This window comes from Bubalus bubalis, chromosome 10 (genome assembly GCF_019923935.1).
Source record: "Bubalus bubalis isolate 160015118507 breed Murrah chromosome 10, NDDB_SH_1, whole genome shotgun sequence".
NCBI classification, from domain to species: Eukaryota; Metazoa; Chordata; class Mammalia; order Artiodactyla; family Bovidae; genus Bubalus; species Bubalus bubalis.
The window spans coordinates 29,851,585-30,428,300 of record NC_059166.1 but is presented as its reverse complement, the minus strand read 5'-3'; the positions used below and the strand labels follow the sequence as shown (position 1 = coordinate 30,428,300).

At 39.1% G+C, this 576,716-nt stretch overlaps 1 protein-coding gene, 3 long non-coding RNA genes and 1 other non-coding gene across 7 annotated transcripts; 3 read left to right on the top strand and 2 right to left on the bottom strand.

Moving 5' to 3' along the window:
• Window positions 1–19,200: 19,200 nt before the first annotated feature.
• On the top strand, window positions 19,201–19,272 carry TRNAC-GCA. Its single transcript has one exon. It is a non-coding gene; the product is annotated as a tRNA-Cys (tRNA).
• A 151,155-nt stretch (window positions 19,273–170,427) lies between these two features.
• LOC123327855 lies at window positions 170,428–173,530 on the bottom strand. The gene is made up of 3 exons (XR_006542533.2): window positions 172,211–173,530; window positions 171,614–171,786; window positions 170,428–171,522 (listed from the first exon to the last, which is right to left on the bottom strand). It is a non-coding gene; the product is annotated as an uncharacterized LOC123327855 (long non-coding RNA).
• Window positions 173,531–189,216: 15,686 nt separating this feature from the next.
• Window positions 189,217–558,506, top strand: PDE7B (phosphodiesterase 7B). Of its 3 annotated transcripts, XM_044924196.2 has the most exons (13): window positions 189,217–189,642; window positions 298,281–298,341; window positions 460,568–460,651; window positions 502,599–502,750; window positions 505,081–505,144; window positions 507,812–507,907; window positions 510,685–510,785; window positions 512,438–512,569; window positions 538,945–539,036; window positions 541,957–542,101; window positions 544,067–544,163; window positions 550,141–550,221; window positions 554,813–558,506. In XM_044924196.2, the coding sequence occupies exons 1-13, from the start codon at window positions 189,622–189,624 to the stop codon at window positions 555,034–555,036; spliced, it is 1,350 nt and encodes a 449-aa protein (XP_044780131.1). In that variant the 5' UTR covers window positions 189,217–189,621; the 3' UTR covers window positions 555,037–558,506. The 3 variants fall into 3 exon arrangements, with proteins under 3 accessions (XP_044780131.1, XP_025150274.1, XP_044780130.1); XM_025294489.3 differs by lacking the exon at window positions 189,217–189,642 and having other exon boundaries at window positions 298,245–298,341; XM_044924195.2 differs by lacking the exons at window positions 189,217–189,642; window positions 298,281–298,341 and adding an exon at window positions 388,714–388,951.
• LOC123327676 lies at window positions 466,514–475,507 on the top strand. The gene is made up of 2 exons (XR_006542321.2): window positions 466,514–471,523; window positions 471,563–475,507. It is a non-coding gene; the product is annotated as an uncharacterized LOC123327676 (long non-coding RNA).
• Window positions 546,323–550,246, bottom strand: LOC123327675. Its single transcript, XR_006542320.1, has 2 exons — window positions 550,113–550,246; window positions 546,323–546,467 (listed from the first exon to the last, which is right to left on the bottom strand). It is a non-coding gene; the product is annotated as an uncharacterized LOC123327675 (long non-coding RNA).
• Window positions 558,507–576,716: the final 18,210 nt, after the last annotated feature.

Genomic DNA, 576,716 nt, shown 5'->3' with positions numbered 1-576,716 from the left:
GTCACTCAGTCATGTCCGACTCTGCGACCCCATGAACCCCAGCACACCAGGCCTCCCTCCATCACCAACTCCAGGAGTCTACCCAAACCCATGTCCATCGAGTCGGTGATGCCATCCAGCCATCTCATCCTCTGTCGTCCCCTTCTCCTCCTGCCCTCAATCTTTCCCAGCATCAGGGTCTTTTCAAATGAGTCAGCTCTTCACATCAGGTGGCCAAAGTATTGGAGTTTCAGCTTCAACATCAGTCCTTCCAATGAACACCCAGGACTGATCTCCTTTAGGATGGACTGGTTGGATCTCCTTGCAGTCAAAGGGACTCTCAAGAGTCTTCTCCAACACCACAGTTCAAAAACATCAATTCTTTGGCCCTCAGCTTTCTTTATACCAACTTAAAATTTTGTGGCCATGGAAATATAAAATTCTGTAGGTCAAAAATATTTCTGTGTAATGAAACTGTTTCCCTGATACCTAGTCTCATTTAGAAGAACTTGTTTCCTACATTAAGTATCCCAGAGTAACATATGATTTCTTAATCCTTGTACTGTATCATAAAGAATTACTTATTTGTCTACTTTGTTGTGATTTTAAAAAACTAATTTATAATTAAAATTAAAATGAGGAGAAAAATAGCAGACCAGGTTTTTTTCCTGCTTGGTAGAAACAATTAGTCTTTAACTTTCCATATCCCTACCTACCCCCTTTTCAAAGCACAAATAATTTCACTTACCAGATACTTCCAGTGCAAAAGCTTTCATAATATACACAGACATGGGGCATGAAATTAGAATGGTACTAGAATGGGGACTGACATGTGTACTTGAATTCAGAGCTTTTTTCCCCCCTCTTTTTGATTTAATCCTGATAAAGCAACCACATATGGATTTTGTTCTTGTTCAGGTCTGATTGTGGTTATGAATCCTGGCAAATGTGTCCACCACTACAGAAGTCCACAAAGGGCTTTGATTATTGACTCTATTTAACAGCCTTAAAAGAGTTCATTGTTCTTGGTCCCTTGGGGACAACGGGAGCTCAGAAGGGTAGTGGGAGGGATAAGGAGGGCAAACAAGGAGAGGGTTATGAACACTGTAAAATGAAGTTATTTTAAACCTGAAAGTTTCATTTTTAGTTTATACTTAGGCATTGTTATGTAATAGAACACACAATTAAAAGTTAAGAAGATGGGTTTCCAGTCTGCTAAATCCAACAATCCTTCACCATGAAAGTTTATCTTCCTTTTTACCCATTGTCCCCTGCTTCTCCCACTTCTGTGGAGGAGGGGACCCTCCTTGCCTCCAAGGGCCAACCGCCCTACCATGCTTAAATTCTATCCCTCTTCTTTCTATTATCCTTTTTCTCATCTCTTTTTCTAATTGATCCTTCCTATCAGTATTTACACATGTACATGTATTTTAATTTTAAACATCTCTTCATTCCCTCCAGTTACAACCCTTACTCTTTATTTACCTGCACACAACAAATAACATAGAAAGAAAACAGTTGTCTTATCTCAATGGTTCCATTTCCTTAGCTTGCATTTACTAATTAACCTTCCTTTGAAAGAGTAAACCAAAGTCATTAATCACTTCTCTGATCAGTGCTAAGTCCAGCACACATTATTAACATTTCATATCACTTGACCTCCTAAAAAAGTATAATAAACCCAATCATTCCATTCCAGTGGAAAACTTCACTGCCTTAGTTCTCGTGACACCAGAGCCTCAAATTTCCACGAACTCTCTACTTGCTCATTCTCCTTTACCAGTGAATCCTCAGCCATCTGATCTGTGAGCTTTAAACTTAAATCTTCAGTCCTAGACCTCTTCTGTTTTCCCTGCTGCTGCTGCTGCTGCTAAGTCGCTTCAGTCGTGTCAACTCTGTGTGACCCCATAGACGGCAGCCCACCAGGCTCCCCCTTCCCTGGCATTCTCCAGGCAAGAACACTGGAGTGGGTTGCCATTTCCTTCTCCAATGCATGAAAGTGAAAAGTGAAAGTGAAGTCGCTCAGTCATGTCCGACTCTTTGCGACCCCATGGACGGCAGCCCACCAGACTCCTCCGTCCATGGGATTTTCCAGGCAAGAGGATTGGAGTGGGGTGCCATACCAACCTTATTCAGTAGTTTCCCAGTCTGAGGAATCTCTACGTAAAAATGATTATTCCTACATCTCTTGATAAATTAGCATGATCAGTAAATTGTAGGTATAATAAACCAATAATAACATTAATGCTCTTCGAGGAGAGAATGATAGTTTTCTATTGATATGTTTATTTTGGCCAACTTATTATCAGCCTATTCATCTTGTACATTCCTGTTCTCACTAAAGATATCAATTTGAATGGCAATAGAGGAAACATTAATTTTTTTCTTTATCTTAAAGTTTTCTTCTTGATTTTTTTAAACCTCATCCAAGACCTAAATGATTTTTAATAAGTTTCTACTACACAAAATTTGAATTAGATGTGATATATGATATATAGTGTATGGCAAGAGTGTATTTTCCATATTTATGACCAAAAATGAATTTTTAGTTTACCTTTATTGGAAAAACAAAGGGTAATTAAACTTAGCTCACCTTTACAAAATTAATTGCTTTATTTTCATTAATTTTTAAAATTCATAAGGCAAACAGGATGTTTCTATGAAATAACAAATTTAGCCAAAACAAGACTTACTTTTTAAAAAGTAAACTTGATCCATTTAATTCAAATAAAATTTAAATTGATTTTAATTGTTTTTTACAATACAAAGTTTTATTGTCAATGATGAATAATAAACCTCCTTAAATCATAAGCCAAAACAATGTAAATAAAATATAGCTTCTGCTTCATTGACTATGCTAAAGCCTTTGACGGTGTGGATCACAACAAACTGGAAAATTCTTTAAACGATGGGAATACAGACCGCCTGACCTGTCTCCTGACAAACCTGTATGCAGATCAGGAAGCAACAATTACAAACTTACATAGGTCAGGAAGCAACAATTAGAAACTTACATGGAACAACTTACTGGTTCAAAAGTGGGAAAGGAATAGTGTATATTGTCACCCCATTTATTTAACTTTCATGCAGTGTACATCACACGAAATGTTGGGCTGGATGAAGCACAAGCTGGAATCAAGATTGCAGAGAGAAATATCAACAATCTCAGATATGCAGATGATACCACTCTAATGGCAAAAAACGAAGAGTAACTCAAGACCCTCTTGATGCGGGTGAAAGAGAAGAGTGAAAAAATTGTCTTAAAACTCAACATTAAAAAAACTAAGATCATGGCATCTGGTACCATTACTTCATGGCAAATAGAAGGGGAAAAATGGAAGTAGTGTCATTTTATTTTCTTGGACTCCAGAATCATTGCAGATGTTGACTGCAGCCATGAAATTAAAAGACACTTGCTCCTTGGAAGGAAAGCTATGACAAACCTAGACAGCCTATTAAAAAGGAGAGATATCATTTTGCCGACAAAGATTCATATAGTCAAAGCTATGGTTTTTTCCAGTAGTCATTTACAGATGTGAGAGTTGGGCCATAAAGAAGGCTGAGCACTGAAGAATTGATGCTTTTGAACCGTGGTGCTGGAGAAGACTCCTGAAAGTCCCTTGGACTGCAAGGAGATCAAATTAGTCAATCCTAAAGAACATCAACCTTGAATATCATTGGAAGGACTGATGCTGAAGCTGAAGCTCCGGTCCTTTGGCCACCTGATGCAAAGAGCAGACTCATTAGAAATGACCTTGATGCTGGGAAAGTTTGAACGCAAAAGAAGAAGAGGGCGACAGAGGATGAGATGATTAGAGAGCATTACCAACTCAATGGACATAAATTTGAGCAAACTGCAGGATATAGTGAAGGACAGGGAAGTGGGGCATGCTGTAGTCCATGGGGTCACAAAGAGTCAGACATGACTTAGTGACTGAACAAAAACTCCTAAATTATTTTCAGAAAATTTTCACTGAAAGCAACTTTCTTTTTTTAACTAAAATCATTATCTTATTTGAGATTCAAAATTCAAATCCTTGTCAAATGATTGTGATTTATATGTCTTTTCAATTTTACTAGAGTTATTGCTGCCTTCTTAGTTGTTCGCCACAGACTATACACAATGGACAGGACAGCTGGGATGTAAAACTCAGTAGGTAGCTTTTGTCATAAAGGTGAACTTCCTCTGGGTCCCTTGCTGAACTCCTTCAGTGAATTGACTCAGAAGATAACTCCTCATCAACCTTATCAAAACTGTCCATAGACCTAAGCCTAGAAGCCTCTTTTTCCATCTCATACCTTGTCTTTAGAAATCACCCTTTCTAACCATCAGGCATATTTGTGAAACACAAATGCAAATATAATATGAAACAGAAAGACACAATAACTACTAAGTGAGAAAATATTAAGAAATGGGAAAACCTCACAATACAGTTTACTTTTAACCAATGGAGTCCCCATTTGGCAGCCTTTACTTTTGATATGAAGCACCAGGAGGTATATTACTGTTTGTGTGAATGTGTCTTCTTTAGAATGACAATTTCCCTTTGATTTTCTATTATATGAGTAAAACCTATTTGCTTTCTTAAGTCGGTTGGCTGTACCTAAATAGAGTTGCAGAATGTAATTTGAGGAGATATTGACATCATTTTACCTTCCTCTAGTCTGTGTAACAACCGCACTCATCAGACTTCAAAACACTCCCCAACTTGGCATCAAATTCTGAGGATGAGTTCATCTTGATGGACGCTATCTATCCCCCTGGCTACTTGCTGTTGGGGCCAAATATTCTCTAAAAAAAAATTGTTAATCAGAATATTCAGCCACAACCCATTACATCGTGCAGCATATGAAGTTCAAAAACTGATGCTTAGTGTTTTTTCAATCATTCTTTCACATAGGAGCTGTGACGATATCTCACAGACCCTCAGACACTGCAGGTCTACTGAGAAACTTTGCAGAGACAATCTCACCTGTTCACAGGCTTCACTTCTTTCAAACTCATGTCTCCTCATAGTTCTGGGTGTATAAAATTGCTTACTCACTGTCTCCACTTGAATGTTTCAACGTGCCAAAACCCAAATTCCTGACTAGGTCTTTTGTCTATCTCCCATTGCTCAAAAAAGCAAATTGTGAGCCACTCCTCCTGTTGCTACCCAGGAAATAACACCAATATCCACTAATTGCAAACATTCACACCTGGGCATCATTCTCTTCTCAGTCTCTTTAACCTCCATATTTAACTAGTCTCCAATTATTGTTGATTCTACTTCCTAAGTATCTCTAAATTGAACATTGCTCTTATCTGTATCCCTGTCACCCCTCATCAGACTGCTCTCTTCTTTTGGGCTGCACTTCCAGAACACACTTAAGTGGTCTCCCTCATCTACTATTAACCAGGCCACTATGTTCTCCACTATTTTGCCAATGGATTATTTTTACAATGCTTAATCTTATCGTGCCTCTCCCTACCGAGATTCCTTAATAACCGTCAGTGTATTGCTCTGATGATCAAGACTGAAACTCCTATTAAGACATGTAGTGATTTATTCGGAGTGGGATTTGGCCCCTGCTAACCTCACAGGCATCACCTCTGACATACCCCCTTTTATCATTGCGTTCCACTCATATCAGATCAGATCAGACCAGTCGCTCAGTCGTGTCTGACTCTTTGCGACCCCATGAATCGCAGCACACCAGGCCTCCTTGTCCATCACCAACTCCCAGAGTTGCAGACCCACGTCCATCGAGTCAGTGATGCCATCCAGCCATCTCATTCTCTGTCGTCCCCTTTTCCTCCTGCCCCTAATCCCTCCCAGCATCAGAGTCTTTTCCAATGAGTCAACCCTTCGCATGAGGTGGCCAAAGTAATGGAGTTTCAGCTTCAGCATCATTCCTTCCAAAGAAATCCCAGGGCTGATCTCCTTCAGAATGGACTGGTTGGATCTCCTTGCAGTCCAAGGGACTGTCAAGAGTCTTCTCCAACACCACAGTTCAAAAGCATCAATCCACTCATATAGACCTAAAAATACCCTATTCTTCAAGGCTCCTTCTAGTTGCTGCACTGTTGCCCATATCACCTGTGCATGTGCGTGAGAAGTTGCTTCAGTCATGTCTGACTCTTTGTGACACTTTGGTCTGTAGCCCACCAGGCTTCTCTGTCCTTAGGATTCTCCAGGCAAGAATACTGGAGTGGGTTGCCATGCCCTCCTCCGGGCGATCTTCCCAACCCAGGGAGCAAACCCATGTCTCATGTCTTTCTGCCCTGGCAGGTGGGTTCTTTACCACTAGCGCCACCTGGGAAAGCCTGCTCGTGTCATCTACCCTCTGCCTAAATACGTCACACTCATCTCACTCTTACTTATCTTTCAGATCTGATTTGAAATGTCATTTTCCAAGAGAAACTGGAAATTCCTTGGGACTGTGCACTTCTGCCTAATTTCACTTACAACAATTCTAATTACACAGTTAATTGCACAATGTGTTAGTTATCATCTATCCCCGAGGCAACTCTGGTTGCTCCTGGAAGGCAGAGAATGTATTTGTTATGTTTACCACCTTATCTTCAGCATTAAAACATGCTAAACACAATTGGTGGGATAAATGAGTAAATGAATGAATCCTTAAACTCATTCCTTTGCTACAGCTCTGTTCTTGAGGAATAGAATTTTCCATAACCATTACATAAAGAAACCTGAATTTTTATTTTGACTTTGTAAATTAAGTGTAAATTACACTTTTTATAGTAAGCAAACTGCTTAACATTTGAGACTTTTTTTTTAAAGTAATGTCGACCTTACCATCTCATGTATTATAAGTTTTATGTGATAAAATATATTTTGATACACAGCAAATTAAAGAACAACATGAAATGTTAAGTTATAACAATAATTATCTGTGGTTTGAATTTATTGGCATGAAAAATCATCCCATTTATTTGTAAGAGCAAATACAAATATTGATTTGAGATTAGCAGTGCAGCTGTTCAGTATTTCAGGGCCCATTAATTATTGCAAGACATAATTTTTGAAAGTTCAAGGAAAATAGAACAATTATTCTATAGTATGTTTTCCTACTACTATCTAGAAAGTGATATTTTCAAATCAGTATTTCTTATAGAGAAAAATACAAAATATATAATTTTAATACATTTATATGCCAAAATTAATATTTATTTTCTTTTCTGTTTAAATACAAACCAGCATAGACATGAACTTAGCTCTTTTCTCCTGGGATACAAGAAAGCACTATTCAAATTCAATCAGAACATCCAGATGTAAATGAACTGTTCATTTAGAGTTCACAGGATGTTCACTTTGGCTTTAGTTCTTCCAGACTGGATTTATATCAAGACTTAAAAAAATTAATTAGCAGTTCTGGCAAAATTAAAGAATATTGTTATTTCACCTTGAAATCACTTAGGCTGAGTAGTTATTGCAAAACAAAAGTCCAAATGTGATCAATTATTGCTTAAGTATAAAGATTAAAAATTAAACTCCTGATGTGGACTACGTGTTTTTTTCCTCAATCATATTTTTGAAAAACAAGGTAGGTATTTATTAAAGGATCTTCCATGGTGGCTCAGGGGTAAAGAATCTGCCTGCCAATGCAGGAGATGTGAGTTAATCCCTCATCTGGGAAGATCCCCTGGAGAAGGAAATGGCAACCCACTCCAGTATTCTTGCCTGAAAAATCCCATGGACAGAGGAGTCTGGCAGGCTTCTGGGGGTTACAAAAAGTCAGACATGACTTAGTGACTGAACAACAACAGTAATTTATCAAAGAGAAATACAAAATCAGAGGTAGAAAAGAACATGCCTTTTAAGGTCTATTTTATACCTCTTTAGTCTTTTCTTTCTTTCCACACACCACAGATCCAGGCTGAGGCACTACTGTGGCTGTCCACTGCTGAGGGCTAACTCCTTGCTGGTTGCCTGGACATGACTGCATCAGCTGAAGGGTATTTTGACTAGAACTACCTACTATACTTATAGAAAGTGTTGTTCAGTCACTCAATGTGTCTGACTGCAACCCCATGGACTGTGGCTTGCCAGGCTTCTCTGTCCTTCACCATCTCCTGGAGTTTGCTCAAACTCATATCCATTGAGTTGGTGATGCCATCCAACCATAGAAAGTGTAATGTTTTGTTTTTACCAGCTCCAAGAATGAATATGTGACAACCAAAACAAAATCTCCTAAAGGATATAAGATATGCAAATTAGTTCTTTGAATTGCTAGTCTGACCTCACATTTTCCTAATGTTAATATAAGAGATCAACATATTTTAAAAGTTTGTCTTGTCTTTTCCAAAACGGCAATTTGTTTTCCAGAAATTTCCAGCCACTATGATTTAAGAGTGTCATAACCTGGTGCTCTCAGAGACCTGTTGTGTCTACGAGTCTTTTACTCTCTAATAAAATAAACCTGGATTTGCAGAACATCTGGGACAGAAAATATTCCTCACTACGTTCCATTTAATATGTTTGAATTTGTACAATGTATTTCCTAGAAAAATTCTACCTAATACGCATATAAATCCTAGGTAGAACAAATATAAAGGAAACCACTTATTGGTACAACACACTTAAATGGCAGAAAACCAAGAATAAAGGATAAATTTTTAAAGTAAGCAGAGGAAAAAGACATATTACATATGGAAACAATGAATGACTGTAAAATACTATCTTTAAAGTACAGAAAGAAAAAAAATCAGTTTAGAGTTCTATTTCAAAAAAAAATCTTAATAATAGAAAGCAAAAAAAGAAGCCAAAAGCATTTCCAACAGGCAAAAGGTGAGAGTTTTAGTTTTCAGTTAACTTGCACTATACAAAATTCTGAGAGGTTTTCAGAATTAAAAGTAATACCAGATTGAACAACTCTAGACCTACAGTAAGTAGTGAAGAGTACCAGAATGAGTAAATATTTGGTTAATGTATATATGCACATATTAAAAAAAAGAATGCTAAAACAATATTTTAATGAAAATTAAAATACTAAAACTATATTTTAGTTTCTTCAAAAATATATTTACTATATAAAATAATAACAATCTATTGGGTCTATCACAAGTGTAGAATAAAATAGGGTACAAAAGTCAGAAAGTGGGAACATTTTACAATTATAAGCTTATAATGTTCTCACATTGTGAAGTGCCATAATATTATTTAGATTAAACTGTGAAAATTTAAAGATATATTATTATTTCTAGACTGAGCAATCTATAAAAAGCAAAGAAGCATATCAAAAGAGTCAACTGATAGGAATAGAGTAAATACTAAAAACTACTTTATTCAAAAATAAGGGAAGAAAAGAGAAATGGAATAAAGGTTAAACGGTATAGACAACAAGATGGGAAAATAAAATGCAACCATACTAGTAATTACATTAAATATAAATAGACTCCAACTAAATACTCCAAGTAAAAGACAGAGATGTTCAGAATGTATAAAAATTCTATCTATATATTCTTTTAGAAAAGCCACTTTTAAATAAAAATGTACAAATGTGTTAGCCATTGATGAAGGTATGTTGTTTCATAATGAATGATTTCTGTCTATATTTTAGAGAACATGTTAGCCAAAGGCTAGGTAACTATTTTCAATCTGGGCCTATGTACAATATAGGCCAGGGCTTCCCTGGTAACTCAGCTGGTAAAGAATCCACCTGTAATGCAGGAGACCAGGGTTTGATTCCTGGGCAGGAAGATCTCCTGGAGGAGGGCATGGCAACCCACTCCAGTATTCTTGCTTGGAGAATCCCCATGACAGAGAATCCTGGTGGGCTACAGTCCATGGGGTAGCAAAGAGTCAGACATGACTGAGTGACTAAGCACAGTACATATACAATATATATTTCTATTTCCAAAGAATCACTCAATCATCAAAATTTGGGATGTACTTGGTTGAATATAGGATGTCTATATACTTTCTGAGAGAGTTAACAAAATAAAAGAAGACCTCTCATGTAATAAATGATCTAATGGTGAAAGAGAAATACAACTGAAAACATACAAGAAAAGATGCAGAATGAGAGCTTAGGGTCAACTACAGATAATAGACTATTAAATGGTCTGTTCTGATCAGACCTGAAATCTGTTTTGACCCTGCTTACAAAGTGGACCAGATGCAAATTATTAAAGGATGCTGAGGCTGGTGAAATAAAGAGAGACATTACCAAAGAAGTTCATTAATTCACTGAAAAAACTGGAGTTAAACTATTGTCATGAGTGACTGGGGTAATAAGCAGAAGAGGGAGAATGTGCTTTAAGGATAAAAACTTGATTGTGCTGAGGGGGAAAAGTCAGGCCTGAAGCCAAAGAGGAAAAAACTAAAGGAAGGGACAGATAATGAAAGAGTTAGGTGACTTAGGAAGCTAAGTCTGTGAACAGAGGGAATGTATAAATCCCTTCCTTCATGCAGGGCTCTAGGAAAGCTTTCCAGGGTTCAAGTGGCCTGCAAAAGCACCACTCTGTAAGGCTAGACTCTAAGCTAAATATAATTGTGCTGCTCTCTGTCATTTGAGTTGGGTGCCTTTGGTTATTGCCCATAAGTGACCACTTCTCAATAGATCAATTTTCTTGGTCCCATTCTTGACATTTTAGTATTCTTCTCAACAAGAACATGGCTTTCCCTCATAGCATCTTAGCATAGTGTCTCAAACATTATTTGCTGATTTTTAATACTTGGTTAACAAACACAATATCCTTCCTAAGTCCTGCTTTCAGCGCCCACCAAATCAAAACGCCAAGATACAGCACAGAGTCCAAGGAATATTACAGTTGTTACCCAAAAATTTAGAAAAGCAATCACACAAATTACAACTCTCTTATTCAGAACACAAGTCAGATAGTCTTGAGCTCATTCAACAAATATTTATCAAGTATCTTCATATGGTTTCTGTTTTATGTACATGTGCCTTATATAATATCTGTAAGCCTTTCAGCATATGTGTCCTTATTCAGTGACACTGGTTGGGTAAAAAGCACCTAGCTTTTGATGACCACCTCATGCCAAGTCCCTAAGGATGTGCTGCAGGCATAGGGTGTGGTTTTACTGATTACTCACTACTTGTGACCCTGCCAGTTTTCATTAATGGGAATATTTCCATCAAAACTTTGCATTCCTAAAATGATTTTTTTGTGGCTCTACTATGGAGTCCTCTTTGCCAGTTCCTGATATCATAAGTTTTTTTAACTGACCTCTGGGCTCTTGCTCTGTATTCCCTTTTGTCTCTTGGATATAAACGTGGATTCATTGGATGTTAAACTAGTCTTTGGAGGTGAAGCAATGCTCCCTTAACCGAGTTTTGCTGCTGTTGCTGCTAAGTCGCTTCAGTCGTGTCCGACTCTGTGCGACCCCAGAGACGGCAGCCCACCAGGCTCCCCCGTACCCGGGACTCTCCAGGCAAGAACGCTGGAGTGGGTTGCCATTTCCCTGTCCAATGTATGAAAGTGAAAAGTGAAAGTGAAGTCGCTCAGTCGTGTCAGACTCTAGCGACCCCATGGACTGCAGCCTACCAGGCTCCTCTGTCCATGGGATTTTCTAGGCAAAAGTACTGGAGTGGGGTGCCATTGCCTTCTCCGAACAGAATTTTAGAAGGGAAGAATTTTCTTCTTTTCTGTTCTCCTTACTTATTTGAAGATACTCAGACTATATTTCTCTATTGGTTGAGATTATTTTGTACAGTTGGACTGACTTGCCGATGCACAGAGAATGTGTTCGTGGAAACTGGCTCTAGAGCAGTGCTTCTCTGATTTGAATGTGATATAAATTGCCTGGTGATCTTGTGAACATGCAAATTCTTCTATTCAGTAGGTCACTGAATTTTACTGAATTTGTGCAATGCAAGCAGTCCCTTCCTGAAATCTGACCCCAAGGATCACTAGCATAACCTGGAGTTTGTTAGAAATGTGACACTTGGGTACCACCCACATTTACCAAATCAGAATCTGCATTTTAACAAGATCCCAGGTAATTTGTTTGTACATCAAAGTTTGGGAAACATCATCCTAAAAATCACACAGAATCTGGCAAAAGCACAATTATTAATATTATAACCTCTTTCATTGTATCTTTACTGAGTCCTTCTCTGAATATTCCATGAGGACATGGCTACATATAGTATCATTAATTCAGTTCAGTTGTGTCTGACTCTGCAGCATGCCAGGCTTCCCTGTCCACCACCAACTTCTGGAGCTTACTCAAACTCATGTCCATTGAGTCAGTGATGCCATCCAATCATCTCATCCTCTGTTGTCCCCTTCTCCTCCTGCCTTCAGTCTTTCCCAACATCAGGGTCTTTTCTAGTGAGTCAGTTCTTCGCATCAGGTGGCCAAAGTATTGGAGTTTCAGCTTTAGCATCAGTCCTTCCAATGAATATTCAGGACTGATTTCCTTTAGGATGGACTGGTTGGATCTCCTTGCAGTCCAGGGGACTCTCAAGAGTCTTCTCCAACACCACAGTCCAAAAGCATCAATTTTTTGGCACTCAGTTTTCTTTATAGCCCAACTTTCACATCAGTTTTTTCACATCCATACATGACCACTGGAAAAACCATAGCCTTGACTAGATGGAACTTTGTTGGCAAAGTATGTCTCTGCTTTTTAATATGCTAAGTTGATCATAGCTTACCTTCCAAGGAGCAAGCGTATTTTAATTTCATGGCTATAGTCACCATCTGCAGTGATTTTGGAGCCCCCCCAAAATAAATTCTCTCACTGTTTCCATTGTTTCCCCATTTATTTGCCATGAAGTGATGGAACCAGATGCTATGATCTTAGTTTCCTGAATGTTGACTTTTAAGCCAACTTTTCCACTCTCTTTCACTTTCATCAAGAGGTTCTTTAGTTCTTCTTCACTTTCTACCATAAGGATGGTGTCATCTGCATATCTGAAGTTTTGATATTTCTCCCTGCAGTCTTGATTCCAACTTGTGGTTCATCCAGCCCAGCATTTTGCATGATGTACTCTGCATATAAGTTAAATAAGCAGGGTGACAATCTGCACCCTTGACATACTCCTTTCCCAATTTGGAACCAGTCTGTTTTTCCCTGTCCAGTTCTAACTGTTGCTCCTTGACTTGCATACAGATTTGTCAGGAGGAAGGTCAGGTGGTCTGGTATTCCCATCTCTTTCAGAATTTTCCAGTTTTTTGTGATCCACAGAGTCTTTGGCATAGTCATTAAAGCCGAAGTAGATGTTTTTCTGGAACTCTTGCTTTTTCGATGGTCCAGCGGATGTTGGCAATTTGATCTCTGGTTCCTCTGCCTTTTCTAAATCCAGCTTGAACATATGGAAGTTCATGGTTTGCGTTCTGTTGAAGCTTGGCTCGTTCACTTTTGTAGTTTGTCTGAACTACCTTTCTTTGTGTACTGAATAGTGAAATATTGAAGTCATTTCCACTACCAAAATATCAATGGTTGGAAACTGGTGTCTCAGGGCTGGGAATAGAATGAAGATATGTTTTGCTGGTAATTTTGTTTGTCTTGCACGATTAAAAAGCAGTGTTAATGAGCAAGTGTGAAGACTTATTCCTATTTTCTTACACAGTTTCTATATCATGCATAGGTATCATACAACATACTTAGAGGCATTTGAGTGTGGAATCCTTCAGTTCAGTTCAGTTCAGTCACTCAGTCATATCCGATTCTTTGCAACCCCATGAACCACAGCATGCCAGGCCTCCCCGTCTATCACCAACTCTCAGAGCCTGCTCAAACTCCTGTCCATTGTCTGTGATGCCATCCAACCATCTCATCCTCTGTCGTCCCTTTCTCCTCCTGCCTTCAATCTTTCCCAACATCAGGGCCTTTTCCAATAAGTCAGCTCTTTGCATCAGGTGGCCAACATATTGGAGTTTCAGCTTCAACATCAGTCTTTCCAATGAACACCCAGGACTGATTGCCTTTAGGATGGACTGGTTGGATCTCCTTGCAGTCCAAGGGACTCTCATGAGTCTTCTCCAACACCACAATTCAAAAGCATCAATTCTTCGGCACTCAGCTTTCTTTATAGTCCAACTCTCACATCCATACATGACTACTGGAAAAACCATCATATCAGATCAGTTGCTCAGTTGTGTCCGACTCTTTGCGACCCCATGAATCGCAGCACGCAAGGCCTCCCTGTCCATCACCAACTCCCGGAGTTCACTCAGACTCACGTCCATCAAGTCAGTGATGCCATCCAGCCAAGTCATCCTCTGTCGTCCCCTTCTCCTCTTGCCCTCAATCCCTCCCAGCATCAGAGTCTTTTCCAATGAGTCAACTCTTCGCATGAGGTGGCCAAAGTACTGGAGTTTCAGCTTTAGCATCATTCCTTCCAAAGAAATCCCAAGGCTGATCTCCTTCAGAATGGACTGGTTGGATCTCCTGGCAGTCCAAGGGACTCTCAAGAGTCTTCTCTAACACCACAGTTCAAAAGCATCAATTCTTCGATGCTCAGCCTTCTTCACAGTCCAACTCTCACATCCATACATGACCACAGGAAAAACCATAGCCTTGACTAGACGAACCTTTGTTGGCAAAGTAATGTCTCTGCTTTTGAATATGCTATCTAGGTTGGTCATAACTTTCCTTCCAAGGAGTAAGCGCCTTTTAATTTCATGGCTGCAGTCACCATCTGTAGTGATTTTGGAGCCCAGAAAAATAAAGTCTGACACTGTTTCCACTGTTTCTCCATCTATTTCCCATGAAGTGATAGCCTTGACTAGATGGATCTTTGTTAACCAGTGATGTTTCTGCTTTTTAATATGCTGTCTAGGTTGGTCATAACTTTCCTTCCAAGGAGCAAGCGTCTTTTAATTTCATGGCTGCAGTCACCATCTGCAGTGATTTTGGAGCGCAGAAAAATAAAGTCAGCCACTGTTTCCACAGTTTCCCCATGTATTTGCCATGAAATGATTAGACCGGATGCCATGATCTTAGTTTTCTGAGTGTTGAGCTTTAAGCCAACTTTTTCACTCTCTTATTTCACTTTCATCAAGAGGCTCTTTAGTTCTTCTTCACCTTCTGCCATAAGGGTGGTGTCCTCTGCATATCTGAGGTTATTGATATTTCTCCTGGCAATCTTGATTCCAGTTTGTGCTTCTTCCAGCCCAGCATTTCTCATGATGTACTCTGCATATAAGTTAATAAGCAGTGTGACAATATACAGCCTTGATGTACTCCTTTTCCTATTTGGAACCTGTTGTTCCATGTCCAGTCCTAACTGTTGCTTCCTGACCTGCATACAGGTTTCTCAAGAGGTGGAATCCTTAAGAGCAGTAATTCCCAATGTAAATTCTATGGAGAATACTTTGAGAGAAATAACAAGTGTTAACTGAAAAAATGTTTCTATGATCCACTAGGTTTGAATGAAACAAAAACAAATTTTGAAGGATATTTCAGAGACTTTAAATTACAGCATACAGTTTAAATATCCACAGTGACATTTCGCAAACTAATTTAGACATTGAACCCTTTGTCACAGAAGATCTCAAAGGATTAAAGTCCTGTAGAACATACTTTAGATCAGCAGTTGGCGAACTACATGCTGCAGAATGAATTCAACCCACCTCTTGTTTTCATACTGCCCATGAGCCAAGAAAAGTTTTTAGGTATTTAAGTGATTACAAATCAAAGAATAATACTTCATGACATGGATAAAGCCAAAGGAGAATAACATTTCATGAAAATTATGCAAAATTCTAATTTCAGTGTTCATAAGTAAAGGTTTGCTGGAATACAGCCGTGTTCATTTGGATGTGTTACCTATGGCTTCTTTCATGCTACCGTGACGTATTTGAGCATTTGAAGAAAAAAGTCACATGTCCTGGAAAGATGACCATATTTATAACCTGGCCTTTTTAAACAAAAAATTGCCAACACTTGCTATCGATGATATTGCTAGGCCTGGCCTCTGACTCTGCAAAAGGGTAATAGTAGCAATAATAACTTCTTTTGAGGAGTACAGGTGTGTTAAAGATAACAGTAAGCTCTAGCAAATCAGTGTTTTCTCATAGAGACACTTTAAAGTCAATTTAGACATGTAAAATAACCATTTAAATAAATTATAATAAGAATCTCTTTCTGAAGTTCATGACAAGTAACTTTTAGACTTCTAAAAATGTAGAGAATTTATATTTTGTAGCTAAATTCTATAATATGTAGTTAATAAATATTTACCTGAATCTTTTTTCAGTGGTTGTTCAACATTTTGATCTTTGGAGCCTTTCTCAACCTTAAAAATTATTGATAACCTCAAGACTCTTATATTAATGTGAGCTATATCCATCAGATTAGAAATTAAAACTGATAAATTTTTAAAAATCTGTATTTATTACTCATTTAAAAAGACAATAAAATCACTTCATGTTAGTACAAATAAGAGATATTTTATGAAGAATAACTATAATTTTCAAAGAGTGTCATTGTTTGATATTTTATTTTGCAAATCTCTTCAGTTTAGTTCAGTATGATACACTAGATTTTTATCTATTTCTTCATTTACTCTATTATGACATCACACATCATTAGGCCTCTGGAAAACTCCACTGTATACTTGTAAAAGAATGATAGTGAAAAAGGTAAATAATGTTTTGAAATTACTATGAAAGTATGTTCAACCTTATGTACTCTCTGAAAGGGCCTCAGAAGTACTTTAAAAATTGTTACTCTGTTGTAACAGAATGAATACCATATACATCACACAGACATATACAAACATACACATTTTTACAGTGGTAACAATTCTTGATGGTCCCCAATTTAGAATGTAGTGTGTTTCAAACATTTGCTTGTAAGCTGCCTGATTACTTAGTGCAAGTCAGTGGGTCCAGCAGGTAATCAGATAGCTTACAAACAAACGTTTACATGTATGTGTCTGAGTGCCTCTGAGACCCTTCAGAGAATACAAAAAGTTGAACATACTTTCATAACAATTTCAAAACATTATTTACCTTTTTCACTTTCATTCTCTTACAAGTCTCAGGGCTGCAAGCAGTAAGTGGTAAATGGAATCCTTCTCACCACAGACTAGTTTTCTTCCCAACATAGATACTACCTCTTCATTAAATATGTTGCTAACTGAACAACACCTACATTTATTTATATGTCCACCAAGTACTTATTGACAGGCACTGTTTTGGATGCAGAGTATATACTATAAGATAGATAAGTCTCTGATCTCATGGAGTTAATGTCTTAGAGGCAGAAACAGAAAATAAATATATATGATGTCCTATAACAACAAGTTCCATAGAGAAAGTGATGGGAAAAGTATGCTTTTTAATTAGGGTGATTAGGGACAACATCTCTGAAGTTACACTCAAGCAGAGACCTGAATGAAGCCAGGAAGCATGCCAGAGGGATATTGGAAGGAGCACAGTTCCAGACAGGAGAACAGGGAGAACAAAGGCTCTGGAGTGTCAGTGTTCTTGGCATGTTTGCAGGGAATAGCAAAGAGGCGAGGGGCCTGGAATTAATTTTGAGTAGGGGCGGGAGCAGTAGGGAATTAGGTCAGAGAGGTAGCCAAAGGACACTTTATCCAGAAAGATCAGAGAGATGGAAACTATTCAATCATGTATTCTCATTTTCTGAAAGGACAAAAAGAAAGCTTTTTATCATATTAAGGTGTTTGCCTTGAAAATATGAAAAAAAAAACTTTTATCATTTTTGCCATCCATAAATGAGTATTCAAGTTATATGTATTCCATCAGTTTCTATTCTTTCAGTCAACTTGTATTAGGCACCCACTATGCTCTAGATCCTGAGCCAGGTGTTAGGGCTGTGGCAGAGGAAAAAGGTAGTTCTCTGTCCTCCAGGAGCATTTGTGTCATATACAAGAGGAGGTCAGGTTGACAAGAGTGTCTTCCATTACTGTCCACACAGTTCTTTTCAGACGGTGGTTTCCACAAAGCCCTAGCTGGAAGCCTGCCACTTACTGACATGTTGCTACAAATTTTTAAATTAAATGTTCTACAAGAAATGGAATCAGTGTGGTAATGGATCTATCCTACTACTGTTTCAGAAGGGTTTAAAAGCATTTAATTTCCATGTCACATCCATTAAAAATTCAATGATGTCATATACTCTGGGGAGCAATCCATTTCCTAATTTGAAGTAGAATCAACAAAGCATGATTCCAAGAGGAAATGAAGGTGACAGGGTACAGAATAACATGAAGCAGGACATAGACACCTATCATGAACCTCCCTGGGATTAAGTGACCTGACAGAGAACAGAGAGTTTCATGGACACAAATCAGAGAACCAGACCATATGCCATTTTCCTCAGAAAGAGAGAGAGAGAGAAAAGTGTAAATCAGGATAAAATAAAGTCAATGTGATATGCATAAAACACGTTAACATTGATTTCCTCTGTACTGAAATGAGGAAAACAGAGCATAAGGACAGCCAAGTGAGGGGACTGGATAATAAGCTGTGGGATTAGAGAGGATGCAGTTCTGTGGAGTGGCCTCTGCCTCCACAGTCAGAGGTGCTGCTGGCCAGCTGGCACTCACCCTGCACAAGGCTCTTTCACGTGCCAGGACTTCAGAATGAGAGACAAGAGCTGTGGACATGCTCTCTCTCTCCAGTTCTGCTCCTTTGTCCTTCCATCTTTTTCCAGTGTGTTTACATTTGCACTCAGATATTTCATATGGATCATGAAAGCTGGTAATATATTATGTCTACAGAGTACTACATTATATTTTCAAGGGCATAAAAAGCCTTTACATTAAGCTGCCAAATCAAATCCCTGCCAAAATGGTCCAAGCTAATGAGAAGGTTTGTAAATTACAGTTAAATGGATGAGACATGGAGAATGAGGCATATCCTGGAGAGCGGGCAGAGGGAATCACTGGGGATCATTGGCATTTCTTTTGCATGATTGTAGTTGAGTGTTGGAGAATATAAGTCTTTACATGTTAAAATATTAAAAATGCCTATAAATTTCAGCCTAGAACTAGGTCAGGTGTTATTCAGGCTGAAGGGATCTATTCCAATGTTTTATCCAATACAGTTGGTCAATAGTCACTTAATGAAAGAAAGGACGTGGATGTATAAACACAAATAGATAGGCGAATATCAGAATTCAGAAGTAAAGAGTAAGGACAATTTGACCATTTGAGTCTGTTGCTGTCCCTGCCTCATCCCCACAGAGGGGAAATTCTATTAGATATAGAATAGATATCACTTTCTGTTATGATTTAATTTTAACTAGTCCTACCACTATGTCTTGGGCTTCCCTGGTGGCTCAGAGGATAAAGCTTCTGCCTGCAATGCAGGAGACCCAGGTTCGATCCCTGGTTTGGGAAGATCTCCTGGAGAAGGAAATGGCAATCCACTCCAGTATTCTTGCCTGGAGAATCCCATGGAGAGAGGAGCCTGGCAGGCTACAGTCCATGGGGTCGCAAAGAGTTGGACACAACTGAGCGACTTCACACACCCATGTCAGGTGATTCCATGACCAATTAGTAGACATCAACTGATTTTAATTTCTAAATTGGTCTTTTCCCTCAACTGATTTTAATTTCTAAATTGGTCTTTTCCCTCTTTCTGCATTTTTTCAAAGTTTTGTTTTATATGCATTTGTTTTAGAGTCAAAAAACATAAAGGATTTTTAAACGCATAGACCTTTGACTCTTTAGACTATTATCAAGCCATAAAGACTTTAGTTTCAGAGGCTTTCCCATTTTGCTGCTGAAAAGCAAGTGATTTTAAGGATCCCTAGAAAAGAAATACTTAGAAGTGTCTTGTCAGAAAATTAAAGCAGAAGGAGAATCAATTTCATGGTTATAGTTCCACTAATTGGTTGGTCAGAAATAAAGCAAAAATTAATCAACTTCTTATTTTTCCAAGACATATTTTCTACACATATTCATGACAAAGCATTACATATTTTTGTGATGGATCAAAAATTGACAAAATTATTGTATTTTAAAAAATAAGTTATTTTTAAATTTCATAATGACTGAGAGAATAGAAAATATTCAAGTTTTTTAAAAGCACATCTCCTCATTACCAAGCCAAAAGCATTGTTGTGAGAGTTAAATTTTAGATGTGTGAAAGTGTTAGTTCCTCAGTTGTGTCCAACTCTTTGCAACTCGTGGACTGTAGCCCACCAGGCTCCTCTGTCCATGGAATTCTCCAGGCAAGAACACTAGAGTGGGTAATGATTCCCTTCTTCAGGGGAACTTCCTGATCCTAGGATTGAACCCAGGTCTCCTGCATTGCAGGCAGATTGTTTACCATCTGAGCCACCAGGGAAGCTCCCAGATATAGATAATGATAATAGCTTGAGCTTTGCTTTGCACATCAGTAGCAAATTGTAGTCAGATAAATAAAAAAACATACCTCCACTTAATTCCTCTTTCTTCAGATTCCCTTCTATATAATTCTGCTCATCATTAAAAAGAAATTAACCAAATATCTAGATGTATATGAAATTATCCTGTGTTATCTATGTTCCCTATTTTTAATAAATTGAATTGAAAATAAAGGAAAGCAACCACGTTACATGCAGACAGCAACACACTTCAAGGTCCAGAAGTGAGTGAACTAGCCCACTTGAGGTGTGCAGGTAGCTAGACCCAGTGCGTGTGTCCATGGCCATGGGAAGTGAAGCCGTTAAGGCAAGCTGTGGCAGACCATGGCCCTTCACAGACCAGGCCAGAGATTTTGGAATATATGGTATAGGTGGTGTGAGTTCCTGAAAAGTTTTGTGCAGGACACGCTGGTGAAGTGCTTGTAACATGTTAATAAATTCATTTTAGAAAGATCACTTCTGAGGTTGTGTAGAATACTGAAGTAGGACTGTTCCGAAGATGAGGAGACCAATCTTGTGTGGTAACAAACGATGCTTAAATCTCAGTGACTCAGTGCAACCAAAGGGTATTACCCACTTGTTCTGTGAGCTCTACACAGATCTTTGGGTCTCTGTCCCACAACGTCACTCAGGGACTCAGGCTCCACCATGTTTTGGCTGCACCATCTGGAACACACGGCTTTTCCATCACCAGAATTTGGTAAGAGTTAACTAAAAAAAAAGGTTGTGCAATGGCTCTTTGGGATGCTTTGGGATGAAGGTCATAAGTGTCATTTTCATATAATCACAACAAGTTACATGGCTCTGCCAGATCACAGAAGGCTGAGAAATGGAGGAGAGCAGATGGAATGCTTGCTGAATACCACAGTCTTTGCCACAGTAAGTTCAGATGACAAGATGAAGGCTGCTATGGGATGGTAAAGAATCTGCTTGCCAATGCAGGAGATGCAAGGGATGCAGTTTTGATTGCTGGGTTGGGAAGATCCCCTGGAGAAGGAAATGGCAACCCACTCCAGTATTCTTGCTGGAAAGTTCCAAGGACAGTGGAGCCTGGCGGGCTACAGCCCATGGGGCCACAAAGAGTTGGACATGACTGAGCAACTAAGCACATGGGACTGGAGAAAGCACAGTCAGCGTGAGTGGGCTTCAGGTGGTAGAAGCAACAACCAAGGTAATATTGTGGGGAGGAGAGAGGAACGACAGAGGATGGTTACTGTGTAAATTCTAAGTGCTGCCAGTGTACTCAACCTAGTTAGTAAAACTTGGAGAGGCCCAGCTGTGGAGTTAAGAGTGATAAAGTTTATTTTGGCCAGTACTGGTATCTGTGCAGCTTGATGAAATATGTCCAGTGGTAACTGCAAGTCTGGAGCTCAAAACTGCGTCAGGGCTAGCTCTTGATATTTGTTCACAATCAACAATAATGCTGGAGATTTAAAAGGCACAGGCAGATGATTCTTCTAAAGGAGAGGTGAGAATAAGTGAGATCTAAACTGCTACATTGTTCATGCACTCCAGATCCAGAGTCATCACTCTCAGATTGATGCAGGAAGTCGAGGATCAGAATGCCTACTTACTCAAGACTATAATTAACTGGGTCTTGATGTATGGTTACAGGGGTCAGAGACACACTGAGAGATTTATTGAGTGAGTGTTTATTTGATACCTAAAGAAATAAAGCAAGGATTCTTATGAACTCTTGTAGAGATTTATGTTAGATAACGAAGAACAACTTGACACTACAGATTACTAGACACCAGAAGAGTTTATCAAATAAAATGGGTCGAAACACTGATGCTCCTTCTCTGTGCATGTACATTTTCACACTGTGTTTCTTGGAGGGACCCCAGTGGCTGCTGTGGGATGCAGGGGAGGGTGGAGCCGAGCGACTCATGGCTTCCACTTCCACCTCCATGAGCTCGGCAGTTACTTGTTTCACACCATTTAAGATTTCATTTGCTGGCGAGTTCCACACTATCAATAATACAAACGAAAGCAAAAACATTTGCTTCTCCAGTTACAATGTTCAGAAGACTTAGCTGAGGCTTTCAACATTTCTTGCTTGGATGATTTTATTGTTCTTCCAATTGGTCTCCCTACCTCATGTTCCCTTTGTAATCCACCCGCCATATTGCTCCCAAAGTGATCATGCTCAAATACGAATCCAGTCCTAGCATTTCTTTCTTTCTCCATGGCATTTATTGTCTTCCTATCACCTTCAGTATAAAATGAAACTTGATAGAATGGCACTTAGAAAGCATTTCATGACCAGCCTCTACCTCCCTCTCTCCTGCTCCAATTTTGAGCCGCCTTCATTTGCGGCCTATGCATCAGCCATAACAAACGACTTGCACTTGCAATGCCTTGAAGGTACAGAATGCTGTCGGCTTGGCTAATTCAACGTTTCAGAGGCAGCTTCAGCATAACCTACTCTTAGAATGTTCCTCTACTTCTGCTTCTTGACTCAGGAGTCCTCCAACCTGGCTCTCATAGCAATGAAATGCATCCTTCTCTGACAGTGAATTTCCCACACTGTTGTATTAATGGATGTTTTGGTTGTCTTCCCACTGCAGAGAGCACCTTGGGTTAGGGGCTGGCTCATCAACTCAGTTTCCTGAGACCTTGGCCCTGTACTCAGTCGTCACCTTGTTTTTTTAACAACTACATGAATGAATGTTTTCCTTTGCAGAGATTATTGAAAGCAATAGATTTTTATCTGCTTGATTCATTTGAAAAGATTTGGTCATTAAATATAGGCAAAATGGCTTCAAGGTTTTGTTTGTATTGCTTTGATTCTTCGTTTTTTGTATTTTTAGAATTTAATAACCCTTGTAAACATAATGTTTGGAAATAGCATTTCAGAATATTAGGTAAGACTTTTTGACTCTTTAAAATATAAATAAAAATATAAAATAGAAATTATAAAATTTGGATAAAAAGATCTTCTTTAATGAAAAATATCACTGCAGTCTTCCTATTTCAAATATCCTAAAGCATTATTTTCTTTTCTTGTAGTGGCCCAGCCACAGATATAATATCACCCACAAGATAAAGTTGAAATTTCTTAGCCTGGTTTCCAAATCCTCTATAATTTGACCCCAAGTGACTTCCTCAGTCACATTACTCACTAATCTTTGACACAATTAGTTTTGCCTCACTTAGATCTTTCCCCATAGTATTTCTAGTTATTCTACTTGATTATTAGTGGATGTTTTTCAACCTGAGGACTTATATGTTCTTATTTCTGGAAATTCTCCATCATTACATCTTAGATATTATATATCCAATCTTTGTTCATAAATGTGGAATTTTTGTGAGGCAGATATGGGAATTTCCTTGATCCCTGACTTCTTTTTTATGTCCTTCATTGTTTTATCTTTCTCCAACATGCTAGTGAGATGTTCTGTTATACCTTTGAGTTTGTCTTTGAATATGACTTGTCTGCTTTATAATCATTTTCTTGAAATTTAAATTTAATGGTTATACTGTATCTGGATGTTTCAGAGATCTTTCATAACTTTCTGGCTTTAATTTACAGATGAAAATTCTTTCTTTATAGTTTAAATACTGTAAACATAATTATTGTAAACTCCCTTTAATATTGTTCTGTTGTTGCTAGTTCCTCATGTCTTTTGAACTGTCTTTCATGTTGAGTGATCTATTTTGTCCTAGGGTTATCATTCATGAGCTTTCTTTAAGAGGGAATTATCTTTTCTGGAGATCTTGATAACCATGCTGGAGTGATTTCCACTGATATATCTATCTGTACTTTCAAGACATTTATTCCAAATTATTTTGTGTGTTAGTTCTTCAGAGCACAACCTGTAATAAGAATCCAGTTCCCACTCCCATAATCACTCAGTCTTGGGGTTCTAATATTCCTAGAAGACTCCTTTTTTACCCACAGGGTGGGGCTGTTGGCTTATTTCCAGTGGCTACTTTGGGTCTGCAGGCAGAGATGTTCTGGGTCCTTCATGGTTCCTGCATTGCTTTCTGGGGTTCTGCCAGTTTTGCACAAGGATCCCAGTTCTGATGCCAGCCACACACATGTTTTCCTGGGCCAGATTCTGACCTTTAATGTCCATGTAAATACCAGGTTTTGCAACCTGTAATCTCTCCTGTTCCTGATTCATTTTTCTATTTTCTATTTCTAGCATGTGGAGATTTCTTTTTTTGTTTTTGTGTTCTGCTGTATAGTTATGACCAACCTAGATAGCATATTGAAAAGCAGAGACATTACTTTGCCAACAAATGTTCGTCTAGTCAAGGCTATGGTTTTTCCAGTGGTCATATATGGATGTGAGAGTTGGACTGTGAAGAAAGCTGAGCGCAGAAGAATTGATGCTTTTGAACTGGGGTGTTGGAGAAGACTCTTGAGAGTCCCTTGGACTGCAAGGAGATCCAACAAGTCCACCCTAAAGGAGATCAGTCCTGGGTGTTCATTGGAAGGACTGATGCTAAAGCTGAAACTCCAGTACTTTGGCCACCTCATGCAAAGAGTGGACTCATTGGAAAAGACTCTGATGCTGGGAGGGATTGGGGGCGGGAGGAGAAGGGGATGACAGAGGATGAGATGGCTGGATGGCATCACTGACTCGATGGACGTGAATTTGAGTGAACTCCGGGAGTTGGTGATGGACAGGGAGGCCTGGCGTGCTGCAATTCATGGGGTCGCAAAGAGTCAGAGACAACTGAGCGACTGAACTGACTGATATATCTAATATCTAAAAATGCCCATTGTGCCTATTTCTATATAGTTGGGATTAATGTTACACATTTATCTTAGCTGGAAAACTGCCTACTATTAATAGTTATTAACTGTCTAAATATGTAGTCCTGTGTTTCTATTGTTATCTCCATTTTGAATAATCTTTCCAATTATCATTGCCTATTGGAAATTTATTCTAACATTCCATGATTTGAGGGCTTGATAAAGGTAAACTCTTCAATGCTTTTTTCCCCCTCCAAGGACCAGTTACCTTCTAATCACTTCCTTGTTTGTACTCCTTTGATATCTTTTGATACTTAATGATATTTTGTTATAATTACTTTCTGACTATTTGTCTTCTAGTGAGATTATAAAATTTTTGAGATTTGGGGCTATTTCTTAAGCTTCTTAAATTTCTCCACAGTAATATATATATCAGATCAGATCAGATCAGTCGCTCAATCGTGTCCGACTCTTTGCGACCCCATGAGTCGCAGCACGCCAGGCCTCCCTGTCCATCACCAACTCCCAGAGTTAACTGAGACTCACTTCCATCGAGTCAGTGATGCCATCCAGCCATCTCATCCTCTGTCATCCCCTTCTCCTCTTGCCCTCAATCCCTCCCAGCATCAGAGTCTTTTCCAATGAGTCAACTCTTCGCATGAGGTGGCCAAAGTACTGGAGTTTCAGCTTTAGCATCATTCCTTCCAAAGAAATCCCAGGGCTGATCTCCTTCAGAATGGACTAGTTGGATCTCCTTGCAGTCCAAGGGACTCTCAAGAGTCTTCTCCAACACCACAGTTCAAAAGCATCAATTCTTCGGCGCTCAGCTTTCTTCACAGTCCAACTCTCACATCCATATATGACCACAGGAAAAACCATAGCCTTGACTAGACGAACCTTTGTTGGCAAAGTAATGTCTCTGTTTTTGAATATGCTATCTAGGTTGGTCATAACTTTCCTTCCAAGGAGTAAGCATCTTTTAATTTCATGGCTGCAGTCACCATCTGTAGTGATTTAGGAGCCCAGAAAAATAAAGTCTGACACTGTTTCCACTGTTTCCCCATCTATTTCCCATGAAGTGATGGGACCGGATGCCATGATATATATAGAATTGGGTATTCAAATAAATACTTTCTAGTGTGAGAATGACTGAAATAAAAAATACACTAGAAATAATAATTTTATACTATTATACTTTTATTTAAAAATTTTTTTAAAGTTTCATGCATGCAACATTGTATTTTGACTTCTGTTTACACTGTCTACACAAGATTCATCACCAGAAGTTTAGTTTCCATCTGTCACCATGCAGCTAAACTCCTCTAACCATTTTGCCCTCCAGCCATCCCTTTCCGCTCTGGTAAACATTAATCTGTTCTTTGTATCTATGTGTTTATTTTTGTTTGGTTTGGTCATATATATATATATATATATATTCCACATATAAGTAAAATTATATAGTACTTGTCATTATCCATTGGACATTTCACTCAGCATAATAGCTTCAAGGTCTGCCCATGTTGTCACAAATAGCAAAATTTTAATCTTTTTTATTGGTAAGTAGTATTTCATTGCACAGCCTCTTTATTAAATCATCCACTGATGTGCACTTGGATTGTTTCTATACCTTGGCTATTGTAAATCATTCTGTGATAAACATAAGGGTGCATGTATCTTTTCTAATTAGTGTTTTCATATTCATAGGATAAATGATCAGAAGTGGAATAGCTGGATCATATGGTAGTTCTATTCTTCATTTTTTGAGAAACCTCCATACTATTTTCCATAGTGGCTGCCCCAATTTACATTCCCACCAACAGTATATGAAGGTTCCTTTTCTCCAACATTTGTTATTTCTCCCCCTTTAATATTAATAATAGCAATTCTAATGGGTGTGAAGTAATATCTCATTGTGGGAATATAGAAGATAGTTGCAAATCATGTATACAATAAAATTCAAAATATGAAAGAGTTCATATAACTCAACAGCAAAAAACAAAGAACCTGATTAAAAAATATGCAGAGGATCTGAATGGAGGTTTTTCTTAAGATGCATAGATGGCCGACATGCACGTGAAAAGATGTTTAACATCACCCATTTCCAGGAAAGTTTACAGTATTTTAGGTTTAATTTAAATAGATCCGCGTGTCCAGAAAAATAGGATTTCTTTTTCAAATTTTGTTTTCCTTTGTTTCATGTTTAATCATTTTACTCTCTATTAATAAATTTATAAGGCCAGAGAGATTTCCAAGTCCTAGGTTACTGAAGGAGAACAGACATAATTTATTTCAAGCAGTATAGAATTAATATAACAGATAAAATCTGAAGGGAGTGTGTTTGTGCCCACAAAAGAAGCTTTCTTAAACCAGTGGGGAAATTTAGCTACTTTTGCACATATCTGCTTAGATTTGGTCCTGAGTAAATGAACTAACACCAGCTGATCTTCTGAGTCACTTTCACAGGGAACTATTTCTGAGTTCCAGTCCAAAGGAACTCAGGAAGGTATGGGATGCAGGTTACATTCCAACAAGAACCAACCAATAAAAACTTGAACACTTTGAGGTCTTTGGCTTTGCCTGTGAACACAGGAACACCCAAGGGCACCTTCAAATTAAAAATAAACACACTGTTCTAAAGAGCCCTGGATATGTAATTTGGTAGAAATTTAAGGGATGTCTTTTTATAGTAACAGAGTCTAGGAAGAAAATAGAATTCAGGTAAGGTTAGGACCTTTCCAGTCATAAGTGTAAGTAAATGACCTTTAACTCCAGATTCAAATATGCCGGGCCAAACCCTGCTCTCCCATACTTCGTGAATAAAACTCACAGTGCACCTATCAGATGATACTACATTAGTAAAAATACTAGCTAACATCTAGTATATAATTTCTTATGAGAAGTTATGTTCTTGTTCTTCACAAATGTCTTACTTAATACCTAAATACCCTATGGTATCATTACAATAGTTATTTCCCATTTGCAAATGGAGAAAACTGAGATTCAGAAGGGTTAGTTAACTTACTCCAGTCACAAAGTAGTCTTAAGCTACTAAGAAATTCTTACCGTCCTCCTATGACCCTACATTAGAAACATTTGTCCAGGGTTCTCTGGGAGAATTTAGATTTTATTGGGATTAGAGGGAAAACTGCAGTGTTGGTTAACCTGCTGGCAGTCTAAACTCAAGCCCTTTCTATTTTGTCATAGTTTGATTATAAAGTTCCTCTAAGCCTCTCTTTCTGGAAACTCCATTATTACCACTAATCTTAGATTTAAAAGGATGGCTTCCAACCACTCTCTGAACGTGGACACATCTGATATGGATTAAATGTAAATTAAAAAACAGTGACCCAAATCCATTTTAGCTGGTCCATCATACCTGTATACTGTATGCTCTCTTCATCCCACACTGCAATCCAGGTTGTCTTACAAGCTGAGAGCCTGTTGCTGGCTGTGTGGGGATAGGTCACAAATCATCCTGTGTGCCTTGAATCCCTGTTTGTCATTTTTTTCCTTAGAGAGTTGTATCCTTAAATATTGACTGGCAAAGGAGTAAAGTTCGGAAACTATGACTTCTGAAAAGCTTATAATGTTTAGAGCAGATTTATTTAAGGGAAGGATATGGTCAATGCTTTCCCCCTTTCTTCAATGAAGGCCTAGATATTGAATTTCATATTTGTTGAAAACAATATTTTTAAACTCAGAGAACTTTGGGTAAGAAAAGAAAAAAGAAATTGGGTTACTATAAATAAACTGTTGCAAATTAAATTATCTCAACTACAGAATTTATTACTGGGAAAGCTTTTGAAATGTCTCTCAGTTCAATTCAGTTCAGTTGCTCAGTCGTGTCTGACTCTTTGCGACCCCATGAACTGCAGCACGCCAGGCCTCCCTGTCCATCACCAACTCCCGGAGTTCACACAAACTCATGTCCATCAAGTCAGTGATACCATCCAGCCATCTCATCCTCTGTCGTCCCCTTCTCCTCCTGCCCCCAATCCCTCCCAGCATCAGAGTCTTTTCCAATGAGTCAACTCTTCACATGAGGTGGCCAAAGTACTGGAGTTTCTGCTTTAGCATCATTCCTTCAAAGGACACCCAGGGCTGATCTCCTTTAGAATGGACTGGTTGGATCTCCTTGCAGTCCAAGGGACTCTAAAGAGTCTTCTCCAACACCACAGTTCAAAAACATCAATTCTTCAGTGCTCAGCTTTCTTCACAGTCCAAATTTCACATCCATACATGACCACTGGAAAAACCATAGCCTTGACTAGACGAACCTTTGTTGGCAAAGTAATGTCTCTGCTTTTGAATATGCTATCTAGGTTGGTCACAACTTTCCTTCCAAGGAGTAAGCGTCTTTTAATTTCATGGCTGCAATCACCATCTGCAGTGATTTTGGAGCCCCCCAAAAGAAAGTCTGCCACAGTTTCTACTGTTTCCCCATCTATTTCCCATGAAGTGATGGGACCAGATGCCATTTTCTGAAGGTTGAGCTTTAAGCCAACTTTTTCACTCTCCTCTTTCACTTTCATCAAGAGACCCTTTAGTTCTTCTTCACTTTCTTCCATAAGGGTGGTGTCATCCGCATATCTGAGGTTATTGATATTTCTCCTGGCAATCTTGATTCCAGCTTGTGTTTCTTCCAGTCCAGCGTTTCTCATGATGTACTCTGCATAGAAGTAATAAGCAGGGTGACAATATACAGCCTTGACGTACTCCTTTTCCTATTTGAAACCAGTCTCTTGTTCCATGTCCAGTTCTAACTGTTGCTTCCTGACCTGCATACACATTTCTCAAGCGGCAGGTCAGGTGTTCTGGTATTCCCATCTCTTTCAGAACTGTCCACAATTTATTGTGATCCACACAGTCCAAGGCTTTGGCATAGTCAATAAAGCAGAAATAGATGTTTTTCTGGAACTCTCTTGCTTTTTCCATGATCCAGCAGATGTTGGCAATTTGATCTCTGGTTCCTCTGCCTTTTCTAAAACCAGCTTGAACATCAGGAAGTTCACGGTTCACATATTGCTGAAGCCTGGCTTGGAGAATTTTGAGCATTACTTTACTAGCGTGTGAGATGAGTGCAGTTGTGCAGTAGTTTGAGCATTCTTTGGCATTGCCTTTCTTTGGGATTGGAATGAAAACTGACCATTTCCAGTCCTGTGGCCACTGCTGAGTTTTCCAAATTTGCTGGCATATTGAGTGCAGCACTTTCACAGCATCATCTTACAGGATTTGGAATAGCTCAACTGGAATTCCATCACCTCCACTAGCTTTGTTCATAGTGATGCTTTCTAAGGCCCACTTGACTTCACATTCCAGGATGTCTGGCTCTAGGTCAGTGATTACACCATCGTGATTATCTGGGTCATGAAGATCTTTTTCGTACAGTTCTTCTGTGTATTCTTGCCATCTCTTCTTAATATCTTCTGCTTCTGTTAGGTCCATACCATTTCTGTCCTTTATCGAGCTCCTCTTTGCATGAAATGTTCCTTTGGTATCTCTAATTTTCTTGAAGAGATTCCTAGTCTTTCCCATTCTGTTGTTTTCCTCTATTTCTTTGCATTGATCACTGAAAAAGGCTTTCTTATCTCTCCTTGCTATTCTTTGGAACTCTGCATTCAGATGTTTATATCTTTCCTTTTCTCCTTTGCTTTTCACTTCTCTTCTTTTCACAGCTATTTGTAAGGCCTCCCCAGACAGCCATTTTGCTTTTTTTGCATTTCTTTTCCATGGGGATGGTCTTGATCCCTGTCTCCTGTACAATGTCACGAACCTCAGTCCATAGTTCATCAGGCACTCTATCTATCAGAGCTAGGCCCTTAAATCTATTTCTCACTTCCACTGTATAATCATAAGGGATTTGATTTAGGTCATACCTGAATGGTCTAGTGGTTTTCCCTACTTTCTTCAATTTCAGTCTGAATTTGGCAATAAGGAGTTCATGGTCTGAGCCACAGTCAGCTCCTGGTCTTGTTTTTGCTGACTGTATAGAGCTTCTCCTTCTTTGGCTGCAAAGAATATAATCAATCTGATTTCGGTGTTGACCATCTGGTGATGTCCATGTATAGAGTCTTCTCTTGTGTTGTTGGAAGAGGGTGTTTGTTATGACCAGTGCATTTTCTTGGCAAAACTAGGCCTTTATAATTCGTTTTAAGAAAAGAAGCTATTTTCTGGTTCCCTATAAATACAAACATGCCATGCTACATGAAAAAGTAAGGACGTTGCTGTCACTAGTACTCTATTCGAACTTTTAGGCAATAAAAATAAGCAGGGCATGAAATTACAGCAAAGTTTCTCAACTTTTGATAAAGTATACTCCCCTTGAGGAGCTTATAAGAGTAAAGATTTCTGCATCTTCCCCTTTTACCCTCCTTTTCTGAAAGATTCTGAATTTAATTGCTTTAGGTGAGTCTGATGTATTATGCTTTATGAATATATATATATATGTGTGTGTTAGTCACTTAGTCATGTTCAACTCTTTGTGACCCTGTGGACTATAGCCCCCCAAGGTCCTCTGTCCATGGAATTCTCCAGACAAGAATGCTGGAGTGGGTAGGCATTCCCTTTGCCAGGGATCTTCCAGACCGAGGAAGTGAACCCAGGTCTCCCACATTGCAGGCAGATTCTTTCTCATCTGAGCCACCAGAGAAGTCCAATGAATATATATATATATGTTTTTTATAGCCTATTTGGCAGGCCATTTAATGGTGTCTTACAAAAATGAATACAATCTTACAGTAACATCCAGGAATCACTCTCTTTGATATTTATCCAAAGGAATTACCCAAAGGAATTTGGGTAATTTCAGCTCATTCTGAATTTACCCAAAGGGAAACGTAACATCTGCACAAAAACCTGCACATATGTATGTTTTAATCATAATTGCTGAAACTTGGAAGCAACCATGATGTTGTTCAGTAGATGAATGGATATACTGATACAACCATACAATGGAATATTATTCAGCTAAAAAGAAATGATCTATTAAGCCCTAAAAAACATAGAAGAAACTTAAATACATATTACTGTCAATACAGGTTCATAAGTTGTAATGAACATATCTGTCTGGTGGAGAGTATTGATAATGGGAAAGACTTTGCATGAGTGGGGGCAGGGGGCACATGGGAAATCTCAGTTCCATCCTATTAACTTTACTGTAGACCTAAAACTGCTCTAAAAAAGTCTTTAAAAAGCCAAGAGCACTCCCAACCAGCACCTCTATGGCTGGGCAATTGCATTGTGTCGTTTCTCCATTCTTACAAATGAAATAGTAGGAAACAGCCCAGTGCTGATTTATTCCTGTCCTGAGCCAGGTTCCCAAGTGGAACTAGAGGAAGGAGTCCCATTCAGGACCCTCCACACATGGAGATCAGGCTTACCTGGTAACTGCTTCATCTGCTCAAACTTGAGTTTCAGCTCATTCTGCCATTTCACCTTCACCAGAGCCTCCCTGTCTCACACAGAGCAGCCACTGTTCACCTCCTCCCTGCTCACGTTGCTCACAGTCTATGGAGAGAGGGGAGAGAAAGCTTAGTAACCACTTGGGAATTGCCCTGACCTTAGCCCTGGCCTCTACTCTCACCTTCCAGGCCAAGAGAAGGCCACCTGCAGACCAGAGCCTCATTGGCTGACAATAATTAGTACCAACGTAAAAGCCATTTAAAGTGGATCCACTTTTTAAAAACATGGGACAAAATTTCAGAGTAAGCTGTAGATTGAAAAATTTGATTGAGGCTCTACTTTAAAAAATGAAATAGAAATTTACAGTTTTTCATATTTAAATACTTAGATTCTAACTGCAACTACACACCAATGATTTGAACAAAGCAGCAATCATAATTTTTCCAAAATGGTTTGACAGCACAATCAATATCCTTCACCTGATATTAAACTACACAGCACACAAAATTCTTTTCGTTACCTGTGAGGGCTTTAATTCATTTTTAACAAAATGTTTGTATCTTAACCCTTGTTGGTTTTCCTTTCTTTACAGTTAACTGGCCTAAGCCTGTTGGATCCTAAGTTGCCTGTGCCTTTGAGCATGTGACATCCTGGATCTTCTGCAAAACACGAAACTTCTGTCTGCAGTCCATTATACTGGACAGAATTTGTCTTGCATGTCTGCATGTATATGTTCAGTCATGTCTGACTCTTTGCGACCCCATGGACTGTGGCCCACCAGACTCCTCTGTCCGTGGGATTTTCCAGGCAAGAATACTGGAGTGGGTTGCCCTTTCCTCCTCCAGGGGATCTTCCTGACCCAGGGATCAAACACCTGTGTCTCCTGTGTCTCCTGCATTACAGGTGGATTCTTTACCACTTGAGCCATTGGGGAAGCCTGAATTTGCCTTAACTTACCTACAAAACTCAGCAAAAGGCATATCTTTTGTGTATAATGACTCAGTGGCTCAGATCAGATACTGATGTTAATGAGGAGAAATGTTTGAAGGGGAAAAGCTTTTATTTTTTTTTTTTAATGGCCAGTTCATAGCCACTACTTGCACATAATGATGACTTTTGCTCTTTGCCTAAATATGCGATATGCAGTTGGGGTTTCAAAGACACTATGTGGACCCATGGACTGACTGTGTAACATGAGTCTTACAGATCTTTACCAAAAGTTCTAAGACCTTGGGTGTCTATGGACCCCTGCTGCTTCACCTGTCTACTCCAACCTGTCACTTTATAGCTGAGGAAACCGAAGAGAGGGTGGAACTTGACTAAGATACACATAAAGGTATCTTTCAAAGGAGCTGTTTATTTAATAACAATGATTTAGAGTCAGAAAGACTTGGTTCTAATCTCAGCAATCTCTCTTACAACCTTGTGGAACATCTTATCTAAAAGGTAGAACTAATCACAGTAGAGCCTACAAGGTGGAACTAGAGGTGAGAATGCATGTCAAATCCTTACCACAGTGCCCAGCCCCTGGTAAGGGCTCGGTGAAGAGCAGATGCTGTCAAGACGGATCTGGGATCCAGCTCTCCAGCCAAATCCACCATGAGTTGAGATCTTGTGTGACCAATGATACCAAGGGAGGAGGCAACCATGGAAAGAACTCTACAGTGGGAGACCACACAGTTCAGTTCAGTTCAGTCACTCAGTTGTGTCCGACTCCTTGCGACCCCATGAACCACAGCACACTAGGCCTCCCTGTCCATCACCAACTCCCAGAGTTCACCCTAACTCATGTCCATTGAGTCAGTGATGCCATCAAGCCATCTCATCCTCTGTCGTCCCCTTCTCCTCCTGCCCCCAATCCCTCCCAGCATCAGGGTCTTTCCCAATGAGTCAGCTCTTTGCATCAGGTGGCCAAAGTACTGGAGTTTCAGCTTAAGCATCAGTCCTTCCAAAGAACTCCCAGGATTGATCTCCTTTAGAATGGACTGGTTGGATTTCCTTGCAGTCCAAGGGACTCTCAAGAGTCTTCTCCACACCACAGTTCAAAAGCATCAATTCTTCGGCACTCAGCTTTCTTTATAGTCCAACTCTCACATCCATACATGACCACTGGAAAAACCATAGCCTTGACTAGATGGACCTTTGTTGACAAAGTAATGTCTCTGCTTTTGAATACGCTATCTAGGTTGGTCATAACTTTCCTTCCAAGGAGTAAGTGTCTTTTAACTTCACAGCTGCAATCACTATCTGCAGTGATTTTGGAGCCCCCCAAAATAAAATCTGACACTGTTTCCACTCTTTCCCCATCTATTTGGCACAAAGTGATGGGACTTGATGCCATGATCTTAGTTTTCTGAATGTTGAGCTTTAAGCCAACTTTTCCACTCTCTTCTTTCACTTTCATCAAGAGGCTCTTTACTTCTTCTTCACTTTCTGCCATAAGGGTGGTGTCATCTGCATATCTGAGGTTACTGATATTTCTCCCAGCAATCTTGATTCCAGCTTGCACTTCTTCCAGCCCAGTGTTTCTCATGAAGTACTCTGCATATAAGTTAAATAAGCAAGGTGACAATATACAGCCTTGACGTACTCCTTTTCCTATTTGGAACCAGTCTGTTGTTCCATGTCCAGGTCTAACTGTTGCTTCCTGACCTGCATACAGATTTCTCTAGAGGCAGGTCAGGTGGTCTGGTATTCCCATCTCTTTCAGAATTTTCCACAGTTTATTGTGATCCACACTGTTAAAGGCTTTGGCATAGTCATTAAAGCAGAAATAGATGTTTTTCTGGAACTCTCTTGCTTTTTTGATGATCCAGCGGATGTTGGCAATTTGATCTCTGGTTCCTCTGCCTTTTCTAAAACCAGCTTGAACATCTGGATGTTCACGCTTCACATATTGCTGAAGCCTGGCTTGGAGAATTTTGAGCATTACTTAACTAGCACACATGACATCATTATTCAACTTTTGCAACTGACTAGTGACCTAGGATTGCTCACTTGTCCAGCAAATATGTACTTGATACCTACTGGCAGGTGGAGTAGTAAAGATTTAATGGTGGAAGGAGACACAGCTCCTCCCCTCAGTTCTGTACACAGAGATCTGCACTGATGATGCAAAGAGACTGAGAAGGGGCACCTTATGAACAGCATGTGAAGCAGAAAGAGATGGCTTCCTGGAGGAAGGAGAGAATAAGCCGAGACCCAAAGGATAGGCACTTAAATAGCCTAAAACTACACTACCCACATAGTAGTCACTAGCAACATGCAGCAGAGAAGGCAATGGCACCCCACTCCAGTACTCTTGCCTGGAAAATCCCATGGACGGGGGAGCCTGGTAGGCTGTAGTCCATGGGGTCGCAAAGAGTCGTACATGACTGAGAGACTTCACTTTCACTTTTCACTTTCATGCATTGGAGAAGGAAATGGCAACCCACTCCGATGTTCTTGCCTGGAGAATCCCAGGGATGGCGGAGCCTGGTGGGCTGCCGTCTATGGGGTCGCACAAAGTCGGACACGACTGAAGCGACTTAGCAGCAGCAGCAGCAGCAACATGCAACCACTGAGTAGATGAAAAATGACCGGTCTGAATTGGCATGTGTGGTAAATACCAGATTTCAAACAATTAGTAACCAAAAGAAGTAAAATATCTCAGTTTTTATATTGAAAAGACATTAAAGTGATAATATTTTGGATATGTTTAGTTGAATTAAATATTTTAAAATTTAAATATAGTTTTACATAAAATAGATAAATAGAATAGACTATAATAAGTATATAAGTAAGATATATTTATTATATAATTATTTATTTGAGGTTGAGTTTCAGTGCTCATAAAGGCCATTTATTTTGTTGTTTGATAATGTCAGACAAATTCATGAGAAACAAATGACTGAATAAGAAGGATGGGAAAATGAGAACTGATCGTCCTTTTCATATCTTCCATCATTGTATGTATGCATTTTCACAAAAATGATAAATAGCTAAAGGTAGTCATTTTGCCTCAAATTCCCAATCAGGTTTAAGAAATCTCTTGACTGAAGTTTAAAATTGTAATTATAAATTATAATTATATTATCCAGTTATAATTCTAACTGGATAATGACCAGACCATTATGACACTGGAACTCCAATCACAGTGACCTTCAGCATTTGCCTAGAATTTCTTGAACCAAAGAGTGTTTAGTGGGAGGACTAAAGGCAAGAATGGTAGGATCCAGGTAGGAGAGGTGGTGACCTTTGGAAGGCTATATTTCATCAGAGGATACTTTCTGAGAATCTCATTAACGATCTTGAAGTTGAGCAGAGAAAATGCTCTTCTGAGGATGCTACAGAGTGCTCTAACACTTGATTCCAAATGCTCATTCTTGACTTCACTCAAATAATGTGTGCTTGTAACATAGACTATATACTCAAGAGGCAAAGCCCAAGTCTTCACAATGATAGACCTGCTTTATTGATTTTATTTTAGTCTTAAAGGGATTTAAGGCAATTTAATTCTCAAAACATCACTGAGTATCTATTATTTGCAATTCATTGCACCTGGTAATGAACATGAGAGGCAGAAGCTCTTTTTTCTACCAGTTCTTCAAAGGAAAGGGAGTTTCTGTTATAATCAGGTGACGAGATGCACTGTGTGCTGTTGTTGCCAGTTCACGGTCATTTGTAGTGACAATGCAGTGTAACTCATAAAAGGAGTCACAAAACCTTGTGACCTACTTTACTTTTCCTCTCTAGTTTTATAAGATACATACTGTAAATGCAAATTAAACTTCAAATGAGTAAGTCCTGCCTTCTAAAAAGTCAGGCATGAACAGATACTCCCCATAATTCTATCCAGAATACTTGCACATTTAATGGATTATGTGAATTCAATAATTAATTATAGTCCCATTATCTAGAAGAATCTATGTCAGAAAAGAAGCTTATGGACATTTAGGAGATAGCGGATTAGAGCATATTAAGACATTTCCTGTATCATTCACCCCTCAAGCTGATCAGTCTCAGATAAACATATCTTCATCAAGATTCCAGGCTTACAAAGCTAAGAGACTAGCCCTAGAAACAAAAACAGATAACAGTCACATCAAGGCGATTACAGTTTTCCAGTGTACTTCCTCCAAAATACTACACGCTTGTCTCTTACATCTGCTTAATCATGCCCTTGGACCAGTGTTCTCTTAGTCCTGGCTGCACATTAAAATCACCTGGGATATTTTAGGACTCTCGACGCCTGGGCCACACCACAGGCCACAAGCGACTAGCAGGCATGCATGTTAGAACCATTAGATGCAACAAGGCAGGCACAGTAATATTCTTGCACTTTCATTTTACAGGCAAGGAACTGAGATGCAGAGGCACTTTCCTGGGATCACACAGCTAGTCAGTGACAGAGCTGGAATTTGAACTCAAACAGTTTGGCTCTAAGTTTATTCTTTGCCAATAATTACGATTTTTAAAAATACATATTTATTTTTTTACTTGACTTCACCGGATCCTAGTTGCAACACATGGCACCATCAGTCTTCACTGGGGCATGTGGGTTCTCTAGTTGCAGCACGTGGGATCTAGTTCCCTGACTGGGGATTGAACCCAGACCCCTTGCATTGGGAGAGTAGAGTCTTAGCCACTCGGGACCACCAGGGAAGTCCTGAGACTTTTTCCACAAATACTTGTCTGATGCAGCTTTTCAGAAACTTCTGCTATGGCATATAGGAATTGGATATTGCAAGTTTCATGGGTGCTTCTAGATTTATTCTTCATATTTTACCCAGGACTTTTCTCTATTTCTGCTGCACTGGAGAAGCCATTAATAAAGTGATGCTATTGTTGCTTTCCTAATATTAGCCCATGGTTTCAAAATTTCTTTGATTTGTGTTACGTACTGTAAAATTCATCAGAGTTGCATGTAAAAGCAAGGAAAGAGTCTCTATGTCCCTTCCCAAATCTCTGTTACATTTCATGTCTGAGACTCTTTTTAGTTCCCTTTATTAGTTTAGCGTGCCCTTAATTCAGTACTAAAAATCCAGATTTCTTCCAGCTTTTGAACATCGTTCCATTTCAAACTTTTAAAAACAAATTATCATAGTTTTACAACAACAACTATGTAAATAGGACAAATACATCTCACCCTTTGGCAAGCACCCTTGAGAACTGAAACAGTTTCTCACTGTAGATTTCAATCAGTGTAACAAACTTATGGGGCACCATCTATACATAGTGAATCAGTTCTAGATTTTAAAGGGTGATTTTAGAAGTTCCTTTTTTCATGTTTTGATGCAAACAAATCCCTCAAGGCCCTTGTTAAAAAAACGTAAAAATGTGATTCAGGAGGTGAGAGGTGAGATCCTGGACTTCATATTTCTAACAGGCTCCCAAGTGATGGAGGCTGCTGTCCTGAAGGACACTGCTGGTAAACTGGCTCTCCCCAAAGGAGGAAAACAAAGCCTTGATTTGTAGCATTTGCTAATTTCCCTGGTATAAATACTCCTACAATGGCCAAGTTCAAGCTACCAGCATGATGTCACTGAAAATTGAGTTGAGAAGAGACTGAGCATATTGCACACAATGGACTCTCCCAAGCAGACACAGCCCAGCCCCAGCACACCACTGGTTCTACGTGACTTCAAGCACACCCTGTTTCAAGATTCAAAATAGCAAATGATGCGGTTCCACTCTGCAAAGAATTTTAATAAGGTTAGAGAGACAAAGAATGTTGTAGGGAAAATGACCAGAGATTAGTTACAAAGTGTTGAGAATCAGTTCAAAGTAATATAGTTCCCAGATTATATAGACTGAATTAGAGAGTATGTTTAAAAAGTTAAAAATTGCATGGGGCCAATAATAGAAACTTTGAGGGAGATTTGAACCAGGTTCTGAGGGTGGCAGCTTCAGATGAATGGGAAAGAAGATTCACAGAAAAGGAAGTGGGGAAAGAACCAGCAAAATGTCTGAATCAGATGAGATGGGGATAGACCTTAGCATTACTAAGGAGTTGGGAGTAGGGTGGTGGTTGTTCCAGAAGCAGAACAAAGGCATCCTGCTTTCACAGATGTTTTATTCTCTGGCATGATTAGAGAACAAAATGTTCAGATTAATCAAACTTCCAAGTTAACAGGGTAGACACAGATGCCAAAAAGAGATACCAATATATAAAGTAATCAGTTCAGTTCAGTTGCTCAGTGGTGTCCAACTCTTTGAGACCCCATGGACTGCAGCACACCAGGCTTCCCTGTCCATCACAAACTCCTGGAGCTTGCTTAAACTCATGTCCAATGAGTCAGTGATGCCATCCAACCAACTCATCCTCTGTCATCCCGTTCTCCTCCTGTCTTCAATCTTTCCCAGCGTCAGGGTCTTTTCCAATGAGTCAGTTCTTTGCATCAGGTGGCCAGAGTATTGGAGTTTCAGCTTTAGCATCAGTCCTTCCAATGAATAGTCAGGACTGATTTCCTTTAGGATTGACTGGTTGGATCTCCTTGCAGTCCAAAGGACTCTCAAGAGTCTTCTCCAACACCACAGTTCAAAATCATCAATTCTTTGGCGCTCAGCTTTCTTTAAGATCCAACTCCCACATCCATACATGACTACTGGAAAAACCATTCCTTTAAATTATAAAGTATACAGAACATAATTTCTTTGTTCTTTAATGGAGAAAAGACTTCTAGAGCTGCCATTTCTCATAGCCATCACTTTGAGCACCTTTGGTGAGATTCTGGTAGAGTTGGGCATGGAGCTTGGAAGTTCCGTTCCCAGAATGCTGTAAGACAAGAATGCTCACAAGCCTTTTCCCAGGGCTATGGTGTAAGGGCATCCTAAGAAACTCTATCTCATGGAGAGAATTGCTAGTTGGGGGAAATACTCTCTCTTAATATGTATTGAGTCTTTAGGAGTTCAACCTCAGTTTCTTCCTGTTAAATGGGTCTAATAATACCTAGCTTATATGGCTTTTGTAAGGATTAAATGGAACCTGGTCAAGACATGTTGAAAAGTGAAAGTGAAGTCACTCAGTCATGTCCAACTCTTTGCGACCCCGTGGACTGTAGCCCACCAAGCTCCTCTGTCCATGGGATTCTCCAGGCAAGAATACTGGAGTGGGTTGCCATTTCCTTCTCCAGGGGATCTTCCCAACCCAGGGATCAAACCCAGGTGTCCCTCATTGCAGGCAGATGCTTTAACCTCTGAGCCACCAGGGAAGCCCACAACTCTTTGTGGCCCCATGGACCATACAGTCCATGGAATTCTCCAGGCCAGAATACTGGAGTGGGTAGCCTTTCCCTTCTCCAGGGAATCTTCCCAACTCAGGGATCAAACCCTGGTCTCCTGCATTGTGGGCAGATTCTTTACCAGCTGAGCCACAAGGGAAGCCTGGTCAAGACATATTAGTGCTCAGTAAACACAGGTTTCTACATTCTCAGTATGTCTTGGAGAGAACCTATGTCCAACTGTGAACTATGTTTGAATGTCCAGGGGCTTTCACTGCTTCCTTGGGAGAGGGCTACTGCTAGACTTTCAGACTCCTGCTTTAGTCAGCCAACCAAATGTGAGAAGCCTCTTTCCTTTTCTGAGAGCTGAACACAGATTTATTTTGAAAAAAAAAAAAAAAGCCTTTTTTTTTTTTTTTTTTCCGTGTCTTGGAATAAATGTGCTATTTCATTTTGTTAATTTGAGCTGTGTTAAGAACCAGAAGAGGGAACTTAAGGTCAGTCGGCCTCTCAGGTTGAGAAACTCTTAAGCTATAAGCTCCAGAATCTTCTCTTTGTCTCTGATTCCAAATGGACTTGTGGGGGAAAGTGATATAACCATGAGATCATTGTGTTCTTTTAGATGATTTCCTGTTTCCTGTGTATTTAAATACACAGGGAATAATCCCACTATTAAAATGAGACCCTGTATGTGTGTACGGGCAGAAGTTCAATGAAAAAGGAAGAAAAATATGCTTGCTGAATACCAGATGTAGAATGCATAAATCCTGTCAGAACAAGTGGGGAATAGCTTTATGGCTGACTTGCAAGAAACCTAAGGGAACTGGGAAGTCAGATAGGCATGTGTCAAACAGACTTATTTAAATCATCCGCTTCCTCAGCAAAATAAAAGTTTGAGAGGGTTGTGTTTTCTTTTGTGGTTTGAAATTACAGTTGTATGCCTCAGAGGTCCCGCTTGATTGAGGGCTTTCAAGCAAAGAAGTTACACTACCAAGTTCAGGCTCTTGGCAACACTGGGATCACCCAGGGCCTCTGACCGAGGTCTCCAACCTTGCCTTGTTTGTATTTTCTGCTCTTTGTCATCTTAGAAACAAACTGCTGTGCAGCTGACCACTGCTTCAGGCCCTCCAGCTTGTCAGAGCTAAGAGACTTTTGCATCTGGAAGAGAATGGTGCCCAGTAGCTTACTTTTCAGACCAGGCTTCAGGTGGTATACTGTCGATCAGGTCCTTAACCCTGCACACTTGGAACGGAGGCAGCTCTGTTTCCTAGCCTCTTTCTGCCCACAGTTCATGCACTGCTGATGACGCTACAGACCATCAGTTTGTATTAAGACAAATAAACCTGATTTAAAAACTAGCAACCTGTATGTGCTTGGTGACAAGATTCCTAGGACTTTGTAGTGAGAGTTAACACTGGACACCAGTAATTTTCAGGTATGACCTCCTGATAGGAAAGTCTTTCAGGAGGCTGGCTACCTTACAGTTTGGTAAGTTATTGGTGTGAAAAGATGCAAAGCAAAACCAGCTAGGTATTAACTATTTCCTTCAAGCTATAGTAGCCACCCCCCCCCCATATTCTTTTTCTCAGGACATTTGTGTTTTAAAATACTTTGTTGTATATATTATTTCTGTCACAGCTATACTCAGTAGGATAAAAAATCATCGTGCTGTGAAAAGACTATTGGCTTTGGAGACAACTCAACCTACTCTACTACTTACTATTATTGTTACTATTACCTTTCCAACGCCACTATTTACTAATTATGAACTTAACATGTGATTATACCTCTCTGAGCCTCAGATTCCTTATTTTTTCGCTGAGATTATACAGGTAAAAAGCATTTATGTAAAACCTAGCACAGTATCTCAGTGTCTGCTAGTTTGGAAAACCTTGACAAATCCTTACTCTTCACCATTCTTATACTAAATCCACCCATCCTTTTACTAAATGCTTACTGAACACTTTTAAGTGCCAGCTAGCCACTAAAAGGGTTACTGGACCAGGTTTATTTTGCCCAGTAAACCAAAACGCTAAGATGCTCAGGTTTGCGGCAAAGAGAGGGTTTATTCACAAGGCGGCCAACCCAGGAGACAGGAGAACAACTCTAAAATCTGCCTCCCTGGAGGTTTGTGTGTGTGTCTGTGTGTGTGTGTGTGTGTTAGTTGCATAGTCGTGTCCGACTCTTTGCAACCCCATGGACTGCAAGCCCACCAGGCCCCTCTGGGATTCTCCAGCCTGGAGGTTTACATGAGATAAAAATAAAGAAGGCAGTCTGAATGTGGGGGTGTGGTAGTGGGGGGCGGGGGGTAGTATGGTCGGCGTGGGCACGTAGGGGGCGTGGGCGGCGTGCAGAGCGTGGGGAGCGGCGACTGGAGAAAGTGATGTTGGTGTTGTGCCTGTGTGTAACAGTTATAGGTCTCTGCAAAATACACAGGCGCTTAATACCACCTGAGGGTGGAATTTTCAGTCCGCTGAGTCAAAAGGTCACTTATCAGAAGCTCATGTGTGCCCAGGTGGAGGGTTGGTGGTCCTGGACGGTTCAGACAGCCGAACTCCAACTAGATGCTGCAGCGGACTCCAAGTTCTTAGAAAATAACTCAGGCAAAGGTCTTACTGTTTAGGCTTTGTGCCACTTGGAAGACACGCAAATCTTGTAGACGACCTTGATTCCTGAAGATAGGGACAATGGATGTTACTAAGGATTACCCATGGTTTCAGAGCTACGAGCAAGAGGAGCAAGAAGACTGGTGTGAGTTGTCATTTCCTTCTCCAGGAGATTTTACTGACCCAGGAATGGAATCTGCACTCCTGCACTGGCAAGCAGATTCTTTACCACTGAGCCACCTGGGAAGCTCTCTACACGGAGGCAGGTAGGTATGTACTGAAGGTAGGCACCAGGCATAAAGCTGACGTGAAGGCATTGTTGGGCTCTTTCAGGTCAGAGCGTGAAGTGTCAGGAAAGCCTTAACCCAGGACCTGACTCAGAAGCTGAGCCCTGAAGAACAAGTGACAGTTCCCCAGCTAAACGAGGTGGGGTTGGGAGGGTTGGCAATGATGGGAAGGGTGAGCCTTTTACAAAGTACAGAGCGTGCAAAGGCCAAGAGACAGAAGAGCATGGCCCTCTTTGAGGATTACAAATCGTTCTGTGTGTAAGAGCAGAGAGTCTGGTGGGAATGGGAGGGTGTGAATGTCAGGAAAGATGAGTCAGAAGCTGTCAGAGGCCTGAGGAGACATGCAGAGGCTTAGATGTTTTGTGTTGTGAGCAATGGTGAGCTCTGGAAACTTTGTGAACAGAAGCATTCTGGTCACTATCTTGCTGATGGGACATTACTACTGCAGAAGTGCTTATTAACTCTGTGTGTGTGTGTGTGTGTGCGCGCACGTGTTTTCTCGCTCAGTTGTGTCTGACTCTTTGGGACCCTATGAGCCTGTAGCCTGCCATGGACAGGTTCCTTTGTCCATGGGATTTTCCAAGCAAGAATACAGGAGTGGGTTGCCATTTCCTACTCCAGGGGATCTTCCCCACCCAGGGATTGAACACAAGTCTCTTGCATCTCCTACATTGGCAGGCAGATTCTTTATCATTGCACCGCTTAGGAAGCCCGTGCTTATAAACTTGATATTCCTAATTATTTTTTATTCGTCTTGATATTTAGAAACATGTCTAATGCGAAAAAAGTTAAAATAATCAGGCCACATGTAGACACACTTTGTCTTTTCCCTGACACTTTTCTGGGAGGTGGTTGTAGTAGCAGAGGGCTTACATTATTCTGTGCTCTTGTTTTGCTTGTTTACTCTATTTTTATATTCAGTTTTATTTTCCTTCTCTTCTTCTTCCTCTCCTTCAAATATCCCTTTTTTTAAAAACAAAACTTCTGAAGCACTAGTGAATTTTTTCCTGTTGTAACAGCGGGGAAAATGACTAAGCTTTCGTGACCAGCCTGTACCTGGAAGGATGGCTAGAGTCAGTTTCAGTCTGGGGGCAGGGGTGATGAAATGGGAGTGAGGCTGAGTACAAAACATGCTGGGCACTCAGCTGTAGACAGGGAAGAGGATGGAGGAGATTTGGAGTCCAAGAGCTGGGATCCCAGATTACCTTCAGAGTCTGTGCCTCTGCTGCTTTGCAGCTCAAAGCAGGATGTCCCAATAAGCACAGACATTAGAACCAGCCTGATAGGAGGAGGAAATGTTCCAGGGGAACGATGCCAGATATATAGAAGTAGGCATGATCTTTTTGGTTTATTGAATCAGTTCCCAACCATGCAGGTAAGGGTTCTAAGCAAGATCGGTGGTCTTCATAGAGAAGTAGTATATTGGACCTAGATACTAGGTAAAAACCCAAGGAGTATGGTGGCAGTTTGTTGACTGCTTGGGGACAGCCTCATTTCTGGCACTCTGGCTATGGGCTCTATTGGCAGGATGGTGAGATTTCAGTTCACTAGATGGTAGGAATGAGTTTGCTGATTTCCTTCCTCTGTCAGGTAAAACAGCAGCTGGGCCAAAGGACAAACTATGATGTGTGAGTCTCAGCAAAAATAATGCCTAGACAGTGTTGTTTTTCTAGTAGTAAGCAAACTGAAAAAATAGAAGTGTGCATGCCAAAGGGAGTGATTTTACAGTTCCATGCTTTCCTCTATGTTTAGGAATGGTCCTCTGTAGCAAGAAATACATGTCTTTCAGTTTTGAACTTCCAAAAGGCTTCTATAGTTTTTTAAAAGTACAGTTTCATTGAGAGAGAGAGAGAAATTTTCAGAATTAATATTGCCAAATCATGGGGAGAGGGAGAAGGGGGATGGCCAGGGAAAGGGTAGAATATGAAGGCCAGAAGGCAAAGTGTTGATTGCTACTTACTCTATGGACTATGACTCTCAGAATGCATAGAGTGAAAATTTATTGGAACAAAATTTACATATTTATAACAAAATGCAGTTTAGAAAAAGTAGCTAAATGTGCTAGCATCTGTTTTCTTTGTTGATGTTGCAATATTATATAAGCTCTGAATCTTACCACATTTGTGGCTCTTATCTAAGAGTGCGTACCACCTGGGTTGGGAGGAGGAAGATGAAATTGGGGAAGTAAATGATTGGAAGTGTCCTGAAAGAAACCAACTAGATGTTTTGTTCAAGTCAGCAGAATCTGAGAAAACTTATTATGTAGTAAATTGAGGATTGGGACAGAAATGTTCTGACATGTATTTTCCCCTCTTCTGCCAGAACCTATAGTGATTATATCACTTCTCTCGACCTCTTCTTCTTCTCCCACTTGTTTTGTTGAGGTTACCTGAGTTCACTGTCCCTGGAAATGGACCAAACAGATGCGCAAGCAATGTGGTGAGTTTAAAGACACATCTATTCTCTGGGAAGGGGACAGAAGAGAGGAAATAGGTATATTAGCTATCCACTGCAGCATAACAAATTATACCAACATTTAGCAGCTGAAAACAGTCATTTATTATCTCACACCGTCCCTGAGACTTGGGAATCGAGAAGGGTGTAGCTGAGTGGTTCTGGCTCAGAGTCTCTGATAGAGTTGCAGTCAAGGCAGTCAACTGAGGCCACCCATCATTTGAAGCTGGGACTGACACCACTTCTAAAATGGCTTACTTATACAGCAATTGACTGGAGGCCTCAGGTCCTCACCCTTGAAACTCTTCTCGAACCATGAAACTGGCTTCTCCCAGAGTGACTCTTGAGAGAGAGACGAAGACAGAAGCTGCAGGGTTTTGTTATGACCTAGCCTTGGAAGTGAAGGAGTATCACCTCCACTGGAAGTCACCAGAAAGTCACTACGTCCATCCCACACTCAAAGTAAGGAAAATTAAACTCCACCTCTTGAAAGAAGCAATATCAAAAATGTATGGGCATGTTTTAAAATATATACTGCTGCTGCTGCTGCTAAGTTGCTTCAGTTGTGTCCGACTCTGTGCGACCCCATAGATGGCAGCCCAACAGGCTCCCCTGTCCCTGAGATTCTCCAGGCAAGAACACTGGAGTGGGTTGCCATTTCCTTCTCCAATGCATGAAAGTGAAAAGTGAAAGTGAAGTCGCTCAGTCGTGTCCGACTCCCAGCGACCCCATGGACTGCAGCCTACCAGATTCCTCCATCCATGGGATTCTCCAGGCAAGAGTACTGGAGTGGGGTGCCATTGCCTTCTCCAAAATATATACTAGTTAGTATAAAATAGATAAACAACAAGGTACTACCGTGTAGCACAGGGAATTATATTCAGTATCCTGTGGTAAGTGTGTGTGAGTTGCTCAGTCGTGTCTGACTCTTTGTGACCCCATGGACTGTAGCCTGCCACGTCTGCGGAATTCTCCAGGCAAGTATACTGGAGTGAGTTGCCATTTCCGACTCCAAGGGATCTTCCTGAACCAGTTATCAAAGCCAGGTGTCCTGCATATCCTATGATAAACCATATTGGAAAAGAATATGAAAAAGAATGTATATAACTGAATCACTTTGCTGTATAGCAGAAATTAATGCAGCACTGTAAATCAACTGTACTTCAGTAAAATAAATTAAAAAAATTAAACTAGGGCAATATGTGTAGACCTACTTCACAAGATGTAAACCTGGGGCTGGGACAAAGCTATAGGTAATGACTCATTCTGCAGACAGCAGCGTCATCTGCAGTGAAAGACCAGAGTTCATAGGTCACCACAGACAAATAGGGAAAGGGCTTGTTGGAGAAAATTTATTGAGGATGTTATTTCACTTGTCTAATTATTCTGGCTCCAGGATTATAGTTGAAATTGCATGTCTTACATAATTCAGGTATCTCTATTCAATAACATGTAAACAGATTTTATCCAGTTTTTGGAATAATTAATATATACAATATTAATATATACAAATGATGAAAAATGTAAAAGGTGCAAAAGTTTATGGTTGCAAAGTAAGTCTCTCTTTTTTCCTGGAAATCAATTTGTTGCCCTCGTGAAAATCTGAGTGCCCGTTTCTCCAAACCCTTGACAGTACAATAGGTTATCCACCTGATGTTTGCCAAGTTTGTGTGAACAAAATGGTCTGCAGATGTACTTTAGTTTCTATTTCTCTTATTATAAATGAGGTTGGACCTCATTTTAATGCTTAAAATTCCCTCATTTATTTCGCTACCAACTGTGTATACTTAATTTTGCCCACTTTTTATTTGGACTTGTCTTTTTTTTCTCATTAGTAACTCGAAGTTCTTTAGCAATTAAAGAAATTAGCTCTTTACAAGAATGTGAGTGGCACATATTTACTTCCAATGTGTCATTTGTTTTTTGACTTTTTAATGTTTTTTCTCTCTCTCTTTTTTTTTTTTGCTGTTTAGTAGTTTAAAAACTATCCATTTTTATATGGTCACATTCATCAGTTTCTGTTTTACTTACAGCTTTGTGTTTGTATCATTCTTAGTCTTCCCATAGTAAGGTTATTAAGAATTCTCCTATGCTTTCTTTGATTGTTATGATTTAATTTTTTGCATTTTAATTTTGGTTGAATTGATTCTTTTAATGCTTTACAGTGTACTAAAGTATAATTGTTGTATAAAATACTAAATTTGTGTCCATTTCATTTCTGATTCAGATATTTCTGTTTTATTGTCAGTTTTCTCATTTGCAAAATAGGGATAATAAATATTTACTGAGTACCATCTATGGCTTTTGGAGGAAAGATTGAAAGCTAAATCTGAATTTTCTTTCTCATTACTTAGAAGCCTTCATCTATGATTATAGTTTTGTCTCAATGGGAGAATTAAGACTAACATGGATTACAAGGGAGTTTGCTTTAATGAGACAAACCCAGATTCAAATCAACCATTTCATGTATGCCTGCATTGGGGCTTCTGCTTTCTCTTATAATGTTCAATTGAACTATTTTCAACAATATAAATCCACAGCTATCACTGTGGAAATAATTTTGGCAACCTATAAAACCAAACAAGAAAATGTCTTATATCATGAATGTTACAGACAAAATGTTAGTCTTTAGTTGGTTATTTGGAAATCAAAATGATATTCCACTGAAACAATATTTTAAATGTTGGTTAGTTTCTTGGGCCTTATCACAAATCCCACTTTTATATATTATATGATTCAGGATAGGAAGAACGGTGCTATCAAATACACATAACAGTATTTTATAATACTATTTTTCTGGCAAAGTATAATACATCTGATGGTAACTTAGGAAACTCAAAATACATCTTCTCCAGCCCCCACAGCAGTAATGAGGCTCCCTCATGGAGGTATATGCCATTGGGGAATAATTGTAGACTCCAGAAAGACATTCCGGTCAGAATATTACATCTTTGTATTAAGGAAAGTAATTTTATAAAATTTGATATTTGTGCTAAATGGGATACCTAGAGAAATTATCTTTAGTGTAGAATTTCAGAGGTATACCATTTTTTCCTCTCAGTACATGGCCGTATACCCAAGGAGGCTTCTGGAGTATAGCCAGAAAAGCTGGGATCTAGAACTTGGTCAGCTATATAAGGCAAGGAGGTAGAGTGAGAGTGATGGGGAGGGTGAACCTAGCTTTGGGATATGGGAAGCTGCTGAGTGCCGAAGAATTGATGCTTTTTAACTGTGGTGTTGGACAAGACTCTTGAGAGTTCCTTGGACTGCAAGGAGATCCAACAAGTCCATCCTAAGGGAGATCAGTCCTGGGTGTTCATTGGAAGGACTGATGTTGAAGCTGAAGCTCCAGTACTTTGGCCACCTGATGCGAAAAGCTGACTGATTTGAAAAGACCTAACGCTGGGAAAGATTGAGGGCAGGAGGACAAGGGGACGACAGAGGATGAGATGGTTGGATGGCATCACTGACTCAATGGACATGGGTTTGGGTGGACTCCAGGAGTTGGTGATGGACAGGGAGGCTTGGCGTGCTGTGCGGTTCATGGGATCACAAAGAGTCGGACACGACTGAGCGACTGAACTGAACTGAAGCTGTGGAAGTTACTTAGTAGAATACAGTGTCTATATGTATAGAAAAAGTATGTATTGAGAGTGACATATGAAATGACAGGGTCAACTTTCTAAAAAATTGGATTATTTACAAAGGGGGCTAAGAAATTTACATAGGCAAGCTACTACTTTAGGGACGTTTGCTAGTGTGAAACAGGGTCTTAGCCACCTAGTAGGTTTCAAAGAAAGGAAGGTCCTGGGAAAGATAAGGAGGTAGATCTCCAAGACAGAGCCTGTCACACACAGAAAGAAGATAGTAATCTAGCTGTCAGGCCTGGTGGCAAGATGAGAATTGAGGCTGAGGAACCAGGAAAAAATCTGTTAAAGCCTGACATCAGCCAAAGGGGCGAAATGATGTTGAGCCCCATGCTGATGGTTTAGAGCTAGTTAATCCTCCATATCTATGGTTGAGACCTATCTTTGGAACTAGAGCAAACAGAGGTAGAGGTAAGAATGAAAGTGGTCTAACTGTTGGGCAAGGAGGGAACAGAAGCCAGGGGGAGAAAAAGACAGTTTTCTACCACTGAAAAGGTGGCTGTTTTTCACGGAACTACCTATATTGATGCATTGTTTAGTATCAAACATATATTTGTTTTATAGTATCAAATATATACTTGTGTCATGATCATTTAATGTTTTTGCCCATGAGGAAAAAGTTATACATGTATAGTATTTCTCAATGAAATTTGTGAATGTTGCAAATGTAACGGCAATTACGAAAGGTTGGCTAATAAATTTGTAAATAGTATTTACAGGAGAGCAAATCTATTAGAAAATGAGCCATCAAAAAGAGAATGAAGTTTGTTTTCACTCATTTGGAATCAAGTTCCAAATTATGATAGTTTGGAATGAAAGTCAAATTGTATTTTACCCTTGGATACATTAGTGCATGCTATCAATAATCTCTGCTTCATTTCCCCTGGGTCTTCTGGCTGGAAAGTAGGCGGGATGATGACAAGAAACAAAAATGCAAGGTAAACTGCAACTAAGAATGTGATATATTTCAAATGTCAATATAAGAATGATATAAATATCTCAATTGCAAAAATAAATGGTAGCCCTGGTTAGTATACAGTATTTTAAATATGTGAAAAGTGATGAGGAATTGGAATACATTCCATGCCAAAGAATAAGTTCTCAGAATGTTATCAGTGGAAAGGGCCACATCAGCAGACTGCAGGGGCATCTGTCCTTGCAGGTGAGAACTGCAGAAAAATTCACTTTTAGAAAACAAATTAGCAAGTTCACATGGTTAAGACCTAACCACATTTCTAGAAGCAAATTAACAAAGCATGGCCTTAACATGGAAAAGTTGAGGTCACTCTTTGGAATCTGGGAAGACATTTGCAATGGAAAGACTGGGGTTTTTTTTTAGAAAGTTATTTTAATACTTTAAAAAAAAGAAGATTGGGTATGAAAATACATGATACTAGATGAGTATACATAAAAATGTTGATATTATAGCATGTGATTGGCTAGAATACAAACCCTGAGGTTTTTAAGACTGGCTATGTAAAATCAACCTGTGATTTCTAGTTATGCTGCCTAGTTTATGCAAACTTGATAATCCCTCTAAATCTGCTAAACCTTATGCTGAGATCTGCCATGAGTAATTCAGTATTAAGTGTGTTCTGTGTATGCTCCAGAATTCACCACAATAGTCTAATTTGTTCAATATAAAATTTTCATTAAAATAGATAATAGTGATCAGTGACTTGTAATAAAGCCATAGATCTAGATTTGTTTTTTAAATAGATTTATAACACTCCTGGGGGCTTCCCTAGTGGCTCAGACGGTAAAGAGTCTGCCTGCAATATGGGAGACCTTGGTTCAATCCTTGGGTTGGGAAGATCCCCTGGAGAAGGAAATGGCAAACCACTCCAGTATTCTTGCCTGGAGAATTTCATGGACAGAGGAGCCTGGTGGACTGCAGTCCATAGGATCACAAAGAATCAGACATGACTGAGTGACCAAGACACACACATATATATGATACTCCTGATAATACATCTGTGTTATTTTTAATTAGGTTATGATACACACACTGATTTCTGATAACTGAAGTTCATAGAAGTGAAGTGCTTTTTTCAAAATTACAGAATGACTAGAACTAGAACTCAAATGTGCAAATTCATACATAATCATTCTACTAAATCTTGTTTCTCTTCCCCGTCTTTAAAGAGCTAGAAGGATCTTTATAGGAAGTTGATAGGAACTGAAAGGCCTGGAATATATAATCATGAGACAGAAAGAGATTTCCAGAACTAACTTTTACTCCAAAAAATTTATTGCTGAAAGGTTAAAAGATAAAACTAAGTTTATATGCAATTTTTTTGATTTATTATTTGTCATTTTGCAGGTTACATCATTTCTACTTTTGCTTTTCATTTGTAAAATGGAGATAACCATAGTGCTTATCTCACAGGGTTGTGGTGATGGCTTAATAATATAAAAGGCTTGGGATGGTATTTGGCACATGATAAGTGTTCAATAAATAGCAGACATTACCACTATGGGCTTCCTTGATGGCTCAGACAGTAAAGAATCTGCCTGCAATGCAGGAGACTGGGCTTTATCTCTGGCTTGGAAAGATCCCCTGAAGAAGGAGATGGCTACCCACTCCAGTACTCTTACCTGGAGAATTCCATGGACAGAGGAGCCTGGGCAGAGAGCAGTGGGGAGGGGTGGGGTGGGTAACCACTACATGCCAAGCCCTATTGTACCCTTAGTGTACATGATTTTATTTGATCCTTACAATATCCCTGGAGGATAAGTATTATTATACTTTTCCCATATGGTAGATGAAAAAAGTTTGGTAAATGGCAACATTTGTGTGGCTAACAAGATTAAGAGTCAAGATTCAAATCTAGGGCTGTATAATTGTATAATAGGGGTGGGCAAAATAAGAATGGTTTTTTTTAATACTTTTAAAGGGTTGTTTTAAAAATGGGAAGAAGACTATTTAAAGTCTATAATACTTATATCTGGATATTTACAGAACATATTTGCTGACTCCTGTTCTAGAGCTATTTTTCCTTCTATCCTGGTAAGTTAGCCTGCCTCTTGGAAACCAGATGCCAATTATAACTGAAAAAAATGTTCACGTTTTCATTTACTCAACAGACACTTATGTAGCTCTTGATAGGTGTGAGTCATTTGTATAGGTGCCTGGTCTAGAAAAATAAATGAGACAAGGACATTGCATGAAGAAGTTTATAGTCCTGTAGAATCAGAGAGACCACTGATAACCATAGGACATGTGACGGGTGTTCTAGCCCAGTATCACAATGTTCTGTGGAAACACGTGGAAGGGACCGTGAGTGTGGACTTCAGAGGTCAGCTATATCTTCCTGGAAGAACTAGTAGTTAACATTAGCTCCACAGTTTTAGTTGAAGGGTGGATATTGGATATTCTAGATAAATGGAGCAGCAAACAAACAGAAATGCCCAAAGATGAAAAAAGATTAGAATATGAAGAGCTAAAAATGTGGCCAAAATTTAAGGTATGGGAAGAGAAGTGGGAAGGGGTGCCTGGCAAGAGATCAGGCTAGAAGAGAAGGCAGGGTTTGAAGTATAACTATCTTTCATGGCATACGAAGGTGTTTGGCATTCATCCAAGATTATGAACCCTGTAAGATTATGGAATTATTGGCAACTTTAAGCAGGAAAGTGAGATATTAATATTTTCATTTTAGAATGATCCTTCTGAAAGCAGCATTGGGGGGATTGTACTTGGGGGATCAAGAGTGAAGGCAAAGCTAACAGTCATGGAATAAAAGAGATTGAATTTACCCTTGTGTCTTAATCAACAATAAAACTGAATAAAATATATAAAAGCCACTCTTTCAGACACCAGATGACAGGCAGCACAGGACGGTGAATCCTGAGGAAAGGGAAACGCAGGAGGTAAGCCCCACGACTGTGCAGGATTTCTTTCTGGGGGCACATTCAACACTGCAGAGCAGAGAGGAACAGTTGTCTTATGTAAATGAAGAGATGGATTTCGATAGTTTAGGAAGTCTGAGGTGTTTGTAAATGTTGGGGCAGAGTAAGGAGCTACGTAGGGAAAGAATTCTGGAAATACATATATGGGGGCCTGTGAGTCTTTGAAAAATATTAGGACATGCATGAATAGGGTGAAACTCTGCAAGATTGGACAAATAACAACTAGAAAGTTGTGAGTTAAACAGGTTTCCACAACTCACACAGGCCTGGGAATTACTTATATTACTACCAGATAGAATGAAGAGCCCTCACTGGTCTCTTGAGGAATGCTGTAGTGACTGTAGAAGGGCTGCATTTTACTAGTAGGGTAAATTCTTACTGAAGTAAATGTTCCGTGTGTGTGTGTGTTTTCTCAAGCCCTCAGTAGTATCTGACTCTTTGTGATCCCATGGACTGTAGCCCACCAGGCTCCTCTGTGCATCCAGTTTTCTAGGCAAAAATATTGGAGCAAGTTGCCATTTCCTATTCCAGGGGATCTTCCCGACCTAGGGATCAAACCCACATCTCCTGCAGTTTCCTGCATTGGCAGGCAGATTCTTTACTACTGAGCCACCTGGGAAGCCCAAATATTCCTTCAGACCCACCCAAACAAAACTTAAAAACAAGCCTCAAAGTGATCTAAGTAAGTAAATATTCTTAGAATAGAATAAATATCAACAAAAATGTTTTAAATTTATTAAGGTCTATTAGTCTCCACCATAAGAAACTAGGAAAAGAAGAAAAACCAAATGTAAATTAATTGTAAGGGAACGAATTAAAAATGTAAGAGCAGAAATCAAAATACAAATAAATATTGAAGAAACTCATGACTCAAAGCCAAGTGTTTGACAACATGTCTAACTAAGTTGATGAAGGAAAAAGAGGGAAGACAGAAATTGTCAATATCAGGGATCAAAGAAGGACAATAACTATAGACCCTACAGACTTCAACTGGATAATAAGGGAATTTAGAAAATTATGACTGTAAAGTTGTTGTCGAAAATAACCTGTGATGGCAGTAGCCATCCAAAAAACAGCAAAATAGCAACGATAAAGCATTTATTGAATGATTTTCTGTGGCAGGTCCTGAATAGGCAAGGTAGAAATAAAGACCAGTCAGAAGTGTGAAAAGCAAAAGCATTAATTTCTCAGTCTTGTCTGACTCTCTGTGACCCCATGGACTGTATAGCCCACCAGGTTTCTCTGTCCATGGAATTCTCCAGGCAAGAATGTTGAAGCGGGTAGCCATTCCATTCTCCAGGCGATCTTCCTGACCCAGGGATGGAACCAGATATCCTGCACTACAGGCAGATTTTTTTTTACCATGTGAGCCACCAAGCAAGGTAGAAATAAAGACCAACCAAAAGAGGAAAGCAAAGGCTATTTTATTTAGAGATTCCTATACCAAGAGAGCCAATCACTATTAGTTGCATTTTGGCAGACACTCAAAGACAGGCAGAGAGTTGGAGAACTTAATACTGGATAAAAGGGCAATCTTCAGATATGTCCCAACTGGAGGCTATTGGCATGGGGAAGCTATAGGCTGAATAGCTAGAAGCAAAACATTCTACATGATTAATTCAGGGTGAAAATTTTACTTACTCTGGTTTATCCTAAGTTGGAAGCAGGGACAGAAAATAAGGAAACTGTCAGTTATTAATCAAGTCCAGGACATTCGAAGCTTGTTGTTAGAGAAGTAATTGTTCAGCTTCCTGGATAGTTACTAGAGATAACTGTCTGATGGATGGTAAGCTGGCTTCCTCGCCTACTTATTGTGAATAAGGGGGTTGATTTTTTGGCCAGGTTTTGAGTCAAAGTTCTGTTTTCACATATGGTCTGGCCATCATCTGTTTGTGTATTCAGTGCCTTAGTAATAAATGATATAGTGATACACTCTTCTGAGTGTATAATGAAAAGAGTGATTCAGTCCTCTTGGGGATATTTGAGAAGACTTCACACTAAAGGCAATATTTGAGATAAATCTTGAAATCTAAAGCAGAGGGAATATGAAAAGAAATTGCTACCAGAGATTACAACATTTGCAAAGAAACAAACAGGCAAGTAGTGTTCGGGAAGCAGTGACCTTTGAGAGAAGCTTGAGCCTAGGAGGGTGGGGGAGCAAACGATGAGCCAGGAAAGAAAGCTTGGAATCAAAATGTCATGGACTTTAAATGCTATTCCAAGACATAACCTTATGGACTCCAGAGAAGAGAGGAATGGTTGCCAGCCAAAACTTATTAGACTTGTGTTTTAGGAAGATAATTTTTGTGACAGGAGAAAATGTACATGAGGTGTGTCAGGAAACTGGAAGCTTGTTTGCAAACTAGGGCAATATTTTATAGATTGAAAGAAGTGGTGGTGAAAACCTTGATCAGGGCAGAGACAGTAAGGATGCAGCAGAGGGCAGATAAAGATGACCAGGGCAGCATTTTGGACACAGAAGGAGTGCTCTATAAATATTATGTTTCTGAATAGATAAATGGAATATCTAGGCAATGGAATGAATGGGGCTTGATGACTGATTGATATTATAACATAAAGATGGAAAAGACCCAAAAACTATTAAAGTTTTTAGCTTCATGACTGTACAGCAATGCATAGACCTAAGTATGAAAAATAGGGAGTATGGTAGTTTATGGGTGAGGACGTCAAGTTCAACTCCGGATGTGTCTCTGGGGCTTATAAAGTTGGAGTTGTTGTTTAGTCGCTAAGTTATGTTCAACTCTTTGTGACCCCATGATGCCAGGCTTCCCTATCCTTCACTATTTCCTGGAGTTTGCTTAAACTCATGTCCATTGAGTCAAGTGATGCCATCCAACCATTTAATCCTCCTTCTCATCCTGCCCTCAATCTTTCCCAGCAGCAGAGTCTTTTCCAATGAATCGGCTCTTTGCATCAGGTGGCCAAAAGATTGGAGCTTCAGCTTCAACATCAGTCCTTCCAATGACTATTCAGGACTGATTTCCTTTAGGATTGACTGGTTTGATCTTGCTGTCCAAGGGACTCTTACAAACCTTCTCCAGCACCACAGTTCTAAAGCATCAGTTCTTTGACACTCAGCCTTCTTTATGGTCCAGCTCTCACATCCATACATGACTACTGGAAAACCTATACCTTTGACTATGTGCACTTTTGTCAGAAAAGTGGTATCTTTGCTTTTTAATACATTGCCTAGGTTTGTCATAGCTTTTCTTCCAAGGAGCAAGCATCTTTTAATTTCATGGCTGCAGTCACCATCCACAGTGATTTTGGAGCCCAAGAAAATAAAGTCTGTCCCTGTTTTCCCCATTTATTTGCCATGAAGTGATGGGAGCAGATGCCATGATCTTAGTTTTTTGAATATTGAGTCGTAAGCCAGCTTTTTCTCTTTCCTCTTTCACCCTCATCAAGACACTTTCTAGTTCCTCTTTGCTTTTTGCCATTAAAGTTCTATTATCTGCATATCTGATGTTGTTGATATTTCTCCCGGCAATCTTGATTCCAACATGAGCTTCATCCAGCCTGGCATTTCACATGGTGGACTCTGCGTATAAGTTAAATAAGCAGGGTGACAGTATACAGCCTCGATGGACTTCTTTCCCAGTTTTTAACAGTCTGTTTTTCCCTGTCCAGTTCTAACTGTTGCTTGTTGTCCTACATACAGGTTTCTCTGGGGGCAGGTAGGGTGGTCTGGTATTCCTATCTCTTTAAGACTTTTCCACAGTTTGTTGTAATCTACGCAGTCAAAGGCTTTAGTGTAGTCAGTGAAGCCGAAGTAAATAGTTTTTTTGGAATTCCCTTGCTCCTTCTATGATCCAACAGATGTTGGCCATTTGATCTCTGATTCCTCTGCTTTTTTTAAATCTAGCTTGTACATCTGGAAGTTTTAGGTTCATGTACTACTAAAGTCTAGCTTGAAGGATTTTGAGCATGATCTTGCTAAGCATGTGAAATGAGTGCAATTGTATGGTAGTTTGAACATTCTTTGGCATTGCCTTTCTTTGAGATTGGAGTGGTTTTGGCAATGAGGTGTGGATGTAGGCATTGGGGTCACTGGTAGCACATATGGAGTTGTTGGAATCATATGAAGGAGTAAGATAATACAAGAGGAAACAGCAGTTAGTCAATTAAAAACTCTCCTCATTTTAAACTGTTAAAAACTGACTCTTCTTTGGAATATCCCCTTTAGATTGCTGAATACCCAGTTAAGCCATTCTGGAGGTAGGGAGATGAATTTTGAGTAAAACTGCAGAAATCAGGTTGTGTGGAGTGTACAGAATTCTGTGGCTCTGATTTTGAAGCATGGACTACGAGTAGGTGAATGACTTTGTGGCATGCAGGGACCTGTGTTGGAACCCAAACTCACCAAATTTCTGTGACTTTCACCATGTTACTTCTTTGAGCCCCATACTGAGGTTAATTGTATCCACTTTAGAGAACTTTTATGGTTAAATGAGACAATTCTATTATATATATATAATATATATAGTAGTCCCTAGCATATAGTTTTTGTTCAATAAATAGAAGTTATTATTATGAAAGGAGATAGAAGAGTAACATAATTTTGCAACATATAAATTGTTTATATTATGAAGATAATCATGTAGACTTAATTTTTTCTCTTATCTCTTCCCCACTCAGGAAAAAAGTATTTTGCTCCAATAAAATTGATTATAGTTTTCAAGGAGAATAATTTTTTAAAACCTCCAAAATGATATTTCTTTGCTTCCACATATAAACTTGTCATTATTAAAAATTATTCTTGGAATTATCTCATAGCACCCAAGCATTTATTGGGTGCCCACCACATGTCAGTTACTGTGCTTGGCATCTGAATCCAAAGGTAAGTAAGGCTGCTTCTGTAGAGAAATTCATTCACTCGATAAAATATTCACTTAGTATCTACTAAAGGTGTGGAAATGCAGCAGAGAATAAAGGCTTTGCCAGGCTTCATCTAGGTGTAAGGAGAGGCAAGAGAACAGTAAACAGATAAATAAAGAAGGTAAATGTAGATGGTATTTAATGAAGAAAAGAATAAAGAAATTATAGGTAGAGGGTAATTAGATGAGACCAGGTGACCCCTCTAGGGGTGGGGTGAGGTAGAGGAGCATGACAAAATGAAAGTGAAATTCGCTCAGTCACATCCAATCCAGGCCAGAACACTGGAGTGGGTAGCCTTTCCCTTCTCCAGGGGATCTTCCCAACTCAGGGATCAAACCCAGGTCTCCCACATCTGCCGGGGTCCAGCCCCGGTGGATCCAGGGAATTCGAAGTGGGGACGGCGTCGGCGAGGATCAGGAAACAACTGCTTAATAAAAACGTTAATTAAGGATATAAAGAGTGGTGAAATAAGGGTAGCTCAGTGAAGAAATTCAGTGAAGAAAAGAGGCTGAATAAAATTCCAAAGCAGGGAATTTATGTCACCTATGAAGGCCGCAGACATCCTCCCGTTCTCCCAAAAGAGAGGAGACACTAAGGCCTCCCCGGTCAGATCTTAGAAGCCCAGGCAAAATTAGTAGGCTTGACGAGCTTCCCCACCTCAGAGGAAAAATTCAGCCAGAAGGAGAAAGAAAGAACGACATGGGGAGACCAAGTTTCGGTGAACAAGGCCCGCACTTTATTTTCCAAAGTAGTTTTTATACCTTAAGTTAATGCATAGAGGATAATGGGGGAAGGGGTAGAGTCATGCAGTAAGCCAGGCTTTCTTCCTGCAAACTTATCATATGCAAAAGTTTAGGTGATTTGCATCATCTTCTGGCCGGGAGGCCTGTTAACATTTTAAGAAACTTATTTTTCTCTAAAGGTGATTATTCTAAAGTCAGGCGCCACTCTCCAAAAGCATTAGATAAAGTTGCATTCCTATAGGGCAAAGGTATGGTGGGCTATAACAAGAAAAAGAATTAACTCAAGGGTCCAAGGTTACAAACATTAAAGCTACTACTTACACCAATCATATTAATCAATACACTGCCAGGGACACAGCAGGTAAGGGATATGGAGACTTAGCAGCAAACATTGGCCCAACAAGTGAAAAACCCTTCACCAATGCAATTTCTAATCAATCTTTTAACTGCTCAAAGGAATCTGTATTTATACAGTTTAGAACATCTCATGCCTCTCACAGTTGGGAGGCTCTGAGCAATCACATGTGGCCGGGAAAACCTATTCAGGCAGGCTAGAGGACTTCCAAAGGAGTTTGTAGGTTGAAACACTATCACACCCAGGAACTTTATTAACTGGAGCTGTAAGTTAACTCTTTTTTTCAGAGAGAGGTAGTGGGGGACAGCCCCCTGTAAAGTCAGAGGTGAGAGCACAAAGCAGAAAGTAGGCAGACTCTGGTTTTGGGGGTAGATGCTTGAGAATTTCCAGGGGGACTCCTGAGGCTCGATCCCGCCTTTGCGTATGCCGAGCCTCCTTCCTCATGACCTTTGTCATGGGTGGAGCTTCTGCCCCCGGCACACATCTCAGATGGATTCTTTACCAGCTGAGCCACAAGGGAAGCCCAAGAATACTGGGGTGGGTAGCCTATCCCTTCTCCAGTGAATCTTCCCAATCCAGGAATAGAACTGGGATCTCATGCATTGTAGGCGGATTCTTTACCAACTCAGCTACCAGGAAAGCCCAAGAAGCATGACAGTAATGAGTCAAATAATTATTATGAACCCATCTATTGCACAGTTGGGGGCAAAGGAAATTATAGACATCACAAAAGCAACCCAAGTAGGGAGGAAAAGCTAACAATACTTTGGAAATAAATTACTTTTGAATAAGATTTTAGACATTTTAGAGGTTTTATACATTCATATCTTTTAGTTTGCCCTCATTCTTGAACTAGGGGTAAACTTTAATACAGGGGGGAAAATCAGCTTTCTTAGGTTCTTTCAAATATACACTTTGGATAAACATTCTGATTGCAGATTAACCTCAGGAATGTTGGATATAATTTTTGTTGTAAGTGAGATTTTTGTTGTAAGTGAGATTTTTGTGTCAGTAAATCCCCAACCAAATAAATCTTCATCCTCTAGATCTTTAAAATCTAGGCTGAGTGTTTTTAAGACTCTTAATTATCCAACCAACATTTAGAATCTAAATGGAACTGGAAAGTACCATCTTGTCTAAGTCACTCTTATTTTGCAGAAGGTGGAATGGAAATAACAGAAAACAAAATAACAGAAAGTAAAAATAATAATAATTAACAGAACACAAACAGAAACTTTGGCTCCGTTATCACCAAATCCAGTGATTGAGATCTTTCCAGTTTTCTCATCCATTCAGTGAACTAGGACTTCTGATGTTCCAGGCACTGTATTAGATTCTCAGTGCCCAGATGAGTTAGAAGTTATTTGCAGGAAATCACTCTCTCATGTCCTGGAACTTTATAGACTGGCAAAAGATGTCTTAGTTAGGCAAGTTATAGTTAAAAGCTCTCAAATACAATAGGCATTCTAGAAAATATCAAGTTGACACATTGGAAGAAGCCTCTGTACATACTCGTTCTTTATCCTTCTGCATAAAGATTTTTACGCATAGTATTTTAAGGGAGAAAGCTTTGGTATTATAGATTTTGAGCTACAATGCAAACTTGAAGACTTTCTAATTTCTGAACTATGAAGAGTTTCTGAGCTTCAGTTTCTAGAGACAAATTGTGACGAGTCACCAGCCCAGTGCTAGGAATATATAGTAGACACTCAATGAATGTTTGCCTTTTATTTTCTTTTGTAACTTTATGATTCTGACAAGACAAAAATATGCTTGTGGAAGTATTTGTCAGATGGTACTGGCAAATGGAACTGTAAGATCTAATCTATTAATTCATAAAATAATTTTTACTGAATATAAAGCTTAATCTGAAATTTGTTTTTTTTTTTTTACAAATATTATTACTCAGTTATTTGGGTTAATATAGTGATAATTATCCTTCTGTGATTGAAAACTGATTGGATTTGATTGATTTGTCTGAATCACTAACCTTCTTTTAACTTTGCTATACCAAACACAGACCAGTTTTATTTGTATTTCATCACTATTATGCTTGTTTAATTCATTGCTAAGTCCTTGGCACACAGTAAATGTTCCATAACTACTTATGTGAGGAGTGAATGATAGTATTCACAGTAGTTGTAAAATATATATGTATGTATTTTAATTAAGATGTTCTGTTTCATTCTAGACTTTTAAAACCTATTTTAATTCTTTAGATAATAAGTGACTTTTAGGTCAGGAAGGGAATGGAAGATATATTAAAACCACTTGCCGTCCTCTGAAACAAAAAATCAGGAGAATTATTTTTACAAATGTTCAATACAAGCCATTCTGCTCTGAAGAAGAGAGGAAAATTGTCAGGGGCTAGGAAAGAGCTAACCAATTGGTCAGATTGATTAGATTGGTCACAGAAAACTAACCAGTCTAATCACATGGACGACAGCCTTGTCTAACTCAATGAAACTATGAGCCATGCCGTGTAGGGCCACCCAAGACTGATGGGTCATGGTGGAGAGTTCTGACAAAATGTGGTCCATTGGAGAAGGTAATGGCAAACCACTTCAGTATTCCTGCCTTGAGAACACCATGAACAGTATGAAAGGCAAAAAAATAGGACACTGAAAGATGAAATCCCCAGGTCGGTAGGTGCCCAATATACTACTGGAGATCACTGGAGAAATAACTCCAGAAAGAATGAAGGGATGGAGCCAAAGCAAAAACAATACCCAGTTGTGGATGTGACTGGTGATGGAAGCAAGATCCGATGCTATAAAGAGCAATATTGCAGAGGATCCTGGATTGTTAGGTCCATGAATCAAGGCAAATTGGAAATGATCAAACAGGAGATGGCAAGAGTGAACACTGACATTTTAGGAATCAGTACACTAAAATGGACTGGAATGGGTGAATTTAACTCAGATGACCATTATATCTACTCCTGAGGGCAAGAATCCCTTAGAAGAAATGGAGTAGCCATCATAGTCTACAAAAGAGTCCAAAATGCAATACTTGGATGCAGTTTTAGAAATGACAGAATGATCTCTTTGTCTCCAAGGCAAACCATTCAATATCACAGTAATCCAAGTCTATGCCCTAACCAGTAACACTGAAGAAGCTGAAGTTGAATGGTTCTATGAAGACCTACAAGACCTTCTAGAACTAACACCCAAAAAAGATGTCCTTTTCATTATAGGGGACTGGAATGCAAAAGTACGAAGTCAAGAAATACCTGGAGTAACAGGCAAATTTGGCCTTGGAGTACAGAATGAAGCAGAGCAAAGGCTAATAAGAGTTTTGCCAAGAGAACACATTGGTCATAGCAAACACCCTCTTCCAACAACACAAGAGAAGACTCTACACATGGACATCACCAGATGGTCAACACCAAAAACAGACTGATTATATTCTTTGCAGCCAAAGATAGAGAAGCTCTATACAGTCAAAAAAACAAGACCAGGAGCTGACTGTGGCTCAGATCATGAACTAGTTATTGCCAAATTCAGACTTAAATTGAAGAAAGTAGGGAAAACCACTAGACCATTCAAGTATGACCTAAATCAAATCCCTAAACAATTATACAGTGGAAGTGAGAAATAGACTTAAGGGATTAGATCTGATAGACAGAGTGCCTGAAGAACTATGGATGGAGGTTTGTGACATTGTACAGGAGACAGGGAGCAAGACCATCTCAAAGAAAAAGTAATGCCAAAAAGCAAAATGGCTGTCTAAGGAGGCCTTACAAATAGCTGTGAAAAGAGGAGAAGCAAAAAGCAAAGGAGAAAAGGAATGATATACCAATTTGAATACAGAGTTCCAAAGAGCAAGAAGAGATAACAAAGCCTTCGTCAGTGATCAGTGCAAAGGAATAGAGGAAAATAATAGAATGGGAAAGACTAGAGATCTCTGCACGAAAATTAGAGATCCAAGGGAACATTTCATGCAAAGATGGGCTCGATAAAGGTCAGAAATGGTACGGACCCAACAGAAGCAGAAGATATTAAGAAGAAGTGGCAAGAATACACAGAAGAACTGTACAAAAAAGATCTTCATGACCCAGATAATCACGATGGTGTGATCACTCAACTAGAGCCAGAATGCTGGAATGTGAAGTCAAGTGGGCCTTAGGAAGCATCACTACGAACAAAGCTGGTGGAGGTGGTGGAATTCCTGTTGAGCTATTTCAAATCCTAAAAGATGATGCTGTGAAAGTGCTGCACTCAATATGCCAGCAAATTTGGAAAACTCAGCAGTGGCCACAGGACTGGAAAAGGTCAGTTTTCATTCCAATCCCAAAAATGCTTCAACTACCGCACAATTGCACTCATCTCACATACTAGCAAAGTAATGCTCAAAATTCTCCAAGCCAGGGATCAACAATAGATGAATTGTGAACTTCCAGATGTTCAACCTAGTTTTAGAAAAGGCAGAGGAACCAGAGATCAAATTGCCAACATCTGCTGGATCATCGAAAAAGCAAGAGTTCCAGAAAAACATCTATTGGTGCTTTATTGACTATGCTAAAGACTTTGACTATATGGATCACAATAAACTGTGGAAAATTCTGAAACAGATTGGAATAACAGACCACCTGACCGCCTCTAGAGAAATATGTATGCAGGTCAGGAAGCAACAGTTAGACCTGGACATGAAACAACAGACTGGTTCCAAATAGGAAAAGGAGTACATCAAGGCTGTATATTGTCACCCTGCTTATTTAACTTCTATGCAGAATACATCATGAGAAACGCTGGGCTGAAAGAAGCATTAGCTGGAATCAAGATTCCTGGGAGAAATATCAATAACCTCAGATATGCAGATGACACCACCCTTATGGCAGAAAGTGAAGAAGAACTAAAGAGCCTCTTGATGAAAGTGAAAGAGGAGAGTGAAAAAGTTGGCTTAAAGCTCAACATTCAGAAAACAAAGATCATGGCATCCAGTCCCATCACTTCATGACAAATAGATGGAGAAACAGCAGAAACAGTGGCAGACTTTATTTTTTTTGGGCTCCAAAATCATTGCAGTTGGTGACTGCAGCCATGAAATTAAAAGATGCTTTCTCCTTGGGAGAAAAGTTATGACCAACCTAGACAACATATTAAAAAGCAGAGACGTTACTTTACCAACAAAGGTCCATCTAGTCAAGGCTATGATTTTTCTAGTAGTCATGTATGGATGTGAGAGTTGGACTATAAAGAAAGCTGAGTGCCGAAGAATTGATTCTTTTGAACTGTGGTGTTGGAGAAGACTCTTGAGAGTTCCTTGGACTGCAAGGAGATCCAACCAGTCCATTCTAAAGGAGTTCAGTCCTGGGTATTCATTGGAAGGACTGATGTTGAAGCTGAAACTCCAATACTTTGGCCACCTAAGCAAAGATGTGACTCATTTGAAAAGACACTGATGCTGGGAAAGATTGAGGGCAGGAGGAAAAGGGGACGATATAGGATGAGATGTTTGCATGGCATCACCTACTCAATGGACTTGAGTTTGAGTACATGCCAGGATTGGTGATGGACAGGGAGGCCTGGTGTGCTGCAGTCCATGGGGTCACAAAGAGTCGGCCCAACTGAGCGACTGAAGTGAAGGAAAGAGCTGACTTATTGGAAAAGACCCTGATGCTTGTAAGGATTGAGGTCAAGAGGAGAACGAGCCCACAGAAGATGAGATGGTTGGATGGCATCACCGACTCAATGGACTGAATTTGAGTAAACTTCAGGAGATAGTGAAGGTCAGGGAAGCCTGGTGTGCTGCAGTCCATGGGGTCACAAGGAGTCGGACACAACTTAGCAACTGAAAAACAACAGGAAAGAGAAAGTCCATCAGAGTGGGGCTAAAACCTCATGGCTGACATCGTGCCAAGACCAGTTTAGGATAGAAGAAGCTGGGGCTTCAGGGTCCACTCAGGAGGCGGAGCTGTCTGTCTGCTGGCCAAGGTGGAGGAGTGGAGGGGGACCACCGGGGAAAGCTGTGTGTGGGTGTTGGGGCGTGGAATCTTATAGGGAACTGGGGACTGAATTAATTCCACTCAGTGAGGAGGAAGAATCACCATCAAGGATTGGCTCCTGGCCCACTTCCTTTACATGGGGTTCAAAATACACAATTTGTGTGGAACAGGATCCCCAAGGCTCTAATTTAAGCCCAAGTTTGGAGCCATGAAACCCAGAAGGCCAGACTGTGGCCCATCAAACTCATGCTAGTGGTTCCTCTGGGGAGAGGGATAGGGAAAGAATGGTGGTCAAAGAAGACTTCAACTTCATGTACAGTATTTGTTGGGGGATAAAGCAAATATGAGAAAATGTTACCAGTTTTCAATTATTGGTGAAAACATGAATGTTTTTCTATTATTCTATGTATTTTTCAGTTATTTTAATATGGTAATTATTTTGACAAGGAAACATATTTTAAAGAAATAGGGTAGCTTCCCAACTTTCTATAGTAATTCTAGTGGCTAAAGTCTGTTTCATATAGACTTCATTTGGTAGCATCAGAAGTGATTAAAAAAGAAAAAATGTTAGTTAATAAATATAAATATATATCTCCTATGTCTTAGAAGTTACAATGTTAAAATCTATTAAAAAGTACTCTTGGGAAAAAAGCTTTAAAAATATCAAATCTAATCATTTCCTTTGACTCCCTTGATCAATTGTGATAGCACTAACTTGGAAGGAATACAAATCCACAGGACTTCCCATTCAATTCACATTATGTGGCGTGAGAATACTGAATGAGAATTGAAGCCAAAAAAAGCACTCAAATATTCTTGGACATTTACATATGATTGTCAAGTAGACCTTATACTGGCTGTGTGGTTTTGTGTCTGTGTGAGTGTGTTGCTTTAAATAAAAACTTTGAACTCTTTGTTCTAAAAGTAATCCACGTTCTTTCTTACTTTACTGAAGTGTAAATTTGGAACATTTATGTGCGGTAGATGGTCCTGAAATTTTTCTATTGGATGCAATAATCAACATGCTGTTCATCTGTATTAACGTTTATGCAAAGAGGAATATGTTTTTAATAGCAAATGATCGCTTATGCTAAGAAAAGGAGTTAAAAAGTCTTCTATTTTCTTGGATGTTCCTTTGGAATAAGAACAGCTTTGTTATTCTGCCTCATGTATTGTGCTTTCAGATGTGAGTTTTTGCTCTTAAAAATATTACCTTGAAAGAAAATTCTCTGTGAAAAAATATTCCTAAAAGAGTATTCCCCTGTGAGAAATGATCTCTACTCAAAATGTCAATTTAAAAAATATGCTTTGAATTATCCTGTTGCATCCCTGTTTGCTTTTTGTTTTGGCTCACTATATATTTGAAAACAACTAAACAGACCTTACTCAAATTTTCCAGAACAATTCTTTATTGGAAAAAGACCAGGAATCAGAAATATAAATGTTTGGACCCAAAAATGTTCTTCTAAAATTTAAGAATTCGATAAAACTGGATGTTTAAACTTTTTAAAAATACATTGAAATGATCTTTTCCATTGTAATTGCTTCACATTTCATGTAAATATACACAGTCATATTTTATAATTTTTATAAATGTATCTTGCTTGGATGTTGCAGCAATCTTGAAACATGTGATCTGGAATGATAGCCCAGAGTTGCTCCTAAGAGAGTGATTATCTGTTCCTCCATCACTGCTACATTTAGGATATGAGGATATGTTAATGTTTGCACAGCATTTTGAGATGTTTAGAATAAAAGTTTTTATTAATTTCAGACTTGTGACCAGAGATGGAGATCTTATAAATGGAAATGGCCATTGGGAAAGCCAGAAGATAGAATTAGAAGAAGTATTTTAACCAAGGAGTATTGAGGAAGGTTGTGAGAAGTAGAAACATAGAAAAGATAGACCTGGATTAGACATAATCGCAGCAACAGCATGTCCAAAAGTTCTAATATTGCTGACAATTTTCAAATTCATATTATTAGTCATAATTGTGCTTGAAAAATCATACAAGGCACTCACACTAAGAGTATTAGTGATGGGCTTGGAGTACATATGCTATTCTAGAAATTTTAAAGGGTGAGTATAACTTTCCTAAAATAAGTGTGAAACATGGACACTTGTCTTCAGATCATCACAATGGATAAAGATGATTATATTAATAAATAGGAACTTAATGAGAAATGAGCCCTTGGAGATGAATTAAGTCACTTTGATAAATACAATTGTCTTTCTTATTGGTTGCATCAAGGTTGCAGTCTAATGTGTATCCCCAGATCACTTCCTAGAATTCTTGTCTATCTGCAAACCATATTTTAGAACTTAGTTCTCATATGGATTCATTATCCTGGTATCCCCAAACCTAGCTAATCAGCAGGAACAGCTGTGGAACTTCATGAAGGGTTCAGACTGGAGAATCTCAGAATCTCTAAGATGGACCTTGGGAATCTGGCTTTCTTTTATACATTCTCCAGGTGTTTGAGAAGCCTTGCATAACAGAGATGTGCACCAAATATTCAACACCGAGTAATCTATTAACATTTGGGGTATGAATAATGGCAGGAAGTGAGGAGGAACTGAAGAGCCTCTTGATGAGGGTGAAAGAGAAGAGTGAAATAGCTGGCTTGAAATCAACATTAAAAAAAAAGAAAAAGAAAAAACTAAGATCATGGTGTATGGTCCCATCACTTCATGGCAAAGAGAAGGGGAAAAAAGTGGAAACAGTGACAGATTTTATTTTCTTCGGCTCAAGAATCACTGAGGAGTGACTACAGCCATGAAATTTAAAGATGCTTGCTTCTTGAAGGAAAGCTATGACAAACCTAGACAGAGTATTCAAAAGCAAAGACATACTTTTTCCACAAAGGTCCGTCTAGTCAAAACTATGGTGTTTCTATTAGTCATGTATGGATATAAGAGCTGGTCCATAAAGAAGGCTGAGCCCCAAAGAATTGATGCTTTCGAATTGTGGTGCTGGAGAAGACTCTTGAGAGTCCCTTGGACTGCAAGGAGATCAAAAGAGTCATTTCTAAACGCAGTCACCTCTGAATATTCATTGGAAGGACTGATGCTGATGCTCCAATACTTTGGGCACTTGATGCAAAAAGCCAAGTCATTGGAATAGACCCTGATGGTGGGAAAGATTGAAGGCAGGAGGAGAAAGGGATGACAGAGGATGAGATGATTGGATGGCATCACCAACTCAGTGGACATTTGAGCAAACTCCAGGAGATAGTGGAGGACAGAGGATCCTGGTACACTGCCGTCCATGGGATTGCAGAGTCAGACACAATTTAGCATTTGAACAACAACACATGAATAAAATCTATCACTTATTCTGTGTGTACTGTATACCAGAAATTGACATGTGTTTTCTTTATCTGCACAGCAATGGTTCTTGAAATAATTATTCCTGTTTTAAAAACTATAACTCATTTAGCAGAGCAGGTCTGTAGAGTTAGTAAAAGGCAGAGTGAGGATTCCAATATAGTTTTGCTTAACTCTGGGGCTTGTAAGCCTCTCAGAATAGCACAGATATAATGTTCTGATTTCTCACAAATGTCCTGACCATATGTGTATTGGGTTTGGTTCTGGCACATTTAGTAAGAAGAGTTCTGTATTCTAAAAAGTCCCAATAATGTCTAGCATGCCATTTAAGTATCAATATCATTACTGTTCTCTTGTGCTATTAAGGTGGAGAAGGCAATGGCACCCCACTCCAGTACTCTTGCCTGGAAAATCCCATGGACGGAGGAGCCTGGTAGGCTGCAGTCCATGGGGTCGCTAAGAGTCGGACACGACTGAGCGACTTCACTTTGACTTTTCACTTTCATGCATTGGAGGAGGAAATGGCAACCCACTCCAGTGTTCTTGCCTGGAGAATCCCAGGGACAGAGGAGCCTGGTGGGCTGCTGTCTACGGGGTCGCACAGAGTCGGACACGACTGAAGCGACTTAGCAGCAGCACTGCTATTAAGGACTTTGAATTGTGAGATGATACTAGAATTTTGTGTCTGTTTCTCATGATCTTTTAGCTGGTGGATCCTTTGAGATTTGTACTTTAATACTAACAAGGAGAAAAAAATGGAAAAGATGCAGTAAACTTTCTCTCTGCATGTAGAAGAGAGAAGAAATATTGTATGTTTTCAAGAACCTAGCGTTAGACAAAATGTTCCAGTGGTAAGCTCCTCTCTCTTTGCCATTTACTACTCCTCTTCCCATGGTGACTAGACATGGGTCCATTCCTAACAGGTGACTATAGAAGGTAGTCTTTGGCTATGGGAAAGAAACCTCAAGAGTAATCTCCCATCCTTCTATAGTAACAACCACTCAATCTTTTCTGGAACTACGCAGAGCTTTGAAAATTGGCAGGAGGGTTGAGCCCTCCCTCATTTCTGGGTAACACCTTTAGGTTTCCAGCAGTTCATTTCAATTTCTGTTCCATGATCCATTCTTATGTAAGATTATTCATACATTTGATGTAATCTGCGTTGTATTACAGCAAATGACAAACCAAGAATTTCCTAATGTGCATTCCTTATAGAAAGGCAATGCTGTGAATAAAAATCCTGTGAGAAACAAGTCATCGTGATCAGGCTGCATAGAAGCAATAAAATGTACTCATCCTTTAACATAAATGTCCTAAAATGTTAAGGCAGAAAGTGTGATAAGAAGATGTAGAAATATTGAAATGAAGAAATTATGCTTGCTTGTAAATGAAGGACATTCTTTTCAGCTTGGACCAGGCTTTTGGTCAGGTCTTACATCTGTGTCCAGGGTTGTGTCGTTTAGATTTTTATCTCTCTGCTACATACTGTGCAGCAGTAGAAATGGACAGTTTTGTGAGTTAGTGGAATGAAGACGCTTTCTGGCAACCTGGCAGTCATGCTGGGAAAGTGCATTTCACATTCTCTTGTTCACTCTCCCAAAATTGTTGTCAGGCCAATTTCATACAAGCTGAGTGTTTACAGTTTGGGGCTGTGGAGGAGGGGAAAGTATTTTGGCTAATGTGTACTGACGTCAGTGGCTTAAATCCCAGGCAGTTGAGGTACTCTTGTTGCTTAGCAAATGCATGCTTATTTTCTGGTCCAGCTTTAAAAGTGCTGAAATAGTTGTCTTGTAGGTGGTATTGGAACAAAAGGCTCCATCTTTGAAGCAAAAAATACTTCTGAGCACTAGAGCAGCATTATGTGTGGTTAAATTACATGTATCTTTCATACCAGTGTATAAGGTTTAATGGAATCATGATCAAATTTCTGTATGAGAGAGGAACAGAAATGGCATTTAGATTGCAGCCTGGTTGCATGCCATGTATAATAAAATTTCATCTCACCCACCTCTAGGCTTCTGGTAAAAACTTTTCTTGGTCACATTTGTATATCACATAAAAGCTCAATATTTTGAAAGAATAAAGGACTCCCCCTTCTCTGGCCTCCTTCCATGTCCCAATCTAGCCTTTGGTAATATTTCTTTTTTAAGGATCTTTTTACTCTGGCATGGTTTGAATTACAGAGCAGAACAGTTCAGTTTAAAATGCCCCAGAATAGAAAGAATAAAGTAATAAAGTATGAAAATGTCAAATTTTCAGAAATAGATGCAAACATTCACTTCTCCATGGTCACAGTTGAAATGAGCAAAGTAAATGGAAAGCATTGCTCTTTTATTTTGTTCCTTTTCATGAAACTTAACCACCACATAGGGATATAAAGATGTATAAAAATACAGGTATAGTACAAGCCAGAATATGATGGAGAAAAGCTATAAAATCTTCAAGAATAAATTATAGCCGATTACAGAAGATAAATATCCCATCTGATGGGGCCTTCTTTCCAGAATCAGTGTGGATAAGATGCTCTAAAACCTTTCCACACAATATACTAGAAAACAGGATAAAGTATGACAGATACTAAATACATATTTGAGCATGCAAAAAAGTAAGGTGAAATTGCAAATAGCAGGGGATTAAAGGGAAGTTTGAAACCAGAATGGTGAACTTTCACTCGATATAAAGCTATCTTGGGAGAATAAATTGTTCTCAGTAACTGAGAGCCTTGGATTTTTATGGGTGCACTTGTTAAAGCTTTGGGTCAGCGCAAGGTGAAGAAATGTAACCCCATATAAAGCCAGAATCTTCTAAAGCTACGTATTTAGTCAGTGAAATGGTGGATTACAAAAACCTTTTAACTACTAATAAAGGCAGAAGACTCTTAATTCATTGAATCTAAGGGATGAAAATTCCCTTCTAAAAATTGGTAACTGCAAGCTTGTCCTAATAGCACAATTTGAAAAGCCCCAAGTGGAGATACTGACTTCAGGTGGTGCTGACTTGGTAGTGCCCCAGAGTTCCCTTTGAAAAAAATCTAACTAGGTCCAGGAGGGATGCACCTACTGTGAATACCTTGCAGGATTAACACAGATAAAGCTCAGAAAAACATGAACTCATAGCACAAAGCAAGCTTACAACGTTGAACTTGTTTGCTTGAGAACAATTTAATTCCAAGGATTTCAGATACTGAACTCACTATAGCCAAGATAAAAATGTTGAAAGTACTTAAGGGAATTATACAGTCATTTAATAACATTAGCATGGAAAAGGATATTTCAAAAAAGACTGACAAATGTAAGAAGCAAATACAATTTCTAGAAATTAACATAAATTATTGAAATGAATTTTCATTGAGTGGGTTACACAATAAATAGAGCTGAATAGAATTAATTAAATATGTATACATATATACACAGTTACTCAGTCGTGTATGACTCTTTGCGACCCCGTGGACTGTAGCCCTCCAGGCTCCTCTGTCTATAAGGATTTTTCAGGCAGGAATACTGGAGTGTGTTGCCATTTCCTCCACCAGGGGATCTTCCTGCCCCAGGGGAAGAACCTGCGACTTCTGCATTACATGGGTGGATTCTATCAGGGAAGCTGCAATTAAATATAAGATACCTTCTAAACGTATTTTCCAACGTGCACCAGAGAGAAATGGAAATAGTGGAAACTAAGAAGGAGAGGTTAAGGAATGTGAAGAGTCAAATTATTTGGTGCAATAAACATCTCAGTATTTTAGAAAGTGAGAATTTAGGAAATGCAGCGGGACATTAATCCTTAATTCAGAAAGCAGAACAAATCCCAAAGAGAACAAATGAAAAGAAATGCACACAAAGAGTAATTATGATAAAAATATGTAGAATATCAGAGGCGAGAATAAAATCTCAAACAGACAAGATAGATTATCTACAAAGGAATGACAACTAGACCAAGAGCTGACTTCTCAATAACAAAAATGGAAGCAGAAGACGGTGTATGTAATAGTGGCTTTCAAATTTTGACAGGAAAAATTTGTCATCTTATATTAACATACTCAGAAAACTAACTTTCAAGATGCAAGGAAAAACTATGACATTTTCCAGGTAAACCAAAACTGAGAGTTGATCACTAATCATCTTTTATAATTAATATTTTTCTAAAAGAGGAAAAATAAACTCAGAGGAAAAGAATGAAGTACAAGAATAGAGAACAAAGAAATTTGTAAACTTGTAGAAAAGCTAAACAAGCATATTATAGAATATTATTTTTGGAAGTTAAAAAAGACAAGTTACCATGGTAGGTATAATAATGAATTCCCAAGGATGTCCATGTCTCATTCCTCAGAATCTATGAACATTATATTATATGGCAAAGGGAAATTTAGGTTGCAGATGGAACTAAGGTTTCTGACCAGCTGGCCTTAAAATAAGATTATCCTGTATAAAGGCTTCCCAGATGGCACAATGATAAAGAATCTGCTTGCCAATTCAGGAGATACAAGAGATGAGGGTTCAGTCCCTGGATCATGAAGATCCCCTGGAGAAGGCAATGGCAACCCTCTCCAGTATTCTTGCCTGGAAAATTCCATGGAGAGCAGAGTTTGGCAGACTGCAGCCCATGGGGTCACAAAGAGACAGACACGACTAAGCACACATGTGCGCGCACACACACACACACACACACACACATTCTGTATTATCACCAGGATCCGATATAATCAAAAAGGTTCTTGAACATGGAAGAGGAAACCAGAAAAGAGTCCGTGAGAGGCAGATGTGATTATAGATAAAGTAGGAGTGAATGTACTATGAGAAAGGCTTTCGCAGCCTTTGCTAACTTTGAAGATAGAGGAAAAGGCCTTGGGCCAAGGAGTACAAGTGGCCTCCAGAAACATAAAAAAGCGCAGAACAAGATGCTACTCAGATGCTACAGCTACAAGAAGCTGTAGGAGAGGATTAAGGTCTGCTATCACCTTGATTTTAGTCTGCTGGGATCTGTGCCAGATTTAAGGTTCACAGATGCTAAGATAATAAAATTTTTATTAAGCTGCTAAGTTTGTGGAATCTTGATACAGCAGCAATAGAAAACTACTACCAATACCAACAGTGTAAGGCAAAGGAGGGAGGCATTTGAAATGAAAGCATTTTAAAATGTGCTTTTTTGCAGGAAGGTAAAAATGCTGATTAATATTTTAAAAGAAGTATGCATATTAAACTTTATGAGCTACCATTTTTGAAAGAACAGATAGAATATGTAACTTCCTAAATACAGAAGGAAAAATGTATAAAAAATCTAAAAGTGATCATAGATGGAGAAAACAAGAAATAATAATAAAACCAAAATTAAGTGGAAGTTACAAAATAAGATGATAGAAATAATTCCAAAAATATTAGTAGTGATAATAAAACTATAAATTTATTTAACTCTCAAGTTAGATTGTCAAGTTGAGTGAAAAGTCAGAGTCCAGTTATTGCTGTTTAAAAGTGGCATATCTAAAGTGTAAAACATAGATTGAGAATAAAATTAGAGAAAAATTATACTTAGAAAACACAAATGAATCATGTTCCTAGTGTAGCTGTTTTACAGTCAAATGAAAATTTGAACTAAAAATATTATTAGGTTCAAAGATCATGGCATAATGATAAAATATGATTTTTAAAGCTGATAAAATGGATAGAGCTGTAATGAATTTGGGCAAAGGAAAAATAGGAAATAGACACAAATAATATTTTTTTTAAAGTGCAGCATAGCTACAGAAACAACAAAGATTTATCCTTTTGTAATGTAATTCTAAAAACAAATTTACGGCAGTATATTTTAAAACTCTGGAGGAAAAAAATCCCTAGAAAGATATAGCTTACAAAATTGACTCAGAAAGAAATAGAAGCCTAAGTAGAATTGTAACATGGAAACTGGTATCAGTCATATGATAGAGATTGGCTGGTTACTCAGCAAGGCTATTTCCTTTTCCAGGAAATATTGATACATCTGCCTTCCAATTAGGTTGAATCCACAAGTAGAGTGCCAGCTAGTTCAGTTCAGTTCAGTCTCTCAGTCGTGTGGACTCTTTGTGACCCCATGGACTGCAATACGCCAGGCCTCCCTGTCCATCACCAACTCCGGGAGTCCACCCAAACCCATGTCCATTGAGTTAGTGATGCCATCCAATTATCTCATCCTCAGTCATTCCCTTTTCCTCCTGCATTCAATCTTTCCCAGCATCAGGGTCTTTTCAAATGAGTCACATCTTTGCTTAGGTGGCCAAAGTATTGGAGTTTCAGCTTCAACATCAATCCTTCTAATGAATATTCAGGACTGATTTCCTTTAGGATGGACTGGTTGGATCTCCTTGCAGTCCAAGGGACTCTCAAGAGTCTTCTCCAACACCATAGTTCAAAAGCATCAGTTCTTCAGTGCTCAGCTTTCTTTATAATCCAACTCTCACATCCATACATGACTACTGGAAAAACCATAGCCTTTACTAGACAGACCTTTGTTGGCAAAATAATGTCTCTGCTTTTTAATATGCTGTCTAGGTTGGTCATAACTTTTCTCCCAAGGAGTAAGCGTCTTTAATTTCATGTCTGCAGTCACCATCTGCAGTGATTTTGGACCCCCCCCACCACCACCAAAATAAATCTGCCACTGTTTCTGCTGTTTCCCCATCTGTCTGCCATGAAGTGATGGGACCGGATGCCATGATCTTTGTTTTCTGAATGTTGAGCTTTAAGCCAACTTTTCCACTTTTTCACTCTTTCACTTTCATCAAGAGGCTCTTTAGTTCTTCTTTACTTTCTGCCATAAGGGTGGTGTCATCTGCATATCAGAGGTTATTGATATTTCTCCCGGCAATCTTGATTCCAGCTTGTGCTCCATCCAGGCAGCGTTTCTCATGATGTACTCTGCATATAAGTTAAATAAACAGGGTGACAATATACAGCCTTGACGTACTCCTTTTCCTATTTGGAACCAGTCTGTTGTTCCGTGTTCAGTTCTAACTGTTGCTTCCTGACCTGCATACAGTTTTCTCAAGCAGCAGGTCAGGTGGTCTGCTATTCCCATCTCTTTCAGAATTTTCCACAGTTTATTGTGATCCACACAGTCAAAGGCTTTGGCATAGTCAATAAAGCAGAAATAGATGTTTTTCTGGAACTCTCTTGCTTTTTCATGATCCAGCAGTTGTTGGCAATTTGATCTCTGGTTCCTTTGCCTTTTCTAAAACTGGATGCTTGGGGCTGGTGCACTGGGACGACCCAGAGGCATGGTATGGGGAGGGAGGAGGGAGGAGGGTTCAGGATGGGGAACACATGTATACCTGTGGCGGATTCATTTTGATATTTGGCAAAAGTAATACAATTATGTAAAGTTTAAAAATAAAATAAAATTTAAAAATAAATAAATAAAATAAAACCAGCTTGAACATCTGCAAGTTCATGGTTCACGTATTGTTGAAGCCTGGTTTGGAGGATTTTGAGCATTACTTTGCTAGCATGTGAGATGTGTGCAATCGGGCAGAAGTTTGAACATTCTTTGGCATTGCCTTTCTTAGGGATTGGAATGAAAACTGACCTTTTCTAGTTCTGTGGCCACTGTTGAGTTTTCCAAATTTGCTGGCATATTGAGTGCAGCACTTTCAAAGCATCATCTTTTAGGAGTTGAAATAGCTCAACCAGAATTCCATCACTTCCACTAGCTTTGTTCATAGTGATGCTTCCTAAGGCCCACTTGACTTCGCATTCCAGGATGTCTGGCTCTAGGTGAGTGATCACACCATCATGATTATCTGGGTCGTGAAGATCTTTTTTGTACAGTTCTTCTGTGTACTCTTGCCACCTCTTCTTAGTATCTTCTGTTTCTATTAGGTCCATACCATTTCTGACCTTTATTGAGCCCATCTTTGCATGAAATGTTTCCTTGGTATCTCTAATTTTCTTGAAGAGATCTCTAGTCTTTCCCATTCTATTGTTTTCCTCTATTCCTTTGCACTGATCACTGATGAAGGCTTTGTTATCTCTCCTTGGTATTCTTTGGAACTCTGCATTCAAATGAGTATATCTTCCTTTTCTCCTTTGCTTTTTGCTTCTCTTCTTTTCACAACTATTTGTAAGGCCTCCTCAGACAGCCATTTTGCTTCTTTTGCATTTCTTTTTCTTGGGAATGATCTTGCTCCCTGTCTCCTGTACAATGTCACAAACCTCCATCCATAGTTCTTCAGGCACTCTATCAGATCTAGTCGCTTAAATTTGTTTCTCACTTCCACTGTATAATAATAAGGGATTTGATTTAGGTCATACTCGAATGGTCTAGTGGTTTTCCCTACTTTCTTCAATTTAAGTTTGAATTTGGCAATAACTAGTTCATGATCTGAGCCACAGTCAGCTCCCAGTCTTGGTTTTGCTTTCTGTATAGAGCTTCTCCATCTTTGGCTGCAAAGAATATAATCAGTCTGTTTTTGGTGTTGACCATCTGGTGATGTCCATGTGTAGAGTCTTCTCTTGTGTTGTTGGAAGAGGGTGTTTGCTATGACCAATGTGTTCTCTTGGCAAAACTCTATTAGCCTTTGCCCTGCTTCATTCTGTACTGCAAGGCCAAATTTGCCTGTTAATCCAGGTATTTCTTGACTTTGTACTTTTGCATTCCAGTCCCCTATAATGAAAAGGATATCTTTTTTGGGTGTTAGTTCTAGAAGGTCTTGTAGGTGTTTATAGAACCATTCAACTTCAGCTTCTTCAGCGTTACTGGTCAGTGCATAGACTTGGATTACCATGATATAAAATGGTTTTCTTGGAAACAAACAGAGATCATTCTGTCATTTTTGAGATTGCATCCAAGTACTGCATTTGGACTCTTTTGTTGACTGTGATGGCTACTCCTTTTCTTCTAAGGGATTCTTGCCCACAGTAGTAGATATAATGGTCATCTGAGCTACATTCACCCATTCCAGTCCATTTTAATTCACTGATTCCTAAAATGTCAGTGTTCACCCTTGCCGTGTAGTAGGTGAGTTCAAAAATGAGTATAACACTCACAAGGACTGCCAAAATCTTTCTTAGAGTCCTTGGCTTACTTTCACTTGCAGCTGAAGGTAAAAAAAAAGTTTAGATGGTACAGCCATCCAACAGAAAAAACTGGAAGAGAGCTATGGAATAGAGATGCTGAGACCAGCATCCAATTGCTACACACGTGAAGACAGACAAAGAAACTTTCTGTGTGGGAAGCAAGTGATATTTAGGGACTGTTGAGAATAGTTGCTGTTATAATCCTCCCCACTAAAACACACACACACATCCCAGACTATTACACAGACAACTCTGACCAGTATTCAAGGATCACCTCATTCTAATCTTATATAAATTATTCCAGAGTAAGAGAGGGATAAGGCTAAAACAGGGCTTCCCAGGTGGCACTAGTGGTAAAGAGCCCACCTGCCAATGCAAGAGATATAAGAGACAAAAGATACGGGTTTGATTCCTGAGCTGGGAAGATCCCTTGGAGGACGACATGGCAACGCTCTTCAGTGTTCTTGCCTGGAGAATCCCATGGACAGAGGAGCCTTGTGGGTCATAGTCCAAAGGGTCGCAAAGAATTGGACATGACTAAAGTGACTTAGCACACACACACAAGGCTAAAATAACATTAATACCAACACCCGAAGAAAACTGTATGAGAAAGAAATAATATGATTTATGAAATAGATGGAGAAATTCTAAGCAGCATAATAGCAAATTCAATCCAAACAAAAACATATTTGTATTTATACACATGGATAAACTCGTTCACCATTTAACAAACATTTTTGAGCCAGTATGTGCCTAGCAGCCACATAACAACTTCAGACACATCACACATCAGAGAACACATACACAAAGATCTCTTAGAGTCTAGCAGAAGGAAATAAATGAGAATCTGTAAATAACAGAGTCCCTAGTATCAGCCTTGACTGAGTGGTTTTCTTAGTGCTGCCCAAGACTGCCGTAGTTTTGAAAAACCACATCTTACTGATGACTCATACTGAGCTTATGGTTAAAAGGAATTCCCCAACTTTTGTTTTGTTTCACATGAGCTGTGACCAGGTCTCTTTCCAATCAAGTTATTATGACATATATCAGATATACCAAATATCAAAAAAACAAAGGATAAAATAATGAATACCCAGATATCTGCCTCTAGCTTGAAAAATGAAACTTAAAACATTCTGTTGGACATGCTGTGTACTGCTCTCTGCTTGTGTTTCTTTTCTCTACACAGAGCTATCTCTAATGTAAATTTGTTTCCAGTTTTGCTACATATTTCTGTGTATTTTCAAGCCATAGGAAGTATTATTTGCATATTTTAAAGCCTTATATAAATGTATTTGAGGAATATAACAAAAGCTGTTTGCCTAGAGGGTTTGGCCTGTAATAGCCCCTGTGATAAGGCTGTCATAAGCCTGGAAAGATAATTTGCAAATTTAGTAAAACCAAAATGCAAAATGGTAACAATTATTTGCTGCTTACCAGAAACGCACCTAAAACAAAAAGACTTTAAATATTTAATAAAAAATCACAACTATAAAAATATAACAAAATATAATTAAAAAAATATAACAAGCTATAATTTACAGAGTGCACATAAGGTCCTTCATCTTCTCTAAACTATGTGGATTATTTAATTTTCACAAAAACATCATTTTTTTAGGTCTTCTTAAAGACTTACAAAAATGTTTCATAATTATATCTATAAAGACATGCTCATTTTTTAGATTCCAAAGTACTTTATGAATCATTATGGTAAGTAATTATTATAGTATATTATAATTTCATTTTCTATTGTTGTAGATTTCTATTGATGTAATGGATTTCTATACTAGTATATATCTAGTCACCTTGTTGAACTCTCTAATTCATTGTATTAATTCTAATGATTCTTTGGTAGATCCTCTTGGGCTTTCTATAAATATATTTTCTGCAGTAACTGACAGTAATGTTTCTTTATAATCTTTATAGTTTTTAATTTCTTATTCTATTTATACTGAGATGACTAGTATCTCCACGTAAATGTTTTATTGCAGTTGTGAGTGTGTAGACGGTACTGTGTGTGAAAGCGTGGTAGTGCTCAGTCATGTCCAACTCTTTGCAGCCAATGGACTGTGGCCTGCCAGGTTCCTCTGTCCATGGAATTCTCCAGGCAAGATTACCGGCGTGGGTTGCCATTTCCTTCTCCAGGGGATCTTCCTGACCCAGGGATCGAACCCGGGTCTCCCGCATTTTAGGCAGATTCTTTACTGTCTGAGCCACCCGGGAAGCACATCGACAGTAGGGCTGCCATTTACAAAGCACCACAAACTGAATGGCTTAAATAACAGGAATTTATTCTCTTACCATTTTGGATGTTGGAAATCAAGGTGTTGAGACTTCCTTGATGGTCCATTGGTTAAGACTCCCTTTCCAATGCAGAGGGTGCAGGGTTCCATCCCTGATGGGGGAATAAGGTCACATGTGCTGTGGAGTAAGGCCAAAAACTGAAAAGAAATGAAGGTGTTGACAGGGTTGAACATGAGGAAAGTTTCTCTTCCAGGCTTGTTTCCTTGACTGTCTTTATAGTAACACTCTTCTTGTAAACATCTGTCTCTAAATTTCCCCTTTTTAAAAAGGATACCAGTCATGTTTGATTAGGGTCCACCCTACTGATTTCATTTTAACTTGATTGCTTCTGTAGAAACCTTATCTCCAAATAAGGTCACATTCTAAAGTCCTGGGAGTTAAGACTTCAGTTAATTTGGGGGCAGGGAGACACAATACAGCCCACAACAGAGGGCATCCTTGTCTTATTCCTGACTTTAGAAGGAATACTGCTAACATTCACTTTCAATTGCATTTTTTGTAGATTTTTATCAGATTAGTCTTTTGTTGGTCAAGACTTTTCTTCATACACATTCTTTTCCACTGCAGAACCAGCACGTCAAGTAAGCCATGCAGCTCCAGCATTCTTGCTGTGACTGCTGCCCTTGCAAGGGGCACCCCTTGTAATTATTAAAAGAGTTCATCTATGTGAAGTACTTAGAGCAGCCTGCCAGGTAATGTGGGAAAAGTATTATTGCCAGTGATTACTCTCAAGGTTTATTTCAACTCTGAAACATGTAACTAATCCCATACCCTAGGAAAGTATGGGGAATGCCCAGCATTCTCAGAAGTTGCAAAGATTTTTGTTCTATGTAGTTTTTTTTTTATCTCTAAAGGAAGAGAGAATTGATGACATTATGTCACAAAAATGTGCACTTCCTGTTAAGTAAGTTTGCACCAGCCCTGGAACTGGATCTTCATTCTTGGGCTGCATCGTTTCTCTCTTAATATTGCTGCTCCACTCTGTGAATTTCTCTACCAGTCATATCCTCTCCTTCCTCTGAGTTTCTGCTTTCTCGGAACTTGGCTTATGGATACAGCTTCATTGACCACCGCTCCCCCGACTACCACTACTCTTATTTCCACAGTGTCCATCGTCTCTTTGAGCCTTGTTTGAATTCAGATTTCCAAGAAGGAAGTCTAATTGGCTCAGATCATCACATTTTGCCCTTCTTTGGCTGCTGTGGAGAGAAGAGTCCCAGCCATCAAGATGATCCCCTAAATACCAGGAGCTGTGGCTGGGACAGTTCCATAAGAGTATGCTATGATGAGCAGGTAGTAATCTGTCTGTGTGAAAATATGTATGTAAAAAAGGAGTTGGAAGTAGAACATAGAACAAAACATTAGATTCATTTTATGTAAGGATATAAGTGCCAAAGTCCCAACTGAGTCATGATCTTTGTGAATCTGGTCCCTGCGATTGTGTACTGCACAGCAGCATTAGACAGTAGTCTTACCCACAAGCCAGGACCCAACATCATATTTAGAAAGAAAAATACTACAGGAGTTGCTGCTTAATCAGGATAGCACAATAATGCCTGTGGTGTTTGATTATTTGATATTTTGGAGGAGACTCTTGAGAGTCCCTTGGACTGCAAGGAGATCCAACCAGTCCATCCTAAAGGAAATCAGTCCTGAATGTTCATTGGAAGGACTGATGTTGAAGCTGAAACTCCAATACTTTGGCCACCTGATGTGAAGAACTGACTCATTTGAAAAGACCCTGATGCTGGGAAAGATTGAAGGCAAGAGAAGGGGACGACCGAGGATGAGAGATGGTTGGATGGCATCACTGACACAATGGACATGAGTTTGAAAAAACTCCGGGAGTTGGTGATGGACAGGGAGGCCTGGCGTGCTGCAGTCCATGGGGTCGCAAAGAGTAGGACATGACTGAGCAACTGAACTGAACTGAACTGATATTTTTGTGCATGTTTTCTTCAGTGTGACAAGACTTTAAATACAGTAAGTCTATTCATCTTAAAGGGTAATTGTCTCCACGGATCTGTTTTGGTTGCCACTAATGCTCAGTGAATATTTACAGAATGAATTTATGTAGAGATCAAATTAATATTTTTGATAGTCAATAAACTTAATAGAGTCAACTAAAATTCCTTAGAATTTGATAGTTTACATTGGTAGCATGGCCATGTATAGAAAAATTGTGCAAAATTCAAAAAGTTTTTATATTTATCAACAATAATTATAAAATATAGATTGCCTTCACAATGGCAAAAACAGCAAAGAAAAATTTACAGTAAAACTAAACTAGAATATTTTGAAGAAAGCTACAAAATTTTACTTAGGTATATATAGAAAGTTTAGAATAACCTTTCTGGATTAAAAAAAAAAACTGAATATAAAAACAAAACAAAACTTAATATTAAAAAGAACAAAAGAGCAACATTTCCCAAGTCCACTTATTGATATAACTCAATTATAATCAACATGATATTAAATGGATTGTTGAGAAGAATGAATATATGAAAATAACATGAAAAATTTGGAAAGCAAGATACAGTGCATAAAGAAAAAAGTGTATGACTAGTACATCAATCTGTAGGTCAGGTGAATACAGTACTTCATCCTAAAAATTCTTCCTGAACACGTCATCCTAGTTTATATACCACAGCACATATACATTCATACAGTGGCTGCAAAGGCCACAGCATTAACCAATGACAAGAGGTAAGATTATTCTATAAATGATGCTGGGGAATTGCTTTTCAGAAAAAACTCAAATCGGACTTTCAACTCATATTACAAACCAAAATTATTTCCAGAATTTTTTTACTTAAATGGAATAAACAAAAATGGGAAGCTCAGGCGGCTCAGTGGTAAAGAATCTGCCTGCTAATTCAGGAGATGTGGAAGATGTGGGTTTGATCCCTGGGTTGGGAAGATCCCCTGGAGGAGGAAATGGCAACCCACTCCAGTATTTTTGCCTGGAAAATCCCATGGACAGAGAAGCTTGGTGGTCTATGTTCATGGGGTCACAAAGAGTTAGACACAATTGAGTGACTGAACATGAGTACAACAAACAAAAATATGCAAAAAGGCACCAAATATGACTGGCAAAAGAGTTAATATAATTAATATATCAAGAGTTTCAAAAACAGATAGAAAAAAAACACCCTTATAAAAAGAAAGCAATTTAAATAAATACAAAGAGCCAATTAAAACATGTACTATTAAGTAAAATACATACGTAAAAATGCTATTTTCCTCTATCAATATAAGAATTGCTTATAATAATACTTAATTCAGGCAATAGTATAATAACATGATCATTTATTATACTGCTGCTAGAAGGAGAAATTAGTATATCATTTTTGGAAAGTGAGCTTTAAGAAAATCATACATTTGAACTGTTATAAATCTATTCTTAAAAAAATGAAGTATACCAATACTTATATTTAAGATCCTATTTTTGTTTATAAATCAGGAATAAATCATTATGTTCAATGATGGAATAATCAAGAAGTAAATTATAATACCTTGTGATAGAATTTTTAAAATACTACTTAATGAAAGAGAAGAATGCTTACAAAATAGTATTTAGTGAAAGAGAAAACAGAATATATTACTTTATATGCTGTGTACAGTAAATTCTTTTGGCATTTAAACATATAATAATTGATTTTTAAAATCTGACTATTTATGAAGGACTTATATGGTTCATGACATAGAATATGTTTTCATTTGGGAAAACTGCATGTGAAAGATTTCAGGTTCTTTTCTAATCTGTGCTTGTATACATGTTTCTTTAATTGTCCATCGGCTCATTTATTTTTATGTCTCTACATAGACAGCCCTAAATTCTTTGATATCGAATACTCAACAGATGTGAATATTGAAAAAAATTTTGCTTTCTTTCTAATCCATCATCCTCAAGCACCATCCCCATTGCAGGTTAGGGTTAGATGCACTGCCTTCGATTGAGACCATTGGGTTGGTAGACTTTGTTATGAATTCAAGAGACCACTGATGATATGGTGCCCCAGATAGTCATTGAGGAGGTGACCACTTGGGATTTGGGCAGACAGCTGTCCCTGCAGATGACTCTATTTTAAAGCACAGCAATAACAGAAATAAAAAGGTCTCCAAAACTAAGACCTCTTGACTTATTATTCCAAATCTATTATACTTAATAAATCTCAGAGCTGTATTATAAAGCAAATCAGTTCAGTTCAGTTCAATCGCTCAGTCATGCCCAACTCTTTGTGACCCCATGATCCGCAGCACGCCAGGCCTCCCTGTCCATCACCAACTCCTGGAGTCCACTCAAACCATGTCCATTGAGTCGGTGATGCCATCCAACCAACTCATCCTCTGTTGTTCCCTTCTCCTCCTGCCCTTGATCTTTCCCAGCATCAGGGTCTTTTCCAATGAGTCAGCTCTTCACATCAGGTGGCCAAAGTATTGGAGTTGCAGCTTCAAAATCAGTCCTACCAATGAACACCCAGGACTGATCTCCTTTAGGATGGACTGGTTGGATCTCCTTGCAGTCCAAGGGACTCTCAAGAGTCTTCTCCAACACCACAGTTCAAAAACATCAATTCTTCAGCACTCAGCTTTCTTTATAGTCCAACTCTCAACATCCATGCATGACCACTGGAAAAACCATAGCCTTGTCTTAGATGGACCTTTGTAGACAAAGTAATGTCTCTGCTTTTTAATATTCTGTCTAGGTTGGTCATAACTTTCCTTCCAAGGAGTAAGCATCTTTCAATTTCATGGCTGCAGTCACCATCTGCAGTGATTTTTGGAGCCCAGAAAAATAAAGTCATCTACTGTTTTCACTGTTTCCCCATCTATTTGCCATGAAGTGAGGGAACCGGATGCCATGATCTTAGTTTTCTGAATGTTGAGCTTTAAGCCAACTATTTCACTCTCCTCTTTCACTTTCATCAAGAGGCTCTTTAGTTCTTCTTCACTTTCTGCCATAAGGGTGGTGTCATCTGCATATCTGAGGTTATTGATATTTCTCCCAGCAATCTTGATTCCAGCTTGTACTTCATCCAGGCAGCATTTCTCATGATGTACTCTGCATATAAGTTAAATAAGCAGGGTGACAATATACAGCCTTGACGTACTCCTTTTCCTATTTGGAACCAGTGTGTTGTTCCATGTCCAGTTCCGACTGTTGCCTCCTAACCTGCATACAGGTTTCTCAAGAGGCAGGTCAGGTGATCTGGTATTCCCATCTCTTTCAGAGTTTTCCACAGTTATTGTGATCCACATAATCAAAGGCTTTGGCATAGTCAATAAAGCAGAAATAGATGTTTTTCTGGAACTCTCTTGCTTTTTCCATGATCCAGCAGATGTTGGCAATTTTAGCTCTTGTAAAGCAAATCAGTTATTTACAAATAATTAATTTGGGTGAAATTAAGGTCAGGACACTTTGAAATCTACAGGAATGCTAAATATTCCCTACCAGATAGTGTACTTCCCAGGTATGGTACCTAGAAGTGCTGAGCAATATAAGCCATTTATATCTATAGTGAGAATTTATATGCTCATATACACATTTACTTGTTTAATATTTTATCGACATGAAGGCAGGGGCCATGTCAGTTTTGTTCGCCACTTTATATTCTGCACCTTGCATACCACCTGCCACTTAGAAAACTCAAACAAATATTTGGTGAATGAAAGAATGAATGAACCAATATTGGAATGAACCCACCTTAAATTTTAGGACCAGCTGATTGATTGTGTAAGATGATATCTTTCTTCTTGTTCAAGAGCTTTCAGTTTCATCATGTACATTTTTTTTATCTTCATTCGGACCCAACATGTATATAGAATTAAGAAAAGACTGGACATAATGCTGTCTCTTAATGGTTCCCTGTTTCTGTCATGATGTCTTGGATAGACCTATTCTGAGAATTTGAAACTAGGGTAGATATATTGGTTCATAGATTTTGCTCATTTATTAGAGTGCAAAACATTTTTTTATGGAAAATTACCCTATTATTTGGGGTATCAAATGGCTAGGAGACATTAGTACTGAAACAATTAAACATGAAGTTAGCATTGTTCAAGTAGGATCATTGAATGCAATATTTGACTTGTGTGTGTGTAGTTTTTGTTGATGATCAACCTTATACAAGCTCATTTAGAAAAGTTAGAATATAACATATTAAAAAGAAAATATTGCACATACTCCCCTATTCAGAACCAACCACTGTTCTTTTGATGTATTGATTTCCTTTCAGTCCAGAATAAAAATTTTTAGCACTAACAGAGCCCTTGGAATGCATTTAAATATATTCTGAAAAGAATGAAGGAAAGAACAAGCTGGGGAAGATAAACCAGGCTGGAAATATGAAAAGCATAGAAAGTGATAAGAAAGAAAACACAAACTTTTGTTATTTATTTTTTAGTGTCAAAGGAACTTGAATTTGTATAGATTCAATTTGAACTCCCCTCAATTAGAACCCACTGGTAAATAATTACAGAATTAAAAATCCAGACTATGTCACAGCAATCAAATAAAACCAACCAAACATCCCGCCTATTTCCCCCATTGCCACCAAAGTGATCTCTGAGAATTTTCTACTCAGTTTATACCAGATCTTGATTCTTAGATGAAACCCACTTGGGACAAATTTTATTATTTCCTTTCTTATATTTACATGATATTTCATGAACATGTAACAAAGACTGATTCAAACTTTGTGTTCAATAGGTTGGTCATTTTTTATGAGGTGATTTTAGAAGACCAGGTTCCCTGGTGGGTCAGATGGTAAAACGTCTGCTTGTAATGTGGGAGACCAGAGTTCGATCCCTGGGTTGGTAAGATCCCCTGGAGAAGGAAATGGCAACCCACTCCAGTACTCTTGCCTGGAAAATCCCATGGACAGAGGAGCCTGGTAGGTTACATTCCATGGGGTCGCAAAGAGTCGGACATGACTGAGCGACTTCACTTTCACTTTAGAAAATATAAGATAAAATGATTGTGGTAAATAAGCATGGATCATACAAAAGTTATTTTCATAGCAGTAGTGATTGTTGAAGTAAAAAAATTAGAAATAATATAAATGTTTTATAATAAAAACTGAGTTAAATTATTGCATATTGATAAAATATAGTGGTATCACTGAATGTTAATTGCATGAGAATATTATCATAATATTTGAATTAAAAAGCTATAGTAAATTACTGTATGTGGTATGAATCTATTTGTGGAGAAATGTATTTTTACTTAGAAAATAGACTGGAAGAATATATGTCCAATTGTTCAGTAGAATGCTGGAATCATGATTTTATTACTTACGTGGGATCATATGTGCTTTTTAGTATTTCCCACATTTTCTACAATGAGTATATATTTCAGTAGATTGTCCTATTTAGACAGGCTGACAATGTGAACCTAGTTAAGCCATCAGGCATTCTTTACCCAGAGTACTTGAGCTCCAAGAAGGTCCATGGATAGGTGTCAAAGAATTTGTGAACCCCATGAGATGCTGTGCAGGATGTTGTGTTTGTATATATATTGTTCTTAGAAAAATGAAAGTGAAAGTGTTAGTCACTCAGTCATGTCCGACTCTTTGTGACCCCATGGACTGTAGCCTGCCAGGCTCCTCTGTCCATGAGATTCTCCAGACAAGAATACTGGAATGGGTTGCCATTCCTTTTTGCAGGGGATCTTCCTGACCCAGGGATTGAAGCTGGAGCTCCCCCCATTGCAGGCCACCAGGGAAGTCAATGTTCTTAGAAGAGGATCCATATTTCACTGAATTCTCAAAGTGGTCTGTGACCCTCTAAGGCCTAAGGAAAACTGCTTTCTGGCAACCTGTTCTAAATCCTGCTCAAGATGACATTTCAAAGTAGGTGTCTCCACACTTCTTATTTCAAAGACTCTATGTATATAAGCTCTTTGGCTAAGTGAGCCTTTCACATTAAATTTTAGCTTTCTATGTATATTTGCAACAAAGCCAGAATACTTAAGAGCACAAATAAAATTAACATTTACTGGAAACTATAGCAGAAAAGGTAAATTATTTATTGTATGATAAGAACTATATCTTATCATCAAAACTCCAATATATCTTGATTCCTGTAAGAGTAGGAATCAAAATTTCATATTACAACTAAATAGCCTAATCATTTATTACTGTTATTTATCTTTCTTATTAAATGTATTTTGAAGCATTATCTACTGAAGAAGCATTCATCTTTGCTCCCTCTTTATTTATTTTATTTAAATAACCATATGACATTGACTTTACAAGAGTTCAAATGGTCTTTGGCTGAAAGTGATAAAATCCTAAACTGATCTTTATGAACTTATTTGTATTTTCCTCCTGTAAATGGAGATAGCAAGGGACTCAAAGCTGTCCTGTGCTTGTTGCTTGTGGAGCCTAAAATCATATGGGTCCCGTGCCAACACCACCCACATACTTGAAACCCTGAAGGACATTAGTTTGTTTTTCTTTCAAAAATTAAGTTGCTTGAAATATTTTTTACTTTGTTCTTAACTTTTATTTTGGATAATTGTACACACAACTCATAAAACACTTCTTTCATTCATTAACTGATGAACTGCACTCTGGCTACAAAGACCACATCATAAGTACTTGCTAAAGTTATAAGGAGAAAGAAGTGGATTCATTTTTAATTTATTATTCAATAAAATTATTATTTCCCATGTGGGACAGATACAGAATTTGTGGCTTTTTTGAAATACCAACCTGCAGCCTCATTTCTGTCCAGAGAACAGTACAGCCTTTTTGAGTCTGACCCTATAAAGTGTTTTGTTTATTTGCTTTTTAATTCCAGGGTTGATCTTGCAGTCTTTACACACACTGTTTCATGGTGAACATTGGAAACCTGCCTCCATAGTCTTTGGGGGGAAGAAAGTTGTGGTAGTTCTCCTTTTAAAACAAGTTCTTCCCAATGCACAGCAGCCAGTTTGGATTTTGAAGAATTTTGTCTAAAACTGTGACATTTTTGTGGATTTTTGCACGTTGCAATGTCCTTTTCACTACCCCATTGATGAGAGAGGATGGTGCTGCCTTGCTGAGACACACTCACTTCCTGGTTGCATTTGGTAACTGCCCAGGACCTAGAGTGTATTCCACTGAAGTTTTCGGTATAAATCTCTAACTCTTAAAGATTAAAAATATTGTTCTAAGAAACATCACTCTAAGAATTAGTCACCCAGGTCTATAATTAGGATTATGATCAGAAGATTCTGATTAGGCCACCAGGAACAGCAAGGCAGAAGGGCAGAAACCAAAGATCTGAGAACACAAGGAAGAAGTTTCCTGGAAGAGACTGCTGGTAATTTTGCCGTGTTTGGCAGAATAAGGTTTAAGAGTAGAAATACTTCAACTTTTCAACTTAAAAAAAAAAACCTTTTCAACTTTTTCCTAAGCCTTAAACTTTTCAAAATCTGAAACACAGAGAATTGGCAACAATGTATGGAGAAGGCCTACATTTGGTTAACATATTCCATTGTGTGTTAAATGTTTCCAACTACTGATGTTCAATAGATGCAAACTTACTATGGTGTTCCTGGTAGCTCAGATGGTAAAGAGTCTGCCTGCAGTGCGGGAAACCCAGGTTCAATCCCTGGGTCAGGATAAGGGCAACCCACTCCAGTATTCTTGCCTGGAAAATCCCATGGAGGGAGGACCCTGACAGGCTACAGACCATAGGGTTGCAAAGAGTTGGACACGATTGAGCGACTTAGCTTTCAAAATAAAATGGAATCAATATTATGTTATAATCTTTAAGCTTAACAAATGTTAATAACTAGCTATTATATAAGCTAGTCAATATTAATAATTAAATTATTATAATTTTCACTGTCATTCAGTTCAGTTCAGTCGCTCAGTCGTGTCCAACTCTTTGCAACCCCATGAATCGCAGCACGCCAGGCCTCCCTGTCCATCACCAACTCCCGGAGTTCACCCAGACTCATGTCCATCAAGTCAGTGATGCCATCCAGCCATCTCATCCTCTGTCGTCCCCTTCTCCTCCTGCCCCCAATCTCTCCCAGCATCAGAGTCTTTTCCAATGAGTCAACTCTTTGCATGAGGTGGCCAAAGTACTGGAGTTTCAGCTTTAGCATCATTCCTTCCAAAGAAATCCCAGGGCTGATCTCCTTCAGAATGGGCTGGTTGGATCTCCTTGCAGTCCAAGGGACTCTCAAGAGTCTTCTCCAACACCACAGTTCAAAAGCATCAATTCTTCGGCGCTCAGCCTTCTTCACAGTCCAACTCTCACATCCATACATGACCACAGGAAAAACCATAGCCTTGACTAGACGGACCTTCATTGGGAAAGTAATGTCTCTGCTTTTGAATATGCTCTCTAGGTTGTTCATAACTTTCCTTCCAAGGAGTAAGCGTCTTTTAATTTCATGGCTGCAGTCACCATCTGCAGTGGTTTTGGAGCCCAGAAAAATAAAGTCTGACACTGTTTCCACTGTTTCCCCATCTATTTCCCATGAAGTGATGGTACCAGATGCCATGATCTTCATTTTCTGAATGTTGAGCTTTAAGCCAACTTTTTCACTCTCCACTTTCACTTTCATCAAGAGGCTTTTTAGTTCCTCTTCACTTTCTGCCATAAGGGTGGTGTCATCTGCATATCTGAGGTTACTGATATTTCTCCCGGCAATCTTGATTCCAGCTTGTGTTTCTTCCAGTCCAGCGTTTCTCATGATGTACTCTGCATGTAAGTTAAATAAGCAGGGTGACAATATGCAGCCTTGACGTACTCCTTTTCCTATTTGGAACCAGTCTGTTGTTCCATGTTCAGTTCTAACTCTTGCTTCCTGACCTGCATACAAATTTCTCAAGAGGCAGGTCAGGTGGTCTGGTATTCCCATCTCTTGAAGAATTTTCCACAGTTTATTGTGATCCACACAGTCAAAGGCTTTGGCATAGTCAATAAAGCAGAAATAGATGTTTTTCTGGAACTCTCTTGCTTTTTCCATGATCCAGCGGATGGCAATTTGATCTCTGATTCCTCTGCCTTTTCTAAAACCAGCTTGAACATCAGTAAGTTCACGGTTCACATATGGCTGAAGCCTGGCTTGGAGAATTTTGAGCATTACTTTGCTAGCCTGTGAGATGAGTGCAATGAGTGCGGTAGTTTGAGCATTTTTTGGCATTGCCTTTCTTTAGGATTGGAATGAAAACTGACCTTTTCCAGTCCTGTGGCCACTGAATACTGCAAAAAAATCTTTCCAGTGGAAATCTTTCCCTTTTTATAGACTCATGAACCATGGGGATGAAGTTCTCATGCTCAACCACATCACTAAACATCCCAGACTTTTCTAAGTGAATTTCATCTAACAAGAGATTTGTTGTTTAGTTGCCAAGTTGTGTCCAACTCCTTTGCGACCCCATGGACTGTAGCCTGCCGGGTTCTTTCTTTCCATGGGATTTCCCAGGCAAGAATACTGGAGTGGGTTGTCCTTTCCTTCTCAGGGATCTTCCTGACCTCGGGGTAGAATCTGCATCTCCTATATTGGCAGGTGGGTTTTTTACCCCTGAGTCACCAGGGAAGCCCAATAGGAGAACATTTGTCTTTTATTGGCACAATCAGCTGATATCCAGGGAACACTCCACCATTTCTCTATAGTTTCAATATGGAAGCACACACCTATTTTTCATCCTTCTTGGCAATGCAATGACTTCAAAACTACTCAGTTTTTCTTCCAACTGTCTGATCTTTACAAAATGCACACTTTCTATCTCCATTCAATTTAGTCACTCTATGATAATAATTTAAATTTCATCATCATTTAGTACTACTTTATTGCTAGTATCCCAAACTCTTAACATTTTTTAAATTTTTTCCCCCACAAAAGCTTTTTTTTTGGCTCCATTTGTTTTCTTACTTCTACTAGTCAGTTGGATATCCCTCTTTTCTACTTCAGGTCCTAATGATCCTCCAATCTTCTTGTTCAGTGGCCCTCTAACTCTAGTGTATATCCTAATTACTCATTGAACTATATTCTGTGGGCCTTACCTCCAGATTTTGGATTCCATAAGTCTGAGACGAGGCCTGAGAATTTACAGTTCTAACAGGTTTCAAGTGATGTTGCTGCTGCTCTGGAAACTGCCCTCTGAGTCACTATTCTTGTTCAGTAACAAAAGTTATATTCACTTAGAGAAAAAAGTGGTTAAAATCAGGATTTTTGGAATCAAAGACACCTAAGCTCAAATTCTGCCTCATCAATTTTTGATATTTTAAAATTTTAAATAATCTATTTGTTAAAAAATTGCATATCACTTTTTCAATTGGTGTATTACTTTATTCCATCATCACCAGTATGGCTGAACATATTTTTCAGTATTATCAGTTGTTTCCCTTTCATTTTTGTGAGCTATCAATCTCACATCTGTTGTCTCTTTTTCAGTGATTGATACAAATTTTTATACATTTTAGGTGCTAATCTTTCATTTCTTACTGTACAATTTTTATTTTATTACAGTCTATTAAAATGTTGGAGAAGACTCTTGAAAGTCCCTTGGACAGCAAGGAGATCAAACCAGTCAATCCTAAAGGAAATCAGTCCTGAATATTCATTGGAAGGACTGATGTTGAAGCTGAATCTCCAATACTTTGGCCACCTGATGTAAAGAACTGACTTCTTGGAAAAGACCCTTATGCTGGGAAAGAGTGAAGGCAAGACAAGGGGATGACAGAGGATGAGATGGTTGGATAACATCACCGACTTGATGGACATGAGTTTTAGCAAGCTCTGGAATGGACAGGGAAGCCTGGAGTGCTGCAATCCATGGGGTCGCAAAGAGTCAGATACGACTGAGCAACTCAACTGAACTGACAGTCTATTTCTTGTGTTTCAACTATATATATGGTATCTTTTTAACATCTTAATGTAATCAAGGTTATCAATCTTTTACACTGTAGTTTTTTGGCTTTTGCATCCTATTTAATACAAAAGGCCTTTCCTACTTGAGGTCATGAACTGATACTACAGCTCCCCTTTGGATGGTTTCCTAGGTTTAAAAACTTTTTATTCTATTTTTATGCTTTCTGAAATTAATTTTTTCAGGTATTATAATGTAGGTATCTAGTTTTTATTTTATCCATATTAACTATTTCTAATTGCTAAGTCATATCTGACTTTTTTGTGACTGCATGGACTATAGTCCGCCAGGCTCTTATATCCATGGGATTGTCCAGGCAAGATTACTGGAGTGGGTTGCCATTTCTTTCTCCAGGGGATCTTCCCGACCCAGAGATCGAAACCATGTCTCCTGCATTGCAGGCAGATTCTTCACCACTGAGCCACCTGGGAAGCTCATGCTTATTAACAGTTCATCTTTTACCATTTTCTTGAAATGCTACCCATTTCGTATATCAATACCATTATATGTATGAGTCTGTTCTGTTTGGTTGTTTTATCTAATATTGCACCAATGCCACACTGTTGCTTGTGTGTTTTGCTATCTAGTAGAATAAGTCTGCCTTATCCCTACCCACCCAAGTTTGCTTCTTCTAAGAAAAATTTTGTTGGCATTTTTGTTTAGTTTTGTGTTGCTTTGTATATTAGTTTGGAGAAAACTGACATCTTTAATGTGATGGATCTTCTCATCTGTGCACAGAGTATCCTCTCCACTTATTCAAGTCTTCTTTTACGCCTGTCAGGTAGGTCATATGATTGATTTCCTTGTTGTTGGTATTATTACATTTATCCCTAGGTACTTTGTATTTAATTGAAAACCCTTTCTTCTGCATAGTTCCTTCTCCTGCTCTCATTCTGCTACTCTTAATTCCATAAACTGTCCATTTTTTGAATGACCACTTTGGAGATTCTGTTAGTATTCCCCCTTTTCCACACAATTTACTTTGTTCCCATACAACATGGCCTCCTTTTCCATCACTGTAAAAAGTTACTCTTTAAATTGCTACAGATGATCCCTAAATTGCCAAGTCCTATCATTTTTCCTCAATTTTTCTCTTCCTCAGTTCTCCACATCAATTCCTATGTCCTTCTCAAATTTTCCTCCTTCTGTGTCCATGGCATTTCAGTCTCTCGGCTGTCATTTTTATTACACTCTCTTTGCCTCTTATCTGGCTTGTTATTCTCCCATTTTGCAAACATAATGCTCTTCTTGAATGACCTTCTCTTTCTACATGCTTTCTTCCTATGCACTCCAGACTGGTAAGGATTTCTATGTGCCTCCATCAATAATACAAGCACTCGGCATATTGTAGGTGATGAATAAAGGCTTCTTAGACAAATGAATGACGCTCATGATAGCTTCTTCTCTGTCCATGGGATTTTCCAGGCAAGAATGCTGGAGTGGGTTGCCTTTGCCTCTTCCAGGGGATCTTCCCAACCGAGGGATTGAACCCATGTCTCCTGTGTCTCCTGCACTGCAGACAGATTCTTTACCAACTGAGCATCAGAGAAGCTCATTATCAACACCAGTGTCAGGCGCTTACTGATTATTATTCAAATTTGAACTTACTTGATATTTTTGTGCTTCATTATAGTCTCATTCTACTTTTGGTCTTATTCCCCTCTTTCATTCTAATCAAAGAAGGTATTCACTATTCCCTAATGTCTTTGTTCCTGATGTTTTCTCTTAGATTCTTTACATTTTTATTTGTTGAAATTCTGTCTATTATTTAAAGTCCTTTTTTTCTTGGCAGTCTTTTCTCATTTTCCTTGATTTCATGTAATCTCTTCCACTTTTGAATCTTCATACTCTTTGATTTCTGCTACTCTCATTGCATCTATATTCATTAATAATGAAAATCTATTTTTAAAGCAGGCAAAGATTTAAAAGAATGATAATTCCCAATCTTGGCAAGGGCAAGGAAAAAGAAAGTCTCACACCTTGTTGGTAAGAATTTATAGAGAATAATTTAACAACATGTATCAAAGCCTTAAAAATGTAAATAGTCTTTGACATAACAATGTTCATTTCTGTGAATTTTTCCTAAGGAGGTTTTGGTTTGGCAAATTTTGGAGATAGTATAATAGAAAACAGTAAAAACCAAAACAATCCTATAAAATCTTTACATCAGAAAATAGTCACAGTATAAAAAAGGACATAAAATAATTTTTTTTCCCAGTATAGTGCCATTATTTCAGAGAAGGTAACTGCCTAAAATACCAGAAAGACATACAGCAAAAGGCTAGCAATAATGTTATAGGATTGCGGTTGATATAAATTTTTTAAATGTTGCACTTTTCTACATTGCCCAGATTTTCCTGAGCATGTGTTAATGTTGTTGTTCAGTCATTAAGTTGTGTCCGACTCTTTGTGACCCCATGGACTGCAGCATGCCTGGCTTCCCTGTCCTTCGCTATCCCCCAGGGTTTGCTCAAACTCATATCCATGAGTTGATGATGCCATCCAACCAGTTATGTTTATAACTTTTTTAAAGTGGCAGAAAAGTTGAAGTATGGTTGGTATACCACTCAGATTCCTCCTCTTCTCTCCCACTGCTTCATCTCTTAGGACCAAAGCTCTCATTCCGCTGCTGCTGGAGCTCCTAAAGACTAACCCCTTCCCTCAACACCAGCAACTGCCCTTTACCAGGACTAAGCAGCAGCTGAAGAGTTGCCTTTTCCAAGGTCAGGCTCCTGGCCTGTGGGTAATTTTATCTCCCATGGCTGTAGTTGTAGGGCTCTAAAGGCCCAACTCCCTCGGCCCAATTTGAGAGCACACTGCAGGGCCATCTAGCTCCAGAGCTCGCTGTGCCGGTCTGTGTTGAAACTGCTTCATATCCCATCTTCTCCCTCTGTCTAGTCCTGCTTCCTTCCCTCCCAGCAACGTCCATTCTGAGAGCACACCATAATAAACTTCCTAAATGGAAGTTTCCATTTCAAAGGCTCTTTCCAGGGAAACTAACCTGGAACATCTACCGTCTGCTGGACACTTTACGTCTATTGCTTCCAAAAAGTTTTGCCAGAAGATTGTAAGGTAATCACTGACATGTCTGTTTTTCAAAAGATGAAAATTGTATTCAAAATATGTATGTATTTTGTGCAAAGACACTCTATTAGTAAATGTCACAGCCAAATTTGAAAGCAGTGTGTTTGGGTATAAAGACTGTGCTTTTTGCATTGAGCCAAACAGCTCTCTGTAGGCAGCCTTGTGTTTTATTATTTTTGTACTTTTCTTGTTCTCTCTGGTAAATGGTGAATTCTTTGACTGCAGGAATTTTGTCTTATTTATCTTTGAATCCCCTGCAGAGTATTTCATGGTGCCTTGCACATAATAAGTGCTCCATGTTTGTGGAATTGAACTAGTCAAGGTTTAAAATGCAGTTAGTTCTACTTCTGTGCCACACGAAATGGATTTCCTAGCAGGAAAGGAACTCATAATGGTAAGATGTAGCAACTGTGATTCAATGTATGTTTCATAAAATAATTTCCTATAAAAAAGTGATACTAAATTTCTTCTCCTCCTTCCTCAATATTAAGCAATATTAGTTTCCTGAACTTTGCCTTTAACTACTAACATAAGCAAATCAGTGACATGTAATAAACTTATATTGAACTTTGATGGCAAATATCATAGCTAATACCTTATATGTTTAACTCAGGCTTCTGTGAAATCTAAGTTACTTGAGAAAAGAATCTACTGAGTAGAAAATGTAAAAAGACGATGAGCTTGTTTCTAACACAAAAATTGAAAGTAAATATGGCTGAATAATAAAGAATCCACCTATCAATGGAGAAGACGTGGGTTCAATCCCTGGGTCAGGAAGATGCTCTAGAGGAGGGGATGACAACCCACTCCAGTATTGTTGCCTGGGAAATCCCATAGACAGAGCAGCCTGGTGGCTACCATCCATGGGGTCACAAAAGAGTCGGAAAGACTTAGTGACTAAACAACAACAACAACATATTAACAGAATTGAACATTTTGTGGCAGCAGACAGAAATGCCTGAATGAGGTTTCCAGCATCCTCTAGAGTTTGCAATTGCAAGTTGAACTTTTCTTAAAAAGAAAACCTGCCAGATTTATCATTTTAAAAATACAAAAAATTAAGATATCAGTGATGGGTTGTGTTTTCAGGATAAATAGCACTAGATCCAGCTTTTTGTTTAGAGAAGGGAAGTTTAAAAGTAAACCACAAAAGACATGCAGTGGAGAAAATTTTCCTATGTGAACAAGTTTTATTATTCTTACACTCCCAGAGAATCAGTGTGAAAAGTTATTTCTAACACTGATTAAGGGTCAATAAAGTTAAAAACTGTTTATGCTCTAAAGCTTTAGCAAAGGACACAATGGGCCCATATAGTGCATTACTGGTAACTCATCCAAAATACGTTATAAAAACGATCAGTACAATAGCCTGGATGTCCTTCAGGTAGGTGAGGGTACAGCCACGAAAAAGGGGTGATTTCAGGTGCCACCACCCCAGAAGTGGGTCCAAACACTGTGAATTCTGAAATACCACAGTTAAGAATTCATTCACTTTGATTGATTAATATTTTCTATTAAAATACACATATGCCTAAGAAAACACTCATGAATTCTTTAAAATAAATATGTCTTTAATTGGAGTAAAGTGTAGGAATAGAGACCTGAAAGCATAAAATACAGCTTTGAAAATTGAATAAAATAGACCATAGTTGTAATTGTATATAGTGTTTGTTGCTGTCGTTGGCTGCACCATGTGGCATGCAGGATCTTAGTTCCCTGACCAGGGATCAAACCTGTGCCTCCTGCATTGGGAACATGGAGTCCTAACCACTGGACTGCCAGGAAAGTCCCTTATATATAGTTTTGATCAGTGTTGACCTTAAGCCTGAAGCCTAAAATCAATCTGGTGGTGGTGGTTTAGTCGCTATGTCGGGTCCGACTCTTGCAACCCGGTGGACCGTAGCCCATCAGGCTCCTCTGTCCGTGGGATTTTCCAGACAAGAAGACTGGAGTGGGTTGCCATTCACTTCTCCAGGGGATCTTCCCAACCCAGGGATGGAACCCAGGTCATGTGCACTGCACATGGTCTCCTGTGTTGCAGGCAGATTCTTTGCTGAAAGAGCCACAGTTCAGTTCAGTTTAGTCAATCAGTCGTGTCCTACTCTTTGCAACCCCATGGACCGCAGCACGCCAGGCTTCCCTGTCCATCACCAACTCCTGGAGTTTACCCAAACTCATGGCCATTGAGTCGGTGATGCCATCCAACCATCTCATCCTCTGTTGTTGCCTTCTCCTCCCATTTTCAATCTTTCCCAGCATCAGGATCTTTTCAAATGAGTTGGTTCTTCCCATCAGGTGGCCAAAGTATTGGAGTTTCAGTTTCAACATCAGTCCTTCCAGTGAACAGCCAGGACTGATCTCCTTTAGGATGGACTGGTTGGATCTCCTTGCAGTCCAAGGGACTCTCAAGAGTCTTCTCCAACACCACAGTTCAAAAGGATCAATTTTTCGGTGCTCAGCTTTCTTTACAGTCCAACTCTCATATCCATACATGACTACTGTAAAAACCATAGCCTTGACTAGATGGGCCTGTGTTGGTAAAGTAATGTCTCTGCCTTTTAATAATGCTGTCTAGATTGGCCATAACTTTCCTTCCAAGGAGTAAGCGTCTTTTAATTTCATGGCTGCTGTCACCATCTTCAGTGATTTTGGAGCCCAGAAAAATAAAGGCTGCCGCTGTTTCCACTGTTTCCCCATCTATTTGCCGTGAAGTGATGGGACCAAGTGCCATGATCTTTGTTTTCTGAATGTTGAGCTTTATGCCAACTTTTTCACTTTCATCAAGAGGCTCTTTAGTTCTTCACTTTCTGCCATAAGGGTGGTGTCATCTGCATGTCTGAGGTTATTGATACTTCTCCCAGCAATCTTGATCCCAGCTTCTGCTTCATCCACCCAGCATTTCTCATGATGCACTCTGCATATAAGTTAAATAAGCAGGTTGACAATATACAGCCTTGACGTACTCCTTTTCCTATTTGAAACCAGTCTGTTGTTCCATGTCCAGTTCTAACTGTTGCTCTGTGACCTGCATACAGATTTCTCAAGAGGCAGGTCAGGTGGTCTGGTATTCCTATCTCTTTCAAATTTTCCACAGTTTATTGTGATCCACACAGTCAAAGGCTTTGGCATAGTCAATAAAGCAGAAATAGATGTTTTTCTGGAACTCTCTTGCTTTTTCCATGATTCAGTGAATATTGGCAATTTGATCTCTGGTTCCTCTGCCTTTTCTAAAATCAGCTTGAACATCTGGAAGTTCATGTTTCATGTATTGCTGCAGCCTGGCTTGGAGAATTTTGAGCATTACTTTGCTAGCCTGTGAGATGAGTGCAATTGTGTGGTAGTTTGAGCATTCTTTGGCATTGCCTTTCTTAGGGATCGGAATGAAAACTGACCTTTTTCAGTCCAGTGGCCATGGCTGAGTTTTCCAAATTTGCTGGCATATTGAGTGCAGCACTTTCACAGCATCATCTTTCAGGATTTGAAATAGTGCAACTGGAATTCCAGGGTAGCCTTCAAATAACTTGTACTCATCTATCTCATTATATACATCCTTTTTATATTTAGCCTTATTCTAGATGTTCTCTAAAAGTTTTCCTGCAAAATATAAGCAACCATCTCTAAGTCTGGAAGATCAGTTGTGTGATAATATTTTCCCCTGGACACTAATTCTTCCTTTTGAAGAAGTATTATGATCTTTGAGAAACAAAACAAAACAAAACACCATACCCTCTTCTCTTGTCCTTTATTATAAAAAACCAATAACAGAGACCTCACCTACTTTCAAAGGACCACTATTGGATTGCCTCCATTCTGTTCATAGCCTTACCCTATCTTGTTTCCTTTCAGTTCTAAAATGAGATTGATGTCTTCTAGAAAAAGCTTAGAAATTTTAAATTTCTATTTTATTGCATCAGTTGAAACATCTCAAATTCATGAACCATTTAGACTAACAATTTTCTTCTTTTAAAATTGGAAATATCATTCAAATACAATTTTATAATCATTTTAAGTTTGTATAAATTATTTTAAGCAATCAATTGCTCTGAATTCCTACCTGAGATCACCCATTGAAAGAATAAGAATAAGATTAAAAAATTTTTAATTTGAGAGAAAGAACAGGGAAGATAAGGTGGTAAAAAGATGTTAGGATGTGAAGTTCTTGTTGTTTTAGTCACTAAGTCATGTTCTACTCTTTTGTGACCCCATGGACTGTAGTCCCCCAGGCTCCTCTGTCCATGGGATTTCCCAGGCAAGAAAGTGGAGTGGATTGCCCTTTCCTTCTCCAGGGGATCTTCCCGGCCCAGGGATCAAAACTATGTCTCCTGCATTGGCAGGTGGATTTTTTTTTTTAACCACTAAGCCACCTGGGGAGCCCGTGAAGTTATTTGGGTAGCACGATACTGGGACTGGAGTATAGAAAAAGGCATGAGGTCTGTGCCAGACTAACTTATTGTTTCAAAATTTTGTCTTAAATGGGTTTTGATTAAGATGAGAGAGAGCTCAACTTTTATCTCTTCTTGCTCATTGCTTTCTACTATATCTCTACTCCCTTTTATTTTCACCTGGATCAAGCATGGACTTCCCTGGTGGCTTAGATGGTAAAGAATCTGTCTGCAATGCAAGAGACCCAGGTTCAGTCTCTGGGTGGGGAAGATCCTCTGGAGAAGGGAATGGCTACCCACTCCAGTGTTCTTGCCTGGAGAATTCCATGGACAGAGAAGCCTGGTGGGCTACCAGTTCATGGGGTCGCAAAGAGTTGGACACTACTGAACGACTAATACTGAGTCAGTTGGAGATGCATTAAGCCTACTTTTGCTAGAAATAAATTTAAATTACTTTATGGGCTCCCTGGTTTTTGCAGGCTTTGTGGCACTTATGATGCCCATTTTTTAAAAAAGATGTCTTTACACATCTGAATGAAAAATGCATAGGAAGCATTTTATAGCCAATTGATCTCTCAATCAGGCAGACAGTCACAGACACCATTTTAAGGAGGAGAAAACCGGTACAAATAAAGATGATTTAAGCAACTGTACTGAGCAAGTAGAAAAAAGGGGTGAGCTCATTGACTTGACAGCGCATCCCCATGTGGCAGGGTGGGCCAACTGAAGAGGGAAATGTGGGCTGGTAAATATTTAGTAATTATTTAGTGTGTGAAAACTTTAGCCATGGAAATATTTTCTCAGTTTAAAATTATAAATGTATTTTATTGGCATTCCAATGATGTGTATGCATTTGGGGATAAAAAGTACAAAATGTACATTCAGCAAATAAAGTGAAACAATAAAGACATTACTCAACACACTCAGGAAAGCTACTTGGCCACGTTCTGTGAACTTTCAAATATGTTATTTTCACTGAGGCTTTGGCTCCTTCCTATACCTTTTTCCCTTGTCGATTATACACACCCCCTCCTGGATCCCAGAGAACTCCCTTCTCTTCCCTTTTATTAGAGTGCTGTTTTGCCTAAGATAATTGTGTACTGTATTTATTCATCCCTGCACCTTTCTAGGGAGTATGATGTGTGAGAATGGTTTATTTTTCCTGCTCAAGCCACTGGCTTCTTTAGAAGGACCCCAGGTAAAAGCAGTGGGAGTCTGCCCTTCCCAGCATGACTGCTGTCAAAGTTATGTTTTTAGGCAAAGTTTATGGTTGGTACAGAGAGGTTCATAATCTTAAGCATGACATTATGGAGCATATGGAAGCTGAAACTTCCGAAGGAAACATTCCATTCCAATTTTTGGCAAAGAAAATAAGACCGAAAGAAGAGAGAGAATTAGATCATGACACATGTTACTTGGCAAAAGAGAAGGTTGAAGAAAATGGGATGAAAAAAGGCCTGGGAGACAAAATACCGGCATCTGTTTTGTACCTACGACTCTTTCTTTTAGCTGGCTTTTAAACTAATTTTTTTTAATTATTATTCTTAGTGTCTTTATGTTCTTTAATACTTCATACTTAATGAAACACATGTTGAAAGCCATTTAGTTATTTATTTTTCTAGGAAGCTCCTCCTCCAGTTCAGAGCTCCCTATGATATTCTTGTGGTTATTCAATCTGCTTTGATTTTTCAGAATTTGACTAGATTCCTGAAGGCAATATATTGTCTTATTTCCATTTTTCAGCTGTGTTCAATTTTTGGATTATTTAGAAGGGGCGATATTCTGTTTCCTTTTTGGTGCTTTCAAAGTGTATATAACAAATACATTTAAAACACAAAAGCTAATATTGTAACACATTGACTAAGTAAGTCTGGCAGCAAGAAGGAAAACATAAAGAACCTGGCCCTCCAAGCAGTAATTATTTTTGAATGAAATTACATTTTCAAAAGGGTGACATTATAGCCCATCTATAGGACCAAGAGCAAAAAGAGAGTGGTGTTCCAATATTTCAGGGTATATGAGGAACAGGAATTTAAGTGAGCATTTTTGTTTTCTCTTTATTATAGAAGAAAATAATTTGTGCATGCATTGAAAACTTTCCTTTGGAACACATATTTTACATATTAGTGTGTGAAGTATATATGATGTTGATAAAGATTAGTCTATTAACATTTAATGAATAGAGCTTTCATAGAATTACAGAATGAAATACTATTGCCAATAAAAATATAGAATTCACTAAAGTCAGAAAAAGTATATAAATAGTCTCAATATTCAGGAAATTCTATGTAAAATAAATGAAAAATAGAACTGCATGCTATGAAGAAATTCTGTAATTAAAACCTTAAATAAGGAAGATTATCTTGATAATCTTGGGTTAAAAATTGTATTTTGATAAAATATTTGGCTTTTTTGTGTGATGAAAGTGTCTGGTGTCATCTAATCAGAGCATGTGTGCTAGCCTGAAAAATACATTCTTCTCTTGTTAGACTCTCCCGGTACTGTTGTTACTTTGATCTTCATTTATCTTTTTATCATGATTTTTTAAACATTTATGTAGATAGAGTGTTAATTTGTTATTATAGTGTGATATTTTAAGGACAAGTATATTTTTATAGGAATAAAATCAGTGTATATGGCAAATGCATAAAACTATGAAAGAGAATATCAGTAGTTCATCAAAATATATCTCCTCTTCTGCATGAGTGCGGAGTTATACTACATTTCCCAGCTTCCTTTGCAGTTGGGTACAGCCATGTGACTGACAAAGATGCCATCTCTATGCCAGTTCAGTTCAATTGCTCAGTTGTGTCCGACTCTTTGCGACCCCATGAACTGCAGCACACCAGGCCTCCCTCTCCATCACCAACTCCGGGAGTCCACCCAAACCCATGTCTGTTGAGTCGGTGATGCCATCCAACCATTTCATCCTCTGTCGTCCCCTTCTCCTCCTGCCCTCAATCTTTCCCAGCATCAGGGTCTTTTCAAATGAGTCAGCTCTTCGCATCAGGTGGCCAAAGTACTGGAGTTTCAGCTTCAGCATCAATCCTTCCAATGAACGCCCAGGACTGATCTCCTTTAGGATGGACTTGTTGGAACTCCTTGCAGTCCAAGGGACTCTCAAGAGTCTTCTCTAACACCACAGTTGGGGCTGGTGCACTGGGACGACCCAGAGGGATGGTACGGAGAGGGAGGAGGGAGGAGGGTTCAGGATGGGGAACACATGTATACCTGTGGCGGATTCATTTCAATATTTGGCAAAACCAATACAATATTGTAAAGTTTTAAAAATAAAATAAAAGTTAAAAAAAAGCATCAATTCTTCGGCGCTCAGCTTTCTTTATAGTCCAACTCTCACATCCATACATGACTACTGGAAAAACTATAGCCTTGACTAGACGGACCTTAATGGACAAAGTAATGTCTCTGCTTAATATCTATGCCAGTATTGAATGTAAAAAGCATCTCTTTTGGAAAGATAGAGACAGCTAATTGTTATACACTGAGTTATGAATATAATTGTCTTTAAAGGATTCTCAGAACTCCTTCTTGATCTATTACATTTTTTTCCATCTATTCCTTCATAGTATCAACTGAGAACAATAACACTTCCCTTGACTATATGATAATATTAGTTATATGAACCATTTACCTTATAGATGTTCCAATTCTGTGTAACCAGTAATGATTTTCTATACATCAGTAAGCATGTGTTGGTTGGCTTCCCTGCCCCAGAAGGGGAGGCTGGATTAAGTTGACCTATGTAACAAGGGTCTTCTTTGCCAAAAACAGAGGCAGAATTGCCTCTCTCCTGGGGCTGTGGATATTTGGATCAAGGGGAGAAGAGGATTCAAATTGAATCCCGGAAAGGGGGCTGAAGGAAGCCAACGAAGAATGCCCAAATGTTCGTTACATTTGCAAAGGCTTGGAGTTGGTGAGCCACGTGAAAGGAGCACCCGCAGGAGAGGACTGAAAGAAAGGAGAAGGCAGATGTCTACAGAAGTGCCACTTGGCTAGAAGAGATCCAAGCAAAGGCCAGTTATTTGAGGAGGATAGTTTCAAACTCAGTAAGCTTTCTGTGATTCCAAGTTTACATGCACCTCAGATATACGCAGTATTCACAATTCATTGCTCACCCATATTAAAATATTACAGGGAATGTGAGTGGAGAATACCAGAAAAGGTAATTAAAGAAATGTTTCAGCTACTCTGATGGACAATTTGAAAGCAGGAGGAGAAAGTATGCATGACTCATCAGCATTTTCAGAAGTGTTTCACTTAGTCTGACAATGGAAAGATCAGGACTTCAGAGGAAATACAGGATGCTGTTTGATAGGTCAAAGTAGAAATAGTTTCTTAAATGTTACTTTTAAGCAGACAAATATTTAACCTTATATTGTCATACACATAAATTTGGCCTCGAGAAGCCAGCAACCTTGAAGATTGGAAGAAATCTTGACTAGTGCTATAGATTCTGTCATCACCTGCATGCAGATCTTAGCACGAAATCTTAAGGCAGAGTGCCCAGCAGGGAATTTCTGGGATGTGTGTCCATTGGTGCTGCAGTGACATGTTCTATTATGTAACATCACTGGCAGGCACAAGCACAGAGAATGGAGCATTGCAGAGCCACAGTTCTGTGTTGCGAACATTCTCTTTATTCAGCCGATCAATCCACAGATAGATCCAAACATACAGATAGCGACTAGAATCACACTGGTTTGCCCAGCAAAGTGGTTTAAAGAGAAAAAAAAAAACTTTAGGTTTTGAGATTGGATCGCAGATGACAAGAAAAAGAAAACTGTGGGAAGAGACAAATAGAAATAATTACCTCAGTCTTTTAACAAAAGAATCATCTTTAGGTGCAACTAATGTATAAAGTAATTTGGAGTGTAGGTAGAAATTCAGCATTGTAGATAGAAATTATCGTATGAGTTCAAGTAAAAAGAGAAATACTATACTTCATTTTATTATACAACCAAGGGTCATTGTACATTTACAAGACAAAGCAATTTTATACTCTACATGATATTTTTTAAGACCTTGAATTTGGCCTGACTCTGTGTAACATATTCTACAGTTCTATCTTTGAATGGAACTAACTTCCTACATGGGATGTTTAACTTAACTGTGAGCAGATTTGTTATGTCTCAGGATCTTTTCCACTCAATTTTTCTTTGATTCATGTGTCAAGGGTTCTGTGGACTCAGAAGCCTAAACTCAGTTCAACTGCATCAAGGGAAATCTTGCCACTAATAACACAGTAAACGCAGGATACTTAGAGGGATTCTGACTGAGAATGTTCCTCCCTCAAGGAAGGACAGAGTCTGTGTCACTTGATGGCGACTGTTTGTGAAAAGGAAACACTATTATAACATTAACCTTTTTTAAAAAACATCAAAGTGCGTAACTTCCCACACATTATAGATTTATAGGACCTGGGAATATATAGTAATAAGCCAGCTAATCCCAAAATAGCCCTAATTTTGTGTCAAACAATGCTACCCATTTCCTACCTGCCTTCTGCAGGTTTTTAAGATTTGTCTTTGAATTTTCTGGAAACTCAAAATGAAAATAAACATGTCTTTATTTTTCAGACATATCCTTATTTTTGTTGCCCTGGAATATTAAAACTCGATAAGGAAAAGGTACCTGCCTATCATCTTAACTATGCATTTGAATATCACACCAATGAATATATTGCACTCAAAGATTATGTATATAACATACATTATGTATTATACATATTTAATCTGTTTTGTTGTTATTTAATCACTAAGTCTTGTCCAACTCTTGTTGTGACCCCATGGACTGTAGCCCCGCAGGCTCCTCTGCTCATGGGTTTCTCCAGGCAAGAATACTGGAGTGGGTTGCCATGCCTTCCTCCAGGGGATCTTCCCAACCCAGAGATTGAACCCGTATCTCCTGTGTCTCCTGCATTGCAGGCAGATTCTTTACCCACTGAGCAAGCCCTTGCACAAAATAGTTTCACACATATTATTGTGTCAAATCAGTATACTGGAATGGGATTTTTTTACACTTATCTTGGATACCAAAGCTTAAGTTAAATTGTTCATGGTCAATGAATAGTAAAGGTTGGAGCCAAACCACAGACAGCTTTTCTGACTCCAAAAGGTAGGAATTCCAATTTGCAGTACAAACATACAAACAAAAACTTAATGGTAACCATAAGCATGCTATTTAAGATTCTTCTATGGAGTGGTGGACATTTTGGCCAAGTTGGGAAAAAATGACTATGCAGGGGATGAATGGAGAGAGTAGCATGGAAGCATATATACTACCATATGTAAAATAGATAGCAGGTGGAAATTTGCTGTATGACTGAGGAAACCCAAATGGGCTCTGTAACAACCTCGAGGGGTGGGAAAAGGTAGGAGGTAGGAAGGAGGTTCAAGAGGGAGGGGACATATGTATACCTGTGGCCAATTAATACTGATGTATGGCAGAAACTAATGCAATAGTATAAAAAAATTATCTTTCATTAAAAATAAATCTTTTATAAGCATTAGTGTTTAAAGTACATTAGTGTACAAAAAGGATTTTCATCACCCAGATAATCACGATGGTGTGGTCACTCACCTAGAGCAAGACATCTTGGAATGTGAAGTCAAATGAGCCTTAGGAAGCATCACTATGAACAAAGCTAGTGGAGGTGATGGAATTCCAGTTGAGCTATTTCAAATCCTGAAAGTTGATCCTGTGAAAGTGCTGCACTCAATATGCCAGCAAATTTGGAAGACTCAGCAGTGGCCACAGGACTGGAAAAGGTCAGTTTTCGTTTGAATCCCAAAGAAAGGCAATGCCAAAGAATGCTCAAACTACCGCACAATTGCACTCATCTCACACGCTAGTAAAGTAATGCTCAAAATTCTCCAAGCCAGGCTTAAGCAATACATGAACTATGAACTTCCAGACGTTCAAGCTGGTTTTAGAAAAGGCAGAGGAACCAAAGATCAAATTGCAGACATCCACTGGATCATCGAAAAAGCAAGAGAGTTCCAAAAAAAAACCCCACATCTATTTCTGCTTTATTGACTATGCCAAAGTCTTTGATTGTGTGCATCACAATAAACTGTGGAAAATTCAGAAAGAAACAAGAATACCAGACCACCTGATCTGCCTCTCGAGAAACCTTTATGCAGGTCAGGAAGCAACAGTTGGAACTGGACACGGAACAACAGACTGGTTCCAAATAGGCAAAGCACTACGTCAAGGCTGTATATCGTCACCCTGCTTATTTAACTTATGTGCAGAGTACATTGTGAGTAATGCTGGGCTGGAAGAAGCACAAGCTGGGATCAAGATTGCAGGAGAAACATCAATAACCTCAGATATGCAGATGACACCACCCTTATGGCTGAAAGTGAAGAAAAATCAAAGAGCCTCTTGATAAAAGTGAAAAAGTTGGCTTAAAGCTCAACATTCAGAAAACAAAGATCATGGCATCCGGTCCCATCACCTCAAGGCAAATAGATGGGGAAACAGTGGAAACAGTGGCTGACTTTCTTTTTCTGGGCTCCAAAACCACTGCAGATGGTGACTGCAGCCATGAAATTAAAAGACGCTTACTCCTTGGAAGGAAAGTTATGACCAACCTAGACAGTATATTGAAAAACACAAACATTACTTTGCCAACAAAGGTCTGTCTAATCAAGGCTATGGTTTTTCCAGTGGTCATGTATGGATGAAAGAGTTGGACTCTAAAGAAAGCTGAGCACCAAAGAATTGATGCTTTTGAACTGTGGTGTTGGAGAAGACTCTTGAGAGTCCCTTGGACTGCAAGGAGATCCAACCAATCCATTCTGAAGGAGATCAGCCCTGGGATTTCTTTGGAAGGAATGATGCTAAAGCTGAAACTCCAATACTTTGGCCACTTCATGCGAAGAGTTGACTCATTGGAAAAGACTCTGATGCTGGGAGGGATTAGGGGCAGGAGGAAAAGGGGACGACAGAGGATGAGATGGCTGGATGGCATCACCGACTTGATGGATATGAGTTTGAGTGAACTCCGGGTGATGGTGATGGACAGGAAGGCCTGGCGTGCTGCAATTCATGGGGTCGCAAAGAGTCCAACACGACTGAGAGACTGAACTGAACTGAACTGAAGCTATTATTCTATATTAGTATTACCCACTTATTATTTGAATCAGAAACTGCCAAACATGAAGAATCCCATGTCTATCTGAGGTAGTCCCTTCAATTTCCTCTTGCCCCAGTACTCCTTCATCAAAATACCAATTAATAAATATCTTTCAAACCTTCATATTTGTTATAAATAAGTCACAAATTTCCTCAAATGTCTCATATAATGAGAATTACATATATGTGTGGAATGAAGAAATTGTAGTTACAAGTGCTCAACTTTCAGTGAACTAAGTGTTTTTTTGACTGCTTCAATGCATAGAAGGATGAAAAGGAGATTAACTGAAATTTTACTACTCAAGAAAGTCTGATTACCATGATAGTATATAATAAGTATTACAATTCTTCGGCAGCTGAGTTTGAAATAAGGCAGATGTCAGGAATCATTCAGATACAAAGAGGCTTCCTGCAGTTGGTATGAAAGTACATTTTTTAAAAACACACAAAGATCATTTGACTTGCACGTGACCTAAAGTTAAAGTTGGTCATTATTGGCCATGAAGAAACACCAAGAAACCTGTTTGTCTGCAAGTACTGCTTACTTCTGCCCCCTGGTTTTGATTACTTTTTATGAGCCATTTATTCCACTTCATTCCTATCGTCTGTATCAACAGGAAACATAGAAAGTAAAGAAGTAATTGAAATCATGCTTGACAACTGTAAAGTTAATGGATCATTGAAATTTCTCCCTTCACTGCCAGACAAACAAGCTATTTGACTTGTGATCAAAGAAGAAAACTAATAATTAGAATTTTATTTTGTACCCTTTCACAGGTACCAAAAGAACCAGAGGTCAGTTAACTAAAATGCGATTATTTGTTTCTCAATTAACTATTCAGCTGTCTGTCTGATCGCTAAAATAAGTAGCTGAATTTAATCTTGAAGGACATTTTTACTTTAAAATCCTCTCACTACCTGAAATTGTGATGTAGAGTAGAAGAAAATGAATATCAAAAGTAACTGCTCCTTACTGAGCATTTCAAAATATTTTCTAACATGCACATTTGATGAAAATGTACTTAGAGAATTTATTAAGTTACTTAAATTATATTCATATACTTTATACAGATATACAACATTTTTTAACATTTGACATGTGATCTGTGTATTGAAATCATTTTTATATTGAAGTAGATGTTAAATAAATTGATACTGATTATATTTTAGGAAAAAGCATATAGTTTAGTTATAGTAATTTCCATTAATACCATTGAATTATGTAAGACTGTAAAAAGTATAGGCGTGTCACTTTTGTTTTCATTTCAGAACATATTTCTATACCAATGAGTAAATAATAATCTTATATTTCTTTGTGGTAATCAGGAAAAATGTATACTAGTCTTTTATTTATGCTGATTTAATTGTCATATTTACATATTTTCTGCCTTTTGATTGGCCCATACATCTGTTCTTAATGTTTCTGTGAAAATTATATGAAAACCACCAAGTCAAGGTTTTGATCAGTAGTTCAGAAGCAACCCAGATACAATATAAACACTAGAACATAATGCTTCCCATGGCTAGTGATGGGACAGGGCCATTTTTCATGGATCCTGAAGAGCCAGAGAAGCCAAAAATTAGAAATATGTCAGCCTCCAAGTTTAAGATTATCTTAAATAGCTAAATGTTTCCAAATGTGCAAGTTTCCCCAAAGCTACTTTGATTTTATTCTGTTCCTGTACTAGGAATTGAAGAAGGGAATGGCAGCCCACTCCAGTATTCTTGTTTGAAGAACCCCATGGACAGAGGAGCCTGGGAGGATACAGTCCATGGGGCTGCAAAGAGTCAGACATAACTGAGCATCTATCACTTTCACTTTCATATTAGGAATGAAAGTTTCCAAGTGTAGATGAACAATTTCTTATAAAAATTCTCAATCATTATCAGAAATATTAGGTCAAAAAATCCTCTTTAAAGATAACTCAGGGGTAGTGATGTTTTTGCATGTGAGAAATGTGAGAATATAAAGATAGATCTCATGAATCATTCACTGAACACATAATGAACAGTGTTGGAAACTGAGAAAAGATACTTCCCCATATTTTGAATCTACACTGATTCAGATGGGGGGTGTGTGTGTATGTGTGTGTGTTAGTCACTCAGTCATGTTCAACTCTTTGCAACCCCATGAATATTAAGACTCAACAAGGAAAAGTACGTGCCTATCATCTTAACCATGCATTTAAACATCACACCAATGAATATATCACACTCAAAGATTATGTATATAATATACATTATGTATTATACATAATGTATTTTATATATTTTGTTGCTTTTTAGTCGCTAAGTCTTGTCCGAATCTTTTTGTGACCCCATGGACTATAGCCCACCAGGCTCCTCTGTCCACGGGATTCTCCAGACAAGAATACTGGAGTGGGTTGCCATTCCCTTCTCCAGGGCATTTCCCAATCCAGGGATCAAACCCTGCTCTTTGGCATTGCAGGCAGATTCTTTACCATCTGAGCCACCAAGGAAACCTGATTCAGACGGTAACAAATAAGTTTAAAAACCACTGAATAAGAGAATTAAGTGAGATATACATCATAAATTATAGATAGTACTGTTTAACGTAGAATTAGGAATAAGCATTTATCATTTGTCTTTCTCAGTGGCTCAAGTGCTTGTCCCAAACAGACATCAAAGTGCTGACTTGTAGCCTCTTTGTTCCTTTGTCTTCACATCACTAATATGTGGCAACTCAACTAGTCAGGTACAGTGAATTCAAATATCATTATTCTATGATCCTAAAATATGTAGCCTAAATATATAATAATAAACCAGAAGTCATGTCCATGTCACTTTCAGTTATGAGATTCCTGGTCATTATCATTGTTTGATTTTGTTTTGTTTCAATATTGAGAACAAAACATAAAGAATGTAAGCACCAATTTGACAGAAAATTTAGTATCCAATAGAAATGATATCACTTTCTAATTATCTTTCTTCCATTCCTCAACCCCAATAAATTAGATTAAGTAAGGAAAGACAAGATTTACTGAGACAAGATTTAACCTATAAAAGGGAAAATGGATTCATTATTTTTCAGTTCTGATTCTCTATCCTTTCCTATTTAATATATATAGTACTAAATACCTGGACTTTTTTTTTTTTTAATACACAAAGAAGGATGTAGGTATATGGTTCCACCAATTTGGAGACCAGTTTGTTTCAATAACAATATCTCCAAAACATTACATTGAAAAAACCAGAGTTGCACGGAGATACACTTGATGCATGTGTGCTAAGTCCCTTCGGTCATGTTCAAATCTTTGCGACCCTATGAACCATAGCCCACCAGGCATCTCTGTCCATGGGATTCTCCAGGCAAGAATACTGGAGTGGTTGCCATGCCCTCCTCTAGGGGATCTTCCAAACCCAGGGATCCAACCCAAGTCTCTTATGTCTCCTGCATTGGCGGGCAGGTTCTTTACCACTAGCACCATCCAGGAAACCCAATACACTTGGTATAATACTGTTTTAATGGCTGGGGGAGAGAAAAGAGAATTGTATTGAGAGAAAGACAGAAATATTCAATTATATTGATAATGTTTAACATTTTTATACCAGGTGGTAGATTTGGGGATGTTTATTACAGTAAGCATTTTATACTTTTTGGCATTTCTGAAATATTTCACAGTAAGAAACTTTAAAGAGAGCAAGGTTATTTAGCTTGAAGCTAGAAAAGTGATTTAGCTTTTATGTGATACATGAGAACTAGCTGTTTTATGCCTTCACAAATAGAATTAGAAATTTAGTTAGGCTCACTTCCCCAATTTTATGAGTTCTTAAATATTACCACAGGTTGCAAAGAAAAGTTTCTGTGACTCTTTCTGAACATCTTGAGAATGAAGCTGGCTTCTTATCTTTCTCAAAAAGTTTGGATGGCCCAACCTAACATGACTACATCACCTCCCTATGTCCTGTAGCTTTTCAGTTCTTAACTGTAAGATGATAATAGTTCAAGGTGAGAAAAGAGAAGAGGGAAGAAGGAACATTTGTGAATACAAATACCAGAGATCAAAGCCCATAAAGAAGGTCAAACAATAAACATCATTGGAAATAGTCTCTTTTTTCACTTTTGTCCTTTATCATTAGAAGTGCTTTCTAAGCAAACCGGATATATCTTTAGTGTGTTTTCATTTAGTGTTTTAAATTGAAGTTTTTATTTGTATAGGAAGTCTCCTAGGAAAGGACCTTAAAGATATCCCCAAATAATCAGCCAAATGATAGAGTCAATTGGAAAGATCTTGATCTCTTGTTTTTCCATTTCTGTGTCTAGTTGAGATCATTGCAAACTGCCCATATTCATTATCTCTTTTACTGAGACAAGATTTAACCTGATCCTCCACCTGGAAATGGGATTTAGATTAGATCTCTACCACTCTAGTATTTCTGAATAAAGGATGGTATTTGCAGGCTCCGTTCTCTAAGTATAGAAAGAACAAACATTTCTTCAGTATTATTTATCAGTTGTTAGTGTGTAAATTTATGTTTTGGTGTAACACTCCTGAAATAGTGCTACTTCTGTTACAAATTTAGGGATCAGTCTGCATGTTTATATAGATGGGGCAAAATTTGGTTTCTTTCTTCCTAAATATTTGCTTCCTAGGGCTGCTCAGTCGTGTCCAACTCTTTGCGACCCTATGGACACCAGGCTCCTCCGTCCATGGGACTTTCTAGGCAAGAGTACTAGAGTAGGTTGCCATTTCCTTCTCCAGGGAATCTTCCCAACGCATGGATCAAACCCAGGTCTCCCACATTATAGACAGACACTTTACCATCTAAGCCACAAGGGAAGGGCTGCTAGAGGACCTGTCAGTTAGAGAAAGTAGGAATGTGATCCTAAGACTTTACATTGATTCTTCCTATGGACACACTTCCCAGAAAATCACCTTTGCCAGTTTTGACCAGGAAACAATTCAAGCTCCATGATTACCAGGAGTTTTGTCTGTTTTTGTTCACCACTCTGGGCCTGGTACCTAGAATATTGACAGCGTGCAGTTTGTGTTCAAACATATTTGTTGGCTAAGTGAATGGATTACAATCATGTTTTCATACATGAATTCTTCCTAAAGATTCCAGAATATTTCCTTACTTCTGTAAATGTTAAAATTTTGGTAGATCTTTTTTAAAATATGTATTTCCACTAGATATAAGCAAAAATGCCTTTGACCTTTCAATAATAAATGTTTATAGAATGAATTTTTAACCTAAGTGTTAGGTGATAAAATCACTTTTCTAATGTTAATGGAATTTGGAGCTTTTCATATAATTTTGGTAATTTCTACTGTTGCTGCTGCTAGGTCGCTTCAGTCCTGTCCAACTCTGTGCAACCTCATACACGGCAGCCCACCAGGCTCCTCTGTCCACAGGATTCTCCAGGCAAGAATACTGGAGTGGGTTGCCATTTCCTTCTCCAATGCATGCATGCATGCTAAGTCACCCCTGTCGTGTCCGACTCTGTGCAACCCCATGGACAGCAGCCCACCAGGCTCCTCTCTCCACAGGATTCTCCAGGCAAGAATACTGGAGTGGGTTGCCATTTCTTTCTCCATTGGTAATTTCTACAGTAGAACAAACATTGTCATTTACATATATATTGTTCATGCACACACAGATACATCTAGGGAAGAAAATAACATATACATCTAGAATAATATACTATCTATAAAACCTGGCTAACAGAATCTATGCTAGTTTACTCTAAAGTATGTGGTAAGAATCAAATGTGAAAAGAAAAAAAAAAAGAATCAAATGTGATTATATATTTTAAAACCCTTTGAAAAATGTAAAATATCAATCAAATGCTAGGCATGACAATATGTGTTCTTTATACAATATCATGGGAAAAGAGTTGAAAATAATGACTATATTTCATAAAGCTCTTCACTTTAAAAATTAAGCAGATAAATTTAACCCTATTTTGGGGGAATCATCATATGTTTAAAAAAGTTGACCTATCTCAACTATAATTATTGAAATAAGCTTCATTTTATTACCACACCCATTTTGAAGCTAATAAAAAGCAGAGCTTTTTCACATTATTAAGCCAATTCCACAGATTGAGATAAATGTTCTCCACTAATGAGAAATGCCAATTTTGAGAGAGTCTGTGTGTTTTGAAGCCAACATAATTCAAGGAGTATTATCTATTTTACTAAAAAATAATGATTTTCCCACAGTGTAGTGCCATCACAGAGAAATTAAATTTATGGTTAGCATATTTCTCAATTGTGAATATTTTGCCTTGCTCATTAGGTTATATGTCATAATATTGGTTTCTATTTCTGGTTAAAAACCACATACCAAATACTCCATCTAGTGAAGGCTATGGTTTTTCCAGTGGTCATGTATGGATGTGAGAGTTGGACTGTGAAGAAAGCTGAGTGCGGAAGAATTGATGCTTTTGAACTGTGGTGTTGGAGAAGACTCTTGAGAGTCCCTTGGACTCCAACCAGTCCATTCTAAAGGAGATCAGTCCTGGGTGTTCTTTGGAAGGAATGATGCTAAAGATGAAACTCCAGTACTTTGGCCACCTCATGCGAAGAGTTCACTCATTGGAAAAGACTCTGATGCTGGGAGGGACTGGGGGCAAGAGGAGAAGGGGATGACAGAGGATGAGATGGCTGGATGGCATCACCGACTCGATGGACGTGAATTTGAGTGAACTCTGGGAGTTGGTGATGGACAGGGAGGCCTGGTGTGCTGCAATTCATAGGGTCACAAAGAGTTGGACACGACTGAGCAACTGAACTGAACTGAACTGAAAAAGACTAGAATTATCTAACTTATGATAATTTTTTTCAAAACACACACAAAAAATATATATGGAGAGTTATTTAAATAACATATTTTTAAATCAGTATTTTATTCTTTCAATATCAGATTTATAGCCCCAAAGTTGGATTTTGGTTTGCTATGCTTATCTCTATCGGATTATAGAAAATAGAATCATAATAAATATTAGCAAATTTCTATCTACTCCTTTATTTCTTCAAAATAATGTATTTTGAAGAATACCTATCACCCTGCTAGCTAATGCTCAATTATTCATTAATGGAAGACTCTGTATAACCTGAATTTTTGAATTTTCATTTTAAGGCAATAAAATTTTATTGCATAATAACTCAGACTGTGAAACTCCACTAAATATTCTCATTAATATATCTTCACATTTTGGATGTAATAAGAATAGTGAATCCTAAAATTGTCCCAGGAACTCTAAACATTTGTTGAGGATGTAGAACAGAATTAGGAGTTATAAATTTCTGCAAGCACAAAGACAAGAGAAATTGGCATTAGAAAATTTGATTTCTAGTCTTGATTCAAGCAGAAACAAGAGTACATTAGGAAGACAAAGAGAATTTTTCTGTATCTGGTGATTTAACTGCATTTTTAAGATTTCAGAACCATATGGAATATTTCTCTTTAAATTAATATAAATGAGCAAGTATATGAAAATCTCTCTACATGCTTTGTTTTTTTCTCCTCTATAGCACAGAATTTCACAGCAGTTGAGTTCTTGGAATTGTAAAAAGTATATAGTTCTTTTAAAAACATTTTTTAAAAAGATAGTATATGCAAAAATGGTTCTACTAAACCCATTAAAAATAACATTACCTTTTTCTCAGAAAACACAAATAAAACTGGCTGAGACTACAATTACTGGATGTAAAAGTTCTGATCTTGGAGAATTTGAGGACAAATATTTTCCCAGACCATTGGGAATAACCATATCCAAATATTTTCTTTCCAGGGAAAAAGAATGAAATAAAACTACATTCTTCAAACCTAAGTATATAATGTATTGACTAAAGAACTAATGTGTATTGCAGACAATAATATTGAAATAGTTTAAAAAATTATTTAGAAAACTTAACTTCCATAAGTTAAATGTATTTATATTTTTTAATTCGTTTATTAAACACTGAAAGACTTCATATTAACATTACCACAAATATTTAGCCAAGAATACCAGCTGCTGATTATAGGCTTATGACAGAAAATTTGGCATATTTCCAATCAGATGCCTCTACTGTATCCAAAACAAAGCATTAAAAAATAGAGTGTTTCTCTGGTGAAGAATGTTAAATCCGCAAATGAGCATATTTGAGAAAATCAATCTACACATGGATGCTAAACCAATAGACCAGGATGTTTACATAAAGCTGAAAAGCGAGGACATCACTGCATGTGTCTCCCTTAAAGACCAGTGACACTGACTAGCTGCATACACACAAACTCACATATGCACACACAGAAAAATAATAGCTAGCATGTTTGAATGCTTACTGTCAAGGCTGAGCAGTTTACACAGACTAGCTCATTTAATCTTCGCAACCCAGAAACATCCTTCCAACGATTTTAGAAATTAAAAAAAAAAAGGCACACTGGATGTCACATGTGTCCAAGGTCTCAAAGGCATTTTGACTTCTGAGCCCATACTGTGTTATGCGGTTCTGTGTCACATACACTCACTTTCTGATGCAGAGAATACAGATACTAACCAGGCAATCTTACCATAGATTAGGCATACATTACTCAGGAAGTGGGCCCTCCAGCATGAGGTCACTCTGGATTGAGTAGGCTTGATCACACCAAGTCTTTTGTCTTTTGTTTAATCATCACTGTTCTAGAGTTGGCATTTATCATATGGCTACCTTTAAGTGCAATAAACAAAAACCCCTCACTTCAAAGTTGACTCGTGCAAGAGAATGCCTGAGCAGGAACAGAAAGACTGCACATGGGACTGTTCTGCCTCCCTGAGGTTGCTTTTGCTTTAAGCTTTCTACCTGTTAGATGCCACTTCCTCCACTGTGGCTTCAGGTTTTTATGCTACTTTTCACATTATGGTCCAAGTGTGCACGGTAGACTCATAACAAGTGTATTAGTAGCCATTGCTTATGGAGCACTATTCAAATTATCTGCATTTATACTGACCATTTGTCATACACTGACTCATTTAATCCCAAATAAGAGTCATTATTTTCACTTTTCCAGATAAGAAAAAAAGAGATCCATGAAGATTGATGAACTTGTCCAAGGTTACTGAACTAAGAAGTGGTAGAAGTAGGTACAAATTCAGTTTTAATTCAATGCCTGCATCCTTAACTTTTACACCTGAACTTCCTCTTCCCAAACATCCCAAAGAATTACACCCTAAAAGAAATTTACTCAAAATTATATTTTTAAATGTTCTATGTGCCAAATACAGTACTAGGATTTTAGGTGCTAAGAATATATCAATATCACTCTTTTTAAATTTAGTGTCTACCAGGGATGAAAAACATAAAACAAGTGGTTAAAATTGTCAAAGAATTTGCTCGGGTTAGAGCTGGTAGGGGAACAGACAGGAAAACTATTCCAGGGAATAAAGAGTTGACAGATGATGCAATCAGCCAGGTACAGAGGGAGCTGGGAGGGGTAAGGGAGAAGTAGCTCAGGTAGGCCATAAGTACAAAGGATGTCAGAGAACACGATATTTGGGGATTTTTTAAACTTATTTACTTTTGGCGACACTGGATCTTCGCTGCTTTGCATGTGTTTTCTCTAGTTGTGGGGAGGGGGCCTACTCTGCTGCAGTGCGCGGGACCTTCATCGTGGTGGCTTTCCGTGCTGCAGAGCACCGGCTCTACCAGCAGTTGCGGCTCCCAAGCTCTAGAGCTCAGGCTCAGCAGTCGTGGTTCAGGGGCTCAGTTGCTCCATGGCATGTAGGATCTTCCTGGATCAGGGATCGAACCCAGGTGTCCTGCATTGGCAGGCAGATTCTTACCCACTATACCACCAGGGAAGTGGGTGAACATGATATTTTCAAGGAGCTTTTTTTTTTTTTTTTTTAGCATTTTCTACCACTTATTCATGTTTTCAAAAACAGTTCAACTTTCCTTACAAAACAAAGATAAAATAGTACATACTACATACACATACCACATTTTTCCTCCTATGGCTTTAGCCCACTCCCACCCCATCAAAAGAGAACAAAAAAAAATAAATAGCAATAATGCCAGAATATATTACAAACCAAAAGGAGATATCATCTGCTTTGCATCCAAAGGTTTCTTCTCCATTTCTCATGCTAGGCGAGTATCCATCACTGAACATGCTGTGTGCCAAATTAAAACATAACTTTAACATATGTTAGATCTCACTAGAGACAGTAACCATTGTAGAAGCTGGCATTTTTCCAGCAACATTTTTCTTTAAGTAACAGGTATGTCCAGTGCCGGATCATAGAGTGAGAGGAGATAGCACAGTGAGTGAAATCTAACACTGAGCAGAGGCCAGATCACGTGGGACCTTGTAAATCATGATAAAAATGTTCTTTCTAATAATTAAGTGGAGCTGGTCACCATATGGCAACGTCCTGATGTGATGCACCTAGGTTATTTTTGTGATATTCCTGCCAAAAATGTACAGCCTGAATCTAGTGAGGAAATGTCAGACAAAGCCAAGTTGGTGGATATCCTTGAAAATAAATGACCTACATTCTACAAAACGACCAAGATCATAAGAGTCAGAAAGATTAAGGAACTGTAATAGATTTAAAAAGATTAAATACATAGATTAAAGATTAAAGACAAAAGAAAATTGTGACTCTGGATTGGATCCTAGATCAGGTACAGTGGTTATATACAAGAGTATGCTTATTTTTAAGAAAACAGCATGAGAGCATCTGGGTTTCTCCGGTAGTGCTAGTGGTAAAAAATCCACCTATGATGCAGGAGACATGAGTTGGATCCATGGGATGGGAAGATCTCTTGGAGTAGGAAATGACACCCATTCCAGGATTCTTGCCTGGAGAATTCCATGGACAGGGGAGCCTAGTGAGCTGCAGTCCACGGGGTCATGAAGAGTTGGACATGACTGGGTGACTGGGCATGAAAGCATTTAAGGATAGCGTTACTATGTTTGTAATTTATTCTCAAAAACTCAGAAAAATTACACATATACATATATACACAGAAAGCAAATAAGATAAAATATAATTGGGGGAATCTGAGTCAAAGTTAGAATTCTTTGCACTGTCAGATTTTTTTCTGTAAGTCTATAATTATTTCAAGCTAAACTTCGAAAGCTGCTTGGAAGCGCAAATAATCAAAAAGATTATTGAGAAACAGCAACAGGAAAACAAATACTAAGGATACAAATACATTCACAGTGGCATATAGTGATAAGATCAGACATTTTCGTTCATTTTCCTCCATGTGTAGGTGAATATTTTTAACTCTGCTTTTCTAGAGCATCTTCATATACGTATGTAATCTTCAATCTAGATTGGAAGAGAAATTAAGGCCTAGATTATATTTTTCTTTCTAAGATCTACTATCTCAGTTCTAGCTTTCCCTCTGTGGATTTTTTTCCCTCTAAGTACTCCACACACAAAATTTCCTATCCACAGAAATGAGTTGTCCTTGATAGTTTTCTCAGGAAAAACAAATCAGAATATAGTCTACCCCAGCATCTACAAAAGACATACAACAAACTCACATTTTACATTGGGGATAAAATTGAATACATTATGTTAAAACTATCCTAGAACAACCTTTAACTATTCCATTAAGTAGGGGATCATTGATTCGTATAGTCATTTTTATGCACGGTAAAATTTGACAACCACTGAGCAGAACAAAAGGAACAAAATAAAAATTTACATGCAAATATCTGAGCATTCAAATGATTCTGCTTTTAAGATTACCAAATCCTCAGCAGTTTGGGGTGAGGAGGAAGGTGTGAGATGAATCTTAAGTGATTCTGCTTGCTGCAAAGTTTATGCCATTTGGTTTAATGTTAAGTCTCTAAAAACATACATATGTAAATAGATTTATTTGTTGTCAGGATTAAAAAAGAGTAGAGCAAATAAATTTTACTTGTAGCCATGATGAAGGAACTGGTATCACAGTAGGACTCCTGTCATCAGCAACTATAAAACTGGAAAAAATATATGAAATCACTTCTTTTAGATGTTGAACAAAAGGCAGCACAAGACTGATTCCTGAAAAAACAGCAAAATTTTTTTTCAAAAATGAAATGAACCCTGCAATTGTACGGGTTTTCTGCCTGGCATCACTTTCTGGACTGTGGCCAGGGCACCTGAAAACACCCAGTCTCCTTAAGCTAAGGAGACAGAGGTCAAAATTCACAGTCAGTGAGGTGAGAGTCCCTTGGACTGCAAGGAGATCCAACCAGTCCATCCTAAAGGAGATCAGTCCTGGGTGTTTGTTGGAGGGACCGATGTTGAAGCTGAAACTCCAATACTTGATGCGGAGAGCTGACTCATTTGAAAAGACCCTAATGCTGGGAAAGATTGAGGGCAGGAGGACAAGGGGACGACAGAGGATGAGATGGCTGGATGGCATCACTGACTTAATGGACATGAGTTTGAGTGAACTCCGGGAGATGGTGATGGACAGGGAGGCCTGGCGTGCTGGGAAAGGTTGAGGGCAGGAAGAGAAGGGGACGAGAGAGGATAAGATGGTTGGATGGCATCACCGACACAATGGACATGGGTTTGGGTGGACTCCAGGAGTTGGTGATGGACAGGGAGGCATGGCCTGCTGTGGTTCATGGGGTTGCAAAGAGTTGGACACAACTGAACAACTGAACTGAACTGAGGTGGCTGGAATGTGTACAGCAGTTATTGAGAGATGTGAGCTATGCAAAGAAGGAGTTCCGGAAATATGCATAGGGGCCCCTGCAATCTTTGACTGCATAGTAAACAGTGTACATGCAGGTTGAAACTCCCTGAGGTGGGACAAAGTATACTAGAACAAATACCAAAGGGCAGAGGATTGATCTAGAACTAGACAGAGCAGGTAGATATTTGTGTTCTTACCTGCCAAGATGAAAGCACTTTGTGAACAATGCAGGTTATGTAGAAACTCCAAAAAGGCTAATCTAGTCCTAGAAAAATGTTATGCTTGAAAGAATCAAATTCTACTGCAAGTAAATTAACTGTATATAGGAACAAAACTCAACATTTAATTAAGGAAAATAATAAAATCCAGTCAACAGTAAAGCATCTATAATGTCCAATGTATAATAAAAAATAACTAGACATTCAAAGAAGTTGGAAAATATAGCCCATAAACATTATGAAAAACTATTCAATAAAACAGACCCAGAAATTACACAGATGACGAAATTAGTGGACCATGCCTTTACAAGCTCTATTATAAAGATACTTAAGAATTTAAAGGGGAAACAAAGGGTTAAAAAGGAAAATATGAAATAATAAGGAAATGAAAACTATAAAAAAAAAAGGAATACTAGGGATAAAAATACAATATCAACAACTAAAAACTCACTGAATGGGCCTAACCTCAGACTAAATACTGCAGAAGAGGCTAGCAGTAAAGATGAAGATGGAGCAGTGGAAATTATCAAAACTGAAACATGGAAAAAAGGCTGCTGAAAAATAATAATGGAGTTTCCATAACTTATGGTATAATTTCAAGAAAATCCAAGAAACTCAACAAATTCCAAGCAAAATAAACACAAAGAAGACCAAACCAGGGAATAGCAAGATGCAGTCAGGTCAAAGAACTACTGTAAGAGATGCGTGTGTCCTCACTCAGGTCAGTACAGTTCATCACCCAGTCATGTTCGACTCTTCACAACCCCATGGACTGCAGCATGCTAGGCTTCCCTGTCCAGCATCAACTCCCGGAGCTTACTCAAACTCATGTCCATCGAGTGAGTGATGCCATCCAGCCATCTCATCCTCTGTCGTCCCCTTCTCCTCCTGTCTTCAATCTTTCCCAGCATCAGGGTATTTTCCGGTGAGTCAGTTCTTTGCATCAGGTGGCCAAAGTATTGGAGCTTCAGAATCCATCCTTCTAATGAATATACAGGGTTGATTTCCCTTTAGGATTGACTGCTTTGATCTTCTCACAGTGCAAGGGACTCTCAAGAGTCCTCTCTAATACCACAGTTCCGAAGCATCAGTTCTTCCACACTCAGTCACTCAGTCTGTCCTATTGTTTGCGGCCCCATGGACTATAGCCTGCCAGACTCCTCTGCCCAATAAATTTTCCAGGCAAGAATACTAGAGTAGGGTGCTGTTTCCTAGGGGTAACAGGTAACACTTACATGCCAGGGGTAAGTGATATACATATGGAATTTATTTTGAGGATTATATTTTATTCAATTATGGGATCTGGTTAGCAGTCCATAAGACCGTTGCATCTGTGCTGATATTGTGCCTGAAGTCTGCAAGGAAATATAGATGTGAAGTGGAAGAAAGCAAAGATGAACCTTGAAGAAACCTGTAGCAGAAAATTGGAATCTATGAGGAAAAACTAGAACCCACTAGAACAAATATGAATGTATGTTTGTCTCATCCTCTTCAATTTTGATGATGTGAGTGATCTGCACATTAAGTTGCCAACTTTCTTAATGAAAATGTGCATGATGAGGGCTGCAGTTCACAGGATCTGAAAGAGGAGCTTGGGTTAGAATTGTAAGCCCTGCTGTTGCCCCTCAACACCAGTAAGGAGGGCCAGCAGATCAGTAACTGCACACACAAGCTTGCTCTATGCCAACCTTCCGTGTGTGGAAACTGGCTATTCTCTTTTCTGCCTTCCTAATCTCATGCCTATTTCTGTTGTGGCCAATGATACAGGCAGTGTAACTCTGAGAAAAGGTTCAAGTCTAGATAAACTGACACAAACCAAAGCTACCACACTCCGTCCCTTCACAACTTGGCTGCCATATATATCTCTTTTAACCATACTTAATTTCCAAATAAAGATAATAGTAAAAACATCTTTCTCTATAACATGATAAAAGGATTTGATCTACAAATAAAATAATGCTAACTCTCTCCTGAAAAGAAGATACAAATCCCTTTCCTCAATTTTGGTTAATGTTCATTTCTCTTCTAGCTGAATCGCACTCCCTCTTTGATATTGCTGTCATTGTTCAGTTGCCCCGCTGTGTCTGACTCTTTGCAACCCCATGAACTGCAGCACACCAGGCCTCCCTGCCCCTCATAATCTCCCGGAGTTTGCCCAAGTTCATGTCCATTGCATCCATGATGCTCTTTGATATTCTCTGACTTAAATCCTGAGATACAAGCTTAGCTGGTATTAATACATCTTATATGTTAGGGGGTGAGGGGAGAAAAAAGTATAGCTGGTGAATGAAAATACAAATTTTGCCATCCATACCCTCTTTGTCTTCATCAAGCACCTTTCCCGTCATAATTCTTTGCCTGGGGGGATAAACCAGTCCTTCACTCCTGAAGGATATAAACCGTTAGCAGTTTTGCTATAGTTTTTTAATGACTTTTACCACAGGGCATGGAAGTCCTAAGATGTGTCCTGAGAGATTTCATGAACTGTGGACATACTCCTCCTTACCGTCCTAAATGCAGTGGAAACTTCATTACCCTCTTGATAGAATCAATCAATTCAGCCAGATTAAAATCCCTCTTCTCTACTCACTGATTCACTACTATGAGTATTTCTAGGTGGCCAAATGACAGTGTCAGATTCCCATTTAATGGAACCATTTCTGTGTCCCCCAGTAGAATCATTCCTTTCTTGAAAACTAAGGCCTTTAAACCAGAAGAACCAAAGTTTATGGAGATGAAAAGATATACTTTTGTTGGTGACTCAGCTCAGCTGGTAAAGAATCTGCCTGCAACATAGGAGACCCCAGTTCAATTCCTGGGTCAGGAAGATCCCCTCGAGAAGGGAACGGCTACTCACTCTAGTATTCTGGTCTGGAGAATTCCATGGACTATCTCTATGGGGTCACAAAGAGTTGGACAGGACAGAGTGACTTTGACTTTCACTTTTCACTTCATTAGCAATCAGTAGTGACATGAGCCATTCCATTTCTCTTCTGATTCCCAGGCCGCCTATGAGTCCTTGTTATGAGAGAAAAAGCACCAAACTGGTCCAGACTGTATAACCTTTCCTGGATAACATTACTCCAGCCCTTCAAGGTGTTGTCTTCCATCTGGCATCATAACCCAGTCTTCAAAAGATCATTCTATCAAGTTAACGGCTTCTGGGTGATGGAGAAGATAATACCAGTAAATTTCATGCACACAGACCTCAGACTGACCTTTCTTAGCTGTAGAGTGATTTCCTTGGTCAGAAGCTATGTTATGTAGAATATCATGGTAAGGAATAAAGCATCCCATAAGTCTACAGAGAGAGATTTTGGCAGAAGCACTGTAGACAGGAAAGGCAAATGCATATTCATACTAAGCTTCTATTCCAGTGAGAATAAAGTATCCACCTTCTAGGATGGAAATAATATAATCTTCTTACCACCCTGTAGCTGGACTGATCTTCCCAGAAATGGTGTCATATTGAGACTCAGTGTTAATCTTTGACCACTGATTGGGCACTCAGCAGTAACTGTTATCATATCTGATTTGATGCAGATAGTGTACATTGCTTAGCCTATGCAAAACCTCTTTCCCTGCTCCCCACAGCCACTTTGTTTATAAGCCCACTGGACAAAGACAAGGATAGCTGAAAAATAGGTTCATTTATACCCACAGACGGAGAAGGCGATGGCACCCCACTCCAGTACTCTTGCCTGGAAAATCCCATGGATGGAGGAGCCTGGTGGACTGCAGTCCATGGGGTCGCTAAGAGTCAGACACGACTGAGCGACTTCACTTTCACTTTTCACTTTCAGGCATTGGAGAAGGAAATGGCAACCCACTCCAGTGTTCTTGCCTGGAGAATCCCAGGGACGGCGGAGCCTGGTGGGCTGCCGTCTATGGGGTCGCACAGAGTCGGACACGACTGAAGCGACTTAGCAGCAGCAGCAGCATACCCACAGAGTGGATTATTGTGTCCTCTGCTGCTCAAGCGGCTCTTGTGGGAGGAGCTCATGAGAAGATGTAACTACCAGTTGACAGGCTATGAGCTGGACCCAAACAGTCTGCATCTTCCCACCCCTTCTGAGTCCTTGGAATGTGCATTCTACTTGCCTTCCCTGCTGTAGAAGGTGTCCCAGTGACATAGCCTTTAGAAAGTAATGTGTCATTGAGCCCATCTGAGCTGTTTATGTTTCTGAACCTGGTTAAGGCCTCTATGTAAACTTTTAAGGTTATGGCAGGTGGATGTGGAGAGAAATGTTCTAAGTAAGTTCCCTCACTTATTAAAATGACCACCTCCCAACCTGAAGTGGTCTGCTTCCTTCTTTGGTCTCTCTTCACTCTCTGTGTCAGGGGCCAGTTTACACATCAACAACTCTTTGGAGAGCATTGATGTAGGACTGAATTATCCTCATGATGATCTGTGCCTAGATCTATTCACCTACTTCTTCCCAGATCTTACTATCATCAATTTTCTAATCACCTTCCCTTTCAGTGATGATCATCCAACAAAGCCATTAGCCACAGTCCATGTATCAATATATATCAATATATATCTCTTTCACACAAAACTTTCCCCAAATACTGGGAAATAGACAAGAATGTGTTTTTTGTTCAGTATATTCAACATCCTACTAAAAGTTTCAGTCAGTTCTAAAAGATGAACAAAAGGAAAAAGTAGAAAAGAAGTATTTTGATTTCTAATAAATATTAGAAAAGAAGTTTCTTTATTCACAGGTAACATGATCATGTGCGTAGAAAACTCTAAATAATCTAAAAAAATTACTACAGATGCTCACAAGTGATTAAAGCAGTGTTTCAGATACAAGGTCAGTATAAAAATACCACTTTTATTTCTATATGCCAGCAAAAAACAAATGAAAATAAAATAAAAATATACTATTTATAATAGCAAATAATGTAAAATAGTTAAGAATAATACATTCAAGATCTGTTACACTGAAACTAAAGCACATTGCTGGGAAAAATTAAAGAAGACCTAAATAAATAGAAATATATAACATGTTCATGAATCGAAAGGCTTGATTTTTTTAAGATGTGAATTCTGTCTAAATTTATCTATAAATTCAAAGCATTCCCAAACTAAATCTCAGCAGGGTTTTTTTTTTTTTTAATAGAAGTTGATGATATGATTCTAAAATTTATGTGGAAATAAAATTTCCACATAATCTCAAAATAAAATAATGCTTTGAAGTATTTATACTATTTGGTTTCAAAACTCACTGTAATCAAGATGGTTTGATATTGCATAGAGACTTATAGTAGATTCAAGTAAATATTAAATCCAGAAACATGTCCATATTTACATAGTCACTTGATTATTATTTTCAACCAAAGTACCAACATTATTTAATAGGGTAAAGAAAGTTTTTTTTAACAAACGGTCCTACAAAAGATAACAACTTCTATGAAATAAAAAATGCACCTCTAATTATACCCCACATCATCCATTAAAATTAATTCAAGATATATTGTAGTCCTAAATGTAAAGGATAAAATTCTAAAACTTCTTGAAGAAAGCAGAGGATTATTTTTGCAATCCTTGAAGAGACTAAAATTTCTTAAAGCACAAAATGTTTTAATCATAAGAGGAAATTTTGATAAAGTGGACTTGGTGGTGGAGGTGATTTAGTCACAAAGTCGTGTCCGACTCTTGCAACCCCGTGGACTGTAGCCCACCAGGCTCCTCTGTTCACGGGATTCTCCAAGCAAGAGTACTGGAGTGGGTTGCCATTGCCTTCTCCAGGGGATCTTCCCAACCCAGGAATCAAACCCTGGTCTGCTGCATTGCCGGCAGATTCTTTACCGACTGAGCTACAAGGGAAGCCGTAAAGTAGACTTAATCAAAATTTAAAATTTCTTCTTATCCACGCTAACATTAAGAAAATAAGTATGATATACGCAGGTTGGGAAACATATTTGCACCACAATGGACTTTGATTTAAAACCTAAAAACATACCTCCAACTCAAAAATAATAGGACAAACAATCCAATAAAAATAAGTAAATGACTTGAATGGATACTCTGTAAAGAAAGATATGCACAAAATTTATAGGCACATTAAAAGTGATCAGTCCTATTAATCATCAGTGAAGTGTAAATTAAAATGAAAATGAGATAGGACAAAATCCACTAAAATGGCAAAATTAAAAAGAATGACAACACCAAATGTTGGAGAAGATATGAAGCAACTAAAATTGTCATACATGGCCAAAAAGGACTTGTATATTGGTATATAACCACTTTGCAAATCTGTCTAGCAGTTTCTTATATACTCTTCCCTATGACCAGCAATCCTACACTTAGGCATTTATCCAAGAGAAATATTTTTCTCATGCACATAAAATGACTATGAAAATGTTCCAAACAAATTTATTCATAAATAGATAAAAATTAGAAACAACTCAAATATTCAAGTACAGGAGAATGGATAAAGGAACTATGGTATAATCAATCATATGATATATTGATGCAACTCATCAGTAATAAGAACTAACTCCTGATATTAGCAACAATGTGGATAAACTTCAAAAAATTATGCTGAGTGAAAGAAGCCAGAAGCAAAAGACTATATAAGGTGTGATTCTGCTAATTTATGATTGAAGATATGAAAATGGCGGTACCTGTGGGTGAAGGGCATAAACGCTTGAGAGAATATTTGGGGATTATAGATAGGATTATGTGTGTTGTGAGTGTTAGCTGCTCAGTCATGTTCTACTCTTTTTGAACCCATGGACTGTAGCTGTCCAGGTCCCTGTGTCCATGGAATTCTCCAGGTAAGAATACTACAGTGGGTTGCCATTCCCTTCTCCAGGGGATCCTCCCAACCCAGGGATTGAATCCAGGTCTCCCTCATTGCAGGCAGGTTCTTTACCATCTGAGCCATGAGGGAAGCCCTGATAGGATTATAGATAGGCTCAATAGGAATTTGAGTTTCATGGGTATATATAATTGTAAAAACTTACCACACTGAATAGGCATTTCATTTCATGTTTGTTATTTTACTGTATGTGATTATATTTCTGTGAGGTTCATCATATAGTAAGTGCTCAAACATTTGCTTGAGACTAAATTATTTTTTATTCATCTCCCATACACAGTTTTTGTTTTTTTTTTTTAAGTCATGAACTATCTTCAGCAGCTGTTTCCTGCCTTTCTAAGTCAAAATTTCCTGTCCAGGCCCTGCTAAACAGTTACTATTCTCATGCCCTTGAGTGTTTGTTTGTTTCAGGACTTCTTATAGCTATTGCTGAGTTTTTGTGATTGACTAAGTATTCCAGAAGAAGGGAAGTTACTGAGGTCAGAAAAGTCAAAATGGTCCAGAGAATGCATCTGCACAGTAACTGTCCACATTCGCCTGTGCAGCAAATTAAACTGTCTCCTACCAGGCTGAAATTCCAACAGTGAAAATATACATTATTTGCAAAAACCTAAGCAAACCTCGGGTGGATTATCTAGCATGAATTCTTATGAGTAAGGCAGCTTTATGCATACTAGGGCTTCAGAGTGGCTCAGTGGTAAAGAATCTGCCTGGAATTCAGGAGACGCAGGAGATGTGGGTTCGATCCCTGGGTTGGGAAGATCCCTTGGAGAAGGGCTTGGCAACCCACTCCGGTATTCTTGTCTGGGAAAATCCCATGGATAAGGAGCCCTGGCAGGCCACAGTCCATGGGATCACAAAGGGTGGGAAATGACTGGAGCTACTGAGCACACGAGCACCTAGGCATACTAAGATTTCTCTTGCTGTGGTTGTATGTTTGACCCCAAGAGGCAGACTCAGAACCCGTCTTCACGTGCTGCTTCCCTAGGCTATGGTTTCAGCCAGTTTATGAGAGGCTGTTAATGCTGTCAAACCTTATTATCATTAATACTGCCCACAGTTGCCCGTCGCATCTGCTGGATGATTTTCCTTTTCTTACCCAATTAATGAATGAAATCAATTGCTAGGACAGTAAACAAAAACTGCAATGTTTCCATGAAAGACAGAGAGAGAAATAAAATAAAAGCCAACAGAAAACCCTGATTTTTTTTTTTTAGTTGCAAGAATTCTATTTTTAAATTGGGACATAGTTTCTTTACAATGTTGTGTTAGTTTCTGCTGTACAGCAGCATAGTGTTGTACTACCACACCACAGCACAGTGTACATATAGTACGTGTAGTCCTACAGCACCACACATGGTGAAGCAGCTGTATGGATACCTACAGGCTTCCCTGGCGGCTCAGACGGTGAAGAGTCTGTCTGCAGTGCAGGAGACCTGGGTTGGGAAAATCCCCTGGAGAAGGGAATGGCAACCCACTCCAGTATTCTTGCCTGGAGAATCCCATGGATGGAGAAGCCTGGTGAGCCCCAGTCTATGGGCTCCCAAAGAGTCTGACACGACTGAGCAACTAACACACACACAGCCCCTCCCTCTTGGATTTCCCTCCCATCCCACCCATTTAGGTCACGACAGAGCATCAGGCTGAGCTCCCCACCGGCTATCTATTTTATGCTCGATAGTGTACATATGTTAATCTCAATCTACCAATTCATCCCATCCCTCTTACCCTACCCTGTGTCCACTCATCTGTCCTCTATGTCTGTGTCTCTATTCCTGCCCTGCAAATAGGTTTATCTCTACCATTTTCCTATATTCCATGTGAACAAAACAAAAATCAACTTTAAGAAACCAAAAGAGAAGTAGGATGAGAAGGAAAACATAACGTATGCGTTGCATTATGAAGCATATAATGTCCCTTCAATCTCTTTTCTTACAAGATGTCTTTGAATAGCTGCATTGAATTTTTCTTTAAAACTAACTCTGTTATCCACACTGAGAAATAATTTAAACTTTTAGGATACACTTTCATGATTTGACTGCTTTCATTCAGAAAATTCTCTCAATAATACATCTTTCAAAAAGAATCAGGTTCGTTAATAATCTAGTGAGTAAGAAAATATTTAAATATGACTTTATGTTCTCTCATAAGCTTTACAGTATGCCATGATTTTGTGTGCTACAGTTTTGAGTTTTCAAAAACTCCTGATTCATTCATTTAAATTATTTTGAAATATTTGTAAACCCTGAAGCTACGTCATACAGTAATATGAAAAACAGTCTTATAGATTGCTTTCTGACCAAACAGTATGAACTAGGTATTTGCTATTTTTAAAAATAGATTGAATTTACTAGGTGGTAGATTTCCATTAGGAAATAGAATGAATCATTTTCCGAAGGGCCTCAGGTTTTTTGTTTTTTAAGTTTTTTTCACTTTTTGACAGACAAATGACCTTGAAGTATGGTCTTCTTTCTGTTGTGTCTGTCATTTTGACAACCTCATCTGTTTGTATTGCATTCATCCATAGGTCTACTAAGTTATACATGCTCCTGTGACAAATAGTTATTAAGAGTGTACTGTTGCAAGTACAGGCGAAACAACTGTGAACAAGACAGATGTAGCCCCCCCTGGCTTCCCAGATGGCTCAGTGGTAAAGAATCTATCTGTCAATGCAGAAGTTGTAGGTTCAGTCCCTGGAAGACCCCTGGAGAAGGAAATAGCAGCCCACTCTAGTATTCTTGCCTACAGAATTCCATAGACAGAGGAGTCTAGCAGGATATAGTCTTTGGGGTTGCAAAAAGTCGGACAGGACTGAGCACACAGACAGACAGACAGCCCTACCCCAATGGAGCTTATAGTCTCTTGCCTTTAGGTATTATGCAAATGACTGCTTAATTTAAAAGATCACAAATGTCATGAAGAAAAAGTAAAGATATGCCTGAGAGTGTATTATTATGAGAATACAGATTAACTTTGTTGGCGGTGGAAATGGCACTTGATGAAGGATTCTTTTAGTCCAGAAATTAGCTTAAATTTGGCAGGTGTACTGTTGCCAAGTGTAGTTACTTCGTGACATTGTCACTTTTTGGTCACGCTGGTTCCAGTCCATCTGCTGTTTGTCTCTCCACTAATTAAGTACAAAATTAATTCCTTATTTTCTAACTCAAAAAAGTCCGAAGATAAAGCACAGAACTAAAAAGTGCAAGTGTTAGTCGCCCAGTGGTGTCTGACTCTGTGACCCCAGGGACTGTAGCCCACCAGGCTCCTCTGTCCATGGGCTTTCCCAGGCAAAAATACTGGAATGTGTAGTCATGCCCTTTTCCAGGGGATCGTCCTGACCCAGGGCTCAAACCCAGGTCTCGTGCATTGCAGGCAGATTCTTTACTGTCTGAGCCACCAGGGAAGCCCAAAGTACACAATTATTAAATGTTAATTAATTCTTGAAAGATAGTATCTCGTGACTTTATGAAAATCATATTTCTTCATTCTTTAGGGGGAAACAGTGGGGGGAAATAGATGCTAAAATTTGACATAGTTCTGAGTTTTGTAACAATCAAATAATTTATGTATTTCCTTATCGAAAAAACATTACTCTTGCAAGTTTTGTTTAATGCCTTTTAGGGGCAAATCATGGAGAAGGCAATGGAAACCCACTCCTGTACTCTTGCTTGGAGAACCCCATGGACAGAGGAGCCTGGTAGGCTACAGTCCATGGGGTCGCTAAGAGTCGGACATGACTGAGAGACTTCACTTTCACTTTTCACTTTCATGCATTGGAGAAGGAAATGGCAACCCACTCCAGTGTTCTTGCCTGGAGAGTCCTAGGGACGGGGGAGCCTGGTGGGCTGCCGTCTATGGGGTCGCACAGAGTCAGACACAACTGAAACGACTTAGCAGCAGCAGCAGCAGCTACAAATGATTTAATGAATAAATATCTGAAAGTAAGCTTCTATTTTATAGACAGTGTAGAACTCATGAACGTTTTTTTCTTTACTTTCATTACTTAGCAATTTCTATAGATTTGTATCTGATAATGCACAGACTTGCTATACCTTCTCTGGAAGTTAAAAACTATGACAAAACTTGAGTGTCATTGCTGAGATGCTCCTAGATGAGTTTTAAGTTGGTTTTAATGAGATTTCAACCATCATGCTCATTTTATAGTGGCATTTCACAGATAAAAACATGAAACAAAAAGTAATCACAGTTTTGAAAACCCCAATTTAGAAATTTATTTTGGAAGTCTTAAAGTTGCATTATCTTTATTTTGTGCATTGCCCAATTTAAGAATAACTAGCTAAACATTTTTTAAGAAAACAGGTTAGTCATTTATTGGTTTTCTTGGACTGCAATAATCAAATATTATAGACTAAATGTTTTAAGCAAAATTTATTTTTTACTAGTTCCAGAAAGTGGAAGTCCAAGATCAAGATTCCCACAGAATTGGTGTCTTTTAAGAACTCTCCCCTTGGGTTGCCAGACAGCTGCCTTCTTACGGGTGACCTGCCTTTGCTATATGTGTATGGGGAGAGAGAGAGTGAACTTTCTTCTTTTATTTTTCTTTTAATTTTTTAAATTATATTTTATTTTAAAATTTTATTATTATTATTATTATTTTACTTTACAATATCGTATCAGCTCTGCCATACATCAACATGATTCTCCCACGGGTGTACACGTGTTCCCCATCCTGAACCCTCCTCCCACATCCCTCCCCATACCATCCCTCTGGGTCATCCCAGTGCACCAGCCCCAAGCTTCCTGTATCCTGCATTGAACCTGGACTGGTAATTCATTTCTTATATGATATTATACATGTTTTAATGCCATTCTTCCAAATCATCCCCCCCTCGCCCTCTCCCACAGAGTCCAAAAGACTGTTCTATACATCTGTGTCTCTTTTGCTATCTCACATACAGGTTTGTCGTTACCATCTTTCTAAATTCCATATTATATATGTGTTAGTATACTGTATTGGTGTTTTTCTTTCTGGCTTACTTCACTCTGTATAATAGGCTCCATTTTCATCCACCTCATTAGAACTGATTCAAATGTATTCTTTTTAATGGCTGTGTAATACTCCATTGTGTATATGTACCACAGCTTTCTTATCCATTCATCTGCTGTTGGACATCTAGGTTGCTTCCATGTCCTGGCTATTTTAAAGAGACTAGTCCTATTGGATCAAGGCCTCAGTCTTATAACCTCATTTAACCTTATTTATTCCTTATGAGTCTCCATTTCCAAATATATCCAAACTGAAGGGTTAAGCCTTCAATATATTAATTGAGGTGGGGAAACGCTAGCATTCAGTCAATAATGGTCATGAAAATGTCCATTTGGTTTAACTCCAAAATCAATAATGTACTGCTTTACTTAACAAGAATGAACCAACCTCTGATTCACAAAGCTCAGGCTTTCATCAGGCCATAGGAATAAACAGAAATAATTTCATGTTCAAGGGATTATATAAAAATGATACAAATTCAGTTTCAAAGTCAAATATTGATAAGCTCACCTTGTTAATAGGACTCATAAAAAGATATTTTGGTATCTTTGGTACAATGTTCAGTGCATTAGGGATTGTTTTTAATGCAGGTATAATGAATGATGTGCTACCAATGAGTCCTATTATTTTATTTACATCACTCATTCTATTGCTGTTGTTCAGTCTCTCAGTCCTGTTTGACTCTTTGTGACCCCATGGACTGCAGCACGCCAGGGTTCCCTGTTCTTCACCATCTCCCAGAGCTTGCTCAAACTCATGTCCATTGAGTCGGTAATGCCGTCCAACCATCTCGCCCTCTGTTGTTCCCTTCTCCTCCTGCCTTTAATCTTTCCCAGCACCTGGGTCTTTTCTAATGAGTTGGTTCTTTGTATCAGGTAGCCAAAATATTGGAGCTTCGGCATCAGTCAGTCCTTCCAATGAATAGTCAGGGTTGATTTCCTCTAGGATTGACTGTTTGATCTCCTTGCAGTCCAAGAGACTCTCAAAAGTTTTCTCCAACACCACCATTCAAAAGCATCAATTCTTTGGTGCTCAGCCTTCTTTATGGTCTAACTCTCACATCCATACATGACTATTGGAAAAAAACATAGCTTTGACTAGACAGATCTTTATTGGCAAAGTAATGTCTCTGCTTTATAATATGCTGTCTAGGTTGGCCATATCTCTTCTTCCAAAGAGAAAGCATTTTAATTTCATGGCTGCAGTCACCATCTGCAGTGATTTTGGAGACGAAGAAAATAAAGTCTGTCACTGTTTCCATTATTTCCCCATTTATTTGCCAAAATGATGGGACCACATGACATGATCTTACTTTTCTGAATGTTGAGTTTTAAGCCAACTTTCTCACTGTCCTCTTTCACTTTCATCAAAAGGCTCTTTATTTCCTCTTCACTTTCTGCCATAAGTGTGGTGTCATCTGCATATCTGAGGTTATTGATATTTCTCCTGGCAATCTTGATTCCAGCTTGTGCTTCATCCAGTCCAGCATTTTGCATGATGTATTCTGAATATAAGTTAAATGAGCAGGGTGAAAAAATACAGCCTTCACATACTCCTTTCCCAATTTGGAACCAGTCCATTGTTCCATGTCCAGTTCTAACTCTTCTTGACCTGCATACAGGTTTCTCAGGCAGGTCAGGTGGTCTGGTATTCCCATCTCTTGAATAATTTTCCACAGTTTATTGTGATCCACACAGTCAAAGGCTTTAGTGTGCTCAATGAAGCAGAACTAGATGTTTTTCTGGAACTTTCTTGCTTTTTCTATGATCCAACGAATGTTGGCAATTTTATATCTGGTTCCTCTGCCTTTTCTAAATCCAGCTTGAACATCTGGAAGTTCTTGGTTCACGTACTGTTGAAGCCTAGCTTGGACAATTTTGAGCATTACTTTGCTAGCATGTGAAATGAGTGCAATTGGGCAGTAGTTTGAACATTCTTTGGCACTGCCTTTCTTTGAGATTGGAATGAAAACTGACCTTTTCCAATCTTTGGCTACTGCTGATTTTTTCCAAATTTGTTGGCATATTGAATGCAGAACTTTCACAGCATCGTCTTTCAGGATTTGAAATAGCTCAGCTGGAATTCCATCACCTCCACTAGCTTTGTTGTAGTGATGTTTCCTAAGGCCCACTTGACTTTGCACTCCAGGATGTCTGGATCTAGGTGAGTGATCACACCATTGTGGTTATCTGGGTCATTAAGATCTGTTTTCTATAGTTCTTGTGTGTATTCTTGCCACCTCTTCTTAATATCTTCTGCTTCTGTTAGGTCCCTACCATTTCTGTCCTTTATTGAGCCCATCTTTGCTTGAAATGTTCCCTTGGTATCTCTAATTATCTTGAAAAGATCTCTAGTCTTTCCCATTCTATTGTTTTCCTCTATTTCTTTGCATTGATCACTGAGGAAGGCTTTCTTATCTCTCCTTGCTATTCTTTGAAACTCTGCATTCAAATGGGTATATCTTTTCTTTTCTCCTTTGTCTCTCACTTCTCTTCTTTTCTCAGCTATTTATAAGGCCTCCTCAGACAACCATTTTGCCTTTCTGCTTTTCTTTTTCTTGGGGATGGTTTTGATCACGGCCTCCTGTGCAGTGTTATGAACCTCCATCCATAGTTCTTCAGGCACTCTTATCAGATCTAATCCCTTGAATCTATTTGTCATTTTCACTGTATAACTGTAAGGGATTTAATTTTGGTCGTATCTGAATGACCTAGTAGTTTTCCCTACTTTCTTCAATTAAGTCTCAATTTTGCAATAAGGAGTTCATGATCTGAGCCACAGTCAGCTCCCAGTCTTGTTTTTGCTGACTGTATAGGACTTCTCCATCTTAAGCTGCAAAGAAAAAAATGTCTGATTTTGGTATTGACCATACTGTGATGTCCATGTGTAGAATTGGTCTCATGTTGTTGGAAGAGGGTGTTTATGACTAGTGCATTCTCTTGACAAAACTCTGTTAGCCTTTGTACTGCTTCATTTTGTACTCCAGGGCCAAACTTGCCTTTTACTCCAGGTATCTCTTGACTTCCCACTTTTGCATTCTAGTCCCCTATGATGAAAAGGACATCTTTTTTTTTTTTTTTTTTTTTTGGTGTTAGTTCTAGTAGTTCTTATAGGTCCTCATAGAAATGTTCAATTTCAGCTTATTCTGCATTAGTGGTTGGGGCATAGACTTAGATTACTGTGATACTGAATGGTTTGCCTTGGAAATGGACAGAGATCATGCTGTCATTTTTGAGATTGCACCCAAATACGGCAGTACTCTGTAGGAAGCGCAAAAAGAGCAGCACTGGATAAAAAAATTAGCATTTCCTAAATGAAGTAACGACTGAAGCAATTTATAGATACAGCAAAAGAAGACTTGTTATGTGAGGAATATAAGATTTGGGTATGAATTAACTTCCTAATCATTTCAGCTTTTACTTTCATTAGAGTACTATCATAGCCCTCATATGATACAGTACTAAGGATACCTCAAAAAGTGAGAACTTGGATGTCCAAACATGAAAGACAAATACAAGTCTGAAAAATAGTGCCCTTGGAGAAATTAGAACTACAAAGAGATGTTTTCCAAAGTTAAAATTTCTGTGGTGAAATAAGCACCTCATTCTCATGAAAATGATAACTTCTTAGAATGGATACCAAAAAAATAGCAACTGGATACAGCTGGATTGCTGCCTGGTTTTTAGTGCAAGAGTTCTAATGTTTTTCAACTGAGAGACCAGTTGTCCTTAAGTTTTACAGAGAAAGACCCTTCAGCTCCGGTGGATCCCTCACCTATTTATCTATTTTTGCATTCTTTGTAGGCTTCTCAGGTGGCACGTGTGGTAAAGAACCTGCCTTCCAATTCAGGAGATGTAAAAGATGTGAGCTTGATCCCTGAGTTGGGAAGATTCCCTGGAGAATGGCATGGCAACCCACTCCGGTATTCTGACCTGAGCATCCCATGGACAGAGGAGCCTGGCAGATTACAGTCCATAGTGTCACAAAGAGTCGAATACGACTGAAGCAACTTGGCACACACACACATGTGCTTCCCAGGTGGTTCTAGTGGTAAAGAACCCGTCTGCCAATGCAGGAGATGTAAAAGATGTGGGTTCAATCTCTGAGTTGGGAAGGTCCCTTTGAGGAGGGCATGGCAACCCACTCCAATATTCTTGCCTGGAGAATCCCATGGACAGAGGAGCCTGGTGGGCTACGGTCCATGGGGTCACAAAGAGTTGGACACCACTGAAGTGTCTTAGCACACATGCATGCACATTCTCTGTGTAGCTCTGTTCTGTAACTGAATATACAGAAGGGAGAGTGTGAATATACAATAGGGAGAGTCATATAACTCCCCTAGGAAAGGGGGCGTGAGAAAAGATAAAAGGGAAGACAAGGAGAAAGCCACCTGACAAGTAGATCATCAGTCAGGGCCCTGCTCCCTGGGATTTCACAGCGCATGTTAGCACAGGACCAGATTAGCTAAGTGGATAATTTAGGTATCAAAGGGACATAATTCAAGAGGATGAAGTGGTTAAAGTCAAATTTTAAAAATGAGACATTTGTTTGCTATTATTTTCTAATATATTAGAAAATATTCAAAGGTAAAGAATTTTATTTATTTATTTTGCTGATACCCATTATGAGGTTCTTTCATGACCTGGATTGCTAGTCTGATAAAACTTTAGTGACAGAGACAGTGTCAGCATTTTTAGTTTGTTTATTAAACAGTGTCAGTTAAGTAGATCTGGAAAAAGAGAGCTGCAGAGCAGTTACTAGCGATTTGATCCAACATTCAAATATCAGTTCTTACAGTAAGAAATAAAATTCTAAACTGTAATTATTAACCAAAGTATACATTATAAGAATGTCATTACATAATGAAAAAGTGCCTCATCTTTCCTGCAAAAAAAGTCATAAAAACAAACTGAATAAAGCACAGTCTTAAAAAATATTCACTAGTATGCTAGCATGTCATTTAACATAATTTATTTTAAATTTTAGAGTGGTTAGCCTGAATATAGGAATGTTAAAACGTTTGTAAGAAACTCAATAGGAAAGATGAAACTCATGAAGCTATACAAACATATTGCAGCCTCCTTCACCATGCCTGTCACATAATGGTTTCCTTGTAAAGATTTGTTGACACATTGCTTGGCTTGAAGATGTAATAGTACAGCATAAAATTTTTATAAGGTGCTTTCTAAATACCTTTCATTTATCTTCCAAATGTAACTTTCACTATATCCTGGGACTGATTTTGCCCTTTATTGTGTTATGACTAATAGACACAAACTTGAGTTATTAGCTTTGCTTTGCTTTCTATATTTCCTTTTAAATCTTTATGAGGAATAGCACAGGAACTGTAATGTTTACATTTCCCATCCTCTCAGTTCATCTTATGTTAAAAGAGGATTGAAGAAGTTTCATGAAGTGTGCCTTAGCTCAGAGCCAGAACTGGTATTCAGAATTTTGCTGGGGATGAGAGACAGGTCAAAGCTAGGGGAAACAAATGAGAAAGGAGGAAATCAGGAGATCCATATGAAGAAAGCTCTGGCTCTGGAGACAGAAAGTGTGGGTTGGGGTCCTCGTTCTACCGCTTAAGCTAAATGAGTCTCAGGTTCTTCATTCCTGAAGAGGGGCTGCTAGTGAGTTCGTGATGGTTAGCGACAATATGTTTCGGTTCTGGACTATAGTAGGAGCACAAAAATGTTATTCTTCCTAAAGATCTTTGATGTAAAAATATAATAATAGATATCATCCAGGAAATACTTTCTTTGGGCTTCCCTGGTAGCTCATTTGGTAAAGCATCCACCTGCAATACAGGAGACCTGGGTTTGATCCCTGGGTTGGGATGATCCCCTGGAGAAGGGAAAGGCTACCCACTCCAATATTCTGGCCTGGAGAATTCAATAGACAGAGGAGCCTGGTGGGCTATACAGTCTATGGGGTTGTAAAGAATCGGACACAACTGAACGACTTTCACTTTTCACTTTCAGAAAATATTGAAATGCTGAGTAGGTCGAAGTCTAAACACCTCTTCCGAAGCCCCTGCATGGGTGCTAAGTTGCTTCGGTTGTATCCCACTCTGTGTGACCCTATGGACTGCAGTCTGCCAGGCTCCTTTGTCCATAGGATTCTCCAGGCAAGAATACTGGAGTGGGTTGCCATTTCCTCCTCCAGGAGATCTTCCCGACCCAGGGATCAAACCCTCGTCTCCTATGTCTCCTGTATTGGTTCTTTACCACTAGTGCCACCTGGGAAGCCCCTCCGCAAGTCCATCCATGAGCAAATCGCAGTGGTTCTGAGGAAAGCTGAGAACTGTTGAAGTCTTGGGCTCCAAGGCTATCATGGAGAGCTATTCTCCCACAGGTTCTAGGAAACTGGCCAGGGAACTGTTGCCCTCTGCGTCCCCTGACTGAGGCCCAGATTCAAACGGAATGGTTCTCTGTGACCTGTAACACTAACACCTACCTGATGATTCTTATCAAGTTTAGCAAGTCACTGTCTCCTTCTGGCTCCTGAGTTGGGCGCAGTTCAACCCCCCTGGACACTGTAATCTTCATTTCTGTGTGGGGGTGGGGAGCTCTGAGTACAAAAGGGAAAGGCAGACTCCTATCCCTCTAGCACGCTTACTCTTCCCGCCCCGCCATTGCTAGCTTCCTCCAGCTCGGCACACCCCTCCTCTGCTGATTCGTCAGACTTTCTGAGTCTGACAAAGGGGCTCATGAAAGATTCTCGTTGCTGATACCCTAAATCCCACCTCTGACTATCCTCTTCCTCTCTACAACTGGAACTTTTATTTGAAACATGGAAAATAGGTTAGGACCCTTACTAATGGGGGAAAAGCCCACATTCCACTTTCAGCAGGTATATGTGATGCTTGTTTCGCATCAGTTCAGTTCAGAATATCTGTCAAAATTGTTTGGTGGTGAAGCTGGAGCTCACTCATAGGGAGCGTGCTCTGGAGTCTCTGTTCTCATTTTCATACTACACCACTTTCCTCTAACTAGGGTGGGTTAGAGGGGATGAGGGGTGAGGAGGGGGGGATAAAAAGTGGGCTAAAGTTGAATAGAGTCTTAACAGCCTAACCAAGGAATTCTAATCTTACCATGTAGCAGTCTGAAGTCAGAGAGATGAAACAAAGTAATATTTGAGGAAAATTAATCTGATGGCAGAACCCAGGATTTAATAGAAAAAGGAAGATATTAAAAGCCTGAGAGAAGGTCTAGGAGGGTATTACATTAATCTCAGTGTGACAAGATGAAAATGCAACCTGGGAGGTAATATTGGAAATTAAAAGGAACCAATGGATATGAGCTGGGAAGCTTTGACTGATTAGAGTGGAAAGTAAAAATAATAATTCTAAGACTAGATAATAAAGAGAACTACTTAAAGAAAAAGAAATAAACAACAGCAAAAAAAAAAATTGGTAACTAAGAAGTTCTGGTTAAGAAATTATTTAATCTGAACCTAAATTTTATATTCCTCAATTTAAACTTCTTGTGTTATCTTCAGCATAAACGTTGCTGTTTAAATCCCCATTAATGGTTTCCACTTTAAGCTAAATGATCCTGATATTACTGTTTTTCTCATTCCCTCATTTCCCCATTAAGTATCCATGTAGGCTTATTATTAGACAGAATTAACATGCTGTACTCTCTGCCACCTCTCTGTCAGGAGAAGCACAAGAAAGGATTCTGGAGATAAAAATGATTGTTCTCCTTAACTGAACTCTTATTATGTACCTACTTCTATGCTGAACCTCTTATATATATAATCCATTTAATGCCCACAACAATATTATGAGATAGCCACTATATTTTACAAGAGAGAAGGCTTAGGCTTAGAGGAGTATAGCAATGTCCTCAAGGTCAAAAGAGCCAAAAATGACAAATCAGTAGTATATCCCCTCGCTCCTCCAGAGCCCATACTGTCCTATTAGCCACTATTGATACTGAAATATGATAACTGATTCTAAATTCATTTGGAAAGGATTCTTCTCACTGAAAGGAAAAAAATCAGGAAAAGTCTGACAGTCTTTTTTATATAATGATCTATTTATTGCATTCAAAAGATTAAGATCATGGCATCTAGTCCCATCACTTCATGGCAAATAGATGGGGAAAAAATGGAAACAGTGACAGACTTTATTTTCTTGGGCTCAAAAATCACTGTAGATGTGACTACAGCCACAAAATTAAAAGACACTTGATCCTTGAAAGGAAAGCTATGACAAACCTAGACAGCAAATTAAGCAGAGACATCACTTTGCTGACAAAGGTCCACCTAGTCAAACCTACGGTTTTTCCAGTAGTTGTGTACAGATGTGAGCGTTGGACCATAAAAAGGCTGAGTGCTGAAGAATTGACGCTTTTGAACTGTGGTGTTGGCGAAGACTCTTGGAGAGTCCCTTGGACAGCAAGGAGATCCGACCAGTCAATCCTAAGGGAAATCAGTCCTGAATGTTCGTTGGAAGGACTGATGCTGAAGCTGAAACACCAATACTTTGGCCACCTAATGCAAAGACCTGACTCACTAGAAGAGACCCTGATGCTGGGAAAAATTGAGACCAGGAGGAGAAGGGGGCGACAGGATGAGATGGTTGGATGGTATCACCGACTCAATGGATGTGGGTTTGAGCAAACTCAAGAGATAGTTAAGGACAGGGGAACCTGGCATGCAGCAGTCCATGAGGTTGCAAAGAGTTGGGCATGACTTAGCAACTGAACAACAACAATTTATTGCTAGTTTACCTGTCAAATAAGGATGTTGGTGTGATTTTGTTTCAGATGTGAGGAAGACTATTAACACACATTAATGCTCTAGAATGCAGATATATTTCCTATGAAAGAAAATTTGATATGATTTAGAAAATCTTGAATCTCTCCAATAATTCACTTTTTTAGTCCAGATGTAAACATAGTTTCAAGGTATAAGCTCACGAACAGAATGTCAGGGTATGACCTACCCCATGAAGAGGTCTGACTTCTATAGTCAGATTCCTATATGCTCAAAAGGAAGTTTAAAAAGGGCCATGAAAATCAGAAATCAGAGTGTATAGAGGTCCGTAATTTAAGGACATTATCTCCAAAGTATGGGGATTGCTTACGTTGATGATTTTCCTATTATCATTAATCAACTCTTCATTTGAAAAACCTACACAAGAGAATTGTTGGAAGAGTAGGTATTCACATTTAATTTCTTCTAAAACATCTTCTCTAGTTTCAAACACATTTTTCAAATCTGGCATTCAAATTTCCTACTACTTTGCAATAACCGTAACAACAGGCTTATGAAGATCCTAAGTGGCACTTATTCAGTGGAGTAATTGGAAGCTGCAATGGTTATGCAAATAAATGTCCCTCTGAGGGAAGAATGAGAGATTTGCCTTGAAATTGCAGCTGTGAAAAGCTGCTGCTAAATGGAGAAGAAGAGACCAGAAGACAGAGAATGGGAATTAAGGTAGAAATAACTAACAAAGATATCTGTAATAAGTAAGCTGTAATGCAATGGTGCTCATGGTGGATAGTCAAGTCTTTATGTATGTAGTAAGTACCAATCTCAAGCTGTAAAATAAAGTGAAGATGAAGTGTATTTTTGTTTTTCCATATAGTGCCTTTTAGTTTCCTTTATTATGAACTCTTTAATTTCATTTGTTCTGACCAAGAAAGACCATGGTCCTGCTGCTGCTGCTGCTGCTAAGTCGCTCCTATGCCTTGGCAAAAAAAGCATTTCAGATGCCATGTCTTGAAATCCTCACATTCACTGAGCCATCAGTTTTTCACTTCCTACCTCATTAATGATTATGAACATTTTTTATGTTTATGTTTTGATATTTGTTAACACTCTCTTACAAGTGATTTTCAAATAAGCAAAAACACCTTCAAGGAAAAGTTTGATTCATTTGCAAGGCAGAGTCTGTGGATTTCCTTTTGCTGGTCCTCTTTGCACTTTCAGTGGAACAAACAGTGCAATTTTTATCCTTTCCATTTTTAGAGCTGCAGATGTAAAAGTAATTAATGGCTAAAGAAACTCTAGCACATCCTGCAGAAGGCCATTCTGCATTCAGCACAAACTGTGGAACCAGGGCCTCTGCATGCTAGTAGCCCTCGAGAGCGTATCCTGGTGAATGCCGAAGGACTCCTATCTTAACCTTGGAATCTGCAAAGCACCCCAATTTATTTTGGCCACTGATACCCAAGGAAAAACTCATATCAACAGGTGTTTTCATTGCAGTTTCAGTTGATGATTTTGCTGCATGTAAAAATATTTTTTAATCTCTGAAAGTAGATAGTGATGACCTCAGACTTTCTTTGCATTATTAGCTAAGAAATGAGGATAGTCACACATTTTATAAAAGGATATGCATTTCCTTCCCCGTGATTATTTTTCTTCTCCTTTTTTGTCTCCACTTTTTTCTTTTTGTCTCTCTACCTTCCTTCCAAATGCACTTGTGCCAAACATGCCTGCGGTTAAGTCATTTCAGACATAATGAGGAAACGGATCATGTGTGCCACCTGCATAGTCAATGGACCTGAGGTGGGATTGCAATCAGATGAGCTGGCTTCCTGGCCTGGCAAGGCTCTTACTACCTGTGACTTTGAGTAAATTGCTTCACCCTCTAGATTCTCAATTTTCTGATTCCTAAAAAAAGATTAACAATACCTGCCTGGTTTTCTTCTCAGTGTCCTTGATAAATAATGAATGTGAAAGTGCTTTATAAACTGCGTCTTTACAAACACAGGGAATAATGGTGTTGTTTTGGGGGGCTGTGTCATGAGGCATGTGCATGTGGGATCTTAGTTCCCTGAAATGAAAGTAAAAGTTGCTCATTTGTGTCCGACTCTTTGCCACCCCATGGACTATATGGTCCATGGAATTCTCTAGGCCAGAATACTAGAGTGGGTAGCCTTTCCCTTCTCCAGAGGACTTACCCAACCCAGGGATCAAACCCAGGTCTCCCGCATTGCAGGCAGATTCTTTACCAGCTGACCCACCAGGGAAGCCCTTAGTTCCCTGACTAGGAATCAAAACACGTGTCCCTTGCAGTAGAAACGGGGAGTCTTAACAACTGTATTTTGACAGAACAAGACTCTCCACAAACTGGTGAGAGAGGGGTGTCAGTCTGGGATTCCTTTCTTCCATCTCATTGACTCATCTAATAACACTGAGGCAAGAATCGCCTGCTAAGCAGGAGACACAGGTTTGATCCCTGTGTCGAGAAGAACCCCTGGAGAAGGAAATGGCAACCCACTCCAGTATTCTTGCCAGGAAATTCCCATGGATAGAAGAGCCTGATCAGCTGTAGTCCATGAGGTCGCAAAAAGTCAGTCAGGACTTAGCGACTAACAAAAGACTTTATGCCCCATTTTCCCTGGTGATAGGAGAGCTCACATTTACCAAGTACAGAGGAGGAAGATGAGCTTCTGAACTCCTTATTTCTGCCCCTGAGCTAAGACAAGCTGCATCTCCAGAAGAGGGGGTTACCGATCTAAGAACCTTCTGCCTCAGCTTTGCTGCTACTCCTCTGAAATGCTCAGCGAAGCGATGTGAAGTTGTTAGGACTGTCGCTCCACCCTTGGGAGAATGCCCAGGGGATGTGGACTGCCCCCAGGCAGCCCACAGGAAGCTGGACCAGAAAGTGCAGAGTCACTGGGCACCCGAACGCCAGCACGCAGACCTCTTCTCCACTAGGCACATCTGCAGTGGGCTCTCTTGCAAATGTCCAACTGCTCGACATTTGAGAAAGATGGGGATATGTTTTGTTCATCTTTAATTCACCATTGTAAGAAGATAAGCTGACATTTACCCAATGAGAATTGGATAAAATTGGAAGAATTATGACTAAACTATAGACCCAGGGCCTAAAATTATTCTGACCGTGGCCAAATAAAAACATTAAAAACTGAAAATAGCATTGAAGCTATTTGCAAAGATCCATTTGAAAGGCTTATTTTTCCCCTCTCTTACTCAGATTTGACTGTGAAGTATTGAAGAGCCCTTTTAAAATGCATCTGCTAAACTGTAAGTAACAATATTCTCTTCACAAAAGTGTCTTTATCGATATCTACTATATTGATAGTAGCTCAGCTGGTAAAGAATACACCTACAATGCAGGAGACCCTGATTCAATTCCTGGGTCAGGAAGGTCCCCTGGAGAAGGGATAGGTTACCCATTCCAGTATTCATGGGCTTCCCTAGTGGCTCAGTCGGTAAAGGATCTGCCTACAATGCAGGAGACCTGGATTCAGTCCCTGGATTGGGAAGATTCCCTGGAGGAGGGCAAGGCAACTCACTCTATTATTCTTGCCTGGAGAATCCCCAAGGACAGAAGAGCCTGGCAGGCTACAGTCCATGAGGTCACAAAGAGTCAGACACGACTGAGCAACGAAGCACATATTAAAAGTTAAACTTGAGAAGTTTTAAAAATATTTATTTACTCAAAATTAACAAAAATAAGCACACTACTTGTTACCATCAGAGCACTGATACCATCATATGTCTTATAGCTACTGAAAATCTCAACTGTACATTCATGAGGAAATGAAAGTGAGAAAGGCAAATGATTTATTTGTATTTGCTTTCTGATAACTGCTTTGAGTACTTACATGTTGGTTTTCCTAAAAAAAAAAAAAAATCAAAAACGAATAAGGAACTACAATGTATTATTTTGTTTTTAAAGAAACAAAATAATTTTTACAAATTCTATTGAAGTATAGTTGATTTGTAATATTATATTAGTTTTAAGTGTACAACATAGTGATACAATGTTTTTATAGATTATACTCCACTTAAAGTTACTACAAAATAATGGCTATATTTCCCTGTGGTGTACAATATAGCCTTGTTATTCATATATTTTATAAATTGTTACTGTTGTTCAGTCATTCAGTCCCATCGGACTCTTTGAGACTCTATGAACTGCAACATGCCAAACTTCCCTATGCTTCATCATCTCCCAGAGTTTGCTCAGACTCATGTCCACTGTGTGATGATGCCATCCAAACATCTCATCCTCTGTCACCAGTACTGTGTATTTCTTAATCTCATACCCCTTTCTTGTCCCTTCTTCCCTCTCTCCACTGGTAACCACTAGTTTGTTCTCAATATCTGTCTGTTTCTGTTTTGACACATACATTCATTTTACTTTTAGATTCCACACATAGGTGATAACCTAGAGTATTTTTTTTCTAACTTATTTTACCAAGCGTAGTATACTCTAGGTTCATCCACATTGTTGCAAATGGCAGAAGTTCACTCTTTTTTATGACTGAGTAATAATTATATATATATATTGTATATCACATCTTCTTTATCCATTTATCTGTCAATGAACATCTAGGTTGCTTCCATCTCTCGGTTATTGTAAATATTACTGCAGTGAACACTAGGGTGCGTGTATCTCTTTGAACTGTTTTCATTTTCTTTGGAAATATACTCAGTGGTGGAATTGCTGGTATGGTAGTTTTATTCTTAGTGTTTTGAGGGACCTCCACCCTGTTTTCCACAGTGGCTGCACGAATTTACATTTGTGCCAGTAGAGTACTGAGGTTCCCTTCTATCCATCCTCACCAACATTTCTTATTTGTAGACTTTTTTATGATAGACAGCCATTTTAACAGGTATGAGGTGATATCTCATTGTGGTTTTGATTTGCATTACTCTGATGATGAGCAACATTGAACATCTTTTCATGTGTTTGTTGGCCTTCTGTTTGTCTTCTCTAGAATAATGTCTACCCAGATATTCTGCCCATTTCTAAACTGGATTGTTTGGAGTGTTTTTATATTGACTATGTGAGATGTTTAAGGGCTTCCCAGGTGGCACTAGTGGTAAAGAACCCACTTGCCAATATAGGTAGATGTAAGATACGTGGGTTCAATCCCTAGGTTGGGAATATCCCCTGGAGTAGGAAATGGCAACCCACTCCAGTATTCTTGCCTGGAGAATCCCATGGATGGAGGAGCCTGGTGGGCTGCTGTCCCTAGGGTTGCAAAGAGTCAGACATGACCGAAGTGCCTTAGCGTGCATGAGATGTTTATGTATTTTGTTCTTTCTTTTTTATTTTTAAAATTATGTAAATATGATAACACATTTACAGGAGACTTGGACAATACAAAACAAAGTTGCCTATAGTTCCACTATATATCGCAATCTTTTTTTAAGTAGATAAATTAAGATTTTTATTTGAAGTTTCAAAAATTAATGGAATGAATGAATAGAAAAGTAGAAGGATGTGATAAACCTGAAAAGCACCATGAACCAATTCAGCATAACTAAGATTTATAAAATTTCATACAACAGCAGGACACAACTTCTTCTATTCAAGTTCCCATAGACTGTAAACTAGGAGACACTGGAGCATATCCAGTGATATAAATAAGGTGTAAAATTTTCATGGTCTACATGTATTGAAATCATACAGAGTCTATTCTCTTATCACTGTGGAATTATGTTAGAAATCAATATCAAAAGATATTTGAAAATAACCCACATATTTTCAAGTACAATGTGACATTTACTAAGAAAATCTTTGCCTTAGTCATTGAAAGCCTCAATAAACTGAAAAGACTGAAAAAAACACAGAGGGTGATTGCAGAGAAGAAAGCATGTAAGTGAGAAATTAATATCAAAATGAGAAATTAATATGAAAGATACTTTCAAAATCCCATGTATTTGGAAATTAAATGTTCACTTTTAAATGATGGGTGTATCTAAGGAGCCATAGCAAGGAAATTTAGAAAATATTTGTAACAGAATAAAAATGAAGAGAATTTTTCAGAATTTGTTGCATGCAGCTGAAGCTGCTGAGTGCAACTAAATACAGTATGGAATCTTGAATAAGGTATGAAAAGAGATGTTTATGTATTTTGAATATTGACCCCTTATTAGTCAACATCATTTGCAAATATTTTCTCCCATTCAGTATGTTGTCTTCTCATTTTGTTAATGATTCATTTTGCTGTGCAAAAGCTTTTAACTTTACTAGATCCTATTTGTTTATTTTTGCCTTTTTTTTTTTGCCTTGGTAGACATATCCCCCAAAATATTGCTATGATGTATGTCAAAGAGTGTTCCACTTTTGAAACACCTTTGGTTTCTTCTGGGAGATTTATGGTATCTGGTCTTACATTTAGGTTTTTAGTCCATTTTGAGCTTATTTTTGTATATGCTGTGAGAAAATGTTCTAATTTCATTCATTCACATGTTGCTGTCCAGTTTCCCCAGCAGAACTTACTGAAGAAAGTGTCTTTTCTCCATTGTATATATTTTTTTCTTTTTTTGTCATAGGTTAATTGACTGTAGGTTCATGGGTTTGTTTCTGGGCTTTCTCCTGTTCCATTGATCTATAGTTTGTTTTTGTGCCAATGTAATACTGTTTTGATTACTGTAGCTTTGTAGTATAGTCTGAAGTCAGGGAGCATGATACCTCTACCTTTGTTCTTTTTTCTCAAGAAAGAAATAGAATAATTTTTAAACTTAGTTTCATTGATCTTAAAAAGTATTTTGCATTGTTAAGAGTGTTGGCAATGAGTTTGAAGCTCTATTCTGCCACAAACTGACTGAGTGATGTTGGACACACTATTTAAGCTTCCCAGACACAGTGTTCTTATTTGTCAAATGAAAATGGTAAAAATATATCTACCTGTTGGGGTTTGTGGTAATGAAAAAATGACTTTCTCTCTCTCTCTCTCTCTCTCTCTATATATATATATGTATGTATGTATGTATATTCATTACCATTCTCCAGACAGACAGAAAGAGAGAGAGGGAGAATATATATTTTACTTTAAAGAACTGGCTCATGTGATTATAGAGGCTGTCAAGTCCCTGCAGGGTGGACCATATGGCTAGATATTCAGGGAAAAATCAATGTCACAAAACTGTCCAAAAATGATCAGACTGCAGACCCAAGAAAGAATCAGTGTTACAGGTCCAAAGGCCATCTGCTGACTGATTTCCCTTTTGCTCAGGGGAGGTCAGTCTTTTGTTATAATTAGGACTTCAACTGGTTGGATGAGACCCACTCACGCTGATGGAGGGAAATCTGCTCAAAGTCCACAAATTTAAGCATTAATCTCATTCTAACAACCCCTCGCAGAAATATCCAGAATGTCTGACGACATATGTAGGCACTGTGGCCCAGCCAAGTTGACACATAAAATTAACTATTAAAATATACAAGGAACTCGAACCATTTCTAGTATATGCAAGCTTTCAATAAATGTTAATTATTATATATTGTTAGTATTAGATTGAATACTATATTGATTGAACAAGGGTTGGGAGGAGTCCCTGAGTTGGGAAGAGTCCCTGGAGGAGGGCATGGCAATCCACTCCAGTATTCTTGCCTAGAGAATCCCATGGACAGAGGAGCCTGATGGGCTACAGTCCATAGGGTCACAAAGAGCCAGACACAACTGAAGTGACTTAGCACGCATGCAGTATAGGTCAACTTAGTTTTTCATACATAAATTAGTTCTTATTTTTGTGTCAGCTTACAAGAGCATTCAGACAAATCAATGTAAAAAATAAACGTAGCTCAAAAGTAGATCTTAATATATATAGTGATATGATGTGATTAAAAATCACAAATGATTATGGAAGTTGAGTCAATTATTTAGTAGATGGCATTAATAAAAGTTGTTTAATTATTTGTCTAAAAATCACTTTACATCATCACTTTACCCCAAATTCAAAATTAATTCCAATAGGATTTAAGAATGAAATGCTAAAAAAGTTACACAAAAATTCAAGAGATAATCTATAGATTTATTTATGAAGTGAAGTGAAAGTTGCTCAGTTGTGTCCGACTCTTTGTGACTCCATGGACTGTATAGTCCATGGAATTCTCCAGGCCAGAATACTGGAGTGGGTAGCCTTTCCCTTCTCCAGGGGATCTTCCTGACCCAGGGATAAAACCCAGGTCTCCTGCATTGCAGGTGGATTCTTTAGCAGCTGAGCCATAAGAGAAGCCCATATTTATTTATAAAAGTCTTGGGCTGCCATCTGTGGGGTCGCACAGAGTCAGACACAACTGAAGCGACTTAGCAGCAGCAACAGCAGCATGGTTTTTCCTGTGGTCATGTATGGATGTGAGAGTTGGACTGTGAAGAAGGCTGAGCACCGAAGAATTGATGCTTTTGAACTGTGGTGTTGGAGAAGACTCTTGAGAGTCCCTTGGACTGCAAGGAGATCCAACCAGTCCATTCTGAAGGAGATCAGCCCTGGGATTTCTTTGGAAGGAATGATGCTAAAGCTGAAACTCCAATACTTTGGCCACCTCATGCGAAGAGGTGACTCATTGGAAAAGACTCTGATGCTGGGAGGGATTGGGGGCAGGAGGAGAAGGGGACGACAGAGGATGAGATGGCTGGATGGCATCACTGACTTGATGGACGTGAGTCTGAGTGAACTCCCGGAGTTGGTGATGGACAGGGAGGCCTGGCGTGCTGCGATTCATGGGGTTGCAAAGAGTCGGACACGACTGAGTGACTGATCTGATCTGATAGATAAATGGGCTTCCCTAGTGGCTCAGTTGGTAAAGAATCCGTCTGCAACATAGGAGAACCAGATTCGATTCCTGGGTCAGGAAGATCCTCTGGAGAAGGAAATAGCAACCCACTCCAGTACTCTTGACTGGAGAATTCCACGGACAGAGGAGTCATGGAATCCCAAAAAGTAGGACATAAATAAAAACTAAATAAATACATATTTAGTTTATCTCTGGGTAGGAAGGAATTTCTTAGCTTAGAAATTATTGGAAAAGTTACAAAACATCAATATATTGATTACATTAAAATTACTATTGTTAAAATAGCGAATTCCCCACAAATATGAATATAACAAACAACATATGTACAACACAGTGAGCTTTTACAAATTGCTAAGAGCACTCTAAGACCCCAGTAGAAAACATGCCAAAAGTATCATATGGATCTCTCAGCTTCCTTTCATTCCAGAAGGATGAAAGCACTACATGTTATTTATTATACTGAAAATGTATGTAGCATTCACACGAATGTGAAGTTAAAGAAAAAAATTACAGTCAGCTTGGATCTCCCAATCACCTGAACTTCAATAGAGGGTTGATTTCACAGACAGTTACGAAAATTGTTCAGTTGGAGAAGAAAACCTCTTTGTTTACCCTGCATTTGTATCTTATAAAAATCAAACTTGATTAGATGGTTCAGTAACACTGGCTGGATGAAAGAAATTGATTTATAGGTGTGCATTTTGGAGAACATTTGTAACATTGATAAATAAAAAGGGGATGTTTTCCTAGACTTTGTATTGTTCTAACTCACATGAAATAAGTGGTTTAATTTAATTCTCTTTCCCCCTGCTTTCTGTGAGATTTTATAGTCCCATCAGCTGTGGTTCTTTTGAGGACAGTGATCCCATGACTGATGATGACTTACTGTCTATGCCGTGCCTCTCACAAGTTCAACACACACCCCTATGTCTCAACACCACATATAAGAACAATTGTCTTGGAGGGATTCATTGGTAGTTTTTCAAAGGAATTTGAAGAGAAAGCCAAATTCTTGTTGCTCCCTTCCCCTACCATTTCCAGAAGTGTCATCACACAGGTTGACTCTTACCTCTGGTTGCACCAGACCAGGATAAAAGGTCTGGCTTGACTCATGGAGACTGGCTTTGGCTACTCGGCGAAAGAGCCAAGCTCTAATCCTGATGATTTCATAAGAGCCTTCTGTGTGGTCTCGTGGAAGGAATACTCAGCCAGGAGTCGGGAAATCGGAGATCTGCTCCGGGTTCAGTTTTGAGGGCAAGTAGCTGGGCCAGCTTTGCTGGACTCTAGTGGGGCTTGTGGGCCTCCTGCCTTCCCATTTCAGTGCTCCTTAAAAAAGCAAAGCCTTTGAATTCACACATCACTTGGCTTCAATCTCTATCACTCATGAAATGCAATTATTAGATTTAACTCTCTGTATCTCACTCTTCTCATTTATAAAGTGGAGAAACTAACTACATCATGTGACTTAAGTCAAAACCAAATGAATTAATATACATAGGATTGTACCATATAGATAGAGCATTATGCTTGGCATACAACAATCTCAGTAAGTGAACTCCACTGCTTTTCCTCTTAGAGCTGATCTCACCATCTTGTTTCCTAACAAACCCACTTTTGATTAATTTTCAGAGAAGAAAAGATCATATGAGCTTCTATATTATCGACTAATATGGAAGGAACTGTTCCTTCTCAAATATATTGGCATTTTAATAAGAAAACATTAGAAATTATAGCTACAGGATCATATTGAAGCATCAAGGAGAAGCCAATAGGGACTGTGTCTGAAGATATAGGAGAAATTACCTAGAAATTCTTTGCATTAGAGCATTTTTGATTCAGTCTTTTGAGCTAAACCTTCTAAACATTAAGTGGTCAATATTTTGAAATAGGTAGGACATCAAGATCATTATCAGATACACCTCAGTGTGGCATAGCTTTTCAGATCCCTTTTCAGAAGGGAAATTTTAATCTATGTGTGTTGAGTAAGTAGGATGCAGTTCATACAACCTTAGATATTTGATAGGTTAGGGACAACAGGAAGATGGGAAATATGAAAAATAACTTGCACGTAACTACACTTGAACCCAGAATTGTAAGAACATGATAAAATTACTGGCATAAATGATTTTGCATGAAATGATTTAAAATACTAATGCATAGTATTTTTATTTATCTTTATAAATTATTAAAAATAATTATGAAATTTTCTTCTCAAAAACACATTTCAAAGAATCATAATAATCGTTACACTTCTCCACTTAACCACAGATGCCCACAGAAAGTCACACATTTCCTTCCTGTTGAACTATGGCTCTACAAATCATTGTATTTTCCTAGGATTTTACTGTTTAAAGTTTCATTGCAGTATTTGTGGTAAACTCTATTGTGTATGGTATTACAGGACAACAACGATGCATAGTGCCTAAAAGCTATAATGACCAGCTATTCTGTGGTCAGTAAAAGGAAATTATATAACATTAGTTGCCAATGTGCTCTTAGGGGAAAAGTCTTCACATTGCTCCAGCCCACCCCCTGCCCCTGTCACTTGCCACTAATAGCAGGTTTTACAAATAGGTTGAGGGTAAGTGGACCCTGGAGTACTATCCTCTGTGCCCCAGAACCATGCCCAACCCTTCCGCTTGGTTATTTCAAATCAGTGGTGGGAAAGTTTTGGTGTATTTAACTCCCACACAACGTTACTCTGTCTTTTCTATCACTGTGCGAGTCTAGTTTCGATCTAGGCACTATCATTATTATTGTATTCACATAAGACATTTTTAAAAAGAATAATTTGACCCAAGATACAGGTCATCTTGAACTTTCCCATCATGTTCGTTCTGCTGGTGATGATTTTTGTTTGTTTTTCACTTTTTGAAGCATTTACTATTTAAATTTATAGCTTCCCAGGTGGCTCCAGTGGTAAAAAAAAAAAAAAAAAAAAAAAAATCTGCTTGCCAGTGCAGGAAACGCAAGAGACATGGGTTTGATCTCTGGTTCGGAAAGATCCCCTGGAGTAGGAAATGGTAACCTGCTCTGGCATTCTTGCCTGGAAAATTCCATGGGCAGAGCCTGAAGGGCTACAGTCCATGGGGGTCACAAACAGTCAGACTGAGTTTGAGCATGCACATACACACTAATTTAAATTAAGAGGAGTGAGAGCAATGGTTACTATTTCCATGTCCCTTTGAGATTTACCCTTCACATACTCTTCTCTTTCATAAGGAATTGGCTTTTCAATAAAATCTTTGCCACTCTCCATTGTAGAAGGAACCACTTCTCCAGGAAGACAAGGCCCAGCCCTCATCAGCCAGCGCTGGCCACGTGCTCACCCTGACCCCATGTCTGGCTTGTGATGCCCATGATTATGGTTCTTGCTGGCAATTCAGTGCTCAAGTCTCAGAAAGCAGAAAAGGAATTTTGAATTACAGGGGAAAATGATGCTTAAAAAGGCAACAGTTTACTGATGTCTATTTTTTTTCTCTCTCTAAGGTATTTTCATACAGTTTATCCTTCAATTCAATCAAGTATAATTGGTCACATTTCTTAAGGAAATTTATTTCATTCCATAGTAAGTCTTGGTGAAATAATCCAAGAAGACTATAGGAAAAAAATATTATATATCCACAACTCTCTTTAAAGAACATGTGACAGAATAGATACTGAGGATGTTAATTTTAAAAACTCTTTTTAAACATAGGGAAGAATATTTTTTGCTCAGTTAAAATGTACTGAGTATATTATGCTATACCTTTAGTTCATATTAATCAGTCATTTATGTCCATTTTTATGTCCTCCTCCATGCAGTGAATCTCTTTACACATTTGACTCAGTGCTTGAAAGGATATAGATATCTTTAAAAGAAAGTTAATATGATTAAATAATTACCTCCATTATTTTTATCATGACTTGATTTTTTGAAAACTGCTAATAATTTCTTTGATTATAAAATGCTAAGTGTAATTATTGGACCAATATTTCCAGTGATAAAAACTTTAACACAGAAATTCATTTACATTCCTCAAAATTAATGCTTTATTATCTTCCTTCTCCTCAGATGTTGTTTTATCAGTAGTGATGCATTTCCTTGTATGTTTCTTACCCTACCAGGTTTGAACCAATCAGATTCACGTGCCTGAGATGAACCCCTGCTCCCTGGCAGCACAGAAATCATTCAGGAATGCAGACTTATAAGTAAGCAATTAAAGCGGGCTCTGAGCTCTGTAAGGCATGTAGCATTCATACCAGGCAACAGGTGATTTATTTTCCATCACTTCTTCCCTTTGTCCCAACTATCCTCTCTCAAAATAGATAATGTTTTATTCTATTATATATATATATATATATATATGTATATATTACCTTATCCTTCCTAGACAGTTTATGGAAATAGGCAGGGAATAAACACTAACTAAAAAAGAAGTCATGATTACTTATTATATTAATAATTCATCACTAATTGTGTGATTTTGTCATATAATTCCTATTGGGGCTCCTGATGACTTTGGATCTTGTGTTTTTCATGTTCTTTTTCCTTTTAGATTTCAAGTGGACTATTTTCTCTATTGTCTTTTTTCTGAGATTGTTGAAGTATTTCTCAAAGGCACATCAAAGCTACTTGTGTGCTTGCCCAAAATGTTTCTAGTCCCTGCTTCTCACCCACTGCCAGCAGAATCAGATTCTCTGGAAGAGGAACCTGAAAATATGCATTTCCAACAAGTACCTATCTCCTCCCCAGGTGGTTCTTATGTACGTGCAAGATACAAAACCACTGAGGAAAATAGACCTGCTAATATCACCTGCACCACAGTTATCCTTCCAGTTATATCCTTTTTCTGCATTTTCTCCTTATTTGTGTATCAATTTCTCCATTTTCAAGGGGATTTGTGAGCCACTGCAAAACAGTGTTGCTTGGTCCTGCCCACCAAGTCTACATCCAAGCTTACAATGATCAATACCAGCAATCATCTAACAGAAAGATCCAGACCCAATCTTAGTCATTGAACACAATCCTAGAGACAGCCTCTGCTTTCAATACAGAAGATCTGGGTTTGATCCGTGGGTCAGGAAATCCCCTGGAGAAGGGAATGGAAACCCACTCCAGTATTCTTACCTGGAGAATTCCATGGACAGAGGAGCCTGGTGGGCTACATTCCATAGGGTCGTAAAGGTCGGACATGACTAAGCGACTAACACTTTCACTTTAGAGACAGCCTCAGGATTCCATGGCTAGCATCACACAATTGAGTAGATCACCACTTAGTATCACAAAAGTGAAATTGTGCTGTGAGACTGACTTGAACACACCTGAACTAAGAAAAACAAATGAACAACGAAATTTCATACTTGCTGAGTCTTTTCATACCTATTTCCAAAACTCCAGATCCTGCAGGTTCTGTCCTATGCCACCTTCCCACTGAAGCTCTCTCACACCAGCTTTCTTCTCATATTATTTATATGTGGGAATCACTTAGAACTGGATTTCTCACATGTGACTGTCATCTATAAATTTTAGTTTTTACAATTATTAATATTTTTCAAAACTACACTGAAGTAACATGTTGGTTTGATTGATTTCTCAACAGGCTGGTCCCACTTCCTGAAGCATTCTGGATTAACAACAGCTATTCGCAGTCATCACAGTTTTAGGAGAATTCATTCCCCTGACCTTGTTCCAACCTCTTTACCCAAACCCTAAGAGCCCCTTAAGAGTGGACCAAACATCATCTGTCCTTGTGAGTGTTTTCAGTCTAGTGTTCTAACCTTCTTGAGATCATGAAAACACATTTTTCCCTTTGATTTATTTTATCTAAGTGTCTTGGGCAATTCCATAAATGGGTTTGTTGATAATAACCATGAACATGTTTTCATTCAAACTATCTCTCTGATGACTTTTTGGTGGCTGTAGAAAGAGAAGCTTTTGCCTATTAGCATAGGGTATTAAAACCTGAAGGTTAAATGTGTGAGAATGACTTTGAATGACCTCGCTGAAGCAACACTGTGTAGAAAAAGAGTCCTAAAGTTTAAAAGTCTTATATTTGATAGGGCTACAGAAAGGCTTTTCCACCCAAGGCTAGCTTTTAGAATGACGCAAGAGTATGTTTTCATATTGTCAATCCGAAGTCAGTAAAGTCTCCAGATTTCCAAAGGGATAGATCTGTAGTTTAGGCTTGTTGGGTAGGGGAAGTAGAAGGGTCAGGTTTATCATTTGATGGGGTGATAAATCTGTTTTGCATCTGGCTGGACTAAAAATATTTTTTGAAGGGGCCCTCTCTTTGCCTTGTTGTTTCTCAAATTGTCTGTAAAGACTGTACTTTGTTGGCATCAAGGTGGGCTCCCACTGAGGAGACCCTAGGCTTTAAGCATACTTTTTGAGAGAAGACCCCACCAGAAGATCACAATGAGCCCCTGATCTGAAAGAATTGATGGAAGAATCTACGGTGACAAGAAGAGCTACTTCCATCCAGGAGGGCTGGCCAGAGTGCACTGAGTAGGCCCTCCCAGAACTCATCTGTGCGCACAGGGTGAAGAACTTGGTATACATTCAGTGCTTTTAAAAGACTAACTCAAAGACTGAATGAGCAATTTCATTTGTATTCTTTGATCAGGATATAGGGCTCCATTCCTGGCCAGACCTGGATATGAAATTCTGAATCTAACAGTCAGCAATCTCACACTGTTCAGAGTCTTCAAATATCTCCTTGCTATGTGTGCTAAGAAATTTCAGTCTTGTCTGACTTTGTGCAACCCTATGGACTGTAGCCCACCAGGTTCCTCTGTCCGTGGGATTCTCCAGGCAAGAACACTGGAGTGGGTTGCCATTTCCTTCTCCAGGGAATTTACCGACTCAGGGATTGAACCCATGTCTCTTATGTCTCCTGCATTGGCAGGTGGGTTCTTTAGCACTAGTGCCACCTGGGAAGCTCAAATGCCTCCTTGAGTTAGCCCAATAATTCCAGGAAGTGACAACAAAGTTCCCTTTACCTGGCACATTAACCACACCAAGGCCAGTTTTGTGAGTTCAGAAAGTTCAAAGTGAACTGTCTCAGTCATGTCTGACTATTTGTGACTCCATGGATTGTAGCCCTCCAAGATCCTCTGTACATGGGATTTTCTAGGCAAGAATACTGGAGTGGGTATAACCCTTAATTGCAGGTAGGTGAAGATGTCTTTCCTGCATAGTTGCTATAGATTTGCAAGATTTGTGTGTGCTAATGAGGAAAGACCTGCCTCGGCTGTGTGTAAACAGAGGCCTTGCATGATCTCAAAGCTTCTAAGACTCAATTTTACTGAAGATAAGGCAAAGGAAATTAGGGAGCAAGACCTATAGGTCCCAACTCCATCCTTAAAGTGGATTTACTCCTCTTAGGCCAGGGACTAAAACATTTACATTGAGTAGTCCAGCAGCTCAGAGTCAACCTTCTAAATAGTTTGGGACATTCAGCAGACTTTCGTTTTAATGTTCCTCTCCTTCTAGTCTATTCTTTCAGGCTTACATATCAATGAATGGATTTACTGTTTAAGATTTTAGTTGGAGGCAGGAAGGTAGGAATGTAAACTTGTGAGGGTGAGGGAAGAGCAGTTGGCATCTCTAAGATGTCCTGGGGGTTGGTGGGAGCTGGACCACAGAGTGGAATAAGAAACTGAATGAAGCTCTGTCCATATCAGTTACTCTGAGGAGGGAGCCAAGAAGTAGGCAGCCTACATGTGGGTGTCAAGAGTATCTAGGCTGCTGGGAGACATGTTTAAGGAAGAGCTATTGCTTTACCAGAAGCATTGACCAGAAACGGCTCCTGAAATAGAACGAACCCAGGGAAGCATTTGTTTGTATGTGAAATCACTAGGGAACCTGTGGAGAGGTCAGAATGAAAGAGTTGATGTTGGGAAGTTCCTTTGAGAGCTGGGAGTGGGAAAGGTCGATTGCTATGAGGAGTCCACACGAGTGACAATTTTTAAAACAGCTACAATCCTTTTTAAGAGTGACCAACAACTATTGTAGAGAGGCGATGTTTGTGAACCAGGCTATTTGGTGTTGTTTAGTCACTAAGTTGTGTCCGACTCTTTGCAACCCCATGGACTATAGCCCGCCAAGCTCCTTTGTCCATGAGACTTCCCAGGCAAGAATAATGGATTGGGTTACCATTTCCCCTTCCAGGGGATTTTCCTGACCCAGGGATAAAACCCTTGTCTCCTTCTCAGTAGCAGATTCTTCACCAGTGAGCCACCTGGGAACCAGGCCATAGCAAGAGCTGAAGAAAGTGCCTGCCCCAAAGTCAAATGTTTGAAATAAATATAATTTTATAAAGAAAGTGCATAGTATATGTGTATTTTATAAAGAAAGTATAAAAAATGTGGTATGTGTTTCTTTGAAAACTTTCATTTTGCAACTAGCATTCATAGACTTTTCGCCTCCAACTGACTCATTGTATTTGACTAGTTAAAAATAAAAAATAAATAGGTATATTGGTATAATAGGCCAATACTTTGGCCACCTGATACAAAGAACTGACTCACTGGAAAAGACCCTGATGCTGGGAAAGATTGAAGGCAGGAAGAGAAGGGGATGACAGAGGGGGTTGGATGGCATCACCAACTCGATGGATGTGAGTTTGAGTAGGCTCTGGGAGTTGGTGATGGACAGGGAAGCCTGGCGTACTCTAGTCCATGGGATCGCAAAGAGTTAGACATGACTGAGTGATTGAACTGAACTGACTGATATTGGTGTGTGTACAAGTCCCTAATGTTGTGTATCTAAGTATTTCTGTATACCCTGACCCCAGTCCATACACACACACTCAACTGATAGTGGAATTGTTGTCTTGTATGAGTCTGATGGTTTTTACTTCTTGGAAGTTGCTCTTCTGGGAAATGCAGTCTACCTGTCATAAATGAAAAACTGTCAAAGTGTTTCCTACCTTGCTAAAAAGTCAAAGAGGAGGAAGTGTGTTTTATAATTGACAAAAGATTAGAACCAGTTCTTACATCCTTGCTTGGGGGTTCAAATCCAGACTTACGACATGTCCACTGACCATGCTATTCTAATTAGAACATATTAACATTAGTGCCAACTGTGACTATGGTTATCCATACAAATGAGGTTCATCAAAAGAAAGTGTGGATTCCACATAATTTTTTTCTGTCTACCCGGCATATGGGACCTTAGTTCCCTGACTAGGGATCGAACTCTTGCCCTTTGCATTGGAAATGTGGAAGCTTAACCACTGGACCACCAGGGAAAGCCACACATAAACGTTTGTCACTATTCATTTTCTGTCACTATTTTGATTTTAAATGAGATATGCAGAATATGCATGAAAATAAAATCTATCCTACTTTCAATATTAATACTTATCAATATCAGTACTTTTCTAAGGACTCTTTAAAGGGCTCTTGCGTTTATCTCTCCATCACTCTCCCCACTAGTCCCAGCCCACTCCTCCAGGGCACCCTTTTTTTTCAAGCTGACCATTTCTCTGTGGCCACCTAGTAGTAACGGCAGGAGCTGCCATGTTACAGAATCCTGCCCCTCCTTTGGTTCCACCTTGGTTCTTCTTTGGTGTAAAGAAATTGGAATCAAATAGGGTATGGGGAAGACCCTCTCCCATGGCAGAAGCTATGGAATGTAAAATTTAAAAGGTGTAGATAGCCATTGTTCCTGCCATGTGTGGAAAACTGCTCTAAAGTGAGAAAGATTGACACCCCAAGAAGAATAAAGGCAGGACATAGAGGAGTAATCCTGTTGATATTCAAGCTCCTGGTTCCACTTATTTCCCTGGATCACTGCCTATCCTGGTATTTGGTTAGTTCAACACTTCCTTGGGTTGCCTGAGCCAATAAATGCCCACTTGTCCTAAGTGGGCATTGCTTGGGTTATTAGTCATTTAAATAAAGAGTTCCATTCAGAGGATTTGGCAAAGTCCTAGGTGTGAAAATGGAAAGAAATCCTGGGACAGATTATTTCAAGGAACCGTAATCAGAAATATTAATCCATAGCCAGACCTATCCATGGCATGAAGTATAAATAGGATATGCGTCATTGGCCCCAACCCACATAGGATAATTTTTAAATATGTTGCAAATTCTTTGGCATTCCATACCCCTTCAGATGGGATATAATTTCCCCTTCACTTGACTAGGGACCTAATTTAGTGACTAGCTTTTAACAATAACGAAAAATATGGCAGAAATGACTATGTGACTTCTGACATTAGGTCTTAAAATGGATACCTTCTACCTAGTTTTCTCTCTCACAAGCCACTTTATCTAGGAGAATCTAGCCTCTGTGTCTTGCAAGCACTCAAGCAGTCCTGGGAGAGGCCCCATGGAGAGCAACTGAGTTCTGACAACAGCCAGCACCAATTTAGCAGCCCTGTTAAGTGAGCCATCTTGAAAGCAGACTCTCCGGTTCCATAACTGAGCTCTGGTCAATATCTTGACTGCAACCTCATGAGACACCCAGAGCCAGAACCACTTAGCCAAACCATTCCTGAATTCCTGACCAACAGAAAAAAATAAAATGTTTGTATTATTTTAACTCACTACATTTACATTTATTATACAGAAGAGCTGATTCATTGGAAAAGACCCTGATGCTGACAAAGATTGAAGGCAAAAGGAGAAGAGGATGAGATGGTTAGATGGCATCACTGACTCAATGGACACAAATCTAAGCAAACGTGGGAGATAGTGAAGGACAGAGGAGACTGGTGTGCTGCCATCCATGGGGTCACAAAGAGTCAGACAGAACTTAGCAACTAAATAACAACAATAACAACAAAGAAATAATACTATATCCAAGACTGAATGGGGGTTATTTTGAAGAGGTTAGTAAGTCAATTTCAGTAGTAAGTGATGGCAGGAATTCCTCCAAATAGGCCACCCAGTCATAGAAAGGACTGAAGCTCATGATTTAGAAGTTTGATCGTCCCTAGCTAAGGTTGAGGAGAAGGCAATGGCACCCTACTCCAGTATTCTTGCCTGGAAAATCCCATGGACGGAGGAGCCTGGTGGGCTGCAGTCCATGAGGTCGCTAAGGGTTGGATACGACTGAACGACTTCACTTTCACTTTTCACTTTCAGGCATTGGAGAAGGAAATGGCAACCCACTCCAGTGTTTTTGCCTGGAGAATCCCAGGGACAAGGGAGCCTTGTGGGAGGCCGTCTATGGGGTCGCATAGAGTCAGACACGACTGAAGTGACTTAGCAGCAGCAGCAGCAGCTCAGGTTAAAGGTCCTAAACACAGTTACTGCAGAACATGTAAGAATAGAATCATCTAGTATAACAAAAGGAAAATAGAATACCAAGTGGTCAATATGCAGTGTTTTGTAGTCAAATATATTTAGATTCAAAGCTTTGCTGTGCTAATTTCTGTTTGAACTTGTTACTTGTTCATATTTTTTAAAGTTTCATTTTAGGGTAATCATACATTAGGACTTCCCTGGTGGCTCAGATGGTAAAGCATCTGCCTACAATGTGGGAGACCCGGGTTTGATCCCTGGGTCAGGAAGATCCTCTGGAGAAGGAAATGGCAACCCACTCCAGTACTCTTGCTTGGAAAATCTCATGGACAGAGGAGCGTGGTAGGCTACAGTCCATGGGGTCGCAAAGAGTCGGACACAAATGAGCAACTTCACTTCACTCACTAATCATACATTTATAAAAATGTTGTAAAAATTCAAATTGAAAGATTTTTGGAGCATCTTTAATACAGCTTCCTCAAATGTTAACATTTTAACAGTAGAAAATATAGCATAATAAAACAAGGAAAAACAAACAAAAAGTGAGTTCTAATAGCATTTCTTTGAATAATTTTTCTCATGAATGACTGTAATCTCAATTTATATTCATAAAAAGTATATTATGTTAACTAACCCTGTCCCCTCTTTCTCTTTTCCTTGATCCTGTTTTTCCCAAGGCACTTGGGTTGTTATTTTCTCCCTGCTGTTTCAAATTGTTCTTTTCCAGTGAAAATTTATGGGTCCAAGCTTATTTCTCTCTTCAAAAGATGCAGCCATGAGCTAAGAAGCCATCCTAAAGTTTCTCAATCTTAGTTTCTCAATATGTTAGCAAACACAATTCCATAATGAATGATCCTTCCCCACCATGCCCCACACAAAGAAAATTTGAGAAATTGATCATAAACTTCTCAGCAAAATAGTTCTAGAAATGTGAAAAATATAATAAATTTTCAATATGTGTGTCTTTCAAAGAGAACATTCTTTTTTATCTCATGACATGAAGGAATTTGTTTTCAAAACTTGAACTTAAGAACTATGCAAGCAGAGAAATGAACAAATCAGAGTTAAATCATAGATGACACCAGGTACATATATGTGTCATCTGTTCACCTGTCACCCCACCCTGAAAATCAGCTCCTTGAAGGCAAGAACCACACATTATTTTGGGTCCTTTGTATCTAACACAATACCTGGCACATAAAGTATGTTCTGACTGACCTCAATATGATAGAGAAGTTTTCTCTTAAATATTCCATTTTTCAACAATTGATTCAAAACTTGAATATGCATCCTCTAAAACATATAGATCAAAAAGAGAAAAATTCCTTATAAAGGGTCATTTCAGATATTTATAAATAAAGCTCAGCTGTCAGATACAGGAATGGACCTTTCCACCAATGTGCCTGCAGGACCAATTCATGGTCCACACGAGCCCTGCAGAAGCTCCACTCATGGGTGTTCCAGGCCTCTTCTCCGAGTCCCCTCTACAGAGTCTATCCCTTGCTAGCTTGTCATCACATCTGGCTATAGAGTAGAACTTAGTCCAGAGGGCATGTCAATGGCTCTCTTTTTACTTTTTTTTTTTTAAACTTTATTATTGAGGACAAATAAAAAACAACTGAAATACAAACATAGTGAAATGATAGTTTCAGTCCACATGCAGTTTTCGTAATTTGTGGCCAAGAAGGAGCTCCCTGTACTTGACCAGGCCTCTCTTCCTACGTGCACCATGCTCTGCCCATTTCTTAAGTCTATGAGACATCAAAGTGCCTTCCTGCAGGGCAGGGCCTTATTTTTAGTGGACATAGCATGAGGCAGTAGCCACAAGCAGTAATGGCCCAATAAATAGCTGTTACATGAGCAAAGGAATGAACCATGTGGCTAATTTTTCATCTATCTGACTGCGTTAAAGGGATGGAGGTGCTGGGAGAAGAAATGTTGGGAGAAGGAGAGACACAAGGCCAATCACTGACATTATAAATGTAAAATATTCACTGTGGGAGCTTGACTTCCCCACATAGCAATTATGTGTCATATTGTGTACATACTCTATAGCTTACTTCTAAAAACATATTTGTGGGTACATTTTTGCCAATGCTACTTTCGTAAGACATGTTCCACGCAAATAACACAGAGCAGCCAGAAGCAAAACCCACCGTGTCCTGTTTTGTTTTTTCTCTCTCTGTTAATGTAGATAAGACTCAAGATAATTGAGCTAATACTTTTCCCACCTCAAATAGAATTCTTGTATAAATTAAACTGTAAGTTACCTTCATGTCTACGGAGTAAAAGGCCAGTAGAACAGTTCTATTTTGTACGTGTGTGGTTACCACTTTCTTGGCACCCAGTAAGGATATTTTTGACTCTCTGCTGACATGAGCTATCGAGCCCAGTTGAGAAAATCCTCTGAGTGAAAACAAAAACTCACCAGAACAAATTAGGGATAGGGTACTTGGACGCAGTGTAATCGTTGTGAAACCATCAGAACATGAGGATTTAGGATGTTCCTTTAAAGCCCCTTAGAATTTCTGAGAACACTCCTTGGGAAGTGTTTTGTTTTCATGGAAAAAGTTGTTCCATGCCTGACAGCATAAAGAAGCACATGAAGACCGGAGGCTGTGAGAACATTTTTGGCAAAAGCCAAGCTGGTAGCAAAAGTCTAAAAATTGTGCTTTCACGGGTCTGTCATAGTGTGCAAACATTTCTAGTCTTTATTTTATGAAATTAAGAATGATATAAAGCAATTGACACCTCTGTTGCCTCCAAGGGAAAGCTAGATTTTGCAGAGTTCTGGCATGTATCAGTGTGTGATTTCTTCAGATCAGCTACTCAGCTGTAATACACTGGCATTGCAGAGTTCACCTGATATGCTTTGGTTCATCCATTCAGCATTCTTCATTAAACTCTCATGAGAGAGGATAGCCATGGCCAATTTAATAAAGAGGTAGATTTTAATTTTTTTAATTGCTTGATTTTAAATTGATTGACATTTATATATCAGTAAAACCAGCATTCCGAATCCTGAAAGATGATGCTGTAAAAGTGCTGCACTCGATATGCCAGCAAATTTGGAAAACTCAGCAGTGGCCACAGGACTGGAAAAGGTCAGTTTTCATTCCAATTCCAAAGAAAGGCAATGCCAAAGAATGCTCAAACTACCACACAATTGCACTCATCTCACACGCTAGTAAAGTAATGCTCAAAATTCTCCAAGCCAGGCTTCAGCAATACGTGAACCGTGAACTTCCTGATGTCCAAGCTAGTTTTAGAAAAGGCAGAGGAACCAGAGATCAAATTGCCAAAATCCACTGGATCATGGAAAAAGCAAGAGAGTTCCAGAAAAACATCTATTTCTGCTTTATTGACTATGCCAAAGCCTTTGACTGTGTGGATCACAATAAACTGTGGACAATTCTGAAAGAGATGGGAATACCAGACCACCTGATCTGCCTCTTGAGAAATTTGTATGCAGGTCAGGAGGCAACAGTTAGAACTGGACATGGAACAACAGACTGGTTCCAAATAGGAAAAGGAGTACGTCAAGGCTGTATATTGTCACCCTGTTTATTTAACTTATATGCAGAGTACATCATGAGAAACGCTGGGCTGGAAGAAGCACAGGCTGGAATCAAGATTGCCGGGAGAAATATCAATAACCTCAGATATGCAGATGACACCACCCTTATGGCAGAAAGTGAAGAGGAACTAAAAAGCCTCTTGATGAAAGTGAAAGTGGAGAGTGAAAAAGTTGGCTTAAAGCTCCACATTCAGAAAACAAAGATCATGGCATCTGGTCCCATCACTTCATGGGAAATAGATGGGGAAACAGTGGAAACAGTGTCAGACTTTATTTTTCTGGGCTCCAAAATCACTGCAGATGGTGACTACAGCCATGAAATTAAAAGACGCTTACTCCTTGGAAGGAAAGTTATGACCAATCTAGATAGTATATTCAAAAGCAGAGACATTACTTTGCCAACAAAGGTCCATCTAGTCAAGGCTATGGTTTCTCCAGTGGTCATGTATGGATGTGAGAGTTGGACTATGAAGAAGGCTGAGCGCTGAGGAATTGATGCTTTTGAACTGTGGTGTTGGAGAAGACTCTTGAGAGTCCCTTGGACTGCAAGGAGATCCAACCAGTCCATTCTGAAGGAGATCAGCCCTAGGATTTCTTTGGAGGGAATGGTGCTAAAGCTGAAACTCCAGTACTTTGGCCACCTCATGCGAAGAGTTGACTCATTGGAAAAGACTGATGCTGGGAGGGATTGGGGGCAAGAGGAGAAGGGGACGACAGAGGATGAGATGGCTGGATGGCATCACTAACTCGATGGACGTGAGTCTCAGTGAACTCCAGGAGTTGGTGGTGATGGACAGGGAGGCCTGGCGTGCTGCAATTCATGGAGTCGCAAAGAGTCAGACACGACTGAGCAACTGATCTGATCTGAAAGCCAGCACGTTGGCTTTATTGATACAACATAATAGGTTTCAGGTGTACAACATAATAATTGGATGTGTGTGTCTCCTGGGAAGTGGTTATAAGTGTAGTGAACATCCATCACCACACAGTTACAGTTTTTTGTGTATGATGAAAACTTTTTAAGATCTACTTTCTTAGCAACTTTCAAATACACAATACATACCATTAATTGTAGTCACCATATGAACATTACATGCCCCGATTTAAATTGTTAGCAAGACACCATAGTGTAGAAGCATAATGAAACCTGTGTGTGTTAGTTGCTCAGTCATGTCTGACTCTTTGCCACCCCACGGACTGTAGCTCGCCAAGCTGCTCTGTCTATGGAATAGACACGTAGTGCAAGAATATTGGAGTGGGTAGCCATTCCCTTCTCCAGGGGATTTTCCCAACCCAGGGACTGAACCAGGGTCTCCTGCATTGCAGGCAGATCTTTGTTGTCTGAGCCACCAGAAAAGCCCACAATGAAGCCTATTCAATTCTAATTCTATCTTTAATTTGTATCTGAAAGAACAGGCAGGGCAGGATACATTTTAGTATGTCAACTAGATAAGCTGGATATTAGCATTCAGGATATGAAACAGAACAGAGAAGATTACAAAGATTTTGAAATTTTGTTGTCATTTAGTCACTAAGTTGTGTCCAACTCTTTTGCAACCCCATGGACTTGTAGCCCTCCAGGCTTCTCTGCTCATGGAATTTTCCAAGCAAGAATACTAGAGTGGGTTGCCATTTCCTTATCCAAGGGATCTTTCTGACCCAAGGATTGAACGTGCATCTCCTATATTGGCAGGCAGATTCTTTACCACTGAGCCACCAAGGAAGCCTTGAAATTACAGATGGAAACAATCAGATATGGGATTAGCAGCATTTTGATGCAGGTGAAGTGAAACTCACTTAGAGAAGAGGAAAAAATGAGAATTTCAGCAATCAGGTTACTTAAAGAGCAGGTTACAGCAGAACTGAGCAGAGCCAGGCTGGGCCAACATGTCCTTAGATAATCAAGTGCGGCCTTACCGGCACAGTTATTATCCCAGAGGGGACCTGCTCGAAAAAGCCCTTTTCTGCTGTTGTACAGTGTGACCTTTGGTCCTTTCATTTTCCCTTCCCTCCTTGAAGAGGAAAGAGCCACAGCATAATGGGAAAGGGCACCTGCTTTGCAGCCAGCCCTCCCTGGATTTGAGTCCTGCTCTGACAACTTAACCAGCTAGCTGTGTGATTTGTGTGAGTTTCCCAGCCTTTATGCCTCCAGCTTTGCTTCATAAAAGGAGCCTGGTGATGCTCACTTCACAGACTGGAATATACTTGACTCCTACTAGGTAATATCTCTTACAGAGACATCAAGGCCATTTCTTATTAGCCAAAGTGAACCAACTGGCATCATAAGTCAGAAATCCCTCAGGAACTGTTTAGTACTAATTATAAGCAATCTTAAAATTAAGAATACCAACATTGTAAATCAACTATACCTCCATAAAAAATAAATTTAAAAAAGATAGTACTATCAGCATATAGTTAGGCAGTTACTAGCCACTAATTCTTCCACATTTAAACATTTTATAATGGTGGTTTGCTTAGAGTTTGAAAAGCAAAAAGAACTTTAGATTTTGAAAAGAAATGATAGGTTGTTTTATTTCAGAAAAGACAGCTATCTGAGTAGTGTTCTAAGAAAAACAGACAGTTTTTGAAAGTACTTTACATGGACTGAATAGTGAAAGGGCTAAAGCACAGGGGGAAAGTGGATTACTATTTTAAAGTATGTTCAAATAATACTAAAAACCTTACTTTAAGTATTGCATTGGTTTTGCCACTGAGTGCCAGGGCTTGTCTTCCTTTTTAACCCACAAAGATCCCAGCACCTGCAGTTTGGATAGTAACAGATCAAATATTTTGTAATCTGAAGCAACTCAATGGAAGTTTGGGATGAACATAAAACTCGAGGTCCCCATCTTCCCTGTTTCCCTCAGGCTATAAACAGACCAAATTGAGCCGAACCTAAAGTAACTTGATTACGACCTGGCAGCCCCCCTCAAGCTGTGGCTTGCCCTCACTCTCTTTGGCAGCGAAGAGAATTTAGTCTTCCCTGACTGTATCCGTCTCCTCTGCTCCCATTCACAGCTCAGCCTTCTGTGTTTTCTGCCAGCCTCTTGAAATTGCTCTCGGCATGGAGCTCACTGTAGACTTAAGAGGAAGAAGCTCCCCCATGGTTCCTGTAGGGCTCCGCATCGTCCTGGACTGATATTCCAGCAACAGCCCTCTGTGAGCCCTGCCGGTGGTCAGAGCCTCATCCTGTCACCGACCCCTGCCCTCTGAGGTTGAAAGCAGTGTGCACTGGGCTGAGGGATGGGGCAGGAGCAGGCATCCTTGGAAAGACAAAGGACACACGCTTGGGAGTCACACACTTAGGCTTGGAAGGAAACGGGGATCTTTTGTCATCAAAGCCTGTGTTCATTCTCTAAGAATTCATTTGTATTTTGAATAATCAGAATTTCAAATTATCTGAGTGCCTTAAAGTCACCACGATCCTATTCGTTTAATTTCAGTGAATAGATTAATGTGTTTGTTTTACAATGGTGCCTGGGTTTTCATTTGAAAAAATTTACAGGAAGAGTCTCTCTGTCTTTAGTCGACTTCCTAATTACACTAATTTTATGTGATTGATATATTAGGCTCTGGGGAAAGGGAAAACAGGGGCAGGGAGGCCACAATACAATCCCTTATTCTCAGCTCCAGACAGCACAGGAAATCCTCAATTAAACTGTACCACTTCCCTCAGCACTCAATAAAACTCACGCATTATATTTAATATCTTTAAACTCATTTGTAATAATGATTTTATGCGAAGTGAGTGAAGTAAATTCATTCCTTCTAGACCTTCTGTTTTTTTGGTTCTTGTTACAAAGGAATGTGTGTTTCCGGTGAAACATCAAAATTCGAGAAGAATAAATCATGAAAAATTCAAGTTTCCTTCTGTTTCCCTTAGGTTTTCATTTAGAAAACTTTCTGAAATGTTTTCTCTCAGTTCAGGGAGGTAGATAAGAGGGCATCTCCCCACTCACAGCCAAAAAACTGTGCACTTAATATTGTGCTGGGACTTTTTTCTCGACAGGACCGAGAGGGATATGAGGGTCCCCAGACCCAGAGAGGATGCAAATGCCGCAGGGCAGCATCTCAGAGAGCGAGAGACTCTGGGCCTGGTTATGCTGTCGCCTTTTTTCCTGTGGTGCGAGGTCTGACTGAGAACAATGTTTGCCTTGTGCCTGCTCTGTCAGGAAGGGTGGCTGGACCCTGACAATGAGCAACTTGGCATGCAGCCTTCTGAGTCAGTGGCCCACTTAGGGTCTGGAATGATTTTCCTCACACCTCTGCTCCCCAACCTGGCCTGTGCCACCACCCAGGTGAATGGTAGCTGAAGAAGAGCTGTTCGTTCCGGGAAGTGTTCCTTTCACCTGTCATCCATGGCTGAGCAGCACAGGACCTAGGGGTCTGGGTGGATCACAGTTGTGAGAGCACATTCGCTTTATGCTGAGCATCTGAGAAGGGCCAGCCCCACCCGTGGGATCAGCTCATCCTACTGAGGAGGATGGACTAATCCCGTCCACTTCCACTGTTCTCTACCCTGACCTGTCCCTGGGCGTTCTTCCTCCAGAACTGTGTGTGTGTGACCCTCTGTGTGCTCCTTACCTCACTGAGGTGAGTATTCAGGACTCTGTCCTGACATCAACTGGCTTGCAGGCTTAGCATTAAGTGCTGTTCCCATCCTGGTAAAGAAAGGAGAACTTTAGGTTAGACTAAAGACAAAATAAATAAATAAATAAAAGATTCAGAGCAAAGTTCTTTCCAAAAATACTATTTATTTAGATGAGTATTTTTTATAATTTTTTAAATTAGAGGATAAATACTTTACAATAGTGTGATGGGTTTTGCTATACATCAACATGATGAGTATTTTCTCTCTCAGAGGGGCACTGAGTTTAGGAAGGCTAGAACCCCTGACAAACATATCCCTTTCCTACGTCGTCAAAATGTTATCAGAGACTCTAAGAAATCATCCTGATTCTGTAAGTCTCCAAATGTCCAGAGCTTCTCTGTGGTAGAAGAGGAACAAATGGCTAAGAGGATATCATTTCTCAAAATCCTGTAATCCTGACTGTCTCCTATGTGATTCTGAGGAAGGAGGAAGGAAAGGGGTTAACCATTCGGATCCCAGTACCTCTAGTGGTCCAGTAAGACTTTTGGACATCCAGAATACTCATTAAAAATCTTCTCCAAAAAGCTCATCAATTTTAACAACATTTTTAGCCTCTAAAGATCATTTGGTTACAAAATTAGCCTAATGATTATTGCACATATGAAGATAATATTTTAGCACTAAATTTAATTTATACTAATGAGAGAAAATTGCTGTTAGTCTCAAGATAGATTATTTTTGACTACTTCAAAATATGTTTGAAGCTCCTTAATCATCTTGATAGCATCTCGTATACTCAGAATGTTGTATTACTCAAACCATTGACATCAGGCCTTAGCTGCCCATAGGACAAAAGGAGTAGACTTTTATCTTCTGGCACCCCTTTGCATTGAAAACGTACTCTGCACAAAATGAGTGCTTAATAAATAATGAATTAATTGGCAGGGACCATTTAAGGTGCCAAGAGTTTTAACCTAATATATTAGTGATTTAATATTTAAGTTTTGCTTTTGTGTTTAGAAGGGAAATAGAGGGAAATGTGGGCTATTTGAAAGGAGCACTCAAGTTTTAAATCCTATCTCTCAGCCATAGATTTGGACAGGTTAGCAATCTCTCTAGGATCCTATCTGAAACTTAGCTATAAAAGGCAGATAATGATACTTTCTCACAGGGTCACTATAGGGATTGGCTATGATCAACTGTGAAATCACCAGCACAGGACATGTTCTGAGTATAGCAAATGACATTCCTTTTCTTCCATCTCTACATGGTCCAGTTGATCCATCCTCTATAAGGTTAACAGAAGAGTTGTAATAAACATTCAGGCAACATGCTTTTTCCTTTAAGTTATAGTAGAAGGATAAAATAAATATATTTACCCACTCATGCATTGCTCAGCCCATTCATTCAACCTTTAACCAACACTCTCTGAGTACCTAAATCTGTCAGGCATGGTACGAAGCAATGGAGTTTACAAAGAAATTTAAGACACAGTCCCTCCTTTGAAGAACTTATCCATTCTTCTCTTCACTGTAGTTCATCTACCTTCCAACTGTGGAGATAAAAGAGAAATAGACCAAAGAGTTGAGGGAGGGGAAATGTAAAAACAAAAAGAAAAATTTTAACAGAAGTTCTTAAAATTTTTTTGATATAAAAATGAAGAAATTATTAAAAATAATAATAGAGCTAGTTATACTGTATATAATACACCAGAGAAAACTGTGGCATATCCTCATTTAGTTACAGCAAAATTAGCTTTCGGTTTGTGGCATGTACTCTGAAGTTTCCAATGAAGTAAATATTATTTTGTTGTATACCCCACTCTATTTTCCTAGTGTTTCTTTGAATTGATCTTGTCTGAGTTAACAGACATTTTCTGAAATATAATTAGTTGATATCATCCAATTCATCACTCTTCCTTTTCAAAAACTGTTCCCATCATTGTGATGAATAGTATTATGTTCCTTTAAACTCACCAGGTGTGTTGATGTTGAAGTTAGGATGTGCCCAGAGTGACAGCTTCTAAGTTCCCTTCACAGATTTTTGCTCTCTTTTGAGACTATCTTTTCCCAGCTTTAAGTTTTAGATCAGGAACGAAGCCTGAATCTCTCCCAGGCATATCTGTTAGTGATCTGCTGCTGCTGCTGCTGAATAAGAAATACCTGGACTTCAGTATTTGCCTGATTTGGGAAAAGAAGAGCAGAGATACTCATTAGATTTGCTTCAAAATGTTGAAAGAATGGCATAGGCGAAAGTGTTTTCGCAAACTCCTTTTTGCTGTCTTTGCCATCCCCACAGTGTGGGAGGGACCTTGACTCTGACAGCTGTATGCAGTGAGGAATTTTTACCATTCTCACCTGTAGTTATCTGTCAGTGTTGGTAGCATGATTTTTTAATATGGAGATGGATTCTTTTTAATGAGGAAAAAACTCTTTATACCTCAAACTTAGCATATATTTTTTGTGGGGGAAAAATAAAACAATCTGATAATTAAAGCTATTTTGGTATGGACCCTGTTCTTGATCTCTGCATAATCCAAACTGATCCCTAATGAACATTTATTCCCTAGCAGGTTGCCTTTCCTTCCTCCCATTAGCGTCTTGCCAGGAAGTCCCAACTGGCTGTACCTTGAGAGCCATGAAGACTGAGGAATAGATGGCACCATGCTCCAAGTCACAGCTGCCAGCAGTTCCAGTGGCCTCTGTGGGGCATTCATCTCCTTCTCTCTTCCGCTTTAGTCTGTTAGGTGCCCATGCTCAAGCCCTGCAGTGTCTTGCCACGGGGCCTTTGAGTGAAGCCCATCATATCTGATTCCTCACCTAACAGTCTGAGATTTTTGTCCTCTTCTTCCATTCAAAATAAACAAATAGCCCAGATAATAATATGTCAGAAATTACCTTTAGTGTCTCTGCTGCTCTTAAGCAAGTTAGGCATTAAAATAGAACATACAGACCAACAAACAATAAGCAAGTCATTAGGTAAAAACAGTTACTTTAAAAAAATATTCTGATCACCACAGGCCATTTTCTTTTTTGTTAACGGGCACTGCAATTTTGAAAGATTGCATCTATAAAGAAAACTGCACACTATCTTAACTAAAATTGACATCCTCCTTAGTTTTCTCTTTATATCACACAAATATATCCATTTTCACTACAGTAATAGACATGTTTTCTATTTTTATTATTTAAGGACAGAAATAATCATCTATCACAACTTTAAGAAACACAAGATTGTAAACGGGGATTTGCTAACTAAGTTAATACTGTTCCTACCAAATATGAAGAACTTTTGACAATTTGGTGGGGCTGTGAGGACTTATCATTTCAATTTAGCTTTTTAAAGATATAAGAACTGCAAGATTCCTCTCCCTCTCTGCAATTACTGTTTTTACTAAACTCCAGGTTTTCAAGCTCCTCAGATTGGGGATCCCTGGTTAGAGTTTGTCAAAAATAAACTTAGATTTTTTTACTGCCTCATTTCTTGCAGCAGCTTGTTTCCATGGGTTGATGCTCACAGAGCAGCCAAAAAGATACAAACATGATTTCCTGTGATCCTAGTACACGGGTTGTCTATTACATGAAGTGTGCCAGGAGATCCTTGCCCTACATAGCCTGGGATGGAAAATGTAGGAGGAAAAAAAGGGTCAGGATAAGAAGGACCTGAATTGAAAGAATGAGCAAAATTCAGCTTCTCCTCTATAGATTTTTTTCACTCTAAGTGCCATTCACAGAAATTTGGTATCCATGGAGACGAATGCAGTACATGCTAAGGTTACGTATTCGCTGCAGATACAGCAGGCTGGCTATCCAATCTGATGATACATTTAGGAATAGCAGAGGGAAAATGTTTGAGAGAAGTGTTGAATAATTAATTGAGTACCTATCACATGCAGGGAACCAGGATTTGCACAATGAAGGATACAAAATATACAACAAACGATCATAAATATGGAGCATTTGTGTCCAGGTAGGAGTCTCAGCTACCTTTAGCATTCTAGCTTTTCTTAAAGCTGTAATACTATCTTTGAAAATATGAGAAAATGTTCCTATCATAAATTTGCATTTTAACCCCTGCTTTGGGAGAAAACAAAATGTTGTCAAACATAAGATGGAATTTTCCTGAGACATATTTATAATTGAATGATAAACAAGAAAGCAAGAACTCCCAGAAATTGAATATCATAACAGCTTTGCAGGCTGGTAACCAGAAATGAGGCAAAACTGGGGAGAAATGGAAATAACTGAGAGAAGTAAGTGTTCTATATCCTGATGCTTTAATCAGGGTGAGAGAGCTGTAATGGCAAGAAGAAAGGAGTGCGTCCAGAGAAAGAGAGGGGAAGGAAACAAGTAGTCTGGAAACGAGAACCCATTCAAGAAAGCTGATGTAGGTTATGACCAGGAATGGGAAATTCATGGTGATTTCGGTGGGAGTCAGGGGAGAAGGACCCCTTGGGGATTAAGGAATTCCCTGGGCTGCAATTCAGTCTGAACTCAATGTTAAATGTAGAGATGCCAGCTAGAAAAATTCCATGAATTCTCAGTGGAACTGGGTGAGAGTTCTGGCATAGTATTGGGGAATAATCCTGGGAAAGAAGTAAAAGCTTTCCATTGTTCTAATTGTTTGCTCAGGTCCTGGCTCAGTGGGTAAAGAATCTGCCTGCCAATGTAGGAGATGTTAGAGACTTGGTGTTCAATCCCTGGATGGGGAAGATCCCCTGAAGTAGGAAATGCAACCCACTCTAGTATTCTTGCCTGGAAATTCCATGGACAGAGGAGCCTGGTGGGCTCCAGGCCACTGGGTTGTAAACAGTTGGACAAGACTGAGCACACACTACTACTATTGTTCTATTAGACTCAGGGAATGATATATTTGGATCAATTTTATAGCTTCTTAAGAAAAAGTTAAAAGTTAAAATCACCCTGCTGCTGATTCATTGGTCAGCCAGGTGTATGATTTGGAGAAGGTGGGAAAGTCTGTATTGATTTAAGATCATGTCACATAGAAAATGTGGTAATGAAATTGTATCATGGCATAGGAGATAACAGGGGAAAACAATTGACCACTCTAGAGAAAAATGCATCCTTATTTTCAATCTCTTGTTAAAACATGTCCCAGGCTATTCTTTAACCTGAGAATCAAGAATATTTTCCTGTTGACAGATGTCTACCTCAATAAGTAAGGTGAAAGAGTCATCCTAGTCATATGAAATGTTGTATGTATGTGTCTTTATGTTCACATACTAAACACTGGAAATAGTTTTCATGCCGCTAATTAATTGTGCATGTGATTTATTTTACTTAAACATTTTTTTTAATGTCACATAACACATGAATTATGCCCAACATAGCAGATCCACACTATACCTAAGCATCTCCACTTGCCCCTCTCTTCAGATAAATGTTCAAAGTCACCATAGTGTGATTGTAAATCTGAAGAAGAAAGTCATCACATGCCCCTGGGTTGTTTTTTTTTTTTAAACACAGAGATTCTGAAGTTTATGTGGTATGGATTTAGCCATATCTAGGTAGATCTGATAATATTAAAAGTTCCTCATCTCCTTGAGCATGAAGCTGCAAGATGCACACCCTTGTTCTATTTCTTAAGTGACTGGTTAAAGCCAGTTAGTGACACTGAGATAAGAGACCTGAGATGAATAAATTGGCCCCTCCCTTAATACAAGGATCTGTTTCTCAGGAAATATCTGGTTTGCTATCATTAGAAGTATCTACTTCTCCTTTTACTGCATACACCCATATTATGCCAGTTCTGCATGTATTCTCATTGTTCTTCTGAGGTCCCCCAAATAAATGTAAAGGTGGAGTTTCCGGCTGCTAGCAAGCCTCCCTGAGATGTAATTTCTTACAGCTTTATTTTAATGCTAGGTGGAATATTTGTTCCACTGCCCCTGCCCATCAAAACCTTTGTCTTCTTGCAAAATAAGAGCCCTATGCATTGGTCACTCATTAAAGTATCCAATTTCTGTCCCCTGGGTTCACATAATCTGGATTCCCAGCACAATTTAACTGCTCCTGGGTTAGTGGCTATGCAGCTGTAAGGACCTCCTTTCAGTCTTTTTGAATTATATCCTTTGACTTACACGTAAATTCTCTACCACTCTCGCTTGTTCACCAATTCAGTCATGAAAGAGAGCCATGTATTGATGGCATCAGGTTCTGTATTAGGTGCTGGGAACATATATCTAGTTAGACTTGGTCCAGTGACATCATAAAACTTACTGCCTAATGGAGGTATATTGTTGTTTTTCAGTTGCTAAGTCGTGTCTGACTCGGCAGCTCCATGGACTGCAGCACACCAGGCTCCTCTGTCCTTCACTATCTCCTGGGGTTTGCTCAAATTCATGTCCATTGAGTTGGTGATGCTATCTAACCATCTCATTCTCTGCCACCTCCTGCTTCTTTTGCCTTCAGTCTTTCCCAGCATCATTTTTCTAGTGAGTTGGTTCTTCACATCAGGTGCCCAAAGTATTAGAGTTTCAGCTTCAGCATCAGTCCTTCTGGTGAGTACTCAGGGTTGACTTTCCTTTAGGTTTGATCTCCTTGCAGTCTAAGGGACTCTCAAGAGTGTTCTCCAGGACCACAATTTAAAAGCATTAATTCCTCTGTGCTCAGCCATCTTTGAGGTCAACTCTCACATCTGTACATGACTACTAGAAAATCCATAATTTTGATTATATGGACCTTTGTAATGGTTTCTGCTTTACTGAAAAGTCTCTGCAAAGTGTTCTCTGCTTTACTGAATACTTAAGAAAGCTGTGTATTTGCTTTCCTAAAATAAAATGCTTTCCTACTTACTAGAAGACTACCAAAAAATAATATGTGAGTTGAACTTTCCTTAAATGGAATCTAGGTTTTAAATGCCCTTATACAGCTTGCTATTTTAGGGATTCCTGTAAGGTTAATAATCAAATTTTAGTTTTAAAATTTTTATTATGAATCTGTACTTTTGCAATGAGAAATTTTGTTTAATGTTGGAAACTTTCATAAATAGCTCAAAAAAGTCCAGCATTTCAAAAAATGCATAAAAGTAAACATTTATTAATATAAATGGAATCTCTATTTTAAATGCTCTCAGGGCAATTGTGATTTAAAGCAATCCTGATATAACAACGCAAAGAAGATAATTAACCATTAACTTATTTTTAATAAGTTAGGACTTTCAAGTTATAATATCTGTGTTACAAATGCAAAAAATTTAGCAATATAAAAATTTAAACAATAGGAAAAGCAAAATGAAAATCATGGGAAAATATATGTTGATTCAATGAAAATAAACACACTAGCAGTTCATTACACAAGACCTTTTTACCTTTTGTGTTTGAGGAAGCAAATTCCCTCGAAGTCTTTGCCTTGGAATCTCTGTTCGGCCATGTATTATTTTGTTAGGGTTACCATAACAAAATACCATGAACTGATGGCTTGAACAACAGAAACACTCACAGTTCTGCAGGCCAGAAACTCAAAACCAAGATGTCAGCAGGGCTGGTTTTATTCTGAGGCATCTCTTTTGGATGTTAAACAGATGTGTTCCCCTCTGCTAACTATAAGCGTTCTAATCTCCTCTTCTAATAAAGACACCTGATTTGGGATTAAGATCCCATTCTTACAAGTTCATTTTAACTTAATTGCCTCTTTAAAGGCTCTAGCACCAAATGTTGTCACATTCTGAGGTTCTGGGGTTAGGGCTTCAGTCTATGGACTTGTGGGCACAACACAGCCCATAACACATCTCTAGATTAGAAAATTCCATTTTACAAATAAATAGCAATGCAAGCTTTGTTTCCTCCTATAAAAACTTCAGTGCAGAGTAGGTTGTCAGATAACTGCTATATTCACAGTAGACACTTTCTGAAAATCAATTGATGAGATGATAACAGTGTCTACGTTGGATAGCAGAGAGCAGAAGAATGAAAAATGGGCCCCCAAAATGAATGGAAAATGAGTGGAGAACTGGGTTAGAAAATGCTGCCAAGGAGCTACCTACAGGAAGGTATCCTCACGGGTAGCTGGATGAAGGTGGGGAGGGCAGAGCTGCAGAAAGATCTCCTGATGCCTGCAGGCTGAGAAGGAGTCCAATTACACAGGAGGAAGTGTGTAACTGAAGCTAAATTGTGATTTACAAATTCTCCCTGGTGGGGAATGGTTAATGTTAAACATAAATGCTAGAGTTTAGAAGTTCTTTACTTCTTGCTTTCCAGTTGTTCTTTCTGTTTGATGTTTTTGCCACAATTTCAAGCTGAATTAGCACTTTGGAGGAACGATCTTGAAAAGCTGATTTAGGAAATAGTTTTGCTGAAAGAACAGCAGTGGTACGAGGAAAAGAGAAAATGATCTTAAATGCATAGGAGGAAATCTGGTAGTGGGGCAATACTTCTCTTCTGCCAAATTGAAGTAATTCATTCTTAATGTATTTTTTGCTGATGATATAAGCCCTGGCTCATGGTAGGCACTCAGCAAATATTTGTAAATATTATTAATATTTACTTTATACTTACCAACAGCTTTCCTGCAAAGAAGTAAAAATTCCATTTTCAAAGGTATTAAGATGTACTTTCATTGCCCTCACTATTCTCTCGCCCACAAGGAGAAGGATTCAGATGGGCAGATAGGGTTACAATGAAGCAGAAAGGAGAAGCTGGTATAGAAAAGAGCATCAGTTGTCAGGAAAAGCGAGCTGTAATTTGGAAGGGTGACGTGTGCCAGAAGGCAGGGATCAGATTGAGCATGAGGATTAGAACCCTAGGGGCTTTAAACCAGGAGAGATAGGCTCAGAGGCTGATGAGCTGGTCCGCGCCCCCTGAGGATGTTAGAGGTTATACCTCTTTTTCTAAAGTCTTAAAACTTCTGAATTTTGAAACCGTGGGTGTTTTCCCTTTCTCAAAACACAATTTTGAGGGGTCCTATGATACAGGTTCTTTTTTAGGTTCTTTTCTACCTAAATTGCTACTTTTCCCCCATATTTTTGCAGACTTCTCTTCCTTTGCCTACCTCTTAAATACTGGTTCTCCTTTTTTCCCCCAGATCTTCTTTTTAAAAATATATCATATCATATATGTTTAATGCATATCCTGTATGCTTTATATAGGTTGAAAATATCTTTAAAACTATCCCTTGGCCTTAAACTTTATTTCAGTGGCTTGTATCATGCAGAAGACTTTAATTTTGATGTAAGATACCTTATCAACTTTCTTCCTGGCCTTTGCTGTTTTGTCTTTTTGAAGAAGTTCTTTGCTACTTTGAGATCACATGTATCCATCCAATCATAAATTTTCCAACAATTTTAACATTTTGATTGGTCATGTTTTAGTCGTTAACTATAGTTTCTATTTGTAAATGTTTTTAGAATGAGTCTAAGTTTAAATTGTTTGGATGTTGTATGTTGCAAATGAGTGGCCTTGTCTCAACATCATTTACTAAGTAAATTATTTCTTCACTCATTTAAAATACCATCTTTATCATGTACTAAGTTTTGGTACAAGTCGATTCTCTTTTAGACTTCATTATGTTCCATTGGTTTATTTTTCTATTTATTTAGGCTTCCCTGGTGGCTCAGCGGTAAGGAATCCTCCTGCAATGCAGAAGATGCAAGTTTGATCCCTAGGTCAGGAAGATCCCCTGGAGAAGGAAATGACAACCACTCCAGTATTCTTGCCTGGGAAATCCCATGCTCCAAGAGGAGCATGGTGGGCTACAATCCTTGAGGTCGTGAAAGAGTCGGACACAACTGAGCAACTAAACAGCAACAACAACACATCAATTCCATAATGTTATAATGTTTATAGCTAATTGTGCTTAGTTGCTCAGTCATGTCCAACTCTTTGGGACCCTTTGGACTGTAGCTTGCCAGAGTCTTCTGTCCATGGGGATTCCCCAGGCAAGAATACTGGAGTGGGTTGCCATGCCCTCCTCCAGGGGATCTTCCCAACCCAGGTCTCCAGCATTACAGGTGGATTCTTTACTGTTTGGGCCACCAGGGAAGCTCCTTATAGCTAATTGTTAGGTATGAAAGGTGTTCTGTTTCCCTCTCAGCAGATTAACATGTTCCATCCCGAGACACATTTTTCCTTAGATTCCATAACACCATCAGTTCAGTTCAGTTCAATTGCTTAGTCGTGTCCAACTCTTTGCAACTCCATGGACTGTAGCACACCAGGCTCCCTGTCCATCATCAACTCCTGAAGCTTGGTGAAACTCAAGTCCATTGAGTCAGTGATGCCATCCAACCATCTCATCCTCTGTCGTCCCCTTCTCCTCCTGCCTTCAATCTTTCCCAGCATCAGGGTTTTTTTCCAATGAGTCAGTTCTTCACATCAGGTGGCAAAAGTATTGGAGCTTCAGCTTCAGCATCAGTCCTTCAGTGAGTATTCAGAACTGATTTCCTTTAGGATGGACTGGTTGGATATCCTTGCAGTCCAAGGGACTCTCAAGAGTCTTCTCCAACACCACAGTTCAAAAGCATCAATTCTTCAGCACTCAGCTTTCTTTATAGTCCAACTCTCATATCCGTATGTGACTACTGGAAAAACCATAGCTAAAAACCGTAACACCATATTCTCTTTTTTTCTCATGTTGCCACTTTGCCCATATTTTTATAGGCTTCTCTTTGTCTACCCTTTAAATATTAGGGTTCCTTTTGGTTTTTCCCCAGATTCTCTCCTATCATCATGCAAGACACACTTTCTGAATGATCCCATTGGCTCATATGACTTTTTCACCAATATCATGGTATCAAAACCTCTAAACCTAGTTATTCTGCTGAGTTTTATAACAACGTATCCATCTTCACTTTAATGTTGAGTTCGAAACTGAATGTACATCTTCCCTGCCAGACCTAACTCAACAAGTGGCACCATTTGTCATGCCTGAAACTTGAGTGCCTTCTTTGACAGTCTCATTCCTTAGCCTCATCCCACAGTAAATCTCTCATCTCTTACCTTCAATCCATCACCAAATTATATTGATGACATTTCCTAACCAACTGTTAAATCTGCTCATATCCCCTTTCCACATCACCACCACCCTATTCCAAACCACCATACTTTCTCTTCTGGTCAAGCCACCAGACTTCCTTTTTCTGGTCTCCATACAACTGTCAAACTAATATTTCAATAAACTAACATTTCAGTACAGATTTGGTCATGTTGTTTATTGTATGAAACTTTTCACTATGTCCCCATTTTTCTTGGATGAAAGTCCAAATTTCTGAATATGATTAAAAATCCGCATACTGTCTTCACTTTTTTCACTACACCCACACTGAGCTCACTTGGGTCCCAAGAATGAACCATGCTCATCTTCACCTATCTTTGTGTTATCATCTCAGCATGCAGTATACATGCATCCCTGGTACCCCCTATTTCTATTGGTATTTCTCCTTACTCATCTCAAGTATTCTTCTTTTTACCAGAATATATTTTACTTATCTTTAGACTTCAGATGTGGCTTTGTTCAGGGAGAAGCCTTTTGGGGTTGAAAATCTGGTGTTCATTTCTTCCCTAAATACTCTGAAACTATCCTGAACTTCCTCTCTCATATTATATATTTCACCATAGTATAATCACCAGTTTATTTGTCTGTATCCAGCATGAGACCCTTCAGCTAATAGTAATTCAGTAGTGCTATTTTAATTCCCTAGTCACAAGCCTTTAATAATCCCTCATTCCTTAATCAGTAAAGGTCAGATTCCAGATTTAACTTTCTACAATTTTTCACTAATCTACTATGTTGGGGTTGCAACATATTCCTTTCCCATATCTCATATTCCCATTATACTTAAACTAACAGGTAAGTCCTTCAACCTAACATGTGTTTTCCTGGTCCAGGATAAATGAAATCTCCATCATTATGCATTCTTTCCAAATTCCCCCATGTAGAAGTAATCTCCCCTTTCTCTGAATTTCCATTGTGTCGTTTTACTTTCAGAGCCTTTGTTGCATCTTTCCTCTCATTACTATTATAAAACATAGTCTTATTTTTGAAGCCAAGTATATAACTTTTAAAGTTAGAGACCACATCCTCTTGATCTCTGTAATTCCCAGTAGTATGTTGAACGTTAACCACTGGTTTCTGCCTATGATATATACTCAGTATTTCTTGAACAAATTTAACATCTGTAAGGACACTGAGAAATTTATCTTTCTAGAGATGCAGTAGGAGAAAAATCATATTTTCTATCTATTAATAGAGAAAATAGAGAGTTGAATTATAAAGGAGAGAAAATGACAAAGAGTGGTCATTTTTATGAGTCATGGGCTATTTAAGAGGATTTGGGAAGAAAATGAAAGGACTAGAATAAGGTGACTCCTTTAAGATTATTTTTATAACTAATAAATTTCAGAAAATGTGGTCACTTCAAATATCGTGTTTCAAAGAACACTCCAAAGTATGTATTAAATAATTATGCCTCAGAATACCAGCTAGTATTTTATTTTATTTTATTTTATTTTTTATTTTTTTTAAAAACTTAAAAATAAAAACAAAGACAACTTTAATGCTCTCAATTCACTTCCAATCAACCAGATTCTATAAACAATGACTGTTGGAGGAACATTTTTAAAAAGTGGTTCATTTCCCTCCCTTCAAGGAGATGGGCATCTAGGATTAAATTGATCAGAGAGGAGCTCTAAGAAAGATGGTCCTACAGCTACTGTACTGAATTCCACCTGTCTCGATTCTCTTCTTCTTTCTAGCTTTCCTACCCTTACTTCTATTTTCCTTTTTTACATTTTAAAATTGTGTAAGTTGCAAATGTATAGCATTATAATTTGACATCTGTATACACAAATGATCAGCACGACAATTCTAGATACCACCCATCACCATACAGTTGATCCCCTTTGCCCATTTCCCCCACATCCATCTCCTTTGCCCTCTGGTAAACAGTAGTCTGATCTCTGTATCTATGAGTTCTTTTTTTATTTTACTTCATTCTTTCATTTGTTTTGCTTTTCTTGATTCCATGTATAAATGAAATCACATGGTATTTATCTTTCTCCATTTGACTTATTTCACTTGGCATAATACTTACAGGGTCCATCTATTAGTTACAATAGTCATGACATGGAAAAACCTAAATGTTTATCAATGGATAAATGGGTAAAGAAGATGTGCTGTATATACACAATGGAATACTGCTTGGTCATAAAAAAGAATGACCATTTGTGACAACATAGATGGACCCAGCTAGTATTTTAAACACGTAGTCTCAGATGGATATTACCATGCTTGGTAGAGATGATTAGACAGGTATATATATAATCCTTAAAGTTTTCTCGAGCTGCAAGTGGTGAAGTATTTATAGCAGGGAGAAAAGTGTCCCCTCTCGGAAACACTAACACTATATTGAATTTGTTAGGACTCCCTGTTAAAAGTAACAAAAAGCCAACCTAAATGGCTGCAGGCAAAAACAAGATTTCATTGGCCCACATAATTGACAGGATTATTCCACTCATGTTGTATAACAAAATATCCATAGTCTGGGTATTTAACAATAGAAATTTGTTCCCTCATACTTCTGAAAACTGGAAGTCCAAGATCACGGTGCCAGCAGAGTTGATATCTGATGAAGGCTCTCTTCCTGGCTTGTAGATGGTTGCCTTTTGATTATATCCTCACATGGTGGAAAGAGAGGGTGGTCTGGTGTCTCCTCCTTTTCTTACAAGGTACCACACCTATTGGCTTGAGGGTTTACCCTTAAGACCTCTTTTAACCTTAAGTACCTCCTTATGGGGAGAAGGCAATGGCACCGCACTTCAGTACTCTTGCCTGGCAAATCCCATGGACGGAGGAGCCTGGTAGGCTGCAGGCCATGGAGTTGCTAGGAGTTGGACACAACTGAGCAACTTCACTTTCACTTTCCCCTTTCATGCATTGGAGAAGGAAATGGCAACCCACTCCAGTGTTCTTGCCTGGAGAATCCCAGGGACGGGGGAGCCTGGTAAACTGCCGTCTATGGGGTCTTACAGAGTCGGACATGACTGAAGCGACTTAGCAGTAGCAGCAACCTCTTTATGGACCCCTAACTCCAAATACGGTCACATTGGAGATTAGGGCATACATATGTTTGGGGGGGAATGGGTGCAGGGGAGATGCAATTCAATCCATAACACTCACTGTTGAAACTTGACTTCTGAGAGACCACAATATCTTTCTTATGCATCTACCTCTGTGGATACTCCTTTCTGGTCTCTTTTGCTGGATCATTTTCAATTTCCCAATATCTAAACATTGGGAGCTCCCAGCGTTTAGATCTTGAGTCTATTCTCATTCCCTAAGTGATTTTGTGCACATCCATGACAGTCAATACCAGTTCGCCTTTGGTTCTGGACATCTCATAGATATTGTAAAGGTAACATGCTGTGTGGTATCATTTTAAGTCATGACAACTAAACCCAAATATGCCCTCAGTGCTCCTGACTAAAGAACACTGCTCTTTACTCTCCAGATGACTAGTTCACATATTCTCTTTTCAAACCTCCACCTCTCTTAGTCAATACTCCTAATGCCTATTCCACTGAGAAATTACAAGTTACAAAGAATTTTCATTCACAATCGTGCAACATGACCACAACCCACCTAGCCCTACTTCTATTATTCGCTCTGCCTTCTCTCCTGCTTCTATGGATGAGTCATCCATGCTACTTTCTAAAGCCAATCACCCTTAATTAGTGTTCCAGCACTGCTATAATGAATTAACCCAGACTTTCATGGATCCGGAGGTGGATCTTGCTAGGTACTCTGCTTAGAGTCTCACAAGACTAGAAACAAGGGGTCAGCTGGTCTGTGTTCCTTTCTCGAGGCTCTGCAGGAAAATCTATTTCTAAGTTTATTCAGGTTATCAGAAGAATCCAATTCCTTCCAGCTGTAGGACTAAGGTGACTTTCCTTGCTGGCTGTCAGCTGGGGGTAGCCCTTAGCTTCTAGAGGCCTCTCTCTGGTCCCTGCACATAGGTCCTACATCTCAGAGACAGTTGTGGTGTGCTGAATACTTGTGACATTTGGAATTTCTCTAACTTCTTATTCTGCTTCATCTCTCCTCTCTTTCCAGTCAGAGAAAGTTCTCTGCTTTTAAGGATCCATGTGATTAGATTGAGCACACCCAGATAATCCAGGACAATCTCTCTCTTTTAAAATCCATAACCTTCATTGTATCTTCAAAGTCCCTTTCACCATGTCATAGGATATATTCAACTGATTCCAGGGACTAGAGTGTGGACATCTTTGGCAGGTTATTCCGCTTATCACATACTCCATTTTCGCTCCAATAATTTCTCCCTCTGTCCTTGCAACACTAATTATTTCTTCCAACTGGATCTTTTTTGACAGCATACAAAATGCTGATATTTCTCCCATGTTAAAAACGCTTCCTTGATTTCACTTTCTTTCCAATTACTGTCCCATTTCTCTGTTCTCTTTGGACGAAACCACCTTGAAAGGATTGCTGTCTACCCCCAATTGTCCTTCCATTCTCTCTTGATCTTTCACCCTTTCTACCATACTAAACCTGATTTTGTCAAGGGCACAAAGGATTACACATTTTAAATTCAAGGGTCAATTTTGAACCTTCATCTACATTTCATTTTACAAAGCTTACCATTGAAAATTTCATTTGGCTTCCAGGATACCCCAGTCTTAGCTTATTTCTTACCTCTCGGGAGCTCCTTCTGAGTCTCCTTTGCTGGGTCTTCCTCATTTCCTGACTTCTTAATCTCGGGTTACCTGAGGCTTTTCCATCTGCACTCATTTCCCTGGTAATTATATCCAGCTTCATGGCTTCAAATACCATGAATGGTGTTTGAATACCATGTGGTGACTTCCGAGGTTATATCTATAGCCTGAAACTGTCCCCTGAACTCTAAGCTTATATATTCAGCTACCCTTTCCATATTTCCATGTAGACATCCTATAGGCAAAGCTAACACATTCACTGTCAAACTCCTTATCTTCCCTCCAAAGGCCGTTCCCACTCTTGGTCAATGCCAGAGCAATTCTTCCATTTAATGGAACCCAACATATTGGAAATGTTAGTGGCTCCTACCTCCTTTATCCTTAGTGTCCAATCCATTTAAAAATCCTATTATTTCCAAAACCAAAATATAATCAGAAGCCAACCACTTCTAGCCATCAAAGCCATCCATTGACACCACTGTGGTGTCTGGCTTGTTTTATTTCAATATTCAATACCCTCTATCAGTTCCCTTTCATCCAGTCTGACCTCCACACAACTACCACAGTGAGCCTGTTAAAAAAGGCTAGTCTGCTTAGAACCCTACTTCTTTCAGGGCAAAAGCCAAAGTCTTTCCAATGACCAAGAATGCCCTACCTGATCTGCATCCTGTAGGCCCATTGCCATCTCCTGCTGCTCACCATGCCTCTACCTCAGAGTCCTTGCACTTCCTCTGTGCCTCTTCTTTCCTCATCTTGTTCAAGTATCACCTTTGTAATGAGACCCTCCCTAGATATTCAGTTTAAAATTGCTAGCCTCCATCTGACCAATAATGCTTCCTGGTCATATTTTTTCCTCCATAGTATTATCACTATTCGGAGAAGGCAATGGCACCCCACTCCAGTACTCTTGCCTGGAGAATCCCAGGGATGGAGGAGCCTGGTAGGCTGCAGTCCATGGGGTCACTAAGAGTTGGACACGACTGAGCGACTTCACTTTGACTTTTCACTTTCATGCATTGGAGAAGGAAATGGCAACCCATTCCAGTGTTCTTGCCTGGAGAATCCCAGGGATGGGGGAGCCTGGTGGGCTTCTGTCTATGGGGTCGCACAGAGTCGGACATGACTGAAGCGACTTAGCAGCAGCAGCAGCAGCAGCATTATCACTATTAAGTACCCTATTATAAACTGTCTCCCCTCAGAAGAATCTAAATTTTATGAGGGTAAGGGCTTCTGGGTTAATCTGTTTGTGCTTTTCAGTGCTGCATCTCCAGCACTTACAACAGTGCCTGGTACAGGGTAGGCAATCGGTCACTATTTGTTGCTATTGAATGAAGGTCCGGAACCACTCTTCCGTTTATCTCAAAACCAGGTTCTTCTCTTGGTCTTCCCCAAGTCAGTATGTGGCAACTCTATTTGTTTGCTCAAGCCAGGATCCTGGGAAGTATCCTTGGTTCCTCTCTCTCATACCCCATATCTTGAAATCCTGCCAATTCCACACACACATACACAAACACACCCCCCTCCAGAATTTGGCCGTCTCATTCTGTCCACTGCTTACACCCAAATTCAAGCTGTTATTGCAATGCCCTCATTATTGGTCTCCTTGCCTCAACTCTGGCTCCCCTAGAGCCTATTTTCTGCACAGAAGATAAAGGAAATCATAGGCTTTCTTTAGTTCAAAACAGTCTGTTAGGTTTTCTACCTGGGGATAAATTCTAATCCTCTACAGGGCCTGTGAGATGCTTCCAGATCTTGTCCCAGACATATGTCCCTGAACCCATCTCTTCCTGTTATTCGTTGTCTTCCAGCCACTCTATTTCCCTTTCTGTGTCTTGAACATGCCAAGTATTCACCTGCCTCAGGCCTTCACACTGTTCCTCTGCCTGGCAGCAGAGCCACAGGTGACCGCTTTTTACTTCATTCAGGACTTTGCTCCCATTTGCTTTAAAAGCGTGCATTCCCTAATCATCATTTCTTAAATGATGATATGCACACACTTGTGCATATGTGCACACACACAGATACACCTCTGTGCCCTTATTTTCCTTTATTTCAAAGCCCTTATTATCAACTGACATTATATATTAACCTATTTGTATTGCCTATCTTCCCTCTTCTCCAAAAGCTAAACTACATTAAAGCAGATACCACCTGTTTTGTTCCCACATCTGTATCTTGAACATCAAACATGAACTCCAACAACTACAGTCTCACTTAACTCTAGTATGTAGAATCTCCGACAGCTATCAATATCTTCTTTCTCAAAGAATCTGTATTCATATTTGAAAAAGGACTCACCTTTCTTGAAAGTTGCACTTACCCCTAAAACATTGTCTGTTTCTAAGGCAATGGAGAAATCAGATTGGTCAGTCTGGGTCACGTGCCCCTTATAGTTCTTTTGGAGGGGAGGGTCTTAAGGGAAAGGCTATGCAGTCTCTAGATAGAGGAAGGAAAGTCTCCAAAGGGGGAAAAAAAGAGAGGTTCTGTTAGAAGAATGGGGCGGGGGGAAGAAGGGAGAGGATATGGGGGAGGCAGGAATAACAGATGGCCACCACCGAGATTTTCCAGAGTGGGAAGAGAAATACAGGGATGAGCTGGGGGCCCTGGTAGAGGAAGTCTCCCTAAATAACTGTACCTTCACACAGTTTGGGCGAGAACGTGCTGAAGCCCCCGGCATGCTTGTGTGGCATCCCTGTGCCCTGCTTCTTGAATGAGTCCCCGTGGGGAGTTGCAGGAGGGATCTCCATGGCATGAATAATCCTGACGCTTCACCACAGAAGCTGGAGGAAAGAGAGAAAAGCAGGGACCAGCAGCATAAACATAATTTCTGTTCTTCACTACACAGAATATCGTTCACCAGCACATACACTGGCGCAAGTCTGCCTCCACGGCGATCAAGATTAACAACTCTTTGAGGGAAGGGTAAAAACGAATGAGTTCAAAAACAAGCAACAGCTGGCTAGCGGGCAAAGGTACATACACACGCATTGGGGGAAAATAGAAATCTTTGCCGCTCTCATCAAGTTCAGTGTTTCTCGTCTTGTTTTGTTTTCAGATACACCTCGCCACAAGGTATTTTAAATTGTTAAAATTTATTCCTGAAAATAGAAAATGTGTCTTGGGTGCTCCTGAGAGTGGGGTGCCCAGGCTCACCACAGGCACACACACACACACACACACACACACACGCATTCTTCCCATAGCACAGCACTTTAAAATTAATAGCACATGCAGAGGAAAAACTAAACCCTTTGACGTCACTCTTGAAATGAGGAAACATAAACAGAAAAGGCTCCACTCCAGTAAGCTGCCAGAGTTGAAGCCGATTGGTCTCTGCTTTTCCTTGCCTGTGGCAACTGACAGCACCTCCCAGCCCAGCAGGCCGGCTGCCTGCTCCCCCAGCCAGTCGGTGGGTCTGGGCGCTGCAGCAGCCTCAGCTCCATCCCAGCGCTTGCTGGGAGAAACGTGGTGTCCTCACCCACAGAGAATCTCTTTCTACCTTCCTTCCTTCCTTCCCGATCTCTCTGTGTGCTTTTGTTTTTCTTTCTTTCTTTCTTTCTTTTTTTTTCCTTATTTTTTCTTAATTATATTTGTAATCCTGGATGAAGTTGCTGGATTCCGCAGCACAAGTCTTCATGAGCAAGCGGCAGCGCTCAGAGATTTCACGGCATTCAGAGGTCACAGAACTGCCACTATGGTTAAATGTCTTGTTTAATGGTTGAGGTAGGTACGACAGATTTCAGCGGCAACTCATTTTTCCTGAGAGAATCCCAGGAGAGAGATGGCAGGAGTTTTATTTTAAATGAACCTGTATGTATATATTTTTTGGTCTGTGATTGTTACTACAGCAACCAGCTTTTGAATTTCCTTCCTTTTTCTAGGCGAACTGACTAAACATTATCACTTACCCTGAATTAACTGTTTCATTCCAAGCAGCCTAATGAGACACTCTGGCCTTTTCACTGCTCTTTGAGCCTCTCCTGAGAGGGTTGTTTTTTTTCCTTTGGTTTTTTTTTTTTTTTTTTTAATGAATGCAATATTTCTTCTCCAATGTAAATCTTAGAGTTGAGTCAGTTTTTCTTTTTGGTGGGACAGGACAGGAAAATACTGGTAAAGAGATTGGTGAGGGTTGTGGAACAGGGAAAAAGAAATTCCGTTTTTCTCTTGAGTTTGTTATGTTGGTTGATAGAAGATGAAGAAATTAGTAGGAGGGGAGAAAGAAGCTAATAATGAGTCGAAGGTGAAAAAAAAAACCTATGGAAGATGTGTCCGAAATATGAACTCTTGAGGAAAATGCAATTTATCAATTTGTTGCATTTTTAAAAATGTTCTGAATTTGGAAGTCAACAGAGGAGATCCAGGCACTGAGTTATATGATCAAATGACTTAGATCTCGTTATTTATAAAGGAGAATAAAACTTCTTTATTACTACTGCAAATTTGCTAATTGTCTTCTCCTACAATAGTTGAAAGCAGAGTGAGAAATTTAATTATGGACTTGAGTGATTGATCCCGGCAACTAATTAACCATCTATAGGTTCTGTTCTTCATGTGTTTGGCTAGAATAACTATTAAAATGTTAGACTAAACCTCTTTGCCCCTGAAAGCAGGCATATGTATTTATATACGTAAACCACTAAATGTTGCAGGAAGCAGGGCAATTAAACCCAGGGTAATGTTGTTTTCAATGGCACAATATTATTGTAGGTTGAGGAGAACCTCTGCTAAAAATCATTCCTATCTAGAGTCAATTATTGTAAGAGCAATTCAAATAATATATGGTTAATATGGATTTCCTTATTACCCTTCTCAAAGTTATGCAATAACAAGTAAGACAGGATTGTTTGAAACCATTACTCTGTTTCCAAAATTTCTTGATTTTTTTCAAAGGTTTCTATTCTCAACATTAAGAGAAATTTCTAAAACTGGGTCATGTTAGCAGTAAGATTAAGCAAGGTGTGAAACACATTGTGCATTTCAAAGAATTATGAAATTAACTAAGAGTGTAATGTACCAAGTTAAGAACTGCAAAAATATTAGCCCTGAAATGCAGAGGATGTGATGTGAATGGACAATTGCTTTTCTGCAGTGCCTAGTGGGAAAACAAGGACTTTGTGTGTTGCAAATGCCTAACTGCCGCTCCTCCATTTCCTCTGCTTTATCTTTTATTACTGGCTGGTGAAACAAAGACGAGTGTCAGTAGTTACGTTTTGATTGACATTTTCTCTAATACAGTGAAGTCGCTTTATGTATGAAGTAGAAGCCCAAAGTTAACAAGTTGCAACTCCAGAGTCTGTATCCTCTATAAGGTTTTTCACCTGACACTGTAAGCTGTCTGGTTTCAGAGTGTACTCTGTTGAACATGATACAAAATCAGTGGTGACTATATATATGTCAGCCAATTAACTGGGAGAAACTCTTTTGAATCAAGTGACTTAGGGCAAGGATGGAAAACTCCAAGATGTGTTAGGAGCAGACATCAACTTAGAAAAAAAAATTGCCCCAGTACATTTTGTAATGCCTTACATGATGTTCAGCACAAAGTTCCCCATTGTCAGTTCTCAATTAATACCTACTTAAAATGTTTGCTGAAAATTTACTACCCTTCATATATTATAATTAAAATAAATTTCAAATATGGTATTTTCAACTGTTTTTGAAAAAAGTTTTTGATGTTAAAGTCCAACCTGACGTATAATCTAGTTAGGAGGGCATTTTGAACATTGACTGGTGTTCTTTTCAGTCAAAGGAACCTGTTACCCCAAAACAGATGCAAAAGTAAGTTTCCTCAAAGTGAGATGGTCCCGCCTGGGAAATGCTTCTGACTAGAAATTAATCTTCCAAAGTTGACTTTGTTAACTAGGCTCCAATCACAGGGGAAGCTGCATGTTGACTCACAGAACATGGTATTGGAAGGAATACATTAAGCAGTAAACTAATCCCAAGCAAGACCAAAAGGTCTTCATTATATTAAATAGAAGTATCAAAAGTGAGAATCAGAATAGACTTCAGAACATCTAAATGTAAAACCTATTAGGTGTTCTAAGTGGTCTAACTCACATTGACTGGTAGCAGGTAATTTATCGAAGGAGGTAGGTAACTTAGACAAAATAATTTTTACCCAAAGACTCCACCATCCCATGGATTCAAGTTTTCTGTCCCAGAGAAGTTTACAGACAAGCAGGGCGCTCTGTTCTAGGAGGTGCATCTAGCTGGGGAGAAGGAGGTTTGGCATTTGGAAATGCAGTGAGAACCTCTGTATCAGTGCCTTCCCATGGTGGCATCTCCATTTCTCCTCAGAGCTTCCCCGGGGGCATCCTCGCGTTTCCTAAGAATGAGCCTTGGGGAGCATATCTATCGCTCATGGCAGAGCCATAGGTGTCAGGACCGTTGACTTTACACCATGGTCCCCAGGTGTCAGGACCATTGACTTTACAAGCATCCTAGGTGACTTTGTCAACATGCTCTTTGATTCCTGAGGTGATGCACACTTGGTGTATTGTGTATGTGTCATGTCCGACTATTTGCAACTCCGTGGACTGTAGCCTGCCAGGTTCTTCTGTCCTTGCCAGTTTCCAGACAGGAATACTGGAATGGGTTGCCATTTACTACTCCAGGGGATCTTCCCAACCCAGAGATCAAACCCGTGTCTTTTGCATCTCCTGCATTGGCAGGCAGATTCTTTACTATCGTGCCACCTGGTATATAAACAGTGAGTCACTTGGTATATTAACAATCTTTAAAGTGATGATACAGAAGTTTGGGGGAGAAATGGGGAAAAAAGGATGTAGAATGGACTTCTGCAGGTCAGAATACTGGAGTGGGTAGCCTTTCCCTTCTCCAGGGGATTTTCCTAACCCAGAGATCAAACCCAGGTCTCCTGCATTGCAGGCAGAGATTCTTTACCAGCTGAGCCACAAGGGAAGCCCAAGAATGCTGGAGTGGGTAGCCTATCCCTTCTCTAGCAGATCTTCCTGTACCAGGAATCAAACCAGGGTCTCCTGCAGGCAGATTCTTTACCAAGTGAGCTATCAGGGAAGCCCAAGTATAACCCAAAGTGACAATATCTATTATATTCCAGGCATGTTAGAGATTTGAATGAAGAATGCAATGAAATGTGTCAACATTCTAGTGTATAATCAAGGCAGTTATACTTTCCCAAGAATCGCTTAGGTATCCAGATGATTTAATTTGTACCCAGAAGGAGATTGCATGGCGCACACTAGAAAGAGGAACAGATAGAGACGGGACTAGTGGGCACCCTTATCAGGCTCTAACTAGTTGGGAAACACTTGCTTACTCTTGATCCCAGTTTCATCACCTATAAATGAAACTGGTTGTATTGGATTATTTCTTACAGTCTTTTTTTGATCAAACTTTTTATAGCATTCTTATTTGGGAATTTTAAAAATTCTATTTGTATATAAAAATGTGAGTGTCAGACTTTTATTTTAAAAATTACTATATGCTTTCCACATGTCAAGATGTGGATAATATATATGTAGTGATATCCATACAAAATATAATGTTTAAGGGAGCCAAAGTTTTTCCATTGGTTGATTAAGCTATTGTACAGGTTTGAGATGGTGAATTAAATTAGTGCATTGGTAGTTTCTCCATCATCACTTGAACTTGGAACCATAAGAGTTCCAAAAAGCAAGAGTCCTTCAAGAACTTTGACAGCAACCCCAGATGCCAGTAGCCAGTTGGTACAAGCAAGAATGTTTCCTAAACTGTGATGGGCTTGACCACTGATGCAGTGTCATATGGCAGGAAGGTCCTTTGTGTCAAGAAACCAATATCCCAAAGTGGCTCAGAAGAACTGTGTGAGTTAAGGCAAATTTCTTCAACTTTGGAGGCCTCAATTTCCTCTGCTTTAAGATGAAGATCTTAGAATACTTCTAGGATGCCTTTTTCCTTTCCAGATTCTGTGCTTCACCATGATAGGTTAATAGTGACTCGTTAGCATTAAACTCTTCTTCTTCTTCCACCTCTCCCATCCTTTATTTCTTCTACTTCCCATAAAAGTTTGCCTGTATTCAATTATCCAAGTTTATATAATTTCACCTCCAAAATACCCTCATTGTCAAGGGAAAACAGAAACAAGTCCCTGGGTTTTGGGCAATTTCTCTACAGGCAGACTATGGCTCTTCAGGGAAGACCATGTGTCCTCCCCCCATTTCTCTCCTCTGAGGCTGACATGCACATGCCCATGGCTGTATCACCCCTTCAGACAGTAAAGGGACATGCTTTGAGTTCATTGTATCTGGAGACTTTAATGTGACAAGTGTCTTTTTCCTAAGTGCCAATCATTGTCTTAGGCTTTCTGTATTATTTCACTTTAATATCTCCTCGGCTCCAATTCTGGTTTCTTTAGAGAATAACTGAACATGTGTTAATAACTAAGTTGGAGGAATCCTCAGAAGAATAATGTTTTTGGTGAATTGATTGTCCATTGAGTATCTGCTGGTAGGATCCTCTGTGGGTCAGGGCATTCTTGCTGGCATCTCCTTGGGTGTTGATTTACAGTTAACATCTCAAGTGTGGAGAATAGGGAGCAAGGTTTGTAGCTTCAGATAAACCTAAAAATAACATCACACAAAACACACATAAGTCTATTAAGCAATATATAATTCTTAATATACTAGTGTGTAAATAAATACCCCAGTATTTTCAAAATTAAAATCCTTTCTTGGATGCTTTGTACATTTATTTACATACAGTAAAGAAGCATGAAAATAACAGCTTTAGTCAATATATTAGTAAATAAAGCTTGTTTTACTCATACCCCTCCATCCTTTCCTGTCCATCCATACTTCCTTTCTTCCTTCCTGCCTGTCTCCTTTTCTTCTCTTTCTTGCATTTGTAAGAAGATGGAAAAATTAAGATTGATAATGAGACTGTGATGGCATTTCCTCTTATAAAATTTGAAGTTTTTTGGTTTTAGTTTTCCTTTCTAGTGGCTGGTGAATTTGCATAAAATTTTTCATTAAAATTCCTGGTCAGATTCTTTTCTTATTATTAGCTTTTATGTTTTAAATTCATAATTAACATATAAATAAATATAACAGACATCCTTTCTACATGATGAAAATCATCATTACCTACTTACTGCTTCAAACACACAGAAAAAGATTTTGTTCAAAACATAAGTTTATATATGATTTAAATATACTAAAGGATCTTTGAGAGTTTTAAGAATATTCTTCTTTTCCTTTGAGATGGCAGATGGAGTCCAGGGTCAGTTTGGTGTGAGGAGGTATTTCCGTGGGTTCAGATAAAGACATAGGAGGTTAGTATATACCTGTGCTTGTGCGCTAAATCACTTCAATCCTGTCCAACTCTTTGCGACCCTATGGACTGTAGCCCACCAGGCTTCTCTGCCTATGGAATTTTCCAGGCAGGAGTACTGGAATGGGTTGCCATTCCCTTCTTCAGGGGATCATCCCTAAACTGGTCAAAATTTGATATCTAAAATAAAGATACTTAACACTCAATATTTTACATATTCTTTGACTCTAGTAAATCTTAGTCTAAGAACATATCAAATAATGTTTATTTTTGCCTTCTTTGTAATATAAAAATTCAGAAACTATCTAAACTAATAATAGGTGAGTTGTTGAGTTCATTATTTTAAATCCATAGACTAGAATATCATATCACTATTTAAAAGAATAAGCGAGATCTACATGAACAATCTGGAATGATTTTCAAGATGTGACAAGTGGGAAAAAGCTACATTAGCATTTGTATAGCTACATATACATATTCACACACTGATTGAAAATGTCTACAAATTCAAATAAAAATAACAATGGAAGCCTCTGGGATGTAAATACTGTAGAATTGCTCAACTTTTCTCACCACAAGTTTATTATGTATGCAATGGAAAAATTATGGGTATCTATTTATTTTCACATGATATTTAAGTTAAAGGTGAGACAAAAACTAGGAAATAAAAGAGAAAGAGTTCCATTTTTTAATTGCTTTATTAGATTCTTCCTTCACTCCTATTGCGTTTCCCTCCCTTGCCTTACACAGCTGAGGAGACCAGCTTGTCCCTGAAGTGAAGAGAGAGATAGCCCAGCTTTCCTGCTTGAGTAACTGTGGACCAATCATTTTGCAGGGCACCCAGTGTCTTCATGTACAAAACGAGAGTCTTAGTCGAGCTCAGAATTCCTTCCAGCTTTCATATGTGTTCAAGAGTTTTCATAAGAAAACTTGCTGGCCTGCTGCCTGACAACTATTTGAGACTTTTCTCCATAAACTAAATATACATATTTTACTCAATATATTTTATTGGTTTGAGCACTTTAAACTTTCTGTTTTAGAATTAGTTTGGTTTAATTTTTCAAATTAAATACGTGCATATTTAACACTATAGTAACACTATATTTACTCAAATAGTGTTTAAGGAAACCACCCATCATAGACTTTTTAAATTAAAATATGCTATAATATCATTTATGCATAAAACATTAGAAAACACTGTGTGTATTAAGATGTGTATTTTGTGCAGTAATACAAGCAACAAATGCTTCAGTTTCAATATGATTTATACATTTCTTGGTTTTTCAGGGGGAAAAAAAAAACTTTCATTTCCCTTTCCCATTATGCCACTTGCCAGCTGTGTCTAGCCAGATGAAAGAACTCAGTCATTTACAAAAGTGTAGATGCATTCTTGTAAAAGGAGATGCTGCAGTAATACAGAAGTCTAAAGAATGTCTTGATTTAGTAAAGATCATTAAATTTAAGGAAAAAGTTGTTTTCCCTGTGATAAAAATACAGTATATTTCCATGTCCTTCAGACTAGTGTTCTTGTTTTTCATGAAATAAAAATAATTTCAATTTGGTTTTAGTGTGATTTGGAAAATGTATTGGTCATTTAAATTATTTAGTAATTTTTATTTTCTGTTTTTCTAGACCTTTTTTTATTGTGCTTGGAGTGAAGAACAATCTTTAAGTTAAAACAAAAGGGATAGACACAAAACAGAAATTTGTATGATAGGAGACTTGAATGACATTCTAGATTTTTCTCTATACATTTCTCTTAATTTTTTTTAAGAAAAAAAAATTGTTAATCATTTAAAAATAATCCAATGGCTAATAATAAAGTAGCTGAGAATTACTATCTTCTATCTTCTTTTTCATTAATTTGTTGCTGCTAAGTGTCTGTGTGAGTGCATGAGAGAGTGAGAGGGCAAACCCTTCTTAAACGTGAAAACAAATGTACATAAAAACTTTTAAAATGGTATTCATGTCAGAAACAGTGAATTGGAGAACATAGCCTATTTAAAATATGTCTCCTTTAATGTAAGTCTTTTAAAAAATAGGTCAAATATATTTATTGAATTAAATGGTAATAGTATATTATTTTTTTTAAATTTAGTTTTCATATATTATGTGGAGAGAGAAGGGAAAACAGGAAGAAAACAATAAGGATCAAACTTTTTTCAGGAAAAACTAACCTTGTAACCTAAATTGCTGCATTCAAGTTCCAAATGCTGGCCTTAAGTTATTTAGCACTTTTGACTTTTAAGCCGCTTAAATGTGAGTTTAAAATGAGGTACATTTATGTTGTAAAATTTCTAACACACTCTCTACGCACACGGTTGGATTGGCTTTCATATTAGTCGCCTAGTTCAGAGCACAAATGTCAAATCAGTTCTTTCTCAGAATCTTCCTATTAGGAAAGGATTCATTATGCCCATTTTAATGACAAGGTAATCGAGGTTCACAGAAGTTAAAACTAATAGAGTTGAAATTGAATCCCAGCTTTTTAAATGACAGTTTTTTTTTTTGGTTTTCAGTGTTTCAAAAGCATTATGTTAAAATCCATCTTTGATCATTCTAAGCCTAGAAAAAGAGTTTTAAAATTTTTTTTACAAAATATAAAAATATCTATGTCAAAATGTTAATCTACTTGAAATATTTTTAGGAGTTTCCAGTGTATTGAGGAAACATTATTTCATTTCAAATTCATTCACAGTGACTAAATCTGACACTTTCAACTTCAGAAGTTTTGTTCTGGAAGGCAGTGTCCTGTAATGGTAAACAGTGCGGAATCTGGCACAGTTCACTGTGGCTTACTGATTAGCTCTGTGATCCTGAGCCAGTTAGTCTCTGAGCAGCACTCTACTTATTTATAAGATGAAGGTGTTTATAATATCTGCCTCATATGGTTGTTGAGAAGATCAAATGCACTTTATTTGTAAAGCGCTGAAAGTAATCCATGAAAGGTAGTAAGCATCATGTGTGTATCGAGTGGTATTGTTTGCTTACATTTATAAAAATTATTTCATGGAGAGTTATAAGTACTTTGGACATAGTATTGTGGGGTGCTTTAAACACTTAAGAGAAAAAGAGTTTTAATTTTATTTTTAAACTATAGCACATATGCAGAGAAATACTCAAAAGATGTAAATGCACAGAATGGTCCACTAGTTACAAGTGAAGCACTGTGTAACCACTACACTGCCCAAGCCAAGAAAGAGAACATTATTACATAATTGTCACTTCAAAAATCCGTCAAGCCTCCTCCACTCTTTTCACTAATTATTATACAGTGAGATTTAGCAGATTGCTGCGTACAACTGTATTTAATTTCATTATTGCATAGTATCTAGTTATCTGATACTATGCAACAATTTATTCATCCATTTTACCATGGAAAAATGTTTCAATTGTATCTAGTTTTTAATAGTACTGGTCTGAGCATTCTTATGCCTGTCTTTTGATACACCAGTACATGTATTTCTGCGGACCATATGTCTAGGAATTAGTTGCTGGGCCACAGAGAATGTTTATGTTTTACTTCAGTAGAAAATTCAAAACTGCTCAAAATGGTTAAAACAATTTACACTCCCATCAACAATGTATGGTTGATACAAATGCTAATTTATAAGGTTCCTCACTAACCTTATAAATTAGCATTGAGGGGAGGTATGTAGTGATTAGTATATGGTGGTTTTAATTTGCATTTTCCTGGCTATTGATGAGTTTGAACACTTTTGCACATGTATATTAGCCATGTAAGTATCTTCTTTGTGAATTGTCTAAGTCATTTATATATTAATTTATAGGAATTTTTAAAATGTATTTTGATACCTTTGATTGCTATTTATTGTACAAATATGTTTCTCCCATTGGTAAAATCTCCTGTTTCTCTTCTTGGTTCTCTACATTTCCATATAAATTTTTAAATTAACTTAAGATTCTTCCCTAAAAAAAAGAAAAAATAACACTTTTGGGTTATTGATGGATTTAGGAAGATTTGACATCTTTCCTTGAGTCTTTCAGTTCATGAAGGTAGTATATTCTTCCTTTTATTTAGGTCTTTGGTAATTGTTGTTAATAATAGCTTGCTTGTGGTCATTTTGCATATTCCTTGCTAGATATATTACTAAGCAGCTAGTATTTCGATGTTATTCTAAATAGTATCTCTTCAATTTTAATTTTTATTTTTTGTTACCATTATATAGTTGTTTGTTGTTATTTAGTTGCTATGGAAAACCAATTAAATGTTGGTATATCAATTTGTTGTCAGCAGCCTTGCTGAACTCACTTGGAAATTCTAGTAATTTGTCAATTCTTTCAATTTTCTATGTAGTCAGTCATACTATCCAAGAATGTTGTTAGGCATGTATATATTCTTCTTAAATATTGACATTTTTTCTTATTGTAATGGCTGGATTTTCAGTAAATTGTTGAGTTAACAGTGGGTAGTATACTGTTTTCAATATTAGAAGGAAATTTTTCAACATTCTACCATTAAGTATGATATTGTCTATAATTTGGAAGTTTCCTTCTATTTCTAGTTTGTAAATTACCATGAATAAATATTTGATTTATCAAATATTTTTTCTGATATCTACCATACGATTTTCTCTATTATTCTTTTGAGGTGGTGATTAATTTTACAATGTCAAATCCAACTTGAAATCCTGGAGTAACTCCAATTTCGTCATGATGTGTTCTGATATTTTTTAATCCATTTTTACCTTGTTTCTGGATTGCTAATAACTTTTAGGATTTTGCAGCTATGTTCATTAAGAAAAATAAGTCTAAGTTATTCTTTCTGGGATCAACCAGGTTCCATTGACCTCATAAAAATAGTTAGAAAATATTATCTTTTTAAAATTTGAAGGAGGGAGATTTATATAGATTCATGCCATTTATTCCTTAAATATTTGTTAGACATTGTAATCAAGTCCATCTAGTCCTGGAATATTTTGTGGCCAAGATTTTAGTTACAATTTTAATTTTACTAATTTTTATGGGTTATTCAGATTCTCTACTTTTATTTTCAGTTTTGGTACATTGTGTATTTCTAGGTCAGAATTTAGTAATTTTATCAAAATTTAGTAATTAGCATAAGTTGCTCATAATTCTCTGCTTTTTAGGCTAACTTTTTATTCTTACTCTTAGTTTATTATGCCATTTCAGTTTTTCTTGTTTTTCTCCAATGGTTTTGCCAAGATCAGTTTTAGATATTTCAAGTAAAAACTTTTGACTTTTTAAATTCTCTTTATTTATGTGTATTTATTGTCTGTTTATTCATTTTAGTCCTTTATTATTTCCTTTTTTCTTCTTTCTTTAGATTTATTTTCCTAAGTTTTTTTCTATTTTCTCAGGGTTTTTTTTTTCCCTTGGCTCATAGCATTTCATTTTTTCTTCTTTTTCAATATATACATTTAAACCAATAAACTTTTCTCTAATTTGCATCCCCAAATTTAGTATTTCCATGATCAGATAGCTCAAAACAATTTCAATTGTAACTTCTTTTTGGACACTTAGATTATTTAGATGTGCATTTATTAATTTTCAAACATATTGGGATTTTATAGTTATCTTTTTGTGACTGTTTCCTAGTATAATCTGCTGTGGTCATGATTCATAATTGATAATTCATGATTTAGATCATTGAGATTTGGTATAGCTTATATGTATGATCCAACATATAGTCAACTTTTACACATGTTTCACATATATTTGAAATGAATTTGGACTCTGGCTGTTAGGTACTGCACTCTATGCAAGTCAATTGGTGGTGGTTGTCTCTAAGCCGTGTCGGACTTTTGCCAACCCATGGACTTCCAGGCTCCTCTGTCCATGAGATTTTTCCAGGCAAGAAGACTGGAGTGATTGCCATTTCCTTCTCCAGGGGATCTTCCCGACCCAAGGATCACACCAGAGTCTTCTGCATTGCAGGTGGAATTTTACCACTGAGCCACCAGGGAAACCTATACGGGTCAATTCAGTTCAGCAGCTCAGTTGTGTCCAACTCTTTGTGACTCTATGGACTGCAGCACACCAGGCTTCCCTCTCCATCACCAACTCCTGGAGCTTGGTCAAACTCATGTCCATTGAGTCAGTGATGCCATCCAACCTTTCTCATCCTCTGTCATCCCATTCTCCTCCTTCCTTCAATCTTCCCCAGCATCAGGGACTTTTGCAGTGAGTCAGTTCTTTGCATCAGGTGGCCAAAGTATTGGAGCTTCAGCTTCAGCTTCAGCATCAGTCTTTCCAATGAATATTCAGGACTGATCTCCTTTAGGATTGACTGGTTTGATCTCCTTGCAGTCTAAGGGACTCTCAAGAGTCTTCTCCAGCACCACAGTTCAAAAGCATCAATTCTTCGGCAATCAGCTTTCTTTATGGTCCAATTCTCACATCCATACATGACTACTGGAAAAACCATAGCTTTGACTAGACAGACCTTTGTCAGCAAAGTAATGTCTCTGCTTTTTAATATGTTGTCTAGGTTGTTCATAGCTTTTCTTCCAAGGAGCAAGCATCTTTTAATTTCATGGCTGCAGTCACCATCTGCAGTGATTTCGGAGCCCAAGATGATAAAGTCTATCACTGTTTCCATTTTTTCCCCATCTATTTGCCATGAAGTGATAGGACCAGATGCCATGAGCTTAAATTTTTTGAATGTTGAGCTTTAAGCCAGCTTTTTCACTTCTCTTTCACTTTCATCAAGAGGCTCTTTAGTACCTCTTCACTCTCTGCCATAAGGGTGGTGTCATCTGCATATCTGAGGTTATTGATATTTCTCCCTGCAAACTTGATTTCAGCTTGTGCTTCATCCAGCCTGGCATTTTGCATGATGTACTCTGCATATAAGTTAAATAAGCAGGGTGACAATATACAAGTCAATTTGGAAATTGTTAATCACATGAAAGTGAAATTTGCTCAGTCATGTCCAACTCTTTGCAACCCCATGGACTATACAGTTCATGGAATTCTCCAGGCCAGAATACTAGAGTGGGTAGCTGTTCCCTTCTCCAGAGGATCTTCCTGACCCAGGAGTTGAACTGTGGTCTCCTGCATTGTAGGCAGTTTATTTACACCTGAGCTACCAGGGAATTCCCTAATTCAGATCTAATAATTGGTTCTTAGGAAGCAAAAAAAAAATCAGTATGTATTACAGTGGTCTATGGCCCTCCAGAGAGACTCAGTGCATCAACAGATGTATAGTATATATGGTATTAAACTCTTTTGGAAGGAAGTGATTAGAATAATCAGATCTAAAAAGTCTCCTTAAGGAAACAGAATGGTAATGGAAAAAAAGGATGACAGATGCTTAGTTAGATACAAATTTAGAACTATTATATCATCATGGTGAATTGAAACCTGTCTTGTAATGAGACCCAGTTTTTTTTTTTTCTATTAACAATTTTGCCTTCAAGTCAACTTTAAAATCTATACAACTAGCTTTCTGTTAGCTAGTGTCTGTGTGACTTCTCTCTCATTCTCTAAATTTAAAATTTTCTATATGTTTGTGGTTTAGATATCTCTCTTTACAAGCATCAGATAAGTAAATATTGTTTTATTATACAGTCTGGTATTTTTCTTTTCAGTGGAGTATTTAGTCATTTTATATTTAATTTCATAATAATATATTTGAATTTAAATATGCTGATTTACTATGCTATTTGCCTTTCCTGTTCTATATTTCTTTTTGTCTCTTTGCTGTCTTTTGGATTGAATATATTTGTAATTTCATTGCCCTTTGCCTATTAGCTTGTTATTTTTACATACTTTTACATTATCTTACTGGTTACCATGGACGTTACAAGAGGTGTCTTCGCCCTAATCAAAGTACAATGCAAATTAGATCTTTTATCACTTTGTGGGAAACTTGAAAACCTTAGAATGAATGCCTTAACTACTTATGTGCTTCTTCTGAATTATATGTTATTTTTAGGTATTTAATTTTATATAATTTAAATTCCACAATAATTATTGTTATTATGGTTTCATATAGTCTTATATACTCTTCATTTCTTCCTGCATCTTTGAGATTACATATAGGATTTTCTTTAGTATAGTAATAATTTGGTCCAGTTTTGTTTTGTTTTTTGTCTGAAATGTATTGACTCTTTTTCTAATATGTACTTTTCCTGGGAAGAAAATTCTAAACTGGTAATTCTCTTCCCCCACTTTATGATGTTGCTGCTAAGTCGCTTCAGTCATATCTGACTCTGCACGACCCCATAGACGGCAGCCCACGAGGCTCCCCCGTCCCTGGGATTCTCCAGGCAAGAACACTGGAGTGGGTTGCCATTTCCTTCTCCAATGCATGAAAATGAAAAGTGAAAGTGAAGTCGCTCAGTCATGTCCAACTCTTAGCGACCCCATGGACTGCAGCCCACCAGGCTCCTCTGTCCATGGGATTTTCCAGGCAAGAGTACTGGAGTGGGGTGCCATTGCCTTCTCCGTTTATGATGTTATTGTCTTATAACTCACTGTTTCTGTTGATGCCAGAAAATAGTCTATTTTAAAATTTATTTTTAATTGAAGGATAATTGCTTTACAAAGCTGTGTTGGCTTCTGCTGCATAACAATGTGAATCAGCTTTAAGTATACATGTATCTCCTTCCTCTTGAGTCTCCCCACCACCTCCTCATTCTATCCATCTAGGATGTCACAGAGCACCGAGCTGAGCTCCCTGTTACACAGCAGCTTCCCATCTGCTTTACACATGGTAGTGTATACGAGTCATTGCTACTCGTCTTTTAAAAGCAAACTGTCCTTTTTTTAAAAAACTATCTGTAATTCTTTCTTTATAGCTTTGATTTCCAGTAGTTTTACTATGATTGCTTAGGTGAGGTTTCCTTTGTATTTATTATTATATTTTCATATAATATATGTTTTCATTATATGATGATGATGATGGTATTATTAGCTTCTAGATCTCTGACAAAATTCTCAGTTTTGTCTATCATATCCTTGTATATATTATATGTATTATTTTGAAGTCTTTGTTTTATTTATATTGTGTCTGTATCTATTGTCCTTTAGTGCTCCTGATGGGTTCACATTCCTTGCCTTTCATATGCTTGGTTATTTCTGATTAGGTACTGGACATTACATATAAAAACTATGGAGATAACTTGAGGCCTAGTGTGATACTCTCTTTCACCAGATAGTATTTACATTTGCTTCTAGTTACTGGTGGTATTAATAGTCCTGATTGTCTTAACCTGATTTTGTGTTGAATGGATATATATGATGTGCTTAGAACAGTGGCTGGCACACACTAAGTAAGTACTATGTAGCTATCTTTTTTTTCCTTTCATTGCTTTCTTAAAAAGATATAGAAAGATGCATTAAAAGACCCCAGTATGCACCAGAAGTAAATTCTTAATTTGTTACAATTTAATTGTCTTTTATATCTGAAATTAATTTAAAAATGAGAAGTTGTAATCAAATCATAAGCTAAATAGATAAAGATAAGTATGTGTTTACCTCCCATATTTCACTATAAGCAGTACTATAACCATTGCATAGATGTTTACAACGAAGAATTACAATTGCATCAGTGCAATTACCTTATTTCTAACTATTATTTGCCAGTAGTAGTTTGACAAATATTATCATTTTGGAGGTTGCTAATATCCTAAAGAGAACTTGGGTTAAATAACTATTTGTTAATAGACAATTTTTCATCTGCACTGCATATTTCCAATCAAGGATATCTACCAAAATGTATCATTTAAGTCTTGATTTATGGCTTTTATGCATGGAAACTAATGTTATCTTATATAGTTGTTGTTCAGTCGCTAAGTTGTGTGCAACTGTTGGTGATCCCCTGGACTGCGGCATGGCAGGCTTCCCAGTCCTTCACTGTCTCTAAGAGTTATCTTATTTAGTAGTTGATATGAATTAGCTACCATGAGCTATTAGCAACTTTCATTACCCAAATTGTTTCACAACTCCTAGTTCCACTCAAGGAAATCTAATATCTCTGAATGAGACATTGTGTGTTAGTCCATATGTGTTGTAAACACTTAAAATATTTTATTTTCAGTACAATAGCTATGTCTTGTGGAATGAGCAAAATATTACTCAAATCAGTTCAGTTCAGTAGCTCAGTTGTGTCCAACTCTTTGCGACTCCATGGACTGCAGCACACCAGGCTTCCCTCTCCATCACCAACTCCTAGAGCTTGCTCAAACTCATGTCCATTGAGTCAGAGATACCATCCAACCTTCTCATCCTCTGTCATCCCATTATCCTTTCTTCAATCTTCCCCAGCATCAGGGGCTTTTGCAGTGAGTCAGTTCTTTGCATCAGGTGGCCAAAGTATTGGAGCTTCAGCTTCAGCATCAGTCTTTCCAATGAATATTCAGGACTGATTTCCTTTAGGATTGACTGGTTTGATCTCCTTGCAGTCCAAGGGACCCTCTAGGGTCTTCTCCAGCACCATAGTTCAGAAGCATCGATTCTTCGGCAATCAGCTTTCTTTATGGTCCAATTCTCACATCCATACATGACTACTGGAAAAACCATAGCTTTGACTAGACAGACTTTTGTCAGCAAAGTAATGTCTCTGCTTTCTAATATGCTGTCTAGGTTGTTCATAGCTTTTCTTCCAAGGATCAAGCATCTTTTAATTTCATGGCTGCAGTGATTTTGGAGCCCAAGAAAATAAAGTCTGCCATTGTTTCCACTGTTTCCCCATCTATTTGCCATGAAGTGATGGGACCAGATGCCATAATCTTAGTTTTTTGAATGTTGAGCTTTAAGCCAACTTTTTCACTATTCTCTTTCACTTTTATCAGGAGGCTCTTTAGTTCTTCACTTTCTGCCATAAGGGTGGTGTCATCTGCATTTCTGAGATTACTGATATTTCTCCCTGCAATCTTGATTCCAGCTTGTGCTTCATCCAGCCTGGCATTTCTCATGATGTTCTCTGCAGGTAAGTTAAATAAGCAGGGTGACAATATACAGCTTTGACGTACTCCTTTCCCAATTGGGAACCAGTCCATTGTTCCATGTCTGGTTTTAACTGTTGCTTCTTAATTTGCACATAGATTTCTCAGGAGTTGGGGAAGGTGGTCTGGTATTCCCATCTCTTTAAGAATTTTCCACAGTTTTTTGCAATTCACGCAAAGACTAGCATAGTCAATAAAGTAAAAGTAGATGTTTTACTGGAATTCTCTTGCTTTTTCTATGATCTACTGGATGTTGGCAATTTGATCTCTTGTTTCTTTGCCTTTTCTAAATCCAGCTTGAGCATCTGGAAGTTCTTGGTTTGCCTACTGCTGAAGCCTGGCTTGGAGAATTTTGAGCATTACTTTACTAGAGTGTGAAATGAGTGCAATTGTTCTAATTATTATTCAAATAGTTGCAAACAAAATACTATAACCAGGATTAAATTTAGCTAAGCTAGAGTCAATGTCTGGTCTAGTTATGGAAAACCAGGTTTTTGGTGTTTTGTATTTATCTGTTGCTTCTGGCAGTTTGTTGGCTTTTCTTAGGCATTTGTGTTTTTCTAGTACTGCTTTATGCAGATTTTCCAGTGCTGGGTTATCTTTGGAGCCCAGGTGAGCTTGAAGATATAGCTAATAAATGCAAAGTGTGCCAAGTCCTTAACCTAAAGTCCAATCATTAAATTATTTACAAGCAATTTTAAAATAGCTTGAAAAAATATATTTTAGAGAAAAAACTATAAACAGTTAAGAAAAGTATGCTTGAAATATCCTGCTTTGTTGATTTGCTTTTGAAAAAATGTATATTTCTAGTTTTCATAATGTCATTTTTTTCAAAATAGAAATTAAAAAAATTGGAATTTAAAAAGAATCGATGTTTAATGATTTTCAAGGATATCACTGAATGTGTGCTAAAGCATATTAAACTAAAACATATTAATAAGTGGTATGTTTTCTAAAATGTGCTGTTTTGAATTGATACCATCATTCATTACAGGTAATAGAAAAGAAAGAAAATTGACTTAATATTTAGGCCAAAAGACTAAGCTTTATGTGTTACTCCATGAATTTTTAAACTGAGAAGACATTTTTAGCTTTAGCACGTTATAGAGTAATAACAAGGACTTATTAAAAACTTGTGTAACTAGCAGTTTTGCACAATTTTTAATTGCAAATTCTTGTTAAAAGGTACATGAGTAAGTTGTTCTGTTTCTAGCACAAATATTTAGTTTTTTCCTTAAAGAAATCAAAAAAGAATTTATAAATAAATTTTAAACTAATTTAATGCGCTGAATTTAAATTTTTAAAAAATTTATAAACCTGTTAATTTTGACCTGCATTTAGGTTATTCATGCAATCTTGAGTAAGCAAGATGACTTCAATTATTTTCTAACTGTGAAAAAAAAAATTAGGATTCCAGGCTAGGAGAGGTTTTTTTGCCTATGGATGAGTTTAGTGCAACATTCTCTGCATCCTTGCTCTTGTCCTGAGCCAGTGTTCTGCTTAATGCCAAGATGGTCATGCACATCTTTTGCCTCTGGTCAAGCTAGTGTTTAAATATGTTAACCTATCAAGGGTTTCCGTAGTAGCTCAGATGGTAAAGAATCTGCCTGCAATGCAGGAAAACTGAGTTTGATCCCTGGGTTGGGAAGGTCCCTTGGAGAAGGAGATGGCTATCCACTCTAGTATTTTTGCCTGGAGAATTCCATGAACAGAGACGCCTCTTGGGCTATAGTCCATGGGGTCGCAAAGATTTGGACAAGACTGAGTGATTAACATTACTACTATTATGTTGACTATCATCCCTATTAATGCCTATATTTTATCAAGAAGCAGGCCTGATGAATCAGTAGGTGGAGACAATTTAAAAGGAATATTGGTTAGGGGGCCTCCATGAACACCCAAAACTGTAATATGGTGAACCTTTGACTTCCGCATCATGCATAAGCAGCATGAGATCCATGCCCAGTATTCAATCATAAGTTAATTCTTACATGAACTTAACTGAGATTTAATTTTAGGCCAAATATTTTAAATTTTTTTTAGTTTGGCCTAGATGCCTTAAGTATGTTGGCTCAATTATTATTATTTACTTTTAATAATGAATAATTATTATTTATTTTAAAAATAAAATAATATTTTATTATTATTATAAGAGCATCAGATAAAAAATCAGATATACAAGTTCATGTACATATGTGTGTGTCCATGTGACTATAGATAGATAGTTATAGATATATAAATATAGGTACAGATATAGCTAAAGTATTTGTGTGTGTATATACAAGTACACACATGCAAGTATATATGCTGACTGATCCCTGGCACATAATATTATTGCTTTAATTAAGATAATCTATGTTTACAAGTAATTGTATTAGATATTAGAACTGAGATTGGTCTAGACTTCAATTGATGGGAAATATAGGATGTGCACATATAACAAACTGTTAATTGGTCTAAAACTTTAGTATCTTATATTCAGGAGCACTATGGTCTTGAGAAAAATTCTAATTTCTGCTTAAATCTCTAAATATCCTCAGAAGATCTATAATACATGGGTGTAATTGTCCCCTTTTGACTGCACACTGTGACTCCCATTAATTAAATAGCTAACCTACGGTCACTGTTTCTAAATGACAGAACCAGGATTCATTGATTCAACCACCGGGTATTTGGAGCCTTATGTGGTATAGGGAGTGGGGATGTAAAAGTAGAAGAGAGGAAGTCTGCATCTCCACGAAGCTTGCATTCTAGTGAGAGAAGCCTGAGAGTTAACACATAAGCAAGGACATAAAACAGATCATTTCAGATATTGCTAAATGCTGTGAAGAAATAAAGCAAGGTATTGAGATATCTTGTTGCTGGCAGTAGAGATGTAGGTGTGTAACTGGGAGGTCAATGGAGTCTTATCTGTAACTGAGATAATAAAATGGATGCAGCCATGCAAAGACCTGGAAGAAGAGTGATCCAGGCGAAGGAAAGAGCAAGAGCAAAACTCCAAGAACAAAATAAAATTTCGCTGTTTGAAAGACAGAAAGGTCAGGGCTGCTGGGGCAAGATGAGATTCTAGGATGAAAGGAGAAATGTGGGTCGAGCTAAGCAAGCCCCAGACCATGTGCACCTCCACAGGCATGGTCTGAATTGCACCCTTCTCACAGTGAATGGGAAGCCCACCAAAATGAAGGAGACAGGAAAGAGATCCAACTGATGAGTGCTTTAAAATGATGACACTGGCTCCTGTACAGAGAATGCACTGTTCAGGCTGGGGTATAGAGGCCATCATGGGTGGCTGTCAGTTACTTACTGCAGGTGATGAGAGGTAAAGGTAACTTGGCTTGAGTCAGAGAGTATGGTTAGTGTTGAGATGTGAGTATCTGCCAGTGTAGTGGATAGGAATGGATAGTAGATTGGCTCTGAAGTAGAGGTAGCGGGGCACAGTGCTTATGATCCCAAATTCTAGAGCCAGGCTCCCTAGGTTTACATTCTGGCTCAGTCTTATACCAGCTTTGTAACCTTGTACACGTAACCTTGGACAAATAACCTGTTCTCCAATTTGTAAAATTGGAGGAAGAAGCTAACTGTGCCTTCCTTACAGGATTGCTGTATAGACTTACTGTGTGGTTGTATGTGTCTCTGTGTGTGTGCACACTTAGAACCAGGTTCAGTAGTCAGTACTATGTATATTGTGTACATATCAATTAAATAAAGAACAATTGATAAAGTCTAGATTCTTGGCTTGCATCACTGCAGTTACTATTGATGAGATGTGGAAGCCTGGGGGAGGATGAAGATGGAGAAGGGAGGTGCAGGAGGAAGGTATGAGTGCTGTTTAGGACATATTAAGTTTGAGATGCAGGGCTGAGGGAGAGCTCAGAACTGAACTTAGGTCTATCAGTACAGATGCTATTTAAAGCCTTAGCACCAGATGAGATCACCGAGGAGGACAATGTAAATAGGAAGAGGGTGGCGGACTAAGCCTTCCACCAGCATCCAGATGTCGGGAAGGGAGAGGAACTGGGAAAGGGTTCAAATGCATATACTTCTGGGTTTTACATGGTACTGCCTGTATTGTTGGAGCCTTGCCAGAGCTTGTGCTCCAGAAGACTCTGTAGGCATAAAAGCCTCTTTATACATTCCTAGTAGGAAGGGACTAAGGCTCCCACCTTGAACCCCCAACATACAAATTTTCCATACATACTTGAGTGGAGCACAGAGAAACTGTGGTATAAATACACTGCTCCATGTTTACTCTTAGATGTTTTTAGCACAATCATAGTTATATATGGCCCCTAATGAGAGCTCAGTTGCTTTAAATTGTGCCATTATTGTATATTTTCCTTCATATGAAAGGATATTGTTGTTGTTCAGTTGCTAAGTCGTGTCCAACTCTTTGAGACCCCATGGTCTGCAGCACTCCAGGCTTCCCTGTGCTTCACTGTTTTCCAGAGTTTTCTCAAACTCACGTCCATTGAGTTGGTGATGCCATCCAACCATCTCACCCTCTGTTGCCCTGTTCTCCTCCTTCCCACAATCTTTCCCAGGATCAGGGTCTTTTCCATTGAGTTGACGCTTTGCATCAGGTGGTCAAAGTATTGGAGCTTGAGCTTGAGCATCAGTCCTTCCAATGAATAGTCAGGGTTGATTTCCTTTAGGATTGATTGATTTGAAATCCCTGCAGTCCAAGGGACTCTCAAGAGTCTTCTCCAACACCGCAATTTGAAAGCATCAATTCTTTGACACTCAGCCTTCTTTATGAAAGGATGGCACCTCCAATTTACAAAGGCATGATTTATGAATGTTTTTGTTTTGATACAGAAGTCTAGAACTGGCAAAAATCATTCCCTAGGCACTATATTATATACTTATGACACTTTGATTTCCAGTCAACCCGCAAAGCCTATGTAAGTCACAAGGATGTGAATCACTGTGCCAAGAACACGTAGGCACTGAACAACACAATGAACAGAGTTTATGGAAATACTTGTTTCAGTTTCTTAAGACACCAGGCACACATTTTCTTCTCCTTCAAGTAAGGATAGAGGGTTGCCTATTGGTAGAGATGGCAGTGGCAGGGAAAAGCACTCCCATGACCATGGTCACTTACATAAAAGATATATCAGTGGTTGTAGAAAACATAGGTGTATGAGTTAAGAAGAATGCTGAGGAAAGGTAGGAAAATCAAAGTCTAGCCTTAGCTTTGACATTCACCGGTGCTGGGATCCCGAGGAAGTAACTAACTGTTGACTCAGTTTCCATTTGTTTTTGAACTCATAGTGTTATTGGAAGAATAGACTGATATATACATGTGTATATATATATGTAAAATATGTATTCATGAGTGGCAATGTGGAGTGGAAAAATCCAAATAACTTTTAAGTATTTTGTATCATTGTTTTTGTCTTATTGTCTCATACCATCTCTTTTTTTTTTCCCAAGCTTATTTATTTTTAATTGAAGGAAAATTGCTTCATAATATTGTGTTGGCCTCTGTCATACATCAACATGAGTCAGCTATAGGCTCTTTGTTTATTTTGATTCATGATCTTTAGGGAAATATGAATGGCTGGATTTTAATATTGTGGAATAATAATACAAAAAATGAATTTGAAAGAAAACAACTAGTTCCAACAATTCATAATAAGTGCTATTCATAATAACATTTTGATTAGGTCATCTCATTAGCTCTTCCAGTTTTTCATAACAGATGCCTCAGTGAGTTGTCAAAAAATGACCTAATTCCAGCTTTCTTAAGGGCTTGAGTGCTTGCGGAGAAGAGCAGTTGCCTTAGAAAGTTTTTTCTTATGTAAATATAACCAGTAACATCCTTATAATTTACCTCTGGAAAGCAATCTAGAATTTCATTACAAATAAATATTTAGCATTTCACTGCTGCTCCATATGCTAAGCCAGGAAGAATTCCTGTTTAAGATTTCATAATTTTATCAGTGACTTTCCAGTGACACTGCTTGAACTTTTCTCGTACAGTAACATCCACACCAGAACTCTGCTGTTGTCTTTTAAAGGATACTTTCGATTTCACGTAAGATACTGGCAGACAAAAAGCATACAGATAAAAATATTTGTGCCATACAATATGTATAGCTTAATGATGAATACAGTCATCAAAGACAGGTGTGCATAGAATATTTTAAAAAGGTTAGAAATCAGAGGTTTCCTTTTTTTTTCTGTCTGATTAGTGCCCTTTGCTTCAAGACAATAGAAGGAAATCCAACTTTGTAGATTCTCGTACTTAAAGAAGTCTCACAGGACAAATCCATTCCATGTTGAAGTGGGGCCTCTTAGATAAAGACTATCAAGAACTGTGCAAATGCATTAATTGAAGTCTACTCCACTAGTTTCACCTGGAATCTCACTTCTCCATCCACTTACTTGGCTTTTTGGTCAGTTCATACATAACACATCGCACTCTGTTTAATTGCACACTCAATAATAAGTGTGCATGTGAACTTTGGAAAATATAACCTGAGTTAATACTACTATTTACATATCACTATGGAGTGAATGTGCTACATTTTTCATTTCATCACAGCCAGATCTTTCACTTAAATTCTGTTTTTGAAAACCTCACAATCAGATTACAATTATCTTGGACTAAGGATTTTTCTCGGATAATTTTATTCTATGAATAAAAAAAAGGGTTATGTGTTAACAGCACTATTTTTGTGTTTGGGTATATTGTCTAATGTATTAGTATTTTGACCATCTGATTTAAATTAATTTTCTGTAATTCCTCTTGTATTAATGAGTACATTTTGCAAGCCCTGAAAAATTCACTCTGGTTCATGTACAAAAAAGCTATACTCAAAAAAAAAAAAAAAAAAAAAAGCTCACTACAAAAAAGCTATCAGATTATTGTACTTACCCTGAAGATAGAAGGACAGATCAGAGAGCAAAACAGATCCAGTGATCTAGCAGTAAATGGCAACAATTATTTCATCTCCTTTACCCTTCTCTACCACAAGCTTGTAAACTTCCTCCTCAGAACACATATCTGAATTTCTGAACCATCAACAAAAACAAAATGACATGATAGATGCAAATATTAAGAATGGGAGTAAAGATAGTTTCCCTGTACTTTCAAGTGACCCTTAGTTTCTAAAAATTTTGGAGTCAACATTTGAGACCAAAGATAATCTCAGAATTTTTTTCACTGAAATAATATAGTGTCCTGTGACTATTTTGATTATGGACAGTTTTTTTTTTCCTAAATTGTTTTTGAAGGATTCTTCAGTGTTCTTTTACTGAAATCTTTAATAAAGTATGATATAGTTCTGAGAATTTCACTAATTCTGGAGAACAGGTCCTTTAAAACAGTAGTGGAATTTATTGGATATATGAACTAGGCACATATGATTTATTTTGGTGGACATTATTTTGTTGTGATCGTAGAAGCAATATAAACATGTAACTGGAAAAATATGAAAATGTAAATACTGATAATCATTTTAACACTTCATAGACCTAGATATATTTCTTTACTAAAAAAGCTTCCTTGTTTTTTTAATTGCAAAGATTTGAAACGTATAGAAAAGTATAGAAGATGATGTGACAGACATCTGTATACCCACCACCTAACTCAGCTATAAGATCTTTATTTAACAAATATTTATTGAAAACTGCTAAGCTAGACATTGTTCTAGGCACTTGTAGATGCAGCAGGGAGCGAACCAGACAGTGGGGGAACATAGACAATAAATAAAATGCATGTGTAAAAGATGATAGCTGATTATAACTGCTGTACAAAGCAGGAGAGCAGGGAAGGCGGTTGGGGGATGTTGGGAAGTTGATATGAAAATTTAAATAGGGTGCTTGAAAGATCCCACTGAATTAGTGACTTTACAAAAGACATGAGACGAGCTGGGAGAGTGAACCATGCAGATATCTGGGGAAACAATGTTCTAGGCAGAGGGCATAGCAAGGCTAGTGCCCAGAGGTGGGGGCATACCTGAGATGTGGAGCTTCTATTATTTCTTTCTTTTCTTCCTGATTAATATCTGTCTTTATTCTAATGGTTTTCTTTCTTCTACTGACTATTGGTTATTCTGTTGCGAGTTTTAACCTTTCTTCCTAATTTATACAATTCAAACTAGAAATTTCCCTCCAAGTACCTTTTTAGCTGGACTCCTTAATCTTTGAACTCTGATATGTTCATTGTGGTTTCTTTCCACGTGTTTTGTAAATTCCATGATTTGCGTTCTATTCAATAATGATTTAGAAGTGGTTATTTTAAATTTCTAAGTGTGGAAGCTGAAAAAGAGATGGCTCTCTTTTATTGTTGTCTAAAATCGATGCAGTGTTCAGGGAATGTTGCTTATGTAAAAGGATTCTTAGATATGTTTGATTTTTTGAGTTTTGAGACTTACTTTGTGGCTTAAGTTGCTAATTTTTGTGGGAAAAAATCAATATGAGAAAGAAAAGAATATATTTTCTGTACTTGTTGCAACGGTGTTTATATAAAGTCATCAGCTGGAGCCTGTTAACTGTGTTGTCAAAATGGTCTATTCCCTTAACTAGTTTTCTGACTATGAATCAATGACAGCAGCAAGTATGTTACCATCTCATGCTGTAATTATGGATTTGTGAATTTCTCCTTGTATTTCTGTCAATTTTTGCTTTGTATACTTAGAGGTTTGCCTGGTAAGTGGATGAATGTTCAAAATATTCCTGGTGATTGTTACTTTTCTGTCATGACATCTAACCCATCTAATATTATAATATTAATAACATTTTAATAATATTCTAATATTAAAATCTGCTATTCTGTTTCTCTTTGGGTTTCTATTTTCCTGAAATATCTTTTTTTTATCCTCTTACTTTCAGCATTTCTGTAAGTGCATATTTTTGGTGTTTCTCTTTAGATAACATAGCTGAATTTTTTAACTAGGTTTCAGATTCTTTGTCTTTTGTCAAGTTAAATCCATATATACATTACATTTTATTTATTCAGTTTTAACTTTGGTTTTCATTCATTATAGTTTTTTGTTATTTCTTACTCTTCTGCTTTCTACTGGATGGATTTGAGGTTTTTTTAAATTAAAATATAGTTGATTTACAATGTTGTATTAGTTTCAGGCATACAGCAAAATGATTCAATTTTTTTTAAGATTATTTCCATTATAGGTTATTACAAGATGTTGAATATGGTTGCCTGTGCCATATAGTTAAATCCTTGTTGCTTATCTATTTTATATAGAGTATTTTGTATCTGTTAATCCCATATTCCTAATTTATCCCAACGCTCCTCTCCCCCTTCCCCCCTCTTCCACCAGATTTTAGTGTTTTTAATTCATTTTCCCTCTACTAGTCTGGAGATTAGACTTTTTGTTTTTTATGATTTCAGTGATTACCCTTAATTTTTTTTAACATTCACACTAAAGATAAAATCAAAGTGAATTAATATTTATTCAATATCCCCATCACATCCCAGAATAATGTAAGGAATTTACTTAAATCATCTTAACTCAAATTATGTCCATATACATTCCAATTGTGTTATTTTATCTATCATTTGAACTCTGCTGCTGCTGCTGCTAAGTTGCTTCAGTCATGTCCGACTCTGTGTGACCCTCCTAAGTCATTATTTAAAAAAAAATTTTTATAGTAAATGCTTATTTAAATTTACCTGTGGTTTTCAACATTTCGCAACACTGTTTCCTACAGCTCATTCCTTCTTTTCAAGTTCACATTCTTTCTTTGAGGATCAGTAAGTGGTAAATACTTTCAATGTTTAGACTGAAAATATTCTTTTTAATCCTCACTCTTGCGTGATGATTTAATAGGATATAGAATTCTCTCAGTATGAGTCATTTTCTCTCAACACTTTGAAGATAATATCCCGTTGCATTCTAGTTGCTAGTGTTGCTGATAATTTTTTCTGTGAGTCTAATTGTAGTTTCTTTGTGGTACACTGTCTTTTCTGATTGCTTTTAAGGTTTTCTCTCCTGTCTGTTCAGGTCCTGTGCAAAGCACATTCCAAGACAGAATTAGAAATACAAAGAATTTCTTGGGAAAAATGGATAAAGGGCCACCGTAGCAGGAGTAGATGGCAAAAGCTTTCAAACCATAATACAGATCTGATGCTGCAAAAGGCATTTGGTGTAGGAACAGGTAGCCTGCAGGGCAACTCTGAGAGCCTTGGTCAAGCTTGTAGGGGTCTCTTAAATTGGAGGAGTTTGGCATTGGACCAGAAAGGTTCAAGTGTGGTACCCGCATCATGCCCCACACTGGCTAAGAGCCAGCTGGGGAGAGCGTGGCCTCCCAGTGACCACTGCTGTAGAGCCTGAAGGTGCAGCCACTGCTGGCTGTCAGCGTGAGCCCTGCTGGTGGCAGGTTCTCTCTCTCGGGACCAGAATTGAGGGCTGCCGCACTCTGTCTTTCGTATTCTGCAGGCTCACTAAAACATCTAGATTTACTTCTACCTTTCTTCAGACTCTTATTTCTCCTAGCCTACCTTTCACGTATGTCATCAAATCTGTTTAAATTTCAGCCACACTTTCTTTGAAAATTGTTATCTACTACCCTGTCTCAGTTTCTTGAACATCTGTGACATATATATGTTCCACATTCCTGTTCCATTATCCATTTTTCTCAAACACTCTTTCATATTTACCATATCTTTGTGCACTAGACTTTATTGTAAACAGGGGCTTCCCTGATAGCTCAGTTGGTAAAGAATCCGCCTGCAATACAGGAGATCCTGGTTTGATTCCTGAGTTGGGAAGATCCCTGGAGAAGGGAAAGGCTACCCACTCCGGTATTCTGGGCTAGAGAATTCCATGGATTGTATAGTCCATGGAGTCACAGAGTCGGACACGACTGAGGACCTTTCACTTTGGTTTATTGTGAACGCTGTCCTTAAATTTCTCTTCCAGTTCCATAATCTTTTGCTGCTGCTGCTGCTAGGTCGCTTCAGTCGTGTCCAACTCTATGCGACCCCATAGACGGCAGCCCACCAGGCTCCACCGTCCCTGGGGTTCTCCAGGCAAGAACACTGGAGTGGGTTGCCATTTCCTTCTCCAATGCATGAAAGTGAAAAGTGAAAGTGAGGTCTCTCAGTTGTGCCCGACTCTTCACGACCCCATGGACTGCAGCCTACCAGGCTCCTCCGTCCATGGGATTTTCCAGGCAAGAGTACTGGAGTGGGGTGCCATTGAGCCAGATCTAAAAGCCATATTTGAGCTTTCATCTTTAATTATCTTACTTCCCATCTTATTTTGAAAAATTTATCCATTCTCGTGTTAGTGTCGTGTTGCTTCTCTTATTATTTTGCTCCTTTCATTTATCTCTAGTAATGTTTAGTCTACTTGTTTTATGGATTCCTTCAAAATGTTCCAATTCTCCTGTCTGCTGACTTTCTTGATTAATTTGCTTTCATTTTTATTGTACTTTTAATTGCTTAGCTTATATTCACCAGAGATATATTTTTTCATAATTTACATGTTATGTGTTTTCTTCCAAACAGTGTCCTAGTAATTTTACCATTCTAGAGCCAGTCTGCACATTCATGTTTTACATGTTACAATCCTATACCGTTCAAATACTAGGCTCAGGTCTTGTTTTTCCGTTGCTCATGTGAGTGTTCCTATATTCCCTTTATAACAAAAAGAAAAATTGGCTTGTTATTTCCCTGCAATGATGAGCCAAGACCCTTATTTCTCTTTTCCCTGAGGGACAGCCCAGGGTCATGCTGGCATAAGATTCTCGGTTCTAGTTTTCTTCTGAATAGGAATAAAACCTCAGTCCTATGCTCTAGCTCTTAAAAGTGAATAACTTCTTTCTTAGTTTTGGTTGCCCCAAAAGCAGGTCCTGAGACAAGGGCTCAAGGGCATATAGACCCTTTGGTGGGAGTACACAGAACCTCAGTAAGACAGAGACAAAGTGAGTGGAAGGAAGGTGAAGGGAACCAACAGAATGTGTTTTTAAGCCAGCTATGTCAGTGGATGATTAAAGTGGCAAGCTCAAGGAAATGGTTCAAAACACATGCCCAGGGACATCCCTGGTGGTTCAGTGGTGAGGACTCTGTGCTCCCAGTGCAGGGTGCCCAGGTTCGACCCCTGGTTGGGAAACCAAATACCCACATACCACAACTAGGACCTGGCACAGCCAAAAAAATAAATATTTTTTAAAAACCCACATGCCTACAATTAACCCACCACAGAGGGTGAGGGAGCCAGTATATTTATATGTCATATCTGGGAAATCATTGAGTGAGGCTTACTAGGGCTGGGGGAGAAGGAGATACTATTCTCTGACATTTCCAACATGCCAAGGGCAATTAATCACAGCAGCTTCCAGACTTCTGGAGGAAGAAAGCTCAGAGTCAGATATGTGGATCCTGGCCATCGAAAGCAGCAGGAGCACCCTAAGAGACCCGAGAGATATGGCCTGGGAGCTCACAGCATTTGCTGCAGCCTTCCGCTCTTGCCACAGTTCTCCCGTGACTGGAACACCTGGGGTTAGCTTCCCTCTTCGTGCTGATGCTTAGGGACTTTCTTTTTTCTTTATTCTTATGTTTCATAAGATATTTGCAACTTTTGTTTATTTTATCAAACTTTTATTTTTTACATGTGTTTATAGTTGGAAAGAGGACCTAGGTCAGCTTTCCTGTTGTTGAAACGCTACTCTAATATATTTAAATATACTCTTTAATTTTATAAAATAGAATCATACTAAATATATCATGACTTGCTCTCTTACTTAAAATAACTTTGACACTTTTTCCATAACCAGTTATATAGGTAGGTTTGCCTCATTCTTTTACATTTATTTCTCCAAATTCTTACAGTTAGATAATTTTTATAGGATGTCACTATTACAAAGTATGCAATAAACATTATTCTGCCTATATTCTTACATATTTATTGATAGTATGTCTCTGAATGAATTCATGATACTTGAATTTATGAGTCAAACTTTTAGCACAGTTAAATTTTAAAAGATATTACTAAATCCACCTTGATTTTTTCTTTACCATTTTTTAAATTCTCACCCATAGCAAATGAGGCTTTTTCCTTTATCCTTAACAAAAATGTGTAATATCAATCATTTGACTCTTTGATGATCATATTAGTGAAAGTAATAGGTTACTTAATTTGTTTAATTTTCATTGTTAGTGAAGACAATTTTATATACTTCTGGTCATTGGTGTTCACTTGTATGACTTTTGCTCATATTTTTATAGGCCTTCTCATTTTTAAATTTGATTCATAAGAACTTTTTTATATTATGAACACTAGCTCTTTGTTCTATATCTTGAATATAGTTTTTGAAGTTTGTGTTTCATTTTTTGAATTTGTTTATTGTGTTTTATTACCCATGTAAAATTTTCTGTAACCAGTTTCATCCATTTTGATTTTGTGGTTTCTCATTTCATATCATGCTTAAAGAAAAAAAAAACCTTCTATAATTATTAATTATAAAAAAATCTAAGCAGTTATTGAACACTCACTATGAACTGTATATACCGTGGCATGAAGGAAAAGGACAAAGATGAATGAGAAGCCTTTTATTGCTTCAAAAAGTATCATATTAAATATAAAATATTTTGTTCTGTAGAAGGAATGAAGTAAATAGACCTTTTCCCCCTCTGCAAACAAACAAGGGAACAGATAACCACTCTCCAAACTTGTGTATCTTTTTTAAAAGACAATCTTAAACCAGTCAAAACATCAACACATATAGTAAATAATAATATTTAGAAGTGATCAGCAAGAAAACCCAGTCCTAGAACTCAAGGTCTGTTTATATACTGATACTCTAAAACTGTCAAACAGTGCCATTTCTTTATTAGCTGAAGCAAATTTGGCAGGACTTAAAAAAAGAGTTTTTTAATGCCCCTTCCCCCTTTTTGTTTTTGGGTTGTTTAATCAAGACTCATCTCAGTAGCATTTTTACACATTTACTATAATGACCAGGACTTCCCTGGTGGCTCAGAGGTAAACAAATCTGCTTTGCAATGCAGGAGATGTAGGTTCAATCCCTGGGTTGAGAAGATCCCTGGAGAAGAAATGGCTACCACTCCAGTATTCTGGCCTGGAAAAATCCCAAGGACAGAAGAGCCTGGCAGGCTGTAGTCCACTGGGTCTAAAGAATTGGACACAACTTAGCAACCTGACAACAGCAAACAACAACTTTAATGACCAGATTGCACTGTTGATGCCAGGGGATACTGTCTAAGACATAATCCCTCCCCTTAAGGAAAATATCTATATGGAGAGGCAAAATATTCATAAGTGACACAAAGAATAATTTGAAGAAAATAGTGTGGGACAGACCCTGTGTATATACACATACTGACAGCTTAGGAAAATGGTACTCAGTGGCCCTGTAGCAACTGACATATACTCAGATGACAAATAGTTTTGTCAACTAAATTGACAAAATAGTTCAATACAGAGATTCCTTTTGTTGTAATTTGTAGACCATATTGACATTTTCAGACATAAAGAGCTTTTGGACAGTGGGAAAGATATTAATATACATAAGTTTTATATGTATAAAGTTATGTAAAATATCTACAAAAAAATGAAAGAAATAAGGATAACTCCAAAGTCTTGATTTTTTTATTAATATGGGGAGCAGAACAGTGAGTAAGCTATGGAGGCAGATACCCTAGAAAAATCACTTATCTTTGTATGTGTACTAAAACTCCATCCCACAAATCACATTCAGACGTTGCTGACACTCACCCCTCTACTCTTGCCCAGACTGCCCCTCTTTGGCTTGAGTTGCCTGTCAACAAAACGGGATTCAGAGGGAAGATCTAAAGGAGAAAACAGTGGACTATAGATATTCCACCAAAGAGAAAATCTACTTGGAGAAGTCTCTGCTCTGGGCCACATACTTTGGAAGCAGAAATGCTGGTGTGCAGCTGAGGGGCTCATGGGTTTATTCATCTAATAAACACTTACCAAACGCATACTATGAGCCAAGCACCCTAGGTGTAGATGGGTGGAATCAAGAGTCACTTTGTAACCAGTTAGGAAGTGAAATGTCAGGCAAGAGTAGGCTAAACTGGAATGGTAAATTGGATGTGTGGAACCAAGGAAAACACCACAGACAGAATCTGATGGCGGGGAGAAGGTTTAAGATTGACAGTGGGAAAACTGAAAATAAAACAGGATTAAAAGTAATACTTGGAAGCTCCATCCACGAAGGAGTGAATTTGTCTTTATTTTTCTGTCCTGGAACTTAAGAAAAAGAGAATTTGGAGCTGATCTTCCACTGGGTCCTAAAGTTGAAGAAGACAGAGGAAGTTAATGCCAAGTTTCCGACATAAAAGAAATCCTTCAGCAAAGGGGATTTCAAAGAACTTGGCTGAATAATTTCCATTTGGGGCTGGTAAGGAGAGGGAGAAGTGCATTCAGGGGGTAAAAGAAGCAGGAAGAAGGCAGTCGTTGGGATATTTTCTTTGCAATTTAGATAATACTAAAGCTCAGCAAATGAATAAACAAAATTATAAGTTTGCTAATAGTTACAATCCCAGAGATAATGAGGAGAATTTTTTTTCTTTTCCAATCAAGAGTCATCTCAGGGTAAATCTTAGACCAGGTTTGGTTTTTGCACATTTTCCTCAATGTATTTAAGAGCTTGGGAGATACAGAGGTTCCACAGAGAAGGGTATCCATCATTTCATTTTATGACATTTCAATTTTGAAACTTGCAGGTGGCCTGTGCTGCTTTATCAGGCTACATGGGGAGGAGGGCATATCTTTGAGAGAGTTTGTTTTAGAATCAGAATGTTGAATAAAAGAAATAAAAAGTCCAGTGCTAGCATCTACATGCTAGTATCCAGGTCCTGCAATACGTTTTTAATAGCAAATACCTTTTGTAGTGTTCTTGCCTGGAGAATTCCATGGACATTGGAGCCTGGTAGGCTCCATGGGGTTACAAAGAGTTGGACAAGACTGAGCGACTATCACACACACACACACACACACACACACACACATATTGCTGTGACCTATAAATCTAGAGTGGCCATTGGCCTAAAGACCAGAGGGGTTATAGGCTAATAAAGGCAACTTTTAATATAAATAAAGCATCATGCAGACCCCAGGATTCAATCTGTTAGCAAACCATTAGCATCTCTGGACTTGTCCCTTCTTTTTCTTTGTGCAATATGGGATTTTAGTTTGAGGAACTCAAAATATTCTAGAAAAAATGTAGTTGAAATAGCTGTGTAATTGAAAAAATTGCACAATTCTTTGGTACACGATGTTTAAAAGCATTTGGAAATTTCTTTAAAATGAAGCTGAGGAAGACTTGCTTACTTTAACCTCCTTCATCCTCCTGCTGGCTTTAATTTGTAAAACAGGGTTATAATAAGTGTACATTTGGCCTGCCACACCCACAGGTTCCACATTGCCGGATTCAGGCAACTGTGGATCAAAAATATTCCCCCCCAAAAATATCAGAAAGTTTCAAAAAAGCAAAACTTTAATTTGCCTCTGGCAACTATTTACATAACATCTACATTATATTTGCAACTATTTACATAGCATTTACATTGTATTAGACACTGTAAGTAATCTAGAGATGATTTAAATTGTATGGGAGGATGTGCACAGGTTATATGCAAATACTATGCCATTTTATATAAGGGACTTGGGAATTCATGAATTTTGGTATTCCCCAGGGGGTTGGGGTTGGTTAGGAGGATCTGGGAACAAATTCCCTGCAGATAGCAAGGGATGGCTATACTCTTGATTATGTTGAGCTAAAATTCTTTTACTATATTTTGAACAATATGCTTTGGAACCATTCCTTAAACCAGATTGAAATTTGCAAGTGATTAGATTTGGAATGGAAAGTAAGGCCAGCAGGAGCAGCAGGCCTGATTCATCTAGGGGAATCTCTCAAAGCCTGTTAAGTGAAAGATTTATGGCTAATTCTCATATTGGATAACCACAGCACACCAAGTTCTTGTTTATTAGCATGCAGTGTGACCACCTGGGAACAAAGACTTTTGTTAAATTGTCTCCTTCTTCCCTGAGTTCCTCACAGTGCTGACTAAAATCTTCTTCCTAATTCATGTTTAAAAAAAAAATAATAATAAGTCTCCTGGGTTTTGACACCAGGAAAAAAAAAAGTCTTCAACTGAGAAAACCTTGTTTTCAACTTTCTTTTCCTCTGTGTTTCTTCTGTTTCCTGCCCCTCCCTTTGTTTCTTTGTTTCCCCTCAATATCAAATCATATTCCAGTTTCTTTCAGTATGAACATTCTCAATTTCCCCCTTGCCATGCATCAATTTTTCTGCCACTTTCCCTTAAGAATTTTCTCAATTTAAACCTTATTCGATAATAAATATACTTCATAAACTGAACAGATGGATTGCAGAACTTTTTCCCTTAAGAGTCCCATGTACAGCAATTTTCACTTCTCAAACAAAACAGTGGTGATGATGATAGAGTATTCAGTCCTTGCAGTGTCCATGCAGGTTTTAAAGCAATTTTTGTACTTATGTACCATGCAGCTTCAGAAAGTAAGCTCTTTACCACCCTTGATTTGTTATTTTTATTTTGTTGTCTAGATCTTTTCTCTACTGAGAATGAAGATTGTCACCTTTCCCTATTGGAAACTTTCAATGACTGATGGAGACCTCGATAGTTCACTAGGTGGCCAGTAGTTTGACATTTCCAGTTACTATTAAGTATCCATTAGACTGAGCTGAAATCCATGTCTGTCTTTCTCTTTATTGTTACAACAGAGAACAAATGTCCTCTCCCTTTCATAAGACAGACTGGAAGACAAATCTCCACTCTTCAGACTAAACATCCTCAATGACTCCAGGCATTTCCTCAAATGTCAAGGGATCCAGGTCCCTCTTGAGCATGGTTTCCTTTTACTGACACACTGAAATTTGTCAAGTTTCCTATTTAAATTTTGTCATTGATTTAGGAGAATAGATTGGTCATAAACAACTTATGACCACTATTAAAATATTATTTAATACATATTCTAAAAGTGGGACATTCTTCCCAAAGATCTGTTAAACACATGGCCTAAGTACATGGGTCACTATCAGCTAAAGAAGCTACTGCCTCAGCTGCATCAACATATACTAGGTGTTCTAACAGCTCTGCTGAAGGTTCAATTCAGTTCATTTCAGTTCAGTCGCTCAGTCATGTCCGACTCTTTGCGCCACCATGAACTGCAGCATGCCAGGCCTTCCTGTCCATCACCAACTCCCAGAGTTCACTCAAACTCGTGTCCATCGAGTCGGTACTGCCATCCAGCCATCTCATCCTCTGTCGTCCCCTTCTCCTCTTGCCCCCAATCCCTCCCAGCATCAGAGTCTTTTCCAGTGAATCAACTCTTTGCATGAGGTGGCCAAAGTACTGGAGTTTCAGCTTCAGCATCATTCCTTTCAAAGAAATCCCAGGGCTGATCTCCTTCAGAATGGACTGGTTGGATCTCCTTGCAGTCCAAGGGACTCTCGAGAGTCTTCTCCAAGACCACAGTTCAAAAGTATCAGTTCTTTGACGCTCAGCTTTCTTCACAGTCCAACTCTCACATCCATACATGACCACTGGAAAAACCATAGCCTTGACTAAGACGGACCTTTGTTGGCAAAGTAATGTCTCTGCTTTTTAATATGCCATCTAGGTTGGTCATAATTTTCCTTCCAATGAGTAAGCTTCTTTTAATTTCATGGCTGCAATCACCATCTGCAGTAATTTTGGAGCCCAGAAAAATAAAGTCTGACACTGTTTCCACTGTTTCCCCATCTATTTGCCATGAAGTGATGGGACCAGATGCCATGATCTTCGTTTTCTGAATGTGGAGCTTTAAGCCAACTTTTTCACTCTCCTCTTTCACTTTCATTAAGAGGCTTTTTAGTTCCTCTTCACTTTCTGCCATAAGGGTGGTGTCATCTGCATATCAGAGGTTATTGATATTCCTCCTGGCAATCTTAATTCCAGCTTGTGCTTTTTCCAGCCCAGCATTTCTCATGATGTACTCTGCATAGGAGTTAAATAAGCAGGGTGACAATATACAGCCTTGACGTACTCCTTTTCCTATTTGGAACCAGTCTGTTGTTCCATGTCCAGTTCTAACTGTTGCTTCTTGACCTGCATATAGGTTTCTCAAGAGGCAGGTCGGGTGGTCTGGTATTCCCATTTCTTTCAGAATTTTCCACAGTTTATTGTGATCCACACAGTCAAAGGCTTTGGCATAGTCAATAAATCAGAAATAGATGTTTTTCTGGAACTCTTGTTTTTTTGATGATCCAGGGGATGTTAGCAATTTGATCTCTGGTTCCTCTGCCTTTTCTAAAACCAGCTTGAACATCTGGAAGTTCACGGTTCACATATTGCTGAAGCCTGGCTTGGAGAATTTTGATCATTACTCTACTAGCGTGTGAGATGAGTGCAATTCTGAATCTTAGCAGCCCATATTCCACACATTCATAGAATTTGGGTGCCAAAATTCTCTCTTGGCTGAGTCAGTAAAGAATCAGCCTTCAATGCAGGAGACCCAAATTCAATGATTGGCTTGGGAAGATCCCCTGGAGAAGGAAATGGCAACCCACTCCAGTTTCTTGCCTGGAGAATCCCATGGACAGAGGAGGCTGGCAGGCTACAGCCCATGGGGTCAGAAGAGTTGGACACGACTTAACAACTAAACCACTACCACCACTGTCCATGTGGAATAAGTCATAGGAATAGTTCTCAGTCACTCAATCGTGTCCAACTCTTTGCAGCCCCATTAACTGTAGCCCACCAGGCTATTCTGTCCATGGAATTTTCCAGGCAGAATGGAGTGGGTTGCTATTTTCTACTCCAGGGGATTTTCCCAACCCAGGGAACCAACCTGTGTCTCTTGCATCTCCTGCATTGACAGGCAGATTCTTTACCACTAGCACCTCTGTTTTGTAGGGATTCACACTAGGCTTATATTTTCTCTAAACAATAGATGTGATTCACACTGGATAAGTTGGATCCACCTAGTAACCACTTAGTATGTATTGATTTTTAATAATTTTCAGAATTTTTCTGATTCTATAGCATAGAAATGCTCCCTGAGATGCTCAGGCCCTCCACACTCAAACTGGACCCTTCTTGTACCCTTCCTTAGTCATGGCTCTTGGATCTCATGTCAAGGCCTGTATGCTGATCTCAATACTTTTTTAAGGTCACTGGCATGCTATACATCAAATCCCAGAGCTCTCATTGGGTTTTATTTTCTTTTACTGGCTGTGGTATTTCACATTGTTGGCAACTAGCAGTATTTCTGGAGCCCTCTCTTCCCTTGTTCCTGGGGACATTCTCTATTTCTAAATCTTACGGATTAGTCAACAGGCACTTGCTGAACACTAAGGTCCTACTCGTGTATATCTTTCTTATTGTCTTCTCCACTATTCTTTTCTTGATCTCTGAACTCAGATCCAGTGTTCCTCACATTCTTCCTCTGAGCTATTTTCCTAAGAATCAAGTTAGTAAAATTATAGAAGCTTTGAGTAGGAAGAAATTGTAGTCTCAGGTAATGTGAGTAGCATTCTACAGAAGAGGAGATTATACCCAGTAAATTAGGTGTCATCCCTGAGATCTTGGAGCTAGTCAGTGGCAGAGCTCACATCAACTCATGCAAAAGCCAGAGAGTTTACACCATCACCCCAACTTGTGTGCAGTCTCATTCAGGATCTGCTGAAGTCTCAGACCCAACTCACCTCTTGATTTTCTAGTTTTGTCACCATATTTCTATTCTGTATTTTCAAGTCTAGGTTTTAGTCACACTCAACATCTCCCAGTTTCTTTCATCCTCCACCCTGGAAGCCAAATATTTAGTGTCCAAGAGAGTCTTTCTTCATGATGCCTTGAGAATCTGTTTTTTTCTTTTTTTTTTCTTCACTGCCACTCCCTTCGTCTGGAGCTGCATCTTAATAAACCTGTGCATATAATGGTAAACATTTTTGCAATGATCGTCCAGGGTTTGGTCTCTCCATTACGTGTCCATTCTATGCTTTAGTATTTGAAATATCAGTTTCCTACATCATCCTGTCAGAAAACCAGTGCTTATCTCCATTTGTAAACAGTTCTCTATAAATGTTTGTAAATGTTCAAGAAAATAAAAGACAGCCCTTTGGGGAGGCAGCATCTGTGACAAATAGATCTCTAGGCAAGAGGAACAATATTTTAAGGGAAATTTCCTGCCCTTTTTTTCTTCTTTCCTTCCTTTCTGTCATCTGTCCCTTGACAAATATTTGCATGTATTTGCTGAGTATTTGTACTAAACAAGGTTGTGTGCTGGGGGCTATTTATATAACAAAAGTCTTGCTTTTGAGTATTTTATAATTTCTCTGTAGATTGACTTGCATAGACCTAAAGAGAAAAGAATTATTCACTAAACTCTAATCCTACCAGGAAAAGTAAGAGATCTTGAAAGGATGTTTAGTGCATATTATACACTGACATGTTGGTATTTATTTTTTTTTTTAAATTTTATTTTATTTTTAAACTTAACATAACTGTATTAGATTTGCCAAATATCAAAATGAATCCACCACAGGTACACATGTGTTCCCCATCCTGAACCCTCCTCCCTCCTCCCTCCCCATTCCATCCCTCTGGGTCGTCCCAGTGCACCAGCCCCAAGCATCCAGTATCGTGCATCGAACCTGGACTGGCAACTCATTTCCTACATGATATTTTACATGTTTCAATGCCATTCTCCCAAATCTTCCCACCCTCTCCCTCTCCCACAGAGTCCATAAGACTGTTCTATACATCAGTGTCTCTTTTGCTGTCTCGTACACAGGGTTATTGTTACCATCTTTCTAAATTCCATATATATGCGTTAGTATACTGTATTGGTGTTTTTCTTTCTGGCTTACTTCACTCTGTATAATAGGCTCCAGTTTCATCCACCTCATTAGAACTGATTCAAATGTATTCTTTTTAATGGCTGAATAATATTTATTTAAATATTTGTACTATATTCTTCTTTCAGAATTTTTCAGTGAAAGCTTCTACTTAGGAATTAACCAGTATTTTTGAAGGACATTTTAATTAAGGGCTTTCTTTTCTTGAAAAAACTTAATTCGTTATGTTAATCTGTACCCTTTCAGTTATCCACACTTAAGAAAAGTGTAGTTATTTACTCTAAATAAGAATAACTTATGGCAGTTTCTTGTAGTCAAGTCTAAATCTATAAGCTAAAATATCCCACATATTCCTCTCAATGGATTTTAATTTTTTAGCACTAAGTTCAGTCTTTCAGTCTTTTGATGCCTGTATAATCTGGTCCCATTCTACCTTCTGATAATTTATATCCCACCACTCTCTAATTCTTTATTCCACTATGCTTATGATTTCCATGGATATATCATTTTGTTTACTTACATCAATTCTTCTTTTGGAATGTAATCTCTTATCTCTATCTATAGTACTATTGACCCTATTTAGTTCTTATTGTATATCAACTACTGCATTGCATACTTTTACCTGTATCATCTTGTGTGAATATTATGGTAGCCTATGATCCCAATGAACCTCACTATAAAGGTTAAAAATACTAAGGCTTAGGGGAAGTAAGTAATCTGCCCAAGGCCACACAATTAGTAAATGATGAACCTTAAATCCGTCTAACTGCAAAGTCTTGTGCCTAACCATTATGTTCTGCTGCTTCCAAGGTCTTAGAATTCTGGGTAATTTTGTGATCTGAGAAAAATTATCCAACATACCTAAGCCCCAGTAAACCTTTAAAATAGGTTCTTATTATTTCATTTATGGTTATTATACATATAAAATAAAAATCACTATCCTGGGTTATTTAGAAACAAAGATTAAAGATGTTAGTAAAACTAACATCCACAGTGAAGTATGGTAGCTTTGTTTTTGTTTTTCAGTGTTTGTAAATCTGTTTCCATGTATGTAATTCTGGGTACCCAGAAGATAAAAGTGAGTAATATGATCTACCCCTAAGAATATATACTTTAAAGAAAGCAAACATGGATTCCATAAATATATCTAAAGTTGTATGATTACTGAAAGTTAGAAGTGAATTTTTAAAAATATCCAACCAGATGATTTTTCAAAAATTTCAAAAATTTTTCAATTTTTCATCTTTCTTGGTTCAGTTCAGTTCAGTTCAGTCACTCAGTCATGTCCGACTCTTAGAGAAAATATTTCTGAGACTACTGTTGGTATTCTTGAAGAGAACTTAAAAGCTTTAATTCACTTGTAACTTCATATAGCTGAAAAATATTTATTATCGCCTATTTTGAGCTAATTTTTGGGCTAGGCTCAGGAGACAGTGATGAAAAGACAGAGTTCTTGTTTTCATGCAGTTGAGGATCTGAAGAATAAGTGTTATATCAGTAATCATGCAAATAACTATGAGCTTACAACTGGGTTAAGTGTTTTAAAGAGATGTGTATGTTATAACTGGCGTGTGTAGGTAGAGGAATAAATAGTGGGTAAATCAAGAAGTTTTTCTTGATGAAGAGACTTTTACTTAAGGAGAGAGGCAAGAGATGTGTAGGGGATGATGAGTTGAAGCGAGCTGGGGAGACAGGGCTGACAGAGGGAATAGTATATACTCAATTTCAGAAAAGAAAGAGAAGGATTTCTTTTTTTAATTTTATTTTATTTTTAAACTTTACATAACTGTATTGAGAAGGATTTCTGAAGAAAGAAGGGCGAGGGTTCTAAAGTGGCTCTAGAAAAGACAAGTGATAGCCTTCTAGGTTATATGTTTTATTTTCCAGATTTAAGTCTAAGAGAAATGGGAGGCAGTTAGAGGACTTTAAGAGTGTGTGTGTGTAAAAAGAGGCAAGGTGGTCGTATTTTAAAATACATGTATCTTTCTCTGTTGTGTAGAGAATGATTTTGAGGGAGATTCTTGCAGTCCCTCTTGGAAATGCTGGTGGTACTAGGATGCGGGGTGGAGGGGGTGAAGGAGATGGGAAATAATTGACAGATTGATACATGCCTGGAAGATAGAGTTAGCAGGAATCGGTGAAGCTTGAATGTGGAATGTGACAAAGACCGGGTATCAAGTAGGACTCTCAGGTTTCTGGCTGGATCAGCTGAACATATGGTATCATTTACTTTAATGGAGATGACTAGAGGAGAATGAGAAGGAGGTGGCGGCATGAAGAAAGGGAGGGAGGGAAGAGACAGAGGGTGGGAGCTAAGAGGGAAGGAAGGAAGAATGGGGAAGGAAAGGAAGCGAGAAGGTTTTCAGAGAAGATTAATGTTCATTTCATTTGGAGCATGTTTTGGAATTTAAGATTTATATGAGCTATCCAAGTGAAGGTTTTCATGGAGGCAGTCACGATACTGACTATAACTGAAGAGAAGACAAGGTTACAGATATGAATTTGGAAATTAACATCATGACTATGGCCCTTGAAGTAAAATAACATGAATGAGAAAACAATAAAGTCAGAAGTGAAGAGAATTTAAAAACTAAGTCCTGAGAAATGCTAACTTTTAAAAGTCACATGGAGGAAAAGGTGTGACCAAAGAATGACAAGTGGGCAGAGAGACAGGATGAAATATATAAGCACATGGTGCCCCACAGTGCAGAGAGGGAACATTTCAAGAAGCAGGAATTGAGTGAGACTTCTGGCTAAAGTGACGTGATGAGCTTGGTAAATCTCTCTCTCCAAAATGTAAGATATTCAAATAGCTAACAGGCATGTTGAAAAGGTGTTCAACATCATTAGTCATTAGAGAACTGAAAAGTAAAATCACAGTGAGATACCATTGGTGGTGGTTGAGTTGCTAAGTCATGTCCCACTCTTGTGACCCCAGGGACTGTACCCTGCCAGGCTCCTTTGTTCATGGGATTTCCCAGGCAGGAAGTGGGTTGCCATTTCCTTCTCCAGGGGATCTTCCCAACCCAGGGATCGAAACTGTCTCTTGTATCTTCTGCATTGCAGGTGGGTTCTTTACTGACTGTGCTGCCAGAGAAGCCCTAAAGTGTTAGTTAATCAGTCATGTCAGACTCTATGTGACCCCATGGATTGTAGCCAGGCTCTTCTGTCCATGAAATTCTCCAGGCAAGAATACTGGAGTGAGTAGCCATTGTTTGCTCCAGGGGACCTTCCTGACCCAGGGATCTAACCCAAGTCTCCTGCCTTGCAGGCAGATTCTTTACCATCTGAGCCACCAGGGAATCCCAAGATACCATTACACACCCACTAGAAAGGGTTATATTCCTAAAAACCTAACAATACCAAATGTGGGTGAAGATACAGAGAAACCGGACGTGTCATAGCTTTCTGATGGGAATGTAAAACAGTGCCACTGCTTTAGAAAACCAGTTTGACAGTTTCTTAAACGTATCGATTATGTGTGTTTACCATATGGTAAGCATGTTTGCCAGAAACTCCACTCTTTGTTAACCACACAAGAAAAATTCAAACAGATATCTATACAAAGATTTGTACGTGAATTTTCATACAGGCTTTATTGTAATCACCAATAACTAGAAAAAATACAAATGTTTATTAACTGATAAGTGTATAAAATGTGGAATATCAGTAAAACAGAATATTATTTATCATTTGTATAACTTCCAAAACATTGTGCTAAGTGAAATAAACCAGACAGAAGACAACATATTGACCACTTTTATATAAAATACCTTTTAAAAGGCAAGTGTATAAGACAGAGAGCAGATGAGTAATGAATAACTGCTGAAGCTGGAGGTAGGGACTCATGGCAAACTGGACAATAGGAAATTTAGAGGATAATAGAAAGGTTCTAAAACTAGATTATGCAACTTCCCTGGTGGTCTAATGGTTAAGACATTGCCTCTCAATGTAGAGAGTGTGAGTTTGATCCCTGGTCAGGGAGCAAAGATCCCACTTGCTTTGTAGCCAAAAAAACCCGAAACATAAAACTGAAGCAATATTGTAACAAATTCAATAAAGATTTTTTAAATGGTCCACATCAAAAAAAAAAATCTTTAAAATAATAAGTGTTAAAAAGCTGGATCGTGGAGAAACTTGAACAACTGGATAAACTATCACAGGATTTTAGACTTACAGTGGATGAATTTTATGGTGAATAAATTATACCTCAATAAAGCTTTAAAAAAGAGAGATGATTAACCTATAGTGACTGAGCTACAGTGAAGGAGTCCCTGTATCTCATGCCTTTCTCCCACCCCACTTAATCTTACTCTTTGTCTCTAATCTTCCTTTACTATGGTGGCAACACACTCTACTTGTTTTCAGCTTAACTTGTTTGGAGCAGAATGAACTTTCTAGTTTGCCTGAGAATGTAAATAGAATCTCTTCACTCAGCAGTCTGATCTTCCAGGGTCAAGCCAAATTGCATATTCTCAAGAACCTCTTTAAGTTCTCTTCAGGAAACTGGCTCATTCTAGAGAAGGCCTGAGATTTGAATAATATGATCCACCAACAGAGGCCCCAAGCCTACATCAGTGTAGGTCTAAACACATTCAGGCTCTTGCTGAACCATTGCCAACCTGACCTGGGAGGACCCTGGCTCAGCCCCTCCTGTCCAGCTTGCTCCAGCTGGAAAGTCTCATTTCTTTTTCGTACCAGCCTCCCAGTGTGGATAGATCAGGGACATGAGGGTACCAGTTATATTCCTTTTTTCACCTTGTATTGCACACTAGTCACAAGAATTTATAAACTTCTGATAATGACATTTTCAAAAAAGAAGTTCTATTATCTGAGATTTCTGAAGAAGCCTAATGTCGGGATGTAGTAGACAAGTCGAGAGTTTCCTGAAAAATTGTTTACTCTCTGATTTATTAACATAATAAGCTTATTAGACAGATTCTAGGCATTCCCTGTGGTATTTGGAGCTGTGGGTCTTTTGTGCATTCAGACAGGCCAAAGAAGCAGATCAGAGACTGCTATTGATTTGTTTCACTCTGGTGAATGTAAATGATTCATGTTCCACAGGCTATGTCCTACTAGAGATAAAACAGAAGGACGAAAATGTGCACAGCTTCAAAGGCGCAGCTTGATTCTACTGGTAACCTAGCACGGCAATTAGTACACCTGGTGTTTTAAAGTATGCATCATAAACTCACCAAGGAATCAGCACCGTCTTCCCTGAAATTGCTATAGATTGACAAAAATGAGTAGAAGGAGGAGAACACAGAGAAGGATCAAACGAAGAAGCAGCAACTACAGCCTACCCCTTTTAGTTAGTGTTAGACAAGCTGCACCAAGTCCAAGAAAGCAAATATGCACCTCTTTATTGGTTTATTTCAACTTTAGGTTCACAGTAAAATTGAGAGGAAAGTACAGAGATGTCCCATACACTCCTGACCTCTACTTAATTTTGTGTTTTTTTGTGTGTTTTTATTGGAGTATAATTGCTTCACCATATTGTGTTAGTTTCTGCTGAATAATGAAGTGAATCAGCTATATGTATACTTATATCCCCTCCCTCTTGAACATCACTCACACCCTCCATCCTGTCCTTCTAGGTCATCAGAGAGCACTGAGCTAAGCTCCCAGTGCTATGCAGCAATCTACTTTGCACATGGTAGTGTATATATGATGATCCTACTCCCCCAGTTTGTCTCACCCTCTCCTCCCCCTGCCCCTGTGTCCACACATCCCTTCTCTACATCTGCATCTCTATTCCCACCCTGCACTTTTTAAGGTCCATGGAGGAACATGAAAATTGCTAACATGAACATGTCTCTGGTCAACTTAGTACTCTGAGAATTTGGGTGCCCTTACTATATACTTGGACTTCCCTGGTGGCTCAGACGGTAAAGCGTCTGTCTACAATGCGGGAGACCCGGGTTCCATCCCTGGGTTGGGAAGATCTGCTGGAGAAGGAAATGGCAACCCACTCCAGTACTTTTGCCTGGAAAATCCCATGGACAGAGGAGTCTGGTAGGCTACAGTCCATGGGGTCACAAAGAGTCGGACATGACTGAGTGACTTCACTTACTTACTGTACTTGTGCTTCTCTATGCATGAGCAACACATTGTCTCTCTTTTCTTTAAACACAGTCTTTAAGAAACTAAAATGTTGAAATGTTTAGTCACATATTATTGTTAAAAGTCAATAGTATAAAAGAAAGGCATATTTTCTTTTTCTGCAATCGTAAGTCACATGCCAGAAAAGCTATCTTACCTGCTCCCAGGACTCAGAGGATTTCTATTGCAAATAGGCTTGGGATATATATCCTCCCAGAGTACCATGTGCTTTGACTTTTCTGGGACACATTCACAGATAATGCTTCATTTACAGGTACACTAGATCTCCCAGCCCAAGCCAAAGAGCAGAGACAATCTTAATATTTCTGATTAACTTAACTCTAATCTTGTGCCAAGTTAGGAAAACTAGATTTCAAAGTGGAAGCAATCATTATCAAAAATAATAAAAATGATGGATAAAGAGAGTCTGATAGAGTGACACTCATTAAAATGAAAATCTATGTGGAGATATGTGAACAGAAAGTCATAGGTCATTAGAACCAAAGGAAGAATATATGTGCCAGACATTGAAATGGCTGGTTTTATCTTTTCTTACTGTGGATTAAGAATTCCATCCACATGGCTCAATAATGGTGGGAAAACAGGGCAACCTTCTGAACATTATGAACACTTTGTAATAAAGTCAGCAAAACCAAGGCAAGCAATTCAAAGGACTTCTAGGCTAGGAGTTCTTAACCAGAGGTCCATGCCAGAAACATCTGGAGAGAGCCTTTAAAAATGTTCAATCCAGGCTTCCACTGCCAGTCATTTTCATTCACCTAGATCTGGAATGAATCTCAGGCATATGAATTTTGAGAAATTTCCCCAAATTATTTTTATGACAACCCTATTACAGGAAAGAAACCATTTTCTATTTCGTAGTTGCATATCTGCCATTTTCTCCATTGGATCACAAACTCCTCTGAAAAGAGCCTGCCATTTTTGTGACTTTGCTATGATTAGCCCTGGAAGTCTTATGAGCTCCAGAGAGAAAGAGCATGTGCTAAATTTATTCATTATTGTAATTTTCCCTGCTCTCCCCCGTGGCTCCCAGACAGGAGGGCATGAAGTCTGTGGTTGGTGCCCAAAGAATTTTGAATTTTAAAAGTGAACACTAGAAATTTAATTATTTATATATGGACTTGAATTGATTTTTTTCTTTTCTGTTGGTACTATAGGTTCTCAAATGTTTGTTGACTGAACATACTGAGTTTTGAAAATTAAACAGAATTTAAGGAGTTTTGAGTGGTATTTAGAGATATCAACCTTATTACTATGATCTTGCCCCTCCTTGAACTCACATATGTTGATTCTGTAGCTCACTTATGCACTTACCTTGTTCCATCTTCTTTTAGACTTTTTACCAAATGACAAACACCTGTAGAAAAAGGAATCATTCTTTTTCATCCTGTGTCCCCTGCTATGACAAGCACATAGCAGGTATGCAATTATAGAATCTTTGACTTGATAGTCTGTTATCCAGAAATTAATAATGACAATATGTACTTAATCCCAAGAATAATTATACCATTGTCATTGAAGTAAAAAGAGAACATTTAACTTCAAATTTTGAAGTCTTTTAAAAATAGATGTTATAAGCTGACTTAAAGTGGCTCTTTTAAGCTGTCACCAAAGGCATTTATTCTAGTTAAAAACCTGATCCATTTATATATTCATGCATAATTTATATCCCACCTACTTCTGAAAATTAATTGAAGGAGCCATTAAGATGATGCCAGTTATGAAAACTTGAATCACAGTAACAAAACCAATCACAAAAAGTTTTCTTCTCAAACTTACTTTGACATTTTAAAAATATTTTAGGTCAAAACATTGACCATACCTATGGGCATTATCTCTACATCAAATCGTTTGGGGCGATGTATTTGTTAACTGTTATAAGCTAGCTATTACGATTCTATTTCAAATATAGCATTTTATACTATTTTTAGTCTATACCATTAATTTACACTATTTTAAATGTTATAAGGGCTACCAGTGGCTCAGTGGTAAAGAATCCACCTGCCAATGCAGGAGATGTAAGAGATGCAGGTTCGATACCTGGATCAGGAAGATCCCCTGAATGAGGGCATGGTAACCCACTTCAGTATTCTTGCTTGGAGAATTCCATGAACAGAGGAAACTGGTGGGCTACAGTTCATTGCTTCACAATGAGTCAGACATGACTGAAGCGACTTAGCACGCACACGTGTGAATGTTATGAACTAATGTAAGAGGTGAAAAATACCTTGACTCTTGGCTTCATATGAGTTTAAGTATGGAGAATTCCAATGAGCTGGGAAATCAAACAGTTTAAAGTCTCAGTAAAGCCACATAACAGGAATTATAAGTTGTTCCCATTTTTCTTGAAAGGTGATTTAAGGTGAGCACTCCAAAGAAACAAGAGAATTCTATTCTAAGAAAGAAACATGATGCAAATGGAAACACAGGGAGAGAGGAGGCCCCAACAAAAGCCACCTTCTCTCCATCCAAAGTGCACTTAAGTTGCATGATTCTAATGAGCTCCACACAATTAACCTATCCAAAGGGGTTGTATGCTGCTGCTGCTGCTGCTGCTGCTGCTAAGTCGCTTCAGTCGTGTCTGACTCTGTGTGGCCCCATAGATGGCAGCCCACCAGGCTCCACCGTCCCTGGGATTCTCCAGGCAAGAACACTGGAGTGGGTTGCCATTTCCTTCTCCAACGCATGAAAGTGAAGAGTGAAAGTGAAGTCGCTCAGTCGTGTCCGACTCTAGCAACCCCATGGACTGCAGCCTACCAGGCTCCTCCGTCCATGGGATTTTCTAGGCAAAAGTACTGGAGTGGGGTGCCATCGCCTTCTCTGAAGGGGTTGTGTGGCAGATATTTAACTTTACATGCAGCTGTGTTTAAGTGGACATTACACTTTGAACACGTATTTCAAATTGGAAATGAAACATTTGGACCCCTCAGTACAAAACGAATCCTGCTACATACGGGAACATTTTTACCTAGGTGGGTTCAGTCTTAGTTTCTGCTGTCTGAAATATGATTCCAGTCTAGCCTGATTTGAATTTAGAGTTTTTAAGGAAAATTTTCTCAGAAAAATATATATAGTTTACCTTTAAATATTGGCTCGTTTAATTTAATGCCTTTTAATGTGAGATGGGATTACAATAAAATATTATTGATGAATTCTCATTAAAAACACAGTTAAGCAGTCAGATAAGGTAAAGCAGACAATCCTGTTTTTTTAATAAAGACAGTCCTGTAATTAAATAAAAATTAAGTAATTAGATGAATTGTTTTGAGATTTAGTCTCTGAATTGACAGTGACATGAAGGTTGCCCCTCAGCTTTAAGAAGGTCATGCAATAAAAAAGCTTTGTATCATCCAGAAAGAAATCAATCGATGATTAGAAATCTACTCATAATGATAATAAGCAGTAAAAGCTAAGGATTTGGGACTTCCCTGCTTGTCCAGTGGTTAAGACTCCACATTCCCAATACAGGGCACACGGATTTGATCCCTGGTTGGGGAATTAAGATCCCACTTGTTGCACAGCATGGCCAAAATAAGTAAATACATTAAAAAAGAGTTTGTGGAATGAATTAAAAAAAAAAAAAAAAGCAAGACCCAAATATATGTTGTCTGCATGAGGTACATGAATTAAAAAAAAATCCAGCTAAGGATTTCATGTTCAAAATCAATGCTGTCTAATCAAATCCTGGAAAACAAACTCAGGTTTACTTTTAACACACAAGATGAAGTTGCTGCCAAATGTGAGTTGCCATGATAACTAGATTAGGGAGAGAAGGATCCGCCTTCGGACTAGAAAGAGACCCAGCATCCCAAGACCTCTCTTCGAGAGCTGCCACCATTGCCAGGCCGGTGGGGGATTCAGTTACACTAATATGCCCATTCCTGATCCAGAAAGAAGTCCTTTATCCAGTGTTCTTTAAGTTCAGTGCTAGCCTTGCCAATAAGTGTTCTAAGAAAGATCAGAATGAAATGTGGTTGTAAGTCTCTGCAGGGTTGCTCTGGGCAAGAACAGTTTGGGCATATTGGCTAAAAAGTACTCTCATTGTAGCCAGGCAGAGCTTTCTACCTGTAAACAAAGGCTTCTCTTGCTTACTGACAGGGCTTGCTAAGTCATCAGCTTTGGTGATCTTGGAGGGGCCAAGGGAAGAAGGTAGAAAGCAAAAAGAGCACAGGGGGATTTCAGCAGAAAAGGCATAGCTTTCTATTTCATGCTTCTCCTTCAGCGGCTCTCCTCTACTGGCCTGTGCTTCATCACCTTTCATATCTCTGCCCCACGTGTTTCTTTCTGTTCAGCTGTACCAACCTTCTTATTTCCTGTGAAACAGACATCTTGAGAATGTCTCACCCTGTTCCACACATCTTTCTCTGCATCTGATATATTTCTTTGAAACAAGATTTAAAACTTAGTGCCTCTTACCACTACAATATTGTAAAGTAATTAGCCTCCAAATTAAAATAAAAACAAAAACAACTTAGCACCTCTTATGAGAAGTTGAATTTTTGAGCAAATGAGGACAATTTCTAGAGAGGTTGGACCTAGAACATGCCAAGGGATGGGTATGTAAGCGTGTGGGGAGAGGACAACTTTTCCTTGCATTGGTGATTTCATGATCATGGTGCATTAGAGCTGGAGGTAGAGCTAACATATATAAGCCTTAGTTCACAGGAACTGATTCCTAAAGAATAGGTTGACTCAGTCCTCTGGGTCACTGCCAGAAACATCTACCTTTGGTCCCAAGATAACTACTCTGAGCCACTGCCTCCTAGAATTGGCCCAACCAATGCCATTGTCTGCACTTTGTTAGTTCTTGTGACTTTAGCACTCACATTTACAGCCCAAATTCTTATTGTACCCCTGTTCCTATCTGACCAAGGCAATTTTCTACATTAAACCCTTCAGTTATAATCATCACTACCACTTATTGAGTATCTACTATGTGTCTGGTATTGTGTTAGATGTTTTACATATAGCTACTGTAATGCTTGCAACATATCTACTAAGACTGTTGCTACTATAAAGTGTACATTACTATCATTATTTTATAGATGAAGAAAAGGAGACATGCATGGAGAGATGAAAGAATTTGCCTAAGAGTGCCAAAATTGTGATATAGCTGAGAATTAAGCCAAAATAAGTCTGGCTTCCAAGTCAAGGCTCTACCCTGGAGCTCATACCACTTAACAGTTCCTCAGCATGCTTTCCTAAGTCCCCCTCAACTCTGGCTGCATTCCAGCTCCTTCTCTGGCCCTCCTTTAACTGTTTAACAGCAATAGTTAAACACTTATAATCTATCAACTCCCTTTTTTTCAGCATGTATCCATGCTCTTTCCTCTGCTTGAAATACTGTCTCCAATGTACTTAGCACCCCTCATCTTTCTAAATGGATTTCCCATCTAGAAAGTCCTAGAAAAGTCCTAGTCCTTTCAAGAAGGACTTCCCAGTACATCCCTTATACACAGCAGCCTACCGCCACTCCCACCAGAGCATTTACAACAGCATGGCATCAACAGTGCTCATAATTAGGTACGTTTTCACCTACTCAGTGAGCCTCAGGAGGTAAGAAGGTCTTTCTCACCTTCACATTCCCAAAACCCAGCACAGGTCTTGGCACAGGCAGAGACTGAGAGTGCTTGTTGAATGCAACTTATTTCAAACTTCAGAAGTGTTTTTCCATTGAGAGGTGTGTGTGGTGTCTGTAACAGAGAGAAAGAGACAGACACAGAGGCCAAAAGTCTGTGCTTGAATCTTCCCAACTTAATTTCGTGTCTTGTAAGAAAAGGAATAGTGTCTTCCACTTTTATATTGTTCTCTTTCAAAGCCCCTTGCCTGCTGAAAGCACCAGAATGAATGGCCCTGTTTTCAAGTCAGTGTTGAATACACCCATGAGCATGAACTCTCCAGAAGAGAAAGGTTATGAGAGGCCAGTTGACGACAGAGAAAGTACACATTTATTTAGTGTGTGGATCTTACCAATTTGCTAAAGGATTTGAGGTTCTAACACAAACAATATAAGCTAGGCAATTAAGAATAAATATTGGACTGAGACAATATAAAGGAGAAGTGACACTTGAACTACTTACTTCAATCTGGGCATTTGATTTAGCGATCCTTCCTAGCAACTAAAACAAAATCAGAAACCATTCAGTACCATGGCTTATCAGTATTCATTTGCCTACAAACAATAGAAAACCTGGCTCACAGTGTCTTAAACATATAAGAGTTTATTCCTTTCACGGAGGTCTGAAGTGGCTGCCAACCTTGACTCAATAGCTGGATTGTGTCAGGGCCAGCATCTCTGCAAGACTCCTGGTCTTTTCCTCCGGCTTCTCACCTATAATGGTTGCAGGATTGCTGCTGCTGTTCCAGACATCACATCTGGATTAAAGGCATGAAGAACAGAGAGAAACTTTTTAAAAACCATTTTTGCTGATTATATGAGGATAAGCAAAAGCCTTTAATCAATAAAACAGGAAACTCCTTCCCATGTCTTATGGATTAGAACTATGACAAATAGTCACTTCTAGCTGGAAGACAGTTTTAAAAGCGTATGTCTTCTAAAAGTTTAGTTTGTTGTACACATGAAACTTATATAATGTTATAAACCAACGTTACCACAGTGAAAAAATAATATATTTTTTAAAAGCATGTCTGTCTGACTGTGGCAGGATACTTGCTATCCAGGTCAAAACTAGCATTCGTTTTATAAGGAAGAAAAAAGCAAAGTGTATTGGACAGGAAACTCACACTTTTAGTTTATAGTTGTCATTGTTGGCCAATAAATACTATAAACTCCAGCAGAAATTTATCATGTGCATGCATGGTTGCTCAGTCATGTCTGACTCTTTGCAGCCCCATGGACTATAGCCCACTGGGCTCCTCTGTCCATGGGATTTTTCCAGGCAAGAATACTGGAGTGGATTGCCATTTCCTACTTCAGGGGATCTTCCCAACCTAGGGATGGAACCTTGTGTGATCCCTGTGCATCTCCTGCATTCCAGGCAGATTCTTTATCCACTGAACCATCAGGGGAATTTGATGAATTAATACACACATATTTGGCCCCCTAATTAAACTCTTTGAAAAAAGACACAAACTTCATTTCTCTGCTTATAAAAGTACCTGTGAAATTTTTGGAAAATAAAGTTATAAAATATACGACAATAGGTGACCAGTAGTCATGCCCTCTAACGATATAGTATTTTATTTAAAATGCTATATTCCTGATCTTAAAGAATGCAGTGACATAATTATAGAACACTTAGATTTTACTCAGCACATAGCACATAATTCATATATCTTACAATTCTACTATCCATAAAACATAGATGAATTTTAGCCATTTTAATGAGAGAGAAAAACGTTTTTAAAAAATTGAGATCATACTTTAAAAAAAAAGCTTAGCCATTTATTTTGACTAGAAATTCCTACAAACCATCATTTGTTATGGTCAAAAATTTATGTACAGAATTTATTTAACCTCCTATTATTGGACATTTAGTTTGTTTATGTTCCATTATAAAGAATCCAAGGACTAATATTATTATAGTTACATTTGGGAATAAATTATTATGATTTTGTAGGGAAAAAATCCTAGAAGTAAAATTGTGATGACAAATGTTATAAACATTTTCAAGATTTTTGACACATACTGCCAAATTATGCTTCAGAAGAGTTATGCAATTTAGTAAATAAGAATCTCATTTTCCCTGAACCCTTGCCAGCATCTTATGTAAATCTACCATGCAATTAAGTTAAAACTAATAAATTTAATAGTTTTTCTTTTATTAGTTTTGCTTGTATGTTCTTGATACACTGGTATGACTTAACATATTCTAAAATGGCTTATTAAAATTGTATTTTGTCCATATTGCCTGTTTATATCCTTTACCTATTTTCTACTAACATATTTTTGTATTGATTTATAAAAGCTCTTTCTGTGTTATGAACAGTGATTCTTATTTAGGAAAGAAGAATATTCTCACGAAATAAGACCAAGGATATAACTATTTGTTTTGGGACTCAATTTTGCTTATAGCTGTCTTTGATTCCTCCCTTTTTCACTTGCAATAAAAGCCTTTTGCAAACTTTTAAAGAAATGTCTATGGACAGTAGATTCTCCAAACCATTGCACATACCACAAAGTCCTTCCATCGTTTTCATATTTGTCCATAGATGACAACTATCTGGGTCTGTGGTTCTTCATTAACAGTCATTTCATCTCAAAACTCTTGGTTATTTCCTTACATGATTTCTGGAATTTAATGTTCTGTACAATTCTTTGTTAAAACCCTTTTAAACTTCCAATTCTAGCTGTTTTCTATTTGATTTCAAGACTTTGATGTTGTCCGCAAGTGATCCAAAGCTAATCTGATCATTCCTTTGTTACTAATTTTCCCCTCTTGTCTCCTGTTTTTTATACAAAACATTTTCTTTATCTTCTAATAAATGAAAAACCTCAGCCAGGTTGTTTGTTAGCATGAACCCGTCTCTCTTTTATGTTTTTATTTTAACTTCTTAGGGCATAGTGAGTATGTTCAATCTGAGTATATAAATCTTTCTAGCACACACACAAAATTATTTCTTTAACTGGGTCTTCATTACTCCATTTTATTTATTCTTTAGGAGCATCAGCTGTTCTCTTAATAACAACTTTGGATTGATTTCTTATTATATTGTCCTCCATATCTATTATATTTTCCATCATTACTTTCAACACTTTTTATTAACTACCTTCTCAGTTCCTGTTTATCCTATCTCTGATTCCATTTTCTACAGTATTGATTTGGATCTTTTTTCTTCCCAGTGAGAATTCAGATATTTCTATTGCACTTATAGTTTTCCTTCAGTTCTCCTCTGTTTCACACAATTATCTTTAATTCAGTTTGCTGTCTTTGGTTTTGATCTTGATTTTTTTTTTTTTTTTTGCTTTTCTGTATCCTCATGTCTTTCTGCTCTTATTTCATGGAAGGTATATCTACTTGCTGCCTGTTTTAGGAATTCAAATCTTAAATATTTTTTCTCAGCTATAACAGTAATTATTTTTTCTATGTATCTGTAGATAATTTCCTTAGTCTATGATTTTTTTTCAAAATCTGCACTTATAAAATAGCTTTCCATACTCAAAATTTCCAATTGATAGAATATTTGATCGACTTTGGACTTTCTCAGAGTTATTTCAGTGTTGATGATCAGTGAGAGATCCTCTTAGCTCCATTTCTAGTGTCTAGGTAATATTCAATTGGATTACTTCTGTTAGGTTGATATAGTATCTTCTATTCTCAACATCTGGCTCTTTGGCACCATGACTCTGAATGCCCTAGGAACTTGTAAAGCCTTATCAAACCTTTTTTCCAAAGAGTTTTGGATATCACAGTGTATGCAGCACGAGTGGCTGGAGTGAGGAGAATAAGACATTGAACCACCCCTTCAGGACTGCTATGAACTTGACCATCACAGACATTTATCAAAGAAACTAAAGTGGCAATCCCCGCTAGGGTCTTCAACCAGAGGGCCACAGAAGAGGTGACCTGTTGCCAATGACAAATGCTTCTCTTTAGGAAGAAGCAGAATGAAACTAAGCAGCAGTGTGTTCTGCCTATGGATTTAAATTTACAAGGCTAGTTAAATAATAGGTGGTAATCTATACTCAGGAGCAAAATAAATCGATATATTCTCTTATTATGTATGTGAGATGAAAGATTGTTGAAATTGACTATGGTTAATAGGGGAATCTTTGGTGGGAAAAATAGTAATTATTCATTTTTATTACATGATTCTCTAAACTTTGAATATGTTCACGGTTACTGGAAGTTCATAGCCTGGTTCATAGTGGATGTTTGATAAATATTTTTCAACAAATGCACAACTGATTAGTGATCATAACTTTGGGAGAATAAGCCTAAAAGAGGGTGCGGAGCTGAGCTGAAGTTGGGCTTACTCCCTTCTTCTTGTCCCTATGAGGTAGCCTCTCTGAGCTTTGGGAAGTAGGACACGTGGAACTGAGAAGGGCCTAGGTGAAAGGCTCAAGCGCCACGCTGATTTCCAGCAACATCTCCAGGAAGCAGCTGTAACCAGCAGCCTCCAGTTGTCTCCACAATCTCTTCAGTTCATACTCACCATTTTCCATTAGTTGTATGTCAGCAACTGAAAACTTTTGTAGCACACAAAGCCCCTAGTTTCCAAGGACAGTCATTTCAGTGCCTAGGTTTATATAGTGAGAGATAAGTATGGAGAAACACTGATTCCTGTATGCCTAGTAGTCCCAAACTATGCAAGGAACTAGAAAGCAGAATGTCTGGGTTCTTATTCTTCCTTGGACTCTGCCTGACATTCAGAATATTTCTGAATCTTTCTGAGTTTCAGTTTCCATATCTGAAAAATGGAGAAATTGAACAAAGTCATCTCTTAAGATGCTTCGGCTGTAACACCCTCAATTCTCTTTTCAGAAAACACACTGTTTCCTTTACTGGACACGGAGACGGTTTATTCTGTGAATGTGTCTCTCAGAGCTTTATAGGTGTTTGTTTAGATGTAAACAGGAAAATTGCCTGTGATTCTCCTTTCCCCACTCTAGTTTGAGATTAAAAGAGTGCATTTTTTTTTCAATATGTTCAGTTTTCAAAAGACACGCTGGAGGAAGTCAGCCAATTTCTGCCCACACAACCTCCAAGTGACGTCAATGGAAGCAGAGCACACAGATCTCTAGGCAAGTTTTGGCTCATTATGTGAGGGTTTTGTTTTTTTTTTTTCCTTTTTAAAGAACAACTGCAAAAATGATTTCTCTCAACTCAAATTACACAATTTGTTCTTCTTTGTGCCCTGACTCAGCAGTAGACATAATGTGGAAAATAAAGCAAGATCTCCTTTTTACACAAGTAAAACAGGACTTAGTTATGTGAAATACAGGGTTTTTGAGATTCTCAAACACTATTTAAGTAGTACTCCTTTTGCCATAGCCTCCTTCTAATTTCAATAAAGATGGCTGATAAACAATCATTAGATGGACAACTGGAAAAACACAGCTTATTATCCTAATTTTGATCTGAGATTTGATCTCCCATCCTGCTATTGATTTTATTACACATCTTGGGTTTATGTCTTAGCTTAGCTCTTAAAAATATTTTAAAGGATTTTCCTGGCAAGAAAATAGAATTTGTATTTTGTCCTCAGCTCTGCTTCACATAATAAAGTCAAATAGACCTGGTAATTGCATTCTATGTAATACAGTATGACTATAAGAAGAAGAATAGCTAACAGTCATATAGCTCTTAATATGTGATAGATACAGCATGGCTCAACTTTCATAGTAACCCTGCGAGGCTGGTGTTGTTATTTTCCTGATTTTAGATTTCCTGATTAAGAAACTGAGGATCTGAGAAGTTAGGTAATTTGCCCAAAGTCACACAGCTGAACAAGTGGCATTCGGCTTCCAAATCTGGCTTCAAAATCTAACCACTGTGCTATCCAGACAATATTCTGTTTACTCTTCCATTCAAAAAGCATTTAACGGTACCTGACCATTCTAGACTCTGAGAATAGTCAGTTTCCCAGGTGATGTGGAACCCACTCCAGTGTTCTTGCCTGGAGAATCCCAGGGACTGAGGAGCCTGGTGGGCTGCTGTCTATGGGGTCGCACAGAGTCAGACACGACTGACGCAACTTGGCAGCAAAAGCAGGTGATGTGGAATAGAGACATAGAAACAAAATGAATAGATAGGGAAGGAAATTCAGATTTTGTTTGTACCTGCACTGGCCCAGACCCTGTCCTAGATAATCCACATCTCTTAATTTATATAAAATCCGAATGAGCAAAGCTGTATCAGTGACATTTGATTGACAAAGAAACTGAGTTTTAGGGATATTGTCATGTGCTAAAGATCACACAGCTGATAGAGGTTTAAATTTTAATCCAAGCCTGTCTGTTTCCTCCACCCGCACTTTCTTCTCTATACATACTACCTTCATGCGTGGTTGCTTCAGTTGTGTCTGACTCTCTGCAACCCTGTGGACTGCAGCTCACCAGGCTTCTCTGTCCATGGGATTTCCCAGAGTACACTGGAGTGGGTTGCCATTTCCTTCTCCAAGGGATTTCCCTGACACAGAGATTGAATTGTGTCTCTTATGTCTCCTGTATTGGCAGACAGGTTCTTTACCACTATCACCACCTGGGAAGCCCACCACCTCAATGAGCATGATAAACAAAATACTTACAGTTTACTGTCTTGGCTAGAGCAGAGGGCATGCACGAGTGCCCCAATATTTGGAAAGGTCTTAGAATTTTTTTAGAGGTGATGGCACCAAGAGGAATTTCTGTACTTGAGAACGTCTATCATTATACTCCACTGTAGTCTGCATGGCCCAGTGTTGAGAAGATTGCAGACAAGTCTAGGTCCAAAGTGGTCCATGGATAGATTTTCACATAATTTTGATTAATAGTATATATTTGATCTAAGGGGCTTCCCTTGTGGCCCAGAAAGTAAAAAATCTGCCTGTAGTGCGGGAGACCTGGGTTCTATCCCTGGGTTGGGAAGATCCCCTGGAGGAGGGCATGGCAACCCACTCCAGTATGCTTGCCTGGAGAATCCCCATGGACAAAGGAGCCTGGTGGGCTACAGTCCATGGGGTTGCAGAGTCCGACATGACTGAGTGATTAAGCACAGCACATTTGATCTAAAATAGCATCAAAACATCTAATTTCTTTTTTAAAGCAATTGTGAATGAATTTAATGTTTTATATATAAGCTCTGATATTTTTAGATGAATTAATAGAAATTTTGAGTGACATTGCAGTTTTCCATGAGTCTGTGCAGAAATTAAAATCGGCATCCAGTATGTGATATCCTAGAAGAACCAATCTGTAAATATTAAAAGGTAAAATATATGAAAAATATGTAAGTACTTAAAGTTTTTCAAAATAATAAAAATATGGTATAAATTTAGTCTATTTTTCCCCTTTTTATTTGAATAGAACACTTTTCCTCAAAAATATTACCAACTGAATAAAAGTCAGTTTGGGTTTAAATTGTCCTCCTTTCAGAGTTGGTTCGCATCACACCAAATGTCTTATTTATATTTAAATACCACAGGGAATGGGCAAGAAATTGTATGTTTAAACTGGACTTTTTCAAGACATTTAAGGCCAGAACTTTTGCTTTGCCAAAGACCAAATTGTTGCAAAGTAGGGCTAGCACCTGATCTTGTGGTGAGTTAGTATAAGTAAATATCTCCACCTGGAAATGGAAACAAATGTTCCCGAGACCCTGGATACCATCTCTTAGCCTGGGGACAGCAGTTTGCTTGTTGCTGAGGCTGGAATACACATATTGAGAGTGAGGATCTCCAAGAGAACCTTTCTCCCTAACACATAGCCCACACTGCTTGTGCACTTGCAAATTTCGTCACCTTCTGGGCCACCACAAGTTCTTAAAAACCCAGAAATACTAACAGACACCAAGTCACTTTTGTCGGTATTTTCCCCATGTTTGAATGGACATTCCAATAAGAAATAACATTTCTAAACAAGTTTCACCCAAAATGGTCTTAAAAACAGTCTTCCCAATCATGTCAGAGTCTTCCAACAATATATTAGGTGTATTGTAATATTACATCAAATGTTATGATGTAAAATACTTTTGACCTGTGTAGAAACATAGTGTTACTTTTAATCACAGCGTCAATACCACTTGAATGCAGTTTTTAACTTCTCAGTCCCTCCTGGGATATACAGGGATCTCTGAACAGGTCTGTATACACCCAATAGTGGAGATCAGCTGATCCCATTCATCCTGCATGAGTAATGCTACATATCACACAACACTGTTCATTAACCTCACAGAGTTCATCTACATGGATGCAAAGTTTATTTATCCTTTGTAAATCTGGGTTCTAGAGCTTTCAGCTTCCTGCAAGTCCCATTCAGGGCTGAATTATGGGCACTGGGCCTATGTAGTTGCATAGGCCCCATACATGGTTCAACACTCAGAAGGGTTTAGTGCTCAGAAGAGTCCTTACTTGGTTTAACAGTCTGTTTTAGGATCTTGAAATCCTTAATCCTTGAAGCCCCTTAATGAACAAGGGGCTTTGCATTTTCATTTTGCTGTGTGATCTGCAAATTATGTAGCCTGTCCTGATCACATTGTAATGTTAATGTAGCAAGTACAAAAGTTGATTTAAAGTGGAAGAACTAAAATGGGACTTCCCTGGCTGTCCAGTGGTTAAGACTCTGTGCTTCCAATACAGGGTATACAGGTTCAGTCCCTGGTCAGAGAACTAAGATCCTGCATGCCGAAAGGCATGGCCAAAAAAAAAAAAGTATAAGAACTAAAATGAAAATCTGACCAAAGTGCCCCTAACAAATATGAGAGATTTTCTGAAATAGAATGTCCCATTTAGTAATTATATTTGGATTTATTTTTCTGGTTAAAGAATTCTATTCTTTTAAACTGACTAATTCTATAACAAATAATGTGATACATGCACACATGTATGTGTGTATGTATATATACACATACATACATATAATACCCCTGATTCAGCTATGACCAATTAATGCATATATGTAAAAAAAAAATAGTTGATAAGTATGAGCAGAAGGAATGTGAGAAAAGAAAAAGGCCAACCAGATTCCAAAATCTTTAAACTTAGTGGCTCAGAAAGTAAAGAATCTGCCTGCAATGCAGGAGACCTGAGTTTGATCCTTGGGTCAAGAAGATCCCCTGGAGAAGGGAATGGCAACCCACTCCAGTATTCTTGCCTGGAGAATTCCATGGACAGAGAAGACTGGCAGGCTACAGTCCATAGCGTCGCAAAGAGTTGGACATGACTGAGTGACTGACACACACAAAAAAACTTAAAAACATTCAATACTTTCTTTTCAGGGTAATCATTATATGGACTTCTCTTTCAGAGAATTCATTATCCTCTCTTATTTATTTTTGGATTATCATTGTTTTATAAAAAATATTGCAAATATGCAAATATCACCAAAGTTGAAATTGCACGTGGTCAGACAAACGGGGGTCTGAAGGCCTTTGTAACCATCAGTGAGAGCAGTCTTACCATGTTTCTCCTTCTTTCTCTGTGTGGGTGCAAGGGCGTGGGGAGTGGGCCAACATGACGCGCAATGCACTGTGCAAAAGCCAGCATGAATCTCAGGCCTTTTTGTGCACAGAAAGGACTGATTGTGTGGCGAGCGGCTGGAATGCATGCTGGTCACTTTGTGGAGCAGTGTTAGCAGACATCATTTTGCTGGATTGTTGGAGGAGCGGCAGAACAAGGGCAGAAAGCAAAGCTCCCTCTCTGTACGTCTGCAGCCCTGTAATTCTCCTCCTCCTCTTCGTTCACATTATAAACAGGAATCCTATACATTCAGAATTCTTCAGCTCTGTTTTCTCAATTGAGTGCTGCTATTTCAAGAGTGCAGTCCTCCCTTTCTGGCTGCTTGGAAATAGACGATTCAGTTCGTGTGCTCAGAATGACATGATAAGGGGCCCAGCAGAACAGGGCCCTGGTGGCGACTCAGAGGACATTTCAGTCTTGTCCTGTGATGGGGGCACTAAAAAGCTTTTAACAAAGAGCATTTTAGAGAACTTCTCACATATAATGGCAAGAGAAAAAAATCAGTATTTTTTTCAAGGTATCTTAAATTTTATTTTTAAGAAATCTCAATATAAAATTATTTACAAAACAGTAATCAAAAATTGTACCCATAGGTCTGCTTATGGTTACAGTGTTACAGTGTTGGAGAAGTGCCAAGCTCTGCTCTTGTCATGTTGCTTGATATTTGGCCAACACTTGGTCAGTCTGGGTCTCAGTCCTCTAAACATTCGGTGTGCTACACTCCCCCACTCCCCACCAAAACTCGCAGCTCCTGCCAACCCAGTCTCCTCTGCTGAGAATTGACCTTATATGTAAAACCTTCCATGAGGAAGAAGTTCCAAATGTCTTTCCTATTTTGCTAGTTTTTGTTGGATTTTAAATTTTGGAATATGTATCATTTTCTCTGTAAGCTATACTGGAAAAAACAGTATGAACATACTTACACAGTGTCCTCACAAAATGTAATCACACAAATATTTTCAATGATGTGAATATTTACATTTGTTATTTTGACTTGGATTTTAATGAGGCTTTCTTTTTAATCCTCTAGGCTTTTCTCAGGGTGTCATTTTGCCAATGTGGTTAATGAGATGTCTCTTGAGCCCACGTGCATTTTTAACTTCCTCATTACAGTTGATAGGGTAACCCAACTGAACCAGTTAAAATGATTCTTAATTGCCCATCCCACTTTCTCTTGCCAGCTCAGAAAAAGCTTGGTAAGAGAAGAATGACTTGGTAAGTCAAGAGGAAAATAACTGATGTAGCCCCATACTTGGTGAACTTCTCACACCAGGAAATCTCTGCGAGTTCTGATTTAACTCCTGCCTTTGGCTTTGTGCTGCTTCCCTAGAATTCTTGAAGACCCTTCCTGTTCACACACAATCTAAGAGTCAGCCAACAACTTAAGAGGAATTTGTACACAGATTTTAGGGTTTCTCCCATATGGTTTTTTCTCTTTTGGAGTTCTATTAGTATTTTTATTTCTTCTTGCAGCCCTGAACTCTGACCACTTGTTTCCTTAAGCCAGTAAAATTGTGCTGCTTTTCCACACTTCTTCCTTGGTACCCCAAAGAAATATGGAGCCCCCCTTCTTTCAAGGATAATTATCATTCCATTTTCCACTTGTTCTTATTGTTGTATAGTGCTTTCAGTCAACCAAGCTGATCTAGTTATTATCAGAAAAGGAAGTTCTGTCCAATAAAAGCTACTCTACCATGCTCAGTCTGGAATTCCTGAACTACTATAATTAATAAGAGAATATTCACAATATGCTACTAAAAATTGAATATACAAAATCAATTCCATTTCTATACGCATGGAAAAAAGCAGACAATGTAATTTTAATTTAATTTACATTTATAATTTAATAGAAAAGTATAAAGCGCTTAACAATACTACAAAACATATACAAGACTTTTAAAGAGAAAATGATGAAATTTATTGAATAAATAGTTTCGGAAGGTTTTAACTATAACCTTAATAAAAAGATATATATCATGTTCTTCAGTTCAGTTCAATTCAGTTGCTCAGTTGTGTCCGACTCTTTGCGACCCCATGAATTGCAGCACGCCAGGCCTCCCTATCCATCACCAACTTCCAGAGTTCACTCAAACTCAAGTCCATCGAGTTGGTGACGCCATCCAGCCATCTCATCCTCTGTCGTCCCCTTCTCCTCCTGCCCTCAATCCCTCCCAGCATCAGAGTCTTTTCCAATGAGTGAACTCTTCGCATGAGGTGGCCAAAGTACTGGAGTTTCAGCTTTAGTATCATTTCTTCCAAAGAACACCCAGGACTGATCTCCTTTAGAATGGACTGGTTGGATTTCCTTGCAGTCCAAGGGACTTTCAAGAGTCTTCTCTAACACCACAGTTCAAAAGCATCAATTCTTCAGCACTCAGCTCTCTTCACAGTCCAACTTTCACATCCATACGTGACTACTGGAAAAACCATAGCCTTGACTAGACGGACCTTTGTTGGCAAAGTAATGTCTCTGCTTTTGAATATGCTATCTAGGTTGGTCATAACTTTCTTAGAAAGACTCAATATGAAAAAGAACTAATTCCCCCATAGAGGAAACATAGGCAAAAGATCAAAAAGACATGTCACAGCAGAGAAAATAGAAAACGGCCCACAAACATTTGAAAAGATGCTCCACTGCACCAGAAATCAGGAAATGCAAAGTTAAGTTTGTAGGATATATTATTTTACACTTAACAAATTGGCAAAAATTTAAAAATCCAACAATTTCAAGTATTACACAGAAACAAAAAGGCTCATCTACTGCTCATTGGAATATGAATTAGTTCAATTTCCTTAGAAAATTATAAATCATATCTATTTTACAACCCAGCTATTTTACTCCTATGTATTTACCTGGGGACACTATTACACATATGTGGGTAAATGTTCATAAGACTATCATTGCTAATAGTTTAAAAAAAAAAATGGAAGCAACCCAAGTGTCTTATCAACAGCAGAAAAGATAAACCTATTGTAGTATGTTCACACATTAGAGTACCATACCACAGTAAAAATGAAAAGAATACAGCTACATCCATGGAGAAAGCTTAGAAATATATGTTTGTTTTTTTGCTATTATTTTCTCCCATTCTGAAGGCTGTCTTTTCACCTTGCTAATAGTTTCCTTTGATGTGCAGAAGCTTTTAAGGTTAATTAGGTCCCATTTGTTTATTTTTGCTTTTATTTCCATTATTCTGGGAGGTGGGTCATAGAGGATCCTGCTGTGATGTATGTCAGAGAGTGTTTTGCCTATGTTCTCCTCTAGGAGTTTTATAGTTTCTGGTCTTACGTTGAGATCTTTAATCCATTTTGAGTTTATTTTTGTGTATGGTGTTAGAAAGTGTTCTAGTTTCATGCTTTTACAAGTGGTTGACCAGATTTCCCAGCACCACTTGTTAAAGAGATCGTCTTTAATCCATTGTATATTCTTGCCTCCTTTGTCAAAGATAAGGTGTCCATATGTGCGTGGATTTATCTCTGGGCTTTCTATTTTGTTCCATTGATCTATATTTCTGTCTTTGTGCCAGTACCATACTGTCTGGATAACTGTGGCTTTGCAGTAGAGCCTGAAGTCAGGTAGGTTGATTCCTCCAGTTCCATTCTTCTTTCTCAAGATCGCTTTGGCTATTCGAGGTTTTTTGTTTTTCCATACAAATTGGGAAATTATTTGTTCTAGCTCTGTGAAGAATACTGTTGGTAGCTTGATAGGATTGCATTGAATCTATAAATTGCTTTGGATAGTATACTCATTTTCACTATATTAATTCTTCCAATCCATGAACATGTTATATTTCTCCATCTATTTGTGTCCTCTTTGATTTCTTTCACCAGTGTTTTATAGTTTTCTATATATAGGTCTTTAGTTTCTTTAGGTAGATATATTCCTAAGTATTTTATTCTTTCCGTTGCAATGGTGAATGGAATTGTTTCCTTAATTTCTCTTTCTGTTTTCTCATTATTAGTGTATAGGAATGCAAGGGATTTCTGTGTGTTGATTTTATATCCTGCAACTTTACTATAGTCATTGATTAGTTCTAGTAATTTTCTGGTGGAGTCTTTAGGGTTTTCTATGTAGAGGATCATGTCATCTGCAAACAGTGAGAGCTTTACTTCTTCTTTTCCAATTTGGATTCCTTTTATTTCTTTTTCTGCTCTGATTGCTGTGGCCAAAACTTCCAAAACTATGTTGAATAGTAATGGTGAAAGTGGGCACCCTAGTCTTGTTCCTGACTTTAGAGGAAATGCTTTCAATTTTTCACCATTGAGGATAATGTTTGCTGTGGGTTTGTCATATATAGCTTTGATTATGTTGAGGTATGTTCCTTCTATCCCTGCTTTCTGGAGAGTTTTTATCATAAATGGATGTTGAATTTTGTCAAAGGCTTTCTCTGCATCTATTGAGATAATCATATGGTTTTTATTTTTCAATTTGTTAACGTGGTGTATTACATTGATTGATTTGCGGATACTGAAGAATCCTTGCATCCCTGGGATAAAGCCCACTTGGTCATGGTGTATGATCTTTTTAATGTGTTGTTGGATTCTGATTGCTAGAATTTTGTTAAGGATTTTTGCATCTGTGTTCATCAGTGATATTGGCCTGTAGTTTTCTTTTTTTGTGGGATCTTTGTCAGGTTTTGGTATTAGGGTGATGGTGGCCTCATAGAATGAGTTTGGAAGTTTACCTTCCTCTGCAATTTTCTGGATGAGTTTGAGCAGGATAGGTGTTAGCTCTTCTCTAAATTTTTGGTAGAATTCAGCTGTGAAGCCGTCTGGGCCTGGGCTTTTGTTTGCTGGAAGATTTTTTATTACAGTTTCAATTTCCATGCTTGTGATGGGTCTGTTAAGATTTTCTATTTCTTCCTGGTCGAGTTTTGGAAAGTTGTACTTTTCTAAGAATTTGTCCATTTCTTCCATGTTTTCCATTTTATTGGCATATAATTGTTGATAGTAGTCTCTTATGATCCTTTGTATTTCTGTGTTGTCTGTTGTGATCTCTCCATTTTCGTTTCTAATTTTATTGATTTGATTTTTCTCCCTTTGTTTCTTGATGAGTCTTAATGGTTTGTCAATTTTATTTATCCTTTCAAAGAACCAGCTTTTGGTTTTGTTGATTTTTGCTATGATCTCTTTTGTTTCTTTTGCATTTATTTCTGCTCTAATTTTTAAGATTTCTTTCCTTCTACTAACCCTGGGGTTAGCAAATGAAGCAACTGACAAACAACTAATCTCAAAAATATACAAGCAACTCCTACAGCTCAACTCCAGAAAAATAAATGACCCAATCAAAAAATGGGCCAAAGAACTAAATAGACATTTCTCCAAAGAAGACATACAGATGGCTAACAAACACATGAAAAGAGGCTCAACATCACTCATTATCAGAGAAATGCAAATCAAAACCACTATGAGGTACCATTTCACACCAATCAGAATGGCTGCAATCCAAAAGTCTACAAGTAATAAATGCTGGAGAGGGTGTGGAGAAAAGGGAACCCTCTTACACTGTTGGTGGGAATGCAAACTAGTACAGCCACTATGGAGAACAGTGTGGAGATTCCTTAAAAAACTGGAAAGAGAACTGCCTTATGATCCAGCAATCCCACTGCTGGGCATACACACTGAGGAAACCAGAAGGGAAAGAGACACGTGTACCCCAGTGTTCATCGCAGCACTGTTTATAATAGCCAGGACATGGAAGCAACCTAGATGTCCATCAGCAGATGAATGGATAAGAAAGCTGTGGTACATATACACAATGGAGTTTTACTCAGCCATTAAAAAGAATACATTTGAATCAGTTCTAATGAGGTGGATGAAACTGGAGCCTATTATACAGAGTGAAGTAAGCCAGAAAGAAAAACACCAATACAGTATACTAATGCATATATATGGAATTTAGAAAGATGGTAACAATAACCCTGTGTATGAGACAGCAAAAGAGACACTGATGTATAGAACAGTCTTATGGACTCTGTGAGAGAGGGAGAGGGTGGGAAGATTTGGGAGAATGGCATTGAGACATGTAAAATATCATGTATGAAACGAGTTGCCAGTCCAGATTCGATGCACGATACTGGATGCTTGGGGCTGGTGCACTGGGACGACCCAGAGGGATGGTATGGGGAGGGAGGAGGGAGGAGGGTTCAGGATGGGGAACACATGTATACCTGTGGCAGATTCATTTTGATATTTGGCAAAACTAATACAATTATGTAAAGTTTAAAAATAAAATAAAATTAAAAAAAAAAGAAATATATAAGTTTGGAAGAAGGAAGTAGAAGTATCCAAACTATTTCCATTTGCATAAAGTTCAAGACCAAACAACATGAAATAACAGATTGTTTGAGGAATATCTATATGGATGGGTCTAGTGAAGAAGAAAAAGGAAGTTAATGATAATACTACTTTCATGATGGATGTTTCCTCTGGATAGAAGGAGGGCGGATGTGAGTGTGGAGAAAAAACAGAAGGAATATCAAAGATGTGGTGCTGTAATGTTGTCTTCCTGTGCTTATGGAGGGTAACTGGGTCCTCTACTAACATTCTTTAAATTGTACATAAGTATTTATACCGTCTTCTCTGTGTATGATATTTCACAATAATACATGTTATTTTTCCATCTTTATTTTTTTTTAATGTTGTCTGTATAATTTTGAACTGCTCTCTGCAGTTGCTATGGAAAATGAGATATCTGAGCAACAGGGACCAGTGGTAAGTTAAGATGCAGAGCCCAGAGCTGGTAGGGATAAGACTGGAAGAGTCAGCATCTAAAAGTCTGCAGCTGCACCACTGGGATCCTCAACAAACAAACAGATGTGATCACAGGAGTGGGTCTAGGATGAGTAGAGCACATCTAGCCCTTCATCCTGCTTATATATAGCAGAAGCTACCAATTATCCCTCTTAACACCCTTAACTGCTGACATAAGCCAGAGCATGTTTCTGTTGCTTGCAACCCAGATCCCTGATTGGTGTATTACTTTTGAGGTGTCTATGGGAACAGGTGAGAAGGCTTAATATTGCCATTAGAAATACAGCTTGAAATTTAGGAAAGACGTCTGAGCCTGACACACAATATTCAGTCAAAACTGTGACTACAGATGAGTTCACACCAGGGAGGGTGTGAAGCATAAATCCCAAAGAAGACTCACTACAACACCTAGCAGGCAGCCAAGTTCACATCTGCCAGTGTCTTGTGCTAGGATGACATTGGCACAGTCTTGATACCCATGAGTCCCACTTCTCTACAAGCCAGGGCCACAGTCGCTGCTTTAGGAACATAGGTACAGCCTGTGGATACATCCGAATACTCACTGACTGTATTTTTAAACTTAATTTCATTACATGACTTCTACACCGCCAAGAATATTACTTCACGATCTAAAGAAAATTTCTCTAAGAATGATCTCATACTTTTAAAACATATCAGAGTATTACTCTGCATAATTAACCTACATTCTTGTATCAGAAGCATAAATAAGCAAGAGTTAAAAAATAAGTTATTAACTAATAAGTTAGCATATAGTTACATACTCGTAATTATATAGTTGATAGCACAAAGCTCTACCAGGCCAGTATATATAAATCTTTACACTGGAGGAAAAATATTTAAAACATTAGAATAAAAGGAAAAAGCAAAAACATTTGATTGTGAAAAAGGATTCAATAATTGCAGTGAACATCTCATTAAACACAGTCTTTATTTGCAAGAAGATTGGAGAGCTCTAATTAAGTCATAAGCTGTCCCTATGAGTAATTAACTGTGGCAGGAAAATTCTAGGTGGCCTGTTAAATCTCCATACCCACAGCTGTTCAGGGGAAAAGCATAAGCAAGCCCAGCATGTGCTTGATTTTAGATGGGTGGTGAATTTTTCTCCAACTGGATGGTCTTGTCCACCATAGGTCATACATACCAAGAACTGGGATTTAAAAAAGGAAAACATTTCATGAATAATTTTATATGAGTTCTATGTTGGAATGATCATTTTTTTAACTACTAGAAATACTTGGCTACTAGAAATTTTAAAATTTCATGTATCTCGTATTTGTGGTTTGCATGTATTTATATTTAATGACCCTTTGGATTTGTGGGCTGAAAGCATATGTGGAAATATTTTTAAAAAGAAGTCAGAGTATTTGCGCTATAGAATTTCAAACTAGAGGAAACTTTTAAAAGTGAATGATGTAAAAGTGCTTATATGTTCTCAACTGAGCCCCTACTTTCTACCACACACACTCACACAAGTTTCTGTGCATCTCAAACTAGGACCAGTCTAAGTAGAGAGCTGATAGAAAAGAGTTTGACATTATTGGGAAGAACCTCCTACCTAGTGTTTCTAAATATTTATTAGACATAAATTGCAGAATTAGAAAAAGAGCAAAACTGAAAGAAAAAATTGAGAGAACAGACAAGAGAGGTCATCAGTGGAAAACAGAGGGAAAGTCGAAGGGCATTCTGGATAAGAAAAATAAATTGAGCAAAAGCTGAAAGAGAAAAATAATTTTGGGTCTTTAGAAGAAGAGTGACAAATGTGCTATTGATAACAACAATTAATATTTTAAAATATCTTTTAGATTACAAAGATATCTTCTCAGGTATAGTTTCATCATTGTAGAAATCTGCTTTTATCATTTCCATTTTACAGATAAGATCCCAATTTAAGAAATATGGACAAGATCATAATCAGTCAGTGGTGGATCTAGAACTTGAGATATCACTGGTCCAACTCGCCCAGAGCAGGGCCAGGACTGGGATTTCCTGGGGCACCAGAGTTTTGGTGCTAGAAGAAGGAAATGTCTCAGGCAAACAAGGGTAGCCTATCAGCCTACACTCAAACCTATGTCTTCTGATGCTTGATCCCATTCTCTTTGCATTAATAATGATTACAACTATTTATTGAATACTTTTGATGTGCCAGGAACTCTATAGTGAGGACCTCACATAATTAAATTTTAAATCTTCAAAAAGCTCATGTTTAGTTAATTCTTCTCTCCAAATAACCTGGACAAAGAAATTGAGTTGACTCGGCAGGTAAAGAATCTGCCCAATAGTGCAGGAGACGCAGGTGTGATCCCTGGGTCAGTAAGATCCCCTGGAGGAGGAAATGGCAACCCACTGCCGTATTCTTGCCTGAAAAACTCCCATGAACTGAGGAGCCTGGTAGGCTACAGTCCATGGGGTCACAAAGAGTCGGGCACTACTGAGCAAGATTCACACCAGGTCATTGGTAACTTACCCAAAGTCACACAGCTGGTAAGAACCTGGATTCAAACTGGATTCAAACTCAGGCCATCTTCGAGCAGACCCAGCACTGCTACTCACAATGCCAACTGCCCAGTGCCCAGCTGCCATCTCATACACTTGCTCAGGACCACAGGCCCCACTGGGCCTTCTGCCTCATTCATTTATTGTTCTGTCATTAGTATGAAAGCACAGCTTAACTGGAATTCATAGATTTCATCTTCAACGCCCAGCTTCTACTGCAGCCACTCTTTACTGAATGAAACATTCCTCCTTACTTTTATCCTGACAGTCTCCATTTGAAATAACCTCTCTTACTGAAATCCTGCTGTTGCCTGTCCTACCTTTGAATCAGGTGTTCTGATTCAAAAAGAGTTCTTTGAAGGTATCAAAAAAATTGCCCTTTCTCATTTGATGTGTACCAGGAAGAGCTGCCATACAACTTGTTTTTCAAATTATAAGCAATAGGCTTGCTTTAGTAAAATCCTACTTTTGTTATCCTTTGTGATACAGTTTGTGTAAAAAAAATATGCTCCTTGGAAGAATATGCCTTATTTACACAGAACAGAGATTCTAGTCACCATTTAAGGCATGAAAAGAGACATGTAAGCTTATTCATGATCCTATTCTCATTATGTGAATGATAAGCTTGTCAGTTTCTTAAAATTATAAATTCCTGGGTGACAGTGATTGTGTCACTTTCTTTACTCTGTAACCCACTCATCATTGGCACAGTGATTGACAGAAAACTTTTCAGAAATGTAGACGTGAGTGGAATATGGTGTTAACCAGAGATTTTACTGGCCCAAAACTGAGGCCATGAGATTTATTTGATTCTCTTATGACCTACGGCTTTAAGCCCTGTCACTTTTTTCTCCTCCTACCTAAGTCTTCACAGTTGCTGACCCTAAGCAGTATACGGATATAGTCACCACTTCAGAAGTAAAAATCTTACATTGAATATTCAAATTACTTGCCTTTTTATTGAGATATAACCAAATCCACGAAAATTTACTCTTTTAAGTTGAGTTTGAAAACTGTATACAACTGTATACTGGACACAATAAAAATATATATTTCCATCATGCCAAAAAATGTCCCCTGCTCCCTTGCTGTCAACTCCATTCATCACTCTCGAGCCCCTGGTACCAGGAATCTGCTTTCTGTCTCTTTCAATCTATCTTTCTGAGACATGGAATCAAACAGCAGGTAGCCTTTTAGACTGGTTTCTTTCACTTTGTATGATGGTTTTAAGATTCATCCCGGTTGACCCTCTCAGCATTTACTTCTTTTTTACTGCTAATTATTATTCCAATGTATGGCTATACAAAAATTTAATTATCCATTCCCCAGTGATGCACATTTGGGGTTTTGTCTGTTACAGTAAAGCTGCTGTGAACAGGTCATGGCATGGATGTGTTTTCACTACTCTTGAATAAATACCTAGGAATGGTCATAGGGTAAGTGTATGTTTACCTTTATAAAAAAAACTGCCAAACCATTTTCCAAAGTCACTATAACACTTTGCATTCCCATCAGCAATATGTGCGAATTCCAGATGCTCTACTTTCTTGCTAGTACTTGGCATTATCCGTCTCCTTAATTTTAAACATTCTTGTAGGTGTGTCTAGTAGGTGTATTTCACTGTGGAAATATAGTGAATTTAATTTGCATTTCCTTGGAAATGTCACTAATAGATCTCTTTGGGGGGCATAATTTGTATATAGTACAATGTCATTACATGATAGATGAGTTGACAAATGTACTCTCTTTATGTAACCAACACTAGATCAAGGTATAGACAAAAGCCAATTAGCTAGGAATTCCCTTTGTACCCTTGTACCTTTGTACTATCAATCTCCTCCCCCCACATAAACCACTGTTGTGGGGTTTTTTCACTGTAGATTACTTTTCCTGTAGTAGAGCTTCATATGTATGGAATTATGCAAAGTATACTTTATTTATGGTCAGTTTCTTTCACCTAGCCTGATGTGTTTGGAAGGTCATCCAAGTTGCAATGGGCATTTCCTTTAATTTCTGAGTAACGTTCCTTTGTTCAGAAAATCCTCAATTCGTTTATCCATTCTCTTGTTGGTTAACATTTTAGTTGTTCCCAGGTTTTGTCTACTATGACTAAAACTCCTACAGATATTTTTGTTCAAGCAGTTTTGTGAAAACATATTTTTATTTCTCTTGAATAAAGAGCTAGGAGTGGAATTGCTCAGTCAGATAGTAGGTATATGTTTACCTTTAGAAGAACTTGCCAAGCTGTTTTCCAAAGTGGCTTTCCCACTTTGCATTTCTACCCACAAAGTATGAGTTTCAGTTGTTCCACATCCTTGTCAAATTTTTTCAGTTTTTTACTGTTTTTTTTAAGTTTAGCCCTTCTAATGGGTGTGTGGGGATACTTCACTGTGGTGGTACTGAATTTCACTGATGAGTAATCATGTACTATTTGTTCATTTGTAGTTTTCCCTTGATGAAGTGTCTGCTCAAGTATTTTTTCTTTTTTACTGGATTATCTGTTTATTGCTGAACCCTAATGAATTGACTAATCTGTAGTGTTTTTTTTCACATATTTTTGCATACAATTCCTTGTTTCTCTCTGTGTGTGGCTTGGAAGAAGCATAATAAAACACAAGTAAATATATATTACTTGTATATCTTTATAATATATTAATATAATTTATAATACACATTAATGAATATATTTTATAAAATACAAATAAATGTTTGGTGAGCAAATGTTTTCATTAGATGAAGTTAATTTATTAAAAATATTTTTATAGTCATTCTTTTCAATATCCTGTGTAAGAAATCTTTGCCTACCCCAAGGTTGCAAAGATATTCTATGTTTTCTTCTGAAAACTTTGTAGTCTTCACTTTTACACTAGGTCTGAGACATAAAATTATTTTGTGTGTGTTTTTGATATGGTAATAGTACATTATTGTGATTTTTGAAGGTTTATAACAAAACTTAAATAATCCTCCCAAATTGTTCTTTTTTAAGAGTTTTTTAGCTATTCTAGATCCTTCACATTTTCACTTATGTTTCAGAATTAACTTGTAAATTTTTACAGAAGTCTGCAGGGAATATTTAAACGTTTTTTCTTTGTGTGTGTCAATTTTGTATAGTTTTTATTTTCCAGTTTTCATTGTCACATAATTTTTTCTTTTGCCATGTCAAATCTATTGCCAAACTCCACCAAGTAAGTTTTTAATTTAGGATATTGGAAATTTCAGTTCTAAAAGCTTCATTCGGTTGTCTTTTTCAGTTCCAATTTTCTACTGAAATTTGTCGTCTACTTAGTCATTATATTGATCTTTTTCCTTTGACTCCTTTGATAATAGATATTTTATTCTTTTTTTTTTTTTTTTTTTTTAAACTTGGTAAGCTCTTCTACTGTATTCTTAATGACTTGTGCTAGAAACAGATTGGCTTCTCTGCTAGAGGCAATTATGGCTCCTGCCTTAAAAAACTTACTGTTCATTTAAGTAAATAAAACTATTGTTTCCAAGGCCAGAGCCTTCAAGGTTGAGTAGGACTTAAGTATACAAAAGAGGTGTTTTGGAGTATTAGCTTGTCTGCTTATTCCAACACCTTTTGTCATTTCAGATCTGCCTCTATCAACCTTTTTTCTAGTTCGAGTTAAATTTTTCTAATCCTTTGCACATTTGATGTGTATTTTTTTTTTTTTTTTTTTTGGTGTGCTAGATTTTGTGAATTCTATCTTGCTGAGAATCTGAATTTTGTTGTCTTCCTTTAATAAATATTGAATTTTGCTCTGTAGGAAGTTAAAGGTACTTATAAAGCAATTGATTCTTTCAAGGCTTGTCATTAAGATTTGTAAGAGCAAGTTTTGTGTACCCCTTACTCTAGGATAAGAATGGCCTTAATCCTGAAGTGTGGTGATTTTCATATCTCAACAGCAAGCCCAGAGCTCAGTGTCTACTCTGGCTGGTCAGAAGTCCTACAACTCCCAGCCCTGTTTCCCCCTGTTGTCTTCATTCCAGGCCCAGCTCCCTAGTAGCTCCACTCTGCTATACCTCACAGATCTTGCCCTAAGCATGAATGCATGCTCAGTTGCTTCAGTCATGTCCAACTCTTGGTGACCCTGTGGACTGTAGCCCAGTAGACTCCTCTGTGCATGGGATTCTCCAGCAAGAATACTGGAGTAGGTTGCCATGTTCTCTACCAGGGAATCTTCCCAGCCCAAGGATCAAACCCACATTTCCTTCATCTCTTGCATTGCAGGAGGATTCTGTACTGCTGAGCCACTGCGGAAGTTCTAAGGCATGAATATGTTAGTATATATCAGAAGTCTTAAAGGGATCTTCCTGCAGATTTCTGTTGTTTCTTCTTTATGCAGGTTCCAGTTCTCTTCTGTTGAGGAGCATCCTTCAAAATTCTAGCCACTCCATCAGCCCCAATGAGTATCTTCCTCTTTAGCTTGGCAAGACCACTGTGTGCTGCTTTGGCTTCACCTCCCTGTGTGTGCAGAGATGCGGGATAATCAGGGAGCTCTCATCAAGAGATTCCTCCCTCTCAGAGACCAGGATTCTGTGCTTAGTGTCTTCCAATATCTAAGAGCAATTGCTTCAAATATTTGCCATCTTTCCATTGTTGCAGCCAGATGAGTTCATCACTACCAATTTCTTCATTGTGGCTGGGAAGGGAAGCTACCTATCACATTTTTTGTGAATATGAAAGAAAAGCATATTAAGCCTTAGGCTTCAGATGTTTTCTTCATCTTTCACATTTGGTGTCATCTCTGAAACCAGAATTCCAGTTTTGTTTCTTTCCTGCTACTTATATATGTGCAGCTATAAAGCAGAGTGAAAGTATTCGTAATGGTAACATATGTCTTGCAAAAGTTTATATTCCTGTAGGATGCTATTCTATGTTAGGATGTGTTTTATAAAGGAAATTTGAAAAATATTTAAAATGTCAATTTTATTTGAAGCAAATTTACTTTTTTATCATAGACAGTTCTTGTGTGTGATTTACAGAGATGCTACAAAGGTGTTTGTTTAAGATAGAAATACAATATCTGTGGCTTTTAAGACATTCTGTTTCTGCTTGGGCAGAAAGTACAGAGTCCTATCTTGTTTGAAATATGGCATCTAACATTTATAATGAATGAAATGTTCCCAGATTATCACTGTAAATCTGCTGCTACGTCTTAATATGGGGATTATTTGGTGCTCTGTTTATTTCCTCTATGGTCTTATGGTAACTTTTTCAAGATAATTGCATTGTGTACTACTTTAAAACACTCCCCAAATTATTATTCCTCATAGTGGGAAATATGAAAGCATCAAGATATCATATCACTTTCTCAGGTCAATGGCATGTGGGAGTCATTCTCCAGAGTAAATCTGTGTTCAGCTTATGGAAAGAATCACAAATGTCTTCTCAAAATAAAAAGGAAAGAAAAAAAAAAAAAAAAAACTCCTCTGGCTATAATATGAGAGGATAGCAATCCAAGCCAATCTTTTCACTTGTGCTACTGCAAGCCTCCTTGTTTTGAAAGTCTCTTAGGTTAATTTCAATTGAAAATGAAGGGCAGCAGATAATGAATATTTTGTTCCTTTTCTCCTAACAAGGAACATTTTAGGAGGCTCAGCTAAGGATCCAGTCTTCTGGATGTTACATCTGTAACTTTGGCTAGTTATGACTTTCTGAATCTTGCTAAGAGAAAAAAGGCTAAGACATAAACACCTAATAAAATGTTATTAAATATTATGTAAATTAGACACTTAAGTAATCTTGTCCATGCTATGAATGGCTTTATCACTCCCTACAGCCACTCATAGACTTATTCTTTTCTCAACATGACAATAGTACTTCCCCACTGTGATTGCTTAAGCCCCAGAAGGGTACTTGTGTTTACCACATAGGTGGTCTTTAGGCAAAACACTCTGTATTTTGTTTTTCCTAATATTTCAATATGCGCTTTACAGTGGGAAGTAGCTCTGGAAACCAAAGTCCTAAGTTTAAATTCAAACTCTTCCACTTAATAGCTAAACAACCTTGAGCAAACTATTTAACCTTTCCTTGACTCAAAATTCTCCAAGCCAGGCTTCAGCAATACGTGAACCGTGAACTTCCCAATGTTCAAGCTGGTTTTAGAAAAGGCAGAGGAACCAGAGATCAAATTGCCAACATCCGCTGGATCATCGAAAAGTAAGAGTTCCAGAAAAACATCTATTTCTGCTTTATCGACTATGCCAAAGCCTTTGACTGTGTGGATCACAATAAACTATGGAAAATTCTGAAAGAGATGGGAATATCAGACCACCTGACCTGCCTCTTGAGAAATCTGTATGCAGGTCAGGAAGCAACAGTCAGAACTGGACATGGAACAACAGACTGGTTCCAAATATGAAAAGGAGTACATCAAGACTGTATATTGTCACCCTGCTTATTTAACTTCTATGCAGAGTACATCATGAGAAAGGCTGGACTGGAAGAAACACAAGCTAGAATCAAGATTGCTGGGAGAAATATCAATAACCTCAGATATGCAGATGACACCACCTTTATGGCAGAAAGTGAAGAGGAACTAAAAAGCCTCTTGATGAAAGAGGAGAGTGAAAAAGTTGGCTTGAAGCTCAACATTCAGAAAATGAAGATCATGGCATCTGGTCCCATCACTTCATGGCAAATAGATGGGGAAACAGTGGAAACAGTGGCTGACTTTATTTTTGGGGGCTCCCAAATCACTGCAGTTGGTGACTGCAGCCATGAAATTAAAAGATGCTTACTCCTTGGAAGGAAAGTTATGACCAACCTAGATAGCATATTCAAAAGCAGAGACATTACTTTGCCAACAAAGGTCCGTCTAGTCAAGGTTATGGTTTTTCCAGTAGTCATGTATGGATGTGAGAGTTGGACTGTGAAGAAGGCTGAGCACCGAAGAATTGATGCTTTTGAACTGTGGTGTTGGAGAAGACTCTTGAGAGTCCCTTGGACTGCAAGGAGTTCCAACCAGTCCATTTTGAAGGAGATCAGCCCTGGGATTTCTTTGGAAAGAATGATGCTAAAGCTGAAACTCCAGTACTTTGGCCACCTCATGTGAAGAGTTGACTCATTGGAAGAGACTCTGATGCTGGGAGGGATTGGGGGCAGGAGGAAAAGGGGATGACAGAGGATGAGATGGCTGGATGGCATCACTGACTCGATGGACGTGAGTCTGAGTGAACTCCGGGAGTCGGTGATGGACAGGGGGGCCTGGCATGCTGCGATTCATGGGTTCGCAAAGAGTCGGACACGACTGAGCGACTGAACTGAACTGACTCACCTTATATGTTAAATGGTTATCAGGATAGTACTTCTTTTACAAGAGAGTTGTAAAAATTAAAGGAACCAGTTCAGGTGACAGTAGTGCCTGGCATATTGCAAGCACTCAGTCATCATCATCATCATCATTATCATTTACGAAGATCTTTAAAGTTAGTTTGTCATTAAAATAGATTTTTCAAGTAAATAGTTATCCTTATTTTATAAGAAAACCAAACTTAGCTATAGGTCTTCTAGCTCTTAAAGGCTGTATTTCTGTCTCAGTTTTCCTAAGTAGCATTAAAATATTCAAACATTTTTCATGTTGGTAATGAGTCTTTGCTAAATTTAGCTTGGTCATCTATTTAAGTTAAATAATAATTTCAAAAGGATATGTTTAGTATCAACCGACAATTTTCTTGATAGAAGAGAGATCAAGATTATGATGTGTTTTTTAATATGTAATTTTATCTATTTATTTAGGCTGTGTGGGTCTTCATTGCTACGCAGGCTCTTTGTTGGTGAGCTGCTGCTGCAGTCTAGCTGAGGTGCATGGGCTTTTCATTGCGGTGGCTTCTCTTGTTGCAAAGCATAGGCTGGAGATTCTTGGACTTCAGTAGTTGTGGCACATGGGCTTAGTTGCCCTATGGCATGCAGGATCTTCCCAGATCAGGGATCAAACCTGTGTCCCTTGCATTGGTAGGCAGATTCTTTACCACTGAGTCACTCAGGAAGCCTTAATGTATTTCTGCTAATAGAAAAGTGGCTATATTTCTGTATCTGGTTAGTCCCCTATAGCATTGTTTACAATTAGAATATAGCAGCCTTTACCATAATAGATTAAAAAAAAACAAAAAACAAGTAAAAGTGTAGTACCTTGGGTGGCATAAACCATGTTACTTCCTCTCCAGGTAACTTTTTCCTTCTAAATAAATGTTTCTAAATGTTTAATCTTTTAATCTTTTGAAAAGTTATTTCTTTGATCCTAGTTTTCAGCTCCCAGCTGCACATGATGCGCTCTATCAATATGGACGATTTCCTTCCAAACCATTTGTGGCTTGACCTCCAGCAAAACTAGTCTCTCTCCAGGACTGTTTTTGTGTGTTATCCATGTATTAGTCTCCTTAAGCATTTTTATATTCCCATAGCATGACTGTCCTAGTTTAACAATTTTTCAAAAGGAGATTCACCTAAATATCAGTAATTATAGTTAACTAATCAACCCATAGAAAATTAATCCCAGCACATGAAGTTCTTTTGGAGTCCTTTCAGTACCAATTTAGACTGAGTCTATGATTTAGGTTACTTTCCACTTCTTTTATAAGCTAAACACAACCTAGCAAAGGAAAGGCCTTTGATGTGAGAGCTGGTTGACCATTTCCTGCCAAAGAGTGCCCAATCCAGTTGAAAATGTCTTGGAAACATCTCCAGCTTCATCAGCAAGTGCTGGGGGATGACGTCACTGTGGGATTTCTACCGAACTTTATGTTCTGGTAAACAATGTGGTGCTGGTAGTTGCTGCTGGTGGATTCTTTTTCTCTTGGGAGGAGCCAGCAGAGTTCCTAATTCATTTTAAAGCTTTGTATGAAGAGCAACAGAGAGTAAGACAGAAAGAGCTTGGGAGTGATCAGGCGCCTAGGAGGACCACCTATTAAAATCAGGGCATGCTGGGGACAATATTTTGGTCTGGTTTCACTTCTCTTCGAGTGCAACATAAGTAAGGAAATGGAGTTCCTTGGAAAATAAGCTATTTCTAACTCACCACCACTTGTCTCTTGTTTCAGCCTCCGTCCTAACACTCTGTGGTAGAGTCCAGATGGCAAAGGTTATCTTGGAATTAACGCTTTTCTTAGATGAATGGGTGTATTCAGGAGGTTGATGGGGTGATACAGTGGTGGTGAAAGCTCATCCAGCGGCAACAATAACAATGAAAGAAACCAACAGGCGGTTTTGCAAGCTTTACCCCTGAACAAAAGCCAAGAGAACATATTGCTTGTCACCAAACTAAGAATAAAAATAATACTAGAGTTTTTACAGAAATAAGCACAGGAAAATTCCTTGCTTATTAAGCTGTTTGCCTTATGATATATTCCCTTATAAATTTTTCACAAAAGAATGCATACGGAACACTCTGAGTGTTTGTATTTTTTTTTTTTTTTTTTTTTTTAGGAAAACTACATAAGGAATTGATTGCAGGAAGGGATTTTCATTTTCTTTGAGAAACAAGGCTGATATGCCAATAAAAGTGAACAAAATATAACTCACAATTTTATTCAGTGCCTTCAGAGAATGTTAACTAGGTTCCAAAAGCCATACTTATTTGTAGTTTGTGAGGGCTTCAGAATTTGGAAGAATATTTTCAAACCCCAAATAACAAAAAGCTAGAGTCTCTTTATAACCTGTTCTCCATATCCCCTCCTACTACAAAAAAAAAAAAAAAAGCTTCAACTCTCCCCTATATTCTTATCCCAACCTCTAATTTTGATATTCATTCCCTCTCCTATCCTTCCCAAAAGCATCCCCAAAATAATGAAAAATAAAATATACTGAGTCAGACTCGGCAGAACAGCCAGTTGATTGACTTCTGCCTCCTACAGTTCAACATCCATGAAACGAACATTAGCATTAGAGCTCAGTTCATGATGGTTATTGTCACCATATAAGGTCAGTTTTTTCACCGTATAAGATAAAACTTGAATCCAAGTTCTTACTGGCTAACATTGTTCATTCTAATTCTTATTTTCATTTCCTCTTCTGCAGACTGTCACTCTCAAGATCTCTCACATCAAAGTCTTTATTTCCTCATATACAACTCTGGATAACGTAAGAAAAAATACAAGTCCAGAGTGGTGTTTTCTGAGTTGGTGAGGTGCTCCTATGTCCCAAATGGCATGGGAACCAGGGAATCATTTTGAGCTGCAAGGTTTGATAGTGAAACTCTATAGCTTTCTTGGCCCTTACAAAAGCAGGTCACAGCTGCCTGGCTTCCTAATTTGGTTTGATGTGCTGTGAATTCCCAAGGGGATAAGTCACTCTCTTCTTCATATGTAAGCATGGGAACTATTCCAAAAAAAAAAAATCAGTCAAGAGTTCATCTATGATTTTCAATGCTCTCTACCACCCTACTAAACAGACCATCTAGAATTGACTCTCAGTAATTATTTATCATATTGGAGAAGTATATGGCATATTCATCTTCTGAGATATACAACTTCATTACTGTGAATATTCACTAAGATGATATCCCCAGAGGACTTCTTTTTATGCTTTAGGAAAGTTTTACTGAAAATGGGTTATCTATTATAAAATTCCAAATATGAAACTGATCATATATAGAGAAAATTAAAGTAGAAAAACTAATTACAAGATATCATAACAATCAGAGTCTTATGCCAAGTCTACAAAATAGCATTATTATATATTGCTTTTATTACCCACTAGGCTCACAAGGACATCATAAATCACCTTGTTTTATAACATTTGATGAGACAGAAAGATCTTTCCTCTTGGTCATCAAATTAATATGAAGTGTGATTTTACACGTTGTTCCATCTCAGAACTTGGCCAGGTTCTCTCCCTGCGATTTCCCAGAGCCAGCCACTTCAGGTTGTTTGGGTTTCTGCCAGTGGCTGTGACACAGATGCTTTTAATGAAGGGATGCAACCACCTTCTGGAAAATCTCCTTTGCTTTACTAGAACTTTCAAGAGATATCAATCCTGTTTTATTAGTGTTCATTTAAAAAGAAAGAAGGAAAAGAAACTAATGTAGCCAACACAGTCTGTGTAACCCGCTTTGCAGTCCTTCTTTTGTTGCACAGAATAGAACATTTCTCATGAAAGAAGTTCATGCAATTCCACAACCATATGTTCAGTGCTTGCTGTGTGCCAAACTCTGCACTAGGCACAACAGACACCAGGAAAATGTGTGACCTGTTCGGGAGGAGCTACACAGATAAAATACTACTTTATAAAAAATGAAATCAAATAATCAAAATTAATCTATGAGATGTGTGGAGATACCCGTGTGTGTGTGTGTGTGTGTGTATTAGGTCACTTCAGTCATGTCCAACTCTTTGTGACAATATGGACCGTAGCCCGCCAGGCTCCTCTGTCCATGGGATTCTCCAGGCAAGAATACGGGAGTGAGTTGCAATGCTCTCCTCCAGGGGGTCTTCCCGATCCAGCAATCCAGGGATGGAACCCATTTCTTTTTTTAAATTTATTTAAATTTATGTATTTTAATTGAAAGCTAATTACTTTATAATATTGTATTGGTTTTGCTATACATCAACATGAATCCACGGGTGTAGAGGGTGGGATGATTTGGGAGAATGGCATTGTAACATGTATAATATCATATAAGAAACGAACCCATTTCTTATGTCTCCTGCATTGGCAGGAAGGTTCTTTAGCACTAACGCCACCTAGGAAGCCCAGAGAAATTTGTATCATGTCATACATGATAGAAAATTTAAAGGTATGTAAAACTGAGGCTGACTGTATTATATGTGAAATAACATAATATGTGGTAAGCAAAGCTTCACAAGCAATGGCAAAGTGGTGGATCATTCAGTAAATGGTATAAGAAAAACTGACTATTTAGAAAAAAGTATAAATTATACTAACCTCAAGCAGAACACCAAGAAAAGTAGTAGCTGATGGTACATATTAAAAACCATATAAAGTAGAAGAAAGTATTTTTGTACATATGAAATGGTTTTAGAATAGGGAAGGAGTTTCTAGATTTAAAAGTCATGAAAGAGAGACCAAATGTCAAATTTGACAATATAAAAGTGTAGAAGTTATATGCAGAAATTTTATAAAATTAAAACACAAGTGGCAAACTTGATAAAATGCTTGTAAAATATGACAGCAAATTAATATCCTTAATAATTGAAGATTTGATATGAATCTAATCATGCAGTAGAAACACACAGTGAAAGAAATTCAAAGAAGTGATGGATAGGAGCATACATTAAACTTCATTAGTAATCAAAGAAATCCAATTAAGACAACAATAATAAATTTTTGCTTTTCAAATTGACAGTTTTTTACAATACACAGCAGTTAATGCTACAAAGGTGCACAGGCATCCTCATTCAGTTCTGATTCAATTTCCAGAATACACTTTCTGGAAATTTCTTTGACAGTAAATATTAAATTTTTAAAAATTATAATATTATTTGATCCCATAATGCCAATTCTAGAAAAGTGTGTTGAACAAATCACAAGACATTTTTGTGAAACTACATTCATCACAGAGCTCTTTATTATTTAAAAAACTGGAAACAACTTAATTGTTCATTTATAAAGAAATGAAGATATTAAAGTCTATCCAAAGGGTGAAATTTCTTGAACAATGATAAGAGGGAAAGCTCTTGAAACATGTAAGTGCAAAAATCTTAGATACATCTAAATAATTTTTAAATGCATGTATTCATTCAATAAGCAAAATTAATTAAACATTTACTAAATGCCAAATTTTCTAAGTGCTGGACTTTATCTTTTTTTTTTACTTTTTTTCTAAATAAGCAAATTATTATTTTTTTAAGGTATAGTTGATTTACAGTATTATATTAGTTTCAGGTGTATAACACAGTAACTCAATATTTTATAAGTATACTCCATTTAAAGTTGTTAAAAAATATTAGCTAATTCTCTGTGTTGTACAATATATTCTTGTGGCTTATTTATTTTATACATACTCATTTGTACCTCTTGGGGCTTCTTAGGTGGTTCAATGGAAAAGAATCCAGCTGCCAAACAGGAGACATGGGTTCGATCCCTGGGTTGAAAGATCTTCTGGAGAAGGATATGGCAACCCACTCCAGTATTCTTGCCTGGGAAACACTATGGACAGAAGAGCCTGGGGGCCTACAGTCCATGGGGGTCACAAAAGAGTCAGACACGACTTTGTGACTACACACACACAGCTTGTGCCTCTTATCCCCTACCCCTATCTTGCCTCTCCTCCTTTTGCATGGTAGCTGCACCTATTTGCACTCCCACCAACACATCTTCAACACCTGTTATTTCTTGTCTTTAGATAATAGTTACATTATACTTTTTTAAAAAATATAAATATAAAGGTTGATTCAAGAGTATTTGAAACTTGTAATAAGATTTTGGAAAATACTAATTAAGACCAAAAAGCACCTAGAAGTGAATGTGGCTGCTGAGCACTTGCAGTGTTGCTGGTCTGAATTGAGACTTGCTATAAATCTAAAGGAGATCAGGCCTGGGTGTTCTTTGGAATGACTGATGCTAAAGCTGAAACTCCAGTACTTTGGCCACCTCATGCGAAGAGTTGACTCATTGGAAAAGACTCTGATGCTGGGAGGGATTGGGGGCAGGAGGAAAAGGGGATGACAGAGGATGACATGGCTGGATGGCATCACCAACTTGACGGACATAAGTTTGAGTGAACTCTGGGAGTTGGTGATGGCCAGGGAGGCCTGGCATGTTGCGATTCATGGGGTCACAAAGAGTCGGACACGACTGAGCGACTGAACTGAACTGAACTGATAAGTGTAAAATACACACTGAATTTTAAAGACTTGATACAAAAGTATAAAATATTTCATCATTAAATAAATGCTGAAGCAATACTTTAGAAATCTTGGGTTAAATAAAACATTAATAGAAAAACATCACAATTTCCTTTTTCTTTTTTAGACCTTATTTTTTTCCTATTTCCTGTTTTATAAAGTGGCTACTAGAAAATGCAAAATTGCACATGCGGCTTGAACTGTACTTCTAATGGACAACTCTGTATCTGACGTATCATTGTTCGGTCACTTACTGTAACACGCAAGAGCCTGTATTGAGCAAACATGCCTGAATTCACTTGGCATTTAATTGAATGAGGGATACGGAATCTGTAGTAATGTACCTACTTGGTTCATTTCATATGAGCATACAAAATGCTCATATGAGACACAGGCCTGCAGAACTATACTTGTTTATAGTTACAGACAGTGACATACTCTTGAAAAATCCAAATACAGGGCCGGAGATGGCAGAAGACACTCCATTCCTGACTTCACAAGTAACTCTACCATGATCCCTGTTTAATCAAAATTGTTTAGCTGATTAAGTACTATTTAGTTGTGCATGTTATTTTGATTATATTTTAAGTACATAAAAATATTTTTAATAACGTTGTTGTCAAATGTTTGATACCCTTCCTGAAAATACATCTGAAAATGGCTCCACAAAGTCTGTTTGAAAATGACTGCTTCTAAAAGAATTATTACACATGGTTCAGTGTGATTAATCAAACATCAAGTATCAATCTGACTTTAGTTCTGTTCCCTCTCTTTGACTTAGATGAGTAGGTGTCAAATTCATGTGCTTGACCTTGGTTTTAGAACTTCATTCCAACTCAGAGATTGACTCAGTAGGTCTATGGGAAGGTGGAGTGGGGATGATGCTGGGACTCAAAATGTTAATAAGTTCCTGCTGTGACCTATGAACCTGTACCTATTGAGGTCCAATGTTGCCAGCCATCACTGAAGTCAGGTGCTCGGGCTTCAGGAGTTGCAGCATCCAGGCTCAGTAATTGTGGCACATGGGCTTTGTTGCTCCATGACATGTGAGGTTTTCCTGGACCAGGGAGATCAAACCCTTATCCTCTCTATTGGCAGGTGGATTCTTATCCCCTGAGCCACCAGGGAGGTCTTTGAGCTCGATTCTGAAATAAACTCCAGGTCTTTAAAATGATAGCCAATAATTCTTACAAAAATAACAACTGATATTCCATTTGTTGCTATATAGAGTACATTATTTAGATTTTTTAATTTGCTTGTGAATTTTGGAATTGAGCATACAGATCTTAAATCCTAGCGCATGTGTCAATTTTCAGTGATCGTGAGATAATGCACGAAAGGTACAGGACAGTGTCTGTCATGGAGGAAGTACTGCCTTCTCTCTTTGTCCCTGTATCCGGGGGATGTATGTGTATATGTGAGTGAGTGCATGTGTGACCCACAAGAGGGATTCTTTGTCATTAATGCTGTTCTATCAGCTAAGAAGTTGTTTTATCATGCAAACAGGTTATGGTTATTTAAATATGACTATCAATACAGCCTTTTTGTCCTTCTGGGGTTCCTAAATCCTGTTGCTATGTGCCATTTAACTTCTGTCAATGACTAAAGACCAAATTGCCAAAAGAAGCAAATTTCTATTTGCAAGAAGCAAGCTATTAGTAAGATGTTTTTTGAAATAGTGAATTGAATGTCAACACTGGGTATTTCTTAATAGACTAACAGAAGAGTCCCCATAAGGCAGTGAAATATTACATAAAACACACAAAATATATAAACCAAAACCAATATTTTGTTATCATTTCACTGGATTATATTACATCCAGATGGAAAAACTGGCCTTACTTAGATTTTTCTTGTCTTCAGCGGTTTGTGTGTGTCCATCAATTTTAAATGGAGTATATTTTTTAATAGTTCCTATCTTGCTAAGGTAAAATGAAATTTTAGTTCTAGACTATTTCTCTAGGCTGCAACTTATAATACAGTGTGCTACAGAGTCTCATTATATTTTTAAACAATTCTTTTCAGTACATTTATAAAAGTACAGTAATTCCTGTGGTTCATAAGGTTGGTTAAGTTTGTTTATACTGATTTTGAAAGGAAAAAATTTAGTTGATAGTCTATTTTGAATATTTTTCTCAACTGTGAAAGTTGGCAAGATGAGTGGTGTTTTACAGAGTTACTGGGAATTTCCCTTTTTGTTAAAAAATATATGAACTCTGCCAATTATAAATCTGGTCATTGCAATGTAATATTCAAATTCACTTTCCTAGATAATTTCAATCATTTCCCTTGAACTAAAAATTATTCTTTTGGGAAAACTGGGGAAAAAAATCAGAATATTGTAGTCACTAAAGGGCTAACTCCTTACAGAACAGTATCCTTCTATTCTTTTCTGTGTACTTGATTTACCTTGCTTGAGGCCAAGTTTATAAAATGAGGCACACAAGAAGTACTGGAAAAAAATCAAATACTTTTCGATATTGGCCATTGGCAGCAATGGCCAAGTGGTTACGGTGTTGGACTTGAAATCCAGCGTGGTTTCCTCGTGCAGATTTGTACCTGGCTCGCTGCCAGTCTATCAATGCAGGAGATGTGGGTTCAATCCCTAGGTCAGGAAGATCCCCTGGAAAAGGGAGTGGCAACCCACTCCAGTATTCTTGCTGGGGAAATCCCATGAACAGAGGAGCTTGGCGGGCTACAGTCCATGGGTCACAAGAGTCAACATGAATGAACAACTAAACAACAGCGAGTAGTGAGAAACCTGCCTAAGATCATACAGCTGGACCTGGGACTCAGGATTTCTGTATTCCTGGGACTTGGGGCAGTTTGAAGATCTGCTCCTTGCTTATCACTAGACTATGTTTGGAAGAAAATCACAAAAGAAAAAAAAAAAAAAAAAACAAAACCTTATGATCAGAGGGGATTGAGAAACATCTGGTCCAACTCTTCTGCTTCCCCTGTGAGGAAGCTAAGTTCACAAAACCACAGAATTTGCCTAGAATCAGAGCTGGCTCTAGAACCCAGATCTCCTCACTCTTAGAAATGTGTTCTGCTTTGCCAGGATTTCCCAAGGTAACAGCAAAGGACACCATCATCAGCGTCACCAGAGGGTACTCTTAGATGTTTATATTTCTGAGTCCTGTTCTTTTTCTCTCTCATGACAGATCCCAGGACTACTCATTTTTGCAAACACATCAGATAACTTTTATGTCAATTAGAGTCTGAGAATCAGTGAATCTTATATATCACATTTTTAAAGAAAAATGCAGAATATTTTCCTTACATACTAAAAGGATATAAAATATATTTTGAAATAAACTGTTAGTCAGTCATGTCCAACTCTTTGCAATCCCAATGACTGTAGCCCTCCAGGCTCTGTTCATGGATTTTCCAGGCAAGAATACTGGAGTAGGTTGCTATTCCCTTCTCCAGGGGATCTTCCTGACCCAGAGATTGAACCAAGGTATCCTGCATTGCAGGCAGATTCTTTACCATCTGAGCCACCCTTTGAAAAACTGACCCAAATTAAGAGAGATTAATTATGAGAGGCTTCTTCGAGGAAAGTACATGAGCCAGTGAATTGTGCCATTATTGTTGCTGTTGGGAGAAGGCAATGGCACCCCACTCCAGTACTCTTGCCTGGAAAAATCCCATGGATGGAGGAGCCTGGTAGGCTGCAGTCCATGGGGTCGCTAAGAGTCGGACATGACTGAGCGACTTCACTTTCACTTTTCACTTTCATGCATTGGAGGAGGAAATGGCAACCCACTCCAGTGTTCTTGCCTGGAGAATCCCAGGGACGGCGGGGCCTGGTAGGCTGCCGTCTATGGGGTTGCACAGAGTCGGACACGACTGAAACGACTTAGCAGCAGCAGCAGTTGCTAAATTGTGTTGGACTCTTTTTCGACTCCATGGACTATATCCCACCAGACTCCTCTGAACATGGGATTTCTCGGGCAAGAGTACTGGAGTGGGTAGCCATTCCCTTCTCCAGCGGATCTTCCCAACCCAGGGATTCAACTCATGTCTCCTGCTTGGCAGGCAGGTTCTTAACTGCTGAGCCACCTGGGAAGCCACCTGGATGATGGCACAGGAGTGGTTATGAATGAGTCATACATATATACATACGTATGAAGAATATTATATCAATGGGATCTAGGAATCATTCTGGGAAATGAGAAAAAAATAAGATTATATAGAAAGGGATCTTCAAGAGATAAACGTAACTGTATAACTGCTGAGTTTTCATGCTGCTGAAAGCCATGTAATTTTACGAGTGTCATTAGTAATGAAATGAAAAACACGATGGCAAAAACAAATACATTGTGTTATTTTTGTCAGAGATTTAATTCAACAATTAATTGTGTTACCTAGGTCCTGTTGAGGATCCAAAGAGAAGAAATATTTCTACTCTTTAATGAGCTTAAGATCGAAATAGGAGTAATGAATCCTAACATAAAGATTAAAAGACACTTGCTCCTTGAAAGAAAAGCTATGACAAACCTAGACAGAATATTAAAAAGCAGAGACATCACTTTGCCAACAAAGGTCCATATAGTCAAAGCTATGTTTTTTCTAGTAGTTATGTATAGATGTGAGAGTTGGACCATAAAGAAGACTGAGCACCAAAAAATTGATGCTTTCGAACTGTGGGGCTGAAGACTCCTGAGAGTCCCTTGGACAGCAAGGAGATCAAGCCAATGAATTCTAAAGGAAATTAACCCTGAATATTCATTGGAAAGACTGATGCTGAAGCTGAAGCTCCAATACATTGGCCATCTGATGTGAAGAGCCAACTCTTTGGAAAAGACCCTGATGCTGGGAAAGATTGAGGGCAGGAAGAGTAGGGGACGACAGAGGATGAGATGATTGGATGGCATCACCAACTCAATGGACATGAGTGTGAGCAAACCCTGGGAGATAGTGGACAGGGAAGCCTGGCATGCTACAGTCCATGGGGTCGCAAAGAGTCAGACACAACTTAGCAAATGAACAACAAACAATATAAAGATATTGCTTATAAGGCAAACAATGTTGAGTATTAAAAGATAAAAATTATCATTAAGATTTGGAGAAGGGGGAAATCACATATGGCTAACATAGCAGTGTGACATGAGGAGTAGGGGAATAGATTGGGAAGGTGGTCTTTAAGTTGGATCCAGTAGGCAGGTAAAATTTATTCACAGGCAATGATATATTGATTTTGGTCACCTAAAAAGGCCACTGTAACTGCTTAAAATTGAATTTGTTTTAAATTTCAGCCATTTTAAGTGAAGTTGCTTCAAATAGAAAGTGTCTTTCTCTTAATTGAATTTATTTTTTCAAAAACAGATAAAATTTTCTTATCTCTTTTGGATTGAGGATAAGGGAAAAAAAAACGGTCTAGTTCAAAAATTAAGGATGGTAAAACCATAAAATTTACATGATAATTATAAGTGTTTTAAAACTTACAAATGATTAAATCCTTGTCTTTCATAGGAATTTTTCACTGCTTGTATAATTCTTTAACTGTATGCTTAGTCATACATAACACAGGTCCCAAATATGTTAGTGTGTGCTGATATGGAGAAAGAAGTTAGTCTTAAAATTTCTGATCGTAAGGATTTTTCTTTAATTAATCTAAACTTTAAAATGCCAACATTTTAAATATATGTCTATATTTATGCAATAAGCAGAGGTCCAAAACTAAAATCTATCCCACTACATTGTACTGCACTTTTGTAGTGATATTTTGGATGCTATTAACAAATAATAAGGATGTGATGCATCTAGCCTACATTATTCTCAGCCCTGAATGTCTTTGTTTTTCAGCAAGACAGAAACTCGGTGTCAAAGAAAGTATTAAGTGTTTTTATTGTTTATTTGACTGTTGCTTTGAATACAAATTTTCTCATAGTCTGGACATACTCTTGGATTACTAGGTAGATTTTGTATTGTATTCCATTTTGTTCTAATAGTATCATTTATCCTTCTACCCCTGCTTCCTTCCTTCCTTCCTTCTTTCTTTCAACAAACATTTAAGTAGGAGGCACTGAATAAGGCACCAAGAAATAACTGGAAAAAAAGCTAGGGGCCTTACTTGACTCACTTCAGGAAATGACATCAATGTGATTAATAGGTCCATAGATGTCTTTCCTGGGTACCACCAGGACCTAGGAAGAGGCACTCGGCATCACCTTGGGGTTAAAGAAGGCCTCCAGGAGGAGCAGGTGATGTCAAAACTGTGACCTGAAATATAGATAAGGAGGAGCTTCTTGGTGAAGGTGCAGAGGTCTCCAGGTGAAGCCAGTGAGGTTTTGGAAAGGTGGCTCACTGAGCCTAGAGCAAGAGTCAACTGGGGAGCAAGAGCCTGTGGACGAAGCCTTGACGGCCAGCTGAGAATTCGAGATGATGATGATGGAAAAGTAGCCAGGGGAGACTTTTAAGCGGAGAAGTGATGGACTCAGATTCATAGACCATTCTAGCTGCTATGTGACGATTAGAATGGAGGGAGGTAACACTGAAAAAAAGATTTATGAGGCAGCTTTGCAAATCTAAAGCACAGGATGAGAGCCCTTTGGGAACTGAGAACTGGCAGTGGGTTAGGGAAAGTAGATGAATTTGAGAAGGATAAAGCAAATGGACTTAAAAATTCATTAAATTGTTTTGAGGCTGAGGGAGCTAAGGTGTGAGGCAGCGAGAAAAAGGGAGAAATCAAGTCAGACATCTAGGATTCTGGCTTATGCAACTGAGTTAGAAAATAAGGAAGAAATAAAAATAGTCATAAAATTATTTCCAAGATGTTCATATTCAAATATTTTAGTGGTGCATACATGACAAAGGCTTTAATATACATTTATTATTCACCATAAGATTTCTGGGCTATTGGAATTACATGTGCAATTGAAAGTTTGTGTTATATTTCATTTTTTAAAAGTATCATGTGCCAGAGCTCTTTGGCCTTATTATTCTGACCATCAAAATAGTTTCCTTATGAGGAATCATCCTTGCCAACTCACCTAACCACTTATTTGAAACATCAGTTGTTAATATGTTGGCTGATATTTTATCTTCCTTAAAATTTGCCTTAAAGGTTTTACACAAAAGGTCAGAAAAGATGTTAATTTTCCTTTTTAGAGAATAGAAACCACATAAAGGTGTAAAATTTGAAAATAAAGACTAGTAATTATTTCATGAAACTGATGAGTAGTTAACATAAAGGTACTTAAAATCAGATCTTGACTTTAGAACTTTATTTTTAACCAAATTTCATAATTTATTCCTTTGTTCATCAATTTTAACTAAGTACTCTCTTTAAAAGAATATTCTTTATATGATATGGATGATAGCATATGAAGTGCTGGTGACCCATGTGTAGTGATAACATTGAGAGTGTTATCCAACATGAAGATTGTTCCTTTTGAAAATAAAAAAGAATTATTCTTGGGGTTGAGATGAAGAAATGTTTCGGGAACAAAGGGCTCTAAAGGAATGTTGGCAGTGGTAAAAGTGAAAGGTATGAATGGTGGCGGGCCAAGAAAGCAACTGAATATTACTTCCTTGATTCCAAAAGTTTAGTATTTTCATTTGTAATAAATGAGTAACAGTGATCAAAAATTTTTCCTGGAATAATAACAAAATATATTACAGGAAGTGTTACAAGAGACTGTGTCCTCTCTTAATCACTTCAAAATAAATAGGAGATTTCAACATGAAGAACAGAATTCCACAATGAGTTTAGCACTGTGTGCTACATATTATTCTTTGGAACAGTTTAAGATTCTAACTGCAGACGTTTGAAATATGTTTGTGTGTAGGTGTGGGGCGAGGGGTGATGATCTGTGTAAAAACATGCACACATATCCCAAAGAGAGACATACATGTACTTCAAAAGATTTATAGACTAATTTTGTAACAAGATTTTTAAAACAGATTCTTGTTAAATATTTTTCATTACCATATATATAAGTGTGAGCACACACATACATGCACACACAGATAAATATATATACTATTCCAGAGGCTGAATGGGAAATAAATGGAATAAGTAAATAAAGTAGATCTGCATTTAGCACTTAATCCAGATGGTCTAATAGACAAAGTAATGAAAATGTCAAGCAAAAGTGGAAGGTGGCTACAGGAATTATAGAAAATTCAGGAAAGAAAAAGGTTAATTCAGGCTCCAGAAAAATCAAGAAAGCTTTGTAAAGGATCACCATTTTATTTGGACCATGAAGAATAGGGATAATTTGAACATCTGGAGAAGGGAGGATAGATACTGAAGTTAAAACACTAGAGCAGAGTTAGATAACTACATAGATGTGTACATACATATCATAATACAGCAGAGCCAAGAACTTTACTGATAAAACATCGAATGCTCATGACAACCCTGTGAGGTAGATTTTGTCCCATTAATTTAGAGAGGATAAAGCAAGTGTAAAGGGCATCTTGAGATCACCCACGAGCTGCTGGACTCCAAAGCCCCAGCTCCCTGTCACCACTTCTTTACACTTCCTAAAAGATTTGCAAGACGAACAAAGGAAACAGCAAATATTCACTTTGATTGGAGGACAAGCAGAATTTCACAATATCCAGAGTTAAAAGGAAGGCTTTTCTTTCTTTGTTTGTTTGACTTGATGGCCAGAGGGTAAGGGTTAGTCACAGATGGCATGTGTTGTCAGCTTCTTGCGCCCTGGGCACACTCTAAGAACCTTATGTATGTTACCTCACTTAATTTCTTAACAATTCTGTATTGTCTTAGTTTTTTAGGTAAGGAAACAGGCTTAGAGAGAAAGAGTAAGACAATTTTCAAGGTCAATGTGCTAGGAAATGGTGGATCTGATATTCAAACTCATTGTCATGAGAGTACAGACAGAGCCTGGACTCTTTACCACTAAACTACAGTGCCCTAGAAAGCAGAGTGATGTTATGTACATTGTATGTGTATGGATATGATATATACGTGTGTATCAATATGTAAATACATATGTATATGCATGCGTGCATGCTAAGTCACTTCAGTCATGTCCAACTGTTGTGACCCTATGGACTGTAGCCCTTCAAGCTTCTCTGTCCATAGGATTCTGCAGGCAAGAATACTATGGTGGGTTGCTGAGCCCTCCTCCAGGGGATCTTCCTGACCCAGGGATTAAACCCATGTATCATTATGTCTCCTGAATCGCTGGCAGGTTCTTTATCACTAGCACCACCTGGGAAGCCCATATAGGCATATACATATGTATATGTGTGTGTGGATGTGTGCACACACACATATTTCATACCTAACAGTGATATCCACAAATGCTTGGGTTGACATGACTGAGTTAAGTAGAATTTGTTTAACTGATGATCACTTACCTTGGTTTGTTTTATTTTCTTTCTGTAATAAGAGCATTTACTGGACATTTACTTTAGGTCAAACATTCTGCTGGATGCGAGAATTCAAAGCTAAGGTCAACTCATATCCTTAATTACGATCAGTTCAGTTCAATTGCTCAGTCTTGCATGACTCTTTGCAACCCCATGGACTGCAGTACACCAGGCTTCCATGTCCATCACCAACTCCCAGAGCTTACTCAAATTCATGTCCATTGAGTCTGTGATGCCATCCAACCATCTTATCCTCTGTTGTCCCCTTCTCCTCCCATCTTCAATCTTTCACAGCATCAGGGTCTTTTCAGATGAGTCAGTTCTTTGCATCAGGTGGCCAAGTAATGGAGTTTCACCTTCAGCATCAATCCTTCCAATGAATATTCAGGACTGATTTCCTCTAGGATGGACCAGTTGGATCTCCTTGCAGTCCAAGGGACTCTCTAGAGTCTCCTCCAACACCACAGTTCAAAAGCATCAATTTCTCGGCACTCAGCTATCTTTATAGTCCAATTCTCACATCCATACACGACTACTGGAAAAACCATAGTTTTGACTAGACTGACCTTTGTTGGCAAAGTAATGTCTTTGCTTTTTAATATGCTGTCTAGGTTGGTCATAACTTTTCTTCCAAGGATCAAGCATCTTTTAATTTCATGGCTGTAATCACCATCTGCAGTGATTTTGGAGCCCAAAGAAAAAGTCTGTCACTGTTTCCAATGTTTCCCCATCTATTTGCCATGAAGTGATGGGACCAGATGCCATGATCTTAGTTTTCTGAATGTTGAGTTTTAAACCAACTTTGTCACACTCCTCTTTCACTTGCATCAGGAGGCTCTTTAGTTCCTCTTCACTTTCTGCCATAAGGGTGGTGTCATCTGCATATCTGAGGTTATTCATATTTCTCCTGGCAATCTTGATTCCAGTTCATGCTTCATACAGTCCAGCATTTCTCATGATGTACTCTGCATAGAAGTTAAATAAGGAGAGTGACAATATACAGCCTTGACAAGCTCCTTTCCCAATTTGGAACCAGCCTGTTGTTCCATGTCCAGTTCTAACTGTTGATTCTTGACCTGCATACAGATTTCTCAGGAGGCAGGTCAGGTGGCCTGGTAGTCCCATCTCTTTCAGAATTTTCCAAAGTTTGTTGTGATCCACAGTCAAAGGCTTTGGCATAGTCAATAAAGCAGAAGTAGATGTTTTTCTGGAACTCTCTTGCTTTTTTGATGATCCAGCGGATGTTAGCAATTTAATCTCTGGTTCCTCTGCCTTTTCTAAATCCAGCTTGAACATCTGGAAGTTCATGGTTTACGTACTGTTGAAGCCTGACTTGGAGAATTTTGAGCATTACTTTGCTAGCATGTGAGATGAGTGCAATCGTGATGTAGTTTGAGCAATCTTTAACATTGTCTTTCTTTGGGATTGGAATGAAAACTGACCTTTTCCAGTCCTGTGGCCACTGTTGAGTTTTCCAAATTTGCTGGCATATCGAGGGCAGACTTTCACATCATCATCTTTTAGGATTTGAAATAGCTCAACTGGAATTCTATCACCTCCACTAGCTTTGTTTGTGGTGATGCTTCCAAGGCCAATTTGACTTTGCATTCCAGGATGTCTGGCTCTAGGTGAGTGATCACACCATCGTGGTTATCTGGGTCATGAAAATCTTTTTCATATAGTTCTTTTGTGTTTTCTTGCCATCTATTCTTAATATCTTCTGCTTCTGTTAGGTCCATGCCATTTCTGGCCTTTATTGTGCTCATCTTGGCATGAAATATTCCCATGGTATCTCTAATTTTCTTGAAGAGATTTCTAGTCTCTCCCTTTTGTAATTCAAGGCTGCTCAAGGAATACAGTGGGTCTATAAGCATTTCTTTTTTTCTAAGACTATTTGCTATTATTGTTTCATGTTCTTTCTTGCTTTGCAAAAAATACATAGAGAAAACAGTTTTATGTCATTAGGTTAAAAAGATTCAATATAAGCAGGAGCCTGCTAGTTTGCTAAGCACTAATTACTTAGTGAGCATTGTTAGTTGATGAATATATGTCATACTGGGTGTCGGTTTCACAGGCAGATTTGTAGGGATGAAAACAAAGCGTGATCTTCAGGATTACTTGAGTTTACTGACACCATTAAAAATTAAATGTTAAATCAATGATCATCTCTAACTTGTAAAAAGGCTGCTGAAGATCTTGAGGCAATAAAGTGACTAAAATGAGAATCATAAACTATGAACAATACTGCCCTTCTTACTCCACATAATCCCCAAGTGACTTTTATACAAGTTTTCTCCTCAAATATTGGTTTTACTTCTCAAATTTGCTGGTTTAATCCTTCAGTTCAGTTCAGTTCATTTCAGTTGCTCAGTCATGTCCGACTCTTTTCGACCCCATGAATCGCAGCATGCCAGACCTCCCTGTCCATCACCAACTCCCGGAGTTCACTCAAACTCATGTCCATCAAGTCAGTGATGCCATCCAGCCATCTCATCCTCTGTCGTCCCCTTCTCCTCCTGCCCCCAATCCCTCCCAGCATCAGAGTCTTTTCCAATGAGTCAACTCTTCGCATGAGGTGGGCAAAGTATTGGAGTCTCAGCTTCAGCATCAGTCCTTCCAATGAACACCCAGGACTGCTCTCCTTTAACCCTGAAGCATATACTAAGGCAATAGAATATAGATATTACCTCTATTTCCTGATCTGAACTCTGACAAGGATATTTAAGACAAATTTTGTTTCAATGTTTAATTCTAGTAGTATTTGTCAGTGGAAAGATCTGCTGGTTGAAAATAAAGAATGTTTATTATTCTTGCTTTCCCCAGGGAAAATTATCTTTCAAAAATATAGTACTTGGAGAAATCTTTGCCTTTGGGTTGCACCCACTTACAGGAATTCATAGTAGATCCACAGCACAACTCCAGTTACCAACTTCTTAACGGGGTAATGGCATCAAAACTTGCAGTTGAGCTTATTTTAAGTATAACTTGACTTCCTTTATTCTCCTCTTTCAATTTAAATTGACACCATCTCACAAATTTCTAACTTGACTGGGATATAGTAATGAAGGGATTGGATATATTTTTGTCTCAACTCATTTGTTCATTCTTTTTTCAAGCAATATTTGTAGAGAGCCTAGGATGTGACAGACATTGATTGATCTGGGTGCTGGTGGACAGTGAACCAGACCACAAGTCTCAGCCCCTGAGGGAGGCCCAAGAGGAGATAACTCTTTAAATATTGCTTTTTTCAAAGTAGGTTTTGGGATTGAATAAATGATACCAAGGCAGAATATAACTGTTAGCAAAATAAACACTTATTTTCACAGATTTTCATATTCCTTTGCAGCTTATAAAACCTGTCAGTTATTTCTCCAAGATACCAGATTTTTCCAACTCTAGCCTGGGGTTGCCATTGATTGCTAGTAGAATTTACAGAAATCTCCTTTCTGAGGCCAGATCCATGTCTCAGAGCTGTTCATATGGAGATAGTCAATACAATTTGACCAGTAATAGTTTTTTGATTGTCTACGGGAACATCTGGATCTTTGACCTCACAAGTAGTTATACAACAGGCCCTTATCCCTGTGGAAAAGTGTTTGTTCCTTTGTGGCTCAGAGACCCTGTGTTTGCCTGTCAGGCTTGATGTTCTGGAAGTCATTTTCTCTAGCACTGGGGTTATTTAATTCCAAGGACTGGTTTGAATTTCTTTTAAAACTATAAGTGTATAGGATTACATTTAATTGTTGGTTTATGTACAGGAGCATTACTGCCCTGAGTTGCAGGGAGCACATTATAAGTACTCCTTTGTCCTGGGTAAATACTCATTCAGTTACGGGCTGGATGAGGTCCCGTGAATCTCTGAATCGTGACGTCTGTGCAAGCATTTGGAGATACTGCTGATATTATCTATTAAGCTTGTGCTGTCTATAGGGTCATATAAAGTAGCTTGCAAATTGCCATGTAAATCAAGAAAAACAATGTCTAAAGCTTGGACGCTTTGACCAGATGGCTGGAGCTGAGCCATTGTGAGTACATATTGTTGGCAGCACACCGGTCAGACAAAAAGGCGGTTGTTCCAAGCACTTAGCATCAGCCTTCCAGGGGCAGGGGGAGGACAGGGCGGGGCACTGCTGCACGTTGTGTCGGCTTGAAGTGCAGGGACGTGGAGTCCTGTTCTGGTTCAAATTCACTCTGAAGGTGACAGTCGAATAAAGGAATAATTTTCTTGAAGTAGAGCATGCTTTCCCAGTTGTCTCTGAGAAGATGCCTTTGCAAGCGTTAGGGAAGGACTTTTGTTCCAGGAGCTTCATTCTTCTGTCTCCTGGCATCAGGGATCTTGAGTGCTAATCGTCCCTTTCTATGCATTCCCAACCCTCACTCTATGCATGATTTGAAAGGCCTGGTCTCCATAATATATTAATATTATATTCATGCCAGACTAGGAAACATAGCAAGTCAGAGTCTCATTCCCTGATTCGCCCTCCATCAAGGCTATATGGATTTACACTAAATCAGAAGAAATCTGATTGTGAACACCCTGTGTGAGGTAATACTGGATAGTGAGAATGAGTGAGCAGTTCTGAGGAATTTCCTAATGTCGCTGGTTGCCAGAAGTCTTAGGGATAGTAAAGTAATGTCATTAATTATAAGATGATTATAAACTCACAATTATAAGATGATGCTTCACTCTTGTAGCAGAACCCTCTTCCCACCAAAGGCTACTGCCAAGAGTTGTGAAGAGCAACATCGGTCAGCAAATGTGGCTGCTGTACAGTATTCCTGTTACAAAAGCTTTCTAAACACTGTTGGGATTTCTCTACTGCCTTGAACAGATGGCTTGTGACCTACAGTGACTTTGTTCAGATCCAGGGTCTACAGAATCCAGGCTGCTGTCCAATCACTAAATGGAGTCCCACAGGGCCGTGCAAGGTCTGCTCCCTGCCAACTTCCTCAGCCTCCTGTCTCCTCACTCCCCTATTCTCCTGATTATCTGAACCTCATCTCCTTGTAGCCATTCTTAACTTCCTTCAAGTTTTCAACCGCCTTTAAGCTTTTGTACCTATGGTTTATGGCACCTAAAACAGACACCCTTCCAGCTTATCTCATGACTTTCAATGCCTCCCTTTATCCACTGAGGACTTAATAAAAAGTTTCTCTCTCCTCTATCCAATTAGAATACCCTATTCAGAAACTCTTCCACACCCATGAGGATGTGGTTAGTGTACCTGATCAACATGAGAAATCTCTACATTCTCAAACCTCTTTGGATTCTTCCTTCTTCCTTGATGCCAGGGATAAGAGTGCATCAAGCAGAGCTAGATGGTCCTTGGGCATCAGTCCAGTAACCAAGTAATCCACAAGGACTTCCTACAGTCAGCATCTCTACTACACAGACACAGAAAGCCTGCTTAATCCTCCTTATTTAGGACTTCAGACATAAGAATTATTTGAAAATAATGTAATCAAAATAGAGATAGGTTCTACTGAATTTCCCAGGTGGTGCTAGTGGTAAAGAACCTGCCTGCCTACCAATGCAGGAGACATAAGAGATGCAGGTTTGATCCCTGGGTCAGGAAGATCCAGTGGAGGAGGGCATGGCAACCCACTCCAATATTCTTGTCTGGAGAACCCCATGGACAGAGGAGCCTGGTGGGCTACAGTCCATAGGGTCACAAAGACTCGGACACGACTGAAGCAACTGAACACACACACAACATAAGCCTGCTGATGACAGATATGTGAATATCTTTACTGAATGGGAAAGCTGCCAATGAAGGTTTTCTGAATGAAATATTCTGTTTTAAAAAATGAGACTTGACGTTAGACCCTCAAGCTCCTCCCTTGCAGAAACTGGAGATAGTTGTCTAGGAAGGATTGGTCCAGTTTTCAATCTGCCCTTTGCCTTCAGACTGCCCATTCATTAAGTAAATATTTTGGGGCACTCCCATCTAACAAGTACTGCCAGCTTCTGTCTTTTTATGCATGCTTTGGAGGACTTGAGGCTCCCAGGGCAATAGCTCAATGTCAAAAACAAGAAGGTAACATGGAGTAACACTGAATGACAGTCGAAAAAGACACAATTTTCTTGGCTTCTCTGATTCTGAATAATTGTATACCATTAAAAATAATAATTCATTGGATACTCACTTCTGCCAGACACTATTTTAGGTGCTTTATATTAATCCTCACTTGATCCCATGATGAACCCACGATGTAGGCAGTAGTGTTATCTCCATCTTATGTATGAGGAAATTGAGGCAGAGAATTACTGAGTCACTTGCCCAAGGCGATACAGCTCGTAAATACTGAAGTCTTGATGTGAACTCCAGAGCCCATACTCTGCTCATCATAAGACCTTAGAATGGAAAGTCACTTCACCCAACAGGGACTTGTCTATCTGCTAAATCTATAAAGTGACTTGGTTGGCCACAATGCTCTCCCCGATCCCTCCCAGATTAACGGTATTTGTTTCTGGTATTGGAGCTGCCCTGTCCAAACTGCAAATCCTCACACAGCCCTCTTCCTTTGCCTGCATTTTTTCGGCTCTGCACCTCACACTAGACTTTGCTTCCTCTGTTTTTCTCAAATACTTTGTCAAAGGCTGCTATTCCTACCCAACCCAAGCTTCCTGCCTCTTTTCTGCCCTGCGGACCTCTGTTCTCTCGATGTCTGGTTTTGCAAGTTACCCTTGGAGGGACCAGTGCTCTCCATTAGGCAAAGAGCAAAATTTTCCCCTTGTAAAATCCATGCCTTACACAGAACTGTGTTCTCTATCTTGTCCACTGTACCACCAAGTGGCCCTCTCCTACTTCCACCTCTTTTCTTCCACAAGACAACATTCACACCAGGCCCCGTTAAAGGCTTCAGGGCACACAGATGCTTTCACACATGTGACATTATTTCAGTAGAATGCTGAGCATTGTTGCTCTCTCTGTTCTATGAGGAGGTTCAAAAAGGTAAGATATGCCCCAAATCACACAGCTAGTGAGGGCTAGGGTTGGGATTTCAATCCAGATACTCTAAGTTCCTTCCTCTATATGTACCAATCTATTCTCTTTCTGTACTGCTCTCTCTTTTCTCTAACACAAAGTGTCTGTGGATTTGACCTTTCAGAAGTCCCTATGTGTAGGGAAATGGTTATGGCATTAGCTGTTTGCTTTCATGGAAGTTTCTATCTTTTTCATGGAAAACTAGCTGCAGCTTATTATCAACACTTGGAGCTTGGAAAGGATAGAAGATAAAATTCTGACATATTTTTCGCTCTGGTTGTCAAGATTTATGGCATTGTTATTTGTATCTAATGGAGAATTCTCTGAGTTCATACCAGAATTATTCCCAAAGTGCCTTGGACCAAGATCCCCATTCAGTTGCTATAACTGGGTACATTTAGAGAGATACCTCAGTTATAGTCCACATGCCGTCAGCCCTCACAGGTACAGATTCTGCTAAAACTGGGCTTGCCCTGAGGCTATTGTCATGGCTTTACATGATGAAAAATATGGTTTTCAATGTGCATTTTGATGTGTGCAGAGGAATTCAAGATTAAAAGTAGTACATGGAGAAAGTCAGCAGGAACAGAAGGGCATAAGATAACCTAACACAGTAACTCTGAACCTGTGAGTTATCTAATCCCAGGATCTCCCTGAGGGGGTCCAAGTGGACCGTTAGAAAGTACAGCCTTTCTAGTGCCCTCTACTGTCCAGGGCCAAAATAACAGGAAACACAGTTCATTCTGGATGTTTGTTTAATAACTTAAAAAATTACCCTTGGGCTGAAACCAAGTTTTCCAAGTTTGGGTTCATAATAAGTAGTTTTTAAACATTTAAAAATAGGGGTGTGTAATAAAATGCTGAGAGACTCTCTGGAGATCACTGCTCCTGGCACCTCTCTAAGAGAAAGCATACGCATTGAGCGAACATTTGACTGAAGAAGAAAACAAAGCTGTTAAAAGCTGGTAGGCTCATTTTCCAATAGCAATAGCATTAATATGTTTCAAGTCACTGCTAACCATAGCTAATTAGAGGTTTATGAGGGATGGCCCTTCCCGACAGGTCACCTCAGGTTAGGCAGCCCACAGATTTGCTGTTGGCTGTTGGCAACAATGGATTTGTGAAGAATTTCTGCTCAGCTCAAGGTGATTATCTTTCTTTTTCTTTTCTGCTGCTGGTGTGTCTCTTATTTTGACTGGCTGAGGTTGGGTTGGACGATGAGGCCCTGATTCCAAGACAGAGCCAGGTTGTTGCTGGAGATCTGCACTGTCAGATTGTTGAAAACTTATTAGTCTGACGTTTTAACAGCCTGCAATGAGATGGAAATCTGCTCTTTCACTGGAAAAACTTAGAAAGGAAAACATGAGCTTGAGCCGAAATCAGCCCCAGGTCCAAATCTGCCATCCTCTGGCACAAAGGGCTGCACAGTGTTGAGAGATGAAGGCCTGGCTATGCCACCCACAGGGTAGGAGGGACGCGGCCACTGTGAGATTGGAGTCTCTGAAAAGGCACCTCTGGGCGCCAGGAAAATGATAATGGGCTCAATTCTAGGTGCTAATGGCTCCAGCAGTAGCAGAAGTCGGCCTCACAGGAGGTTTCAGCCGGGTGGTTAGGGGTTGTTCCTTTGGCCATCACCATCTTGTGTGATGATCCAAGAAAAAGGAATAAGAAACACCTCGGGCTTGGTTCCTTGTCTGAGGTAGAAATGGACAGAAAGCTTGCAGCCAATACCATTAGAGAGAGATTTGGTACAACTGTATTGTAATTATTTGTCACACTGTTAAAAGAATTCACTGAGCATTTTGGCTCTTCAAAAGCAAACCTAGACTTGCTATCCCAGCCCATTAAAAAAAAAAAATGGCCATGCAATGTGGCATGCAGGACTTTAGTTCCCCAACCAGTGATCAAACCCATGCCTCCTGCAGTAGAAACACAGAGTCTTAACCACTGGACTTCCAGGAAATTCTTGAAATGTGTTTGTGTGTGTGTGTGTGTGCATATAAACTCTGCCACTTTGATTAAACCCTCTACCCTGACCCACCACAACATTGCTCCCATCCTGGGCAGCTGCCAAAGAATTCTAACAGGATTTCTGGACTTTGCACAGGCAGCTGTCTCTACCAGGAGAGGTCCTCTCTTTTGCCAGCCAACTCTCCTGTGGTCATCTCGTTTTGGAAGCCTTCTGGTAGCCCCAAACAGTGTTGGGTGTCCACCTTTGAGGATGCTCATAGCATTTTATGTTCTAACTTCAAACCAGACTTTAAAATTCCTGAGGATAGGATCTAGCTTAAACCTCATTTGATTTTTTCAGCCACCTTCAATACAGTGCTTGCATAGAGCAGGCACTTGATAATGGTGTCTTTTTTAATATTCACTCATTCATTCACTCATTTGATAGACCATATAAGGGAGTCTCAAGCTTCCAGGCCATGTTAGAGTTTAAGGAATGCAGTCCCTTAACAGAACCTATGTTTTTATGATCTGCAGATCTAAGCCATATTCTCTCCAGGCTGATATTCTAGGAGTCTGGCTTTAATTAGTGTCATTCAGTTCTTTGTTAGGGGAAAATGTGAGATGGGAAATGACCCAGATGTTTCAAGATGTCTTTTCAGTGTCAAGTTGCCCCTTCATCACCCCCTTTGCAGCTCCACATCAGATGGCTGTGTCTAATCGCAGCACTTACTGGTGAGTATACATAAGTATCCAGAAAAAAAAAATCCCCTGCCCCATGCTACCCCCAGATAATCCCAAATCTCAAGTATATCCCGCAGAATTGCAGTAAAGAATTATTTCTTCATTTGATTACCATCAGGAGTGCCATGATGCATTAGTCATCGTGCAAGATGTGCAAGGGATGATCAAAGAGAACAAATGCATCAGCACACAGGTATTTGCCTTATTTACTAGAAACCTCACTAGAGAAATTCTTGTATTGGATGGCCAACTTGCAGAATCCAAGAGCTTAAAGATGCAGCGAGGGTGGAATGAAGGCAGCGTGTGCTAAGGGTGCGCCTCCTCCACGTTGCCTCTGCTGCCTCTGGGAATGAATGAGATGGACTTCCCTTTCCACCATGCTTAGCTCTTCTTCAGATCAAGAAATTCAGCTTCCTTTTTATTATATTTTTTCTTAAAATACATCTAATCATATGTCAGAGGTTCTTTTCACTTTGTTTTGTTGAGTGATTTATCAAGTACAGTCATGGAGATTTTGGGTTTTTCTGCATCTGCAGTAGCATCCAATATCCAGTCACTAGCTCCATAGGTGTCAAGAGGCAGTTGTGCCCAGATCAGATCAGTCAGATCAGTCTCTCAGTCATGTCCGACTCTTTGCGACCCCATGAATCGCAGCACACCAGGCCTCCCTGTCCATCACCAACTCCCGGAGTTCACTCAGACTCACGTCCATCAAGTCATTGATGCCATCCAGCCATCTCATCCTCTGTCGTCCCCTTGTCCTCCTGCCCCCAATCCCTCCCAGCATCAGAGTCTTTTCCAATGAGTCAACTCTTCACATGAGGTGGCCAAAGTACTGGAGTTTCAGCTTTAGCATCATTCCTTCCAAAGAAATCCCAGGGCTGATCTCCCTCAGAATGGACTGGTTGGATCTCCTTGCAGTCCAAGGGACTCTCAAGAGTCTTCTCTAACACCACAGTTCAATCCTTGGATCACTGCCAAGGTGATGTGACCTTGGACCAGAAATCCCAGTGATGCCCTCTGTTTCTCCAGTTTCCCAGTTGTGGCCCACCATTAGTTCCCCTCATGAGTCAATTTCACATTTTTCTCTGAGTCATTCCTGGAGGACCAGCCTGTAGCCTGCTCCTCCAATGATTTTATACGCACCTAGAACTGAACTGAACTGAATTCCCTTTAATAATTTCTTTTCTGCTTAAGAAAAGTTATAATGGTGGAAGGAAATAATCAAATAATCACAACTATTAATTATTTGCTGATAACAGTTACCATTACCTGCTTGTGGAAAACAGCTACTGCCTCAGCTAATACATGGGAAAACCAATAAGCAAAAAAAATTGTCTTGGGCTTTATTTGTTTGCTAATGTTTCTACCTATCCAAAAATATCAATATACCCGACCTGAAAAGACTAGTTGCTGCAAGCCTGCTGAGAGACTAAACACAGGCAGACCTCAGAGATATTGTAGGTTCGGTTCCAGACTACCGCAATAAACTGAATATTACCATAAAGCAAGTCAAATGATTTTTTTGGTTTCCCAGTGCAAATGAAAGTTATGTTTGCACTATAATATCACTTATTGTGTGCAATAACATTATGTCTTTAGAAGCAATGTACATGCCTTAATTTTAAAATGCTTTATTGTAAAAAATGCTAACCATCATCTAAGCCTTCAGTGAGTTGTAATCTTTTTGCTGGTGGAGGGTTTGAAATATTTTGAGAATTACTGTCATGTGACTCAGAGACACAAAGTGAGCAAATACTGTTGGGAGATGGCATCAGTAGATTTGCTTGACACAGGGTTAACACAAATCTTCAATTTATAAAAAACAAATAAAGCAGTACACAGTAAAATGAGTTATGCCTGCTCGGTCAAGAGCTAGCAAATATTCAGAAAAAAACAGGATGAAATTTTATGTGAAGCAAAAAAAAAAGTATTTACTGGTTTAAGAAAGTTCGAAGTGCTGCCAATTGAACAATGTGTAAACTTTTCACTGTCTTTAATTTTCTTACTTCCTATGAGTATAACATGCTACTATTCTGGAGAAAGAAATGGCAACTCACTCCAATATTCTTGTCTGGTAAACCCCGTGGACAGAGGAGCTTGGTGGGCTACAGTCCATGGGATCGCAAAGAGTTGGGCATGACTTAGCAACTGAACAACATGTTAATATTATAAATATTTGAATATTATTTTCACTTCAGATATAACATCCCCTTAAGAAAACAGGATTGCTGAGTACTTAAATGTGATTTTTAAAAATTGTACTTAATATTCATTTTTTTCACAACTAACTTTATGATAAAAGTAATGAAAAAATACAGTCCACTTAAGAGAAATATACTTTATTGTACATTTTAGTAGAACACATAATTAAGCTAATGAAAATTAAATATTTTAATATAAATTTTTATTGTAATAGAATAGATGCCATACTTTATAACATCCATCTTGCTCTTCCTAAGCAAAAGGTAAATTTTAGATTTAATGTGGAAGATTCTTAGTAAATAAAATTAGCAACTAACTTGTAAACTATTCTGACTTTTAAAATTAGAAGTATTGCTTTGTTTTTAATCTTAAATAATAACAGGGGCATTATACTAGAATTTAATGGATGAGTTCAATTTATTAAGTCCTATTTTCATATTATAATCTCATATACAGTAATTTAAATTGGTACATTCTGGTTCATAATAAATTAAAAGCTAAACTTGTAATGATATGAGGTAGATAATACCACCCTATTTTACAGATGAGAGAGCAGGTTTAGCTTTCTTTAGCAAGTTTAGAACAAAATAATCCATTATGGTATAGTAAGTACGTGCATGCAACAACAGGATTTGAACTCGGGTCTGTCTAACCCAAGGCCTATATAGGTGGCAACTGTTGCAAACATCAGTAGCTAACGAAGGAGAGAAGGACGCGTAAACAGACCTGGCATACTTGGCCAAGACAACAAGGAAGCCTGTAGTAGCCTATATTTGGGAATCTGGTCAAGCATTAGGGAAGCCATCAGCTTTCATTCTCTCACTCATGGAGGGGGGAATATTCTGTAGTGAGTGGTACTCTCTGTGCCTCAATTTTCTTCACTCTTAAAAGAGTATAATCAGAGTACAAGATGGTAGATGTATAGATAGCACTTAGAACAATGCTTAGCCCACAGTATTGGCTAAAGAAATTTTAGCTAGTTTACAAATATTTGTTAAGGGTCTGGTATGTATAAGGCATCAGGATTATAATATGAGGCATGTTAAAAATCCTAACAATGAAACTGGTTTGATTCTTTGCAGTCTATGAAGACAATAGGCATTACACACCTGAGTTCATGTGTAGCATAGCCTTTGTGCTGTCGAGGAGGGCATGTGACAAGAGACTCTCTCTGTTGCTAGCAGGGCTCCAGATGGGGACTTAGTAACTATGCCCTGTTATTTAGCAGGGCTAGCTGGGAGTGATGGACACAAGCAAGGCAAGCTGGTCTCATTATTTTAGGCACAGGAGACAAAGCAAAGATGGAGATCTTTTGGAGAGATGAGATTCTGAGAATAAGGTAGAAGCTTGGGGATCAGAACTGGATCAAAGTCAGGGTCATTCAGCAGCAAGGAGCGGGGTTGGGGAGTCCCCGAATGCATGACCAGGTAGAGCAGCAAGAGGGGCGGTCTGCAGCCCAGAGACTCCAAGAAGGCATGGAACCTTCCCTCAGAGCAGATCCTGTGGTTTTCTGGGACTTGGACCCTGTGCCTTAGCCCAATTAATCTCCTAAACTGGGTCTCACCCTGGGTTGCACAGCAAGCAGGAACTTGGCAGCAAAGGCCCTGCAAACAGTGGCACCAATAAGAAAAATTGCTGGAAAAAATCTGGTTTCTTTCAAATCCTGAGAACTGAGAGCAGTCAGATTCCCTTTGGTGCATTGCTTTAAAATCGGGTGCCAACATCGGGTAACTTTACAAAGCAGGGCAATTAAAGCACCAGTTAGAGGTGCCTCAGCCATCGCCCAGATAGCCAGGGAGATAATGACAATGAAGAGGACTGCCTTGTGGTCACTGGACGGGCTGCCATGCCAATTCTTGCTGCTTGGTCATTAGCTTATGTGGTCACTGAACCCAGGCAGGCCATGGCTTTTAAGGAATGCAGGTGTCATGGGAGCTTCAGAAACTTTCTTGGATTTGTTCATGTCCAAGAAAGGAAGCAAGACCTCCACCCACACCCACACCAACCTACAACTTGAGGGGTAGACCTATGGCTGCCCTTGGACTTGGGTACCCACCATCTTCTGCAAACCCCTGCAATTAAGGAAGGAAAACTCTTCCATCCTAGCACACGTGTGGGCTTCGTTCTTAACAAAATGTAAGGGATCACTCCAGTGTTACTTCCCTGTAAGATCCAGAATATGGATTGATAGAACTTCCTAGCACTTTGTTTCACCAAGGAGCTAAAAACAGTTTAGAAACCTCTGATCTTTCAATTAAAAATAATCATTAACTCTTTCAGGGTATAAAAAATACCCATTTGAAAAGCAAGTAATGCAAGAAATGGATCCTAGCAGTTTGAAAGGATATAACCTCTGCCAAAACACAAACCAAACAGCAACAGACAGTTGGGTCAGACTCCACGGATCGTTAACCCTCACATTTGCTCTTTGATCAGACTTTGTGGCATGTATTAGCATCCCCATGTTATTTACAGAGAAATGAAGCCTGAAGAGATTGCATAGTATGATAAATATTACATGACATTTAGTTCAGCAGAGTAAAGCAGGAGAAAAGCCACGTACTTTCCGTTCAGTATTCAGTGCCCTCTGCGAACCTTCACGTGTGCCTGGTCTTCCTCTTTCCGCAGTCCACCCACACTAGCCAGCAGCTTGCTTCCTTTTCACGGTCTCGAGCCAACTGTCCATCTCTGTGCACGATGTGGGTCATCTCAGAAAATGGGTTGATTTTAACGTAACTGGGTCATGCTATTCCTCTCAACCTGTGCCTCTGTGTACCAGGAGGTTTCGTCATTAGATGTAAAGAAGGTAAATTCTCAGATCTGGGAGTTTTCTTCAGAAATTACTTTGCCTTATGATGTTTTAAGTGTAGGTACAATAAAGATTGACGGGAGTGGAATTAACCAAGTTGTGAAGAGTGAAAGAAAGAGGAAAATGGACTAAAGTAAATGGTCTCAGTCTTCCTAAGGACAAGGAAATAAATGGTGAAAACAAATATAGTCTGGTACTAAATGACCTCCATAAGCCCATGGGAGACAGCAGAGAAGCAGTATGTGAAGGGCCATTTTTATAATCAGAGTGTTGCAAATGGGGGAAATTCTTACTTATTTTGAAATATTTCAAGCATAGGAAACAGAATAATTTCAGCAACAAATCATTATAGAAAAAGTTGATAACCCCTGTATACCCTCCAATATTTCATAACTCTGTGTATTTATCCCCTACCCTAAATTTGATATTTTTTTTCTTTGCCTTTTTTTATGCTTCTTCTGTAAATTAATATATTCATAAACAATGTGTTATTTTTAGATATTTTCAACTTCATAAAAAATGGAGATAGTGTTTTACCTAACATACTTTTACATGGTTTAAACATTCTATATATTTATATGATTTAAAACTTACATATATTTTATATGATTTGAACATTATATATTATATAATTTGAATATATTATACAATGTGTATATTATGTATTCATAGGTATATATTATATATTTAATACGTTTTCACAGTAACGTAACCCTAATTCATTTTCATTTTTAACTGCCATGTAGCATTCCAATATATGAATAACATTTATCTATTTTGTAGCTGAATATTAAAGTTTCACTAGTTATCAATCTAGAAGATGACTTGCTGTATCATAGTCTATACACATTTTAACTCAGTAAGAATGAAATCCAGTCATTAATAAGTAGAAATTTGGTAAAGATTTTGCCAATTTTTCTCCAAAATGATTCCATCATTTTATACTAAAACTCACAGTATATGAGAATATCCATTTTTCTACATTTTTTTTACAAACTTGTTTCTGCCAGATTTCTAAGTCTTCCCATATCTTTGCATTCAAAATAGGCATCTTTACTTTTATCTTTAATTTGCTGGTTCCTGATTATTATTGTGGTGGAATATATTTTCTCTATTTAATGACCATTCAGATTTCCTCTTCCATGAATTGGCTATTTCCTCTACTACACAGGCTAACAGGCTCTTTTATCCTTTTTCCATTTTCCTTTGGATTATTTGTTATTTTCTTATTGATTTGGAGGATTTATTTACATGTTTGGGTGCCAACCATTAGCCAATCATATTCATAAATGTGGTCTAAAGTAACTGATTGCATCTCTGGAGTTTGTCTTGCACAAAAATTTTAACAAGCAAGTTGGAACTGAGATGTAGATAAGAAAGTTGATATTTCTATGGGTTGATGCTTCTAGAAAAGCATTATGAATGCCACTTTTTCATCATTTCTTTATTTGAACAGAGAGTTCAGAGTCTGCAAGTTCAGAGAGCTAAGTGTATACCACTGAGGTTTGTGTTAGAAAATATCTGCTTGATTGCAGAGTAGGTAGCTTAGAATAATTTCAGTGCTGAAGAAGGACCAATTTTGAGAGTGAATGATTAACCTCAGATTATTAGATTGAATAAACTGTATATCTTCTATTGAAATAGAAACTGTTGGACACTGAGTGCTCAGGCTGTGACCCCTCAGAGGAGCACACAGAGTCAGCTCCAGGGAGGGGCATGAGGCATGCAGGAACAGTCTATTCCCAATTTACCTCTTAAGTATTTTACTACCAGGAAAGTCTCTGCTCATGACAAGTGCCTAGATTCAGGTATCTAAAGAAAACATGAAGAATAGAATAATGTTATGGTGATGTCAGGTGACATGGACATGTTGCCTTGGGAATCCTAAAAGGAAATCTTAAAATAATGATGGCTTTCTTTCTATTTCAGAGGTGTGGCGAAATCTTGTTTGAAAACCCTGATCAGAATGTCAAATGTGTTTGCATGCTAGGTAAGAAGATTTCTCATTTTAAATCTGTTAAGCATGTTGATGTCATGTGGGCTTACTGTTATTCTGTTGCCTTACTGATTGTCTCTTGTTCATATTGCAGAGGGTAATTGGCTCTTTTATAGGTTTATAGACTACTATAACACATTTATATGTGGAACACTTGATGATAAAGAAAGAGTTTGATTGTAATAACTCAGTAATTCAGGAACCATGCTTTTGAGCCTTTCAAAATTTTTCTTGGATCGTCAGCATAATATCGGGTGCCTTGTATTCAGGCAACTGGAATGTAAATGTAAGAAGAATCACATTGTAAATCCTAGACTAGAGATGGTATACTAGATAAGTAAACTGTTTACACCACAGCACAAAGTCCTTACTTACAATGCCTGAGAGAAATATACATTTGAACTAAAATGAAGTCAGCACAACAATTAGTCATATTGCATTAGTAATAAAAATCACAGCCTCATAATGAATGATAATTTGTTTTTGTGGGATGATATATCATCAATACCTTTCACAAACTCTTTAATATACTATATTCTGTTAAAAATGAAGTTGATATTATTTTCCTCATTTTATAGATTAGAAAACTAGGTCAGAGAATATAAGTGATGCACTTAATCTCAAAGTGAGAAATCTAAATCATGATATAAAAATTTTTAAATTGTAAAATTTTAGGTCTAGTATTTAGATCTTATTTGAGCCTCTAAACTATATCACTGGGGTAGAAAATGGCGACTCACTCCAGTATTCCTGCCTGGGAAATTCCATGGACAGAGGAGTCTGGTTGGCTACAGTCCATGAGGTCACGAAAGAGTCAGACACAACAACAAAACAACAACAACATGGCTATAGAGTAACATATCCACTGGAAAATGAACATTTTACTGAAAGTAGCACAGCTCCATAAATCCATGTCAAATATCCAGTAGTCCTTTTTCTTAACCACAAAAATGCTTCACAATGCTAATAATGGGTACAAATGAGAGAGAGATGGAAGTAGAAAAAATTCTTTTGTCCAGCTATATGTCCCAACTTTGGATTTTGAGGAAATCATTTTATCACCATATCATATTTATTTATCAACTAACTCACTTAATTTTCACAATAACAGGATGAATTTTTCCTGTTATAATCCTCGTTTTACTGAAAGAAAATTGAAGCAGATCATAACTAAAATGTTGATTATAGCTTCTACATGATCTACTAACTTGAATCAGTTTGAACTCATGATGACTTTAAATGCATGAGTCCATCACTTACTTTGATTGAATTTTTCCTTGTACTTCCTCCCCTGTACGTTGTTTGACTAGTTTATAGCTATGAAAAGGACAAAACAGACTATCCACTACTGCCTATAGACTTAATTTCAATTAAAGCCAATCATCTTTCCATCTCTTCTAGATAATATGGTATGATTTATATCCCTAACAAGAAGATATTCTTGGCCACCAAATGCATTCCCCCAAGGAATGTGCCAAATTCCACAAAATCCCAAGATCAGAAGAATATTTATATAAATCAGCTCTATATTGCTGCCACTGTCATAAGAATTTTAATTGAGTACTGAAATATGTGACAGGTAAAGTCCATCCTAAGCGTCTTATTTAATTAGATCATTTATTTAAGTAAATTAGGCCATGGCTTCTCTTTCAAAGCATAGATATCTTTGACAATGGCAATGTATTATTAAGCTTTTAGGTTTCATTAGTTAATTATATTTCTATTAACTAAATAATATAAAGGAACTATGATATTGGAAGTTTTTATTAGTTTAAGGACATGGAATAATTAAAGATGGAATAGGAAGAACAATTATACATTTTACCTTTAAAGTAGATGGTAAATATTTATTGAATTTTGAAGATATTACTATGTCTTACTCTGATAATTAAAATTATGCCCTCAAAAAGATTACCTCTCAAAAGACTTAGACTTTTTTCCTGCTTATCTTTTTAAGAGGATAGCTGCAAAATTTAATTAAAACATTTAAAAAATCCTTTGAAATCTTAGATGAAAGAGAATATCAAAATTAAATTATTATGGATATCAATACAGGTGGATCAACCCTCCAATGGTGTGTTCACCTGAAGCAGAAGGGCTATCATTTCACAGCAATACCATGCAAGATAATGAAAAAAGAAGTTGAATAATTTATTCCTTTAAAAGAAACAAGAGAAACTCACAGTGTGAACATGTAACTCACCAAAACTGAGGCCACATCTTGTATATTATCGAGAAAGGGCATCTATATAACTCAACAATAACAATAAAGCTCCACTTCACCACTGTCTGAGGTCTTAATTCATTTGTTGCTTCCTTTGAGAGGAATCTGTGACCAGCCCTTATGGTTTCTTGAAGCATTTCTTGAGAAAACTTTTTATCCTCAACAATAAAGGATAGGAGTTTCTGCTATTTAAAGGGACTATTAAGTTTTGTGTTTCTAAGTCATGAATGCAGTTTCTGTTTTTGCAAGTCATGTTATAACTTTTTTATGAACAAATTAAAATTTTGAAACAAGAAAATCAAATCAGTAAAGCCTGTATTTCCAAAACTTCACCCCTGATCATCGTACCACCCCAGTATTGAGATCCCTAATGGAGGCCAGCCTGAGACATTCATAGTTTTAAATGGTCAGGTTCTTGGCTCACCAGCTCCAAGGTCCCTGCTATGCCCACTCACACAGCAGGTTTGGAGCTCCTGCCTGGACCCCAGCTGTGCTCTGGTTTCAGCACGTTTGAGATGGAATAGGGAAGAATGTCACTAGTCAGGCACACCGTTTGCAGTTTTCTTCTGTCCCACTGGTATGTCCCCAGATCATTTAGAAATACCATTTTTATGCTTTCTGTTGTTTTCCTCACAAGCCAACCTCATCAAGCTCACACTTTTGGGTCATTAAGTTCAATGAGGTATAAGTGTAAAATTCACTTGAAGTTACTGAAATTCTGAGTTCAAAACAATTTTAAATGAAAGCAAATCCATATTGTCATGTATGGGTCTTAGGTTTCTACGTTCAGGGGAATAGTTTGTGTTGGATATGAAGGTAAATAATAAAGATGTACTGCAGAGGTGGCTACAGAGTACTTACTATATACTCCTTTTTACCAGTACTTGCACTTTTATTACAAATAGTAGCAAATTATTACTGCAAATAATTTGGTTTTCCCAAAAGATTGTATCAATTAATCCTTTTCCAGTTTTATATAGGTTCTCTTTAACTTTTTTGTTCTCAAAATCTTGGCTTTTATTTTCAAGTACATAATAGCCAATTTTATTTTTTAATTAATTTTTATTGGAGTATAGTTGTGTTAGTATATCTTGTGTTATTTTCTATGCTAAGGCACTTCAGTCGTTTCCGACTCTGTGCGACCCCGTAGACGGCAGCCCACCAGACTCCCCCGTCCCTGGGATTCTCCAGGCAAGAACACTGGAGTGGGTTGCCATTTCCTTCTCCAATGCATGAAAGTGAAAAGTGAAAGTGAAGTCGCTCAGTCGTGTCCGACTCTTTGCGACTCCATGGACTGTAGCCTATCAGGCTCCTCCATCCATGGGATTTTCCAGGCAAGAGTGCTGGAGTGGATTGCCATTTCCTTCTCCAGGGGATCTTTCCGACCCAGGAATCGAACCCGGGTCTCCCGCATTGCAGACAGACGCTTTACCGTCTGAGCCACCAGTGAAGCTATATATTACACTAAACTATACTTACACTATATAGTAAGTACTTTAAATACGGGTAATGAACTGATGTTAAAGGCAGAAGGAAGTGGGAGAGAAATGATCTCTCATTGCACACTTAATGCATGAAGTATGGCCAGTTCCGCAAAGGATTTTATTTTTCAAAGTATAATGAAAACATTAGGTACAAAGAACCAAGAAGAAACTACATAAAATGATCAATGTTGATTCACTTCTTAGTTCATTTGCTAACTTCTTTCTGGGAAATGCTAAATGCTGGAGGGGGAAAGTTTCTCAAAAGAGTTCCCAATCAGACTTGGTGCCTCTTCTTTCCCTTATAATTTTACACTTTGAATTTTCAGTGGCTCTGCTTTTGTTTCATGTGTGATTCCTTTCATGTTAATTGGTGTCATATCATTTTCATAGACGTATGTATTTTCCTACCTGCCATAGCTTAGAAAGGGGTGTTCATATTGTCATGTTTCTGGTTGAAATCTTTTATTAAATCGTTTCAAGTGATCATCAGTTTTCAAAGCAACAGAATACCATAAAATCAATATTTTGCTAACATTCAACATGAGCACAGGGAGACTTGCTTTCTGGTCCTACTTCTGAAAAATTACCTGGGTACTCTCAGAACTTGCTTCATCTTTTAGACTATAATTTATAGTTTTTCTGCCAAGTAGCAATAAAAATATCTGTTCCTTCCAGCCCAGAGGTTGTCCTGGTGATGCAGAATGTGATGTTCTGTGAGGAGACATTGCCTGCTATAATGCTTTAGATATGGCATATGCATTAATAAATTAACAAATAAATAATAAACAACTGAAAATAAGCAAGTTGATGATGAACAATAATATAGTAATAAATAGTAAATTATTTATTGATGACATGAACAGTGTTTAGAAAAGCAATTGAAAAGATAAACCATTATGTGAGGGCAATTTTTTTTAAATATTAAATACACTCTTCAAAATTGTGTTGTGCCTCAAAGACATCATCTAATGTTCATTCAGCAGATATTCACTGAGCATCTGCTATATGCGAGGACTGTGCTAGGCACTGGGGATGCAAAGGCCAGTGAAGCACAGAGGGTTTCCAGTCCAGGCAGAGACTCAAGTCCCAGACCACAAAATACGCAATGCTAGCTTGAGAGTGACAAGTGATATAAAAGGAATTTCAGAAGATGAAGAGAGTGCATGCAACTGGCATGTGATGACACATAGAGTGAGCTATGCAAAGACCAATAAAGAGGCAGCATTCTAGGTGGATACATGACCATATTTAAAAGCCTAGATACAGGAAAGTTGAGGAATGAAGAAGGAAGAACGTGTTTCAGACCACAAGGAGTGTGAAAGGATAAATTAGGAAGGAATTTGAGGCTTTATTGTAGACAGTTTGACTGTTAGTACCCACTCTAAAAAGGACAGAAATACCAAATGGTAGAGCATCATGGTCTCTTTTGTTTAGCTGGTCAGAGAGCATTTTTTAACTTTGATAGAGAGTATTATAGAATATTCTATATCTAGCTTCTATTGGGCAGTATTGATATAGCTGTTCACCAAATACTTGTGAAATTAAATCATTTTAACCTAATATAATGAAAGCTAAAGAGGAGAGTGAAAAAGTTGGCTTAAAATCAACATTCAGAAAACTTAAGATCATGGCATCCAGTCCCATCATCTCATGGCAAATAGATGGGGAAACAGTGGAAACAGTGACAGAATTTACTTTGGGGGCCTCCAAAATCACTGCAAATGGGGACTGCAATCATGAAATTAAAAGACGCTTGCTCTTTGGAAGAAAAGCTATGACCAACTTAGACAGCATATTAAAAAACTGAGACATTACTTTACCAATGGGCTTCCCTTGTGGCTCAGCTGGTAAAGAATCCGCCTGCAATACGGGAGACCTGGGTTTGATCCCTGGGTTGGGAAGATCCCCTGTAGAAGGGAAAGGCTACCCACTCCAGTATTCTGGCCTGGAGAATTCCATGGACTGTATAGTCCATGGGGTTGCAAAGAGTTGGACACGACTGAGTGACTTCACTTTCACTTTAGCAACAAAGGTCTATCTAGTCAAAGCTATGATTTTTCCAGTAGTCAAGTATGGAATGGTAAGTAATAATAACATTATAATGTACTATATTAGGTTTGCTAAGGATCAAATAGCATAATAAATATTAAAACATTCAGTAAACTGTTAGAGGTTCTAGAAATATAAATATTATTTATTAGTACCAATAGCTAAAATGTTCTAAGTGCTTTCATTTCATTTAATATTAGTAGTGTTCTTTATGCAGACTGACAGCTTTGATATGTTTTCTGTTTCAGTTTGCTTCAAGTAAATAGATATTTTCAAGAACATGTTTGCAATCTAGAAATAAGCGCATCATCTTCATAGGTTATTAAAGAAAGATTAGTGTAAAGACTATTTTATTTGTACTTAACTTTGTAAAACTGAAGGTCTATATTCAAAGACAGAAGTTTTCAAGTTGCTTAACTTTGATTTACCAAGATTAAAAACTTTGGGAATTTGAATTAATTTTTACTTACACTTATGAAGCAGTTCATTCTTATTGTGGGAGTATGTCATCTCACTCCTCCTATATGCATATACTTCCCTGGTGGCTCAGTTGGTAAAAATCTGCCTGTAGTACAGGAGACGCAGGTTCTATCCCTGGGTAGGGAAGATCCCCTGGAGAAGAAAATGGCAACCCACTCCAGTAGTCTTGTAGTCTTGCCTGGAAAATCTCATGGACAGAAGAGCCTGGTGGGTTACAGTCATGCGGTCACAACTATTGAACACAACTTAGCAGCTAAACCACTACCATGTCCAAGAATGATACTTTCTAACTCTTAGAAGATAAAAAATTGAAACTTGGACATTCCCAGGGAATGGTAAAGAGGGCATTCTCCTCATCACTCACCCAGGGCCCTGGTTTGTTTTATTTTTCAATGTGCCTGTCATCAAATTACATATTTTATGTTTGTTTGTTTATCATTCTCTCCCAGCCTCATGGTACCACCCATCCTTATAAACAGAATGTAAATGCATATATCATGAAAGCAAGGAATTAGTTTATCTACTGCTAAGTGTCCAGCATCTGGAACAGTGTCCAGCCACCCAGCCCCTCATTAGAGCTTAGTATTTGCTGAATGGATACCTGCCGATGCATTTGTTGAAATAGCATAATCATCTATAAAGTGTAGGCCAGATGTGTCAAATGCTGATGGGTATGGCATTTAACACCCTGTGCTAACTCAGCCAAAGAATGGGTCAGCTCTTAAGCAAACTAAGTGGCAGTTCCCCAAGCATATTACTCTGGGTTAGAGGATGTAAAGTGCATAGTTCTCCACAAATAGGCAATTAGAACCTACCTATAAGAATAGGTAATTATCAGATATTTCTTGAGCACTATGCTATGCCCAGCCCTCTGCTAGGATTCCTGTGAAAGCTGATGTAATAATGCATCTCTAGGTAGAATCCCTGTCACCACCATTTGTCCAGAGACAATGTCATTTCTGTCTTGACCCAAAAATAATGTTGGGCTTTTTATTGGAAGAAATACAGCTTTTAATAGTATTCAACTGTAAATATTTTTTTTATAGATTATATACTTTTTTAGAGATTTTTTTTTTGGCTGTACTGGGTCTTCATTGCTATGCAGGCTTTTCTCTAGTTGTGACGAATGGGGGCTTCTCTTCCTTGTGGTGGTAAGTATATGTCTACTAATGTGTATCGATTATAAACATTCACAAATATGGAAGTTATCAAAGAATGAGACAAACTAACATATTATAAAAAGATAATTTTAGATAAAATAAATATTTGCCCCAATTATATCTTTGAGCTATAACATTTTGTCATATCTAAATGCCAAAAGATATTTTTATCAACTTCCCAAAAGATTAGTCCCAATGAGATAGCTAACTGCAGGTTAAAAAAGTGCAGTTTCCATAAGCCCAAAGCTTGCACACTGACAGATCAATGCAAGTTTTCAACTTTTGTGAGGCTAATTTGGACACTATCAAAAAGTAATTACTGATTTTTTTGCTCCAAAAATCTTAAAGGCAATCTAAACGTAGGTTATATACAGTAATAAGCAAATGCAAAGCATTTGTTTTTGCCAACTTTTGGGTAGTCAACCATGTATGAGTTTAATACTTTTGGTTTGCAGCCAAAATTTAAAACTTTTTATGACTTGCAACTTAATGAGATAGTTAACATTATGATATCTTATATATCATCATTTTTATCTTAAACTAAATTCTGGACTCTGAAGGTTCTAATTCTATGTAACACAGTAGAAAATTTATTTCTGAAAGAGGTTGTCACATTTCTAAGTATAAGAAAATAGTACCAGAAACGCTAACAGAGTGTAGAACTTGATAAGATTGGGGAACATCAGTATTTTCATATTTCAGTGATCAGATCAGATCAGTCGCTCAGTCACGTCCGACTCTTTGCAACCCCATGAATCGCAGCACGCTAGGCCTCCCTGTCCATCACCAACTCCTGAAGTTCACTCAGACTCACGTCCATCGAGTCAGTGATCCTGATGCCATCCTCATAAACTAAAAATCTGAAGGTTTTTGCATTATGTGTAGTAAGCGTATGAAAAGATTTCCCATACCAAGCTTCCTCCTAAAATTATATTGCAGAGATTCAAGAAGTACTTGAATTGTATTCTGCCGGACTACAAAATGCAGAGTGGGTTATAAAGACAAAACCTATGAAACTACATAAGTCATTTGTCAAATATTAGGATTGAAGCTGGCAAGAAGTAAGGGTGCTTACTGGGGCTTCCTAGGAGGTGCAGTGGTGAAGAATCCACCTGCCAATGCAAGAGATGCAAGAGACATAGGTTTAATCTCTGGGTCAGGATAGGAAATGGCAACCCACTCCAGTGTTCTTACCTGGAGAATCCCATGGACAGATGAACCTGGAAGGCTATATATAGTCCATGGAGTCACAGAGAGTTGGACACAGCTGAGCACATGTTCAGGCAGTAAAGTGCATATTAAGCAAAGTTTGTTGGGGTCTGAAAAGGTAGCACAGTTACGAGGGTAGACCTTGAGACCATAAGGTTGCAGCTGGCATTTGCTAGCAAATATTGTTTTGAGAACAGCTAGTAAGGTAATGGCACCCCACTCCAGTACTCTTGCCTGGAAAATCCCATGGATGGAGGAGCCTGGTAGGCTGTAGTACATGGGGTTGCTAAGAGTCGGACACAACTAAACGACTTCACTTTCACTTTTCACTTTCATGCATTGGAGAAGGAAATGGCAACCCACTCCAGTGTTCTTGCCTGGAGAATCCCAGGGACAGGGGAGCCTGGTGGCTGCCGTCTATGGGGTCACACAGAGTCGGACATGACTAAAGTGACTTAGCATAGCATAGTAATGTCCTTGAGTGTGATACAGTTCAGAATATTCAAGCACTCAGTGATACAAGAATGTGTCTGAAATCACATCCACAATGGCCACCTACTTCCATTTTGGATGCCTGAATCACAGTTACTCCATTTTGATTTTTAAATGTTTTCTTTTCTTTAATGGTTCAAACAAATAGGCCACAAACAAGCTGTTTTGGTTAGGTCAAAGTTCAAGGTGAATTATGTATAAGCCAGAATGGCTTCCTCATACCTCAATAAGTGAAAATTTCTTCCATCAATACAAACTTCCAGTTATGAGATTAATAAGTCACAGTGTTCTATTGTTTAGCATAGTGAGTATGGTTAATAAAGCTACTATCTATACTTGAAATTTCCTAAGACAGGAGATCTTGTATTCTTACCACAAAACAAAAATGGTAACTTTGTCAGGTGATGGATGTGCTAATTAATTTCACTGTAGTAACCATTTCACATAGACTCAGACAAAACTGAACACACACACATATATTAAAACATCAGGTTGTAAACCTTTTAAAGATTATATTGTGCAACCTAAATGCATACAGTTTAAAGCCTTACCTCAGTAGAGCTGGAAAATGTTTTAAAAACCATAAAATTATATTGCAGTGTCAAGAAAATGCATTTGAATATTTTGTCTTCTTTTAGAAAATCTAATACTTGGAAAACAGAGTTGAACATTTTGGAAGTACATATTGAATTCAAAAGTACATTTTCCACATTTCTCAGGAAAAGTTTAACATCTTATTTCCAAATTACTACTTTCTTTATAGAACAGGTTTGTTAATAATTAGTTCCACCAGGCAGTCATTGGGAAAAGTACCTTACTTTATCTGTTATTTTACTTTTTGTATGAGACTTCTTTCATGGATCATGTTTACAAGATGATCGATAATGAAATGCGAGGATGGTTTTGGGCAACAGTATATGAATAAATATGATCATGTTGTGGATAGTCTAGGAGACATTCCTAGACATTTGGAACTTGGTCATCCCAGAGCCTAAAGCAAATCTGTATTTGAAGATTACTTTTTTCATATATTGCTTTCATAGTAGTTTAAGGCTGAAAGTAGCTTTGAGAGTCAAGTAGGAGAAGGAGCCAGTAATTTCTCTCAACCTAGTCTACCATCTGGACTCCTGAAGTTCAGGATCAGGTCTCAAACTTGTAACTACACAGAGTTGTATGAAATTTTAAGCCATTACAATAAGTAAAGGATTTTTCCCTGTAGCAATTATACTGTTAGGAATGGAGCAGTATCTGCTTTACTTTTTTTTGAAAAGAAACAGTTTGAGTGTCAATTTTCTTTGCATTCTTGTAGGAAAAACTTCTTGGAAGATTCGTTTCAAATGTGAGCATCTTTAAAAAAGCAACTTTTCAATTAATTTAGCATTGGTAAATGGAAACTAATCTGTGTACATGTGTCCAAGCTTATATATATCAATAGCTTGCTATTCCTCAACAATTGAAATTGTAGTTCGTATACTGACTAGCACTTCTAGTTCCTCTGCTATTAGTTTATTTAGCTATTGATTTATTTAGGTAGAAAGTTCTTTTCTTACATTTTTATTGAAGGTCAGCTTAAATTCTGATAAATATCCAGTTTTTAGATGTACACTTCATTCTTACAAAATTAACACATCCATGTAAAACCACACAGATCAATGTAGACAGCTTCCCTCATACCACCTCCCGGATATTACCTCCCAGAGATCCAGACTCACTGACTTCCATCACCATCCCCTAACTTTGAAATTTTTAAAAATAGAATCAGATAGTGTATTCTTTTTTTCATCAGCTTCTTTAATTCAGCATTGTCTGTAAGATTCATCCATTCTGCTGCATAGCTGTAGTTCATTCCTTTTCTGTTTCTTTTGCTATAGAGTAGAGGTCAGCAAATAACAACGAATGGGCTAAGATTGGCCCTTCACTTGTTTGTATATAAAGTTTTAGTAGAATACGGCCATGCCCTTTCATTTATATATTGTGTAAGGCCGTTTCTACACTGCCTTGGTAGAGTTGAATAGTTGTGTTAGCCAGCATATGATTTCCAAAGCCTAACATATTACAGAAAAAGATTTCTGAGCACTGCTATAGAATGTTCCAGAGCATGTGTATGTGCATGTGAATATTAATTCTAGAGGTAATGAACACTTGGCTATCCCTAGTTTTGGACTATTACAAATATTAATATACAGCTGTGAATATTCTTGTGCACAAAATTACACATTTTCTCTTGAGTACTTAACCTGGAATTGCAACTGGTGGGTCATAAGGTGTGTTCAACTTTAACTGATTTTGTCAAATAGTTTTCCATAGTGACTGTACCAATTTACCTTCCCACCAGCTGTGTATGAAAGTCCCAGAAATAATTTAACACTTGATAATTATCATTAAGTAAAAGTTGGAATGCATAATTCATCATTCAACTCAATACAAACAACATTTCATGTAACAGACTTTAATGAAGATCACAATACATTTATGTAAATAAATCATCCAATTCATAATAGTAGTAATAAAGCAGGTATATTTTATTTTTTCATTTTCAGTAAACATACATGAGTTGATGGAGTTTGTTGCATAAAACAAATTTATAGTTATTCTTTGTTGAACACTTAGAATTAAATGTCCCACAAGTGATCCTAGGAAATGCCTCCCCACCCACAGTGGAACCATAAACAAAACCCCAGTTCATAAATTCTCTTTTCTGTTGAGATAATTAATTTCCATTTCTTCTTTTACTAAAATAATATGCATCTATCTTTTTTATAGATCTGAAGTTACATTAAGTTATAAAATAAAAGTTATGATATGAAAATTATAGTTAAGGCTTCTAATTGTGAAAAATCAACAGGCTAGCCCCTCGCTATGAAATCACACAGCATAGTGATTCTAAACTTAACCCTCATATGTTGTTTCTGTGGGTTTGCTCACACTTGCTTTAGGAATGAAGCAAAAAGCATTTTCATTTTGTTCTTTTTAGCAGTTTCCTTCAGTATGAAGCATGTCCAGGTGATGATAGGAAGGTCACCATTGCTCAATATCAGAATTTCCCTATACTCAAGAAGCACTTTTGGCTGCCTCATAGATGATTTTTATTTCCTTCCTTTTGTCTCTTTATGTTTTCCAAGTGTTCAACAAAGACTACACACTCATTTCGCAATCAAAGAGACTTTAGGTTGTTTTCTGGTTTCTGAGGATACAAAGATTTTTGTAGTTGTTTGCTCTACTAAACCCTACACCTGACAAGTGTCAAAATTTGAACACTTACTCTGGTGGTAAACTAGTTGTAAACGGAGGGGTATTTTCAACAGAAGCTGTGCCTTGGGATAACCAACTGCTACACTACTCTGATATCTATTTCCTGGAGATAAGTTGGGTTTTTGTTGAACTCTCTCACAGAGTCACCTTCCCTCAAATGAATGGACTTTCTGAGATCGGCCATTCCCTTTGCAGAATACATGTTACATCTGTGCCTTGTGTCATAGGTAAAAAGTGCCACCCACTGACACACAGCCCATGAAACAGCACTGACGTTGCAAAACAATAGGAAAGTCAAGTAACTGAGGCTTGTGGTTCCATGGCAAATGAAGCTTTCCAGAGCAAGCGCTAAGAGCCTGTTGCACCAAGGATGGGAGAGGGCTTGTTGCACAAATGCTATAAAACAATGTAGAACAAAACGCTGTGGAACTTCCTTGGGTTCTCAGAATTGTTAGATGTAGTACACACACAGAAACACATGCATGCATGAACACACGTACACACGCAACCTGCCTCCTCCCCAGAGACCCCCTCAAGGTGGTACAAGAGGTTTTTCAATTATTTCAAGAGACTGCAGCTTTCATTAGACTAAAAGACAACTGCTCATTTCCAAGTTCAAGATCTCTATTTTGTTCCTTTCTTCTCAACTGGGACCCAAAAAGCACAAGGTTTTAATCTAAGAGAATAAAGGTATATAAGCAGTTTTTTTGCACAACCAGTTAGTTTACTTTCAGTATTTGGAGAAAAGAAAAGGATAAATGTTTAATAGCTCTAAGTGTCCTAAAGTGTCTCAAATAAAGGAAGATTCTGCTAATGTAAAATCATATAAAGAGCTACACATATACTGTGTTTGCCAAATATAAAAGATTGCATATATGTGTGTAGGGGAAAATTTAGCAGTAGGAAAAAAATTTAACTTTACCTGATTCATCATATTTTCCTGCATTTTACAGCTCTCCTACCATCTACATACATTACTTTTATTAATATTTTTACTCTTTTGCAAACTTCCCTGGTGGTCCAGGGGTTAAGATTCCATGCTTCCGCTGCATGGGGTGCAAGTCCAATCCCTGGTTGGAAGTGTATGTATGTCTGTGTGTCTGTGATGCATGTATTACTCTTATAATAGAAAAACCATAAACATAAAAAAGGACCTTAGGCAGTGGAGCTACGTTGTGTGATCCTATAATGGTACATACATGTCATTACAAATTTGTCCAAACCCAGAATGTGCATCACCAAGAGTGAATGTAATGTAAAATTGGAACTTTGGGTGATAATGATGTGTCAGTGTAGGTTCATTGATTGTAACAAATGTACCCCTCCAGTGGGGGATATCGATTATGGTGGGAGCTATGTGTATCTGGGTCAGGGGGTGATGCTGGTAACTATAAACAGCTAAAAAGGGATAAAAAGGCGCGGGGGGAAGGCTGAAAGCAGTGTGTTATTGTGCTTTGGTGAGCTCTGCAGAGGTTCTGAGAGGCTGTCCAGGGGGACTTTGGTATCAAACTTTCCTGAGAACTTAGAGACAAGTGAGCATTTGTTCAGGCTCTATCATTTAGTTTATTGTTTTATCACAGGAAAATTAAAAATGTGTTGTGACTCCTTTAGCAACCTCTTTGTTTTTTAAATAACAAGATTATTTTCTGGGTTCATTTTTAAAGTAAACCATCCACTGGAAGGAAATTCAGTGACTTCCCTAAAAATCCACAGCTTCTGAATCTTATCCATACCCATTGTCATTACATAGAGCAGAGTTAAATAGTACTACTATACTAAGATTTCTAATGTCTGCTTATAAATTAATGATTAGAGAAAGAGAAATTGTGTGGCATTTTGCTTGTAATATGAGCCTGGTTAATCCAGAATTTATAACGCATAATATTCTATAACTACATGATTTGCTAATGTGATTTGCCCAATAAAAATGGATATTGAGTCTTATAAGTCTGTATACTCTTCTACACATTAGTAAAACAGCAGAGAATAAAACAAACAAAATTCCTACCCTAGCAGAACTTAGATTCTAGTGGGATATGACGGTGGGGGGAAGGAGTGGTAATTAATACAAATCTTATACTTTTAATTTTATATTTTAATTTTGTACATCTTCATTGTAAAGATCTTTTTTTTTTTTTTTAAACCTGAAACACTATATTAGTTTTGCCAAACATCAAAACGAATCCGCCACAGGTATACATGTGCTCCCCATCCTGAACCCTCTCCCTCCTCCCTCCCCACACCATCCCTCTGGGTTGTCCCCGTGCACCAGCCCCAAGCATCCAGTATCGTGCATCGAACCTGGACTGGCAACTCGTTTCATACATGATATTACACATGTTTCAATGCCATTCTCCCAAATCTTCCCACCCTCTCCCTCTCCAACAGAGTCCATAAGACTGTTCTATACATCAGTGTCTCTTTTGCTGTCTCGTACACAGGGTTATTGTTACCATCTTTCTAAATTCCATATATATGCGTTAGTATACTGTATTGGTGTTTTTCTTTCTGGCTTACTTCACTCTGTATAATAGGCTCCAGTTTCATCCACCTCATTAGAACTGATTCAAATGTGTTCTTTTTAATGGCTGAGTAGTACATCTTCATTTTAAAGAGGACAATGGAAGAAATTCTACTGAGGAAGAAATCAGGCAGGGTGCCTACAAGGATGGGGCAAAGATGGGAGAGGTAGAGGCAGTGGTACAGATTTTAACTAAACTGACAAAGCTTTCCCTGAGAAGTGGGCATTGCCAGGCCCTGCAGAAGAGTGCCCTGAAGCAGCCCAAGGAGCAGAGGGAGAAGAGTGTGCAGAGGCCCAGGGATGTGGAGAAGGAGCTGAGAGGTCCTGGAGACAGATCCTATGTGTCATTGTGAGGCCTCTGGATTTGCTGAAGATGAGGCACCATCAGAAATGTTTGTGCACTGGTGTCACATGAGTGGACTTCCATTTTAAAATACTTGATTTTTTTTGATAACATGTTAAAAAAAATAACAAAGTAAGGAAAGAGTGCTTGCATCATAGTTTTAGAGAAGTATATTCTCACTGGACTGAAATAGGTACTTGTAAGAATGTATTTAGGAAAATAACAGTGAACAGATTTAACACTACATGTTCCAAATAACTGAAAGGATTCATGTTTATCTAACTTATCAGTAGAAAACTCAACTAGAGGAAGTATCACTTTAAAGTGGTTAGGATTTAGAAAGAAAAGGTGATTGGCAATCTCATCTCTAGAAAATTTTCCCTTCTTAGAGGAATTCTTTACTTGAGTTGTCTTTAGAGTGGCTTTTTTAATGGAAGGGGCTATCTCTGTGTTTCCTTCTTAGACTCTTTACTTTCCAAAATAGTAGGTTGGAATCACAGCTAATGGTCTGCTCAGGAAACCAGTTTTGCTAAAAACTAAAGGAAAGGGAAACCTCTCCTTTTTCAGTTATCTTTAAAAGTAAGTGCTTGCAAGTATGAACAGAGTTAAGCATGACCTGAGAGTCATGGCGAAGAACGGACACACTGGATTCTTGGAAAGTGATGCACCCACCACCCACATCGTGCCATTGACCTAGACTAGTATGTGAACAGCGCCCCCTGGAGTTGCAAAGTGGGCCCTGAGAAGGATGAAATAAGTTGTTACAGTCTTGTTGGCTCCTCTGAAGCCCACTTTGTCTGAAAGCCATGGACTGATGCCAGTGTTTTCTTTGACTTATTCAGTTAGAAATGAAGATACCAGCATTTCTCCGCTCCCATTCACTTTAATTTTACCTCAAAAGAAAAAATGTATGAGAATTTCTTTAGAAAAAATAGTATAGAATTATAACATAACTCAGAGAAAGAATCCCAAAACATATACAATTGTCCATGCCTTTTACAGTGATAACTGAGCATCTACTGTAATCCTAGAACTAAGCTTGGTAGTAGAGATAGGAAGAAATAGTAGGTCCCCATCCCCTAACCTTCTTATTTTCTAACATCATACCATCCTACTCTTCAGCTTTATAAGCAAAAGGCTATAGTAGCAGAGAATGGGACATGATTGGTCCCTTCTCTGTAGTGGTATTTTTCTTTAAAATGTGTGTATACTCACATACACACATTAGCCCAAGATCTCATCCCCTCAGAGTTGTTTCATTCTAATCCTGGTGAAGCACTGATGGGCCCAGAAAACTCTAATAAATATGTTTGATTGAGAGTCCAGAGACTTAATTCCATGTCCTTCCTCTTCCTCTAATACAATGTCACACTCTCTTTCTATCTCAAATTCTTTGTCCTTCTAATGTTCCCAACAAAGTCCCCTAACTAATGCCTACTTTACATTGTTTATGAGTTTGCAGATAAAGTGGTAGGGAGTAAAGCACATGGGAAAAACACTGTCTAGACCAACGTAAGGTCACTTTTTAAAAACTATTCTTTGGGAGTTCAGAGGCTAAGACTCCATGCTCCCTGTGCAGGGAGCCCAAATTCCATCCCTGGTGAGGGAACTAGATCTCATATTCTGCAACTAAGAGTTTGCAAGTAAAAGATCCCACATGCCACAACTAAGACCCAGTTGCAGCCAAATAAATAATAAAAGTAAATAAATATTTTTTAAAAAGAAACTGTGGTAGTCAAGCAAACCAGCCTTTGCTTTAACTTGCCTTCAGTGAAAGATAACTAATTAACAGACTTGCCATCACCAATATTTCAACTGTTGAAAAAGCTGAGACAATGATCTGAAGGAAACAGTATTGAAACCTGTGACCTGGGATCAGAAGTAACAACTTTTCTACTATCAGGCACCGCTAGCAGACTTGGCCAGCGAATATCCCTGGAGAAAATTTCCTGATGAACTTTATAGGGTTTATGTCCACATTTGTCCGTTTTAAAAACCACTGATACTGAATGTGTATTAAATTAGATGGTTTGGCTTATCTTTAGTTCCAAAAATACATACTGACCATGTAGGAAAGTTTTTGGCAGAATGAACAGTGGGACAAAGAGGTGGCAACAAGAGGTAAGGGGAGGAAGGCCATAAATGATAGCAAAAGGGAGCCGAGGCACGGAGGTTGGACCTGAAGACCCACTGAGACTGCAAATCTCCAAGCTGAAGTAGCTGCGAAAAAAGAAAGTCAGTGACTCTTGAGGAAATACTCTGTTCAGAAGACTTGGCAAGAATACTGTGGCTTTTGAAGAAAGGCCTGCTTTCGACCACACTGAAGCAGATTTAAATTCATTTTGAGACAAATGACTCAAGAACTTCAATTTAAAATGGCCTTTTCATACACATCATATACACATATTAAAATATATTTTTTTTCTAGGGACAGCTATAAAGAGAAGCTTCTCTGTAAGGAAGAACTAACCAGAGCTCACTGGTACTTAACTGTATTTCAGGATCTTCCTTGGCTCATTAAGAGCAAAGAGGTCTCATAGATAAAAAGATAAGGTCGCTAGTTTATAAGCAAAGCTTGAAATGTTGCTCCATCTGTGCTGAATATACTGCCAAGATTTTATAGTAAAATCAGAGTTTTAAAAGTTTCTTAGATTTCAGAAACTTCAAGTTCAGAAGTTCTAGCCAGTAACGGCTATACAATAAAATAGCTGTAAAGCCTGTATTATTTCATGTTTTGGAAAGTTGAATAGAAGCTGCCAGTTGTATCACTCTCAGCCATTCTTAATGTACTGTATAATGGAAAATAACCCATGGCTATTCCAGTGAGAAAGGAGGGGAGATGGGATGAGAGGGAAGAAAAAATAACCCAAGTGAGAAAATTATGAAGAGTGAATTTATAAAATACTATGCTATAGTCAACAGTAGCCTGAGTGTTTACTAGAGAAAATAATTAACTCAGTAACAAAAAATGACCTATCTTGTACCAAAAATCCAGATGTTTATTGTTTCAGCAAATGTTTATTCACTACCTACTATGCACCAACTGTTCTCTGCACAGGAGAAAATAGCCGTGAGTAAAGTAAACCTAAACAGCACATTAAAAAGCAGAGACATCACTTTGCCAACAAAGTTCCATATAGTCAAAGCTATGGTTTTCCCAGCAGACATGTATGGATCTAAGAGTTGGACCATAAAGAAGGCTGAGTGCCGAAGAATTGATCCTTTCTAATTGTGGTGCTGGGGAAGACTCTTGAGAGTCCCTTGGACTACAAGGAGATCAAACCAGTCAATCCTAAAGGCACCGTCGTCTTTAGATGGGGTCGTCTCTAAGAAGGCATTCCAGGTAGAGAGGGGGAGCCAGAAAAGCCTGGGAATAGCAAGGCCAGGTTTGGAACGGGATGAACAAGAGTAAGAGTGGCGGGAAGGAGAAGAGTTGGAAGACACACATGGGTCTCCAGGCCTGTGCTTGTCAAACTTCAACATGCACATAAATTGCCTGGGGAATATTGCAAAAATGCTGATTTTGTGTCAGTAAAGGGTCCAAGATTCTATATATCTAACAAGCTCCCAAGTGATGCTGAGAGTGCTGATCACAGGAACACACTTTAAATATCAAGTATTTCATCCAGGATAAAAAGTTCAGATTTTGTTCTAAATGCAGTGTTTTGAACAGGAAGTGGCATGACAGAACCTGTGTTTTAAAGAGCTCACACTTGCTTCTCTCTGGAAAACAGACTCCTGGTCGCCACTAGAAACTATGGTGATGTTAGTTTGAGCAGATTAGTAGTTTGGGCGAGGAAAGCTGTAGTAGAATAATGAGAAGATTGGACTCAGGCAATAACCTGAAGGTTAGGCTGATGAAACATAGCTGATGAATAGGATGTCATGAACAGAGGAAATGAGAGAACCATGAAGAGTTGTCTGAAACAACTGCATAAATGGTCATGCCATTGACCAAGATGGGGAGCAGGAGGATGGTAGAAAGAGACACGCATTGAGGCAAGTGTTCAGGACCGAATTGTGCCCCTCCAGAATTCATATGTTGAAGTGTTAACCCCCAGTACCTCAGAATGTGACTGTATTCAGAAATAGGTTTTTTTTTTGAGAGGGGTATAGTTGCTTTGGGGAGCTTCCCTGGTGACTTAACAATAAAGAATCTACCTGTCAATGCAGGAGACACAGGTTTAATCCCTGGATTGGAAAGATCCCCTGGAGAAGGAAATGGCAACCCACTCTAGTATTCTTGCCTATGAAATCCCATGGACAGAGAAGCCTGGCGGGCTATAGTTCATGTGGTTGCAAAGAGTCAGACATGATTTAGCAACTAAACAACAATAAATTACAATAGTGTGTTAGTTTCTGCTGTACAACAAGGTGAATCAGATATAGGTGTGTGTATGTGTGTGTGTGTGTGTGTGTATATGTATATATATATATATAATCATATATATATATATATATCTCCCCTCCCTCTTGGACCTCCCTCCCATCCACCCCCAGCCCACCCATCTAAGTTAGCACAGAGCATGGACCTGAGTTCCCTGTAATATACTCAGATTCCCACTAGGTTCTCACTGTTTTACTCATGGTAATGTATATATGTCAATCCCAATCTCCCAGTTTATCCCACCTTCTTCCCCTCTCCTCCCCAATATCCACACATCCATTCTCTGTATCTGCATTTTTATCCTACCTTGAAAATAGATATATCTGTACCACTTTTGGAAGAAAAGTTATGACCAACCTAGATAGCATATTGAAAAGCAGAGACATTACTTTGCCAACAAAGGTCTGTCTAGTCAAGGCTATGGTTTTTCCAGTGGTCATGTATGGATGTGAGAGTTGGACTGTGAAGAAAGCTGAGTGCTGAAGAATTGATGCTTTTGAACTGTGGTGTTGGAGAAGACTCTTGAAAGTCCCTTGGACTGCAAGGAGATCCAACCAGTCCATCGTAAAGGAGATCAGCCCTGGGATTTCTTTGGAAGGAATGATGCCAAAGCTGAAACTCCAGTACTTTGGCCACCTCATGCAAAGAGTGGACTCATTGGAAAAGACTCTGATGCTGGGAGGGACTGGGGGCAAGAGGAGAAGGGGACGAAAGAGGATGAGATGGCTGGATGGCATCACCGACTCGATGGACGTGAGTCTGAGTGAACTCCGGGAGTTAGTGATGGACAGGGAGGCCTGGCGTGCTGCAATTCATGGGGTCGCGAAGAGTTGGACATGACTGAGCGATTGAACTGAACTGAACTGTACCACTTTTCTACATTCCCCTTATATGCATTAATACATGATATTTGTTTTTCTCGGGCTGACTTACTTCACTCTGTATAACAGAGTTTTTTAAAGGGATAATTAAGGTAAAATGAAATTATTAAGGTGGGCCCGAATCCAATATCACTGGTGTCTTTATACAAAAAAGAAATTTGGACACAGAGATATGTGTCTACAGGGAGAATGTCACGAGAATGTCATGAAGATGGCCATCTACAAATCAAAGAGAGAGGCCTAAAGCAGGTCCTTCCCTATAGCCTGCAAGGGAATCAACCATACCAACGCTTTGACTTTGGATTTTCAGCCTCCAGAACTGTGAGACAACAAATCTCTGTTTAAGTCACCTAGTTAGTGGCATGTTGCCATCAGTTCAGTTCAGTCGCTCAGTCATGTCTGACTCTTTGCGACCCCATGAACCACAACACACCAGGCCTCCCTGTCCATCACCAACTCCCAGAGTCCACCCAAATCCATGTCCATTGAGTCGATGATGCCATCCAACCATCTCATCCTCTGTCATCCCCTTCTCCTCCTGCCCTCAGTCTTTCCCAGCATCAGGGTCTTTTCAAATGAGTCAGCTCTTCGCATGAGGTGGCCAAAGTATTGGAGTTTCAGCTTCAACATCAGTCCTTCCAATGAACACCCAGGACTGATCTTTAGGATGGACTGGTTGGATCGCCTTGCAGTCCAAGGGACTCTCAAGGGTCTTCTCCAGCACCACGGTTGTCATAGCAGCAAACTAAACCAGTAGAGGAGGGGCTGTTTGAGGTCGACCATCTCTCAGGAGGAGTTGATTAGGGAAGGAGACGCACTTTTGAGCACGTGTGAAAGCCCTGATATGGGAATGGGTGGTGTGGAAAGGAAATTTTATTTTAAACCCCACAAAAGTAGTGATATGGTTGAGTTGGATTGTTAGAGTAAAAAGATCCTTGGATCAGAATTCAAAGGATATGGTAAGCTCTAACTGTGCCACTTATTTTTTGCACGAGTCCCTGGAGTTGAGCAAATCCCTTCAGCTCTCTGAGCTTTAGTTTTCTCATGAGAAATGCAGATAACAGTACCCATGGCACCTACCCCATCAGACTGCTTAGAGGTCCAAATAAAATAAAAATACAAGTGAAAGTAGTTCTCAAAGTACAAAAACGTATATGAGTTGTGCTGATTGGTTGTTAGTGCTGCTGTGGTTATGGTTTCCACCCTAATAGAGGCTGTGCTCCAGTGCCATAGTCAATGGACAATACGCACACACCAGGCGTGCAATTCAAGGGCTAGGTGCCTTGATGTTATGAGGATACTCCAGAGTCTCTCTTGGCAATCATCAAGTCATCCATCTTATTTTTTAGAAGCTAAAAATTTCATGTTCATGTGATTTTAATTATAACCATATTTTTATTTAAAGTGGGGAGCAACGGAAGATTGTGGTAGCATAAATCACTAGTCATCTAATCTCATTTAGGTTATATGAAAACAAGATGGAAATCTTTGAAGTTAGTGTGTTTATTTGCTAAATCGCTCCCATCAAAAAAAAAAAAAAAAAAGACAAAAAATCACATTATGTTTCTCAGAACTGTGTGGACAGGAAGTATTATTTTTTGCAGGAATTTTTATTTAAAAAATAAGTTTGGTGTCTAGGCTACAAATCAGTACTCTGTTGGTTGAAAGGGAACCATTTTAGCTACCGCTGTTGCATCAAATTATGCAGCTCATTGAAATTAACCGTGAGGTTTTCCTGAACTAGGTGATGGACGGACCGGCTGAGAGCTGTGCTGTTTTTGGCGCGGTTAAGGTGGAGTGGGGCATGCGGAGAGGAAGGCGCAGAAACTGTCACTAAAACAAGTATCCTCTCCCTGGCCCCAGGACTTGGGGCTTATTTATATCCCTTTAATATTGTTTTTCATTTTCTGTAATAAATCATGTTTTGTTGGAAATGCCCATTAGAACTGTGACAGTTTAGCCGCCTCGTGGAGAACAATGACCAAACCGAGGCACCACACCTACTTCAGCTGCCGGGCTCTTTGAGCCCCGCTCACAGGACAAGGAAGACAATTCAGTCTCCATGTCCAAGGGGTCCTCAGCCCCTGTGCTGAGACTTTGACATTACAAACTGAAGGGTGACACTAATCAATGACCATGACTAAATCACCCCCACCATCTTAACAATATGGGTGCTCAAAATAGGTTTTTTTCAGATACTCAGAGCCAGGCTAATTACTTGCTATAAACGAATAATAGCTAACAATTCTGGATACTTTTAGTTGCCAGACTGTGCGATGTGCTTTCCATGCATTATTTCATCAATCCTCAAAATAAACCTGCAACATTTTAAATGCTATCCATTTCTTCTCATTCAAATTGAACCAAATGGATATGTATTTTATCTCATCCTCTTTATCTTCCAAACACTAGATTTTCTTATTTTCATTCTATGGATGTTCACTTTGTCTCCTAAGACACTAACCCTGAGTATCAGACGATTATAGCTGAAGATTTTCAGTGATTTATATTCAAAGATGTAGCAGGTTAAGGTGCAAGAAGTGCAAGTAGACGATTTCTCCCCAGTGACTTAGACGGAACAAACCAGGAAATAGTCAGCATTGTATATACAGTGGTCTGGCTCTCTTTTATAGGCTGGGTAATCGTGAAATGGGTATCATTTCTTAACAAGATGCCTGATAAAATAACCAGGCACTTAAATCCCAGAAAGTGTATTCTCAATATGTCAGGAGTATGTGACAGGCATTTCTTGTACTTGAACAAAATCAAGGTCTACAGCTCTTTAACTAGAGCTATACAATCATTGTTATCATTCAAGTTTAAAGTCCTCCTAAATGTCACCTTTTCTTTCTGGTCCAAAGATTCAAAATCACATCAATTCAATAAGCATGTGTCAAGTTCTTTTTGTTTCTAAAATATGGTGCTGCTGATTCTGTGAATGGATCTGCAAACCTCCAAATGTCCCTCTCCAGGGTTTCTCCCAGAGATCATATACTTACATGCCTCTGGGAGCCAGGGAGGTGATGTATAAGAGTGAAACTGACTGCGTTCAATACAAGACACAGTGGTGACACTGAGGCCACCTGGAGAGCAAGTGTCCCACCTACAACTGCTGCCCAGCTCCCGACACACGATGTCTTGAGGGAATGCCAGCTTCACATAGCCAAGTTCACGGTTTTTCCAAGACAGTCTGGAAATTCAGGTATCTGTGCAAATATCCTGTTTTGTAAATGTTGGCAGCTTATGTCATTTTCCTTTCTTTTAAATACAATGCAAAAAATAAATAAATAAATAAAATAAATACAATGCAGCCAAGTTCACTAGGCCGCCATTTTGTAATGTCCACTTTAGGGATTCTCAGGGAGGAAGTGACATGTGCCACCGTAAGTTTCTACCCCTCTCTCCTCAGGAACTTCACCTCTCTGCTCTCTCACACTCAGGGGGTTGTCTCAAGAAACACCACCCTTCCACTGGGAAGGGCATAAGTTTGGGGAAAGTGAAAAGCAGGTCCTTTAAAGACCCAGATCCAGCCCCTTCCCTCGTGCCTTTGGACAGAGCCATAAATAATGTAACACCATCACAGACAAGAATGAGTGTAGGTTTGGATTTATCCAAGGAAGGAGAGACTAGCAGTATTCACACACCCTTACAGATCACTGTAGGGCTTTTGACAGAGACAAGAAAGTTGGGAGAATTGAGACAAGATCTCTATTTTCAATGCATTGGTCTCAAGGGAAAAGTAAACCTTGAGAATTTTAGGGTAGATTTTAAATAAAACACAAGTCTAAAAATTTTAGATTTAGGGGCTAAGAAAATGGAGAAAATAATTAAATCAAGAGAACTGATATAATTCCCATAAAAATATGGCACCATGGCCAGTACTAGGAGGGTAAAGAAATGGACTTGAACTAGACTCACCCACAATGGTGAGATATTACAGTAATATACAAAGGATGTCTTTAACCAAGCAAAGGAGTGAATGGCAACAGAAGGCAGAATTTGGTAATGTTCCAGTTCCAGTTCAGTCGCTCAGTTGTGTCTGACTCTTTGCAACCCCATGAATCACAGCACGCCAGGCCGCCCTGTCCATCACCAACTCCTGGAGTTTACTCAAGCTCATGCCCATCAAGTCGGTGATGCCATCCAGCCATCTCATCCTCTGTTGTCCACTTCTCCTCCTGCCCTCAATCCCTCCCAGCATCAGGGTTTCCAGTGAGTCAACTCTTCGCATGAGGTGGCCAAAGTACTGGAGTTTCAGCTTTAGCATCAGTCCTTCCAATGAACACCCAGGACTGATCTCCTTTAGAATGCACTGGTTGGATCTCCTTGCAGTCCAAGGGACTCTCAAGAGTCTTCTCCAACACCACAGTTCAAAAGCATCAATTCTTCAGTGCTCAGCTTTCTTCACAGTCCAACTCTGTGAAGTTGGACAGTCCAACATCCGTACATGACCACTGGAAAAACCATAGCCTTGACTAGACGGACCTTTGTTGGCAAAGGAACGTCTCTGCTTTTAAATATGCTATCTAGGTTGGTCATAACTTTCCTTCCAAGGAGTAAGCATCTTTTAATTTCATGGCTGAAATCACCATCTGCAGTGATTTTGGAGCCCCTCAAAATAAAGTCTGACACTGTTTCCACTGTTTCCCCCATCTATTTCCTGTGAAGTGATGGGACCAGATGCCACGATCCTAGTTTTTTGAATGTTGAGCTTTAAGCCAACTTTTTCACTCTCCTCTTTCACTTTCATTAAGAGGGTCTTTAGTTCCTCTTCATTTTCTGCCATAAGGGTGGTGTCATCTGCTTATCTGAGGTTATTGATATTTCTACCGGCATTTGTGATTCCCGCTTGTGCTTCTTCCAGCCCAGCGTTTCTCATGAGGTACTCTGCATATAAGTTAAATAAGCAGGGTGACAATATACAGCCTTGACGTACTCCTTTTCCTATTTTTGGAACCAGTCTGTTGTTCCATGTCCAGTTCTAACTGTTGCTTCCTGACCTGCATACTGGTTTCTCAAGAGGCAGGTCAGGTGGTCTGGTATTCCCATCTCTTTCAGAATTTTCCACAGTTTATTGTGATCCACACAGTCAAAGGCTTTGGCATAGTCAATAAAGCAAAAATAGATGTTTTTCTGGAACTCTCTTGCTTTTCCGATGATCCAGTGGATGTTGGCAATTTGATATCTGATTCCTCTGCATTTCCTAAAACCAGCTTGAACATCTGGAAGTTCACGGTTCACATACTGCTGAAGCCTGGCTTGGAGAATTTTGAGCATTACTCTACTAGCGTGTGAGATGAGTGCAATTGTGCGGTAGTTTGAGCATTCTTTGGCATTGCCTTTCTTTGGGATTGGAATGAAAACTGACCTTTTCCAGTCTTGTGGCCACTGCTGAGTTTTCCAAATTTGCTGGCATATTGAGTGCTGCACTTTCACAGCATCATCTTTCAGGATTTGAAAGAGCTCAACTGGAATTCCATCACCTCCACTAGCTTTGTTCGTAGCGATGGTTTCTAAGGCCCACTTGACTTCACATTCCAGGATGTCTGGCTCTAGGTCAGTGATCACACCATCGTGATTAACTGGGTCATGAAGCTCTTTTTTGTACAGTTCTTCTGTGTATTCTTGTCACCTCTTCTTAATATCTTCTGCTTCTGTTAGGTCCATACCATTTCTGTCCTTTATCGAGCCCACCTTTGCATGAAATGTTCCTTTGGTATCTCTAATTTTCTTGAAGAGATCTCTAGTCTTTCCCATTCTGTTGTTTTCCTCTATTTCTTTGCATTGATCCCTGAGGAAGGCTTTCTTATCTCTCCTTGCTATTCTTTGGAACTCCGCATTCAGACACTTATATCTTTCCTTTTCTCCTTTGCTTTTCTTTTCTTTTTTTTTTTTTTTTGCTTTTCACTTCTCTTCTTTTCACAGCTAATTGTAAGGCCTCCTCAGACAGCCATTTTGCTTTTTTGCATTTCTTTTTCTTGCAGATGGTCTTGATCCCTGTCTCCTGTTGGTAATGTTGGGAACTCCAATATGAAGATTTTTATTCAAAAGCAAGACTGAGGGAAGTCAGAAATTGTTGGGTTCTAACATCCAGACCACAGTAGGCATCAGAGGAATCTATTTATAGGGAGCTCTGAAAACAGTCCATTTATTTAATCACAGATAATAAAATCACAGATTTTCTTCAATTTTCAATGGAGTTATGTCCCAGTAAATGTACCCTAAGTTGGAAATGTTCTAAATCAGGTGCATTTTACTTTTATTTTATTGAAGGATAATTGCTTTACAGAATTTTGTTGTTTTCTGTCAAACTTCAACATGAATCAGCCATAGATATATATATATCCCTTCCCTTTTGAAACTCTCTCCCATCTCCCTCCTCATCCCACCCCTCTAGGTTGATACAGAGCCCCTGTTTGAGTTTCCTGAGCCATACAGCAGATTCCTGTTGGCTATCTATTTTACATATGGTAGTGTAAGTTTCCATGTTACTCTTTCCATACATCTCACCCTCTTTCCCCTCTCCCCATGTCTGTAAGTCTATTCTCAATGTCCTTTTCTCCATTGCTGCCCTGTAAATGAATTCTTCAGTACCATTTTTCTAGATTCCGTATATGTGCGTTAGAATATGATATTTATCTTTCTCTTTCTGACTCACTTCACTCGTATAATAGGTTCTAGGTTCATCCACCTCATCAGAACTGACTCAGATGTGTTGCTTTTTATGGCTGAGTAATATTCCATTGTGTATATGTACCACAACTTCTTTATCCATTCATCTGTTGACAGACATCTAGGTTGCTTCCATGTTCTAGCTATTGTAAGTAGTGCTGCAATGAACAACAGGATACATGTGTCTGTTTCAATTTTGGTTTCCTCAGGGCATATACCTAGGAGTGGGATTCTGGGTCATATGGTGGTTTTATTCCTAGTTTTTTAAGGAATCTCCATACCACCTTCCATAGTGGCTGTATCAATTTACATTCCCACCAACAATGCAAGAACATTCCCTTTTCTCCACACCCTCTCCAGCATTTATTGTTTGTAGACTTTTTGATGATGCTCATTTTGACCAGTGATATCTCATTGTGGTTTTGATTTGTATTTCTCTAATAATAAGCAGTGTTGAGCATCTTTTCATGTGTTTGTTAACCATCTGTATGTCTTCTTTGGATAAATGTCTGTTTAGGTCTTTTTCCCACTTTTTGATTGGGTTGTTTGCCTTTCTAGCACTGAGTTGTGTGAACTGCTTGTATATTTTGGAAATGAATCCTTTGTCAGTTGTTTCATTTGCTATTATTTTCTCTCATTCTGAGGGTTGTCATTTCATGTTGCTTATAGTTTCCTTTGCTGTGCAAAAGCTCTGGAGTTTAATCAGGTCCCACTTGTTTACTTTTGTTTTTATCTCCATTACTCTAGGAGGTGGGTCATAGAGAATCTTGCTTTGATTTATGTCATCAAGTGTTCTGCCTATGTTTTCCTCTAAGAGTTTTATAGTTTCTGGTCTTACATTTAGGTCTTTAATCGATTTTGAGTTTATCTTTGTGTATGGTGTTAGGAAATGTTCTAATTTCATTCTTTTATATGTGGTTGTCCACTTTTCCCAGCACCATTTATTTGAAGAGCCTTCTTTGCCCCATTGTATATTCTTGCCTCCTTTTAAAAAAAATAAGGTACCCATAGGTGCATGGGTTTATTTCTGGGCTTTCTATCTTGTTCCATTGGTCTATATTTCTGTTTTTGTGCCAGTACCATACTGTCTTGATGACTGTAGCTTTGTAGTATAATCTGAAGTCAGGAAGGTTGATTCCTCGAGCTCCATTCTTCTTCTTAACGCTGCTTTGTTTATTTGGTATCTTTTGTGTTTCCATATGAATTGTTAAATTTTTTGTTCTAGTTCTGTGAAAAATGCCATTGGTATTTTGATAGGGATTGCATTGAATCTGTAGATTGCGTTTGGTAGTATAGTCATTTTCACAATATTCATTATTCCTACCCAGGAACATGGAATATATCTCTATCTGTTTAAGTCATCTTTGATTTCTTTCATTAGTGTCTTATAATTTTCTGTGTACAGTTCTTCTGTCTCCTTAGGTAAGTTTATTCCTAGATATTTAATTCTTTTTGTTGCAATGGTGAATGGGATTGATTCCTTAATTTCTCTTTCTGATTTTTCTTTTTTTTTTTTTAAATTTTATTTTATTTTTAAACTTTACATAACTGTATTAGTTTTGCCAAATATCAAAATGAATCCACCACAGGTATACATGTGTTCCCCATCCTGAACCCTCCTCCCTCCTCCCTCCCCATTCCATCCCTCTGGGTCGTCCCAGTGCACCAGCCCCAAGCATCCAGTATCGTGCATCGAACCTGGACTGGCAACTCATTTCATACATGATATTTTACATGTTTCAATGCCATTCTCCCAAATCTTCCCACCCTCTCCCTCTCCCACAGAGTCCATAAGACTGTTGTTAGTATATAGAAATGCAAGTGATTTTTGTGTATTGATGTTGTATCCTGTAACCTTGCTAAATTCACTGATTAGCTCTAGTAATTTTCTGATACTATCTTTAGGGTTTTCTATATACAGTATCATGTCATCTGCAAACAGTGAGAGCTTTACTTCTTTTCCAGTCTGGATTCCTTTTATTTCTTTTTCTTCTCTGATTGCTGTAGCTAGGACTTCCAGAATTATGTTGAATAATAGTGGTGAAAGTGGACACACTTATCTTGTTCCTGATCTTAGGGGGAGTGCTTTCAGTTTTTCACCATTGAGAATAATGTTTTCTGTAGGCTTATCATATATGGCCTTTACTATGTTGAGGTAGATACCTTCTATGCCCATTATTTGAAGAGTTTTAGTAATAAATGGGTACTGAATTTTGCCAAAGGCTTTTTCTGCATCTATTGAGATTATCATATGGTTTTTATTTTTCAATTTGTTCATATGGTGTATCACATTGATTGATTTGCATATATTAGAGAATCCTTGCATTCCTGGAATAAACCCAACTTGATCATGGTGTATGAACTTCTTGACTTGTTGCTGAATTCTGCCTGCTAAAATTTTGTTGAGGATTTTTTCATCTATGTTGGTCAGTGATATTGGTCTATAGCTTTCTTTTTTGTGCGTTGTCTTTGGTTTTGGTATCAGGATGATGGTGGCCTCGCAGAATGAGTTTGAAAGTGTTCCTTCCTCTGTAGTTTTTGAAAGAGTTTTAGAAGAATAGGCATTAGCTCTTCTCTAAATGTTTGATGGAATTCTCCAGTGAAGCCATCTGGTCCTGGGGTTTTGCTTTTGGGGAGGTTTTTGATCACAGCTTCAATTTCAGTGCTTGTAATTGGGTTGTTCATAATTTCTATTTCTTCCTGGTTCAGTCTTGGAAGATTGAACTTGTCTAAGAATCCGTCCATTTCTTCCAGGTTATCCATTTCATTGCCATATAATTGTTCATAATAGTGTCTTATAACCCTTTGTATTTCTGCATTGTCTGTTGTAACCCCTCCTTTTTCATTTCTAATTTTGCAGAGTTGATTCTTTCTTTTTTTCTTGATGAGTTTGGCAAAAGTCTGTCAATTTTGTTTATCTTTTCAAAGAACCAGCCTTTAGTTTTATTAACCTTTACTATTGTTTTTTTCACTTATTTTTAATTTATTTCTGCTTGGATCTTTATGATTTCTTTCCTTCTACTAATTTTGTTCTTCTTTTTTCAGTTGTTTTAGGTGTAAAGTTAGGTTGTCTATTTGATGTTTTTCTTGTTTCTTGAGGTAGGATTGTATTGCTATAAATTTCCCTCTTAGGACTGCTTTTGCTGCATCCCATAGGTTTTGAGTTGTCCTGTTTTCATTGTCCTTTGTTTCTGGAAATTTTTTTATTTCCCTTTTGATTTCTTCAGTAACCTGTTGGTTATTTAGAAATGTACTATTTAAACTCTGTTTAATCTCGGTTTGTGTTTCTTACAGGGTTTTTTTTTTCTTGTAATTGATATCTAGTCTTATATTATTGTGGTCAGAGAAGATGCTTGATACAATTTCAATTTTCTTAAATTTCCTGAAGTTTGATTTGTAACACAAGATGTGATCTATCTACATCTTGGAGATATGGAGAATGTTCCATGTGCACTTGAGAAGAATGTGTATTCTTTTCCATTTGGATGGAATGTCCTTAAGATATCAGTGAGATCCATCTCATCTAATGTATCATGTAAGACTTGTGTTTTCTTATTAATTTTCTGTTTTGATGATCTGTCCATTGGTTTGAGTGGGGTGTTAAAGTTTCCTACTATTATTGTGTTACTGTCAATTTCTCCTTTTGTGTCTATTATTGTTTGTCTTATGTATTGAGGTGCTCCTATGTTGGGTACATAGATAGTTACAATTGTTATGTCTTCCTCTTGAATTGATCTCTTGATCATTATGTAACGTCCTTCCTTATCCCTTGTAATCTTCTTTATTTTAAGGTCTATTTTGTCTGATATGAGGATTGCTACTCCAGCTTTCTTTTGCTTCCCATTTGTATGGAATATGTTTTCCTATCCCCTCACTTTCAGTCTATATGTGTCTTTAGGTCTGAAGTAAGTTTCTTGTAGACAGCATATATATGGGTCTTGTTTTTGTATCAATTCAGCCAATCTGTGTCTTTTGGTTGAAGCATTTAATCCATTTACATTTAAAGTAATTATTGATATATATGTTCCTATTGCCATTTTCTTACTGGTTTGGGGTTGATTTTGTAGATCTTTTTTCTTCTCTTGTATTTCTTGACTATATAAGTCCCTTTAACATTTGTTGTAAAGCTGGTTTGGTGGTACTGAATTCCCTTAACTTTTGCTCATCTGAAAAGTTATTTATTTCTCCATCAATTTTGAATGAGATCTTTTCAGGGTACAGTAAACTTGGTTGTAGATTTTTCCCTTTCAGTACTTTAAATATATCCTGCCATTCCCTCCTGGCCTGCAGAGTTTCTGCTGAAAGATCAGCTGTTAAGCATATGAGGTTTCCCTTGTATGTTACTTGTTGTTCCTCCCTTGCTGTTTTTAATATTCTTTCTTTGTGTTTAGTCTTTGTTAGTTTGATTAGTATGTGTCTGGGCATGTTTCTCCTTGGGTTTATCCTGTATGGGACTCTTTGTGCCTCTTGGACTCGGTTGACTATTTCCTTTTCCATGTTGGGAAAATTTTCAACTATAATCTCTTCAAAATTTTTCTCATACCCCTTCTTTTTCTCTTCTTCTTCTGGGGTCCCTATAATTCAAATGTTGCTGCTTTTGACATTGTCCCAGAGGTCTCTGAGACTCTCCTCAATTCTTTACATTCTTTTTACTTCATTCTGCTCTTCAGAAGTTATTTACACCATTTTATCTTCCAGCTCACTGATTTGTTCTTCTGCTTCACATATTCTGCTATTGATTCCTTCTAGAGTATTTTTAATTTCAGTAATTATGTTGTTTGTCTCTGCATGTTTATTCTTTAATGCTTCTAATTAATTTGTTAATTAATTCTTGCATTTTTTCCATTTTTTTTCAAGGTTTTTGATCATCTTTACTATCATTATTCTGAATTCCTTTTCAGGTAATTTTCCTATTTCCTCTTCATTTATTTGGACTTCTGTGTTTCTAGTTTGTTCCTTCATTTGTATAGTATTTCTCTGCCTTTTCATTATTTTTGTTTAACTTATTGTGTTTGAGGTCTCCTTTTCTCAGGCTTGAAGGTTGAATTCTTTCTTCCTTTTGGTTGCTGCCCTCTGCCCTCCTAAGATTTGTCCATTGGTTTGTGTAAGCTTCTATAGGATGAGATTTGTACTGACTTTTTGTTTGTTTATTTGTTTGCTTCTTTTTCCTTTGATGGACAAGGCTGATGAGGTGGTAATCCTGTCTGCTGATGATTGGGTTTGTATTTTTGTGTTGTTTGTTGTTTAGATGAGGTGTCCTGCACAGGGTGCTACTGGTGGTTGGGTGATGCCAGGTCTTATATTCCAGTGGTTTCCTTTGTGTGAGTTCTCACTATTTGATACCCACTAAGGTTACTTCTTTGGAAGGAATGATGCTAAAGCTGAAACTCCAGTACTTTGGCCACCTCATGCGAAGAGTTGACTCATTGGAAAAGACTCTGATGCTGGGAGGGATTGGGGGCAGGAGGACAAGGGGACGACAGAGGATGAGATGGCTGGATGGCATCACCAACTCGATGGATGTGAGTCTGAGTGAACTCCGGGAGTTGGTGATGGACAGGGAGGCCTGGCGTGCTGCGATTCATGGGGTTGCAAAGAGTCGGACACGACTGAGCGACTGAACTGAACTGAACTGAAGGTTACTTCTCTGGTAGTCTAGAGTCTTGGAGTCAGTGCTTCCACTCCAAAGGCTCTGGTCAGGAATGAAGATTTCACAAGTGGTTTGTTATGGCATTAAATGAGATTAAAACAAATATCCAAAAACGAGAAACCAAAAATGAACCCAGACAAATGGCAGTTACAAAATCAGGCTAATAATAATTAAAATAATGGAATATACACATATACACATATACCCCATTAGCAAAGTCAAAAGAGTCCAACAAAAATAAAGTACAATAGATTGACCCAGCAAACAAAGGAAATAAAAAATTATATTACCAGTTAAGAATAAAAGTAACTAAAGCACAAACTGGAAAACAAAACTACACAAGGTAGCAACTGGGGAATAAAGCAATGAAAACAAAACTAACTAATATGTTGAGAGGAAAGGAAAGAAAGAAAGAATAGATTTGCAAAGTTACATAGAGGTAGATGAAGAAGATTTATATACACTGAAGATTAACTGCAAGGGGAAAGAGCAGTAGGAAAGGCAAACAAAGGAATAAATATAGAAAAAATATAATAGGTTAAAAAAAATAAAAGTTAAAATTATAAAAAAGAGAAAGAAAAAAAAAAGGAAGAAAGAAAAAAAGGAAAACTCCACAGAACTGCAAAAGCCCAACGTAGATGCAGAGGTTTATAACAATAAAAGGTGTGACTGAATATACACATATACATATATACCCATAAGCAAAATCAAAACAGTCCAACAAAAACAAAGTAGAATAGATTGACCCAGTGAACAAAGGAAACCAAAAATTACATCTACCAGAACAAAACTAACTAAAGCACAAACTGGAAAACAAAACTAAAGCAAGGTGTCAATTGGGGAATAAAGCAATGAAATAAAACTAACAAATATGTTGAGAGGAAAGGAAAGAAAGAATCGATTTGCAAAATTAAATAGAGGTAGATGAAGATTTATATACATTAAAGATTAACTTCAAGGGGAAAAGAACAGTAGGAAAGGCCAACAAAGGAATAAATGTAGAAAAATTAAAATTAAAAAGAGAAAAAGAAGGGGGTGGGGACTCCCCAGAACTGCAAAATCCCAACGTAAAGCCAGAGGTTTGGACTCTGTGGGAGAGGGAGAGGGTGGGATGATTTGGGAGAATGGCATTGAAACATGTATAATATCATATATGAAATGAGTCGCCAGTCCAAGTTCGATGCACGATACTGGATGCTTGGGGCTGGTGCACTGGGACGGCCCAGGGGGATGGTGTGGGGAGGGAGGAGGGAGGAGGATTCAGGATGGGGAACACATGTATACCTGTGGCGGATTCATGTTGATATATGGCAAAACCAATACAATATTGTAAAGTTAAAAAATAAAATAAAATATAAAAAAAAAATTTAATGAGCCTTGAAACTTCTAATCCAATTCTGAGGATATAAAGAAATACTGTTGTTAAAAAAACAAACAAACAAACAAACAAAAAAAAGCCAGGAAATTAACATGTAATACAGTATTATTAAGTAAAGTTCTAATTCACACACACACACACAATGTGACTGAGAAAGCAAAGGGAAAAAAAAAGCTCAAAAGCTTAATTAGTTTTCATGGTGCCAATAAAATCGACAACTACAACAGCAGGGGTGGGGGGAGAAAAAAAAAAGAAAAAATCCAAAAAAATCTACAGAACAAGTCAAAACATAATAATGTTTTTCTTGAGTCACTGCTGTCAGAGTCCTTTCCCTCACTGGGAGTCACAGTCCACCTAACCTCCCTAGGATGCCCGCTAACACTATGCTGATCTCTGGACCTGCTGTGGGGACAGCTCAGATTCTAATCTGGTCCTCCTCCTCTGTGTTCTTGCACCCAATGTCCACAGCTATCAGAATTAGTGCGTTTTCTTTTGTGGGAGCTCTCAATGACCGTTTATATATTCCAAAGACACAGCATCTGCCTAGTTGATCCTGTGAATTTAATCTGCAGCTTGTACAGCTGTTGAAAAGGTTTTGGGTCTTCTTCCTTAGTCACACTGCCCCTGGGTTTCAATTGTGATTTTATTTCCACCTCTGCATGTGGGTTGTCCACTGGGGTTTGCTCCTGAGGCTGCCCTGAAGGACTTGGGTCTGCCCCTGTAAGGGCCAGGTGTGAAGGTGGTGCAGTTGCTTGGGTTGCAGGGATTCTGGCAGCACCAGGTACTCAGGGGTGTTGGCAACTAGGGCAGCAGGAAATATAGAAGGGTATGGCAACCAGTATTGGCCCATATGTTCCATTGTTCTTGCTGGAGGATACCCCTACCTAATGGAGAAGCCTGGCAAGCCACAGTCTACAGGGTTGCAAAGAGTCAAACACTGCTGAAATGATCCTGCATGCATAGGTGCAAGGCTTTTTTTTTGCCTGTGGCAGCTCTGCCCCAGTAAGAGTTGAGCGTGAAGGTGGCACAGCTGCTTGGCTTGCGGGGACCCTGGTGGTGCCAAGTGTGCAGGGACATGGACTGCCTCTGCCACAGGAGTTATGGCCCTATCAGAGTCTTTTTTTCCGAGCCTTTTGTAGCTGGCGATCAGAAGGCCTCTTTGATCAGTCTTTCTGCTTAGCTCCACTCATTCAGGCACTTGGAGGGCTTCCTTGCCTGGGGTCCTTCTCTTTGTTCAGGGCATCAGGCACATAGAGGGCTTCCCCCCAACCCACCCCCATCACCCCCCACCGCAGCTGGGATCCTACTCTGTATTGGCATATCAGGCACTGAAGAGGCACCCTGGGTGGGGTCCTACTCTGTAGTTGGGGCATCAGTCACTTAACGGAGCACCCTGGGTGGGGTCCTACTCTGTAGATCAGTGCGTCAGGAGTTTGATGGGTCAGCCTCTCTATTGTTCAGCTGCCGATGCTGGCGTGTAGGGGGAGAGAGGCTATGGTGATGGCTCCACCCCCTATGTGTGACTGAACAGTATCACCTTGCTTTCATGGCTGCCCAGCTTTCCTCCACAGGCATTTCCCACCAGAATCTCCTCCCTCACATCCCCTTGATCTGTCTCTCCGCAGTCATAGCAGCCCTTGCCCAGGGATTGCTCCACAATCCCTAAACTCCGGCTCCAGCCACTGTGCTATCTGGGGTATGTATGGCTGCGGCAAGAACTGTCTGATTCTCATTCAATTTAGGCTGCCACAGATCAGCTGTTTCACTCTCAGCCTTAAATGTTTCTCCTCTGACTCAGAAATTGCCCTCATGTGGGGATCTGACCCCTGCTTCAGTCCCTGCACCTGCCAAGGGCAGGTCCAGTCCTAGTAACACTCCTGGTTTTCCCTCTAGTTCCTTTGTCCTACCAGGTTTTTTGAGGTTCTATATATTCTTTTCTGCTGGTCAGGTACTCCTGTCCACTCTCAGCTGGTGTTCTGCATGCACTTCTGTGTCTGAAGGTGCACTCCTGATGTATCCATGCAGAGAGATGTACTCCACATCCACCTATTCCTCCACCATCTTGTTCTCTCCCGAAGTGCATTTGACTCACCTAACCTACTGAACATCATAGCTTTAGCTCAGCCTACCTGAAACATGCTCAGAACACTTAAGTGAGCCTGCTGTTGGATAACAATTATCTAATACATCCTATTTTATAATAAAATGCTAAATAGCTCCTGTAATTTATTGAACACTGTACTGAAAGTGAAAACAGAATGGTTGTCTGGGTACTGAATGGTGGTAGGTGGATCCGATGTTTCCCCTCTGGATCGCATGGCTGCCTAGGAGCTTCAGCTCACTGCCACTGCCCAGCATCATGAGAGAAGATCTTAACACATACTGCTAGCCCAGAAAAAGATCGAAATTCCAAATTTGAAGTATGGCTTTGAAAGGTTGTTGTTGAATCACGCAAAGACTCCGGGATTCTTGGCCCCCGGAGGAGAATTCAATCCGGGGCTAGAGACAAGGCTTGATCACTCAGAGCTTTTGTGTAATAAAGTTTTATATAAAGGAGATAGAGAAAGCTTCTGACATAGGCATCAGAAGGGGGCAGAAAGAGTACCCCCTGTTAGTCTTTAGCTAGATGTTATATAGTCACTAGCAGTCTGTTAATGAAAGAAAGGAATGTCTCAAAACTCAGAATGGCACCAGGCCCCTCACCCATGAGATGCATTTTGGGATAATCTTGGCACCAAATGGTTCATCCTGGGCCATAAAATGATTAACTTGAATCTTGAAGAAGGGCAGATCACCATACAAATAGTTTCATTTACATAGGTTAGGGGAACAATATCTGAATATAACATACTGGTTTGTCAAGTAGATTCTGAGCCAAGAGGCAGAACCGATTTGAAGACAGAATTTGGGGTAAATGCATAGTACATTAGCATAGCTTAAGATAAACATTTTCATAAGAGAAATGCATTGGTAATCTCTAGGTTTGAGAATAGTTAGAGATACCAAGGGAACATTTCATGCAAAGATGGGCTTGATAAAGGACGGAAATTGTATGGACCTACCAGAAGCAGAAGATATTAAGAAGAGGTGGCAAGAATACACAGAGGAACTGTACAAAAAAGATCTTCACGACCCAGATAATCACGATGGTGTGATCACTCTCCTAGAGCCGGACATCCTGGAATGTGAAGTCAAGTGGGCCTCAGAAAGCATCACTATGAACAAAGCTAGTGGAGGTGATGGAATTCCAATTGAGCTATTTCAAATCCTGAAAGATGATGCTGTGAAAGTGCAGCACTCAATATGCCAGCAAATTTGGAAAACTCAACAGTGGCCACAGGACTGGAAAAGGTCAGTTTTCATTCCAATCCCAAAGAAAGTCAATGCCAAAGAATGCTCAAACTACCACACAATTGCACTCATCTCACAGGCTAGCAAAGTAATGCTCAAAATTCTCTAAGCCAGGCTTTAGCAATATGTGAACCATGAACTTCCTGATGTTCAAGCTGGTTTTAGAAAAGGCAGAGGAACCAGAGATCAAATTGCCAACATCCACTGGATCATGGAAAAAGCAAGAGAGTTCCAGAAAAACATCTATTTCTGCTTTATTGACTATGCCAAAGCCTTTGACTGTGTGGATCACAATAAACTGTGGAAAATTCTGAAAGAGATGGGAATACCAGACCACCTGATCTGCTCTTGAGAAACCTGTATGCAGGTCAGGAAGCAACAGTTAGAACTGGACACAGAACAACAGACTGGTTCCAAATAGGAAAAGGAGTACATCAAAGCTGTATATTGTCACCCTGCTTATTTAACTTATATGCAGAGTACATCATGAGAAATGCTGGACTGGAAGAAACACAAGCTAGAATCAAGATTGCCAGGAGAAATATCAATAACCTCAGATATGCAGATGACACCACCCTTATGGCAGAAAATGAAGAGGAACTAAAGAGCCTCTTGATGGTAAAAGAGGAGAGTGAAAAAGTTGGCTTAAAGCTCAACATTCAGAAAATGAAGATCATGGCATCCGGTCCCATCGCTTCATGGCAAATAGATGGAGAAACAGTGGAAACAGTGTCAGACTTTATTTTTCTGGGCTCCAAAATCACTGCAGACGGTGACTGCAGCCATGAAATTAAATGACGCTTACTCCTTGGAAGGAAAGTTATGACCAACCTAGATAGCATATTGAAAAGCAGAGACATTACTTTGCCAACAAAGGTTCGTCTAGTCAAGGCTATGGTTTTTCCTGTGGTCATGTATGGATGTGAGAGTTGGACTGTGAAGAAGGCTGAGCACCGAAGAATTGATGCTTTTGAACTGTGGTGTTGGAGAAGACTCTTGAGAGTCCCTTGGACTACAAGGAGATCCAACCAGTCCATTCTGAAGGAGATCAGTCCTGGGATTTCTTTGGAAGGAATGATGCTAAAAACTCCAGTACTTTGGCCACCTCATACGAAGAATTGACTCATCAGATAAGACTCTGATGCTGGGAGGGATTGGGGGCAAGAGGAGAAGGGGACGACAGAGGATGAGATGGCTGGCTGTCATCACTAACTCGATGGACGTGAGTCTGGGTGAACTCCGAGAGTTGGTGATGGACAGGGAAGCCTGGCGTGCTGCGATTCATGGGGTCACAAAGAGTCGGACACGACTGAGTGACTGAACTGAACTGAACTGAACTTCAGGTGAAACCAGGTGTCATTATGGCACACAGTATTTTAAGAGAAACTCCTTTTAAATTTGTATAGAGAAGAAAAAAATATTGCTGGTTTGTTTCCCCCTGCCGCTTAAGAGAGGTAAAAATGTCTGATACTTGCAGGCTATTTCCTCCGTTTGGAGACCCCGGCCTTCCTGCCTGTTACCCTCTCAGCTTCTACTAAATACATAGTGCTTTTACACCACCATAAAGTCAAAAAATGGTTAGCCAAACCATCATCTGCCAGGGACCATCGGTAGTTTACAGTGAGTTTGGCATAGTCATAGAAGGCAGGGAACTATGTTATCCCTTAGAACAATTTTTATCAAGAATGATTAAACTGAAAACAAATTACTCCTGAACTTTGACTCTATTCCTTAGCTAGTGTTCTCCACAGTTCAACTTTTGCTTTCCTAGACCACTTGGGGGAGAAGAGAGAGCAGAGGGAGCTTTGAGCGTCCTCTGGTCGTCACTGCGGGTTCTCAGCTCTCATAATGGTCATTAGGGGCCAATTTCACTGTTTCCCAGATGACTGCTTCTAGGAGCTCTGTTCCGCACCCACTTAGAGGGGAGACTGTGCAGTGATAAGACACCTGTTAGCAGGGCAAAGAGAAAGCAGGTACAAAGGAGCTCCAGGAAGGTGCAGGATTCTTTTTCTTTTCTAAGGTATCTGGAATTTATTTGTTATACATTTCTTGGAACTGCAAAAAAAAAAAAAAAAAATCCAGAAACATAATTAGTGAAATGGGGAAGGTTTCTTCATTTTTCCTTTAAACAGCAGAAAATGTCAAGAAATGTTTCGGAGATCCTGTGTGATTTCCTCACCTAGAGTTTGTTTCTTGGGCTATTTTCCCCTAATTTGTTTTGGTTTGGTTTTTCTTTGGCAATCAAATTCTTTCTGATTCTCAAATAGTCTATGATATCCAAGTAATACAGTAGCAGCTTTGGAGACAGCAGCATTAATAACCCCTTGATTGGGGCTTCTTGATGGTTAACCCAGGCTGTATTAGGTCCTGAAATCACATACTTTCTACCCATTCATTATCTAGAATTCCTTACATATAAGTATTGCATAATGGGCATTGGTGGATTTACCTAGCATTAGACTCCTATACAAAAAAAGATCTTAATGACCCAGATAATCACAATGGTGTGATCACTTACCTAGAGCCAGACATCTTGGAGTTCGAAGTCAAGTGGGCCTTAGGAAGCATCGCTACGAACAAAACTAGTGGAGGTGATGGACTTCCAGCTGAGCTATTTCAAATCTTAAAAGATGATGCTGTGAAAGTGCTGCACTCAATATGCTAGCAAACTTGGAAGACTCAACAGTGGCCACAGGACTGAAAAAAGTCAGTTTTCATTCCAATCCCAAAGAAAGGCAATGCCAAAGATTGCTCAGACTACACCATGATTGCACTCATCTCACATGCTAGCAAAATAATGCTCAAAATTCTACAAGCCAGGCTTCAACAGTATGTGAACCGTGAACTTCCAGATAGAGGAACCAGAGATCAAATTGCCAACATCCGCTGGATCACTGAAAAAGCAAGAAAATTCCAGAAAAACATCTACTTCTGCTTTATTGACTATGCCAAAGCCTTTGACTGTGTGGATCACAATAAACTGTGGAAAATTCTGAAAGAGATGGGAATACCAGACACCTGACCTTCCTCCTGAGAAACCTGTATGCAGGTCAAGAAGCAACAGTTAGAACCAGACATGGAACAACCGACTGGTTCAAAATTGGGGAAGGGGTACATCAAGGCTATATATTGTCACCCTGCTTATTTAACTTATATTCAGAGTGCATCATGTGAAGTGCCAGGCTGGATGAAGCACAAGCTGGAATCAAGATTGCTGGGAGTAATATCAGTAACCTCAGATATGCAGATGACACCACCCTTATGGCAGAAGGTGAAGAGGAATTAATGAGCCTCTTAATGAAGGTGAAAGAGGAGAGTGAAAAAACTGGCTTAAAACTCAACATTCAAAAAACGAAGATCGTGGCATCTGGTCCCATCACTTCATGGCAAATAGGAGAGGAGACAATGGAAACAGTGACAAACTTTATCTTTTTGGGTTCTAAAATCACTGCAGATGGTGACTGCAGCCATGAAATTAAAAGACATTTGCTCCTTGGAAGAAAAGCTATGACAAACCCGAAGGTGAAAGTCACTCAGTCGTGTCTGACTCTTTGCGACCCCATGGACTATACAGTCTATGGAATTTTCCAGGCCAGAGTACTTGAGTGGGTAGCCTTTCCCTTCTCCAGTGGATCTTCCCAACCCAGGGATCAAACCCAGGCACATTGTAGGCAGATTCTTTACCAGCCAAGCTACCAGGGAAGCCCTAGACAGCCGATTAAAAAGCTGAGATGTTACTCTGCCAACAAAGGTCCATCTAGTCAAAGCTATGGTTTTTCCAGTAGTCATGTATGAAGGTGAGAGTTGGACCATAAAGAAGGCTAAGCAATGAAGGATTGATGCTTTTGAACTGTGGTGTTGGAGAAGACTCTTGGGAGTCCCTTGGACTGCAAGGAGATGAAACCAGTCAACCCTAAAGGAAATAAATCCTGAATATTCATTGGAAGGACTAATGCTGAAGCTGGAGTTCCAATACTTTGGCCACCTCTTTAGAAAAGACCCTGATGCTGGGAAAGATTGAAGGCAGGAGAAGGGGATGACAGAGAACAAGATGGTTGGATGTGTTAGGTAGGTAGAATAGGGAAAAAGAGTCCAAAATGGCGGTGGCTAAAAGACAAAGAAGCCCGCAAAAATAAAACAAAAGAAGGTCCGAGGACCAGAGCGGGGACCTCAGGTAAAACAAACAACACTCCCAACTGGCCCAATTTACATAGGACAGGCCCAGGGAGAGATAAACATATAAAAAGAGGAGCCAAAACTAGCTCTCTCTCTCTCTCCCCTGCGCTGGGGTGCTCTTCTCCTCGTGTCTTTGGATCGATGTGCCGTCGTGCCTGGAAGATAGATTTTCCTACTCTCTTCTAAATAAAATAGAGCTGTAACACTGATTTGTCTAAGAGCTATAACATGGTCCATTTGAGATCTGAGAGCTATAACACGGTCTATTCAAGACCTGAGAGCTGTGACACGCTGAGGGGGCTTTAATGTCCGTCACTCCAAATCTTTGTTGTGATGAGACAAAGAACCGAGGAACATACACTCATGTGACAGGTGGCATCACCAACCCAGTGGACATGAGTTTGAGCAAGTACCAGAGATGGTGAAGGAAGGGAAGCCTGGTATGCTGCAGTCCATGGGGTTGCAAAGAGTCCGACATGACTGAGCAACTGAACAACAAAAAGAAACTCATGCCAGCTTTATTGATTAGGACTCTTGTTTCCAAGTATCAAATGTAATGCCAAGCTAGCTTAAGCATAAAGTGAGGAAGGGTTATTGTAAGGTGGTGGCAGGGAAGGCTTCGTGGAACTCAGGTTTAGTAAATCTTTTGGCCAGACTTGGGAAGGAACTGGAAGTAGAAATTAGAGAAGTTATGTCTCCTTCTCTGAACATCTCTTTCACTTTTTTTCTCTTTCTGCACTGGCTTTCTCTGACTCTGAAGTCCACAGGGAGGCCTCTCTCTTTCTCGCTCTTACCTTGTTTCTCAATTTATTTTGTCTTAATATATAAATACAGAGTGAGAATCTGATTGTCTCAACTTGGATTCGGCCTACACCTCTTGTCCAATCAGAAACCTCTAAGGAGGCAGTTTGTGCATGACACCATAACTCAGTGGAATTCAGTCTTATAGACCAGTGCTTCTCAAACTCAATGTGCATACAAATCATATGGTTATCTTGTTTAAGTGTAAATTCTGATTAAGTCTTGCATAAGGCAGGAGATTCTGCATTTTTAAAAAGCCTCTAGGTAATACTGCTGCTATGATTCACGTATAGCAAGTATAGAAGACAGTTTGGACCTATTCCCAAAACAATGACTCCATCTTTTCCCCCCCGCAAAGTAACACATTCCGTCACGGCCGCCTTCTATCCCCTAGGGTCTCATCTCCCCTTGTCATAGAGTGGAGTTTATTCAGGTGTGCTTGTCCTCTCTGAGAAAATCCTTATGTTCTCTAAATATATTTTTCTCACAATCCTCTAACAATTAACCTCATCAAAACTCCTGATCCTTAAGTGTTTGTTCTCATCTGGTTTTCATGGAGAAAAGAAATGAGAGCAAATCTACATGATTAATGGGAACCTAATTGGTGAGCATTGATTATATGAAAATATGTAAGAAATATTTGGATATTTGTTTTTTCCTTTGAGAAGATATGCCATATGCCCAAGGACTGAATGTCTAATGGAGCCATTTCAGTCACTGTGACAAGTAGATAAAGAAAAATCTGAAGACAAGATATGCATAAGACTACACATTGTCTCAAATACGGCAAAACCAATACAATATTGTAAAGTTAAAAAAAAAAATATTCCAGGTAGAAGTGCACAAGTCTAGAGAAGTTCAGCTGGAGTCTAGAGAAGCCGTGGATTCTGGCTGGCTCAGCAGTACCTATGCAGTTCTGAACTGGCTTCAGAACCATGGATGGTATTCAAAGAGAGTTGGCTATGTCCCAGCTAAAATTATCCAGGTAATTTGTGCAGAATCTGTCCCCTGTGTTCAAAATTACATTTTGTTATGCATAATATCAATTAAGCATTTTCATGAGGAAAACTAACCCACATTATATAAACACTCAACCAGTGTTAGAGAAAGAAGGGGCAAGGCTGCACACCTGAATTCTCAGTCGATGAAAGGTTTAGGAAACGTCCTAAATAACTGAATTTGTGTTAAACCCTCTTAAAAAAAATTTAAGCCAATTTAAGTACTTTGGTTATGGCATTAAACTTTTCTAAATAAGAACTGTTTTCTTTTTCCTGTCTCTTATTGGGCCATTTTAATGAAAATTAAACTTTTCTAAATAAGAACTGCTCTCTTTTCCTAACTCATATTGGAACACTTTAATGAAAATAGTTTCAAATATCCTATAGGCATTTCTCTAAGGCTTCCCAAGCAACAGATCCTTTGCAGACTCTGTAAGATTTCATTGATTCTTAAAGATAAACAGGTATCGATCTTCATTGTAAAATCCATTGTAAAATGCTCCAGGAGTTTGTTGCCTCTTGCACCGCAGGGGACCTAGAAATCTTGGAAGATATTAGTTGCTGCCAGCAAGACTTAGTATTTGCTTGAGTTTCTTCATTTCCCATACGTGTGTGCTTGCACGCCAAGCCAGGAGCATTTACTCCCATTGTTAGTAACCTCTTGCAAAACAAGACTTCCTCAATATAGTACAAATTCTGAAGGAACAGAATCGAGGAAAATAAGCTTGGTGTGTTTTTCTTCAGAACCAGATGCTCCTGCAGTGTGTTTTTGGCAATTCTTTTATCCACCTATTAGACCAGCTGGAATGGGGGAAAGAGGCATGCTTTGAATAGAATAAAACAATTGCAGGAAAATTTTTCATCAGCCAGTGTTGTTGATAAAACAGTCAGCTTGAGGTAAGGAGTGACGCATATTGGAGTCCCGGCCTAAGACATCAAGGTTATTCATCAGGAGACCTGGAAGTAGATTGCAGTCTCCCAGTTTTTTAAAAAAAGGTTAATGTCATTGAGATGCTAGCACACATTCAGAAATGACAGCTCCTGCCTACTGCTAGCTTAGGACTGCCCAGACCATGTTTCAATTCTCTTTCAAAATATCTTCATCTAATCTGAGACATGTAGACATTTTCAGTTTAAACAGTTAATTTCCCCTAATTACAGAAATTGGTTGACAAATGCTTATGTTAATTTGCAGTTAGAGGCCCATTGGATGATTGACCAGTGGTGTGTCACATGGCACTTGGTGGCTTTTGTATGAAAGATCCAATCCAGGGTTATTCCAGGTCAAAAAATATATATATTGAATTTTCATATAGAAAGTTAAGATTTAGACTGGGGTTTAATGTAAGAAAAATGAAAAGAGCAAAGATTTCTATTGCATTAGTTACAAACCTGAGCTCCGGAGTCAATTGGATTCTGATAAGAAAAGTTCCTTGCTTGTAACATGCTGGCTTCTTCACCTGTAATTATGGAAACAGTTGCTGCGAGAATTGGCTGAGATCATATGGGTGATGTATACAGAGTGGGCACATGGGGAGAGCTCAAAGCACTAAGACTGGTACTACACAGCTCTGATCCCACTTGCCCAGCTCCACCCAATCCTAATCCTAAGAAAAGAGAACAGAAACAAATAAAACTTCAACAGTTACATGGAAGGGAGGATAGGAGGAGCTTTGAAGAACTTTCTAGAACCACTGTCATCCCTTTAGAAGTCATGGAATGAAATGAAAGTCTTCCATTTGCAAACTGGACATGACCACCCCCTTTCACCTGCCCTTTTGCTACCAGGCTCACCTTGTTTAAACACCAGATTTTACTTTGGATTATTTGCATTCCTCTCTCCACGACTGTTCTTGAAAGGAAAGAGAGTGTTGTGTTACTGTGTTTGTCACAAATTCAAAGGGAAACCCACTGGGAAATTAACAAAACCCTCCAAATAGTTTGGTTTCCCCTATTCAGCCACAACTGCCCTGCGGTGCCATCTGCCCTCCTGGTTGAGCTGAGCCGAACTATTGGAAGCCCCCAAAGCCCCCAGGCTGTAGCTTTCTGCAGCTGGAAATGAGAGAACTACAGAAGTCTTCAGACTATTCCAGAAATGTCACTACTCTGGGGATACAGAGTATTCTACCATTTTTTTCTAGATTGGTGGAGAAATGAAGATGGATGTGGAAGGAACAGAAAGATTAGTAAAGATTATCTTGCACATCTCAAAAGGGAATGATTTTTTTGGACATAGACTCCACTTTGGCAAAAATGCTGCATCAAAACCAAACTTGCTGTGGACAATTTTAGTTCATCTAACTATATTTCTTGCATCACACAAAAGATAAGACAGATAAACATAGCTTGGAGTACCCAAAAGTATTTCTATCCCCTGGAAGGATTTAGAAAGTAGGAAAATAGAACCAATGATCTTTTAGCTAGCTCAAGTCAAGCCAGCCTAATTCCAAACATTTCATATTCAGAGCAACAGAAACCTTCCCTGAAGCACTGGCAAGCTTATAGGTTAGAGAAGTGCCAGCACTGATAGTCCTGACCAGGGTGGCACACAGGGACCACTGAGCCCTGGAGAACAGCTTTTCTGTCTCCAGATCCCGTAGAGTGTGGTGTTTGCAAGACTTGTTGCTCAGGCACCCAGGTGATGCTCTCAACTCCCTTCCGCTCTCATGGCTACTAAAACTCCTGGGATCTAATTACAGTGCAGTTAACTTACTCTAACAGAGATTTCAGCCTTGCATGTTGTAGAAGGTACCCTTACTGCTCACCAGAGACCTTGGAATCAGTGTTCTGTTCAGTGTCTGCTCCTCGCATTCGCATTACTGAACCTGTAGAGAACACAAACCTAGCCTGTTGTGAATACGTGTGGGGAAGTCTGGCTGATGGCGGTGTGAGCTGCCTCGACTTGTTTACCGAAGTGTCTCTAAAATGAGAGTAATTTCAGAAACTGAGGTGATGATATCTTCCTTTTAGCCGTCTCCTCTGAGTACATGGTGTGAAAATGTCTAAACAGACCAAAATTTTCTTTCTGAATATTGCAAAATGGTGGCCTTTAGATCTATTTATTAATATTGTTTATTTCAGAGAGAACATTTAGTAAAGTGTGAAAGCCATATAGTTTAGCAAGCATTTTATAAGCTGGATACTAAAGAAATTTGATCAAGCTTTTCTTATAGAACAAGACCAAACTAATAGGAAGTTAAAACACACAGGTTTGGTGTCAACATTCTCATTGATGACTCCTAGAAAGATGACACAGGTACTTAATTCATATTTTGATGCTAAATATGTCCTGGACATCTCCATCTGTCAGGTCTGAAGAACACAGAAGTGAGAAAAGAGAACAATACAGTTACAGTTCTTTACCTGTTTATTTTTCCCTGATCTCCTTTATGTGATGAAGCTGTATTCATGTCTGTTTCTTCAGAAAGGGATATTAGGAAAGAAATTCTGAATGTTGATATATTTCCAATAAAATATGTTTTATGTTATTCATCCAACTTCTAATCATTAGGATAGTCCTTTTATCCTCTTCCAAAGGAATCCAGTCTACCCCAGACCAAGAATTTGATGAGGTTGGTCACACTGTTTGGGGGAGGGGAGGAGGAAATATCCCATTTTATGATCTGCCTCATCTTAGGGACCAGAAGGAGCCAGAAGAGGAGGCAAGTTTGTTGTGGGTACATTTACCTCCAAATACTGTAGAAATTTCTAGGAGGGAGCTATGATAATGCTGTAAACTTGCAGCTCTACCTTATTAAGGGAGGGTGTGTGTAGGCCTCATATCTTTGAAGTAATATCTTTGTACAGAGTAGATTATCTTTAGAAGTAACTGAAACTTTCCCCAAATAACAAAAGTGATCCTTAACCTTGTAATGGATCTATAATGGATGACACATCTAGAGGAATAGGCAATCATGGACAGAATTTAGCCCTTTTTTAAAGACTCAGGATCAGTTCAGATCAATGTTAATCAGAATCTCAGGAAGTGCCTCTGGGTTGATGGCAAGGATAAGAGATGCCAGTTCATAGGAATTTGGGGTATGATCCCTCTAGAGTCTGTATTGAGTACAAGTCCCAGGCCTCTGACCTGTTAGGTGAATGGTGTGGCTCCTGAATTAGATAATTGCGGACTTCTCTGTATGGTTACTATTAGACTCAAATACTACATATACGGGCATGGTGTCTGTGACTGTGGTGTGTAGAATAGAGGCTATCAGACCTGAGCTTTCTTTTTTGGTTGCTCCGCATAGAGTGGTAGTTAAATTAACTTGCATATGACAGAGCCCACTTGTTCCTGGAGATACACATCTGCTCCAAAGATAGAGCATGTTGGTGATCACACTGATGAGAACTAGTAATCTGGTTGCAAAAACTCCCAATTCTTTCCTCCAGAGGAGAAAGAATAAGACCACTTTATCTGAACAAGGTACATTTCTCCACAAAGGTTGGTTTATCTTTTTGCCTTGATTTGCTAATATTGGCATAAGAAGGTGAATATTTGTTATGCAAGAAACAAACTATAAAGATGTGTATGCACATATATGTATGTATAAATACACATTTATTATACAAGTAATAAAAGGGAAGGAAACACTATATACCAAAACTGCCTATTTTCACAGTCTTAGAACTTCAAAGTGAAAATCATAAAGCAAGATTTTGAAAGTATTTGTGTATTTTTAAAATTCAAATAATCTGTTGAATAAATCATAGTAATTTCACCAAGCATTCAAAATTATTTTTCTTTAACTGCCTTAGTCTGCGTGGGCTGCCATAACATGGACTGGGTAGCTTAAACCACAGAAATTTATTTTTCTGCAGTTCTGGAGGCTAGAAGTCTGGGATCATGGTGCCAGCATGGTCAGCTCCTGGTGAGAGTCTGTCTGCAGAAGACCCCCTCTTGCTGTGGCAGAAGCGGAGAAAGAGCAAGCTCTGTGGGCTATTTTCATACTATGAGGATCTCACCCCCATGACCTCATCTAATCCAATTACCTCCCAAAGCCCCTATCTTCACAGACCATCACACTTGGGGTTAAGGTTTCAATATATGAATTTGGAGATCAGTGGAGAAGGAGGGCATCAAATGAATCAATCAGTAACATATGGTATCACATTTGCAAATTACACAGTCTTGAGAGGTACTATTCTCTGTAATATTATGCTTGGCCTAAGCACTGTAGTTGGGCTTCTCTGGTAGCTCAGATGGTAAAGAATCTGCCTGCAGTGCAGGAGACCAGGATTGGATCCCTGGGTTGGGAAGATCCCTTGGAGAAGGGAATGACTACCCACTCCAGTATTCTTGCCTGGAGAATTCTATGGATGGAGGAGCCTGGAGGGCTACAGTCCATTGGATCCCAAAGACTCAGACGCTACTGAGCGACTAACACTTCCAAGTACAATGGATCATGTGGATTAATGATAAGGAGAACTGTATCTAGAGAAAAGAAATTAACCAATCAAAGTAATAGAAATCATAAGAAGTATTGATGTTGAAGGAACCACAGCTCTTTGAAGCTAAAATGGAGAAATCTAAGAGAGGACACAGCTCACAAATATTTTTTGAAGATATTTGAAGACTTGAATATTAAAGAAGGACTTGGCTTCTTTATAGTTTCAGAGTAGAATAAGTGGAAATTAGAAGGAGGTAGACTTTGGAAATGTGTAAGACAGAACCTCCTAATAAAAGTTATTATTAAACCCCTAAATTATATAGTAAGGTCTTCAGCATTGAACTCCTTCAGACTGACAATCCTCTTCCAGAGAAATTCTAGCAGCAGTGTTTGTGTTAGGCAGAATTTGAGACTGGATTGCTCCATAGTCTATTCTGATTCTAAGATGCTATGTTTTAAGAGCTCAGCTTCTAATTGTAGTTAGTCTTTAAATGATTCAAATGTGAGTGAGAGAAAGAATTTAAGGGCCAAATATACAGTATTATTTTGGGTTATATGAAGGGGTATCCAAAATGTGTTCTTTCTTTTAGGGATATTCAAAGAAAATGTAATTTCAGACCAAATGGGCAAAAAAAATTATAAAATAAAGAATTGGTTGATAATTAGGAAAGATCTCATCTCAAATGATGAGATAAGAGTTTTTTCTCATTGTTGTTTTATTTTGTTTTAAGGGCATACGTTCTTGTTTATTTTGTGAACTGTATATTTTCTATGAAAAGGACAGACTGATGGATGTTCATGACCTAAAAAAATAGTAACTAAACATGTTGTAAGAAAAATTATTCTCAGTCTAAACTAAGGTTGATTGATCTTGTCAGTTATCTGCCAGTACTAAGGAAATGTATCCCTTACCTAATCTTGCCTACTCTTAAATAATCCAAGTTCTAGAATAAAGTACTCTGTCTCTTTTTTTTATGTCAGAAATGTGTAAGAATTCAGTTTCTTCTAATAAAGATACATGTTTCAAATTAATTTGCTCCCTCATCTGAAAAATTCAGTCCTGTTTAATTAAACTAACTGGAAATCCAACCAACCTAATGAGCATCAACTAGAAGAACTTGATAAAATGTGTGTAATTCCAATGACTGACTAAACCTTCTAGAATTTGAGATATGAAGATGGACAGTGTCTGTTTTGTCCATCGCTGTATTCCTTCTTGGCTTTCATGGTGCCTGCCAGGAGGAGGTCCTCAATAAAAATGTATCAAGTTAATGGAAAATTATTTTCAGAAAGCTAATGATTCAACTGATGAGATATATAAAAACATATCAATCAAATTCCACTAGAGAGTTGCTTCAATTACTGTTGTCTATGTTGGTTTCTCAAGAACTACCCACTAAATGCGTCATCCAGGGCCTTTGGTTTCTTTCTGTTTTCCTCCTCCTGTTGCAGTATTGTTATTGCATGAGCAACAAATGTATACGAAGATGTGAAATTCAACTTAGATTTGAATATTGGTTATGTCTCTTTGAAAAAGTACATTTAGTAAGGTTTTAGATTTGGAGGAAAATTTACTAACAAATTCTATTATCCTTCACTGAAACCCTTGTGGGTCAGAAACAAAGATTATATAAAGCAAAAGCATGGATAATATAGATTTATAGGGAGTACATTTTTGCAGACTATGGTTGCAGTATGAAAAAAGTTGAAACCAAAATGTATGCATTTGAGTGCCTTGAGGCAAGAAAATAGAACACATATTCTTATTATATGAAGGTAGAGAACTCAGTGAGAAAAAAACACTGGCCTGTGAATAGGAAGCCTAGATTTTTATCAGAGTACTGGGTATCATTTAGCGTCCTAGACTCCGAGTAGCTCATCCATAAAACAGAAGATAAAGCTTGGTCACAGAAGGTCTGTCTAAAGCAATGGTTCTCAAAGTGTTTTCATTCAAGCATCACTTGAGATTTTGCTAGACATGCAAATTTTCTGTCTCAGCACAGGCCCCATTAAGTCAGAAACTCTGGAATTTTGGCTCAGTAAGCTGTTTAGGCTTTGCTCCTTGTGACTCTGGTGCACATCCACTTTTGAAAACCATGAATTTTGGATTCTTTTGGAAACCTATGGTGAGGACTTTAGAGGCTCCGTTCTCCTACAGCTCTGAGAAAAGGTCTCTACAGTGTGGGTGGAAGCATCCAACCTGCCAGGAATTGAGGTCAGACAGGAAGAAATTAGGGGTCATTCTTTTGCTCTTCTCTGCTCCCCTCCTCTACTCCCCTGCTCCATAAACTCACACCCACCAATATAAGCAAATTGTCCTCAAATGACTACTCACTTCCAGCCTGCTGATACCTGAAATCCCTTAAAGGGAGAAAGGCCTTCCAATCAACAATTAGATAAATACTGTTAGTATTAATATATGGACATATTTACATAATGACAATAAACCCAATAATATTATGTATTGTAATAATAGATTAAAATAACTCGTGGTGGAGGTAGTGTTTTCTATGAACACTTTTCAGTCATGCATAAGAAGTCATTTTCTAAGTGTGATAACAAACAAGAGAATATTAGCTAAAGGCAGAAAGAGAGAGGTTCCAGTAATAGGGATGAACAGGGAGCTAATAAGGAAAAAAGGTTGTGAACTTTCCATACTTTGCAGCCATTCCTTGAATTACCTTCAACAAGCATATTCAGTTGAAGACCTTCATGAAGATAGATTTTCCCCTCTAAAGCTACAAAGTCAAACTGTTCCATTTCATGTGATTCTTGAGGATTTTGACTTTGTTTTGATTATTGTTGTTGTTGTTTAATCCACAAAGGAACTTCCTTGTCAAAGAATTTGTCAATTTAAATTGTCATTATAATCCATAGTGACATAGCTCATTCATAGTTTATAAGCCATAGTTTATTCATCTTCATCATTACTATGATAAATCAAAGCAAAGATTGAAGGTGGCTGCCCCTTCATTTCATTCCACATATGTTAGTCTAGACATTTTCACCAAAGATATCTCTTGGAAAAATTCCACTTCATAAGTAGTCTGTTTTAGGTGACAACTCTCATTCACTTGCCTGCAATGTGGGAGACCCAGGTTCTATCCCTGGGTTGGGAAGAATTCCCTGGAGAAGGAAATGGCAATGCTTTCCCATATTCCTGTCTGGAGAATTCCTTAGAGAGGGAAGCCTGGCAGGCTACATTCAATGGGGTCACAAAGAATCGGACACAACTGAGCAACTAACACTTTTACTAGTTTGTTTTAGTTTTCATGTATTATTTATTTGTGCTTCATATTATTTTTAGTTCATAATATCTTTAAGTTCAAATTAAGTCTGCATTGTACAGTGCCTAACAGATAATCATGGGCAGTAAATATTCAGTAGCATTTGTGATAACATAATATTTTAGGTTTTCTCTGTTCTTGCTTTGAAATATCAGAATAAACAGAGAAACTTTCCTTTTTACTTAATTGTTTCCTGTAGCTAGACTTAGGATATGGTTTAACATCAGGATAAAGGATAACAAATGAAGGAAAATATGATGCAACATATGAACTATATACCTGTTCATGTTTCATTTACAGATCTTAAAATATTATTTTCCAGTGTTTGGTCCTTGGAAAGAACACAGAAGACACTTCAAAATAACTCCCTTACACAAGTGGGAATAACAACCTTGATGAAGTATGAGACTTTAGAGTTTATAAAATAGTTTCAAGAACACAATTTCATGTGATGCTCCCAACAACCTGTGAAGTAGGCATGGGGTTGTTACCTCTTATTTACTCTGCTGGAAAAAAGTGTCTAGGAAGATTTAGTGATTTGCCCAACATCACAAAATGAGTTATAAAACCAGTTATTTGTCCAGATGCTTGTGTCATCCATGTTCAGCTACCTCTTCTATTGTGACCATGAGCTCCTCCCAGCCCCACTGTCCCGAGTCTGGTCAACCTCCACTACTCTGGGCCAGGTCACATTTCAGTAGGTGACATAAAAGGAAAGGAGAGAGTTCTTTGATGGGTAGACTTTTGACTGGAAGGAGATAGACGCCATCCAGTATCTGAATCTAAAAGCAGACATGGAAATTCTAGTCTTCGCCAACATCTCAGCCCACCACAACAACACTGAAAGTATCACCTGTGTCCTCTTTCAGAGAAGTATACCTTCTTGGTCCTAAACTCCATGATTTTTCAATCCTGGCCAACCCTTAGAATGACCTGAGAAGATTTTTTTTAATTCAGATGCTCCGGCCTCACTCGCTGTGCATCTAAGATGGGGCACAAACACTGATATTTTTGAAAGCTCCCCAGGTGACAAATGTGCAGCCAGGATTGAGATCCACTGATACAGCTGAAATGGAAGCAAAGACTGTTATATACTGGCACAGAAGCCGCCTTTTTTCTCCACAAACTAGGTAAAAAGAGCATGTCTGTTGACAGTCCCAACCATTTCTATGTGGAGGCCTTGTATAATTTCCAAACAAGTCAGAAAGTTGTGTCTACCAGGGAATTCCTGTGGGCTATTATTAAAGGGCTTATGGTTAACTGATGGGCTGAATTAATGGTGAGCATTAAGGCAGATCGAACCTCAAAATTCGGGCAGATTAACAAAGTGACCAATGTGAAGGTACAGATTTCAAGTTTAACTTTGAGTTTCCTATCTCTCACAAGACAAGCACTGGTGGTAATAAAAAGGATGCTTTCTTTCCTTTACCAGTCAAGTGTGCATGGACCAGCCCTTATAAAAACTTGGGTCTATCCGGATAGACATAGGAGGAGAGCTATAATTAACTTGAGTAAGCAAAGTAATAAACAGCAGCCTGAAAAACAACTTCTAGAAATCTAAGAGGGACCAAGGGTCTGTCCTTAAACTACCCCTTCCTTTATTAATCCCCTGCACAAGGAAACCCCTAGAAATTACATCAAGAGTTGTTTGCTCTCCTTATATCGGACTCTATTACATGTACATGGGTATGAGAGAGTCCCACTGAGGAAGCACCTAAGGACAAATAAGCTTATTAAAGTGGATGAGTAGTAACAAATAATTCATTTCATATAAAAATGAGGAAATGAATGTATCATATGAAGTTACAGTACTAGAGGAAAAATATTATATTGTACTCCTTAACAAGGTTAAATATACAAATTGCATCTGAAGTTTCTCTTTCACCAAAGGTGTATTTGACCCTAACCTACCTGGAGCAAGGAGATATCTAATTATTAATTAACTTTTGCTAAGCAATTATAAATAAATAGATTCATAATCAGAAAACCATTGAATCACTCAAAATCATCTAAAATGTCTCCATGATTTATGGAAGACAAACCCACAATACACCAAAAGCAGGCAGATGGAGTAGATCTTTATTTATTTTTTACTTGGAGGATAGTTGTTTTACAATGTTGTGTTGGTTTCTGCTGTACAACTCAAATGAATCATAACTATATATATATATATATATATATATATACATATATATATATATACACATCAGATCAGATCAGTCGCTCAGTCATGTCTGACTCTTTGCGACCCCATGAATTGCAGCACGCCAGGCCTCCCTGTCCATCACCAACTCCTGGAGTTCACTCAGACTCACATCCATCAAGTCAGTGATGCCATCCAGCCATCTCATCCTCTGTCATCCCCTTCTCCTCTTGCCCCCTATCCCTCCCAGCATCAGAGTCTTTTCCAATGAGTCAACTCTTTGCATGAGATGGCCAAAGTACTGGAGTTTCAGCTTTAGCATCATTCCTTCCAAAGAAATCCCAGGGCTGATCTCCTTCAGAATGGACTGTTTGGATCTCCTTGCAGTCCAAGGGACTCTCAAGAGTCTTCTCCAACACCACAGTTCAAAAGCATCAATTCTTCGGCGCTCAGCCTTCTTCACAGTCCAAGTCTCACATCCATACATGACCACAGGAAAAACCATAGCCTTGACTAGACGGACCTTTGTTGGCAAAGTAATGTCTCTGCTTTTGAATACGCTATCTAAGTTGGTCATAACTTTCCTTCCAAGGAGTAAGCGTCTTTTAATTTCATGGCTGCAAGTCACCATCTGCAGTGATTTTGGAGCCCAGAAAAATAAAGTCTGACACTGTTTCCACTGTTTCCCCATCTATTTGCCATGAAGTGATGGGACCGGATGCCATGATCTTCATTTTCTGAATGTGGAGCTTTAAGCCAACTTTTTCACTATAATATCCTGTCTTTTGGGCCTGCCTCCCACTCACCCCCTATGGAGTAGACTTTCTAAAGTCAAGAATTTGCTTTTATCACATTAGAAGGGGAAAGGAGTTTATGTATGTAATTTTGTTCAACAAATACTTCTTGAGGATCAATCACGGGTTTAACGTTTTTGAGAGTAAAAAATAACATGGGACCTCCTCAGAATAACTGTAAAACAAGTATTAAATCAGCAGAGAATGCAAGTCAATATCATAGATGTATTGTATTAAATTTAAGACAGCAGATATTAAAGTTCTCATTTAAATATACACTACTACTGAAAAAGAAACGTGGATTAGAAACAGTGAGTACTGTCAGCAGTTGGAAGGTCATAATACAAGTTGGTGAAGAGCCCTAGCACCCAGTTTCACTCTTTCCTCATTTTAGCAAACTTTTATAAAACAGCACTTTCATTGGTAGTAAATATTGGCCATCTGCTGCCAACAAATCAGGTCCAGCTCCCTCAGACCAGAATCAAAGCTTATTCAGAACTAAAGCCATTCATTGTGCGTTGTCAGGTGTTCCCTTGCCCCCAGCCTGTAGTCTGAAGTCAATCAGACTATAGCCCCTCACAGGCCCCTCAGCCCTGGCCTTTACCATGCTGATCCTTCAGGCCCCAAGATCCTCTGGACCCCCCACCCCTCCCAAACATTAACCCCCACCCACTCACACACTTATACCTACTCAGTTCCTACTTGTCCATCAAAATCCAACCCCAGGCCTGAAACTTGCTCTGTCAGGTCCAAGTAAAGGAGGCAGTTTGTGTCCATAGTAATTTGCCTGAATCCCAGTATCTTGAAAACAGTATAATAACACATATATATGGAATTTAGAAGGATGGTAAAGATGGCCCTGTATGCGAGACAGCAAAAGAGATACAGAGGTATAGAACAGTCTTTTGGACTCTGTGGGAGAGGGCAAGGGTGGGATGATTTGGGAGAATGGCATTGAAACATGTATAATATCATATGTGAAACAAATTGTCAGTCCAGGTTCAATGCATGATACAGGATGCTCGGGGCTGGTGCACTGGGATGACCCAGAGGGATGGGATAGGGAGGGAGGGGGGATGGGGTTTCAGGATGGGGAACACATGTGCACCCGTGGCAGATTCATGTCAATGTATGGCAAGACCAATATAATATTGTGAAGTAATTAGCCTCCAATTAAAATAAATAAATTTATATTTAAAAAATAAAAGCAACTCTACAAGCAGTTTCCATGAAAAAAATAAAAACATTAAAGATTCTAAAAGAGATATTTTGTTAAAGGTCTGCTTCTGAAAGAGATGCAAATATTGGTTTTTGTTGGCACTGTAGCCAGTAGGAATCATGGTTGTGAGCTAGTTTGGGGTGACAGGAGGAAAGGAAAGCCATGTGTACAAGTGGAAATTTGGTCTTTTCTGAGGAGAATAGGAAAGTATTCCCTGCTGTTAGAAAATGATAGCATCATAAAATTCTTAAAGCTAACATACCAACAATCTTTGCCAATCTTGCCAGAATAAGTTACCTTCTGTACTGAGTGGCTGATTGGCCTGAAAGACAATCTTTCTGGCTGAGAGAAACCAGTTGAAGGCCTTTGCCATTATCTAATAAATGTAAGCCTTCTTGCTATAACATAATTTTAATAATTTTAAGACACATTCTATTTAACACATTTGTCAGGGGAATAATTGGATCTACGTAAAAATAAAAATGAGTGGAAAATGAATTAAAATAGACTTCAAAGTTTATTTTCTTCATAAGTCTATTATATAGTAATTATTTTTAATTTTATTGCTGCTGCTGCTAAGTTGCTTCAGTCATGTCCGACTCTGTGCGACCCCGTAAACGGCAGCCCACTAGGCTCCTCTGTCCCTGGGATTCTCCAGGCAAGAATACTGAAGTGGGTTGCCATTAACACAATTTCCTAGCTTTCTTTAAATAAAGAGATATACTCACACAGAGAAAGTGAGAGATTGAGTTCAAAAATTATTCTTCCTACTTAATTAAATCTCCTTTAAAGTTCACCCTGAACTGAGGAAAATATCTTTATGGGTCGTTGATACACATTTAGATTTAGGAAGCTTTCCCAGAAAACAGATTCCTTAGTGGCAAATATGCAAATCTTAATAAATACATTGAGAATAATAGCAGAGCATTTTCTAATGTTCAAAATCATAACTACATTTTGACACTATCATTGGCTCATTTATAAACAAGCTTGTCTTTCAAGTTTCTTTTTCTACAGTTCCAGATTTATTTATTTTTTCAAATAAATCAAGCAGTGATGCTCAGTCTTATTTAGGTCATAAATATTTTTGAGCAAAGAATTAACGTCACTCAGAAACCCATTGATTTCCCAAGTGATCCAGCAACCAACTATATTATTTAATATATTTAGATTTACTTTAAATTATATATTATATAGACTCCCAAATGCTAAGAGAGAGAGTAATATTTTCATTTTCTACCATTACAAAGGACAGGAAAATTACAGAGACAAAAGTGCAGATTTTTATCAATGTAGGACAAGAAGGAGTGTTTTGTGACTTTGTTCTCTGTCAATTTAAACCATTTAAACAATCTAGCTCTGCTGCAGAGAAGAGAAGTGTCCTCTCCTCTTTTAAACTCATTCTTTCTCCCATTGTGGAATGTTAAACAGCAGAAATACGCCCATTTGACCCCAAATGTGGTCTTTTATCTTGGCCTGGTTGTTTTTGATCCAAGACAGAGAAACATCCAGCTAGTTGCCCTGATGCCTTTCCCGTGTGCACTGCCCTTGTGTGAGTGCCTCTGAAAGGCGCAGGGCAGAGGACAGTGGGCATATTGTTTGATGTTCTTCCCTGCCTGAGAAATAACAACCCCACTTAGAGCACAGAGGTGCTGTGAGGCTTAGACACAATAAATTCCAATTACAGTTCTTTGGAAATACAGCACTGTAGCCAAATATTAGGGCTGATAAGAAACACTCAGGGCCCATCATCCCTGAACTGGCACTTTTAACAGCCCCGTTCAGAAGGAAGCTGGAAACAGTTGTTCCGTTAAAGCCCGTGCCTGTATTTCTGAACTAGTGCGTTATTGTTATTATTGTTTACCGACTGTGTGATAATTTCAAGAATCAGAGGAAGTAGCTCATTTGGGAAAGATAACATGCATATTTTTTCTTTTACTGTAATTCCATTACTAAGAATCTATCCTCAGAAAATCTAAATTACATAAATGGTTTTTGTATAGAGATGTTTCAGCAGTGTTATAAGAACCAAAAATTTAATGACAGTCCACATGTTTAAGAATAGGAAAGAGATGAATTTCATTATCATCAAGGCATATGTTGAAACATTATGTAGCCATTAAACACTACATTTGTGAAAAGTTTTAATAACAAAGAGAACTGTTTTTCTTATAGTGTTAAGTGAAAAAGAACCCAAAATGGTATGAGTGACATAGTGCCACCTATTATATATGCATAATATAAAATATGTGTTATATATGTATCTAGATAAGCCTGCAAAGAAAATAGGAAATGTTAGCAATAGCTGGTGGGTAGGGGATCATACCCAACACTTCCCTTCTTAATATTGTCCTTTTCATTCCCCACTTATTACAAGAAGAATTTCTCACGTTTTACAAAACAAACAAATACACATATACAGGCATCCAACCACTGGAAAAGAACTCAGAACACTTACTTTCCAATCTGTCTTACCATTGTAAATTGCATGATGTTGGGAAAAATCTCTAAATCAATGCTTCTTTCATAGACTGTGGTAATTTTATCTCCTAAGAGTATGCTAGAATTAACTGATATATTGTATTTGAAATAATGTTTTGATAAGAAAAATCCCTGTTATGATACACACTGTTGTGATTACATAACAGTATTTCTTGGAGGTAGAGAAAGTGGGCCTCTCATAGTTTTTCCAGGTCACCCTGTATAATGAAGATAGTTTGACCACCATTCCTTTTGCCGCTGCTTGGAATTCTGACCACCATGAAGGAAACAGAAGACTGTGGTGAAGCCTGGTTCCTGTAGACTAAGTAAAAAACTAATGCAAATTTGTTATATGTTTCCTTGTTTTATATAACGTGATATGCATTTTGCATTATTTTCAACCTTTCTTTAAAATTGACAGCCATAATTTGAAAACTCCAAAAAGTGATACTAGAACATTACAATTCTCATTCCTTTTCTATCAGTGATTCAAATAGTGGCAAGAAGGTAGGAAGAAGGGAAAGAAGGAAGAAAGGAAAAGAGGAAGGGAGAGAAGGAGAGAGGGAAAAGAGAAAAAAGAAAGAAAGAAATAGAAGGAACTCAGAAATATGGATCCAAAGTTTACTACAAGGAAGGTTGGGAAATTTAATTCTCCTATATGTTGAGAAAGAGGAAACAGAATGACATGCAGACACCTTTTCTTTCCCACAGATTAGAAAAAAAATCAAAGGATTTTGGCAACTAAGATCCCTGGGGTTCAGTCTAGTTTGGGAAGGTTGTAGATTGTATGTATCTTGAGAGATATTTCTGGAAACTTTCACCAACCACTAGGTGACATTAAAAAAAAATCAGAGTTCATAAACAAATCTTTGTTTGCCTTTTGAGGTCAACACTTCAACAGTCTATACCAGGATTTAGGAATTTCTAACCCACAGGGGCATGGGTAGTCATTGGACCTAATTTCGTTCTTAGACCCTGCCCTTCTTTCAATTCACATTCTAGCTTTTTTTTTTTTTTTTTTTTAATCACCTAGAAGAATTTTAGCCTTAGCCAATACTTTGACAAAGTTAATAAGATTTGACATCAGCTTCTGGTTCGTAGAGCAGGAAGGTGTAAGTGGAAAGTAAGGTGAGAAATACAGCAATGAGAAGTGCATTCCCTAACTGGGATCATAGTAACACAGGCGGTCAGGGTCAAGAGGTGAGGGGGAAACTATTCATAGTCCAAGTTCTAGGGCTAGAATGAGGTCAAGTCTGAAAGGCTTGTCCCTGAAGGCTTAGTGAATTTGCACATGGCACGTCCAGATTTCATTCACCCAGAATTCTAGTCCATGTCATGAGTTAAACATACCACTTTCTGGTTGAATTTATGTTTTACTCACATCTCAGAACTAATTGCAAACTGAGATTTGTTTTGATACTTTTGCAGATGGTTGATGGAAAAATACATCCTAAAAGTGATTTTTCACTTCTAATAGAAAAAAAAAAAAGTTTTTACTTTCCCTTTTCTTCTTTACAGCAGAAGTATGTATAGAATTTGTCCTGAATTTCCAGGCTGCTCTGTTACAGGGATGGCTATACTCAGTGGCTCTCAATATTCAGTCATCTGCCTTCTTGAGTGAATCTTAAATATGGAGCATCTTTCTTCTCAGAGTAAGACTCACTTTAGGTCACCAAAGGCCCATTTATCACTACTTATTTAAACTATTACAGGATCTGAATCATATACCCAAAATCATGGAAAATATAATAATCATTTCATAATACATCCTTTATTATTAATAGTAGCTGCACTGCCTGACCTTGGAATCACTCCTCTACATGACTGCACTATCCCTGTGTCCAAATGTGGATCTTGGCCTTTTGAATAATATTCTCCTTTTTTACCCAAACTTGTCTATCTTGGCTAACCAGAGGCTTACTGTGGATGGATCAGAGTAGGCAAGCATTAGGGTGTGTGTATATTTCTAAGTGCCTGAACTAACATGGGACAAGCTGTATGGATAGTGGGTAACTTGATGAAACAACCTCAATTAGGTCTTCATCTCTCACATTATCCAGGGTGGCTGGGCTTGGATTCATAGGCTGTGTAGGCATTTGTTGTTAGATTCTTGTCTTAAAAAGAAGAAGAAGAAGAAGAAGAGGAAGAAGTGTGAGAGTGTAGCTTTTTTTCGATTGGAGAAATAAATTTCTAGGAAATGATAACGGTTTAGAATATGGTTTACATGTCTCCCTCAGATAAGAGTTTGTGGTCTTTGTTTTGCGTGTGCCTCTCTCATGGGGTAGCAAACCAAATTCCAAGGTAATAACATATTTGTGACAATTGAATAAAAGAAAAATTAACCAAGAAAAGCATTTGAGTAACCCCTTTAATTCCCAGATTTACCAACCTCTCCCTCAACTCGGTACACCCACCGGGGGCCCATCACTTCCAGTCCTCTGCTCAGAATCACCCTCTCAACTTCTCTTTTTCTCAGGAAGAGTCACTGTCAGCAAAAGGAGTCATTTTTCCTGGAACTGTCTTTTCAATCTTCTGATCTGGTTTTGGCCCCCACCCCAGCTCCAACTCATTATTAGCAATGTACAGAGAATGGGAAAAAAATCAAGATTCCTTTAGAGATAGACACACAGACTAATAGAGATGGAAACAGACTGGCTTAAGTAACTGCTTACTTTGTCCTAATGTACTCATTTTATGAATATATCTGTTCACAAGTGGTTTCAGAGTTGTGATATGGAAAAGTTATGGAGTGAGGAATGTGTATTTAATGTCTTTTCCCTCTTCTTGTGGGTGGTTAAGGAGCCACCTTTCAATCATATGGTTTTTCAGCAGTTCTCTCATTTTAGCTAGGAACAGAAGAAGGAAAGTGTGAAAGTCTATATGTAGAATGAGCTAGTTGAACATATAAGAAAAAGAAGGCTATAATTCCTTTGTTAAAGAGAGTACTCTGACAAAAGACTCTAATGTGAATGTAATTTTCTCCATTTTAATTAATAGCCAACTAACGTCTGTATTCAAGTATGAATTTTTTTTCTAATATTATCTTCGCTATGGAGAGTAAATTTAGGCCCATTCTATAGTTAGAAAAATGGAGACACAGCACATTCAAGGATTTCATCCAATATAACAAGAGAGCCAGACAAAAGCTAATGACTTACAGATGTAGGATATTTTTCAAAGAAGACATACAAATCGTGTTATCTTTGATGTTACATGTGTAGAACGAACAAAATGCCTGCTTTTGAGACTTAACAATAATCAGAGGGGGAAAAAAAAAACTTTTATTTATTTTTTTTAATTTTAAAATTCTTCTGTGTATGTAGTCATTTCTCTAAGACCAAACCAGGGTATTTTTTTTATGAATAACAAATCTAACTAAATAAATATTGCAACAAGTTAAATTAAAATTTCCATATAATAACGCTTAAAATTTCTACCCCTCTTTACCAGTTCTTTTATGGGAGAAAAACACAGGCATGATGACAATGGCAAAAAGAAGTCTTTCTCTCTCTTCCCAAATCCGGTAGACAGGAATAGCTGTGGAACTTACTGTGTAAGCCAGATACAGAGGTCCCTGCCTTCAAGTGGCTTTCATACCAGAGACCATAGGTAAGACAAGAGTGGTCTCTGGAGTGAACATGGAGAGCCATCCATGTTGGAAGAGCAGATGAGAGCCCATCAAACTTGGTCTAAAGATAGGATACAATTTGTGGAAGAGGTGAGAACCAAACTAATACCTAATGTATTTGTAGGAATGAGCCTGATGAAAGAGTGTGAATGACAATTCCAGAAAGGTGAAGCAGCACGTGAGAAGACCTGGAGATAAAAGAGCTGGCAGCATATTAGTGAGGGCTTCCATCGTGGCTCACGTGGTTAAAAGTCTGCCTTGAATGCAGGAGACCTGAGTTTGATCCATGGGCTGGGAAGATCCCCTGGAGAAGAGAATGGCTACCCACTCCAGTATTCTTTCCTGGAGGATTCCATGGACAGAGGAGCCTGGCGGGCTGCAGTCCATGGAGTTGCAAAAAGTCAGACATGACTGAGTGACTAACATACACAAGCATATTAGTAGAATCCAAAGAAATCCTGTGTGACAGGCGTGATGGGGAGTAGGGATAACTTACCTATCAGAATTGCCCTTTTGCACTTTTAACATATTAAATTTATGAACATTCAATAGTGTGCTAGTTAAATAGATAAGACTAGGTTTAACTGCTGACACACCATACAAACTTGTGGATAAAAAGAAAAACTGGATGTACACACGAACAAAGGCTTTGAATATTTTCCTTAAATGATAGGGTTTTTTCTGAGCTTCCCATTATAAGCTGGGTTAAAACCCAAATCCTATAGGACTAGCATTTATATCATTAATGTCCAACCCAAACTCTCTGTTTAAGAAGTTAAAGGAATATTTTTCTTAAAAGCTCTGGTATTTGCATTCTATCTTGTCCAATTATTCTTAACAAAGATATTTGAGATTATTTTCTTGATTTTGGACAAACTATATATTCATTTTAGGGCTTCCCTGGTGGCTCAGATGGTGAAGACTCTGCCTGCAATGCAGTAGACCCAGGTTCAATCTCTGGGTTAGGAAGATGCTCTGGAGAAGGGAATGGCTACCCACTCCAGTATTCTTGCCTGGAGAATTCTATGAACAGAGGAGCCTGGAAGGCTAGAGTCTATGGGTCACAAAGAGTCAGACATGACTGCACAACTAACACTTTCACTCCATTTTTAGGAAACTTGGAATATAGAAGAAACCTATATAGAAGAAAATAAAATTGCCCACGATACCACAATGCTAATAGCCATCATCAATATTAATTTGCATAGAATATTCATTATATTATTTTCTAAGCTTTTCTATAGAAATATATCATTATAAGTTTTTTAGCAATTTGGGTGTATTCCTTTTTGTGTACATGTATTCATGTGATATATATTACATTGATTTTTAAACCAATTATATAATTTACAATTTTTTGTAGAACTATATCTAGTGTGTAACTTTCAGCCTAGTTGAAAATAATTTGTAAGCTATAAAGCTGTTGTATTTCAAAGAGTTTGGGCTCACGCAGACCTCTATTTATTAGTTTTAAGACACCACTGTGAAATGACGTAGGTAGCAAGTATTATTATCGTTGTATTGCAGATGGGGCATCCAAAGCAGACAGCAGTTGCATAACCAAGGCAGAGCTAGAAATATACTGGGGTTATTTTGAAAGTAGGTAGAATGTAAATTACAGGTGAAATTAAACGTTGGCACTTAATACTTCTAATCAAAAGCCTCATCTCTTTGAAATGATAATGCATAAAATGTACCAGCCCTCTCTTACTTCTCCGCGAATTAAGAACCAAATCTGACCTTGGAGAGTCCACATGGGTATGAGTGGAAAGTTAAACCAGTTGCGTATGCCAAGTTGTTGCCAGATTCTTGCCTGAAGGTTTAAATGGTGTGTTAAAGCTACAAGGAAATCTAAAAGATTGCATTGAATTTGGATGATGAAGTCAAAATACCCATAGGTGTGTGCATGTGCAAACATACAGAGACACACAAGAATTTTAAGACCAAAAGTAACACTGGAGCCCAATTCCATGGTATTTTTATTATTAGTCTTTACTTGGGCACAATTTCACTTGAAGCTAGTGGGATTCTTTTTCCTGAGTCAAGCCTGCGGACTCAAGTCTGTTGGGAGCCAGCAGACCACAACAGACGTCATCAGATCTCTGGTGCTTCAGGATATACATACTGATCACTGCAGGGGTCGGGAAAGATTTTATTTTTTAACTTGCTCAGGCTTGCACAATTGTCAGCGGATATAACCCTTGCCTTTCTTTGAAGTGTGAGCTATCAAAAACTAAATAAACCAGATAGAGTTATTTTCTGACTCAAGGTGACAGCGCAGAGCAATGCCTGAATGTTATTTCTTTTTAAAGATGGAAAGAGAATTACAGATTTACTACATTAATTTACATCTTCCTTTGAAAAGGTGGATCCCCCAAAAGAAATTTTTCTCAAGTGCCTTTTGTCCTGATGGTAAGTAATAAAATTGAAAATAAGAGAAAGGGCAGATGATTGACCACTTAGCAAGAGAATAAAGGGGAAATTGTCAGCTATGACAGTGACAAACACTGAGTTGGAGGCATTCAGATAACCTCTGTTCTCCTTGTGACCAGATAAATATACACTCTTGGTTCCCAGATTCCTTCCATACTTGGTGCAATGCTTGAAAAAAATATTTTTTGACCAGGTTTTTGGCATTTTCATCTTTTCTGGGAATACTTCTAAATGACCTAGGGGAAATTTTCTAAACCAGAGAACAGTTTTGGCAGCAAAAGCAAGCCTCAATATGTATTATGACTGAAACAAAGTAATTTAGCCTTTTACTCATGCAAGGACCTATGAGAACATCTATGTTAAGCAAAATAAAATGAATTTGATATCTATTTTAGATATGTGAACAAATGTTTTACATTCTTATTATTTTAACTCTATAAAAGAAAATTTGGTTGATGACTTGCTAATAAATGAGAAGAAATTAACTAGATTATTAATGTCAGATTTGTAATTTACTCTTATAGAATTAAGTTCTCAATTGTGTTATATTTGTTCTACTTATATGGCTGCTTTCTCTGTTATCATGTAAAAAGTGTATAAAACAGCCTCTCTGGACCTTTATTTTTCTCATCTATACAATGGATATAATAGGTCCTATTTCAAAGGGCTACTGAGATGATTAGATGATACAATATAAGTAAAATTTCTCATCCCATGACTGTACACAGTAGAGTCTTTCTGATACATTCCTTTCTACCTTCTTGTTATTTTCTATGGCATTTGAAAAAAGTAGTGTGAGGATTTCAGTGGATTAATTGTGTAAAGTCCAACTGGTAAGGGCACAAAGCCAGGTATGTGTGGAGGAGCTACCATTTATGAGTGCTAACTGCGTACCTGGCACATAATAAATGCTCTATAAATATTAGCTATTATCATACCACACACCTCGTTTTATCCTCACAATAACTCAGGAGAGTGTTTCTTTTCATTCTCCTTTTCCAGTTGATGAAACTAAGGCTTGGGAGGTCAAGTAACTTGCCCAGTGTCACACAGCAGGATTACGACAGCCAGAATTTCAACTGAGATCCTCTCCAGAACTCCTGGCCTCACCCCTGCATATGCCACACCTACTGAAGTATATGAAGTATTGGGCAGGCAGGCCTGGGGTGAAGTCCATCATCTGGAACAGGACAGGGAAACCAGAAGTAAAATAAAATAAAAGACAAGGTAGCTGGCCTTCTCACCTGTGAGAGGAATTCCCAGTAGCAATCTCTAAGCCTACTTATTCACAAGCATAATGCATACGTACTACTTATTCAAGTATATTTAACCAGGCTTGTTATCTGGTCTCACAGCCTCTAGAAGATCTGAAGCAATAGTATTGAAGTTAGGGACAAGTTTCTAAAGCCAATTGCCTTGAGAACAAGAAAAATGAATTCTGAAAACCTGCCAAATGCTGACCCAAAACTTTTTAAAAATGTAGTAGCCTGGAGCCTTGAAGTAATAGATAGTCATAATAAAGTCATTTAAATTGTTAGATCAGAAATGTGTGACACATTTTATATAAAAAATAAATTTCATCCAAATATTACTGTGTTTAGGTCAGGGACTTAAATAGGAAGTATCAGCAGGGAAAACAATCATTTAAATACATTTCCTCTGTTGACAGTTTTAGCTAACTATCAATATTATCAAAACTATTGGGTTTTGACAGTATTAATTTTTCTTTATTAATCCTGAAAATTTAACCACATTAACTTTTAGTTTTTTACTTGCTGGACTTTACTCCATTGTACATAATTTTTTGAATTGGGTGATCAAAATTGTGCCAAAGGCAAATTTTCTATCAGGCAGTATTCAAACATCACTGAAATAGGAAACGGCTTCTTGCACTATTTTAAGAAGGAGTTGGCAACTTTTAATGTTACCACTAATATTTTAACATAAAGTATGATCAGGAAGAAAATGAACTCATTTTCTATAAACATGCAAACTCCTAAGAATTTCTACCCTAAGCATTTTTGACTGAACAGGTTATGTTTCAACATACATTGACAACATTGGTTGACAGCCCTGGGAAGTTAGGAACTATGATGGCAGTGGATGAGATAGCCAGGGAAATTTTCAAAAATATTAAATAGTGACTTAGGATTTTTTAAGGCATAGTTGTCTTCTGACTTTTCTCTGTAGATTTTCTTGAATTTGGGGGCAAATCATTTGATCCCCAGAAGAATCCCAATCTCATTATGATTGACAGAACCCCAGAATGCAGATAACTGAATCCAGAATAAATCAGGAAGACATACCTCCACCAGAGTCCCTTCAACCCAAGTCCTGCAAACCAGAGTCCTTGGGAAGCTCATGAATGAGGACCAGACAAAACTTCACCTGAGAGATGGACTGATTTTTCTTTCATCCGTTTCTTTGTTTAAAGCATTACTCCAACGCATTCCCCATTTAGTATCAGACTCCTCTTATACATCCCAATTTCCTGGTAGCTCCATGCAGATTATATCAATAGATGATCACTCTGGGACTATATTCTTCCCCTGAAGATTTTTGGTTTTTGTCCTTCATGGCCTCAGACAGACATGGAAAAATCATACAGTGGATATAGCACCTAAGCATTATGTCCAACCTGACTAAATGTGATCAACTCCTCAGCATTACAAACAACCCTGATCCCAACCCAGTCAAGAAAAAGGAGGCCAACCCGTGGCATGTAATCTGGATCATCATGCCATTTAGAGTCAAACGAAAACCTCTGAGGGCTTCCCAGGTGGCTCAGTGGTAAAGAATCCACCTGCCAATGCAAGAAATGGGTTCAATCCCTGGGTTGGGAAGATCCACTCCAGTATTCTTGCCTGGATAATTCCATGGGCAGAGGAGCCTGGAGGGCTACAGTCCAGGGGGTCACAAAGGATCAGACATGACTGAGCATACACATATGAAAAACTTTGAACACTCTAAGTAACAACTCTAAGTGCTTTCTCATCTAAGTAACTCAAAACAAAACAATAAAGGAATCTTCATCACTTAAAGAAGTCTAACAAAGTTCTAATGGTTCTTAAGATATTTATTTCCACACTTTAAAAATATATGTATCAAAAAATCCAAGTATTTATTATAAGAAAATTTGGGTGTCCATGCTTTGTTAATCCCCTAAATATGGACTTAGCCTATGCATTAGCTATATTTGTGCCCAAGTATCTCTCACCTTGAGTGATAGATGCATGGATTCCCCTTCCCCACAAAAGGCCCAGAATTGTCTCATGGTCACCCTTCCCTATTTTTACAAAAACGTAGTCTCTGCTTATATCCACTTGATGGAGTCTATCAGTTCAGTCGCTCAGTCGTGTCTGACTCTGCAACCCCATGAATCGCAGCATGCCAGGCCTCCCTGTCTATCACCAACTCCTGGAATTCACTCAGACTCATATCCATCGAGTCAGTGATGCCACCCAGCCATCTCATCCTCTGTCGTCCCCTTCTCCTCCTGTCCCCAATCCCTCCCAGCATCAGAGTCTTTTCCAATGAGTCAACTCTTCACATGAGGTGGCCAAAGTACTGGAGTTTCAGCTTTAGCATCATTCCTTCCAAAGAAATCCCAGGGCTGATCTCCTTCAGAATGGACTGGTTGGATCTCCTTGCAGTCCAAGGGACTCTCAAGAGTCTTCTCCAACACCACAGTTCAAAAGCATCAATTCTTCGACGCTCAGCTTTCTTCACAGTCCAGCTCTCACATCCATACATGACCACAGGAAAAACCATAGCCTTGACTAGACGGACCTTTGTTGGCAAAGTAACGTCTCTGCTTTTCAATATGCTACCTAGGTTGGTAAGTGTCTTATAATTTTCTTCCAAGGAGTAAGTGTCTTATAATTTCATGGCTGCAGTCACCATCTGCAGTGATTTTGGAGCCCAAAAAAATAAAGTCTGACACTATTTCCACTGTTTCCCCATCTATTTCCCATGAAGTGATGGGGCCAGATGCCATGATCTTCGTTTTCTAAGTGTTGAGCTTTAAGCCAGCTTCTTCACTCTCCTCTTTCACCTTCATCAAGAGGCTTTTTAGTTCCTCTTCACTTTCTGCCATAAGGGTGGTGTCATCTGCATATCTGAGGTGATTGATATTTCTCCCGGCAATCTTGATTCCAGCTTGTGCTTCTTCCAGCCCAGCGTTTCTCATGATGTACTCTGCATAGAAGTTAAATAAACAGGGTGACAATATACAGCCTTGACGTACTCCTTTTCCTATTTGGAACCAGTCTGTTTTTCCATGTCCAGTTCTAACTGTTGCTTCCTGACCTGCATGCAAGTTTCTCAAGAGGCAGGTCAGGTGGTCTGGTATTCCCATCTCTTTCAGAATTTTCCACAGTTTATTGTGATCCACACAGTCAAAGGCTTTGGCATAGTCAATAAAGCAGAAATAGATGTTTTTCTGGAACTCTCTTTCTTTTTTCCATGAGTATGCATACTACTAAATAGATTTTTAAAAATACAATCTGGAAATAAATACTACCAGAAATGCAAAGTATTGTTCTTAAAATTGATCTGCTTCTGAGGTTAATAAATGACTGAGAATAAATTGTTCAACCCTGTAAGATGAATAAAATGAAGGACATTCCAGGACTCTTAGCCAAAGTTATTCTGGTAAATTACAGGGTGCCTTGAGAGAAGCTGCATTGTTTCATACGATGAAGAAATTAATTCCCAGAAAACAAATTTTTTTTTAATTTCACAAAGAGTGAAATAAGTGACAGAGACGTCAAATATCTAGTATAGCTTTAAAGGAAGAAGAAAAGGAAAATCTCTCAAATTGTAAAACTATAGCTATCAAATATGCTTTTTTCTCATTGTCCCCCCAATGTACTCATGGTTTAAAGTATTTTGTCTATGAAACTGTATTAATTTGGCAATAATTATTTTGTTTTTCTTTTTCCCTCTTTTTCTAACAATTAGACCTTGTGCTCATTAAGGTGTTAACATTTTTATGTCAACTAAGAATTTGAAATTTTTGACAATTGGCATAAGGCAATTTACTTATAAATATATCAATTTATCAAAGCTAAATATTTTGTTTTTACTAAAAACATACATATAGTATTTTATGTGTATATATCTATATATTAAGCCATTTACTGTATTGAAATATGTATGGTAATATAATATAACTTTTAAATATATAGCAAAAAATAACTTGCTGACCATAATTCCCTATCTTATCATCTCTCTGAGGCATAAAACTGCACTGAGCTCAATCTTCTCTTTTTACAGAGGAAAATAAGTCCTAGAGTGATTAATGCCTTCTCCAAGATCAAACAACCATTAAAAATGGAATTTTCTTTTGTCCATAACACTTCTGGAACAAATCCCATCTACTTTCTATGTTCTCTGAAAAAGCTCTTATTTTAAAAGAAGAGACTCACAAGAAAATTGTTTCTATCAAATGACTGTCTCTCAAATCACCTCTTCTCTCCACTGTCCATGACTATTCCAGGAATAACTATTTGCTCCATAATATAGCTTCCCTTGTATCTGTACCTTCCTCCATTTTACCATTGCATTGTAACAATCATGCCTACTTTGGTCTGCCACCCCCTCTGGGGTTATGGGCTTTTTGATCTCTTTATCTTCAGCACTTACTGTACTTAGTTCCATGTTGATTTGGGATGGAAGCAGTTGGACTGAACAGGACACAATGTTTTGTTTTGTTTCCTTTAAAACAAAACAAATATGCCAATACTTCCCAAATTAACATGTAAGGACTGATTTTTTTCCCCTAGACTCTATACTCAAACTATCTACTTGCCATCTACTAGTGTATCTGAAAGGCATCCCAAACTCCCAATATCCAACTAAGTGCTTGATCAGCATCACATCTAAATATGTTTCTTCCCAGCCCAGCCGTTTACTAGGATACTAGAACTCAGCTGCCCTCTTTCCCTCACATGCCAATCCATAGGTATATTCTAGAGACCTACTTCCAAAATCTTTCCTAAAACTGTTTATTTTCCCTTTGGTCTCACCCTAGCCAAGCCACTGTTCTTTCTTTCTTGAATTTTATTAGCCTGCTTGCTAATTTCTGCTTCTACTCTTGCTCCTATAAAATCCCTTCTCAACAGAACTACCACTGTGATCTTATTAAAACTACGTTAGATCACACCACTCTTCTGAAAAACTTCTGCTAGTTTATCATCACACTTGGAATGACATCCAAGATCATCTCTAGTCAGTTACACAGCCTAACATGGTCTGCTCAGAATCTCATCACACACAACCCTCTCCTTCACTCACTGAATCTCTGCCATCTGCTCTTCGTTTCTCAGACACAGCCAGCTAGTTCTTGCTTCAGGGTCTTTCTCTCAGTTGTTCCTCTATCTCAAATCTTCTTCCCTAGATCTTTGACTGGCAGGCTTTTCCTTGCCATTAGAGGCCTCTCCCAATTATACAATGAAAATCCCTTTTCAGCCACTATTAATCAATTAATTTTGTTTATAATATCTCTGATAATGACCGAGGACTGTCTTGGTAATGTATTTGTGTGTGTGTTTCTGGCTTTCACTGGAATGTAAAGTCTGACTTGTTCAAAGCTTTGCTTCCTGCCTGGCTCATAAAAGGTGCTTGATGAATGTTTGTTGCTCAGTGCTGTTCATTTCATCTTCCTGCCTTGGCTATTGACAAGGTGAATGAAGTCCTGTGCTTCAGAGTCTCCCTGAAAAAGATTTGTCATCTAGGGTCAAGAGATCTCTTCTCTTTTCCATCCTTGAGCGCCTACTCAATGTTTCTGTAATGACTGGTTGTTAATGTGTAGTAACCTTTTGTCCCCAGCAGTTGCATCCTTTGGGCCCTGACGTTGATTTTCCTCATCTTGGCGCCTGAAGAGCCAGAGTGATCTCTTTTGTCCCTTTGCCCTGGCCATGTGCAGTGATACCCACAGTGCAGGAGGTGGAAGGCACCGCTCTTCAGGTATCAGAAGGGGTGACCTCCCTGCCTGGCCCCAGCAGTGTGGTGGGGGCTGAGTGCCAAGCCTGTGTGTGTGGCACACGCAACATCCTGACCCTTCCCCAGAGTTGGCCTGGGGCTTTGGATGGGTAATGACTGAGCTCCTGGGATCAGATTTACTTGTCCCACTAGGGAGCACTGGTAGAGAGGGTGGAAGAGACTGCAAAGTACTATGTCTATTAAGTCTCAGAGATCACAAATGGAAACCAAAAAGAGAAAGAAAGGGACAGAGAGAAACAGGATGGTTTCAGGAAAAAAAAAAAAAATCAGCTCACTCACCCATTTTACCCCACTGCCCCATGAAACTGGCTATTTGCTAATACGGTCCTATACTGGCTGAGTTTCCATGAGGCCACTATGACACTCCAGCTTTTTTCTCAAATTATAGAGCTGCTTTTAAATACCTATGAGGCCATTCAGGGGTGCATGGTCATTTATTCATTGAACAGATATCTGCTACACCTGATGAATAGTCTGCTCTGATCAGTGGTATGGTAGTGACATCACTCTTGGTCCAGGTTCATCTCTCAGTGCAGAAGATCTCAGAATGGCAGGGTGTGGCCGGGTCTGACAAACTCAGAGGTAGTCTAAAAGCCCCAACAAGAGTTGAGCAAGCAGAACCCTAAAGAAAGGTTGATGCTTAGAACTTGTCTAAACCTTTGATGTAAGACTGAAGCCCAAATCTTCTGAGTTGTTCCCTGGTCCCATACCACACTACTCTCGCCAACAGTCCTTCTCCAGTCTTCAATGGAGGGGCTGAGGAATGGACAGTTCAGAGTGGTTCTATAATTACAGCTCCCCAAAGTTCCACAGAGCACCTTTCCTTCACCATCCTAATCCCCTGATGGTGAAGAAAGCCATTCTCTTAGTTTCTTTTGAAACGGTCAATTTCTGCAATCTTCTCCAAGAACTGCAAAAGTCATTTCACACTCTCATAAGAAACCTTTGATTTCTATAATTATAGGAACCATCTCATGGCAAAAGTAAATAAATAAACAAGTCTTTTTGCAGGAGACCGGGGTTCAATTACTGAATCCAGATGATCCCCCGGAGAAGGAAATGGCAACCCACTCCAGTATTCTTGCCTGGAGAATCACAGGAACAGAGGAGCCTGGAGGCTACAGTCCATGGGGTTGTAAGAGTCAGACACGACTTAGCGACTAAACCACCAGTGTGCTCCTTGCAAGATCCTGAGGGACTGATTTGTAGATGACAGTGCCTTACCAAGAAAGATTTGATACTTCAGCAACTTATATCCCTTGATGAAAAGTGAGGAAATAAAGAGTTTTAAGACAATTATTCTCTAGGAATAATTACATTGCAATGGGTTTCTAGAGAGTTAAAGAGAAACTAGTTCAGTACTCAGTGTCTATGCCTGTTTATTTAGACCACACTAGTACTCAATATCAGTGGCTATCTATTTAGAACACACTGCTGCTGCTGCTGCTAAGTCGCTTCAATCGTGTCCGACTCTATGCCACCCCATAGACGGCAGCCCACCAGGCTCCCCTGTCCCTGGGATTCTCCAGGCAAGAACACTGGAGTGGGTTGCCATTTCCTTCTCCAATGCATGAAAGTGAAAAAATAAAGTGAAGTTGCTCAGTCGTGTCCGACTCCTAGTGACCCCATAGACCGCAGCCCACCAGGCCCCTCCGTCCATGGGATTTTCCAGACAAGAGTACTGGAGTGGGTTGCCATTGCCTTCTCCATTAGAACACACTAGAAAAACTTAATTTTCTGTTTTGTACAACTGGATCTGGAGAATCTTTCAGATCATCTGAAACTCACGTTAGAAGCTAGAACATGAAGAAGAGATGGGAACAGCCCAGTATTGAACAGAGGGCCCAGCAACTGATGTTCTCCAGGTTCCTGGAGTAACCTTTATGATTATTGACAGTGAAAAGCCATACTTTTTCTTCTTTTCTCTGTAGTTTCTTTTTTATCTTTGTCCTCTTTTCCACAACTTCCTTGACTACTCCATACCCTTTGTTTTTGCTTACTTTTACCTCTTTTTTGCAAACATTTTTATGAAGTATATAATTTACAATGTTGTGTTAGTTTCAGATGTGCAGCAAAATTATTCAGTTATATATATATATATATATATATATATATATATTCTTCTTTAAATTCCTTTCCATTATAGGTTATTACAAGATATTGAATATAGTACCCTGTGCTATACAATAGGTCCTGTCATGTGTTTGACATGTAGCAGTGTGTGTCTGTTAATCCCAAACTCCTAATTTATCCCCCCTACACTTTTACCTCTCCTATCTTTTACCTTCTGTATATTACTTTCTGTCTGTACTGATGGCACACAGGGCTAAGTGGGCTATTGATGCCAGCTCCATGTAAAAGAGAGCAGGTGATTTGGAAAAGATGGTCATAACTGGCTTTTACTGAATGCCTGCTTTGCACCTGGACTTGTTCTCCAGACTTTGCACAAATGCTCTCATTTAATCCTCAGTTGTTCCAAGAGTTCAGTCTAATTTTCCAACACTTTGGTTCTACTGGAGGATAAAAGCTCTTTCAGTTTTTGTTTTGTTTCTGAAAACTCTCTTTCCAAAGATCCTAAAAGAAAAGCTCCCAAGACATACCAACTTAAAGAAAATAGATGTCAGAGGTACATTTGACCCATAGGTTAGAGCTAAGAAACAACTGTGTAGGTCCTCTCAGGAATTTCAAGTAGATTTCTATAACCAGTCTTTTGTTTGCACATTTGTGCTCTTATGGGGAAATGTGACTTTACCCAGCATGTTAGCGGGGGAAAGTTCTAACCCTTCAATAATTTCAAGAAAGCCAGCATATGGTTTAGGTCAAAAAGAGTACTTGGATTTTGCAACACCAAGTATCCCTTCTGAGGTTTCCCAAAATTCTGTGGCTATCCCCCTCCGAACTTTCTTCTTATTTTTACCACAGAAATAATAGTGCTATTTCATCATTCATTGTGATCTTGACCACTTGAGAAGTTCTCTAAGGAAGCTATCAAAGAAATGAGTACCTGCACTCTTAATGTAATATTGCAAAAATGAAATACAGAATTTACATGCATGATGGACATAAAGAAAAACTTTAAATAAAACAAGGCATCAATTATAATTGAGGTAAGGACAAATGTATAGAGGGACAAATGGAATGGTTAGGATTAATTGGGTTTGGTCAGGCAAAGATTTAGAGTATTTAATGTTATTTCAAATAAGTGAATTAATTTATTAATAAATTATTACTGGGGACAAGACTTGGGGAATATCCACAGATGTTGAGCATCTGAAAGTCAGAATGATTTGCCCCAGGCTTTGAACTTTTCTCTCCTTAGGGACATTTCTGAAGAGCCAAGCCCTTCTGTCACTTTGTAACACCTTATAAAGAAGGTGTTATATAAAGGTGTTGTGAAATTTATAGGTTTACATTTCCCTAGTAGAAGGACTGTGAATATAAATGACGAGGTAACCAAATTTACCATGTGGAAGTAAAGCCAAGAAAAGGAGGTAAGGCAGAAAACAGAAAATGCCTGGCCCACTGGAAACGTACCTGTCATCAACTTCATCTCCAATCTATTACCCCAGGTCAGAAATCAGCTGAAGACCAGATTTGGATTCCCCTACATGTATTGTACATACAAAAACTGACCCAAGTCATTTCCTTAACACTCGGAAACACTTAAGAATCTCTTTTTCCCATTTCTGGCCAAGCTGTTTAGAAAACCCAGATGCAGCTGGCACTGTGATACTGCAAGCAGCCTTGCTAAATGGCTCCAAAAGGAAAATATCCCTCTAATGTCTTGGGGAAATCGACTCATCTCCAGTCACCAATTCTACGTCATTGTTCCCTGGTTTTTCAGATCCAAGATTTAGGTCAGAGACAGCAGAGTTGCTGCTGCAATTATGATTAAATCACACAGAAACTACTCTGATCATCTTTCATCACTACCCTGAAGGGTTCCAGTGCATGGCAATGACAGTGACACAGACGTACAGGTCACTCAAGCCAGTTTTCATAAGGAATGAAGTTATTTTTGGAGTGTAGTGTCTGGCTTGAGGAAACCATCCATTAATGAAGGGAGACCAGATGTTCACCTAATTTTTTTAAAAAATGTCTATGTGTGCCATTTTCTTTTTCTGCAATCATGCTGAGAAAGGAAGACCTTCAGCACTTTCTGGATGAAGGTTGTGGCAAAAATCTCAAGTCCAACCTGGTGGCTACAGTCATGACCACAGTGGGATAGAATATGGCTTAAAGGACACAGGATATAATCCCACCATGAAGAAAAAAAATAGAAACAGGTGCTGGAAGTATCATAATTATTCTTTCCTTCTGACTTGCCTCACATAAATGTTCATGATACAGCCATGGATACAGCCATGTATGGTTGCAATGTGTTGATTAAACCAAGTTCCTATTGCTTTATAATATACCCAACCACACAGGAAGTGTAGCACAGTGTTAAGAGAGCCTGCTCTAGAGCCAACCTGCCTTGGTTCAAATCACTCTTCTAAAGCTTGGTAGTATCTGAATCTTGAGCAAATTAATTTCATAGGGAATCATGATTGTACCTACCTTATCTGGGTTCTTGTAAGGATAATAGAAGGCATTTCTTATAAAATGTGTAGTGCTGTACTGAGTACATAAGCAGTGAAAAGAACAGGCTTCAGCTCAGGTCTGTGAGAATCCAGGGCTTATGCTGTCATTATCGGTATAATTAGAAAATTACCTGCTGTGGATTGAATGTTTGTGTCCTTCCAAAAATCTTATGTTGAAACCCTAATCCCAGTGTGATGAGTAACTGGGTCACGAGAGTGGGGTCCTCATAAATGAGATTATAAGAAAGACTTGAGAGACATGATCTCTCCACCACATGAAGAAGTAGTAAGAAGGCAGTGTTGGGATAAGGAGCCTGACCCTAACCATGCTGACACCCTGGTGATTTCAGGCTTCCACACTTCAGAACTGTGAGAAATAAATTTCTGCTGTTTCCGCTATCCAGTCTGTCTTCAGCTTAAGCTAAGATGGGATCTAAGTGAAATGATTAATTAATCTCTAAAGTCCCTTAAAACTCTGGCATTGCATCATTTGCCTTTCTTGGCTATCTAGGAACAAGAACTTTTCCTAAGCTGCCAAGTCACTGCTGCTGCTGCTAAGTCGCTTCAGTCGTGTCCGACTCTGTGCGACCCCAAAGACGGCAGCCCACCAGCCTTCCCCGTCCCTGGGATTCTCCAGGCAAGAACACTGGAGTGGGTTGCCATTTCCTTCTCCAACGCATGAAAGTGAAGAGTGAAAGTGAAGTCATTCAGTCGTGTCCGACTCTTAGTGACCCCATGGACTGCAGCCTACCAGGCTCCTCCATCCATGCGATTTTCCAGGCAAGAGTACTGGAGTGGGGTGCCATTGCCTTCACTAGCAACATGATATCAAGTCACCTGAGAAGAGTGGTGAGAAGATTCTTAAAGTTTTAAAATCATTACAGCTAAACTTAAAAAAAAAAAAATCCTATCAGCAAATAAAAAATAATCAACAAAATATAATTAATCATCCACATTATTTTGACAACATACAACTCTAATATAGTTCATAAATTTTTGTTTTAAATAGATTTCTAGACATTGTCTAAATTGTCAAGATACAAGAAAAATTTAAGAAAAAAAGTTGGTTTTCATCATTATTAATCACAGACACTAACTGAGACCTGTCCAGTCTACAATTATATTTTAATACTACAATGCATCGTGCTTTATGACTAGTTGTATATGTGTCTGTTTCTCCACTAAATTTGTAAATAACTGTAAGGACAGGGACTGTGGTTTTGTATATAAAGCACTTAGCATGAGACACTCAATAAATTATTGGCCACTCAGTAAATGCAGAAGGAAGGGAGAAAGGAAGGAAGAAAGGAAGGAAGGGTACATCCCAGGATTTTATGTTATTATACAAACTATGAAACAATTCTCCCTGCATTCTAAATTGAAAGACAAGCTGGAGAATTAAAGGCAAATAGTGATACAAGTTATCTTAAAAACAAATAAAATGGATAAGAAGTTCTGCTTTATTTAAATCAAAGAGGCAGTTGAAGTGGGACACAAAGACTTCATGAAGAAAATGGGAGTTTTTTGGATGAGATAAGTGGAAAAATCTTTCCCAATAAAGAGAAAAAAAATGTGAGCAATAAATATTAGCTTTCCGATGCTGCTGTAACAAATTACCACAAACTTAATGCTTAAAACAAACACAAATGTTTTATCTTACAGTTTTGGAGTGTAGAAGTCTAAAATGAGTCCCATTAGGCCAAAATCAAAGTGTCTGCATTCTTTTCTGATGGCTCTAAAGAGATTGCAGTTTTTCCCTTTTCTTTCTTTGAAAGATTGCCCTCATTCCTTGGCTTGAGGGTTCTTTCTGTCTTCAAAGCTAACATTAGCTAGTTGAATCTTTATCACATCTTATCTGTCTGACACTGACTCTCCTGCCTCCCTTGTCCACATGTAAGAACCCGTTGTGATTACCCTGCATCCATGTAGACAATCCGGAAGAGTCTCCCTATCTTAACATCAGATGATTAGCAATTTTAATTCCTTCTGCTACAGTAATTCCTCTTTGCCATGTAAACTAACTTATTCACAGGTTCTAGGGATTAGGGTGTAGACATCTTTGGGAGGTCATTATTCTGCCTACCACACAGATCATTGTGCATCTAGCACATATGGGAAACAATATGATTCCACAGGAATTTTGAGTGCTAAATGTACGCTTGAGTGAGTTTACAAGGCTCGGTTAGTGCGAGCATGGTTTTGAAATGTTGAATGCCCAACAAAGGGATTTAGACTATTTGTTTAGGTAATAATTCTGTGTTGTGTTACTACTAATATCTCCCATCACTTTTTATTTGTTGCACATTAGAAAATGATATGCACATTAGGAAATATCCTAACTTTTAAAGATAATTAAGACTGCGCTGAATTTTTTTTGAATGACTAATGAGAAACTAAAAAATACATTTTAGAAGTAGCTCAATCAATTTACTCCTCAAACTTTGAAAGCGAAGAAGTAATAAACATAAAAAAGTATTTTTAAAAGCCTAGTTGCAGATGGTTCTGAAGTTGACTCCTTATATTCTAATCCAGACACACAGATACAAGAGCAGCAAGATATGTGAACACATGCAAGTCAAAGGTAGGTATTTTTGCCTTGCACTCAAAATAGGCAACAGAACATGAATGTCCCAAGCAAAAATGTGTAAGAGGACAAAGAATGCAAGAAGTCTCATGATCAGATTGTTGAATGGATTCAGGGAGAAGATCATGGAGGACAGAAAGTAGCAGGTCCCAGCGGCCCAGAGAAGAAAATAGAGCAGAACCCATGGTAACCACCTCTTAGGGACAGAAAAATGTGCAATCATTTTAGATACTTTATGAAATAGAGCAAATTTTAGTTAGAATTTAAATGTGGGATGGAAAAGAAGGTTACAAAGAAACTCTTAGAGTCTTTAGATGGTAAAGATTCCATACCTGCATCAGTGTAGCCAATTATTCTAGTGTTTTAGGCTTTCTTTCCTTGATGATACTGCTGTTATCTTCTAGCAACACTACATACCACAAAAGGGGGTGGGGGGTTCAGCTGGGTTTCCCGCACCATACTACACAGAGAGTGTGTTGTATATTGTTTATATACATTAAATAGTCTCACCTTTACTTATTTTTTTATGACTATTTTCTGTCAAGCCATTTCCCTGAGTACTTTTCTAATTCCTTTTTATTTTTTCTTATGAAAAAAAATGGTTTTGTTTGTTTGTTTTGGTTGCACTGCACGGCAACCCTTGCCCCATTCAGTGGAAGTGTGGAGTCTTCAGCACCAGGCCTCCAGGGAAGCCGCACCTCACCTTTCCTTTTTCCCTTTGATTCTCCAGAGGAGAAGAGGTTCTAAAATTACCTTTAAAATGACCATGATATATATTCACTTTTAATCCATTATCTGCCAGCTTTCCCTTTCTTGTTTCTTAGTTACTTCTGTATATGATAGGAAATATAGGCGTTCATCAAGGTAGAAAGCACTTAGCATTATTAATTAAAAAAAAAAAAAAAGAAAGAATCAGGAAATACAAAGGGAAGAAAATACAACCACCTGTGTTTCCAGTTACCAGCAGATGTTCCCATTTATTCTAAGTGTTCTTATTCAGTTAACTGTACAAATTCTTAATCATATAAATGTGATAGTGTTCCAACCTCATGCTCTTGATTACCCTTGTCTTCCAGTTGATTTCACATGCCTCTTGCTTCTGGTATCACTTTCCCATGAATGCTATGTCTGGAGCTGCCTGAACTCCAGGTGATACCTGATAAAGAATACAGCCTGTTGCAGAGCTTATCTTTTTTGTTTTGTTTTATATTTCACTGTGACATTGCAGTACATTTCTCTGAGTCAGCAGCACCGTGGGCTACTCGCTGGTTATAGCTCCATGAATGCTTACTTTCTTTCCATCTTTGCTTCGTGGAGTCATCTGGTCACCATTCATTCATGCCTGGAGTATTACTGTGAGAAAGATTACCAGGCTTCATCTGAAGTCTGCTTTACATAGACCTTTAATAAATCAAATGAAGGAGTACGTCTTGGTGAGAATATCCATGATGATGGAGATCAAAGACTCAGAGCCTTGCCTGTATTTCAATCATTCTGAAAATAACAATAGTCCCTGGTGATTCAGTGGTAAAGAATCTGCCTGCCAATGCAGGTAACTCAGGAGACACAAGTTCAGTCCCTGGGTCAGGAAGATCCCCAGGAGAAGAAAACGGCAACCTATTTCAGTATTCTTGCCTGGGAAATTCCATGGCCAGAGGAAGCTGGTAGTCTACAGTCCATGGGGTCACAAAGAATCAGATACAACTGAGACCGAGCACACACACACAGAACAACAAAATGCTGGAAAGGGGGAAGGGTGGAAAAATTAGGCTTAAGTAAATTTTGCTTGAAATTTCAAAAACAGCCATTTGTCTTTGAAGTTGACTCCATTGTATATATATTCTTTCTCACAGTGGCCCATACTGTTTAGTCAACCTTATTTTTTAAAGTTAATTCATAAGGGAAAAGAAATGAATGAAACAAAATTTAAAAGCCAAGTAGTGATTCAATATCATGAATGCCCCTGGACATAGCCCTTGCTCTTATACTGCAGCTCTGGTTGCTTATTTCTAGTTGAGAGTAGTTATCCTGAGCCACTACTGATTGTTTTCAAAAGTCTTAATACATGTTCCTGTAAAGAAGGGTACTTTTGCTTCATTTTCTTTCATAACTAACATAGAAGAGGCAGAAAATATCTGCGACTTAGTAGGCCTCTCACCTTGCATCCCAGTGTGGACTGCAGACCAGCAGCCTTGTCATCCCCACGGAACTTCCTAGAAATGCCCCGTCCAGACCTGCCCAAACCAAATCTTCATTTTAATAGAATCTCCAAGTGATCTGTGTGCACACTAACATCTGAGAAGAATTGCTGTAGAACAGCATCTGAGAGACACCTTTTGGCGTAGATATTTAATGTAATTCATAATCACCAGGAGGTAATATGTGAAAGAGGGAAAAATAAATAATAATTTGAGGAGGCAGTAGGATTACACTTCATACACATATAGTCGAAACTTCCTTCTTCCAAATTGACTTTGAACTCCATAAACAAAAACATAACTGAATGCCAAAGGGAAAAAAATAAATGCTCTCAGAAGGTTTTATTCCTTACCATTTTCTCACTTTCCTTTTATGTTGTTTATACTAATAATATTTCTATATCTTATTAATGATCTAGTTTATTTCGATTATATTAAGAGAGAAAAAAATCTAACTCAGGCATTTTCCAGCAGGTCTTTGAGGATGTCTGGACAATCTCCCCTCCAGCCTTCTTGAGGTCTTCTTAGTTCTTGAGAGTTCTTAGTCTTAGTTGAGAGTTCTTAGTTCTTAGTCTTCCCAGTTCTTGAGAGCTTCCAGAATCCATGTATCTCACTTGCAAAAAAGAAGTAAAGCATATTTCAGACTTTGTTTAAACCACTTTTGAAACATTCTACTTGGTTTTATGTACTACACTACCTTGAAAAACATTTGTGAATTCAATGGAGATGAGCTAGGAGCTATCAAAATTATTAAAATATTTGAGGATTATCAACTCCCAAGAAACAGATTGGAAGCCCATGTGGTTTGTTTAGAGAAACAAAGCCAGGGGGAGGCCTGAGACACATGTTCATCACCACAGCCTACAGCACAAAGCTTTACAGCTCATGAACATCAAACACAACCGTTAGTCACTGTGGCCGGAAATTGAAATTCTAATCACAGAAACGGATACAGTATTAACCAGAACACTAAATAACCCTTGGTAAAGATGGCACAGGCTTATACTCTAGACATGATTCATAACTGTTATCACACCTCCCAAATGCAGTTACAATGAATATTTATCCTACTGAGTTTCTTTTAACACATATTTTGTCATTCATCTATGCTCTTTCACATATCAATCATTTTTCCCACCTCTCCCAACCTTTGTATCATTAAATCCCTGGATGGCATCACCGACTCAATGGACATGAGTTTGAATGAACTCCGGGAGTTGGTGATGGGCAGGGAGGCCTGGCGTGCTGTAATTCATGGGGTCACAAAGAGTCGGACACGACTGAGCAACTGAACTGAACTGATCTCTCCCCTGGGGCCACTCTCCAATACTCTCTCCAATACCCTGTCTCTGACTTCCTCTACTCCTGCATCCTCATGCAAAGCATGAATTTCCAGAGTGGGACCTAATTTAAGGATGGGGAGTTTGACTTTTCCGTTTTTCTTATAGATCTCAGGAAAGTAGAACCAAAATTTCAGTTTAGATATATTATCAATTATGATTTCTTATAGCTTAAAAATATCATTTAAAAATTTTCAGCACATTATTGCTTATTTAATCTTTATTTAATCTTATTTTATCCTTACCAATAAGATAAAAGGCATGATGGATAAGGTTGTTACTGGTACCATACCCTTTTGTAAATGGGCTTCCCTGGTGGCTCAGATGGTAAAGAATATGCCTGCAATGCAGAAGACCTGGGTTCTGTTCCTGGGTTGGGAAGATCCCCTGGAGGAGGACATGGCAACCCACTCCAGTATTCCTGCCTGGAGAATCCACATGGACAGAGGAGTCTAGCAAGCTACAGTCCATAGGGTCACAAAGAGTTGGACGTGACTGAGAGACTAAGCACTCACCATTTGTAGATAAATCTCTAAGTTTGAGGCAAAACTCAGTAGTGAGACTTAAATACAGTGTTTGTAACCCTAAGGCATTAATAGCAGTCTTGAAGGACTTCTTGAATATTTCATCAATATAGTTATTTTTGAAGAAGGTGACACACCTGCGAAAATGAAATTATGAAAAGTGTACCACCACTTACAATCTTTGAAATCAGAAATAAGTGTCCCTGGTAGGCCAGTGGTTAAGACTCTGCACTCCAAATGCAGGAGGCATGGATTTGAGCCCTGGTTGGGGAGCTAAGATCCTGCATGTGGCATTCAGTTCAGTTCAGTTCAGTCGCTCAGTCGTGTCCGACTCTTTGCAACCCCATGAACTGCAGCACGCCAGGCCTCCCTGTCCATCACCAACTCCCGGAGTTCACTCAGACTCACATCCATCGAGTCAGTGATGCCATCCAGCCATCTCATCCTCTGTCGTCCCCTTCTCCTCCTGCCCCCAATCCCTCCCAGCATCAGAGTCTTTTCCAACAGTCAACTCTTCACATGAGGTGGCCAAAGTACTGGAGTTTCAGCTTCAACATCATTCCTTCCAAAGAAATCCCAGGGCTGATTTCCTTCAGAGTGGATTGGTTGGATCTCCTTGCAGTCCAGGGGACTCTCAAGAGTCTTCTCCAACACCACAGTTCAAAAGCATCAATTCTTTGGCACTCAGCCTTCTTCACAGTCCAACTCTCACATCCATACATGACCACAGGAAAAACCATAGCCTTGACTAGATGAACCTTTGTTGGCAAAGTAATGTCTCTGCTTTTGAATATGTTATCTAGGTTGGTCATAATTTCCTTCCAAGGAGTAAGCGTCTTTTAATTTCATGGCTGCAGTCACCATCTGTAGTGATTTTGGAGCCCAGAAAAATAAAGTCTGACACTGTTTCCACTGTTTCCCCATCTATTTGCCATGAAGTGATGGGACCGGATGCCACAATCTTAGTTTTCTGAATGTTGAGCTTTAAGCCAACTTTTTCACTCTCCACTTTCACTTTCATCAAGAGGCTTTTGAGTTCCTCTTCACTTTCTGCCATAAGGATGGTGTCATCTGCATATCTGAGGTAATTGATATTTCTCCCGGCAATCTTGATTCCAGCTTGTGTTTCTTCCAGTCCAGCGTTTCTCATGATGGACTCTGCATAGAAGTTAAATAAGCAGGGTGACAATATACAACCTTGACGTATTCCTTTTCCTATTTGGAACCAGTCTGTTGTTCCATGTCCAGTTCTAACTGTTGCTTCCTGACCTGCATACAGATTCTCAAGAGGCAGGTCAGGTGGTCTGGTATCTCTTTCAGAATTTTCCACAGTTTATTGTGATCCACACAGTCAAAGGCTTTGGCATAGTCAATAAAGCAGAAATAAATGTTTTTCTGGAACTCTCTTGCTTTTTCCATGATCCAGTGGATGTTGGCAATTTGATCTCTGGTTCCTCTGCCTTTTCTAAAACCAGCTTGAACATCAGGAAGTTCACGGTTCACATATTGCTGCAGCCTGGCTTGGAGAATTTTGAGCATTACTTTACTAGCGTGTGAGATGAGTGCCATTATGCGGTAGTTTGAGCATTCTTTGGCATTGCCTTTCTTTGGGATCGGAATGAAAACTGACCTTTTCCAGTCCTGTGGCCACTGCTGAGTTTTCCAAGTTTGCTGGCATATTGAGTGCAGCACTTTCACAGCATCATCTTTCAGGATTTGAAAAAGCTCAACTGGAATTCCATCACCTCCACAAGCTTTGTTCGTAGTGATTGTTTCTAAGGCCCACTTGACTTCACATTCCTGGATGTCTGGCTCTAGGAGAGTGATCACACCATCGTGATTATCTGGGTCGTGAAGATCTTTTTGTACAGTTCTTCTGTGTATTCTTGCCACCTCTTCTTAATATCTTCTGCTTCTGTTAGGTCCATACCATTTCTGTCCTTTATCGAGCCCACCTTTGCATGAAATGTTCCCTTGGTATCTCTAATTTTCTTGAAGAGATCTCTAGTCTTTCCTATTCTGTTATTTTCCTCTATTTCTTTGCATTGATCGCTGAGGAAGGCTTTCTTATCTCTTCTTGCTATTCTTTGGAACTCTGCATTCAGATGCTTGTATCTTTCCTTTTCTCGTTTGCTTTTCGCTTCTCTTCTTTTCACAGCTATTTGTAAGGCCTCCCCAGACAGCCATTTTGCTTTTTTGCATTTCTTTTCCATGGGGATGGTCTTGATCCCTGTCTCCTGTACAATGTCACGAACCTCATTCCATAGTGCATCATACACTCTATCTATCAGAGCTAGGCCCTTAAATCTATTTCTCACTTCCACTGTATAATCATAAGGGATTTGATTTAGGTCATACCTGAATGGTCTAGTGGTTTTCCCCACTTTCTTCAATTTAAGTCTGAATTTGGCAATAAGGAGTTCATGAGCCACAGTCAGCTCCTGGTCTTGTTTTTGCTGACTGTATAGACCTTCTCCATGTTTGGCTGCAAAGAATATAATCAATCTGATTTCGGTGTTGACCATCTGGTGATGTCCATGTGTAGAGTCTTCTCTTGTGTTGTTGGAAGAGGGTGTTTGTTATGACCAGTGCATTTTCTTGGCAAAACTCTATTAGTCTTTGCCCTGCTTCATTGTGGTATAGTGTGACCAAAAAAAAAAAAGAAAGAAGTTCTGAAATCCCAGAAGGTTTCAGCCAGAGGATGCCATGGTCACATAGCAAAACATCAGGTCATGGAGAGAGCAGGGAGGGGAAGCCAGGTGGAGAAAATCAAATCTTCCAGTCATTTTGTTCTCAATCCCTGTGTTATTGGACTCTTTTTATTTTATTTTATTTTATTTTATTGCAGGTTAACTGTCAGCGACAGGAAACTTAGCATTAGCTAGATATCTGAGAACCAGGATAGAGGTCTGATGATGCCAGCTAAAACCCTGGTTTCTCTCTTTAAATGTCCAAAGAAAAGTCATAGAAGATATCGTAATGCACAATGAAAACTCGAAACGAGGTGGGGAAGGCCAGACAGGTTCCAGTGCCTGAGAAAGGACCCAGGGGCTGGTAAAGAGATTCTCTCCTCTGCTCTTGCTCTGGCTGCTCATACATATTTGCAGAGTGAATAAGGGAATGATTGGTTGTAGTTTAGAAACCTGTTGTGAAATCACACTATGAATCTGTCAGCTCAGCCTCCTTCTACCTCCCCCCACCTCGCCTCTCCTCATCTTGCCCTGCCCCTCTCCTCCCTTCCCACGTGATGGTGGAAATATGTGCTGCCTTCTATGGTCGGTCTGTAGACCAAGTCCTTTTCCCTACTTGCTGGCATGATTCCTCAAGATTAGTTAAGGCCAAAGTTATTACATTTCTATGTCTCCTGAAGGACACTGTAAATTGTTAGAGCTTCTTCTACTTAGACTACCTTAAACAAAGTTGAAAGACCTGATTTTCCCTCCTTTGCTCATTGTGAATCGCATTTGAATTGCATTTGTGAAACCCTGGGTGGTTGTGTGTGTGTGTGTGTGTGTGTGTGTGTTTATACATCCTATATCCATATTTGAACTGATGGAGAGAAAAGCCCAGGACAAAATGAATAAATTCCCTCAACAGTCTCAAATTTTTCTTCAAATATAGAAACAGAGTTAATAAGTATTTAAAGTACTTGCAAAATACCTTAGTGAGAAGACTTTGATTAATTAAAATGAAGTTTTATGAGAATCTAATCTAAAATCAAAATGAATGTGTATTTCTGTTTCTATGTTTTAATGTACATTCTCTCGAATGACTAGAAATATTTAATATTGTTAATATTTTTAAGTCATGCATAATAAAGGCTTAGCAGCCTATCAACTAGAACAGCCATCAATCCACAAGATTTTTACAGAGCCCCCAGAACACTAGAAATTCTTCAAGATGATCCAGGTTCTAAGACATTATGTTTCCAAATCTTTTTTCTTGGTCGTATACTTTAGCATTGTGGTTATCAGTTCTTTTCTTTATAGCTGCAAACACACAACAAAGTTTGATATTTTAGGAATCCATTGGAACAAGCTGTTTTGATTTTGTTAATTCTCATGACATTTCTTTCGTATAAGAAGAGAACTATGCTACTTTCCTCTTCATGGGAAGTTAGGTTGACTCACATGCTTGGAAAAAAAAAGAGCTTATTTTGTAAGTCTATCTTATAATTTCCTGTTTGTAGCATATTAAGTACTCATATTAAGACTTAGAAGAATCCTTACAAGTCACATAGGTGAGACCTCTTTGCTCTATGAGTCCTCTGGGCACAGATCCTCCCCATTAGCCCCTTCTCCCCTTCCCCGGTATAGAAATCGGTGAATGATGTAAGCGGAAAATCACAGGTTTAAAGACATGCTCTTCTAAAGTAACTATCTGAAAGATAAAGGAGATGCTAGCCTACAAAATGGAACACAGCCACCTTTAGAAGGTTTGTGAGGGATAGTAGTTTTAGTGCAAGTGCTGGCATCTCATCGGTTTGTCCCAATCTCTTGAACCTGTAGTTGAGCCAAAACTCTCCTGAGCCAAGCTTTCTCGCAAGATTTCCTGTACTTCCTGTTTCTATGTGAGCCAGAAATACCATGAGAATGACCTTCCTTGTGGTATTTCTGCACTTCTACCGTGGAATGAAGATAATCCCATATTGGGGAGAATTTTTGTTTTTAATTGTACAGTATTTTTAATTTCCAAATATTCTAATGAAGAAGATTCCTCTTTGAAAATGAAAACTTGAGATGACATTTTCCTGGCCTTAATTTATTTTGACTATGAAGTATTCATGTTCAGTGATTCAACATTTTGTAACTTCTCTAAGGTATTTTTACATGGAAATATGTAAAATTATATAAAGACTAGAGTAGAAACTTACATCCTAGGATTTTTTTTAAAAGTCACTCTGAAAGGAACATGCAATAAAGAGTTATATTCTTAATACATTAGTGTATGTAACATATTATATCATATATTTGTTTTCTTTGTTCTTAACCCCTTTGTTCCAAGGGTCAGGATATCCTGATGCTAAGTACTATTACAAAATAACTCAACAAAAATAAAAATAGTCAAACACTTAGGAAACTCTTCGGTTGTTATGTCAAGGAAGTTTGTGACTGAGGAGTGAGTATAAGACACTATTCAGGAAATATGCTAATAGAGGACAACAGCCTACATGTGCTTATTAAATAAAATTGTCTCAATTCTAGAGAGCTTGAATGCCCCCAACCTGATGGAAGGGTAAGATAAGAACTGGGAGGGCTGTCAAAAATGGTAGAACTGTCAAACTGAGGCTTAAATCCCTTCATCTCTTAACAAAGAGGGAAGTTAAAAAAGGCACATCTTTCTCATAAGTGGGTCATTGATTCCTAATTGGGTTGTATGAATATCTGGTTGAAACAGGAAGAGCTGCTTGATCAATATTTTAATCATGAAACTCACAAGCAGCAGTGTCCTAAATGTGTTTTATTGTTGTTTCTTCTTTGGATGTTGACCCTTCTTTACCCATTATGAAAGGTTTGCCAGCGTACTTTTCCATCCAGAAAAAAGAAAAGCCACTTAATTCACTGTAGAAAACTAAGCTTCTCACCCATGGGTTTAGAGGAATAATCATAATAACAATAACAACATGACAGTAGCTTTTGCTAGTTTCAACTTTTAAAACACGAGGTGAGGGAGATGAAAATAATACACACCCTACAATGGTCCTTATCCTCTCCCCTAAAGAAACAGCAAATGATCGTGTGATAAAACAGCCCCAAAAGGAAAGCAGAACAGGAGCAACAGATTGTACATCAACAAAATAAAATGCCAAGCAAAATAAAGCCCTTTGCAATGCTGAGACATGAAAAGGAAAGATGGGATTGTTACAATGACCTCCCCAAGAAAATAGGAGTTAGCCACGTGAATGTCCAAGTTCAAATTGCTCCTACCAACCCAATTTGCTGGCAAAATACCACCTCACTTTCATTTGTGTCAGGGCTTTTCACACTAGCTCCAGGGGACAACCTCTCTGCTGTGCGAGTTCTCACTTCTAGGCTGAGCATCTCCATCTCTGAACCTCGGGATCCAAGACAGGCGGCCCCTGATTGTCCTCAACTAAACCACTGTCAGGTGGGGGGTGCCATTTGTGGCCCAAATGTCATGTCCCCAGTGTTCTATCTCTGGAAAGTGAATCTTCGACACTTTCTTTTTGCTGTCATGTATGTCCCCAGTGGATCTGCTTTAAAATTATTATTCCATCCCAAGCGATGTGTCCAGACTTTGCAACCTCACCGCACGTTTGCATGAGAATCTGGATGCTTCCCCAAGTCACTTCTTTCAAAGTTAGCTCTGGAATGTGATTCACTGTTATTTCCCTTCCAGCCAAAGGGCAGCTGAGGTTACAAAGGGATTGGACTAATAGTCCAAAATTCAGTTAAGTTTGCTGAGAACCAAGTGACAGCGGAGAGGGAGAGTTATGGGGGAGGGGAGTGTGTGAACTGTGGTCCTGGGGAGCAACCCAAGACCTTTCGAATAACCCCAGCTCAGTGCAGACTGTGGTGGACCGGCAAGGTGGCCCCCGGCCAGACCTTCCAGAAAGAAGCAGCTGCGAATCGGTCCTGCCAGTGCTCAGCCTCCCCTGTTTTCTCCTTGAGGGCTGGAGTTGGGGAAACTTCTAGGTTTCCTGCACCACGAGGGTGACTCCTTACCTGACACCTTCAGGTAACTGGCCTCTGGAGGACCCCTCTGAGAGGCTGGCAAAGGGGAGCCCCCCACCTCTTGGCGTGAAGTCCTTAAGGGCTAAGCAAGCCACTTGACAAACTTTGACAAGCACCAAAAGAGAACTGAGAACAAATAAATCGGAAGAAGATAAAAAGCAAAGGCTAAAACCTCAATGGCTTTTTTTTTTTCCCCTCCTCTGCTGTCGTTCCAGCTGTAGCCTGGGATTAATTAAGTGCTGCGAAGGCAGTGCCTGAGAGAGAAGGGGGGGAAATGCTTTCTCTCTCTAAGGAAGGAGGACAGGAACCGTTCTCACCAGTGAGAAACCTTGGGAAGTGAGTCGCTCTCGTCGTCAGTGTTTGTGGAGGGACTGGAAGGACAGGGGGGCTGTGCCAGGCTGGAGGAGGCTTGCCTTTCCGAAGCTGGAGAGGATTTTCCGGGGCTTCGCCTTCCCCTGCCTGGGAAGAATTTCCCCTCTGGTAGCAGCAGCCGCCGCCGCGGCGGCAGCAGCAGCAGCAGCAGCCCGACCTCCTCTTCTGGGGACCAGGGCAGAATGCCTGTGCTCGAGCGCTATTTCCACTCGGCAGAGCTGGGCAGAAGGTGGACGGCCCCAGAAGGTGAGCTGCCCGCCCCCCTGGGCAGCCGGCCGGGGTGCCAGCAGGGGCCGCTGCCCTGGGACTTGCCAGAGATGATCAGGATGGTAAAGCTGGTCTGGAAATCCAAAAGTGAGCTGCAGGCGACCAAACAGAGAGGCATTCTGGAGAATGAAGATGCTCTCCACAGCATTCCAGGTAAATGGACTGGGAGGTGTGAGAGGTACCAGGGCCAAGTCTGAGGACTTTCAAGTCCTTCCTTGGAGAGCCCAAGACATAAAAATGGGAAAAGGAAGGAAGGCAAACTGTACAGCGTAGGGCCCGAGGGCTGTGATTAATGAATGTTTGCTCTTTTATTGAAATGCATCTTAAAATTAAGAGTGATGTGGCAGGAGGAGCACGAATAGTGGAAAATCAAGAAATCTGGGATCTGGGCTTAAGCTGTCATTTGATTGTCCCGTGGCTTAAGTGAAATTTCCTAAGCTGCAGTCCTGATAAGGAAGGGAAGAAATTGGGCACTTTTTAATGTCTATCGTGTCTCTGCAATTGCTTGTTGATAAGCCAGTTGTCTCTGAGAGAATATTCTTCTTAGGTTGCTTTTTTGTAATGCTTTATGCAAAGTAAAATACATTTTCTCATGGTTTACATGATGTAAACCATGTATTCATGTTTCCAGGAATGAGTTTGAACTGAAAATTTTTTATGTCATGAGAAACTTAATAAACTGCCTTGCCTCAATTTCCCCTTTTGACAAATGACGATAATACAAATTTCCCCATTGATATTAGGAAAATTCAGTTCACAAATGTGGAAATGATGATTCATAGGAGCTTTGTCACGTTATAAGAATGTGCTGTGTTTGGGACAGTTGAGAAGAACTTTGCTATATTTTTAACAGTGGGGACCACACCACAAACACATTTAGGATCCCTTTGGAGGATCCCAAGAGACTCTGATAACACCGTCAACAAAAATGCAGGGTGTGCTTTTCCTTAGGGAATATGTTGGTAGATATTTGGAAAGTGGTGGTTCACTTTAGAAGAACGAATATGAGCATGTGTTTATGCATTTGAAGTCTTGGCTAGCCCGATGAGTGGAATCCTGACATGCCATTGGTGGTGAGAGATGGGGAACTAGATGGAAAAGCTATACCAAAAATTACCTCTTCTTCTCATGGAAAGAGACTAGGAAATCAAAGCTCAGCTAATTTTGTTTTTAATCACTTATGCAGAAACTTTTTAAAGTTGCCTAATAATCTAAAGAGAACATTATTAAAAAATAATGCTCTGGGCAAGAGGAAAACAGATTTGAAAGGAATTAAAAACAAAAAGTGTTGGACTCTAGTAAACAATGAATACTTAGGAAAGAGAAGGAAACCCATGAGACTGAGGTTTATGTGGCATTTGGGAGATGGATGCCCAAGGAAATGGGTCTTGGTCAGAAAAAATGAGGTAATGCTAAAGCCATCCCATATTTCATGTGAATTCAAGAAAAATGGAAAAACCCACCTGGGCAGAAAACTTAACTATGACACTTCAACTTTAACCACTCTTGGTTTGTTTCAGTCTAGTGAATGATTAAAATGCATATTTCAAATTACAACTTTGGTAAAACTACTTAATCTAACAGATGTTAGTTTGTCTGTAGAGATATGCGTATATTATTATTTATATTATGTGCTAGTGGGCATCTAATTCCTGAAAAAGCAATACTATAGAGAGAAAACAAAAGCCCTACAACATTTTATCACTTAAAGTTACATTTTTCTGGATGTTGTGAAGTTGAGCTAAATGAGTCTCAATGTGCCCGCAGGCCCCTAACCTCTCGCTCAGTGCAATATAGATCAGTGGCCATGCTGGTTCCCAGGGAGGCTGCTCCCTCCTCTGCTGGTACCCTCGTCCTGCCTGCCAGGAAGCAAGATGTATTTCAGCACCTCCCCAAAAGCTGCCTGTTTGCCTTCTCTTCTTCCTTCCCTGCCTCCCCAGCCTCAAGGAGATGATGGACTCACAGTTTCTGACATGGACAGAAAGCCATTTTTCATCCGTATATGCAGCATGAGTCCATATGATGAAGCCCTAAAGGCGAGTTGCTTCACTTTCCAAATTGTCTTAGTCGTTCTCTCATCTTGTTGCTGAGGCTGTGCTTCCTCCTCTCATCAAGTGCTCTGTACCATTCTCACCCTACCAGCATGATGGTGAGGGACTCGGGAGCATGTGTAGATTATTTCCAAAAGCCTGGCATCTTTCTCTTTTTACAAGGTCTTGGTTTAAACTGACTTCAGGTTGTGTACAGGGTTTAAGTAGAAGGTTCTTCAAAAAACACCAAGCCAACCTCATGCTATCTTGCTCTCCCTCTCTGTCTTTCTCAGATCTGACCCTAGCCTCAGAATCTTCAGACAATTTAGAAATACTTTGACAAAATGGAATAATCTCTGTTCCTCCACAGAAACTGCCCCTAAGACTTACCTTATGCTTGGAATGTCTTTTTGACATAGGCAATTGAAATTTTTCATTAAACCTACAAAATCCAGCTCACACATCCCTTTCTTTGCAATGGTTTTTCTGCTCTCTGCCCCCCACCCCTAAATAGTCCCCCACAGGCATCTATTCCCTCTCTTTCACTCTCTTTACCTATAAGAACTTCACATATTGCATTTCTAGTACACAATGTTGGCCATGTTAGTAACAAAAAACAGGAAAATTAAATACCATAACATTCTATGTGTATTTCAATGTGTGATAACAGATAAATAAGTTTACATTTCTAAAAACCATGAAACTGCAGGAATTCTGAAGAGAATCAACAGTCTAGAGAACTTTAGAGACTGAAGTCACCGTTTCTTAGCAAACTGAATTTAACAGTAAAAGTTCTGACTTTTCTTTTCCTTAGTGAAGGACATTATTATTTGTACTCGTACTTCTTAGTCAAGACTGGAACTTTGTTTCCTAAGTGAAATAGAAAAGTGCTCAGAGATTTTGCTTAGGTAATAAAGGGAGAAAACAAAAGGATTTGTGGAAAGATAAATGCATACATAAGTTTTCATGAGAAATATTTAAGATGAAGTATACTGAACTGTGAGTGATGGAAGACAGAGAGGAACAAGGTCTCCTGAAGAGAGCAAGCAAGTTCTACAGAGGAGCTCATACATGGGAATATCTTTGCTAGAGACTAATGCAACTTTTACAGCAATGGGTTGGATTTTGTTTGTATTTTAAGTCTTTATTTAACAGGAAAGGACCAAAGGGTAAATAGCACAGAAGTACTAATTTTTACTTTTTGGAGTATAATTGCTTTGCTAATGTTTCTGCTATACATCAGCCTGAGTCAACTACATGTGTACATTTATCCCCTCCCTCTTAAGCCTCCCTCCCACCTCCCTCTGTGTCATCACAGAGCACTGAGCTGAGCTCTTTGTGCTATACCGCAGCTTCCACTAGCTATCTATTTTACACATGGTCATCTCTCTCATTTGGTCCCACCCTCTCCTTCCCACCCACTCCCCTCCACACTCCAACCCCCATCCCCATGTCCAGAAGACTGGTCTTAAAAAAAAAAACAACAACAACAAACAATAGGTTGGGGGAGGGAACGGGGGTTGATAGGAGAAAGAGAGAGTCTCAGCTTCACACATCTCGGGGTGTGCTTCTAGGCATGGCCCCAGGAGCTGGACAATTGGCAGAGGCGCTGCTTGCCCCAGAGAGGGACTCTGGAATGTATTGGCATGCTCAGATTTGGAGTTTTATCTCAGTTCCTTAACTTGTACCCAAGTATTTAATCTTATTAACACTCATCATTTTCCCTTTATGAAGCAAATGAAGGATGCCCTAATTGTCTAGTTAACACAAACGGGACAAATAGTAATTTAGAGACTAAACAACTTGTCCAGACTTTCACATTGTGTCAGAATCAGACCATCTCAATCTTCCTAAGGCTAGTCCATAAAACTAAGGTGATCAGGACACAAGCTGTATAATTTAAATTTAAACCAAGACATTGTTTTATGGATTATATATAGACGAGCAAACATGGGGATTCGGGAGGCAAGATAAACCTTGGTCCAAGCAGAAAAAATAAAATTACCATGCAAAATAAGTCAAAGAATTGTGCCTCCTTTACATTTTTAAACTCATTTGTGGGCTTCAGGTTTAAGTCAAATTTCCAGTGCTGAGAAGATTCCTGAGGGGAGATGCCCCATCTATTATCAGTAGAAAATAAGCTTTCAAGCATGGTGGTGAGAGCATGCCCAGAAGAGGGGAGAGGGGAGTGGAGAGAAGTAAGAAGGACAGAGAATAAATAAACGGTTTCTTAAATGCTGTGAGTGCAAATATTATTCTAATTGTGATTCTAGTCAGCAGCTTAAGACTAGACATCCCGTAGCAGGACTTGGTCTTAGTTGAATAAATAATTTGATTTCAGAATTCAACCAAATAACTGCAAGCTCTGCAGCTGTGTAACTTACCTTTCATTTTGATATCTATGGTCTAAATTTTACATTATGTTTTACTTATTCATTAAGCTTGTTTCCATTTCAATAACCTTTGGTTACAGAAATATATAAAACATACACCTCCCTAAAGAAGAAAAAAGCATTCATTTTCCCCATAGCCATTATAACTTGTCCTGTCTTCAAGGAGAATAAAAATATCAGAAATTTGCTTTATACTGAGCCCTGAAAATCGAATGACTTCAGAAGAGAAAATATCTAAAAACAATTCACTGATTCCAGAAAGTAAAATTCAAATTGACAAAGGGGCTATTTATGAATATCTCAAGTATCAATCATGATATACATTAAATATGTTGAAGACTGAAATTTTTATTATTATACAACAAGGAGCATTTATTAGACTGTAATATACACCAGGGGCTGTGGTAAGTGCCAAAGATTCACGGAGCAATCAAACTTATTAGAAGAACAATTATGAATTTATGAATCAGAATTCCATCTAGAGCTTCACTTTGAAAACAACCATTTTTGTTAGCTTAAACCTCTATGTCAACTCAAAGTATTGGCTATAAAAACTGGCCAGTAAAATTCAAAAACTCTAGTAAAAAATTCAAGCATACTTTCAAATACTCCTCATTATTAATGATTTCATTCAAAGCAGGACAAATTTCTTTGATCGAAGAATCAATTAGTCTTAATGGTAGATAACTTGACATTAATCCGTAGCATTTTTCTGTGTTCTTGTAGACATTAGCCTCCTCTCAATCTGCTGTTGTTGTTTAGTCGCTAAGTCATGTCCGACTCCTTTGTGACCCTAGGGATGGTAGCCCGCCAGGCTCCTCTGTCCATGGGATTTACCAGGCAAGAATACTGGAGTGGGCTGCCATTTTCTTCTCCAGGGAATCTTCGCAACCCAGGGATCAAATCCATGTCTCCTGCATTGGCAGGCAGATTCTTTACCACTGAGTCACTAGGGAAGGCCACTCAATCTGTAGCTACTGGATAATAATCATTGACAAGTCAATCCAGTCTTTAAATGTGAATGCAAAATTGAATGAAAACTGAGACACATCATCTCACTTTGAAGTAAACCTGTTCTTCATCTGACTTCCTAGTTTTCATAAGTGGCATCACGCCCGCAGAAACCCAGATTCAAAACTTCTCCCTTCAGCTCTCCAAGTCCAGTTGGCTCCAAGTCCATAAAATAAGTTGAGTACCAGGGTGTCGTAGTGTTGAGATTTTTAAAAGTTTAAGACCTGCCTCTCTGTTGTGAACTGTGTAAACTGTACAAATTACTTCACTTTTCTGCGCCTCCATTTCCCCTCCTTTACAAAAGAGAGTTAAAACAGCAACCTCTACAAAAGGTGAGAATTAAATGAGATGGTATAAAAAGTACCTAAAAAAGAGCCTATATCCTACCCCATGCTCAATACGTGTTCACTGTCATAATTGTTGATATTGCTGCTGTTTCCTCAACAACTTACATCCATTGCTTTCTTTCTATTCCATTACATGACCCTGAGCTAAACCTCAGGTTGTTTGGTCTCTTATCTTCCAATAGCCTCCAACGCCAGTACTCTCTTTGCACCCCTTCTTTGTCCTCCGTCATTTAGATAAATAACATCAAAAGAAAAATCAGAATACACCCCCCTTTCAAAATCATTCAGTGATTTTCCGTTGCCTATGAAGATAATCCAAATTCTATTATTCTGCATCCCACCTTATTTGTCATTATTGCCCTCTAAGCCCTTGTATTGGAGAAGGCAATGGCACCCCACTCCAGTACTTTTGCCTAGAAAATCCCATGGATGGAGGAGCCTGGTAGGCTGCAGTCCATGGGGTCGCTAGAGTCAGACACGACTGAGCAACTTCCCTTTCACTTTTCACTTTCATGCATTGGAGAAGGAAATGGCAACCCACTCCAGTGTTCTAGTCTGGAGAATCCCAGGGACGGGAAGCCTGGTGGGCTGCCATCTATGGGGTCGCACAGAGTCGGACACGACTGAAGTGACTTAGCAGCAGCAGCAGTAGCAGCAAGCCCTTGTATTCCACTGTGACAGGACAAGCATCCCACAGCCTCCAACTTGCTTTCTGCTTATCATTGCAAATGCCTAAGATTACTTTACTTGCCTCCATATCCCCAATTCCTGTCATCAATGAAGACCACACTCATGTGCCATACCCCCCACACAGCCTCTCTTGAGGTCACCAAGGAAGTATGCCTTTCTCTTCTGAAGTCTTACTGAACTTTCTTGGTATTTATTTCACAGGCAAATCACTTTTTTATTTTATTATAATTAATGTGTATTTTCTTCCTCCCCTCCTAGATTTTCAGGTTTTTGAGAAGCTAGAGAACATTCTATTTTCTTTGTGTTCTCCCTAGCATCTTTCACATGTCAGCTGCTCAATACACTTTGATAAGTGAAAAAAAGGAAAATTATCAGAAGGAATAAAATAGCTTACAAGTTGCCATTAAATGCATGAATGAACTTTTTTTCTAGGCACAGATTACTTAAGAAATATGAATTCTAGCTCTTCCTTTTAATGGAATTATTTTTAAACTTATGTTCTGGCAGAAGATCAGGATTAGTCATTACAGCTTTTAAAGGAAAAGAAAAGAATACACAAGAGTGAATTTCAAAACCATTAAAAAGGTATAAAGTATGTGCAGAACTCATATGAGACAGTTCTCTTTCATATAGAGTTGTCATGTACTGATAATTATCAAACTTTAGAGTAAATGCATGTAAATTATGCCTGCTTTTATATACTTTTAGAATAATTACTCTGTTCATGAATCTTGGAACATTTTACATCAACTAAAGTTTCAAAAGTTGCTTCTTTTACAGATAACACTCTGTATATTCCTCAACGTAATTTCAAAAATAGAATGCGGAACGTGTGTGTTTACCCGGTTCTACAAATGAGCTTTTGAGGGGATGAAGCTGAATGAAGGATGTTATTCCCACGTCCTCTGCTCTTTGCTTAGAAACAGCTTCTTTTTTCTTTTTTTCTCTCTCTTTTTTAAAACAAGGCTGGTTTCACTGGACAGCAAAACATTGACTTTTGTATCTAATTTCTAGAAGGAAAACATTAGAAACTTTATTGTTAAAAGACCGAAAGCTCCAGGTTATTTATTAACTCACAGAAGTAGCTGAAAGTGTGTGCTCTCTTCTATTACGGGATTATTTTCTCTCTTTGATTATCAGTACACTTCAAAGTACATGGTAGGTACATATCACCATATCAAAAATATGATATAGAGCAAAGCTCAAAGTACTTGTGACTTAACACAGTGCACTAGCCTGGATGTACTCACAATGTAGACCTTGTTCTTCGTTTTTCTGTTTATGTCTCTCTGCCTTTCCATGTATTTGTATTTAGAATTGACTTTAATCTCTGTGTGGGTGCTCAGTTACATTGGATTCTTTGCATTGTGACCCCATGGACTGTAGCCTGTCAGGCTCCTCTGATGGGATTTCCCAGGTGAGACTACTAGAGAGGGTTGCCATTTCCTCATCCATGGGATCGTCCTGACTCAGGGATCAAACCTGTGTCTCCTGCATTTCAGGCAGATTCTTCTACTGCTGAGCCACTGGGGACGCCCTAAAATATTAAGAGGTCACTTCAAGAGTTTGGATTTGTATCTGTATACTTGTCTCAAATTTCCTCAAACTACAAACTTATCAGAGACCCTTGCTTCAGAGTACTTCTCACCTAGAACAATCCACATGGCATGGTATTTTATAAATTATAAAGTGAGCCCATGTCCTGAGCATTTTGTTATCACTATGTGTGCTTAGTCACTCAGTCATGTCTGACTCTTGCGACCCCATGGCCTGTACCCTGCCAGGCTCCTCTGTCCATGGTATTCTCCAGGCAAGAATACTGGAATGGGTTGCCATTTCCTTCTCCAGGGATCTTCCCAACCAAGAGATCGAACCTACATCTCCTGCATTGGAGTCAGACTCTTTACCGGCTGAACTATGAGAGAAGCCTTCTATTACTATAGAAGAAACTATAGGTTACCATCTTCATCATTAGTAATAAGATAAAACCTAAAAGTCAGCCTTGTGTGCAACTGAAAAGCATAATCGACAAGACAAAGCAGGGTTTAGTTGTATATGGTCTTAAAAGTGAGTCCAAGGGGCCACGCCTACTCCAGAAAACAAAATACCTGGAGATAAAAAGATAAATTTTGAAAGATATTGAGTAGCATGCTATTGCATGTACCTGGTAGTAGAAATTGGAAGGTGGAAAAGCCAAAAAATTGTAAAATAAAATCAGATGAGAGATATAATGGGAATGAATACAGATCTTTGGTCAAGGTATTGAAAAAGAAAATTAAATAGTCAAAGGTAATAAGACATATAATGTAATCATTAGAAGTTTCTCATTGAATCCCCAAATGTTCCTCAACCTCTGGAATTAAAGCCAAAGCACAAGATTCTATTTCTTGCTTCCTTCTCGATCTTTTTTTTTTTTTTTGGCATGGCACACAAATATTAATATCTCACAGAAATCTTTAGACTTGATGAGCACTTCATAAAACCCCAAAACATACTCATTTAGAGGATCTCTGACAAAAATTTCATTCAAAAATTAGAATTTTCTGAAGAAAATGACTGAGAAAGAAAAGAGAAGGGAACAGGTAAAGCCAATCATAGGGCACCAAGAAGAAGGTAGAAAGATGAGGTCACTGCAAAAAAATTGGATCCAACTATAAGAAAGTGTTAGTCACTCAGTTGTGTCCAACTCTTCGTGACTCCATGGACTGTAGCCTGCCAGGTTCCTCTGCCCTTGGAATTCTCCAAGCAAGAATACTGGAGTGGGTTGCACTCCCTCCTCCAGGGGATATTCCCAACCCAGGGATCGAACATGGGTCTCCTGCATTGCAGGCAGATTCTTTACCATCTGAGCCACCAGGGAAGTAGCTAAACATAAGAAGCATAATCAAAAACACATACAGAAATAAAGAGGAAACCAGTCATTGTTAAAAACATTTGTCACAGGGATCTCACATTTCTACATTCAAAGGTAAAATAAATGTACCCTGTTTCTTTTCTTCCCCTAAACAAATCTTCCTCTTGAACCCACCCTAATGAGGGGTAAGAAAATTTGAACTTGTTAACAAGGTGGTGGCCAGTTTCTTCTGGATGAAGTGACTTCTTTTGGATAAATACTTCCCTCCCCTTGCTCCTCTCCAGGGTGCTCTCTGGTGGCTGTGTCTCAGGTTCCCACACATTCATCTGAATGTTTCAACCACACACAAGGCAAAATGCCAATCTGAGACAGGGAACCATGTCCATCTGACCACTGGGCCCTGTCTGATTCTCCTCCCTACAATTCTCCAGCGTGTCAGGAGTAGATGGCCTTACTCTGTGCCATAGCACCTTTCCCAAAAGGAGGAAGCTTCAGTGTTGAAGAGACAAGAAACCATATCCACAGCCTACTTCTCAGTGTTACTGAGATCTGATAAATGAGAGTGCCAGAGGTTAAAGCATCTGCCTGCAATGCGGGAGACCCAGGTTTGATCCCTGGTTCAGGAAGGTACCCTGGAGAAGGAAATGACAACCCATTCCAGTATTATCACCTGGAGAATCTCATGGACAGAGGAGCCTGGTAGTCTACAGTCCACAGGGTCGCACAGAGTCAGACACGACTGAGTGGACTTTAATTAACTTTATCTTTTCACAAGAGCCAATTCTTAAGATCATTGTTCTGCCACAAACTCACACACACACACACACACACACACACAAATAAAAAGCCTTACTCTGATGAAATGATGAATAGTGACTCCTTCTTTCTCTTTTCCCTCTTACTACAGTATTCCTAACCATACCCAGTGGATGCCTCTGGTAAGGTGGATGGGGAAGATACACACAAGAGAGTGCAAAAGAAAACTCACATTGATCTATTTCCAAAAATGTGATCTCCTTTATGCACTGGTTGTGCTACCATGTGCTGAGCCCTATACTTGAGAACTGCCTACTCAATATTATTTATTTTAGTTACATTCCCACGCATGTGCTGAGTCCAATCATTCTCCCCTTTCTACTCCCTCTCTCTCTTAAAATATGCTTGTGCATTTCAGCAACCATCTCAGTACTCTGACACAGAAAGGTTCAACTGAATGATCATAATGCATGAAATAGGATGCCTACAAGTCACACTTTTCTGATCAGGTTCCCCGTTGAAAGCTGAAGTTTTATATCTGATGCAAATTGAAATTGTTGTCATAATCATACAGGCATTGTACTCAGCTCAGGTCTGATACATTATCACTGCTTGAATGTGCTAATTGGAAATTTCAGAGAGTTGTTTTTCTCCTTTCTCTGCACCTTGCCCCTAGGGAGAAGATTAGGTTGGAGGGCACTGGGAGAAGTGTATTGATATGAAGAGCAGGAAGATTACATATTATAAGAGGGGTCCTTATTTTTTCCAGTGTTGTAACAGGAACCATTATTGCCTCCTCCTTGGTAGCTGATACTGTTTCTCTTTCTCTGTCCTATCTACACCTCACTTGAGGTTGAGATACATCTTTTGTGCCCTCGTTATCTCTTTTGAATAGTAGTTGAGTTCTGTGATGTTTTTCTTGGAGGAGTACTTAATTCTACAATAGAACAAAAGAAAATATTTCCTTGTCAATTAAATCAGTATAAAAATCAAGAACTGTGAGTTCACAGGACTTATAAACTCTAAAGCAGGTGATTTCTACCCTCTTTAATCCTAAATGCCCTATTCTTTGATTTGGTGATCATGCACCTAGAATGTGAACAGATAAAATTAGACTAAAACAAATTTGGCATTGAAAACATTTTTGAAAATATTTCGAACACTCCAAAAATAATAAGAACCATTCTAGGAGGTCACAGAATGGAAAATGATGTTTCAATATTATGAACAAATATCTAGCTTATTCTACAATGCAATAAGCATCAGTTGAGTGGGAATGTATTCCCCATTTAGAAATAGAAGAAATTGAGACCTATATTTACTGGTTGTTTATTCAAGATACTCAGAAAGCGAAGTATGTGATTCAAATTTCTAGGTTTATTCAATTATTTAATTGAACAACTATCTTCTGAGTGTCTACTCAGCGCACAGCATTGTAACTGTACCTGGGAGGAACGCAGAATGACATGAGATTACAACCTGTTAGAAAATACAGGTCTATAAACAAGTTACTGATATTGAGGTAGAATGGCATATGTTTTAAGATATAGTAGAGATAATACTCTGTAGAAACGCTGAAGAAGGACCAAGTCTATTGATTCAAGAAGTTTTGTTTTGTTTTTTAAGTGATTATCATGTGCCAGTCTTGGTTCCTTAAAAAATAAAAATTCATGAACCAAGAAAGTTGAGATAAATGGATGAATAGATGGATAGATGGAGACAGACATAGACAGATAGTGCAAGCTAAGTAGGTGACGTATGTTACACTGGAGGTACCTACACTGGGCTTACCCAATGGCTCAGTGGTAAAGAATCCACCTGTAATACAGGAGACACAGGAGATATGGGCTTGATTCCTGGGTTGGAAAGATACCCTGGAAGAGGGCATGACAACCTACCCCAGTATTCTTGCCAGAAAGATCCCATGGAAGAGAGCTTGGCAGGGTGTGGCCCATGGGGTCACAAAGAGTCAGACACCACTGAAGCGACTGAGCACACACAAATACCTACACAAAGTCAGCTCCAACACACAAGAGAGTGATTAACTCTGTCTGAATTATGGGTGGTGAATGAGTTTTCAGAGGGGAGGTTATTTTGAGGTACCATTCAAAGTAAATTACATTTCTCCAAATGAAGAAGAAATGGAGGACATTTCAGAAAAAGGAAATAGTAGAATAAAATGCAGGGAATTCTGGCCATGCCAAGTCGTGAGAAATTAGTATTTTAGGAAGATGAGAAATACTTCTAAGAATGAGACTAGAAAGGCAAACTTGGGGGCAGGTTACCAAGGGCTTAATCTGCCTTTCTAAGGAATGTTTCCTCCAGGCAATGAGAAGATTTCAAATAATTTTAGTGGGAAGTGATAAATTTTACATTTTAGAAAGGTCACTCTAGCAACAGTGGCTGGTGGAAAGCTGGACTTGGGTAAGGATACCAATGAATTTCTAACCATCAGTTTGGTGTTCACTGAAAATTTTGAGATGGTAAATATTTTTCTTTAACTTACAAACCAACTTTCCCAAGTGCTATAGCATCTTACAAGAAATAATACACAAATCATCAAGTCAATGCCCTATACCACTTGACACCACCCTATTCTGAAGAATTTACATCCTTGAAGTTCTTTTATCCAGACCTCCCATTCAAAGTTATGCTCATCTTCTCCACAAATTCAGAACCTGACACAATTTATCTTCCCAGTCTCAGAACACTCTATCCCTCTTACTTTGCCAAGTTATGTTTCTTCCTATCTTCAGGTTGCCATGATTTTCTTAAGCAAACAACTTTTTCAAGGCTATGTGTCACAGGATGGATGAGAAAATGTATAAGAAAAACTCAGTTCTTATGTAGCTTATAATGTATTGAGTTAGACAGAATTACTTACTCAAATACAAGAGTGTGACAGATACTCCACGGGGAATGGACATTAACTCACCCATCTCTGTAGTGAGAAAGGCTCTGTGTGGACTGGTCATGATAGTTATGTCTTTAAAATAGTTAAGATTTCAACAAGATGTGACAAGGTGACTTTCTTGGTGAAGGAATTAATATGAATGTAGGTATAGAAGCAGAAAAGCACAAGAAATTGTTAAGAAATGAAGATTAATCAAGTTAACTTGCTCTGATGTTTGGTGTAAAGAGTAGTGGGGAAAAAAATGAAGACATGATATCAAAAGGACCAGAGTGGACATGAACAAGGGGTCTTAACTTTTGTAGAACCACTGAAAAATGCTAAGGGGAAAGTAGAGAAGTCTTTGCTCTGTATAATAGAGAGTGCCTTCAAGATCATCTAGTTAAACCTCTGCATTTTCTTAGGTAAGAAAGTTTGATGTACTTAGAGGTTACACAATATACTTGGAAACAATTCGAGCTTCCTTGGTGTGCAACCATGCCGTTGACTCAGCCATGCTTTCTGCCATGGTCCAAACTTCTCTACATGATAATCTCTCTAAATCTAATTTTCTATCCTTTTGACTCCCAAGTGCCAGCATCTCTGTGCTTGCATTCTGTAAGTGTGTGTTGTCTATCTTAAACAGAAGCAAGAATTATAAATGTACCCATAAATGCATACTTAGGTGTGTATGTATACAGGTATCTTTCTTGTTTTCAACTATAAATTGTTGTGGGCAAGTTCCAAGCCCTCTCTTGGTAAATTTCCCCATCTAGAGTGTCTGCAGTTCACTAAAAGGGCAGTTGTTCACCAGAAAAGAATACTAGAGGTGAGAATTTAAACAGGATGGTGAGGTTAAAGGAAGTTACATATAAGATAAATAGAGATGGTAGTTGCTGGTCGCTAAAACCATCATAAATGAAATATGTCTGTGACTCTGTTCTGCTTCTTTCTGCCTGTCACTTGGAGACAGAATTTCATGGTGGGGGAAGGCTGGGCCAGACAGAGCCAGTGTATGTGGCTGTTGGTAGCTTAGGTCTGTAGTGCATTTGCCCATAAACCATTGAGGATTAACATCTTGATCCCTTAGGCTCTATTTGCAAACATCAGTGTGGTGTTCAGAAAGCAAGTTGAAGATTTAGCTACATTTAGGTGAGATTTGATGAAGCTCATCCTTAACTATCCCTTTTGTTTCTTGCTTGCTTCTGTATGGTGTTTGTGTTTGCAAAGGAAGAGTATAGCCTTTCGTGGCCATTTTTCCTCCTTTTTCCTCTGAAACACTCTCCTTTCTCTCTGAAGCCTTCTCGGCTGCTTGAATTGTACCATTCACAGTCTGCTTGCTGGTTACCACCCAAATAAGGTAGTAGAAACATAATTGAAGTGGCTTCTTCTTTTTAATGAACAATAGACCTTGTTCCGTTAAAAATAAGACCCTACTCTGAATCATTACAGAAACTTTTTTGATGTTTAAAAGGAAATGTCAGTGACTATGAGGGAGGTGGCAGTGGACAGAGTTTTCTGATGTTGTTCTTAATTAATTGTACTTCATGCTCCCTGTACCTCGGGCTCTCACTGAGGCAGAAACGGTGAGATGCCACAAAATAACCCTCTCTCGAAGTATATTTGGCCTGACAGGAAACAGGAAATACCAGAAAAGATCACAAGAAAAGCTGCAATCATAAGATTTCTAGCCTAATTCTTTTGACGTCAGCAGTTTAGATAAGTCAGATAAGCAATCACAAGCATCCGCGACCGCTACAGTGCCAATCCAAATACCCCGAGTGCATCTTCCACCCTTTTGAACTCTCTCATTGTTGTTTTGCCCCAGCCCTCCTCTCTTCCCCCCAAGAAGCATATCCTGAAATTGTGAATTATGGATTAATGTCAACATTAAGGTATTCAAAGACATTACACAGAGCTTCTAAATTGGTCCTATAGCCAATTCAGCTTGCTCAGTGCATTATAAATCTTGGATGAAGCTGACTATTAATAAGATGTAGAAACTAACTCTGGTTTGTCTCAGAAGGAGTTTGCTTCCTAAAGTTTAACTTTCCCAATCTTGACAACTAAGCTACGGCTACAACATGTCTTTGATAATAGGCTAAAAGATATACTAGCCTACCCAAAATATACCAAAGTATTCAGTGACTCCAATCATCGTTATTATCACTTTTCTTTCGGCATCTCCACCTCCATTCCACAACAAATTATTTATGGGTTGGTTAGATATACACAACACACAGAATATACTCCCCTATGAAAAGTTTTCAAAACTTCAGAACCAGAACTATGGAATTCAACCCTTAGGTCATAAGCCAATGCACATGTATGAGCTGTTCAGAGAATGAGGTAAGAGATTAAATCTAAGATTTAGATCAATATTGCAATTATGTGTAAATTTAAAATAAAAAAATGTTGAGAGGAACTTATCTATACAACATCTAATTCTAAAAAGATTTGTAAGCTTCTAAGAAGGTCATGGACGGAGGAGCCTGGTAGGCTGAAGTCCATGGGGTCGCTAAAAGTCGGATATGACTGAGCGTCTTCACCTTCACTTTTCACTTTCATGCATTGGAGAAGGAAATGGCAACCCACTCCAGTATTCTTGCCTGGAGAATTCCAGGGACAGGGGAGCCTGGTGGGCTGCCGTCTATGGGGTCGCACAGAGTCAGACACAACTAAAGTGACTTAGCAGCAGCAAGAAGGTCATGATACGCCATAAGTATACAAAGACATCCTGTCTGGATAAAAGATAAAAACCATATAGTAAAGTAGGAGGGAAGGAGAATAAATATACAAAGTGATTGAGCAAAACTGAAATTTGAACTTCCTAGCAGGCAGGGTGAAAGGGAAAACAGTATGATTTCAGCATTCATTGAAAAAAATTTTTTCCTGGCTTTAAGTATGTGGAGCAAGTTTTGATGAGGGCTCCCTGTATGATAATGGAGGATGTCCTTCTTAGGAGTTTGATATGCAGCTATACAGAAATTCATCGCAATGAGGAAGTTTTACAGACTTTCTCAGTGAAAGATGGTTCCACAGAGACTATTCATTGGGGAGACAAAAGTGAGGTGGCCCAATTGTGACTTTGGGGTGGTCTGACCTAAGCAGTCAGACATAAAAAAGAGTCAAGAACATGTGCATAACTGTGGGGGTGAGAATGAAAGTGTGTAACCTCAGGAAGGAAATGCAAGCTTCAGCTAAGGGTTCAGTTCTTGCAAATATATTAAGTTAGGTTATAGCCACTGGGACATCCAACAGTTCTACTAATCTCATAATGGGTGTACCTGCTTTTATAATCATTAACATGAAAAGAGAAAAATTAAGAAGCAAATGCTTCCTCTTAGATGGTAGAAGTGATTTTATATTTGCCTTTGGTTGTGCCAGACATTTGGATGTAATTAAATACATATTGGTAAGGAGTCCTAATTAATACATGAGTGATTCTTGAGGCTTTACTGGATTTTTTACTTGCTACTCTGTACTTTGAGTACCAAAACTAAGCCCTTTATTTCATCTATGTTTCCCCAGCATATGAACCCACATAGATACTCAAAACATACATGTTGTATTAAAAGTTCAGAGTAACTAATATCTGAATGCATTTTTCATTTTATTTGAACCCACTTCCCATACTTCACCTAACATTCTGCTCAGTGAAAGCCCTTTTAATATTTCCCATGGATTCATAAAATTGAAAAAAGTGTATATGTTCAGATTAAGAGATAAATACTGTATTCAAGGAAGCACAGTAAGTATTGAAAAGAAGTGGATTTATTCCTATTCAGTGCAAAAGTGATAAGCAGCTGGGTGTCACTGTATCAAGAGCTGCAGTCCAGACATCTTTTCTGAGACCACTGCCAAATAAAACTCACCGAGGAGGGTTACCAATGTGTGTTGGGACAAATTAATGCCAGAAAGAAAACAGGCTTTTGCTTTGCCCAATTATTATATACTGGACAATGATCTTGCAAAATAAGTAAGGAAAAGAGTAGAAGATGAGAGGAAGCATAATTGGGCTTTCTAAAAAGAACAGTAGAGTTTAGAAAGGAAGAAGGAGGCCTGAGCAAGATAATGCCAAAGGTACGAGAATAGAAAGGGGTGGATTGAATGCACTGGAAAGACTTGTTACTGTGTCTTCTAACTTCTTAGAGCTGAGCTGCTCTTCCTCACAGGTTGCCATGGTCAAGGTGAGCCCTTTATTATAAACAGTTGCAATATATTTATATTATCAGTGTTTGTCAAGCTAAGCAAGTTGAATAACTTTGCACTTTAATTGAAAACCAAGCTTGAACTAAGGGACAACCAAGATACATGCAGACAGGCATGCAGTACACTAACTACTGTAAGATGACTTGGAATCAAGATAATGTTCTCTAGAGACCTCTGGACCCACCTTTGAGGTTGTTGAATTCTTTCTATAGTCACTGTTGATGTTTGCTCTTGCCCCATGAAGTTGAAATTTAAAGATCATAAAGGCTCGTTTCTCAGGGAAACTTCAGTTCTCAACTCCTTGGAGAACAGACTCCATTTTTATAGGGTTTATATTCTTTCCTTTTAATCTTATGAAAAATTAATAATTGCCTACTACCCAATGCTGCCGTCCATGGGGTCACGAAGAGTCAGATATGACTGAGCGACTTCACTTTCATTTTTCACTTTCATGCATTGGAGAAGGAAATGGCAACCCACTCCAGTGTTCTTGCCTGGAGAATCCTAGGGATGGGGGAGCCTGGTGGGCTGCTGTCTATGGGGTCACACAGAGTCGGACACGACTGAAGTGACTTAGCAGCAATACCCCCTTTGGCCCTATCACTGGGGATACTTCCTTTTACTTCATTATCATGGTTAAAAGATGGGCTCTGGAGTCAGACTGCTTTGTATTTTTACTAAACTCCTTGGACCTCAGTTTTTCCTTCTGTAAAATGAAAATAACAATAGAAACTACATTATGTGCAAGATCAAATCAGATGGTCCCTGTAAAGAAACTAGCAAATTGTTAGTATGTAGTAAATACTTTGTAAGTCTTAATGGTTATTATCCCACACTATTCTTATTTCTAATAATGACTCAGAAGTAGTAAGGTAGCCTTTTAGTTTATCGTTGAAAAAACAGGGAGCACTTAATTTGCATTCCTTCATCCAAGGTGCATTCCTCTGAGTCATAAATAAAGTAGGAAGAAAAGTCATAGAATAGGATTTTGGCCTAGTTATATCTGTAATTCCAGTGATACAATCTTAAAAGTACCCTTTACTTACCATTTTTAATCAAATTTTCATCTGTTATACATTAGCATATAAAGTGAAAACTAATTATTCTAATCATGGAATTGTCAAAATTTTCTGATTTATTTGGGGTGAAGAAATGGGATTTAAGTTTTGGTTGGGTCAGAGTACATGCAAAAGTAATTTCTAAAAGCACATTGAATTTGCCGGTATTTGGTCATCAACTAAGTCCTTAGCTAAAATAAGTTAAAATGTGAGAGGCTTGTGTTCTCATTTTTGAGTAGTCAGCTATTTGTGGTATGAATGGTGACTCAACATCAAAAACCTGTTTAATCACAAAGAGTATTTTACTTGAATTTAGTGAGACGATATCTGCAGACAAAAAAAAAAAAAAAAGTCAGTTCATAACATGTTTCCATTAGAATTCCAGCCACAACTTTTTAGGAATCAAGATTGATCACTTTTGACAAGCAGCAGACCTAGCCAAAGCACCACAGAGCTGAGAAACTTCTCAGAAACAGGGTTTTGTGAGGAGATCAACATAATGGCTCATTTCCTAATGTAACTGGCAGGATTTGATGTCTTCTAGTTATGTTGAAGAAAAACCATTAGATTTCTTATGAGATTTTAGAGTTTCTAGTATCTTCAATTGGCAACAAAGGCACCATGAAATCACATACCATCTGCTTCCCCAAAATGTCCAAAGACACCTGAAACTACCCATGTGTTTGTTGAACAAAGACTGTGTCTCCATTCCACCTCCAAGGTCTATTTCTTGGGAACTCAGCAGCAAGGAAGAAATAACAATCAAAGGGAATTAAGAAAAAGAATATCTGGTTAATTGCTTTTAGAGGAATGGGTTAGTAAAATAATTATCCCACTTCAGATTGGACAACTCACTGTAGCCCTAGTAGATGATATTCCAACTTTTGGGGCAATGTTAGTTTCAGGAAGCTTATATTCCTCCCATCTTATCGCTCAAGTATCAGTTGGTGTTCTCCCAAGCTATAAAAACCTCCCAGGTAGTGCTAGTGGTAAAGAACCTGCTTGCCAGTGCAGGAGACATAAGAGAGGCGGGTTCGATCTCTGGGTTGGGAAGATCCCCTGCAGGAGGGGATGGCAACTCACTTCAGTATTCTTGCCTGGAGAATTCCATGGACAGAGGAGCCTGGAGGGCTACAGTCCACGGGACTGCAAAGAGCTGGACACCACTGAAGTGACTTAGCATGCATGCATGCTACAAAATATGTGATTTGGGAAAGATGGAATGAGGGGAAGAGGAAAGAGGGCTTTTTCATAGATGATATTTTACAGAATGCATAGAAAAACATACTGCATCTTATCTATGTACTTTAAAGGTCTATAGACCAAAATGAATTCCACTGAGAGCACTAATTTGAAAGAAAAGAGTGATTTACTTAAGAAATAATTTAATAGAATGTAAGGCTTTTAGGTTCTGCTATGAAAGTATCAGAAATACGATTGGGAAGTCAGCAACCTAAATACACATAATCCGCTTTTCAGATACATGAATTATGAATGAGCCACCCTGAGCCCTTGTTCAGCCTGAGCAGTGCTGACATGTCAAGTTGACCTGTGCTTTGGACCAGAGGTGGTCTAATAGCAACTTTACAGCATAGAAGTGACTCATTGTTGAGGCAGAGAGAAGATGGAAGAGTGAATGCAGATGCCATCCCAGGCTCTAATCTCTCTGGAGTTTCTCAATGCAATTATACCGAATTAATCAAATCCCTGGATGTGGAATCAAAAGACACCTTCCTACTTGCTATGCAGATGTAAACGTTCCTCTCTCTGCACCAGAGTCGGCCAAAGTGTGAGCCGTGGAGACCTGAGCTTTGATGGAACCTTGCCAGGAGGGCACGGTCTCTTGAAAGCAAGCCCATGTTTGGTTTAAGCTCAGAACGACAACTTTGGCAAGGCTGGGGGCAGGAGGAGGGTGGTGTTTTGCTGCATTTGAGCAGGAAAAACCAAGGCGCTAGGCATAAATTTCTCAGTTTTAATTATGCAAACTCCAAGAACATAGTGGCTGTTTGAATAATATCCTAAAGTCTACTTGATTAATCTCCCCAAACCATGCCTTTCAGTTTTCATAACTATTTCACATTCAAGATTTTAGCTCTCACCTCCTCACAGTTGAAATAAATGAACTGCTTTCATAAATAAAAGGCTAAAATCTTACTTTTTAATTAAGAAAATAGTGATGATGATGATGTTAGGGACATTAGATATCACTTTACTGAAAGTATTTGCTATAAATTCATCATTGCCCATTTACCAAAACTGAGAACTCTGCCATACCTGGAGAGGGACACACAAAAAATTACAAATTACAACCCCTTCCTCCTGAGAATTTACAATGCAGTATGGAATCAAGAAATTGAGCATGGAACATTATATAACAATTCAAACCCTTATATTCTGATATAAAATATTGGCCAGAAAAATTAGAATACCTCAGAACCAAAATGAATAATTATTTAAAGTTAATTGATAAAAATGAATATCTAATTAATCCCTCCTTCCTTAGCTGATAACCTTTTGGCAGAGTTTTTTTCCTGAATAAGTGTAATTTCTAAATCTAGAGACCTAATGCCCAGCATGGTGCTGACAGTATACTATATTGTATACTTGCAGTCTGCTGAGAAGATAGATCTTTAGTTAAATCTTCTCAACACACACACACAATGGTAACTAGATGGAGGTACTGGATATAATAATTAGTTTGATTATGGTGATCATTTCACAACGTATATGTATAACCAAACATCAAGTTGGGTACATTAAATATATACAATTTTTTGTGTCAGTGAATCTCAATAAAGCTGTTTTTAATATTTAATAATAATAATAATAAATAAGAAGGCTTTGAATAATACCTGTCACTAAATATGTGCTCAGTAAAGTCCAGGTTTTAACCACTATGTAACACAGCTGGGGTTGTAATTCTCTGCTTCTGATTCCAAATCTAGGGTTCTTTTCACTTTATACATACATATCCTTTTATACATTCTACTTCTTTAAAAAAAAAAAGAGAAAGTAAAGTCCTCTGAGTTGTTTTGGTTGCTCTTTCAGGGCAAACCCCAGCGGGAAGACTGTCATACTATTTCCAAGAACATTATGCTGTGCATGGTGGTTGCCTTTAATATTGTAGATGCTCGGCAATGATTTCTGGAATGCATGAATGTAAATGAATGAGACAAATGCTATGAGCGTGACTGCCACCCTCTGTTTTTATTTTCCTCTTGAGTAAACTCAGTTCTTAGCTAGTAGCATAACAAATAGCTTTACTTCTGAATGAATCAATGCTAGTGTTAATAACATTGTTTATGGGGGAGTCTCATCAAGAGAATAAGAAATTCTTCACTAATTCAAGGATAGTTGTTTTAGGTAGAGAGGCCTGAGAACTAGTCTAAAATCAGGAATCCTTAGGCCAATAACTTAACCTTTAATGACTCCTCTCCCTCTCTTCCTCCCCCATCTAAGGAAGAAGGATACCCTTACCTGTCAAATCTGAAAGTTAAAGAGGTTGTGAAAACAAGGACAAGAGTACCTCTCAACATGTTCAGCTACTTAGCAATAGCCCACAGAGGTCACATGAGATGTAATCAAACCGAACCACCTGTTGGGTAAAATCCAACAACCTATTCATGAACCAGTAATCATTAAGTGAGCATCTAATCCATGCTGGGCATTGCACCAGGCCCCAGGGGGTACAAAGATGACTAAGACTAGCATACAACAGGCCAGCAATTGAGAATGCAACTCAACATACCCAGCTTTGAATCTCGGTCTGTTGCTTACTACATGTGATTCTTGGCAAAGTGTCTAACCCCTTGGTCCTCAGTCTTCTCCTATGTAAGTTAGTACAGTTCCTGGTACATTGCCAGACCTCAAGCATGGGATATTAGCATTACTGAACCAGCCCTCAAGGAGCTCATGGTCTAGTGAAAAGACAGAAATGGAAATAATCAAATACTCTGTGATACTTGCTGTGATAGAGGGCAAGAGTCTGTGAGAGTGTAGAGGAGTGAAGCCTTATGGCCTCAGAGGTTACAGTGTGGTCATAAACTAAACTGTGTTCTCACGCTTCCACCACCTTCACAAGGTAAATTCTATCACTGTATTACATGGATGGGAAAACGAAGGCACCAAGCAGTTAGGACAGTCATCTTAAAGCCACACAGCTAGTGAGACAGAATTTGAACTCACATTTGAGCTCTCTAGAGCCAACACTATTAACCAAGATGGCACATAGCCTCTTTCCCGGAAGGATTTTCAAAGGATCAGAAAGTTGCCATGTAAAGAAAAGAAAAGAAAACCATTTAGGCCTGAGAACAGTAGCTCTGGGCTCCTGAAAGACTCTCTTCCCTCCTGCCACCTCATCCTCTCCACCTCCAATGCCCAGCTAGGCTCCAGACCAATTTCAGAGCCCAAACTCCCTCTCTAGAGTGGATCTGTAGTCATTTTCAAGACCCTAGATTGAACTGTAGGCTGAGATGGTCCTAGGAATGCACTAGAATCTATCAGCTGATTCTAGACCATCCTGAAGTCCTGCGGGGCAAGAGGGATAGAGAGGAGAAGCAAAGTGAGCAGGATTAGACCTGAGTTTGGATTAGATTTCCTATTGCCATTCCAGAGTCTCAAGATCATTCTGAACCCTCAAAATTGAAGTAGATGGAGAGAAAAGAAGAAACAATGAAAATGAACCTTTAATCGAATATTTGTTATCAATGTACCCTTGGGCAGGTTTTCAGTAAAATGAGACTAATACTAATTACCCTGCCTACATAAACAAGATTCTATAAGGGACAATATATGTGGAAAAGAATCTCGAGTAAACATAGAGAAAAAATAATGCAAGGGCTTGCAAAATTGTAGCCAGTGGCCTGGAAGAATGAGCAGAGTTTACTTGAGTTAACAGCATCTGATTAACCTAGGTACCTAGGGAATCTGGCTCCATAGCTGATAAAGATCACAGATAGCACTTAAAACCACAGTGGATATTTTGAGATTAAAAAGTAAACCTGAAATATCTCACAAAATCAAAGAAACTCCATACACCTATTAATATCTGCCCCACCCACACCCTCCAGCCCATTTCTCCCACCACCCTGGAAGTCAGGTCCTCTTTATTCCTTAGATTAGATTGCTGCTTAGATTGCTGCTATAGTCCTCTATCTGCATTTCCTGCTTTCAGCATATCGTCAAGACAAATTCATCCTGAACACAGTTTACTCCATCTGAGGCAGAGCTCTGCGTATACAACTCTACCTCAAAATTTTCCAGGGGCTTCCCATTCATCTGGCATCCAAGATGAATCATGAGTTGGCCTCACTCCTTTGGGCCTGACTTTCTGCCTCACTTTCCCTTTGCACCAACAAAACAAGGTGGTTTATGTTTCACAAATGCACTGTTACTTTCTCACTCTGAATTTACTCAGTTATCTCCCCTGGACATTCATGCCTCATCCCCAAACCTCTAATTTCCAAATGCCCTTAACCCTCAATGATCAGCTTAATAACCATCTTTGTGTAGCCTTCCCTACTATCTCAGTAATAAACACCTCCACACCTGTGACCCATCACATCTCTCTTTTTTTACCTTCTGGCTTGTGCTATAGCTATTACTGTATATTTTATATCTCCTTGGCCACATATTAAATTTCCCTCCAACATCCATTTGCCCCAGGCGAGGCAGGTACCCATTAAATTTTATTTAATTAATTAATTATAAAGTTGAATGCAGAACATAATCTTTTTTTAATACAATGTGTGGAATAGCATCTGGCTTAGGCTTCTATTAACATGCAATGAAACTATAAAAATATTCACAACTTCTTAATTGTACATATTTTTACCCTGGGGTTTGTTTTATTGTACAATAGACTATTAATAGCTAAAATTTTTCTGAAAGTGCAGCTGTATTAACATTACAGCTATACAGGTAAAGCACAAACAGGTCAAACAAATGCTGTAAAAGAAAAAAAAAACCAAATTACTTATAATGATTTTCTGTCTGTGCATAAGAAGCCAAAAATCACCCAACAGTAGGCAAAAAAAAAAAAAAAAAAAAAAAAAAACAGCTTTCTATCTCATAATGCAAAAGCTATCCACCTGCTTGCTTCTCTATTGGTGACAAGTTCATTGAATTCTGGGCTGACAGGCCATTTATTCCCTCAAACATGGGATCTGAATGGAGACTATCTTTCTCTAAAAGTTCTGAGGGTCTCAGATTGGGTCCTATTTGGTTCCCTGGCCCAGTCTGACCCCTTCTCGGCTGTCTCCACCTTCATATCTGGAGCCTTGACCAAGAACTTGACAATGGAGGTAAGAATCAGTTCCATTCACTTCCTTTCCTTTTAAAAGGGAGTCCATCTCATGGCCCATAAAGCATTGCTTTCAATGTCTTCAGCTTAATTGTCACTCTTTCCAGAAGACCTTCCCTGATACCCAGTAGGACATGCTCCTACTGCATCCTTCGTTCTCCTTCATGATGCTTGTAATTACAGATTTAATTTCTACCTTTCCTCAAAACGTCATAAGCCCCTGAGGAGCAAAAATAGTATTTGTCATTACTTTACACCTGGCACATGATAGAGGCTCAGTAAATATTTGTTGTCAATAAAAGAATAAACAATAAACAAGTAACAGAGTCCAAAAGTAGGTTTTGCAAGGGTGGCATGTGTATGTGTGTGTCCAGTTACATTTATACCTAGCCCTTACAGGCAACCCATTGCCCAAGTACCACAAAGCACAATTTCATGTGTGCCTTTAAGTCAATGGGGGAGACATCTACTTGGGTTCAGCTTCTTGGGACAAAAGAACTTAGCAGCAGCTCCCTAGGAATGCTGGTGAAACTTGGGCTTGCAGGGTCTTTTCAGTTTACCTTGAAGATGTCATGGAATTGTGTTAATAACCCATTTCTCCTGTACAATTATTTTAAAATAAGTTTATCAAATTAAACATTTGCATCACAAAACTACTTTTGAGGCAAAGTCCCAGGAGTGGAATGACATGAAAAAGCTGAAACTAACATCCTTTTTCTCTCATACTAGAAGCCATGCAAATGCTTATGCGTGTCAGGCCAATTTACAAAGACCTTGGACTTGATTTGACTATTTGCTAAGTCCAATGTTTCTCAGGTAATTAGTGATAGTCTGGTGATTTTTGACAAGCATGTAATTTAATCCCAGGGTCCTCAGAGCATTGCTCCTTTACCTCCAGCTGAGAAAGCATTGCAGGACCCTGTTCAGAATCTTCCCACTGCTTCCAAATACCCTGAAGCTGTAGGACCTTTGTTTCTGAAGAGACCCGACCAACCCAAACAGCAACCAAGGAATCCAGGGTGCATGACTGTGTATGCAACAATGTTATTAAATTATGCAATTCAGCATATTTGTTTAGGTGGAATGGTGGTTCTGTGATGTGTTCATCTAAATATTTTGTTCTGGATTAGAAAAAAAGTCTGAGTAGGCATAAATTTCAGCAAGATCCACTTTCGAGAGTAATAGCTGTCATTGAACAGTTAATATTCAAACTTTAAGCACTAAGGTATGCTCTTTATTTTTTTATCAGTTCTTAGTAATAACACAAAAATAGTATTTCCCCTGTGATTGTCAGAGTTCTAAGCAGTGGTTTACAATAGGGTCATCAATTCACACACCACTGCCACACGGCTTCCTCAAAGCTTCTCACATTCCAATGGTTTCCATAAAAATTTTCCTTCTTTCCTCTTTTTTTTTTTCTAAGTTTTATCCAGGCATGTCCACATGTGGCCTTTCCTTATTTTAAGTCCGTCTGACTCCGTCGCAGTCCAGAAGGAAGTACTAGCCGAATACGGCACCCAATCTCATCCCCCTTCCACAGCAGCTCTGAGTGCTGTGCCCAGGTTCTTGTCTTCAAACAAGGGAAATCTCCCCTCACCCCTGGAGGATGACGTAGTGAACCCTAAGAACAAAGGTATACCCTGGATTCCTAGTTTGCTGTTTAAGTCCTTTTAGAAGGCAATGATATGATAGGAGAATTTGGGATGATTCTGAACTAAACCCTGAACAGAATGAAACCTCGTTGATTCTCATTTATAAAGCCATCATTTTCTCACTGGAGAATCCTTAAATTCTGAGAAATGCAAAGCCCTTTGAGAATGTGACACTTTGGACAAATTAATGGAACAATCATGGCCTAGGCAATGGAAAAAATAACTGATCAGCTCTCACTATGCAGATGAAAACTAATTATGGTTAAAACACATCTAAAATAAAAGGGTGTTTATATTCTGTTACATAAATTACCATGATAAATATTATTTAAAAAGAATAAAAAGTTGTACAATATCACGTAGCAACTGAAGCAGGAGAGATGGGGGACAGAGCACAAATCTGAAGATAGAGAAATAGGAGTTGTATTTGCATCCTTGTCAATGGCTCCCAGAGTATTCCTCTGGACACCTACTTCTTATCTCTGTGGGAAAATTCCTTCACACATTAGAAATAATTTCTCATTCTCAGAAATGTTTTAGATAAAGAGATAAAGTATGCATATAAGATGTTTCAGCTCAAGGCATCTTTGTAGTAACAGTTTGCCCATTTTTCTCCAGACTAAGCAATTGCAGTTCTAAATGAGATGGTATTAAGTTTCTGTTTCTCAACTCTAACCATCTGCATTTGTGGTTTTCTCCTGTTCACTTTCACCCTCATCTCACTAGACTCCATGGTCTGTGAAGAGCTGTCCACCCAAAACTGAGCATAAATAATTTTAATGGAAATGAGTGAATGAAAAGTGAACAGTATTTAAATTCTAAAACTGAGGATAAATTAGGAGTATGGAATTAACATATGCACAGTACTATATATAAAATAGATAACAAGGTCCCACTGTATAGCACAGGAAGCTACACTCAATATTTTCAGTTATCTATACAGAAAAAGGATCTGAGAAAGAATATACATATATTTGGTATAACGGAATCACTGTGCTGTATACCTGGAACTAACATGATACTGTAAATCAACTGTACTTCAATTTTAAAATTTTAATTTAAAAAATAAACTATAAAACCAAAAACTATATAGGACATTGTTAATTAACACCTGAAAACCATGTATAAGGACTTCTGTACACCAAACATAAGTAGAATTAAGGTGTTTTACTTTTTTTTTTTGGGGGGGGTTTGGCTTGGTTTTCCGTTTCAACTATGGTAGATGTGACTTTGACCAGCATTTCATGTTGATATAGATGTGGCTTCACATCTAAGCAAGGAAGGTGTTTTTCAAGTTGCTGGAAGTGAGCCGCCCTGTGTTTCCCACACATTGGACCCTGTTTTTTCAACACCTTGTGGATCACTAATTGGAGTTTGCATAATCTACCGCCAAATTGCAAGCATTCCTTTGAAATGAGTGCTGCACACACTTCCCTTTCAGACAGAGTCAATGAAAAGGGAAGGTCAGGAAGAGGAAAAGCAGAAAACAATGATTTTCTAATTAATGTAGAAGGAATTTCTGGTTCTTGATTTTCTTCAGGAGAAAAAGAAATTCAATTTGAAAGGAAAGTGTGTGATTTATGTTTTCATCCTAAAAACAGTTCAGTGCTTAACTGCCCACATCACATTAATCCTCATAGCACAGGAAAAACAATCTTGAAATAATTGGAAAATGTGCTGTCTATGAAACTTTAAAGGCAGAGGAGCTGGAAGCAGTGAGCAAGCAGAGACGAATCGTAAGAGACAAAATGCTCTCTGCATGCACTGAATCAATCTTTAAAGTGTGTGCAAGACTGTATGTGACTGCACATGTGTGAAGATATGGATGTGTGAGGTCATGTCAGATCACACTCGAGAAGGAATTTGCAAATAATTGGCAGTGAACCTGTCCTCAGAGAGAAAGTCATGATTTTCCCCTTCAACTTCAGTTCTTGAACGAGTTTAAAGTCATCTCAAAAAACACATGACTGGTAGTTTAAGAAGCATTTGATTATATAAATGTGCAGAGTTTTGAGGGCATTCAAGAGTACGGTTAGTAATATACTGTCTACCTTAAACATTTTAAAGTGACACCTAGCCGATTAAATTAAACTGAGTCTTTTTCAATGAATTGTTTCTAGCATTTTTGAGAACTTTGTTCTATAATACACAGTTATAAAATATGGGAAAACAATCTTAAATTGTAGTCTATTTCTTTGCTTTTAATGGTGTGTTAAAAATCACAGTATCTTCGTCAGGAAATAACTCAGAGATAAATTGTTTTGGTAAAAATATCACAAAAGTGAATGTTAAAAAAATTAATTCAGAATAATAAGTGTAAGGCTTAAAGAGGTGGTATGTCCTTTCTCTATCTCCAATCTGGGTCACCATTAAAGGAAAAATATTGTTCAAACAGCAAATCTAAGCTAAATTGAGCACAAGAGATACCAAAATTCAAAGAATATTAAATTGATCATTATCAAAAATTGGAAATCCCCTACCACTCCACTGGTCATTTCTTCCTGAACATACATGTTAGGCCACAGATAATTTAAGATGTCATGCACTGTATTTTAAAGAATCAAAGCCTAAAAAAGCAGAAACAAGATTTAAAACCAATTTTAAGAAACAGCTACTTATCCTCAAAAACAGATGGTAACATCTGTTTTTGATGTGACACCCAGAACAGTTTAATTAGAAATGGATTGAGTCCTCAAATTCCAATTGAACAGGAGAAAAAAAAATCCATCATATTTTAATCCCTTTGAATTAGATGCAATAGGTTAAAGCAAATTATGTATAATTTCACAATGATGTCTAGGAAGAATATTTATTAAGCTCTATGCATACCCACTCAGTTTGCTTTCAGACCTATATTTTTCACATTGTACATGATTATATTAATACATGGTTCTCAAATATTAACATTGGCATAATCAAATCTCATGAATGACAATATTTTTCAAAGAAAAAATATTACATGTACTCTAATCTCCTTAACTGAAAAAGGCCAGTAATTGATTCAGCTGGAATAGCATTCAGACATTCATTTACGCCATATTTTTGTGTACTTCAGAATACAAAAGAAAAACATTCTGATCATTTAGAAAGGCACTCTGACTTTTTTTTTTAAACTTGCAACATGCTGACTTTTTATTATCATCAAACTAAAATACTATAATGTTACTTGAACACTTAGAACTCAAATAAAAAACACTATAGTCGGTAGAAAACAAGTTTTGGGGGCTTACATAGAAACCAAACCCAAACTCCTACCCAAATGAACAATTGAAATTCCTGTTGAGGTTTCAAACAGTCTCCACAACCCCCTCAAGTGTCCTACTTTTCATGCAGCTCAGCACTTCCCAACCAAGCCAGAATGAGGAGCCCTGAGATCCCTGTGGTTGACTGTTTCCCAAGTATTCCAAACCCACGCCTGGACCAAGAAGCTCCAGGAATCTCATCAGAAACCTGGACCCCAGGAGGTTTCTAGTTAGATTTCCAAACCAGAGAGGTTTGGAAAAGATCGCATTGAACCTTCGACCCACTCACGGCTTACCCATCTGTATTTCAGATTCAAGCACTCACCTAGGAGTTCTAACTCCTTTCACTATAGCTGCATAGTTACTGTGCCATTTGCACTGTAAGGAACTTGGCTGGGGACAGTCAACATGGTTCAGTTTAACAACCAATAAATATATTGAAAATAACCAATGAAAACAAAATTACAGAGGCTGTTTTGTAGCTGAGCGGCCATGGTCTCTGCAGCCAACCTCCACCTTCACCTCAGCATTTCTCTAACTTTAGAATCACTACAGCATCAGAAAGCTTGGACAAGAGAAAAAGTAAGCTGGGGGAGGGTGGAAGGCACACATACACATATAGAATAAAGCTGAATTCCAAAGTGTTAGGAATTTTATTTTCAAAGTGCTACAGAGGGGACCAGAGAGCTAGTTTGTTCCACTTTAATTACAGAAACACCAGAAAATGATACCTCTCTGGACCTCAGTTTTCTCATCAGGAAAATGGTGTTCAGAATACATCGTTTTAACATTTTAACATTAAATGAGTTGAATTTATGACAGTGCCTTATAAGATGCACAACTCAGTAAGAACTAAATAGATATCAGCTTCTTTGCTTGGTTTGCACTGACATTTTTCATTAATTTTCAGTCACTCAACAAATATTTCTTGAACATCAGTTATGCAGCAAGTTCTGAATGGACATTGGCGAGCACAGTAAATACAGTTCCTGTCCTTGTGGAAGCCACATCTGTTGAGGAAAACAAAATAAGTAAGGAAGCAGGAGGGTGGGAGAGAGACGGAGAGGGAGCCAGACTGATCAAAGCTGTCATCGGTGCTATGAAGTGATTGAAGAAGGTTCAGAGATAGGAAATAGCAGGGGAGGAGGGGACCCGATTAGATAGCTCAAAGCATAAACTGATGCTTGAATTTCATTTCTCTATTTTTCTATTATCTTAAGAAAGAAAAAAATGTCTCCCAATAACTGTGTTGTACCTTACCCAGTTTTAGCATAAGTTTCACAGTGTCACATTACTCTTTGGAAAGACTGTGATCAACTGGCAGGGCAGAATTGTTCAGAGAGAGGCTTGACCACTGAAGACTCTTCTGGACATGGATAGTCCAGTTAGCTTTCATTTTGTCATTACATTTCCTTTTCTGAGAAAGGTCACAGGAGAGGTTTTGACAGAGCGATGCAGTTGATATTTGGAATCTTGACTTTCTTGATCCTTTTCAGTTGAGCTGTAGAGCAGCGTGTGCAGTGGAAACTGGCCTGGCTGCCATGGTGGATAATGTCTTGACAACAGGCATGGGTCAGGTGTCTGTCTTGGATCTTCGGGCTTGTCAGCAGCTCTTGACAAAGCTGGTCATGTGGTTTTTATTGGCTCACCTGTGCATTCTGATGGGAACAGCTAAGAGCCACTCTGCTCACCCTCCTTTTTTTTTAGAAGCCCCAGGGAGAAGCGTTGCTTGTGGCTGGGCTGCTCTGAGAACAATGTTGACCCTTACGTCACTTTGGCTATTCTCCTGGGTAAAGCGTGTGGATGGAATATCTGAGGTAGCTGTGTCAATAGGGGCAGCTCCACTTTAACCTGCCTTCCATGTCACAATCCAGGTCACTGTTGCCCCATTCCTGACCCATAATATCACACAGCTAGGGCCACAACCAAGGACCTCCGTCAGAATGATGCTGAGGAGGGTGTACATAACGCGTATTATTGAGTGCCTCTGTATACCAGGCACTGTATAGGTCTTGCAATAGGTCTTGAGGCTACATAAAGACATCTCCCCTTTTCTGTACAGAATGTGACTGGAGGGACATCCTTTGTAGTCCAATGGTTAAGACTCTCCACTTCCAATGCAAGGGGCATGGGTTAGATTCCTGGTCAGGGAATTAAGATGCCACATGCCATGCAGTGTGGCCAAAAAAAAAAAAAAATGTTTTTTCATTTTTAATTAAAAAAAAATAATGTGATTTGATTAAATAAAAGTGAAAAGTTTCTTTCCTGAGTCACAAAATCATGGGCATCTTTATATTCATTTGCTGGGGCTTCCATAACAAAGTACCACAGAATGGGTAGCTTAAACCATAAGAATTTAAGTGTCCATGGGCGATGCTAATTTATATCTTTCTTGCTAAGAATCTCAACCTATTTTCTAAAAAACTTGCTGTGAAAGTAAAATGCAAATTTTACTGGATCAAAGAAAAAAATTTGCTCCACATATGCTACCCAATAGACCTAATTCCTTGGTGGAGAATGCATTCCCACCCCATTCTGATGACAAAAAGAAATTTGGGGAAACTAGATTTCTTTCCTCTTCATGAGATCATTCAGTGGTTAACTTTAATGAGGGAAAGGTTCTGAAACAAATTCACAAAATCAAAGACTTTGATGGACATTTTTGTTCATGAAAAAAAAATGTTTTCAAGCCAAGGTCTCCCTCTGTCTGTCTCTTATTCTCCTTTCCTGAGTGCTTATCTTTAGTCACAGCAAGAGCATATTTTAGACTCTTTTAAACTTGAATTGTTGAAAATATTAAAGGACTGCAGGAATCAGAAAATTATCTTGATGTCCTCTGACAGCTTCAATATCAGGTAAATGATTACTAATGTACTAGGACTACAACTTTCCATGTTGGTCAACATGGAAGACCCACCCTCTTCAGAGTCTCACAAAAAAGAAAGCGTGTTGAACTATATTGCTTAGAGCTGTTGACCTATTCTCCTTTTTTACATAATAAATGAGATATCTTAAAGTGGCACAACAGCTGAGATACACTCATGACTACATGCGTCTCACTCTTCCTCATTATAACAGGGATGAGAGTTGCACCATCTCTCCGCCAGCTATATGGGGTTTTGTGTGTTCTAATTTGCAGCGACACCATTTTATCATTTGAAGACCTAATTCTGGGTGAAGTGTGGCTGCAGATTATCAGAGTGCCTACAATACATACAGCGTGATGGCTCTCTTTTCTCCCTAACTGCCCCCTTCCATTCCATCCTTTCCCTCTTCTAAGAGCTCCTCTTATTAGAATGATCCCTGGGAATGGTACTCACTGTTGAGAAGAGTTATCTGGATTATATAACAAACTCTCAAGGACAGACAATGCCTCAAGAAGAGGCAAGACTGCTCAGAGGCAGAGAAAGCAAACTTTGGCCCTAATTACTTCACTCATTTATCTAGGATGTTGATTATGTATCAAATGTTCTGTGTCTCAGTTTCTGCACCTAAGCAGTGACAACATGTTTTCTCTTTAATTTTTAATAGAGATGATAAATGTGATAGATTTGAATATAACTGTTTATCCCAAAAACTCATGATAGGGCAACAGTGGGAAAAAAAAAAAAAGACTAACCACCCCCACAAAGAAAAGAGTGTAAAGGGAGACACCAGCAAGCGAGAGATGCATTTGGAGGATGGAAAGTAGATGGGAGGGTGATGCCTGGGTTGTTTACTTCTTTGTACCACTAAGTACAGAAGGGAAAAATCTGGATAAATTAAGCAGATTTGTGTCTCATACCTTAAAACTCAGGAATTGAACCCACCAACAAGGAGCAAAGGAGATGGTAAAATGCTAAAAGTAAAAGAATTGGTTCAAAGTCTGTATGGGTTGCAGTTAGACGTTGTCTCCCCCAGCCCCCCGACCCAGATCTCTGCTCTCACTACATACACACCTAAGAAAATCCTCCCCTTCTACTCTGGCATAATACTGGGGTTTTTGTCTGGGGACGTTGAGCAGCAATGTTCTGGACAATGGAACATGTGAACGCCCGGGAAAAGCGTAGAGTCGCCATTCTAAAGTCACAGCAATGAAGTCCAAGTATGTCCACTTAACTGGCAGCACCCAAATCAGTTCACTGTGGAAAGTGGTCCAGCCAGAAAAAAGTCCTCAAGTTATTTCTATTTGGGAGTGCCTGGGGGAAAATGGCTAAGTCCCTCTCAATCCCTGGCAATGAAGGAGGCTATAATAAAACATATGCAGATATGTAAGTTGTTGATTTTTTCTCATGTACTCTTTGTCAGGAAGTTTGAGGAGAATGTGTTATACCAAATCAGAATATAAACAGAGATAGAGATAGATGATGAAAACAGAGATAGAGGTGTGTGTGAGAGCGAGAGAGAGAGCACAAAAATCAGAGAATGCAACACAGGAGAGGAGAGAGTGATCAGGAGGACAGTGACCAAAGCTATAGGAAGGAGGTCTAAAGCAGAATGAGCAAGAAAAATATCACACTCGTTGTGCTGGACAGCATTAAGATGTTTTATCATTATTTAGGATACACAAAAAACTAAGCAAACTAAAAAAAGTATACAATAAGTAAAATGTCAACATAATACCCAATGTGACTCAGCTGTAAAATATTAAGACTATGATAATGAATATGATCTAACTCAAATTGGAATCATTAGAGAACAGAAAGTGTGATGGAGAAGGAGGCGTGTGTTAGAATGCTAATACCTAATTGTCTAAAACTGAAAATCAAGATTATAGCAATATAAAAATATTTACAAATATGGAAGTAGGACATCTGTGGTGGTCCAGTGGTTGAGGATTCCACATGTCTAATGCAGGGGGGTGTGGGTTTGATCCCTGGTCAGGGAACTAAGATCCCTCATTGCCACGTGCACAGCCAAAAAAAATTTTTTTAAGAAATATGGAGGTAAATATCATTTAAAAATTTGAAACTCTACAAGTAACTATCAGTGGAGTACATGACTGGCAACTGGAATGGGATGGTGAGAAAGAGGATAACTTTTTGATTGTTGTTAGCTTCTTAGTCTTATTTGATTTTTTTAAAACTGTGTGCCATATTACTTATATAAAAGTTTAAATTAAATTTAAAATATTAGGTTATTAGCCCATATGAAATACCTTTATCAACATGTGTTTTTTAATGAAAGAGTATTTTTAATAAACATTAAAGATTCTAAAAATCAGAATTATATAAATGTAGATCTTTAAAATTATGATTGCATTTTATAATATTTCTGCATTTATGCCTATGAAAGAGGTTTCATCAATTCTGGATATTTTTTTTATTGTAAGGTATATTTTCTTTTGTCGTTTATTGAAAAGCTGAGCCCCTCGATAATGAACATGAACAGTTTGAGGGTCCACTCTGGCTCACACACATGCACACTGGTTTCCATGATTATTTGAAATCCTATGGAGTCATCCATTGCTAATTCAAACCTGGCCAGGCTGCCTGATTCTAATCTCATCCCAGGGTGAACTGAGGTTAGCCACTGGATGGAATGTTCAGTTCAGTTGCCTGTGAGCTCAGTGCCAAGCTCCATGTGAGTTGAATGCTCTAGGATGCCAGGTGATAAATCGAGGAAAGAGCAATCACATGAGGCTGATGTTTTAGCATAGGCACATGGTCCTTTCCTGTAAGAACTCTGAGCAGAGTTGTTGGTCAGATACAAAGAAGATAAGCTTTGCAGGACTTCAGAGGACTGACTCATACATATATCTGTGGCTGATGCATGTTAATACATGACAGGAACCAACACAATATCGTAAAGCAATTATCCTCCAATTAAAAATAAATCAATAAAATTTTAAAAATAAATCTCTATGCCAGTGAGGGCTGAATGTGAGCCATACTCATCTGTGCATAGGTGTCTAATGAAGACTATATTCTTGGAATGCCTTTCCAATGTTTAGTTAAAACCACTAATCCATTACAACACCTTCAACTTAGGGAAAATGGACAAGAGTGCCCACCTGAGGACTCTTATGAACAGCCATTGACCCCTTCTCTATCTGCCCCTGAAAGATCCTATCTGGTCCACAGCTAACTGATTCCCTGAAAAACCTCAATGTTAAATTAGACTTGGGTATTTGAGCATCCCAGCTCCAGATGAGTGATGATATCACAAGGCTATCTCAGAATTCCAATGATGATGAAAAACATTAAATGCCTGAGAAAAAAAGAACTAGTATCTGAAGGACACAAAAGCAAAAAGAATCTCTTTGGGTTTGGGGGGGTTTTTTCTTTTTTTGATTAGCAAGCAGTACACACAACTTTGTGAGTAAGAATCTACCCCAACTCCTAAATATCTTTCTTTTGGGCACTGTAAATCATAAGAGGTAGCTGAATTCATGCTTGAAAAATACACATACATTTTAGACTAAATAATGTTGAAAACTCCACTATATATTCTTATAAAACAGGCTTTTAAAAAATTATACCTGCTTATTGTAGATAATTTTTTAAAAACAGGAAAAACACAAAGTAAAAAATAGCCTAAATACTATCAACCACAGAAACCTATTTGTTAATACCTTTCCAGACAAATCTGTACAAACACATGTGAATTTTGTATAAATGGGGCTAAGCTCTTCATGAAAGTGAAAGTGTTAGCCACTCAGTCATATCCAACTCTTTGGGACCCCATGGACTGTAGCCTGCCAGGCTCCTCTGTCCATGGGGTTCTCCAGGCAAGAATACAGGAGTGATTTGCATTTCCTTCTCCAGTGGATCTTCCTGACCTCGGGATCAAACCCAGGTCTCCTGCATCGCATGCAGATTCTTTACTGTGTGAGCCATCAGGGAAGCCCTTTGTACTACATCTAATCAGGAGACTATATTCTTGCTGCTGCTAAGTTGCTAAGTCGCTTCAGTCGTGTCCGACTCTGTGCGACCCCAGAGACGGCAACCCACCAGGCTCCCCCATCCCTGGGGTTCTCCAGGCAAGAACACTGGAGTGGGTTGCCATTTCCTTCTCCAGTGCATGAAAGTGGAAAGTGAAAGTGAAGTCATTCAGTCGTATCCGACTCTTCGCGACCCCATGGACTTCAGCCTACCAGGCTCTTCCGTCCATGGGATTTTCCAGGCAAGAGTACTGGAGTGGGGTGCCATTGCCTTCTCCGAGTACATAAACTTCTATCAGGCATGCCAATACCCTGGCTTCATTCTTTTAAAAAGCCATCCTTTTGCATGCTCAGTGTATCTGTTTACACATTAATACCATATCTTGAAACTGCATTGTCCAATACAGTAGTTGGCAGCCATGTGTTACTACTTAAATTTAAATTAATGAAACTTGAATAAAGTTTAAAATTCAGTTTCTGAGTTACACTAAGCACACTTCAAGGACACACAAGCCGCATATGGCTACACTATTGGACAAGACAGAATAGTTTCATCACTGCAGAACATTCTATTGAACAGTACGGTACCATGGACGGAGGAGCCTGGTGGGCTACAGTCCATGGGGTCACTAAGAGTCGGACACGGCTGAGCGACTTCACTTTCACTTTTCACTTTCATGCATTGGAGAAGGAAATGGCAATCCACTCCAGTGTTCTTGCCTGGAGAATCCCAGGGACGGGGGAGCCTGGTGGGCTGCCGTCTCTGGGGTTGCACAGAGTCAGACACGACTGAAACGACTTAGCAGCAGCAGCAGTTATTGGATGCAGATGTTTTTCAGACACAGACCACTTAAGGCCTGAGGTTTTATGGAAACACCTGATTTTTTCAAGAGCTTCGACTTTTACCAATGTAATGTAGGGTTAAATCCCTCTGTAGAAGTCAGAAGTCACAACTCACTGGCCAGCCATTTGGATAAAGGAGGCAAAGAGTAAGACTGTCCCATTGTTTCTGGTGATTTCTCAAAGCTCCTGGTTTGCAGATGTTCTGGTGACCAAAATAACACTCTTTGTAACACTCTGCTCCATTGATTAAGATATCATGGCTCTTGTTCACTCAGAGTGAGTGTGAGAGCTTGAGGGTAGGTGCTCTCTTGTAGATTGTGTCCCATCCTATTTCAGCGTGGGAAAATCACTCTAAATCTCAGCATATAAATAAAACAAGGACAATTAATGAGCAGCAGGGTCTGGGAACTGGATACAAACCAAACCACCCACCTGCAGTTCCTCTAGATCTTATGCTATAATGATGAGGGAAAGAATAGAAGGGAAAAAACACATGTGTTCAGGATCATGTTCTCAGGCCGAGCAAAGAGCCCCTCCCCCTTCTTGGTCCCTGTGTCTCAAGGGACCGAAATATACAGGCTTGTTCCAACCATTTGAGAAGATAAACTTTCAGATTTTCAAAATTTACGTTGTTTGAATAAGCACCTAAAGTTACATGCTCTCCGGTCTCACACAAGCTCTCTTCTTAAATCTCTGGAGACTGAAAGTTTGGCAGTGAGGACAAACATTCTCACGGAAGATTTCTTATCCTTCCTCCTTCCACTTAAATTTTAACTTCCTCAAAATGGCCTTTGGGATTTCATTTCAGCACGTTTTCCTCTAGACCTAAGAGGAGTATGGAAATATGAGAAGAAAATAGTAGCATGAAAAGAGATTTTCCATTTCTCTAGGTTCCCCAAATGGTCCAGTTTGTGGTCTGTAGGAAGACTTGGAGTCATTTCTCATCAATATGAATTGTCTTACCTCTGCTTCTGAGCCATTTGTATTCAGTGGACGCTCCTGTGACATGGAGGTTTTTCCCAACTTTCTATCCTTAGGAGAAGCCTTTGGAAGAGCTATTATCGTTACTTATTAATTTGTTCATTCCTATGCTTAATGAATATTTATGGAGCAGTTGCTGTGCACCAGGAAAAGAACCAAGTGTCAATTTTACAAACGTCAATAGAAGCTCTAAAGGAAAAAGAGAGGCAAGAGGTGATGGATGCTGAGATGGAATACTGCACAGAGAAGAGGCATCCGTTGAAAAAGGGTGATGGGGGCTAGGGTCTAAGGCAGCTTCCTCTAAGAGGCGACACTTGAACTGAGTCTTAAAGGATAGCTATGAATTAGCCAAACTATGAAGATGGGAAGGAATATCCCAGCATAGTGAAAAGGGAGAAAGACACAGTGTTTGCAGATGCATAGGTGAATGGGTGAGGTTGGTACAGTACATTGGGCAGACAGTAAGGCTGGAGATTGGGTAGGGTCAGATGATGAAAAGTCTGTGTTTCATCCTGAAGGTGATATGAAGTCCTTGAAGGTTTCTAAACATGGCAATGACAAGAGAGACTCACAGCTTCAGAGAGATTCATGTGGTGTGTTTGTAGGGGATGAAGTGAAGGAGGGCACATATGAGAAGAGAGAGGCACATGCCAAATAAATGATGGCTGCACGCCTCAAATGGGAAATTAATGCTTCAACCAAGGGGATGGTGATGGTCTACAGAGTGCCCAATGATATGATTTCAATGAATATTAGGAGATAAAATTTTCAGGATCTGATAACCAGTTGGACAAAGGGAAGGGAGCCAGAATGGTTTCAGGGATAATTGAGTGACCAGAAAACAGTCTTTTAAGGTTTGCTTTGAGAGTGGGGTGGTTATTATCAGACCATCTACCTTGAAATGTGAAATATATGAAACATTCTTAAGGCATGAAACAGAGGGACGAGCACATTTGGGATGTTCTGTGCACATCACAACTGATTCTCATTATCCTCAAAAACCTTGCCTCTCATTTTAGTGTTCTGTTTTCTAGACTTCAGTGACTTTCAGAACAAACAAGCAAAGAAATCTAAGACATTGTTTGCTATATGGAATATTTTAAATTTTGGTATCTACCTATATAAGATCTTTTAAGTCATTTAGTCAACAATGTTTACTGAGATTTATTCTGTACTAAGCATTGTAAATACAAGAGAAAACAGACCTATTCAAATAGTTCCTTATCTCATTTTTATTTGCATACTTATTTGATTGTTTGCCAATAACTAGTTATTATCATCATGTATGGAAGGCATAGTGTTTCTCAAACTATAGCATGAATAAGAATCAGGTGAAGAATGTGTTAAAACAATTTCCTGAGCCTTAATCCCAGGCATTATGATTCAGAAGGTCAGTCTGTGTAAGGTCCGTGAATTTGCATTCCTAGCAATTTTATACTTACTGCCAATATTACTGGTCTAAGGATTACACTCTGAGCTTTGACTAACTTTTAATTCGTGAAGCAATGTAAGGTTCTTTCTTGTGGTCCTAAAGTATCCATAACATGGAATTGACGTCAATGGGAATTACACAGACCACAAAGGTGTCACACTGAGGCCTTAAGTGTTTATGGCCAACCCCTCACCACCTAGCTCTTGCCTTCTGTTTATCAGCTGTATTTCCCCTTGGGCATTGCTGTTGCTATTGGTCTGTAAGTTACTGCAGTTACAGCTCTTGATGAGGTCAAACAGTCCCAGCTGGAGAGACTTGAGAAATGAGCGTAAACGTTCCTTTGTCTGAACTTCTATTCTATCTGAGTTTAAAAGTCAAAGATCAATAAACCTGGAGAAAGCGGTGAGTTTGCCAAATATTACCAGACAATGGAAGGGCTGTAATGATCAGCTCAGGGCCAGTGATGCAGTCAGCCTGGACCACAAAAAAGATAAATGGGTAAGAACCTGTCTCAAGGGAGCATTGTGAATGTAATGGTTGGCCAAATGCCTTGCTATGAATTCGTTTTCTTGTGAATGGTTTCAAATTGTGGATTGCTTCTAGTCAGAGTTAAGCTCCTTCTGTTTACTCATGATATTCAGAAGTTTTTCTGCTTTTTGCCTTCAGGTATATATTTTTCAGTCCCACATATAGGAAAATCAAGCGGCAAATCATTGAATAGTTAGGGTATCAAGTGAAGAGAGAGCAATGGGAGTGGAAAGAAGGGACAAATTTTAAGAATATTATAAAGAAAAGGATAAAAGGGCTTAGCTTCTCTGACAAGGGGGCTACGTGTGGTGAGACAAGGTAGCTGAAATTAGCTCCCAGGTTTCCAGCTCGTTGACCAGGAGAAGGATGGCATCAATTACATAAATATAAAATTGAAGAAGGATTGGTGTAGGTACAATGCTGAGTTCTGTTTGGACATCCAGGTGATAGTGGGGCCCCCAAGCAGAAGTGTTTTGAAATGATTAGAAATTTGGGACTAGAGTTTGGGTGAGGGACAGTGGTTTGGAGGATCCTGTTGGGCCATCCCTACTTGCAAGGGAAAAAAACAAAAGCCCTGTCAACGATGAGAGAAGTTCTGTGAAGAAACCGAGGATCAAGGACTGAGCCTTAACTGTCTTTCCAGAGGGTTCCAAATAAGATCTTCTTGGATTTTAATACCTTTGTGCATTTTCAGCTTGTGTTTTAATTAAAATGTAAATAGTATTTCTGGAATAGGGTAGCCAATGGAGAGATATCTGATATGCCTGGAGCATGCACTCACCCACTTGCATATGTGCCCACCTGTATAGGGAACATGGGCTCATTTGCATGGTAGAGAGGCTGACTTGAGGACATTTTCAGTCCTCTCAGAAAATCCTAGTAAAATAGTCTGAAATGGCATGCTGACTACTCTTAGAATGTCCGTAACTTTTTCTTTCCATATCATTCATGCCATGTGATATTGATGTGGGAATCCTTTCCAGCCACATTTGAAAAGCCTCCCCTGAAGCTGCAAACCCAATGGTTTGGAAGAGAGAGTTTAAATAACTCAAAATATACAGTGTAAACAAGCTGGCCTTTTAGTATGAAGTGTACTAAATTAAAGAAACCAGATGCTTTGGTTGGCTTGGAACAGCTGGATTAGGACTGGCTCTCCTTCACGAACCATTTTCTTTGGAGCCTCATCACCTCCTTCCCCTCCTCCTCCTGTGTCTCCCTTCTTGCCCTCTTCCTCTCTCTTTCTCTCTCTTCCTCGTCTCCCTTGCTCTATCTGATTTTTGTTTTCAGACAGCCATAAACTCATCAGATGCAGGAGACATATCAAATGGTTTCTGAAAATAGAGTTTGTGAGTTTAAATTATTTGCCTATGGTCATAAAAACTTGCTTACTGGAAACCTGGTGTGAGAATCTGAATCACACCTTCAATCATGGTTCTTAAGGTGAAGGACTTTTCTATGTACAATTTTATTTGACTTAAAAATTAAACATTAAAATATTCCTGCTTCAATATTACTAACTGGGACATTTTATAGAGTCTCTAGGAAATCACCCTGATCCATAAATCTCTAAGTTATTTATTTATATAAAGTCATGAAGCCTCACAACCCTCTGAGGAGGAGGGTCAAACCTAAATATCCCAGTTCGTTTAAAAATTAGATGAACCTCAATGAAGTGGTTCCTGGTGGCTCAGATGGTAAAGAATCCATCTGCCAGTGCAGGAGACACAGGAGACTCGAGTTCCATCCCTGGGTCAAGAAGAGCCCCTGGAGAAGGGAATGGCTACCCACTTCAGTATTCTTGCCTAGAGAAATCCATGGACAGAGGAGTCTAGTGGGCTACAGTCCATGGGGTCACAAAGAGTCAGACACGACTGAGCGACTAACACTTCCACTTTCAATTAAGTGGAGTGACGTTTCCTGACACAGAGGCTTTTACTGGCCAAATCTATGCTATCTCAAATCAATTGCTACCTTGGGAAGGTATGTAATGTGGATTGAAATCCACCTTTATACGAAATATCTAGAGAACTGTACCAGAAATATATTTTCAAGCTGAACTCTAGAGATATCTCCAAGAAGGGAAGGAAAGAACAAGAAAGAAATTTCACAACCTGAAAGAACACGATTGGCTCAATGATTAGTATGCTTTATAGCTGGGGGTAGTTTCATGTTCCTGAGATCTAAGATAAACACCAGTAGTCTCTACCAGAAGGGTTAATTATGGCTTAGCTAATAAAGATGGTTTTGGAACATTTTGTAAATATAAAGTGTCCTGTAAGTATTAGGTGTAAAAGCCAATTGCCAGACACTGCCTCATAAGTATGAAATCTATTGTACTTCAACTGGATTAGGGAATCTTTTTGTAGACCAGGGCATCCGAAATGTGCAAGTATCTATGTTCTCTCTTTAGGGAGAATTTTTTGTTGTCCTTTAGTCAGTCAAAACCTAGGAATAACACTGGTTCCACATAATTTGGGGGAAGGGGACACCAATTTCATTTCATTTCTAGAAGTGGAAAAAACGCTCCATAAATTCTCCATAGCCTCTTTTTCTCTCCAAAACACCCATCACCACCACGCTTTCTCTCCACCCTCCCTTCCCTTCTGGGTCTCAGCTCCAGGCCAGCTGATGGCTGGTCACTATGCCTTAGTTCTGGCACTTGCAGGAGAGCCGGCTGCAGTGGGCAGGGCACATCCTGGAGATGACCATTCCAGCCTTTTCCCACCCTAGTTAAGCCTGACAATAAATCCTTTCAAAAATGCATTATTGTATTAGAGACATTTCAGAGGGTCTTAGAGCAGTAACGGATGCACCAGTGATACAGACCCTTGTTGTTGCTGAGCCTTTGATGTCACAGTCTGACTTCACTTCCCAGCTCTGAAACAGGAAAAGAAAAATAGATCTACCACTTTTTCCTGACGCATTATTCACTTCTCAGAAGCAGGAGAATAAAAAGAATTATTCTTTTTGTAGAAACTACACATAGAGAATGCGTCAGGAAATTCTTTTTTGTATCTTGACTTTGCATACTGATGCCAAAAGTGCTGTCCTGGTATTAGTCTGTTCCGAAATTTATGGGGATTTGTGAAAAGCGAAGACAAAAACTTCTGAGCTGGTAGCCCCATTGGTCTTGTTTTTGTAATGTACGGGAAGGCTGGGAGTTCAGAGAAAGGGCTCCTGCCTGGCTGACCCTTGGCTGCTGGGCTCAGTTAACCTCCCCAGGCAGATATGGGAATCATGACTTTCATCAGTGGGATGCTGGTTATCCAGGGGATGCAAGGCTAAAGGCAATGAGTTGAGGCAAAATAGTGGAAAGAAGGGAATTCTTAACTTTCAATATTAAAAGTAAAAGGAATTTATGAAGCTCTCACCCACTTTCCAGGATAGCTCCCCATGTAACTGAGAAGTGAATGTTAGGTATCATATTTACCACTGTCTTTGCCCACTTTAATCCCTGATTTCACTGTACTCTACCTGACTGGGTGACACGGAGATGACAGAGTGTGACTAAGCTGCAGAGACCACACTGTGGACTCAGCAGTATTTTAGAATTCGTGTCACCTGCAGGTGATTATTAAACTCTGAACTTTGTGGAGGTTTTTTGGATTATTATCCACAGAACGTTTGCCCCAAATACCCTCATGGTGTTGCTTCATCGGCCAAGTTTTCCAATCCCCTGCTAGGCTGTGATTGCTTCTTTCTTACAGAGGTATTTTTAATATTTGACCTACAGATAGTTCTCCTGCAGCACTTTCTAATAGGCCCCACCATGATGTGTCTTTGACAGAAAGACTTTTCCCCATTATTCTGTTTTCTGTGTTCGAATTGTATATCTGGGTAACTGAAGTTATAACTCCTGGGCTTGGAGAATATTCAAGTACTCTGCACCACTCTGAATAGTCTGGACTTGTCTTGCATCTCTTCTTATGCTCATATTCCCTTCCCTGTCTAGATGCAACTTATCCTTTCAGTATTCTTTTTTTTTTTGAAGGTTTTTTTTTTTAATTTTATTTTATTTTTAAACTTTACATAACTGTATTAGTTTTGCCAAATATCAAAATGAATCCGCCACAGGTATACATGTGTTCCCCATCCTGAACCCTCCTCCCTCCTCCCTCCCCATTCCATCCCTCTGGGTCATCCCAGTGCACCAGCCCCAAGCATCCAGTGTCGTGCATCGAACCTGGACTGGCAACTCATTTCATACATGATATTTTACATGTTTCAATGCCATTCTCCCAAATCTTCCCACTCTCTCCCTCTCCCACAGAGTCCATAAGACTGATCTATACATCAGTGTCTCTTTTGCTGTCTCGTACACAGGGTTATTGTTACCTAATTCATTTCTTAATGACTTCTAAATATTCCCATATACTTTTGCTTTTTCTCCTTCACTCTTTTTTATTTAATTTTACATTTTTATTAATTTTTTGGAGTATAGTTGCTTTACAATGTTGTATTAGTTTCTGCAGTACAGCAAAGTGAATCAGCTTTACATAGACTTATATCACCTCTCTTTTAGATTTCCTTCCCATTGAGGTACAGAATATTGAGTTCCCTGTGCTATACAGTAGGTTCTCATTAGTTATCTATTTTATACATGATAGTATACACAAACACACACACACACACACATACACACAGGGCTTCCCTGGTGGCTCAGACAATAAAGTATCCACTTGCAATGCAGGAGACCCAGGATTCCTGGGTTGGGAAGAATCCCCTGGAGAAGGGAATGGCTACGCACTCCAGTAATCTTGCCTGAAGAATCCCATGGACAGAAGACCCCGGTGGGCTACAGTCCATGGGGTCAAAAAGAGTTAGACACAACTGAGCAACTAAGCATGAACACACATACACAATATATTTATATATATATATATAAAATCCACCCAATTCATCCCATCCCCCTACCCTTCTTCTTTTATGCTACTTTGACCTCAAATTGAAATGTTTCCAAAAAGCACACATCACAACATTAGTATATATAAAAAGCCATTTTCTTTTTTCCTGACCACAATAATTTACAGAAACCTTAACACCACCCTGACTATGAGTATGCCTTTTATCCTAGGGTGATTTTTCACTGCATCTTCTTTGACTAAGGATTGAAGACATTTTACTCAGAAGAAAAAGTGTAAAATGTAAAGTATTGTTATTAGAGATGTTCAGCAACAGTCTGAGAATGTCAGCAACTAAAGCTATATGCAAACAGCACCAAGGTGTATGGGGCAGCTGCTTTGGAAGACTATTGAGAAGCCAGCTGTTATTCCCATTGGCACAGGGAATCACCACCCAAACTGCAGGAAGCCTGGGCCAGGTTCTGGGGGAAAAAGTACCTTCCCATGCCATTTTTTTTTTAAAGAAGGCAATGACCTTTTTTTTTCAGTTGAGTTATTTTATTTATTTATGGCTGCACTGGGTCTTTATTGCTGTGCACAGGCTTAGTTGCCCCAAGGGATGTGGCATCTTCCCAGACCAGGGATTGAACCCGTGTCCTCTGCATTGACAGGCAGATTCTTAACCACTGTACCACCAGGGAAGTCCAGCCCTGTCATTTCTATGTATCAGAATTATATCTGCAATTCCTTAGGTCCTTTCTTTACCACCCATTCTCTGTTCATAGGTCAGAATGAGAAAGGGGGGATATTGAAGAGGGCAACATCTTTCTCTTTCATTTTATCTTGTTATAACAAATAATTGCAGGGTTTATTTCTCTAAGAATTTTTTTTGATGTGGACCATTTTTAAAGTCTTTATGGAATTTGTTATAACACTGCTTCTGTTTTATGGTTTGGTTTCTTGGCCACAAGGCATGTGGTATCTTAACTTCTGACCAGGGATCGAACCCACACCCATACATTGAAAAGCAAAGTCTTAACCACTGGACTGCCAGGGGAGTCCCAATTGCATGATGTAATGTCGATTATAATCTGGCTGGTCATCTTTGGTTGAGGAATGGTGCAGACATAAACAAATACAAGTGAACTTCAGTGGATGACTAATGCATGGGCCCATATGGATCAATCCGTTTCTTCAAGCTCTCTCGCTGGGAACCAGAGGTTTTGCTAACCAAAAGAAAAAAATATATTTCAAAATTTCCCTAAGAAAGAACTTTTTTACCTCTAAACAGAGAGGGAAAAATACATTTTCTTTTAAATTTATTTATCAGGAGATAATTCCCCTCCAATTTTCTTGACTTGAAATTTAAGTCAAGTCTGTAAAAATGAGGCCTAATTAACTTTCACTCTGGCTGTACATGAACAGTTCTTTGAGATCCAAAAGTTTTAACTGAATTAACAATTAGAAAGTAAAAACTTCATGTCCCTCCTTTTCAATATGTCTAAGGCATGCAAAGTTTCTTAACTAAATAGCTTATTCTTCTTCAAATGGGCAGTAAAATGGAATCCTCATTTATACATATGTCCCTTTGAGAAATATATACATATGCATATTCCTAGGTTGAGGGCAATTTGTTCTCACGTTCTTGTTTAGATTGTAATGCAGTGAAGATGCGCATCAAGTGAAGTTATATTCAACAACTGAAATTGGTAAAAGTTTTGCTCTTAGAACTATCTCAGAAATTTAAATAAATAAGCAAAGTGATTATACTTTCCATGGTTTTGACAAATCAGTCCTGGTGGGAGACAGTCTTTTCTCTGAACCACATAGGGAAGAGTGGACAATCAGTAGCAATTCTGTGGAGTGATCCATTCCATTGCCAGCACACCAGTACCCACAAGACTTCAAGTTCAATGTTATTGGTTTTTTTTACCAGGAGAGCTTCAAACCAAATAACAGGCTGTTGAGAACATACCCTGAAAATCAGACGGAATAGAGGTAGGAGCAGACAGAGATAGGTGTAGTGGAAGCTCAGTGCCGGAGATGCAGACCTGGGTTTTTAACATGTCATCACATGTACTATATATGTACTATCATGTAGGCAAGAAGAGACTGCTTCATAATGTGGGAGTGAAGCAGAGCAACTTTCTTTAGAGAGATATTGCAGAGAACTTCCCCTTGTATTATGAAAGAAAACAAGAGAAGTTGGTTCAAAAATTCACAAACACTAATTGATGTGCTGTCTTGGCTGAGTGTCTCTGACTCAGAGAGACCATAAATGTTGTAAGGAGAAAAGTTGGGGACACGTGAAAAGTTTTCAAAGCAGAACAGTGCAAAACAACATGACTACAAATGTCATGAGACAAAATGAGATTACAAGCCAAGTGAACAAAAGGCCACATCTTATATGATTCCATTTCTATGAAATGTCCAGAACAGGGAATTCTATGGAGTCAGAAAGTAGATTAGTGGCTGCTCAAGACCAAGGAGGGAGGGATTGTGGACAAACAGGATGATAACTGAGAGGTACAGGGTTTCTTTCCGAGGTGATGAAAATGCTCCAAAGTTGCCTGTCACGATGGTTGCACACATCTGTGAATGTACTAAAAACTACTGAATGTATACTTTAAATGGGTGGCTTCTGGGATATGTAAATTATATTTTAATAAAGCCATTATTTTAAAATCTAAGGTAATTTGAAAATTGGAAAAAGAAAAGCCAAGTGAATGGAAATCCTCAGGGATGGAATTTTTTCCCCTCAGGACCCTGACCTCACAGCCTGCCCTCTTTTCCCACCTACCCACAGGAAACAAAACAGAGGGAGCTATGAAATATTCTTGCTCACTTAGAAACAGTGAAATACTCTTCAGAGAACACGGGTGCCTAATTTTCTAACCACATTTGAAACCCACTTAAGTGTGAGGTTTGATGGGGTCCTAATTCAGTCCTAGGAGAGTGGTGAGCTTGTGAATTATCGTCCAGCGTCTTTTCCAGACAAAAGCGCTTTAGCTGACAACAACACAAACTCTTGGATGAAAAGAGTAGACATTCAAGTTCTCTGAGGCCCTCTCATAAATAACAAAAAAGATTGGCACCAGGTAGGTCTTACCAGAGACTGCAGCCTTTACAAAGTTCTTCTATTTGAATTTATTTCAAGCAGTCAATAAATAAATGGTTCCATGCTATTAAAAATGGAGAAAAGAGAAGACTACAAACATGTGATTCTACCTCCTGCAATTTGGTCCATTTCCCCGCTCCCTTCTCAGAGAAAGATGCAATTGTTCACTTGATGACCCTGGTACCCAGCGTATTTTCTTTGGGGCCATCTTTTGAATATTATTTTTGTATAAAGCCAAGTCAATGAATGGGGAAGTTGAAAAACATAATCAGAATGTTATATTGACACCGTTGTAGATTTTCCGAATGCAGAAAAACAAGAAATGAATGGAAGTAGATTTGCCAACGTGAATATTTTATGCGTCTTTATATAGGGCATATTCCCAAGTGGAAGAAAATGCACTTGAATAAAATAAACTAACAGAATAGTTTTGGGACATTTTTAATTTATGCCATATATTTGTCACATTTAGGCAGAACTCACACCCTTGGAGAATAACATTCCAAACATTTACTTCTTTGTGTGTGCCTTTTCTCTCTTCCTTATTTTCTATCTCTAGCGCTCAGAAGGCACTTTGAAGGCTATTTGGTAGAAGTTACGAATATCCTGCCCAATCATAGGCTTATAATCCCCCTGGAACCGTCCGTCTTGCCAAACTGTCTATCTTAGTGATTTACACAATGATTACCAGTGATTGTGTAGGCCCTCTGAGACACCAGATGAGATTTTTAAACTAACCCAAAGAGTGCTATATCAACATTAACCTTGAAAACCCAGAAATGGTTGCTCATTTTGTACCCTCAGGAATAATATCCTTCCATTGGCGGGTTAGTGTGGGGTCATTCACTAGCTATGAGAAAGGCTGAACATGTGTGGAGCATCAAGGTTTAAAAAAAAGAAGCTACCTGAAAATTCTAGAAAAGATTCAGAAATAAATCCTCCTTAAAGCTGGTAATAAAGTGTTGCTAAACGTTTGGGATTTGGAGAATTTGTGCTTCTAGTTGAAGGAATTGTAGATATAAGATGGCTTCACAGATGCTATATTATAAAATTAGGCTTTGGATTGCTACCTGTATTTTATTTCCAGTTGAACTGTGACTTCTTTATGCCATATCAGGGCTTCCCCAGTGGTTCAGCGATACAGAACCCACCTGCAATGCAGGAGCTGCAGGAGACATGGGTTCGAGACCCAGTCAGGAAGATCCCTTGGAGGAAGGCATGGTAACCCACACCAGTATTTTTGTCTGGAGAATCCCATGGACAGAAGAGCCTGGCAGGCTATGGTCCATAGGGTCACAAAGAGTCGAATATAACTGAAGCAACTTAGCTCTCATGCACACATGTATACTATATAATATGAAATATACCTGTACCTTATTGTGTTCTTAATCTTGTCAGTAAATATTTTCCATGGTAGTATGCTTCATTATTTTGTTGTAGTTTTTCTTTGAGTTTGAGTACAGATTATTGTTGATGAAGTCCTTTCTCAGCTCTGATTGCCCAGTCCAAGAAAAAATGTGCCAGTTACCATTCTAATCTGATCCAGGCCACCTGCAGATCACCTAGATTGTTGCTCAGTTACCGAGATTCTCATCTGAAGGCCAAGAGTCTTCCCCATTTCTCTGGTACCCACTGCCTGAAAATTTTCTTTCACCAAGCGAACCATTTCTCTGTCTATTTCTCCATTTGCTGCTCTGGCAATTTTTTCCCTAGTCTTTGAATTCATACTCCATATTTATCCTACCTTTTTCTTTGAAAATGTTCCTTAAGTTGATTTCTTCCACAAAACCTCTCCCAGCTCACCAGGGCAGTAATAATCCATTTCCCTAATTGAAGTGCCCAAATCCCATGAGACACAACTCAGAAACTTCCAGAGATGATACTTATTATTCAGTGTAAATATTTGCTTGCTTCCTGTACTATTTGCTTTTGCCTCAAACATATCCTTTAGGAGGTGTGTCCTTTCACATATGTGCTCAGTTACAAACTGGGCTACTCATCAGTAGTTCATATCCATGTCTTCCCATTGGAGTCACTGGGGAAACTTTGTTAAAAAAAAAAAAAAAAACCTATGCACTTCAGACCAATTAAATCAGAAAATGTGATTAAAAACAACTGATCTTAGATGGTTGTGAAGCAGAGTAGAATGTTAGTCTAATTTCTTTTTCCCTCCCATCCTGGGAAGAAGACGGAAAATTCTGACCATATATTCTGAAAATATAATGGGAAAAGAAATTTTTTTTTATTTTATTTTAGGGAAAAGAAATTTTAAGTATCCTGCTGAATCATATAACTAGAAAATTAAAGGAAGGTAAGAGCTTGTCTTATTCCGGCTCATGGCCATGTCAGTCCAGAGAAATAAAACATTTGCTTTAAATGACAGTCCATTCTTTCTACTCCAATTTTCCATGACCCACATCTCACCCTCCCCAACCCCTGCTGATGAATAGTAAGGATCTCTAAAGACTGATCCCATGATTCTGTGAAGTCTGTTGACCTCAAGAAGCATATATTCTAATAAATCAAACATAAAAGCTACTCTGAGGATTGTATCTGGGTAACGTTATCTTAATTGTACAGATCAGAGTTCCCCAACTAATGTGCTGTTAATGGGTTTCCAGTGTGATGAGATGTTGATCACCCTCAGTCAGTGGGGTAGCCAAGGAAGCCTGGGTCATCCAAGATCCAAGTACTAAAGGCTCTCAACTTGAGCAACCAGATACATTTAACCCAGTGGGAATCAAATGTTATTTTCTATGTGTTATGAATGGAAAAAGTTGGGAAGTCCTGGAGAAATACATAGAGACACTCAACATCGAATCTTGAGTGTCTAAAATGAGAAACAACACAGAGCACCAGGCTTTACTCAGTGCAGAAGAAACTCTATACTGCATAAAATACCATCAGTTATAATTATACAAGATAAAAGCCATAGGCAGCAGCACATCAAATACGGAAAACTAAGAAGTTAATACTAAAGGAATTGTCCCCTGGTATCACTTGAGTGGAACATTATATTATATTGCTCACAAAGTAATTCCTAATAGGATCATACATGAGTACAATAAACTTACAATTCGCAGTCAGTGAACATTGATTGAAAACAAATATTATTGTTTATTTATTTATCACCTCCAAAAGAATGATTTCATATATTTGGATCAGTTTTTTAGTTCTAGTTCTCAAATCCAAACAGATTAAAATCACATAATTGTGTTTGGACATGAAGAACTGTTTCTCTGGGTTTAATTATCACAAGAGGAAAATGATGTAATGAAAGAAATTCTGGGCATTGTTAAACTTTAATTTCATAAAGTAAGATGTATATTGCCATCAAAATAGATTCTAAAAGGCTGTATGACTTGATAAGGACAAAAAAAACTAAAATACAAACTTATTAGAATGTATATTTAATTCAGGTATCATTTTCCCAGTGATGGCTAAGATATATTCTTGGACTTCTGGGTTTGTAGGTAAGAAACAGAAATCAGGGAGTTTCCCAATGACCTAGTGGTTAGGATTCCAGGCTTTCACTGCTTGGGGCCTGGGATTCAATCCCTGGTCAGGGAACTGAGACCCCTCAAGATGTGTGTTGTGGCCAAAAAAAAAAGAAAGAAACAGAACATAGAAGTCACTTTAAGATGAGATCACAAATTATCTCAGTAAGCAAGAACAGAGAGATTTATCTAGAGAAGTCAATAAAGGTATGTGAAAAGTTCTCTGATGGGTTCAGATATTTTAAAAAATATTTATAACATGCACAAAAGACAGGAAATTTCATCTAATGAAAGGCAAACAGAAATGTGTGATGCAAACCAAAGAGAAAGGACTTTTTAAAGGATTTACTAACATGCTCTTTAAAGTACAAGGATGGAGAAGGATCAGCCTATGGCCCACAAAAGCAGAAAAATGTGAAAAACAGGAGCAGACTGAGAGAGAGCAGTAAAATATCAACACCCTTTCTTTCTTTCTCTTTGTCAAAAAGAACGAACTCAAAGTAGAAAAGGTATAGTTTTGTTTTAAACAAGGTCAGTATAGAGGGTTGGAAAGGAAGTCCAAGAAAGTAAAAAACAAATAACAAAAACAAAGGCCATTTTGCAAAAATTTCAAGTTTCTGGGTCTAGTGAATTATAATCCCAACTATTTGCAAATAGATTTGTTAAATCCCTGTCAAAATTCCTGGTGAAGATATGGAGAATGGGAAAGTGTCAGAAAACTAGAAAAAGGCAAAAGTTGTCTGAATATTATTTGGTTCAAAAAATCGAATAGTCTCTGTTTATGAAGTTAACTCCACTTCAGCTTAGTCACCAAAAGAAGTTGTGATGGCGCCGTAAACAAGCCAGGGAGCAGAGTTCTGAATGGGTAAATTAACGTACGTTTCGATCGACCCTGACATGAGTACCGTCCAGGCACAGAAGTTCAGGTTTCAAGGACTGTCTCTCTAGGAGCTTATGTTTCTTGAGTTTTATATTTTATATGCTTCTTAAATAGTTCTTATTTCAAGTCAATATAATGCAAGGTCTTTCTTTTTTAATTTTTATCTATTTATTGTTTGTTTATTTTTGGCTACACTAGGTCTTTGTTGCTGTTCTCACGCGTTCTTTATTTGTGGTGAGTGGGGGCTAGTCTCTAGTTGCAGCGTGTGGGCTTCTTGTCGCAGCGGCTTCTCTTGTTTCAGAGCACGCAGGCTTCAGTAGTTGCAGCATGTGGGCTCCGTAGTTGTGGCACATGAGCTTTGTTGCCCCTCATGTGGAATCTTCCTAGACCAGGGAGTAATCCCTTGTCCCCTGCATTGGCAGGCAGATTCTTAACCACTGGGCCACCAGGGAAGTCCCGCAAGGTCTTTGTGTGTAGCCTTCTGCTGCTGCTGCTGCTGCTGCTAAGTCACTTCAGTCGTGTCCGACTCTGTGCGACCCCATAGATGGCAGCCCACCAGGCTTCACCGCCCCTGGGATTCTCCAGGCAAGAACACTGGAGTGGGTTGCCATTTCCTTCTCCAATGCATGAAAGTGAAAAGTGAAAGTGAAGTCACTCAGTCATGTCCGATTCTTCACGACCCCATGGACTGCAGCCTACCAGGCTCCTCCGTCCATGGGATTTGCCAGGCAAGAGTACTGGAGTGGGGTGCCATTGCCTTCTCTGATGTATCCTTTTAGGACCAGTTTAATTAAATTCACAGATGATAAAATACTGGTATCTTCAGTTCAGTTCAGTTCAGTCGCTCAGTCGTGTCCGACTCTTTGCGACCCCATGAATCGCAGCACGCCAGGCCTCCCTGGCCATCACCAACTCCTGGAGTTCATTCATGTCCATCGAGTCAGTGATGCCATCCAGCCATCTCATCCTCTGTTGTCCCCTTCTCCTCCTAGCCCCAATCCCTCCCAGCATCAGAGTCTTTTCCAATGAATCAACTCTTCGCATGAGGTGGCCAAAGTACTGGAGTTTCAGCTTTAGCATCATTCCTTCCAAAGAACACCCAAGGCTGATCTCCTTTAGAATGGACTGGTTGGAGTCCAAGGGACTCTCAAGAGTCTTCTCCAACATGATAGTTCAAAAGCATCAATTCTTCGGTGCTCAGCTCTCTTCACAGTCCAACTCTCACATCCATACATGACCACTGGAAAAACCACAGCCCTGACTAGACGGACCTTTGTTGGCAAAGTAATATCTCTGCTTTTCAACATGCTATCTAGGTTGGTCATAACTTTTCTTCCAAGGAGTAAGCATCTTTTAATTTCACTGGTATCTTACATACTTGTAAAATTGATGGCAATTTGTACAAATTAAGTAGCCACAGAACCATGTGACTTGACCAATTCTTCTGCCTTCTCCATGAAGCCAGGAGAAGGTATATTTTGCCTTAGCCTCCTTTTCTAGAGAGGGCCCTGCATACACTGGCTTTAATAGAGCTTCTACCCTGCTAAGTGATAAGACCACCTCCGGGGAGTGGGGGGCAGCGCACAGTAACAAGCCTTGGTGGCTGACTGGACTTGTTATAACTAGGACACAAGACAGGACCTAGGTTATAGGAACAGACAGAACATTAGTCTGGGGATCTAGCGAATGTATAAAGCTCCCCAAACAGTCTATTGTCAGCAGAGCAGCCAGCACCATCCTCTGAAAAACATCGGCCATATCATGTCACTCTCTCTTCAAAACCTTATTGTGTCTCTGTTCTGAGTCTCTAAACTCCTGGTCCCTTCCTTGCTCACCCCTGCCCACTTGTCACTTCTCTGCCCTTACCTCCTCCCACATTCTCTCTGTTCCAGTGTACTGGCCTCCTTGCTAGTTCTAGAATATATCAAGCATGTTCCTTGTGTCCTGTGCTTGCTGTCCCCTGAGCCTGAACTGCTTCTCCTGGATGATCCCATGGCTCCTCCCTCATTTCATTCAAGTCTTTCAAGTTACCCCAGATGGGCCTTCCCAGACTCTCCTCTATTTAACCTGCAGCCCCACCCCCACCAGGCTACCCAGAAGTCCCTCACCCCTTTCCTGCTTTATTTCACCCCATAGCACCTCCATGAGGTTCCTATCTGCAATTACTTGTTGATTTTGTCTGTTGTCTGTCTTGCCCCTCTCAAATCTGAGCAGGCATGTTCTATTTTGTTCACTGCCATATGCTTAGAGTCTAGAACAAGGCCTGGCACATAGTAGGCATTCAAAACATATTTGAAGAGTAAATGAATAAATATTCAGTTGGTCTAAACCCCAAAAAGCAATTAGTACCAGACATGTAGACTTAATCATATAGGACAAGAATACAAAGAGTGGTGGTACCAGAGAAGGGTCAAAGGGACCTCTAAGCTCCTTGCAGTGCTGAGATTTTGACCTAAGTATTAGATACATATACTTGAAAACCATGTTTTATGGACAAAGGTGTTTGAGAAATGCTATGTGAACCCACCTTCTTGGATATTCACAATGAAGATCAATACTTTGAAGGATCCGAAAAATCTCACATGTAATAGTCAGGGTTCTTCAGAGAAACAAAACCCTAACTAGTGTAGATTTTGGTACCCAGAGTGGTTCGAGAGGAATAGAATCTTATGGATGGGTTTTCTGTATTGGTCTAGACTGTCTGGGATTGGCTGTCTAGTTTGATTAGATTTAAAGATACTAAGTATTTTCATTAATAAAGGGAGCACTGATGAGTCCAAGTGGTGTGATATGGCAATGAAAGTGAAAGTGAAGTCGCTCAGTCGTGTCTGACTCTTTGCGACCCGTGGACTGTAGCCCACCAAGCTCCTCTGTCCATGGCATTCTCCAGGCAAGAATACTGGAGTGGGTTGCCATTTCCTTCTCCAATAGTTCTATGATATGGCAATAGTTCTATGCAAAATATCAACATTGGATGCTCCTAACCAAATACCTTTAAGAGACAAGTTTCTGGGTACCCATGTATATAATCCCTTCAGTTTTTTGTTTTTTTTTTTTTAACTAACAAGTATAATGAGACCCCACTCCAGTACTCTTGCTTGGAAAATCCCATGGACGGAGGAGCCTGGTAGGCTGCAATCCATGGGGTCACTAAGAGTCTGACACGACTGAGCGACTTCACTTTGACTTTTCACTTTCATGCATTGGAGAAGGAAATGGCAGCCCGCTCCAGTGTTCTTGCCTGGAGAATCCCAGGGATGGGGGAGCCTGGTGGGCTGCCGTCTATGGGGTCGCACAGAGTCGGACACGACTGAAGTGACTTAGCATAGCATAGCGTAATGAGATTGGCTGTTTACTCCTAATGTTGCTGGACAAAGTGGGAAAAGAAAAGAATGACCTAAAGGATTCGAATTTCCAGCTCAAGTTCTGTATAAATGACCTGAAAGCTTCTATGTCTGCCCTGAAAAAGACTCATTTCCTGTAGCTGCAAAGCTGAGATTCCTGAAAACCAAGCCCAGAATCTCATCCTGCTAGTGGCTGAATTACAAAACAATTGAATTCCCAACACTGGAGAGTATCTTCTTCTAAAGTGAGGGCATTGACTGGGAAGGAATGGGATCCTGAAAATTGGAATGGAGACATATGGGAAGCCTCTGATAAGCTGGGGCCATTGAACTCATTCTGATGCATCTTCTTTGCCACGAGATGCAGTTTCTCTCCCTAGCAAAATACCGTAGACTGAGTGTCTTAAATATCAGAAATCTATTTCCTCACAGTTCTAGAGGTTAGTCCAGGGTCAAGACATCAACATGACTTCTTCTGAGTCCTCTCCGCTTAGCTTTCAGATGGCCACATTCTTGCTGCATCCTCACATGGCCTTTTCTCTGTGCTCACGTAAAGCTGATGTCTCCTTGTGTGTCCAAATGTCCTGTTTTCTTTTTTTTAGTAGAATCTTTTTTATTCAGAAAAAAAAAAAAAAAAATTATCCAACCACACACAGGAGGGTTATGGGTTGGGGGCAGGGGGTGTCTGTCCATCCAGCCCGGGCCCCCAGCCCATGTGGTTTTGGCGGCAATAAGGGGTGTGGGGTAATGGCCCAAAAAATAAAAATGGTGTATGTATGTGTCCTCTTTTTATAAAAACACAAGTGAGATTGGATTAGAGCCCACCATAATGGCTTCATTTTAACCTAATCACTTCTTTAAAAGTCCTATCTGGCAATACAGTCATACTCAGAGGTACTAGGGAATTACAAATTCAATATATGAATGTGAAAGTGAAAAGTGTTAGTCTCTCAGTCTGACTCTTTACGACCACATGGACTGTAGCCTGCTAGGCTCCTCTGTCCATGGAATTCTCCATGGAGTTGTTAGCCATTCCTTTCTCCAGGGGATCTTCCTGACCCAGGGAATGAACTCAGGTCTCCTGCATTGCTGGCAGATTCTTTACTGTCTGAGCCACCAGGGAAGCCCAATATATAAATGGGGGGCACGATTTAGCCCATAACATTGCACTTTTAAAAGTTTAACTTTACTAAGACTCTGTGTTTCACAAGCACATTTGATTATAGCACCTTTAATTCACACTTAATTACATATCAAGAATAATGCTCCTTTGTAGATTTTTATAGTAATATCAATAATTTTATACAATATATAAAACATAAGACAAAAAATAGAGAATTTATATTATATGTAATATATTTAATATTTATATAGCAATATAAAAATAAGAATATTCTTAATAATAAAACTTTATTGACAAACCACTTTTATCCATGTGATTTGATTCCTACCTTCTATGAGGTATACAGGGCAGATATTGTTATCCCTACTTAACGAAACAGATTAAATGAAACTCAGAATGGCTAATACTTACCTAGGTCATAGAGGTAGTAAATGGCTTCTCATATTATTGACTTCTTCCTTGTGATAAAACTTTCCAGTACTACATAATACCCACCCTCTTTTAACAATATAACATGGTTCTCACTTCAGATCAAGACATATTTGAACAGGGATTTTAGCACTGGAATCAGTCACCCTGGTTGCAAATCTGCCTTCATGCTTACTGACTATGTCTTCTTGGAAAAGTAATTTAACACCTCTGTGTCTCAGGTATGACATAGACAACAGTATTTATCTAAGGGGGGGGGGTCTTAAGAGGATGAAATGAGTTAATTCATGAAAAGTACTTCAAACATTACCTAGCACATACTAAATGCTCAATAAATATTGCCTATTACTATAGACACTGAAAAAGACCCTGTTGCTAGGAGAAATTGAAGGCAAAAGGAAAAGGGGGCTACAGACGATGAGATGGTTAGATTGCATCACTGACTCAATGGACATGAATTTGAGCAAACTCCAGGAGACAGTGAAGGACAGGGAAGCCTGAGTGCTGCAGACCATGGGGTCACAAAGAGTCAGACATGGCTTAATGATTGAACACAACACATTATTGTGGAAATGTAAGTGATTGGTTTTAATAGAAAAATAGCATCCCATAACATGGATATAATATAATGGATTCAGCCATTTCCCAACTGAGTCCAGTTTTTGCCATCTGTTTCCCTTCTCAAAATCAAACAAAGAATGAACAACACTTGGAGCTTAAAAGAATCCCAAGTTCCATGATGGCACAGATGCCTGGAATGAAGAATTCCCAAGCACCTCCTGGGTCTGAGCAGGCTCCAGCAGTGAGCGTGGTGGCCTGATGGTCCTTCTGAGGTCAGCAGACTTGGTGTGGAAGTCTCCTAAGAACAGGCCATCTCGTGGGACTTTGAGTATTTCCTGCCCGTGATCAGCAACATCTCCTCTTGCAGTATTTTGGCAGGTTTGTCCTTGTTCCCGGCCAGAATCAGGAAGTTCAGAAGCACATGAAAACAAACAATACATTGAAACGCTTCTCTCAAATTATTCAAAGTTCAAGAAAACAAGAAATTATTCAGCAATATTGGGACATGGTATTTTATCTTATTAATTACATTTCTTCTCATTAACATGCCCATCCTTTTCTTTCCAATGAATACTTTTCTTGGCATTAATTTCCATGAGACTTTTTTTTTTCTCAAAGTGTATTTAGGTATGAGAAGTGATAGGGTATCACTATATTTTGCAAAAATTTGCAGCTATTTTGTCCTCTGTGCAATTTTCAAATTATATTTTGATATTAATATCAATCTTAAGAATTACCACTGTTCTTAAGTTCAGCATAATTTTTTCTTTAAAATCTCTTCCCTTCATTTCAATGATCATAATTGTATCAACTGCAAGCCAACTCTATAAAGTGCAAGTTTTCAAAATTTTACTTATCATTTAAGATCATCTAAATATTGGCTTCTTAATAAAACCATCTCAGTTTCCCAACTCCAGGTGATGTCCAAAGGACTCTGCTGCTATTTCACACTACTGTCTCTCAGTCACCAATGGACTTTTTTCAACCATCATTTCACTTATGCTTTCAGCAAGAGCTCTCTGAAAACCATTGCCTCTCTCTTGAATTGCTCTCTTCCAAGACAAAATGAGCTTCTGGATTTCTTCCCACCTTTATGGCTATCTCTTCTCCTTTATAGACTCCTCCTCCAGCAAGATATCAAATGTTAGGGTTGCTTAAACCTGCATGCCAAGCCTTATTCACTTATCACTTCATTTCCTAGACATGTGTATACATGCCCATAGTTTTATTTGATTTATAAATGTATATCTCCATCCCAGACATTCCCTATGGGTCTAGACCCATATTGCCTACTTGATATTTTTCCTTTGAAATCCCAGTAATACTTAAAGTAGCCAAAGTTGATCACATGAACTTCTCCCAAATCTGGTCCTTTTAAAATTCCCTTTTTCTATGGCTAGCACAATCAATCATCCAGTTAGGAAAGCCAGAAATCTATGAACTATCTTTAATACTTCCCTCTCCCTCAGACCTGCCAGGCAATTCCACAGGCAGCTCTCCCTACTACCCACCTCTAAACTCTATTCACATCTCTTCTAGGACCACTACTGTACTCCAAGTCACCATTTTTCTCACCTAAACTACTACAATGATCTCCTAACTAGTTGTTCTTGCACCTTCCAATCCTTCTCTGTTATTCACCCAAAATTGTTTTTTCAACATGAAAATCTGATTACATCATCTTCCCCTTAAAATCATCCCATCGCTTTCTAATTCTCTTGGAATAAGGTTAAATTCCTCAACCTGCCCTGCAAAGCCCTGACACCTCTCCAACCTCATTTTGCCTGTGACCTGCCATATCCACTTTGTTATTTCTGGAATATGCTAGGCCTTGTTACAGGAGCTCAGATATGCCATCCTCCTGCAATAAACTTATAGACTCGCAGGCCTGTCTGCCTGGATTGCTGCAGTCAGGGCAATCATGTAATGTGTCAGCTAATCAGGATACTTTTGAATGTGAAAGGGGCAATATTACTAAATACAGCAGGCAAGACCAGAGGCCTAAATCAAGATTCTCCAGGGCAAATCAGGACATGTGTTCACCTTAAATTAACTACTGTTAATTCTTCAGATCTCCAATCAAATATCACCTCCTCAAGGAGGCTCACAACAACCTCCCTAACAAAGGGAAGTTCATTACTCTTAACATCAGTATATCTCTTCTTTGTTCCACTACCCAAAGTTGCAACTTTACATTTATGCGTAATTGTTCTGTACTGTTCCCTCTAATAGATTACAAACTTCATGAGGCCAAGATTCTTCCCAAGGTTCTTCACCATTGTATTCCCTGCCAAAAATATCATGTCTTATAAATATCATTTATCAAATGAAGGACATGAATGACTCCTCTTTGAGAATTTCCTTTTTCTGTGATTGATAGAACCAACCATCCAGTCACGCAAGACAGAAATCCACAAATCATCTCTGATACCTTCCTCTCCCTCAGCCCCAGGATTCAGTCCCTCCCTGCGTCTGTTTTCTTTGTGGCCTCCTCTCTCTCCTCCTCCTCTTCTTCCTTTTCCCCAGCCTCTCCTGCTGTAATTTTTTTTTCCAGAAAGCTAACACGCATTAGATATGAAGGACATCGCCTGCTATTGATAGGAGGTTTCTGAAAATAACGCTGCTAATTTAAATTATCTGCCTGTACCCACAGAAATTTGCTTAGTGAAGACCTGGTATGAAAGTCTAAATCACAGCTTCAATCACTGTTCTAAAATATGAAGTTCTTTTAAATGTAAAATTATATTAAATTTTCAAATTTGACATCAAATAATTCTCTTTCAATTCTACTAACTGACACATTTTTACAGGATTACTATGAAGTCATTTTAGACCCAGAAATATCCAAGTTATTTGTCCATATAAAATCATAAAACCTCATGACACTTCTGAGAGTGGGATCCAAACCCAAATATCCCAGTCTCGCTAAAAGTTAGAGTCCTTCTGGCTTATATATTTACTCATTTCTATTGATCTCTTCTAATAGACTATTAATTATCTGAAAGCCAACATAACATTTTCTCTACCTTTATTTTTCCTTTTCCCTATCTACTCTCCAACACTCTGTATAATGTTTTGCATACATATCTATTGAAATGAACTGAATTAATCTAAGGTCTTCTCAGAGCCTACCCTAGAATTGGCCCCTTTGTTGAAACACTTACCCAAAAGTTCTACCACCCTACAAGATACCTGGCTCTCCAACGGAATCTAGACTCCATGTGGTCTAACCTGCATCACTGGGGACTCGTGGCATCTCATGTTAAAATCTGAGGCTCCACTGTTTGTCCTGGGCTTGCAGAACTGGCACGAAGCACCAGGATTCAGCTTTCCCCAGGACATAGCCTTGGTACTGACTTCCATTAACCCTGACCTGCCCAGCAGAAGAGGAGAAACACACCTGGAAAGATCAAGGAAGCCATGAATAACGTCATCGATGAACAGACTGGTCATTGTTGTGGAGGTTGGAGACACTGCCACTGCGCAGTGGTGGGTTAGAGAGCTAGGACTTCCAAGACCAAATGGCCTCTGATCCCAATTCAGTTGACTTACAAACTCTATATTCCTTGGCACAATGGGGATGTTACACACACCTGCCTCAGGTGGATGGTTATGAGGACTAAACCAGTTCATACATGTACAGTCCTTAAAAGAGTTCCTGACTTTAAAATTCTCCTAAATAATACCTACTATTATGGGGGATGGAGAAGGCAATGGCACCCCACTCCAGTACTCTTGCCTGGAAAATCCCATGGATGGAGGAGCCTGGTAGGCTGCAGTCCATGGGGTCACGAAGAGTCGGACACTACTGAGCGACTTCACTTTCACTTTTCACTTTCCTGCAATGGAGAAGAAAATGGCAACCCACTCCAACGTTCTTGCCTGGAGAATCCCAGGGATGGGGAAGCCTGGTGGCTGCCGTCTATGGGGTCACACAGAGTCGGACACGACTGAAGTGACCTAGCAACAGCAGCAGCAACATTATGGGGGAGGACACAGGAATCTCAGAACAGTAACAAAATGATGATAATAGTTACTGGGGTTTTTTGAGGGCCTATAATGTATCAGGCATTGTGAGTGTATGTTATACATTTATTGAAAAACAAAATTTACTTTGGTGACATTCTGAAGATAAACAGCATTATCCCAGAAATAAGTGAATAATGTGCAAGCTTACACTGGTGTTTTCATTACTTAAGGCAGATCCAGATCATGTATTCCCTAAAATGACTCCTCAGATTATTCCCCTTCTTCTCAATCTTTGAGAGAATATATGTTTTTTGTGTTCTTTTCAGGCTTTTTTTTTAGCAGCTTCTTGGAATTCTCTCAAGGCATTCCTGCTGCTTCTTGTTCAATATCCCTTTTTATTAGTCTCCTGTATTCCTAGAAATTGTCATTTTTCCCCTCGTTTTTCCCTCTGTAAAACCATGAAGCTGAAAAATATCTAGTCTGAGTTAAAACATACCATACCCATGCCAGAACATAAAATCACTGCCATTTATATATTCATTTTCACACCATTTAAGTCCCCAAATATTCATTTGTTACAACCTATTTAATAATTCTAAACTAAAGTTGCAGGGTAATACAGTTAGGCAATAGAATATTGACTCTAACTTGGTGAAATTCCCCTTTGTCTGATTTTGACATGAAGTTCAAGGTTTTTTAGAAGAGAAGAGAGAAAGAACTTTTTTTCACATGCAAAGAAAACTTTATATTGTTCCCTGTGCCAAAAGCGTGGTTTCAGGACAACTAACTCCTGGTCCCTCTCTCTCCTACACACAAAGCTCCCTCAGCAGTAGCCCAGAAATGCACAATTAGTGCAACAGATCACTGGACAGGTTCTGAGTAACAAACAGCCTCACTCAAGAAAGTAAAGCAGAAGATAAAACCTCTGGGAGGGAAACTTGGGTCTCATCAGCCATCTTGGATCTCCGGTGAGCTCACAGTCCTCAGAACAGTCCTCTCTGCCTGACTTATCTAAACTGGCTGCCTGTCGTATCCCATAAATCTGTGGAGTGATTAAATTGCACAACCTTTCTCCTCTGTTTGGCTAGATCAATGTCTTAGGAGAAATAATTCACTTTGCTAATTGAGATCTGAAATATTTGAAGCCACCAGGGCTGAGGCAGGGCAGCCTGTTGAAGTGCTTGTGTGAAATTCGTGGATCTGGGTTCTCTCTGCCTTTGTTTTGCAAGTGTGTGGCAGTGACATGAGTTAGAAATATCTAAGGAAGTTCAAAGGACTACCTTTCATGAGCGCATCTTCTCTCCTGCCGTGTTTGGGCTGCTGAAGAGCATCTTTCTGACTCTACCACCATCTCATCTTCCTCGTTCATTGTGATGCCCTATAAACATCTATCCTGGGTTCCTGCAGCTGGTCTCATAGTCTTTTTCATTCATCTTAGATGCAATAAGAGCACAGTAGCTACTGCTCTGTCACTGTCCTACCTGTTTTCCCCACCCTGAGATGACCTTGACACCAAGACTGGGGCCGGAGTCTGGTTCTTGTCATGTGGCCCGTGTTTCAGCCACTGTAAGTTGTCATCGCTGTCAGTCTCCACCCTCTTTCCCAGTTACATAAGAGGCCACATAATGTCTGCTCCCTCCCAAGCTTTTATTAAACAGAGACAGCCTGAGAAGCCAAGTGGGCAAGAGGTCCATCCCGGAACCACGTCCCCTGGGAGGGTGAGTGGCTGTCTCAGCTCCCTGCCCATGTTGGCAGCTTTAAATACCCGAGGACGACATGTTATGTTTTCAGCCTGAAGGGGCAAAAGAGAAGCAGCCCTTTCAAAATAAGAATTCCCCTGCTGTTTGTTTCATTTTGGAACACAATAAGAACAGACCGAGGACACGACTCCGAGCTGTCAACGCTTCCTCCCTTGCTTCCACAGCACCTTTCGTTTGCCAGAAGGAAAAAAAAAAGTTGCTTCAGTTAAACAAGGGTCTCATGAATAGTTAAAATAATTGTTTAGCTTGGATATAAGGCCTTAGGTAAATAGATAATTGCTTGAGACTATGGGCCAGTAAAAGCAGCGTGGCAGGACACCATTTGACCTGTTCCTCAGACCAGTGGCCTCTGCTCCTCCAGGGACCATTGTTACTGAATCATTTTTCTCTTTGCAAGAACATATTGAAGCAATTTAATATCAGAAGGTGTTCCTGAAAGCAGGGAGAAGGAGCAAGACCTTTCTATATAAGAACTTATACTGAAAACATTCATTTTACCCCATTCAAGCTTTGCTTCAATAAAACCCTCAAGATACAGAATCTTTGGTTTGTATTTAACTTTTCATGTTGAAAAATTCCTGAAATGCATTGTTAGCCAACTTACAGTCGTCCTGACTCTTGCCTCATTAGTATTTTTAACAGGATTTTAGCCTTATTTTAAAGCAATGATCTACTATACCTAAAGGCCATTGTTAGGTTTATGAGTATCTGCTTCCCAAGCTTTAATTGTAGTTACAGCCAGAATAACCATTTAACAGAATCTTTCAAGTATGGGTTCTGTAGCTTGTTGTTGTTGCTGTTGATTTGTTTGTTTGGGTATCTTTGCTATCAACATGTTTCATTGTTATTTGTCCCTTTTTCTCAAAAGTGGGATTCCATCATTAAAAAAATTATCTTAATTCAGAAAGAAAGAAAGAATGTGAAAGTGGCTCAGTTGTGTCTGACTCTTTGCGACCCCATGGACTATACAGTCCATGGAATTCTCCAGGCCAAAGAGCTTGAGTAAATTAGTTGCCGGGTCGTTTGAGTTCTGCTGAATAATATTTTTAATAATTGCCTTCCATTTCTTACTTAAAAATAATAGATGTGTTGTTGATCCAGAGCAGGATTTGGTTGTCTTAGTCATACAGTCCATTTCCACTGAAGAGCTATTTGAATAAACATCTATCTGATTGAATCTCAAATTCATCAAGGGGCTGGATTTCTCTGGTATTTAGTTTCCAAGAAAAATGATGAATATATACTTGGTTTATGGGCAAAAACAATCAGAGCATACCTTATGCAATAAAAAGTTAATGTTTAACTCTTTATACAAGTTTTTTATCCTGATACTATAGAAGGATGGTTGGTGAAGAACATGGGGTTTGGAACCAGTTCTGAGTTTAACTCTCCACTCACTAGCTCTGAGCACAGACAAAATAGCAAATTTACATTGGCCTCAGTTTCCTCATTGGTGAATGGTATGCTGTTGCTGCTGCTGCTGCTAAGTCACTTCAGTCATATCCGACTCTGTGTGACCCCAGAGACAGCAGCCCACCAAGTTCCCCCATCCCTGGGATTCTCCAGGCAAGAACACTGGAGTGGGTTGCCATTTCCTTCTCCAGTGCATGAAAGTGAAAAGTGAAAGTGAAGTCGCTCAGTCGTGTCCAACTCCTAGCGACCCCATGGACTGCAGCAGCTCCTGCGTCCATGGCATGTTCCAGGCAAGAGTACTGGAGTGGGTTGCCATAATGGTATAATAATAATATTACCTTCTTCAATGAGTTGTTGGGTAGGTGATATATGACACAATGCATGTAAAATGCTCAGCAGAAGAATTCAATAGCGTTAACTGTTATCGTTATTCATTATTTTCAATAACGTTAACATGTTATTTTTCAGGCACTTGATAATTTCCTCACAACAATCCTGTGAGGTGTGGAAAAATGCTACATAATACAAATTTAAATATTAAAAAAATTGGACCTCGAAGTGGTTATTGATTATCCCAAGGTCATCCAAGATGGTGAAATGCTAATCCTTTCAGTAACAGGAGTTGCCTGATCCTAGTTTGCTGCTGCTGCTAAGTCATTCAGTCATGTCCGACTCTGTGCAACCCCATAGACGGCAGCCCACCAGGCTACCCCATCCCTGGGATTCTCCAGGCAAGAACACTGGAGTGGGTTGCCATTTCCTTCTCCAATGCATGAAAGTGAAAAGTGAAAGTGAAGTCACTCAGTTGTGTCCGACTCTTAGCGACCCCAGGGACTGCAGCCCACCAGGCTCCTCCGTTCATGGAATCCTAGTTTATCATCCCCTTTTTACACACTCTGCCACCTGGTGCTGTCTCCTCACAGTTTCTCTAAACCTAAAGTCTTACAGAATAACGGGTCATCTGTGCCTTAGACTTTCAGATGGACAAATGGAATAAACTGTGGCAGAGGCTTTAAAACCCACATTGATATTAGAAATTTTCTGGGAAAATAATACCATCAGAACTACAAAAGCAGGAGGAACTCTTTGGTAAAACTGAGAAGAAAATACTAGTGTAGAAGTGAATTCCAATTGATGAGCCTGAAACCCATAGGAAAAGCCCAAAAGGATGACATAGTAGGTAAACAAGTCCACAAGTCCAACCAGCTTTCCACCAAATGAAGACAGTCTCATCTCTGCATAGGTTTTCAAGTGTGTGTCTCTTACTATCACTTATAAAATATAAATTCATTTAAATGCAGTGCTGAATTTGTTGTATCATTTTTTTTTTTTTTGCTTTTTAAATTTTATTTTATTTTACTTTACATAATTGTATTAGTTTTGCCAAATATCAAAATGAATCCGCCACAGGGGAGGGTTCAGGATGGGGAACACGTGTATACCTGTTGTATCATTTTAAAATGGGGGCTATGACTTTTTTAACTTTAGAAACCAGGTGTGTACACTTCATAGGGCTAAAAATCAATGGTATTGAGGAGAGATCTTTGCCTATGAAGCTGAACAACTTAGATTTAAGGACTAACCCTGCTAATTGTAAGCTTCAGTTCAGTTCAGTCGCTCAGTCGTGTCTGACTCTCTGCGACCCCATGAATCACAGCACGCCAGGCCCCCCTGTCCATCACCAACTCCCGGAGTTCACTCAGACTCATGTCCATCGAGTCAGTGACGCCATCCAGCCATCTCATCCTCTGTCGTCTCCTTCTCCTCCTGCCCCCAATCCCTCACAGCAACAGAGTCTTTCCCAATGAGTCAACTCTTCGCATGAGGTGGCCAAAGTACTGGAGTTTCAGCTTTAGCATCATTCCTTCCAAAGAAATCCCAGGGCTGATCTCCTTCAGAATGGACTGTTTGGATCTCCTTGCAGTCCAAGAGACTCTCAAGAGTCTTCTCCAACACCACCGTTCAAAAGCATCAATTCTTCGGTGCTCAGCCTTCTTCACAGTCCAACTCTCACATCTATATCTGACCACAGGAAAAACCATAGCCTTAACTAGACGGACCTTTGTTGGCAAAGTAATGTCTCTGCTTTTCAATATGCTATCTAGGTTGGTCATAACTTTCCTTCCAAGGAGTAAATGTCTTTTAATTTCATGGCTGCAGTCACCATCTGCAGTGATTTTGGAGCCCAGAAAAATAAAGTCTGACACTGTTTCCACTGTTTCCCCATCTATTTCCCATGAAGTGATGGGACCAGATGCCATGATCTTCATTTTCTGAATGTTGAGCTTCAAGCCAATTTTTTCACTCTCCACTTTCACCTTCATCAAGAGGCTTTTTAGTTCCTCTTCACTTTCTGCCATAAGGGTGGTGTCATCTGCATATCTGAGGTTATTGGTATTTCTCCCGGTAATCTTGATTCCAGTTTGTGTTTCTTCCAGCCCAGCATTTCTCATGATGTACTCTGCATAGAAGTTAAATAAGCAGGGTGACAATATACAGCCTTGATGAACTCCTTTTCCTATTTGGAACCAGTCTGTTGTTCCATGTCCAGTTCTAACTGTTGCTTCCTGACCTGCATACAGATTTCTCAAGAGGCAGATCAGGTGGTCTGGTATTCCCATCTCTTTCAGAATTGTCCACAGTTTATTGTGATCCACACAGTCAAAGGCTTTGGCATAGTCAAGAAAGCAGAAATAGATGTTTTTCTGGAACTCTCTTGCTTTTTCCATGATCCAGCAGATGTTGGCAATTTGATCTCTGATTCCTCTGCCTTTTCTAAAACCAGCTTGAACATCAGGAAGTTCAGGGTTCAAGTATTGCTGAAGCCTGGCTTGGAGAATTTTGAGCATTACTTTACTAGCATGTGAGATGAGTGCAATTGCGCGGTAGTTTGAGCATTCTTTGACATTGCCTTTCTTTGGGACTGGAATGAAAACTGACCTTTTCCAGTCCTGTGGCAGCTGCTGAGTTTTCCAAATTTGCTGACATATTGTAAACTTCAAGCACTATAAATTCAGGCACTCAAAGTCAATAGACAAATGGATAAAGAAGATACAGTATATATACACAGTGAAACATTACTTAGTCAATAAAAAGAATGAAATTCTGCCACTGCAACAACATGGATGGACCTAGAGAATATTATGCTCAGTGAAATTAGTCAAACAGAAAACCACAAAAACATTTGATATTACTTATATGTGGAATCTAAAAATTAACAAATGAATATATATAGCAAAACAGAAAGACTCACAGATACAGAAAACAAATTAGTGGTTACCAGAGGGGAATAAGAAGAGGAGGGGGCAAGATATGGGTATGTGATTAAGAGAAACAAACTGCTATGTATAAAATAGAGAAGCAACAAGGATATATTTTATAGCACTGGGAATTATTGTCATCATCCTATAACAACATTTAAAAGAGTATAATCTATTAAAAACACTGAATCACTATACTATATACCTGAACCTAGTATGATATTGTAAAACAACTATACTTCAATAAAGAATAATGAAGTTTAAAAATAAATAAAGTCAGTCTACTGAATGCCTTTAAGGGGCCTGAGACCTGAGCTGAGACCAGTAGGGTGAAATATCAGTCCCTTCACCCTCTTTTCTGAGCCTCTGTTTTCTCACCTATAAAGTAAGAGGAATAATAGTGGTTCTCCTTACAAGGCTATTGTGAAGATCCAAAGAGAGAAACAAGAAAATAAATGTACTATAATGTCTGTGAAAGTGTTTTGTAAACTCTTTAGAGAGTTATAAACAAGATGTTGAAGAAAACCCAAGAAGAGAAAAACTCTTGATGTTTTGCTAGTGGCTTTCCTATAAACTAATGACCATCCACCCCAATGAATTTATGAAATGCCAGCATTCTCTTGTTTAATGCAAGATTATATTCATTATATTCATATTTTGAAATGTACTTTTCCATCCTTTCCCTCCTCCTCCCACTTTTATGTATTCTGTAAATTGTAACATTCTTTAATATCAATATGGCACTACATCAGATTGTACAAACCATTAAGTAAAGCATCAATATAAAATTTGCAAATCATAAGCCCATGTATATACAAGGGCCATCTGTGGGGAATATTTTAAACAGTCAGTCACATGAGTTATAACTGATGGAGGTCTCACCCAGGCCCTGGTAAACTCCAGGAGTTAATGAGAGAAGACTGTTCCTCCTCTTCACTCATAGGTGGAGGCCCTAGTGCCACCTCATGTCTGGGAAAGAGTGGTTTATGGAAGTGGACCCATTACTCCTGGAACTGAAACCTTCCCCAGTTCAAGTCTTCCAGAAATATATTGGGTCTCATATATTTTTACCTCTCCTCTGATTTCATGTTATATGTACTAATTGGTGGATTTGGTCTTTATATCTAATTTAGTCAATAGAAGACATTCACTTAGAGTCTGCTAAATACCAGACAAGAGGAACTAAAAAGCCTCTTGATGAATTTGAAAGAGGAGAGTGAAAAAGTTGGCTTAAAACTCAACGTTCAGAAAATGAAGATCATGGCATCTGGTCTCATCACTTCATGGGAAATAGATGGGGAAACAGTGGAAACAGTATCAGACTTTATTTGTGGGGGCTCCAAAGTCACTGCAGATGGTGACTGCAGCCATGAAATTAAAAGACGCTTACTCCTTGGAAGGAAAGTTATGACCAACCTAGATAGCATACTGAAAAGCAGAGACATTACTTTGCCAACAAAGGTCCGTCTAGTTAAGGCTATGGTTTTTCCAGTGATCAGGTATGGATGTGAGAGCTGGACTGTGAAGAAAGCTGAGCGCTGAAGAATTGGTGCCTTTGAACTGTGGTGTTGGAGAAGACTCTTGAGAGTCCCTTGGACTGCAAGGAGATCCAACCAGTCCATTCTGAAGGAGATCAGCCCTGGGATTTCTTTGGAAGGAATGATGCTAAAGCTGAAACTCCAGTACTTTGACCACCTCATGTGAAGAATTGACTCATTGGAAAAGACTCTGATGCTGGGAAGGATTGGGGGCAGGAGGAGAAGGAGACGACAGAGGATGAGACGGCTGGATGGCATCACTGACTCGATGGACATGAGTCTGAGTGAACTCCGGGAGTTGGTGATGGACAGGGAGGCCTGGCGTGGAGAAGGCGATGGCACCCCACTCCAGTACTCTTGCCTGGAAAATCCCATGGACAGAGGAGCCTGGTAGGCTGCAGTCCATGGGGTCATGAAGAGTCGGACACAACTGAGCGACTTCACTTTGACTTTTCACTTTCATGCATTGGAGAAGGAAATGGCAACCCACTCCAGTGTTCTTGCCTGGAGAATCCCAGGGACGGGGGAGCCTGGTGGGCTGCCGTCTATGGGGTTGCATAGAGTCAGACACGACTGAAGCGACTTAGCAGTAGCAGCAGTAGCAGGGAGGCCTGCCGTGCTGTGATTCATGGGGTCGCAAAGAGTCGGACACGACTGAGCGACTGAACTGAACTGAAATACCAGACAACACACAAAGCACTATGGAGAAATGCAAAACACAAAATATGATCCCAGCTTTGCAGGTGTGTAGAAGGAAGTAAAACCAGCATTTATTTGCAGGCAGCAAGTGTTATTTTAGATTCTCCAACCAATGGACTTTGAAGTGAGGCAACTGAGGCTCAGAGAAATAAATTTTCCAATATCACACAGGTAGCAAGTATCTGAGCTACGTTTATCCAAGGTCTACCTTGTTCTAATGTTGCTGAAGCTGAAGCTCCAATACTTTGGCCATGTGATATGAAGAGCTGACTCATTGGAAAAGACCCTGATTCTGGGAAAGATTGAAGGCAGGAGGAGAAGGGGACAGCAGAGGATGAGATGGTTAGATAGCAGCACTGACTCAGTGGACATGAATTTGAGAAAGTCTGAGAGATAGTGAAGGACAGAGGAGCCTGGTGGGCTACAGTCCATGGAGTCACAAAGAGTCAGACATGACTTAGCAACTGAACAACAACAAATGAATAAGTACTAGAAACTTTTAGCACCTGTAAAGGTGGCGCTAATGGTAAAGGACCTGTCTGCCAATGCAGGAGACATAAGAGACATGGGTTCGATCCCTGGGTGGAGAAGATCCCCTGGAGGAGGGCAGGGGAACCCATTCCAGTATTCCTGCATGGAGAATCCCGTGGACAAAGAAGCTTGGAGAGTTGGACACTACTGAAGCGATTTAACACACACTAGCAACTTTACATATTGAGTGTCTAAAGTACTAGGACCTCAATGGGCCCTGGCAGATCTAAGGCAGGTCAAATGATGCAACCTGAGAAGCAAAGAAGGTGGATGCCAGTCAGAGAAAACAAAAACAAAAACAAAAAACCTCTGCTGGACCAAGAGAATCAGAACTGTGGGTAATTAAAACTTCTAATTAGAATAAAAGCTCTAATCCCAGCATACTATTTGTCCTCCAGATTAAGATGCTTCATCTTTATGGCAATAGGAAGAATAAGAAAACTATGGGAACTTTGTAAATTACCAAAATGTTCACAGACCTATCTTCCAGACAGATATAAAGGCACGCTGCTTCACTGGTTAGAATATTGCCAAGTCCATTACGCTCAGCATTCGTTAAATATCCCTTTCCACATAGCGCTCTCTTAAACAAGGTGAATGGAATCATTTTTCTCCTGATATTTGGTGTTGGTTCCAGTGACATAAGTGGGTAAGAGGATTTACAGAGGAAAAGTGAATACACTTGGCAACGTTTTCAAACATTTGTTTGGATTTTGTTTTCTAGGAGATGTACGACTGAGGGGTCAGACGGGGGTTCCTGCTGAACGCCGCGGCTCCTACCCATTCATCGACTTCCGCCTCCTTAACAGTGAGTAATCAAGTGTACCTGGAAAGGAACAAACGTTTCCTTTAAAAAAAAAAAATTTCTCACTTCCCTCTGAACTTCAAAACCCTCGGAGGTCTGCCTTCCTTCCTCTGTGTCTCCCCTCCCAATTGCAAATTAACCCTTGGTCTTTAGATTTCCTTCATAGTGAAGTCATTCCGCCCAGCCCTACCTCTCAGAGCTTGGGCGGCAGTGGGGTGTCCAATGAAGTCGTGTCAGCTTGAAAAACGTAAATCTTCAAAACAGTGAAGCCCTATACAAGGAAACGATTCCTTTCACTATCCAGGACATTCTCTCCACCTTCAGCCAGGACGAGACCAGATGAGATTCTATTTTATTTTAAAAACTCCACAGGGAAACCTATTCTACCACTGCCCTTAGTAACCATCCATTATCTAATTTCCCTTCTTTATCTAATCTAAGTCTCTGAGGTCCCTTCTTGCATTCCTCGTAGAACTCTTCACCGTGGCAAAGTCGTTTCAGTCTATACTTGCTGCTGCTTCCTCCATTATGACTACTTAAGAAGTTCATTTATTGCTACCTTTCCACTTTATATTTTATTCCTCTTTCTTAGATTTGCTCAACCTCTGGTTCATAATTCTCTTAATCTCAGGTTCCTCTGGAAACCCAAACCAGTAACAGTCACCACTCCAGGTTTCATGTCTTTTATTACAATCATCCTTCACTTTGGACTTGGGGGTAGGGAATGAAGAAAAATGAATATATTTCACAACTTACTCCAAGGTTTTCAGTATTTGGTTCTCATATCTCTTCCCATCCATAAATTTCAAAGTGCTGGGTTGTACCCACAAAGTATTACTTTTCTTTGGCATAAACAAGCTTAACTCAAGATGTAATCTGATTTATCTTGACCCCTGAAAATTACTAGAAGAAACTGGAACTTGCTATTTCTGATCCTTAGATCCTCCCAAGATCAATGAAGGATGGACAGGAGTGTATTTCTCCTGGCTTGTTCACTTCCCATATCAGTGTGCAATATCTGTTTTTGCAGTTCTTTCAGAGACACAGAGATTTGGAGTAACTCTTTCCATACTACAGACAACCTCCCTCACCCATTCCCTCAAAATTGCATTTTAGAGGATAGAATCCAAGTCACTAGACTAATGCAATTTTGGTCACAGCCTATGAGGAGCTCCAACAGTGTCTCCTGTTGTTGCTGTTGTTGTTTAGTCGCTGTTGTGTCTGACTCTTTGAAACCCCATGGACTGTAGTCTCCAGGTTCCTCTGTTCATGGGATTTCCCAGCCAAGAATACTGGAGTGGGTTGCCATTTCCTCCTCCAAGGGATCTTCCTGACCGCAGGGTTCAAACCCACATCTTCTGCTTTGGCAGGCAGATTCTTTACTGCTGAGCCACCAGGGAAGCCAACAGTGTCTCTTAACCCCTCCTTATAACCCTGAATGGGTTGTTCCAGCTACCCGTGGAAGTTACCCCTTGAGACAGCCTCTAACCTGTATGGATTTCTAGGTCCCAGGCATATGGCTTCACCAAGGAGTATAGGGATGAGCAAGGGCCTAATTTACTGTCCCATGTAGACTAGGACCCTCAACAGCACCACATACTGAAGGTTAGAGGCAGAAAATAACCAAAAAACCTCTTTTCAATAGTAAATGAGATGTTATGTCATGGGTTCTAATATACAGGATAAACAAAATAGGAAAATAGGAGACATTTCCCCCTATAATTCCAAGGTTCCACATGATAAACTCTTTTTTAAATTTTATTTATTCTAGTATTAATGAGCAACATCAACTGCTAATAACGGTTATCTTTGCAGGTGGAACTATGGAATATTTAACTGTCTACATCTTAGGCTTCTGTAACACTTGGATTTTTCAACACATTGTTTTACTTTTTTAAGCTGAAAAAATTGGAATGTAGAAAAAATTTCAACAGAAAGTCAATGTAGATAATATTTCATTGTTATATTATTCACAATATAATAGATCATCTGTAACCAGGTGCTTTCCTCTCTTCCCTCTGCTGCGGATCTGCCAGGATCTTCCTGGCACCTAGACCCAACCTTAGCCTCCTTCTCCTGACCCAGGCTGCTCTCTGTCCTCCATCCCCATTTCACCTCGCCTGTTGCGTGTGACCTCCCACCCATTGAGTGGCAGTGTTGGCCATCCATCTTATAATTCCCTTTCTCGTCTGTTTGCACTCCACTCTGACAACCCTTTCACTCATTCCTTTTTATCAGTAACATATGCTAAGGCAATATTAATTTGCCTTTGCTGTACTTTGTTTTATAAGTTATCTCAATTTTTCTCCTAGATACAAAAAAACCTCATCCCTACATAGTCTCCAAGTTCCTAAATGATATTCTCTTGATAGTTGTTGACCTTTTAGTAGCTCCTGTTAACTTACTGAATAAAGGGTCTCCTCAAAAAGATAATATTAAATAATTATAAATGTCAATCATCCTCTTCATTTAACTGAGCAGCTCAGACAGAACTGAAGCCCTCTGAGACTTTTCCTTATTTGTGATACTACCCATTCCATTATCTAGAAGCAGTGACATTATTGTGGTCACTCTCCACAGTTTCCTTAGTCTACAACTAAAGCAGCTTGTCACTAAGTAGCAGCAGATGTGTGGCTATCTGTGTTATATAGAGTCACATAGGATATATGTGTCATATCTCCTACTGCCTTACAGTATACAATCTACTTAATTCTCTTTGATCTCATCTTGTCCATGTTGTGGTATGCCTGAGTTGTTAGTGTCTGCTTTCCACCTAAAGGGAAACATTTTAAATATAACTTTATAAAAAATGTAAAATAAACCCCTAAGAATATTTTGGGACTTCCTCCAAAAACTTTTAGTTTTACCAGCTGATTCCAATTCTACACCATAAGTACCAAACTCAAGTGATTTTTTTTTAATGTAATTTACCTTAATTTTGAGTCAAATTATCCAAGAATAGGCACAGACCCATTTTCCTCAAGTGCCTTCAGTTCTGTAAACTCTCCCAAGAATCTCATCTAGGACTTACACACACACACACACAAAAAATATATATATATATATACAGGTAAAACTATCACCATAACCTCTCTTCCCTGTGTCTGCATCCCTGCAGCCTTCCTCCTATAAGACTTCTTGAGAACCACATGGCTGCCATTCCCTGTCCAGCGTGTCCATGATAGCTTACCCTCTACCACCCACCTCAGCTATGCCTTGAATGGCTGAGACATGCACAAGCAAAAACATGCACTAAGTAGTAAGATCCATGTACTTCTCCCATTAGCCACAACCCCAACCTGTCACAATAGGACAGGAGACATCAGAACTCATATCTAAAATAACTGCCCTTCGATCAGAACACAGCTTCTAGGTATTAAAACAGAACTCGAACAGAGATGGGCAAACAATAGCTAATGTACCAAATCTGTGTCACTACCCTGCCTGTTTTGTCAACAAGATTTTACTAGAATACAACCATGCCCATCCATTTATATGTTGTCTACAGCTGTTTTCACCCTACATGGCAGAGCAGTTGTAACAAAGACCATGACCCCTTACAGAAAAAAAAGTTACCAACCTTTAAGTTAGATTTTTTAATTGAGGTAAAGGAGTTTATGATATCTCTATAGATAAATTCAATACAGCCTATTCTCCTTTGTTAACAACATTTTTTTCTTTTCATTCTCTGGTGCCATGACTTTAAGAATGGACTCACATTAACCAAATTTACATGCAGTAGGAGGATAAGCCAAAGTGAAACTCTCTTGCTGATCCAGATTTTAAACTCCACAAGTATAATTTCTAAATGCACAAATATTCTTCTTCAAGAGGTACTCCTTTCCCCATATTCTTTGAGGGCAGAGTACTATGGTAATCATTTACCTGTCATCTATGTATAAGGTGACAATATATACCTGCTTTGCCTGCAATAGCCCTAATTTGTACCTGTTGTCTAGGCATACTTATTAATAATGCTACCTTTCAAATACCATAATATCCATGCTTGGACAATAAATTACGATGCCAATGGATTATATGGTTTTTCCTTCAAAAAGAGAACTCCAAGCCAACACCCCTCCTATGTTACCTACAATTTGAGAGTAAAGATCAGAAAATCCTCCTCATAAGAAATTCACCCAGATCAATAGACATGTGAGATAAAATTACTTGTTAATAGCCAATTTCATTTCCTGTTTATATTTTATACCATTTAGAAAAGAGGCATCTATATGAATTTCTCAAAGCTACTGTGGATCAGTAGCAGGAAACTGGTTTCAGCACCATTGTGTGGGAATCGGGAATCACAGACTTTAAAAGACTCCTCTTTACATCTAAGTATGGAGGGACAGAACGGAATGAGAAAAAAGGTGACAATAATTGTTATTCCACTTGAGGTTCTAAAACAGAGGACTGAAAGGAAGCAGAAGGGTAAGGAATGTAATTTCTCACATTATCCCCAGGCTGATTTCCGACATACTAATTTCATTTACTGACTTTGTTTGGGGGAAAACAAGAGAGGAGAAAATGTAGAAAAGAGTGTTCAGAGAGACAGGTGGCCACAGAGGTGAACGTCACAGAAGCAATTACAGTTTTATGCAGAGCAGGTGGCTTCTGCGACCCTTGTTGCATCTCTGTCTCCTGGCTTAATATAATCAGGAGCCTGAATAGATAATAACTAGGTGGATATGTTCCCGTGGCAACCATTTCAGAGCAACACGATGTGATTTCCATGTGGGCTCAGCAAAGGAAGTGACATAGCAAGCAAACATGCTCAGTGACTGTGGAGCTGGAGGGGAAGAAGGGGCATCAGCTGGAGGTTTTAGGACACTAGCTATCAGTTGCCACAGAGAACCTGGAGCTTCAGACCAGCCCTGGGGCTGTGCAGTAATAAGTTAATTGGCTAATTGGCTTTTCCTATCAGTTAGTTTGTTAATCTTGATATTTAAAGTTATATTCCTCCAGACCTGCCTCTCCACGCGGGGCAATTTTAGCTGTACAAGCATGAGGTAATTTTAGTAGAGCTACCAAGATATTTTCCTTTGATTATAATTTCCAAAATAGAATATTTGCAAACATATTTATATTAACCTTTATAAGTGACCCAGAGACCCAAATGCTTTATCAAAATCTTCCATCTAAACATATTACACCCTGCAGAAATATAAAATACATTCACATAAGGACTGTCAACCAAAAGCTACCCTGCATGTTACAAATCTGGTGCTAAATGATATTCCCATCTAAAAGAGGGGGGTCAATTTGATTATAAATTCCATTTTCTAAGAGAGATTTCCTAGCAGATGGTGACAGCCTTTCAGTAAACTTCTGAAAGATAACTTTTTTCCCATTTTTTTTTTTTAACTTGAATCTGCCTGCAATGCAGTAAAACTGGGTTCAATCCCTGGTTTGGGAAGATCCCCTGGAGGAGAGCAGGGCAACCCACTCCAGTATTCCTCCCTGGAGAAGCCCACGGACAGAGGAGCCTGGCGAGCCACAGACCATGGGGTCGCAAAGAGTGAGACACAACTTAGCAACTAAGTGCAGCACAGCACACAGTTGATTTACAATGTGTTAGTTTCAGGTGTACAACACAGCAACTCAGCTATATATATTTTTTCCTTCAGCTTCTCTACCCTCAGAGGTTATTACAAAATATTGAGTATAGTTCCCTGTGCTGTACAGAAGGTTCTTGTTGGAGATCTCTATATATGCATACCTGCTCAGTCGTGTCCAACTCTTTGCGACCCTATGCACTATAGCCTGCCAGTCTCCTCTGTCCATGGAATTTTCCAGGCAAGAATACTGGAGCGAGTTGCCATTTCCTCCCCCAGGGGATCTTCCAGACCCAAGGATGGAATCTGCGTCTCTTATGTCTCCTGCATTGGTGTGCAGATTCTTTACCCATGAATCCCATGAACAGAGGAGCCTGGTAGGGTACAGTCCATGGGGTCACAAAGAGTCAGACACGACTAAGGGACTAAGCACGCTCGCACATAGTGATTTTAACCAACAATACTGTATTATATGCTTCAAAATTGCCAAGAGACTAGGTCTGAACCCTTATCACCACAAAAAAAGAAGACTAGGGGAAGGAATAGAGGTGTTAGCTATCACTATGGTAGTAATCATACTGTAATATATAAAGGTATCAAACCAGCATGTTGTACACCTTAAACTTACACAATGCTCTATGCTGTTATGTCTCAATTTTCTAAAAATAAAAGAAAAATTTAAAAAACAAAAAATAGGAACTTCCCTGGTGGTCCAGTGGTTAAAACTCCATGCTTCCACTGCAAGAGGCACAGGTTCGATCCCTGGTCAGGGAACAGTCATTCCAAATGCCACATGGCAGCCAAAAAAATTAAAAACAGAAAATAAAATAGAAACATTCTTTTAAAAAGTGTTACTGTGATTTGAAAGAAGTCATGCTCAGAGCATGATACCCCACCAGTCCTGAACCCCAGCCCCAAGCTCTCCAAACAGAGTAGGAAGGCGCTAGTTGGAACCAGTTCAGACTTTTCCAATGCCAAGGTAACACCCCACAATTTCAGAGTTCAATATTTGCCTTCCTCTGGAAGAAAGGCAAGGCACTGTTTGTGGTTGTGGTGCCTGCTGACTCACCTGGAACATACTCCATGAGGGACACTCAGGGTTTCTGGCTGCAGACTCCCAGCACTTCAGATGCGGAAGGGCCAGACCCATAAGATGGTTAGCCACCAAAATGCCACTGCATCGCAGAAGACAGAGTTGATGGTGTCCGCCTTGTTTCCCTCGTTCCCTGTCACTATTCATCACTGGCCATTGGTAGATTGCCTCCTAAGGTAAGCAGTGTGCCAGGCACCAAAGGTACAAAGATACAGGAGACATAGCCACTGGCTTCAAAGAATTTACAGAGATGTGAAAGTGAAAGTGAAAGTCGCTCAGTCGTGTCTGACTCTTTGTGACCCCATGGACTGCGTGGAATTCTCCAGGCCAGAATACTGGAGTGGGTAGCCTTTCCCTTCTCCAGGGGATCTTCCCGATCCAGGCAGTCGGATTCTTTACCAACTGAGCTACCAAGGAAGTCCTTTTACAGAGACATAAGCAAGTATACATTTTGATGTGATGTAATACATCTAATAATAATACATGAGTATAGAACAAAAGTGAGCTTCCCAGGTGGCTTAGTGGTAAAGAACCTGTCTGCCAATGCAGGAGACTCAAGAGACAAGGATTCGATCCTTGGGTCGGGAAGGTCCCCTAGAGAAGGAAATGGCAACTCACTCCAGTATTCTTGCCTGGAAAATCCCATGGACAATGGAGCCTGGAGGGCTACAGTCCACGGGGTTGCAAAGAGTTGGACACGACTGACGTGTAAACAAGATTCTGAGGAGAGAGGAATAAACTTTGGGGAAGTGAGAGAAAGGAAGAATCAACTCTGGGGAAATGAGAGAAGGCTTTCTGGAGGATCTAAAACCTGAGCAACTCTGAAGCAATAATGATGTGAAGGAAGGCTGCACACGGAGGCCAGGGTTTAGGGCTTCAGAACCTAAGGAACCAGGAAGGAGTCGTCACCCAATCTACTCAACTGGATATACATGTTATTGGAGGATGAGGTATTCAAGTAGGATCCATGCATTATCTCTGACTATCTGGGGAAAGCTATATTCAAAAAGAAACAGTTTTCACCATCTAAAGCCAGAACAGAAAATAGCCCTTGCCTTCTATTAACATGGCCAACATCATTTAACAAATTTATTTTTTATCTGAGTGATAAAAAACAGAAAATTGAATCCATGAGCCCAGTATTTCCTCTGGGCTATTATCCATTCATTCAGCAAACACTCACTCTATGCCAAACAGGCCATGAGGCCAGGGTGCCCTGAACCACACCAGTAACCACAGGGCTGAAACCACCTTTTACATGATGGCTAGCTCCTGTCTCAGATGACAATGGACCAAAGTCTGCCAGATTCACTGAACACAGATATCTTAATAATTCCTTTCTAGCCCACAAGGACTGTGGGGTGGCAGGGTGGCACCTACAGTATCTATCCCAGGCTAAAGATTCTGAGTGTTTAAAAGAAACCTTTAGATATTCCTTTAGCCTCAAAGACCCAACAACATTACTAGATGGCTAAGACAAACACCCATTAAGCCAAAAACCATACAAGGCCGTAAATGAATTAGTTCTCAAATAATTGACATGGACAGTAAATCAAAAACAAGAGAAGGCAAAGATTACTGATGTGCCCTGAGCAGGAGAAGAGGGGTTTATGATCTTGTGCTGAAATCTAAAAGATAAGGCGGAGTGTTGGCTGGTTCAGAAATTGCCTAGAAGTGAAACTGGACTGACACATGGGAGACGTTAAGTCACTGAGTAGGAAGAAGGGCCTAAAAGTAGTAGTGTGTTGACTAGAGAGAAAATGAAAAGGCTTGAAATGCCAAGATAAAGAATTTGAACTTGATTACTAAGGAAAGAGAATCGCTGGAGAACTGTAAGAAAAATGTGGATAAAATAGTGTTTCAGGAAATTAACTCACGTCCATATGTTAGGAGGAACAGTCCCAATGATCCCAAAAGAAATATAGTCAGGCAGCATACGATGATGGCAGTAGAAATGAAGATATAAATCCAGAGATGACATGGAGAAGAGGAGATAAAGCATGCTGGTACTAAAGACCAGGCCTTCCAGGGATTGGTCTGGTCATCTGAAACACCAGAGGTGAAGTCATTGGTGAGGAAAGTGGACAGTGATGGGGGAAAGATGGTGAACTCAGTTGGGACACATTGTTTGCAGAATAGTCCAAGTGGAAATATCCAGTGCAAAGCTGGAAATAAGGGCCTGGAGTGCAGGGGAAAGAAGCCTGTCTTGGACGCTCCACTTGGGAATCACATCCATCCACGAGCCACATGGCCAGGACAGGTATCACAAAATCAACTACTTTGTTCAGATGCTCCTAGCGTGTCAATTTGTAATATTCTTCATTTAGCAAAGCATAAGATGGTGGATGATAAAGCCCACGAGGAAGGAAGTTTCACCAGCAATTTTGTTTCCTCTGTGAGAAACTATTTAGACACCTCAGTTCAGATACTTGCCCCCTATTCCTCCCTCCCCTCAAGGATTCTATTTGGTACAAACGTGGCTTCTTGTGTCAGAGCCCAGAGGGTTTGCTAACTCACCTGAAAACAGCACAGAGAAATGGTAATTTTCTACTGCAGCATTTCCTTGAGTAAAACCCTAACCCACCAGGAGTATTTCTGGCGTAAAGTGGCGTCTTTGGATTTCTGGAGACAGTAAAATATAGAGGGAAGTAGGAGCAAGTCAAGTTTCTTTTGACTGAAGTTTCCCTCTGAGTCACTGAGCTAGAATGACTTGTTTGTTAAATAACATTAAATTCAACCTCCTACCCAGAAGCAGGCACAGGCGATCTCTTATGACTTCATTAGTAAACAAAATGAGGGGTTATGTCCTCTGATTACCAGTCTACCCTCAGAGTTTCAGAAGCTCTGAAAGACTCACCGTGATCCCCATTGAACTACATATATGGGAAAATAGAGTGTTTCCATCCTTAAAATCTTTTGTGTGTTCCCAAACTGAGATCTCAGGGTTAACACACAAGATCAAGATCTTGTTTTCTTTCTAACTAGCAAACTAAATTGCCTTGGGGCACCTGGGTGGTTTATTACTGATAAGTAACCTTAGGAGAGAGGGCAGTGAAACCCATGCCTGAGAAAAGTGGCAGCAATTACAAAGGAAAGTCCCAAGGGAAGGTGGCCAGTGTCACTGAGCCTAACAACGGCCACCACAACAACATTAACCTGGGAGGTGCTTAATCCCTGGCCCAGAAAGCAGGCGGCTGGCACCGGAGCCATCTCATGCAAGGCTCCCCAAGGCTGCAGTCTCCCCAAGCTCGAGAAGCACAGGAGGGCTGCTGTGAGCATAGAAATAAGAGGTCTTCACACCCTTGCAGGCTGCTTCTTTGTAGGGTCTACTGTGGCTGCCCGCCAGAGCCCCATGCACACTGAACCACGGTCAACAGAAGAGACTGATGGAAAGACAATGAACTTTCAAGTCAGACCTGAGTTTAAATCTTACATCTTTTGTGAGCCTGGGAGAGGTATCCAAACTACTTAATGTCCACACAGGTGGAAGGACATTGTAACACCAGCTTCACTGGGACGAGGTGAGAGGTACATGAAATCACTGTGTCTGGCAGTCCATCTGGCTCCTAGTAGGTCCACTGTAAATGTAGTCAGACTTTGGATCTATCTACTGCCTCTGCTGAGTGCACCCCTATACCCGGGCACCTCCTCTCCTAGGAGACATCTACATTTGTCCCTGGGGACCACAGAGGATTGGTTTCAGGAGCCCCATGCATGTGGATACCAAAATCAGCGAATGCTCAAATCCCTTACAATATCCACCCTCCTTATCCATGAGTGCAGAACCCATGGATGTGGAACCCAAGGATATGGAACCCACAGATAGGGAGAGGGGGTCTGTATTCACTGCTCAAGCCCTCATGCAGTATTATGACCTTTATGAAGACTATTTTGGCCCTCCTAAGAAGCTAATTATTCCTACTTCTGTACTCCCACCATATCTTCAAGAAAGTATCCATCACACTGTAACTGCAAACACCTCGAACCTGAATCTCCAGATAGTATATCCTCAAAACAAGCTGAAGTGATCTGGTGCAGCAAGCCTGGCCCTTCCATGGGTATCTGGAAACCACTAACGTAGGTCAATTATGCCATACACATATCAAATGATAATATCATCAACAATAATAATAGCTAAGATGTGTGGAACCTTTAGGTTCTAGATACTGCTTTATATGCTTTGCACAGGTTGACTCATTTAATCCCCACAAGATCCCTATGAAGTAGGTTGACTTATTTAATCCCCACAAGATCCCTATGAAGTAGGTTGACTTATTTAATCCCCACAAGATCCCTATGAAGTAGACACTACTATTTAAAATGAGGAAAAAGTGAAAATGAAAGTGTTAGACACTCAGTTGTGTCCAACTCTTTGCAATCCCATGGACTGTAGCCCACCAGGCTCCTCTGTCCACGGAATTCTTCAGGCAAGCATAGTGAAGTGGGTAGCCATTCCCTTCTCCAGGGGATTTTCCCAACCTGGGTCTCCTGCATTGCAAGCAGATTCTTTACCATCTGAGCTACCAGGAAACTGAAGCTCAAAGAGGGGAAACAACTCTCCCAGGAAATAACTTGTTAGCCAAAAATCAAACCTCAAAAATACAGTGCCAGAGCACAAGTTCTTTATCGTACTGGGCTATAATTCTTCTTTATATATATATGAATTTTAATATTCAAAGGCAGTCGTGTATGCCATATAGTACCTTTAAGTGCCAATTACAATATTAAATATTTTTCTTGCATTATAATCGTTATTTTCTTTTTTATAGTACATTTAAACAATTCCCTTTTTGTTATGAAACTGCTTCAGTATCATTGAACAAATGTTTCTATAACTTAACTGGAAATTTGTATTTATACACCTAAATACTAGGCTTTGCAACTATTCAACTGTTTTTCAATATTCCTACGTTCTGTCAGATGGTGCTGAGTGACAAATTGCTCAGTCCATCACCTGACCTTGTGTGCTTCGATAAGAAAGAGAAGGGTGTGGTGCTGACAGCTGAGGACACTTGTCAACTGTCCCCAAGAAGGAAATGGAATCACTATTGTGACAAATTTAAGTCAGATTTGAGGCTGCCACCGGTTGCTTTAATTATTCTCAAGGGGGAGTTGGTTATTTCCTGTCATGCAAACTGCATCATTGAAAGATAGTTTCTGAAAATGTTTATAATACCCTAAGTAAAAAGAAGCAGGATGCAAATTGCATATCTTATAAGAAGGTCTCAGTTGTGTTTTTAAAAACACACCAGAATTTTAACAGGGATTATTTCTAGATGCTTATTATTTTCCTTTTTCTGTTGTTATGTCACAAGCATGTATTCCTTTCATATTCAGGGCAAAAAAAATTATTAAAAAGAAAAAAAACTCAATGTTGACCAGAAATAGAGCATGTACCTTTTTTTCTAAATAAAGTACTATCAGGATGCAGATAATGAAGTGGCTCCCATGGTCTAGAAAACATTATTTGCTAGGCTTCCTTGGAAATCTGATTGGAAGTTATGAGATTGGGAGATTATGGAAGCCATGTGTGGTACTTCGCAATGATGGCTTGTCCTTTAAAAATGAAGTTTATTCCAAAGAACATGAAACCAAACTTCCAATTCACATTTAAACAGCATTTTGCATATATAAGCTTTTAAATGAAGGCACTCGAGATCTTTCAGCCCCATTTCTCAGTTTTACAAGCAAAAAACCAGCAGACAAAAAAGAGAGGCCCAGTGACTCACTCCATGATAATCAAAGAGTTAAGATTCAGGATTCAGGCCTTTTGACATTGTTTTTCCATGCAGTCACACAACCGTTCCTTATTTAAACATTCCCTTAAAGATATAGAACAAATTTAACCACTTGCGATGAGACAAAAAATTAAAGCTTCCCCCTGAAGGTGGTGGGACCTAGCTGCCTTGGTTTGGATTCTAGCAGTAGCAACTGCCCAGACCTCTCTGTTCTCCAACTTCCTGGGCTGGAAAAGGATTGAAGAGTGCAGACCTCATAGGGTTATTGTGAAAGATAATGAGTAAATGTGTATAAAGCACTCACACAGTACCCACCACAGTACAGACCCTCAATAAAAGTAGGCTTTTATTATTGCTGTTATTCATATTCCTATTTCTCTGTGACCACATGTAGAAATGCTTGAGAAGAATCTGTAATACATAAACACATTTGACTTATATTGAAGAGAGTGATTTATTAACCGTTCACAGTTTTTCATTCTTTTACATATTTGTTTTTTTTTCAAGTTGCAATTTATTTAATTTCTAATAATTTTTAAAAAATTCTGGAGACCACTTTAGGGGGGTGGCTGTGCTAGGCAGCATTCACTTTTTCATTCTTTCAGCAAATATTTATTGAGCTCCCCAGCAATGTCAGACCCATCTGTTTCCCAAGTATTGTTGTAAATAAAGTGGTAGAGAGAAAATGGTAGCTGGAAACATGGGGTTGGACGTTCCTTTTGTTTTGTTTTTGCTAGACATTTAAGCATGATGAAATTATGGTGAGAATGATCTGGTTGAGAAAGAACAATGGAATATATGAGAGAAAGTTCCTAACTGGGAGTTGTTGGAGAGGGGGAGTTTTCCCCTCTATCCCTCTTGACTTCTTGTGGCTGGACTAATAATAACATGGACATAAGACAGATGAACAGGAGAAAAAGAAACAAATTTTAGTTCATGGGCTTGCCAGACAATTAGAAATGGAACCAACGAAGTGGCCAAAGAAGGCTACTTTTATACTTTTTATACAAAATATGTCTGTGAGGAATTGATAGGGTGAAGAAAGCTAGGTTTGAGGTGCCCAGTTAGGTGAAGAATCTGAACAGAGTTTGGGCTTGTAAACTAAGGAAGGACCAAGGTTTACTCATGCAGGTTTCTCGGCCCAAATTCCCGTCTCCAGTGATAAGTGTGCCTTTCTACCTCCAGATACAGGGAGCACCGCTTTCCCGTGAAAGATTGGTTTCCCGCTTTCATGGACACAGAGAGGAAAATCAGAGCATCTCTCTTACATTGGCCGTTTCCTAAGTAACTTTAATTCGAAATAAGCAATATGCCACTGAGGCACATTTGGGGGCGACCTGCCCAGGGCCCCAACAGAGCAAAATGTCCTAGAAAGGTAATAGAGGGATTTAGAAAAAGAGGCAGCTTGTCTAATAGAACAGAGAGAGAATGAAACAAAGAATGGCTGCAGAGTCGGAAGTTTTATAGGTTTTATAGCAAAATAGTAAGGAATTTCCCACCAAGTGACTTTCAGTCTCTCCATGAAGTAGGAAGCAAGGTGGAGGGTGGTAGAGACAGGTCACTAGAAGACCCTTAACAGCCATGCATTTATGGCCCAGAGAGATAATTCTGTGTGCCACCTGGCCACCTGCCCTCAGCAACTGTGGTCCCAAAGCTGTGATGCCACCAAAAGGGAAATTAATCCCAGCGACCACATGTTCGCCTGGCCCTACCTTGGACAGCTTAGTCTATGTCATTGCTTCCCTTTTTCTCATGGTGTGGATTCTTATGGATAAGCTTGCCCCCATTCCTGCCCCACCCCCGACTCTCCCATATCTCTACACAGTGCAAAACTGAAAACAAAGAAAATTATAATCTCCTGTCAAAGACTCCTCTCCCTTGCTTGGGTTTATTTGTGCTCTGTGAGTAATACAATCTGGAAGGAAAATCCAGCCGTGAAAACAAGTTTTACTTCTGTTTTGTGCACCCAGCCCACAACCACCCACAGGAACCAATGCATCACAGGAGGACAGCAGTGGCCACAGTTAGTTTGCTTCTAGGCAGGGGCTGGAAGGTGTTCCCTCCTGGCTCTTTTTCCCCCAATGGCTGTGGATCCTAAGGCAATGTGAAGATTTCTAGCACCTTCTCTCTCAAGAGTCACCAAGAAGTAGTCAAGTAAACGAACTTAACCTTAGCATAGATTGCAACCCCTAGTACCCCCTTTCCCTCTCTTGCCTACCACTTTTTGACAATCTTTGCCAAGTGAAAAAATAAAGTCCCCCATCTCCTGTCTTCTTCTTTTCTCATTCTTTCATTTTGTGTCTTACTCGATTTGCTTTATTTTCTATTTTGGAGATAATTCTTGGTAAACACCAGGAAGCAAAAAGTCCACCCAAAAAACCTTCTCCTTGGAAGACCTGGAGTAAGTCTCTTTAAAAAAAAAAAAGAAAAGAAAAGATAAACTAGATTAAGCATGTATTGAGAATATAAAGAGTGCCAGGATGTGAGCTATAGGAGATAAAAGATAAACAAAACATTTGTGGGAAGGCTGGCACACAATTCAGACAAACACAGATAAATTAACACCAGATAAACTGACAGGTGCCAAGGAGGCTCTCATAGAGAAAGCATTGGACTTTCTGGTGAAGGACCTCATGGGGAAGTTGGCACTGGTACTTGGACAGTGGTTGGATTTTTATAAGTGGACATTTTTTTTAAAGTACATTCAAAATAAAGACCAGGAGTGGGGAAAGGCTAGGTTCATTTGAAAGGTGAATGTCTTCAAATCCTAGAGTGAATGTATAGTGTTGAAGGGAGGGAATTGCACAGTTGAAGAACATGTAATTAGAATTAATGTAAAATTAGGCTGAACTTTTACTGAACCATGGGGATTGGTTAGAACTAGACCAAAGGCTATCTTGAATACTACTTTGTCATTAACTCTGTAAAAAAAAATAATAATAATAAAATGGAGAGTCACTGAAAGTCCGTGTGCAAAGAAAAACACGTTTTCTCCTTCCTTGTACCTTGGACAGCAAGTGGTTTCTTCTTCTTAATATTAAAACTGAATTACAATGAAATGGCCAGTGATTCCTGGCTGTACAGTGAAAATGCATTCTCTACCACTTTAGAACCTTTAGTCCAATCTTCTATAACTAACAGCAAGACTTCTTTAAAGATAGCCTTATAAAAACAGCATATATTGCTTTTGATGTCCAATTCTATTTTAAACTGTTACATAGAAAGTACAGGATCTCAATCCAATATCAATATAAAATGTATCATTGTAACTCTAAAATTAGCTGATGTTTATTGAAAGCATTCTATGTGCTGAGCACTTTTTATGTACAGCTCTATTTATCCCTCTTGACACAGTTGTAGGTTCTGTTAATTATTTATATCTTCAGTTGGCATAAGAGGTGGTGGAAGCACCGAGAAGAGTCAGAAGTCCACAAAGCTGTGTGGGACACAGTCAAGTTGTAAAGCCACACAGTAGATTCGAAGGATGATCCCCCTGTAACTCTCTGGTGGAAGGCTTCCCACCACCCTCCCTGATAAGGATGGCATCCTCCTTAGGCAGGTCTCCAGACACACTCAGCCTGCTGGGATCCTCTTTTTCATCGACTTATTCACTCAACTGGCTTCCCAGGTGGCAGAGTGGTAAAGAATCCATATGCCAAATCAGGAGACACAGGAGATGCAGGTTTGATCCCCGGGTCAGGAAGATCCCCTGAAGTAGGAAATGGCAACCCACTCCAGTCTTCTTGCCTGGGAAATCCCATGGACAGAGGAGCGTAGCAGGCTGCAGTCCATGGGGTAGCGAAAGAGTCAGACAGGACTGAGCACGCACATTCACTCAATAGTTATTTATTGAGCACCTATTATGTGTCAGGCACTGTTCTGATGGCTTAGCTCCAACAGTGGAAATGAAACAAACAACAAACTTTCTTCTCTTAAAGAAAGTCTTAGAGCATTTTCTCTATCACATTTATTTTTCCTAGGTCTCATTAGGTTTCCAAAATGTCAACACTACTCTTGATACCACTGCCAAAGCATCTTTATCTTCATATAAAAAATTATTTTCAGAGACAAATAAGTGATAATACCTCTGAGGAAATTATTTAAAAGATAAGGATTGATTAATATATCAAAAGACAAGCATACTCTAGCCAGTTGAATATTCTCTTAATTGGGACTTGCCAAACACAGATAACCTGTTTTGAAAGAATTATAACAACCAAAATCTCCTAACATATAAGCTATTTGGGCATAACTTGGTTTTTCTTTAGTGACTTATGATCTCTCAGAATCTTAGAAGGCGTCAGAGTCAATTATTTTTAACAGCAATTATTAACTTGAACTTCAAAACAATCTTTGTGAGTTTAGCTTTTTTATTTTTAAAATTTCCTTTTCTCAACTTGCACAGACCAATGGTACCACCTGAGATTTGAAAATAATCTAAAAACAGTGGGTTTTTATTTCAGTTGGTTGGAAATGACTAACAGAATAATATAATGAATAAATTTCACCTAATATTAATAGTTGAATAAGTGAGAAACACCCACTGTATGGAAATTAATGTCACTGTATTCATATGATAGGAATGTTCTCCTAGAGTATTTTTTAACTACCTATTTAACAGCTTTTACCACCTTAAATCACCCATTGGTATTATATTTTAAGGCCTTAAATAGAGAAGATTAAGAAAAGGAACATTATACTTCTTTAAATGATAATTAAGAGGCTCTGATAATCATTTACCAATGATATAAATGGCATGAATAATAAGAAAGTGTGACTCAAGGTGATATAAGAACAATTTAATTACATGTGAAAAATGAAAACTTGAGTTGAAGCATTAAGGAATTCTTAAATTCCATTTCTTACATTGTGGAGTGGAATTTTAAAAGGAGAAGAGACATATATGCAAAGCATCAATAAAATAGTGTGTATATATATCTTTAACTGAAGTATAGTTGATTTACAATGTTGTGTTAGTTTCAGGTATACAGCAATGTGATTCAGTTACGTATATAGGTTTTTTTTTTTTTTCTTTTTCAGATTCTTTTTCCTTATGCTATAGGTTAGTACAAAATATCAAGTATAGTTCCCTCTGCTATACAGTAGGTCCTTGTTGGTTACCTCTTTTATATATAGTAGTGTGTATATGTTAATTCCAAACTCCTAATTTATCCCTCCCCCCTTTCCCCTTTAGTAACCATAAGTTTTTCTATATCTGTGAATCTATTTCTGTTTTGTAAATAAGTTCATTTGTATCTTTTTTCAAGGTTCTACATATCAGCAATATCATATGATATTTGTCTTTGTCTGGTTTACTTTACTTACTATGATAATTTCTAGGTCCATCCATAATTTCTAGGTCCATCCATATATATATATTATCCATCCATATATATAGGTTTTCCCTGGTAGCTCAGTGGTAAAGACTCTGCCTGCCAATGCAGGAGACACAGATTTGACCCCTGAGTTGGGAAGATCTCCTGGAGAAGGAAACGGCAACCCTAAGTATTCTTGCTTAGGAAATCCCATGGAAGAGGAGCCTGACGGGCTACAGCCTATGGGGTCACAAAAGAGTCAGACACTACTTAGCAACTAAACAGCAACATATGTATACCACATCTTTATCCATTCATCTGTTGATGGATACCAATGAACCCATCAATAACCCATCAGTAAGGTTGCTTCAGTGTCTTGGCTACTGTTCACTAGTGCTGCAATGAACATTGGGATGTATGTATTTTTTCAAATTATAGTTTTGTCCAGATATATGACAAGGGATGGGATCACAGCATTATATGGTAACTGGCTGCACCAATTTATATTCCTACCAACAGTGTAAGAGTGCTCCTTTTTCTCCACACCCTTTCCAGCCTCTAATGTTTGTAGACTTTTGATGATGGCCATTTTGGCAGAGTGAAGTGATACTTCATTGTGGTTTGAATTTGCATTGGTCTGATAATTACTGATACTGAACATTTTTAAAATCTGCCTATTGGTTATCTCTATCTGTCTTCTTTTGGAGAAGGCAATGGCACCCCACTCCAGTACTCTTGCCTGGAAAATCCCATGGATGGAGGATCCTGGTAGGCTGCAGTCCATGGGGTCGCTAAGAGTTGGACACGACTGAGTGACTTCCCATTCACTTTTCACTTTCATGCATTGGAGAAGGAAATGGCAACCCGCTCCAGTGTTCTTGCCTGGAGAATCCCAGGGACGGGGGAGCCTGATGGGCTTCCGTCTATGGGGTCGCACAGAGTCGGACACGACTGAAGCGACTTAGCAGCAGCAGCATATGTCTTCTTTGGAGAAATGTCTATTTAGATCTTTTGCCCATTTTTTGATTAGGTTGTTTGTTTCTGTGCCTCTGAGCTATGTGAGCTCAACAAAACAGTATATTGTTAAAAGACATTAAACAAAAGAACATTAAAATCACTTAACTGTATAGAATTAAATGTCAAATGGCAGTATCATGTGTGCACATCCCCTGATGCCAAACTTAGGCTTCCTTCTCAGAATTAATGAAAATTAATTTTGCTTATTCTCATTTCATATCGATAAAATAAAAGCCACATAAGGAAAGAAGATTTATTTTTTTCACTGCTGTATCCTAATGTCCTGAACAGTGCTTTACACTTGGTAAAGGCTTGACAAATATTTGTTGAATGAATAAACAAATTATTTATGGTGTTTATTCAAAAAGACTTGTTGCTATGGATGGTGTATTCTATTTTTACTATAGTTAATTTGTACGTAATCTGCTGACAACAGTGGCTGACGATTTGCCTTGTTACAAGAAGTCTTTCAAATAAGAGTTCAGTAAAGAATATTTTCATAAAGACTAGCAACATTATGTGGTACAGGTATCATATAACATATATTCCATTCTAAAGTATTCATATTTGTGACAAAGCACTAACACTTGAAATACAATATTTAGGATATATTTTAGCAAAAAGAACATACATTTTTTCTAAGGAATAAAGAAAATTAACATATACGACTAAATCATCCTTTACCCTTAAATTGTGTTTTCCAAGCCTATAGCTTTTGTTAGTATATATCACTTATAGCACAATTTCCCAAAGTGCAATGTACATATCAAAGGATACATAAGATCTTACTGTTATAGGAATAAGCTTTTTTCTTTTCCTTTAATAGTAACATTTATTTTAATGTACTAAGGAAAATGTAACTAGTGCATGAAATCTATTTTTTATTGATGCCAAATTGATTTAAGGACATTTAAGTAAAAATGAATTCATTTGATTTAAAGAAAGATACTAAGTAAATAGTTGTGTAAGAGGATATAGTAAAGACCATAATAATGCCCCTTGGATGAGTGAAACTGGGGGGACTCTGACCTTCATTCTTGCTTGGAATGAGACACATCCTGCATCCTTACGAGGACCTTCTTACAGGACTGGAGTCTGTTGCTTTACCACCTTCACCAGTTAGGTTTTCACATGGTGGAATGGCTTCTAACCTTCTCAGACTCAAGGCTTCTGTTTTATAGCACATAATTTATAATGTCCTCCTGTACTATTTTGATAGGAAGTCCATAGCCTACTTGTTCACATAAATTAAAAAAAAAAAAATCAATCCAAGGTCCTGGCAGTATTATAAAGCAAAAAGACAAGACAAGCCGCATTTAATGAAAACATTACATAATGTTTTCAATATGTAAATGCCCAGGGATAACCTCCTTAGAAGGCACCATGATGTAGTCAGATACTGCACCCACATGCAGAATCGCTGTGAATGGCAGCTACTTCTACAGACTGGAACAAGTGTGTTATATCAGTAACACAACCCATTACTGTAAGCAGTCTTGCCACTGGTGACTTCCTGAGAACAACTGCTGATAAAGTCCTGTCCACCTCTCCCTGCCAAAATTACATTCCTCCCTTAATTTGCATGGTAGTTGCATTCCTGAAAAGGGAATATTAAGCTATATTGTAAAGCACAAACTATTAATTTGTACTTTACATATAAGCACAAAAGAATACTTTGTGCTTATATGGAAAACAAGGAAACTGGGTTAGGTTCTAGGTTCAGATAATTAGTTATAAGCAGAATTTTCACCTCCATGGGTACCTCAGTAGCCATTGAAAATTTGGAACAAGATACCGGACAACTCTTTGATGTGTGGAACTGTCCCGCACACTTCAGGACTCCCAGCATTCCTGGCTCCCGTCCTCTAAATTCCATTCAGCCTCTTTCTGGCATTGTGACATTCAAAAATGCCCCCCAACGTTTCCCAAGTGCCTTCCATTTTGATTTCATAAATCCAGTAGCACTCAAGTTTAGTTGTTTCTTAAGCTCTTCACTGCTGACTAACAGGTAGTTATTAATCCAATTTGAGTTTTGTATTTATCAGTGATAGCATTTGGTTCTAAGGTATCTTAAATATGAAACATTTAGCTCTATGGCTTCTAAAATGATTATAAAAGTATTCTATTTTATTATAATCATAGTTTTATTGATTGTGGCTTATTAACTACAAAGTTTGTTGGCTTAAAGTTGGTAAAGTATTTTTACAGTAACTTTCAGAAAGTTTGGTTGCTTTTAAGAAAAATATTTCAGAATTGGAGCTCCTGAAAGAATCTGAAATTCAATATAGCTAGAAATCCATTTACTGAAAATCAGATACTTTCTGAATTATCTAAGCCTCCTAGGGCTGCAGATTTTGACAGCATAGCTTTAAAAAGCAGATTCTTGGCATAATTTTGAGTGGATTTTGATCAAGTCATGCTGAGAAATTTGCAACTGCAGCATTCATTGGGTTGTACAAGAAAGAGAAAAAATAAAGTTAATGAAAACTTTCCAGGGTGAATGACCTTAAACTTAACTGAACTTCTGAACTTCACGCCCTATTGTGATCTTTCTGACACTATGAGGAATTGCTCCGGAGGGTCTCCAGAGCACACAACCCTCACTTTTCATTCTTAAACAGTGTGAAATCTGTCAGCCCAACCAGGTCATCAAGAGGGCAGACTGTGGCTTGTCATTACCAGAGGGATGTTCTCTAGGACTCTGAAGAAGCTGGGCAGATTTTGGTCTTTACTGAGAGTTTGAGCCCGGCATTTTAAGAAAGAGGCTGATTTCCATACATTGGGAAAGCTGGCTTAGCACATACGGTTGAAAAAAAAGGACATATCCTACACAAGCTACCAGGCTTCCCTGGTGGCTCAGACGGTAAAGAAACTTTCTGCAATGCAGAAGACCCAGGTTCAATCCCTGGGTCGGGAAGATTCCCATGGAGAAGGAAATGGCAACCCATTCCAGTATTCTTGCCTGCATAATCCCAAGGACAGAGAAGCCTGGTGGGCTACAGTCCATGGGGTTGCAAAGAGTTGGACATGACTAAGTGACTAACACACAAGCTATCAAAGTAATGATTTGACATTCATTTCATTAATTCTTTAGAAAACTTATCATTGAAAACAACTAACAGAGGTTTATTTGCAGTAAATGGAGAATTTAAGATACTTTCCTCAGTAAAGATAGAACCTGATTTTTTTTTAATTAATTCTATTATGGGAGTCAAAGAAAGAATATCAGTTACGGAGATGGGTGGGAACTCTTAGATGTCTCTTGTTCTACTTGTTCTAGCTCTTTGTTGTGTTTTGTTTTTATTTAAATCTAAGTTCCTAAGTTCCTTAAAATTTTGGTATGCTGCTTCTCTACTTATAAACTTGAAATAGGGATAACTATTATTAGTTCAGTGTTTTGTTTTTTTTTTAATTGGAGAACTGGGTCCTCTGGGTCAAAATTACCAAATCAATGATGTTTTCTTTGACTTTCATACCTTCTTTAATTCACTCCATTGTGTTACATTCTGGGGATTAAAAGGTCAATCAGATCGATCAGATCAGTCGCTCAGCCATGTCTGACTCTTTGCGACCCCATGAATCGCAGCACACCAGGCCAATAAGGCATCCTAAAGGGAATCAGTCCTGGGTGTTCATTGGAAGGACAGATGTTGAAGCTGAAACTCCAATATTTTGGCCGCCTGATGCAAAGAGCTGACTCATTTGAAAAGACCCTGATGTTGGGAAAGATTTAAGGCAGGAAGAGAAGGGGACGACAGAGGATGAGATGGTTAGATGGCATCACCAACTCAATGGACGTGAGTTTGGGTAAACTCCAGGAGTTGGTGATGAACAGGGAGGCCTGGTATGCTGCGGTTCATGGGATCGCAAAGAGTCGGACACAAGTGAACTGAACTGAACTGAAGGCATAGCTCCTACCCTCAAGGAACTAACAGTTCACCTGGTGAGAACAAGTAAATATGGCAATTCTGATACAAATGAATAATTGCTTTGCTAAATATAGTTGGAGGTGGGGTTGGCTGTGGGAACCCAGCACAGAACACCAGCAACCACCGGGAAGGATGGAAAAGACTTTTCACCATCCTCCATCTCTTCTCTCAGCCTCTCCACCCCAACTTCCAGCTCTCCCCAAAGTAGAGAATGCTCCTCTGAGATAGAACCCCAAGCCTTAAACTGTTTCTTCTGCCCCTTCCATCAGAATCTGTCTGTTTGATATTGCCTATCTAATTGCAAACTAAGTCAAGCTAAGATATTCATTGATTGGTTAAGTAACTTTTTCCAGATGATGTTTGCATTCTGACTGCAATTGCCTTACACATTCCACTAATCTCTTTGTTGAATATGCTCCATGTGGATTAATTTTGGTTTATCAGAACTAGAGAGCCAAGGCTTGAGCCTGGTGATCTCACTCTAGACCAAAGGCTTTTCCCTTGGAATTATACTTTTTTGGGAAACTTTTAATTTTATATTGGAATATAGTTTAATATAGATTAGCAATGTTGTATTAGTTGCAGGTGTACAGCAAAGTGATTCATATATATATATATATATATATATGTACATATATATATTCTTTTTCAAATTCTTTTCCCAAGAATTGGTTGTTATTAATACATAACATTGAACAGTGTTCCCTGTGCCATACAGTAGGTCCTTGTTGATTACCCATTTTAAATATAGCAGAGTGTGCATGTCAATCCTAAACTCCCTAACTGTCCCTTCCCGCCAAACTTCCCCCCCAGGTAAGTTCGTTCTCTAAGTCTGTGAGTCTGTTTCTGTTTTGTAATTAACTTCATTTGTATCATTTTTTAAGATTCTGCATATAAGTGATATCACATGGTATTACACTTTTTTTTATCACAGTCTGTAGGTTCTGCCTAGCTTGACCACCCCTCTGGCTGAGACTCCAAGTAGAGCAGTGCTAACACGGCTCACCTGCATGAGATGGAACAAGAACCATCATGGTGTCATAGCTGCTCCTAGAGACCCCAGGCACACTAGCTGCCTGTTAGAAGGGCAGTTGGGGGTCCCAAGAGAGTGCAATATCACCCTCCCAAGACAGGCTAACGGTTTTAGACTATTACTGCTGTGGAGGAACAGGAGTGAGCTTCCTTCTTGACAGGGAAGTCTTTAAAAGAAGAGGCCATGTCTTCATAATTTCCGCACCCCCAGTACCACCCAGTGTCTAGACCAAAGTAAACCCTTATTTGGGGATTCCCTGTAGCTCAAATGGTAAAGAATCTGCCTGCAATGCAGGAGACCTGGGTTCAATCCCCGGGTTGGGAAGATCCCCTGGAGAAGGGAATGGCAACCCACTCCAGTAATCTTGCCTGGAGAATCCTCATGGACAGAGAAGCCTGACAGGCTCAGTCCATGGGGTCACAAAGAGTCAGACATGACTGAGTGACTAACACTGCTGCTACTAAACCCTTATTTAATGTTTAGAGAAAGAAAGGAAGGAAGGAAGAAGGAAAGGGAAGAGATGGAGACAGAAGGAAAGATGAGCTATTGAGATGATTGAGGACAGATTTTCTCTGGATCTCTCCAGCTGAATTTCTCTTAGCTGAATTGATTCCATAGCCATCACCCCTTCCTTCAGGCACAGCAGTTAAACTCTTCACTCTGAGCTGTCCAGGGCTAATGAGCGAGGAAGATGGAAGGAAGATAAACCTCAGCCCAGACACTTCATATACTACTTATTCGTGCATTTCTATGTCATTCCACTTTGACTCCTTGCCTAGTGCATCTCCACAACTCCTTCTTGAGCAGGTCTTTCTACAGCTCTAGCAAGTTAAATCGGATAAGGCAATGGCACCCCACTCCAGTACTCTTGCCTGGAAAATCCCATGGACGGAGGAGCCTAGAGGGCTGCAGTCCATGGGGTCACTGACGGTCGGACATGACTGAGCGACTTCACTTTCACTTTTCACTTTTATGCATTGGAGAAGGAAATGGCAGCCCACTCCAGTATTCTTGCCTGGAGAATCTCAGGGACGGGGGAGCCTGGTGGGCTGCCGTCTATGGGGTTGCACAGAGTCGGACACGACTGAAGTGACTTAGCAGCAGCAGCAAGTTAAATGTATATTCACTTTTTTTTTTTTTAAGGTACAGGCCTCTATAAGCTTGTTTTTAGAGCTCTGTGGTTCTATAGTCCTGAAAATAGGAACATATTTCTGACTGACCACTCTACCCCTGCAGTTAGGCTTCACCTCGTCTGGAAGGACATGCAAGACCCAGTCCATTACCAGGAAGAACACAACGTCATTGTAGGAAATCCCAAATCCATGTGGCATTCAGAGGGTGAGACAACACAATCCTTACATTTCTTCTCAGATTGGCCTTAACAGTAGAGACACCTCCATTGGGTGCTTGTATGTCTCTCTTCTTCTGATCTCCTTCATTCCTTTTCTCCTGCTCTGTCCACTGATCCTCGCCACTCTTCCCCTTCCCTTACCTACCTCTCAGGTGCCATCTTGCCTTCTGACTCCATCCAAGGCAAGGGGCAAGTGAATCATCCCAGGATTTCCCTGGAGGACCAGTGGCTAAGACTTTGCTTTCCACTGCAGGGAGTGTAGGCTCAAACCCTGGTCAGGGAGCGAATATCCTACATGCCTTGAGATCAAAAAACCAAGCATGGAGCATGTATGTTACCATGGAGCAGTATGGTAACAAATTCAATAAAACTTTCAAAATGGCCCACATCCAAAAAAAAAGTGAATCATCACATAATCTTTTTCTTGCTCATATTTTCTACTTTATGTGATAATTTCTAGGCATTTTTATGTTAAAATATACCTTTCCCATTATAGCTAAAGTAGAAACAAAAGTGGTGAAGATGGTAAAGAGAGCATTCTACCACCTTCCTCTGGGTAGATGAGGGCAGAAACACTGTCTTGAGAATTTTGTGTATTCAAGTACACAGTACCCTGTGTACCTACACAGAGAAGGTGCTCAGTGAATAGTTGTAAATGGAGCCTTCCCAGTATTTATGACACTGCTTAGATCTAAGCACTAAGAGAGACTCAGGAAAAAAAAAAAACAAACCAACCAACTCATGCTTAAAATACTTTCTTTTCATTCACTGACAGCTACCAAAGAATATTATATATTTATTAAATAACCATTGCCTATTAGAATATTATTTAACATTTTAGAGAAAATTAGAAATATTTAGAAAACACATACAAGACAGATGAGTTTTCTAGAGGAAAGAAAGCTGGAGAAAAGAAGAGAAATCCCACAGGCCATGTGAAACAAGTAGGATTACACTCTCAGATCACATCTTGATCAGCAGACACCGTTCAGGTAAAAATCTTAGGAGACTTTAAGGCCCGGCTTGGAAATGGTTAAACACGAGGCCAGTGTGCATCCTGTCACAGTTTTATTTTGAGCAGCCTGTTTGCCCAAGTACCTCCCACTCTTTCCCTTCCCCAGAAACGGCCGCTCTGTTCTATGTACACAACAAAAATGTTAGTCTTTTCCAAAGCTTGAGGTACTAACCAATGTCTGCAAATTTCTTTGTGTAATAACATAATAATCAAATCACATTAAGTCAGTGTCAGTAATACATGTGTTTTCAATTTTAAAACCCACAAGTGATTTATTATTCACCTCCCAATATTCCATTTGTACATTTAGTGAGAGAAACAGGAAAGTTACATACATAGAATCACTTCCAAGTTTTGCTATGAAGTTATTTCTCTGGTTGTTCTCTAGTTATTTTACTGACTCTCTTTCAATATTAGCACTATTTCTCACTCTGACATTCCTGTTCAATGATACTGATTTTAATCTTCAACCTTTACATTTTTACTGTTTTTAAAACACTTGTATTTATGAATTGCACTGAAATGTCCTTTTCTTGCTTTTGTTTTGCTGTTCTTTTTTAAAAGGAAGGAAATCTGAGATTCCATGAGTATTCATACATCACTGTACCTCAGGGAAAATAAGGTCCCATGCTGGACTGTCACATGCCCCCTATTCTTTGTCCTTTTCTATTCTATAAAGAACAGAATATAATGAACAAAGCATCGTGAAAAATCAGATAGACCTAGGTTCCAGTCCCTGCTCTGCTACTTATGAGTTATGCAGTTCCTGTTCTTCTGCACAGGAGATTATCCTGTTATCTGTTGTGAAACATTTAGTAAACTTTTCTAAAAATCTGTTGCTTCATCTGTAGAAAGTACCTAGTAATATTGACTTCACAGTACCCACTTTTTTGAAAAAATCAAATAAGATGACAAATGTAAACTATCTCATAGGTGCTCAATATTTCTTAGTCCCATCACCCCCTGGCCCCAAGCCCTGTTTTTGCTATAGATAGAATAAATGGAATAGAAGGCCAGGGGTGCTTGTTCTAGATTAAATCCATCAGTTGTATCTTTGAGGACAGTTCAGGTACTCATGCAAGTTGACACCAGAATAATCATCTAAAAATTACTTCTCTCTTCTCTAACTCAGTGTGCAAATCTATAGCTTTCCTTGACCTATGAATGGTATGAGTCTCAGTGGGAATTTGTTCCTTAACGGTGTTACACGTATGATTACACCTAAGAGGCCACTATAACCCATAGAGAGCCATGGGCCATAAGAGACAAATCTCAAAGTGCAGGTAAAATCTCAAGCTCTACTGAACTAGAGTGGGTGTTTGCATTTACAGAGCTATATTCCAACTACATATAATACCCACTTGATTTAATCCATTAAATCAGAGGATTCACTCAGGTGGACTGTAACTCAAGCACCCATTATAACCCATAAAGAGAAAGGAATTCACTCACAATGAACTTCCTTTCCAAAGATAAAACATAAAGAATCCTTTTCTGAAAATTTTTGGAGGTCCACATTCCTACCCAGGTCTCTGCTGATGGATACACTTAGTACTAATATACCACCATTCTAAAGATATACTTACAATGTTTTCAAAAATCCTACAAATTCCAAAAGAAAAAAAAGTTCAGGTTCTTCTACACAGGAGATTACCCTGTTATCTGTTGTATAAAATGAATGAATCTTGCCTGCTCCAAACCATTCATTCTTACTATCAGTTCTGTGGAGGTATGTATGCATCATGCGAAAAATAATGTGCTACAGGAGGTAGGAAAAAGAAAAAGTTTCTATCTCAACCAATAATCACCTTACTCCAGAAAGAATGTTCTGTGACAACCTAGAGGGGTGGGATGGGGTGGGAGGTGGGAAGGGGGTTCGAGAGGGAGGGGACATATCTATACCTATGGCTGATTCATGTTGATGAATCAGAAACCAACACACTATTGTAAAGCAATTATCCATCAATTAAAAATAAATATTTTTAAAAGAATATGTATATATATATATATATATATATATATATATATACACATACACAATAGATTATTACCCAGCCATCAAAAAGAATGAAATAATGCCATTTACAGCAACATGGATAGACCTAGAGTTAATCATATCAAATGAAATAAGTCAGAAAGAGAAAGACAAATATCATATGATAGCACTTACATGTGGAATCTTAAAAACTGATATAAATGAACTTATTTACAAAATAGAAATAAATTCACAGACATAGAAAGCAAATTTATGGTTACCAAAGGAGGTAGGGTGGGAGGGGACCAGGAGAGAGAAAGTATGAATTTGGGATTAATATATATACACTACTATGTATAAAACAGATAACCAACAAGGACCTGTGTTTATAGCACAGGGAGCTATAGCACAGATCTTCAGTGTCCTATAATAATCTAAGTAAAAAACAATCTGAAAGAAGGATAGAGATATATAATATGTGTCTAACTGAATCACTTTGCTGAACACCTGAAACTAACACAACATTGTAAATCAACTATACTTTGATTTTTTTTAATGGTTAAAAATAATAATAAATAATCACCTATCCCTTCATTCCCTTGTTTAGTGAGCACCTTTTAAGCCAGCCACCACACTATACAGATGTGTGTGTGTGCTCAATCATATCCGACTCTTTGAGACCCCATGGACAGTAGCCCGCCAGGCTCCTCTGTCCATGGGATTTTCCAGGGAAGAATACTGAAGTGGGTTGCCATTTCCCACTCCACGGAACCTTCCTGACCCAGGGATCAAACCCATGTCTCTTGCATCTCCTGCACTGGCAAGCGGATTCTTTACCACTATCGGCACCCACATGGTCCTACTGTAATAGGGCTTATCGTAGTGTGTGCAGCAATGGGCAGGAGAGCTAAGAACACTGGTTACTCCAATCCCAACTGCAAAGCATTAGAGGGACTCACAGAAGATCTGAATGCATCTGACTGGGAAGTGAGGAGGAATTATTTGAGGTGGGCTATTGAAGGGTTAATGGCATTTCGATAGATGGAGATAGTAATCAATTGAGTAATCAGCTGAGAAGTGTGGGAATCATACAGAAGCTTGAGGGACTTGGGAGGGGAAAAAAACAGCCGGAACAGAGACCTATCTATCTGCAAGGGGACTGGTGGGAGATAAAAATGGGAAAATAAGTTGGCATCAACATTGTAAAGGACCATAAATACCATAAAAATAGTATAAATATAACTATGTAGACATTGGGGAGCCACTGAAGAATTTGAAGCAGGGGGGCTAACATGGTAGGCGTCGTGCTTGAGAAATAAATCTGTCAGTGGTAGGTGAGAGACATTGGAGGGGACAACTGGAGACATTCAGAGGATTACTCCACTCTCCCGGGGTGGGGGTGTAGAACGAGCAGACAGAGTGAACGGCAAGGAGCAGATGTATATTACAACACACATCTGGAATTTTTATAGTGAAATATAACAATTCAAACACTTAACTCCGATAAAAGACCACACTTATTTTAAATATATGCTGGGAACTAGAGAGTTAATGCAACAGTTTTTAAACCTCTGGAGACTTAGAATCAACTGAAAGTTTGGTCACCTCAATTTGCTCACCACAAACCATTGCCCTCAAAACTTGGGATTTGCTAAACATTTCAAACACTGAGAAGCCGGAGAGTTCAATAAAACCACATTGTGCCTGGCACATATTTCTCCTTTTAAACTAAAGAAATTTGATGCTTACTAATTCATTTAAATTTCATTCAAACTGAGATTTTGAAAAACCTCTCTGTTGCCCAGAGAAATCTTAAGAGCTTATTTTTAAAGGCTTTTCCTTCCTTACAAAAAGGAAATAGTTTTTCAACTATCCCTGAACCCTGGAAGTTAGAGATTCATAATCCATGTGTTGAAGTGGATTTGGGGGTAGGCAAAATAATAGACTAGAAACAGCACATTTTGCCATAAACCAGTTCATTGGATGGTTGAGGAGGACAAGGATTTTGACCCTCTTAAACACTTTCTGAGCACATTTTCTAAAGGCGAGGCAGCAGGTGTGGATACAGTGAACTGAGGAAAGAGTTCATTCTATTCTATGACTCATATCAGCCATATTGGTTTTCTCTTCACTGTCAAGAGCATAAAAGAGAAATGGCAATTTAAAAAATAAATGTTAAAAAGTAGAACTAGAGAAACAATTCTCTTTGCCTTAAAAACTCCTCTTCCTCCACTTCCTCCCACTCAATGACAGTGTTGAAGCACAGCTCTTCTTCAAGTGACAGCCATCAAGAAGTCGTGAGTATTTGTTGTACATAGAAGAACTAATGACATGGGGCTTTACTACATCTCTGTTCAGAACCTGCATTTAGGAAACTTAAAATAACTTAGTTCCTTTTAACTCAAATTGATTTTCCAACTTCAAGTTCAATTTTAAGGCAATGATGAGTTTTCTTTTGGTTTAGGCTTGTTTTCTTTTTGTTCCTTTCCTCATTTTTTGGTGATTTTGTTATTGTTAATGTTATGTTGTATGCATTTTTGTTTGTTTTTGGATATCACAACTGATTTTCTTATTTTCCTGTTAAAGACCTTAGAAAATTCCCCAGATGCTAAGGAATTTCATTTCTATTTTATCTCAATCAAATTGCTCTAGGATTTCAGAGCTCATTTGTACTGACTTTGTCTTAAATATCAACCCATGTGAGGACAGTCTCCACACTTGATATTATAGGACAAGTAATGTCTTTGTTTGTCCTTAGTTTCCAAGTGCCATTTTCTGACTGCTGGTAATATGAACAGGAAAAATAAATGAATATGGTCATTTATGACCACTGATGACTTTTGAAAGACCAGAATAGACATAGTATTCTCTTTTCTGTTCTTCTCCTTTTTAAAATATTTAATACCCTCTTCATCCATTTTGGTCACCCCTACCCCTATCTCTGGCAACCACCAATCTGTTCTCTGTATTTATGACCCAGATTAGATTCCACATATAAGAGAGATTATATGGCGTTTGTCGTTCTCTGACTGATCTTTTTTCACTTAGCATAATGCCCTCAAAGTCCATTCATGTTGTTACAAATGGTGACACCATTTATTGAAGAGACTCTTTTCCCTATTATATACCTTTAGCTCCTTTGTCATAAATTTATTGACCGTATATATGAAGGGTTTATTTCTGAGCTCTCTATTCTATTCCACAGATCTATTTGTCTGTTTTCATGCCAATATCATACTATGCAATTACTATAGCTTTGTAAAATAGTTTAAAATCAGCCAGTGTGATGCCTCCAGATTGGTTCTTCTTTGTCAAGGTTGTTTTGGTTATCTAGGTTCTTTTGTGGTACCATGAAAATGTTTGGATTATTTGCTCTATTTCCATGGAGGATGTCACTGGAATTTTAATAGGAATTGCATTGAACCTGTAGGATATTTTGGGTAGAATTTTTTACAATATTAATTCTTCTAATTGATGAGCACAGAATATCCTTCCATTTATTTGTCTTCAATTTTTTTTATTAATGTCTTATAGTTTTTAGTATACAGATCTTTCACCTCCTTGGTTAAATTTATTCCTCAGCATTTTATTCTTTTTAATGTAATTGTATCTGGGATCATTTTCTTAATTTCTCATTCTGATAGTTTGTTATTAGTGTATAGACAGGCAACAGATCTTTGTGTATTCATTTTTTATCTGACAACTTCACTAATATAAATTATTCAAAGGGTTTTTTGATGGAGTCTTTAGGGCTTTCTATATATATCATGTATCAATATCATAATATTGTTGTTATATTTTAAAGATTTCTTGGCATCTGGTTCTTTTATGAAGAAATGGAGACTTTAATGTCTAGAGATACTAATCTATGAAAGTTGAGATTTGACTAAAGTCATTACAGCCCAGTCTGAATTATAAATTATGAAATTTGCTGTGTATGTGTGTTCAGTCGCTCAGTCATGTCTGTCTCTTTGTGACTTCATGGACAGTAGCCCACCAGGCTCCTCTGCCCATGAAATTTTCCAGGCAAGAACACTGGAGCAGGTTGCCATTTCCTACTCCAGGGGATCTTCCAAACCCAGGGACTCACCCCACATCTCTTCCATCTCCTGCATTGACAGGCGGGCTCTTTACCACTAGTGCCACCTGGGAAGCCCATGAAATTTCCTAAAAGCACATGAAAATAGATTAAAGTGTTTAATACTTCAATTGTAGGTTGAAGTGAGCACTAGTCTCATTAAGCACTTTGTCAAGAAAACTAGAAGTCCACATTATACATTTTTTAAATACATTGATATTATTTTCTACATATTATCTCTTTACTAGTTTTTTTTCATTAGTCTACTTAAAAATTTTATCTATAGGGCAACTGCACCTTAGCATAGGTTGTTTCAGCCTTAAAACCCTCATGAATGTTTTCAAGAAAATTACTGTCCTGGATAACTCTACTAACCTTCCAACTTTGCAGGAATCCAGAATCCTAAAATGCTGAGAATTGGCTATATAAAAGAAGTGTTATACTGTAAACCTGCTATTTGTGTTTCAGGACTCCTAAAATCACACTAATTAGCTTTTTTCATCTTTTTTAAAACCACATATTTCAAACTAGAATTTCAACCTGATTTCTCCAAGGCTCATCATTCTTGAGCTCAGAACTAGAGCACAGATACAGCAAAATTATTTAATTCCATCATCATATATTTAACACCTATATGCTGCAGGATAATGTGAAATTTCAAAGAAAACTACCAGGAATCTGGCCTCTGAGACCTTACCGTCTAGTAAGAAAGTCAAATGTGTAAATGAGAGTAAATTTGCTATCACACAGGGCACAGTGTTCTAGTGGAGCTCAGTCACAGGAATGGCAGCGGCAGGAGCGCCTGGTCTCTGGAACTGCATGTGGGGGGTTTAGAAGATGATTTCAAAAGCTAGTGTATAAATGTAAGTTTTAGGATCTTACACTTTACAAATCAGCTTGTTATTTTAAATGGCACTTGATAATGATGTTTCTATAAACTAATTGAAAGAATGGATTCAAATTACAACAACAAACTTTGTATGGGGCTTCCATTATTAGCAAGATTATACACTAGATACAAGGAGTTACAACATTTGATAAGATGGTTTCTAACCTTGAGGAGTAATAAGTTTATACCAATATCTCTTTAGTACAAGATATATTAAAATTCTGTAAGAGAAGAATATGAAAAGTATTTGAATAGCCACTAACTCAGCAAGGAATTTCATTATAATTATTATAACATAGTGATTATATAATTATATAATAATTATCAGATCAGATCAGATCAGTCGCTCAGTCGTGTCCGACCCTTCGAGACCCCATGAATCGCAGCATGCCAGGCCTCCCTGTCCATCACCAACTCCCAGAGTTCACTCAGACTCACGTCCATCGAGTCAATGATGCCATCCAGGCATCTCATCCTCTGTCGTCCCTTCTCCTCCTGCCCCCAATCCCTCTCAGCATCAGAGTCTTTCCCAATGAGTCAACTCCTCACATGAGGTGGCCAAAGTACTGGAGTTTCAGCTTTAGCATCATTCCGTCCAAAGAAATCCCAGGGCTGATCTCCTTCAGAATGGACTGGTTGGATCTCCTCGCGGTCCAAGGGACTCTCAAGAGTCTTCTCCAACACCACCGTTCAAAAGCATCAATTCTTCGGCGCTCAGCCTTCTTCACAGTCCAACTCTCACATCCATACATGACCACAGGAAAAACCATAGCCTTGACTAGACGAACCTTTGTTGGCAAAGTAATGTCTCTGCTTTTGAATATGCTATCTAGGTTGGTCATAACTTTCCTTCCAAGGAGCAAGCGTCTTTTAATTTCATGGCTGCAGTCACCATCTGTAGTGATTTTGGAGCCCAGAAAAATAAAGTCTGACACTGTTTCCACTGTTTCCCCATCTATTTCCCATGAAGTAGTGGGACCGGATGCCATGATCTTCGTTTTCTGAATGTTGAGCTTTAAGCCAAATTTTTCACTCTCTGCTTTCACTTTCATCAAGAGGCTTTTTAGTTCCTCTTCACTTTCTGCCATAAGGGTGGTGTCATCTGCATATCTGAGTTTACTGATATTTCTCCCGGCAATCTTGATTCCAGCTTGTGTTTCTTCCAGTCCAGCGTTTCTCATGATGTACTCTGCATAGAAGTTAAATAAACAGGGTGACAATATACAGCCTTGACGAACTCCTTTTCCTATTTGGAACCAGTCTGTTGTTCCATGTCCAGTTCTAACTGTTGCTTCCTGACCTGCATACAAATTTTTCAAGAGGCAGATCACGTGTTCTGGTATTCCCATCTCTTTCAGAATTGTCCACAGTTTATTGTGATCCACACAGTCAAAGGCTTTGGCATAGTCAATAAAGCAGAAATAGATGTTTTTCTGGAACTCTCTTGCTTTTTCCATGATCCAGAGGATGTTGGCAATTTGATCTCTGGTTCCTCTGCCTTTTCTAAAACCAGCTTGAACATCAGGAAGTTCACGGTTCACATATTGCTGAAGCCTGGCTTGAAGAATTTTGAGCATTATTTTACTAGCGTGTGAGATGAGTGCAATTGTGCAGGAGCATTCTTTGGCATTGCCTTTCTTTGGGATTGGAATGAAAACTGACCTTTTCCAGTCCTGTGGCCACTGCTGAGTTTTCCAAAGTTGCTGGCATATTGAGTGCAGCACTTTCACAGCATCATCTTTCAGGATTTGGAATAGCTCAACTGGAATTCTATCACCTCCATTAGCTTTGTTCGTAGTGATGCTTTCTAAGGCCCACTTGACTTCACATTCTAGGATGTCTGGCTCTAGGTCAGTGATCACACCATCGTGATTATCTGGGTCAGGAAGATCTTTTTTGTACAGTTCTTCTGTGTATTCTTGCCATCCTTTCTTAATATCTTCTGCTTCTGTTAGATCCATACCATTTCTGTCCTTTATCGAGCTCATCTTTGCATGAAATGTTCCTTTGGTATCTCTGATTTTCTTGAAGAGATCCCTAGTCTTTCCCATTCTGTTGTTTTCCTCTATTTCTTTGCATTGATCGCTGAAGAAGGCTTTCTTATCTCTTCTTGCTATTCTTTGGAACTCTGCATTCAGATGTTTATATCTTTCCTTTTCTCCTTTTTCACTTCTCTTCTTTTCACAGCTATTTGTAAGGCCTCCTCAGACAGCCATTTTGCTTTTTTGCATTTCTTTTCTTTGGGAATAGTCTTGATCCCTGTCTCCTGTACAATGTCACGAACCTCATTCCATAGTTCATCAGGCACTCTATCTATCAGATCTAGGCCCTTAAATCTATTTCTCACTTATTAGTACAATAATTATCAGATTATGTAATTTATTAATAATATTATTTTAAATATTCAGTAGAATTAGTGCTCTGAAAGTATTGATGTTAAATTTATGAAGTCAAGTCTCCATGTTTGCTAGAAGCAAGTTCCCACTTAAACATAAAGCATTCTTTGTTCTCAGAACCACCTGAGCTACCTCTGTACCAATTACTAATTATTCAAATTCTGGAAATATTGGATTGGCCAAAAAGGTCGTTCAAGTTTTTCTGTAAGATGGTGTGGAAAACCCAAATGGGCTTTTTAAACTTAATAGTAGATACAGACATTGTTGGAGGAACTATGTGTACAGTTGACAGAAACACCCTCATCATATAGGTGAACTTACAGCTTTTCTTTAACCCCAGATATTATTTCTAGGTTTAAGATTTCTCCTAGTACCAAAATGTATCAGCCCCTGTAAAGAGAAGATGCCATAGAGAAAGTACTCAAAATGAAAATAATTTTTATTAACATTTTTTGCACTTAAGCCAATCCCAGCTTGTGAAATTTGAAAATTACCATATAAGCAGTGCCAATATAAACTTCATAACCCTAAAATTAGTGTCTAAATAGTGCAGAAATGTGTTAATATGTACAATTTGTGAAATTTGTAAGAGAACAAGCAAGCAGAAAACGACTTTCACAGTCAGAGTCAATGCGTACATAGATGAGGCAGTGAGGCCTTCTGGAGCAATGTTTTGTAACTTCCAAATGAGAATATGGGGACCCATAGCCCTTTAAACTACAAAATCCAAACAGAAAGCACCATTAGGATAGCTGTGAATGCCTTTAAATCAAGTTTTTTAATTCTATAAAAGTATTAAATAAACCCAGTATTTTATTATTACACACTTTGTTAAGATTCTTTAAAATTTTGCAAGCTGATTTTAACTGAAAGTGTTGTGTCCAACTCCTTGCGACCCCATGGACTGTAGCCTGCCAGGCTCCTCTGTCCATGGGGATTCTTCAGGCAAGAATCCTGGAGTGGGTTGCTGTTCCCTTCTCCAAGGTATCTTCTCAACCTAGGGATCCTAGGTTGTCCTGCACTGCAGGCAGATTCTCTACCTACCATCTGAGCCACCAGGGAAGCCTGATTTTAATGAAGCTATCTTCCAAATTTAGCTTAGCCAATCATTTAAATTTCTGTCCAGAAATGCCTATCACTGTACTCCTAATAATCAAAACAAAAATATGCTACTCACTGAAAGTCCTTTTGGAAACAAATGTGTCAGGGCTTATTTAATAACAGTATAACACATATCAACGCTTCCAAAGCCAATGCCTAGGATTATTATACAGCATGGTGATTTATTCATAGGTTGTTCTTTATATGAATTTTTTCTCCCTACTATACCTTCAGTTTATATCCTAGTTTTTTATTCTATTATCTCACAGCACAAAGTGCTCCCTAAATGACAGTTGATAAATAAGTTATTAACATTATTTTAAAATAAATTTATTTTCTTTCATTATTGAATCTCTTCAAGAGAGCTACCTTAAAGTTTTTTTCATTTAGCTTTATGAATGTCCTCATGTAAGAAAATGAAACGTTATCATTTTCATAAATGTTCACCCAGTATCACTTCTGAATTATTCTCTCATATATTAAAGAACAACCCAGAGAACAGTGCTATATGGATACTTATGACATGCCTTTGTATTTTAGAAAATATTGGCCACCAACAAATACTGTATCTTGGCAGATACCTACCTGCCCATCTCAGACAGTAAGTAAGAATTTGCACAAATAAAGAATACACATTAAACCAAATGATTCCAAAACTTTGACACTCTCATGATGAATGATGTTATATGCTATTAATGTATTTTTTAACCTACACACTACCATAAAAAATTAACTATGAGAAGGTTTTATGTATAGATTTATTTTAATATTTAACATTTTTCACATTATTTGAGCTTCTGCTGCAAAGATGCAAGACAGGGCCAAAACTAGGCTGGGGCAAGTGAGGCCCTTACTTCAGTTGCAAAATTTTAGAAGGTACCAAATAATTCAGTAATTAAGATATTTTATTTTTAACATAATATTTTCAAAATAAAAATCAAGAACAAAAAAATCAAAAATGAAAATAAAAATTGAAAGAGATCCACATTGTCATGTTAATAGACTATCACCATTTTGACTACAAGGGTAAAAAAATGAGAGAGTCTTGCTGTTTTCCTCTTTTCTTTAAGGCAAAAATGGCTTCTCAGCTCATAGCAACAGGAGATTAGCAATATTTTAGTCAAAATGATAATTTTGGTGACCAGAAATTATCTGTTATCACCTGTATTTACTGTATATAACAATTGTCATTATCTATGTAACAAGCTATGAATCTGCTTAAAATATCTCACATGGAAAGGTGAATGGAAGTTTACCAAGAAACAATCCATAATTTCAATTTGCTATGTTTGTGCCATATTTCCATAATCCAAGCTTAAATTGTTTGCTTCTGATTATGTTATGTAAACACAGGCATGCTATCAGCCACAAGGGAGATTTTCTTCTAGTATTTTAGAATGGGAGGATTTTCATAGACTACCAAAAAAAGGAATAGACCACCATATGGATATTTCCTTTCAGGTTTATACGTAACACAGAAATAATTAATTTCATTTATTTACCGACACACTTGATTTCATTCTATATAGTTCTATATAGAAATATCACATTTCTTTGCTCCCAAACGTGGCAAAACTCCTTGAGAGCTGAATATACTCCATGTCATTATGTCAGATTTCTCCCTTCCCATTCTTTCTCTTCTTAGACTCTTTATTATATAATAACATCAGAATTATAGGGAATTTGTGCAAATGGAACAAAGAACCTTCATAGTCGCTTTACCCAGATGCACCAGTTGTATCTTGCTTCATTTGCCTCGCTGCTTTCTTCATAATCACTTGAGAATTTGTTGTACACATCATGCCCCTTTATCCCTAAATATTTCAACATGTATTTTCTAAGAACAAGGGATTCTCCCATGTAACCACAGTTCAATTGTCAAAGTCAAGGCATTTATAGATAGGGTATTATTATCTCATATAGAAGTCCATATCCCAGTTTTACAAATTGTCCTACTAATGTCATTTATGGAATTTTTTTTTTTTTTGGTCCAGGATCCAGTTCAGAGCCGTGCATTGCATTAAGCACACTGTTATCTGTGTATCCATTATTATGAAACAATACCTGGGTTCTCTTTGTCTTTTATGAAGTTGATATTTTTTAAGGGTTTAAGCAGAGGCATATATATACCTGTGGCTGATTTGTGTTGCTGTATGGCAAAAGCCAACACAATATTGCAAATCAGTTATTCTCCAATCAATTAATTTTTTAAAAGAGTTCGGACAGATTGTTTACTTGAAGAATATGCTTCAGTTTGGGTTTTTCTGATGTTACCTCTTTTGAGGGGTGGGATGTACCTTGGGGCAGGACCACTGCACAGGTGATGTTGTGTCCTCAGTGAATTATGTCAGGCAGAGTAAGATATCGGCTTCTCCTATGACAAGTGATGCTAAAGTTGAATAGTTAGTGAAGATGGTACCTCCTATACCTTTGTCCACTAGAAAACTGTCCATGTTTTCCTTTCGGATTAATGTCACCTGTGAAAAGATACTTTGATACTATGTAATTATCCTGTTGCTTTTTAAACTTGTACTTAATTTTATTATCTATTAATGATTTTGGCCTGAATCAGTTATTACTATAAAGGTTGCTATTACTAATAACTCATTGTTTCTTCCACCTTATTGGTCAGAGCTTTCTCTTCCCTTATTTACTGATTTACTCACATCCTTACTATGGGCTGGTGGAGTCTTTTTTTTTTAGTCAGTGATCTATAATCCACTCTCCTGTTATTCATGCTGAGTTTCAAATTTTCGCATATTTGCTCAGAAAGACCCCCTTCACATTGTCTCCTCTGTCATTTTTCTACGAGCCCGTCATTTTTGAACTTTGCCTTATTTTCTGGCATTACAAGAAGTTACAGTTCGTCTTGTACTCTGCCTGCCCCAGTCTTAGGTTCACACATTGTACCAAGGTTATCTGGCTCCTTTTAGCGATAAATTCTATTTAAATAACAAAATGTGCATGCTAAATGTGCTTGTAGCTACTGGATATTGTTGCTTATAAGCACACCACAAAATGTGCTTGTTTAAGGGCACAGTTCAATGAACTTGACTGAGAGTGCTGCGCTCACAGTCTCTAGGTTAATCTCATCTGACCACTCCCAAATGTATTTCTCAAGCCCAGTCTTCTCCCCCAAGCTCTGGATTTTATATCCACTTATTTCTACTAGACATCTTCACCTGAATTTCCAATAGACGTCCAAATTCAACACGTATCAAGCTGAAATCCACCCCACACCTGTTCCATCTGCAGCCTTCCCCATCTCAGATGATGGCAGCTCCATTCCCCCAGTTATTCAGGCCAAAAACTTGAAAATACATTCAAAATGTATTCAGGATCCCCCCATGTCAACTCTCTCCATGGCTACCCCTATGGTCTAACCAGACCATCATTTCTTGCCAAGATTATTCCAGTAGCCCCGTAACAGATCTCTGCATCAAAAGTTTGCTGCTACAATCTTTTCTTAATACAGAGGCCACGGTGACCCTTTTTAAATGCTGTGTTTCCATATTACTCTTCCTCTCAAAACTTTGCAGTGGTTCCATGTTTTACTGAGAGTAGAGCCCAAGTTGTTACAATGGCTTTCAGAGTAAAATTCTCACACACACCTCCACTTTGCTCTATGAACGCATCTCTTTCTCCTCTTTTTCTCTCTCTCTACATGCCAGCATCCCAGCCTCACTCCCACTTTGGAATTAGTTGAGCTGGTCCCTCTGTAAGAAAGACTTTTCCCCAGATACCTGCTTGGTCAGCTCCTTCATGTACTCCAAGTTTTGATCAAATCATAGCCTCTAATGAGGGCAACCTTGACTATCCCAACACAGAACTCCTGATCCTTTGTCCCTTGCTTTCCTTTCTTCCCCCATTGCACATACCAGCTTCTAATCCATTTTTATAAATTACTTCTTTTTTGTTTATTGCTTATTTTCTATCTCCCTTGGCTAGAATGCAAGCTTCTTGTAGATGGGGGTCTTTGTTTTGCTCACTAGAGGACCTAGAACTGAAAGATCTCACCAAGCATCTGGAACAGTGCCTGTCCCTTAGTAACATTTAGTAACACTCAAAACATTTTTTTTGTGGCCTCATTCTACTCATTGCAGGATCTTATTTCCCCAACCAGGGATCAACCCCAGACCTTGCCAGTGAAAATGCCAAATCCCAACCACTGGACCATCAGAGAATTGCCTCAAACATTTTTTAACTAATGAACCACTTTAACTTGTACTTTGATTGATAAACAGAAATGAGTGAGAACCTATGAGTAGAACTGAGCCCACATTTAATATTGATGTGCGCCTAAGCTCCCAACTTCAGTTTACTGCTCTTATCTCCTTATGGTCTTATTTACATCTCCCCACACATGAAATCTAAAACCAATTGAAAAAAAAAAAAGAATTTTAATCAGGTGGCATTTCCAAAAAGCAGTGGGTGTTGTGTGCCCTGAGTTAAGTCTTTGCATGCATAATAAACCCAAGTAACTTTCTGATTTTGGTCATTCCCTGACCTTGGGGAGAGCCACATTGTAAAAGGGTCATTTTCCATCTATTCCTCTCTTCCAATATCCACTGTGAATTTGAGTTCTATAGAGGAAAAGGGGACATGGGAAGAGGCATGAGAGGAACCAAAATTTCTTTATGTATGAACTGTATGTTTTCCTACTAGGACCATTCAGTTGACTCCAGATCTAAATTTGGCAGCAGACATCACTCATGTGGCTGAGTGATTCATTGAATTTCATCTGAGATGAAACCTACCTTGACAGACATTCAAATAATGTGCTTGGGGTATTTCTGGACAGTCAACAGTCAAGTTTTAAAAGGCACATGTGACAGAAGTATTAAAATATCTCTACTGACAGGATCAGATTTTTATGGCCACCAGTGAAAGAGAATATACTCTATCAGAAAATAAACACCCTTTTTGCTTCATGTCATGAGAATCTAGGTCACTCTTTTGCTGAGAGTTTTAATTCCTTTGCTGCTATGTTCCTGGGACATTAGGAAACCTTTCCTCGTGTCCAAGCTAGTGTATTCTCAACTCTTCTAATTCAGGTGAAGGATTTCATCAGACTACAGAGCTTGTAGGATGAGAACCTATTCTAAATTCTGGAACCTCCATTCCAGTATAGAAGAATAAAAAAGCATAACTGTTCTTTAAATGCATACAGAAGTGTGTAAATTTACTAAGTTTACTAACGTTGTTAATAAGAAAATGAGGTTTTTAATTCACATTCATGTCTTCCAAAATTAGTCAGAAATATCTCCTTTTAATGAATGTAACATATCAGAAATATCCTTCTTGTTCTAGAAGAATTTCAAATGCAGAGTTACATGGTCTCTATTTAAGAAAGCGTTGAGAGCATCTCTTGGGATTCTCTCCTTTATAATGCACTCTATTTTTACAGAGTGGAGAAAATGGGGCTTTTTAAATGTATAACTTCGGAATTTGATTGCTTTCCACAGATACAACACACTCAGGGGAAATTGGCACCAAGAAAAAGGTGAAAAGACTGTTAAGCTTTCAGAGATACTTCCATGCATCAAGGCTGCTTCGTGGAATCATACCGCAAGCCCCTCTCCACCTGTTGGATGAAGACTACCTTGGACAAGCAAGGGTGAGCTAGTTACCCCTCGGTCGCTTCATACCAGCCCAGTGGCTGAGAGGGTGTGCCTCCCCCCACCCTCCCACCTCCCCTACCTCCACTGGTAGCACCTCACTTTAAGTCCTACTTCGGGGCCCTGAGGAGCTCTGTGCCTCTCAACACTTACTCAACACATCTGGGCTTTTCCCTTATATATTAATATAAAGTGAGGTTAATAGAAGCACTCTCCTCATAGGGGTGGCACAAAGACTAAATAAAGTAAAGCATGTTTATGTGCTTAATAGACTCATATCTAGCACATGCTAGCTATTTTTATTTTTATAAATGTGCAAAACATTTTTGCACAACACTTAGAAAAACAAGGGTTTCCCTTGTAGCTCAGTTGGTAAAGAATCTGCCTGCAGTGCAGGAGACCTGGTTTCGATCCCTGGGTTGGGAAAATTTCCTGGAGAAGGAAATGGCAACCCACTCCAGTATCCTTGTCTGGAAAAATCTCATAGACAGAGAAGCCTGGTGGGCTGCAGTCCATGGGGTCTTTGCAATCCACTCTGGTGGCTCAGAGTGTAAAGAATCTGCCTGCAAGGCAGGAGCCAGGAAAGAATAGTGAAGTGGGTAGCCATTCCCTTCTCCAGGAGATCTTTCTTACCCAAGGATCAAACCCAAGGCTCCTGCCTTGCAGGCAGCTTCTTTACTCTCTGAGCCACCAGAGAAGCTCCAGAAGGAGAGCAAAGCTAAGCTCCCAGCACTGGAGCATCTGACAGCGTTCTCATGGATGCCACGCCTCTCAGCAGCCATCTCCCAAGAAAGACGACACTGAGATGTAGGAAGAACCAACAGGCTGGAAATCGGGATATCAGAGATCAAATTTTAGCTCTGCCTTTAGAATTGGGTTACCTGTATTAAAAGAGCACTTAAACTGGACTTCACCCAAAACCTACTGTCCCTTTATTTCCTGATGCTGTTGTGAAGTCTTTGTGTGCCATTATGAGGCCTTTGGATTTTATCATAAGACACAGGGAGACCACTCAACGGGAGGTGGGGAAAGAGCTGGTCCTTAGCGGAAGCAGAGCCCATGAGAAGAAAGGAAGGCAGCCACTGGAGCCACAGTGAGGGAAGAGTCAGCGACTGCAACTCTGACACCATCTAACTCTAAGCAGGAGGTATTGCTCAAAAGAAAGGTGGGCCAGTGGCTAAGACTCTGTGCTCCCAAAGCAAGGGGCATGGGTTTGATCCCTGATCAGGGAACTATTAATAAGATCCCAAATGCTGCACAGCACAAAGAAAAAAAAGACATAACCAAAGGTTTGAAAACAGGGACTGAATCAGATATTTGTACACCTACACTCATAGCAACATTATTCACAAGACCCAAAAGGAGGAAACAACCCATATGTGTGCCAGGAAATGAATGGATAAACGAAGCGTGGTATAATTCATACAATGGAAGATTATTCAGTAGGACAATAAGTCTGAATTGGACGATAGGTCTTTAAATTACCCAATATTTTCAATTGCCCACGCTTCAGTTTCCTGTCTGTAACAGTGGTTAATTTCACATTTAGTCCACACTGAGCAGAGTAATATGCTCATCAATCATCTGGATTTCTTTTTTTTTTTAACTTTACTGTAAACCTCCTCCCCTAAGTAGAGACTATAAAACTACAATTTTAACAATTTTACAATTTTAAAATTTTAACTACAATTTTGGCTGTTAAAATTGTATCTATCTTGTGTGCTATACTATGTACATGCACTGCTCTAAGCTCTTTACATATATTGCCTTATTTAATCTTCACAACAGCCCTCCAAAGCAATAGTATTATCAGCTATAGTTTTCTTTTTTTAATTTTTTTTCTTTTTAGATAATTGCTTTACAGCATTGTGTTGGTTTCTGCCAAACATCAACATGAATCAGCCATAGGTATAATGGGTGATGGTCCCTCCCACTTACACCTCCCTCCCACCTCCCTTCCCATCCCCCCACTCTAGGGGTTTGAGTTCCCTGAATCATACAGCAAATTACCATTGGCTATCTATTTTGCATATGGTAATGTATTAGAAAACTGAAGTACAGAGAGGCTAAGCAATTTACCCACGGTACCACAGCCAGTAAGACATGCGGCTGTCATGGGATGTGGCAGTCTGATTCCGGAACCTGTCCCTTCAACACTGTGATTATTAGGGAGTGGAGTAAGATTTGTTTTACTACAAACCAGTTGTACATAGATAGTAGTAGGCTACTATTTTCAACTGTTTAATTCTTTAATTCACTGTGTCTCAAAGTAAATGTTTGGGTCTCCAATATGATTCATCTGAGTGGTGTTTTTTGTTTGCCTTTTCAGCACATGCTCTCCAAAGTGGGAATGTGGGACTTTGACATTTTCTTGTTTGATCGCTTGACAAACGGTAAGTCACCCAAAAGAATTTTCACTAAAATACACACCGTAAAATGGGATTAATTTTGTGAAAAACAAAATTTATTTTTAAACACTGTTATTCTTTATTTCTTTCTTTTCCCACGTTCATAAATCTACAGCCATTCTAGAAGAGCCAGGGCAAAGGGAAATTCGTTCAGATGAAGAATAAGGGTTGAATTTGGACTTCAAATCTTAATACAATTTCCTTCTGGTCTTGATGACTCCAAAAGCATTTAAAAAGCACAAATTAGATCTTTCTTTGCGTAATACTTCAGCCACATGTAAAAGGAGGTCATTTGTTCTTAGTTGATGAAAACTAGAAACATAAAGGCATATCTGATCCGTCCTGACTCTTACTGGAGCCAATGGTTTTGCACTTTTATTAAGTGAGTGAGTCTGCTCCATTGCAGATATTGTTCAGATATGCTTGGCATCATGAGAAGAAAATAATTGCTGAGGATAGAGTACAGAAGCTTAGATTGCAGCTGAAGGGAAAAGTAAAATTTTTATTGGCTCCACTTTTTAAATTCTTGTGCCTATAGAGGTTTCTCTTAAGAAAATAATAAGATCCTATTGTATTTTTAACTGCCCATTGAACAAATCTGATAATAGGGAATCAGTAAAAGACATCACATTTAATGCTAACCATCATCTACCATGGCCTTCCCAGGTGGTGCCAGTGGTAAAGAACCCACCTGCCAATGCAGGAGACATAAGAGACAAGGGTTTGATCCCTGGGTTGGGAAGATTCCCTGGAGGAGGACATGGCAACCCACTCCAGAATTCTTGCCTGGAGAATCCCATTGTCAGAGGATCCTGGTGTGTTACAGTCCATAGTGTTGCACAGAGTCAGACACGACTGAAGTGACTTAGCACGCACACACTCATCATATACCAGGCTTGTGTTTTAAGTCATTACAGAAGATTTCCTCACCATTCTATTCCTGACGAACAACACGTAGTAGAGAGAGATACAGCCTCAGACCCTGACCTCAGACCCTGAAACTGAGCTTTGTGTGCATGCATGCTAAGTCTCTTCAGCCGTGTCTCTTTGTGACCCTATGGACTGTAACCTTCCAGGCTCCTCTGTCCGTGAGATTCTCCAGGCAAGAATACTGGAGTGGCTTGCCATGTCCTCCTCCAGGGGATCTTCCCCACCCAGGGATGGAACCCATGTCTCCTGCATTAGCAAGCAGATTATTTACCACTAGCGCCACCTGGGGAGCCTGAAAATGAGCTTTACACTGTCAAAGCTAGACCATATAGGGATGTATCCCATAATCTTGTGTCTCACTTTGCTCAAGTCAATTGAGAAATGGGGACCAGTACATGAAATTAACCGTGAACAAAAGAATTAGTTCAATGCTCTTTATTAAAAAGAGTATAATCACAACTCACAAAAATATGAAATGAATATGTCAATGATTTTATTTAATTAAATTAGTTACAGATTCAGTAAAATGCTACAGCTAGTTCAAAGGAAAATTCAAAGAGTCATACATATGTAAGCAGTAAGAAAGGCTGAAATGAATTTGTCAATAGCTGGGAAACTGGGAGGGGAAAATCAATTGTATTTCCCTCTAATTTCATTTTCATTTACACAGACAAGAATTGTCTGCAATGATATTGGTTATCTAAAATTTTGATTCTTGTGAAATAGCTCAAAGATAATGAAAGCTATAAAAACACAGAGAATGAGATACCCTGAATCAGTGTGCTTAAGCAACGCATAGTTTTCCATTTAAGATACCAGTCCTTTTCTTAGTCCACTTCAGTCTTTCATAAACCCTGCTGCTGCTAAATCACTTCAGTCGTGTCCGACTCTGTGTGACCCCATAGACGGCAGCCCACCAGGTTCCCCAGTCCCTGGCATTCTCCAGGCAAGAACACAGGATTGGGTTGCCATTTCCTTCTCCAATGCATGAAAGTGAAAAGTGAAAGTGAAGCCACTCAGTCGTGTCCGACTCTTAGTGACCCCATGGACTGCAGCCCACCAGGCTCCTCCATCCATGGGATTTTCCAGGCAAGAGTACTGGAGTGGGGTGCCATTGCCTTCTCCGTCATAAACCCTACAATGCTTTTAAAATTCAAAGTCCTTATTCTCTAGTGAACAATATTTCTTGAATGCTTAACAATTTATTGTAGGTTCAGTTTTGCACCTCTGCTGACTTGAGTTACAAAGTATCTCATGGTCAAATCTCATCTTGAGTGATTTTCCAAAGGAAGAATAGGCAATATGGTGGCTTAGATACCCCTATATGTAAAAATCATTTGGAACCAACTTAAGACACATTTTCAGTGGCCATTAAACTGCGCATTTTTTTAAATACCCATACAAACACATACACACACACATGCACACATGTGTGTATGTACCCCTGGTACTGCTATAGGCAGATTCCTTTTAACTCTTAATGTTTTCATTGCCTGTGGTATTGGGGAAATGTCTGAGTTAATTTTTCTTGTGCAATAAGAGAAAACCTGGGACCAGATCATCATAATAATATCCTTTGTACTTGGATAATTTCATATCTAAAGAGGAAAAGAAATGATCCTATCAGAGAACTTTCATTACAGAAATTTTGGATCCTATTGTCTGTCTTGATATTTTAATAGTAATGAAAATGAATTAAAGCAGCTGACTGTTTTCCTATAGGAAACAGCCTGGTAACATTGCTGTGCCACCTTTTCAACACCCATGGACTCATTCACCACTTCAAGTTAGATATGGTGACCTTACACAGATTTTTAGGTAAGTCCTTTTTTCCACATTTCTACTCCATTTCTCATAAATAATGACAGTCTACAATACTGTTTAATGTAAAGTGGTAAGAGCCACAGCACGGTAGAAGAAGACCTCATATTAGTCTTAAATTATCCATCTTCATTTTGAAATACAGTTTATTTAAATTGTTGAAAAAATATTAGTTATGCTTAGGCTTAAAATATAAAGGCTATGTGAAGACAGGGACTTTGCTGATGGTTCAACAGTAAAGAATCTGCCTGCAATGCCAGAGACACAGATTCAATCCCTGTGTCAGGAAGATTCCCTGGAGAAGGAGATGGCAATCCACTCCAGTATTCTTGCCTGGGAAATCCCATGAACAGAGGAGCCTGGCAGGCTTACAGTCCATGGGGTCGCAAAAGAGTCGGACGGGACCTAGTAACAAAACAACCACAATGTAAAGGCAACCATCAAGAGCAGATAACTGTCAGAGAAGTTACTGGTCTGCTCATATATTAACAAAACCCAAGCAAAGTACTCCTCAAATAATGCCACTCTGGACATGAGTTGTTGAAATATTCAATAGGCTTTTTTTTTTAATGAGAAGAGAACTACCGTGTATATGGACTTCCCTGGTGGCTCAGATGGTAAAGCGTCTGTCTACAATGTGGGATACCCGGGTTCGATCCCTGGGTTTGGAAGATCCCTTGGAGAAGGAAATGGCAATCCACTCCAGTACTATTGCCTGGAAAATCCTATGGACAGAGGAGCCTGGTAGGTTATAGTCCATGGGGTCGCAGAGTCAGACATGACTGAGTGACTTAACTTTCACTTTCTCTGTGTATATAACACATTGAAGGCAGTGTTTTGGGTATGTTATTTCTAACAGTTTCAGTAACTCTGCAAGTTGGGTGATATCAATATTTGACCCATGGATAAGGAGAAGTACAAAGAAGTTTTGTTACTTGCTCAAGGTCAACAAATTGTAATTGGCAGAGCCTCCATCCAGGGCCAGGTCTGTTGGATTTGAAAGCCCACCATCTTTCCACCCAACTGCACCATCACTCTTCATCAAAAAGCAGTCCCAGCTCTCATCTGACTTTATGTATATGCTTATGTATCTTCCAGTGAATTATCCAGGGCACATTTTTTATATTTGTATTTATTTATTTATTTTAGCTGTGCTGGCTCTTTGTTGCTGCTCAGGCTTTGCTCTAGTTAGAGTGCAAGGCCTTCTCTTCTTGCAGAGCATGGGCTCCAGGGCCCATAGGCTTCAGTAGTTGCTGCACGCGGGTTCAGTAGTTGCGGCCCGCAGCCTCCAGAGCACCGGCTCAGTGGTCGTGGCTCACCGGCCTCGCTGCTCTGCTGCACGTGGGATATTCACAGACCAGAGGTCAAACCCACATCTCCTGCATTGACAGCTGACTCTTTATCACTGAGCCATCCTTGGCACATTTTTCATCACCAAATAACTGCCCTCTGCCTCTTAGCGTGTTCCTGACTTCTTTGACTTGCCACATGGCAGTGTTTTGAATTTGAAAGCTGACTTGATACATCAAGAATAAAATAATGGTGAGGATCATAACAACAGCAGCAGCCACCAGGCTTATATGGTGTTTACACATCTGGGAACTCTTCTAAGAACTTGCATATATTAACCCTTTTAATCCTTACAGTATGCCTTTGAGATCAAAGCTATTATTATCCCTACCTTATAGAGGAGGAAATGAAGGAAACTTGGTTAAGTAACTTTCCCAATATACATAAGTAATAGAGCCAGGATTTACATGTAATAGTAAGATAAACCTGCTGAATAAAATGTACATGCGCACAACAGGAATATTGGAAACCAGCCAGAGCCAGGCTCATTCCAGAAACATAAATAACCTCAAGCTAATTGTGTTCCAAGAGATTGAGTGAAGTAATCCCCATGAATGGAGACAAATAATTTCAATTTGCCTAAAGAGGGAGAATGCAGATACTTTGAGCATGTGTGTACACCAGAGTATGTGTGAAAAAGCTAGAGTCAGTGACAGAACTAAAACCAGAATCTACAGCCAAAGTCATAGGCTGGGCTGAGAGAATATGGCCACACTCGAAAATCAGGACATTCTATACACACTGAATATATTGCATCTTAGGCATTGCCTTGGTTAACAGCTGAAACCGGCAAGTGGCTTCTGTAAATTGCAAACAAAATTGCATTATGTCTCTGGTATCAAGAGCACTCTGGTCCTTCGATTGGAAGGGCATGAAAGATAATCATTTGATCTGAATAAGATAGAAATAAATCTAAGGATTCCTCAGTTGGATCAGTGAATTTCCACCTGAAGAATCCCAAGGTTTGCTCTGGTCTGTATTTGTTATTTAAGTGATAAAACTATCTTTGGATGAGAGCAGGGCTTTTCAAAAGGAAGCTTCTTTTATGGCATATTATTCATAAATGGCAGCAAACTTAATTAAACTATAATGTGAAATAAAGTTGTCCTTTTCCCACATGTTTATTTTTCCTATGAATGAGAGCCTTCATGAATGCCAAAAAGAGGTGATTTGTGAAGGTGGTGAGGAATCCCAAGGGCCTCACAAATCCTTCTAGCCTTTCTTCCCTCCTCCCTCTCCCTCTTCTCCGCTAACAACCTAGTAGAACTGCCAAGCTGGCAACCTACCTTCCTTTCTAAGGCATCCCCGTGTTGTGCATTTGGGAGTCGCCGCTATTTTTAAGCAAAATAGACTTCAACAAGTCTGAGCTCGTGTGTCCTTTGTGTTTTGTTTCTAGCTGACTGAGTTATCTGTTTACCTCCTAGTCATGGTTCAAGAAGATTACCACAGCCAAAACCCGTATCACAATGCTGTTCATGCGGCCGATGTCACCCAGGCCATGCATTGCTACCTAAAGGAGCCAAAGGTAAGGCAAGCCCACTGGCCCCCCAGCCATCTGGAAATGCCAGGTAAACTGCCTGCGGGGCCCCAGATCGCCCGACATAACAGCAACTGGGTTATGAGTCATTTATAGCATGAATACAAATTGCTTATATAAAGGGTTCATGGACTTCTCTGGCTATCCAGTGGTTAGGATTTTGCCTTCCAAAGCAGAGAGTTCAGGTTTGATCCCTGGGCGGGGAACTAAGCTTCCACACACCTCGAGGCCAAAAGAAATCAAAACATAAAACAGAAGCAATATTGTAATAAATTCAATAAAGACTTTTTTAAAAAGTGGTTGACATCAAAAAAATCTTTTAAAGAAAAATTTTAAAAAGGTTTCAGTATCAGCTCTGAAATCATGAAAGTAAGAAAGAAAGAAAGTATAATAGTCATGAAAGAAAGTAAATTTTCTTTATAATTTATATATTTGCAAGGCTGCATTAGGACAAAAACAACCCTCTCTATGACAGTTTGCATCTTAGATATCTTCAACAATCCAAAAAGTTAGGTGCTTTTGCCTTGATACTATGCCACACATAGTACCAGCACTGAATTTTTCTAGGAAAAGTCTCCCAGCTCGTGTTTTTTGATCAGCAAGTAGAATTAAAACTCCTCAAGACCCAAGTTCCACTTCCTACTGAGGCAAGTAGACATCCCGATTCCAGCCCAAGAGAACCTGTGTACATCAAAGACATCTGAAAAGTATACCCAGATGCAATGTATTAATCAAAAACTTTAAACATGATGATAATGCTGGTTACTCCAAACCTAAACATTTCTTAGCCATATAAAACCTAGCTGGTATAACATATCGGATGAGTTTTGTTAGGGTTTTTGGAAAATGATACCTCAGTCCAAGACACTGTTTAGTTCAATCAGTTTTAACATCAACCACTAAATATACAGACATTCCCAAGACAAAACTGGGTATGCCTCATCCTTATTAAATATCCCAAAGAACTTAAAGGTTTTTTTTATTTAATCCTTAAGTAATTTGAAAATTGTAATATATCACAGTTGTCTACTTAAAGTTAGTGCTAGATTCCCATTTTTCTGCTTGTTTCCTTAGCTAACAAAAAAAAAAAAAAAAATGACAGCTTCTCACACATTGCCTCACTCTATTACACATTGGAGAAATAAGCAAATTTTGCAATTCAATCCACTATTGATTTCATATTCAAAGAAGTGGCAATGATATATTGGCTGAATGATATACTAAAGTGATTTTTTTAATGTGCCCATCACTTTGGCTTCAACTTTTTCCTTCACTTACAGCTTTCCTGGGAGCAAGGCTGACTTTAGACTCTGCCTGTCCCCTCCCACCATAGAGAGCAGTGTTGCCAACAGTCAATGCTATTACGACAGCAAAACACGACAAGAGTAGCTGCAGGAAGAGGAGGCCACCTGGACGAGCTACATAATTTGAGTTGCTGAGTTATTTTCCTCCCAGTTCTTTCTTCTTTCCTGAAATTTCATGGGGCTGTTACCTTACTGACAGCTTCAGAAGGTTAAGGTCTGAATGACGGGCCCGAACGATACTAATACGATGATTCATTCCATGTGATTTAGCCAAAACAAAGGCTAGCCTATTTTGGGAAACACACCAATCAATGTCCCAACTCCATTTTTTAACAGCTCGCCAGCTTCCTCACGCCTCTGGATATCATGCTTGGACTGCTGGCCGCAGCAGCCCACGATGTTGACCACCCAGGGGTGAACCAGCCATTTCTGATCAAAACGAACCACCACCTCGCCAATCTATATCAGGTAAGGAAGGCAACAAGATTCATTATGGTGAACTGGTTTAGGCCCAGTACTGGAGCCTGAATCTCACTCTTGGAAATAGCCTTCATTCAGGGTCAGCCTTAGTGATGACCACAGCCAAACAGCACGGATTTGAAATAGGTTCAGAATATCCCCCAGGGAAGATAAAATTAGTTTGCAAGGATATCCAAGGAATTCAGTTTGCTCCAAAGCAGGTTTGAAATTGTCCCAGGTCGAAGAGGATTCCTGAGTCTGCCTTCTCATGGTCTGAGACTATCTGTCTCCATGGGAATCATCTAATATATAATGGCCAGTTGAAGCCAGTCCTTGTAGAACTTCTATAAATTATACTTCCCAGGTGCAATTCTTATTCAGACTTATGTTACATCTCTAGGACCATTTGTTAATCACATTTTAATTTTTTTTTGTTGGAGTATGGTTGACTTACAGTATTATATTCGTTTTAGGTATACAATATAGTGATTCAAAAATTTTATAGACTATACTTAATTTATAGTTATTATAAAATATTGACTATATTCTGAACCTTTTTGGCTTCTGAGACAAAGGTATATTATCAAAGACAATAAGCATACTTTGTTGTTATAAAATATTTCAGCAACACTAGTAGTTTGACCTGAAGAACTCTTATCTCTGATATTCCTTCAGACATTATAATCCTATATCATAAATGAATTATTCCCAGAATTTTCAACACAGTTTTTGGAAGAACTTTGGTTGTCATTAACAAAATCATTGCCTACAAGGGAGTCATTGATCTCAACTGTAGTATATCTTTTGGTTTAAAAAAAAAAAATCAGTGCAGGAAGAATTTCTGCACTGAAGGATTCCCAGAAAACAGATGTGTTATATAAGATGGTAGAGCTTGAGGATGCATTAATTCAATAAAGCACAGCTGGAACATGAAACAAAGCCTTTTCCCATTCATCTGATTAGCTTCTGGTCCTTATAGGAAATGGCATACCAAGGTTTATGCATCCCCCTGGTACATACTTCAGCACTGGGCTCTCTTGGGCTGTCAGCCAGTACCTGAAGCTAGGGTAGTAATGACCATAAAGAGAGGACAGGGTGACAGAATTTAGAAAAACTTTTGATGATGTTCAGTTCAGTCACTCAGTCATGTCCAACTCTTTGCAACCCCATAAACCACAGCACGCCAGGCCTTCCTGTCCATCACCAACTCCCAGAGTCTACCCAAACCCATGTCCATTGAGTCAGTGATGCCATCCAACCATCTCATCCTCTGTTGTGCCCTTCTCCTCCTGCCCTCAATATTTCCCAGCATCAGGATCTTTTCAAATGAGTCAGCTCTTCTTATCAGGTGGCCAAAGTATTAGGTTTCAGCTTCAACATTAGTCCTTCCAATGAACACCGGGACCGATCTCCTCTAGGATGGAGTGGTTGGATCTCCTTCAGTCCAAGGGACTCTCAAGAGTCCCTTGGTGTTGGTCTTCTCCAACACCACAGTTCAAAGGCATCAATTCTTTGGCACTCAGCTTTCTTTATAGTCCAACTCTCACATCCATACATGACTACTAGAAAAACCATAGCCTTGACTAGACAGACCTTTGTTGACAAAGTAATGTCTCTGCTTTTGAATATGCTGTCTAGGTTGGTCATAACTTTCCTTCCAAAGGAGTAAGCGTCCTTTAATTTTATGGCTGCAATCACCATCTGCAGTGATTTTGGAGCCCAGAAAAATAAAATCAGCCCCTGTTTCCACTGTTTCCCCATCTATTTCCCATGAAGTGATGGGACCAGATGCCATAATCCTAGTTTTCTGAATGTTGAGCTTTAAGTCAACTTTTTCAGTCTCCTCTTTCACTTTCATCAAGAGGCTCTTTAGTTCTTTACTTTCTGCCATAAGGGTGGTGTCATCTGTATATCTGAGGTTATTGATAATTCTCCCAGCAATCTTGATTCCAGCTTGTGCTTCCTACAGCCCAACATTTCTCATGATGTACTCTGCATATAAGTTAAATAAGCAGGGTGACAATATACAGCCTTGACATACTCCTTTTCCTATTTAGAACCAGTCTGTTGTTCCATGTCTAGTTCTAAAAACTAAACAAAGAAAATAAAAATTAGAACTAAACTTACTAAACTATCTCAGAAGCTAAATGTATTGCTTGGGAAAAGCATAAACATATGACTAGGGAAAAAATGAATGACTGAAATGAAAGCTCCCAAATAGATTTTCTGTTCTTGTTGTGTTTTAAATCTGACTTTTCAAATGTCTTTAAACAAAGAATATAAAGTAACAGAACTGGCTGCTTGAACTACTTCCATATAATGTAAAGTGAAAGTCGCTCAGTCATGTCCAACTCTTTGCAACCCCATGGACTGTAGTCCATGGAATTCTCCAGGCGAATACTGGAGTGGGTAACCTGTCGCTTCTCCACGGGATCTTCCCAGCCCAGGGATCGAACCCAGGTCTTCTGCATTTCAGGCAGATTTCATATAATATAAACGCTTGCCTAATTTTAATTTCTCAATGTCAAATAAATCACATCAATGGAGTTTAAGAGAGTATCTACTCTACTGCCTGATTTGTACATAAAAATGAGGGTCATAAAACTGTGCTTTGACATGTATAATAGTATATATAAAACATGTAGTGAATGAATGTTTGGACACAAAGTCAGAAAGAAATATGCCAGATGTTAAACATGCAAAAAAATAAGAAAGTAAAAGTAGAATTTCATCAATTAACTACTCACTGCTAATGAACAAAAATTGATTCTCAAAAGAAAGATATTGCAATCTATCTTATTCAGATACTAAAAATGGTCTCAAAAAATGGATTCCTTACTCAAACTTTTAAAGTGTAATTTTTAATAATAGTTCATCTCTCTGTTAAATATAAACATTCCAATATAACCAAATTCTGCGGCCTTTTCAGCAGAGCATACATGTATATTTTGAACTAGCAACTATTTATTACATGTATCAGATGATATATTAGTATCTAGGAGTACAAAGATAAATAAAATATAATCCCTGCCCTTGGACATTGGTGCAAACTCAGATGCTCAAAATGTGCAAAATCCAAGAAAACTTAATCCCAGTTTGAAAAACATTAGAGGAGTTTGCCAAAGATATACATATATACTTCTGTATACCTACATAGAAACAACTTTTCTAAAGCCTCTGAAGAATAAATACCCATGCTGTTCTTTGTATACAAATATGTTACAACAATAAAATGAGCTATTATTTTTTTGTATAGCAGTTAATTTATGCATCTCAACTGTCTGGCCTGATCCTCAATAGTAAAGAGAAAGATCTTTTGGCTAACCACTAGACAGAAATTGGCATAGAAGACTAAAAACCAACATTCAAGCTATTAACTTCATCAGTCCCCTGCTCAAACAGTCTTGGACTCTCTTGAAGGCCAGAGATCAATGTATTTAATTTAGGAATAGTGTTGAAAACAAAAGAGTATCACTTAATGTCATAAAGATACTTCCAATATCCTAGAGCTGTCTAGTATAAAAGTATAAAACTTTTATCAGCCAAATTGGGACTTTATATATTAAAAGTAAAAATTATTAAGAGGACCTGAAAATAATATGAGATCTTAATTATGTCCAAAAAAATATGATGGCTTTTACATTTGGTTAAATACCATTGCTTATCAAACACCATTTCTTATTGACTATATGAAGAAACTCCTAAAAGAGAAAGAAAACTCCTTTTAAAATTCAGTTCAGGGACTTCTTTGGTGGTACAGTGGTTATGACTCCATCCTGCCAAAGCAGGGAATGGTCAGGGAACTAAGATCCCACATGCTGTGCAGCACAGCCAAAAAGATTTTTTTAATTCAATTCAATGAATTGTATAACTAATCTTTATTCAACACTTACTATGACTCAGAAAGTGAAGTCCCTCAGTCATGTCTGACTCTTTGTGACCCATTGGACTGTACCTACCAGGCTCCTCTGTTCATGGGATTTCCCAGGCAAGAATACTGGAGTGGGTTGCCATTTCCTTCTCCAGGGGATCTTCCTGACCCAAGGATCAAACCCAGGTCTCTAGCATTGCAGGCAGACGCTTTACCCTTTGAACCACCAGGAAAGCCCTGCAAGAGTCAGACCATGATTCAAACACTGGCTAAATGATTTTATCTATTATATTATTTAATCTTCACAGTAGCCCAGTTAGGTAGGTACTATCGTCATAGCTATTTTCCAGAAAAAAGAAAATTGCTATTAAATTTAAGTGAGCTCCCCTGGTGGCTCAGATAGTAAAGAATTTGCCTGCAAAGCACGAGACCCGGGTTCAATCCATGGGTAGGGAAGATCCCCTGGTGAAGGGAATGGCTACCCACTCCAGGATTCTTGCACAGAGAATCCCATGGATAGAGGAGCCTGGCAGGCTACAGTTCATAGGGTTGCAAAGAGTCAGACACGACCAACACTTCCTTATAATAAGCAGCTAATTAATGGCAGAGCTGGAATTAGGATTCAAGACTTCTATCTCCAGAGCCAAAGCGCCTAAGTACTATACATACCACCTCTAAAATTCATGTTAATCACCGACAATGTGCAGGAAGCTAAGAACTCTCCTCCAGGGCCTCCAGCAGGAGACAAGTAGCTTAAAGTGGGAGAGCCTTTGCTAAGTACTCTATAGCAGCTAGCTACAAACAAAATGTGATGGGAAGACAGAGGCAAAAGAGAAATTGATTCTGTATATGGTTTCTGAAAATAAAAATTAAAAAAAAAAAAACCTTCATGGCAAAAGAGTGATATAAATGTTGTCTTGGAGTGTAAGTAACATTTGAGTAGCAGGGCAGAGAGTATAGCACTAAAGGCAGCACAAGCCAGTGTAGTTTGGGGATGCCAACCCACAATCCAGAGGAACTGCAAATGGACTGTTTCCATGGCCTTGAGCTGAGCACAGTCCTGTCATGAATGGCCCTTCCCCTCAGCTCAATGACTTGGGCATATTATGATGAAATGTATATTCTGTCTTTGATAGACACTGTAGATTAGTTGTACGGAACATGACCTGGGCCATGAAGTCTTCCCTCTGCATTAAGTTGTCAATGAGGAACTGGCATAACTCTTTAGGTTTTCAATTTCAAGAAAAAAAAAATCATGTTATGTAAAATATCAACTCAACAAGACCATTAAAAGCACAGGATATTTAAAAATCTTTGGCAATATAGCCTTTTAGCCTACCATGGCCTGTTGGTACGAACAAAGCTAGTGGAGGTGATGGAATTCCAGTTGAGCTATTCCAAATCCTGAAAGATGATGCTGTGAAAGTGCTGCACTCAATATGCCAGCAACTTTGGAAAACTCAGCAGTGGCCACAGGACTGGAAAAGGTCAGTTTTCATTCCAATCCCAAAGAAAGGCAATGCCAAAGAATGCTCAAACTACCGCACAATTGCACTCGTCTCACACGCTAGTAAAGTAATGCTCAAAATTCTCCAAGCCAGGCTTCAGCAATATGTGAACCGTGAACTTCCTGATGTTCAAGCTGGTTTTAGAAAAGGCAGAGGAACCAGAGATCAAATTGCCAACATCTGCTGGATCATGGAAAAAGCAAGAGAGTTCCAGAAAAACATCTATTTCTGCTTTCTTGACTATGCCAAAGCCTTTGACTGTGTGGATCACAATAAACTGTGGACAATTCTGAAAGAGATGGGAATACCAGACCACCTGATCTGCCTCTTGAGAAATCTGTATGCAGGTCAGGAAGCAACAGTTAGAACTGGACATGGAACAACAGACTGGTTCCAAATAGGAAAAGGAGTTCATCAAGGCTGTATATTGTCACCCTGTTTATTTAACTTCTATGCAGAGTACATCATGAGAAACGCTGGGCTGGAAGAAACACAAGCTGGAATCAAGATTGCCGGGACAAATATCAATAACCTCAGATATGCAGATGACACCACCCTTATGGCAGAAAGTGAAGAGGAACTCAAAAGCCTCTTGATGAAAGTGAAAGTGGAGAGTGAAAAAGTTGGCTTAAAGCTCAACATTCAGAAAACGAAGATCATGGCATCTGGTCCCACCACTTCATGGGAAATAGATGGGGAAACAGTGGAAACAGTGTCAGACTTTATTTTTCTGGGCTCCAAAATCACTGCAGATGGTGACTGCAGCCATGAAATTAAAAGACGCTTACTCCTTGGAAGGAAAGTTATGACCAACCTAGATAGCATATTGAAAAGCAGAGACATTACTTTGCCAACAAAGGTCCGTCTAGTCAAGGCTGTGGTTTTTCCTGTGGTCATGTATGGATGTGAGAGTTGGACTGTGAAGAAAGCTGAGCGCCAAAGAATTGATGCTTTTGAACTGTGGTGTTGGAGAAGACTCTTGAGAGTCCCTTGGACTGCAAGGAGATCCAACCAGACCATTCTGAAGGAGATCAGCCCTGGGATTTCTTTGGAAGGAATGATGCTAAAGCTGAAACTCCAGTACTTTGGCCACCTCATGCGAAGAACTGACTTATTGGCAAAGACTCTGATGCTGGGAGGGATTGGGGGCAGGAGGAGAAGGGGACAACGGAGGATGAGATGGCTGGATGGCATCACTGACTCGATGGACGTGAGTCTGAGTGAACTCTGGGAGTTGGTGATGGACAGGGAGGCCTGGCGTGCTGCGATTCATGGGGTCGCAAAGAGTCGGACACGACTGAGCAACTGATCTGATCTGGCCTGTTGGTTGAGACAGAAATGAGATTTAAGGAAACTATATGCAGATTTTCAGGTGATGTACCTATATACATGTTTCTAGGGAGGGGATCTATAACTTATACTCATGTTTTAAAATGAGTTATAGATTCAGAAAATAATAATAACTGTGATAATGAGTGAAAAATATACACACACAGACACACACACACTATATATATATATATATATATACACACACACATATACACATATATATATTACATAATGGGTGCATGCATGCAATAATATCATGTGTGAGTGTTGACTCTTTGAGATCCAACAGACTGTAGCCTGCCAAGCTCCTTTGTCCATGGGATTCTCTAGGCAAGAATACTGGAGTGGGTTGCCATGCCATCCTCCGGGGCATCTTTCCAACCCAGGGATCAAACCCGAGTCTCTTACATCTCCTGCATTGGCAGGCAGGTTCTTTACCACTAGCACCACCTGGGAAGCCCAGTATATATACCTTTATATATATACATATATATATATATATATATAAAAACAAAAACTGTGCATGCAGACACATTTAGTCAAAAAGAATAACCAAGAAGTTATGCCAGGAATTATGTGGCTTTGAGAACGCCCTGTGCGTGACTGTGTACAATCCAGAATTACTATAAATGAGATAAAATGGAAGAGGGCTTCCTCTCCCTCCTTTTGTTGGCTGTACTCTTTTAGTTCTAATAAATAAGAAGATCATTGCATAAGGCCCAGCCTGTGCTTCTGCCCTGAGATAAAGAGAGTCAGGGCAGCTGGAGTAAAGGCCAGGCCAGAGGACTCTCTCCCATTGTCCTCTGTCTGGGTCAGACTCACTGGCTGAACAGCCAACCCAAGTTCAACTTGAAGACCATAAAGGCGTTTCCACCTGGCACCTCTGTCATCAGACTGGAAGCAGTCCAGCTGTCTGTGGTGAACTAAGAGGTGCCTAAGAGCGTGTGAGAGACACAGTTGAGAATTATTTTCTCTGTCCCTCCACCCTCCAATCTTCCAACATATGGGTTCAGCAGTTTTTCAAAATAAACATTAAATCAGATATGATATTGCTTATTACAGTTATAAAAGGGATTGCTTTCAGTTCAATTCAAAATCTAGAATATGATACCAATGAACTTATTTACAAAGCACAAACAGACTCACAGATGTAGAAAACAAACTTATGGTTAAAAAAGGGGAAGGCGAGGATAAATTAGGAGTTTGGGGTCATCTGATACAAACCACTATGTATAATATAGATAAGCAGCAAGGATGCACTGTATAGCTCAGGGAACTATATTCAGTATCTTGTAATAAAACATATAAAAAATTTAATTGCTTTTGATAGAGTCCAACTTCATATTAACTATTGACAGAGCAACCCAATGAATAAAATAATTGTTCCATGAAGCATCATATTTATTGCATTCCCTACTTGTCTTGCAGAGGTTTATAATCATTTTTCTTAGTCATTTATCATAAGCACTTATAAGAGGCCAGCATTTTTAACCACATTTTATTCTTAACGACTCTGAACTGTAAATATGAAGTTGACAGAGCCAGGAGACGTGTTCCTCCCACATGGTCCTATGACCACTACTCTAACAAGCAACTGCAAGTATTATATGTAACCCCATAATTTTTGCAGCATGAAAGGTGTTTGGGGCAAGCAGAGTGAAAATTGTAAAAAGGAGGTTCAAATTTGATTTTCTGTTTCCTAAACTTTCTGCTGTTCATCATGAGGTAGCTGTTGTGGGCACCTCCATGGCCCTGATCTGAATGAACCCAGGCCTGCCCCATGGACAAGCAGTTCAATGTCCGTCCAGGCTCCTTGCCCTCAGAGCAGTGCCTTTGGCAGACGCAGATCAAACCAGAGAAAGACATCTTCCAGCAGGCAGTAAACATGCAGAGCTATAGTTTCTTCAAGGGCCAAGGTCTTGTTCAGGACTCAAGGAGTTTCTGTTCCCCTGAGACCTCCTGAGCTGGGGCTCTGGCAGCATCACCAAGGAGACCACTGGGCTTGTTAGGGAGGAACTCAGTGACTTCATTATCTTCTGGAGTCTTGCTTCCCAGTTTCGTGAGCAATTAAAAATGAACACACAGACTATGTTCCTGTTGTTGTTTTTCTTCCTGCCTCCACTGGTTGAAAAGGTATAATTAAGTCTGAGTCTTGTTTTACACCAGACTCAGTTTATCAACATCAGTCTAAGTATTTTAATCAAAGAAAGTGTCCAGTAAATAGGAGAAAAAAACAGCAGCAGTTTAAAGCCGCTTTGTATGATAGCAAATCTGCTCTGCCAGATTCTCTTTGACAAATAGACTCTTGATTTAATTTGAAAACTTGTGTTGGTGTTTTATTAAATGCCAGATGTGTTGTTATTCCGGAACAAAGGGATTGTTTTGTTCTTAGGGTGGATAATACTTGATTATTCAGATAAAAGGGGAAATAAAGGTTTTGTAGTTGGGGTTTGAAGGGTTTTATTTTGTTCAAAATAAATTCTGATAGGTTTTGTTGCCACAAAGGTGTATGTTCACTCTTTCAACTTTACAATGAAGATTATTCTTGAGACTACAAGTATGAAGAGTTTGTGATATCAGAACACATTGTCATTGGAATGATGTGAAATTGTTGAGCTGATGCTTCTGGAGATAGATAGATGATGTACCTACTGTGAGATCCCAAAACGGGGCTGGGACTTCAATGGGTATTAAAGTGGTATCATCTCATCCTATGTTCAGGTCTCCATGAGCATTTCTAATGATTTTCTTCTTTTTTGAATCCATCTTTTGCTGATACTGGTCTTTGAGCTGCTGTGAAAGTCAGGGAGCCTATAAGAGCAGAACCACTGCCCATTTGTTAAGAAAGACAAAGATACCTTCCTATGAAACACCAGTACCTCCCAGCCTGCTCACCCCTGATCCTCCCAAGTGCAAGGCACCAAAATCTTTCATCCTCTCATCTATGATCAGCCTTGCCTGGCTCCAACCCTTCCTCCACTGTGAAGCCAGAATGAGTTCCTGAAACTCAACTGTGGCACTTAGACGCCTGCTTAAAATCCCACAGCATTCAGGATTAAGTCCAAATGTCTTAACCCAGTTTCAGATCAGATCAGATCAGATCAGTTGCTCAGTCATGTCCAATTCTTTGCGACCCCATGAATCGCAGCACGCCAGGCTTCCCTGTCCATTACCAACTCCCGGAGTTCACCCAGACTCACGTCCATCAAGTCAGTGATGCCATCCAGCCATCTCATCCTCTGTCGTCCCCTTCTCCTCCTGCCCCCAATCCCTCCCAGCATCAGAGTCTTTGCCAATAAGTCAGTTCTTCGCATGAGGTGGCCAAAGTACTGGAGTTTCAGCTTTAGCATCATTCCTTCCAAAGAAATCCCAGGGCTGATCTTCTTCAGAATGGTCTGGTTGGATCTCCTTGCAGTCCAAGGGACTCTCAAGAGTCTTCTCCAACACCACCGTTCAAAAGCATCAATTCGTCGGCGCTCAGCCTTCTTCACAGTCCAACTCTCACATCCATACATGACCACAGGAAAAACCACAGCCTTGACTAGACGGACCTTTGTTGGCAAAGTAATGTCTCTGCTTTTCAATATGCTATCTAGGTTGGTCATAACTTTCCTTCCAAGGAGTAAGCATCTTTTAATTTCATGGCTGCAGTCACCATCTGTAGTGATTTTGGAGCCCAGAAAAATAAAGTCTGACACGGTTTCCACTGTTTCCCCATCTATTTCCCATGAAGTGGTGGGACCAGATGCCATGATCTTCGTTTTCTGAATGTTGAGCTTTAAGCCAACTTTTTCACTCTCCACTTTCACTTTCATCAAGAGGCTTTTGAGTTCCTCTTCACTTTCTGCCATAAGGGTGGTGTCATCTGCATATCTGAGGTTATTGATATTTGTCCCGGCAATCTTGATTCCAGCTTGTGTTTCTTCCAGCCCAGCGTTTCTCATGATGTACTCTGCATAGAAGTTAAATAAACAGGGTGACAATATACAGCCTTGATGAACTCCTTTTCCTATTTGGAACCAGTCTGTTGTTCCATGTCCAGTTCTAACTATTGCTTCCTGACCTGCATACAGATTTCTCAAGAGGCAGGTCAGGTGGTCTGGTATTCCCATCTCTTTCAGAATTGTCCACAGTTTATTGTGATCCACACAGTCAAAGGCTTTGGCATAGTCAAGAAAGCAGAAATAGATGTTTTTCTGGAACTCTCTTGCTTTTTCCATGATCCAGTGGATGTTGGCAATTTGATCTCTGGTTCCTCTGCCTTTTCTAAAACCAGCTTGAACATCAGGAAGTTCACGGTTCACATATTGCTGAAGCCTGGCTTGGAGAATTTTGAGCATTACTTTACTAGCGTGTGAGACGAGTGCAATTGTGCGGTAGTTTGAGCATTCTTTGGCATTGCCTTTCTTTGGGATTGGAATGAAAACTGACCTTTTCCAGTCCTGTGGCCACTGCTGAGTTTTCCAAAGTTGCTGGCATATTGAGTGCAGCACTTTCACAGCATCATCTTTCAGGATTTGGAATAGCTCAACTGGAATTCCATCACCTCCACTAGCTTTGTTCGTAGTGATGCTTCCTAAGGCCCACTTGACTTCCCATTCCAGGATGTCTGGCTCTAGGTCAGTGATCACACCATCATGATTATCTGGGTCGTGAAGATCTTTTTTGTACAGTTCTTCTGTGTACTCTTGCCACCTCTTCTTAATATCTTCTGTTTCTGTTAGGTCCATACCATTTCTGTCCTTTATCGAGCTCATCTTTGCATGAAATGTTCCTTTGGTATCTCTGATTTTCTTGAAGAGATCCCTAGTCTTTCCCATTCTGTTGTTTTCCTCTATTTCTTTGCATTGGTCACTGAAGAAAGCTTTCTTATCTCTTCTTGCTGTTCTTTGGAACTCTGCATTCAGATGTTTATATTTTTCCTTTTCTCCTTTGCTTTTCGCCTCTCTTCTTTTCACAGCTATTTCTAAGGCCTCCCCAGACAGCCATTTTGCTTTTTTGCATTTCTTTTCCATGGGGATGGTCTTGATCCCTGTCTCCTGTACAATGTCACAAACCTCCTTCCATAGTTCATCAGGCACTCTATCTATCAGATCTAGGCCCTTAAATCTATTTCTCACTTCCACTGTATAATCATAAGGGATTTGATTTAGGTCATACCTGAATGGTCTAGTGGTTTTCCCTACTTTCTTCAATTTAAGTCTGAATTTGGCAATAAGGGTTCATGATCTGAGCCACAGTCAGCTCCTGGTCTTGTTTTTGCTGACTGTATAGAGCTTCTCCATCTTTGGCTGCAAAGAATATAATCAATCTGATTTCGGTGTTGACCATCTGGTGATGTCCCTGTGTAGAGTCTTCTCTTGTGTTGTTGGAAGAGGGTGTTTGTTATGACCAGTGCATTTTCTTGGCAAAACTCTATCAGTCTTTGCCCTGCTTCATTCCGTATTCCAAGGCCAAATTTGCCTGTTACTCCAGGTGTTTCTTGACTTCCTACTTTTGCATTCCAGACCCTATAATGAAACGGACATCTTTTTTGGATGTTAGTTCTAAAAGGTCTTGTAGGTCTTCATAGAACCGTTCAACTTCAGTGTTACTGGTTGGGGCATAGACTTTGATTACTGTGATATTGAATGGTTTGCCTTGGAAATGAACAGAGATCATTCTGTCGTTTTTGAGATTGCATCCAAGTACTGCATTTCGGACTCTTTTGTTGACCATGATGGCCACTGCATTTCTTCTGAGGGATTCCTGCCCACAGTAGTAGATATAATGGTCATCTGAGTTAAATGCTCCCATTCCAGTCCATTTCAGTTCGCTGATTCCTAGAATGTTGACATTCACTCTTGCCATCTCTTGTTTGACCACTACCAATTTGCCTTGATTCATGGACCTGACATTCCAGGTTCCTATGCAATATTGCTCTTTACAGCATCGGACCTTGTTTCTATCTCCAGTTGCATCCACAGCTGGGTATTGTTTTTGCTTTGGCTCCATCCCTTCATTCTTTCTGGAGTTATTTCTCCACTGATCTCCAGTAGCATATTAGGCACCTACTGACCTGGGGAGTTCCTCTTTCAGTATCCTATCATTTTGCCTTTTCATACTGTTCATGGGGTTCTCAAGGCAAGAATACTGAAGTGGTTTGCCATTCCCTTCTCCAGTGGACCACATTTTGTCAAATCTCTCCACCATGACCTGCCCATCTTGGGTTGCCCCACGGGCATGGCTTAGTTTCATTGAGTTAGACAAGGCTGTGCTCCTAGTGTGATTAGATTGACTAGTTTTCTGTGAGTATGGTTTCAGTGTGTTTGCGCTCTGATGCCCTCTTGCAACACCTACAAGCCTCATTACGATCTGACCCTCACCACACTTTCCAGCTCCACTTCCCACCATGCCTCTCCCAGGTTCTATGCATCATCCAGTCTGAACTACTCTCAGAATCTCAGAGCCAACATGTGTGCCAGGCAATGGCAATACAGAAGATGAACAAAACAAATAAACATGCCTGCTTTCTACTAGGGGAATCAGAAAAATAAGTAATATACATGGTATGTAGAATCACATACATGATTCTAGGTCACACGGTATGTGATCATTTCTAATGACTGAAAAATAGAAGGACTTCCCTGGCAGTCCAGTGGTTAAGACTCCAGGCTCCCAATGCAGCAGGAGCAGATTCAGTCCCTGGTTGGGTTCAGTTCACATGCTGCATGGTCAAAAAAAATTTTTTTAATTAAAAAAATAAAACGGGGAAGGAAGATCTAAAGTGTCACCCTTGCTCCAGGTCTTCACACACATGCTCCTCCTGCCTGTTTTAATGAAGTGCACTCCCTCTGTGTTATTGCCTGCATTCCCCAACTCCTCTCTAAATAACTCACTCACCTTTTTGATCTCAACTTGGACATATCTTCCTCCTGAAAGCCGTCTCTTTCTTTAAACATCCATCTTCCATACCCCCTCCTATATGATTTCACAGTCCTCTCTCACTTCCTCTGTCATGATGTTTATCTCTAGAAACAGCCATCTCCTGATTCAACGTCCATAGCCCCCACAGTCTCAAAGTTTCTAGGCACCTACCTTTTCCACTGCTGTATGCTCAGCACTCGGCACAGTCCTCATGCTCAGTGAATATTTGTTGGGTGGTGGGAGGTTTGCTGAAAGAGTAAGTGGATGGATACACAGACTGGACCCATGCAGCAAGAAAGGCAGAACCTGAGTAGCCTTGAGAAATCAGGAATACTGCCAGTAGTGAGTACACACAGGGACCCAGAGTGAAAACCTGACAGAGTCGGCATCACACAGACCAGAAGGCATCTACCCACACTGTCCGCTTAGTAGTCACTTGTTACTGTATAGTGGGATTACCTCCTGTGGGATTACCTCCTGTGGGATTACCTCCTGCATTCTTACTTCCTTACATCGAGTGTACCATGAAGACTGAGAAGCATTATGACAAATTCTTTATGACAATGCATTCATATTTGTTTATGTTGCAATTAACAAATGCTCCCTCATAGATGCTTCCTAGGTGGTGCAAGTGGTAAAGAACCTGCCTGCCAGTGCAGGTAGAAGCGGGTTTGATCCCTGGGTTGGGAAGATCTCCTGGAGGAGGGCGTGGCAACCCACTCCAGCATCCTTGCCTGGAGGATCCCATGGACAGAGGAGCCTGGCAGGCTGCAATCCCTAGGGTCACACAGAGTCAGCACAACTAAAGCAACTGAACAGGCACTCACCCAGTCTGTGTTCTTCCTGGGGTCACTTACCTGATCCTGGTCATCTGTGAGTAAACAGTGGGAGAGCCATTGCTACATAACTTTTAAATCTCTTTGGCTTTTACCTAAGTCTAAGGATTTCACAACAGAAGATTCCAAGTCTGGCTTTTATCAGACCAAAAAATGAACAGGACTCTGTCACTTTTACAGTTACTTAAACTTTTGCAGCTAGGGAACTTTGGGGTTTTGGAAGTTAATTACTCCATATCCATTCAACAAATATTTACTTATTTAAATGGCACTGTGCCACATACTGGGGCACAAAGATGAATAAGATACGCTCCTCGTTCTCAATGGCAATCATGTATGGCAGCAGCTTCAAACCAGGCTTGTGTGCCCCTGGGGATACACGAAGACTTTCCAAACGGCACACAGGCATGAATAGTGCTCACAGAACTCATTTTCAGCCCCTTAAACTGGCCTGCCTGGAATATGCTCACAGGACAGTCCAGCCAGTTCTGCTTTCCACTCCTCTTTCATAATTACCCTGTTTCCACTGTTCAAAACAAAGACATTTCTCTTATCCATTCTGCATATTTCATCTTGCTCCAGTTGTGCTGATATTGTATATTGCCCTCGTGTGAAAAAATACCAAACAACCAAAAATATTAAAGGAAATCTCCCATAACTGAGGGACTATAATGTTCCCAGCTATCTCATGAATAGAAGCATTGTCAAAAATTTTTATTCTCAAGCATAATTTTTCCACATTTGAAATATATGTATTTTGATCAGTTAGTTACTAATAATAATTGCATTGTAAACTCCAGCTGGAAAAACATTTACTACTTAGAGCCTGATGTTAAGAAAATTTGTTAAATTAAAACTTCAGTTTATAAACATATTTGTTGCAGAGAGATATGATAGGGTGATGATCAAAGAATTTCACACATGAAAATATATTACATTAAAATAAAATTCTATGGGGAAATAGTATAATAATTAAGTTCTAGAGGGAAAAGAATTAGTTTCTCATTTTTGACTTAAATAATAAATTATTCATGTGTTTTCTTAAATAGGTGATAAATGGGCACTAAATGCCATTGGTATTTAGATTCCCTTGCATACATTTGGGACTTCCCTGGTGGCTCAGAAGGTAAAGAATCTGCCTGCAATCCTGGTTTGATCCCTGGGTCAGGAAGATCCCCTAGAGAAGGAAATGGCAACCCACTCCAGTGTTCTTGCCTGAGAAATCCCAGGGACAGAGGAATCTGGCAGGCTACAATCCATGAGGTTGCAAAGAGTTGGACATGACTGAGTGATACATTTAATACATAAAAGAATGATATAATGGTTTCATATTAAAATATCAATATCCCATAAATAGGCAGGGCATTACATATTCTGTTACCATAGGAATTTGTGATTTTAAATATCAATTTTTAAAAATATAGGGAGAGTATGTTTTTCAAAACTCAAATTTTAAGTGTAAACGAACAAGAAGATGTGAAAATTACTCACATAGAAGCAAGACTGGGCTTCCCCAGTGGTTCAAGGGTAAAGGATCCACCTGCAATACAGGAGCCAGAGGAGCAGCAGATTCAATCCCTGGGTGGGGAAGATCCCCTGGAGGAAGGCATGGCAACCCATTCCAGTGTTCTTGCCTGGAGAATCCCATGGACAGAGTAGCCTGGCGGGCTACAGTCCATAGAGTTGCAAAGACTCGGACATGATAAAGCAACTTAGCACAAACACACACAGGAGCAAGGCCCATGAGCAAAGTTGGTATAACGTGTTTTGGATATTCCGATAGAAGCTTGGGTTGGGAATGAGCAGCTAGAAGAGGGACCTGTCAGTTCTGTTTGGAGAACCAGGGAAGTCTTTCCTAGTAGATGGCAACAATTGATCTCAGAAAGAAGAAGTCTGTGTGTGTCTGTGTGATTTGGTGTGTGTCTGTGTATGTGGACATGTGGATACACACATGCATTTCTGACTTTACTAAGGTCATTTTGCTCATTCCTTTTTAGAATTATAAAATCCTTTATTAAAATTCTTATGCAAATACCCAGCATTATTCTATCAACTCTTTGGGGATGATGTGGACGATAATAAAGTAATTTAAATAATGGGGTATGTTAGTGACTTATTAGCGGAGAAGGCAATGGCACCCCACTCCAGTACTCTTGCCTGGAAAATCCCATGGACGGAGGAGCCTGGTAGGCTACAGTCCATGGGGCGCTAAGAGTCGGACATGACTGAGCGACTTCACCTTCACTTTTCACTTTCCTGCATTGGAGAAGGAAATGGCAACCCACTCCAGTATCCTTGCCTGGAGAATCCCAGGGACGGGGGAGCCTGGTGGGCTGCCGTCTATGGGGTCGCACAAGAGTCGGACACGACTGAAGCAACAGCAGCAGCAGCAGCAGCAGTGACTTATTAAACAAGGGTAGATGTTTATTTCTATCCTTCATAAAAGAGGTTTGGAGGTTGACAGTCCAGGGAAGTCATGGTGGCATCATGAAATTAAGAATGAGGGACCCAACATCCTTTTAGTCGTCAGTCTTCTATCACTAGGGTGTGACATTTGTCCTCATTGCCCAAGATAGCTGCTGGAGCTCTAGCCTTTCTTGCCACATTCCAAACAGTGAGAAAAAAGAAAGGGATAAAGCAAAAGAAGCCTCTCCCAGTTGAAACTGTTCCCTTTAAAACAACTTACTTGAATACCCCACACAGTATTTCTGTTTACATTTAATGGGTCAGAATTTAGCCAAATGATCCCACCTAATTATAAAGAAATTGAAAAATGTTGTCTTTATTCTGGACAACCGTGAGACTCCTCTTAACCTGCTCCACTTGCAGCTTTCCCATCTCAGGTAATGGCAACACCATCCTTCCAGTTGTTCAGGCCAGAAACACTGAGTCCTCCTAGCAGGTACAGAAATCAACCACTCTCCCCACTTCCACCTTCCTTGTTCAAGCCTCTATCAACTTTTGCCTGGATAACTGCTCTCTGCCTCCCACACACACCTCTTTCTATTCTTATCCCCTACCAGACTCTATTCTCAACATAGCAACCAAAGTGATCTTATTTAAAGTAAGTCATATAATTTCATTCCTCCCAAACCCCTGCACTGGATCCATGTTTCTCTCAGAGTGAAAATCAGAATCCTTACAATGGCCGAAAGGCTGCATGTGATCTGGTCTCTCATTACCTGTCTAACTCCTAGGCCTGGTATGTCCCCTCCCTCACTGCACATGGCCCTCACAGCTGTGTGCTCCCTCTTTGGGGCCTTTCCTTTCATTGTTTTCTCCGGAACAGCTTCTTCTTCAGCATGGCTAGCTCTCTCCTGCCTTCAAGTCTTTGCTCTAATCTCATCTCTCACCACTTTCCCTTCCCTACCCCACCCTCAAGACTCAAATTCCCACTATTCTGCTCTACTTTTCCCTCTTTCCATACATCTGCTATCTTCTGGATGCTATACTTTTTCCCAAACATTTATTATGTTTATTGTTTATTATCTATCTCTCCCCATCCCTGCTACCTCTAGTTCTTTGTCTCTTCTCTTCACTGGTATATTCTAAGCACATATTACAGTGCTAGAAACATAATGAGTGTTCAGTATACTTGTGCAATGAAATCAAGTAATTTGTTCAGCTATTTATTTAGCAAATTAATAGAAAGTGCTTTCTTGGTTGAGTGGATATGGCAGGAATGAGACAGGCTTCCTGCTGACATGTAGTTTGTAATCTAGTAAGAACAAGAAGTGCATACACAGTGTCACGCACATCAGTGGGACTTAGTCTAGCTGGCCTCTGGACTTGAGGAATGCTGAGTGAAAGACCTATGAGACTCAGAGGAGAGCCAAGTTCTTCTCTAGCTGGATGATTCCAGGTGGCTTTGTGGATCGAGTATTTGAGTTTAACTTTGGAAGACAGGTTTTAGTTTGATCAGGAAACACAGAGGAAAAGGAGTTTGAGGAAAACAAACCACCTTGAAAGGCATGAAAGTGGCAAAAGGAAAGGACATTTTCCTATATTAATAATTTAATAATTTTGTCAATATTAAGTTATCATTTTACTACTATGGTATAATGTATTTGACGATAAGACCTCTGTAGGAAAGAAGAGGTAATGGTATTCAGTTATCTCAAACATATAGGAACAAAATGATAGTTGGGACAATTTTTAGAAAGCATTGAATGCCGAGCTAAGGAGTTAAGCCTAACTTATCCAATAGGAAACCATTGTAGGGTTTGGAGCAGGGCATGGGAGAAGGCACAATCGCACTGTGCTAGCTCTCTCCTGCTAGAGCGAGCAGGAGAGAAGTTAGGTGAGCTCTTTGAAGGTAGCAGTATTGTCTTATTCATTCTTGGACTCCCAGTGCCCACCATAGCATGTGGCATATGAGTAGCTGCTCAAAAAATATTAGTCTATATTTCAACCAATGATTAGGGAGATGGTAGAAACTTTTGCCAAATAACTCACATTGTGGAAATTGTGGAGAGGGTGGATAGAAGAAATGAGAATTAAAGAAAATAAAGCACTAAAGTAGGGTCACTTGGTGAAAGGAAGGGATGAGTATAAGTGACGCCATGATGGAAGAATCAGCAGGACTCAGAGACTGTTCAGATGTGAGGGCTGAGAGTGGCTGAATGATGAATTCTCCCCCAAGACTGTCCAAATCTACTCAACTTATAACATATTCAAACTATAGGATTTTTTGAAATGACACCAATTTTGGGGTATGTTGCAAGAATTCCAGTGTGGATTTAGAAACTAACATCTAAGTAAAACAATCACCCATAGATCAAAAAGGTCCTTTTTCAGGAGAGGACCATGCCACACCGCATGTGGGATCTTAATTCCCTAACCACTGGAAGCACAGAGTCTCAGCCACTGGACTGCCAGGGAAGTCCCCAACCATACTCTGAAAACAGCAACTATAGATGATTGGGGGGGGTGGGGAATTAAGTACAACAGCAGGCACTCCTCAGTTTATAAATGTCAAGCCTCTGAATACTTGGATGTAGCCAAGCAGAGGTAACTCTGGCGAGGCAGCAAGTGGGAGTATGCAAAGTTTAGGTCTTGATGCCTGGCACATCTGGGTTTAAGGTCTTTCTCAGCTACTGACTAATTGTGTAACCTCTCAGAGACCTGGGGTTTTATTCAGTTCAGTTCAGTCGCTCAGTCGTGTCCGACTCTTTGTGACCCCATGAACCGCAGCACACCAGGCCTCCCTGTCCATCACCAACTCCCAGAGTCTACCCAAACCCATGTCCATCGAGGGCCATCCAACCATCTCATCTTCTGACATCCCCTTCTCCTCCTGCCCTCAATCTTTCCCAGCATCAGTGTCTTTTCAAATGAGTCAGCTCTTCTTATCAGGTGGCCAAAGTATTGGAGTTTCAGCTTCAACATCAGTCCTTCCAATGAACAACCAGGACTGATCTCATTTAGGATGGACTGGTTGGAGCTCCTTGCAGTCCAAGGGACTCTCAAGAGTCTTCTTCAACACCACAGTTCAAAAGCATCAATTCTTCGGCACTCAGCTTTCTTTATAGTCCAACTCTCACATCCATACATGACTACCGGAAAAACCATAGCCTTGACTAGACGGACCTTTGTTGGCAAACTAATGTCTCTGCTTTTTAATATGCTGTCTAGGCTCAGTTTTATTATCTGTGGGTTAATGATTAAAACGGTAGACAGTTATATGAGAATTCAGTGAGATCATGTAAAGTGCCAGGCACACAGTAGGTGTGGTTCAGAAATGTTAATCCCCCCTCCCTTCACCTCCAACACAGTTCTGGCCAGAATATACTTTTATTTATAATGACAGCTCCCTGAAAGAATTTGTTTGTAATGCGTGCACTATTTTCTTTTATTCTGTGCCAGCTTCCAAGCCCCTTGCATTTCCTCCCATTTTCCTGGTGCTCATCTCTAAATATGGTTTCACCAAAAGAGCTCCCAAGCATCCTTTTATTCTGTCTTCAGGAAGATTATTAATGAAGATGTTAAGTCAGGCTGGCATAAATAACAATGCCTAAGGCAATTCCCCAGATGCTTTTGTTCCACTCAACAAGGATATGGCGTCATTTATCATTAGGTCTTGTTACAGTTTTCCGGGCCTCTTGAAAAACTCACGTGAGGGCACTCATGTCACATCTACTTGAATTAGTCTTGAAGGGAGCGCTCACAAGTGATGAATTAAATGTCACATCAGGGATAGGACATCTGTTACATCACACTAACCTATCACTCTCTGCTCTCATAAATCTTTACAATCAAAACAAATTAGTCTAGCATGATATTTCTCATAAACATTGGCTTTTGTTGTGTCTGGTTCATGCCCAAAAGGAGATAATAGACCAGTTGATAAAAGTAACAAAATCTCATCACAGGTTCAGAGCTGGTCAAGTGGTGAGTAAGGAATAATGACTCCCTGGCAAGGAGAGAAATGAATAGCAATAGAGCCGCCTGTACAAAGGGTCAGAATAAGACCCTACCTCATCAATTCAGTCTGCAAAGTCCTGGAGAGAAATCATGATCTGGATTTAGAACAAAGAATGGTTGCAGTTTTCTTGAACTTGTTTTTGCCTAATGGACCTTGGATTGTGTCAATCATGGGAGATTCTTTTTTCTCATTTGCTGAAAAAGTTGAGCATCGCATGGATAATACAGATATAGTGGCAAGAAGGGTGGGGGTATGAAATGATGAAATGCTTTTCAGTCTCTGACCAGCCTCCTTTACGCTCCACTACTATTTTCCTTGCTCCTTTTCCCTCATTTTTTATTAATTGTGGCAAAATACACATAATATAAAATTTACCATCTTGACCATTTTTTAGTGTACAGCAGTATTAAGTTCAGGGCTTCCCTGAGGCTCAGAGGATACAGTCTGCCTGCAATGCGGGAGACCTGGGTTTAATCCCTGGGTCGGGAAGATCCCCTGGAGAAGGAAATGGCAACCCATTCCAGTGTTCTTGCCTGAAAAATCCCATGGACAGAGGAGCCTTGCAGGCTACAGTCCATGGGATTGCAAAGAGTCAGACACCACTGAGTGACTTCACTTTCACTATTAACGTCAGTAGCATGAAGACATTTGCATTGTCCAGTCATCACCACAATCACTCTCTAGAATTCTTTTCATGTTGCAAAACTGAAACTCTGCTCCCACTAAATAATAATTCCCTAGTCCCTCAGGCCCCCGGAACTGCCATTCTTTCTGTCCCCATGGATTTGATGACTCGTATCTCATGTAATTAGAGTCACACAATTGCCCCCAACTTTTTAAGATTTTTTTTTTGATGCGGTTCATTTTTAAAGTCTTTATTGAATGTGTTATAATTATGCTTCTGTTTTACGTTTTGGTTTTTTGGTCGCAAGTCACGTGGGGCCTTAGCTCCCCAACCAGAGATGGAATCTGCACCCCCCACTTTGGAAGGCAAAGTCTTAACCACTGGACCAACATGGAAGTCCCTTTACTCCCCCCAACTTTTTTAAATGAAGTATAATTAATGAGCAATATTGTATCTCACAGGTATATAACATACTGATTCATAATTTAAGGTTATATTCCATTTATAGTTATTATAAAATATTGGCTCTATTCCCTGTGTTGTACAAGCTATCTTTGTAGCTTATTTTATACATAATAGTTTGTACCTTTTAATCCCTTTCCCCTATGTTGCCCCCTCCCCTTTCCTCTTCTCACTGGTAGTTCAGTTCAGTTCAGTCACTCAGTCGTGTGTGACTTTTTGCAACCTCATGGACTGCAGCAGGCCAGGCCTCCCTGTCCATCACCAACTCCCAGAGTTTACTCAAACTCATGTCCATTGAGTCAGTGATGCTATCCAAACATCTCATCCTCTGTCAGCCCCTTCTCCTCCTACCTTCAATCTTTCCCAGCGTCAGAGTCTTTTACAATGAGTCAGTTCTTCGCATCAGGTGGCCAAAGTATTAGCCTTGAGTTTGAGTTTCAACATCAACATTAACTCAAGTATTAGCCTTGAGTTTCAGCTTCAACATCAGTCCTTCCAATGAACACCCAGAACTGATTTCCTTTAAATGGACTGGTTGGATCTCCTTGCAGTCTAAGGGACTCTCAAGAGTCTTCTCCAACACCACAATTCAAAAGCATCAATTCTTCGGTGCTCAGCTTTCTTTATCCTCCAACTCTCACATCCATACATGACCACTGGAAAAACCATAACTTTGACGAGATGGACCTTTGTTGGCAAAGTAATGTCTCTGCATTTTAATATGCTGTCTGGGTTGGTCATAAGTTTGCTTCCAAGGAACAAGTGTCTTTTAATTTCATGGCTGCGGTCACCATCTGGAGTGATTTTGGAGCCCCCAAAAATAAAGTCTGCCACTGTTTCCTCATGAAGTAATGGGACCAGATGCCATGATCTTAGTTTTCTGAATGTTAAGTTTTAAGCCAATTTTTTCACTCTCCTCTTTCACTTTCATCAAGAGGCTCTTTAGTTCTTCTTCACTTTCTGCCATAAAGATGGTGTCATCTGCATATCTGAGTTTAATGATATTTCTCCCGGCAATCTTGATTCCAGCTTGTGCTTCCTCCAGCCCAGCGTTTCTCATAATGTACTCTGCATATAAGTTAAATAAGCAGGGTGACAATATACAGCCTTGACATATTCCTTTTCCTATTTGGAACCAGTCTGTTGTTCCATGTCCAGTTCTAACTGTTGCTTCCTGACCTGCATACAGATTTCTCAAGAGGCAGATCAGGTGGTCTGGTATTCCCATCTCTTTCAGAATTGTCCACAGTTTATTGTGATCCACACAGTCAAAGGCTTTGGCATAGTCAATAAGGCAGAAATAGATGTTTTTCTGGAACTCTCTTGCTTTTTCAATGATGTTGGCATTAAGTTTCAATGATGTTTTTTCCAGCAGTGTTGGCAACTTCATCTCTGGTTCCTCTGCCTTTTCTAAAACCAGCTTGAACATCTGGAAGTTCATGGTTCACGTATTGCTGAAGCCTAGCTTGGAGAATTTTAAGTATTACTTTATTAGCCTGTGAGATGAGTGCAATTGTATGGTAGTTTGAACATTGTAATGGAGAAGGCAGTGGCACCCCACTCCGGTACTCTTGCCTGGAAGATCCCATGGACGGAGGAGCCTGGTAGGCTGCAGACCATGGGGTCGCTAAGAGTCGAACACGACTGAGTGACTTCACTTTCACTTGAACATTCTTTGGCATTGCCTTTCTTTGGGATTGGAATGCAAACTGACCTTTTCCAGTCCTGTGGCCGCTGCTGAGTTTTCCAAATTTGCTGGCATATTGAGTGCAGCACTTTCACAGCATCATCTTTCAGGATTTGAAATAGCTCAATTGGAATTCCATCACCTCCACTAGCTTTGTTCATAGTGATGCTTCCCAAAGCCCACTTGACCTCACATTCCAGGATGTCTGGCTCTAGGTGAGTGTGAGTGATCACACCAGCATGATTATCTGGGTCGTGAAGATCTTTTTTGTACAGTTCTTCTGTGTATTCTTGCCACCTCTTCTTAATATCTTCTGCTTCTGTTAGGTCCATACCATTTCTGTCCTTTATTGAGCCCATCTTTGCGTGAAATGTTCCCTTGGTATCTCTAATTTTCTTGAAGAGCTCTCTAGTCTTTCCCATTCTGTTGTTTTCCTCTATTTCTTAGCACTGATCACTGAGGAAGGCTTTTTTATCTCTCCTTGCTATTCTTTGGAATTCTGCATTCAAATAGGTTTATCTTTCCTTTTCTCCTTTGCTTTTCACTTCTCTTCTTTTCACAGCTATTTGTAAGGTCTCCTCAGACAGCCATTTTGCTTTTTTGCATTTCTTTTCCTTGGGGATGGTCTTGATCCCTGCCTCCTGTACAATGTCATGAACCTCTGTCTTTAGTTCATCAGGCACTCTGTCTATCAGATCTGGTCCCTTAAATCTATTTCTCACTTCTACTGTATAATCGTAAGGGATTTGATTTAGGTCATACCTGAATGGTCTAGTGGTTTTCCCTACTTTCTTCAATTTAAGTCTAAATTTGGCAATAAGGAGTTGATGATCTGAGCCACAGTCAGCTCCTGGTCTTGTTTTTGCTGACTGTATAGAGCTTCTCCATCTTTGGCTGCAAAGAATATAATCAATCTGATTTTGGTGTTGACCATCTAGTGATGGTAACCACTAGGTTATTCTCATTGGTAACCACTAGGTTATTCCCTATGAGTCTGTTTCTTTTTTTTTTTTTTAGATTCCACATATAAGTGATATTTTACAGTATCCGTCTTTGTCTCATTTGACTTAGGATGGTGGTGGTGGTGGTGGTTTAGTTGCTAAATCGTGTCCGACTTTTGTTCCTCCATGGACTGTAGTCCATCAGACTTCTCTGTCCAGGCAAGAATATTGGAGTGGGTTGCCATTTCCTTTTCCAGGGGCTCTTCCAGATCCAGGAATCAAACCCCAAGTCTCCTGCGTTGCAGGCAGATTTTTTACTTCTGAGCCACCACAGGAGTCCTTCACTTAGGATAATGCCTTCCAAATCCAACCATCTTGTTGCAAATGGTACAACGTCATTCTTTTTTATGGCTAAGTAATATTCCATTATACCACGTCTTCTTAATCCATTTATCTGTTGATGAACATTTAGGTTGTTTCTATACTTTGGCAACTTAACTTCACTTTTAATAAATGTTATCTTCCTGTATATTTTTGTAAGTTTACAAATGTAAACTTGAAAGAAAATGGAGAATGAGTAGACTCTTAATCTTAGTCAAAAGGCCAAGAAGTGATGAATAAACAAACAAATAAGAAAATAAAGGAAAAAGATTTCCTGGAGACTGCTGCTGCTGCTGCTGCTAAGTTGCTTCAGTCGTGTCCAACTCTGTGCGACTCCAGAGACGGCAGCCCACCAGGCTCCCCCGTCCCTGGGATTCTCCAGGCAAGAACACTGGGGTGGGTTGCCATTTCCTTCTCCAATGCATGAAAGTGAAAAGTGAAAGTGAAGTTGCTCAGTCGTGTCTGACTCTTAGCGACCCCATGGACTGCAGCCTACCAGGCTCCTCCATCCATGGGATTTTCCAGGCAAGAGTACTGGAGTGGGGTGTCATTGCCTTCTCCCTCCTGGAGACTAGAAGAGTTTTATTCTCTGTGGATGAAATCAGTGGTGAGGCCATACTGTTTGCTAATTTAGAATAGAACACAATAGGTTGTTATAAATAGTCATTATTTAAATGGTTAGCAAATGTTCAGACAAGCAGCATATTTAAGGTCAACAGGGAGACTGAACATAAGAGAGGTTCTCACAAAGAAAGAAATATCAAGATCGTTGAAGAAGAAAACAACTGTAGATTCAAACCCAGACTTGATGGGCTAAATGCCATTATACTGGTCACAAAGATTATTGACAGCGGTTCTTAGACTCTAGTATCCACAATAATTAATCACCACAAATCTATTGACTGGGATTCAGGAGTTTGCATATGTCACCAGTTGCCCAACAGGTTCTTCCCAGTTTTGATAATGGGCAGGGCACAGATCATAGCAGCGGCAGTGAGGCCAACCTCTGTTTGGTTGAGTAGTATGATTTTGGATTATATTATGCACATAGCCCTAGGGTATCCATTACTACCTATTTTTACTGCCTCTCTTTCTTTCTTCTACAATGAGTATTACCTGAAGGAGTTTTCAAAAATAGGGGCAGAGGCAGGACTGCGGTCGTTAGAAATAGACCCTCATTCAGCCCTCCACTAGAGGGGCAGCAGGGTCTTGCCACTCCCCCATGATTATTATAGCCTTGAGAATAGACCTGCAGTTGTTTTATTTTGCGTTTCATTTCTGCTCTGCCTCTGTGTCCTCCGGTATGAACTGGCCGGAGGGAAAATATTGGCCTCCACAGAGCTGTGTTCGGTGAGAGAGATCAGTATCTGGCTTCTCCCCTGTTTATAGTTTTAATTTTCTTTCTTTCTAGAATATGTCTGTGCTGGAGAATCACCACTGGCGATCTACAATCGGCATGCTTCGAGAATCAAGGCTTCTGGCTCACTTGCCAAAGGAAATGACGTAAGTGACCTAGAGATGAAACATACCGATGTCCACACATTAGAGATAAGCCGTGTGCTCTCGGGCTTGAGACCCCCGGGGTGAATGGCAGGGAGCCAGCCAGCAGTGCTTCCGGCCCACACTCCCTTAGTCGCCTATCGGAGGAGATGTGGTGTCAGTTACAGCAACCCAGAAACCAGAGTCCCTGTGAGCTCTGAAAGGGCCTGGAGAGTGTAGGACCTAATGTCAGGAAAAGAGATAATAAACAGTTCTCAGCTTTCACACTCTTCGGCCTCAGTGCTGTGCTTTGCCAAACTCCTGTCTTTTATGTTAGCAAAATTGTCCTCCTGTGTAGATCCAAATAATAAATATTTATCAAGAAGGAACACAGGAGTTCCCACGTGAGACTGAAGCCTTGTTCAATAAAGGGTGTTTTGTCATTGCCAATCTTAGTAAAAGGAGAAGTCAAAAATTCTGTTCTAAAACATCTTCTGTTAAGAGACTGAATGGGCCCCAGCCATTTTTTTTCCAGCAGGAATTTACCTATGTTTCTTGCATTTTAAACAGAAGTGGAAATACTAGTTTCCTGGTTGACTGTTTGTTAGGCTGGATATTTAGGCTGAGGTCTATTAAATCCAAGACCACGGCCTCATTTCCATCTGGCCTCAGTTTAGCGGCTGCACCATATTGGCCTTAATTTAGCCTCTGCACTGTCTTCCCAGGCCACCACCAATTCCTATCTGTTTCATTCAAATGCACAGAACCCGAGGTAGCTAGGCAGGAACAAGTAAATAGATTCCTGTACCATCTTCCAGAGGGGCACCAAGGTCAAGGGCCCCGTGATGTCTCTTGGTCAAGCAGCAGGATGCTCTGGGCGCACTGATTTACCCCTGGCCCTCTGCTCCTATCTTATTCTGTTTCCTAGCACCCAGAGAAGTGTGAAATTCATGGAAGGAACTTCAATTCTGATAACACTTTACCCACTGGAACCAAATAAAATCAATCCTCATACAGAGAATACAAATTCATGCCTTTTATGAAAACAATATATTGCAAGATTGAAAGAATTAAGTGCAAAAAGAACTAAAGTCTAGAGTAACAAATCAAGTTTGGAGGAGAAATGAGGAGGTGAAGGACAAGGAAGCCAAAGAAAGAGAAAAGGAAAAGGGAAGGAAAGAGAAGGAGACAGGAAAGAACAAAATGATTTGTTCTTTTGTCAAACCAGATTTGTCCCAGTAATGCCCTTGTAGATAAAGACTAAAAAAAATTTCACAAAAAAAGAAATAGAAATGACCAATAAACATATGAATATATGTCCAACCTCATTAGTAATCAAGGCAATTCATATTAAAAGTACAATGAGTTGCATGATATTGGCAAATTGGCAAAAAAAAATGTAAAGGATAAGACTGTAAAGCAATGAGAAGCTCATCTATTACTACTTGGAATGTAAATTTATACAACTGTTTTAAAAATAATCAGCAATATCTAAGAAATTGAAGATGAACATACTCTGTGATCCAATAATTTTATTCTTGGACATAGTCCCTAGAGAAACCTTACAAATCTATAATTGGAGGTGTGTAATTGTATTTATTGTGTCATTTTTTCCATAGTAGTCAAAAACTAGAAACTACTCAAGTGATCATCAAAAGTAGAACAGATAATACACTGAAGTACAGTCCTACATTGGCATATAATCTAATCATGAAAATGGATGAACAACAGCTCACACATCAACTTAACTGACCTTCAAAAATATATTAAGCTAAAAAAAGCAAGTCACAAACTGATACTTACCACATAACTTAAAGTGAACAAGCAGTTAAAGTTAAACCATAGTGTTTAGGCATGCATGCACAGGTGGTAAAATTATTATCAATAGCAAGGAAATTATTAAAACAAAAGTCAAGACAGTAGTTGCTTCAGGGGTTGAGGGGAAGTGGGGTTGGATAAGAGACACAATGAGGGCTTTCTGGGGTACTGGCAGGCAATGATCTTGACCTAGGCGGTGATTGTAAGATGTTTATTTTATAATTTATCCCTTAAACTGTTTGTGTATGTTCTGTGCACTCTATCTAAACATACTTAACTTTTAAAGGAGAATTTTAAAAATAGATATGGATTTTCCTCCCATTGGTTACTTTCCATATATGCTATGCTATGCTATGCTATGCTAAGTCACTTCAGTTGTGTCCGACTCTGTGCAACCCCATAGACGGCAGCCTACCAGGCTCCCCTGTCCCTGGGATTCTCCAGGCAAGAACACTGGAGTAGGTTGCCATTTCCTTCTCCGATGCATGAAAGCCCTAATTTGGTTTACTGTTCCAAAACATCCCATTGTCTGTATACCATTTGTTGACCAATATATTGCATGAACACTGCTTTTTAATGGTACCTTAATCTACTGTGACTCTTTTGTAAGTTCCAGTATCTCTTTCCAGCCTATCCATTTTGCTTCCTTGATGGATCTTTCCATTCCATAGAATCAGTCACTATTATTGGCTTCAATACTATTATTATACCCTTTCTCTCCCCATGCAAGTCTTAAGGTTTGAGTTGGTGTGAGCTCTACTAAAAAGCACAATCCAAATGCTGTGATTCTGTGAGTCTTTGTGACCTCCTTCAAGCATATATTTCTAGTTGGCTTCCGATCTTGCCACCCATAGGAACTGTGGGAATGTATAAACTGCCACAACTTTGTTCACCCAAGGTTTCAGTCACTCTGTTCAGTCCTTGGCATACCTCCCATCCAAGGACAGAATGATGGTGGGTGAGAGAATCACGCTTAGGCTGCAAGGGACCAGGACTCTGTGTAATAATCAGAGGCAGAAATGAGAAAATAAGCCACCTGATGATGACAGAATCAATCACTCTGCTCAAAGAGATTTGCTTTGTGTGTGTGTTTTCTCTTTCATTCTCTTTCATTCTGTGGATGCAGACAGGATATTGAACAGCAGCTGGGCTCCTTGATCTTGGCAACAGACATCAACAGACAGAATGAATTTTTGACCAGATTGAAAGCTCACCTCCACAATAAAGACCTAAGACTGGAGGATGTACACGACAGGCACTTTATGCTTCAGGTAAACAACAACAACAACAAAAAGACGTCATTATCCTTGCTCTAAAACACTAAGGATACAATCAATCATTTTAGCACATCTGAGAAGGAGTATCCCCCATGGTATAAGCTAGAGCAGTGACCTAGTTTATTAAAAACCTTGAGACACATGAAATTTTTAAGTGGTTTCCAAGCAAGTAAAAAAAAGCTGGGTTTCATGTCAGTACATTGATAATATCTCATTTCTCCTTGTTTGGTATCTGTTTCACCACAAAGTAGCCCCCCTGGGTAGCTGCATGCAGTAAGAATTTACCACATTTTGTGGCTTGATGTAATGTTGATCACTATCATACTTTTGCAATGTCTAAAACTATTCCTTTAATACAAAAGTGTATTATGTTAACTATAGCACTAACAAAAATTGAGAAATAAGTATCTTTCCTTTACCTCAAGCCTATTAAATCTTGCTTGACTTCTTTTTACAACCTGAACTCATATATTCATCTGAAGCTCAATGATATTTACCTAGTCTTACCATTATCAGGTATCAATAAATAAATGATTTTGTTTAATTGAATGAATGGAATCATATCAAGCACAACACTTTCTGCTTCCTTCCATGGCAAGAAGCCGTTTGTGAAGTGCAGGGGAGAAATGGATCTTGGAAGCAGAAGTCTGTCCTGGTATCCAAACCAGAGCCTTTTTCTTGATCTTCCATTTTCTCTCATCTTCCTTCTTTCCTTTTGGCACAAAAGACTAACTGAGTGGATCCTGGATGCATCTAGATAGACCAGCTTTAACCAGGAAAATGGTTAAACCAGGGAAATGGCATGTGGGAGACTAAACTATACAGTCTTTTCCCTTGCATGCCTTCAGGCTGCCTTCTGAAGTTATCCAACTGCTCTATCCTTTTCAAGAAATGCCCTCCTCCCAGCTGTAAAACTGAATCTCCCTCCTCCTTTCTTCCCAAAGTAGACTTCTAGCCCCTGGGTACCACCGGCCTCTGATTTTAGAGATTCAAGTCTTTGAGTAGCTGAAAGATTTGGCCTGGATGCTTGCATTCCAAAAGGAAAGCTCGCCAACACACATTAATCCCTAAAGGGCAGGAACTGGAGGGGGCTTCTGCCCCTGACCTCCTCTCACAAGTACTGGTGCCCCCATTCACCTGGAAATAAAGAGCCAACCAAGTTTGCAGCTTAATATGACCCAGGCTCTCCCAGACCCCAACACTGCTAGCAGTTCTATTATCCCAATGAACTAGGTCAAAACCAGCAGACCTTGCTGATGGAGGGCACACCACAGGAAGCCCCTCTAGGCGGTGGTTTCTTGGCAGTTGTTTGTTAAGAGGGAGAACCTGCTTCTTTGGAAATTCAAGGGACCCCCTCCTAGAGTCAGCATCCCTGACAAAAGCTGGCATCCCAGATACAGAACTGTGTGAGGCAAGCCAAGAAGGCCCAGACTCATCTCTGCCAAGCAAACACTCCTGGGCTTGATATGGCTTAGCTCCCTGGCTGGCAGTCTGAGCTTACTGACACACACAGATACGGCCATATAAATGCAAACACACAGTTTAAGTGATGTATGGAGTCGGCCAATGTGGTCACTGTGAGGTGAGGTCCCAGTGATCTCACTCAAGCCTGGTTGGGGGCCCTGTGGCCTCCCTGCCCATGACGGGTGGAACAACAGAAGGAACCAGGCCACAGCTTTCCTTGGCCTGCCCACTCCAGGTCCCCTCCAGGAAGCCCCATGTCCTTGGACGGTGACTCTTCTCTCCTTCTCACTGATGTAAAGTGGGAGTTCTGAATGAAGGTTTTGTGCGGTGGTGAATACGTGCTGTTTCCTAAAGAGGCACGTCAGGGAGGCCTCTGTAAATATGGGCTTGGTACCGTGAGGTTGAAGGGCAGGTCTGACCGCGCTTGGGCTTGGGGTACATTTGCTGCTCAAGGATCATCCTTTGACCATCTCTCCCTGCCCTGTCATTTCTCAGATTGCCTTGAAGTGTGCTGACATTTGCAATCCTTGTAGAATCTGGGAGATGAGCAAGCAATGGAGTGAAAGGGTCTGCGAAGAATTCTACAGGCAAGGTTAGTAGGGATCCAATTGCTGAGTGTTCATCACCCCCTCTTCTTTTGGGCGTTTATCCTAATAAAACAAGAAATGGATCATCTATCGTGACATTTGTTATTTCATCAACTCTTATTATCCCCACTTTTCTCTTTAAACCTTTTGCACACCATCTGGCCCTTTTTTGGAAATAATTTAAAAATAAATAAGTTGACTTACTATGGAAACAGGTAGTAACGAGGTACAGTAACATGAGCAATAGAGGGATATAGATAATTTTCATGGTTTTTCTCTGCGGATATAAGAGGTGCAGGACAGTTTGTCTTTTACTCTGACCTTCATGTTAATGAGCTGAGCATGGCTTAAAAGCTAAATGCCATTTGGGGTCAATGTTTTCCACTCTGACAGAAGGACCTGGACTTTTTTTGTATTTCTTTCCCTTGCTTTCTTAAAGTGAATAAAGAAATAGAGCATATTTAGTCAGAGTTCATCCTCTCGTATATACATTGTGAAAAGACAAATGGTCCCAAGTTAGGGTATAATTTTTAAGAGGTTAACCTCATTCAGAAGTAAGGCAATGAATTAGCAGCAGAATCTGGACATTGGGTGGGATCTTGGCCTTTAAATACAGCTTGTTTCTTCAGGCCTGGTTTCAGTGCTCAGGATGTTTTTTCAGGCACAACAGTGCCCTGATGTTAGTGACAGCCTCAGGTCTGAGAGTCTGAGAACAAATAAAGCCTGAAGTGTCCCACATACCAGCTCTGTGGGGAGGTCAAGCAGCAACAGTGAGCCTTTTGGAGACACCTCAGTAGAAAGATGAGTCAAAGACATTGAGATGGTCCCAAAGACAGAAGACAAAACAGAGCAGATTGGGTTCACATGGGGCCAGAAGGCTCTGCTCCCCATCTCTTTCCCTTGGGTAAAAGCACTCATGTAGTGTCCATTCTGTAAAATTTCACTTCAAATGAGTGTGAGTGGTTAGTAATCAAAAGGTCACTTCTAGTTGCCCATGTTCCAAGATCACCACTGAGGGAAAAACAAAAGGAAATATGATGAACTTAGAGAAGGGAGGTTAGATTAGATAAGATAAATACTTTACTATAAAATATAGAAAATATTGAAATAGCCCAATGAGAGAAGGGCTAGGATCTTCATCCTTAGATATCAAACAATGGGACAGAGAAAAGATGCCACCCTGTCCCTCTTGGTTTTGACTCATTCGTGTGTTCTTGTTGACACTGATTGAAGTTTAACCTTTTCATTTACTTATCTTACACTCTCCGGATTATGAGTTGCTTGGGGCAGGGACCATGTCTCTTGGGCAGATGGCAAGGCATACAGAGCTGGCGAATCAAAGTTGTTAGCTAAGTGGAATAAATGGAATCAATCAATAAAGGTAATCTGTAAGATGCCTTTGCCAAAATTTGTCCTCATAATAATACACATGTGCAACATTATAGGGGTTCCCTGGTGGCTCAGTAGTAAAGAACAAGCCTGCCAATGCAGGGGACGTAGGTTCCATCCCTGGGTCAGGAAGATTCCCTGGAGAAGGAAATGGCAACCCACTCCAGTATTCTTGCCTGGAAAATTCCAAGGACACAGGAGCCTGGCAGGTTACAGTCCACGGGGTTGCAAAGAGTTGGACACAACTTGGTGACTAAAAAACAAGTAGTATTATAAGAGAACAACCTTGAACATTTGTGACTCTGATCGCTAAGGGTGAGCTTTCATATACTTTGCTCCATATCATGTCTCCTGGCAGAGAAAGGAAAGTACAGATGGTGTGTCAGTTCCTTTTTAATTAATAGCCATATGATCTAGCAGAAGTTCAGCTTACTTAAGAGAAGACTAGACTCTCTGGTTATCCAAACTGCTTGTCCTCCATACTGAATTATTTTTTTAGAAATTCTATAAAGCACTATTTGTATCATTTTGAATAATCTTCTTCCAGCTTTCCATTTAGGATTTGGGTTTCCACTGACTGCTAACAATTCCTGCCAAAATATCTTTGATGATTCGTGATGTTGAGCAAAGGAAAAGCCCAAAAATCAAGGATGAGGACAGAGAGAGAAAGAAAGATGATTCCATGAATTAGGAAGACAGTGTTAAATTCTCAGAACAGATATTAGAACTCAAACATCATTCATCTTCTTCCTCTCAATGACTCAAAAAAAGTAGAATTTCTGTCCTTTGGTAACAACATATTGGTATCTTCTCAGTCAACCAAGATTCCCAGAAGTTTTCATTGAACATCTGCTTCCAGCCTTGTCTAATCCTCAGCAAAGCTGTGATTTTCCTATGTGCAAAGCTCCATTGGGGGTGTCCTGAAGGAGACAAAGAATTAAAGTTAATGTCTCACAAGCTCAAAATACTAATTAGTAAAGTTCCTGGAGGAGAGAAACTGCAATTTTCCTCACTGTATTTTCTACATTGATTTACAAAATGTCTGAAATATATAGTGCTTTATAAATCTGTTGAAATAGTTGAAAGAATAAATGATCCAACTGGAAGAAAATCCTCTCATGGTGGAGGTCACAGGAGAAGATTTAGTGCTAAGGATGGTAGAACCTGAGCCGGGTATTAAAGGATGTGTAGACAGCACTGTCCAGTAGGATAGACACAAGGCACAGCCATTAAATTTAAAATAATTTGATTAAATGTAAAATTTAGTTCCTCAGTTTTATTAGTCTTATTTCAAGGGGCTACTATAGTGGGCAATGGAGAGAATATAACCATCATTGCAGAAAAGGCCCACTGATCTGGATAGAGAGGAGCGGAAATGGGAAGAGGCATGGGAAAGGGACCATCCCTGTGCCTTATAGACCAGTTTGGTTCCAGAGAAGGTAAGAATAAGAGGATCTGTTGAGCCCCCTGTATACCAGGCTGAAGTGGAGACTATGACAATGGGAGTCATCTTAGAAAGTGCAAGTAGAGCAACATATGTAGTTGAAGCAGAAGAAATACTAAAGAAACTAGCTAAGAAGCAGAAAATAAGAATGAGTTTTTAAGAAACCAGACGAAGATGTGAGATATGTATATGTATGTGCAACTCTTTGCAACCCTATGGACTGTAGCCCACCAGGCTCCTCTGTCCGTGGGATTCTCCAGGCAAGACTACTAGAGTGGGTGGCTATGCCCTCTTCCAGGGGATCTTCTTAACCCAGGGATCAAACCCGAGTCTCCTGCATTGCAGGCAGATTCTTTACCACTGAGCTACCAGGGAAGCCCATATATATATATATATATATATATATATGTATGTATATGTACACACACACATACATATACATATATAATGGAATACTTTAGTTGTTGTTGTTGTTTAGTCCCTAAGTTGTGTCTGTCTCTTTGTAACACAATGGGCTGTAGCCTGCCAGGAATTTCCCAGGCAAGAATACTGGAGTGGGTTGCCACTTCCTTCTCCAGAGGATCTTCCTGACCCAGGGATCAAACCCACATCTCCTGCCTTGGCAGGCAGATTCTTTACCTCTGAACCACCAGGGAAGTCCACAGTGGAATACCACTCAGTCATAAAAAAGAATGAAATTTTTGCATTTGTGAAAACATGGATAAACCTGGAGGGTGCCATGCTTAGTGAAATAAGTCAAACAGGAAGAGATAAATACTGTGTGTTTTCACTTATATATAAATCTAAAAAATAAAACAAATGAATGAAAATTAAAAAAAAAAAAAACAGAAACAGATTCACAGATACAGAGAACTAGAGGCTACCAACTAGGAGAGGGAAAAGGATGGGGCAAGACAGTAGTGGGGGATTAAGAGGTTAAAAACTACTAAGTATAAAGTAAATAAGATACAATGATGTAATGTACAACATAGGAAATAGCCAATATTTTATAATAACTTTAAATGGGCTATAATCTATAAAATTATTGAATCACTATGTTGTATACCTGTAACTAATTTAATATTGTAAATCAACTATTCTTCAATTTGAAAAAAGAAAGAAGCCAGACTAGAATGAAACCAGGGAAAAGAGATATTTCAACAGAGAAATAAACAAGATTTGCTGCCTCAATACAGAGGGTAGAAGGAAGAAAAACTTCCCTCCAAGTGTCATGCTTGACTGAAAAATCCCTATTAACGGAGCTAAGGAGGTGAGGAGTGAAGTCAACTTGAGGAGAATTCATTTTCATATTAAATGGTGTCATACCTGTCCTCTCAAGGCCGTTATCACCTGGCTTCCCTAAACCCCTCAGATTAAGCCAGAGTGATTTCCTCACATTGGTCTTGAGAATCACCATGGCCCTAGAGACCATGGGAGCCATGGCTACAGTCAGAGAAAATGACAGATATGTGGCATCTCAAAAGATTGTAGCTCCATGGTTAAGTGCAGACCTTCTTTTTTTTTTTTTTTTAACTTTACAATATTGTATTGGTTTTGCCATATATCAACTTGAATCCACCACAGGTATACATGTGTTCCCCATCCTGAACCCTCCTCCCTCCCCGTACCATCCCTCTGGGTCATCCCAGTGCACCAGCCCCAAGCATCCAGTATCGTGCATCGAACCTGGACTGGCAACTCATTTCATATATGATATTATACATGTTTCAATGCCATTCTCCCAAATCATCCCACCCTCTCCCTCTCCCACAGAGTCCAAAAGACTGTTCTATACATCTGTGTCTCTAGCTCTCTCCCATACAGGGTTATCGTTACCGTCTTTCTAAATTCCATATATATGCATTAGTATACTGTATTAGTGTTTTTCTTTCTGGCTTACTTCACTCTGTATAATAGGCTCCAGTTTCATCCACCTCATTAGAACTGATTCAAATGTATTCTTTTTAATGGCTGAGTAATACTCCATTGTGTACATGTACCACAGCTTTCTTATCCATTCATCTAAGTGCAGACTTTCTGAAGTCAGACTTCCAGCATTAAATTTAGGCTCCCCTCCTCATTGAAAGAAGGACTTAGGTCAACAAACTTCTCTATGCTTCATCTCAATTTCCACATCTTGTAAAATGGGGGTTATACTGAGCTTGTTGTGAGGATTAAATTAATTAAATAGGCAAAATGCTTAGAACTGTGCCTGACACACAGTAAACATGGTATAAATATATGTGTTTTTCTCCTCTAGTTTAGAGGGGTGCATTCATAGCTGTGAATTCAGCTAGTGGTTCTGAGAACCAGCTTTTCTACTGATTAACCAGATTGTTTTTCCCAATGAGAAAATTACCCACAATTTTTCACTTTCAGGAAGAATCGATAAAGTATTTTGATAAAGCTTTGCATGATGTATTTCTCCTTTGGTCTTCTAGCTGACAGAGGCATAAAGAAAGATCATCATTACATGTATATGTATGACTGAGCCCCTTCACTGTTCATCTGAAACTATCACAACATTGCTAATCGGCTATATCCCAGTAAAAAATATGAAGTTTTTTTAAAAAACAAAAGATTATCCTGACCTTTATACTTTATTTAACTTTCAGTTATACTAAGTAAAATTCTAAGGAGTCAGAATGAAAGAATCAGACCCTTATTTTGATTAATTTTCTAGCTCTAGAGATACTCGCATATGAGATCTTTCTATAAATAGTTCTTCTTCCTTGTTTCTTGCCTACTGATTATTTCTGGTTGTTCAGGTGAAACCAGATGAGGGTCAGGCAGAGTGGAAGGAGGGAAAAACGTAAAACCTGTTTTCTTAATCTGTAACTTCAAACCAGAACTTCCATCTCATATTAGGAAATTGGCCATTCATTTTCCTGTTTGTATAAAGTTTTGTTCAAAAGTTTATTCTAATCCCAGAGCGTACCTATTAACAATGAGCCTATTGTAAATGATCATTGATACTCTGATATTTTAAATTTTCACAGAAATTACCAGAGCAGGGCAGAGTCAGTCAATGCTAGAGCATTCCTATCAACAAGGCAAGAAACAGTAATTCCCAGGTAACTCCTTCCAACTAGACCATTAAAAATTTCAAGTTCTACATTACCAATGTGTTTCTTCTTCTTTCTTCTTAGGTGATCTTGAACAGAAATTTGAACTGGAAATCAGTCCTCTTTGCAATCAACAGAAAGATTCAATCCCTAGTATACAAATTGGTGAGTTGAGCTCAATTGTAATTTTAAATGAATAATTTTGGCACCTCGGCCAAGAGTCACAAAGAAGATCTACACACAGCTTTTGAAAGATCCGAACTAATCAAAGCCCCTTTGAATAACTGAATCCAAATAAACACTCTAGTCATGACCTATCTACTAAATAATTATCAATTGAGATGAAAAATAGGGTACAGTCTTTGTTATGGACCCTTAATAAACAACTTGTATTAACTTTGTTGTTTAGAATTGAATCAAAACCAAATGAAGGAAAATAACAAGAATCAATTGTTGGCTGCTGAAGGTCAGATTAGCTCACACTCTCTTTAGGACTTGAAACATGGAAAATCTATAGTTTCGGATCCTTCCATTTTGGTCACTACCCTTCATCCTCAATACATAATTTCAAAGGCTGGGTCCCCAGACTCAGGCCCAGAAACACATGTGACATGGGGTCCCATGCTTCTTCACTTCAAAATGTATTTTCAGTCTTGTTCTCTTAGGGCCACACTCTCAAGTGTCAATTTCAATAAAGTGTTAAACTGTAACCCTAATTCCTTTAAAATAACTATTCGTTTCTCTCACTTCTTTAAACACTCTACCAATTCCATCTACATTTAAAACAAGTCTTTCTTTTCCTTGCAGTTTCCTCCAGTTAAAACCAAACTCAGAACTTGAACTCTCTTACTTATCAACTATGGCCCTGACATGTACCAGTTTTTAAGTTTTTCTTAACTGCCTTAAGACAGTTTAGACAGAACTGCCTTAAAACAACTTAAGGCAGTCACAGTGCAGCAAGTCTCAAGGCTCAATGTCTGGAGATTGGGAGGGCATGGGGCACCCAAAAAGATCAGCTGAAAATTGAGAAAACCAGGCAGTTAGAATGATATGCTTCCAATTACTAAGGGTGAAATTGAATCCATAGTCTCACAAAAGAGTCTCAAAGTCAACCTAAGGAAATAGGAACAAAATTCATCTAGTTTTTAAAAATCTGAAGGGAATAGGCAAATATTAAAATAGATATACTGGAACACTGAAATTATTGATAATTTTTTTCCCAATTGCCCTTAATATTGTTATGTTTTGTTATTGTTATGTTTTGTTTACAATTAAACTGATTCCTTCACCTGAAAAAGGGAGAGGGGTGTTGTTATAAAAAGCAGAACCCAGGAAGAATCCAGAGCAGAGAAAGCTACAGAATTAGCAGCAATATCAACAGAAATGCAACCTCAGCCTCCTTGGATCCAATGCTGTATCTGGTTGGAAATTCTGCAGATGCGATTCAAAGGAAACAGACCCTGACCCAAATCCTAATCCCGGGGCCCAGTCTGTTAAACTCTGGTTAGAAAGGAATTTGCCAGGCACCTGTTAAAGACATTTTCAGCCCCCAGAGAAAAGCGCTCACATTGTTAAGCACACAACCTGGATTTGCAAGACAGACTTGATTTCGAGATTCTATTCTCTTGTTGTCATGAGAACACACTTATTTTGTCAGATCATATGTCCTGATTTTCAGCTCAGGAAAATGTGGTTACCATAGATACCTGTTTTTAAAATGGGATGAGGATTGAGTGCATAGGAAAATCCCATGGATGCTACGCCAGCACACCAGTAATAAAGAGAAAGAGTGATTATAAAACAACCCTCAGCAGATAAATCTTTCTGTCTCTATTCCACATCTCCCAGCTCTGTAGGTTCAAAGCTGGGAGGTGTGGTGTGCAGGGGCATATCAGGCGAAACTGCAAAAACCCAGATAGATAAACAGAGTCTAATGGGAGCTGTGGGCTCCAGCCTCCCAAACAAATATTTTTCCAGTGAGTGTGAATAATGCAGGTAGTTCCTCTGTCCTGATTCCCGTGGGACTGAAAATGTCCTCTCTTTTTCCTTTCCCAATTCACAATGAGGTTTTCCTGAGTGCCATCTCAGGCTTCGATCTGATTCTCTTTTTAAGTAATTCATATTTACCCAAGCGAAACAAGGATTTAATATCCAGCCCTCACCCACCTTCCTCCCCACTCCCATCAAACTCTGCCTTTCAAAAAGAAGGTGCTAAATTAAATGAATCTCCAATTGGTGAAACCTGTAGAAAGATGGGCTTCCCTGGTGTTTCCAAGTGTAAAGAATCTGCCTGCAATGAGGGAGGCCTGGGTCAATCCCTGGGTCAAAAAGATCCCCTGGAGAAGGAAATGACAACCCACTCCAGTATTCTTGCCTCAGAAATCCCATGGACAGAGATGCCTGGAGGGCTGTAGTCCATGGGGTCACAGAGAGTCAGACCCGACTGAGTGACTAACACTTTCACTTTCATAGAAAGATAAGGAGATAGGAATTCCCTGGCAGTCGAGCGGTTAGGACTCGGCAGTCTCACTGCCTGGGCCCAGGTTCAATCCCTGGTTGGGGAATTAACATCTTGCAAGCCATTAAAAAAAACAAAAGCTAGAAAGATAAAGAAAAAGAAGCCTTCTTTAATCCTTGTTAACTCTGAGGCCATCATTCTCCCCTCCCCCACATGTACCCCTTCAGGAGGACAATGTCCCCACAAAGTCAAGGTGAATATGAATGTGTTAGTCGCTCAGTCGTGTCCAACTCTTTGCAATCCTATAGCCCACCAAGCTCCTCTGTCCATGGGATTCTCCAGGCAAGAATACTGGAGTGGGTTGTCATTTCCTTCTCCAGGGGCTCTTCCCAACCCAGGGATCAAACCTGGGTTTCCCGCATTGCAGGCAGGATTCTTTACCATCTGAGTCAGTTTGCACAAATACAGTGGGAACCTGTGGGACAGCCTCGAATCTAATCATGCAGAAGCTTTGCTTCATGAGAAAAACTGCCTCATGGTGTCTATTCAGACTTCAAAATCACTCTCCTATCTCCTATAAGAGGTCTTTATATCTAATGAGTAGAAATATAGAGATGCAACTCCAGAGTAATTTCAGGAAAAAAATGAGCTGAAGTTTTTAAGTACTGGATTTTTAAGTGTGGGATTTGTAACTTTTTAATACTTAGGGTAAACCTGGTAAATATTCACACCTTAAACTTCAGAATAGTATAACAATATTGCAGACTATCTTTTTAGATATATAATATCTCTTAAGATGCAAGATATTCAAAATTAGATATGGAGGTAGTCTAGAATAGCAAGCAAGAACATTACAGAATGAAATCTTAATTGTCTGGCTTCCTACATAACCTTATCAAAATGTACACAGTAAGTCGCTGGCTTAACTTTTTGCTCCTTAGAGTCAGGTTATCTAACATCATCTTATAATATTTAAATCGTATTTCACATCTAATGAGAGAATGCAGACACATATACTAACATTTAGAATCAATGTATCCTTTTCTCATCTCCAGAGCATCCTCAAAGGCTAAACATCGGCTGTTTGTCCAATAAAAAAATAATCCAGTCAAGCCTTATAATTCGCATGCCTATAAACACACAGGGATAGTTGTCGGAAGATTTCATTATGCTGAAAAAACTTGCCTCTCCCCATACCACAGAAGTCCCCTTCTCCCAATACCAACATTTCAAGGGAAATACAATAAAACCTAAATATATCCAAGTTTGTGATGAATCCAATAATTCCAACCTAGACTGGAAATTATCTTTGCTTTAATAAATCATGCTTAATATGGAAAGCACATTGACAGTGAGACGTGATTAGAAAGTTTAACAAGGCTAAAATAATTAAGAGAACAGACATGCTAACAAAGAAGTCTCATATCAACCTATCTTATCTCATCATTCAAGCAGAACTTTTATGCAGGAAAAAATCTGTTTTGAAGACGAATGAACTTTTATTATCTACACCTGGTTGCTTAACGTAATTGAAAGTAAGACAAAAATGTGAAACGATAATCCTGAAGAAATATCTTCAGGGTAAATGTATGAATGAACTCTTCAGATGGTCTAAATCAACAATGTGTGGCTTCCTGGTGTCACTTTCCCTTTCTTCCCCTCCCTCAGCCACCTTCCTTAGTTCTAGCTCATTTTTTTATTTTTTAACTTTTTTCCTTATATGTCTTTATCCTTCTTCAAATGAAAGTGAGAGTGGCTCAGTCATGTTGACTCTTTGCGGCCCCATGGACCATATAGTCCATGGAGTTCTCTAGGCCAGAATACTGGAGTGGGTAGCCTTTCCCTTCTCCAGGGGATCTTCCCAACCCAAGGATCGAACCCAGGTCTCCCGCATTAAAGGCGGATTCTTTACCAGCTGAGCCACAAAAGAAGCCCAAGAATACTGGAATGGGTAGCCTATCCCTTCTCCAGTGGATCTTCTTCAAATAGTAATAGCCAACATTTATTGAGTGTTTGCTATGTGCCAGGAACTTTCTAAGCATTTCACATGTGTTATGTCATTGTCCTAACAACTCTGTGGGTTTGGTACCCTTCTTAACTCTTTACAAATGCAAAAACGGAGGCATAGAGAGATTAAATGCCAAGCCTAAGGTGACTTACCTTATGCTCCTAGGCTGAGGGCAGGGACCACATCTTGGAGGCCTCCATACCCCTGGGGCCGAGTACATCATGGGCCCAATCGTGTGAGAAGTGGTCTTACTGCCCTGCTGGTGATGACATTGGCCTTGCCTGTTTCAGGTTTCATGACCTACATCGTGGAGCCCCTCTTCCGGGAATGGGCCCACTTCACAGGACACAGCGCCCTGTCTGAGAGCATGCTAAGCCATCTCGCGCACAACAAAGCCCAGTGGAAGAGCCTGTTGCCCAAACAGCACAGAAGCAGTGGCGATGGCAGCCCGGACCACAAAGGCCCAGGGACTGAGGACGAGGAGCAGACTGTGACCGAAGGCGATGCCCCGTAGGGCCCACCAGGCCTGCGCTCTGCTCTGCACACTGAGATTGACAGCCTCCTTGCGCAGAGGCCTCTGGGAGGGCGGATGCTTTGGGGGACTCTTGCTGATCAAGCCGGCCCCTCTCTGGACATCATCCAGGAGCTCTTCGGAATGCACCCTTCTCCCACTTACCTGCCTCCCTCCTTTTCCCAAGTGTACAGAAGCCATCCGTCACCTCAGCATTAGCTGCCGAAATGAGCAACTCCATTCCACGATGAGGGAGCTGATTCCAGGGACCGGCTTGGCCCTGGAGGAGAAGACTAGGGAGTAAGAAAGAGGTGCTCTTGCCATGGCCCTTGGGGCCCTGGGTCACACTGTGACGGGTGGCACTTCCTGAGTTCAGAGCATTTTAGCCTCGGCCATCGGACTGCTGATCTGCATGACAAAAACACCAGCATATTTGGAACTCCAAGGATATTGGTCTTAAGTGCAAGAGCACAAACGAGAGAGAGTGTTAGAGAAAGTACCTTCTATTTTAATAATAATTATTATTATAAAATAATAATAAATCTTTTTAACTTTTCTATTTTGTGCACTAGACAATGGATCTAAAACTCTGGACAAAGATTATTCAACGTGATAATCATGTACCCAAACGTGAACAGGGGGTTCATTGTTTTGTTATAGACTCCATGCCACTTTGGGTCAGAGATTTGGCATCTTCTCAATTTAAGAAACCACGTTTCCTATCCTATGCGAGGGGAAGGTGCTGTACAGTTCATTCCTTTGCACCATTAGTCAATCTGTCTTTTATCAATAACTCAGATTCAGTGACATGTTTATTTTCACACCTGTACATCTTCTGTAAATATCAAGCGCTACTGATTCCCATGCCAAAATACATGAGTATTATGGGATTGCTACCTGTATAAACAATGGCACTGTGAACAGAATACTGTTAGTTTTAATACAAGAGAATGCATTTGTAAATATGGTATAGAGTTTATTAATATACTATTGTTTGCAGATAAAGGCCTTAACTTTAAACACCTTTTCATCTTCTGAAAGCTGCCCAACTTAAATCCTCACAGATGTCCTTCTGAACTGCCTACCCATGTCCATCTTGATGCTTTCCAGCTAAGGTCACAAACCAAAACTGAATAAAGTCTTTGAGGAAATATTTTGGAAACTTCACAGGCATTCCGCTTGAGACCATAGTGTCTAATCTATGGCACCAAGCATGGTTTCCTCAGATGAACAAGACCCTTCAACAAGCCTGAAGTCACTTTCAGCACAGCGATGTTGCACTCTGTTTTAGCAAGCCAGCTGATTAGCGTGTGTTTCTACAGCTCCTGTCAAGGACATGGTGGTGTGTCAGCCTCATGGGACACATGGCAGGTCTCACCAGCCTTCCATAACCCTGTCAGCTAACTGTCAGGGACTTCCCTGCTCCCCTATAACACCATCATCTGTCCCAGCTGTAGTACCAAACCACCTTTGGTTTATGGTTGGCGTGAATTTCTTTGGTGTTAAGAGTAACTGGATTTTTCTTTTTCTTTCATTTCATATGAACTACCCAACTGTTTAGCAGACATTAACATCATTTAAGGAAAGAAAATATTTCCATTGTCTGGTAGAGTTTACCTTCCTCGCAGGTTACTGTGGTTAATTATGACTCTAGCTAGCAGAGTCGCCTTGGAATTTTGTTGCCAGTTTTTCTGCAGACACTTGGCTGGAAAGTCAATTTGTTACAGCCTTCTTCTCTAGTCAGCTAAACTCCGCGCATTGAACCTTTTCTTTAGAAGTTCCAGCATAACTAATGTTCGATGAAAATTGGCAATGCCCCCTTTCTTTTTATCTTCAACAGTGTGGTAGTGGGGACAATGATAATATGATTGTTTCTGCTACTATCAAGCTGTTTCTCAAGCTGATAGAACCTCAGCTAACTCTCATTTCCTAAGTGCAGCTCTTTTTTGTCCTCCTAACATACAAATGAAATGTGAGAAACTTGACTGGATTGTATTAAGTTCCTGCAGAAAGACCGAGGCTTGCAGAGTTAAGGTTTAGGGTGAATTGGAAAGTTGGTTGTAGTTTCATTAAAGTAGGAGAGATGGTCAGAAGGTCCTAAAGAAAGTGTGAAAACCGCATGACATGGGTGGATAATAAGTTGAAATTATTGATATGGGTAAGAAGGGAAGTTGTGAAAAAGTAACACTAACTTTGGGTTTGTTTTTTGGGGTGTTTTTTTTTTTCTTGTAATAACTAGGAACTGACACTATTCTTTATGGCTTTAATACTCTGAAGCTCTTAGCTTGGTGAGTCCTCAAAAGAGAACGCATTGAATGTATTTCTGCTTCCAAACTCGCTTATTTTGGTTTGGTGATGCAGAGGACTTTTGAGTACTCTAATTTTCATGAGATCAAATCAAAGAAAGCAATTACTGGGGAAGATACAGGAAAGATAAGGAAGAAGACACTGTTTTAGCTAATGGAACCTCTCCTTTGAGTTTAGAAAATGAACCTTGTTTAAACAATATTTATATCATAATTTAAATAAATAAGACTGGAGGCATTTTTCATAGTTTCAAATTTATAGGACACAAGTATTTTAGGTCTTAAAGAAGAACTCACAGAGAAAACTACCAAATATCTAACAGTTAAGCCTATGAAGCAGCTACTAGTACAATAAAAATCTGAAGCAAAATGAGATGTGATGCATAAACTAGTTACATTTGTCTCCTTCCTTCAACCATATGAGTTCCTAGATCCATTTTTTTGTTTAAAAAAAATGTGAAAACATTTGTTTTCTTTTTTCCTGCCTACTGGTGGCTGTCTTGCAATATTTCAATAGAAGGAGTCCGATTACTAATTAAGACACAGCTGTTGGATCATCTGGGGACTTTATCTTCACATTTTTTTTTCTCTTAGTCCCTGGATCATCACTTGCTGACTTCCCAAGTTTAATTCCTTCAATGCTTGAGAAGAAGGGAATCAAAGGGTTCAGGTAAAATTAAAATCAAAAGAGAGAAGAGATATCACTGCCAGCCCTGATGGACAAAGCCTGCTTTTCCTTTTGACAGCACCCGCAAACAGTCAGAACCTTTTTCCTGAGACACTGACCTGCCCATCACTCCCTGATAGGCCGAGTGAACATCCTGCTCTACCTGCCTAAGGCTTCCCGCGATGGGACGAGGATCGTGTCCTGCAACACCGTCACCAGATAGTGCTTCCTACAAACCACAGACTTGTTTTGTAAACTTTTCTCATGTTGAATCAGATCTGCTCACTGATTTGAACATTGGTTATGAGCTTGTATCTCACTATATTTCTTATGCTTTGTTCTTTTATGCAAACCCTTAAACTTGTGTTGTTTGTGTACACACGTGAAGTTTGGAAAACAAACAAACAAACACCTTGTGAGTTTTTGCTCAAAATGTGGCCTAAATATTCATTGGCATGTCTAGGTAAACAATGAAAAATAAAGATAATTTCTTAAAAATATCACACTATGAAAAATACTCTGATTTTCACCAGGTAGCATGTTATCAGCCAACCAGTCAATTCAAGGTCAAGGTCAAGAACACTGCTACAGACATGACTCATGTGATTCATTCCACTGGATGCTGCAGAAACAGCCATGTCCATAAAGCTATCACTTGCCAATTAGGGGGAAAGGGCCATCATTCAATTCTGCCTTTCCTCTGAGTCCTGATAGTTTTCTGATCCAGATTTGTGAAATTCATATATGAATGAGAATAATGTACAATGCTTTAGGTTGTGGAACCATAGCAGACTTACTGGTGAAAAATATAGTCTTGTATTTCAGGATTGGAAGCCACCAAGAACAACAGAACAGTTCAGGCAGGACAACTGAGTGTCTAAATCTATCTGGAAATAGAGGAGAAATGAAAAAAAACACACAAAAACTATCCACATTTCCCAGAAACAGTGTTGTATCTTTATTTATCCCTCTCATATCTATTTTGTTAAGATTTGTATTCAGAATCTCACTGAGTCTTTAATGCTTCCCCATGTCTGAATGTAAAGTCACTTTTTTCATTTGCCAACACTCAGTGTCATCCAATCAAAATCAAAAGTGGGATCGCAGTGGTTTTCTGAGTAAAGGTCAGACATAACTTTCAAATGTACCCAGGAACCTAGGAGAAACATCATCAAATAGACCAAGCCTATATGAGCAACTGAATTTAATTCAACAAATATTGATTGAGGATCTACTATGTGCCAGAGGTTGGGCTAGACACTTGGGATATAAAAAGACCCAATCTGGGACTTCCCTGGTGGTCCAGTAGTTAAGACACTAGGCTTCCACTGCAGGGGGCATGGGTTTGATCCCTGGTTGGGGAACTAAGATCCCACATGCCATGCAGTGCAGACAAAAAATAGAAAGAAAAACAAAAAGACCCAATCCTTTCAGGAGCATTCAGACTCATGTCAAAGATTTGCATTACCAGTGAACTCTTCTGAGATTTTGTGCGAACATCCGTGAGGTTTCAACTTCTAGAAAACAACATAAGATCATGCAGATGAGCTTGGAAGGCAAAAGTGGTCCCAACCTTGATTCTGTCACTAACCTATTCTGTGACTTCAGGCAAGTTACTCTCTACAAAATTATTTCCAGAAAATAATGGTTTTGTTATGGTCCAGGAAGATTCCACATGTGGCAGGGTAGCTAAGCCCGTGCATTACAACTACTGAGGCCCACACGCCTAAAGCCTGTGCTCCACAATAAGAGAAGCCACTGCAATGAGAAGCCTGTGCACAGCAACGAAGAGTAGCACCCACTTATCTCAGCTAGGGAAAGCTCATGTGCAGCAACGAAGACTCAGTGCAGCCAAAAATAAACTAATTAATTTTTTAAAACCTTTAAAAAAATAAAAGAGATTGCATACAAAAAGCACCCAGCACTCAGTCTGGTACGTGGTAGGCTTTTAATAGATGCAAGTTCTCTCCTCTTAAATTATCAGACACTTCACAAATAGCCATTCATACATGGATAAGAATGTGGATAATGTATGGGGAATAATGTAGTAAAGAATGCTAGTGATCTTACACTGGGAAGTTAGACTCACTCCTGTATTTTTTTTACCTGTTTATTGGCAAAATTGTTTAAAAAAAAAAAGACTATCTGATGAAACCTCTTGCCTTAGCTACAGCCTACTTTTCTGTTTAGTCCTCTATATTCTAGATTAGAAGTTAATGTATCTTTTGTTAGCAGTTTTGTCAGAAGTTTCTGAGAAGGAAATAGCTCCAAAGAACAAAAATGAGAGTCATTTATATACATTGCATCTATGCCACTGAAGTCCCACATCCAGCTAGTGACGGCTCTGGTCCTCTGTGTCAGTCCCCAAAAGTTTGCTGGGCAGGAGGAGGCATGGACTGGTGCCTCCAGGCACACTTGGTTCATTCCCTCACACACCTCCAAACGTGTTCTAAGCTAAAGCTTATTGTCTGTCCCAGAGCAGGCCAGAAAACAGAGGCATTTCCTAATACCATGTCGAAGAAGGGAGAAGGCTCCATCCTGCCTCCCTAGGAATGTAATGGACAAACATTAGAATAATGACTAAATGAGGAGCTTTTAGCTATGAAACAGTATATGATGGTCTTTTTTTTTTTTTTTCAAGTAAGTCAGACAGATTATTAGAAAAAAACTTTTAAGTTTTAGCTGATATGGTTTGACAATGCAATGATTGCCTTGCTTAGTCATCTAAGGAATGGTGTATCTTTGATTCAATTCCCTGAAATACTTTAAATTCTAGTATTGCAAGTGCTGATTTAATCTCCAGTAATTTTTTCCTTTTAAGGAAGTGATCCGATGGAGTTTCAAGTGTGGGCTTTGAAGGCAAACCAGAATTCAAACTCCTTGATCACTTACTATTTAACCCCAGGCAGACGACTTCACGTCTCTGTGCCTCCATTCCCTCATGTGTAAAATGGGAGTACCACCTACCTCCCAGGGCACTGTGAGGTCAAAATGAGAAGACATACAGAAACATATAGCACGGTTTCTAGCAGAAAGAGGATACTCAACAGATAGAAATTCTTACATCGTTTAAAGAACAAAAATTTACAAAGTGGGAGTTGGAGTATGACTTTCGGTTTCTCTGGTTGTACTTTTTTGTGCCAAAGAAAACACAAGGTCCATTAATAGACATTGAGCATGATTATATTTACAGGTGACCAGTTTGACTATAAAACAATCCTTATAATATGGACAAAATGTTGTAAAAAATGACTATAGAAGAAGACAGTGTCCCTAGGGTACTAATGATAGAAGACTGGGGACATTTAAATAAGTGTTGGTTGCTAAGTCGTGTCCAACTCTTTGCGACCCCGTGAACTGTAGCCTGTCAGGCTCCTCTGTCCATGGGATTCTCCAGGCAAGAATACTGGAGTGGGTTGCCACTTCCTTCTCCAGGGGAATCTTCCTGACCCAGGGATGGAATTAGGGTCTCCTGCATTGTAGGTAGATTCTTTACTGTCTGAGCCACTGGAAAGCAGAACTGTCTTTTCTGTATGTAAAGTAAAATGCTCCTCAGCCTAGCCAGAGAAAACCAATCTATCAAGGCTTTCCTAGAGGTAGTGATAATAATACAACCCCAGTTATTTGGTTAACAAACAAAACTTGATATCCTGTTAAGTTTTCATGAATTCCATTCATACCCTATAAATTCTATCCACAGACATTTCCAGTGGCCCTTCCCCCTGTAATATTAGATCCTTTCTGGCCACTGACAGCAAATGTGGAGAATCCAGGGGAGCCTTTGTAAATAAATGATCCTAAAATAGATTCTGTTCTCCCAAATTATGCTTGACAATGCATACGCTAAAAAGGTGTTTATTAAGTATTCCTTGGGGCGGGCGTTGGGAATGGCTTCTGGGGCTTCCCTGGCAGTCCAGTGGTTAAGATTCCATGCTTCCACTGCAGGGGGCATTGGTTCAATCCCTGCTCAGGAAATAAGAGCTGATAAGGGCTTTCATGGTGGCTCAGATGGTAAAGAATCTGCTCCAAGGCAGAAGACTCCGGGTTTGATCCCTGAATAGGGAAGATCCTTTGTAGAAGGGAATGGCTACCCATTCTTGCCTGGAGAACACGACTGAGTAATTATCACACAAGCTGCGCCAGGTGGTCAAAATTAAAAAATTTTTAAATGGCTTCATAGCCAAAGAAGTTTGAGAAGCAGTGAATTAAACACCCAAGTTCCTCTCCTGCGTGCTTCTCAGAACCTCCCATATACTAAGGCACAGCTCCACGATGACAGTATAAATGATATTGTTCAAATCTAATTTTGGTTTCATATCATCAAGGATTTCTTGACCATATCAACCCAGAATGATCTCCCCATTTATCATTTAGTTTTTTTAGTGATTATTAGTTATTCATTATTATTGATATGTGTATGTCTTTTCTGTCCAACTTGAGATATAATATAACATTGTGGTTAACTTGTTTGAGCTTGTGGCTTGAATTTACCACTTACTCGGTGTCTGACAACAAAGGTCCAACACAGTTTCGTCTATTCAAAGCTGTGGTTTTTCTAGTAGTCATGTACAGCTGTGAGAGTTGGATCATAAATAAAGCTGAGCACCGAAGAATTGATGCTTTTGAACTGTGGTGTTGGAGAAGACTCTTGAGAGTCCCTTGGACTGCAAGGAAATCCAACCAGTCCATCCTAAAGGAGATCAGTCCTGAATATTCATTGCAAGGACAGATGCTGAAGCTGAAACTCTAATACTTTGGCCACCTGATGCGAAGGACTGACTCATTTGAAAAGACCCTGATGCTGGGAAAGATTGAAGGCAGGAGGAGACAGAGGATGAGATGTTTGGATGGCATCACCGACACGATGGACACGAGTCTGAGCAGACTCCAGAGTTGGTGATGGACAGGGGAGCCTGGTGTGCTGCAGTCCATGGAGTTGCAAAGAGTCGGACACAACTGAGCGACTGAACTGACTGAGATGTCTGACCTCAGGCAAGTTTCTAAACTTTTTGTGCCTCGGTTTCTTCATTGGTAAAATAATGATTAAAAAAATATTACCTATTTCATAGAGCTTTTGAAGATGGAAAGAGCTCATATATATAAAGCACTTGAAAGACTGGCACACAGAAAGCACTCGCTAAATATTAGCAAGAACCAACATGTCCCTCACCCCTTGACCCATAAGCTCCTTGATAACAGGAGTAGCTATCCTTTCTAAGTATATTCTCCAAAGTATAGTACAGAAAACACAAAACAAATACTTCTTAAATGAAAGAACATAATTTTGATTGATAAATTGAAAATCGTACCAGAACAATAACGTTACTATTTAAATCTGAACAAACATGTTCCAACTGGAACAATAAATGTCCTATAATTTGAATACCGATGTTGCTTTTCAATTTTGCTGAATTTCTATCCGGTAGACTTACATTGTCTCTAAGAAAAAGATTTAGGAGGACAACATGTTTTCTCCTCCCAGTTTATGAGCCACTCTTTTGAGTGGTGACAGCAAAGATAATTCCCCTAAAAAAGTTGATGCCCAAAGATTTCTAGTTTTTTTTCTTTCATCCAAATAGAAGAGAAACCTACAGGACCACTAAATTGCTTCCTTTGCAGAGCTAATAAAAGTCCCCTATTGTAACAGACAATCCAAGAAAAGGCAGACATAAATCCCAACACTCATCTTTAAAAAGGAACACGAGAGCAGCAGATGAATCTCCTATTTTATGTTCGTTTCAAGCACTTGCAATCCCATTTTACCAACTCCTGCTTTCTCTTCCCAGAAAGCAATTACATGTGCATTTTTTAAGTTGTCAGCAAAGTAAAGCCTAAGGGATCAAAATGAAGGGTCATTTCTTAGGGTTATTTATCCCTTCCTACTTCCCACTGTTGTATTTTTGTTTGGACCTTTCTAAGCAAAGAGTCAGACTTGACATATCAATGGACTTTCATCCACACTTGAAGAAAAACAACTTACAAACGAAAATAATGCCAAGTGTCATATATTAGCATAAGTGAGAAATGTGTTCTAGAATTACAGATGAGTTTTCAAGTGTTAACCTGACTGACTTGGGGAAGAACAAAAAGTTCAGATGTATCTTTCAATCCTTGGGTTATGTAACATGCTGTGAAATAGTTCTTAGGTGCTACTACTAACTTTCTTTTTTCCTTTTCTTTTCTTAAATTGGAGTATAATTGCTTTGGGCTTTCCAGGTGGCTCATTGATAATGAATCCGCCTGCCAGTGCAAGAGACACAGGAGACATGGGTTCAATCTTTGGGTCAGAGAGACCCAAGGAGAAGAAAATGGAAACTCACTCCAGTATTCTTGTCTGGGAAATCCCATGGACAGAGGAGCCCAGCACACTGATAACTGAGCACGCACATGCACACAACTGCTTCACAGTGTTGTGTTAGTTTCTGCTGCACTACAAAGTGAGTCAGCTGTATGTATACATATGTCCCCTCCCTCCTGGACCTTCCACCCAGACCCCTCATCCCACCCATCTAACTCATCCCAGACCACCGAGCTGAGCTTCCTTTGCTTTGTATCAGGTTCCTGCCAGCTTCTTTACATAGAAGTGTATGTATGTCAATCCTAACCTCCCAGTTTGTCCCATCCTCCTCTTACCGCTTGTAGAAAGTGATCTCTGAGGCTTAATTTTGTTTCAGAAACAATAATAAAAGAGCCTATTTTGTAACTTTGGAGTGAGGATTAGAGCTAATATACTCGCAGTGCTTTGTCCAGTATTTGACACTTAATAGTCGTGTCCGACTCTTGGCAACCTGTCCATGGGATTTTCCGGGCAAGAATACTAGAGTGGGTCGCCATTTCCTTCTCCAGGCAATCTTCCCAACCCAGGGGTCGAACTTGGGTCTCCTGCATCACAGGCGGATTCTTTACCACTGAGCCACCAGGAAAGCCCCCTTTTTCATTCTTCTTCTAACTCAAATGAGGCTGGTGATGGAGACAGGAGGCCAGGAGGAGAAATGGTGAGGGAAGCAAGCTTGTGTTGGTTTTCCTTTAACATTCGAAGTGAAATAAGCTTTTAAGGAAGAATAACCAGGCTGAAACCAAGGTACTCCTCCTCTGCTGTATCAGTGTCCTGAGGCTGCTCTAACAGGTCACCACAAACTGAGTGGCTTCACACCACAAAACTCCATTCTCTCCTAGATATGGAGGCTGAAGTCTGAAACCAAGGTGCCATCAGAGCCATGCTCCCTCCAAAGGCTCCAGGGAAGAAGGCTTTCTTGCCTCTTCTGGTGTCTGGGAGTTTCCAGGTGTTCCTTGGGAAACCAGTCATGAGGTCAGGATCCACCCTAATCTAGTCTGACCCCATGTTAACTAGTTACATCTACAAGAATTATTTCCAAGGAAAGTCACTTTCTGAGGTTCTAGGTGGGCAAGAATATTGCGAGGATGGGAGTTCTATTCAGTTCAGTACAGCTTGACACTGTGCACCAACCCAATCTGTGCATTACGTCCCATGGCATCAACCCCATCACTTACACACACACACACACACACACACACACACACAGAGTATATACACATCTTCCGGATTCCCCCTGAGTGAGGCTACTGGCACAGAATGCTTTAAGTTTGAGATAGGGTTGTTTTGCATATTTGGAGGGAAAATCTGGAGAAAAATTTTACAGGAAGGAAGATCGAAAGCACATCTTTGTGCCTTTCTTCTATCTTCTTCACTTACTAATTCAGATCTGTCTCAGAAAAAAAAAATTCTTGAAAATCTCTCTGGCATCTGCCATCTGGAGATGACAATGTGTGTCTTATTCCACATTTCAGCTTCTTCACTCTCTCATCATCAATACTGTTCCAGACACTCCAATCCATTTATTCACTCGTATTTTGGAAGCAAAACAACAGATCCAGGGGGGTTGGCCACAGGCGTGAGTAGCTTCAGGACGTGGAGGAAAAGGTTAGTGTAGATGAAGAACAAAAAGGACCTGGTGGCAGATGAAGTCCAGGTTCGATGCACGATACTGGATGCTTGGGGCTGGTGCACTGGGACGACCCAGAGGGAGGGAATGGGGAGAGAGGAGAGAGGAGGGTTCAGGATGGGGAACGCATGTATACCTGTGGCGGATTCATTTTGATATTTGGCAAAACTAATACAATTATGTAAAGTTTAAAAATAAAATAAAAATTAAAAAAAAAAAAAAAAGGACCTGGTGGCAGATGAGATCTCAACTTCGTGCTGCAGTCATGACCTGCAGAATGAAGGCAGGACTTGGGGTGAGAAGCCCGGGGCCTGTCCAGTAACTGAAACAGAGAATATGGAACATCAAATGATGGCAGAGGACTCATGGTCTAGAAGTGGCAGTAAGATGTAAGAGGACACCAATCCTATTTCCCAATCCTGACATGAAGGACAGTTGATGCTAAATGGCCTCCATTTGAGAGGCGTCTTGAAAGCAGGGTCTTGCCGGGGGCAGGGCGGGGGCAGTTTTCTACTGAAGCATATGAAGGATAGAGGAATGTCAGTTGTGGAGCTAGGGGGTGTAGTTGTGTGTCTATCCTGTTCCGGAAGCTCCAGAGAATGTAATACAAGGATCAGAAAGGAGGACTCTAGTGAAAGGTTAGATCAGAATAACATGGAGTATGAGACTATAGAAGAAGACAATGAATGGAGGAAGCATTATTCTTAGGTGGTAAACCAGGTGGGGGATGACAGGTTACGCTGGGCATTTGATTGCCCAGAAAACTAGTCTCAACGTTCCCTCTGTGGCTGGAAGGAGACATCCAGGGATTTATAAAGTTCTCCTAGATGCACTTTCAAGCCACAGGGAAAAGAGGAACTCTGAGCTCTTGAAAGAAGTGACTTATGGTTTGGATTGACTGTGATGGGCCCAAGGAGGTTCTGGGCATCAGTAACTTGCACTTGCCCCCAGAGAATGGTTAGGGGCTCCCAACCCAGACAGCCTTGGCTGGGAGGGGTGGTGGGAGCAGGCTCTTTTAGAAGCAGCAATATCCAGAAGATCTCAGCATACAACCAGCTCAGCTTCTGCTTTGGGGACTCCAAGCCCAGCAATACTACTGTTCTAGATTCTGTGTGCAGTCTAGAGGCAGAGATAGGTTCTGTAGCTAACACTTTTTTAGTGTCCTTTGTACTGTGTCTGCAGAGGTCAACTGTGAGCCCAGGCAGCTAGCTGTAACAGGAAGGCTCATCAAATATGCCAGTTTTCTGGATGAAATGGAGATATAATAAGTCTAAAAAATGGAAAGGAATTTACCCCTGACCAACCAAATGGGCTACTCTTTAATAATGGAGAATATTATGTAGCAGCAAAGACTAAAAATGGATACTAAAAGGTAAATGATTTTTGATCAGTCAGTTCAGTTCAGTTCAGTCGCTCAGTCATGTCCAACTCTTTGCGACTCCATGAATCGCAGCATGCCAGGCCTCCCTGGCCATCACCAACTCCCGGAGTTCACTCAGACTCACGTCCATCAAGTCGGTGATGACATCCAGCCATCTCATCGTCTGTCGTCCCCTTCTCCTCCTGCCCCCAATCCCTCCCAGCATCAGAGTCTTTTCCAATGAGTCAACTCTTCACATGAGGTGGCCAAAGTACTGGAGTTTCAGCTTTAGCATCATTCCTTCCAAAGAAATCCCGGGGCTGATCTCCTTCAGAATGGACTGGTTGGATCTCCTTGCAGTCCAAGGGACTCTCAAGACTCTTCTCCAACACCACAGTTCAGAAGCATCAATTCTTTAGCGCTCAGCTTTCTTCACAGTCCAACTCTCTCATCCATACATGACCACTGGAAAAACCATAGCCTTGACTAGACGGACCTTTGTTGGCAAAGTGATGTCTCTGCTTTTGAATATGCTATCTAGGTTGGTCATAACTTTTCTTCCAAGGAGTAAGCGTCTTTTAATTTCATGGCTGCAGTCACCATCTGCAGTGATTTTGGAGCCCAAAAAATTACACATTGGAAATGCAAGCAATCTCTTTGTAAAGTATAAATCAAACAACATCCAGAATGTAATCTCAATTCTAACTCAGTTCATGGAGAAAAAGAGGCCCAGAAATCAGCAAGAAAAAAAGACTTCACTCAAGCCCTCTTTTATCTAATCAAAGTTGGCTCTCAAAAAGCAATGGAGAGCACAGACAGAAAGAGATCACTTAGACACTGTTGTGTAGTGATTTCTTATTAACATTTAAGTTAAGAAAGAGACAATTCTTAGAATTTGAGAACTTGTTAGAAAATAAATTATCTCTTTTTCCCTGAAACTGACCTTGCTGCCCAGAAGCCTCCAAGCCTTCCTGGAATTTTTATTTAGAATTCTAGAGAGTTCAGTAAAGATTTTTTAAAGGCAACCCCATCTTCTGCTAACATGATGTGCAGAGGTCTTCTTCCTTCTAGAATTACAGGATCTATAATCCAATATTCTTTAGAAATGAAGAGGTTATATGGCGATTCTACTATCAACAAGCACCAATTTCAACCGGAATGTAATTTTGAAATCAAGACTCAAGTCAGTAAACATTAAACTGAAACACACGATGTATTGAAGTTATACTAGGACATTGGTTAATCCAAGAAAGCATTGGTAGAAAAATAGAGGATGGCTTGGTTTAAGTGGTCACTACAACTTCTCAGAGACTCACCCAAAGAATGCAATATTTGGGATGTTACTCTTCTCTTCCCCTCAAACTTCCGCCTCTACTATGATTAACCAGCAGTTGTCTACTAAGCCACTGATTTCTAGTGGTGATCAGTGGAGAAACAGCATAGAAGAGTGGTTACAGGAAGATTGCGTGAACTGGAATTCTGGCTCGGCCACTTAGTAGCTGTTTATCCCTTGGAGGGTTTCTCAGTCTCTTTGTGTCCCTGTTACATCAATGAGGTAATAATAGCACTGCTCATGGGGTTCTTAAAAAGATCAAATGAGTTGGAACAGTGTGGCCATATAGTAGCAGCTTAATAAGTTTTTAAATTGCTAAATGGTCATATGAACAGGAAACATGAAAACACACTCTCCTGACTTTTCTCACCTTGCTCAGAATGCAAGGAGGGTTACTCTAGGCAATATTGTCAGTATATATTTCATTTTTGCTTCCATGGTAGCTGTTGCAAGATTGCTGTCTTAACTTTGGAGGTCATGTTCCCAAACACAGTGTTCCCTGAAACTGTCTCATTCACCAGTTCAAGCCCAGAATATATCCACACTTCTGGCAGATAATAGGTACGCCAAGAATGATTGTTCAACAAAATGAACCTTAGATGAAATAGTTATAGAAGACTTAAGGCTATCAAAAGGAGAAAGAATGCAAAAAATGGAAATATCCAGAAGCAGCCAATCAGAGTGGGCAGAATGGCCTGTAAACCAACACCTGGGAAGTGGAACTCCAGTTCATCTTTCCAATATCTTCTACCCAATCATGGTCCCTCCACCATCATTTGTCCATGCTGGTAAAGAATAATAACTAAGCTGCTTAAAATAGAGGCATGGAAGTTACCAGGGGGACTTCTCTGGCCGTCTACTGATTAAGACTCCATGCTTGGCACTAGGGGTGAAGAACTTAAAAGACGTAAGGGATATGGGTTCAATCCCTAGGTCGGGAAGATTCCCTGGAAGACGTGGCATGGCATGGCAACCCACTCCAATATTCTTGCCTGGAGATTCCCATAGACTGAGGAGCCTGGCAGGCTACAGTCTACAGGGTCACAAAGAGTCATACACAACTGAAGCAACTTAGCATGCACACACTTTTCCACAGCATGGGGTGCAGTTTGGTCCCTGGTTGGGGATCTAAGATCTCACATGCTGAGCAGCATGGCCAAAGGATTTTTTTTCTTAAGTTACTAGGAATAAATGAGACAAACTTCCAACATCTTCATGAGATGGGAGCAAAAGCACATTTGGAAGAGCCCCAAACAAGGCAGACAGCAACTGCCAAGGAGAATGATGCTCTCTCTGTCTTAATGAGGACTCTCTGCTTTCACTGGCAGAGGTACTCTTCACAAAGCTCCAGGAAGAATTCCTTCATCTATCCTCCAGTTCTCACCTCATGCTCTTCCCTGATTTCTTCTCCACTTCCTAAAATTTTTTTGGGTATGGTCATATTTCAGACTTCTTTAAATTGTAGTATAGTTGATTTACAATGTTTTCTTAGTTTCAGGTATATCCTAATTTGTTTAAATGCCTTTTTTTTTGCACCTCAATACTGCAAGTATTCATTTCCCAATCATGTAGAAAATACATAAAGGAAGAATAACCATCAGAGGCTTGCACAACTTATGGAAAGGAAAATGACAAAGAATTACTTCCTAAACCAGATTCAATGGGACTCCAGGGCTTGTTCACCGTCTTGGGTTAAATAAACTATGTTGACTTAGGGAATCATAAGAGCTTATCAAAACATAATCAGAAATAACAATTTAGGCATAGGAACAGTAGAAAACTTACCTTTTCCTTATCCAGGAAACTGAGACCTTTTTCTCTTCTTATATCTATTTTATGATAGCTGGCACAGATCAATTAAAGTTGCAATAAAACTAGAATCTCATTATTTAAAAACTGCTTCAGGGGGTATTCCCTCGCAGTCCAGTGGTTAAGACTTTGCCTTCAAATACAGGGGTGAGGGTTCGATCTCTGGTTGGAGAGCTAAGACCCCACGTGCCTCATGGCCAAAAAAAAAAAAAAAAAAAGAAACAATATTATAACAATTCAATAAATACTTTAATAATGGTCCACATCAAAAGAAAAACAACTTTAAAAACAAAACAAAAACCTCCTCAGGGACTTCCCTGGTGGTCCAGTGATTAAGACTGGACTCCATGCTCCCAGTGCAGGGAACCTGGGTTCAATCCTGGTCAGGAAACTAGATCCTGCAGGCTACAACCAAGTGTGCACATGCCGCACTAAGATCTAAGGCAGCCAGGGGAAAGAAAAAAACCTCCCCAAAAGATCCTAAAGCTCTATCTGCACTTTTCATGAACTCTTAAAAATCACTGAGGTCTGACTTCTGTCTTAAAAGCGCTCGTGAAACTTTTCATCTTTCCAAATTCAGATGGCATAATTATTTTTATCTCACATGTCATTATTATTTGCAACTCACTATTTCTTCCTTTGAACACTCTTTTTTGCATCATATTCTCTTGATATCGCTCCCTGCGTCTACTAGCCATTCCTTTGTAGGGTGACCATCCCTATTTGTTTAGGAGCCTCCTAATTTTAAGGGGCTTCCCTGATAGCTCAGTTGGCAAAGAATGTGGGAGACCCTGGTTTGATTCCTGGGTCAGGAAGATCCACTGGAGAAGGGAAAGGCTACCCACTCCAGTATTCTGGGCTGGAGAATTCCATGGACTGTATAGTCCATGGGATCACAAAGAGTCAGACACTTTCACTTTCTCCTAGTTTTAGCACTGAAAATGCCACATATCAAAAAACCCCTCACACCAGAGCAAACTGGGATGGCTGATCACTCCAGTCTTAAGTCTCCTTTGAAGTCTCCAAGTCTTCCACTCAGTACTAAAATGCCGGTGTCCCAAGGGTGCCATCCTTGGCCTTCTGACCCTTTCACCTATAAAGCCTCATTGGTGACCTCATTCAACTCAAGGCTTTAAAAACTATTGATACATTTGGATGGTGGTTACCAAATCCATACCTCCTCCGAACCCAAACTGCCAATATAGTCTAATGTATCAAAACAGAACACATCTTCTCCATAAAACTGGCTTCTTATTTGCCATCTTGGTAAATGACCAAGGTGTCCATCTACCTAGTCATCCAAAGCAAAACAAATCTGGAAGCCTCTGATATTTCCTCTTTCTCTCTCACCCCTACTGATTTTACCTTCTAGATATTTATCCCCTGTCCTTCTCCTTTTCCCTTATAAAGCTTTTGTTCAGGCTTCCCAATTCCCCATCTGAAATATTACAATCAAGTCTGTCAATACAACAGTCTTTCTAAAATACTAAGCTAACTAACCTTTTTGCAGTCATTGAATGGTCTCCCCTGTAACTTTTCAAAGAAAAATCCAACTCTTTTTTTTTTTTTAATATTTATGTATTTGGCTGTGCCAGGTCTTAGCTACAGCATGTGGGATCTAGTTCCCTGACCAGGGATCAAACCCAGGCCCTCTCCATTGGGAGAATGGAGTTTAGCCACTGGGCCACCAGGGAAGTCCCAAAATCTCAACTCTTTAGAACACTAAGGTCTTCATACTGTGAACTCTGCCAGTCTCTACAGTCTTCTCACAATTACTGTCCCATTCTCCCTCTTGCCTCCCCTCACACAGTCTTGAGTGACGCTTGCTGGTTTCTGAAGACCACGTGTCATTTCTCACATATGAGCCCTCGCACCTACAGTTTCCTCCAGTGGGAATGCTCATTCTCCACCTCACCCTTTTTGGACCAATTGAAACAATTCTGTTTGATTGGCTGCCCTCCATCAGACAACTATCGCACCCTCTACCATGGCACTTACAATTCAGTATTCTCACCATTGACAATGTGTATGTTTCACTGACTGGACTTGAGCAATTTAGGAATATAGTCTGCATGTTATCTGCTGTTATAAAACCCAACACCTAAAACAACTGTGCTCAATAAAAGTTTATCAATGAATAGGCAAATGATTTAATACCCAGAAACAAGATAAGCTGGCTTTAATGGCTTCATGAGCTTTATTTGTTTAATTCAGTGCTTCCATATTTGCCCACATTTCAGAAGTCAAAGTACTTTCTGGAGTTGTAAGAAGGAGACCAAGTTTCCCACCAATGAGAAAAGGTAAGTGCCAGAACTTAGTTGAAAATACCTATGAATTTATAAATGGGTTGTGAGGATGTTTACAAGAGCTTAGTCAGTAAATAGTAAAACAATAAAGCAATCATTGTATGACTGTGTGTGCTTAGTCACTCAGTCGTGTCTTACTCTTTGCAACCCCATGGACTGTAGCCCACCAGTCTTCTCTGTCCATGTGATTCTCCAGGCAATAATACTGGAGTGGGTAGCCATTCCCTTCTCCAGGGGATCTTCCTGACCCAGGATCGAATCCAGGTATCCTGCATTGCAGGTAGATTCTTTACCGTCTGAGCCACAAGGGAAGCCCTATATGACAGTTCAGTTCAGTTCAGTTCAGTCGCTCAGTCGTGTCCAACTCTTTGCGACCTCATGAATCGCAGCACACCAGGCCTCCCTGTCCATCACCAACTCCCGGAGTTCACTCAGACTCACGTCCATCGAGTCAGTGATGCCATCCAGCCATCTCATCCTCTGTCATCCCCTTCTCCTCCTGCCTCCAATCCCTCCCAGCATCAGAGTCTTTTCCAATGAGTCAACTCTTCGCATGAGGTGGCCAAAGTACTGGAGTTTCAGCTTTAGCATCATTCCATCCAAAGAAACCCCAGGGCTGATCTCCTTCAGAATGGACTGGTTGGATCTCCTTGCAGTCCAGGGGACTCTCAAGAGTCTTCTCCAACACCACATTTCAAAAGCATCAATTCTTCGGTGCTCAGCTTTCTTCACAGTCCAACTCTCTCATCCATACATGACCACTGGAAAAACCATAGCCTTGACTAGACGGACCTTTGTTGGCAAAGTAATGTCTCTGCTTTTCAATATGCTATAAGTAGGGCCTGCCAAAAAGCCACAACAAGCCCAACTTGAAAGTCTAACCATGTTCAAAGGGCAATGGTCCCACTGGAGTGCTCAGGACATTGGATGATTATACTTAGGGCACCCGGCTATGCTTTCTAGTTTTGTCTCTCTGTGTTTTCACCTCTCAGGCCTCTCCCATTTGTCAGATACCCTTAAAACTAGTTTTTCCCACTGACTAGTTGTCCATTAATTCTGGTCATGGCTGTGATCCAGTCATTAGTTCTATTTGGGAAGCTCAGCTCTACAAACTCCCCCTTTACCTTTACCTGGAAACTTCTGTAGTTTCTATATGTGTGTGTGTATGCTAAATCGCTTCAGTCGTGTCCATCTCTGTGCAACACTATGAACTATAGCTCGCAAGGCTCCTCTGTCCATGGGATTCTCCAGGCAAGAATACTGGCATGGGTTGTTATGCCTTCCTCCAGGGGATCGTCCCAACCCAGGAATCAAACCTGCATCTCCTGCATTGGCAGACAGATTCTTTAACACTAGCACTACCTGGGAAGTCTTATTACCAACTGGGTCTAGTTTTCATGATTATATGATAGTGCATTATCTCTTTTACAAAATGTGTTCCATAAATACAGATTTCCCTCACAGAGAATTTCTTGTATATTTTCTCTGCTTTGCTGCCCTTTGGTCTGTTTTGGATTCTCAGATTGGTAGCTTGGCTAAACCTCATCCCATGGCCACCCTCCTTCCATCAACTGCTGAGAGCTCCAAGTAATGAGGTCTTATAGCAGATGAAGCATTCCAATTTCCCCTTGTCAGTTCTTACGTTCCTATGGTAACAAAAATATCTTGATTTCTTTCTCTTTGCTTTATCTTTTAGGAGGTTTGGGGGTGAATCACAATCAACATGAGTTCACTCTTTTTCCTTTAACAGGGCGCCTTTTTGAATTAAGCTTTGTTCCAGAAAAATAGAGAATAAGAGCTGGTAGGGATTGGGAGGCAGGCCTGGCAAGGACCCCCATATAAGAAGATGGGGTCAGGAAGGGCAGTGTGATGGATGGAGAGCCCTGGAGAAGACTGGCCATCTTGGTCACAGTTGTCTATTGGGGTATGCAGAGTGGCAGGGTGACCAACACCTCCTGCTTCACCCAGGTCTGTCTTCATTTCAAAATAGAAAGTCCCATGTTCTGGGAATCCCCTCAGTGTCAAGAAGACCCAGATGATTCATAGCTACCTTTTCTGTTTACTTGAGCCTTTTGAAATTGCCTTCTTGGAGGGAGTGGAGTCAAAAAGGGGGTAGAATGACATATAATTATTATGGTTCTACCTCATACTTCGGGGCTTCCCTGGTGGCTCAGGGATAAAGAATCCTCCTAAAATGCCAGAGACACAGGTTTGATCCCCTGTGTTGCGAAGATCCTCTGGAGAAGGAAGTGGCAGCCCACTCCAGTGTTCTCGCCTAGGAAATCCCATGGACAGAGGAGCCTGGTGGGCTACAGTCCGTGGGCTCGCAAGAGTTGGACACGACTTAGCAACTAAACAACAGCATCACCTCATGCTTCATACTGCAATTTGGAGGACAAATACAGCTGTGACCATGAGAATACTTGGTAAACAGTAGAGAGCTTATAAATAGAATCACCATCATTATTATTATATGTGACCCTTTATTGTCAATAGCTTCCCTTGTGGCTCAGCTGGTAAAGAATCTGCCCGCAATGCAGGAGACCTGGGTTTGATCCCTGGGTTGGGAAGATTCCATGGAAAAGGGAAAGGCTACCCACTCCAGTATTCTGGCTGAGAGAATTCCATGGACTGTATAGTCCATGGGGTCACAAAGAGTTGGACACGACTGAGCGACTTTCACTCACTTCACATTGTCAATAGCAAAGCAGACACAAAGTTAGAGTGACCAAAGTCCTCACTCAGTGTGGAACTCTGGTTTTGTAATATTTTTTAAACTTCCAAGGAAACGACTACTCTTTTAAATTCTCTCATGTAAAATCCCGCCCGGGATTAACAATCCTTCTGACATCTACCAGAGAGTCAGATAGCAAACCAACAAAACCAAACAGCTTTGACATCTGGTTTGCTCCTAAGACAAGAGCACATTTCTAAAATCACAACTTAGATACATATCACAATGGAAATAAACAAACACATTCAGCAAAAGACTAGTGAAACCAGAAACAAACCACAGAAATGACCCTACTGAGGTCACTGGGAAATATTTGGGGGACATAGAAAGAAATGAGACCATATTAACTTGGTGCCCACTCAGAAATACTTGTGTAATTAATTGGGTGGGAAATGTAATGATATGCTTCAGTCCCATACACAACTCAGAGACAGGCAGAAATATAGGGGACAGAGCTCCATTCCTTAAAAGAACACAGGAGGAGTAAGAAATGAAGGCACTACAGAAAGGACACAATCTGTCTTCGGGGCCAGACATGAGCTCAGACGGTGAGAGCAATTTAGAGCTATTGAAACAGGCCCCTTTGGCCAAAAGCAGCTCTGTGAACCTTCTCTGACTTTATGGAACACTCACAGGCAATCTGTAACAAGTACACAGCCTCTAGGAAACCTGAGTGCTTCAAACACCCGCACTGATTTTACAAAAATGACATAAACAAAAGCTACCAACCAAAGCCCAGGGCCCCAGGGGGTTATTGCCAGCCACACCGTAATGAGAAGGTAACCTACACACCTACCGTCTCTATGTGGAGAAAAGGACTGACCCTGCTCCTGGGCCTTGTTTTGGCTCTTTGAATTACATTTATGTGGACTGATGTGTTAATTTGCAAATAATGCCTTTGTTCCCTTTGCAACACTGAAAATTGTCATCACCTTTAGGAAGAGCAACTTTTCTCAACCTCTGACAGAGCAGCAAACTGTTTCATACACACGCAGCCTTCGGCTAACTTTGGGAGTTGGTACTGCTGCCAAAACCCTTTCAGAACATGGAAAATGAGGTCAAGAGCCAGGCCAATGAGTCAGTGAGTGGGGACACCTGCTCCTCCCTTTCCACCACTTGTCTGCCTGTGGCAGTACCCTGGCAAGGCCCCTGCAACTGGATCTGGGCTAAGGACTGTCCAGAGAGTGAGGCAGACAATTGCAAT

Bases quoted from the DNA above. Each gene is read 5' to 3' on its own strand.
- PDE7B (XM_044924195.2), top strand. From the start codon at position 388,714: ATGCCTGTGCTCGAGCGCTATTTCCACTCGGCAGAGCTGGGCAGAAGG. The intron at 460,652-502,598 runs GTGAGTAATCAA...TGCTTTCCACAG, and splicing joins CGACTTCCGCCTCCTTAACA to ATACAACACACTCAGGGGAA. The intron at 542,102-544,066 runs GTAAACAACAAC...GTCATTTCTCAG, and splicing joins ACAGGCACTTTATGCTTCAG to ATTGCCTTGAAGTGTGCTGA.